Raw genomic sequence first — 489,264 nt, forward strand, 5'->3', positions numbered from 1 at the left:
CCCGCCCACGGTCCTCACCCGCCGCGGCCACTTCCTCCTCGTCCTTGTCCTCGTCTTCGCGCACACTCGCCGACTCCGGCCCCACCGCCACCGTGCTGACCCAGCCGGCAGGCCCGCGGGACCCGCCGGGGCAGAGGAAGCGGGGCCGCGTCCACCGCCAGGGGGCAGTGCAGCCCGCCGCCTCTTAAAGGCGCCGCGCCTTTCCCCCGCCTAGTAATGTGGTGCTTATTTGTGTCGGGGCTCAGGCTGTTGAGCTTGGGGCTGGATTTAGGATGGCCCTCTTTCTAAGTGGCTTTACTTTTAAAAGCAGCGGTGTGGGCATTTTCCGCCTGCCCTTTGGGAGTGATCGAGCCACTGAGGTTTCATTCATCAGAGGCATTTCTGAATCCTCAGCAGTACTTAGCCCCTCCCCCGAGGTAATTCATCTGGGGCCGCAGCGGGCTGTGGGGGATCCAGACAACCAGTGAGATCATCTCTTCCCTCGAGGACAGACAGACCCAGGCCTATGATACTGGTCCCCGGGGCGGGAACGGGAACACCCAGGGGCCTTCTCAGGCTTAGGACGTTGACTCACACTCGGTGTTCCCTTCCGCCAAGGGGGAAAGTGGTGGGACTAGAAACATCAAGGATAAAGGTAGTACCCTTTCAGGAGACCCCTTCCTGTTGGGGTACGAGGTCAAGGGCAGCCTCAGCGCCCTGCATTCACACACAGTCCCAGCCTACCCTGCCCAAGCCCTAGGGGCCTGCCTTCTTCCCCTAATTACCACCCCCCCACCCCCACCCCCACCCCACCAGTCCTTTCCCCTAGTTTTCCAAGTTGCAATTAGGTGAGGCTTTTCCACTCTGGGACTTAAGGAGTAATCATGCCTGTCTTGCCTCTCCACCTCTCAGCTAGACTGCACACCCTCCGAGCCTCAGGTCCTGCACCTCACCTCCAAGTAAGCCCTGCCTCGTGACAGCCTTTCCAGCTGCCGGGGAGCTCTGGCTGTGGGTCTAAACTGTCGGGTGTCACAGGGCTGTGGCGGGGACGGGGATAGGAGAGAGTAGAGATGTCTCTCATGGTAATGGGAAGAATAGTCTTTGGCTTCAGAAAGACCTGGCCTGAGGGGTCCCAGTTCAGCTTCTCCCAGCTTAAGCTCTGTCTCCGGGTGGGGAAAGGAATGATTGCCTTGGAGGACTGTGCTGCCGGTTAGAACAGGGCAGTACACTGGCCCTCATGCAGGCCTTCTGAAACGGTGCCTGTTCTGCCTCGCCCCGGAATCCTCACCTTGGGGCCCAGGTAAGTCGCCGCCCCGCCCCGCCCCGCCCCAGGGCCTCAGAACCCCAGCCGCTGCCAGGAAGTATGTGCACAAGGGTCACAGCTTTCCACAAAAGCTCTGTGATCTGCTCCAAAAGTTAAGAGTCACTCATTACTCCGACTTCCTGTCTTACCAGGAAGAAGTGGGCCGGGAGAGGAAAGATTTGCCCCAAGTCCCAGAGCAAGCACGCAGGAAAGCTAGGGACAGCATCCCGAAGCCAAGAGATTGCCCCCACTCCCAGCCACTCGCCCGCCTCCTGGAGTTGAGGGAGGGATGGGAGGAGAGGAGCAGGTTCTGAGCACCGGGACCCCTGCCCAGGGTAGAGCGGGGTCCTCCCCAGGCACCGTTGGGGCCAGGGGACCCACCTACACTTCTTGGGAGCCCTGGGCAAGTCCTGCCCTCAAGCTTCCTCTCCACTGAGAACGGGAATTCGTGAATTGTTATGTCTTTTAAGATCACGGTCATCCCACAGACAGCTCCAGGGCTAGAAGCACCCTTCGGAGCAATCCACCTTGACCAGTGGGACAGGCCCGCTTGTCCACCCCGCCCTTTCCCATCAACCAATCTTTGAACATGGACTGACCATAGAGAGGGCATCACCTCGGGCCCAGTATTTCTCGGATTTGCTACTTCCTCGGTGTCTTCGGTGCCAGCAAGCCCATAGACCCTTCCCTGCTTGTGTGTGCCTGGGAGTCCCTGCTAGCCGGGGATACCCTGCTGTTCAGCCAGAACTGCCTTCAGAATGCAAATCGGACTCCATCAGGCCCATCGGGCGCCATTACCATCCCCCACCCCGCCCCAGTTTACACAGACTCCCACTGTACTTGAGACACAGCCAGCACGCCTTGGCAAGGCCAAGACCTCCCAGCCGCATCTCCCACTGGGTCGCCCCCGCTCTGCCCCAGCCATCTTGGCTTCTGGTGGTCCCTGCTGTCCCTAGGGTCTTTAGCTATGCAGTTCCTTTTCCTAAAAAGTTCTTTTCTCTCTTTGCTTTTTCGCTCATCCGCCCGCGCTCGGCCCAGAGGCCCCTTCCTGGCATCTCAGCCATTTAACACTCTGCACCTTCAACGACCGGGGTAGCCACACGTGAACTCTCGCTCAGGCTGAGTACTTGACAGTGTTTGCCCTGCCACCAGACTGTCAGCCCTTCGGGGCCGGGGGCTGTGTTTCTCTCCGCCCACCATTGTGTCTACCAGGACCAGAGTCCAGACTGGTGGCCACTCTGGGTTCTGTCTGGATTCACATGCAGCCAAATGCACTCTCATAGTGCCAGGAGGTGGACGGGCCCCATAAAAGTGACTGAATAAATGAATGTCAGGTAAGTCCCCCAGGGGACCCTGACCTCTCTAACACAAGAGGTGCAAAGGTGGGCAACTCCAGGACAGGAACCTGGAGACATCTACATCCGCGCTGGGAGGCAGGTGAGCCGTTAGTGGAGATAAGGAGGGCGGTGGCTGGGGGCACTTGGGAGAGGAACTCTGGCAGAGGGAGGGCCTTGGGGAGCAAGGATGTTGCCAAGGGGCAGAAGTGGGCCCACCGGGAAGGCCCGCCTAACCTTAGTCCTCCTGGGAGAGAAGGAGGCTTTGGCAGGTGAGCCGATGCAGTGATCGAGAATTCAGACCTCAGATTCAGCTGATGGACTTGAATCCTAGCTGTGTGGCTTTGAACGAGTGCCTTAACCTCTCTGAGCCTTACTTGCCTTGTCTGAGGACCACAAGATGATGTCTATTAGTAGGAGACCGATGAAGTAAATGGTGATATGCCCATCCGGCACCAGTTTGGCACAAGTAGTTAAGTGTGCTGGTTCGAGATGCAGGCAGACGGGCATAACCCCGTCATCGGCGTGACTGCAGGAGAGTTAACAACCCGTTGGAAACTTGGCTTTACAATCTATTAAATGGGAGTGACTCCCAAACCCAGCTCATACAATTGCTGAGCAGTTTAAACGAGTGTAAATTCGTGTGGGACTTTGAATTTGTAAAGGACTGGGCATTTGTGAAGGAACTGAATTCACAAAGGGCTGTGCCAGACACATCTTAGGAGTGTTAACCACCACTGTTCTCACATCATCCATACAACAGACCCCTGCCCGCCTTTAAAATAATCAATGCGATGATATCTGTTCAGTCATTCATTCACTAAATATTTACTACGTGCTGCTATGTGCCAGGCAATACTCTGGGAACGAGGTAGACCTCAGTGAAGAAAACTACAGAATCCCTGTCCTCTTGGAATTCACATTCCCACGGGGCCACAGGGGAAAAATAGTTCTGTGGAAAGTAACCTCACAGGCTGATCTGATCATAAATCCCTCACTGGGCAGGTCACAGTGGGTAGTCCTACCCCGGGGCCTGTAACTTCTTTAGTGGAAGGTTAACCTTTGCCTTCAGTAAGCCCCGTCCTTTGTGTCTATGCGTCCAGGTGACCACACCCTGGAAACGACTCTCCTCAGACCCCTCCTCCGAGAGCCGAGAGCCGGACCCCTGCCAGGGAGCGGGAATCTCGTTAACTGCCCTGTGATCCGACCCCGCCCGGCCTCCTGCCTCCTGCCTCCTGCCTCCTCCCTGTCTGTCCCCTTCCTTACTTCCCCTCTTAATCTCCAGTGCGTAAAGGGAGCAGCAGACTCCTTTCTCGAAAGCATTTTCCCCAGTCTGTTGAGGTCTTGCCCCCAGATGTATCCTCCGTTTGACGCAAATAGACTCAAAAATCCTCTCCGGGTTTGGGTGTTTCTTCCATTGGCAAGGTAGACAAAAACATACAAAAGAAGTGAATGAATTATATAGCATGTTAGTGATACATGCTCAAAAAAAAAATCAAGCATGCTAAAGGAGACGTGCCGTGGGTCGCCATCTTTTTTCTTTTAGCGTAACTTCTTAAACATTTTATTAAATGTATTGGGGTGACACTGGTTAATAAGATATGTGTCAAGCGTACAACTCCGTAATATGTCATTGGTATATTGCATCGTGTTTTCACCACCCAAAGTCAAGTCGCCTCCATCTCCATAGATTTGACCCAAAGGCTGTGATCTTAATCTGGTGCTCAGAGGAGATCCTACTGGAAGGTGACATTTGAGCAAAAAGGTGACAAAGAGGAGCAAGCAAGTCCTGCAGAGGGATAGGTACCTGGTTTAAGAGCTCCGGGGCAGAGGAACAGTAAAGGCACGAAGGTGGGTTCCGGCCTCGAGCTGACGAGGAAACGGACTGGCTGGAGCAGGAGGAGCTGAGAGGGAAGGAAGGGCAGGAGAGAAGCCGAGCCTGGAGCCACAGCAGTGGAGGCGGCACGAAGTGGGCAGATTCCGGGGGCAGCCCGAAGGGGAAGAGTCCATGGGATTTGCCATCAGGTGGGATGTGGGGTTTGAGAACGAGAGAGAGGTCGTGGCTGGCTGAGGCTTTGCGCCCGAGGGACTGGAAAAACGGGGAGGCAGCAGGGGGTGAGGACCAGGAACTTAAGTCAGGAGTTCTGTTTTGGGCAGGTTAGAATGGAAACATCTGACATCTGAGCGGAGAGACAAGTAGGCAATTTGATCTAAGAATCTGGAGTTGAGGGGGCATGAATCTAGAGATATAAAACCAGGAGTTCTGCCCTGTCTGGCGTAGCTCAGTGGATTGAGCTCAGGCTGCGAACCAAAGTGTCACAGGTTCGATTCCCAGTCAGGGCACATACCTAGGTTGCAGGCCACGGCCCCCAGCAACTGCACATTGATGTTTCTCTCTCTCTCTCTTTCTCCCTCCCTTCCCTCTCTAAAAATAAATGAAATCTTTTTTAAAAATCAGGAGTTCTCACCACAGAGATAGAAATTAACACTACAAGACCAGATGAGATTGGCAAGGCTGGCTGCAGTGTAGACAGAAAAGCTCAAGGATGGGTCCCAGGGGCACGGCAAGGTTCCGAGGTGAGGGAGGGGCGGAGGACCCACCAAGAGAGCTGCAGAGGTTGGGGAGAACCAGGCGAGTCCTAGCCCGAGAAGCCACACCGGGGAAGGCTCTGGGGGAGGAGCGATCAGCCAATTGAGTAAGAAGAGGGCTGACAGGTGGCCTTGGATCCGACAACCAGGAAGGCCATCGGTGGCCTTCATCAGTGCAAATGTGGAAGAGTCCGGTATAGTAAGTCAAAACACTCAAGTGCAGTACAGTATGAATGGGGGGAAGGGGTTGTGAGGGGCTAAATGGTAATGGAAAGAATACAATAAAGATTAAATAAATAAATAACTTACCAAAAGAATACAGTATGAATGGTAGGTTGTGTCAACGTAAGAATATCCAAACCAATAGAGAAGTTTTTTAAATCCTCCCTCAAGGATATGTTTATTGATTTTTTAGAGAGAGAAGAAGAGAAAGGGAGAGACATTGATTTGTGGCTTTACTTATTTACGCATTCATTGGTTGATTGTTGTCTGTGCCCAGACCGGGGATCAAACCTACAACCTTGGCATATCTGGACAACGCTCTAACCAACTGAGCCACCCAGCCAGGGCTAGCTGGAATTTTAAAAGAAGAACTCTTGCACTCAGTACTACCAGTGATACAAACATACTGTTGTGTGTATCAAGGTTTTCCCTCATCATTGTCTTATTTCATTAGATGACTATGCTAATAGACCTACCTCCTTTGGTCTTAACGCCAATTAATAATCTGGCCTGAATTCATGATCTCTCTGGAGGTTGTGAAACTGATCAGACTCTAAAGTCAGCTGTCATCCCCAGAAAAGGTGGGACAGAAGAGATTTAAATGGACATTGCAGGTTTGCTGGAAGAAAGATGGTTCAATTCAATGAATGAACGAATCTCTCACACAGTGACTGAGCTCTGAACCTGGTTTTCAAAGAACACCTTAATACTTTGCTGTAAGGATTTCTGCAGCCACCCTGCAAAGAAGGGTGTGCGCTCCCCACATTTTGCCAGCTGAGGACCCCAGTGGGTGACATGCCCAGCTGAGGATCACATGCGGATGGCCGAGCGGGGCCTGGCCCCTCGTGCTGGGCTTTCCCACCATTCTCTGTTGCTGTGGGAAGAGACAAAGACAGGCAGGGACAGGAATGCTCTTTTTGAGACCTCCAGGGGAAAGAAGGAAGGAAATGCGCGGAGAAACAAGGCAGCGCAATCGAGTTTCGAAATGCAGCTGCTTGCAGCGACGTGCCCTTTGTAGAGGCCAGTAAACCGAGGTGGCAGGCAGAAGCCAGCAGCAGCGAGCTCCGCCTGCGGCCAGGCAGGCGAGCCCAGGTTCCTCAGACAGCAAGACCAGAGCCTCTCTCCTTGGGCAACGCCAGCTCTCTGCTCACACCATTACACTCATGCCCGAGGCCAAAGCGGCGAAAAAGCCTCGACCGGGCCTGTGCCTGGGGCTGTGTCTCCACGTTAGCCCCCTTCTGTGACATCTGTTGTCCTCCCCAGGCCTGGGAAATGTCCTCCTCAAAGCCACCAGTGCCCTCCATTCCAAACATGCGGTGACATTCCTTCAGTCCTCTGTGGCACTTGGAAAACAAAGCTGTTGACTAACTATATTAAGAAATGCCATCCACAGCCTGCCCCTGGCAGCCCCCGGAGGCCCAGTGACGTCCACCCTCGGGGGTCATGGGGAAAGAGGCCCGGGTGGCCTCTTAGCTCCTAAATTGCTTTTCCTGGCACAGCCCAGCCCTCCGGGCTGCGCCAGACGGAGAGCTGCAGAGCGACCTCGCTTTACGAGAACTCCAGATTTAAAAGGAAAGGGAAGAGCAAACTCACAGTACATGTGCCTCAGCAGTTGATTTTTTAAAAGATTCTGTTTATTTTTAGAGAAAGGGGAATGGAGGGAGAAAAAGAGGGCGAGAAACATTGATGTGAGAAACACCGCCCTGCCTGGGAAGTGAACCCACAACCCAGGCGTGTGCCCTGACTGGGAATCGAACCGGCGACCTTTGGCTCTGTGGAATGACGCCTAACCAACCGAGCCACAGCAGTCAGGGTCTCAGCAGTTGATTCTTTATCAACCCCCACCCCCACCTCCTTGGGTCTAAAACAAGATTCCATCAACAGCGGTGGGTCTCCAGCGTCACTTCCGGCACTCCTGCCAGCGCCAGAGCTGTGCACCTCTGCAGCTCACACGCGCGCACGGGTCGCTGGGACTCTGCGAAACTATGTTCTGACTTGAGGGTCCTGGGGTGGGGCCTGAGACTCTGCATTCCTAGGAGGCAGTGCCCATGCTGCTAGCCCATGGGCCACACTGAGCCAAAAGATCCTAGAAACTCTAATAAGACGCTAGTTCAGTGGTTTCCTGGCTGCTCATTAGAATCGCCAAAGAGGTTTTGAAAATAAATACCTCTGTCGGTGCCCCCAGTGCAGACCAATAGGGTCAGAGTTCCTGGGGGAAAGGAAAAATCAGACTCCAAAAATAAACAAGGGTGGCACCTTGCATGCACCAGTGATGGAAATGTGCAGTGAAAGGGAGAACAATTTTTAAATTCCTCTGCCTCTAAGATCAACATAAAGAAATGCAAGAAATAAGGCCCCAGCCAGTAGCTCAGTTGGTCAGGGTGTCGTCTCCGTATGCCAAAGCTGCAGAGCCACTTCCCAATCAGGGCACATAGAAGAAGCAAACGATGAATGCATAAAAAGTGGAACAACAAATTGATGTTTCTCTCTCTCTCAAATTAAAAAACAATCCATTAAAAAATGCAAGAAATAGCCCTGGCTGGCGTAGCTCAGTGGATTGAGCTAGGGCTTCAAACCAAAGTGTCACAGGTTCGATTCCCAGTCAGGGTACATGCCTGGGTTGCAGGCCATGACCCCCAGCAACCGCACATTGATGTTCCTCTCTCTCTTTCTTTCTCCCTCCCCTCTCTAAAAAGAAATAAATAAAATCTTAAAAAAATAAAAAAAAAAATACAAGAAATAGAAACAGTCTTCCCCAGGATATTGGGTGCATGTGGGAATTGAGAGCTATTGCACTAAACAATACATGGGGAGAAATAAATCACAAAGTTATCATCATCATTTATAATCAGGTATTCGATATTCTTTTTTAAAATATTTTACTTCTTTTTAGAGGGGGGGAAGGGAAGGAGAGAGGGAGAGAAACATTGATGTCTGAGAGATCCATCCATTAGTTGCCTCTCGCACTCCCCCAGCTGGGGACCTGGCCTGCAACCCAGGCATACACCCCGACTGGGAATTGAACCTGTGACCTTTTGGTGCGCACGCCGACACTCAGTCCACTGAATAATCATGATCATGCATGCATTTGTAAAGCTCCTACCATGTGCACACAGCATCACATTCAATTCTCCGACACCCTACGCTGGGGCCACAGCCATTTCCTCCAGTTTTCCTCTGGTTTTCCTGAGGAAACCGGAGGGCTGAGAGATTGGGGTGCTCCCCCCAGGTCCCAGTGAGTGGCTGGTGAGGCTGGAGCTGCACTCAGGCAGGGGACCCCCACCCCCAGTCCATGCTGGAAATGGGGAGTCAGCACATTACAGCCAGGCCAAACCCCGCATGCCACTGGTTTTCAAGCAGCCAGTGAGCTAAGAATGGTTTTTCCATTTTTAAATGATTGGGGGGAAAATCCGAAGAACCATAATTCATGTCATGTGAAAGTTACATGAAATTCAGATTCCGGCATCCACAAATCAAGTTTCATCGGCACGTGGCCACACCCACCCGCTGCCATCTCGTCTGGGGCTGCCCTCCCACTCTGGGGCAGACTCATAGGCAAAGCCCCCAACGTCTGCATCTGGCCCTTTCCAGAAACGGTTTGCTGACCCCTGCTTGAAACAGTTACGCTGTTTATAAATTCTCCACTTTTCTTTTTTTAAACACTTAGAGGAGTCCTGTGTTTGCCCCCAGACTGCTAAATTCCAGCATGTATAAAGTTGCCTTTATTGGGCCATTTAACAGTGAACCAGCGGTTGCTTGTCTCAGACTTCCAGTGGGTCAGCTCAAGTCCCCGGATGCAAACATGCTGAGAGGTCAACGCCTTTCACGTGTGTGTGTGTGTCTGTGTGTGTGTGTGTGTGTGTCTGTGTGTGTGTGGCAACTGCCAGTCTCCAGAGGCTGGCCAGACCGGGAAAAGACAAGAAAGAAAGGAAAGAAAATCAAAATGACAAACTAAAGAGAGTGAGGGACACCTCCCCACCAAGTTATCCCCACTCGTTTGTAGAAAGCATTCATGTAGCAAATATCTCTTTAAAAACTTTTACGTATTTATTTTTAGAGAGGGGGCATGCGGGTGGGAAGAGAGGGAGAGGAACGTCAACGAGAAACATCAGTCAGTTGCCTCTGGTACATGCCTTGACCAGGGACTGAACCCGCAGCCTAGGTACTTGCCCTCGTCAGGAATGTAACTGTTGACCTTTAGCTTTGTGGAAAAATGCCCAACCAGCAGAGCCATACCAGTCAGGCTAGAAAATATCTCTTGAGGCCAATTATACACTCTGGGGAGTCAGAGTAAAGAGTCACAGTTTTTGTCCTTAAAGAGCACATGGTCTAGTGGGAAAATGAGGTAAGTGGGTATAGAGCTGTATAGGACCCTAAAGAGAAGTTATCCTGGAAGGCGTCCTGGAGGAGGTGAGCCTAGAAGGGCTGATTAGCTGGTGCTACATAAAAGTGTTGTGGCTCTAGACCCTGGAGGACAACAAGCCTGTGTGTGTTTCTCAACTCCGTATCCCAGCTGCTCTGTTGTGGGCCTGTGCCTAGCACTCAAGAGACGTTTATTAAATATTATTTTTATCCCTGGGAAGAAAGGAAAGGTTCTAGGTAACTTTTCAATTTTTTAAATGATGAAATTAGTATATACTCATTTAAAAAATTTTAGAAAAAAGCAACTTTGCAAGAAAAAAAAGTTACCTAACAATCACAACATTCATTTTCTTCTAGTGTGTTTTCTATAAATAGGTATTTTAGTTTAATTTTACATCCTGCTTCTCCCCATCTCATCGTCATACCGTACGTACCTCTCTGCTGTAAGAGCCTTAGCAGCCATTGGCTTTAATGACAGTCTAATGTCTTGCCTGGTGATAGGCCGTCGACTCACTTAACTAGTCCCCCTGCTACCGGACAGAGTTATTCTCCGACTTTCAGTCTTCTCGTGAGGACTCGGCGATTTGCTTAAAGCGCTGCATGTGGGTGCTAGCAGTTACTACAGATACAGTTCCCTCCATCTCTATCCGGGGAGACAGCAGCTACTATAGGACGTGCCGAACCAATGTCTTCATGCCTAAAGCTTCCCTGCAGATTTGTCCTTGCAAAGGACCCCTCGGAGGGGAATCCCGGGCTCCAGCTCCCTCCAGGACAAAAGGTCAGAGGTGCTTCCCAAAGGCTGAAACTCATGTCACGCTCCAGATAGGAAGCTTTTTTTTTTAATTTTTAAGATTTTATTTATTTATTTTTAGTGAGGGAAGGGAGGGAGAAAGAGAGAGAGAGAGAAACACCAATGTGCGGTTGCTGGGGGTCATGGCCTGCAACCCAGGCATGTGCCCTGACTGGGAATCGAACCTGCGACACTTTGGTTCGCAGCCGGCGCTCAATCCACTGAGCTACGCCAGCCAGGGCTAGGAAGCTTTTTAAATGGTGATGCCTACTCGGTAGCAGCCACTCCAGTTTCTCTTGGTGTTAGTACAAATGGGGCTGAGTTTTCACATGCAAATGGCATCGTGCTGAAGCCCTGAGTGGCCAGCACTGCCCACTCCCCCCCCGCCCCCCCCCCGCCCACAGGTGCTCACTGCCTTTAAGGACACGGGGGAGCCGCACCCCGCCCAGCAGCTGTTTTTTACCGCCTTTATAGGCAGCCCTCAATGTTGCCGTACTGAGCAAATAAAAATACAGGGGGCCAGTTCAATGTGACTCTCCAACAAACAATGAATAATTTTTTTAGTATAAGTGTATCCCTAATGGGCTGTGGGGTACACTTAAACTTTTAAAAAAGTACTCATTGTCTGTGGGAGACTCCAAATGAACTGGGCCTCCTGTATTTCCTCTGGCAACCCTACCTCTGAAGAGCCCCGTCCAACATCGGTTTTTGTTTTTGTTTCCAAATTATAAGAGAAAGGTTATTTACAAAGTTACGGAGGTGATGGAAGCGAGCCAGCTGGGCTGCGGAGGCCGGGGAGGCAAGCTGCAGAGGCAGAAGGAGGGCCCCTGGAGCCCGGGAGAGAGTAAGGCAAAGGTAAGGCGCCTGGGGGAGGAAGCGAGGAGGGGAAAGGTGCAGGTGTGCTCCCGAGAGGAAGAGCGCACCCCCGTCCAGCATGCGAAGTCACCTCAGTGCGAGTGTGACCTTCATCTGCCACCTGGGATCGGTCCCCCCCTCCTGCTGGGAGTGGGACTGTTGTGTTGGTTGGATGCCAAGGGTGTACTCCATAATGCCGTATTAGGAAAGCTGGGTTTGTCCTGGAGGAGCTAGGTTGGTTTGTTTTGTTGGGTAGAAGATCTTGCCTGCTTACATTAGTGGGAAAAGGTTTGTTTTCTTTTGGGAGAGCCAGAAATATCCGGGCAGCCCTGGGCGCAGAAGCACTGGTAGAATAGGTCAGAGCAGCTTCCTCCACGTCGTCGCTGATGAAAGCCCTTCAGGGGTTCTCAGTGGGAAGAGAAAAGAGCATCGCAGCCTTAAGAAGCAGTTGCCCTGGCTGGGTAGGTCAGTTGGTTACAGCGTCGTCCTGGTATGCCAAGGTTTCAGGTTGTATCCCTGGGTCAGGGCACATATGTGAAGCAGCCAATGAATGCATCAGTAAGTAAAACAACAAGCTAGTGTTTCTCTCTCTTTCTCTCTCCCTTCCTCTCTCAAATCAATCAAAAAGAAAAGGAGTAGACAGTTGGGGGCCATGGGTGGGAGCGGGCCAAGCTGAAAGTGACCTCAGGGACCATCTGCCCAGCATCCTGGTGGGGCAGGGCTGACTCAGGACCGGCTGGGAGCTCAATGGACGACATTTACTGACCGGCCCCTGCTCATCCAGGGCAGCCCATTTTGCATCCACACCCTGACTTCCAGAAAGTTCTGTCTCTTGTGCACCCAGTCTCCCCATCCCTCGGGGTGGAATCTAACTGAAGACTGAAGTCACCCCGAGGAGCCCTCCCCTCTGACCTCCCTCCTGGACCCTCGCCACGGGGCAGGAGCACCAGGAATCTCCGGCACGTGGAAGCCCAGCAAAATTCTTCTCTCTTCCAATGGCCCTTGAGAGGAGAAAGTAGCCGCCCCGCCTTCACCTGCCTGCTGGTGTTCTGTCTCCAGGCCAGAGTGGCCCCCCGGTCTTCCAGTGGGGGGCCCTCCTCTCTGAGCCCACTCCAGGCCCCCCGGGGCCCACCTGGCTGCTTCAAGGCTGAGTCGCATCTCTTCTCTTGAAGTAGACGGCAATATGTATCTTTATGGGGCCTCTGGTCAAATAGCTTGTTTTGGCTAGTTCCAATCCTTCATGTCATGGATAAGGAGGCACAGGCTAAGTGGCCTGCCCGATGTCACGCTGCAAGTTGGTGGCCGAGTGATACCGTGAACCCGGGTCCAGGGCTCCCGAGGGTATCAAGAGGGCTGCATAGGCCGTGGCTCTGCGCGTGGACCGTGAGTGCCTGGGATTCAAAACCCCGACCTGGTACTTGCTGTGCGTGTGATACTGAGAATGTGTCTTAGCCTCTCTCCTGAGCTTCAGTTTCCACATCTGTAAAATGGGGTTTATGATAGCACTTCACTCGAGGGGTTTGCCAGAGGATCAAAAGATCCTAAAACACTCCTTGTCCCAGTGCTGCACACGTGCCATTTAGTGAATGCCACCATCTGCTGTTATAAGGGACATTTAAAATGTGATTTGAGCAGAAGAAAAAAACAAAACAAAATGGATCGTGTTGGTCACCCTGGTCAAAAATATCACAGCTGTATAAAGCTGGGAGCTGGATGTGAGTCAGCTTCGGCCTCCCAACCTTGCCTCCTGTACGCGAGGATTCTGCAGGCCCCTTAATGTCGGGTTCCAGGGCTGCAAAGTAAGCCGCTCCGCGCACCCCTCATTCCTCCGCTCGCCCACTGCGGCCCGCGCGTTCTGGACGTTGAGGATGCGTCGTGGAAGGAACGAAGCCCTGCCCTCCTGCGGCTCACATTCCCCCGAACACAAGCCACACACAACAAAAAACGTGTATACCACGGTGTCTGGGAGTGCTGGGCCCTAAGAAGGAAACGAAAGCGAGGGCCCTGCTCAAGTTCTCGCCCTGGGTGGTAGCGCCACCTAGAGGACACTTTTTAATTTTTTTTTTTTTTTTTTTCTGGCTGTCATATTAATTGGGGGGCACACCAAGCGTCCAGTTGGCCAGTGTCAGGGACACCAGACATCCCGCCACGTACAAGACGGATGAAGGGATGACGGGCTGAAGACTGGCGCCCTTTGTGTGACTCTGAAATGTCCCAGAAGACATGCATGTAGGTGAAAAATCCGCTTCCAATTCTGTGAGCTTGAAACCTAACTTTGTTTGTTAATCAAACACGAGGTATTTGGTACACAGATTTATCTCTCATCACTCACCACATTTTCAGGAACTCAAGAGCTATGTACACAGAGAATTATACTTTGCTCGGTGTGGGGTTCCACCAAGAGCTGTTTACTGTTTGGGGAAATCACACAGGAGTGGAGTCTGAGTGGACACATCCCGTCTTTGTTACTGTCTAGCTCTAGGTGTAAGTGCAGACGGCTGCCGGCGCATTTACATGTGAAAATGCGTACTAAATTACTTACCATTCATGTCCTTCGTATTTCTTTCTTAAATTTAGAACATCCTATTGGTTTTGTGAAAATGGGAACTTAGGTAGGTTTTATTATCTGTGCATTCATTTCATGCTTGTAAAATGTTGTCCTAGGGTCACTTGGGCAACATGCTAACGCACAGAGACCCCGCCGGAGGGAGGAGGGGGGAGGGAGCCAGAGCACCTGGGGAGCGTGCTCCAGGCGGAAGGAACCGGAGCGTGCAGACGTTGGAGTGCGGAGGGAGACTCGGGGAAAGAGGCCCACGGTGTGGGCCCTGGGGGCCCTGCCCCTCGGTCAGAGCTGAGGATTCAGGGCGGAGGCGGAAGGACAAATGGTCCCTGGGGCTCAGACCACGCAGGGCAGGCACATAATCTGCTAGTCCGACCCCCTCGCCCCCGCTGTTAAAGCTCACCGTGGTTTCCTCCTGGAGAGGAGCAGGGAAGTTACCGCAGTAGTCCCGCCGTGGCGGTGGCTCAGACAAGCCGAGGGGCCAGTTAGGAGACCAGATATGAGATGCATTTTGAGGGTGAAACCCACAGGATGGCTGACGTAAGTGTGATTAAAAAAAATAAAACCGCACAGAGCAGCCAAGGCCTCGACCTTCAGAGGAAGGGTGACAGAGGGAGACAGCTGGCTAACCCTCGGGGGTATTCGGGTTTCTGGTGAGAAGGTGAGACTGGGAAGGGTTTGCACTTTGAAAACACAACAAATCTCCACAAGTATAAAAGATTAAGCCTAATTTTTAAAATGTGTTAGTGTATTTTAAAGTTGGAAGGTATGGATGTTGTTTTATTTATTATATTGCATTGGCCAAAAAGTTTGTTTAGTTTTTTTCCATAAGATGGCTCTACTAGCCCTGAGTTGTCTTTAACTTCATTCGAAACACTTTTGGTATATTGTATTGTGACAATTGTCATATCAGCATGCATTAAAAAAAAACTTATCAAAATTGATGAATTCTTGTACAGCCATTTTAATATTAAAGATAGAAGAAGATATGCATCATTTTTGAGCCCCGGCTGGCGTAGCTCAGTGGATTGAGCGCGGGCTGCAAACCAAAGCATCTCAGGTTCGATTCCCAGCCAGGGCACATGCCTGGGTTGCAGGCCACAGCCCCCAGCAACCGCACATTGACGTTTCTCTCTCTCTGTCTTTCTCCCTCCCTTCCTTCTCTAAAAATAAATAAATAAAATCTTTAAAAAATATATTTAAAAAAGATATGCATCGTTTTTGGCATAGTATACCTTACTACTTCAAGAAAGGTAAAAATGCAACTGAAATGCAAAAAGAGATTTGTGCAGTGTGTGGAGAAAGTGCTGTGACTAACTGAATATGTTAGAAGTGGTTTGCGAAGTTTCTTGGTACTATTGACATTTTGCCCAAATAATTCTTTGCTGTGGGGCTGTCTTATGCATTGGAAGATGTTTAGCAGCACCCCTGGGCTCTGCCCACTAGAAGCCAATAGCAGGGGAGAGCGACATACTGAAAATATCCAAATCAATCAAGCTATTGGTGAAGATGAAAAATGTACCTTTTATTTTACAGAAAAAAAAAAATGGACAGAACAGACTTTTGGGCCAACCCACTACTTTGTAACTTGCATGTGTATGTTACATATTTTCCTCTGTGTTAAATATCATGTAATAGCAACTTTTAAAAAGCTTGTCACTGACGTCTCTTGGGAGCCCAGCACTCTATTTCCTGGACACAGCCAGAACCAGCCAGGACGCGCGTGGCAGCCTCAGGCTGACAGGCGAAGGTCAAGAGAACACTAACGCGGGCGGTCAAGGGCTCGGAGCAGGACAGTGTGGCTGGTGGACCAGGGTCAAAGGTCTGGCCTCGGCGCTTGTCATGTGACCTCAGGCAGGCTCGGTCACTACCCTGAGCTTCTGTTTCCTTGTCTGTAAAACGGGGACCATGACGCTGCCTGGCTCACACGGCCGTGAAGATGACGGAGAGACAATACACGCAGGGCCTCCTGCTCAGTGCCCCGCACAGAGGGGGCTTTCGCTGCGGCAACTCGGTTGTGCTTGAGGATGGACCAGAGTTCGGGAGGGGAGTTAGCTAGCACTCCTGGAGAGCAGCTACCCTGGGTCAGGCTCCGCAGCAGAGACAGGACCCCTCCCCCAGTGCTGGTGCTGAACGAGCCCCAGGACCGTGCCTCCAGCGTCCTCTTCCGACGGCGTCCTGCAGTTCAGCCCCTTCAACCAGCACCTTCTCTCCTCAAGCAGAAGGCAAGCCCACCCCGGCTTCCCTGCGGCCCAGCGATGAGGAGGAAATATCTTCTCTAGGAGGTCAGTGCGTCTGGCGTCTGTCAGCAAGATAAAATGCAAAACCAAATTGTAAGGAGGGGCTGCGTGGTGAGCAGGGCAAAGTAAAGGAGTGGATACCATCTGAAAATGTGCCTCTGGCCCTGGCTGGCATAGCTCAGTGGATTGAGCTCGGGCTGCAAACCAAAGTGTCACAGGTTCGATTCCCAGTCACGGCACATGCCTGGGTTGCAGGCCACGGCCCCCAGCCACTGCACATTGATGTTTCTCTCTCTCTTTCTTCCTCCCTTCCCTCTCTAAAAATAAATAAATAAAATATTAAAAAAAAAAAAAAAAAGAAGTGCCTCTGGTCTCCCGCTTCCCTTGGTCAGGCTGAGGACGTGGCAGGGCCAGCCCCGGGGAGGGACCTGAGGCTGAACAAGCGTGGAGACAGCAGGACAGCAGTGTGGCTTCTCACCGTCAGAGGAGGGAGGAACTTCCTCTGCTAACGGGGACCGCCTGGAGCAAAGCCTGTGTGTTGAATTAGAATTAGAGATGTCAGTATAAACTGCTGGTTTTAGATACATAGAGGTGCAGAAGTTGATACTACGTGTAGAGCTTAGCTATACACACAAACTCACATGTGCGTGTACACACACAAGCCTACACGCTGTGGCAGCCCGGTGAGCGCACCCAGCACACAGATCTCGGTTTCTAACTACCCTGCTCCACTAAACAAACTAGAACTCAGTCTTGAAACAGCTGATTCCAAGGCTGGGCCATGGAAATGACCAGAGGAGCCTGGGACATTTGTGCCAAATGTAAGGAAATAATCAAAAAACAAAATGATGGCCCTGGCCGGGCAGCTCGGTTAGTCAGAGCGTCATCCTGATACGCCAGGGTTGGAGGGTTGATCCCCGGTCAGGGGCATCCACGAATCAGCCAGCGAATGCATGAAGTGGGACACCGAATTGATGTCTCTCTCTCTCTCTCTCTCTTCCCCCTCTCTCCCCCATCCTCTTTCTCTCTCTCTAAAATCAATGTAAACAAGATAAAAAACAAAGCAAAATGATGCGTGGATATCAAAGCAACACAAGAGGCGACTGAACGAGCTCTGGATTGTCAAGGCCAAAACAATCTAAACATTCGTCTGGCTCTTTTTTGGATGCTGTGAGCTCCTTCGTGGTTTACTAAGTGTCTTAGCCTGTTTGGCGTTACAACGAAAACACCATGGAATGGGTGTCTCATGAGCAACAGAAATATATCCTCACATTTCTGGAGCTCCGGAGGTCAGGAAGCATCAGGGGAAGGTGCCAGCCGATTCCGTTCCGGGCCAGTGCCCCCTTGCCATGCCCCACGGGGTCCTCACACGGTGGAAGGGGGAAGGGGGCTCTCCTGGGTCTCGGTTGTCAGAGCACCAATCCCATTTGTGAACGCTCAAAACCTAATCACCTCCCAAAGGCCCCACCCCTATTGCCACCTGCTGGAGTTAGGAGTGAACGCAGGAATTTTAGGGGGACACACACATTCAGTCTGTGGCCTAGAGCATCAGAGGACAGGTGTGACTGCCACAAGAAGACCCAAATACTGACAGTGACTAAACAAATATAAGTCTAATTCTCTTGCGCTTCAAAGTCTGAGCTTTTAAAAGGCTGGTGTGGTACCTCTGCTCTGCTAAGTCATTAGCGACCCAAACTTTCTCTCTCTTTTTTTAAGATTTTATTTATTTATTTTCAGAGAGGGGAAGGGAGGGAGAAAGAGAAACATCAGTCTGTTGCCCCTCACATGCCCCCAACTGGGGACCTGGCCTGCAGCTCAGGCCTGTGCCCTGACAGGGAGTTGAACCCTTTGGTTCATAGGCTGGCACTCAGTCCACTGAACCACACCAGCCAGAGCCAGACTTTCTCTATCTCATTTCTCTACAGCATCAACATTCTTTACCTCATAGACCAAGATGGCTGCTCTGCCTCCTGCCTGCACATCACTGTCCCAGCCGGCACAGGAGAAAAGAAGGAAGTGGTGAGTATGTGCCTTCCCCTTAGGACATGGCCTAGAAGGTGTACATATCACCTCTGGTCACGCCCCCGCCTTCTAGAACATAGTCACCGGGCTGTGCCCATCTGCAAGGGAGGCAGGGGAGAAAAGTGTAGTTATTAGCTGAGCAACTATGCACCTAGCTACACGTTATTTTACCGTGTCAGAAAGAGACTAACGGAAACTGGAGGGTGATAAGCTGTCTCAGCCACTTTTAGGAATAAATTGCTCGTTTTGCTTTGGTAGAACAGAGAGTCGAGTTCTGTTGTGTGTGACCAGCAGGAAGGGGGGAAATGAACTTTTGTCAACCATCTCTTTTGTCCTGGCACTGTCTCTGTTAATCTTTCTTTCTTTCTTTCTTTCTTTCTTTTTTATTCTTTCATCTCTTTGAACCTTAACAGTGACTCAGTAAATCGGTTTCGGCAGGTGTGAAAACTGAGCTCAGAGAGGCAAGGCAACTTGCTCCCGGTCACAGGCCATCAGGGACAGAGCTAGATTCTGAACCTAGACTCCTGGGACCCCAAAGTGCCATGTCTGTCCATGGGGCCACGCCCGAGGCGCCTTCCCCGCCCTGCTAGCCACCGCTCGTCTCTGGGTGCTGGGAATAGACAGTGATCCCTGTGCTGCATTTCCTGTGTGTGTCATGGCCCAGCCTTGGGTGGCATCTGCTCCCCTCAGCAGTGCTGATGTCATCCTCAGTGACGCTCCTCCTCGTGCTTAGACAGGCGGCGTCTGCAGCTACACCCTGATCTCACAGTTAGAGCCTGGGTGTCAGACACACCCTGTCAGTTCTCTGTCACCCATGTGCTCAGGGATAGGACCACGCTAGGTGCTTCCCCAGAGGAGCCCCCAGTGGAGCAAAAGACTCAAAAATAGTCCACGGCCCTACCACCCCGAACACGTCTGATCCCGTCTGATCTCGGAAGCTAAGCGGGGTCGGGCCTGGCTGGTACTTGGATGGAAGGTAGCCTGGGAATACTGGGTGCTGTTGGCTTGAAAAAAAAAAAAAAAGACTTGGCCCTGGCTGGCGTAGCTCGGTAGATTGAGCACGGGCTGCGAACCAAAGCATCGCAGGTTCAATTCCCAGTCAGGGCACATGCCTGGGTTGCAGGCCATGACCCCCAGCAACTGCACATTGATGTCGCTCTCTCGCTCTCTCTCTCTCTCTCTCTCTCTCTCAAAAGACTCAATTTGAAAGTGCTGAAGGTACTGAGATAGAGGATGTCTGGGGGAAAGCAGGGGTGCATGGGATGTGGGGGTCAGAAAGTCTTCAGAGAAAAGAAGCTATTTGGTCCGGGAATCCCACACCGGTGTTTCCGTGTCTGGGCGTGGTTCCTCTCGGGAGAAGGCTGGCAGTCTGTGCTGACTGACAGCTCGGAAGGCAGACAGAGCCTCTGGGCTGGAGGTTGAGGAGGTCAGGGGGTGGGGGTAGGGAGGGAGGAGAGTTGGGGGGAGGAGCTGGCAGAAAGGGGCCCGGAGAGGCGAGGGGGGTCCGCCTGCCATGCCAGACAGCCCGGACTTCACCCCGGGGCCATCTGCAGTTATCGTCTAGTTGGGGTGTCTAGTTCACCCTTCACTTATGTCCTGTAACCCCCGGAGTTCTGGACTGTCACATGGGGTCTCCAGGGCACCTTGAGGACACAGAAAACTAGCTTCCCGCAAACACCAGCGGAGGCTCCTCACAAGGGAGGTCCTGGGCTGTGGAACACGAGTGGGCGCTGGCCCAGCAGATGCTTCAGCCTTGCAGACCTTTAATGACCAGCTCTCGGTGGGGATCCCTGGTTTGGAGCTTTGGCCAGTTTCTGTGATGTAAGTACAGCCACCATGGCCCATTTCAAGTGGCTAATGTGATGTCATTGACGAAATATATATAATTGGTTTTCATGAGCCGGGGGGGCCAGCTCCCGTATACAGTTGCGTAAACCCCAGTTGTCATAAGAGCATAAAGGTACTTCACGGGGACCCAGCTGGAGGTGCAGCGGGCTCTGGGATCATGCTTTTGCAACCTGCCCTTCCTCTCCCTCTTCATTCATTCCTCTGAATTCTTTTTTCCGTTGTGGCAGATGGACTTCCTCTGCTCCCCAGGCAAAGAATTGCTATTGCCAACAGCCCTCGGTCACTCATCTCTCTCTTGACAAGGAAGCAGCCAGACTGCAGCTTGGCCTCTCTTAGTTCCAAATTCTGACTCCCTTGGAGATGTCCATTGGCCCAGCTCGAGTCAGGTGCCTAGCCCTGGTCCAATCAGCTGTGACAAGGGAATAGGATTTCGTTACACCAAGATAGCAACCAAGTTCCCTGATGCTGTGACCGCAGGGTGGTGGGGAAGGGGAAGGAGAAATAGCCAGAGAAAAAGGAAGCAAGGTCTGAGCAACCAACTCCTTAGGTATCTTAGCCAGCAGAAAATCGGGGGAATTAATCATAGAATAGTCCATGTTATCTTGTCTTGCCTTTTGAACTATCCACTGACCTGCTGAATCAGTCCCTAATTCATTGAAGTATTTATTCATTCAATCATGTACTTAGTATTTTTGTCTTTTTTATTGAATTGATTGGGGTGACGCTGGTTAATAAAATTATACAGGTTTCAGGTATACGATTCTATAATACATCATCTGTATATTGTATTGTGTGCCTACTACCCCAAGCTTTAATCTGACATTAATGGAGTACAGTGTCTGTATTAGACGCCACGCAGGGCTAAACATGAAGGGAAAGGTGAATAAGATTCAGGTAGTGCCCTCAGAGTGCTTGTAATCCAGGATTGAGACGAGGCACCGTAATGCAAATGGGAAAAGCCTTGCAAGGAGCGTGTACAGAATACCGATCCCCCGAGGACCGCCTCGGGGACATGTCACAGCCTCCCAGGTGGCCCCAGTGCCCCTTACCTGCCGGCTCTCACACCCCCGTGCCGTCCCTCCCACAGTGCACCGGGGTTGCTCTGTGTGCCTAATAAAGAAGTGACGGTCTGAAAGCTCTGAGATTAGGGTGTAAAAGACTGAAGCCTCCATCTTGAGTAGACTCATTCTCTCTCTGTTTTTCTTCTTTTTTTAATGGCAGTGGTAGTGCGGGGGCGGGGGGGTTCAATCTCGTGAACCACACACTGGGGAGGAAGCCAGCTGCCACATCACGAGCGGCCCCATGAAAAGGCCCACGGGGCAGAGAGCCGAAGGCTTCTGCCGACACCCATGTGCGTGAGCTTGGAAATGGACCCTCCGGCCCCGGTCCAGCCTTCCAGTGAGCCAGACCGCAGGCTTGCCAGTCGCTCGAGGGCAGCCTCCTGGGAGACCCCGAATGGGAGCCAGCCATCGAGGCCCCACGCAGGGCGCTGACCCTCACACACGTGGGCGGTGATAAATATATGCTGAGTTAAGCCACAACGTTTGGGGGTGACTGGTCTCACAGCCAGAGATGACGAGCACAGGTGGATGTTCAAGGTGCATGTCGAAGACGAGTTCACCAAGCGGAGACGAGGAAAGGCGAACAAAGCAGGTCCTTCTAGCAGGGTCACACGCAGAACCGCAGACCAGAAAGGGCGGGACGCGAGTGGGGACCGGGAGCCCGGTGTGGCCAGGACTTGAGCTGGCTGGGAGGGGGCAGCATAGGGCCGTACAGACGGGCCGGGCGGGAGAAGGGCTGAGGACACGGTTAGTGTGGTTGAGGCAGGACAGGGGGAAGCCGGGAAAACTCCTTGGCAAGTGGGATAGGGAAGCCGAGAGAAACAGCCGAACGCAGTGGCCGAGCGATTCCCAGCGGGGGCAGAGGGTGACCGGGGTGGCTGGAAGGCCTGAGCGCCCGGCAGGGGGAAACAAGGGGGGAAAACAAGGACCTCACCCCCAGGGCACCCTCTTCTCCCCTGGCCTTTCCTCCCTGGAGATGACTCTAGGCCTCAGTTGCATTTCGGTTCCAGGCCCAGAGAAGCAGCAAAACCAGGTGGATGAGGCGGGGACTCACTGCAGTGACTGCAATGACCCCCTGCCCTGGCGCTGACCAATCAGAGCAGACCATGACCCTGGAAGGGCGCACCTGGGGAACTGATGAGTTTTCTCCTGAGATCGCCCCCCCACCTCCCCTGAGATTCCCTTCAGCAAGAGAGAGAAAAGCCTCCAGACAAAGGACCCAGGGCAGGTGCTCTCCCTCTGGGGAGTAGCCAGAACATTCCCTTTCTGTTCTTTCCCCACCCCCCACCCCACTTGTTTCTTCACAGGCACGCGTCTCCTGGACTCTGAGGCAATGCGCAGCTGGCAGTGTGTCCCGGGCGGATCCCCTGAACCTGTCCCCAAGGCCCCCTTTCCTCCGACTTCCCAGGGAGCTCAGGCAGCCCGGCCCAGCCTCTCCCGTGGCTTCTTCTGTGCGGAGCCCTTCCTTGGGTCACTGCCCCCAGCTTTAGTAAATGGGTCCTCATGGTCCCCTGGACTTGTGTTGTGAAACATGTCCTGCACGAAGTCAAGAACCCACACACGACAGCTGGACTTCGGCTGAGACCGCCCAGAAAGGGGCGTTCTGGAGCCGCTGGGGGCACCTTGCCTCCGCCCGGGGAAAGCCTGCGTGAGAACGGAGGCGGAGTGGAGGGAAGCGGAGCCCGGCGTCGGAGGCGGGAGGAGTTTCTGACGCTGCTCACACACTGCGATGCCACGAAAGCCCACACACTTCATGTTGATGTTTGCCAGCTAGTTGCTCCCTTAGCTGGGGTCCGCCAGAAAGGGGGGCCTGGGGCAAAGGCCTGTTTGCTACTACTTTACAAGGGGGTGTGATCCCCAAGGGCAGAAATGAGAGATGGGGGAGGAGGGGGAGGAGCCACTATCAACACGAGGAAGCTCCATCTGGCAGGGCCCTCCTCACAAAAGCCACCCTGAGTTCATCTCGGGACAGTCCGAGGGGGGAAGAAGGGTGAGAAGTGATCACTTGCCACACCTCCCAGTGCTTAAAGTTTTGCCTAAGGGGGATAAACTCCCCAAGTTGTCCATGTGGCTTATGGAGACCTTGGGAACACTAGAACTTACAGTATTCGGAGAAGACGGCCAGAGTGAAACAAGTAACTACCCAGCGGTGACTCTTTTGAAGAAGCAGAGCGGGGTGTTATGGAAGGCGGTCAGGAAAGGCCATCCAAAAAGGGGGTGAATGCAAACGTAGACCTGAAGGAGCAGCAGTTAGCCGGGCTGAGGGGGTGCCGGTGGGGAAGAGCCCCCGGGAAGAGAAGACAGTAGACAGGAGTGTGTTTGGGGAACTACAAGAAGACCAGCATCCTGCAGCATTTAGAGAAAGGCAGATCGGTAAGCATTTATGGAGCGCCAAGTATATACAAGGACACAGACCCAATTGCATTGGTTGCCCCGCCCCTTCCCCCCTTTCTCAGGGAGCTGGGCCTTCTTCCTTCCAGCCAGCACTTTGCAGTTACCATAGGAACAACCTCCATCTACCGTTGGAGCGCAACTCTCTGGCCACAGTTGATTGGACTAGAGGTGAACACCTCAGCAAGGCTGGACCAATCAGAGTCCTGATCCCTGGAGACCGGGCAGATGGGGACCAAGAGCGTGATAAAGCTTTCAGCACAGGGCCGGACAACTTGCACGTCCATTAGAAGATGCTGACAGCCAGGGTTTTACGCTAGAGGACCAGGGAGCAGTGGAAGACACTCTGCAGACAGGAGGTGTTGATGGGACAAATGCAAGAGCTGCAGACCTGTGAGAGAATTTGATTTCTGTTCCTCCAAGACGTAGCTGCACCCCTGCCCTGGGGCTCCTCGAAACAAAGCCCCCTTTTTGCTTAAATAGCATCTAGTGGGTTTTTATCTTTCTCAAGGAAACAAGCCCTGGCCAATACCTTGTTAAGTGCTAGGGTATTATAGATGCTTAAAATGTGGCAGGGTCTCTTCCCCGAAGAAAGTCATAAACCAGCGGGAGAGGCAGACACACACACTAAACATTAACCACAGGGTGTAAGTGCTATAATAAACGTTTGTTCAAGACAGGGAGGTTGTGCACAGAGAAATTACGATAACAGATGTAAAAACATTTTGAAAAGAAAAACATGGTATGCACGTCCTCCAAAATCATACAGGGGAAATTGAATTGCATATCTGTTTTCATTTTAGTCAAGAACACAGCCACTCTACTTGCAGGATGACACTGTTTTACAAGGCAGGTGCTGGCCTGTTAGGTGGCAACGGGTAAATTATCCAGCATCTCATGCTTTTGGCTCCTCGTCTGTGTTTGGAGATCGGGTGAAGAAATGGCATTATCATCTCCCAGACAACTGGGAGGCACCTGCCCTTGCTGTGCCGGCTGCATCAGCCTCTCCTTGACTCCATGAAATGAAAAGGCTGTGGACTCAGCTAAAATGCAATCTCACGAGTGAATCACCGGTGGAGGCGTTCACTGACGGGCATGCCTCAGCTGCGCGAACCACGGGTGGTGACATTATGTCTGGACAGAAGGTGTGACTGCATCCACCTAAACAGTCTTCAAACTCACCCAGTCCAAAAATGGAAGCAGTTTATGAAAGAGCAACGACACCTCATTGAGAAATACCTTCCCTCCACCCTTGTCACTGACAGACATCTGCTTACTCCTGCTGAACTTCTGATGGCAGCAGTGACAGCAGGAGCATAGCTTCAGGGCACCCTGGTGCACGGGAACTGAGCAGCTTTTGGTGTCAAGCTGACCCAGGTTCAAATCCCAGCTCTACAGACGGCCAGCTGAGGGGTCTTGGGCAAATTACTTAACCTCTCCGAGGCTCCGTTTCCTCATCTGTCGAAGGAAGTAAAAGACACTGATAAAAGACCAGCTGTGGGAGTGGATGGCTAAATAACAGAACCTGGTGGAGCTGTGGGGGTTAAATGAGAGAAGGCCAGTAAGCACAACCTAGCAGGAAGGGGAACTTAAAAAACTGTTTTGTTTCCTTCCACACCTGACCTGTGGACATGAACAATTGGGGGGACTGCCTGTGGGAATAGGGGGTGCAGGGTGGAGGGGGACCAGGGGGTAAAAATCAGGACAACTGTAATAGCATAATTAATAGCATAATTAATAAAATATAACTTTAAAATCAACCGTTCGTTTCTTCTCTTGTATCCCGGAGTGAACCGGTTTTCTGGGACAGGCTGGGAGGGCTGGGCTTGCTTCCCAGCAGAGCTGATGGAGAGGGCAACCGATTCCCACCGCTCCCACTCCGTGAGGATGATGGGTCCAGAGACTGGCATCATTTAAAATTAGATAATTCAAGAACGATTTACCCAGAAGAAAAGCTCTAAAGCTGAAGGGGCGCTTCTCAGAGCACAGCACCCAAGCACTGTGGCGCGGCGCTACCATGCAGCTGTCACTCCGTCACCCCGTGGAAGGCTCACACGGGAACTCACATCCCCGCCACCCCAGCGACCGGCTTCCTTCCAGCGCTTCCTCTCAGCTGCCCTCCCCGCCGGCGTGATTAGACCGCATCGCCGCCTTTTCCAGCCCCAGCGCTTCCGAGGCCGCCGGAACTCAGACGTCCCCACGCACCCACTGAACGACCAGTGGTCCCACGGGGTCTGCTCAGGGTACGTCTTCGTTTACCCGAGACCCTGGCGCCACCCTGTGGCAATGCTAGGAACAGTGTACGATCCTCAGTCCCACCCGTCGTGACATTGAGGGATTCTTGACTCTTTTTAATTGGGTGGGGTTCTCTATTTCAACCATGGGGCATACCATGAGGCCTTATTTAGGAAAGTTCAGATTTCCACAGTTCAAATGGGCATAAAATGTAATTGCACTATTCTTGATTAACTTCGATCTTCGAACTCCAGATCCAGAAGTTTCTATTCCTTTTCTCAACCAGAACATTTTTTTTTTTGGAGAGCTACTAAAGGTTGGGGTTAAAATAATGCGTGTGTGTGTGTGTGTGTAAAATGAACTCTTCTTGTTGTGGGCACTGTGTCTGCGTTACAAATAGCCTTGGCTAGGGTCGTGGGGGGCTGTGCGGGTCACCCCGCTTTTATGAATAAGACTCTCAAGCCGATGGAAACTTAACGGTTTGCCCAACCTCCCACGGTCAGCGTCAGGACTAGGCGTGGCCCTCCTGGTTACCAAAACCAATCCTCCGACAATGTTGCAGTTTAAATGTTCCATGTTTGGGTTGTCATTTCTTACTTTTTGTGTCCCACTGCTCCGTCCACCCCTCGGAGACAGAGAAAAAAAAGTGCGGGCTTCTGGACAGACAGACCTGGGCTCCTTCGCCAGCTTCGGCAGGCGTGCAGCTTGGGTCAACGCAGAACCAACCGGAACCTTAGGTTTCTCTGCCTTTACCGATACAATTGAGGTCGTCACACACACCAGTGCACGAAAAAACTGGTGAAATCCGAATAAGGTCGGCAGACTGTCCCCAGGTCGGTTTCCTGGCTGCGATATTGTCCTTCGTTAGGTCAGATGTCACCATTAGGGGACGCTGGGTAGGAAAGAGTACATGGGACTCCCTGTGCTGTGTTTGCAACTTCCTGTGAGAGTGATGATTTTCAAACAAAAAGACTTTTCAAAATTCAAGTAACGTATGGATAAAGACAATCTCCAAAATAGGTTTCCTTTATTTAAAAAAAGATCTATTCTCCTAATTAAATGAGGTGCTTATTCACAGAACACACCCCAAAAGATAACTAGGTCATTAAAATGTGTTTACATTTACTGTAAATTCAGTATCTCTTCCTTCTGAAATGTTAATGGTGGTAGGTAAACATGGCTCGCCTCTCTGCACAACCACATCAAAATTACAACTAAAATATAAAACAACCATCGCTCAGAACCATCAGAAATTGAGTTGAATGGAAGTCGGACAACTATGGAATTAAAGAATCCATCCAGACTGGTAGGAGGGGTGCAGAGTCGGAACAGGCTGGTCCCATATTCACATGCGGTGGATAAAAATTCGGGAGGGATATCTCGGGAGCCAGGAGTCCCAGCGCCATAGCAGGCCCCCCAGCCCAGGGTGCCGGTGCCAGGAAGATAAGTCCCCACAACTTCTGGCTGCAAAAACCAGTGGGGATTGAGTCAGTGGAAGAAGCTGCTTGAGTCCCAAGCAGTTCCTCTTAAAGAACCCACACATGGAAGGAAATAGACGTGCAAGTCCAGGAAGCACAGAGAATCACAATTATGATGGATGCAAAGAGGCCCACTCCAAGACACATCATTATTAAAAGGCCAAAGGGTAAATATAAAAAGAAAAGCAAGAGAAAAGAAGTTAGTTACTGGAAGGTTGCCAGATGCAAGGGGGTAGGGGGAGAATGGGTGAAGAGGTGAGGGGATTAAGAAGCACAAATAAGTAGTTACAGAGTAGCCATGAGGATGTAAAGTACAGTATAGGAAATGTGGTAGCCAAAGAACTTACACGCATGACCCATGGATGTGAACAATGGGGGGGGGGGTTGCCTGAGGAGTAGAGGACCCTGGGTGGAGGGGGCAAAGGAGGGAAAATAAGGACAACTTTAATACCACAATCAATAAAATATAATTTAAAACATTTTTTTTTAAAAGAGCCCACACATGCACTAACCTACTCAGACTCCCTCCCTCTGAGCTCCAGCACCAGGGTAGCAGCTTGAAAGGCACCCGTGGTACACAGGGAGGAACTGAAGTGTCTGGCATCAAGGTGAGCAGAGGCCATTGTCCCTTTGCTAAACCCTCCTCCCACAGAGCCGTCAAGCTGGTGCCATATATGAGACTCCATCAATCAGGCTTGCACTTTTTGACCCATCTTGGAGATCCCCAGAGACTCTGCCCCACCCAACTTATGGGCCCACCCACGCTTCTTTTCCAAATGAATGGCTGGTCTTAGTTCATGATTCACAACTTCCTAAATCCTCTCAAACAAGCAACAGCTGGCCTCAGTGAGCCCCAGGCCGGCACTAGCAGCAGCCAGCGAAGATTCACAGCTTGGCTTCCACAGAGACTCTCTAAGCCCAGCACAAGTAGCAGCCACCTCAGATTGCCTTATAGCTCAGGCAGGGTGGCCCTGGGCAGAACACAGGTGGGGGTTGACCTTGGCCTGCACCATTCAGGAAACTTCAGGGCCTGCACACCCAGTGGACGGCTATAGATCACGTCAGAGCACCACCACCCTGCCCCTGCACAGCTGATCCTCCATGGAGGGTGGTGCTCAGTGGTCACAACCAGTCCTCGCAGCTGACTGGCCTGGGTAAATCCTCCCATTGACCTGCCAACAGCAACCAAATCTTAACTACAAGAGGAGGGTGTACTCAGCCCACACAAAGGGTGCACCAGCTTGGGTGATAGGGAAGGCTGTGCCACTGGACCCCACAGGACACCTACTATTTTAGGCCATGCTACCAGACAGGGAGTCATAGCAGACCTACCTAATACACAGAAACAAACACAGGGAGGCTGCCAAAATGAGGAGGCAAAGAAACATGGCCTGAATGAAAGAACAGATCTAAACTCCAGAAAAAGAACTAAATGAAATGGAGATAAGCAATCTATCAGATGGAGAATTGAAAACACTGGTTATAAGTTTGCTCAAGGAACTTAGTAAGGACCTCAACAGCATAAAAAAGATCCAGTGAGAAATGAAGGATTCACTAATTAAAATAAAGAACAATTTATAGGGAAACAACAGTAGAGCAGATGAAGTCAAGAATTAAATCAATGATTTGGAACATAAGGAAGCAAAAAACAACCACACAGAACAATAAGAAGAAGGAAGAATACCCCCCCCCCCACAAAAATGAGGACAGTATAAGCAGCTTCTGGGACAACTTCAAGAAGTCCAATGGTCACAACATAGGGGTACTAGAAGAAGACAAAGAGCAAGAAATTTGAAATCTATCTGAAAAAATAATGAAAAAAAAAAACTTTCCCTGATTTGGTGAAGAAAATAGACACGCAAGCCCAGGAAGCACTGAGAGTCCCAAAAAAGATAGATGCAAAGAAGACCACCCCAGGACACACCATAATTAAAATGCCAAAGGTTGAAGATAAAGAGAGGATCTTAAAAGCAACAAGAGAAAAGCAGTTAGTTACCTACAGGGGAGTTCCCATAAGACTGTCAGATGATTTCTCAAAAGAAACTCTGCAGGCCAGAAGGGATTGGCAAGAAATGTTCAAAGTCATGAAAAGCAGGGACCTACAAACAAGATTGCTCTACCCAGCAAAGCACTCATTTAGAATCAAAGGGCAGATAAAGAGCTTTGCAGACAAGAAAAAAATAAAGGAGTTCATCATCATCAAACTATGAAATGTTATAGGGACTATAACCATTATATGAAAAGTTAGAGGGACTTATTTAAGAAAAAGAAGATCAAAACTATGAACAATAAAAATGGCAATAATTACATATCTATCAACAGTTGAACCTAAAAAACAAACTAAACAAACAAGAAGAATAGAGACAGAATCATGGACATGGAGAGTGTTTTGACAGTTTTCAGGTAGCAGCGGGGTGTGGAGAAATGGGTGAAGAGGTGAGGGGATTAAGAAGTACAAATAGGCAGTTACAGAATAAGCATGAGGATGTGAAGTACAGAAAGGAAATGGAGCAGCCAAAGAACTTACACACATGGACCATGGACATGAACAATGGTGGGGGGTACCTGAGAGAGTGGGGGACTCTAGGTGGAGGGGGGCAAAGGGGAAAAATAAGGATAGCTTTAATAGCATAATCAATAAAATAGAATTTTCAAATATTATGTTAAAAAAGCTAATGGCATAAAGGTTACATTATTTTTTTGCAATTTATTCTTGAATTTTATTAAATTTACCTGGACGACATTGGTTGTAAAGCGTATACAGGTTTCAAGTGTACAACTCTATAATACATCATCTGTATATTGCAGCAGGTGTTCACCACCCAAATTCACCCCAAGTCTCCTCCCTTCATGATATAAGTGACCCCCTTTACCTTCCTTTACTTCCCCTCAAAATATATTTTCCAATGTTAGCGCTCACCTGGTCTGTCCTGGATGACAGGGAAATGCTTATGTCCTAATGTCACTTGAAGAAAAAAGGGAACTACTGCGTTTCACTCAAAGTGTGCTTACAACAGTCTTCCATGGGGGAAATTTACGTGTCAGAGAAGTGCGGAGAAATCCCAAAGTTAACGGTCAAAGGACATGATTCTCTAACCGCTATGCTGTGCCTCTGAAACTAATACAGAGTAATATTGAATATAAGCTGCAATTGAAACAACTAAACAAAGAAAAAGATATTAAGTAGTGAAAGACCCACAGAAATTAAGAATTTTGCATCATTCCTGTGAAAACACTTTAAGTGCTAATGTTATTCTGTCTTAAAGATTTTAGGTTTTTATTTCTAGAGAGAAGGGAAGGGAGGGAGAAAGAGAGGGAGAGAAACACTGTAGTGAGAGAGAAACATCGAGTGGTTGCCTCTCGTATGTGTCCCCCCTGGGGTCTGATCTGCAACCCGGACATGTGCCCCGACCGGGAATCAAACCTTTCACTTTGCAGAAAGATGCCCAACCAACTGAGCCACACCGGTCAGGGCTATTCTGTTTTATTCTATGTCATTTATTGTGACAGTGAATCAACTAATTCTAAAAATGGGAATTGAACTCATTCTTTTAAAAAAGTTAATGGTGATTATGTCTGAGTGGTGGAAATTTCTTTGGTTCCTACCCATTCAACTGTGTTTTCTGAATTTTCTGTGATGAATCTGACGCATCATCAGGGGAGACAACACTTCACCAAAAGAACAGACTGCGATGCCGAGCCAGAAAATCCAAAATGTGTAGCTGCCGTCCGTTCTGCCATCCGTGCTGGCCTCAGGGAGTGGCAGCACTCTCCGTGATTTAACTGAATGAATTCTAAAATAAATTACACATGCCTTGTCAACAATCCATCAAGTGTGCTAGGGTGCAAAGGAAGTCCCCTGACTGCTTCTTTTCTACTTTCCTGTCGGGGAGCTTTGCCTGCAGAGCCCACCCTCCTCCTCCCCCCCGCCCCCACCATCCACTATGGATGAGAATAAGTCTACCAAGACACGATCTGCTTGGGGAGGAAAGGTGGTCGATCTCAAAGGAGAAGGACCAAGAGCCTTTTCCTCTATGGGCTTTTCTTAGGTTCATTTTGCACAGGAATATGGCTAAAGCTCATCATTGTCAGGCAGTAAGGATCAAACAATAGATAACATATGAAGAACTACGAGGGCTTATTTTGAGTCAGGGTCTGTTAGTTAAAGGGCTGCAAAACTTCGGGAAACAAACTCATTTCCTGCTCTGACCTTTATTATTTAATTGAGAGCATTCTCAGCAGAGCAGGTTTTACAGGATTTTACATATTCTTTCTTAGGCTTGATCACCTGGGGAACCCGCCCTTTCCAGCACAGGGCTGCACCGCCCTCGGTCATTGTTTCCAGGCTTAAATCAGGCAAGGGAAGTAAGGCAGCCAAGAGATTAGGAGACTGCTCGCAGACAGAATGAGGACTCAGGCTTTGTCAAAGCCGAGGGGTGAGGGTCCATCACCCCCTTTTGCAACAGCCCTTCAAGTCCTTCACAGGGGCCTCCCTGTGATTGTGCCTGTCTTAAGCCATTTCTCCCTTAGGGAATCTTACCTGTCATTAGCCAACTGATCAAGCATTTGAGGCCAGGCAGGGTGAAGTAAAAGGAGCAGAAGAGGTGCTCCCGCCAGGGAGATAAGCTTTGTCTCCTTAGTGGCTTGTGGTCCGAAGGTCACTCACTCAGCCTTAGCCATGGGGGCGGGTTACAGCTCCTGAAACCAGCAGGGTGGCTCCCAACACTTTCCCAAGGAAAGCATTGTTCATTGTTTTGTTTTGTTTTTCACACTACACTCATTTTTAACCTGTTTTGAGAAGTTTACACCTCAAGTTTCAAGGAAACCTTATGGAGAGGCAATCTTATGTTGTTTATTTCCAGGAGTCCCACTCCAGCCAGGATTGTATCAAGCTTCTTGAAGGAGGTGTCTATACTTGGACTTGGAAACTCACCCCTCCTTCCTTCCATCTACTGGAGTCTTCCCACACTATTTCTGCAGGTCAGCTTGGATACCTCCAGGCCCCACACATGCGGCCACTGAGCAATCTCTTTTTGCTTTCTAATCCTCTTCCCACATAACTGGGGGGGGGGGTGATTTTTTGGGGGTCAGGTATGTAGGCAGATTTCTGAGGGTCTATGAGTTCTATCATACGTTTTAAATGTTGTGTTTTCATTTTTGGATCATCTGGATGATCACCCCAGAACCCAGTGCTGTTTCACCATTTTAAAACCTGCTTTCCCATTTGGATTAAGGTCACGCTCATGGCAGGCCAATCAGTGCCCAGTATCAGGCAAGGCAAGGGCTCCGCCAGACTTCAGACGGAGGAGGAAGGCGAGGGAACTGTGCAGTTCTGTGAGACGATGGATATCGCATCTCCCGCCTCCTTCCCATCCAACTCGCGACAAACAGGCATTAGCAGGAATTGCGGTATAAATAAACAATAAAGAAGTTTCACTAAATATGACTTAAATGTTTTGTGTGTTATCTTTGGGGGGTGCATGATTGAATTATTTGGCTTGTTAGAAAATGGACAGGTACTTAAAGAGGAGTTTATTATTCAAAATAAAAAATTAACAATGATAATATCTGTGGCTCAAATAATGGCCCATTATCTCCCTCCCCACAAACAAAAATGTTGAGACAACATCCTTCTCTTACGAAACCACACACCAGTGATTCCCAGTGATTCAGTCTCAGTAAAGTACCATCCATCAGGTTGACTGAAGGTGGGAATCTGGAGTTCATGACTTTCTGTTTGTGGTTTTCAGTTTATTTTAGTTTAAAAGCTGAGGCAGCATACGAGCTTTTTAAATATGGAAATTTAACAGCTTTGTTTTTCTCCCTTTTTTCTCTGCCTTGGAAGGATTCAGCCCCAAACCAGGAAGGGAACACATACCCCTGTGCAAATATTCCCAAATGTTTTTCTCCTCTTTCCCGTAGCAGATGGGGCAACAAGTCCCTCTAGCCCTCGGAGCCAGAGAAACCAGTTGTTGGATGGGTAATGATTTCGTGTCCGGTCTGATGGGCCCATAGGGTCCACCAGGAACAAAACAGAGCAGGGCTTCTGTGCAGAGGGGTTGGGGTGGGGGGACTGCGTGGGAGACAGAGGGGCCCTGGCTGTGCTGGAACCTCCCCAGCTTCTGCCCAGAAACTCTAAATACTGACACCTCTGTCCTCTGCACCCAGGACGGAGTCGGGGACTCACCAGGGACTGCCCAGTGGGGACAGCACTCAGTGATGCTGCAGACTGTTCTGTCCTGCTGTGACTATTGAGTGTGAGGACGCCTCTCTGAACTGCTCTGGGACCCCTGAGGGCCGAAGGGCATTCTTGGCCACCCAGCAGCCAGGGTGGGAGGAGGTCTTGCAGCTGGAGGCCCCCAACCTGCACAGTCGCTGGAGACACCCCAGTCACCACTCACCCCGCTGCGGAGACACCACTGCTGGTCCGTGTGACAGGGCACAACGGGGCGCGTTGCAGGCACTGAAGGAATCTGGAGGCTGGTGCTGACCGCTGTTGCTGAGACACGCAGGCAGGAGCACCCAGCAGCAGGGAAGGTGTCCCTTCCCTCTTCCTCCCTGTCTTTCTCTAGGCGGGCTGGCCCAGGGATCTGGAGTGCGGTTTTCAGAGTCCCAGTTCCAGAGCAGGTAGGGGGGCGGTCCACCATCCCCCCACCCCCAACTGAGCTACCCGGCTAGCGTAGGTAGGTACTGAAGTGTGTAGACACAAATGCCATAATGTTGGGGATACCCTTTAAAGATACCATAAGGGTGCCCTGGCCCACACAGCTCAGTTGGTTGGGGGTCCTCCTGCAAACCAGAAGATTGCCAGTGCGATTCCCCATCAGGGCACATGCCTGGGCTGTGGGTTTGGTTCTTGGCTGGCACGTGTGCAAGAGGCAACCGATTAATGTTCCACTCCCTCTCCTTCTCCCTCCTTTCTCCTCAGTCTAGAATCATTAAAAGGAAACAAAAATATGTCCACACATTTAAAGAATATATTATAATGGTAGACTCAAAATTTGACCATTGCCTTTAGGTAAGCAGTGTGATTTCTAGCGGCCTGTCTGCTTGCTCTTAGTATGGAACTATTTTTAAAACATGCATATAATATTGTAATAAGTGAAAGAAGCAATAAAACTATTTGTAAAAATATTTAAAACCCATGGAGAGATAGTTGGTTAAACACTGTCTGCTAAACACACATGTTTATCTCTGTTTCCACCTGAAACTCATCCAAAACGACAGTCAAGGACGGAAGCAGATGGGAGCGAGCTAGGAGGAGCAGGGGCTGCCCCGACTGGTGAAGAGAGACGTGTCTCGGTCTGCTCGGGCAGCCCAGCAAAACGCCACCACTGGGGGGTGAACAACAGGAAGCAATTTCTCATTGTTCCGGAGGCCGGAAGCCCAGGATCAAGGTGTCAGTGGGATTGGGCGAGGAACCTCTTCTGGGGCAAAGACTTCCCATGTCCCCACGTGGTGGAGAGGGCTGGGGGTCTCTCTGGGGTCCATTTCACGAGGGCACTCATTCCACTCATGGGGGCCTTTTCATTGTCTCCCAATGGCCCCGCCTCCTAATGCCACTACCTTTGGGGGCTAGGACTTCGGCATATACAAATTTTTGGTTAGGGGAGATAAATATTCAGACCAACACATTTTTGGAACATGGAGAAGCTTCGAAGGACTGGTACTGACCCTAGGAGAGCAGAGGAAGCGACACTGAAAATCCCTGAAGACGGGGGGGAGGAGGGGGGCGGCAACTGAAAGCAAGTCCGCACCCTTCACAGAGCTTCCAAACCGTGTGCCGGGCCCTGGAGACCGGGCAGGCACGGCCAGCACCGGGGCTGAAGAGGGGAGGTGTGATAAGATGCACAAGGACCCTAAAGATACCAGGTACTAATCCCTGGAAAGAGTGAAGGCACCCTTACTTGGAAAAAGGGACTTTGCAGATGTGATCACGCATCTTGAGAAGGAGAGATTGTCCCGGATTATCCGGATGGGTCTGAAATGTAACCATGTGCCCTTAGAAAAGGAAGGCGGAGGGGGACTTGACTCAGGCGCAGAGGAAAAGGCCGTGTGAAACTTGGGGCGGCGGGAGATCTGCAGACGGTGACTGGGCTGATGAGACCGCAAGCCGAGGAATGCCGGCAGCCACCACAGCTGCGGAGGCGAGGAATGGATTTTCCCTCCGAGCCCCCAGAGGGGGTGCGGCCCTGCCCACACTCTGATTTGGGACCAATGGAAGCGGTTTTGGGCTTTGGGTGCCCAGACTTGTGAGAAAATAAGTTTTTATTGTTTTAAGCCACCATGTCTGTGGTCCTTTGTTAGGGTGGCCCCAGGGGACATGAGGGGAGTTAGACTGGAAGTCAAATGTAAGGAGCTGTAGGACGGATGCCCAGGGCCCCAGCTGCCCACTTTGGCAGGAGATAGCAGGTTTAGTCTCTGGGCAAGTTGAACTTGAACCAGAGGTGCTCCTGACGCAGGGAGGTGAGACACAGTGCGGGGTGCAGGCGAGGCTCCGGACAAGTACGGAGAGCCTGCATTCCAACAGCCACCCAGGGCCTGTCTCCCGTCTGGCTCCTAAGACGGCTGTAGTCGGGCTCATCCCTGGGGCAGGGGATGACAGGGTCATTCCCCAGAGAAAACGAACCACGTGAGAAAGAAGACCTTAGCTACTGGCAGAAGGGGTCTCCCATCCGAAAAGCTGAGTCGCTGTTCTGTCGTCCTGTGGGGAGGCCTCCAGCCCCACCCGTGACAACTCGAGTTCTCTCAGCTACTTCACACCCTGCGTTAACATGAGAACTGGGCCCTGACCGGCGCAGCTCCGTGAGTTGGGCATTGTCTCACCAACCACGGCCGGTTCGATTCCTGGTCAGGGCACATGACTGGGCTGCGGGATCGGCCCCTGGTCACGTGTGCAAGAGGCAACGGACCGATGTTCACACCGATGTTTCTCTTCTTCTCTCTCCCCTTCCCTTTTCCTCTCTATTAAAAAAAAGAGAAAGATGGTAACTGATAGCTAAGGAGCCTCACACTTCTGAGAATCCACATTTTCTCAGGCTCGCTTGAGAAAAGTTTCCAGCAGAAAAGAGAGGACAAACAAATGAAGAAGTAAAGAAAAAAAAAAGAAAAGAGAGAACAAAACAAACAGAGAAAAGGAAACTTGGATGGGGGGCTACGTGTCCATGGGACAGGAGCATCCTGAGAGACAGACCCCATGGCTTCCCCGCAGGTGAGGGGCTCGGGCAGTCACCCAGGTGCCTCACCCAAGGGATGGGTGGGGCTGGGGGGAAGAGCAACAGGCGGGGAGGAAACAACAGAAAACGGAAACAGCGAAGTGAAATCAAACAGACGGAAAAGCTGGAATCGATCCACTGAGAGTGGTCGGTCACAAAGGAAAAGGAGCCACTGAGACAGGCTGCCTTTCCCAATCACACGTGTGTCCCAGTCCACGCGCTCTTCTCACAGCGGGCTGCCTCCGTGGGGCCTGCGCGCTTTCCTTGAGTGGGGTGGGGGCGGGACGGTGCCTGCCCGGCCGGTGGCCGGGGAGCCGGGAGAGGGGCAGGAGCCCCGCTATGTGACTTCTGGAGCGAGGTCATTAAAGAGGGTCCAGCGTCTGCCTGACTCTCCGCACAATTGCCCTTGGAGCCCCGCCGCTGTGTCGCGAGGAAGTCCGGGCCACACGAGAGGCCCGGCGGACAAATGCTGCGTCTGGCAGACAGCACGCCCCCAGCTGGGCCCTGAGCTGACCCCAGCACCGACGGCAAACAACTGCGCGGCCAGGCTTCCGGCGGTTCCAGCCCCGCTGCCCTCGAGCCTCCTAGCGGAGGCCCCGGGCGGCATGTCGCAGGCAAGCCGTTCCGGCTAAGCCCTGCCTGAATTCCTGACCCACAGACGTCGTGGGAGGTAATCAACGATTACTGTTGTTTTAAACCGCGACGTTGTGGGGTCATCAGTTAGGCAGTGATAGTTAATGGGTGGTAACGGTCATACAGCCATGAGTGAGAACTAATAAAAACGGAACAATCACACAACACGAATGAGTGCTCGGAACTCATGTAACCATTTAAAATTCAGCAGAGGATCTGGTCAGGTAACTCAGTTGGCTAGAGTGTCCTCCTGATACGCCAGGGTTGTGGGTTCGATCCCCAGCCAGGGCACATACAAGAATCAACCAGTGAATGCATAAGTGGAAAAAAAAATGGATGTTTTTTCCTCTTTCTCTCTCTCTAAAAAAATCAATACATAAAAAAATAAAATCCAACAGAAAGGCTGGAACAGGGAGCCTAGGGATGGGGCTCCTGCTGCCGCAGCTTTGGTCCAGTGTCATGCCCACCTGGTGACTCCCTGGTTTCTCTGGGCCTGGGTCATCGATCCGGCCCAAACTAGGGCTAAGCTAGCGGGGAGAGAAGCCCCAGATGAGAACCCGGTATTGCGAGAAGCAGGCAGAACGGGCGCGGGAGAGAAAAGCGGGTGCCTAGTCAGACATCCTGGGGAGCGTGCACGTGTCTTCACTTGCTCTGGTCTCAACCCGTCTCCAGTGGGGATCAGTCACTCAGAGAGAAAGTCTGTCCTTTCAGCGTCCCAGGCAGGGCCGGTCTCCTGGTCCAGGATGGATCCCCTCCCACAAGCTCCACTGGGGTCATGTACTCTCTTTGGAGAGGCTGCTTAGCCCCTGCTTTGCTTAGCGAGTTATAAATTACTAATAAAAAAAATAAGAGACTAGGTTTTGCCTGTTGGAATTTATCTCTTACGGTTTGTTTTATTTTTATTTAAGAATCTGTTAACATTATATCACTAGGAAGTATTCACTGGAGAAGAGAAACTTCTTTAAAAAGAAAAAGGATAAAATTGCTCATAATTCTCCCACCCAAAGATAATTGCTGTTAACATTTGGTGTATGTTTTTCCAGACTTTTTCTTTACAAATACATTTATGGGCATTAGTAAACACATAAATGAGGTCATTCCCTAAACACCATTGTGCTCTGCTTTTTTCTCTCGGTAGTCAGTTGTAGACCTGTTTCTATGCCAAAAGACATCCTTCTGCTGGGTTGAACCACATGAAATCACCCAAACGCACCTAGTTTGACCGACTAAAATGGCAAGTGCATATTGTTTCACCCAATACGGTTTTGCTTTAATGACTACAGTTAGTTTATATAGCTCTTCGGGCATGGCACAGTTTACCAATCCATCACTTATTGGTAGGCATTTATAAAGTTACCATTTTTTCCACAATGATGAAAAGTATTGCAAGGCAACCTCTTTTAACCCATTCTTTGTGAACATCCTTACTTGGTTCTTAGAATACATTTCTATAAATGGCATACATGAGATAAAAGAAAGGCACATTTTAAAAGCTTGTGTTGCACATCGAAGGTATAGTTTCTGAGAAGCCAGAGCTGGTTGGTAGGAGGTAAGTCTTCTCCCCTCCTCCCCTCCCCTGGGAGGATGGGTGTGTCAGGGGCTGTGGGTTATTGCTTCTCCTTAAAGGGCACTCAGAGGGGAGGGAGGCGAGATCAGAAGGGAACTGGAAACCGAGAAGCAGATGGGCATTTACTGCTTGGAGTAGAGGGGGGCTGGGGAGGTAACTATGCCTGCAGTCTAAAAAGCTGGACGTAAGCTGGTGGTAGAATCTACAAGGGCCCATGGCAGCCTGTGGAGTGGACAAAACAACCCTGTGATACACGCAGAGGTTTTTTTCTTTTAACCTGGATCTAATAGAAGAATTAAAAAAATATATTTACTTTTTTAAAAAAAAGGTTTTATTTATTTTAAGACAGAAGGGAAGGCAGGGAGAAAGAGAGGGGGAGAAACATCAGTGTACGGTTGCCTTTTGAACACCTGCTACTGGGGACCTGGCCTGCAACCCAGGCATGTGCCCTGACTGGGAATTGAAACTGTGACCCTTTTGTTCGTAGGCCAGTGTTCAATCCACTGAGCCACACCCGCCAGGGCTAATAAAGGAAATTTATTACTTAAATATCAAGTAGAAGTAACAAAACTATAGGCTTGTTTTAGCTGAATATCAAACAGCTGGCTGGTGTGGCAGCCTCCCAGATGGCCTCCAAAGGCTCTTATGCTTCCAGAGATTCTCACCTGGAATTCACACCCTGGTGTAATCTCCTTTTCTTGGGCTTGATTTATTGACTTGCTTCTAATGAGTAGAATGGGACAGAAGTAATGGGACTTCACCTTTGAGATAAGATTATAAAAAGACCGTGTGGCTTCCGGCTTGGGTGTTCTCTCACTTTCTCTTGGATTGCTTGTTTCCGATGGAAATCAGCTCCGGTGCCGACGCCTCGTGGGTGAGCTTGGAAGAGCTCCAGGAGCCGCCACGGCCCTGGCCGACACCTCTGCTGCAGTCTGTCAGAGAACCAGAGCCTCCCAGTTCAGCTGATCTCCGGTTTTTGATTCAAAGGGACTGAAGGATAATGACTATTTGTTTTCAGCCACCAAGTGTCGTGGTAATTTGCTGTGCAGCAATAGAGATCAAATACAATAGCTGTTTGTTGAGTACTTAGTAGGTAGCAGGTACAGTTCTCTGAACTTGACATTGCTCATTCATTTGGTTTTCACAATGCCCCTACTAGGAAGTGCCATTATTATCCCCATTTTCGGTTGAAGAAACTGAAGCCCAGGAAGGGTTAATAAACTTGGGGGAAGACAGAGGTACAAAATGGTGAGGCTGGAATCTGAACTGAGGCATTCTAGCAGCAGAACCTGCTCACATAAACAGAGATTAAAAAAAATAGCTGCTTATATTTCACTGGATAGAACTGCATAACTTGCCCATGCTTCAAACAAGTGATTTGGGCAGGGGACAGAATCACCTTAAGCTAATGGAGATTCACAACCCTCGCTTCCGGTGCAAGCTGGGTTTCCCGTGAAATCCACTGTTCTGTAAAGCAGGTGAACAAATCTGGCTTTAGACACCGAGGAGGAAGAGGGCCGCCGTTGTTAGGCGGGGGCCGACAGCGTGGGCAGCGCAGTCCGGGTTGCGTTATTTGTTTTTGGAGGGAGGCAGCAGGGAGTGGTGACAGACAGGGCTTCAGGTGGTGCGGTCAGACGCGGGCTCAGCCAGGACTGCACTCGCGTCCTCAGACCCACCCTCGGAGCAGTCTGTTCAGAGGCTGTCAGGCACCAGCTGCGGTGCCGGCGCTGGGACCACACAGCCCTTTGTCACTTCTAGCTGCGAGACTCTGGGCAAGCCACTCTCCCTGCCCAAGGGTCTGCTTCCTTACTTGACATTCGGAATAGTGATACACCCACAAGGCTCGCAGTTCAAATTAAATGAAGTAATATAGGTAAAGCATTTAGCTTTACACGTAGGAAGAGCTTAACAAATGATAGCCATGACTATCATTACATATAATAAAGCACACCAGAGTACTACTAATTCGTTAAGAAATATCTATTACCTTTCAAGTGTAGAACACCAGGACGGGCTTATAGGGGGATATAATATACCTCGTTATCACAGGGAACGGAATCTAGTTAGAAGGCACACTCATCCGAAGAGATCCTGATAATATTTGGGAACACATGTTAAGTGACAAATATTAGGCATGCTAAGAACTTCGAGTCCGATTTTAAATTCAGGATATTCAAATAAAGACAGATCTTTTGAGTCACACAGTTTTAAAGCTAAAGGGGACCACAGATTTTGCAGATAAGTACACTGAAGGGGACTAAGTGCCTTTACTTCATGTCACAGAGCAAGCCGCAGGCAGGCTCCGACCTGGGTTCAGGTTTGGCTCTGTCACTCACTGGCGGTGCGTCCTGAGCAAGCCACTCACCTCCTCTGGGCCTCACTCGGCTCCTCTGCAGTATTGTACTAACTTACACCACCCTTCTGGCGCCCAGCTCACCTCTCAGGGTCGTGACAGAGAAACCCTACTTTACATTGAATTAAACGACTTAACAAACAGGCGCGGTTTACATGGTAGTCCACAAGTGCATACGAAAATGAACACCTCAGCCCTGGCCGGTGTGGCTCAGCGGGCTGGGCGCCGTCCCGCAAACCGAAAGGTGCTGGTTCGAGTCCAGTCAGGGCACGTGCCTGGGTTGCGGGTCAGGTCCTGGGTTGGGGACAAGCAAACGGCAAACTGATCGCTATTTCTCTTGAATATCAATGTTTCTCTCCCCCTCTTTCTCCCTCCCTCCCCCTCTCTCTAAAAATAAATAAATAAATAAATTCTTTTCTTAAAAAAGAAAGGAAAGTAAACAAACGCCTCTAAAAGCAGAGTTAGGCTTGCTGGTAGCAGAGGCGGGAGGGCGTGTGGGAAGCCCAAGATGGCCGAGGAGGACTTTCGACCTAAATGTCCTTCTCCCTGAAATAACAGGCTTTCAGAAGTTAATCTCTGAAACCATCTAGTTTGCAGTGTTAGGAAATGCTCTGGCGGGGCGTGAAGCAGAAGTGCTCAGAGTGTTCTCACTTGTGTAGACAGATCAGTCCATTTGCCAAGGCCAGGCCTCTCTGACAAGCTAATTACACGATTTTAGGAGTGTCACCGACCGAGAGAGGAAGTCACTGCCCTTCACTGAGCGAGTACTTAAAGGTTTTTCCACATAAAGGCTTAGGAAAATTTTCCAGTCTTTGAGGGGGGGCAGGTATGACACCACTTACGTAAGAAATAATCCTTTTCCCTGCTTTGGCCTGGCCGAGGCCTGCCTTGAGTGCTTACCGCCACCTAGTGGTGTGCAGACGAAGAACCGCGTTTAGGAAAGCCGGTCCTCCCGTTACTCACTCCCTACTCACTCCACCGGCCAGCATCCCGCACGCAGTACCTGAGTATCTATGTATGTATCTCAGTGGATGCTTCATTTTAGGATAGTTCTAGACGTACAGGAAAGTTACAAGGATGGGAGAGTTGTTGTATACTCACCTGATCGCCCCATAGCATCTTCGATTACCAAGGTACCTTTGTCACCTCCAAGAAACCAACATGGATGTACTACTGCCAACTGAAGTCCAGACTATATTCAGATCCCACTTTTTCACTGATGTCCTTTATCTGCTCCAACCCTTTCGGGCTGGTTCCTGTGCGCTTTTGAAATGCCAACTTCCTTTTGCTTTTTGGGCACTTCCAGAATGCCACGTCACATTGAGTCACCTTCTGTCCTCAGTCTGCTCCGGTCTGTGCTGGGCTCTCAGCTTCCCTCGTTTTTCCCGGTCTTCAGGAGTGCCGGTCAGAGGTTCTGTGGGACGTCCCTCAGGCTGGCTTTGCCTGTTTTTCCCAGGATGAGACTGGGCTGTGGGTTTGAGGAAGAACACCAGAGGTGAGGTGAAGCGCCCTTGCCATCCTACGGTACGAGGGAGAGATGCCGTCCACACGACTGATCACTGATGTTAAACCAACCCTGGCCACCTAACCACGCTAGTCCTGGCTGGGCTTCTCCATGGAAAAGTGACTAATTTTCCTTACCATATGCTATTCCATTCACACCAATTCTTTTTTTTTTTTTTTTTTTTTTCTTGGGCTGGTATGGTAACACCCACTTCACTCTGGTCACAGACTAACCACTGGTTCGACCTACTTGCCTCCCCGACAGCTCCCAGGACAGGGAACACGGCCAGGAGCCCCTCCACTCCCCAGGCTGTGCAGAAGGTCTTGGCTGGGCCCTCCTGTACGCCCTGCCAAGGCCCAACCGCCAGAAGGTCCTCAAAGGGTCAAGTGAGTGCACTGGGTGCCCAGCAGCTCTTCCTCCATGACTTCCGGTTCCCGGCCGACAGTGCCAAACCCACGCACTGTTCTTAAGTTCAGCCCACACTGAAGGGTGGAAGGGAATAAACTCCACCTTCCAAAGGGGGCAGTATCCACATACATGATTTGAAACTCTCCTGTAAAATTTGACTCTTCTCCCATATTTATTTATTCATTTATTTTTATCTGCATGAACTTGTAGACATTTATATTTTAGATTATAATCCAATTATGTTGCTAATTGTAGATTTCACCAGTGGGAGCTCTTTCAGGCTGGCTCCTGTGTGCTTTTGAAATGCCAACTTCTTTTTGCTTTTTGAGCACTTCCCTTGCATATTTATTTTTTAAAACACATTTAGGGCCCTGGCTGGTATGGCTCAGTGGATTGAGTGCTGATCTGCAAACCAGGGGGTCGCTGGTTCGATTCCCAGTCAGGGCACATGCCTGGGTTGTGGGCTGGGTCCCCAGTTGGGGGAACGTGGGGGGCAACCACACACTGATGATTCTCCCCCTGTCTTTCTCCTTCCCATCCCCGCTCTCTAAAAAATAAAAACAAAACCAAAAAGAAACCCTAAAGCATCCTTATAATCCCATCACTCCAACACAACTTATAGTATTTTTGGATTTTGCTGGTGGTGCTGAAACATAGCTTTTAAACAACATAGATTATTACTTCACAGGACTTTGTAAACACAACCCCCGTTTTGACAATGATGCCATGGTTATCAGACACACGTGTCAGAACACCTTGAGAAAAGCTCCTGTGAGTCAGACCATGTGCCCTTGCACTTGGCTCTAGCTCCCTGAGCCTCAAGTCTTCATCTGCGAAACAGGAGCTACGATGGTGTTTCTCACAGGTTTCGGTGAGAAGTTCATGAGGCATCACAAGAGGGACTAAGGGTGAGGACTTTGGAAACAGACCACCTAGGTGCAAATCCAGCCCCTGCACTTAGTAGCTGGGAGACCCCTCTCATCAGTGCGCTGATGCGTCAGTGTCCTCACCGACTTTGGTGTGAATCCGTGCACGGCCTTGGCCTTGTTTCATTCCGCGTGCTTCAGTAGCTCCCTCCAGCAAGCTCGCTCAGGGACTAAGATTGCGTAAATTCAGTGCTTTTCAGACTCAAGCATTTGGAACCCTTTGTTCCAATAAAATCTCTTTGGAAATCTGATATAAACCAAAAGGATAAAGAAGTTCATTTTATCAGCATTCCTTTACTCCTAAGTCCATACCTGTAATTTTATACCACCCCATAAAATGATGCTCAGAACTAAATGTTTTGATGACACACATCAGGAATCTCGGGTTAGAGGTGGCAGCAGCAAAGTTAACCTCGGCATGTAGCTCTGCCTCCTGTACGACTGCACAGAATCAATAAAATTCTGGTTCACACAGAAACTATCTTAACCACTGCTCCCAATCTTCCCGATAAATTGAGGGCAACTCACCCCTAAAAACCACGATACACATATCTGACAGGCTGCACCTGCACCTGTCACCATGCAGGCCGCCATCTCCGCACGGTCAGATCGGCAGGGGCGCCTGAGCCTGCACCCCTCTCAGAGCACTACACAGGCGGCGACAGACCACCCGCACAGCTCTGGATGAGGAGAAGTCCACGGGAGTGCGTTTAACTATACACACGCCAGTGCGGAACTGCGGCCTTCCTAGTGCATGACCCACACAGAAGTGACAATGGATTTATACTGAGAACTGTACAGAAATGAGCTACCTGCTCAGCATCACCTGCTAGGGCTTGGGATGTCTGGCCCCCAAGTATATGGGTTGCTCTACCTCCACGCTCTGCTTATTGTCACCGTCCCCTTCTGCGTTCCTAACGTTCAGGTGAAGTGCCACTCCAGTCCTGCCTGGAGAAGGGCCTCATTCTCAGCTGCGTCATCTTCATCCCTTATCAGCGCCAGCAGCTCCGACAAGCCAGGGGCCAGCCCACCCTCTGGCTGCTCCAGCAACGATTTGGTCCGGGCGGCCTGACTCACAGCTTCTCTTAACTGCCCCTCTCTCTACCAGCCTCAGTGTGGACACAGTTTTTCTTCATCCTTCCGGTAAGTGGTCAGATATTTGACCTGCACATCCCTAGGATTATCAGTAACCCCCCAAAGCTGCTCAAGAGCCTGCAGGCATTCAGGGACTGAAAATAAAGGCTTGATTAACGTGAGGACACAGATGACATCATATGCTGGGCCTCTAAGGCTGTCAACTGCCTTCTTTTCTCTGCATCCGACACCTGCCGCGTCTTCATCACTTGAGGAGTATGAAACAGCCAGGATTTAAATTCTTCTTCTTCAGGTCCTGGAGGATCACTGCCAGAGAATATCCTCAGCTTCTCGTACTTCAGGCATCGCAGGGCAGGCTGAAAACCTCATCTAATGCCTGTGCCAACATGTGGGACCTCATTTCTGGTATCATGTCCTGGTCTGGGTCAAAAGGGTCGTTTCCATACCCAAAAGCTCACATCAACTCAACCAATCGTATGCCCTCTTCTAAAAATTCAGTTTATCTGCTTAAAAATTCATTATCTGGGTCAGGGGGCTTCGAGATCACTGTCCAGACACCGCCTTTTCCAGGTATCTCCTTCGGGACCAGAGCAAAACTGGTTTCTTCAGCAGCCCTACTAAGGCCCCATTCCCATGCCCGTCCCTCCGGAACCTCCCGGCCAACCTGCCCTCACCTAAGGGAGCTAAACTGGCCCGCACGGCCTCCTTACAGGTCTGGGGGACAACGGCAATCAACAGCGCTTTCCGAGGGTTCATATCCTTCCCCCTACACAGGTCTTCCAAGGGCCTCAGCGTCATGGTGCCCAAAACAACATATTTAAATTCTAATTTGTTGGGGGCATCCGCCGCAATCCACAGTATTCCTTCGAAGTATCCCGGATAAGTCCCGCCGACGTCCCGAGTTCCAGGTCCTGTGAGGACAACGCTGTTGGGTCAGTTGAAGGTGTCAAGGGCCCAGCCGGGGCTTGGGAAGCCCCGCACACCCTAAGCGGCTGGCGACGCCAGGGCGTCCCCACGGCGGCAAGCAGCCACCTTAACCCCCTCCTCAGCCTCGGGCGCCCCTCCGTTATCTAGCTGCCCAGGGCTGTGTCCACCGCCAGCGGCTGAGGCGCCAGCCAGGGCCAGCTCCCGACGCCTCCGGGGACGCCAGGCCTGAGGAGCGGGAGGGCGGCCACTCCCCGACTCGGACGGGGACCGGAGAGGGCTACCGGGGGCTGTGCAGAGGCGCGAGGAGGGGATGGCGGACCGCCTCTTCGGCGCGGCTCTCTCCGCGGCGAGGGGCGATGGGGTCATCAGAGTCCCGAGCGAGGGACCCGCGGCAAGGCCGAGGAGCCCACGGGCGGCCCGGCGCCCCACCCCAGACACCCCACAGCCGCACCTAGCGCCCCTACCTGGCGCGGTGGGTGGAGTTCTCGGGAAGGCGGTGCCGCGGGGGCTGACACGCCCTGACGTCACGGGGGGCGGACTCCTCGGGGCGGGGCGAGCGTGCTTCCGGGCCGAGCCGGAAGCCCCGACTGTGGCAGCATCCGGGACGGCGAGCGGGCGGGCCAACCCGGACAGGAAGGTGAGATCCCGGGCCTGCCCAGTTTTGCAGGCTCGGCCAGTGGCCGCTGCCCGGCACTGGGATCCCGGTGCTGCGAGGCAGAGAGGCCGGGGCCTGACGCCGCCTGCGCAGCCCTGGTCGCGGCCCGCGGATGCTGCAGCGTGACAGGGGGCGGGGTCGGCTAGGGAATCTCCCGGCTGGGCCGGGTGACAGAGGCTGGGGGCTCCGGGAGCAGCGACAGGGGCCGATCCGCCGCGAGACCCGCCTCAGTCACGCCGTGCTTAATCACAGTTAGCTTGTGCTCCAGGCTGGTCGCGTGCACCGTTCTCCCAGCCGTTGACCCCGGGGATTTCTTTTATGGTGGCTTTCTCTGACATGCCAAAGCTACCCGAGTATTCTGAACTGAGTGACTCTTTAACGCTTGCCGTGGGAACAGGAAGATTCTCGGGACCATTGTAAGTGTTTAAGAGTTACTGTCTTGACTTGGGGGCCCCGACATTGCTTTGACTTGTAGAACCAAGTGTTCACGTCCGAAGCAATACTATTAAGCCAGAAAGCATTTGAACTGTAAAAGTGACATGTTCCGTAGGAAACCACTTTAGTTCCCGTCTCTTAATGGAAGGCGTACTGGACCTTTGTAAGCCAGATTGTAGTGATTTATTCTGTGGGATTCACATAAAGGCAGAGTCAGTATATACTGAAACTTTTTATAATTCCTCATAACTATTACATAAAACAACAACCTGTACTTTGTTTACATGTGTTAATTTTTGTCTTAAACTGTAAATGCGGCAGTAGGGTATTTAGAACTCATTAGAAATAAAGGAAGTACATTTGGAATGGTTGCCGTTGCAGCATGACTAGACCCTAACTGTCTCTTCTAATCTTTTTAACTTCGAAGGCACAGAGCATGGAGAATGATGAATTTCCGTCAGCGGATGGGATGGATTGGAGTGGGATTGTATCTGTTAGCAAGTGCAGCCGCATTTTACTACGTGTTTGAAATCAATGAGACTTACAACAGACTGGCCTTGGAACACATTCAGCAGCACCCAGATGAGCCCCTTGAAGGGACCACGTGGACACACTCCTTGAAAGCTCGGTTACTCTCCCTACCATTTTGGTTTTGGACAATCATTTTTCTGATCCCTTACTTACAGATGTTTCTGTTCCTCTATTCTTGTACAAGAGCTGACCCCAAAACGGTGGGCTACTGTATTATCCCCATATGCTTGGCAGTTATTTGCAATCGCCATCAGGCATTTGTCAAGGCTTCTAATCAGATCAGCAGACTACAACTGATCGACACATAAAATCAGTCACCGTTTTTTCCTCTTGATTACCCAACTGCCAGCACTGTAAGGAACCCGATCACAAGACTGCAGTTTTTCCACAGATCTCAGGAAGTTGTGGTGGGGCGGAGGCTTTTTAAAAAATGTGACTAGGGGGGCTATCCTTAACTGAATAATAAGGACATTTTAGGTAAAGCCTGAGATACAATACTTCAAAATCATGTTGATGTCTTCAGATTTTGGAAGTAAAACCGTGTCTGTTATTTTTATTCTACTGTGAAACATAGTGATGGTTCAGAAATTTTTTCTTTTGGGGGAAAATGAGTGTGGACATTTTTTATTGTGTTTAACATGTAAGAAGACCCAAATGTGGTCATAAAATTTAAACTTTCCAGTTACTTCGCTTGCTTTAAAATTCTTCAAACGGAAATACCAGTTCATCCTTCTGAAAGCCAGCTATTTATGCTTGTGAGAAATTGGTATAAAATTATTGAGGTGATCGCTCTCCTGATATGCAGGATTTGTTCCTCCTTTTGGTAATGCTACTGGCATTATTAATTAACTACCATTATTAATGGTACTGGTTTTTTAAAAAATCTTGGGAAGAGTCTAAATATTTGAATGTTGAGAAGTCTTACTTACACATAGAATATGGAAACAAGGTGTGCAATGAAAATATTTGGTCCAGTCCTGTCAGCTGTGTGATGGCTCTCTAAAGGATGCTATCAAGTCATCATCCAGATATTCTTTTATAGCCTAAGGGCTGGCCATCAGGCGATAGGTTAGTTGCATGAAGATGTGATCCTTGTACTTCTTCCTGTGCATCTGTACTTACTACCTCATGTCTGGTACCAATACAAATAACTAAAAATGGAAATACTAGATTTTAGGAGTTTTTCTTTTCTTCTGGGTGAGATCAAGATATATTTTTATACAGTCATGTCATTAATACCAGGGAAATGTTTCATACTGACAGATTTTAATAATCAACATTTTTTGGTGCTTGACTCTGTTGGGCCCTGTTCTAAGAACTTTACATGAATTAAGCCACTTAATGCAACAACCCTATGAGCTAACAATTATCTAGGTTTTACAAATGAGAACACCGAGGTGGGAAAGATATTTGCCAAAGGTCACAGCTGGTAGGTGGCACAGCCACAGGTATAACCGGGCATGTGATGCCTTTTTTTTTAAAGGATTTAATTTTTTTATTTTTAGAGAGAGGGGAAGGGAGGGAGAAAGAGGGATAGAGAGGAGCATCGGATGTGTGGTTACCACTCGCAGGCCCCCAACTGCCTGCAACCCAGGCATGTGCCCTGACTGGGAATTGAACCGCTGACCCTGCTGTTTGCAGGCCAGCACTCAACCAACTGAGCCACACTGCTCAGGGCTGAGAAAGTTTTTCTCAATTTGTATGAGCTACTGAAAATCTAAAAGTTTCTAGCAACCTCAAACTTCAACAGGACTGATTTGATCACAATGGAAGGCCACACATTGCACAGCAAAGTTTTACTGGAAAGATAAAGCAGGTACTTTTGCAACTCAAAAGCAGCAAGATCAGATTCTTTAATTAGTCTCATTTCTGTCTTTTACGACCTCCATAGGTCTAGTTCCTGAAATGACTTACCTTCTGCTACAGTACTTGGAATCTTCCAAGTAAGCGGTGGTTTGAAATACCTGTTTCTGTGAGGGTCAGATAGCCCAAGCACATCTTTTGAGCGTTAGCTAATTACAGACATTCCCTGACTTACCATGGTTCGACAAGATTTTTCCAGTTCATGCTGGTGTGAAAGCAGTGTGATCAGTAGAAACTGTACTTTGAGTTTTTACCCTTTTCTGGGCTAGCATTCTGCAGTACAATTCTTGTGATGCTGGGCAGCGGGCAGCAAGGTGTTTTGCCTAGCTGTAGGCTGATGTGTGCTGAGCACGTTTAAGGTAGGCTAGGCTAAACTCTGTAGGAGGTTCAGTAGGTTACGTGTGTTTTTAGGCTAAACTCTGAGGTTCAGTAGGTTAGGTGTGTTAGATGCGTTTTGACTTATTTTCTTTAAGAGGATTTTTATTTATGTTTAGAGAGGGGAAAGGAAGGAGGAGAGAAGCATGGTTGCCTCTTGCACGCTCCAGCTCTGGGACCTGGCCTGCAACCCAGGCATGTGCCCTGACTGGGAGCTGAACCTCAACCTTTCAGTTTGCGGGCGGGCACGGAATCCAGTGAGCCACACTGGCCAGCGATCGACTTATACTTCTGATTTGTGATGGGTTTGAGCTGTAGACATCGTAAGTCAGAGGAACATTGTAGTGTGCATGCTGCAGGCACTGCTTTGAGTGATTTACATTCATTCTCCACAATAGCCCTATGAGGCAGGTATGTACTGGTACTAGTGCCATTTTACAGAAGAGGAAAATGAGAAAACGAGCACGTAGGAATTAATAACTTGCCGGTGGTCACACAGCAAGTAAGTGGAGGAGCCAGGATTTGAACCCAGGATGTCTGGCTTCAGATCTCTAGTTCTATCATTCTACTACACTGCTTCTTAAAAAAAGGATAATTTGAGGGAAATTACTGAGCAGTTTCTTGTTTTATTTGGTTAGTCTTGAAACAGTGAGAGTTTGGAAATGATTTAAGAAAATTATGTTACTTTTTTAAAGGTTTATTTATTTATTTTTAGAGGGAAAGGAAGGGAGAAAGAGAAGGACAGAAACGTCAGTGTGGGTGCCACTCACATGCCCCCTACTGGGGACCTGGCCCACAACCCAGGCATGTGCCCTGACTGGGAATCGAACTGGGGACCCTTTGGTTTACAGCTCACACTTAATTCACTGAGCTACACCAGCCAGGGCAAATTATGTTCCTTTTTGTTTTACGAATGTTTGATGTAATGCATGGTTTGTGAATTTCTCACTTGTCTTGTAAAGTAGTAATTCCTTTTTGTTGAACTAGACTATCTCTTATGCTTCAGATTCGAGTATTTTTAAGATTTTATTTATTTATTTTTAGAGAGAGGGGAAGGGAGGGAGAGGAGAGAAACATCAATGTGTGGTTGCTTCTCAGGCACCCCCTACTGGGGATCTGGCCCACAACTCAGGCATGTGTCCTGACTGGGAATTGAACCAGTGACCCTTTGCTTTGCAGCCCGGCACTCAATTCACTGAGCCATGCCAGCCAGGGCCAGATTCTAGTATTTAGAGGTTTAGTAAATAAATGCTTAGTTCATCCCTGTCTTTCAAGATACTATTGCCTTGGTAGTATAAATATCAAAGTAATTACAGTAGGAGTAATGCATTATTTCCAAACGTAATGATTGCTAAGTTAATGTTTTCTTTTTATTATTTAGGAATTATCCAAGTTTGATTATTACTATTTTGTCTATGACTATTTAATAGTTAAAAGCACTCTTTTGGTAAAGAGGGAAAGGTGCAATTTATCTCCTAGCTCTATTAAACCGAGGTGTCTATATTTTCTGATTCCAGTTCCTCTTCTCCAGTTTATCCTGAATACAATTTGACCAGGTGTTTGCTGCCCGCCCCCAAAACTGCTTTCGTGTCAAGTGGTGGCCGGTAACTTACACTAACTAAATCTATTGGTCAAGCCTCAGTCCTCACATTACTTGTTAGCAGTTTTTGACATATTGCCTCTCCTTGAGATATTTCTTCTGTTGGCTTCTGGATCAGTACCACTGAAGAGAACTTTAGTGAAGGTGGAAATGTTCTTTGTCTGTGCGGCCCAAATCGGTAGCCACTAGCCACATGAAATGAGCCTTGAGATATGGCTGTGACTGAGGAACTGGATTTAAAATTTCAATCCTAACTGAAATAGCCACAAGGGACTGATGGCTGCTGTGTGTTAGCCCACTTCTAGATGCTTTCCTGGCTCTCCCCCTTCCTCACCAGCTTCTCCTGTCTCCTTCGCTGGTTCTCCCCTGGGGATCTGCCCCAGTTCCCTCTTCTCCACTTACTCCTTCGGTCGTCTCTTCCAGGCTCATGGCTTTGCATGCTCACATACCACCACCTTGTATCTCCTGAGCTCCAGACTTGAATATCCAGCTGCCAACTTGATACTAAGATGTCCAACCAAGCTGCAGCTCTCTCCACCCACCAGAACCTGCTCCCTAAGTCTACTACACGACTCCCACCACACAACAACTGGTGAGGGATCCTTCCAAAATGCTACCCGTCTTGAAAATCCTGCTCAGCATAAAAGCCGGAGTCCTTAACATGGCATAGTCGTAAGTAAGTGGCCCTTGACCCAATTTGGTTCACTTTCTAATAGTCTCATGACCCGACTCCATTTCAGCCACACTGGTTTTGTTGATTCTAGCACACACCAGAAAAACCTGTTTCAGGGCCTTTGCACTCAGGTCCTTTTTGCCTGGGTGCTTGGGCCTGGCCCGCTCCAGCACTCTCTTCAGACCTCCGCTCCACTGCCAGCCGAATGAGGCTGCCTCCGACCTCCCCACTGAAAATGCAGCATCCGGCCCCCCCCCCCCCCCGTGCTTTTCTCCACAGTGCTCATCACACGGCACCACGAGACACAGGTTTTGTCAGGATCTGAACTCCGGCAGGGGAGGGATTTTGTGTATTTGTGCACTGCTATATGCCCCATGCCTGGAACAGTGCCTGCAACATGGAAGGTGCAGGTTGACATTTACCAAGTGCAGAGCATACAGTGTCACATATACTGGGTAGGTTTGGTTATTAAACTCTTTGAGGTTTCGGCATGTACCGATAGGTTCATTTCAAGGCCAAGATTTAAAATGAGTCTCCCAACGTATTATTGCCAACAATTCTTGTCATGTTGGCTGTCTTGGGATGTTCTTTGCTGATACAGAGAAAAACGACCCATTCCCAAACAAGCGGTGTGTGTTACCTGGCGGTCAGAGTCTGGAGAAGTCCTCGTTACAACAGTGACGACGGCTTCCTAACTGCCCAGCACACGCACCAAGCGTCACGACACCGCCCAGAGCACCAGGATGCCGGTCAGAGCCCTGGGGTTCTAGGCCATTCCTCGGCCTCATGACACTCATTTCAACTAGCAATGTTTTTCTAGAAGTGGCTTCTATCTCCAGCAGAATTTTTGGCACCAGAGTAAATTTCCATTGAAAACTGGACCCCAGTGGCTCCAACATCAACTGCTACTTTTAAAAGATTTCCATAGACGCTTACTGTCCAGCACTCACTGTTTCCTCAGCCACGTCTTTAAACTGAGCAATTCTGACCCCAAGTTCACCTGAGAATGGAATACTTGCAGTGACACTGAACTCTGTTTAACAGTTCGAGAATACCGCACTAGCCGGAGGGCAATTTTTCCAAGGTTAACACTAGGCACGTCAGTTTTAGAAACATCTCCCTTTTCTTTCTGGTACCCTACCTCACACTGAGTCCCATCTTCCTCACCTCTTTACAAGTCACACTCTACTCTCTATTCTGGCAAAGTAGTTGTCAGCTGGGAAACGTGGGTTTTTTTTAAGTCTGAATTGGTTCATTTTTGCCCTGAATTAGTGACACTTTAAACTGTTTATATGGCTTTTGGGTGGCTCATTTGACTGAAGTGTCATCACCCCATATACCAAAAGGTTGTGGGTTCGATTCCTGGTCAGGGCACCTACCTAGGTTGTTGCATTTGATCCCTGACTGGGGAGTGTATGGGAGGCAACTCATCCATGTTTCTCTCGCACACCGATGTCCCTTGCTCGCTTAAAAATCAATGAAAATATTCTTGGATAAGGATAACTAAATAAATAAAGCACAACTTTTAAAAAGTAAAAATGGAAAGTTTCACAGAAATTTTTCTTTATATGCCGCTTCGTTTGTGTGAGGATGCACGGAAACATTGCATGGTCACAGCTAACAACAAAATGTAGGAGGCAGGCACTGGCTTCTCTAACCGCTGCTGAGAGTGTTGGTAACATGCGTCGTCATTACACGTTCACCGTGAGATCGTCTCGTTCTCCTGTGTCATGTAACAGTGCCGCCGGAATACGGCGGGCAGGTGCGCCCGCTCTCAGGTAAGCACTGCATGGGAGTCTGCCTGTGAGGACGGCGACCTCCCACTCCCGGGGAGGTGTAGCTCCGCTCCTGAGGAACTGCAATCACAAGAGAAGGGATGCTGGAGGGCCTCTTTAACACAGGGACAAAGAGCCAACAATGGTGTTACAAGGAAGTCAACTCGCCACATCCCTGCCGTGACAGTCCTGGCACCTGTTCGGCTGCCCCTCCAGAGTTGTATGGCTCCTGCTGTGGGATGACTTCAAAACTGTAGAGCATGTGGGGGTCCTAAAATACCTCCATGCAAGTCTCCAAACCTAACTCTGCTGCTGTTTATTAAAACAGAAATATTAGTTTAAAAAAAGGGGATAGCTGGGTTAGTTTTGTTCGGGTTCCAGAAGTATTCGCTGGGACCATGTTCTCAAACAGCCTTGTCCTCTCAGATCTGTTTACACGTCCCAAATGGCCCGCACATTCCGTGCTCGAAAGTTAGGAACGTTCAGAAAACAGGGCACATGGGGAACTCAAACGTTAGCACAGGGAAAATCTCAGCTTCGAGTCGCGGTGAAGGCCCTGGCCAGTGTGGCTCCATCGGCTGGCTGTCATCCCGGCAACGTGAAGGTCACTCAGCGCACGTGCCTGGGTTGTGCGTTTGGTCCCTAGTTGGCATGCGTATGAGAGGCAGCCGATCGATGGATCTCTCTCACATCAGTGTTTGTCTCCCTCTTTTTCTCCCTCCCTCCCCAAAAAATAAAATAAAAGATAAAATATCAGAATTACAGCTAAGTTCAAATGTTACTTTTCTGGAAATTTGTAGTAGGGAATCAAAAGCACAAAAGAACAGAAAAGAGGTTTTGATGCGGGAGTTAAACCGTGCACATGGGTAGGTTTTCTGTCTGCTCCCAGCACACGCTGAGCGGTGAGCTGGAGCGGCTGCTGCGGCCGTTCGGTGCTGTGTGAAGATGCGGTGGCCCCGCTGGGCCAGGAAGGACATCTCTGGGGACTCGATGTCTGAGGCTTCTGGCTTACATCGCTAAACAGCTAAGTGGTTAGTACTCTTCTGCTCTATGTTAAACATGCAGAGGAGTCGATCTAAGTGTTCATGTTTTGACTGCAGCCATCACGAAATTAACTTTGCTGCAGAGTTGCTTTTTGCTAAATTCTAATGACTGATCACCGTGTGCCCTTATTTAATACTATAAAATGGGAGAAGAGACAGAAGGGACACCTTTGAAGAGGTCAAAGGCTGCCCTTTTCCTATGGGTGGGGCAGGGCAGAGGGTGAGGACACAAGGAACGAGACTCGATTCCATTTCACAGGACAGGAGATCCTGTCACTTTACAACTTTTTTGGCACAGTCGGGGCAATACACTTGCTCCTGATAGAAAACAAAGCGCTTGTTGGCCAGATTCTCGGAGCAATTCTTGCAGTGGAAGCAGTAGTCATGCCAGGATTGTCCTTCATAGGCCACCACGCTGGAGCCTTTGCCAAACCCGGTGATGGGGTTCTTGCACCCAGCACACTTCTTGGCCACAAAGTTCTTGTAGCAATCCACACAGTAATACTGGTCCTCCACAGTGGTGAAACGCTGCCCGGCCAGCTTCTTAGAGCAGTTGGCACACACAAAGCACTCGGAATGCCAGGGCTTATCCTGGTACATGACTCCTCCCGACGTGATGGCCTTGTTGCACTTCACGCACTGCTTGGCAAATTTGGTCTCGTGGCAAGTCACGCAGTAGAAGTCCTCCCCTTTAGGGAAGAAGCTTCCGGTCCCGATGACTTGGTTGCAGCTGCTGCAGGTGAAGCAGTCTTGGTGCCAGACAGTCCCCTTGTACTCCACGTTCTGATCGCCGGCCACAATGGGCTTGGAGCAGCCCTTGCACGTAAGGGACTCCTCCATCATGCTGCACTTGTTGCACAGGATCTCGTCGTCTTTGGCCACAAAGGTCTCGTTGACCAAGGGGTGCAGGCACTTGGCACAGTAGAAGCAGGAGCTGTGCCAGTAGTGGTTCTTATAGCACACCTCCTTGGAGTTCGCACTGATGCGCTTGTGGCATTCCACACAGGTGTTGGCACAGAACTTGTCAAAGCAGTTCAAGCAGCAGCGGTGGCCGTCCTTCTCCACGTAGTTCTTCCCCTGCAGGAGCTCACTGCAGTGGTGGCAGTTCAAGTTCTCGGCCATGGTGCCCACCTTGTGCCTGCAGGGACCGCGCACTGGCGGTGTGGAGAATGAGACGTGTTTGGCGAGGGCTGGGGAGTGGTCAGCAGCTTCTGATGTGATGCCTAGGGATGCTCGGCCGCAGCGCTGTCCTGGCAGGTCACGGCAGCTGTGGTGGCAGCGGCAGATTCCACAGTAACTTCTGTATTTGTGTATAAAAACATGCAACATGATTTTTTCAAATAAAAAGAGAACAAAAAGACTATATGATGAAAAATCTCCCTTTCACTCCTGACCCCTACTCTCTCTACAAGCAGTTTCATTATCCTTTCAGAGAAAGTATAAGTATATCCAGCCAATAGTCTTTAATAATAGCATTCTACACACTGTTTGTATAGTTTGCTAGTTTTCATTTAACACCATATCCTAGAGACTGATCTTTAACAACACATACAGCTATACCTTGGTCATTTTAATGCCTGCACAAATGTTCTAATGTGACAAACACACTATTTTTATTTAACAAGGTCCTCTGATGGATATTTAGGTTGTGTTACTGCCTTTTGTTACTACGAATAAGGCTGTAGTAAATAGTTTTGTAACAGATCTGTGCACATGTTGCTATTATCTGTAGGATTTCTATAAGTGAAACTGCTAAATCTAAGAGCACATATATTTAACATTTGAACAGAATTATCAACTTAACTTTCAAAGAGCTTATACCAATTTACACTCAACATCAATATATTATAGACCTTCACATCCTTTCCAGCTCAATATTGCATCAAAACTTTTGATCTTTCAGTCTGAAAGGTGAAAAATGGTACTGCATTGTATTTTAATTTTCATTTCCTGGAAGTGGCACATTTTTTTCATTTAAAAGCCATGCATACTTCTTGTGACCTTGCTGTTCCTTTCGTTTGCCCATTTCTATTCTTTCTGACTGGTACATGTGAGACTCATAAAAGGAATTAATTCTTAGTCATCTGTGCTGAAAATATGAAATACTTTTCCCTTTGTTTTTTAACCTTACAGAATGTTCAGAAACATTATGTAATCATATTTACTAATCTTTTTTATTATGGCTTTTAGATTTTCAAAAACCCTGGTTAGGAAAACTTTCTCACTCTGGAATTATAAAAACTATTATTCCATTTTCTTTTAGTACTTTAATGGCTCTGTTCTTTACACTAAAATTCTTCAATCTACCTGAAGTTTATTGGCTTGGCCAAAAAGTCCGCTGTTTTTTCCACAGGATGGCTCTAGTAGCCCTTAGTTGTCTATAACTTCATTCGGAACAATTTTGGTATATTGTATTGTGACAGCTGTCATATCAGCATGCACTTAAAAAAACTTACCAAAATTGGTGAATTCTTGTGCAGCTATTTTAATATTGAAGACAGAAGATACGGAACATTTTTGGTGTATTGTGCTTTATTATTTCAAGAAAGGTACAAATGCAACTGAAATGCAAAAACAGATTTGTGCAGTGGATAGAGAAGGTGCTGTGACTGACCGAACGTGTCAAAAGTGGTCTGCAAAGTTTCTTGGCACTACTGACATTTTGGCCAAACAATTCTTTGTTGTGGGGCTGTCTTATGCATTGGAAGATGTTTAGCAGCACCCCTGGGCTCTCCCCACTAGAAGCCAATAGTGGGAGAGAGCCAACAGACTCAAAATGTCCAAATCAATGAAGTTACTGGTGGAAATGAAAAAACGTAATGGACGTTTTGGCCAGCCCAATATTACATTCTAAGTAGTGAGAAAAGACCCAGCTTCATCAAACCAATTTGTTTCTCATTTGTTAAAATAAAACTGAGTGCTATTTTACAAATACAGGGGTGGGCAAAAGTAGGTTTCCAGTTATATAAATAATACAGTAATAAATAATACAAAAATAAACTGTATTTCGCATATGCAACTGTAAACCTACTTTTTAAAAAAAATATTTTATTTTTAGGGAGGGGAAAGAGGGAAAAAGAGAGGGAGAGAATCATTGACCGGTTGCCTCTTGCATACCCCACATGCTCCCAACCAGGAACCTGGCCTGCAACCCAGGAGTGACCTGACCAGGAATCAAACTGGTGACCTATTGGTCTGCCGGGTGATACCCAACTCCTGACCTGCACCAGTCAGGGCTCAACTGTAAACCTACTTTTGCCTGTCCCCATATTGTTCAATTTTGGTAAGAATTTCATACTCTGCCTACTATATACTTAGATATCCAAGAAAAATGATCACAAGAATGATTGTAGTATAATTTAATTAATGTTGATTTTATCTGAAACTATCACTAGCTGCATTCATGGTAATATAGCTTTGCAGTGCTCAACCACAATTCAAACAGGATTTTTTTCTTTAAAAAAAGACTATTTTTAGAGAGATGGGAAGGGAGGGAGAAGGAAGGGGAGAGAAACAATGATGTATGTGAGAGATACATTGACTGGTTGCCTCTCCCATGCCCCCAACCCAGAAACTCAGCCTGAACCCCAGGGGTATGCTGACCGGGAATCGAACCAGTGGCCCTTCGGTTCACAGGTCGGCACTCACTGCACTGAGCCACTCCAGTGGCTCACAGGGCAAACAGGAATTTCTTGTAAACATTTTATTACCACATGGTGGCTGACAACCGAGTTAAAGAAACCTAGGTTTTTAGGATGTCTAAGGTATGACTCTCACTGCTATATAAGAAATGACATTCTGGAGCATTTAAGACCGTGTTTCCTGGCATGTCATCAGTTTGGCTCAAATAAACTCTCATAAAGGTTTAGCACTGACTGGGTGCTCAGTTGGTTAGAGTGTCATCTCCATATACCAAGGTTGCAGGTTCAATCCCTGGTTAGGACACCCACAAGAATCAACAAATGAATGTACAAATAACTGGAACAACAAATTGATGTTTTCTCTCTCTTAAATCAATAAAAATTAAATCCATAAACTTTATGTCCTTTAAAAGCCCAGGCCTTCTTAATAAAAGTTAAAACTTCTGAGTAGCTGAAGCAATAATGCTTTTACAGTACATTCCGTGTCATCAGGGGGAAATACAGGGTGCTAGGCGCACAGACCCACGCAGCACGAGGACCTAACGTCGTCCAGGGAGCCAGGAAATGTCTACTGGAGGAAATATTCATGTCGAAACCCAAAGGATGAGAAGAGTAGACAGGCAGAAGAAGTCACCTGGCCCAGGGTTTGAAAGGCAACTGGACCATGTTCTGCTTGCTTGTGGCTAACGTTTGTACCCTTACAAGGAGACTGGAAAACCAGGCAAGGCATGTCTTTTAGACTGGTCCTTCAAACTGACTTTTATTGCCACATGTATGGCTCACTTATGACGAAGACAGTATTAGAATTAAAATCAGTACTAAAGGAAGAGCTCAATAAAACCTATAACCCAGGCCATAAAACACTGAATCCCAAGTGTGCATACCTTGAAATTTCTTCTTTATAAACATATTTACTAAACAAAGAAGGAAACAAAACATTCAGGAGCGAAGTTTAGCTATTAATTAAAAAATATGAACTATTTTAATTACACAAGTATGCCATTTTTACAGGTTATAGCTATGAAAGATAAAAGGTCATTTTAAGTCATTAAGCTGAGGTACCAATATTAGACATAACTGAACAAATAAGATCATTTCTGACCACTTACAGTCTCTGACTTACAATGGTGGAACTTACGGTTTTTTTGACTTTATGATTGTGTGAAAGCAAAATGCTCTCAGTAGAAACCTTACTTCAAATGTTGAATTTTGCGCTTTCCCAGGCCAGCAGTATGTGGCGCGCTCCTCTTTGGTGCTGGGCAGTGGGGGGGAGACGGTTTCGCCCCACCACAGGCTGATGGGAGTGCTCTGAGCGTGTTGAAGGTCGGCCTGGCTAAGCTGTTTGGCAAGTGTGTTAAATACATTTTCAACTTGTATTTTCAAATTATAGTGAGTTTACTGGGATATAAACCCCACCATAAGTCAAAGAGCATCTGTATACAACTTTCTAGTTGGTAATGTTTTAATTACATGAGAGTACTTAAGAGAAGGTTGATGTCCCAAATACCTTACCCTAAAACAATACCTTAAAGACATGGAAAGCTATGTAAATCCGTTTCCTTTATAGCATGTACTTTGTAAGCTATAGATTTCAGAATCTGTAACTGGGATAGTACTATGGTCACCTTTTTAAGGCTATGTGTATGACTCAGCTCTGCCAACAGTTCTGTAACTCAGGGCAAACACAGATTCTAAGATGCCATTTATCTCTGAAATAATCATATAACACGTATATAAGGTTACTTCCAACTCTAAAAATCAATGACTATTTGTATCTCATTAGGTACAACTACTTGATTTCTCTGCATTTTAGTTATCTAAATGAATCAGGAAACATGCACAGTAAATAAAAAATGCCTCAGTCCCACCAACAAGAACGGACACCACCTCGAGGCTTTACGACAGCCCTTGGTTAAGCAAAACCAGTATGGCTACAGGCTGATAGGAAGTATCTAAGTTACAGTGCACACAGACTTACTTAAAGGTTGTGTGTGTGTGTGTGTGTGTGTGTGTGTGTGTGTGTGAGAGAGAGAGAGAGAGAGAGACATACCACGACGGCATAAAAGAAAACCCATTTGGCGTTCTTAAGGTACAAGTTAAAACATACAGGGTGGGGCAGAAGTAGGTTTAATGTTGTACGTATGGAAAATACAATGGACCAATAGTAATACAAGAATAAACTCTGCTTTGTGTACTCGGAACTGTGCACAGACTGCCGGCTCACCTGTGTGTTCAGAGTCGCGTCACCTCTAGATGCCTGTATATTGGGAGTGAGCATGAACTCGAGGTTTCCTTGGGTTTCTTTCAACAGCTCTTTATCTTCCTTCAGTTCTTCTCTCTATTCCCGGTTTCCTTCTACTTAAACTGCCATTTTTAAAAAAATTAAATTCACTGAGGTGATATTGGTTACTTATGTAGGTTTCAAGAATACAATCCTATGATACAGACTGCCGTTCTTATACTCACTACCCAATTTCATCCCTTGCTCATGTCAGTTCTTTGAAATATTTTTGACCACGAATCACATTACTTTTTATAACAGAAGCTGAACTTAAAAGATGTAGACATCACACAAATTAATTCAATGGTTATTTTAAAAGTAGAAAATAATACAAAGTCAGTTGCCAACTTAGAGGATTTTTTATACATTATAAAGTGTTCTCTATTATTTCCATGGTCTGAAATTTCTTATTCAAGAAAACAGATTGATTTCTAAACATTTATTGTATCTTTCTTGGCTGGAAACAGAATAAAGTTTGCTTTTCTTTAACAAAAGTGTCCCAGGGAAACAAAACAAATTAAAACAGAAGTCTTCCTTAAATGTCAGTGATAACTAAGATAGAGTTGCAGTCTTTTTTTTTTTGGAACGCTTCGTGCATTTGTGTGTGCAGGGGCCATGCTAATCCTCTTCATACTGTTCCAATTCAGTGTATGTGCTGCCGAAGTGAGTGTGGCAGCAGTCTGTTAAAACTCATAAAAGCTATTGTTAAGATGGTGGTTTTGGCCGTTTTGCAGATGGTCCATCTGAGTTAGTTCTGTTATCAATGTTATTTTCATCTTCTGCATCATCTTCATCATCACCTTTTAAAATAAACATTTGTTGTATGATAATATGTTCAGTGGTTGAAAGAAATATAATTAAAATGGTTGAAAACGAGACCATTTTACTTTAGGATTAATAAAACCAGGCATATGCCAGATTTGAAATGTGTTATCAATAAAGAGATTTCAGTCATTTTGGTGTTTAAAACCTTTTCTATCACTTTTTAAAAAGCTTCATGAAATCATAAAATTCACTCTTTTAAAGTACACAGCTTATTGATTTTTAGTATGTTCACAAGGTTGTGCAATTGCCACCACTATTTAATGCTAGAACACTCCCGTCATTCCAGAAAGAACTCCCATACCCACAAGCAGTCACTGCCTATCCCCTTCAGTCCTTGACAACGACTTGTCTACTTTCTGTCTCTACAGATTTCTCCATCCTGGACATTTCACAGAGATGGAATTATTCAATAGGTGGCCTTCCGAATCTGGCTTCTTTCACTCAGCACGTTTTCAAGGTTCATTCATGTAGCATGCACTGCACTTCACTCCCTTTTATTGCTGAACCATATTCCACTACACGGACATATCACAGTTTGTTTATCCCTTCATCAGTCGATGAGCATTTGTGCCATTTCCACTGTTCAGCTATTATGAACAATGCTGTTATGGACATTGCTGTACACATTTTTGTGTGGACATGTTTCCAATTCTCTTGGTTGAACTAGGAGTGGAATTGCTGGGTCAGACGGTAACTTTGTATTTACCTTTTTGAGGAACTGCCAAGCTCTTTTCCAAAGAAGTAGGCCATTTTACATTTTCACCAGCAACGTATGAGGGCTCCAATTTCTTCATATCCTAGACGACACTTGCTATTGTTCTTTTTTGATTATAGCCATGCTAGTGGACATGTCGTGGCATCTCACTGTGGTTTTGATTTGCATTTCCCTGACGGCCAGTGATGCTGAACATCTTTCCATGTGCTTACTGGCCTCACATATTGGAAGGACTGTCTACTCAAATCCTTTGTATATTTGGTAATTGGATTATTTGTACTTTTAGTGTTAAGTTCTATCACTCTTCCTTAATACTTATAGTTTTTTATTTTGTACGTTACTTGATGAGATATAATTCATGTAATATAAAATTCCCCATTTCATCTTTATCACTTTATTTAACAGAGGCAATTCAAACCTAAGCTTTATGGGGATTTCATTAAGCAAATCATAGAAAAACATGTTCACACATTACTGACTCACCATTAGTAGAACAGTAGCAGTTATTTTTCCAATAGTAATAACAGATTTTAAAAAATGATTCTAGCTATACTCTTGTCCTTATGCCGACAACATTTTCAACAGAAATAGAGCAGGGGGCAGTTATTTTTCCAATAGGAGAACAGAACCATTAACAGAATGAGTGGCAGTTATTTTTCCAATTTTTTCCAATAGTAATGACAAATTTTGAAAAACGACTCTAGCTATGCTCTTGTCCTTATGCCGACAACATTTTCAACAGAGAGGTACTTCTGGAGCCACAAAACAGGACTTCATTCTAGGTATATGTGACTCGGAAACAATCTATTATCTGAACTCACTGTAATGTTCCAAACCGTCTCTTTCATATTATTTGGAACTATTAAGAAGTAATCAAGATGGAAAAGGAAAGCACAAAGTTTTCACTATTCTACAGAGGAGTTAAGCCCTGACTCTAATATTTAGTTCTTGGGTTCTTCAGGGCAGTCAAAATGTAACCTACTTATTTCTGCATTCCAGACAAGATTTAAAAAATATTAAAGCAGTTAAATTTCACGTTTCTACTTTCAGACTGCACCTACGAAACTGGGATGTGGGAGAGCAGTGCCTGGGAGTCTTAAAACTTGTTAATTAAACTGAAATCTATCTCAACCTTCAAAACCTGTTCCTATTCTTCGACAGACTGCTATCTTCCACACGTTTGTAATTTCACACCTTGTAAAACTCCCTTTCTTCCTTCAACACCCAGCTCAAGGCATGCCCCCTCTGAAGCCTTCCCGGGTTCTCCCGATTTGCAGATACAGATGGTCCTGGGGTCGGACTTCCACTCTTTATTACCTAACCCCGCACCACTCGGGTCCACAGGGAGAGTAACTCATTCGCATTCTTTCTCCAAAACTCAGCCCAGTGCCTGGCACAAAGTAGGCAGTTCAGCGCGCGCGCCCGCGTGCGTGCGTGCGTGTGTTTTATAAACGAAGAGAGACAGAGTCGTGAAAACGTTTAGGTAGAAGCAGCCCAGATAAATCAGCCCAGATTCCGCCCAGATGCGGCGGAAGGTGTCAACAATTTTTAGGTGGAATTTTTACCCTCTCGGGGCTCACTTTCTTCAAGTACGATACTTTACACGGGATCCCCAAACAGATTTCCCCGAGCTCCTCTTCCCCGCCTTCCACCCTCTCAGAACTCACCGTCCAAGGCCTCGTCTGGAGCCACCGCCACCCTGCTCCGCGCTTCCCGCTGTTCCAGGGGGCCCAAGAGTTCGGCCACCAGCTCTCTCATCTGGGCCACGCCGGACAATAGGCCCCGAAAAGGGTCGCCGTCGTCGCCCGGCGCCTCACAAGGCACCCGTAGCTGCTGCCGCTGCCCGTCCAACCCAACGTACTCGCCCAGTACCTCCATGGCAACCACTGTGCTTCCAGAACGCGCCAGGAGAGTACCACCCGGAAGCGAAAACCAGCTCGCCGCCGGATCAGGCGGGAGCAAGGAGAGGAGCGACTTCCGTTTGTTGGAAGTCGCTCCTCCCCTTCCTTGGCTCCTTTTCTTTAGGATTGGTTCGTGGGTCTCAGGACCCGCCTCCTCCGGCCACGCCTCTCGTGGTCGCTTTTCCCGCCTCCGCCGGTGCAAAGCTGTGGTCCTGTGACAGTTGAGGATGGCGGGAGCTGACGGTCCCGGTGGGCGGCAGTCGGAACTGGAGCCCGTGGTATCGCTGGTCGACGTCCTTGAGGAGGACGAGGAGTTGGAGAATGAGGCGTGCGCCGTGCTGGGCGGCAGCGACTCCGAGAAGTGCTCCTATTCGCAGGTGGGCGCGCGGCGGGGGCCTTGCCTCCTTCGGGCTCCCGCGGAACCTTCTCTTCCCCGCAGGACTTGTCCGGTTCCCGCCAGCCGCGGCCGTCTTCCGCGCGGTGGACTGGAGCCGCCGTTCGTCGTAGGCCTCCCCATCCCAGGCCCAGCTGCCCTTTTACCTTCAGCTCGAGTCCAAGATGGACCCCCTCCGCCCTCGGCCCTCCTCCGGCCTCTCAGGATTCTCCAGGCTTTGGCCTTGGGGCAGCTGCTCTTGTCTTCCTCTCTGTCTCTTTTCGGTGCCCGGCTGGTTTTCACGCAACCATTCCCGTGACTCTCATAGCTTCGTCCCTACTTTTCCCACCCTAGAGTATTTATTGGGAACCGAGTGGGAGAGTCAAAGCAGGATTAAAGGAGAGAGCCCTGGGTTTGAAAATCTCCCGGTTGGGCTGGGCTCCTTGACAGTCGGTTCCTTTGCAATTTAGTTTAGCTAGTCGTTTTTGGGGGAGACGAAACAAGTACTGTGTCGTTCTGCAGTCTACCCCGTTGGGGACAGGAATCAGAAGCGCAGATGGCACTGACAAGGGGGTAGGAGGGAGAGAAAGATCTGCTTGAAGAGGAAATTCGGCGTTTGGAAGACGCGAACAAGGATCGGAGGGGGTGTGATGTGGCGTGGTGTGACTCATCTTGTGTATTTCTAGGTGCAAAAATGGATTGAGGTGGGTAGGAGAAAACTAACGAAGGGTGAGCGTTGGGAGGATGAAGAAGTCGTCTTCCGCGGCGGTGGGAGGGAACACTGGGGAGTGAGGACAGTCGTGGGGTCTTTCCGCGGTGTGGGCCGAGGTCACAATACCCCTTGTTGTCATTGACCAGTTGAGTTGACCCTGCGAAGTGGTTAGACTGTGAAATGCGCCTTTTCCTAGAACGCCTTTTCCTTTGCTTGTCTTTAAAAAAAAAAAAAGTCTGTACATAAGCTATTTTTAGAATGTAGTTAGCTTTATAAAAAGGAACTTAAACTTTCTATTGTAGTAAAATATGTGGGAGATTGTACACATCATGTGTAGGGCTTGAAAACAAACCCGCAGAGGTGGGTGCCTGCCCCCCCAGATCGGGAAGTGGAAGGCTGCTCCCTCTCTACAGCTCCCTCCTGCAGGAGGGGGGCAGCAGGATCTGTAAGGGTTTTGCCTGTTGTTCTCTTCTTCAGCTGTTCATTTTAAAACATCTTTAATCTACAAATAAGTTGAAAGAATACTATGAATGCTTGGGTTTCTCTAACATATATTCATCTTTTAACATTTTACATTTACCTTTCTCTTCTTCTTTATAACATACTTTCTCTTTTGTTTGGTGATGAACCATGTGAAAATAAGCTGCAGATGTCGCCACACTGCACCTCTAAGTGTTTCAATATACATCTTCTTTAAAAAAAAGGGGGGAGTTTTTTTTAACGCGTTGGTTTTCTCTTTGGTGGAATCCCAAGCATTTTCCACAGTTGAAGGGTGATACTACATAAGCCTACACGCATTCCCCTCCATTTCCACGTGTTAAAATGATGAAGCAGACCAGATTATTCATAGCTAATTGAAGATATTAAACTTTCCATTATCGTATTTATTTATTTATTTACTTGTAAAAGTTATTTATTTTTAGAGAGAGGGAGAAAGAGAGGAGGAGAAGCATCAGAGGGACCTGACCTGCAACCCAGGCATGTGCCCCGACTCAGAATCAAACCAGTGAGTTTTTGGTTCATAGGCCCGAGTTCAATCTACTGAGCCACACAGGCAGGGCAGAACTTCCCATCATTTTAAGAAAAATTGTATGAAAACAAGCACTAGGAAGGTCCTGGCCGGGCAGCTCAGTTGGTTAGAGCACTGTCCCCATACACTGTTGCGTTCGGACCCCAGTCAGGGCGCTCGCCAGAATCGACCATTGAGCGCACCAGTGAGTGGAACCACAGATCGATGTATTCTCTCTCCTCCCTCCCTCCCCGCCTTCCTCTCTCTGTAAAGTCAATAAATAAAAAAGAGAAAGAAAGAAAACACATTGGTGATAAAAAAACATCCAACAGTGTTTTGGTACTCTTGTATACGCTTTTTTATTAGTGTCTGTGGTTTTGCAGGAAGATCCTGAGGACAGATGATCTGATTTCAGTTATTTCTCAGGTCACAGTAGGGCATTAGGGAGCTATGCCGTATCTCATTGATTCTCTTTTCCAACCTCGGGGCTGTCTTTCAGGGCTTTGTGAAGAGACAAGCACTGTATGCCTGTAGTACGTGCACCCCAGAGGGAGAAGAACCAGCAGGCATTTGCCTCGCTTGCAGTTACGAATGTCACGGAAGTCACAAACTCTTCGAGCTATACACAAAAAGGTAAAGACAGTCAGGTTGGTGCTGAATGCTTTTTAAATGTGCAGATTCCTTCCCAGCTGTGCTTTTTTCTTAAGCTTGCTTTCCCAGTCAAACTGGCTGTGCACTGGTGAAATTTATTATAGTTGTTTCATATAATACTGTTCGAGAAATAGCTTTTCTAGAGGGCCTCTTAAAATATAATTTTGGTACTAACTCAAAGTACTCATCGTTCTCTGCCGTTAATTTACTTGTGTCTCTGGATGTTGTATCGATCATTATCTCTGCATGTTAACTTCTAGAATTATTAAATCTGAAGAAATTCCGTGTTGGAGAAATTCTGAATTGGGACAAATGAGCAGCAACCAAAGCCACTTTTTAGATTCTAGAAATGATTGGAAAGGGATGAGGTTATGATATGAACTTTAAAAAGTCATTAGACTTAAAAGGAAAATTAAAATGGGCTCTTTCTCCTTTGTTTCAGAAATTTTCGTTGTGATTGTGGAAACAGCAAGTTTAAAAATTTGGAATGCAAATTATTTCCTGTAAGTAAGCACTATAACTGTAAATGCACTGAAAATAGCTGAAATTGACATTTGACAGAGTGGATAAAAACCAAACATTTTCCAAAAAAGAAGTTCTTGTGCTTATTCTTTGCAAACAGGCAAATCAATATTAGGCTCCATTTTTTATCCTATTGGAGAACAAAGTAAGCTGTTCAGATCTGTTCAGTATAGGTTGTAATTAAGATGAAATGTTTGGGGGAATGTTCTGTGCAGTGATTCAGGTTTAATTATGTTGCTTGTGCTCGTGTGCTAATGCTGTCACAGCAAAAGCTATGAGTCTAGAAACGTGGATAGACCTTGGTGGTAATGAGTGTGGGCTAGATGCGCACGGGAGGTATTCACTGCTTTTTGGCTAATAAAAACTATGCTCATACAATAACTTAGTGAAATGACAAATGAAAGAAAGGGATTTTATATTATTCAGTCATAATTGTTAAAACTATAATGCTTTCTTCTCCTTTAAAGGTTATTTTTAGACAGTTTTCTTGTTTGTTTTTATTTTTACCTCTTAGAGACCTGGGGACTTTAGCTATTACAGACGGTTGTTAAGAAGTACTTTGAAATTCTAGGCCAATGTCAGCTTACATAGATTGATAATTAATATTTATGATTAACATTTATTACTATTTTATTAGATGAGTACATTACTTTTCCTCCAGTTACTACAAAGAAGGTACAAAAATGAATATTCTTTGTTTCCTGTGTCCTGGAAAAAGTGTCGCTTTAATAGGAGTGAATGGTTTTACTTTGTATATTTAATGCAGAAATTTGTTGAATGCAAGAATGTCATGATGTATGAAATTAGTTAATATTAGGACCTATTATATTGAAATTAATATTTTTCAGGACAAAGCAAAGATAAATTCTGGCAATAAGTACAATGACAACTTCTTTGGATTGTATTGCACTTGCAAGAGACCCTATCCTGACCCTGAAGACGAGGTAGGAGAACGGGGGTTGACGTTTGGGACTGTATGGTCTCTGGCCCTCACTCCTCAGCCTCCTGGCGTGTCTGGGCCTCTGCAGGTGTTCAGGGGAAACTGGGCGATGGTGAAGGGTTCTGGGTTTATCCCTTTTGATGAGTCCGGGCTGGATTTATGACTGGTACAGACCTCAGCTATTCTCATTCTTGTATCACGGGAATGCAGTGCTGAGCAGGACTTTCCCCAAGCCCATACCTGGCTCCTTCCTCTGCCTGCCCGCCTGCTCTGCTCCCCGGAACACTTCCCGAAAAAGGACCTTCAGCTTCTTGCCTCCCTGGAAGGAAAGAGTGTATTTAAATGATCCTTTAAAATTTTTCAGTTCGCAATATACACAAAATTTCCCCTGGCTGGGTAGCTCAGTTGGTTAGAGCATCGTTCCAGTACGCCAAGGTTGCGGGTTCGATCATCAGTCAGGGCACGTGCAAGAAGCAACCAGTGAATGTGTAAATAAGTGGAGTAACAAATCGATATTTCTCTCTCTCCCTGCCTGTCTCTCTCCATAATAAAAATATATGTACACACAAAATTTAAAAAGTTCTTTCTCACGCCTATACCTTCTTTCTCCCAGACATAACCACTGGGTGCGTATATTTTAGACCTCTTTCTGTGCAGTTTACTGTTTCTTTTCTCTTAACAAAATGAAAATTTTATACATTCACTTCTGCAACTTTTCTCACTTGTCAGTGTATCTTTAACAAGCCATAAGTTAGTTACCTAAGTATTCTTTTTTTTTTTTTTAAGGAAATTGTTTCTTTTTTTTTTTTTAAGATTTTATTTATATTTAGAGAGGGAAGGGAGGGAGGGAGAGAGAGAAACATCAATGTGCGGTTGCTGGGGTCCGCGGCCTGCAACCCAGGCATGTACCCTGACTGGGAATCGAACCTGTGATGCTTTGGTTCACAGCCCGCGCTCAATCCACTGAGCTACGCCAGCCAGGGCACTTACCTAAGTATCCTGTAGCAGAACAGCATTTTCTATTTTTTCAGTATTATGAAGAAGGCTACTATGGTGAATACACTTACTTATACAGTAATATAAATGGGTGAACTCCAGCAGGATTTATGTAGAATGGATACCTAGAGGTAGAATTGATGGGTCAAAGGATATCTGTGTTTAAAATTGTGATCAGCCCTGGCTGGTGTGGCCAGTGGATCAAGTGTCAGCCTGAGAACCAAAGGGTCGTTGGTTCGATTCCCAGTCAAGGCACATGCCTAGGTTGCAGCCCAGGTCCCTAGTTGGTGGTGTGTGAGAGGCAACTACACATTGGTGTTTCCCTCTCTTTCTCCCTCCCTTTCTCTAAAAATAAATACATAAAATCTTGAAAAAATATATATATAATTGTGATCATGTCTGTGAAAAGGGTTTAACCACCAATAGAGTGTGGCAGTTTTTTCACCAAAAGTCTTGTCATCCTTACATATTACCAATTTGTTAAAATTTTGCCATTCTAATAGATGAACATTATCTTTAAAAAATTTTCTTTCCTTAATCATGAGTGAGATTATGCATCTTTTCATGAGTTTATTGGAAATTTGTAATAACCTTCTATCTGAACTGTTCTTTCACGTCTGGCCCATAGTGTGTCATTGGGTTGGATTTTGTGTATTTACTGATTTGAAAGGAGTCTTTTTATTTATTTATTTTTTAAAAAGTTTTTTATTTATTTTATTTTTAGAGACAGAAGGGAGGGAGATAGAGGGAAACATCAACGTGTGGTTGCTGGGGGTTATGGCCTGCAACACAGGAATGTACCCTGGCTGGGAATCGAACCTGCGACACTTCAGTTCGCAGCCCACGCTCAATCCACTGAGCTACACCAGCCAGGGCGAGAGGAGTCTTTTTATTTAGATAAATTAGTTTTTTGCCATCTTCCTTTTGTCTTAGAATTTTAATTATTTAACCAAATTATTTAGAGGAAAAAATTAAAGATCTGTAAGTTAGCAAAGATAAAACCTTAAAATTGAATATTTTAGGGTATGGCATAAAGTTTTATAACACTTTTTTTGAGTCAATAAATTGATCAGGTCAGTGAAAGACAAACACCACACGATCTCACTTATATGTGGAATCTAACGAGCAAAATAACTGATGAACGAAACAGGAACAGAGGCATGAATACATGGAACAGACTGACAGCTGTCAGGCGGGAGGCGGGAGGAGGGGCCTGGATGAAAGAAGGTGAAGGGATTGGCTGAAGAACATATGCATGACCCATGGGCATGGACAGGAGCCTGGTGTTGGGCTGGGAGGAGGAGAGGGAAGGGCTGGGTGGAGGTGGGTGAAGGGGGAGTGGAATAGGGGCACCTGTGATAGTGCGGACAGTAAAACTGCAGGCAGCCCTGGCCACCTGGCTCAGTCGGTTGGAGCATTGTCTCGTACACCAAAAGGCTGCAGGTTTGATTCCCGGTCAGGGCACAAACTTAGGCTTCAGGTTCACTCTCCAGGTGGGGCACGTACATGAGGCAACCTGTTGGTGTTTCTCTCTCACGTCAGCGTCTGTCTGTCTCTCGTCAATAAACGTATCCTCAGTTGAGAATTTAAAAAACAGATAAATTGATCAAGGCAGAAGAAAGAATAAAGCTGACTTTTTAATATATACGTATATACACACACATATATGTGGGGTTTTTTTCCTGTAAGATACCAGTAATAGAGAACAGACCGAATAACATCGGAATGTTAATCAATAGCTATGAAAGCCTGGGAATGAAAGGAAAATCATTCTAAAAATATTTGATGCCCTATGGTATATACTTTTTTAGGTCAGAATTTATTTATTTAACTTATTTAGGTTAGGGAAGTTGTGGCTGTCCATATTATCAAGAGAGTGTAACATTTATTTTTCAGTATTTAATACCATGATGTGGTAAAAAGTCCCAGTTGTCATAGTCCATATTGGTTAATTCATATTACCTCCCTGGGCGTGGGTTTCCATAAAATGAGGACGCGTTACTTATTTAGAAAGGTTTGTGAGAATCGGGTGTTAAGCAACTCGTGAAAGAGCTTCGACATCTGTTTGCAAACTGCCTGCCACACTGGAACCCCTCCGTAGCCCCAGTTCGTCTGGAATGGCCCCTCTCCGTCCCTTGGTCTGCTGTCTTTCCTGTCTCCTCGGGTGCCCCACGGGTAGCGGTCTCACGGATTGAGTGGAGAAGTAGTTAGTATCTAATTTTGTGTGCCAGATTGACTTCCATGGCCCGGAACTCAGTGGGATCACTAACATTCAAACTGCTTTTCCACGCCAGGTTCCAGACGAAATGATCCAGTGCGTGGTCTGTGAAGACTGGTTCCACGGAAGGGTAAGGAGAGTGCTTGCCTTTTAGGGCCATTGTCTTCACCAAAGCAGAAAAGCTCTTCTCTTTTTGAATTGTTACCACCAACAGTCTGTCATACACTATAGTTACTCTTCTAAAAATATACAGTAAAGATATGATGGGTGTGCTTTTGCAGTACTTGTTTGTAAAACAGCGAGCATTTTGGACAGCCTGGAGGTCACACGGAAAATAACTCAGTTCCCCGTGTCCGTAGCACCTTGGCGCCGCGCCCCCGGAGAGCGGGGACTTCCAGGAGATGGTGTGCCAGGCCTGCATGCGGCGCTGCTGTTTCCTGTGGGCCTACGCCGCCCAGCTGGCAGGTGGGCGTCTCCGTGGGCTGGGGTGCCCCAGGCTTGTTCTCGTCGGATGACTGCGTTCAGTCCGGACTTGTGTTTAAAGGTTGTATTTATTTTAGGGAAGGGAGGGAGAGAGGGAGAGAAACACTGATGAGTGAGAGAGAGATCGATCAGTTGCTTCTCGCACACCCCCAACTGGGGACTGGCCCGCAACCCAGGCATGTGCCCTGACTGGGAATCAAACCGGCGACCCTTCGGTTTACAGCTGGCGCTCAGTCCCCTGAGCCACACCAGCCAGGGTTGAGGTGTCTTTTAATCAGGTGAAGTGGTTTCGTTGCCTAAAAGGTCTGTGTGTGTGTGTGTGTGTGTGTGTGTGTGTGTGTGTGTGTGTGTGGTGTGTTTTTATTGACCCGGCAGTAACCAAACTGTCTGCTGAGGATGATGGGTTGGCTCTGAACGTCGATGGAGTAGGTGATCAGGAAGTGAGCAAGCCTGAAAACGGAGGTCATCAAGACAGCGTCCTTGAAGAGGATGCTCCAGGACGTGCAAAGGACGCTGTCAAGGAAGTTAAAGCAGATCAGGCGAATGAACCATGTACCAGCTCTAGTGCTGAACCTGATCTCCAGGTAATGAAGTAGGAGGCATAAAGGAAATTAAACTTAACCAAAATTAGTTCTGTAGCTGTATAGCTTTGGATTTCAATTATATACTTTGCCTAAAGAAATCTCCTTCCAAATATAAACTATGATAGGTTTAAAAACATACTTCAAAACTTAATTTTATTCCAGACAGTGTTGAAGAATCAGTGTCTCAACCCCGAGTCACAGTCTGGCTGCAGACTTCAGGAGCTTGCAGCTAAGCATTGTGTGAAGAAGGACTCTGCCACCTACTGGCCCCTGAACTGGCGCAGGAAGCTGTGCACTTGCAAAGACTGCATGGTGAGTGCCTGATCAAGTGCAGTGTTAGTGTGTTTTGTGGACTAATGTCTAAATAATATCTGAAAAGTGTATTTATGAAATTGATGTTAGAAGTATAGAGAAGTTTAAAAATTTTGTATTAAGCAAATTTATGAAATATTATTTTCAATATAAATGCTTGTGGAAGAAATGAAGAACTATGCATTATTTTTATTTACTTATCTTCATTTCAGTGGAAAAATAGCAATTTTTAGCTTTTTTATATTGTAGAATTGCTTGAAAACAAATTGCTTGAGAGTTACAGTAAGTCATTCGTTTTTAAATAAAGATCCCTTAGATAATACAGTATCTGCTAGGAAGTTAGGAGATTTCTAAAAGATTTGGGTAAAAAGAGTAAATCACTCAAGCAATTCTGGTAAAAGGCTCAGGTTTTTCTGCAGTTAATCTAAAAAAGTCTAAATTTGTAGTGATTGTCATGAGGTTGACTTTCTGAGAATAACATGCTCTCTAATGGGGAAACCGTGGTTTTATTTTTTTAAAGAAAATGTATGGCGATCTCGATGTCCTGTTCCTGACAGATGAATGTGACACAGTTCTGGCTTATGAAAACAAGGGCAAGGTTGACCAGGCGGCCGACAGGACAGACCCTTTAATGGACACCCTCAACAGCATGAACCGAGTCCAACAAGTGGAGCTCATTTGTGGTAAATTCTGTTTGAGAGAATTCATCAAGCTCCAAAGTTTCCTTGACTAGTGAAAAGTATATGTATAAGGAGGACATCTATAATACCTATTAACTAAATACAAAGAAAGTTTACATTTGAAGTTTTATAGCAGATTTCCGCTGTACTCAAGTAAGGGACACGTTGCTGGGTATTTGGTTGCTGCTACCGTCGAGTCAGTTGCCTGCTGGGATAATGACGTGCCTGAGAAACCACAGTGTGTGCTGCTTTTTGACTAAGGGTAGACGTGTGAGTCAAGACTATTAGAGAAGGAATTTCTTTTTTCATCCGATGAAAACTAGTTTTCATTGGAGTGTTACGCGCCACCTTCCCGACGGTTCTGGAGGTGGCCGCAGCGGCGCGCAGCAGGCTCCTGGGGGAAGGCGCCCCGCACTCGCACTGCGAGCCTCCGAGCCTGCCGCTTGTCTCTCGGTGGCTCCTCTCCCCGCCGGCGTCTGCGGGGCCGCCGCCGCCTCCTTTGTGCCCCTTCGGTGGCATCCATCGTCTCCGTCTTTCATTTGTGACTGTTTGGTGGATTTCCCGTGGCCTTTATTAGACTAAAAGCTTCCCGAGGATGGGGGTTCCATATAAATGGTTTTCGTAGCCCCGGAGGCGCTGCAGAAATAATACAGGTTGTCGAGTGACCGGACAAGTTTTAAAGCTGCTTGTTCGCCAGATCTGAGGTGACTTCAAATATTGGGGTTCCAGAGAGATTGGAAATCCTCAGCTAATCTCTTCTGAAGTGAGGTTTTCTCTGGTTTTTGAATTTTTCAATAAGAAAAGTGAAAGTATCATTTTTGATACCAAAATGAAGGGATTTGGGAGAAACTGGGAAAAAGATTCCTTTGCAGGTTTCATTTAAAGAAAAATTGGAACTATTAACTAAGAAATTTAAATTGTTAACTACAATTTAAACTGTATACTTAAATGTCGGTTTTTGTTCCTAAAAGCAAATGGCTTATCTATTTCGTTGTCTCGATTTAGAATATAACGACTTGAAGACTGAACTGAAAGACTATCTCAAGAGATTTGCCGATGAAGGAACAGTAAGTTGAGTTAAAAGAATTTGAATCATAGCCTTGCCTATTTTGAGTAAACTTTATTTTCTTTGTTGAAAAAAAAATGTGCATCTTAGCGCTGGCTGGTGTGGCTCAGTGGACTGAACGCCGGCCCACAAACCAAAGGGCTGCCGGTTCGATTCCCGGCCAGGGCACTCGCCTGGGTTGCGGGCCAGGTTCCCAGTGAGGGGGCTCGAGAGAGGCAGCCAATTGATATATCTCCTTTCCTTTCTCTCTCTCTCTAAATATAAATAAAATCTTTAAAAACACAGAAGAAAAGTGCCCCTTAAACCGGATGCTTGAGAGTTGAGTGCAGGCAGCGCTAGCGGACATCAGTGAGAGGCGGTGAGCTCCCGCAGACCTGCCGCAGTGCCCGTCCTTCCCAGCCTGGGCCAGGAGGGATGCGGGGCAGAGCGGTCGCCCAGGATCTGAGCTGCAGCTCAGGAGGAGGCCGCTGGGTCGGCCACGTGGATTCTGCTGACCTGACCTTCGTTGGAGGAAGGACCCTTGGAAGAGGAAAGAAAACTGACCAGGCAGGACACATTTGAAGCCAGGCCCCATTTGGGGGTTCCCGGTTCTATAAAGTAAAAGAGCGTCATGATCAGGGGCCGAAACATTTCTCTCCAGCAAGAAAAATCTGTGCGCTCGTGAGGGGGTCGCTGACTCGGCGTGTGAAATGCTTTAAACAGTGATCCAGGGAATGTACAAGTGCTTCCTGGCCCTTTGCTATTCGTTTGGCCCTTTGCAATGAGTTTTCCCTTAACTGCTTTTCTATCTTCCTAAGGCAGCTATAAAACAAAAGTTACCTTTTCTTTTCACGGCCTAAGGTTTATCCTCAGGGACAGTGTGTGTTTTCCTCTGTTACCGCCAGGCGAGCAAGTCCAGTCAGACGTGGGTCTCCTGGGAGAAGTCTCCTGGGAGAAGTCTCCGCTGGGCCACGCTAGGTCCTTCTCCTCTTTTTCACAAACATGGGAAGGACTTGCAGCTGCCTGCATTTCTGGGCAGGGTGGCAGTGCTGCCTCTCTGCACAACGAATAGTAAACTCGGAAGTTAGAAGAGCCTTCTCTTAAATACTTTTCTCACTTTTCAGAGTGTGTTCTTCACCGTCGCTGAAAGCACCTTCCTGCTTCCCAACAGTTCTTAAACTAGAGTCGTTCTGGGTTTTTTTTTTTGCTTGTTAATTTCATGTATTCCTTTTTCACATATTGAGTTTCAGTAACAACCATTCATGCTGATCTTACAATATATGAAATTGGGAAGAATTGGAGAACCAACTTTGCATGTAGCATTAAAAATGGTGTCTGTGTCATCACTGAGTTTTACAGAGTCATTACTTCTGTTGCGAAGGCTCTCGTCTGGTTAGTGTAGGCTCACGCTACTCTCGCGGGAACTAAGGGCGAGCACGTCCAGCGGGTTTAAGGTCTGCACCGTCCGTGGACACTGGCGGTCTTTCAGGTGTGTCCAGCGTGGGCTCTTGTGCGGTTTGTGGTCGCAGTACTCTTTGTTCATTCTGCTTTACACGTGCACACTTCAAATCACACAAAAGAGAAAAAGACATGTTGTCTTTTTCCATTCACATTTGTAACAGTTTTATTCACAGTTTTCACATGCGTCCTTAACATAGAGATCTTTGTTATCACTAGAGTCACTCTATGAGCCTATTACGAAGGTAAGAGAGAATTTTTAGTCTGACTGATGATTTGACAGGCCAGGAAATACTATTTTTATGTTATTTGTTCCATGACATTGCTAACTGGATCTTTACCAGACAGAACCCTTAAGTTGATGTAAGAGCTATCTTGTTGGTTTTATTTGTCCACAGAAGATAATGCTAGAGAACTTCTGGACTGCCTCTGTTTAATGTTTGTGGCTATTATAAAAACCACTTAGAACCCACAAGTTTTCTGAGACAAGTTTTCTGAGACAAATCAGTCATTCATTATTTAACCCAAGAATTTTTCTTTAACGTTTCTACTTTGCATGTTAGCTGTGACCATTTCAGAATGTCTAGAAACTAAAAATTGCATGTTCTTTTTTTTTTTTAATTAAAAAAAGATTTTATTTATTTGTAGAGAGAGGGTAAGGAAAGGAAAAAGAGAGGGAGAGAAACATTGATGTGTGGTTGCATCTTGCATGCCCCCAACTGGGGACCTGGCCCACAACTCAGGCATGTGCCTGACTGGGAATCGAACCAGTGACCCTTTGGTTCACAGGCTGGCACTCAATCCACGGAGCCACACCAGCCAGGTAAAAATTAGGCAGTTAATTTGTGTGCTTTTAGGTCTCCCGCAATATCCTTGCAGGAGAACTGTTTTCCTTTCATTGCCCTTCAGTGTAGAATGTTTGTGATCCAAGGTAAGGATAAGTCCTTCCTATTGGAACTCCCAGGGATCCTGTTTACTAGCATTTTATAAGTGTAGACTTCCAAGCCATTTAGCCAAGTACTTCAGAGCTTTGGCCTTGGTTATTTCAGAATGTTAGCCATCCGGATCTTGAATCTGTTAGGGATTCTAATTCCTCAGTGGTTGACCAGCAGTGTTACGCTTAGTGCTTGTGAGACTGGCATATCACCTGCTGCTCTCTGGTGGAGTACTGGCCGAATGTTAGGCTCTTCCACTAGAGGATTAGTGAGTATCTTATCCTAACCCCAGAAAGGTCTCCCAGTGAGCATGCTGTTACATGCACAGGTCAGCAGCGCTGACCCCTGGGGAGTGAGCGCTGGAGCTTTCACTTTGTTCCCGGGTAATCGTCCTCCTGCCTTTCTCCCTCTTGCTCGCAGGATTTACTACTTTCTCTCTCTTTCCTGCCCCGCCTTAACTTCTTCATAACAATAAGCACGTATGACCTTCATAGTTAAAAAGTAATTAAACCTGCCCTGGCTGGCGTAGCTCAGTGGATTGAGTGCGGGCTGTGAATCAGTGTCGCAGGTTCGATTCCCAGCCAGGGTACATGCCTGGGTTGCAGGCCATGACCCCCAGCAACCGCACGTTGATGTTTCTCTCTATCTCCCTGCCTTGCCTCTCTAAAAATAAATAAATAATTTTTTCAAAATGTAATTAAACCTGTCTTGTGATGGCCGTTGGAGAGCTTTAGATCGGATCACTGGCAAGACTGGCTCTTGGGGTGAGCAGGGACTCCTGGGCTGTCCTCATTTAATTTTCATGCATGTGTTCCCGTTGTCTTTCTTTCTTTTTTTAATATTTTGTTTTGATTATATCGCAAACACCTTTGTATCATGCGCCAATCCTTTTTCCAATACAGTGGAAAATAAATTTCTCATTCTTATCGCATAAAATGGATATCCATTTACTAAGAGTAGTGCTTCTATAGTTTTTGCCTATTGTTGTTGTTGTTGTTGCTGTTTATATACAAGCATCTTTAATTTTGGACTCTTGAAGAGAGAAAAGTTTTTAGGTTCCTTTTTTTCAGGAAAGAAAAAAGCACAGCTATCAAAACAAAACACTTCTATTGTTTGTTTGTTGTGAGTGCTCGCGTGGAGCCGAAGGACATTCCCGGAACACAGCTGTGGGATGAGACAGAGCAGTTGTCTGGGAGACTTTTGAGTTCTCAGTTTTTGTGCTGGCTCTGACAGTTTGTTTTTTTTTTTAAGATTTTATTTATTTATTTTTAGAGAGGGGAAGGGAGGGAGAAGGAGAGGCAGAGAAACATCGATCAGTTGCCTCTCACACACACGCCCAACTTAGGGACCTGGCCTGCAACCCAGCCGCGTGCCCTGACCGGGACACCTTTCTGGTCGCAGGACAACGCCCAGCCCACTGAGCCACACCGGCCAGGGATCTCTCTCTCCCTTTTTTTTTTTTTAAGATTTTATTTATTTATTTTTAGAGAGGGAAGGGAGGGAGAAAGAGAGAGGAAGAGAAACATCAATGTGCGGTTGCTGGGGGCCGTGGCCTGCAACCCAGGCATGTACCCTGACTGGGAATCGAACTTGCGACACTTTGGTTCGCAGCCTGCGCTCGAGATCTCTTCTCATTAACATTTATTGAGAACTTACTATGTGTTGAGAGTGTTCTGCAGGCATTATTTCTCGTCCCTTCAAATGACCGTGGCGCAGAGGTGCTGCCTCTAGCATCCTGTGCGCACTGTGCACGGTGAAACCGAGTGCGGGGCTGGAGCCCAAGCTCGGCACCGTCCGCTGCTCTGCCCCTGCTCCGCCCGCCGTGGGGCTCCGAACAGGCCGCTCTCTCCGAGCCTGGGTGAACGCTGTAAAATGGAGATAGCCTAATTAATTACCCATTAAAATAATTCTTACCAGCAGTATTGTTCGGCTCGTTCGTGAGTGTTATGACCGGTTATTGCTATTGTGATACAGTTCCCTTTCCTAATCTTTGCTTTTCATCAACAGGTTGTAAAGAGAGAGGACATCCAGCAGTTCTTTGAAGAATTTCAGTCAAAGAAGAGAAGAAGAGTGGATGGGATGCAGTACTATTGCAGCTAGAGTGGGGCGTGGCGCCCTCTCATCCAGGCCGGTGACAATGCCACTCACTGTTGCAGGAATAAAAGAGGCCTATTTCACATTCGCTCCTCTCCCCGTCCTCTTTGGAGAGGCCTCCTCCCCCGACCTTGAGCTCCCCTCACTCCTCGGCTGCAGTGGCCACAGCGTCTGCGCTGATTTCACAACCAGCCTTCTTCCGGCTCAGCCAAAAGCAGCTCATTCCACAGACTTCAGCCCCCACCATTCCCCGTGTCTACCCAGGGTTATTTGCTTTTAACTTTTAAGGAGTTCCATTTGGTTTTGAGAAAGTAAACTAGTTTCTTTTCTAAATTTTTGGTGTTTAACTCCCGAATGTATCTACTCTGCCGCAGAGCTGTCGTCTTCCAGGACCTGCTCTGGGGGCCTCTTCCTGCCGGCGAGGACCTGGCTGGGTCCCCTCACCCCTGTGATCGTGGTGCCTTGGGTCACAGCTTCCTCAAGCCTGGTCTGCTCCTCTTCTCACGTGCCTCCTCTCTGAGGCTTGGTCACTGCTTAGAAGGATCTCGAAACTCGCCTCCTCTGGGCCCATCCTCTCGAGTAGCCAGGACTGCTGGTTTTGTGGCCTGGATGTCTGTTACAGGCCAGGAGATTGACTGACGGCAGGATTGAGGAAGCTAACCTTTGATACGAATTTTACTAATAAATTTAAAGTGACCGTCTCATTCGCAGTTCTGCTCGCACTGGCGTATTCGAACTCAGTACCGTAGAGCTCACGGGGCTTCCCGAGAATACTGCCAGCACGGCGTCCCTCTGCTCTGCCTAGAAACGAGACCGGCACTCCCCTGGGAAGCCGTGGTGGTTTACAGAGGCCTCTGGATTTCTTTATATTATCAGGGATACGCTAAGCATATATTAAAAACAAACCTATTTTGATATTGTTCTGTTGCGAAAATGTTATTAGAACCCCGATAAATTATTTCTCCCTTTAAATTGTGCTGAAGAGAAAAAGATACTGGCTTAGCTCACTGGTGCGGGGCAGGGCAGTGCGCGCCCCGTTCCGGGAGAGGCAGGGTGTGTGGGAGAGGCCAGACAAGACCCCGGGCTGCGCGCATGATGAGCTTGATGTATATAAGTGTTCATGCCCATAGCTGGTTCCCTAACGACTGGGAGATCGTTCGAAGAACCTCATGGAATGTGTAAAACCCATTTGAAGGGAAGTCCTTTCAGCTGGTTTGGAATTTCCTTGAAGTCCCTCAGTCAGTGTGGAAGACACCTTTTGATACCGTTGCACTCTCCCCCTGGAGGGCGGAGGCCTTCCCTGGCAGTAGATGACACTTGGAGGTGTGTGGCTGCAAGTATCCGAGCCTCTGGGGCCACGCGTGTTTCAAATACTCCTCGGTTCGGCAGCCACTTGGACGAGGGCCCGCCGATCCCCGAATGAGCCGAGTGGGAACCGCAGGGCCTCCCTCCCCTTTCTGCCTCGCACCTCCCACTCCCAGGTCCTCGGGGAGAGCTGCGTGCGGAGCTAGAAGGTCCCGCGGCCGCAGGAGATGCCCGCGTGCCCTGGGCCGGCCTTGCAGAGAGAAAGGGTCAACAGGCTGGGGGGAAAGGTCAGGGCGTCTTTGCCGTGGAGTTTCCAGCTGGGGGGACTCTTCCCAAGTCAGGATTTCTGCGCCCCCCTCTGCAAGGCTGCCCAGGTGGGTCGTTGTGGCCTGCAAGCGTGTGCATCTTCTCAAACGTCTGACTACCAGAAGGTCCTCCGGACAGGTCAGGACCCGGTCTCAGAGGTGACGCGCTGCTGTACCACAGTTCCAGTCGCCTGGTGCCGAAGGGCTAGTTTTATGAAGGGTACTGTTCCTTCTTTTATATTAACCAGAAAACCTCTTTTTTTACCTTTTCTTCACAACTAGTTTTCTTATTGACTGTTACGGGACCGTCTCTTCCTGTAGAGACTGATTCTGGCCAACATGTGGCAGTTAATGCATGTTTTATGCAACAGAAGAATATGGTATTAGTTGCTTTTAAGGAATTCTGGCATTGTATGTCCATTTTTGTAGAATTGTTACTGGACTTATAATTGCATACTAAACTTCAATCAGGTTTCTGTAAAATTAAATAAAGCCAATTCAAAATAGTGGCTTTTGATTGCTTGTAGTCATTCAAACGTACACAAACCTCCCGTTGCCGTCTACCTGAAAATGAGTATGCGTCCTGTCCAGGTGGGGGCTGCTTCGTCCCTCCTGCTGTTTCCTAAGACAGGGCCTGACCGGGTCCCTGGGTTCACAACACCTGGGAGGGAGTTCCGCAGTCCTTTCGGGGCGTAGATGAACAGATCAAAGACATGGGCTTGGTTGTGAGCATCTCCATCTGTTCAGGTGCAGGAGGGCTAGCCAGGAGCCCACCTCTAAGGAAAAGACGTCGTCCACCTGTGTGGGAGCCGTTATTTCAAAAGGAAATGGGAAGCAAACGGAAAGGCCAAGGCAGAGGCCCGTCCTTGGTCCTCCCCAGCTCTCGCTCCCTTGGACACTGCTCAGACTTGCGGTCATCGCCCCTGTGAGTTTGCTCCGGTGAGTGAAGTGCTTGCTCACCTGTCTGAAAACCGCCATCATCAGCGCCAGGAAAGCTGCAGTTCTCCTAGCTCCCCCCAGAGGTCCCTTGTGCAACGTAAGGAAATTGAAAGCAACCCAAGTGACTGTTGGACCTTGGCAGCGGCCTGGTTCCGCTCCCCGTGGAAGGAGAGTGTGTTCTGGGGAGCGTGGGAAGGGCAGGAAACCAACCTGCACAGCTCCCAGGAGCCAGTGGGGCTGCCTCCCAGCTAGGTCACCTCCAAGCAGCTGCCAGACACAAGCCTTGGACTGAGTGGGCACCCAGCATCTGGCACTGGGCCAAAGCTGAACTGGTTCTGCATTTGTCCCCCTGCTGCAGCTCTGGGCGTTACCTCTGTAATTGTCCGATAGCTTTTCCTCCTCGAGACCCTAAAATTGTTACGGGTGGGACTGTGAATGTCTTGTTGGTTGCTGTCACCTGAGGCCCTGGCAGTGTCTGGCAGGTAGAGGCTGCTTACCTGATGAATGAATGAAGGCCACGGTTGCGCCTCCCCCACCCCTGCACGATGTGTTCCCTCTGCCTGGGCCGCCACACTTCAGGGCTGCGGCCCACGCTCGGCCCGCTTACCGGCCGCATGGCCTTGGACAAGTGACTCCGTATCTCGGTGCTGCGGTTTCCTCATTTGGAAAATGGCACTAAAAGTACTAAGTCATTAACGAGGGATTCAAGAAAATGGTACTCAAACCAGCACATTTCTCCTCACATTCCTGCCTGGGCCATGTCAAGCCAGCCTGCACAGCCATGAGCCTCCTACTGCTGCGTGACTGTTCCTAGGACAAAAGTCACTTCCAGCTACACTGGAAAGTTTCTGAGAAGTATCCTGTCTGCTTTTGGTCAGCTGCTCCATATTCCCAGTCCCTGGGAAGAATGGACTCCAATATTCCCCAGTGCCCTGAGGGGAAATCGGGCCACAGGTGGCGAGGGAAGCCAGCTGAGCGCCCTTTCCCAGGGTGCCCCTCAAGTAAAGACAGGACAGTGGACTTAACTTCCCTTTCAGATTTTCAGTGCGCTTGCTCACAAAAACCTTGTATTTTAGCTTGATACTCCAGTTAAACCTAAGATGGTTACGAAATAGAATTGCCTTAGTGAGGCATGCAAGATGGAACTACTTAGTAAAATGGTTAAATTTAAACAGCTATTTTATAGCAATTAAAAATGGAAAATTAAGCCCTGGCTGGCATAGCTCAGTGGATTGAGTGCGGGCTGTGAACCAAAGTGTCACAGGTTCGATTCCCAGTTAGGGCACATGCCTGGGTTGCAGGCCACAGTCCCCAGCAACCGCACACTGATGTTTCTCTCTCTCTCTCTTTCTCCCTCTCTTCCCTCTCTGAAAATAAATAAAATCTTTTAAAAAATGGAAATTAGAGAACTTTGTTTTTGCATGTTTCTTTCAGAAACGTGGACTCTAGATCAAGACTTGACTTCCTTTTCAAGTTGGGAAATACTAGTAAACCTGAGGGTGAAAAAAAAAAACATCTCAGCATCTAAGCCAGGCCTCTGGCACCTGGAGGCCTGTGAATCTCGGGGTTCGCCTGGGTCTCTGGCCACAGCACCTGGCACGTTACAGGTGTGGGGTCCACAGCATGGAATGTTGAGCTTCCTCTGGAGACCCCTGTGCAAGTGACTTTTTGCTCAAATTTATGAAATAAAACCACTCACAAATGCCGCAATGAAAAAGTAGAAAATAAAATGACCTTGATTTAGATGAAAATGTATTTCCAAGAAAACCACAATAGGTTAAACAAAAAAATCTCTGGAAAACGGAAACCCTAGACACGGGAAGTTCATGTAGAAGACCTCACGATTCTACCCTAGAGGGGCACAAGCGCTTCTGGAACTGAGGACTGCAGGCTACCCCGCTATAACAGACTGTATCCGACTCAGCAGGTTCTATACAAGCCATTTATTTGAAATGCCAACTATATGTAGGATAAAGTCAGTGTTACATGCGTATCAGTAACAGTAGAAAAATAGAACCAGTGAAAACCTTTGTACAACTGTAATGATGCTCAAAAGAGAAATGTATCGTTTTACAATGCTTCACACAGACAAATTCAAGTTTGAAGGTACCTAAATAAAAATACTATATATTTCCTTAAAAAACACTATGTACAATCGAAGCGTAAACAAGTTTTACAAAGTACTGGTTATGCAGGTTGTAGAAAACACTTGCATAGGACATGAAATCAGTTTAAGAAAATTTTCTGAGCCTTGAGCATTGAAGGCACTTGACTTTATACTGGTAACAGCACAACCACAAGAAACGCAGGGTTGGGGAAGTGCCGCCTCTGCCAAGTCTAGGTGTGGCGCACGAACGGCGGGTGGAGCCGGGGAATCTCTCCCGCCCGGCCACCCCGCCCGAGGGCAGCATTCCGGACCACCTGCCCCTGCAGCACAGTCGCGGGCGGGTACACGGCGACGCTTCCAGAGCTCACCTCGTCTCTTGGAACCCACGTAAACACACAGACACCAGAGGTTATGTTCAAGACACACTTGCAAGTAATCTTTCTATAGAAACGGCCACAGCACTACAGTATTCAGAATATGGAAGATTGATACACGGTCTGAGAGTTTTCTAAAGAAAAAAAAAAAGATTTGCCAATACAATTACGTAACAGCTATTGCAATTTATCAGACAAAAAGACAATTGAATATTCATAATATGTTGATACAAGAGTGTTAACAGGAAATAGTAAACTAAAATACCTTTTAGTGTGTGATGGTAACTCTTCAGTAAGGATTTGTAATGAGGTTTGAAAGTAAATTACTTAGTAGGCAAAGTAAACCATTGCAGAATCAGGAATAGCACCCATCACTGCTGCTTCAATAGCAACTTCCAACAGCAAGCTGAAAATCAACTAGTTTTTAAAAAGTCTACTAACCATCCCTTTGAGTTCGGTCTGAAGACAGAAACGAGAATGCCTTGAAATTGCTAAACCAGTATCTTAACAAGTGTTTGATGAAAAGCATTTTCCCCTAAAAGTGGATTAAACCTTACGAAAACACGTCTTTTGCTGCGTTGCTGAGAAACCTTAGCTCCTCCCGGGAGACCGACCGGCACGTGGCGCCGCACACGCCGGACCCTGCCCACTCCGGGTCACCGCGTGGTTCGAAGGGACGCGCACTGCCTGCCCCTAGGACTTGAACAAGAGAACACCTAGTAAAGGGTTGCAACTGTAATAAGAGATGTTGAGGAAGCAAAAAACAAGAAGTAGGTCACGTGGCAGAGAGTTCTACAAAGAGACTAGAATAAAAAAAAAGGACCTCGTTAAAAATCCTTAAACGCAAACTGCTCTTCGAACTGCTGGGAGCGCTCACGCGCGAGGCCTAGGGACGCGCGCTCGCGCGCCTGCAAACAGCCGCCAGGGCGGCGCGTGAGAAAGGGTGCGGTGTGCTGCGGGAAACGCGCACAGCCCTTCTCCAGGAGGAACTTTTGCCTTTCATGCTACTTTTTTTCCCTTAGGAGTCACAGGTGACTTTGAACGTCAATTAGTCATCAAAATCACAAAACTGAAAGAAGGGTAACAGACCGACAGCATCTTGAAGAAACATCGATCTCGTCGTGACCCAGGATCTAAGCGGTGGTCCTCTAACCTCAACGAGGCGGGCACCCGGGGTGGCGATTGTCTTCGGCCTGATTGTCCAGGGCCTCGAGCCAAGAGCCGGTATTCTGGGATGTGGTTCTACGAAACCTCCACACCGAGCACCATGCCAGGAGGTCTTGTGGCCACACTCTATTACACACACATTTTTTTTTTTTTTCTGAGAGCAATCCTACTCAGACTTCACATTTATCTTAGTACAGCATGAAAAGATTTTAATGCTTAAGTACGCATTAAAAAGGAGCGAACAGATGGGTCCAAAAACCAGAGGCACAGAGCTATCCAACCCACCCGAGGCACCACACGTCACAAGACACGGAACGCCCACGGACACCGACCCGAACACACACGGCCGCCACCTGCTGACCTTCTGCAAGCCGCAGCGGCCCGCAGCCCCTCAGGCTGAAGCAAGCCTCTCTTTACACACAGAGTTCGGCCAGGTAAGCTACTAAAGTAGCAAAGGCGAATTTCATAAATTAAACAAAATTATGAACAGTGGCTATTTTTATAATTCCACTTTGGAGATATGGAAGGGTATTTAATAAATTTTCAGAAAGACGAATGTAGGGCATAAATAGCTCTTGTCTAACATATGTTGTAAAAGGTCCCGAAGAGAGTTTTTCCCCACCCTAACTTGCAGTACCGGCACGGCACCGAACCAGAACAGACATTTAAAACTCCATCAAAATCATGAAACACACATGGAGGAATATAATGGACTTAACAAATTTCTGTTTCTGAGGGACAGGCAGAGACTGGCTTCAAAAGACACCATCGTGCAAGGGTCAGACCTCATGGAAAGGAGAACAGAGTCCTACGTTTTCTATCTTTAAAAAAAGGGAGCCTCGAAGGCGCCGCGCGGCCAGCCTTCCAGCGGGCCGGCGTGAGCGCCGGCGCCCGGGCCCGGGCCGCAGCACCACCGCCGGGCCGGGGATGGGCGGCAGGACGCGCGGCAGCAGTGTGCCCGCGCACGGATACACTGATGTGTTTCCCATCTCTGAGACGAACTACCGTTAGGAATTTTTAAAATGTCAGAGTATTCCTGAGTGTATATCCACAGGGTAAAGTACGAAAAGACTGTAAGAGGATCTACAGTTTCGGGAGAAATCGGAGTTGTTGATACCCAAGAGAAACCTACCGACTTAAAAGTGCATGTAATTAGTTTATATGGTAGCTTGTAAAGGCTCCCTAGCCCTGCATAGTTTTAAGAGTGTCAGTGATTCATAGTTTATATATGTATCTATATACACACACACACACACACACACAGGAAAGAGGCTCCCAGGCACCCCTCCCGTGGGGGGACGTGCAGAAGGTCTCTTTTCCTCTAAGTGCTACGGCTGTGTGTCCTGTGTCTGTAAAAACACAAAGTGAGAGCTCACACAATGCTGAAGTGATGCAAAAACTCGAATGCCAATATATTTACACCGGAGAGTAAGAAAAGAAGTCCTTAGCTCACACATTGCCCTTCCAAGGGAGAGGACCTTAAAAGATCCCGTGTGCTCAGTGGTTCAGAAAAACCCCAAACCAGCGTCCCGAGTGGAGTTCAAGTAGGACATGTAGTGTTCCACTGGAAAACAATGGGTTTTCTCTTTTGGTGACAAAGCGTTATGCATTACACGACTTTCTATCGGACACCAAAATTCAGACACACTTTAAAAAACATTTATAAGAAAGCGTATGCTTACAAACACCGAATGACATCCGTAAGACTGAAGCCCTTTAGTTTGTGTTTTGTTCCCCCGCCCCGAGAGCAGGACGGCTGAAGGCGGTGCGCGGCCCCTCCCCACGGCAGCTGGGCGGCAGCTGGACGCCGGGGACGCTCCGAACCGGAACCCCCACGGTGGTGCGGCCCGCGAGTCACTCCGCCACCTCCAGCTCTGTGACTCTGGCCACAAAGAAATCCGACCCGTTAGACTCCCGTCGGCTGACGCTCCAGGCCACACGACCGGCACCCGCAGCGGGTCTGACGGCGTCCACGCGGTGAACACAGCGACGGCTCCCAGCGCGGCAACAAAAGGCTCGTCTCCTTCCGGTTCTCTGCGGGACGGGACGGGAAACTCCAGGACCCTGCCGGGGCTCCCGCTGGAGGAAGGAAGCCCAGCTCCCGAGACTTCCTCAGAAAGGATGGCAACATTACACGGAGACGGAGCGGGAAGATTCTGAACTGAAACAATTACTGAGAAGAGAGGAGCATTTTGATGTGCTGTTCTTTGGAATTTCTATAATTAAAAAATAAACAGAACTATTTCGTAAGAAAATACATCTTAGTGTGCACTCCAGTGCACGTGGAAATTGGTAGATGAGCAGTAAAATGCAAAAAGTATGAAAATACAGTCCTTTAAATGTGGCAATAAAGTTTAACATACCGATACAAAATCAATACAGATAAAATAAATGTACAAGTGCAAAAAAATTCCATCGTCTGTAAAGAAGAAAGTGCCAGCTTGCTTGCTCTGAAAAATGCCTCCCCGCACAATGACTCAAACACAAAGCAGACAAATGCAGCATTCAAAACAACCCTCTCGGCATGCCGTGTCTAATAAACATGTATGTACAAAACCCGGAATGAAATAACGTGAAACTGAGTTATCAGCTGGCATCAATAAACCGGTCTCGTAAGTCACTGGGTTACACCAGAAAGGGGGATGTTTCGCATCTCAGGCACAGACGACTTGGAGGTTGCGCTCAGAGGGCAGACTTTTTGTAGAGGAAGTCTGGTTTGCTCGGTGACCTCCTTCCTCTGTTCATTGAATCTTCCCTTTCCAACTCTGGATTGCGCTGGGCTGCGAGGCCCAGGGACTCGCTGTCTGCTAGTCTTCTGCCGGATCTCTCTTCTGGAGCTTCAGAGTTACCTGCAGAATGTGAAGGTCTGTTAGGAGTAAGCCCAAAAGTCAAGTCAGTTTCTACTGCTGTTCGCCCCCTGACATGCGCTGGGCCGCTGCCAGCATTTTCTGGGGCTGCCAGAGGCAGGTCTGGCCGCTGGGGAGGTTGCTCAACAATGTCGAGGTGTATTGGCTCGTTCTTTTGTTTGTGGAGATGCCCATCGGGAGAAAGTGGATATTCTCTCCTAGCTTCTTCCTGCTTCTTAGGAGAGGTCTGGCCAGGTAGGTAGGCTGCCTTCAAGCCACTCGGTGACGCCTTATTGTGGCTATACAAATCAGGACCAAAATATCCACCGTGCGAGGGGGAGGGGGTGCGTCTGCCGGGAGCGGGAGAAGGTCTGCAAGCAGCACTGGAGAAGTCATAGAAATCGGGGTATTCCTGCGGATTTTCTCGAGCATCTGCTTTTTGCTCTAGTGTGTGTTTCTTCCGAGACGTGTGTGTGTGCCTCTGTGGAATACATGACAGATGCTGGGGAGGCCCTGGTCCTGCTTCAGAGACTGACTGGCTTAGTTCTGTGTCTACGGCAAGTTCTGGAAGCCTCCTGTCCTTGAGGGACAGTGTGGACACACCCATGGCAATGTCTGGCATTAGGTCATTTAGCACAGGCTGTGCACACTGCGAACAGAAGCGAGAAGGGGGGAAGGGTTAAAAGAGAACAGCCCAGGACGCCTTTGCACAACTGATGTTCATGGATTTTGTTTTCCTGTTATAAAATACGTGCTTATTTTTATGAAAGAGAAAAATACAGAAAACTAAAGGCAAAAAATAATAATAATCTTAACCTTCCCTGAAGTACTGTATTTTGCCATGTATAATGCATATAATGCACAGTTTTTGCCCAAATTTGACAGAACGGTAAGGGTGTGCATTACATGTGGGTATAACGGTTACACACCACAGGGTAACAATCCCGTGTACGATGCACACACAGATGTGGGTGTGCATTATGCATGCACAGGAGCCATTATACACAGTAAAATATGGTAACCACTTGTTAGCATTCTGAGGTGTTTCTCTCACCTTTTTCTCTTTGCACATGCATTAATTATCATGAAACTTAGTGTATATATAAATTCTGTCACCGAATTTTCTTTGATATTACTATTTAAATTACTGCATAATAGTGCATTGTGTCAATGACTGACTTAACCATTCCCCCACTGTAGGACATTAAGATTGTTTCCAATTCTTTTTTTCTTTCCAGATATTTTTTTTAAATCCTTGCTTAAGGATATGCTTTATTGATTGGGGGGGGGAGGTGAGGAGGGAGGAAGGGAAAGACAGAAAGCGGGGAGAGAGAGGGAGAGAGAGACATTGATGTGAGAGAGAAACATCAACTGGCTGCCTCCCACACTCGCGCTGACTGGGCATCAAACCTGCAACCCAGGAATGTGCCCTGACCAGAAATCGATCCCGCCACCTTTCGGTGTACGGGATGATGCTCCAGCCAACCGAGCCACCTGTGAAACCCAGCCAGGGCTAATTCTTACTTATGGTCATTAAAACTACAATGAACATACAATAAATTACCTTTAAAGGGAGTTCTACTTAAAATATAAAGTAGTAGCTATAACTGAACAACAATGAAAAAGAAAAAGAAATAACAGTAAAATATAAAGTAGCAGAAGTTTTGCCATTGTAGAAGTGAGCGCCCGGCCAGGCCAACAGGATGGGGTTTGGCTTACGAACACCGCCGACCTGTGCCATTTCCTGTTTCTGGGAGGGGTTCGGAGGCGCGGCAGGGGCGGGCCGAAGGGCCACGAGGTGAGGGTCACAACTGACCCAAGGTGCACGCTAGTCCTTAGATTTGGAAAAATCCCGTTTTCATGAAGATTTTCTGAACTAAAACATGCAGCTTTTGTTTCTCTCGGCACTGAATGCTACTGCCACAGTATGTGAGCAGGAAGACTTTAAAGCATTACTGTTTTTTTCTAAACGTATTATGTAAAACAAATTCAACCTCTAAAGCAGTGTAAAATCGAGCAAAGAACTCTGGCTTAATTTACTAGCTACTGTGGTTCCCAAATGCGTGCTCTGCCGAACAGCCTGCCGGAGGCAGACAGGCGCAAGGCTGCGCTTCCCAATGGGGGTCGCCTGCCACACGGGCACTGACGGGACACTTGCAGCCCCATCCAAGCGTGTGGCAGAATGCTAGATTTCCACAGAACAGGAAAGCCAGTGACAGGCTGAGAGACGCAGCTTGCAGAGAGCACTTGCAACAGGTAACAGCCATCTGTGCTGCCCTGATTCCACATGCTCCCAGAGGAAAATAAAGGCAAGGCGGGCACTTGACTGCGCCCACCACGTGCGCTCCCAGACTCTCTCCTGCCCATGCTCACCCACCCACACTCTCCCTCTCTCGCTCCCCCGCCACTCAAGCCTGTGCTTTCAGCTCGCCAGTGCTAGTTCCAGGCACTGCTGAGTTCCAGTAGGGCTCTTGGGGCCAGGGGAATTGCTTGTAATATTCTGCCAACTTTTTAATTAGGTAAGTTTCTGAAGTGCTAACTTACCGCTTGTTTTTCAGATGCTGTCACTGCTGAGGCTGAGGCAGCGGCGGCGGCAGCCACCGTCGGTCTCCCCAGTCCGGCGGTGCTGGTACAGTCAGGGGCAGCAGCTTTAACACCTGGCAGATAGACTGGAGGGGGGCCAGCTTTCGAAGCTGTTCTCGAGTGAAACAGCGAATGATTGCAGGGATAAGAAAGTGAACGTGAAGGATGCTGACTGGGAGGTCTTTGCTTCCAGCCCGCTTTGAGTTGGTTATGGATGGGGGTGGCTGGGGGCTGGTATGGAGGCGGCGGAGGGGGCAGGGGTGGGTGGAAGGCCACGAAAGAGTCCAGATCTGTAAACATGGTTTCTGCAGCGGGGGTACTGTTAACGCGACATCTCCCAGACTGTCTCATTGTCAAGAGCGGACTTTCATCCCCAAAACGTTCATCGGGAAAGAACTTGTGAGGATTCTAAGAAAGATTAAAAAGAAAAATAGGGTTTAGATTTCATAGATGAAAACTCACAGGCTGAGAGTTAAGTGAGGACCTAAGAAAATCACATTCAGCAAGAATAAAAGGTGTAAATATTTTCTAGGCCAGAAGCTTCCAAGAAAAAATTACCTTAATAGTACAGAGAGAGGGTAGCCTCTGTGGCCTACATATAGCTGTCAAAAAGAGCTGTTTAAACATTATAAGGGAATGCTTAATAAAACTTTTATATAATTTAGGACATAAAATTAACATACAATCTGGAATGGCGAAGAAAGGGGAAATAAACTAAAACGAGACTCCTGCAGGGACACAAACAAAAATCCGGAGCCGCAGGCGGCCGCTGTCCGCGTGAGCCCGACCACCACACCACGGGGGGCCCCCGGGGGGCTCGGGCCACTGAGGGGGTTTGGAGCCTGTGGCAAGAAGACAATCCAATCACTTGATCAGATGAAATTAGATTTTATTTTAGGTTCTGATTTAGTGGCCGTGGGTAAACTACAGTAGCGTCCCCTTGACAGAGGTTTCATTTTCTGTGATTTCAATTACCCACGGTCAACCAAGGCCCAAAAATACTACATGGGGAATTCCTGAAATAAACGAATTGTAAGTTGTAAATCATGAGCCATGCTGAGCAGAACCTCACGTCACCCCGCCCGGTCCCACCTGGGACCTGAATCACCCCTCTCCGGCCGCTCCATGCGGTGAACACTGCACAGTGAGATACTTCGGGAGATCACTGTCACATAACTGGGATTACAGCACTGTGCACTGCTGTGCTTGTTCTATTTTATCATTATTGTTTCAATCTCTTACTGTGCCTGATTTATAAATTAAAACTTTATCATAGCGCTGTATGCACAGGAGAAAACACAGAGTATAAAGGGCTCATTCGGCACCATCTGCAGTTTCACGAATCCACTGAGGGTCTCAGAATGTGTCCCCTGTGGACGGGAAGTGAACTACTGCACTTTACAAATTCTAGCTTCACTGCAAAACCAATGCCATTGCTTTTGCACCTAATAACAACTAGAAATGAGTTTTTTCCTGCTAGTTAAAAAAACCTCATTTCTTGATTCCAGAGCTTTTAGGGTTAAACCATCACGGAAAAGATTCCTGCATCGGGGGGAGGACAGGGAAAAAGGGGCGTCTGGAAGAAGCGCGAGTATGACAGTGGCGGCAAACTGAACCCCAGTGACCACACTGGGGCGTGGGAGTGGGGAGGGCCAGGCTTGTCCACTTCGTCTTTCCGTTCCGCTGGGCACCCACACCACGAACCGTCAGCCGTCACCATCTCTAGGCTCGTTCACACAGGAGACATAGCTGCTTCACCACCCCACACCTCCTGCCTTCACGACAGCTCACGACACATGAGGAAGCCGACGCTCAGAGCGGCTAAGGAACTCCTCCACTGACCCGGCTGGTAGGCAACAGAGCCGGGATATAAGCCAGTTCTCACTCCAGAGCCTGTGCCACGTCCCCTCCCCCACGCTGCCTCCCACGGTTAGCCAAGACACCGGCGGCAGTGAGACGGCGTGGACTAGGGGAAAACCCGTGCAGTGAGAGCTCCTGCGATGTGCACACTACTCCCTGGGTGGTGGCCCGGGCCCCTGTCTTCAACCGTGCAACCCAGGGCCCCACCTGCAAGAGCTCTGCAGCAGCATCGGCAAGGCCGAACTCCCTCAGCACTCGAATCTGGATTTCGTAGCTGACCGTGGCGCCTTCTCCGCAGTTCAGCGCATAGGCTCTCTGCACCTGCTCCGTGTGCCGGAGCTCCTGCAGACGTCGGACCATGTCTTTCAGAGTGAGGAGGCCAGGAACTGGAAGAGGGAAAACTGTTTGTAGGCAAATACCTGAGCTACACAAAAGACCACTCGCTACGCATAAGAAAAAAAGCCATGTATTTTATATCAGAATCTTCTAATAGATTTTTGATAATATTTTAATTTCCTGGCAACTTAGTACTGAATATACTTCTAATTATTTTTCAGGGTTTTAAAATTTCACTGTGCCCAAAAGGCTCTTGATAATACCACACAGCTCCTGGGCTGCATTATTAGTTCCCAGCCTAAATAAAATTTTGCTTTCGTACATTCTCTTCTGAATCTCAGGATATTTCCTAAGTTTTTAAAATGTATTCATTCTATGTACCAGGGATTGGACTCAAGTATTAGGATGTGCAGAATAAAGACATACTCCCTGTCTTCAAATAGCTCTGGTTTTAGTGAAGTAAACCAAATAAACTAGTAGAGTACAGGGCCACAACAGTCACGGAGAGAAACACGCAAAGGTTATGGGGGATGTGGAGGAAGGGGCCCCCAATGGGACTGGAGGCAGGCAGGAAAGGCCTCCTGCACAAGGTGGACCCTGAGCGCAATCCTGAAGAATGGGAGAAACGCCGGCAGGCAAAGAATGTGAGCAGAAGGAGCAGGCATGTGTAAAAAACATGCACGAGAGAGAGTGTGGCACAAGGACCTGGCATGGCTGGAACGAAGGGTTCAAAAGTATAGCAAGAAGAGCATTAAGAGAGAAGGCCAGAAGGATGGGTGGGACAGATCACGAATGGCCCTGCGGGTCAGAGTAAGGGAACCGAATTGTATCTTGAGTGCAACAGGCGGCCACCTGTCCAGTGGCACGGCAGGATCAGAGCTGGGATGCAGTCGGGTGCGCTCTGAGAGCGGTGTCAAGCAAGGGCTGGCAAACTATGGCCTGTAGGCTACCTCAGGCCAGTTGCTTGTTTTTGTACATAAAGCTTTCCTGGCACACAGCCACACCCATCCGTTTAGGTCCTGTCTCTGGCTGCTTTTGGCCTACAACAACAGAGTTGAACAAAGTTGAGTAGCTGTAACAGAAACTACATAACCCATGACATGGGCCTAAAATGGTTACTATCTAGCACGTCCCAGAAAAACTGTGCCGAGTCTTAGTGTAAAACCCTTAAGGGGAGTGAGTGAGGTCAGAGCAGGAACATGGGTTAGGAACCTGGGAAGGCTGTCACAGAGGGCTGGGCAAGAAGGGACGGGGTCTCTAAACATTATGAGCCTAACTATTTTTTGGTGCAAAAAGGGAGCTATTACTGAGCTCTTGCCCTGTGCCAGGCAAACTCCTAAGGATGTTATTACTCGTGGTGCTTCCTTAAGTCTTCACAACAACCTCGAGATGAGATATCCCCATTCTGCAGACAAGGAAATTCATGTGCAGGGAAGTAGACAGCTCTTCCCAAGTCGCACACATGAAGTGGCAGAGCCAGGACATGAGCCCACAGGTCTCCTCCAATAAGCTAGAGAGCCTTCATTAGAGTATGGTGAGCAAGTCAGAATTAGGATGACACTGGAATAGGGTTAAACGACAAAAAGACAAGTCTTACTTTTCTAACTAAACATACTTAATTGTAAACGTCTGGGCTTTTGACAGTCAGTTCTAAACTTAAATTATGTTGCTATTCAAGTATTAACTCAAAATAATAAAAAACAGTGCTAATTATGAAAGCTTCAAGATCTGCACAAATCAGCTACAGAAATATTTTTCTTCATACAGTTATCCAATGTTACTTTAAATAACATGTGGCAGACAAATCTGATAAGGCGACAACTGATCATATATCAGTCCCAGAACATAATGTATATGTTCAATTAAAGGTTGTCATTATGTCTTTTTTAGCCTTACCTGAAACAGACATTTATAAGCAGAAAATGAATGGTGCCATTTCCAATAATGCTATAGTTTGCTAAATTTAAAAAAGTTTGTGACCCCATCTGCACTGCTGATTTCCCTATCTTAGAAAATGACATTGGAGCCCCCCAGTTAAAGTAAACATTAACGGCTGTTCAGTTTTTGGTCACTGACAGCTAAACCTGTGGCCGCTCTCCTGAATCATAAGACTAAGACTGCACTACAATCAAGTTCACAGACCAGATCTTCAGAATCTGGCTCTCCAGAAAACCAATGGTGATCACGTTTTTGGGGGGGTGTATGGAGATAAATCTTTAATACTCTTCCCAACAGGTCTTATAAGAAATACCCCACGTGACAAAACATCCGAACTCCTCTAAACCAGCGGTTCTCGAAAGGAGGCAATCTGACCCTGCCACATGCGCTTGGCAACGTTTAGAAACATGAAAACGTTTCCAAAAGGTGATAAATGGGAGTGTGTGCACGCACGCTCCTCGTCCCGTGAGTCAGGCCAGCATGCCGCTGAACATGCCACAATGCACAGGGCAGTCCCCACAACAAAGCAGCACCTAGCCCTAACCGTCAAGAGGGTCAAGGTTGAAAAACCTTGGGCAAAACCAAACTCTGTATATCCCTGTTGCTATAAAATAAAATTTGAAACAAAAAACCTAGTTTATAAGTATTTATTCTTTGAGGAGAACAATACATACTGGGTACTGAAACAGGGAGATAATTAGCATATATATAAAGGAATTGCAAAAAGATCAGACTACTTATTTAAATACAAATGCCTAACACAAGGTTACTGCCTTACCTGGAATTTCATTGGCTACCACCGAAGGGGGGCTTGACTGGTTACTGCTGATCTGCTGGTGGCTGATCACGTGGCAGCACTGTGGCACGGCATTACTGACCATGTAAAGTGTGTCTGGCACATTGGACATCCTAACCATTCGCAAACGCACAAGATCTGTTTGTTCCACCATCATCTCGTCTAGCACTGACTGAAATAACAATTCAGCATGAACAGGCTAAGTCAATCTTTCATTTCTGTTAAATCGCATTTGGAAAAAAATGATTACCTTCATCACATAAAAACGAAATTACTTAGTTTTCAGTGTACAAAGTTTACAATTAGTGGTGAAAGGAGGAAGTACCCCCCCCCCACCTCTTTAATTTTAAAGGATCTTTTGGGGTGTCTTTGGAAAAAAAATCATCTGAAAAGTTTCCCTTTAACTGAAGTATTTGAAATTTGAAGGAAAGGTATAAAATTAATCAGAAGTAAATTACACATAAAGTTACTATAAAGAAAGCATGTATACATGGGCTAAATATCAGATCCAAAAAGAAATGCTGAAAAGACAAAATCATACAGACTGGTAAGAAATTCGGCAGACCCATAAAGAAACCCAATTGTTAATATGAGTTTCAGATGACCATTTCACTGCCCTGCAGAACGGTCAGAACAACATACCGCGCAGACAGTTCCCACATTCCCTGGGGCGACGCCCCCTCCGTGTGGGCGTGGCCGCTGCGAAGCAAGGAGGGCTGCAGCTGAGCCCAGCGCCTGGGACAGAGCAGGGTGGAGGGCAGGCCTGGGTCACTGCAGACCTTTCGCAGCCAGACTCAACCTTTCCTACGGGCCTCAGCTACCTCAGTGAGCTGAAGTATTGAATTCAGTTCAGAGGAGGCACAACCATTCTGCTTTGATCCGTTTTAGAACTATTTAAAATGTCAACGAGTCGAAAAGAGGTAGACTGTCAACCTAGTCAACAAAATAAACTCACAAATCCTTTCATGTATCTTAAACTAGAAACCCCTATAATAAAAGCAAGAAAAATTTTAAGATAAATCTACTCTATACCAAAACACACATTATTTGGCTTGTTAATTTATTTCATAAGGCTTAATGGTGATTTCTGACTTTCAAAGACTGTCCATTCCTCAACAAGCCACCCCACAGTTCTTATGGCCTAAATACATCTGAAAAAAAAAAATGATCGCATTTCATTTTTACATTACCGTATTTTCTAGAATTGTTATAATATACATAATGCCAACTACTTACTTAATACACCTGAAATTCTTTCTTTGTATGTGTACTTATTCGAAGACTAAACACAATTTCCAACAGTTAGCCATCACAGAAATAGCCATTACAACAAGTCATGGAATTTCTTTCGTTTATGGAGGAAGACAAAATTGTGCAATCTGCTTTCAGGACATTTTTCCCATCCTGAAGATCACAAAATACTGACAACCATTTCAAGAAAATAAAAGTTCCTTTTCAAGTTAACATTTTTCAAGACAACTAAGATGAAAAAACTGTAAAATGCAATTTAACATGGCCTAAGTTATAAAAAAATGCTCGATAATGAAGCATTTCGGAAAAGTATTCTGCAGAGGAGTCACACCAGACTTTATGTTCACTGTCCTGATTACTGAACATTTAGGCCATTTCCAAATTTTTATATAATGCCACAATAAATGCCTTCGTGCTTATATTTTGTAACGAGGTGTTCTAGTGTCTGGAAGTGTTTTTCGTTACCTTTGCTTCCTCAACATAGGGAGAAAACAGGCGAGGGCGAACATATATTCCAGCGTTTTTTTGCCGCAACCAGGCATTCGCCTTTCCCCCTTCTGATGCAGGAAGCATGTCTGATGGAGGGGTACTAATCAAGCCTCTTTTCGTCTTGAAAGAAATTACTTTTTAACATAAAGTTTGGGTATCACTACAAGATAAAAATAATTATACCTATAAATCAAAATGTTCAAACTTAATTTTAAGTAAAAAAATTTAGGAATCTATGTGAAATTTAAAAATACTCAAATGTTACCAATATTTAAAGAACTCGGCAATAAAAGGTCATACAATTTCCCATTTTTCTCCACACAGAGGAATGATGTTTTAAAAATGAGCTCTTAATTAAAAATGTAACAAATTTCAGAATTCTTAATGAAAACCAATTTTTATTTTTTTCCTTACTCGTCTAGGAACTGATTCCAACCCCAACCCAACCTCCTCCCGCCCAAGACAAAACAGGACCTAGAGGGTCCACAGCACAAGGATGCAGGCGGTGGGCATGGTGCTCACGGGCAGGGACTCTGGGGGGAGGCGGGCTGGGCTCAGACCTTAACCCCACTAAACAGCCTGGTGACCACGGCCACCTCCTTTGACCAGGGCCTCACTGGAAGGGCTCCTAACTGCTCTGCAGATGGGGCGCCGTTGTCCCCCCATTATGCCAGGAGAATATAAACCAAGCACCCGCAGATCACGGGGTGGCTGTGAGGGTTAAATGAGGCCTGGCACAGTGCTCCGCACGTCCAATTAACAGCCTTGATTAGCAAACTTTTACTGGGGACTTATTATGCGGTATCCATGGAATTAAGGGCAGCGATATATTTTTTTCTAAGTCTACTAAACCAAAGTTCTAAAACAAAAACAGTCTTCTAAAATTCAAGATTCAACTTGGTTTGAATCCTAGATTTTAAACAAAACCAAACTCTGCTTCTCCAATATTCTTGTTAAACCTAATACATGTCTAATTGCTGCATTAAAGTGATTTTTAATATGTAGAATTGGTGGTTAAAAAAGAGAAAACTCAACTCTATTAAAACTGTAACAATGTCACTGTATTTCCTTCCTATTTTCAAATGAATTTTAACATAACTGCACTCTAGAATACATAAAATTTTATACCCTTCTTTCTAAAATTATATTCTATTATCAGCAACTTCCATGTTGCTATATTAGTAATTACAAGCACTGTTCAGGGTAGCAAAATATTCTGTTGAGTAGTTACAGTATAATTTATTTATTTTTCCTGTTCTTAGATTTTTAGGCTATTTCTAGCTATACTTCCCCTATTGGGTAGTAATATTATTTCAAAAATTACTGATCTAACAGGTGAAAAAAATGGTAACATTGCTTTATTTTGCTTTCTTTGGGGTATGTGATTACTAGTGAGACTGAGTATTTTATCTAATCAGATTCCAGAAATATGTAATTTTTTCTAGTGTTCTATGTTTTAATTTAATATTTAATTTTTCAGTCTAAGAGGGATCAGTTTTGTGTGCAAAGGAAATGAGGATTTAACTTTAGACACATTTCCTTCCTCTCCCCCATTCATCAGTTAGTCTAATACCGTACTGATTTGTGATAGCTCGTTTATGCTTAATTCTTTTATTAATTAGGATCTTTTCCCAGACTATTTTGTCTTGCCTGCTATGCTAGCATCACAGATTAAATATTAAATGAGAGTTTAAACATGTATTTTACATTGGGGAAGAGTTATCCCTATGTTCTTTTTAGAGAACTTTTAAAAACTATTATGTTTACAGCATTACATTAAAGTTACAAACCAATGCATGAGGAACTACTATTTATATTTATTTTCCCATTCATTAATTTGAACAATTCTATTAGTTTAAAAAATCATTTAAAACTTATAAAATTAGCATGATCATTTCCATTAATTTTTAACTGAAATACCACTAAAAGATTTATTCATCCTTTTTACAGTGAACCATTCATTCCCTTTTCCTTTTGTCTGCTAATTTATTGCTGCTCTTGAAGGGTCTCCAAAGGTAATTTCTACCCTCTTTTAGTGCCAGACACAGGGGATACAACACAGCACAAAACAGACATCTGTCTCTGACCTCATGGAATTTAGACTTTCACAACACTTCATTAGTAACAGAAATTATTTACAACGATAAACAAAGATAAGTCCGTACATTTCTAGTGCATTTTCTTTTCATGAAAGGGATCAATGAGGACAGACTTACTGCATCACCTAGGACTTCACTGTTTATAGGTAAAATGTGTTCAGTTCGCACAAAAGGCAGGAGAGGAGAAAGGATCTCTCGAAGCTCTTCAATGTCCAGGTCTCGTCTTTTCACGCCTCGCTTGTTCACGCTGTGAGCAGTGCCGCTCAGTAAGTTTGGCTCTGTGAGACAGAAAACCAGAGTTGCCAACTGATCCCAGACTTCCAGAGAAAGGCTTTCCTTCTTCTCTAGTTCACTTTCAGTACCTTCCTTTGTACCTAAGTACATCTGCTTTAAAAAGGGTTATGAATTATGTCTGTGTTTTATGCAGGCTAGTTACAGAGATGTTCTTGGACAGAGAAAAACCATGGAGTCATAAATGCAGCAATATTCCTTTATGATTGCTCTGCACTAAAGGATAAAGACTTCTTTTCCATATACTAACTCAAAGGAAAGAAGATGACAATCTATTAAAATCTAGTTTGACCCAGGGCTTTTTCTTACGCTTTTGTGCTTTTGTGACCAGTCTTTAGGACATTGCAGGGAAGTGCTATTTCCGGTCACTGTAGTTTAAAGGTATACTCATTAGGCTACCACTTGTTTAACAGCAACTTAACAAGATACTGACCTCCTGCTATCTAAAGCAGCAAAACAAAGGGCATTCTAAGATTTGTATGATAGTCTCCTAAATTTCCACAATGTGGGAACGTTAGTGCATAAAGGTCTGTCCCGAAAAAGTCCAGTTATTGTTAATACAGCGAGAATGGTTGCGTGACATCAATATAACCCAGAAGCCAAGGAGAGAGGACTGGAATGCACATGTGTGAACAACGACAACCTCACTGTACTAGTCAGTGGGGGCAGTAGAAGCCACTGAGTGAGCATGTGCACTGTGTGGACGTCACATTCAAGATGACTGAGCAGGTAGACCAACAGATCTGCATGAAATGTTGTGTTAAGTTTGAACATTCCTCCACAGAAACCATTGGGACAATTCAGAAGGCCACAGCTATAGGCAGCTGGTGATTGGCAGCTTCATCACAACAATGTGCCCGCTCATGCATTACATTTTGTGCAGAGTTTTTTGGTGAAATATCATCTCACCCAGGTGACTCTGCCCTCCTAGAGCCCAGATTTGGTGCCCTAAGACTTCAAAACTAAAACCACCTTTGAAAGGGAAGAGATTTCAGACCGTTGATGAGATTCAGGAAAGTATGACGGGGCAGCTGATGGCAACTAGGAGAACTGTGCGAGGACCCAAAGTGCCAATGTTTCTTGTATCTTCTTCAATAAATGTCTCTATTTTTCCTATTACATGGCTGGAGACTTTCTGGACAGACCTTTAAAAGTGAAGCCTCTGATCTCTGACATGTAATATATTTCCACTGTCCAGAGCAGAGAACAAAGGTTTTCCTAATTGGGTATTAGTGAAAGGGGAAGATTTGAAGTATTTATATGCTTATTATATTGAAGTAGGAAAAATTTACATAAATTTGGGGAATCTTTATCATGTCTTTAATCTACAGGGCTGTATTTAAAAAAATATACTATTCCTGAATATAAATGCTAAATGTTTTGCCAAGTCTGTAGGCAAACTGGTATTTCCCTTAAATGGATTAAGTGATGGAAAGGTAAAAAGACTGTTTTTGAGAAGCTAAGCTTTTACTGGAGTGGTATGAAATGAAATTGCTACAAGTATATAAAAAACAAAGTTTTTGTCCTCAACTTGCTATGATCTGGCTTCGTACGTATACAATGCATTGTTTCTCAAAAAAAATTTTACTAGTGGCACCTGTTTTCAAATGAAGTCTTATATTAAACTCCCAAATACGTAACAAGGGCAGAGCCCTCATCTACGAAGGTGACTGAAACAAGTGTGCAGCCGAGTTCGCCTGGCTTCCTTCTCATCCTTGTGAACGAGCCTGACATTCTAACCCAGGGAAAGGTTATCAAGGATGCTCATTATCTGCCCAAAATAAATATGACACTATCAACCTTATGTCAATGAAAAAAAAACCTATGGCCTATGATGATTAGTAATGTAACATTACATCCACCCAATTCTTGCTGTGTGGGGTAGTTCTGCACTACAGAGTCACCCAAGAACAACTAATTAGCAAATATTGAACCACTGCTCTCAAGGGAAACACGGGGTAGATTACTGTGAGCCTCTGGTCACAACATTTTGACAACTGGTCAAGATATAGTTTTGTTTTAGGTGTGCTGCTATTTAGAGGCACCTTTTAAATACATACATTGATTTACTAGCACTGTAACTCATACCTGAACAAAGCTCACCTAACACACCTTTTCTCCGTGGGACACATCAGTCTTCCTGTGCTTGGGAACACTGAACGGCGCTGAGCATTACACCTGGAGGCCACGTTAAACGAGGAGATCACCTCCCCAAGCCCCCAAGAGAGTGAAAACTTAGCGCTGGACACACTGGGAGGACACATTTACAGTATGAGAGCGGAAACAGGAAGGCAGAGCATCACCTTGAGCTGGAACATGTGCATCAAGGGAATCACATCTTTTGTCTCTGCATGCGTCGGCAAATGCCCGTGGAAGGGCCAAGAGTACTGATTTGGGGACTGAAAATAAATTTTAGCAAGTAGGCGAATGTGCAAATACACAGTGTGAAGGTAAGGAGGACAGACTGTGTACTGACTGCCATTTCAAAAATGTCCCAAATTAATGGTGGTTATTATATTTAAAAATTCAAATCTAGGAATTGCTAAAGGCTTCTGCAGGCCACAGAGAAATAAACTGGGAGAAATCAAATAGGAAAACTGCTTTTGTTCCCCAGCACTTGCATAGTAGCATACTAATGGGATATATTAAAAGGTTTAAAGGCAGTTTAGCTTGGCATTTTTATGTGTTTAAAAATGTGGCAGAACAACGCTATAAACTTACTCCTAACGAGTGACTTGGACCCCGAAGGAGCCCAACTCTGTGATCTGTGAACTACACCCAAAGCGGCCGAGCTGCTCTGCCTGGGACCAGCCCTTCTCTGTGTCACTGCTTCGCTAATGAAACTCTCGCTTTAAACTCTAAAAAATAAAAAATAAATAAAGCTGTTGAAAAGTAACAGGAAGGAAAATCTGTTATTTAAATTTTCTAATTAAAGTTTTTTTTTCGGTTCATTATATAGGCGTAAAATATTCCATGAGGAAATTTCCCATGAGTATAGGCAAGCAGACTAACTCTAGTTATACATAAAAGAATCATGAGCTTCCAAAGCTGAAAGCCCACCTCCTACGAATGATGCTTCCATCCTTTCCAGAGCATCCCCAGCTGGAGACCACTCAAAATCATTTCTCCTTGACCTTCACAAAATTTAAAAATAAACAGCAATATGCTTTTGGGGGAAAGTCACATATTTTTTTTTAAGATTTTATTTATTCATTTTTAGAGAGGGGGAAGAGAAGGAGAAAGAAAGGGAAAGATGCATTTTTTTATTCAGGTGAAACCCACATAACAACATAAAACTCACCATCTGAAAGTGCAGAAGAAGTCGGTGGCTTTTAATACATTTACTACGTTGTGCAACCATCACCGCTATCTAATTCCAGGACAGTTTCATCAACAAGATGCACTGTAATACTTTAATCATTCAATGAAAAATTTCATTCTACTACTTCTGTAAATCAGTCAACATTTAATATTAAGTACATGGACAAGTAACATTGAAAGTATCCTTTTAAAACTGTAAAATATAATTTTTTGGTATATTTATTTCCAACAAGGCATACCCTTTCCACTTATAAAAATTTTTATTTCCACCAGGCAACAGTGGATACTGTTAAGACTGACATGTTCATGTCAGGGGGCTTTTGGGAAAAACAGTGCAAGCTAATTTTCTGAGCTTACCTCTGTCTGCTATTCTTTTCATCAGCTGGTGCTCACCCCATTTAATCAGATATTTAAGGATATCTTGTTCACTTGCCTATAATAAAAAAATGGTTTATATTTATTTTGTTGAAATTAGGTAAATGGTTAATTTCATTAATGACTTCTACTAAGTCGTAAATACAGCGTGCAACTTCCCTACCACATTTCACTCTTCCCACGGGCCGTCTGACATGTTTAAGTGAAAACTTGTGGTCCATCCACGAACAGCAAACACACAAGCCTGTACTACATGGGTTCTGTCCAGTTACTTCACTCTTGGCTTTAACTAAATTTTTATTCTTATTTCCATCTTTACTTTTTCCTTTATCCTGTTCCCTTCACCTATTTTATTTTATCTTACTATATGGTCTTCATACAGCTGCCTTGAATTCTTTTTGGGACAAAATGAGGTAAATAAATACAATTCACAGCACACGGATGCACGGCGGCCACCCTCTCCTGCGAGAGCAACCCCACAAGGTGCTCTACTGACGGGTGGAAGACCCGCCGGGCACCGTCTGTGAAATGGCATGTGTCCCTCATTTCTTCGTATTTCATCTAAAATTGTAAAGCAAATCTAGGCTGCTCTCCAAGGTTTTTACTTTCTAAGAAGAAACACAAAGCTTCTAAAGACAATAATCTGAGAAAACTGACAAACCCTAAATCCCATAATGCACAGGGTCTGGATCAGGACAGTCAAACGAGGCTAACAGACACAGACCCCAATAAACCAAACCCAAGATAACAACGTTTGCACTGCAATCAAAGCACGGATGCCAAGTGGGGCATTTAAGTCTTTACTGCATTTCTGACAGAGATGACATTTTATAACTTCTCTAGTACAACTATAAAAAATAAGAAATGGATCACTGGGTTTTTGTGTCTTCCTAACACTAAAACTATTGTACAATTTTCAGCATAAAATTCATAAAACCGATGCAAAAGAAAATTAAGCTTGAACATACCTTACCTGAAAATTTTTGCAATATTTTAAATCTACTGTTAGTTTTAATTACCAAATTAGATGGATATATAAATCAAGAACACAGAATTTGCTAAAAACCACTTCTGATTAAAAATAAGTAGCTGAAACTATTAAGTAGTATAAACATTATATTGGCAGCGCCTCTGGTGTGGTCAGTCAGGACCCGGGGCGGTTCACACTGTCGAGTCACAGCAGCAGGGTGCACGGAGACCAGAGCTACAAGGCTTTGCTGTACAAATGTGAAGAGGCCATTCCCAGGGGGCCGATCTCCCTCGATGTGACAATAATAGAGTGCGGATGGGTTTCTTGGTGCACGGATGAATGACAATGACTCTGGGAGGTGCATAAATGATTACCTGCAGGTAGTCAGACTGGATAGCAGTAAGCAGATGGTCTTTGCTGAGTTCATAAAAAACATCCGAAGTCATGATCTGGGAGAACTCCTCACAGAGGAAATGTAAAGCTTGTCGGTGCACCCATTTAGAGCCGTATGGATGAGAGCTCCACTTGAGGATGGCAATTAGGGTATCTAGTGAGATGCTCTCAGCAATGATGTCCTCACAGCCTGAAAGAGAGGGCAAACACTTCGTGAGGTTAATCATAAATAGGACTTACTGAACATCAGCGTGTCAGACACGACACTTAAAAGCAGCAATAGTAAAAAGGAACGAGGAGATAAATAGAATCTCATGGAAATCACCACGGTTTGGTGGGATGGGCAGTAACAATGGACTAACCGCTACAGGAACTCTGCTGTTCCACAGAGACAGATCCACAGAAAAAGGCAGAAACTCCTTACAATTATTTGAGAAAATATATGTCTATGTGAAAACCCCACAACCCGAGTATCTCCTACCACAGAGGAAGAGAGCGGAGCGAAGGGGAGAGAGCGGGTAAATGACACGAGGGCGGGCACTGGCCGGAAGGGGGACGCGGACTGCACTTGACCGATGGTGAAAATCCGTGCTTGCGAAGACGACGGGTGGGCTGTCTTCTACAGACTATGAGGACGTCTGCTCTCTGTGTCATTCTAATAAAAAAAACTTGCACTTTGGTAGTTTAATCCCTTGGAATACAGATAAAACTTTGCAGTTCTAAGCCCATCTGGGATTAATTCTAGTGAATTAAAAAGAAAATTTGAGGCTACTCAGTTAATCTCCTTAGGAAAAATCATTTCAAAATATAAAGAAAAATATAAAATCTAACTGACAAAGATTGTGGAAGAAAAAATGACTAAAGTTGAACAGAAATTCACAACTGAGTTTACTAAAAAATAAAAATGGACCCAAATACGGGGCGAAAAAAATGACATGTTCATATAACCCACAACAGAAATGTGGCCGAACAGGCTGCTCTGTACTGAGCCCGGGCGTGCAAAGACGCAGCCAAACCGCAAAGACTTCCAGGGCCCACAACCGCTGTGAGATCAGGGAAGGTGAGAAGAGAAAGGAAAGGAACCCCAGTTTCAGGTGACAGACCATCAGTAGTTAACATAAAGTCTGCAAAAAGAAATGATTCATTATTTCCCTTTCTGATATGGTACCAAATAAAGAGAATACCTTAGTGAATTGTGTAGACCAGATTCTGCAGAACATTTAACACAATACTTCCTGCTCTCTCTGGATCGCTAGCTCCACGAGACAGGGGTTCTGGCTTCACTGTCTCTAGCACCTCTTGACACGTGGTGGGCACCAAATGAACTCGGCTGAATTTACAAGTGAGACCTTTGCAGAGATGGTGACGAGGTAAAGGTGGATGACAGCAAAGTGGTTAACAGGACCCTTCTAAGTAGCACTGATCAACTTGGCAGATGAGCCGGAGAGTCTCGGTTTTTGCAATATTTATTAAGAACTTAAAAGAAGACATGGAAAGTATGCTTCGAAATCTCCAGATGCCCTAAAACTGGGAAACATGGTTAACAACACACTGGATAACATGACCACACTTGGCTGAAATGCATAACTAGGAAAGTGGGCAAGTTCTCAAGATGAAAGAAAAGCAACTGCACAGTAGTAGATGAGGGGGGAGCTGGCGAAACCACCACCTATGTACAAATCGTATCTGGGTATTTTAGAAATGAATGTACAGTGTAACATGGCTGCTATAAAGCTGCAGAAATCTCAGGCTTTTAAGATGCAAGCACAGGGCCCTGATCAAAGGAAGAATGCTGTCCTGCTCTCCCGTGGGGCGCTGTGTCCCGGGACCCGTGTTTTAAGGTGGGGCACCAACAAAACTCCAGAGTCCTCAGGAGAAAATTTAAGACCTGTCATAGGAGAAAAGGTCCAAGCAAACACGATTATTTGGCTTACGTCTCTAAGGAGAGAATGAGAACTATCTTGAAATGGCTGATGACACTGCGGGAGGCAAAGGAGAAAGGACCGACTTCAGGGCCGTTCTTGGGGCAGGCCCTGGAAACAAACGTGTTAAAAGGAAGGTTTTGACTCAATATTGAGAATATTTCTAATTTTAAGCTTCTAATGATTAGAATTGCTCTCCTCTCCTCCTCTCAAAAAAAAGGAAAAAAAAAAAGGATCCTTCTAGGAAAATGTAGGAGCAAAGACTGCCTTATCACATTAGAAGTGAGTGGACAAAAAGCCCCTGCAATGACATGGAACTCATGTCAGATGACATGTAAGCTGCTTCCACCACAAAGAGTCATTTCAAGAAAAACAATAACAGAGTAAAAATAAGAGTAATATAAAGGTTAAAAATTAATTTAAACATTAAAATGAAATCCTTATAAAGAACACCGAGATCATCGCAATGAAATCTGCATGTAGACGACATCCGGATACATGAATAAGTACCGATGAGATGCGGGAAATGTGGAAACGTTCTGAACGGTTCTGGTGATTCTACGGTGGCCTTGCACGCCAGGCTGACGGGCCTCTCTCGGGGGCCAGCGGAGGGCTGCTGTCCAGTCTGTGGTTTTAAAGCAGACACTGGGCCAGAGGGTGAGTACCAGGAGTCAGCCTCCCAGAAAAGGTAATCTGACAGATGTGTTCAGGGATGGAGCAGGGGGATTCAGAGAAAAAAAAGGTTATTTAAAAGGACGTACCACAATCTTACTAAACCAGAATACTGGCAGCGGTAAAGAAAAAAATAATGGTAACACCATTTTATTTAAACTTGAGGTTTACAAAGAAGTAAGACACGGTAAGAAAAAGATGGGCTTTGAAATCATACAGATTGGACTTGAAATCCCATTCTGACCACTTAGCGCAGACTCACTCTCAGTAAAATCACTTAACTACTCTGAGCTCGAATGTTCTCACTTGTAAAAGTGGGATTAGACTCCTAACTCAGGGCTGTTAGGAGGGTAAATGAGACTGTATGTACTCTTGAAACCCTCCATTTGTTCCAACATCCTGCTGCTGGCCAAGTGCCGTGAATACCCAGCTCCAGCTACTGCACCCTTTCCTGGGTGATGTCATCGCCTCCATGCTCTCATAACTCGCACTGCGTCCTCACGACTTTCAGGCCTACACCTCCAGCCCACAGCTTGTGACCGACTCCCAGGCTCACTTCATACACTTCCCATTGGAGAGTTCTACACGGGTATCTACACGGGTATCTGCAGACATCTTAAACTCAACAGTCACTCATTTCCTCTGAGAGATCTATTACCCCATTTTTAATCTCTGCTTTAAAGAAGAATATCTCATCTCCTCAGTCACCAAAGCCAGAAACCTGAGTACTATTATCGATTCCTTTTTCCAAAGCCCAAATCCAAGATACCATCAATAGGTGATCACTCTGATTTTATTTTAAATCTGTCCCCGTCACTGAAATTGGGCCGCTATCTGAAATCACTCTTAAAATTAACTCAAAATGGAGTAAGAACTTAAATGTGCCCAAAACTATAAAACTCTTAGAAGAAAGCTTCAGAAAAAAGCTTTTTGACATTGGTCTTGGTGATGACTTTTTGGATACGAGACTAAAAAGCAAAAATCAACCAGTGGGACCACATCGAACTAAAAAAGCTTCTGTACACAAAAAGAAACAATCAGCAAAATGAAAGGCAACTTATAGAATTGGGAGAAAATATTTGCAAATCATGTATCTGATAAAGGGTTATTATAAAAAAAAGGAACTGATACAACTCAATAGCAAACAATCTGATTAAAACATGGACACAAGACTTGAAAAGACATTTTTCCAAAGGCATACAAATGACCAACAAATACATGAAAAGGTGCTCAACATCACTAACCATTAGGGGAATGTAAATCAAAACTACGATGAGATACAATCTCACCTGTTAGAATGGCTATTAGGCAAAAGACAGTTTGGCGAGGATGTGGAGGAAAGGGAACCCCGGTGCACTGTTGGTGAAAATATAAATTGACACAGCCACTGCAGAAAACAGTGCGAAGGTTCCTCAAAAAATTAAAAATGAAACTACCATGTGATGTGGCGGCCCCTTTGCCAGGTACACATGTCTGAAGATGAGGAAATCACTGCCTCAAAGGGACCCCCGCACCCCCATGTTCACAGCAGCCGATTCGTGGAGACGATGCAAGTGCCCACCAACCGATGGATGGATAAAGAAAAATGTATTATACAGGGAGGAGCAAACGTAGGCTTACAGTTGTGAGTACACAAAACACAGTTTATTTCTATATTATTATTATTTTATTATTTTCCATACAAACAGCTGTAAACCTACTTTGGCCTCACCCTGCATATACAAAATGGAGTATTACTCAGCCACAAAAAGAAATTCCTGACATTTGTTACAATGTGGATGAACCCTGGCTGCATTATTTTAAGTCAGACAGAGCAATCCAAAGCAACAAACTCAGAGCAGAGCAGAAGGGTGGTTTACAGGAGCTGAGGAGTGGGGGAAAGGGAGACACTGTTCAAAGGCTGCAAACTTTCAGTTACGGGTTGGATGAAGTCCAGGGATCTAATGAATGGCACGGTGATTACAGGTAACAACACTGCGTTGTATATTTGAGAGCTGCTAGGAGCAGACAGCTTTAATGTTCTCACCATAACAACAAAACGTTAATTATGTGAGGTAAAGCTTGTGTTAACTTACGGGAAACATTCTGTAATCCATACATGTATCAAATCAATACATTGTACACTGTAAACTTACACAATATTATGTTAATTATATCTCAATAGAGCTGGGGAAAAAAAGAAATCTAAATTAAATCTATTTTCACTACAAAAGCTCAGTCGGCTGAGTTTTTCCGGGTTTCGTTTCTCACACCCTTTCGGCTAACGTTCACAGTGTGGTTGCCCTGGCGGGCAGAGAGGTGCAGCACAGAAGCAGAGTCAGAGTGTAGCGCCGTTACCCACGTGGAAGTGTATCTTTCTAAAGTTTCTGCCCCTTTTAACAGTCACAATATCCCCTCGCAATGGCTAGGTGCCCGAAAGCATTACCAACATTACAGACCTATTCTAAATATCTTTCTATGCTCCCCTCAATATATTGTAAAAGCTGTGTTCTGAGACATTCTCTGGATGGATGAAAACACAAGAAACTGGCATCACTGTTTGCCTCTGTGAAGGGAAGCTGAGTGCCTGAGAGACAAAAAGTTGGAAGGACAAGAGACTCTTCAATGAGTTGCCTTTTCTTACCTTTTGAATACTGTTTCATGTGAATGCACCTGTTCAAAAAGTCAAATTACTAAAACACAAAAAAACAAAAAACACAACCCCACCAGACTATGAAAGTTGTCGGGTATTCCTCTCCTCGGGGCTCAGTATGATATTAACCGCTGACCACAAAACCCAGCAAACAGCGTAAAGGAAACGAGAACCTTCTCTACTTTGAGAACATCACCCGCTCCTGAAGGGAAAGCGGCAGGGAGATTCATGCTGCTTGTGTGTGAAAACGTGCGCCGAGTGCTTGTACTCTTCACTCTTAGAGCTTTGGCCAAGCTGTGCGAGAGGGAGATGCAGACAAAGATGGGAAAGAAGCTGAAAACTTCTAAGGAATAACCTTTAACTTAGTAAATAGAAGCAGAGGCCAAAGCACACAGACAGCCATTGATAAAGATTGAATATTTCTCTTTCAGCCATAAAAGGAAACAAACAAAAAGACTAAGTTTAAGAATCCTTAAGATTCTTAATTGAATAGATTTATATATTTTCAATGTTTACTTTATAATGTTCCCTAACACGACATTTTTAAAAAAGGATTTGATTTATTTATTTTTAGAGGAGACGGGAGAAAGAGAGGGAGAGAAACATCACTGTGTGGTTTCCTCTTCCGCGCCCCCTACCGGGGACCTGGCTCACAACTGAGGCTTGTGCCCTGATTGGGAATCAAACTGGTGACCCTTTGGTTCGCAAGCCAGGGCTCAATCCACTGAGCCACACCATCCAGGGCCCTAACACGACACTTTTAACATTTCTATTTAAGTGTCTGGGGAGGTAAGTGAGAACGGCATAAGGAAAAGGAAAGGTATTCATGGGATGTCATTCCTCTGGCAAAGGCATCGCAAATAAGCCTCTGCTACAGCGCAGTGCAGGGGCTCTGCCCAGACCTACAGGGTGTCTGAACTCCCTGAAAGTGAGCACAAGCTCTCGCGTGCAGGCGCCCTGCCAGAAGAGAGGTGCAGAACACACACCTGCAGTCGAACTGCGCAGGCCTGATCCCTGTTCCCTGTAGCTGTGTGATGTGTAAAATTTTTCCCGTTTCCTCATCTGAAAAATGTTTCCCGATCCTCAAAAATTTACTTCATCAGATTATTTTTAGGGTCAAATGAAATAATATACTCATAACATAGTCCAGTGCTTCAACTTACGGCACCAGCTACCACTATAACTATTTCCTCAGTGAGGCCCCACGGCACCGAAGCATCCAGACCCTAAAGCAAGCCCTGGGGTTTGCGAGGGATGGGGGTGGTTAAGGAGGGAGTATAGTCTAAAGAGGGTACAGCAAGTCAAAGATCATAAAACAATGACAACCTAAATGTACCATGCAATTTCCTCTCAAAGATCATTTATTACATTGTTAAATAAAAACAATCCTAGCACTCAGCATGTGAAAAACTCAGAGGTTCACAGCTCTTTATCTAAGACCGAAAAACACCCATTTATACCTCTACCTGTTTACTACCCTAAAACCATTGTCCCACTAGTGACAAAATATAAGCTAGCATCCTTAATTCCATTATAATAAAAGAGCAATCTAAAGCTTTTGTGTGTAGAAACATGTTACTATTTTCAGAAAATAAAATCAGTGATTTTTTTGCTATATACTGGTTAGTTATCTCTTAAAGATGATCGTGTGCTCCCTTAAAACAACGCATCTCACATCAAAATGTAGTTTAGGAGAGCAGCTCATACCGCAGAAGACTTTAAACACGGTCTTTTTATTGTTTCACTTTAATAACTATCAATCTGGAATTGAAGATGAGCTGTAAGGATAACAAAGAAACTATTAAGTACAAAATTTAGCTTAGAACATTTTCTAAACCTTAGCTACAAGCTCTCATATCAGCAGGTTTAGAAAACCCATGTATTTTCTGGAAATATTTTCATGAATCAGTGTCAAAATTCCACAATGTTCTTGAATGAAAATTTCAATTAGGAAGAACACTGACAGTGGAAATGTAAATTTAAAACCAATCCACTTTGAAATAGGCCAATTCTATTGTGGTTGAAGAGGAATATGGTTAGAAATAGACATTTAAACACACAAACTATGTTTTCCATTTTCTGGCACTATTTTCACATGTGTGGATATTCTGCCTTCAAGTGACATGGCATACAAAGCATTTATCAGAAGTTTTATAGACATGTCAATGCTAATATGAGGTATACAAAAATGTTTTAGCGGAAATGCCAAAACAGAGCTCAAAATCATTTAGTGCATCAGTCACCCACTTCACGGAGACATAGTGAGGTTAGCCCATGTTAATTTATAACAGAAATTGATATCCCTTTCCATCAAAATACATGAAAAAATAGTTGGAGGCAAGGAACTTTCAGAACAGCTTATATTCACTATTCACTGTTTTAGTGATTCCATATAAACACACTCCAAATTATGATCCAGTCTTTAGGAGGTATTTATAAAAGCAAAAGCAACAAATAATAAAGCATATAGTGTGATGCTCTTTGTACTGGGTTGGCCAAAAACTTTGGTTTTTTTTCCAGAGGATGGCTCTAGTAGTTAGTGCTTAGTTGCCTTTAACCTTATTCCAAACAATTTTGTTAGATTGTATTGTGACAGCTGTCACACCAATGTGCATTAAGAAAAAACTTAACAAAACTGGTAAATTTTTGTGTAGCCATTTTAATGGAAGAAATGGGAGAAATTTTCTTCTGAAGATAGAAGAAAATAAGCAACAGTTTTGGCATATTAAGCTTTATTTTTCAAGAAAGGTAAAAATGCAACTGAAACACAAAAAATGATTTGTGCAGTGCATGGAGAAGGTGCTATGACTGATCGAATGTGTCGAAAGCGTGGTCTGCAAAGTTTCGTGCTGGAGATTTCTCTCTGGCTGAGGCTCCATGGCTGGGCAGACCAGCTGAAGTGACAGTGATCAAATCAAGACATTAATTGAGAACAATCAGCGCTATACCATGAGGGAGATAGCGGGATACACACTCAAAATATCCAAATCAATAATGTTGCTAGTGAAAATGAAAAATGTGTCTTTTTATGGAAAAAAACACATACAGATATTTTGGCCAACCCAATACAACAGAATAAGATATGCAGGTGAAATACACACACACATTCCTGCACATATAAAGGTTTGTAAGAAAACTCCTAACTGTTCAAAGTTAAGAGTTTGGGGAAAGAAGTGGTAGTGGGTGAAAATGTACCTTAGGCTGTGCTTCTGTATCACACCCTTTCTTCAACGATGCACATGAACTGCTTTTGAAGTAAATCATACAAATTTAAAGTTGCTATGGGAGATGGCTGTTTTATGAATGCAAAGTATACAGGAAACTTAGCTACTGAGTGCAAGTTCTTGTTTTGAAGTCCATCTTTTGATCACTAGAAGACACCTTGGGGAAGTAACAACTTAAGGATTTTGTTTCCTCATCTCCAAAATGGGAAAAATGATAGTAGCTACCATGTAGGTTATTGTAAAGATTAAGTGAGGTGTTCCACAGAAAGAGCTTAGCCTGGTGTTTTGCACACAGCAATAGCTAAATAATATCATTACTAATCTATCTAAATTCTTAGAATACTTTTTTTTTTTTAAGAGAGGGAAGGGAGGGAGAAAGAGAGAGAGAGAGAAACATCAATGTGCGGTTGCTGGAGACCGTGGCCTGCAACACAGGCATGTGCTCTAACTGGGAATCAATCCTGCGACACTTTGGTTCGCAGCCCGAGCTCAATCCACTGAGCTACGCCAGCCAGGGCAAAGATTTTATTTATTTATTTTTTTAGAGAGGGAAGAGAGGGAGAAAGAGAGAAAGAGAGAAAGATCAATGTATGGTTGCTGGGGGTCATGGCCTGCAACCCAGGCATGTACCCTGACTGGGAATCGAACCTGTGACACTTTGGTTCACAGCCCGCGCTCAATCCACTGAGCTACGCCAGCCAGGTTAAATTCTTAGAATACTTTATTCTAGCCTCATCCAAAGCCAAAAGTAGACAAAATACTTCTGTCTACTCAGAGTCCTTCTACTTTGAAATTTTAGGAGCTAAGTACAATATCTGTTTATAAGGCAGAAACTTAACTCTATCTCAATACTGAGTTTGAGAAGCCCAGGTATTTCCCTCCTCAGTCACTCATGCCCTCCCCCGATCCTATTTTCCTTATACCAAACAACCTGCTTCTTGGATTGCATAGTTTTTATACTTCTTGGCAATGAAAGGTATACGAATATTCAAAGTTTCACTATGGTAGAGTCAGAAAAATAAAAATAAGTTGGGGCTTTAGGCAAAGGCAGCAATTAAGCCACCTGTCAGTGTTTCTACGAGGAAAGGACAACTATAACTGAATCAAAGTGGCACTTCAGAGCAAAGAGCCCACCACCACAGGAAAGCTCTGTGGACCATTTCTTATGGCCCTGTTTTCCATCTAAGGTTGAAAGTTCTCTGAAATTATAATCACATGCATCGTTTTTTTAAAAATCTGAATCTGGAGTTTTTTGACTTTGGAAACTTGGAAACCATGATTTCAAATGATGTGTAAGGGAAATAACTCAATTCTTATCGCTATATATACATTTCCTAAGGAGTTACTGCATTCAGTTCTGAAACATTTACAAAGGCACTGAAAACCATGAGCCAGGCGTCGGTGCTGCCTGCATTTCCACGAAGAAGAAACGAGCTCAGGCTGAGGAACCCAGGCAGAATTCACACAGTCAGTACGTGGCAGAACCAGGACTAGAACACAGACGGGACCTCAAAGTTCATGTTTACAAAACACCGTAAAATCTGCGCACTGTTATTTAGCTCTGAACTTCTCTGTACAGATTGGAAACCCATTCTCCAAGCTTCACAGGGTTATGAGGATAAAGTGAAACAATATGCGTCAAGCGCCTGTCATGAAGTCTGGGCACACAGTGAAATGAAAAAAACTTTAATTCTCATCTTGCATAGAAACATAGGCTAGCCCAACATTTTATTATTTAATCCTCACCAGAGTGCTCCAACTAAGACACTCCAGCCACGGCTAATCTGAAATTTAAAAAATTAGCTTTTAAGGTCTTAAAAGAACTATGTGCCCTTTTTTAGGCTTATTGCCATTAGAAGTTTCGATCAATTCATATAATTAACTATTCTGTTTTACTGTGAAAGTCATTATGTAAATATTGATACATGCAAAGTATAGCAAAAAGCAGACATCTCAGTAACTCAAGACGAAGTGTGATGCCCTACGTGCACGAGCCTTTCTCTATTTCAGAACACGTGGCACCGGGCAGCACCATCGGAGGTGTCATCTGCTCTCTTTGCGGTGACTCGAGTTTCATGTGCTCTGAATAGCGGTACTATGCTGTTCAAAGTTTTGTATTCATATCCATGCTACCTCAGTATAGCACTTCATCTTTTACTGGTTATATTAATGTCTGTCACATTCAAATTAAATCCAATTTCTCAGACCTTGACTACAATAAATACACAATTTGGGATGGGTGGAAACAAAATAAAACAGAACAAGTCTCCTTCTATTTCATCATTTCCCTCTACTGCGGCATCCTTAGAATTTCAGTATCACAGAGAAAAAGTTTTGCTTATTGCTGAGAAAAGGTTTCTAGTTAAATAAAAACAAATAGAAAACATTTCATAGATTTTACTGTAAATGAACTGTACCTAGAAATAACACTTCTTGGTTATGGCTACAAAGTGCCTAATAAACATTGACATTTACAAAGTCATATAACAAGCCGTAATATTAATTTACACTCACCGTCTTTTAAATTTTCAAATAAGGGTGAATACGTACTCTACTTTCAACAGACAAGAACCAATGACAACCCTTTACAATTCTATATTTCCTTAATAAATTAAACATGACAAAAAAGTAAAAAAAAAAAGCCTAATTTAGAATAATAATTTCCAAGTTACTTTAACATTCTAAATTATATTTATTTTATTACTGTAAACACATTTTTATTACTGAAATTTTAGATACATAATTAGTTTTTAAATCTAAATTATAAATTACAAAAGGATTGACCTGGGATTAAACTTTTTTGTTGGTTAACTCTTACTTATTTTTATCGTATTACATGTTTTCCCATTGCCATTTATTTCCCCTGTACCCTCTTCCAACCTCCACAACCCCGCACCCCGCAGTCACCACACTTGTCCGTATCTGTGAATTCTTTCTCTTTATTATTTCTTTCTGCTCGATTAATCCTTGGTTATCATCAATGAATATTTTAAATCCAACTGATATTCTATTTCCTATCAGTGGACCAAAAAAGTAAAGACTTGATGACATAATTTTATTTGAAATTTAACTTAAAACCAAGTTTAATGGTAGAGAGTTGTACGCCATTTAGACCACATTTAAACTTACTTTCATAAGTAATACTTCATATTTTATCCCCTAGATTGAGGTTTAGTGTTTGTGAACCTCATGTAAACAATGATTACATTCCTCCATTTTTTCAAAGAAGAAAAGTTACATGTTTTTCACAGGTTTTAAAGATAATTCAAAATATGTAACTGAAAAAGCAGAACACTGTATTAGGTTCTCAGGGTGATTGGAATATGACAAAAACTCTGATCTTGTCTTCAGAGTATATAATACACTAATTGAGAGAGGAAGTAAGACAGGTAACACAGGTTAGAAGATGTGAAAGTCTAAAAATAAGTGTCTCAGAAGTTTGCAGGAAGTAAAAAATACTTTAATTTGGAATGCCTAAAACAATATAAGGAAAGTCGTAAGTTTGGTTTTAAAGGGTCGGGTAGAATTTGGACATTTAGAGATCAAAGGCAAAAATATTTCAAGACGAAGAAAAGTATGAGCAGAGGGTCAGAGGTGGAGCATTTGTCATCTGTATGAAAAATGGTTCAGGTTCTAAAATAAAACATGTAATTAAATATTACACTTTACAACCCGAGTCATAATTTTGTGTAAAAAAAAAATTAAGTGCTAAGTTTCATGATCTGAGATGGATAACTTGAGAGTCATCTGAACTGCCATTCCTGAAACATTAATTCTCCATCTAAAGTGCGTGTTTAACTGAAACTTACACTTACTACTCTGATCTGTTGATAATTGTCTCTAACTTAACTCCATTATTCTCTAGGAAGTGCAGTCGGGACAATTTGCTGAAGAGGAAACAATCACAGGCAGAAGTAAAACAAACTGCCAGCACAAATGGACTAAGACAGAAGGAAGAGTGTCCACACGGGAACAATGGAGCAGAGGGTTAAGCCGGAGGAACTGAGCAGTGAGTGAGGACAGCTAGTCTTTGCTCTTTGTTTCAAGTCACTCATTCTTGGAATCTGGCCAAATTGCCAGGGAAAAAAAATCAGGTCACTGCTTTCAGTTGTTTGTTAGATTTTTAACTCAAGACAATATAATCATCTGTATTATGACTGAAAATATGGGCAATGCATTACAGAGTTCATTTTGGAACTAAAATTATAAATTTCATATTCCAAAGATTGAAAACTATACTTTTGCTTTCCTTTTTAAAATTAGTTTTTCCAATGATTAAAATAAAACTTAAAAAAAAATTAGTTTTTCCATCACCATTTATCCCCCTTATAACCTCTTCCACCTTCATCCCCTGATTTCCTGCAAGAAAACTACTTTTGATTAACACGAAAAAATAAAGTCTGCAGTTTAAAGGGTACTACTGTAAAGTGTCCTATAATGGAATATGCATGTAGATGTTGGTGCTATTTCTGGGCTATTTTGTTTTGAGGTCAATAGTATTTTGTGACAAGAAAACAAATTCTTACGGCAGGCCCATCAGGTTGTTAAAGTTCATGAGAAAACTATAGTTCTTTTAAAGAGTGGATTTTTACTCAAAAAGTTATAAAACCATGGTATATTCTCACATTATCAGAGCTGTTTACTCAGTGTATGCCCCCAAAATAATAATAATAATAAAATTCCTAGCTGAGTGATTACGAAAATTATCTCACTTTTTATAAAAGAACTCTAGATCAACCATTACCTAAAATCCAGGAGCTGGCTCACAATTTTACTTTTCCTTCAAAACTTAACAACAAAAATATCTATATTAAAAAATGCTTTCCCATTTTTAAAATAGTAAAATATATAAAGTACCATTTAGTTTCTTATTTTTTAAGCACGTCAAAAATAAAACTATTATTTATACCTTTTTGGTAATGTTGCAACCATCAAATTTTTCTGTAAAAGCAATTTTTGGTTTTACAGAATAAAAAATAAGGTCAAGCTCCTAGGTTATTTTTTAAAAACCCTGGTTTTAATGTTTAATTTTTTTATTTATTGATTTTTTTTAGAGAGAAAGGAAGGGAGAGAGAGAAAAACATCAATGTGTTTTCCCACTTATTAATGCCTTCATTGGTTGATTCTTGTATGTGCCCTGACCAGGGATCAAACCCACAACCTGGGCATATTGGGAAGATTCTCTAACCAACTGAGCTACCCAGCCACAGCTGCTGATAGGTTATTTTTGATAACATATTTTCCTATAGTCTGACATCTAAATGGTCTACTATTATTAATATAATGATTAATAGGAAAATCTTTCAATGACATTTTTTACTGTACTATACAAACAAGATTAGTACCATTACTAAAAAGACAATGGTGAAATAAGATTTTAAAAAATTCCTCATGTAGTAGAAATCTCTGTTTTCACTCATGTTTATCAATGTCTTCTACATAATTCTTCTCATTTTATTCGTGACATGTGCTTTAACTGGGGCTTCATTTTATTTTTTTCTTTCTCAAAGTCCTTATTAATTTGTTAATTTTGCCATACAATACACATTATTTTCAAGTTAGAAAAATGTGCTTAGCTTTCCTTATTAAATTTATGTCTTTTACTGAAACCATTAACATTCTCTTCTAATTGGCAACTTCTAATGTTCTTTTAGCAAATACTCATTAGCTAAACTTCTCAAGTAATTTCATGCCATATGACCTGTTTTCTTTTAATATATGGCCATAGAAAGCTAAGAATGCCCTCTGTCAAGACAGCAATTACCCTCTGCTCTCCCATGGAAGGTCTCCTTTCAGCTATGAAATGTTAAGATTCTAATGTTTACCAACAGATTCATTTATTTTTTTTATTTTTTTATTTTTAAATATTTTATTTATTTATTTTTAGAGAGGGAAGGGAGGGAGATAGAGAGAGAGAGAGAAACATCAATGTGCGGTTGCTGGGGGTCATGGCCTGCAACCCAGGAATGTACCCTGACTGGGAATCGAACCTGTGACACTTTGGTTCCCAGCCTGCGCTCAATCCACTGAGCTACGCCAGCCAGGGCAGATTCATTTATTTTAATGTAATGTCCATATATTAATTTGGCTACAATAAAAATGTGCTGCCCTAACTTAGAAATTTTAGCTTAAATTAAATGAAGGTATGAGTCTAGCACTAACTGTACTTTACATGTCATACAAGCTGTAGGCTGCTGCTTTATGTACAAGCTGAGCTTGAAAAGATACAGAATATTTTAAAATTTAAATCAGAAACCCTGACTAATTCTTTGAGTCAATAAATTTGAATATACCCAATTGTGACTACATTCATTGTTGTTAAGAACTTTCATTCTTATTCTAAACACTTCAGCATCAATAAGACACCAAGTGTAAATAAGGCAATGTAAGTTATCCAAGTCCTAGATCAAGTATAACCTTGAAATCCAGAAACACGGCTTGTTCAAAACTTGGGTGCAGACAGGGTGTAGGTGGGTGGTAGCTGGGTAATTATATATCCCCACACCTATCGTCTTACATTAGGAAAGAAAGAGCCTTAAGTCTCATGTACTGCTCTTAGTCACTAGTTCTGAATGCTTGTTTTTAACACTAAATGAAGCGACACATTAATACTAGCCCTTAATTCTGTCTTAGATGTCGTAACTATACATTTGAAATAAACTGGCCCTTTCACACCCCAAACACTGAAATCAGGGAACGTACTAGTTATGTTTTCCTTCTGGAAGACAAATGGGTACCTTTCGAAAGCAAAATTAAAAATCAGGATCTCCTACCTTGTGCCAGCATGTTAAATTCCAGGAACAGTGCTATGTGGTAAAGCTCCATGGCTTCTTCCGCCCTGGTCATGTTCGGTTTCCCCGCGACGAGAGCCTGAACTTCACTGAGGCTCCCCACGGAAGGGCTGCAGTGCAAAACGGAGAGGTCCACCACGTCGGTATACATACAGTGTAATATAACTTTTGCATATTTTTTTGGTATAATGGACTCATCTAATATAATTCTTGTGGGAGTCCTCAAAGTTCGGTCTGTGATTTCTTCACCAGTCCGTATCCTCCTTTGCAATAAATTTCGAAAAAATGGGGACCGTGCTGAAATAACAGCCTTGTGAGCTTTGAGCTCTTCATCCAAACAGTTCTGATTTCCACCAAAAGCTTCGACCAGTTCAGAGTCTGAAGAAAAACTAAGGACAACATCATAATAACACATGTAATCAAAAAGTCCACGCATATCTACATCAAGGGAATTTGGTGTTCCAAATTCTTCACTGAGCTGAACCAGGATATCGACATTTTGAAACCTCGAGTCCTCCATCCCAAACTCTCCAGTATAAAGGTAGTGTAACAAAGCAGAAAACATGGGCATGTCTATACCGGCTGTGTTGATGTCCATTACGATCTCTGCCCCATACTCGGGTGAGGAAGAAAGCAGTGTTTTGAAAAACGGACACCTTGCTGCCAGAATGGCACGATGAACAGGAAAACAAGTTTCTTGAAATATTAAGTCTACATCAGTACAATACTTATACTCATAAAGATCGGCCATATCTTTCTGCAATGTCCGAGCTTCTGGTCTAGCCAAACTGGCTTGTAGAGAAAGCTCCTTTAAGGCTGAAGTTCCCTCATATTCTTCCACTAATGCATTGACATCTCTCACGTCCCACCCAGACAGGAGTTCTCGCATCTGCTTGGCGTGATCAGCAGACCTATTAGATTTTCGACGCTTAATAAACTTCTTTTTGAGGGTGGCAAGGCCAGAGGTTCTCTTTTTTTTGTCTTGTGGTTTCTCATGGCCATGGTCAAGGCTATATAATTTTGATTCACAACCATAGCCTTGCTGAGAATAGGATGATGTCCCTAAGAAGGAAATTATAAACAAATGAAAATGTTTCTTTAACATTCATTTTCAACATTCATTTTAACACATATTTCATGCTAAAAATTTTTATAGGCATTTCTGAACCATTTTTTTCTGAACCATTTTTTAAAAACCCTGATTTTGTTTTTATAAAACACAAGTTCAAATAACTCATTTTTATATTATATAAGGAACAGGACAAACAGAACAAATTTACTGGAAAAAAGTAAATTTTGTTGGAAAAAAGTCCTGGATGCTACAGAATTATTATCTGTAATAACTTTTTCACAGCTCAATCTTCTTTTCATTCAAAAAGACCACTGAAAACACAATTCTATTTATATCCACTAAAGAAATAAAGTTAAAAAAAAACTGAAACAGTTACCTATAAAAGTCTGTTGGGCTTGAGAATTTCCCCCGACCCTTGGGGAACATGAATGAGGATAGTTAGATGCATTAGCACCCATTTTCTTCAGTCACTCAGGCATTCCATCTGCTGATTCTTCAGAGTGTAATCCCAGAGGCCTTTGCGAACTTTCAACCCTGGATCCAGCAGCCTCTTTTCATCCACTTCTTGACATGAAACAAAAATAATTTTATTCATATTTTCATTTTAATTGTTGTTCAAGTAGTTTTCTGTCTTTTACTCCCATCCCAGCCCACCCCCTCAGGGCTCCCCAGCTCCCTCCCATTTCCACCCCCCCAGTTTATATTTTCAAATGTATCTCAAATCGCACAGTAAAAAAAAAAAGGAAGCTACTGAAAACTGCTTTTATTTGCAAATAATGACACGCTGTCAAATTCACATGTAAAAATTCTAGAAAATGTAAACAAATAGTTAAACATCAATTATGAATCAGTGTTAGGTGCAATTTTGAGCCATAAAATATACCAATTATATACTTTCTGACAGTAAAAAGCAACATATCAGACTAATGTAAATATAGTTACAGAAAGTAATTCAAATTACAGGGGAAAGAATCACAAGGAAAAGTATTTAGACTAGAAATTTTTTTAAAGATTTTATTTATTTATTTTTAGAGAGGGAAAGGAGGGAGAAAGAGAGAGAGAAACGTCAATGTGTGGTTGCTGGGGGCTGTGGCCTGCAACCCAGGCATGTGCCCTGACTGGGAATCGAACCTGCGATGCTTTGGTTCGCAGCCCACGCTCAATCCACTGAGCTACGCCAGCCAGGTAGACTAGAAAAATTTTTTGATTTTTTTTAATCCTCAGAAGCAGCTGCCAGTTATTATAATCTAACATTCAAAACAATCTTCAAACGCTTAGGAGGCTGATATTGGTACATATATACAAAAGCAGATTTAATTAAATGATAGGTTTATTGTTTTTCTATCTTAGATAAAACACTTAAGTTGATTTTTAATCTGCAAAATCGGGCATTCTGCTGAAAGAGCGGGGAGGAACGACGAGCAGCTGAAACTAGGTAGTCACACCTCGGTACTCATCAGCTTTGGAACTCTTAAGACCCTGTGCTGGCCCCATTTTGACAAGAAAAAATATATCAGCACTCGGCACTTGCTCGGGCCTCGGGACTCGCTGCACTTGCTAGAACGTGCGTGAGCCGCAACGCCGCCCCGCAGGAGGAAATGCCTCAACGTTTGGTTCTCCTTGGTTCTGGCACTCGTCACGAGTTCTGGAATGACGTAGGCACCGCTATATCTTTGGGTTACTTGTTCCATGGCCTTTAAAGAAGTTAAACACTGCTTTCTATTACCCGATCTTCTGACTTAACATGGGCAGAGGAGTGTCAGCAAGAGATAATGAACAATTATAAAATAAACCCCACACTCGAAACCCTAACTGTCAGAGCCGCTGGCAGGAGGTCCACATGTGCAGAGTAGGAACAGCAACTCTAAGAGAGAACAGCGTTAACAGAAGTATTTCTAACTCTTTACAGCATCTGGATATATACAATTTATCTGACTAAAAACGGTAATAGTTTCAGAGAAAACACAATTTAAAATCTATCATTAAGAGTGTTGGGAAACCCACAAGGAGGCAGTTAATCTAGCTTCACAGGGAAGGATGAAGTGCTTTAACAAATATAGGAAAACACAAACACATGATCACAAAACATCCTGCTGGAAACAGAACTGTGCCAAGATCTTAGAACTTGGTTTCCATTGTTACTGACACAGCATAACCTTCGGGATTCAAGTTTAAGAAAATCAATATTAACAATGTGCTTTCCTTCCATCCTTTTCCACTGTGTATATGAAAATTTATTTATTTAAGCATAGACTTATCTACCTATAGTGTCCAAGAAAAGGCTGGCAAACTTTCCACTAATTAGATATTATGCAAAGTAACTTCAATCAAATTGCATACTCATACAAGCAAACTTCCTAGTTGAAATGTACCTGCCCACCTAGGAAAACAGAGCACATTAGACTTCTTTCTTTAGCGCACGCTACTGAAGTTGGAAAGGCTACGGCCGCCAGAGACGTGACAGTGCGTGCTGTAAGAACTACCCAGCAAGTTTATTAATCTGGGAGTTTAACGTACTGACTATTTGGTAAATGTTAACATGTGTAAATGTTAAATGGTCTAAGAAAATTACTTCTTCCAGCAAAATCAGTTTTCTTAAAGTGTGACGCTTAGTGTAAATAAATTCAGTCTTCTAATCTTAAATGTTAGAAATATATAAAAGGCTGCCTTCTTTTTTAATTCATTTTTATTATCAAGTCTTGGAACACAGAAACTAAATCTGCATTGGTTAATTTCAGTTCAAACTTGTTAAAAAAGTTAGTCTAATAAATCTTTATTTTCAAATTGAGCTCCCTAAAAGTTTCAAGGTTCTGACAGCATTTTTCCGTGGTCCTTTTACAGAAATTATGGTCCTGGGAAGCCCAGTCTCTGGCCTCATTTACAAGTCAAATCCTATTTTCAGTCACCAAAGATTGGCATTTAAACCATAAAAATGGCAGAGACAATCTCTTCTCAGATTTGAAATATCTTAAAAATGATCCAGAATAAAAACATTACACAAAACAAAACTCTATACCAAGAATGAGAAAAAATATTTAAAAGATGAGCTCTGAGTCTGGAAGTAATGGTGGACATGCAGAGTGCTGGTCAAGTGTTTCCAGGGTCACTCCTATGGCCGTCCTCTTCTCCTTTTCTTCCTTCCTCATTCTTGAAGTTCCATACTACTTCCTTGTTTCCTTTGTTATTTCTACTGAGTGCAGGAAAAACTCACTAACGCAGCACAAAGTATGCTGTTGAAACAAAAGGAGGAAGAATGGAGCCTTGCTTCCCGATGAAGGAAAATCAGAGTGTCCACGGCAGTAAACTGAGTCCTCACTCTTACTTCACGTCATCACATTATGTGAGCACATGCGCACACACACGCGAGAATCATTTTCACCTGAGAATTTTGTAAGACTTATAGGAACACAAAACACTTACATTGGTCCATTAGAGATTTAAATCTCATCAAAAATACCTTAAAAGAAAAAAAAAGAAAGCTCAATTTTATGAGGAGCACAATTAGATAATTTAAAGCAGTCACAAGGGTTACAAGACATCATTAGTCCTACTGGAGACACAAGAAGAGCTAGCAAGCACTAGGCAAAGTCACAGGCTGAGATAAGGATGCTTTGGCCATTTGCCACCATAAGTAACACAGGGACAGCCAGGGTCTCGTCATGGAGGGGTGGCTTGAAATAAAAGTGTCCTTGGGACTTAGGGATAGTGTCTCTTCCTGGTAGCTTCTAGTCCATGGGAATCCCCTTCAAGATGGACTGATCTGGGTGACATTCACATCTCCTACTGGAGCTCTAACACCAAAAGAAACAAAGGCCTTGGAAAGAGTTGGTGGGAGGGATTTTTCTGAATCAGATATGACCGTTAAGTGCACCCTGTGTCCCTAATTCCAAATCCTGGGGGTAACCTTGACTGTGTAGTTTAGTACTAAAGCTGTATTTCTCAAAAACTTCAGGGAACAAGTTCATTTATTTCTTAGACAAACAAAACCCTGTATTATGTTTTATTTATTAATCTAATCTGCTGCCTTTACATGCTGGAAATGAGAGTTAATCATGGTCTAATCTCTCCAGGGATGTTTTCATTACAGGCAAGCTTTGCCTGTCTCCTAAGTGAAGCAGTAAGAAATCCAATTTTTGGGTGACAAGGAAGGAAAGGGAAAGAGGGCTAGAAAAGGCCCATGGGGTGCAATGGCCCTAGAAGGCTGGTAAGTTCTTCTTCTAGTCTCACCATTCTCAATCCAATGATATACTGTAACTGCCTTAAAATAAGTGACTATAGCAGACCTAACTGGGGTTGGGGTGGGGGATCATGTTGAATGAAACACAGGGAATTAACAACCCTATGACAATTTTTTAAAAAACAAAAACAAACTCTCCCCTCAGAAAACCCTGGACCAGCATTTCCAGAGTCTTCCCAAATTTTTGAAAAATGTAGGATTAAATACAGCCTAACAGGTTTCTTTACTTCAGGACTGCTTAGCATCATCTTTTTCAAATCATCACATTTCTGATTTTAAAATGTATCGTAAAAATTTTCAAAAATACACAAAAGAGAGTAACAGTATCCTGAGCTACCAAACCTCCATTACCCAGATTCCAGAATTATCAAATTGTTTTGGCTTATATTTAAATGCTTAAATTTGATGTGTAAAACTTACAGCTAGCATGTAAATGTTTGTTATCAGCTTCTCATAGGAATAAAAATCTAGAGAGACATATATGCTGTGATCACAATACTGTGATTACCGTAACACCCATCAGTTGAGTACCATGGGCCAGCCATTCTTCAGCCATTTACATGGATTAACTCCTTTAATTTTCTCCATGATATAAGTCAGTCTATTGGTATCCCCCCTTTCCCACCTAATTTTTTTAAAGAAAGTCATTTTTTAAGCCATTTTACTTTTACGAGAGAGACAGACACAGAGAGAGAAACATAAATTTGCTGTTCCACCTAGTTATGCTTTCACTGGTTGCTTCTTGTATGTGCCCTGACTGGGCACTGAACCTGTATCCTTGGCATTTCGGGATAACACTCTAACCAACTGGGCTACCTGGCCAGGGTTTATCCGCATTTTACACAAGAAGAGACTGGGAAGTTAGGAAAATGAGGCATGGAAGGCTTACTTTACTTAACCAAGGTCACAGAGCTGGTAAATTGCAAAACCACTCTTGGCATTCAGGCTCTTATAAACAATGTTATCTTTGCAATTTTTTTCCTCCTAAATGTTTGAGAAAAAATTTCCGGAGCAGACAAATATAGTTCCATTCCAGAATTGGGAAGTGAGTACACACCTAACAGTGTGACTTTTGTTACTTAAAAGGATCTTTTATGTTAAATACAAAATGACTTCGCTGAAAGGATAGCTCATGAAATCAAAGCAAAAGTGCTTTCTGAATATTTATAGCTAGACTACATGTTCCTTGATGGCAGGATGACACTTTTTTATGCTTGACCATCCACCCATTCACACACTCACTCTTCCATCCAATTCTGAGCATCTACCATCCGCTAGGCAGTGAGGCCCTGGGAATACAGCAGTCAGTGTCTGCGTCCTGAATGAGATCTCTTAGGAAAATTTTTTTTAAAGACTGCTGTTTTAGCTTCCTAGTTTAGATCCAGATCTTCAAGAATAAGAGCGCACTGAGTAGAAATGAAAAGGTCATTTAAGGTATTAGATACACAGTGAATAAATAAATAGGAACAACTCCCATTCCAGTCAATGCCCCACTCCCAGTTCTCATAACCCTATACCTCTATTACCTACTAATATTGCAGTACAATTGTGTATACACTGTACTGTTAAGTTTCCTGAGGGTAGGTACTCAGTCTATTTATCTTAGAATCCTTACCATCCACCACAGAGCACAAAGTAGACACACAATTATTTGAGTAACATGAATATTGATAAATAATGTGTCTAAGGCCTAAGGAGTGCCTATGTTTGAATGTGTGGGTAGGAGGTGGATCAAAAAACCTCAAATCCCATACTAAGGCACTGGGCCTTTATTCAGAACACAACGGAGTGGACACACAATACAATCTACAGATGATGTATTACAGAACTGGACACTTGAAGCCTATATAACTTTATTGACCAATGTCACCCCAATAAATTCAATAAAAACTTGAAAAGAAAAAAGAACACATGGAAGAGCTACTGGATCAAAGCATAGAAGAGGAAAGAACCACCATTATATTTGTGCTTGAGAAAGATTATTAAATGGCTTCAAGGCAAAGAATACTTGATGCGAGAAGACCTATTCGAGGATTTTACCACAGTCCACGAATGAGTTAATAAGGCCCTGACTCTCCTTATCTCTAAAATGAGAGGGTGATACTCACATCACCTACTTACGAGGTTGTTTTAAGAGTTAAATAAGATGATAAATATAGACCAACACTGGAAAGCAGAAGTGGTTCATCGCAAGAGAAGGGATGTCATGAGGAACCCAGTCTTGTGCCAGGTCTGACCTGGCCTGGGTGAAATATATTAGAGGTGTGCAAATATTCTGAAAAACTCAGTTTCTAAACACTTAAAGCTGAGAACCAATTACTGGAAAGTAGCAGGGAAAGGACCTATGCAGCTACATTATAAAGACACACACAGACCTCTTACTCTGCCACTTTTACCACACAGCTCACTACAAATGCTTCACCAGACTTAAAACCTCAGAATAAGATCGTCCCGAAGTGACAGGTAAGAAAAAATGGGACCAGAGAGCTGGAAAGGTTCAAAGCCTGACTCTCAGCCCCTGGGCCTTGTAACCAACACCCCCCCGCCCCCCCGCCAAGTCTGGGCCTCTGGCCGTGCTGAGACTGCTGGGAAAGCCTGGGCCAGCACTGGATGAACACTGCAGTCAGATCAGGAGCTGCCTGGCCCTGCCTTTCCCAGCCCTAAAGCGGTTGTTGTCTTCTCCTAGCAGCAGCCAGATCCCCCAAAACCAAGACACAGCACTGAGAGGATCAAAACAATTTTCTCCAACAGCTAAGAAGAAGGGCCTACAATAAGAGGGTGGAAATGATTCTGAGGCCCTCCAAGACATACTGCAGAACCTGCCCAATCAACTGTCTTACAAGGGAATGGTGCCATGTGGTTCATGAAGAAGACGACTTTCAAGCCAGGCACACCGTATTTGAGTGAATAAATGAAATCATTGTTCTAACTGGGACAACTGTTTCTACTGTTGGCTTAGTGGTATATAGGAAAGTGACTCTGGGTGTTTTAGAAAAGGCAATGAGAAATCTGAGTCTAGAGCTGCATTTACAGAGGATTTGAAGAGAGAAAGCTAAAACCAGAGAATACACGAACAGAAATTGAACTTAAAAGAAAAAACTGAAATTTCTCATAAATTCATTCAAAACAAAAAAAAATCACATTTTCTGACACGAACATATTTAGCAAATGTTAAAAAATATACAAGGGGCAGCCCTGACAGGTGTGGCTCAGTTGGCTGGGAGCCAGTCCACAAAGCAGAAGGTCATTGGTTCCATCCCTGGTCAGGGCACACGGCTGGGTTGCAATAAAGTGATTATTTAAAAAAAATAAGCCCTGGCTGGCGTAACTCAGTGGATTGAGCTCGGGCTGCGAACCAAAGTATAGAAGGTTCGATTCCCAGTCAGGATGTATGCCTGGGTTGCAGGCCACGGCCCCCAGCAACCGCACATTGATGTTTCTCTCTCATTCTCTTTCTCCCTCCATTCCCTCTCTAAAAATAAATAAATAAAATCTTTAAAAAATATATATATATGCTAATTTTAAAAAATAAATGAAAATTGAAAAATATGAGTTCTTCAGAAAATTAAACACAACACACAATCCAGAAATTCTAACTCTGGGTATATACACTCCAAAAATAAAAACAACACTCAGAGATCTGAACACACATGGTCATGGCAACGTCATTCACGACAGCCTAAAGGCGGAAACAAACTTGGGTCCTTCAACAGGAAGACTAACAAACAAAATGTAAAATATACAAGGGCGTATTTTCAGGCCTCAAAAAAGGAAGGAAATTCTGATACATGCTAAACATGGATAAGTCTTAAGGACATTATATTAAGTGAAAAAAGCAAATCACAGAAAGACAAATATCATATGCATTTATTTATATGAGGTACCCAGCGTAGTCAGAATCAGAGAGAGTAGTGTGACAGTTGCTAGGTGGTAGGTGGTTAGTATTTAATGGACACGGAGCTTCAGATGGGAAAGATAAAGTTCTGGGGATAGATGGTGGTGATGGTTGCACAATGAAATTAAAGCCATAGGACTATACACTTAAAACTGGTTAAAATTTGTATGTTTTGAACTGTCACTTTAAAACCTCACTAAAGCAGGCAGAAAAGCAATGACATGTCTTCCCTTTTTTACGGTCTCTTACTGATTGTTGGGCACGTATCTTATAAAGGGATACATAGTTTACAAGTGCTTTTTCACATGCTGTCACTTTATTCTCACGTTAACTCTTCAGCGTAAGCAGGACAGGCTTCATTCTCCTCTCTCTGAATGAGGCAGTCAAGGTAGAAGGTGAAGCGACTTATCCAAAGTAAAACATATATGGTAAAGTGACAAAACTTCAAAACTAGATCCCAGGTACTTTGATTCCCTAATTTAGTGTTTTCTGTCCTAAACAAAAAGCATCTCAAAAGTATCCAGTCTTATACCAACTTTCTAAAGAGAATGGCCATGTCTCCCTTCGCCTACTCTGTATGCCCAGAGCACTGCTGATCTTGTTACTCAGGTCTTCAGCTGCCAGCTTCCACTGTGTCCTCCCCATCGAACATTAAAGGACAGCTCTTAAAGCAATCCCTAGTGCTCCGCATCACCGGTGAACAGTTGCGAATGATATTCAGCCTCCTAGCATCTAAACGGCAAAGGCGATTATGACTATGCTTCTCTATTTTCACTCCTTCCTATTACTTGTTTTCCCCCCTTCGCGGAAGACACATTTGTAATTTCTGTAATAAAGAAAAAATACATATAAATGTAAAGAGAATGGTAAAACCAACCCCTACCCATCACCAAATTTCAACAATTACCAATTTGTGCCAGTTTTGTATCACTATAGCCCAGTCTACTCTCTATCTGATTCCTCTGGATTATTTTGTTTTTATCTTTTTTTAGAGAGAGGGGAAGGGAGAGAGAAAGAGAAGAAGAGAAACATCAATGTGAGAAAGAAACACTGATCCATCGTCTCTTGCACACACCCCAACTGGGGACTGAACCCACAGCCTAGGCACGTGCCCTGACCAGGAATCAAACTGGCACTTTTTATTTTGCAGGAGGACATCCAACCAACTGAGTCACAACAACCAGGGCCCATTTAAATGATTCTGAAGCAAGTCTTAGATAACATATTATTCCATCTGTCAATAGCTACTTACGCATCTCTGCAAAAAAGTATGTAAAAAAACCAACTACAATACCATTATCACATCTAAAATAATAAACAATACTATCCTTTTTAAATTCTTTTTTAAAGATTTTATATATTTATTTTTAGACAGAGGGGAAGGGAGGGAGAAAGAGAGGGAGAGAAAAATCCATGTGTGGTTGCCTCTCACACTCACCCTACTGGGGACCTGGCCCACAACCCAGACATGTGCCCTAGACTGGGAATCAAACCAGCAATCCTTTGGTTCACAGGCCAGCGCTCAATCCACTGAGCCACCCCAGTCAGGGCCAATACTATCTCAAGAAGTTCCCAGACAGGGTTCACACACACTTCCCCAATTGTTTCATTTTTTTCTTTTTCTTTTTTTTTTTTTAAATCAGAACCCAAATAAGGTTCATACATTGTAGCTGGGTGACTATGTCTCTTAAAGCTTCTTTAACGGGTTCCTCTCATGTCCCTCCTTTTCCCGCTTGTAATTTTGTTGAAGAAGTCAGGTTATCTGTAGTTTTTTCAGAGTCTGGATTTTGGCAAATGCATCACCATGAGGTAGTTTAGTGTGTTCCTCTGACTCCTGTTATTTCCTCTAATTGATAATCAGACCCAGTGACTTTATTAGATTCAGGATCACTGTTGCATTTTTAAAGTTTATTTTGCCAAGACTGCTTCACAGGTAGGGGTGTGCACTCCCAACAGGTACAAAATGTCTACTTCCCAGTCTGTGATATTAGCAATTATCAACGATCACCAACTAGAGTCATTAATTCATTAAGGGTTGTAACATGGAGATATTCTATTATTTCTTCTTTATTCATTAGCTGGAACACTTCTCTAAGAGAAACTCAACTATTCAATTGTTTGTTGTACAGTTTGTACAGAAAAGGCAGAATAAATGAATGATTCTTTACTTTTGTTTACTGATTTTCAAAACAAATAACTTCCCAGCATCCTCTAAAGATGGTCAGCAAGTAAGTATGTATGTATGTGTGTATGTATTTCCTCACCTGAGGACACTTCTTCATCGCTTTGAGAGAGAGGGGAAGAGGGGCAGAGAGAGAGAGAAATACTGATTGGTTGCTTCCCTTACATGCCCTGACCGGGGATTGAACCCGCAACCTAGGAATTTGCCCTGTTGGGAATCAAATCCAGGCCCTTTCCTGTCTACAGGAAGACACACCAACCACCTGAGCCACACAGGCCAGAGCGATCAAACATTTTAAAAACAATTTTAGGTAGTCATAATTTTACCACAGGTGATGGGTTTCAATCTCTTGAATTGGGAATTTTAACTTTCCTTTGTCAGGCTTTATTGCTGAAGCATGTGATGGAGCTCTGACTTAGTAAATAAGATTTAAAAGAGATATCTTTGTCATAAACTATTACTAACATTTGCCACAAACTCATCCATCTTGTTTTGCCACAAAGTTTTTTTGCTTACCAGAAAATTCTCATGTCTAGTCTCAAGCAAGCAAAAAATATTTTGGGAAAGTCTGAAGACAAGAATAACTTAAATCTTATGAAGCAAATGAAGGAATTTTCCTCTAAAAAACAATTCACAAATAAATCCCAGATAAAACAGGCTTAATATAATTTCAAAATATAGGGGAGAAAAGCACACATTATACTTGAATTATACTTGAAGTTAGTCCTGGCATTCATTCAAGTCTCCTTCTAAAGAAGGAAGGAAGGAAGAGAGGGTGGGAATTACACAGTTAACAACACAGTTCACTTACTGCTCCTTCCAGGATTCCTCTTTAGTAGGTAAGATTTTTTTCACAACATTTAAGGGACTGTCAAACTTTTGATCAAAGGGAATACATTTAGAAAATACTTAAGGACAAGCAAAAACCACTTTACATGTCTGGTCTAACTGACTTTAGTGTAAAGACAACACCATACCTTATGTTTATTAAAAAACTGTTTACAAAGCACTTTTTCATGTTATTATTTCATCCCAATGACTCATTCACGGAGCATCTATAATGTACCAGACACTGCTATATACTGTAGGCTTTGGCTCAAAGTACACGAAGCTATGTGGAGAAGTCAGACATATAAGCAAATGATTATAGTATACAGTGCAATGGGGATGGAAGACTGGTCCAAAGTACCAAGGGAGTGAGTGTATAACTACTGGTAAAAGTAGTGTTTGAATTGGGTCTAGAAGAATAAGGAGGACTGTATTAATTAGGAATTTTTTTGATGGCAAGTAACTCCAAAGAATTGACTTAAACAATAAGAAAATTATCTGTCATGAGATGTTCCATGGTAGGGAAAGCCCCAGGCACAGTTCAATACATGTCTAAAATAATGTTGTCATGGACCCAAGTTCCTTCGGCCTTGCTGATCTGCCATCCTTAGGGCATGCTTCATCATGCCGGTAACAATTGGGGTCACGTGGGAAAAATCCTCTCCCCAGAAACATAATGTCTCCTTCCTTTCAATCTCACTGGGACAAGTATCAGTTTGCAGGGAAATGCCTTAAGCTGACTGGCTTGGAGTAATCAAAATCTAGCCCTGGGGTGGGTGATGAATCATCTCAGTCTCTTGGATGATAAACACTGGGATAAACATGAAAAACAGAAACACAGAAAACAACTAGCAGCTTGGTATAGCTGGTGTGACGGGAAATCTAAGGTTGGACACCATCTCGTACTCATGAGTTTGTACTTTGTCCTATAGACAATAGAAAGTTAACACAGGTTTAAGTAAGGAAGCAACATACTCCAATCTGTTTTTTTAGAAACGTCACGTATGGTAGCAACATAGAGCCTAGCCAGAGAAAAAGAGGGAGAGTAGACAATTAGCAGTGACTTGGTTGGAAGGCTGTTCAATAAACAGTCCAGACTAGGAAGGAAGTGGTAACAGGGAAGAAAGGAATAGAACACTTACAAGGTGGCAAAGCTGCAATGTAAGACACAGCTTACACATACATAATACATACATGTTTTATTTATTTAGTTAGTTCTACAGATCAGGAAAATTAAGCCTCACACAGATTAAATGGCCTCCTTAAATTCACAGAAACAGTAGAATATGAATGGAGGTTTGAATCCCAGTCTAGTGTTCTATTACAACTATAAATACTCCCAACAATGCTCATGAAAGGGGACTTTTTTTGAAGACTGTGATTTAAAGGATGTGTGTACTGGATTAAGGTGATTCCAATTTATCCCAACCTTAACGTAAGGCTCACTAAATGAACTTAATGCCAGTTATAAAACTTTACCTGATATGTTTTTTTAAGTTTCTGTATTATTTAAGGTAGTAAGGATGTTATGAAAAATGGTTTTTAATGTCAATTTTACAGACTGTCAAAAAAATTAAAAACCACAGATCTTATTAAATATTTTTAACTTGTTTTGCAAATATTAATAGGTACTGGATGTCTGAATTACATTATATAAATCTAAAGTAAACTATGCCTCTTCGAAATTTTGGATTCTGATAACTTTTTGCTGGCATCAACTTAAAAAGAAAAATGTTACCTCATTTCTTAAAAAGATATCTCTTTTTTAAAAACTCACTTGCCTATTTCTCTTTACAGTGAAGAAGTTTGGAAAGTTAGACTTCAATAAAATTAAAAACTTTTGTGCATCAAAGGACACTCAACAGAGTGAAAAGGCAGTGCACAGAATGGCAGAAACTATCTGAAAATCACGTATCTGATAAGGGACTGATATCCAGGACTACCAACAACAAAACAACTTGACTTCAATAATTTACACAGGTATTTCTTCAAAGAAGATATACAAACAGCTGATGAGCATAAGAGATGTGACCATCACTAATCATCAGTGAAATGCACGTCACAACCACAGTGGGTTCTGGGCAGTAGCTCAGCTGGTTAGAGTATCCTTCCGATATGTCAGGGTTGCAGGTTCAATCCTAGGTCAGGGCAAATACAAGAATCAACCAATGAGTGCATAAATAAGTGGAAGAACAAATCAAAGGTTTTTTTCCTCTCTTGTTCTCTAAAGTCAATTAAACACACACACACACACACTGAGATGCCACCTCATACCCATTAGGATGACTATTATAAACATAAATTAAGTGTTGAGGATGTGTAAAAATTGGAACCCTTATACAGGGCTGGTGGGAATGTAGAATTTTATGGGTGTGTGCCTAAAAGAAATGAAAGCACATACTCAGATATCTGTACTCCCTGGCTCAAAGCAACACTATTCACAACAGCCCAAAACGGAAGCAAACCAAGCATCCATTGGCAGATCAACATGTGAACAAAATGCAGTATATACATAGTGTGGAATACTATTCAGCCTTAAAAATGAAGGTGATTCTGACAAATGCTACAAGACAGATGGACCTTGAAGATATTATGTTAAGTGACATAAGCCAGTCACCTAAGGATAAACATTGTATGATTCCACTTATATGGGGTTCCCAGAGTAGTTTAATTCAGAGGCAGAGAGTAGCATGGTGGTTGTCAGGGGCTGTGGGTAAAGGGAAATGGTGAGTCAGTGTTTAATGGCTACGGAGTTTCTGCTGGAGAAGATGATGAGAGTTCTGGAGATGGGTGGCGGTGATGTTCTATAACAGTCTTAGTGCTGCAGAACTACAGACTTAAAACAGGTTAAAATGGAATTTTGTGTTGTATTTATTACAATGAAAGTAAAAACAGCACCTGCTCCGTCTCCTTCCTATTGACTCTACCCTAGCCCAAGATCTCATCTCTTCATACCCAGGCGGCAGTTACAGCTACTGTCCGCCCTTGTTCTTTCATCTCAGCTTCTTCTCCTTCTGACTCAGTCTGCAGATAACTGACAGGTCCATCTTGCTAGTTTACCACACTAATTAACGTCTGGCCTCCAAACTTTCAAAGGCTCCCTGTATCTCGCAAAGAGGACCAAAATCTAAATCTAAAGAAATAAGCCAGTCAAAGAAAGACAAATGCCATGAGACTTCACTTATACGTAGAATCTAATGAACAAAATAAACTAACAAAAGGGAAACAGACTCGAAGGTGTCACAGGGGAGGGGGTAGGAGGGCTGGGTGAAAAAGGTAAAGGGATTAGGGGAAACGGACAAAAAACCACCCCAGACAGACAACAGCATGGTGCTGACCAGAGGGAGGGGGTGGGGAGGCAGAAGAGGGTAAAAGGGGATAAATGGGGATGGAAGGAGACCTGACTTGGGGTGGTGAACGCACAATACAATATACAGATGATGTGTTATAGGACTGCACACCTTAAACCTACATAGTTTTATTACCCAGTATCACCCTAATACATTCAATTAAAAAAATCTAAATCTCCTGAATCCAGTACTCAATCTCTTATGCAAACACGTATCTTCCAAATATCTAATGTTTTCCTTTTGGTGTCCCCAAAATTGAGTAGCCAGCTCATCCTACTTCCCCCTCCATACCCCTCCCCCAAAGCGAATCTGCACCTTCTACTCTGGCTTTTACCTCACCAAGCGACTGCTCCAATCTCGCTGTAAATCTAAACCCTCAAAGGCTAGCTCCAGTCCCAAGCATTCCAGGAAGCTCTTTAGACTCCGGAGGCCTCATTTATCTCCCTCTAACCAGAACACCCACAGCATTCTTTGCACTGGTAGAACTTACTGGGTTGTCTTCTAGACTCAAGCGGGTACATCTTATTTCCTGAGGGTAAAGTCTATACATTCCACTGGGTCCACTCTGTTCCTTTTTCCTGCAGTATGACGCAGAACACAGCGCAGACCACCTGTTTAACTGAACACAAGGTACAACTTGGGACGCGTGCGTTGCACTGACTAGATTGTGAAATCAGAATCATTCAGGTTATTGTATTTCTAAAGGTTAACCTGTGACACAAGAAAGAAAATTGCTATGACTCAACAAGACACATGGAAACTAGGTGTGATAACTCGGCAAACACAAAACAGGTGTTTTGAACCCTAAAATTAGAATCTGATGCGCAAAAAAAAAAACTTGTTTAAAAGCTGGTGTTGGGACACAGCATAATCCACAGTAGTTAGGTTGTGGGGCAGAATGTTGACCTTTTGAGTTTTACTGAATGCATGGAAGAATAAGCCACGCATGCTGTAATCCGGCAAAAATGTAGTCCCAGGCCTGTGAAAACTTTAAGTGTCAGTTTTTATGAAATTCAGGTTAGGGAAAAAAAAATCATCAGTTACTTATGGTAACTGATGGCAGCTGTCAGAACCCGAGCAAGGTTCTTCAACTTGACTACACAAAGCCCCAGGGAGGGTATCCCCGCTCAGGATGCGATCCATGAGAAAGAAAGAATCAGGAGAGCGGGGAAGGGCTCCCGAAACCGAGGCCCCGTCTGGGTCCCATCCCTGACCAGCTGCAGGGCCCGCAGTTAAGTCACTTACCGCCCTGTGCCTAGTTTCCCAGCTCTAAAGCAAGTCCCACCGCATCCCTAAAGGTTTTTCCGACTCCAAAATCCAAGACAAGTTCAACCACAGCTGCCATTCACAGGCATGATTCTTACAACTTCGCCTCTTTCTTCCACGTTCCCTGAAGAAAGTAATTCATTTCAGCAACCTCAAAGAAATGAATGCTAGTCAACGACAAAAGATTTTGTGAGCTGAAAACACTAAGCAATCCTGTGAAAATGCCTCTGTCCTCGTTGCAGCAAGGCGTATTCGCAGAGGGAACAGTGCCCCAGTGAAGACACCCAAGACCGCTGCTGTAAATTAGGCCTAACCCAGAGCACTTCTTATCTGTGCTGGGGTGTGCGGACGCGTTGCTGTAGTTCAAAGCAGAGAAGCAACACTCACAGGTTCTCGAAGAGAAACACACACGCACACAACAACAACGGTGAGAAAGTTCTCATGCCCTGGGTAAGGGCAGTAAACAGTTGTGCAAATGATCACACAGGAAAAAGCACGCTTTGGGGCCATTCAAGTACTCCAAGCACAGACTCCTTTATCAAACACTCGGTATTGTTTCCCTTCCAACCTGTCAAAGCGCAGTGCCACTCCGATCCCTCCCGAGACAGAAACTTACCCGCGCCATCCAACTTCTCCCCCGGCGCGGCGTCCCTGGCCTGCTCCCTCTTCAATTCCGGCGCGTCGCTCCCACGTCCACCCCGGGGCGGTCGCAGCCCCGCAGCCCCGCAGCCCCGCAGCCGGGGAAACGGCGCCCGACTCTCGGCAGCGGAGTCCCGGCGTCCTGGGAGCGGCGGGTCCCGCCCCTCGGAGCCCAGAGCCTGGAGCTGGGAGCCCGCCGGGCAGCCGCCACGGCCACCTAGGGCTGCTCTCCCAGCCCCGAGCGCCACGCCTCGAGCCTCTGCCCCCGGGACAGCGGCGAACAGCCAAGCCCGCCCTCAGAGCGCACGGGGACCGGCCAGTCCGCCGACGCCGTCGTCGCCCCACACCCGGACGGACGACTGTCCCTGCCCCGCCGGCCGCCCGGCGCCTTCTGCGGTGGCCCGGCCCCAGAACGGGCGCCTCTCCGTCCAAGCACAGCCCCTTCCTCTCCGGGACGCCCCGCGCCGGGCACAGCCTCGGCTCACAGTGTCGGAGACACCGAGGGACACTCACCCTGGAGGCTCCTCCTGCCGCCGCTGCTGCCGCTGCTGCTGCCGCTGGGACCCCGGCTGTCGCCCCCGCCGCTGCCACCGCCAGCACCGCCGTCCGCAAGGGCGCCGGCACCCCCCGCCATCCTCCTCCTCCTGCGGCCGCCGTCGCCGCCACCGCCCTCTCCACTCCTGTCAGTGGCTCAGGCTCCGGGACTACTCCAGGTTCCCCTCGCCGCCATTTTAACTCCTAGAGGGAGCGGGCGGGGCTCAGGTCGGTGCGGCCCCTGGGCGCCTGCGCAGCGCTGCAGAGCTGGCCCGACCACCCGCCCTCTCCCGCCGTCGACGCGCCCGGAATCACGTGGGCCAGCGGCGGCGCGTGCACCGGCGGCCGGGAAGGCGCGCTCGCGGCACCGGGAGCCGTAACAGCCGAGCGCGCGCGCATTATTCCCCCTCCACCCCGGGACTGGGGCTCTGGGCGCTCTGAGTTTAAAGTTCATTGTACCATCCTGCTTGTTCCCTGAAATGGTGACACATCATATCAGAATGGGATTATAATAACTACGTTCCCGGACCACTGGTTCAACCAATTGGTGTTACCATTGGGCTGCCGGCATCCTGATGGATCGCGCACAGTGCCTCAACCTTGAAGACGGGACTGTGCTTCCGCTAAGTCCTTTCGGACAAACTTGGTGTTTGGCAGTTTATCTTAAGCACTTTCACAGGCACCACCTTGCTAAACAAAATCTTGAAGACACTGAAAAATTTTTCTTAACAAGACAACCTCATAAAGCGGGGAGGACAAGAGTTGACGAGAGCCCACAGTGGCCAGTGGAAGAGCCAAATTGCTCTAACCTAGACACCTCTTGTTTGGAAGTTTGCGAAAACTTCAGCGATGCAATAACAAAAACATACTTATAGAGCTGAGCTTCTTAGAGTTCTCAAAACGCCGGTAAATACAAGGCTTCGTTTGAACATCAAAACTACCCTTAGCCGTAGTCGGCACAGGCTTCGAAATACCCAGTCCTTTGCCCAGGGGCATACGCGTAGCATTAACAAGCAGGCAAACCGAGACTAGAACGCAGACGTTCTGACCTTGGTCACGAGGCCGTTACTGCTCAGAGTTCTTCAATGGGCGTTAGCAATACAAGATGTATTTGGCCTCTGGGAATTTATTAAAAACCCTTTTTTAAAAGTGTTTACGTTTTCAATTTTACTCACCCTTTGAGAAACAAGTTTTTTAAGTCACACCCAGTATTTTAGTTGTTCTCAGACCACCTCTAAACTTCAAAGGATAAGAGCAATTTGAAATTTTGTGCTGTGTTTTTAACCATCTCTGGGTCCCGCATTTTTAATACATTTCTTATCTATTTGGAGGATTTAACTATTTTGACATCCTTCAGTGGAAAGACTTTATCTCTTTGAATATGATTGTTGCTTTTCTCTATACTTTTTTCAGATTTGTTATATCTTTCTCGTGCTCATTCATCATCTTCTCTTTACTTCCTAGGGAAGATACCTCTTTCCAATTTGTACTCATTTTTTTCCCTTTTACCCATACATTTCCCCCTACAACAATCCTTGAAAATTTGGAGATTATGAGCAGAGACTTTAGTATTCCCTTGTCTGAAAAAAAAAATCCCCTCTAGCTGATAAGGTTCTCTCCAACTGAGTCCACAGATGTGGACAACAGACAAGAATGCATGGAAAAGTTGATAGGAGAACTCAAAGAGTTAGAAAATTTTAATTTTAAGTAATAGTTAATAAGCCTAGTAGTTAGTGCACATAAAAAGCTATTATTTCAGGAATTGCAGGTACAGCCCACTCTAACTGCAGGAGACCATAAGCAATCCGACCTTTGTGCTCTAGAAGAGACCATAAGCAATCCAGATGGTATCTGAGTCATTGTGCTCCAGGACACAGGGCCCAAACAGATAAAAGGATGTTAGGGAAACTGCCAGACTGCAGCTTTTATCTGATTAACCTCTTTCCTGACTTCCAAATCTTTTACTACACTTTTCCTCCATATAAGAGAGGCTAGTTTGATGCCCTGGCTGGTGTGGCTCAGTGGATTGAGCTCTGGCCTGCAAACCAAAGGGTCACTGGTTTGATGTCCAGTCAGGGCATATGCCTGGGTTGCGGGCCAGGTCCCCAGTGCGGGGGTGTACGCAGGAGGCAACCACACATTGATGTTTCCCCCTCTTTTCCTACCCCCCTGTCTAAAAATAAGTAAATTTAAAAAAAAAACTGGCTTGAAAAGAAATGTAAGACAGTATGTTAGAGTACAAACCCATCATCTTCTCAGATTGCTGGCCATCTGAATAAAGCATCCATAAATATTCAATCCCTGTTTCTGTTTATTGGTTACGGTAGAGACAGGCAGCACAAACACTGAATTTTTCAGTTTCAGAGTGAGAAAGTACAAGGGAAATTGGCCCATCTATTTGGAGCAAAGAATTGGATCTAGATGCCCACCTCCTATTCCTCTATGTTATTACACTGCCCTTAAATGCATAATTGAATCTTATCTAAATTAAAGCCACATACCATTATTTTCCATTACTTTGCCTTTGTCCTCATCAGCTAAATATTGCATTAGCTGAAAGACCTGTTATTTGGAAACTAAAAATCCCATTCTCCATACTACCTCTTGATAATTTATTAAAAGTTAAGTAAGATCAGTCTCCACTAGTTACACAATCTCACTATCCCTAACCTTCATTGCTTGACTTCGGTTCTGTTACCTAGAAACAACTTTAAGAACAAAATTAAAACAACACCGACAATGATAGTGTTCTAAGTAATTCCAGGGTAACATCATTTTTCTAAAAGTCTTTGATGTGGAAATCTACCAAAGGCTTTTTGAAAAGCTGAATGAAGTCTGCTGGTTACACCTTGTCCTTTTGTCTGTCTGCACAGAACTCTAGTACACCAGTTGGGTATGATTTGCCTGCACAGAAACTGTAAGTGTTCTGTGACTTTTTCCACCAGTTAATTCATCCACCTTGTTTTTTCATATTATACCACTTAGCTGCACCTTTGAGATATCGAATAAACTCAATTTACAAGTCCAGCAGAGTTAAGATTTGTCAGTTCAGTTCAACACATATTTTTTTAAAGCATCCAGTGCCGTTTGTGAAGTACAATGCTAGAAGCTCAGGGTAAAAAAACAAACAGGAAGATAGACTGAAAAATAATTTTAAGTAGTAATAATTTTTAAATGCGCCCTGGCTGGTGTAGCTCAGTGGACTGAGCATGAGCCTGCGAACAAAAGGCTTGCTGGTTCGATTCCCAGTCAGGGCACATGCCTGCATTGCAGGCCAGCTCCTCAGAAGGGGGTGCACAAGATACAACCACACATTGATGTTTCTCTCCCTTTCTCCCACCCTTCCGCTCTGTCTAAAAATAAATAAACTCTTAAAATAATAATCATCATAATAATAATTGTTAAATGCTAGTGCTAAGGTAGTATACTTCACCCTTAAACAATGCGGAAGTTAGGAGCACCAACCCCTGTCCCCCCACAGTCCAAAACTGCACATATAACTTCACTCTCCCCAACCTTAAATACCCTTGGTATCCATGGAAGGTTGGTTCTGGGACCCCAGCATATCTGAGGATGCTCAAGCCCCATATATAAAATGGCATAGATCTGCAAACTTCCAACTGTAGGTTGAAAATAGTACGGGCATTTGTGGGGGAAAAAAATCCTCATATAAGTGGACCCTTGCATTCAAACCTGTATTGTACCTTGGCTGGTGTAGCTCAATGGATTGAGTGTGGGCTGCGAACCCAAGCATCACAGGTTCGATTCCCAGCCAGGGCACATGCCTGGTTTTTGGCCCTCAGTAGGGGGTATGTGAGAAGCAACCACACATTCATGTTTCTCTCCCTCTCTTTTTCCCTCCCTTCCCCTCTCTAAAAGTAAATAAAATCTGCCCTGGCTGGTGTAGCTCAGTGGATTGAGAGTGGGCCTGCAAACCAAAAGGTTGCTGGTTCAATTCCCAGCCTGGGCACATGCCCAGGTTGTGGGCCAGATCCCCAGTAGGGGAAGTGTGAGACACAGCCACACATCGATGTTTCTCTCCTTCTCTCCTTCCCTTCCCCTCTCTATAAAACTAAAAATAAATAAAATTTTAAAAAATAAATAAATAGCCCTGGCTGGCATAGCTCAGTGGATTGAGCGCGGGCTGTGAACCAAAGTGTTGCAGGTTCGATTCCCAGTCAGGGCACATGCCTGGGTTGCAGGCCATGACCCCCAGCAACCGCACATTGATATTTCTCTCTCTCTATCTCCCTCCCCTCCCTCTCTAAAAATAAATAAAAATAAAATCTTTAAAAAATAAATAAATAAATAAAATCTTTTAAAAACAACAACTCATGGTTAAAGTGCCCAGGGCAGTGATTGGTACTTGAAAAACATGAAAGATTTCCTCTGCTTACCAGGAGGAAACAAAGAAACATTCTTATCACCAGAGACAGGAATCAAGGACAAAGGAAATCTATCTATACAATGAAATCTTGTTAAACTGACCCTTATTTTCCTATTCACTTCTCTGGCTCAAGCCCCTTTGTCTTGATACATTTTCACAATTCATTACTCTTTGTCCAACTTAGTACATATGGATTTGGCTCTAACTGCTTCTTTGGGTCTTCACTTTCCTGGGGCGGGCGGTGGGTGGGCTCCCATGCCCATGTAAAAGTCTGTATGTCTTTCTCTTGTTAATTTGTTTATGCTAATTTAATTCTCAGTCCCAGCCAGAAAACCTAAGAGGGTAAAGTTTTGCCTCCCCTACACATGGATTCCACTACATTTAAAATGTGTACTTCAGTTTATCGAGATACACAACAAGGAGTGTGAAAAGACAAGCCACGCAATAGACAAACATATTTGCAATACATAAGACCAAGAAAAGACTTAGATCCCAAATACGTACAGCATTCCTATAATTCAAGAACAAAAAGAAAACCAGATAGAAAATGGTCGATACACTTGAACAAATGAGGATATCCAAATGAGACAAATTCAAAGGTGCTCAACCATGTTAGTATGAAAGAAATATAAATTAGAGCTTCAATAAGATAACATCACTGATTAATCAGATTGGGAAAAAAAAAGAATTCCGTCAATAAGGATATGGATTAATGGGAACTCTACACTGCCGATGTGAGTTAAAAAGAGGAAGAACCACTGGAGAAGTAGTTTGGCATGACCTAGGAAAGATGGAAATTGGCTTGTCCTATGGCCCAGCAAATCCATTATTAGGTATATATAATATATGATACACACACACACACACACACACACACACCTATGTCTGTGTGCACCAGGTGACATGAATAAGAATGTTCATAGCAGCATTGATTATATGAGTAAAAAAAAATCTAATTTGCAAACGCACCAGCCAATGCTTAATCCTTTAAAAACTAGAGATGGAATATACCTCAATTTACTCAGCATCCTACTTCAAGGCACATTCTCACACGTTGTCTTGGTCCCTCACCCATTTCCACCTTCCTCCTTCGTCATAATTCCTCACCTCTCCAATCAAGTGGTTTGGGTGTGATTGCTCCTATGTTTCATGCTGTAGCTGGTTTTCTGATTTGATTAAGATTTTTATCAAATGCTACTCACTTGGCTTTAAAGATGGATTCAGGGGAGGAAATGTAACCCCATCAGGAACCAGGATGTGATGAAATGTTTGCCAGGACTTCTGGAAAAAGGACATCTATCCCTGAACAGAAGATGCTGGAAGAGTCTCCTCGTCCGCTGAACATGACTGAAAAAGAAAGCAGCCTCAGGAGCTCTTAGCCACCATGTTGCTACCGAAGGTGACCCTACCTTAGGTATGGGTGACTTCTGTCCTAAGAAAAACCATGTCCCTGATGACATCATTAGAAACTCTGTTAGGCACAACATTTTTAACTTCCAAAGTTGAAAGTCTTTTTGTAAGTCAGGTTTTATTGGGCCAAAAAGGAGAATAATCTTGGGACACGGAGTTACATCACCAGCATCATGGCTAGGTAGAAAAGACAGCATGTCTGTCATCCCAGAGTTTCGTAAGCACTTTTATACATCAAGTAGGGGGAAGCGGGAAGAAAGAGATAGTCTCGAAAGATTTTGCATGAGCTACAGGCAATGCGGATGGGGAAGGTGAAGCAGGGGCAGCTCTGGGAGACCAGAACCCACCTCAAGAAATGTCCACTCCTGTGGATTGGATGGGACAGCAGTCTGGAAATCCCTTGGGTAGACGCGCAGAGGCTACGGGAGTTAGAATGTGCCTGGCTAAGACAGTCTGCACAAATAGCCACTTGGAAATTAATCTGAAATTCCAACAGGCAAAACAGCAACATGACAAGTCTTTTGTTAGTTGGTCAGTATCTGTTAACAGACTAACAGTTCTGTCTCTTTTCTCCTTCTCCGGCCACTGTCATTTGCTATAGAACATTTCAGAATTTTTAAAATCAACACTTAATTAAACTTCACTTGAAATTGGTCCTACCTCTGGTCTTTCCAATGACGTGAGCTAATGAATTTCATTTATCATTAGGTTTTCCTTAACATTCATCCAACTAATCTTAATTGACACAGGCACTATCTCATTTAGTCTTCATTTCAGAAATGGAAGAGAAATGTTATTATACTTTATTTATCTGAACCTCTACAACCAGTAAATGACAGTGCTGACCTTTGGTCTTTTGCTCCGACTGCCCATCCCTTTTCACTCCAGCATCAGAGAAATCCACTGAAGAATTTGTGGATGTTCAAGAGAGGAAGAGAAACGTCAACTTTAAAAATGAAAGAGTGGTGTAAGGAACTAAAACTGTTCTCAGTTTTAATAGCGAAGGGACCAAAATTCAGCTATCCTGAAGCTGCTTTTTGGGATATTGATTTCAAGCTGTTTACTAAGAAACAAAAGATTCAGAAAAGAAACTCTGACCCCCTTTTCTGCCCAACAGATTCAGACCGAGAAACCTGCTTCTGGAAGGAGATCTTAGGGATACGGCCTTAGCCTCATTTGTATGCAGTGTGGTAAACAAGAGGCCTGTCAGCCAGACACCCACTATGTCCCACTGTTTCTGAGTCACCTGGCAAGGACATCCCTGACAGGCGTGTTCCCTTTTCCTCAACTACCTGTAAATTGCCCATTCTGACTTCTAAAATCTAAGACCGCATCATGTTACTCCCTCCTCCTTTTCTCCTTTGTCCAAAATGTCTTATGTGCCCAGCGTTGTCTCACTGTCCCAGGAATTTTTGCGGATTTATCATATCTATGTGAATTCCCACGCACCTGTGTTAAAAACTTTGGTTTTCCCCTGTTAACCTGTCTCTGTTAGTTTGGTTATTGGCCCAGCCAGAAGAATTGAAAGGGTGGGAGGAAAAGTATTATTTCTTAACCCCCACTATAGTGTTTGTGTTTCAAATGACATAATTTTTCAATAGAAGAATCAAAGAAAGTTTTGCACAAGAGTGAACTTAGAACACCAAGATTATGTTTTAAATTGCCTAAAGACAATTCTTTCGCAGGATTCATTGTGAAAATGGACAGCCGCTTTTGTTGGAGCCTACTTATATCACCACTGTGCATTCAATGAAGAAGTGTGTTGCTGATGTGACCAGTTGCATAACTCTGAATGTTTTCCCCACCCGGGCATCCCTTCTGCTCTTGCTTCTTGCTTATCTGAATTTCTGTCTTTGAGGTCCTGCAGTTGTAAAGACAGCCATAAACAGATCCAGAGAAAAACACTGCTTTTATCCAAGATCTTTGGTCCTTGAACAGCAATTAGAGTATGTTTTAACAGAGGAGAGAATTCAAAGTGTTTGAGCCTGGGGTCGTGCAGTCTTAATACATTATATAATTGTTTAGAGCTCTAACACCAGTTCATTTAGAACACGAGCACTTGTAAGAACCAGATTAAAAATACTAAGTAGGCGAGTGTGCCTTTCTTTTTCATTGTATACATAGAGCTCAAAAAACTTGATCTCTAGGCTGTAGCTCTAATTATGTCCTTTTACATAACTGCAGCAGGAAGGTTCCGCATTGTAGGTCACTGAGAGTATATTCAATGCAGGCCCACTAAGCCCTTTATTGAAAACTGCAGAGGTGTGAGTTAACAGTGCTAGTCTTTTGTGACTTGGAGAAGAAGGTTGTACCTGTAATTTGAGCAGTAAAAGTGCCACCTCCTGGGGTGGGGGTGGGCAGCTGCGAGCTTAATTGTGTTGTGGCTGAATTTGGAGTCAGATTTACTGACACTGTCAAAAGTAATTTAAAGGTTTTGTCACAGAGAAAGACCGAAAATACTTCACTCACATCAGTGTCCTCCAGTAGAAACTTTTCCGAATAAGGATTAGTCTAGCCGGGCTTGTCTCTGGCTGAGCTCTTCGTTAGTCTACTTCAGCATTTTTTTTTTTTTAATTTAAAAAGTGGAGTCCCTGGTCAGGTAACTCGCCTGGGGCATTGTCCTGATACACTAAGGTTGCGGGTTCAGTCTCTGGGGAGGGCACACACAAGGATCAACCCACGAAGGCATAAATAAGTGGAACAACAAATCGGTTTCTCTCTCTTCAAAATCAAGAAGTTAAAAATAAATAAATGAATAAACAAATAAACAAAAAGTGGGTGGAAACCTGAGGGGGAGAAAAGATCACTAATATAGTCTTTGTTCAGATTCTTGTAGTTGTAGGTGACAGAAATCCAGTTCCATTAGTTTAAGCCAAAAGTGGGATTTACATCATAAAGGAAATAGAGTGGCCGGGAGCTGAAGAGCAAGGTTTCAGGAACTGGTCAGGATGTTACCTTTGCTGTTTATCTCTGCTTCTTCCAGTAGCTTGGCTTCAGCACTGATTCACTGTGGAAGGGCTTTCTCTATGGCAGGAAAAAAAGAGACACCATGCTTCGCAAGTTACACTGTCCATCGTGTAAGAGTCTGAGTTCCAGCCTGCTAGTCCCAAAGCTTAACATTGATGGCAAAGTGTGCTTTAGTTTGAAGGGGACCACCTGATGCTGCCTTTGGGGGAATATTGATTTCAAGCAGTTTATTGAGAGACAAGATTCAGAAAGAACCTTTGCCCCTCCCCCCCACTTACCTGCCTAAGGGATTCAGATTTTAAAAACCTGTTTCAGGAAGACAATCTTAGGATGCTGGTTTCAGCCTAATTTTAATGAAGTATGGTAAATAGGAGGGCTTTCAGGAAGGGGCCTGGTAGCTAGATACTGTCCCATTGTTTCTGCGTTGCTTAGCAATAATTTTCCTGCCTTGTGTATTTCCGTATTTTCACTCTTCCTCAACCACCTGTAAATCACCCATTTTCACTTCTGAAATCTAATATCCCAACCCACCCTTCTCTTTTATTCCCAATGTTGCCTGCTTTTGGAATTTTTATGCATATGCATTAAATTCCCCATGCACATGTGGATGTCTTCCTGTTAACCTGTGTCTCTTAATTTGATTATTAGCCCAGCAAGAAGAATTTAGAAGGTGGAGGAAAAGTATTAATTTTTTTTTTTGGCCACAATACCTTTCTGGTTTTGATTTCTAACTTAATACTGTTTGAATGCTATCCTTTCCAATTCTTGTGACTTGTTTGGTGACACAGGATAGATTCTATCTTGGTAAATATTGCATTTGAACTTGAAAAAAAATGTGTATTTTTTTAAAAGCATGTGTATTGAGTAGTGTTAAAAATGTTCTAGAAATTGTTAATAGAGTGTTCTATAAATTACTTCAATATGATGGTGGTGTTCAAGTGTTTTGTATCCTTACTGATTTTCTGTTTACTTGTTTATCAATTATTGAAGGAGGTGTTTTGATTTCTCCAACTATAATTTTAGATTTGTCTATTTTCCTTCTTACTTTTATCGTTTTTCTCCTTCAACTAACTTGGAGCTTTGTTATTAAGTCCAGGGACATTTAGGAATTGTTTGTCTTCTTATACATCGATCCCTTAGTCATGAAATGTTTCTCTTGACTGTCCTGGCCAAGAGGGAGGCATAGGTGGTCATACTGTATCTCCTCGCGCAACCAAAGCTAAGGACAACAAGAATTTACAAACGAAAAACAACCAGAACAGAGAGAAATGAACCGATTGGAAATCTGAATACCATACATCCAGTCCGGTAAGGAGGGGCGGAATCGGAGGCCTACGGAGAGGGGTCGAGGGGTCCCGGCAGGAGGAAGCGGTGGCTGGCAGACGCGGGCGCGCGGACGGCAGACGGCAGTGGGTGGACCCCAGAAGCACAGGGGTGGCTGACGGACCCAGTGGCAGACCCTGGGTGTGGGAGGCAAGGAGCAGACCCAGTGAGGTGCACAAGGCAGCTGGCCGTCTGCAGCCGCACATTCGAGCGCAAACTAAGCAAAAACAGGCAGCGCGACACAGACCGCACAACCCAGGGACCCAGCGCCGGGAAACAAGACCTAAAGGCACCGACTGAAAACACCTGTGGGAGTTGAGGCCGGGAGATTCTCTCAGCCCCACAGGAGGCTCCTTGGAGAAACCCACAGAGTTCGAGAGAGTGCACAAGCCCACCTGCCCGGGACCCAGCACCAGAAGGGCCCGATTTACTTGTGGGAAGCGGCAAGGGGGACTGAGGTCCTGGTGCGAGTGGAGCGGGCGCCATCATTCCCTCTCGGACCCCGCCCCCACATACAACGTCACAACCCAGCGACTGAGGCGTCCCGCCCTGGTGAACACCTAAGGCCCTGTCCCTCATGCGTAACAGGCGCAACCAGACCAAAGGAAAAAAATAAAATTAAATTAAAAAGCTCAGACAGAGTTAAAAGCCCAAGAGCCAGTTTTTTTAAGCGACCGAGAAATAGCCAACCTATCAGATGCACAGTTCAAAGCACTGGTGATCAGGATGCTCACAGAATTGGTGGACTTTGGTCATAAATTAGATGAACAAATGCAGACTACAATAAGAGAAATGAAGGAAAATTCATTCATGGTACAGGGAACCAATAGTGATGGGAAGGAAACTGGGACTCAAATCAATGTAAGGGACCAGAAGGAGGAAAGGAACAACCTAACAGAAAAGAATGAAGAAACAAGAATTCAAAAAATGAGGAGAGGCTTAGGGATCTCCAGGACACCTTTAAAAGTTCCAATATCCGAATTATAGGGATACCAGAAGGGGAAGAGGAAACACAACAAGTGGAAAAGTTATTTGAACAAATAATAAAGGAGAACTTCCCCAATCTGGCAAGGGAAATAGACTTCCAGGAAGTCCAGGAAGCTCCGAGACTCCCAAAGAGGTTGGACCCAAGGAGGAACATGCCAAGGCACATCATAATTACATTAACCAAGATAAAAATGAAGGAGAGAATTCTAGAAGCAGCAAGAGATAAGGGGACAGTCACCTACAAAGGAGTTCCCATCAGAATGTCAGTTGATTTCTCAAAAGAGACCTTACAGGCAAGAAAGGGCTGGAAAGAAGTATTCCAAGTCATGAAAGGCAAGGACCTACATCCAAGAATACTCTATCCAGCAAAGCTTTCATTTAGAATGGAAGGGGAGATAAAGTGCTTCTCAGATAAGGCCAAGTTAAAGGAGTTCATCATCACCAAGCCCTTATTATATGAAATGTTAAAGGGACTTATCTAAGAAAAAGAAGATAAAAAATATGAATAGCAAAAAAAGACATCATACTCACAGTTAGTAACAACCATACCTAAAACAAAAGCAAACTAAGCAAACAAAGAGAAAAGGAGTGGAACCACAGAAATGGAGATCACATGGAGGGTTAGCAACAGGGAAGTGGGAGGAGGAGAGAGGGGGAAAAGATATAGAGAATAAGTAGCATGGACAATAGGTAGAAAATAGATGGGGGAGGGCGGGAATGGTGTGGGAAATATAGAAGTGAAAGAACTTATGACACATGGACATGAACTAAAGTGGGGGAATGTGGGTGGGAGGAGATGGGCAGGGGGAGGGGAGTGAAGGGGGAAAATGGGACAACTGTAATAGCATAATGAATAAAATTTATTTTAAAAAATAATAAAATTAAGGGAAAGTAGCTAGAAATAGTAAAGAGGAAAAAAAAAAGAAATGTTTCTCTTTATCTGTGCTGATAATCCTTGCTCTGATGTTTGCTTTGTGTGATGGTATAGCCACTCCCGCTTTCTGGAATCAGTATTTGTGTGGTGTATCTTTTTCCTTCTTTTTTAGTTTTAGTCTATCTATATTTCATCTTTAAAATGGGTTTCTTTTAGACAGTATATTGTTGGATATTTTTTAAAAACTCTACTATAATAACCTCTGCCTTTTATTACTTACATTTAATGTAAACGATACAAATATACAGTCATCAGCCATGTGGTCCAGGCTCAGATATGTCAATAGAGATAGATCATTGACATATCTTTGTCACCTAAAAGCCATTTCAAGATGACAATTTTTTAATTTCAGTTTTTCAGATATTCCACAGGGGAGTCATAGACTCTAGCCATCTCGGTAAACTTCCCTTTCCTTTTTCCTCCTACCTTCCTTACACAGTGCAACTCCTAGCACTCCCCTTCAACTGTGCCTCCCGTCCTTCTTCCTCTCCCTGTTTCCTCCTGATTCTGCATTGCAAGGGTTCAACAGGGCATTTCCGACACCCCCTCCCCCCATCTTGGAAAGCAAGCAGGGAGAAAGAAACTGAGTAGGCAACACTAGAGTCCTCTTTGGTCCATAGAAAGAGAGAAATGTCTGGAAACAATTCTACATTAATATCTTTGCCCAGTCTCCCATGTTTGATCTCATGGCCGCAAAGAGATGACCACTATTTAAATGTGCTGTCATGCATTCATTCCCTCTGTTCTCAATCCAGTACCTCCCTTGCTTTTGCAGGCTTCCACTGTGTGGGAAAATCCTAATTACATATCTGTATGTGAATTCCTCTCAGCATTTAATTCTCCACTCTCTCCAGACTGTGTCTTTAGGAAGGAAAGAAAAAGAGAGCCCAGAGGTGTGAGCATTCACTCATTTATTCAACAAATATTTGTTGGGCACCTATCACGTGTGAGATGCTCCTTGGGGTGCTTAGGGATGATCAAGTCAGGCAAGACTCTTACTCTTGCAGTGCTCACCTCCTAGTAAAGGAGACACCCAATCAGCAAACAAAATGTAAAAGTTCAGATGGTACTTATAGGCCACAAAGAAAATAAAGCAGAGAAGGGGGAAAGAGAGCAATCAAAAGTAGGGTGAGGGCATGTAGGACCTGAGGGGTCATGGTAGGATTCTGGAGCACAACTGTCCAAGAGAAATAGAATGTAAACCATACGTATAATTTTGAAGAACTTTCTTGTTGCTATGATAAAAAACTAAAAAGAGACGGTATAATGCTGTATATTGTGTGTGTGTGTGTACATATACACACACACACATACATACATTTTTCCCCCTGGGATAGCAGTAGTTGGGAAGCCTAAGTAAAACCTTACTCACTTTGGCATGGGGGTGAGGAAGGACATTTTTTTTGCCTGCCAATTGACATATTCAGCCCCCACATATAGATATGTGATTAGGATTTTCATGTTGAAGACAGATTAGTGATAGAAAAAAAATTAAGTTATTCACCTGGCTCCTCATGTTCATATACATAAAAAGATAACCATAGGGGATCTTTATGACCCCCTGTGACCCCCTATTATGACCCCCTAGGGTCGTGAAATAGTTGAGCAAAACCAACAGGGCCAAAATGAATAAACAGAATTCACCCTAGAAGAAACAGAAATCGTTCAGAGAACAGAAGAGAATTTTCTAGAAAAAGTTGAAACTAATATTCTTGGAAAAATTTGAGGTGACAGTGCATCTGTAAAATATGAATAGATGGCCCTATGAAAAAACCCAAATAGTCAATGTGTTAGAAATCGAGTTCTAAATGAAGAACTCAACAGAAGGGTTAGAGGAGAAAGTCAATGGAATCTTTTAGAATGTAGAATAAGGGGACATGAAGAGAAAAGCCAAAACACATAGATGACCCGTGAAGAAGGGCCAACACCTACCTACTAGGAGTTTCAGATTGGGAATAGAGAAACTAGAGAGAAGGAAATGAATAACAGAAGATCTCCCAGAGCTAAAGAAAGACCCAAGTCTTCAAGTTGAAAGGTCTTGCCCACTGTCAATCCATATGAATGAAGACCCATATCCTACCATATCCTGAAGAAACTTCACAAGTCCAAAGACAAGCAGAAATTCCTAAAGGATTCCAAAAAGAAAAAAAAATAGAGACTACATCAAAGGTTGAGAATCACATTGGCATCACACTTACCAGTTACACGACACCAGAACACAAGGGAATACTCTTTGTCAAATTCCTGAGGGACAATGATTATAAGCCAGCAAATTTAGCATTTAAGTGGGAAGCAAAACAAAGTTTTCTTGACTTGGAAGGACTGAGGAAATTTATCACCCACAGACCATTTCTGAAAGAACTGCTTAATGCTGTACTACATCAAAATGAAATAGGAACCTAAGAAAGAAGATATCAGGTTGCAAAAACAGGGCAATCAAAGGAAATCCTAGAATGTTGGTGGTGCAATAGTCCTAAAAAGGAAATACTATTAAGAAACTGGATTGTCTTAGAGACTACATAAAGGTTTATTATAGTATTACCTTTTATTTTTTTAAAGATTTTTTTCTTTTCTTTCTGTCTTTACTTTTACACAGATGGGAAGGGAGAGAGGGACAGAAACACCAATGTGGGGTTGTCTGTTGCATGCCTCCCATTGGGACCTGGTCTGTATCCCAGGCATGTGCCCTGACTGGGAATCAAACCAGGGACCCTTTGGTTTAGCAGGCTGGTGCTCAATCCACTGAGCCACACGAGACAGGGTTATAGTATTACCTTTTAAAATCACTATATGTTCCAGTTTTCCTCCAAGAGCAATGAGTCTGCGACATCACCTTCTCTACCAGGTCCAAACACTATTTGATCCTGCCATGAATATTTTTTTTACACCATCAACAGATACCTTTGACTTGGGGTGGTAAACACACAATCCAATATACAGATGATGTGCTGTAGAATTGTATACTGGAAATCTATATAATTTGATTAACCAATGTCACCCCAATACATTTAAAAATATTTTTTTTAAAAAGAAAGTTTTGGGTTGGGTGGGTGGGCTGGATTGGGAGTAAAAGGGAGAAAAACTGTATTTGAACAATGATTTAAAAAAAAAGAAAAAAGAAAGTTTTGGATAATTAAAAAAACAGATGTTTGCTCTTGATTTTCAATGTTGGTGATTAATTTATAGCTAATGTGTGGGGGATTCAATTAACATTAGAAAACAGAGTATAAATGTAATAAACTCTGCCAGTAAGAATTCATGGCATGTTGAGAGTTATATGTGGAGAAGAAAGAAAAAGAGAAGCGTAGGGGTCATGAGTGTTTCATCTTACCAAGCCGAAAATTAAGAGATGCTCTCTCTGTGTGGGATTGGGGGCTGGACGGTTTGGGACAGGTGGGAAGCCTAACCTAGGGGCTCAGATTTGAGGGTTATGGGAGTCAGATGGGAAGTGAGGTGCATCCAAGTTGCGCGTCAGCGTTGCGAGGATACGCGGGAATGTGTGAGTGTTGGACTGAGCAGGAGACCCTAGCCAAAGGGGCGGGGCCTCGCAGAGCGGAAGGGGAGGGGCCCCTGTGTTCCGAGGCGCCTGCGCAAACCCGCCCTGCCCAGCTCTGGAACTCGTGCCGTCGTCCCACCTGCCTCGTGCGTGCCGTCCAGTTGACCTCGCTTAACTTTGCTTTCCCCCACCTGACTGGTCATGCCCCGCCTGCTTGTTCTCTGCCTGCGTCGCCGCCGCAGCGGGTCCCCACCCGGTCGCCTCCTGGTCCATTCGAATCCCAGTCGTCGCCAGCAGCCCGCTTCGCCCCTGGTGAGTTGGAGCCCAGTCTCCCAGGGCGCCGGTGACGGGACGCGGCGGCAAAAGAGCGCGTGGCCGAGTTTGGGGGCACTCGGATGGGTGGGGCGCACCCGGGTCCTGGCTCACGTGGGCAGCTACCCCCTCTGGGCTGCAGTTGCAGCAGTTGGAGGCGGCTGGGAGTCGGGGGGCGGGGGGATGGTCAGGGTCACGGTCAGCGCGCCTTGGTTGAGACTGAGGGGCGGGAAGCGAGGACCCTGAGTGTGTGGACCTCGGAGGGGTTTGGGGCCGGCCCGACCTCGTGGGTCTTCTAGGTTGGTGCCAAGATCGAGGACGGAGTCCTTACTGCACCGCAGACTGTCTACGACCTTTGAACGCATTCTCCATCGCCAAGACGTATCTTTTCACCTAAGGCGTTAAAAAATCCCGGTCAGCATCTAGGTTCCAGAGTTCAAAGGCTGGAAGTGGGGAGCCGTTAGAAGAAAAATAAATATTTTTCAAAACTTTTAACTTAGGTCATTAAGGAAGGGGAATGCCGCTTTATTAGTTTTCATCAGGCCCCAGTTTCTAGGGCAACAGCCAGATTCCTCAAAACTAAAGCAGTTTTTGATAGGCAGTGAGTGATGGTCGAGGAAGCCATACCCAGTTCGCAGCGCTTTTCACTTTCTCTTCCAGGACGTGGCTGTCGGACTCGTGGTCATCTTTATGACTTTCTTAACTCCTTATGGGTCTGTGCTGGGCAACCTGAACCAGCTCAGAAGAGAGTAGATGGAAGACGATGAAGAGCAGCTGTTAACACCCAACAAGACTTCAGAAAAGCTGCGGCTTCTTTATATGAGTAAAAGTGTTAGGTTGGGTTGATGCAACAACCGTCGTGGGTATTGACCATATGTTTATGGTAAATACTTCGCACTTTTTTATACTGTGCGTTATAATATAAAGTTGAGCTGTATAGTCATTTAAAAATGTTAAATAAAATTGAAACACCATTCCTGCTTGGTATTACGTGTGATCATAGTTTTCTAAACATTGTAAAAGCTGATGATGAAAATTTACTGATGAAAAATATGATAATGAGAACTATGAAAGGTCAGACTTACTGTGGATGGTGCCATCGAGTATTGTATTCTGGGAGGGAATGCATGTGTCCGGTGACATCCACTTGAAAAGATTAGATACGTAGTAGTAAGGTAATACAAGTTGAGCGCAGTGATTCTTCCTGCTATTTGTGCATTCCATTGGTACTGCTGCTTAGAGGAATGAGATCCAGATTTCCCCTTGCACTGTGAGAAATAGCAACTTTTCATTATATTTGCCTCTGTACATTCTTACATTTTAAGATTTAGTAAGTACCAGCATACTTTATTTGTACCTAAGTCGTATTTGAGGTTCGAAGAATCATATACATCTTTGTTTGAATTTTAGCTTACAGTTTCAACTACGGTGTGATTGGGGACAGCACAGTTCAGCTCTGAGCCTTGGTGCCCTTAACTCTGTGCTGGGAACTTAAAATTACAGTCTCGAGGGGATGTTCTGGGGGAGTGAAACACTGAACAAAGGCAAAACGCTTGCCAGCATAGTGCCTGAACCAGAATAATCAATAAATAGAGGTTATTGTTCAGAGAATCCACGTTTACTAATACTCATTCAACAGGCATTACATTCCTGTGATGTGTCAGGTATTGTTCGAGGTCAGCAAACCGAAAATAGATTGTCACTTCTGTAGGGCTCGCAGGACTGGCATTCTAATTACTTTAATATTCTTGTATTCCATTTCAAAATTTTTGTTGGTGTAGTAGGGCTCTCCAGAGAAACGGAACCAGTGTGACCAGTGTGGTGCACTCATGTATGTGTGCATGTGTTTGTGTATAGAGAGAGGGAGGATAAGAGAGATTAATTGGTTTTAAGGAATTGGGAGGCTGGCAAGCCTAGAATCTGCAGGGTAGGCGAACAGGCTGGAGACTCAGGAAGGAACTGCAGTTTGAGTCAGAAGTCAGTCTGTTGGCAGAATCAACTCGCAGGGGAAGTCAGGATTTTTCTTAAGGCCTCCAACTGACTGGGTGTGGCACACCCACATTATAGAGAGTAACCTGCATTACTCAGAGTTGATTGATTTAAATGTTAATCCTATCCAAAAAATAGTTCCATGGATACATCTAAAAGTAGAATAGCATTTGGCCAAATATCTGACTACTGAGGCCTAGACAAGAAGGCCACAAAATTGATGATTACAATTGGGTAAAATAATTCAGAAGGAAACGACGAAAAGGGTTTGTGATCCTCCTGAAACTTGAAGGTATGAGTACAATGGCTGATTGAAATCTTACTGGTTTGCGAAGATCCACCTTCTCTATTCACTGGTGGCAGACCCCCTCTGGTGACCCGTAAAGAACTCTGGCCCCTTGGGACACCATCTCTCACCTTCTGGTTTCATCCAGACAGTGTTCCTGTTGCAGACTTTGAACTTTTTTTCCTCTCTGACTTGGAGGACTTGGTGCTTAAGCTTCCGGTGCCTGCCTCTGCCTGCTCCCAGTAATGACAGAATACTGGTTTGCCGTTGTCCTGGCTGGGGAATCGTGTTGAAATATGAGAGTCTCTTCCCTACAACTTGAGCACTTAATTTTCTGCATCATTTATTTGGCACTCTTTATTGAGTATTCTCCTGGAAAAATGCTGTGTGTCGGGAAGTGGTAGCTCAGTGTGGTGCCTCGCTCAGTGCGGTGAGTGAGCCCTGTTGCCCTATCTTGTTACTTAATTTTACATGCATAATAGTGTCATATTCAAAGTAAAGTTGGTTCTTGTTACGTGGGGTAGTTCTGTTCTGTAAAGTCACTGTGACCCCTGAATTAGTGAATACCGAGCCATTGTTCTTGGGGGAAGTACAGGGTTAGGTTCCCGTGAGCTGCTGGTCACGAAGTTTTTGTCAAGTTAGCAATACGTAATCTTGTTTTATGTGTGTTTCTGTTAAAGACACCTTATTTAATATTTACTATTAAGTCATGATTCGTAAGCATTGTACTCATGGTCAAGAGCACGGTAACTTGTGCTTAAACGAAGCTTAGCCAATACTCACGTTTCCCGTATAAGACATAGCCTCCTTGTGCTTAGGAACTCTGGACAGCACTTCAGCACTATGCATGGTAGTCACATCACCAAGAAAAAGGACAAAAATATATGTGACGCTAAATAGGCCATGGAAGAGCAGGCCAGGTGTTTACAGAACGAGGGCTGAAACCAGAAGGCAGAGCATCACCTTTTTGACCTCACCATTGGGGGATTCAGGTTTTACCCCACAGTGTGTGTGCCTTTAAATGATGGGAAAGCGTTGTGTTGATTTTGGGATTGCAAATCAATTTTAGTGAGCAGGAGATTTTGCAAATACGGGATCTGCGAATATTGAGGATCAAGTAGTATTCTTAGAGGAGGTTTGCTCTCATTTGTGAAAGATTTTTGGAATTATTAGTGTGAAAATTGAAGAATATGCAGGGTATTCTTTTGGGAAGAGCTAAATGTGGGGAAACCATTATCCCTTGAGGTCGAATTTTGGTGGAATAGAGTTTTACTTTGGGGAATAAATGAAGTAGTATACCTCATGGTTTAGAAATGAGGTTGATAGCTCTGGCCGGTGTGGCTCAGTTGGAGCATTGTCACATACACTGAAAGGTCTTAGGTTCGATTCCTGGTCAGAGCACATTACCTAGGTTGCAGGTTTGGTCCCGAGTTGGCACACCTACGAGAGGTAACTGATTGATGTTTCTCTCACATAGATGTCTGTCTGTTTCTCCCCCCGCCACCCTTATTCTCTCTCTGGAATCAATAAGTATATCCTCAGGTGAGAATTAGAGAGGATAAAAAAAAAAAAAGAAAGATTGATAGGCCCTAGCCAGGTAGCTCAGTTGGTTAGAGCATCTTCCCCATATACCAAGGCTGCGGGTTTGATCCCTGGTCAGGGCACATTTGATCAACGATAAATGAGTGGAACAACAAATCGATGTCCTTCCATCCCTCCTTCTCTAAAATCAATAATTAAAAAAAATAAGATAAAATAATAAATGAGGCTGATGAGGTCCTGGCTGGGTAGCTCAGTTGGTTAAAGTATCATCACAATTACATCAACGTTTGTGGCCTTGACCCCAGTCAGGGCTCCTACAAGCAGGAACCAATGAATGCATAAATAAGTGGAAGAACAAATGGATGTTTCTATTGCTCCCTAAAACCAATAAAAAATAAAATGATATTGATGATAAGCAAATGATTTTCTTGGTAAAACTGATGAGGAAAACTGAAAGAGGAGATACTGGAAAGGTATTTTGATAGTTGGCAGATTAGAGCTTTCACCCTCCGTTTCCCAGATGAGTATCGGCCGCCTCCTGATTCCATACAGAATTCTGGGATCTGGTACACAGTTAACTCACTGGCATATAGACATACCGTTTTCCTTATCTACACAGCCAAACTTAAAATTCCTTGAGGAAAGGTAAGGTATAATTTTTTTAATCCGTAGGTGTAGCATATCAGAAAAATAAAAATATTTACTTTTTGCCCTGGCTGGGTAGCTAAGTTGGTTACAGCATTGTCCCAGTACACCAAGGTTGCAGGTTTGATCCCCGGTCAGGGCACATAGAAGAACATAGAAGAATTGACCAATGAATGCATGAATAAGTGGGACAACAAATCAGTTTCTCTATCTCAAAAATCGGTAAAATTGCCCTGACTGCCATGGCTCGGTTGGTTGGGCATTGCACTGCAAATCAAAGGGTCAACCGTTTTGTTACCTGTCAGGACACGTGCCTCAGTTGCCCATTTGGTCCTGGTCAAGGTGCCTACAGGCGGAAATTAATCGACATTTCTCTCATATTGATGTTTTTCTCCCTTTTTTCCTCCCTTCACTTCTCTTTAAAAATAATGTTTTAGAAAAAATCAATAAAATGGAAAAACATTAAAAATACTTATTGATCAGAAGACTGAAATTGCTTCTTCATATAAGTAAGTGTTTAGTGAACATCTATTATATATTCTGTAGATGGGAATCCAGATGGTTCCTTTCTCATTTGTTCCTTATCTACAGGGGTAGGCAAATGTAGGTTTATAGTTGTGAGTATGGGAAACAGTTTATTCTTGTATCAGTATTACTGTCTTCCATATTAACATCTGTTTCCCACTGCTGTCTTATCATTCCTTTCTCAGTGCACATATTCTGAGCTCTCCTGTGGAAATACATTCATCGAGTGGTTAAACTGATGTTACAACAAATAGGGGGTTGATCTCATGTGTCACTCTCCATCTTTTCTGGTAGCGGATTAAGTGCTGTGTTGGGGAAGATTACAGAAGAAATGGAATAATGTTAATCAGCAGTGTAAATGTAGAATTTATACTCACTCAGCATGTCAATTTTTCCTTCATAACTTCGGCAAGGAAATTTATAGAAATTATAAATTCAAGTCTTTAGTCAAGGAGCTATAAATCATATGTAATATATGTACAAGCATGATGAATGCAGTAGTTAACTTGTAAGCATGATAAAGCAATATTTGTGGCAAATATTCTTACATTTTTTATAAGAAACATAATTATGAAATATTCCACTTCAGAAGGATAAGGAGTGAGTTATTTTTTCAGTACAGGAAATGCATTTTTTGGTAAAGTTCCATTTATTTTTACAGTTCTGTTGCTACGGCAAGTTGCTGAATTTGGGTAAATCACAATTTTTGGAAGTCTGTTTCCTTTTCTGTAAAATGAACAGGCTGACCTAGACCAGTGATTTTTAACTTTTTGCCTTATTCAAGTTAATATGTCATTGTTGAAAGATTTTGTGGTTTACCATGAAAATAGGACATGTTGAAATTTTAATAGTAATCTGAGGGTAGTAAGAATTAAACTGTAGCCCTGGCTGGCGTAGCTCAGTGGATGGAGCGCGGGCTGCGAACCGAAGTGTTGCCGGTTCGATTCCCAGTCAGGGCACATGCCTGGGTTGCAGGCCATGGCCCCCAGCAACCACACATTGATGTTTCTCTCTCTCTCTCTTTCTCCCTCCCTTTCCTCTTTAAAAAAAAAATAAATAAAATCTTTAAAACAAAACAAAACAAAACAAAAGAACTAAACTGTAAATCAAGTACTCTTTAAACTGATGCATAAACACATACACACAATATGATATGAGGGTAGGCCCATCCGTGGGAAAATCACTTCTCGAATGTCACATGAGGTCCGTCCAGAAAAAGTCCAGCCATTATTAATATAACAAGAATGGTTTGTGTGACATCAATGTAACCTGGCAGCCGAGGAGAGTGGACTGGCATGCACATGCGTGAACAATGATGACTTCACTGTACTAGTCAGTGGGGGTGGTAGATGCCATTGAGTGAATATCTGTTCTGCGTGAACACACGTGTACATGTGTACATTTAGAAGACTGAGCAAGTAGAGCAACAGGTCTACATCATATTTTATGTTAAGGTTGAATATTCCTCTGTGGAAACTATTCAGATGATTCAGGAGGATTTTGGGGATGATGCAGTGAGTGCAGCACAAATAAAAGTGTGGCACAAACGCTTCAAAGACGGTTGGGAACCTGTTGAAAGTGATCCACGTTTGGAAGGCCTGCAACAAGCAGAACACTTGAGAATGTTGAACATGTACGGGCTGCAGTCAACAAAGATCAGTGACTGTCAGTGTATGAACCAGAAGCTGACCTGGGGATTCCAAAAACTGTGTCTGAGATTTTTTTTTTATTTACTTATTTTTAGAGAGAGGGTAAGAGAGAGAGAAAGAGAGGGAGAGAAACATCAATATGTGGTTGCCTCTCACGCACCCCCCACCGGGGACCTGGCCTGTGACCGAGGCCTATGCCCTGACTGGGAATCGAACCAGCAACCCTTTGGTTTGTAGGCTGGTGCTCAATCCACTGAACCACTCCAGCCAGGGCTGTATCTGCGATGTTGACACAGGATCTTGGTGTGAAACGTATTGTGACAAAATTCGTTTTGCAGCTTCTGCTACTGGAGCAGAAGGAACTTTGAGCTGCAGTTGCTAATGACTTGATTCAAACTGCTACCAATGAACCAGAAGGTCCTAACCAGAGACGAATCGTGGGTCTATGGCTGTGATCTGGAAGCAAGGGCCCAGCCATCCCAGTGGAAGTCGGCTGGTTCTCCATACCTGAAGAAGGCATGGCAAGGTCACAGCAAGATCAAGACCATGTTAACTGTGTCTTTTTTTGGAAGGTGGTGTCCATCCCAACAACGAGTACGCCTCCCCAGGCCCAACAATGAGTGAGGAGTGCTACCTCAGTGCTCTTCATTGGTTGAGAGGTGTGATACACGACAAAAACGGACACAGCTATGGGCAACTGGTGATTGGCACTTTCATGACATTGCGACCGCTCGTAAATTACATCTCATGCAGAGGTTTTTTTTTTGGGAAATATCAAATCACCCAGGTGACTCATCCCCCCTTATGCCCAGATTTGGCATCTTGTGACTTCTGGCTTTTGCCAAAATTAAAATCACCTTTGAAAGGGAAGAGATTTCAGACTGTCAATGAGATTCGGGAAAATACGATGGGGTAGCTGATGGCGATTCCAACAAAGGGTTTTGCTGAGTGTTTTGAGCAGTGTAAGAGGTGCTAGGAGAACTGTGTGGGGTCTCAAGGTGCCTGCTTTGAAGGGGGCTGAGTTGTCATTGTCCTGCGCACAATGTTCCTTGTATGTTCTTCAAGAGATACCTATTTTTCATATCACATGGTTTGATACTTTCTGGACCGGCCTCATCATATTCATGATGTCAGTGTTCACTCCTCTTAACTTTATTGCTCCATTGTTCTCACTGCACCTTTGCTTGGAGTCACTTCGACGTCCACTCCATTCTCCTCCATCAGAACCTGGTCCCCCCCCCCATTTTCCTCATTATCTAGTCTTTTCACCTTATTCACTTTCATTGTGTTCTATTGCCTATACCTTTAACTTCTCTGCCCTCCTATTTATCTTTCTGTTCATGTGCCCTACAAGATACAAACCCTGGAGCAGCCTCAGTCCCTTGATGTCGGCGCAGGCCAAGTGTTGCGGAGGGAGTCACGGAATCATACTATTAGTACTGTTAGAAATTCATCTCCCAGTTCTTAAGCCTGCGATGCTTCTGGAAACTCCTTTCTCTTTCTCCTTTGCCTTTCATGGTAGTGGCTATTTTAAATCTCATCTTGACTTATTCTGTTAGCCCTCTACTCAGTCTTAGCAGACTACCTCTCCTCCTCTTTCACAGAGAAAGTTGAAACTGTACCTTAATTATTTCTCCAACTGTAACTGACTCCTACACATCGTTCTTCTGACTGCAGTGGGAAGAGAATTACCATTCTAAGGCTAATCCCTTTGTCTGTGTTCTGGGTCCTACATCCTTCCTATCCTTTGGGACACAAAGCTGCAGCAATTGTCTAACTTTGATTTCTCTTTATTGAGTCTATCTCATAATTTAAATATGCTCAGTCTCCATTCTTTAAAAATGAAAAAAAAAAAAGAAAAGAAGCCCCTTTCATCATCCTGTAGCCTTCTCAACATTCTCTCCTATTTAGTTTCAACTAACTGAAAATTTATCTCCACGTTTATCATTCTACTGACACTGCTACCCAAGGTCATCAGTGGCTTTGTCACTAAATCTAGTAGTTTTTAGTCCTTACCATTTTACACATATTTGGCACTGTTTACAGTAGACCCCCTCATCCATGTTTTTTCTTTCTCTGGCTTCAATGACCGCAGTTAACTCTTGTCTGAAAATATTAAATGGATAATTCTGGGAATAAACTATTCATAAGTTTTAAATTGCATGCTGTTGTGAGTAGAGTGATGAAATCTCTCTGCTCTGTCCTTCCCGGGATGTGAATCATCCCTTTGTCCAGTAAATCCTCACTGTCTATGCTGCCTGCTCTTAGTCATTAGTAGCCGTCTCTGTTACTAGATCAACTGTTGTACCGCAGCGCTTGTACTCAGGTAACCCTTGCTCACATAGGCGTTTTTATCATTGTGCATTATCACAAGAGGAGGGATGAATACAGAGCAGTAAGACATTCTGAGAGACCACATTCACATAACTTTTATTACAGTATATTATAATGGTTCTATTATATTGGTTATTGTTGTTAATCTCTTGCTGTGCCTAATTCATAAATGAAACTTGATCATAGGTGTATGTGTATATGAGAAAACAGTACATGGAGGGTTTTGTACTATTGCTGGTTTCAAGCATCTACTGGGAGTCCTTGAACATGTTCTCTGTGGAGAAGCAGCGGCTGCTGTACTCTCTTATTAAGAAAATCTGCTCAGCCCTGGCTAAATAGCTCAGTTGGTTAGAACATTGTCCCGTGTTGGGGGGCTCTGCCCACAGAGTCCCTCCATCCACCACAGATGAGAATAAGTCTACCAAGTCATGACCTGCTTGGGGAAGAAAGGTGGCCCATCTGTCAAAGGAGGGCCTTGAGCCTGTTCCTCAATGGGCTTTTATGCACAGGAATACAGGTAAAGCTCATCATCGTCAGGCAATAAGGATCAAACAATATATAACATTCAAAGAGCTATAAGGGCTTATTCTGAGTCAGGGTCAGTTAGCTAAAGGGCCATAAAACTTTGGGAAACAAACTCATTTTATGCTTGGACCCTTATCAGAAAATTGAGGGCACTGTTAGCAAAGCAGGTTTCACAGGATTTTATGCATTCTTTCCTAGGCCTGATAGCCCTGGGGACCCGCCTGTTCCTGCCCAGAGCTGTACTGACATTGTTTCAGGCTTAAGTCAGGTAGGGGGAAGTAAGGCAGCCAAGAGATTAGGAGACTCCTTGCAGACAGAATGAGGACTCAGGCTATGTCAAAGCTGAGGGGTAAGGATCCACCCTTTTTCTATAGCCCCCCAAGTCCTTCCCTGATGTCCACATTGTGACCATGGCTATCTTAGGCCATCCCTCCCTTGAGGAACCTTACTCATCATTGGCTAGCCAGTCATCTATCTGCCTGGGGCCAAGCAGGGTGACAGTAAAGGGAGCAGAGGTGGCGCCCCAGCTGGGAAGATAAGCTTTGACTCTTTAGTGGCTTATGGTCCCAAGATCCTTTACTCAGCCTTAGCCATGGGGAGTTACAGCTTCTGAAACCAGGCAGGGCGTTTTCCAACAGTCCCGATATGCCAAGGTTGCAGGTTTGATCCCTAGTTAGGGCACATGCAATAATTGACCAGTGAATGCATAGATTAGTTTCTCTCTCTCGTTCTCTACCCGCCTCCCCCATCCTCTCTTAAAAAATATATATATTCAGGGGTATCACACATGTCTTGTTCACCTCTGGCCAGTTTGATTGTTCTTTCTTAGTCTTATCTCTACCCTTTTTGTTTAAAACTCTCCCTCTATTTTCATTCATTTGGATGACTTCTTTTACCATCTGCTTGATTGCTCCCAGATCAGTCTTTGTGGCCTAGACCTTTCTCCTGAAATCCAGATAGTTATGTGTGTTTGCCTATCATTTCCTTTTGATACTGCATAGATAGCTCAGATTAAAAGTATTCCAACCTAAAATTTTTCCCCCTCGAATCTCTTCGTCTTGTACACATTCATTTATTCAATATTTGAGTGCTTTCCTGTATGCCTGCTGTTCTGTGCTAGATTACTAGATAGACACATACACTGAGGAGCCAGATAAAATCATTGCCTTAGTCTAGAGGGGGAACATGACAGACGTGACAACTCAAATACATAATGACAAATAGGATATGAAGAAGAATCGGGGGACTTAAGTTAGGGGAGGAAAAGTCACTGAGGACACGTCTACTAGAATGATATTTAAGTTGAGACCTGAAAGATAAATAGGTGAAAAATTGGGGAAGAAATGAACATTTTAGACAGAAGGAGCATGTATGCGCCCCAGAGGTGGCCAAGAACTGCACATTTTATAGAACTGGAGAGAGCTGTATAACCTCCAGGGTTGTGGGTGAGAGGGACAAGTGTCATGAGACCATGACGATGGGGTAGATGAGAGGTATATCATAGATGGCCTTATAAACTATGTTAGACAGTTTTAAAATTTATCTTTTGCTTATTTATGAGAGAGAGACAGACAGAGACATCGATCTGCTGCCCTACCCATTTATGCATTCATTGGTTGATTCTTGTATGTGCCTTGAACCCACAACCTTGGTGTATAGGGACGGCACTCTACTCAACTGAATTACTCAGCCAGGGCCCGTGTTAGAGATTTTAAAAGTTTCTGGTGCATACAGGAAAGCCATTAAAAGGTTTTGAACAGGAAAAGGGTAGGATCAGATTTTAGGGAGATCAGTAATTTGAGTTTATGAAAATCAATGCAATGAGAAGTGAATCATGTTTGCCTTGGATCTCAAAAGTAAGATACCATGGTCTCTATTTCAGCTACCTACACCAGAAATAGATGCAAGAACCCTCCTCAATTGTCTTTTTCTTTAGTTTTGCCTCAGTCGTACAATGTCGTATTGATTTTACAGTTTTAACTTGTTGTACACTGAACACCTTTTTTCATTCTACTTCAGCTTCACCTCTTAACTCTTAACTGTCCTCCTGGCCTGTAGTTACATTTGCATGTCTCCCGCCAACGCGTGCATTTTCTGATTGCTTCCATCCTTTACATAGATAACCACTACCCTTTACCCTTCACCTCTCCAGTTTTCACTTCGGCTTGGGAAATTTTTACTCACTTCTGTTCCTCTCTCAAGTCTTGGCTTCAATGTGTCCTTTGGGAAACTTGCCCAGTTTCCACGTTCCTATGACATCCTCGGCTTGCTGTGAAAATTGACGTCGTCTCTTTGAGAACCTGTATGTTTCTGGTTTACTTTTCCAGGTTGCAGTTCTTTGAGGTCCCAACCCAAACCAAGGGAAGTCCACCCGTTTTCCTGATGCCACAGGCACCCCTTTGACTCTGGACCCCAATATCTCTCCCCCGAGCCCTGCGAGGCTGTCAAGAGCACTCCCCAGTCACTGCTTTCAGAATGGGCTAATGCAGGGCTTACTTCTCCTCATCGCTGTGTTTCACCCGTTTCTGACATGGCAAGGAGGTCTTCAGTGTATCGTGAGTTCGTCAGTACCTTTAAGCAGGTGTTCTTTATAATTTGTTCCACTTGTCTGGTTGATCAGCACACACATGTGTCTGACCCACCTGTTCTGCTATTTCCAGAAGGGAGAGTTCCAGGAATGTACTTTGCACTTTGCAACTATGTGATCTAATTTTCCAGATTTTGACATATTTATTAACCTGTTTTTAAAAACTATGGTTAAAGTATGAAGTTCTCTCTATATAAACACAATGGAGAATTCTGGCCCTGGGTGGCATAGCTCAGTGGATTGAGCGTGGGCTGCAAACCAAAGTATGGCAGGTTCGATTCCCAGCCAGGGCATATGCCTGGGGTGCAGGCCATGGCCCCCAGCAACCGCACATTGATGTTTCTCTCTCTCTCTCTCTTTCTCTCTCTCTTCCCTCTCTAAAAATAAATAAATAAATCTTAAAAAAAAAAGAAAATAGCTTGCTTAGTTAAAAATTAAAAAAAAAATAAACACAATGGAGAATTCTAAAGAATCTAAATCCAGGTTTTTAAAAACAGTTGAATTGTAACATACATAAAAATGTACAAGTCATAAGTATATGGCTCAGTGAATTTCACAAAGTTAATACAGATATATAACAGCACTCAGACCAAGAAACAGAGCACACCGAGATTCAAGAAGCCCTTCCTATGTCCCCTTCCAGTCACGAGCCCCCCAAAGATAAACCCTCACCCAGCTTCTAACAGCACAGGTTAGTTTTGCCTGTTTGAACTTTTTGTTAATGGAATAGTAGAGAACGTACTATCACCTGGATCTTCCTTAGCTCAATGTTATGTAGATGAAATCCATATTATAATTTAGATTTTATTTTGGTAGATTTACTGTAGGCTGGGGGAGATTAAATAAAGAAGGAGGACTCGGTACATATGTTCCACCTCCAGATAAATCTGGAGAAAAATCTATTGTTCCACAGCTCAGTGGACATGATAGATGGATGTTTTGGATGTAGGGAATTCCAGGATCACTTTCAACGTATACAAGGAGTGGGAAAAGGATGTGGGATAATCTTCAGTTGACTTTTGGGGGGAACCAAGCTGCTTAGCATGTCAGCCCCTTCCCCCATCCATTTCTGGCACTGACAAAAATACATAGCTTTATTGAGATATAGTTCTCGTATCATACAATGCACTGGCATTGGTTTTTGACTCAAGTTCTAAATGTGGTCACTGGGATTAAAGAGACTGGAATTAAAGAGTCATTGTTTAATCAATGATTAGTCATGACTAAACAATGACTAATCTACTTAACATCCAAACAAATACTCATTTTCTCCAGGCAGTTACTTGACTTCTAAAAGGGACAGAGGGCTTCTACAGTCACCGTGCAACCCCGCATGGGACATGTCCTGTCTCTCTTCTTCCTGTACCAGAGTCAGGTCACAGTGGAAATAAAAAGCTTAGAGATGCTCAAGCATGAAAGTGATCGGACTACCAAGTTTCACCAAATACACGGGGAAATCAGTATCATGAGAAAAAGTACCAAATTCACGAAACAGAAGAATTAATATTGATAAATCAGTTAATATAGCAAGACGGTTTTAAAACAAATATATTATCATGGATTTGAGAATGTTGCACACTTTACTATGAAACAGATCTTGGCCATTATGAATATTATTAAAATGAACTTAATATCTGGGCTACATGACAATGATACCAAAACACAAATTAGATGCAAGAACAAACTGAAATTCTTTGAGAATATAGAGGAAAGGTCGAGGGATTAGAAATAGTGAGAACAAAGGCACCTGGGTAAAGATTCAGGGGTTCACCGTTTGTCTAATAGGAACCCCAGACAGGAAAGAGAAAATGGAAGGGAGGAAATGAAGAAATCAAGAAAAATTTCCCAGAGCTTAAAAAGACAAAAGTCTTAACATTGGAATAATCCAGTAAGTGCAAGTAGAACAAATTATAAAAGCCTGCACCTGAATACATTATGGTGAAATCTGAGAGGACAAACAATAAAGAGAAATTTCTAAAAAGCTTTCAGACAGACAAAAAAGGCTATAAGAAATACCGTAATCATATTTCTTAATGTAACACAATCTTGGAAGGCAAGAAAACAACACATTAGAAGATAGGAGGAGATATAATGATTTTTTTTTTTAGCAGACTAGAATACTATACCTAGCTAATGAAACATCTAAGTGGGAGGGGAAAAATACAGATTTTTAGATGTGCAAGGAAGGCCTCAACCAGTTTTTCCTAATGTTAACACCTTATGTAACCATGGGACACTCGTCAAAACTAACAAATGAAAATCGGTCCATTATTATTAACTGGACTCCAGACTGATCTGAGTTTCATCAGTGTGTTTTACAAGATTCTTTTCTGGTCTAGGATCCAGTCCAGGATACCACATTACATTTAGTTATATTTGTGTTTGATTCTTTTTTTTTTTTTAAGATTTTATTTATTTATTTTTTTTTAGAGAGGGAAGAGAGGGAGATAGAGAGAGAGAGAAACATCAATGTGCGGTTGCTGGGGGTTCTGGCCTGCAACCCAGGAATGTACCCTGGCTGGGAATCGAACTTGGGACACTTTGGTTCCCAGCCCGCGCTCAATCCACTGAGCTACGCCAGCCAGGGCGATTCTTTTTTTTTTTTTTAAGATTTTATTTATTTATTTTTAGAGAGGGAAGGGAGGGAGAAAGAGACAGAGAGAGAGAAACATCAATATGCAGTTGCTGGGGGCCGTGGCCTGCAACCCAGGCATGTGCCCTGACTGGGAATCGAACCTGCGATGCTTTGGTTCACAGCCTGTGCTCAATCCACTGAGCTATGCCAGCCAGGGCTTGTGTTTGATTCTTTAGGATAAACCCAAGCTGCGGCAGCCCTGAGAGTGGAGACAGTTTGAAGAGATCTCTCTCCCTCACTCTTACTTCGTTCTCTCTCATTTACCCTGGTTTTTTTTTTTTTTTCATGCACTCGCACCCATACACATGTGGCCATACAAATGATGATGAGAGTTGTCCCTTTCCATTTGTGGGGTCCCTAGAGGCCTGATGAGACAGGAACTCCATCGACACTCAGCTGCAGCTGAGGCAGTGGAGTTTGCAAGATTCGAGAAAGGAGCGGGGTGAGCCTGGCTGTTTGCTGAGGATGCAGTAGGTGTAGGGAGAGAGGAGGTCCTACAAAGAACAACCGCAAGGGGAAGAGGGAACGTATTGGAGAGAAGACAGGAGTCGAGAGTAAGAGTGATTACATAGGACACATTCTGAAGGTTCAGCCCCTCGGGTGTTGCTTTATATTGTGCAATGTAAAGGGGAGAATGAACTCCAATGGAACATAATTTTCTATGCGTAGCATCACTTTTGCCTGCTTTGCATCTGAAATATAGTTGCTGTTTCCTTATGTGAGAGGATGGGGAGAGGTAGGGGCTGGGGTTGTGAGTGGGTAGGGAAGTAGGGTAGAAATAATGTCTAATATAATTATTTTTTTAAGGTTTTATTTATTTATTTTTAGAGAGGGAAGGGAGGGAGAAAGAGAGAGAGAAACATCAATGTGCAGTTGCTGGGGGCCGTGGCCTGCAACCCAGGCATGTGCCCTGACTGGGAATCGAACCGGCGACACTTTGGTTCACAGCTCGTGCTCAATCCACTGAGCTATGCCAGTCAGGGCTAATATAATTAATTTTTGATGCAATATAAAAAGAGCAGAACTTCAGAGTTCTTGTCTCCCAGCTCCAAATTGTCTTTTTCTCCAGTAAGGAAACTAGACGATTTTGTGCATTTGCTTCCCTACAGATTCCCCTCCTGCCTTTCCCAGCTCTGACTTCCTTCGTCACATGTGAGGAGCCTGAATTTTAGAAAGTCTATGAGGAATTTTAGGAAGTTGAAGAGGGGAAAGCAGGGAGATCTTTGGGGATATCTGTGTGAGATGAGGGGTGATTGGTGGGGAGGAAGCTCTGCCTTTAGACAGAGTCTACTTTTTTGTATTTATTTTAAAACCAAAGAGCCAATCAATTAATTTATGGTAAATACAGCCGTCAAAGCGATGAGTATTGGCATCCTTTGGCCACGTCATTCTCTATAGGCAAGTTATAAAAAGATAACCGTGAAAATAAAAGCAAGGGACATAATTATATGATTAGAATGCTTGCTGCCACCAAGCTGAGACAATCTATATACTTGCATAAAGGGATCCACTAGGACCGCTTTAGGGTGGTTAATCTGGGAAGAACCTGAAGAATAGATTAGAATGGAGTGATATTAACAATGGGGAGACTAATAAGGAAAGAGTTTTAATGATTCAGATATGAGATTAAGGAGACATGAATTAATTGTTAATGGCAAAATATATAGAAAGAAAGAACTGAACTCAAGGACAGTTCTGAAAGAGAAATGGCAGGACTTTAAGCCTGTATTAGTCTTCGAATACTATAGAATACCATAGTCTGGATGGCTTAAACAACAGAAATTTATTTCTCACAGTCCTGGAGCATGGGAAGCCCAAGATCAAGGTATGGAGCAGGCCAGTTCTCTGGTGATGGCTGTCTTTGTGGGGTGAAGATGGCCCCCTCCTCGCGGTGTTCTCACACAGGAGCGGGGCAGGAGGACTCAAAGGAAGAGAGCTCTGGTTCCTCCTCCTGTTCTTGTAGGGACACCAATCCCATGAGATCCCCACCTTCATCGCCTCCTCTGAAACTAGTTACCACCCAAAGGCCCCACCTGCCAACACCCTCACACTAGGGGTGAGGGCGTTGACACAGAGCCTTTGCGGGGACACAGTTCGGTCCATAGCACAGCTTGAGTAGGTTTTATGGAGGACGCCTCGTGGAGAAAAAGACACCAATGAGATTTCTGGGCAACAGTGAGAATGATGGCCTCATTAGGAGAAAAATAATGAGGAAAAAGTGTTGGTTAGGGTAGGAAAACAATGCATCGTTTCTGACTATTGAGTTTAAGGTAATAATGGGACATCCAGGTGTAAACATCTATCAAACAGTTAAAAAAACATGAGCTGGAATCTTGGCAGACTCGGAGAAAAAATGAAAGAGTTCAGAACCTTCAACATGTCAGTTGTAGTTGAAGCATGGGAATAAATCCCATATCTGAAAGAGAGAGATTTAGAAAACAGAGAAAATGTCCAAGGCCGCATCTTTGAGAAACGACTCACGTTTGTGGGGAAGAATGCAGAGGATGAAGGAGGGGTCAGACGGAGACTTGTCAGACACTACCTGCCCGAGACGGCGTATGTTCACGCCTTGGGCCTCAACTCACAGCAATGACATGGCTGAGTCCAAAACAAGATAAATATTCATCTGCAAGAGAAACTGCACAGAAATGCAAGTTTATGAGTAGGGTTGACATCAGCCTGCTAGGCTCCGGGCTGAAAGCAGGCAGTGGTGTCTCGGATTTATAGCTCCTACAGGATAGTGGTGGTTAAAGTGTTCCGTGTAAGACAAGAACCAGAACCACATTTTCTGTTAGAAGTCTGCTGCTCTCCTCAGCCGCACACCATCTCCGGACAAGTGTCTGGAGAAAACTGTTGGCTCCTGCTTGGGATACATACACAGCACACTAAGCCTGGAGATGAAGGAAGATGGCGAGCGGATACAGTCTTGAGACTTGGAGTGAATCATTGTCCAGTGACTTGTGACTGGATTTGTGATACCGCTATTTAATAATCTTGCCCTGGCCAGATGGCTCAAGTTGGTCGGGACATTGTGCTGTACACCAAAAGGTTGTGGGTTTGACCCCCAGGCAGGGTGCATACGGGAGGCAACCCATCGATGTTTTTTTCTCTCTCTCCTCCCCACTTTCCTCTCGCTCTAAAATCAATAAACATATTATTGGGTAAGGGTATTTTTAAAAACTTTACATTACAAACTTACATTATATTTCAAAGTTACATTATATTAAAAACAACCCAACAATCTTACCTGCTAGTATACCCACTAGTAGTTCAGGATTGGCTGTCTGAGGAATTAGGTAGAAACAAATCAATGAACCACAAATTGTTAAATAGGGAGAGTTGAACACAAAGGGAAAGAAGAGAGACAAATAAGGACAAAAGTCTCATACAAGAGACATCCAAACAAAGATTACACAAACAAATCTAATGGCAAGACACATGACCAAGAAAAAAGTTATGATGATGTGAATTCAATATAAATAAAATTATTTTTCATGGGATAAGATGTCAAAGACCTTAAAAAATATGTTTAGGATTGAATGAAGGAATAAAACTCATAGTGAAAAATTATCAACTAAAATCAAGCATGTATGAAATGAGAACAGGTGGATATGAATAATGTAATTTGGCTCTATGAAGAGTGAAATATTTACACCATTGAAATAAAGGATTTAATAGTGGGGACACACCCCTGGTTGGGCACCAAGAGAATTAGTGGATGAAAAGATAGTTCTGAGGAATTCACTTAGAATGCACTGTGAGAGGACCATGAATAGGCAGCTAAGAGAGATGGAGAGAATGAGAGGTTGCGAACCATCCGGTGGAAGTTCCAGGACAGGAAAAGGGAAGAGATGGCAGCGAAGAAATATTTAAGAGAAAATGGAAGGCAGTTGTCCAGAATTAAAGTGTCACGACTACTTAATCCCAGACAAGATAAAATAGATCCACACGCAGACACGTCACGGTGGGTCTTCAGAACACTGATGATCAAAATAATGTCTTCGGTGCCACCAGACCGGGAAAAACAGATTATTTAATAAGAGGCAATTAGAGTGACAGCAAATTCACTTCGTCAATAAAGGATTCCAGGAAACAATGAAATAACATCTTCACATGTTGAGGGGAAAATGATTTTGAACTAGAATCTTCTACCCAGCTGAATATTGCATGAGAGTGTGGGGCAAAGAAACATTCCAGCACATGAAAGTAAAAGAAATAACAAATGCTGTGCTTCAGTCGGAAAGGAAAGTGAAACCAGGAGAAAGAGACGGAACACAAGAAATGATTGTGAGCGCAGAAACTGATAAAACATGCTGGGAAATTTACTTACCTGTTGATCAAATGACTTCAGTTTTATTTTTAAAGGCAAAGCAAAGCTTAAGGCAATAACAAAATGGGGAATTCTGTTCAATTGCAAGGAGGATAGAAATACTGAGTCATTTGAGATTGTTAGAAAAACTTATAGTTAAGCAATTTATTTTAAAGTCTGTAAAAGTAATCAGCAAAACACTAGAAACACAATCTATGGCTCTCAAATGAGCAGTGGGAAAAAGGATTACAGAAATTTTTTTATTAAAGTTAAGATGGGAGAAAAGGAGAAAATTGTTGGCAAACAGCCTCATGTATATATAAGAAATTGATTCATGACAAAGTTGGCGTGGGACTAGAAATTGTTGGGGAAGAATTTAATAACTGGCTTACTATGATATGTATCCACATAGGAAAAAGTACACCCTAACTCACACTATACACACAAATTAATTTGTAGTAAACACTTAAATGTGAAATGTAAAACTTCAAAACTTTCAGAATGAAATAGAAGATAATCTTTACAACCTTGGGGATAGGAAGAATTCATTGAACTATAAAAAGCATGAATTATAAAGAAAGACATTTAAAAATTTGGCTACATTTATATTGTAAAACTTCTATTTAGTAAAGACTACAAATGAAGAGGAAAAAAAATGACATCCTGGGATCAGATACCAGTTTTCATCTGGGATAATTTTTCTTCAGCCTGAAGAATTTCCTTGAGCATTTTTCGGAGTGCAAATCTGCAAGTGTCCAAATCTCTTAGTTTTTTTTCTGCCTGCATTTTTTTATTTTGTCTTCATTCTGAAGGACATTTTTGCTGGATATAGATACTGCACTGAGAGCTGTTTCATTTCAGCACTTTAAAGATGCTGCTTCATTATCTTCTCATCTCCATCATTTCTAACTAGAAGTCGCTGGAAAACAGGACCGATATTTCTTTGTATGTAATGTGTCATTTTTCTCTGGTTGTTTCCAATGTTTCCTTTTTGTCTTTGGTTTTTGGCAGTTGGAATCTGATGTGCCCGGACATGATTTTCATTGTAAGCAGGATTTCTCCTGCTTAGAGGATTTTAGGGCCTCTTGAATCTGTAAGTTTTATTTTCATAAATTTGGAATTTTCCAGCCATTATTTCTTTTTTGAATAATTTTTAATATTTCAATTAGAGTTGACATACAATACTATATTAGCTTTAGGTGTACAACATCGTGATTAGACATTTATCAGCCATTATTTCCTTAGATTTTTTTCCTACCCATCCCATCTTTTTCTTCTGTGACTAATGGCGAACATATGTCAGACGTTTTGCTCTTGACCCACAGTTATCAAGGCTCTTTTCATTTTGTTCCAGTTTTCCTTTTCTGTTTTTCATATTGGATAATTTCCATGGATTTAAAGTGAAGTTGACTGTTTGATGTACTTTCTGCCATTAGGCCCATGCAATGAATTTTTATTTTAAAACACTGTATTCTTATGTTCTAAGACTTCCACTTGGCTCCTTTAAAAAATACTTTCTATTCTTTCTGCTGGCATTCTTATCTTTCCACTCATTATGAGCATATTTTATTTTACCTCAACGAGCAGAATTGAGCTTTAAAATCCTTGTTTGCTCGTTTCGACTTCTGGATCATCTCAAGGGTTTTTGTTTTGTTTTGTTTTTCTGTTTGTCTTTTTTCTTAAGAATAGATCACAACTTTTTAAAATTGTCGAGTGAATTTGAATTGCATTCTGGACATTGTGAATGTGATGTTGTGAAGACTGCAAATTTTATTTTCCTCTGAAAGGTGTAGATATTTTCGTTTCAGCAGATGACTAATCTAATTCATCTTAAACTATAAGCTAGCTATTGGGTGGCAGCGGAAATCTGCTTTGGTTCTGTCATCCCTCGCTGCGCTATTTGCACACGGCCCTGCACACGCACGTTCTGTGGTCAGCTGGAGGCTGGGACGGAGACACACAACTCACATTTCCTTCTCTCTGGTCCTATCTGGTGATTTTCTTTCTCTTCCCGGCAGTACGGTCATTCTCAATGACGTGCTTTGCTACTTCAGACCACAAAGGCTGCAAACATATTAGTGGAGATTTAGCCACCCTGTGCCGCGCTGACTAAACCCACCCCTCAGCCTGAGAGCCACAAAGAATGGAAAGTCATATTCTTGTGACATTCACGTCTTCCAAGTGTTTCCAGAATCTTCCTGCTTTTGGTTAGTCTCCAATTCCTTCAGGGTTTTTTTAAAAATTATTTTATCCAACATTTGTAGTTTTTATCTTTGCATGGGTCTGTCCAGCTGCCATTTATTTGGCCATAATGGAAATGGGACCTGGAGGGGGTAGAAACTGGAGAAGATCTTCCAGAACATCATAGCACAGAACTTAAGAGAAGAGGGAGTTTCAAAAATGAAGAGGGAGGCATTGGAAATCCTGGAATTAGTCACCGAGGGATAAGATGATGGCAACTGACTATTAGGAAATCACTAATGACTGCAGAAAGAACCTGCTGCAGCAGGGATGGGGGGGGGGTGCTGAGGAAAGGGAGGCAGGAGGTGGAGTCATGGCGATCACTTATTCGGTATGAAGACAGGGACAGCTTTTCCAGGTTGGAAAGTTTATTCATGGTTGTGAGCCGAATGGAACAATGCATGAAAGGATGGATATTTAAAATGCTGGAAAGGGAGAAGATGGCTAATGGGAGCATCTATAGTTAAAGACATAGATTCAGAAGAAAAGGGCATTTCACCTGACAGTGAGGATGGGCACTATTTCTGCAATAGAAGAAGACAAAGAAAGGTTCACACGGATAGGTGGAGACAAAGAAAAGAAAGGTGACGGAGTTCACATTTGTTTCTTTGAAGCAGAAATTAGGTCATGTGTTGGAATGCAGAAAACAGTCCAGGTCAGTGAATTAGCCCAATGGACATGTTAGAAGATTGAAGTTGTAAGAGCCTAAATTGCTAATTAGGCTGTCAAGTACATGGATGATTTTGGACTTTGAAACAGTCAGAACTGACTGTAATGGAATGCGTGCATTTGAGTGGCTGAACGGTAATACTAACAGCACCAAACACTCATATGTGCCAGAGACTATTCTAGATTCTCATGTGTCATTTGAAGTGTACCAGGGATTGTTGTCGATCACTTATGGATACTCACTTAATCCTGACACGACTTTGAGGTAGCTGTGCTACTACAGGCATGTTGCAGGTGAGGAAATGGAGAGTAAATTGCTCAAGGTCACATTGAGGCAGAGGTGGAATTCAAACCTAGGCCACGCAACTCCTGAGTCTGTGCCCCTTGACAACATACGCTCTATCACTGGGGCACTGGAGGTTTAATGGATGACAAGTAGCAGGGTTAGTAAGCAGGAAAAGGGAGAGTAGTTTTTCCAACACATACTTTGTTACCTTGTTGCTGGGTTATCTAAGACACCACTTTTGGAAAAAAGAAAGTTTAATTATTGTTTTCTTTATCCGAGCCTTAATCCTCCCAGAAATTTCTGCATCAGTCATTGAGTTTCCTTTTCTTTTCTTTCTTTTTTTAAATCCTCACGGAAGATATGTTTATTTTAGAGAGAGAGGAAGGGAGCAAGAGACAAACACTCCAGCCAACGGAGCCTCCTGGCCGGGTGTGTTCTTTTAATCACACAAAATATTTGTCATCTCAGAAATATATATCATATTCATATTCTCTCTCATAATGATTCTAACTTATCTTACCCACAATTAACTCTCCATCATCATTTTTTACACCATTTATCTTTGAAGGATGGAACTTCTTTGTGGGAATGAACATGGTACCAATGAACATTGGTGCAGATCAGTGGTCAGCCAGACCGATCTGTCAAGAAGTGAGGGGACGTTGTCCAGGCAAATCTTGTGAACAGATTTTATGATCTGATTATTTTATGAACATTTCGCCAATACCATGATGCTTAGCAACTGTGTATATTGAAAGGGGCAAAGCTAGCCATACGCTTTTTGTGCTATGCAGAAACATTTCTTCTTATTTGTTCACGTGGTTTCTCTTAATTGGCAAAGATTTATTTGGACTATTTTGTGCCTATCATATACAATTTGACATTCTTTCCCCTAAAATAAGGATTATTCTTTTTGTTGAGATGAAAAACCATGGATCTAGTCACCAGTTGTCAGCATTAAAAATAATTGGTTAACTTACAATTTCTAGGGCTTTTGCTAAATCAGCTTGCTTTGATCATGGTCCCCCTCAGCTTTCACAAACTATTTCAGTTGTCGGAATGAGAAGGGTCATAACGGCCGGCAACTGTGCGGTATTTTGATTTTAAAAGGACCTTCACACCCATTGTACCATTTCATCTGCTCACTAACTCTTTGGGCGACAGGGCAGGTTTTACTGTTCCCATTTGACGGACGAAGAACTGGAGGCCAAGGGAGATCACAAGAGTGGTCCTAGAATGAGTACTTATTCGTGCGGTGGAACCGAGTCTTGAATCTGGTTCTGACCCCAAGTCCGGGCTCAGGCTGTCTGGCACTCCAGGTGATTCTTCCCATTAACGTGCAGGACGCCCCTTTTCCAACGCCCTCCTTTCTATCCACTCTGTTTGCTTTCCCAGCCGAGGGTCTTCCTGACGCGCCAGCCTCCATCCTGGGTGGTTGCCAGGGCGCCCATCTGGGTCCCTCCGGACTCCAATCTTGTCTTTTCCTTTCCCGTGGCTCTTCCAGCTTTGCCATCCAAGGCAATCAATCTCCTGGCTTAGCCCCAACTTCTGATGTCTTCTCCCAGCCCCCTGGCAGTGGGACCTCCCATCCTATCGCCGGCAGGAGAGCCCATCGGCGAGGGGAGGCCGAGGGCGGGGAGCGCAGCACGCCGGGAAGCCATGCTGAGGGTTACTTCTGCATTTCCTTCCTCGCGGTCCTCGGGAGCCTCCTCGCCGCCCTCCGGCCCCGGTTCCCTCCCGCCCGCCCCGGATCCGCCTCCCCCTCCTTCCTCCCGGAGGCTGAGACGAAGCGTGGGACGCACCTGTGCCCCTCTCCGGTCACCTCGCTGAGGCATCGGGGGCTGCTCGCGGGGCAGGATTTACAGGCCCGGAGAACGCCAATGGGAGATCCGAATGGTCGGGGACTCCGGCGCTTTAAGAGGCTTTTCTCTGGGAAACACCCGTCCCCTCCGTGCGCCTTATGAATGGAAATACTCCTCCCCCGGTCGAGCCCATTTTCCCATTTCACCAGGAGCCGCAGCTTGCTCTCTCCTTTCGGTCTCCCCGCCCACAGCAACGCGGGCAGCTCCAGGAGGGGACGGACAGGAAGCCTTTGGCCGCCTATTAAATCCCACCCATTTCTCCGGGGGCGATTTCCTAACCTTCCGGGACCGAATTCTGCAATTTGATGTGCGTTTTGTCCGAATGGTAGCGACACGGGCCTAAGGGAGGGGGAAAGCAAGGGGGTGGGGGGTGGGGGGTATGCGCTCTTTTCCTCGCAACATCGCTGGCGGAGCGAGGGAGCTCACACGACACAGATTTTGGGGCAAAGCCTTTCCATCTGGACAGCACCATGTCCACCAAAGCGGAGCAGTGTAAGTAGCAGCCGGCCCGGCGTTCCGGCCCGGCCTCCGGCTGGGAGCTATTGCTGTTGCGGCGTTTGCGGCTGCCGGGAGACCTTGGCATCGTGCTGGTGCGGGGGTGGGGGCTGAGGTTGGGGCGGGTCGGGGGTGAGGGGTGGAAGACGAGGTGGGGGAGGGTGGACGTTAATGGCAGCGCGGCGCTGTCCCTGGTGCTGAAAAAGAATGCGGTCTTCCTCGTGCTTGTGGTGGGGTTTCGCAAGACTTAAAGACCCTGCGAAATGAAATGAAAATAGGGTCACTGTAGGGAAGAAAAAAAGAGGCCTCGTATCTTTCTGATAAACATTTCAGTGTCTCTTGTTGGAGTGGGGGAAGGGGGGCAGCGGCAAATCAGGGGCGGGGAGCTGTCAGTGCAACCAAAGCCGGCCTGGCCTTCTGAGCATGCCCAGTTCTCGGTGCTGGAGCCATAGGGGAGTTTGTCTGCGGTTTCCACTTCGGTTTGGAGAAGCAGAAAGGGAGAGCAGGGGGCGGAGGGGGGCGGGGAGCCGGGATCCAGGCAGAATTCAGGATCCAGCGTGAGGATAATCAGTTGAGGAATATCAACACTAATGCTAAAACTAAGCACAGCCATAGGTCAAAGCAGGAGTCGGTGCTTGCAAGAAAGTGAAAGGGACTCTGGGAAAATGATCTAACCCTTTGTAGGGCAGCTCCCACAAACTATGACAAATAGCAGGAGGATTTTAGTTGTCCCGATGATGACTGATTGTATGTTTGGTTACTCCTTGTGTACAGAGGAAGTTTCTAATGCGGTCCCTGTAGCCTCTTATTGCAGTGCGCATTAATAGGCCTTGGCTATGCTCTTGGTAGGCTGATTAGTGTGAAACCTTTTCCTGAGTGCACTCGAGGGACTCAGAAACTTAAACTTCTGATTGTAAATAAAGGATGTTTTTACTAAGCAGTGCGTTTGGATTTTTAACAAATATGCCATCTCATTGATTCTTGTTTCTTTCAAAGCAGTACACAGTTATATGTTGATAATGTCACTACTTCAAAGTCCTTCTAGTTCTTCTCTGGAATGGCAATTATAGGCATTCTGTGAGACACCCAAAACAGTAGTCTCATGATTTGGGGGCAGTAGCATGTATGTGATAAAACGTAGTCTGCCACTTACTCACCAGCTAGGTTAAAATGAACTGAAGACTCGTGGAGTTCCCGGACTGACGGTTCGATAGAGATTGACTATGCACACCTACCCTCCAGTGTTTGTATCTCTTTGCAATGCTTTATTTCCTCATCTGTAAAACCGGAGTAATACTGCTGATGGGGTTCTTGTGATTGCAAATGAGAGAATACACACGAAAAGCTGAGTAGTGAGCCTACTACATAGAAAGACCTCCGTGAATGATGGTTATGATACTGACAATTATTTCCCACTTCATAGTCCATCTCTTCTAAGTAGTTAGGAAGTTCTTTTGTAACTTTTTTTTGCCTGTCTCCAAAAGTTAAATCTAAACCTCAAAGATAAAATTTGCTTCTGCGGAGGCTTTGAAAAAAATTGGATGCGTTATGTTTTGAGTAATAACAACATACTTAGAATCAGTGTGGATCTTCCCACTTGAGAATATCACATCCTTGAAGGTTTTATTGTAGTGCAGTTGTTAAAAAAAAGCTATCACCTGTCATTTGCTTTTATAGTTACACATTATGTAAGCAATTTCAGGTTAAAGCCAGAGAGTATTACTGTCCTCTTCTTGTGTTCTCTCTTCCTTGTTAAGGTTTGAGATGCACTGGATGCTTTTTCTTGTCTCTTTCCTGGACAGTTAATGCCAAGATAAGTAAAATCTACCTGTGGACTTGATTGTGTGGTGCAAAGAGTTTTCAGTTAAGTAGCTATTTTAGAATTGTTTGTAAAACAGGTTTTTATCTATAGGTGATAGGAAGGATACCATAAGAAGCTAGGCATGTAGCTTTGAATTTTGCATGCCCTTCTGATTAACTGTGAGACATTGGGTGATTAATTGAACAGTTTTGTGTCTCAGAGTTTTCATCTATGGAGTAAGGAATAGTAGAAGCAGCTATCTTTGTTTAGTCCTAAGGATTTGGAGGGCAAAGATGGTAAATGGGAGTAGGCTGTAAAAAGGATAAGGATGCTTTGGGTATTTTTAGGTACTTTTATTTAGACAGGAGGAAAATTAAGAATTTCTTTTCTGTTTCTCTTACATGCATGAACACGAATGGGTCGAGACTCCAGAGCACATTATAAACCTGGAAATAGAGAAAACACGTAAAAGGCTATATACTTGATATTCATGAAGGAGAAACACTTTTTAATAAAGAAAAGTTGCAGATCTGTCTTACTCTAGCCTTGGTCTTAGTAGGAGTATGGCTAAGGGAGAAGAGAAACAGAAGGGGAGGCCATGAGATTTTTCTTTTCTACTGGATGTGAAGACCCTCAGGATGGGAGAGAATGAGGGAGTTCATTTCTCATCTGCATCCAGGAGTGTGCATAGTACCACCACTTGCCTACGGACCAAAAGGGGAGAATTAGATATAATATAATGTCAAAATATAATTTCTGTTACTCTTTTTCTCGAGGTCTCTTGAGGTAGGTTAAGGTTTCGCTGGTCCAGGAAGTGGACATGGTTTGTTTGAACCAGCAAGAGGAAGTACTTGCATTTCAACCTGTGACCTGTGACTTATCTTTGAAATATAATGTATCACAGATACGTGAAAAATGATTCTGTTTTTATATAGTGGTATTTTCTTTTATGAAATAAGTAATAATAATGAAAGAGAGGCTGGCTTTAGCTAAGATATAGTTTGGAGACTGTTTTTACACACTTGGTCTGTTTCTTATGCTACGTGTAGAACCGTGATAACAGAAGGTGAACGCTTCCTAGCAGTTTCTCAGGTGATTGCACAAGAGTTAAATTTTTTCCCCTCCAAGTGCTTCTTTTTCTTACCAAGTTCACTGTAGTGAAAATGTTTGTGTACCTGATATAGAATCTGGAATGATACAAATAAAAATGTATAGTTCTTTTTTTTTTTAAAGTTCTTTCTTTTTTTAAAAAGATTTTATTTATTTATTTTTAGGGAGGGAAGGGAGGGGGAGAGAGAGAGAGACAGACAGACAGACAGACAGACAGACAGAAGCATCAATGTGTGGTTGCTGGGGGTTATGGCCTGCAACCCAGGAATGTACCCTAGCTGGGAATTGAACCTGGGACACTTTGGTTCCCAGCCCGCGCTCAATCCACTGAGCTATGCCAGCCAGGGCTAAAATGTATAGTTCTTTTATTTGGAATTCTAAAGAGGAGTCCAAGTCCCCTGCACCCCATACCCCCCAGCTTTCTCTCTTTTCTAAGAGTTAAAGTGGACCAATCTGGAGTACTTTGGGTGTACACTTTCAAAAGAAGCTTGCTTCTGATAACAGCAGAAGTTAAGAGCTGGAGTTCCGGAATCAGACCGCTGCCTGGGTATGAATCCTGGTTCTGCTTTCTTACAATCTGCGTGAACTTGGACAAGTTTACTCAACCTCTCTAAGCCTCAACTGCATTAATCTATAAAATGGGGATAGTTATAGTTGTGAGGATTAAATGAGGTGATCTATGAAAGTGCTTAGCACAGAACCCTGGCACATAATGAGGAGTTCATAAATGTTAGCTCTTATTATTATCATCACAAATCTCGTACTTGCTGCTACATTATACATTATAAATATTCATCTAGCCACCCCCCCCCCAAAGTATTATTTGAATGGGATGTGGACTTTTGGACTATTTTTTATCTCTCCTCTACAGCAATTAGCCCAACCCATTTTGAGTGGGAGGGAATCTCTTTGCATGGCAAATCCTTGACTTGTTTTATCTGAACAAAACATTTTTAAGGCAGGAACTGCCTATCCATCACCTTTTGTATTATAATGATGGTGGAACAGCTAGTAAACATAAATCAGTTATGTACATATCCATCAAAATGTCAAATTTGGGTATTAGCCTGCTGATAATTTGGGCATAAACTCAGAATATCTAATGATAGGAATGTGAATGTATGTTATTTTTAATGTATTTTTCCCACTCGACATCTTTATCTCAGTAACTAAAAACCTTTTTGATTACACCAAAAGCAAACATTTTAAAGAGTACAGCTAATTAGCAATATGATTTGAAGTTGAACCAGCCCTTCTCCTGTATGTATTTAAGGGCCATGCTTGGAGAAATCCATAGAATGCTTAAAATTTTAAAAAATGCTTTGTACATTTTGTGGTAATATTACCAAAATAGAAAAGTACTTCTCCTTTGAATAGCACTGCAACTTGTACTTGTTTAGAAATCTTTGCACCACATTTCTGATTTCTTATAGATGAAACTCTAGTTTTTTTCAAATATGCAAAAATTTGAGTATGGGTTATTAACTGTGTTTGTGGTAGCAAAAAGAGCACATGATTTTTAGCTCTTGTCTTACATGATTTCTCTGCATCATTGGGCACGACTTGCTTTATTCCTCATTGAAACCTCATTTTCTTTCTCTTTTGGCTGTTTCTACTTCGATTTTTTATAGGGCTACTTTCTTCTTGCCCTTTCGAAACCTGATTCTGTCATTGGGCCTTCCTTTCTCTCTTTTTAAAGTCCCGCAGAGTTTTGTTCTCTCTCATGCACCCCATATCAGTTATCACCTCCACGTGGATGATGTCCAAACACAGTTTTCTATGCTGAGCGTGTTTGTTGAACTATAAGCCACTGTCTCTATCCAGGCATCCTTTAGGCATCTCAAACCCAAACTGCTTGTGTTCTGCCCCAAATTTGTACTTCTTTTTGCATTACTCATTTCAGCGAATGGCACCACCATTTGCCCATTAATCCTTGTGAAAAAACCGGCCGTCTTCTTAACTTCTGCTCTCTGTCATTAGTATGGAACAAATCATCAAACCCTGTTGATTCTAGCTGATTTAATCTCTCGATCTCGTTATATTGTTGGACATTTTTTTAAAGTTCAATGCGTCATGTTCTTTTTTTTCTTGAAATGCTTTCTTTCTCTCGATAGCCTGCTTCTTTGCCCTTTTATTGTTCAGTATTTAGCTTGCAAGCTCTGCCTGATTGCCCGTCTTACCCTGTGAGCCCCACTTGTGTGCTCATGCTCTGTTGCAATGATTAGCTTTTTGGCGAGGTGCCCATGTGTACTTTGCGTGTAGACTGTATTATGTTCATCTCTGTGCCTCCAGTGTGCAAACACTATGGACCAGTGTACAGTGTTTGCACAAGAACTGTTTCGTGAATAAGTACGTATGTTACTGGGTGAGGGCAAAGTCTTTTGTAAAGAAAGATTGCATAATCAAGTGTTTGGATATCATTAATTTGAAGAGTACACATTTCCATCAACGTGAAGTTCTGCATTCTGCACAATGTTTTATCCTTTCTTTTCTAGCTAGTTCTTATATCTGTAATTGCTTTCTCTTTTCTAATTGGATTGGCAAATATCTTCAACACAATGTTAAATATAGCATAGAGAGTGAGTATTCTTGTTTTTAATTTTAGTTGGGAAGGTTCTAGTATATCACTATCAAGTAAGATATTCTTTGGGCTGAGGTGTGTACTAAGGAAATAACCATCAATCCTATTTTATTGACTTAAAAAAAAAACCCTGAATGGTGTTGAACTTTGTCAAGTTCATTTTCTGTATCTATGGAGAACATGTGACTTTTCTTAACTTTATTAGTATGCTGGATTGATTGAATTATGTCATATTTTATTTAATAACTTTTGCATTGATATTATATGTTAGATTTGTTTTCTTCTTTGCAGGGGTGGTGTGGGGAGTAATTCTAGCCAGGATCTGGGACCAGTGCTATATTTACTACATAATATGAGTCTGGAAGTTTTCCTACTTTTTCTGTGCTCTGGAGTGATTAAAGTAACATGGAGGTTATCTGAGTTTTAAAAGTCTGTTAGAGTCCCCCTGGAAAACCATCTGGCCTGGTGCTCTTTCGTAGTGGAACTCTTGAACTTCTTTCTCTGTTTCCTCCATGACCCTTGTTCTATTTGGACTTTGTGTTTCTACTGGGGTCAATTTTGGTAAGTTTTATTTCTCTGAAAAATTATTCAGTTCATCTGAGGTTTCAAATTTGCACAGAATTATGCAAAAGTGTCCTTTAGAAATTAAACATTTTCCTTTAATTTGATGTAACTCATCATGTCTAATGTGTACTTAGGACAATTTGTGCCCTCGCCCCTTTTTTCTTGATTGAGTTAGCTAGTGGTTTGTCTGTTGTTGATTTCTTTTCTAAGGAAATAGTTTTTGGATTTATTTATTAATTGTACTTTTTTTTGCTTTGAAATTAATTTACGCATTTATTATTGATTCTCCTTTTTTTCTGATTTCTTTGTTTTATTTTGGTGGTTATTTTCTAGCGTTTTGAGTTTGGTGTTAATGAATTTATTTTAATATTTTTGATATAGACATTTCATGTAATATATTTAGCTGTAGCCTACAGATTCCTCATAATATTAGGCTTTTATTATTATTTTCAAGGAATTCTGCAATTTAATTTTGTATTTTGCCTTTGACCCAAGACTTATTTACAAGTGTGTTCGTAAAATTCATGTGGAAAAAATTTTTGTTCTTTTCAAATTTTGCTATTTATTTCTATTTTTATTGAATTATAGTCTGAGGATGATATTTGCATTATTCCTATCCTTTGGAGCTTAGGGAGCTTAGTGAAGTTATCTTTGTGGACCGACATTTGGTCAGTTTTTGTGGATGTGCCATGTGTACTTGAAAAGAAGTTATAATCTTAATTTTGGGATTTGGAGTTTGATATAGATCTATGAGATCTATAATTATGTTGTCTAGATCTTCTACACCTTCATTAACTTTTAGTCTGCTTGATTTTGGATTGTGAGGTCTGTTAAAATTTTCCTGTTATTATTATGTTTCTGTCTGTTTCTCCTTGCATTTTTTTGTAGGTTGCTGCTTAATGAAAATTATTGCTATTATTGGGTACATAAATATTAGTAGCTGTAATGTCTTCATTGTGAATTGTAGCCTTAAGCATTATAAAGTGTTCTTTATATATTTTAATGCTTTTTGGTTTCAATTCCACCTTGTCAGATTTCAAGTTTATGACCCCCTGTTTTCTTTTCGTGTTTGCCTTATATATCTTTCTCCATCTTTTTATTTTTAACTCATTTGAATCTCTTTGTTTTAGGTGTGTCTTGTATTCTGCATAGTGTTGGATTTTGCTTTATTAGCCAATCTGAAAATCCTTTTCTTTCAATAGGTGAGTTAAGCACATTTACATCTATTGATATGATTAATATGTTTGGCCTCAATTTTATCATATTGTTTTATTTTTGTGTCTTTTGTATCTACACTTTTTTTCATAATGCAGTGGGTTTTATTTGCTTGTTTGTTCCATTGGTTAACTTTATAGTCTCTATTTTTGGACTTAATTGGTTTCTGACATTGAACAATATTGAAATTAGCTTGTAACTTTCTCTCCTGTGCTCCTTCTGTCTCAGTATCTGATCTAAAATAATATCCTTTTATTTCCAATTAATATGTATCAGGCAGTCATATCCATATGCACTCCTTATTTCCCCACCCCAGTTTCTGTTTATTACCCTTATATATAGTCTCTTCTTTATAACTATGGTTTGGCTTTGTTCTACAGGCATATTTACATGTAATGCTCACCACTAATTCCTGCATTACTGTCTCTCAGTTTCTTTGGGTGTCCGAATGTCCTTTTCATGTACATCCTTTAGGAAGGGCGTACAGGATCATTGTGCCCCGAGTTTGGCAAGTTTATATAATAGTTTAAAGCTTTTTAAAATTTTTAAATATTGTGCTGTTTTTTATTTATTTATTTATTTATTTTTAGATTTTATTCACTCATCTCTAGAGAGGGAAGGGAGGGAGAAAGAGAGAGAGAGAGAAACATCAATGTGCGGTTGCTGGGGGCTGTGGCCTGCAACCCAGGCATGTGCCTTGACTGGGAATCGAACCTGCGGCACTTTGGTTCGCAGCCCGCTCTCAGTTCCCTGAGGTACGCCAGCCAGTGCTGTTTGCAGCTTTGTATTTGGAGGTCAGTTGGGGTAGATATCAGTTGCTGAACTCATAGTCCCCTTACTTGGGTGTCTTAAATTTGTTACATCCTTTTTCTGGGGGGTATTAAGAATTGTTGAAAAGTCTAGTGACAATCTTGTTTTCTTTTTCTTATTAGTGACAGCCTTTTTGCCTGGTTGCCCACATGATTTTTTATTTTCTTTCGAAGTATTTTTAACTATAATATGACTCAGTGTTGGCCATGTTGAAATGATCATGGTGTATCCTTTCAATATGTAATTTCAAGGTTTTTTTTTTTTCATTTTAAAAGAGTGTCCTAAAATCACAATTTTAATATTTATTTTGTTCAATTGTTTGGCATTCTGTGCAATCCCTATCCTATATGTAGTGTTTTCTTTTCTTTTTTTTGCTAATCATCTATGTTAGATCAGTTTCTACTGAATGTTTTTAAAATTCCTTTCTTCATTCCTTTTCAATTTTTTCTTCAGTTGCATTTTCTCTCTCATAAATCCAAAGTTATTTATTGTAAGCTAGTGCAAGCATCTGACTGTGTCACTATGCCTTTTAGTGTAGATATACCCAAGAACCTATGTATTGAAATACTCGTTATTTTGTCCTCTTTTTGTTTATTGTGGAAATGGTTATACATAAAAATATTCACCCACTGAAGGCCCAGTTGAATGGATTTTGCTAAGTATATACAGGGGTGAGCAAAAGGAGGTTTACAGTTGTAATACAAATAGATCATATAATCATTAGTAAATACTGCAAGAACACACTCTGTTTTATGTGGTCACAACTCCCTGTACAGTTGTGTGATGACCCCCCAGTCAGTATAAAGAATAGTCCATGTGCCCGAAAAAGACTCCTGTGCCCCCTTGCTCTTGACCCCTTCTTCTACCCCTGGTCCTAGTATTTCATATCCACGGAGCCATTCAGTGCATAATCTTCCCAGTGTGACTTATTTTATTTAGCCTAAAGTTTCTGAGATTCATTGATGTTGACTGTAATATTTTGTTCCTTTTTATGACTCTTTAGTATTTCATGGTATGCATATATTATTTGGATTGTTTCCAGTTTTGGGCCATATGAATAATGCTGTTAAAAGTATTTGCATACCTGTTTTTATTTCTCTAGGGAGGATACCTAGGAGTAGGATTGCTCGACAGTATGTCAAATGAACATTTAATGTTATAAGATATTGCCATATTGTTTTTCAAAGTGGCTGTAACTTTTTTTTTATTCTGAGCAGCAATGTAGGAGAGAGTTCTTGTTGCCCCAAATCCTCATCACGATTGGCGTGAACAGTGTTTTTAACTTGAGTCATTCTCATGGGTGTGTGCGATGGTGTTTCACTGTGGTTTTAATTAGCGTTTCTCTGAGGGCTGGTGATGCTGAGCATCATGTCATGTGCCTATTGGCCATTTGTATATTTTCTTATGGGAAATGTCTGTTACAATATTTTGTTCATTTTTATTAGATCTTTGGTCTTTTTATTGAGTTTTACGTAAGCATTCTTTATATCTTCTGAATACGAGTTCTTTGTATTGAAAAATTTTGCTTTTATTCTGTGCCTTACCTTTTTGTGTTTTCTTAGCTATGACTTTTGAGAAGTAAAACTTTTAAGTTTTGAAATTAATTTTATCAATTTTTTTTCTTTTATCATTTGTACTTTTGGTGTTCTGTTTAAGCAGTCTTTGCCTAACGTAATGATACAAAGATTTTTCTCCAGCATTTAATATCTAACATTTAGGGCTTTTAACATTTTTGAGCCAGTCTTTATGTGCTGTGAGGTAAGGTTTGAAGTTCATTATTCCCAGATGCAATATGCAGTTGTTCCAGCATCGTTGTAAAAACAATCTTACCTCCATTGAATTATGTTGGTCTCTTTGTTAAAAATCAACCGACCACATATTTTTTGGCCTATTTCCAGACGTTATTTTGTTTACTCATTTACATATCCATCCTTTTGCTAGTCTTTATTACTGTAAGTTTATATATAGTAAGCCTTGAAATCAGGTAGTATAAATCTTCCAACTTTTAAAAATTGTTTTTAGCTGTTGTAGATCTAGTGCTTTCTATGTAAAGTTAAAAACCAATCTCTCTCTCTCTTTTAAAGAAGCTTATTTGGGTTTTGGCCTATAGGTTAGTTGAAGAAGATTATTATTTTAACAACATTGAGTTTTCCAATCATTGGAATGATATATGTGTACACTTATTTAGGTCTTGTTTAATTTCCATTGTAATACTGTGTTACATTGTTCATTAAATTTATTCCTAAGTATTTTTTTGCGTGGAGCCATTTTTTAAATTTCATTTTGTTAATTATATGGTGTACAGAGAACTATGACTGATTTTTGTGTGTTGATCTAATACTCTGCACCCCTGCAGTGTTTACCTACGTAGTCTAGTAGTTTCGGGGGGAATTACATAAGGTTTTCAACACATACTATCATGTCGTCTGTGAACATGGTTTTACGTCTACCTTTCCAATCTTTTTATTTCTGTTTATTGCTATTGCTCTGGCTGGGACCTGCAGCACAATGCAAATGCAAGCAGTGTGAGCACACAGCCTTGCCTCCTCATTCCTGGTCTTGGGTCGGAAGCGTTGAGCCTGCCGTCATATTAAATCAACCTTGCATTCCTGAAATAAACCACATTTGGGCATCATAGAGATCCTTTTAAAATATGGCATTCCATTTTTGCTCATATTTTATTAAGCATGTTTGAATCTATGTTCATGATCAACGTAGGTCTATAGTGTTTCTTTTTTTCTTGGTGTATCTTTGTCTGGTTTTGGAATCAGTGGAATTGGTCCCATAATATGAGCTTGGAAGTGTTATATTTGCTGAAAGAGTTTATATAGGTAGGATATATTTTTTAAATTTTTGATAAGATTCAACACTGAAGCTGCTGGGGTCTGAAGGTGGTTTTTTTGGTGTGGTGTGTGTAATGGGGGGAAAGTTTTAAATTTTTAATTAAACTTAGTTGCTACAGAACTATTGAAGTAATTTTTGTTGTTGTTTGAATTTCTCTTGGTCAACTTTGTTGTTTGTATCTTTCAAGGAATTTGTCCATTTTGTCCATTTGACAAACTGGTCCAGTTGTCCATTCATTGATGGAAAGTTGTTTGCAGGAATCCCTTATTCTTCCCTCTACACATGTGCGGACACTTGCACTGTCCTTTTATTTCTGGTATCGGCAGGTTATGTCTCTCTTTTTTCTTGACCTGTCTGTGTAGAGGTTTATCAATTTTATTGATCTTCTCAAAGAACCAGCATTTGCTTTTGATTATTTTTTCTGTTGTCCCTCCCTGCCCCCCCGCTTTGTGTTGTATTGATTTCTGCACTTATCTGCTGGACTGTTTCTTTCTTTTAGTTTGCTTGGATTTAATTTGCTCTCTCTCTCTTTTTTTTTTAGGTTCTTAGAGTAAAAGCTTATTTTATTGATTTGAGACCTCTCTGCTTTGCTAATATGGGTACATAAAACTATAAATGTCTTTGTAAGCCCTACTTTAGTTGCACTCTACAAATTTTGACAGGTTGTATTTTCATTATTGCTTAGTCCAAAACATTTTGCAATTTATACTATGATGTTCCCTTTGGTGCAAAGCTTCTTTAGAAATGTGTTGTTTAATTTACAAATATTGGGATTTTTCCTGACTCTTATTTACTGTTTTTGATTTCTAACAATACCATTTTTGTCAGAAAAAGTAATCTATAAGATTTCAATCTTATGGCATGAATTGAGACTTGTTTTATGGATCAAAATATGCCTTATACCCTGGCTGGCATAGCTCAGTGGATTGAGCACAGGCTGCGAACCAAAGTGTCGCAGGTTCGATTCCCAGTCAGGGTACATGCCTGGGTTGCAGGCCATGGCCCCCAGCAACCACACATTGATGTTTCTCTCTCTCTCTCTTTTTCCCTCCCTTCCCTCTCTGAAAATAAATAAATAAAATCTTAAAAAAATATGGCTTATACCAGTAAACATTCTGTGTGCACTTGAAAAGAATGTGTATTCTACAGTTGGTGATATATTCAGATCTGCTGGGTCCTTGCTGCTTTTTGTGTAGCTTTCCTATCAATTGCTGATAGAAGCATCTTACAGTCTCTATTATGATTATGGAATTGTCTTTTTTGTCTTTAAGTCTGTCGATTTTTGCTTTACATATTTTGAAGTTCTCTAATTGGAGCCATACTCATTTGTGATTGTTTTCGAGTTGCAACATCTAATTTTTCACTATGCAGTATCTTCTTTATCCTTGTTACTTTGTTTTGTTTTGAAATCTGCTTATCTGATACTAAAAATGCCACTCCAGCCGACTTTTGCTGACTGTTCAAGTGGCATTTACAGGGGTGGGAAAAATGTAGGTTTATAGTTGTGAGTACATGAAACAAAGAGTTTATTCTTTGTTATTATTTATTAATTATTGTATTATTTCCCATATGAACAATTACAAACCTAATTTTGCCCCATCCTGTATTTTACATTCATTTCTTTTCAAACTTGAAAAATATCCTATTGGCTCCTTAGGCATTGTCTTTTGCATTTTTAAGTAAAGGTTATCCTAGCAATTATAATGTACACTCCTAATTTTTCATAGTTAATATATAATTAGTTATGTCCTCTTTTATTTAAAATACACAAATCTTGTAGCCTTACAGGCCTGTGTCCCTTTTATAGTTGCTACATGTAATACATATAATGTATATGCTATATGAGCTATGTGCTATATGCTTATGATTTTAATTTTAAAGTTATATGGTTAATAAAGAAATTAAGAGAAAAAAGAAAACATAGTCTCTTGTATTTATAAAGAGATTTGCCATTTTTGATGCTCTTCATTCTTTCCTGAGGTTTCCTGATGTTTCTGTCTTTAGCCTGAAAACTTCCTTCAGCTTTTATTGTAGTGTAGCCCTGCCTTCTTTGGATTCCTGGATTCCTTTGGATTTCTTTGGATTCTTTGGATCTTGGGTTTCTTTGTCTGAAAATGCCTTTATTTTGCTTTTATTATTGAAAGATATTTTTGGTAAATACAGAATTCTGCTTTGACAGTTTTTTTTTTCCTTTTAGTACATTAAAGCTATTATTCTATCTGGCCTTTATGGTTTCAGAGGGGAATTCAGCCATCACACTGTACCAGGTTTATAATATGTAGGTAATATATATTTTTTTCTCTTGATGCTTTCAAGATACACTGTTTATCTTTGGCTTTTATCAGTGTGAGTTTCACGTGGGCTTCTCTCGGCACAGGTCGCTAGATGTTTATTCTGTTCGGTGTTTGCTTATTTTGTGCGTGAAAATTTCTGTTTTTATAAAAATCACATTTGGGAAATCTGTGGCTATTTTTCTTCACATACCTTTTTCGGCCTCATTCCCTTTATTCCCTCTCCTTCTGGTATTCCATTTACACATCCTTAATTTTACTGTGCGATGTTATGTAACAGGTCTCTGAGGCTCTGCTCGTTTTTTCCCCAATCCTTCTTCACCCCGTGCATTTTTCAACCTTGAATCCCTTCTATTGATCTATTTTCAAGTTTATGTACTCTGGCCTCGGTCATATTCATTTGGCTAAGTCCATCCAGTGGATTTTTTTTTTTAATTCAGAAGTTTCTATTTTTCAGTTCTAGAATTTTCATTCTGTTTTTAAATCATTTTTATTTTTCCGCTGGGACTTCCTCTTTCTCTGATGAGAGTTTCATGCATCGAAAGCGTGTTTTGTTTTACTTCATTGCGGATGGTTGCACTAGTCGTATATACCTTTCCGTTAGTTCCGACATCTGTTTCACTTCACGGTCAAACTAGACTGATGTTCTTTTCTTCCGAGAATGTGTTTCATTTTCTTGGTCCTTTGTTGGATAATTTTGGATTGTATCCTGTATGTTATAAATATTCAGTTGTGGAGGTTTTGGATTCTATTATTTCCCACTGATGAATAGTGTTTCCTTTTCTTTTTTCTAGGTCATTTTCTTGGCTTGACTTGAAGTGTAAACTCTGTTCCTTATGCGGTAACTCCGTACTCTGTTCAGATCTTTTGCCTTTAGCTGGGCTGCTTGGAGTCTGGTTTGCATCTGTGTGGTTCAGGGACCGGTTGGGGAGCTGGGTACTCAGAGGCTGCAGGTCCCTTTCCCCTTGTGGGGTCCCCCCCCCTTGCTTCAACATTCACTGTTTGCTAGTTTTCCTTTTCTGGTTCCCAGGCCAGAAAGACTGGGTTGTTCCGTCTGCCATCACCACTGCGAATGCTGCATGGACTGCCCGGGGCTAAACGCCCCTCCTCCATGGCAGCTGGAATTCTGTCTCAGAGTCTGTTGCTTGTGTCCATTCTCCTGTGCTCTCAGGCCGCTGTTTTTCATCATATCCAAGCTTTGTAGTTATTTTCCGTGAAAGGAAGAGAAGCTGTTGGTACAGGTTTAGTTTATCGTAACCAGAAGCCTCTTTATTTCTTCTTAACGTTTAAGAATCCTTCCTTCCTCCCTTCCTTCTTCTCTCTCTTTCTCGAAAGAGAGGGAGGGAGGAAGAGAGGGAGAGAAACACCAGTGAGCGAGAGAAACGTCCGTCAGCCCCGTCTTGCATGCCCCTCAATGGGGATCTAGCCCTTGCAACCCAGGCATGTGCCCTGACCAAGAATCGAACCTGCCAAGAATCGAACCTGCCGACCCCTTGGTTTGCAGGAGGATGCACAATCCACTGAGCCACACCAGGGCAGAACTCCTTCTTGCCATGTTTTATTGTTCTTAAGCATTGCCCATGGTGTTTATTTATTCCTCTTTCTAGTGGTTGAATCTTTATTTTAAAAATATTTTCCTTATTTCTAATTCTCTCCAGAGTTCTTTCACCTTCCTTCTCAGAATCTCTCCTCTCTAGTCACCTAATTTCAGTGTGCTTAATAACCTAGTTTCAGTCATTTTCTTAATTTCTTTTAGCTTGTTTTAAAACACGAGGTTACAGTTTTGATCTGTGTAGTGCATGTCTCTGCTTCTTGTCTTCTCTTCTATGTTCTTGTACTTCTTTTATTCTTGTTTATTCTATTACAGTTGTCCCAATTTCCCCCCTTTTCCCTCCTCCACCCAGCTGGCTCCCCTCCCACAGTCATTGCCCACACCGTTGTCCGGGTCCGTGGGCCATTCATTCAGGTTCTTTGACTAATCCCTGCTCTCGTACTTTCTAAGACTTTCCCCGCTTTTATTTGGACTTTCTTTCTCCTTTGCATCTAATATCCTTACACTGTTCAATGGGAATTCTGTTCTCGGCAGTTGCTTCTGAACACAGGGCTTTATCTCAAAGGAAGCCTTGGTCTATTAGTGTTCAGAGTTGAGTATCCACTCCCTTGCTCTAGATCTTAGCACGTGAAAAATGTGCCCTGCTCTCACTTGTTTTCGGGTCGGGCCACCGCAGTTTCCTGGGAGTCCCTGTGGACCGTATGAGAGCCCCCTCTCCAGAGGGCCGTCAGGTCCAAAGGCCTTCTTTTTGTTCCTTCCGGCAGGCATGCTGATGTCACATGGGTGTGTAGCTGTCAGACCTTTGTCCCATCCTCTGATAATTGGTTCATAGGGCTACTGTGTCACCTGGTTCTGTTGTCGCTATTATCGACCAGTCTTTGGGTTGTCATCTTCATCGATTTATCTGTTTTTAGTCCAAGGGCTTGGGTTGATTCAGAAACTAAGCTGCGGCCACCACCCTCTTCCAAGATCCCTCCCCTTTCAGCGTCTTTAACCTGACCCTTTGTAAAACCCTATTCCCTGGTAGTTCAGATTCATTCCTTGAGTCAAATGGCTGCTGCCTGTATAGCCGGCCTTGTGGCTGCTCGCCCACTCTGTGTCGGTGTCGGGATGAAGTCACGGCAGCCCCTTCAGTCCCTCCTCTTTTTCCGTTGCCCCTAAGAGGGGATGGCCAGCATTTGTAAGTGTAGGGGGACATCCACACCGATGGCAGTGCTGTGTTTGTTTTCTTGCACTGCTGCGTTTGGGCCTGCTCTTCAGGTTTTTGAAATTAAATCCTACAGCGTTTCCATTCACTATTTATACATGCCCATTGGATGAAATGATAAAGAAAAGCAAGAGAATGCTTCACAGAAAAGTTGGAAAAAGTATTTACCAATGTCTTTGGTAAATACTTTTCTGGTGAATGAGGGGGGTGAAAGGAGAGCTAGATACGGATAAGATACAGGAAATATTCTTTTTATCTTGGTTGTATGAGTATATACTTAATATTATTTTTGAAACGGTATGCGTAATTGATGCCCTCTTTCATTCCGTGAGGACAAACAGATTCCCTGGGACACAAGTTGCGTTCAGTCTCCTGGAGGGCTCCTTCCAGGACGTCACTGGGCAAAGTCAGGAGCGAGTCTAAGAAGAGCCGGATTCACCGCGGTCAGGGCTTCCGGCGGATGTGGAGGTGCGGGCCACGTGCCCGACCTCTGGGGAGGGGGTTACTCTGTGTTTTCTGCTTAAGCTCAACATGGCCTACCCCTAGTTCTTAGAAGGAGGTCAGAGTAGAATTCTTTGGAAGTAAAAGGAGTGTCCTCAGCTGTTTCTTTTTTTTAAAAGAAGATTTTATTTATGTATTTATTTTTTAGAGAGGGAAGGGAGGGAGAAAGAGAGAGAGAGAGAAACATCAATGTGCGGTTGCTGGGGGCCGTGGCCTCCAACCCAGGTATGTGGCCTGACTGGGAATCGAACCTGCGACACTTTGGTTTGCAGCCCGCGCTCAATCCTTAGCTGTTTCAAGAAACTGTGAACGTGAGTAGGAACTTCATTGGCTTAGGAACGAAGAAGAATGGGGGTGCACTCACCTAGGCACTCTGCCTCCGGTGAAAATCCCAGTATATCGGGTGTGGGCTCTTGGTGATGACAGCTTCCAACAGTCTGGTGCGTGGACCACAGCGCCCTGATCTTGACTGACTGCCTTCTGTACCGGACGCACCACGGGGTCTTTCCTGGGAGAAAGGATCCATGGGGAATAACTTTTTTGAAACCATGAATGTCTAAATATGTCCTTATATTTTATTTGGAGTTTGCCTGATTATAGATTTCTACTTTGAAAATAATTTTTTCCAGGGTTTTAAAGACATTGCTTCATTATTGTCTTGCTTCCTCTGTTGCTTTTGAGAAGTCCAAAGCTGTTCTGATTCCTGGTCTTTCTTAAGTGATATAAATTGTTAAAAATCTGTAGTGCCCTGGCTGGGGGCATCAGTTGGTTAGAGCATCATCCCATACACCAAAAAGTTGCAGGTTCGATTTCTAGTCAGGGCACATACCTAGGTTGAAGGTTTGATCTTCAGTTGGGGGACGTATATGGGAGGCAACCAACTAATGTTTCTGTCTCTCCCTTCCTTTCTCTCTGAAGTCAAGAAATATATTTCAGGTGAGGATTAAAAAAAAACAACTCTAGAATCATACAGAATCTTTTGTCTGTCATCAGTTTTTGACATTTCATGATGATGTGCCCTGTTATGTGTCAATTTTTATTCCCTGTGGGAGACATGAAAAATCTGCCATATTCTAAAATTTTCTTAACAACTTTGTTAATGATTTAAAACCCTTTGGTTCTGCTGTTGCCTTTTTCTGGAACTCCTTTTATTCTGATCCTGGACCTCCTAGATTGATCATTTCTCTATTATTTTGTTCTTTGTTTTTTTTTTTTGCTATATGTTGGGAAGAATTTTATCAACTGTATCTTGTAGCCCTTCTATTGATTATTCATATCTAGGGTCATATTTTTAATTTGCAAGGATCCTTTGTTTGTTCTCTGCATTTTTTAAAAAAATCAGATTGAATAGAAAATATCACATTGTAAACAGGCCCACTGATATGTTAGCTTAAAGCACAGCGACAGCACAGCCCTGTGTACAAAGGTAAAGGCAAAATGCTGGTGGCAAACACAGCACTTACGAGGCCTGAGCCGGGCTCTGAAAGCCCTTCACCAGAACTGGAGGCAGCAGCAGCTTGAAACCGGCACAAAGATAGGGAGGAGGAGGCTTAAAAGAGCAAAAGGAAGACAGAGCAATAGATTCATTTTGCGAAGGATAAAGGGACAAAGGGTTGTATTTCCTGATGTTCTGGAAACATCGGAGCATGCCACACGAAACTGAGAAGGTTAGAAGGGCAGGGTGTTTTAGGTGGGAAAGGCAACTTTAGAAGCATTTATACGTTGTCTTGGCGCTTAGCTCCTAGGGACTCAGGAGACCATGTCACTCACGCGTTGTGACTAAACTCGTCATTGAGCCGCTTGCTCCAGTCTCCTTGGCTGAACACCACCCCGAAATGGAGCTGGTGTCCACTGCCCCGGCGGCCCTTCTCCTCATTGATGAGTCTGTGATGGGGGAGCCACCGTGAGACCTGGGGGCAAAAACACAGGACTCTGGTGGGGAAGGGGCTTCCTCCTTCCTCCCAGTACTGCAGGGTTCCTGAGGGAGAGGGGTTTGGGTTGTGGGCTGCTTGAGGCTCTCAGTTTATCAGAAAAGCCTTCTTTTGAGCCCCGCCCTCCCAAACCCTCCCCCAAGGAGTCCCCTGAGTTCAGCAAAAGGCCAACTGAGAGAAAGAAAAAGAAAAGAAACTGAGGAGAGAACGTAAGGTGCCATCTCCTCTCCATGGCACTTGTTACTGAGTGGAGGGACTGCCCCTCACGTGACTGTAGACACGGAGAGTTTGTTCATTACCCCAGATCAGTGACACTCAGATAAGGGGCGGGCCTGCCCAAGAGGGGCCTCCCAGACCCCCAACAAGGTTTTGTCCAGTGCGACACGCCCCTGTTCCCCCCCAAATTGAGAATCTGCACATAATGGTGTAAATCCCCAAAGGGAGTGTGTTGTACGTGTGAAGTGTCAGAAGCAGAACAAAAAGCTGAAAACCCCTAATCTGCACGGAGCAGACATCAAAATTATGGCGTGGTTTTTATTTCTGGTTAAGAATAAGTTACAAACAAGTTATTTCTCCTGCAGCTAAACTCAATGACTAGGCCCCATGCTGCATAGCCAAGAATAGTCAATTCACCCCTTTATCTGGAGTCATCATCTGGCTTAAAGACATGCAGTTCTGTCCTCCTGAAGACAATTTCCAGAAAGACCTGCCTGTGCCCATGAGGTACCTGAGACTAGGAGTAGCCCAGGTAAACCACGGTATGCTTTCTTAGAAGGCTGGCTTTGCTCTGTTTCCTTCTCTTTGGCACTGTGCCAGGGGTCCGCCAACTTGTTATGAACAAGCACTAAACCTTCAAAATACTTGACGGTCTTCCCTCTCAGCTGCAGGGTGGCATCCTCATTGCGCACCAACACGGCAGGTGGGGATGCTGCTGGGAGGCAGACACGGTGCACACGTGGCTCACTCCCCTCCCTTCTCGATGGCTTTGTACAGAGCACCTGCCTTGCGCGTGCCTGTGATGACAATCACCTCCTCTCTAGCATCCGTGACGGTGCCCACATCCTCCCTGCTCCTGCCTCGGGCCAGGATGGGCACCTGGGCGAGGTCTCCATCAGAGCACCTGGCACCGGCCAGGATGGAGACCATGACCAGTGTCTTCACATGGATCCTGCACGCCAGGCTGGACGCCGGCTCATTGAAGGCAGTGTGTCCGCTGGGGCCGATGCCTCCAGCCAATGCCTCAACCCCGTCTGCAGCCTTGATCTCCAACTCAGAGGCCTCGCACTCAGCCTGTAGGCCGGCTGTGCATTCCCCTCCAGAATGCGGGTGTTTTGGGGGTGGACGGCAGTGTGCTGGAAGAACTCATTTCACATAAAGGGGTGGTAACTCTCTGGGTGGGCCCTAGGAAGACCCATGCACTCATCCATGTTGAAGGTTTTCATGTATTTGAAGGACAGGTCTCCATTCTTACAGTATATTCAGTTGGCTTTTTGCAGCAGCCGAGTTGGGTGTTCCTGGTGGGGAGCCCCGGAGGGAAGTACTTGTCTGGTCTTGGGTTAAACTGGATCATGCGGTTCCCGATGCCTTGGGCACCCGCGTGCTGGCCCGGGAACGGTGGTCCAGGGTGATGAGCTTCATCTGGTCACAGATGCCTCTAGCAGCGGTGGCAGCAGTGGTGCTGTTTTTTTTTTTTTTTTTTTTTTAAATAGGACCTCAACATCCTTTCTTGGGTAGAGTATCTCATCTTTCTGTTCTTAATAACAGTTGTTTTTTTTTAAAAGTTTTCTTTTCCCGTGTAGATTATTTTTCTCCAAGTTGATTTTCTGTTCCTTCTGGTCTGTCTTCCGTGTCGGAGGCTTTCTCTAGATGGCTGGCCATTCTTTGCTATCTTTGTGGCGAAGGGTTGGGACTAAGGAGCCGGCCTGTGCACACTGGTGGCCATTTATGGGGAAGCCCCTGGCATCACTGTCTGTCTTCAGGGTTTCATCTTTGACTGGCCAGGTTCACAGGAGGAAGGAGAAGGGAAGAGGCTGCCAGTCTCCAGGCCGAAGGGCCAGGGTCCGTCTGCTAGGCACGGGGTGGGCCGGGTGCAGGTTGGCGCAGCTCTGTTTTCGGTGTTCAGACTTCACATGCCCACTAAGTCCCGTGGGTTTGGGTAGGTTGCCCGGTCTTCAGCTGGGTCTGGCTCTTCCAGTCCAGACACCCTCCAGCGTGTGTTCTCTTTGGACAACTCCAGGCCCGCTGAGGTAGGGAGAGGTGCTCTCTCGGGCATGTGAAGGAGTGGGGAGAATTTAGGGATCCGTTTCCTGCTTAAACAGCTTTCAGTCAGTGTGTCCATTTTGCTTTCTTTCCTGCTTCACACATCTAGCTCAGAGCTATCTGGGGGTGCTGCCCGTCCACACCTTTTGAGAATTCTGACACACACATGGTTTTCTCTCCGCTTCCCTTGCTGCTGGCCTGGGATTTGACTCTCTGGTCTGCTCCTTTTCCATTGGCTTTCAGGCTCCCAGAATTGTGCTGCTGTGTGTCTTCTTGCCTACTGTTCCTTTCTTATCTTAAATGATCCTTTCAGTGTTACTAGGTGGCATTCCAGGTGCGTATGATTTAGATGATGCTGTTCACTTTGTGGTCTTAACCCAGAAGCTTTCTCCCATTTTTTCATGTCTGGCATCGTCGCGTTCTTTATGTCTTAACTTAAATATGGTCTTTTCTGAGGGGCCTTCCCAAACCACCTGATGTGGAGAGGGTATTCCCAGTCTCCTTTTTCTAATTCTCTACTTTAGCTCCCTGCATGGTTCTTTATAGACCTTTAAAACATCTTTTTGGTCCTAGTGTTCATCTTTGACACTTTGCCATAAGCATCACGATCAGGGGCTGCCGCTGTCTCTTGAGCTGTTGTATCCCCAGTACCGGGCACAGGGTTGGCCCTCCGTGAATATTTGTTGAGTGAGGGAGGGAACAATTGATATGCATACTGCATGGATTTTTGAAATGGATAACAGTTTCCTCAGCCTTTTCATGCCTAGAAAAAGAAGGATAAGGGCATAAAATAGCACCTACACATAGATTGTCGTGAGGCTTGTAAGAGTTACTAGGCTAAGTGCTGAGAATAGTGCCTGGTACATAGTCAATGCAAAAGAAATGTTACATTTTTAAAAAGTCTTTAAGGGTTATAATTTTATCTTTCAGCATTGTTCAGTTTGATCAAGTTAGAGGAAATGTTGTATGATAGACTGAATTATTCTTGGGGATTGTGCAGTACGTCCTGGGTCACAGCACCTCTGGACTTGAACTCCAGGTCTATCATCAAATCTCTGGTTGGACTTGTACACCATCATGGAATAGAATGTACTTCAACAGGAAAGTAGGATCCCACATATTTCCCAGAGTGTGTCCCTGTAGCCGGACATTTAAATGTCAGGACCATGCTCTTTATAATTTATCTTCTTATTTAGGCAGTCCTGGGATATCTGCATCTTCTTGGGGAGGAGAATTTATTTTCTGTGCAATCATTTTCTTTTGAAATGGAGCCGCACTGATTGGGCAGATGGTTGATAATTCCCATATATCTTGTGTTTTGCAGTTAGATATGAAAACTTCAAGAATGATTCAGAGCCATCAACTTCTGTGTATCTGTGAAATTATTTAATTTCTACCAAATAGCTCTTTAGTTCCTCAAAAATCTATGATTCTGGAGAGCTTAGTACAGTTCAGCAATGAGAGATTAAAATATCCTCTCGTTTTCATCTGTTAAATCCATGTGTCTTGATTTGTAAGTCCTTGAACAAATCAGTAGTACTCTTGTTTCCTTACTCCCCCCAACCCCCACCCCGTTCTTGCAGTTTCAGATACTTTCTTCTTGTCACATCAGGAAGAAGGCACAAACTTGCAAGTTACTCTTTGGATGGGATGGGAGGTACTGAGAATTTGGCCCCTTAAACTCCTCAGTTTCAAAATCTTGATGTGAGGAAGCTGTCCAGTATAATTAAAAAAACAAACTTATGTAACGTAACCTGATTGCATGAAAGTAAAATACAGTTCCATATTCCATTTGAAATTATTACTAATATCCAACAAGCTCTCATGAAGGAAATTCACCGCTTTATCACTTTCTCCATCACGCCATGAAACGAACCTGACTTTCACAGTTCCCAGGACATGCTCCCTTGACCAATAATGCAATAGAAACAGGAACAGCAATCTTCTCTTTTGACTTAAATAAATTGTTTTCCCCTTTCATTATTGCAAGTGCTCCATCTCTGGCAAATGAAGTGTTTCCATGTTAAAGCTTTCTCCATTTGGCGAGTGATTAGGTATCACTATTCATGCATGAAAACAATGGATGATTTTAGGTACCTTTGTGTTTTTCAATGTGATAAAAGTGTGCGGTGGGTTACAACTAGTTCAATTGTTTCTCTTTATAGGTGACATGTCAGAAAGTGGCTCTATTATTTACCTCTTGTGTGACCTTGGGCAAGTTACTTAACCTCTCTAAACCTTGGTTTTCTCATTGGTAACAGGATTAGTACTAATAATACAATATTATTATTAATATAATATTATTTTTATGTTTACTGGCACAACATAAACTCTCAGAATTTAGAATTATTACTGTTATTGGGACCCAGAGAATAAGGATTATGTCTTTTTGTTACTGATTTTATTCGTATCTCAAAGTGCCTAGTGCATTAGTGAGTGTCAATCAACGTCTGATAAACAAATGAGATCACTGATATATTTCCCTTCACCTTTGTTGCTTAACTTTTGCTCTACGTGTAAAATTCCTTTAACTCCTGACACGTTTTTCACAAGTTCACTACCCAAAAATGTAATTGAGCCCTAGCTGGTGTGGCTTGGTGGACTGAGTGCCTGGCCTGCCAACCAAAAGGTCACTGGTTCAATTCCCCGTCAGGGCACATGTCTGGGTTGCAGGCCAGGTCCCCAGCTGGGGTCGTGTGAGGGGCAACTGATCAAGGTTTCTCTCACAAATCGATGTTTCTCTCCCTTTCTCCTCCCCTTCCCCTCTCTAAAAATAAATAAATAAAACTTAAAAGAATGTAACTGAATGATGTATATGGAAGTGCTTTGAAAAATGTAAAGGGTAGACAAATGTAATTGATGATGATGATGGTGATGATGATGATGATGATGATGATGGCAACGATGGAGTCACTTGTTGAAGAAGGGGAATTTTTTTGCTGGCCTCTCCTATCTGCTGAAAGTGCCAGGTAAAGTTTGCCATCTGGAACTAAAACCAACTAAAGAATATACACGTAAGTATCTGAGTATTTAGAAGAATTAACAATGAAATTTGTGATATCTGACTTTTTTTGCTTTCGAGGGGAGATTCAACTGGTTTGGCTCCCCAGAGGTGTGCATCCTTTTCCCTCACCCTTCATTTGGATCTTTATGAGGTTTTGCTTTCAGTTAGAGGATGACCATCCTCAAAGAAGGGGACTGCTCTTTGGTCAAGGATTCCCTAAGAACGCTGGTTCCTCGCCAGAGCTCCCAAACAATGCGTGGTGGTGTTCATTGTTCTCCCTTCATCTCCAGTTCTGAGTATCGTTATTATTAGCTGTACTTACTTTTGTATTCTTTAAAATAGAACAGGATTTCAGTACCGAATGCACCAGTAGATTGTGCGTGTGTAAGGGATTATTATTGGTTTGCTTGATGCCAGATCCTTGCTGTGTTTTTCTTACTCCACAGGTTATTGCATGTTCAGGGACAGAGTGCTGGGCTGGGAAAGGGAAAAGAGTAGGATCTCACATGTAACTGCTAATTACAGTAGCAATGATTATCTACCATGTGCCAGTCATCGTGCTGAGTCGCTTATACATGTAACATTTTAAAGCCCCCGTTTTATAGGTTAGGAAGCCGAGGCTCAGAGAAGTTTATTGCTCAAGGTGTCATAGCTCGTATGTAGAAGAGCCTGAATTCAAACAACGCCAGTCTCTTCTTCCATATGCTTTGAACTCTTGGTTCCTCCACCTTTCCATCTGTAAACTGGAATATATTTGTGTATATGTGTGTGAAAAGCTCTGGTTGTTGGGGCTGGGGAGGAAGAAGGTGAGAAGACTCTTGTGGTAACCATAGAAAATTACAGATGTATGATGAGATACACGAGGAGAGTTTAGGAGAATCAGGAACGTGGAGGTGGACAAGAAACAGAAGACGCTGCAGGCCCACGTTGCCTGTGTCCTTGCGGAAGTGCAAGTTGTGGCTGTGACAGCGGACGGGAATGAGGAAGGGAAGGGAGGGGTGCACACGGAATTGGTGAAATGCCCCTGGAAAATCTTGTTTGGCTCCAGATATAAAGGTATTTATTTGTTAATGTTATTGGGTGTGTGGCCCTGTTGCAATTAGGTTATAAATGTCTTTATTAGTCAGAGATTTAACTAAAATATTTATAAGTGGAATGATCTGATTAACAGCATTTGCTGTGAATACTCAAGCAAAAAAATATTGTGGACAGGAATCGACGGAGACCAGTAAAGTTGAGTGTCGGGTACATGGGCTTCCTTTTGCTTTTCTCTCTACTTGTATGTGTTTAAAATTATTATAGTGAGAAGTTAATAAGTAAAAAAAAGCCAAACTCCTTTTCCCAGAAAAACTCCATGTGAAAATAAAGGATAAACAGAGAAGACATAATTATACTAATGAGTACTTTTAAAAAAGCATTGGGTAGCCTGGCTGGCGTAGCTCAGTGGACTGAGCGCGGGCTGTGAACCAAAGTGTTGCAGGTTCGATTCCCAGTCAGGGCACATGCCTGGGTTGCATGCAGGCCACGGCCCCCAGCAACTGCACATTGATGTTTCTTTCTCTCTCTCTTTCTCCCTCCCTTCCCTCTCTAACCCTAACCCTTCCCTCTCTAAAAATAAATAAATTAAATCTTTAAAAAAAAAGCATCGGGCTGAAAGGATAGTATTAGGCTTAGTGGGTATTAGACAGGACTCCGAATTCTGGTCTCTTTCTGTAACATCCTCCAACCACAGCTCCCTCCGCTTGAGCTCTGTAAGTGTACTAGGGGTTCGAGACGTGCCCTCAAACTTGTCCTCAAGTTAGTCTGGGCACCTTCTGCCCACGGGGGTTCTTTTCTGCGGTTCTCATCCAACAGAGGAAGGCACAGCCTAACTTGTTCTGAGTAGAACAGGGCCAGTTTTAACTGTGCTATGACCTGTATATTTTCGGCTTCTCCTAAAATTGTTTCCCAAAATGTCCTTCCTAGGGACGTGCGTTTCTGAATGCTGTTTCACTTTCCTTCTTCACCTAGAGGGACATAGCTCTAATCCTCAGTTGAGATCGACTCAGAGACTGAGGGCTGTTCATATTCCTTTGCTCTGACTGTTCTCCAAGCTGGTCGGGGACGACTGGGGTGCATAGCACCCTCTGACTACAAGGCCATGCCCGGTTCCTCGTGCAGTCAGTCGCTCAGAGGGGGGCTTTCCGGCTGCCCCTCTGACTGTTGGAATAGGTCTTCCTTGTTCTCTCTGCATCCTTGTGGACGCAGCCCACCCTCAGCCCCTCAGCTGCCTTTCAGCCAGACCGACCCCACACCCCAAAATGGTGAGTAGTGGAACCGGGGACTTTGGAAGAAAGAGATACGTTAGTTGTTGCGATACCAGTTGTTTTTCCTATAAGTGATAGAAAAAGGAGATACAGGGAACTTTAGTGTTATATCCAAGATCCAAAACTAATTCATGAAAGGAATGTAAATCCTAAACTGCTTTGTTGTACCATGAATCATGTGACATGTATATTCATTCATTCATTCATTCACCAAACATTTATTTATGATAAGGCACTCATTAAATGCTGGATACACAAAAACAAGAGACAGTTTGTGATCTCAAGGATCCGATAGCCCAGTTGAAGAGACAGTGACTGAGTTAATCATTGTAACATACAGTGATAAGTGCCACGGTAGAGGGAAGCCCTGTGCGCTATGAAAGTGCCAAGGAGATGCATCTAATGCAGTTTGTGGTAGGAAGCGTTAGTTGTCTGTAGCAGAAGTGGTTACAGCTGGGCTTTGAAGGATTCTTAGGAGGTGGCCAGGCAAAGGGGTACAGATCGCGTTCTCGTAGGGAGGATGGCGTGTGCACAGCCACGGTATGAGTGTCGTAAGGTGAGGGTTCTGCAGGTCAGTCCCGTTGAAGTGGGGTGCGTATGGATAAGACGGGCGATGAAGGTTGGCAGGTGAGCAGGGATCCGTTCATGCTGGACTGGGTGAGCTGAGTTAATTATTTGGATTTCAACCAGCAGGACGTGAGGAAGATTTGTATTTTAGAAAGATCACTTTGGATGTCATGTTACAAAAGGGTCAGAAGGGAATCAGTCCCGATAGGACAGCGATAATCCAGGAAAAAGATTGTGGAGGCTTGACTTAAGGTCTAGATGAAGGAGAGAGTAGATCTGAGATATGATTTCTAGACAGAACCAACCGGACCAAGACGTAGGATCTACTGGACGTAAGAGACACTTTGAGAGACACAAAAATAGTGAATTAAGACAGTTATGCCCGGCTATTAAGAAGGATGTCTAATTCCTTATTGATCCTCTAATTAAGAGAAGAAACGAAAAAGGTGCCATGCGTCATTTTTACTTTAACCATTGTGGTGAATATTTACAGCCATCCAAATGTATGAACCACTCTTTACTTATTCTGTCCCTTCTCAGTGGAAGGTTAGACTGAAGAGAGATGGATGGTTTAAAAAGGGGCAATGACAGCAAATCCATAAAGCCGTGGGCTTTATGACATCTAAAAAATAAGATGAAATTAGAGCGTATGCCCCTAGTAACCAACGTTTGCAAAAAGAGTGTGGGGGAAGTGTCATTTTAATTTCTCATTTGGCAACAACGAGAACAAGGCAAACAAACATCGACCCCTGAAGTGCAGAGATATTAAAAGACTTGCTCGAGGTCACACATGGCTGCAGGTGGGAGCTCAGGCCGCACCCCAGCGTGCTCTGCGGGACGCTGTGATAACTCCAGGACATTTTCCCAGCGTGGTGAGGGCCCAGGACATGAGAAGTAAAACGAGTGGTCTATCTGAAGGAAAGAAGCTGAGTAAATACTACGAATGATAATGAAAAAGCTGCACAAACCTTTGGAATACATATCAAGTGAAATGATTATTTGGAGCTCTGTTGGAATGAGAGAAAAGCAAGTCATGAAAGAGTTCTTTGTTGTTTACGTGTGAAATGAGTCTTATTTGGAAATTACTTATTTGGGTAAATTATATTAGAATTTTAAATACTTTATTTAGAGAACAATGATAGGGATACAGGATAGCTGACATTTACATTTTCAATTCATTTCGACCATTGTGTAAAGGTGGGCGTCTGGGTTGCACCTAGCATTGTGACGAGTTCTAAGGGAAGGACAAATGTTACACAAGGCAGTTCTGTCCTCAGAGGTTTTGCAGAGTCGTTAGGGACACTAGATTTGCGGACACGAGACCCACCTGGAGCCGTACAGAATGGCTGATTGTCGGTGATGAGTTTATGTAATGATGCGGTAACAGTTTTGAGGCAGAGGACAAGTAGTCAGAAGGAGGGCGACGGTGGTGGTGACTGGGGTCAATTGGGGGCTTCACGGGTGGCGTGATTCTTAAGATGGGCCTTCGGGGATTGAAGGGAGCTGACTTTTCAAGGAAAAAAGTGTGGGACTAGTGAGGCAAACAAGTTTTATTTTGTGTTTTCTAAAGAAATAAACAGATTTGGTCTAATATTTCATCTGTTTACCACAGTGTTACTTAACGAAGTATTGGAAACAACCTAAATGTCAAATAACAGAATAAGGGAAGAATTCATATTGCATGTTCTATCATACAATTAAATACTTTCAAGCTAATAAAGACAATGCAAGAGCAGCCCAGCCTGGCGGAGAAGCCTGTCACAGAGCCAGACAGTCAGTGCTGCCACTTACTAGCTTGTGTCCTTGGGTGAGTCACGTACGCTTTTTGGGTTTGGGTTTATTCACCTTTAAGTGGAAATTAGAATACCTACTTTGAAAAATTATTGTGGGGATTAAAAATAATGTCTATAGAGCACCCGATAAATAGTGGACATTCAGTAAACATTATTATTCCTACATATTAGGCGTATTTAAAGACGAAAGATTTAGACGCTCTGAAGAGAACCCGGAGTATTATTAGTAGTATGGAAAGGGATACTGTCTTTCTGAAGGGAAATGTCTCAGTTCTTACCAAAAGCTTTAAATGAGTATTTCCCGTTTGACTCAGCAATTCCACAATTAAAATTTTACCCTAAGGAGATCACTAAAGATACGTGCACGTATTTAAAAGGATATTCTTTGCCACATTGATTCGAATAGTCAAAAATAACCCCAGATTTCACAGATAGGTGATTGATGAAATAAATTACGATTCATGCACATAAAGGAAAATTATAAAACCATTACAATGATGATGCGCAAGCGTATTTCTGATACAGAAAGTGAGGAAAGCAGATTCTAATATTACATACAGTGAAATCCCACTTTTATAAATATATATATTTGTGCAGAGGAAGTTTTCTAGAAGGCTAATACACCAATGTGGTTGTCTCTGAAGAGTGAGTGGGCCTTTAGGTTTTTATTTTTCTTTGTGCTTACGTGAATTTTTTACTTTTGTGGTCATGAACATAAATAATTCAATATTAAAAATTAGGAATGATCTTGCTCTGAAAAATATTTAGTGGCATAGGAAAATGCTCAAGATGGAAAGAAAAAACCATTTAAAATTTCTGCATTCTATGATTCCAACTTTGTTAAAGTACTTTTATATGTGGCTCAAATGAATGACTGAATTTTCTGGCCTTTTCTTTCAAAATGGAGCAAAGCTCTGAGGACACGGTGGAGACAGGATGCGTAGCGAAGTAGCAGCGCGTAGAGGTCAGACTCGTGTGTGCCTGGGTAAAAACTGGCCCTTTCTCTCGCTCCCCCTTTCGTGTTTTCCTCATTTTCATCACGGCTTTAACAGCTGGTTTTCTTGGCTGTTTTCATGAAGAAACGAAGTTTAGCCACGGCCTGAACCCACTCTTCCCGTTTCTCCTTCTTCTCCTGCATCCTTGCTAGGACCCAGGAAACCCCGCGCCCGCTGGTCGCGGGGCTGATGGAAGGATGAACAAGACTTAGCCTCTGGGGACTGCTGTCCATTTGCGGGAGAGAGTCCACAGTCACCCGAAGAAGTATATGCTTAAAACCTGTGCCAGCTCCTGTGAACAAAATAGAATAGGATATTTAAAAACAGAAAAGTGTGGGTGGAGGTCAGGGCACCGAGTTAGACAGGGAAGTCGGCAAAGGCCTCTGTGGGGAGGTGACATTTGCAGTCAGCCTTGAAGGGTGAGTAGGAGTTACCCAGATACGGTGCGACGGGAGGAGCATTCCAGGAAGAGGGGCAAGTACATAGAGAGGTTTTCAGGCAAAACAACAACAACAACAACAGTCTTTTTGTGTGTTTAAAAAACTGGGGCAAGAGCCAGTGAGTCTGGCTCTAGTGGTAGGACATGAGGTTGGAAGGCAGGGAGGGACTATGTTACGGATTTTGGATTTTATCGAGGGCAATGGGCAACCACTGACGGATTTACATGAAAATATATTTTTGTGTGTGTGTGTATATCTATATATATATGATTTTCTTTCTTTTTTTTTTTAAAGATTTTATTTATTTATTTTCAGAGAGGGAAGGGAGGGAGAAAGAGAGAGAGAGAGAAACATCAATGTGCGGTTGCTGGGGGTCATGGCCTGCAACCCAGGCATGTACCCTGACTGGGAATCGAACCTGCAACCCTTTGGTTCGCAGCCCGAGATCAATCCACTGAGCTACGCCAGCCAGGGGTATTTATTTCTTTTTATAGAGAGGGGAAGGGAGGGAGAAAGAGAAGGAGGGAAACATCGATGTGTAATAGAAACATCGATTGGTTGCCTCTCTCATGTGCCCTGAGCCCAGGCATGTGCCTTTACCGTGAATTGAACTGGTGACCTTTTGCTTTGGGGGACAATGCTCAACCCACTGAGCTCCCCCAGGCAGGGTGAAAGTGTTTATATTTTTAAAAGAGCCATTTGGTTCTTCTGAGCGGAAAGGACTGGAGGGAGGCAAGAGAGAACCAGGAAGATGACTCAGAGGCTCTGACAGTCCATCAGGAGACGGCGATGCCCAGTGACGTCCGTGGAGATGAAGCCTGGAAGATGGTTTGGGGGTAGGCTTTGTTGGGAGCACTGACGGGACTTAGTGACAGATTGGATGAAGGGGGTGAGGGAGAAGGGCCAGGTGCTGTCGAGAATGACTTTTAGAGCACTTGTCGGAGTGACCTGCAGAATTATGTAGATGGTGGAGTAGGTTTCTCGGGGGGTGAGGGAAGGGGTAAAAGTTCAGTGTCGAACGTGTTTCCTTGTGATGTCTCTGAGATTTCCAATGGAGGAACCGAATGGACGAGGCCTGTTACTCAGAGGAGCTGCACACCTGGGGTGGAGATGCACATTTTTTTTAATAGATACTCTCAAGAGTAATATCTATGAAAGAATTTGGAATGCCTAATTTTTTTTAACATTTTATTTATTTATATTTAGAGAGGGAAGGGAGGGAGAAAGAGAGAGAGAGAGAAACATCAATGTGCGGTTGCTGGGGGTCATGGCCTGTAACCCAGGCATGTGCCCTGACTGGGAATCGAACTTGTAATGCTTTGGTTCACAGCCTGTGCTCAATCCACTGAGCTAAGCCAGCCAGGGCTGGAGATGCACATTTAAGAGCAGCTGGCGAAGATGGTGCGAGAACCCTGTGGGTGAATGGGATCCACTGTGGGGAGGATATGGAGACCAATGCGGAGTCTAGGGCAGCACCCTGAGGAATTCCAACATTTAAGTATCAAGTAATGGGGGAAATGGCAAAGCACTAGAGAGGGATCGTCCAGGGAGGTGGGGGGAAGATGAGGAGAACGCGGCGTTAGGGACACCAACGGGAGAGAGTTTCCAGGATGACTGGGAAGGGTCCGTTGGGTTCGGCAACAAGGAGGCTCTAGAGCAGGGCTGTGAAACTCCTACTCCAAATGTAATTTCAACCCCTTAACAGTTAAGGAGCAGTGACAGGTATACAGTCCTAAATTGACTTCGGCCCCTTGAAGGCAACCGCGAGGCTGATGTGGCCCCCGGTGAGAAGGAGTTTGACAGCCCTGCTCTAGACGCTGGCGGGAAGAGCGGCTTCAGCGCGGTGGTGGGTGTGGAAGGAAGCCGGACTGGACCGAGTGCGTGGCAGAGTCGGACGTGATGGAGAGAGGAGAGGGTGTACTTAATGCTTATCATCCTGGCTCTGGACGGGGAGACCAGTGGCTGGAGGGGCACGTCAGGTTAGACAGGAGGTGGTTTTGGTTTCCCTTTCACACGTATGATTTGCATGCTTATGGAAATGTGTAGGGGGACCCCTGATGGGTGTTCGATAGGAAAAGGCAGGAAGGCAGTGCAGGTCGGCTTTTGATATTTCATAGATGTTGAGCCTCTACTAGGTAGTGTGCTGAGTGATTGGTGCAGTAAGTGATTTCTTCTTCGTAACAGCCCCATGAAGTTGGTTTGATTATCCTCATTTTACAGATGAGGAAACTGGGGCGAAGGGGAGAGAGAGCCAAAGTCTTCATCCAGAGCTGTTTGATCTCGGAGCTCAGACTCTCAGCTGCTCCTTGCAGTCTTGCTAGGATTTCTCCTGTGGCGGTGTACTTGTCACTTCGCTAGAGCTGCCATGACAAAGCACCCCTGACCGGGTGGCATAAACAGCAGAAATTAATTTTCTCACCGTCCTGGAAGCCAGAAGTCCAAGATCGAGGTGTTGGCAGGTCTGGCCCCTCCTGAGGCCCGTCTCCTTGGCTTGTGCACGGCCTTTTCTCTCTTCATGTGCTTCCCTGGCATCTCCTCTGTGTCCAAATATCTTTCTTTGAAAAAACAAGGACACCAGTCAGACTGTGTTAGAGCCTCCCTAAGGGCCTCGTTTTAACTTATTCCCCCCCTTAGAGGCCTCATCTCCAATAGAGTCACGTTTTGAGACTGGAACTTCAATACATGGATTTTGGGTGGGGGGCATTCCATGCACACCAGATGGCTTCTGTTTTCTTCAAGTATAAGGAAAAGGAGTTTCCAAGAGTGTGCAGAGGGATGAGACGGTGACTACCTCAAGGTCAGTTGAGGCTGGAGATATCTTGTTTATATCCATGCAGCCCAGTTGTCTGAGTTTCCGCAGCAATATCCAGGTATAGGGTTGGAGTCAAAATAAGCTCTGCCCTGTGACGAGGCTGCCGGCGCTCACACGGGCTTAGTGACCAAGTGACCCTCTCTTCTGTGCGACGCTGAAATGGAACTGAGGTTTCGTCGCAATCTCAGCACGGTTGTATATCACTATACGTCAGGGACCTTTCTGGCTGTTCTCAAACAGTTGCATGAAAGTGACATAAATCTATGATTTCGTTGCGTTCGCCAGTGCAGAGATGAGCTCGAACATTTTTCCAACGGGTTCTACGAACTGTCTTTCATGATTCTCACCACTATCTTTGTTCTTCTTTCTCACCCCCCTTCTTTCTTCTTTTTCCCCATCTTCACGCATCCGTGATTTACTGAGCGCCTACTGGATGTCTGGCACTGGCAATAGAAAGAGTGGACGGTGTAGTGTGGGAGACAGAGGTGTATATTATGCAAAAAACCTTCCAGTGATACGTATTGTCATTACAGCAATAATTCATTTGTCCACTTATCCCACAAATGTATTGAGTGCCTACTAAGTGCCAGGCATGGGATAGAGATACGAGTAAGATGTAGTTTCTGCCTTCAATAAATTCACAACCTGGTATGGGGAAATAAACAGGTAAGTAAACAAAAACCATACAATGTGACGTTCGTAAAATATTGAAAGATCTCAAAGAAGGAAATGACTCTCGTTTCGGCTCTCCTCTGCGTGTTTGGGCACCCGCTGAGCATAGGCATGGCTGCATTTTAACACACAGAACTGTGAGAGGAACGTTCATTTATGTCACCGACATTTCTGACTGCTCGCTCTCAGGGTGTAGGGACAGTGCTGCAGCTCTTGAATTATGAGCAAGCGTCAAGTTGGAAGATCTACGGCTCTTCTCTTCCTCTGAGCTTATTGTCCACAACCTATCAACACCCTTTCCTGGGTGGTGGCATGATGAACGGTTTTCCTGGAATACTCACGAGAAACCCGCTGGATGGGAAAGGCTGAGAAGAGTCACAGTAACAGAACATTACTGTGATGCTGGGTGAGCCGAAGGCATATGCCGGCCTCGCACGTTATCTCAAACATTTGGGGCCTGAAACTGTGCGTGCATGGGGGCGTTCCCTATGATGTGGTTTTACAAAAGGGGACGACGAATGGAAGATCAAAAATGCTGAGAAGAAAATGGATTTTTGTAGAGTATGTCATGGAAACATTTTCAAGTATCCCTTATTTTGACCTTATCTCAGGAAAAAAAAAATTATTTACAAGCAGAGCCTTATGAGGCTAATTGAGACGGTGGATATAAACTTGTTGTCTTCTTCAGAGGTGATGTGCCATACACGCTCAAGATATTATTATCTGCAATCTAGACTTATTTCTGTGGAAAATACTAATCATACTGTGGAAATGTGTAGGTGGTCAGAGAGAGAGAAAGGACATCTGATAAATGGTATATGTGGGATTTAGAATCAGTGAACAACCTAATAACAGCGGAAAGTTGCTTTGGTGTCATGCCACGGACACCCACTCCCGCATTTTGACCACGCGGCAGAGTCTTACTGTAGAGTGTGTCGCAGCGCGAAGAGGACCGGATGGGCCTCAGGGCTTGTAAGCGCTAACCTAGCCCTTCCACTGACCCAATGTGCCTCCTTTCCCCATCTTTAAAGTGAAATGGAAAAGGTCTTGAAGGCCCTCCCAGTTCTGGTAGTCCATCGTTCTGTGAGTCTACGTCCCTGACTATCGAAAGCATCTCGGACATTCTTTATGTTGCTTAAGCCAGAGTTTCAGTTAGAGCGCGTCCAGGAGCCTGCTTCCACGGGCTGTTGGGAGCAGCACGGCCTCGTTTCTCCAGGACTTGACGTGTCTTCTGTTAACTGCTAACAGGGAGCCGTTCCCCCAGAAAGGCTCCTTCGGTAGCCTCAAAGGTTGAAAGGACGAGTGGACAGTGTTGGGAGCTCCGTGCAAGAGGAGACCTGAGACGCGTTGACGGTCATGGCCCCTTGGGATGTGCACAGAGGAGTGACTAGAACTGGGCCATTCACTGCAGCCAGGTCAAGGGTCAGGTCAGGAATATGGACGATGCTGGTGACTCCAGGTAGGTCTAGGAGGGCGAATAAGCCCATTTGGTCCTTCCTGAACTTGGAAAAGATCTGGGCAGCCCAGATCAGAAAGCTTAGGAAGTCTCCTAATTTCTGAAACGTCTTGGAAGAAAAATGCCGCATTCATTTTTTTAATCTTTTTATTACCGCCCAATCACTGTGTTCTCTTTTAATACTAAGTCAATCTATTCTTAATATTCTCTCAGTTGACACATTTGCTAAGCACGCTTTTGTGATCATTTACTAAGTTAAAAGCCTGGTTTCAGCGGATGCCATTGCGCAATGACTGCCTTTATCTTAGGGTTTTGAGAGTGTTATGGAAAGACCTTTGAGTTTTCTCCTTCAGTTTTAGTTAAGTAATATTATATATAATTCTCTCACGGCAGAGATTTATATCTATTATTATTTTGCTAAAAATAAGCTAACTTGCGGGTGATTATAAAAGGATTCAGTGTACTGCCTTTCTTAGTGATTAAAAAGAGCAATTGGTAATTTGTGAAAAGGATATTAAACCAGATAACTAAAATAGTCTTGTGTGCTGCATACAATGATAAAATATTAAAGCTCTTTTGTAACTGTTTCTGTCACGGAATTCCAGTAAAAATTTACATATTTTCCTTAAATACCAATTAAATTCCTGTATCAGATCATTAAAAAAAAACCTGTATACTTACTACATAGTACAAGATGATTCTCCTTTTTCTTCTCGTTCTTTTTGCTTCTATCTAGTTGCTTCCAAGATCCGGTACTTACAGGAATATCATAACCGGGTTCTCCACAACATTTACCCTGTACCTTCAGGAACAGATATTGCAAACACCCTGAAATACTTTTCTCAGACCTTGTTAAGGTAAGCTTTAAACTATCCTCTACTTTGAAAGAATTATTAGGTAGGACTGTTGAGTTGATTGGGATCTAAATTTTTACTGCACTGAACGTTTTGGAGGGCCTCCCGTTCTCGAGTGCTCTGCCAGAAGAGTCTGGACTCAGGTTCTCGGGGTGTATATAGCAGATCACGGGCCGAAGTAGAACACAAGATTGGGCTGCCTGGCTACTGCCTGCTGTCCTCAGGTGGATGTCTCATCAAGAGCTTCATACAGCGAAGCTCTTGAAAAGTTTTATGTCTGGCAGAAACACAGAGGGAGATTAAAAGGAGAACCTATGTCGCTAAAATTAAGGACAGGAAGCACTTCCAGTCTTAAATAAAATCAGAATTATGTAGCCTTTTAGGTTTATCAGTAGTATTTTGCATTCCTTGAAGTATAATATATGGTAATAAGAATTATGTTTAATCCGTGCAACACTTCAAGTGTTCAACATGCTGCACAATTAATATGGAAATTCTCTGGAGGGCCAGACAACAAAAACAAATGTTGTCTGCCTGCACTAGAAGGCGTAGACAGGAGGGGCCTGTCTGCCCTACAGCTCTCATCAGGGAAAACGAGCAAAGGCGAGCTTAGTTAGTTGTTTGGGGAATAACATCCAAGAGTGAGAGAACACTTTCCACTAAATTCTAAGCCTTAGCCTCTCCCATCAGCATGATTGTCTCACTCCAGATCTGATTCAGGAAACACATAAACTTGACTTGCTACTGTTCTTTTTTTTTTTTTTTTTAGTTACATAACAACAACAGTTTTGTAGGATAGGAATTAGGAAGGGAAAGAACACCAGTTCGGAAGGGCGTATTTGCACTGGGGCTCGCTGCGGTCGGTCAGACGCTCCGCGTGTGCGGACCGAACCCTCCGCGGGCAGGAGCTCCCTGCGCTCACGTCCCGCACTCGTCTGCCGCAGTCCTGCTCGCTCTTCGTTCTTACTCTGTAGGACGTCTGTTCTTCATAGAGCCCTTAGTGTCCCTGTTCTGTATGAAAGGGATTCTGTTTGTCAGGTTCACAGATTCCATACTTGCAGAGTAAGTCTAGGACCTTGTTAGAGGGTATTTCCCTTCTTTTCAAATTACAGTGCAATAATTAGCTCAGTTTTCGTAGTAATAATCAGATAAGTTCATACTCCAAGGCATCCGATTCTGCTCTCTTGAATTCTCCTTTTGTCTTTGAGGTCAGTTTCCTCAAAGGCAAACACTTTCCTTTATCGCAAACTCCAAGAGTTGTCCAATTGGAGGCACGTTTCTGTAGGGAGCACTTTCTGGGTTCTGTCTGCACAGGAACTGACGTCCTCGTTGGCACTTGGAAGCTTACTGCTGAGGTCGGAGTCATTGCGCCAGAAAGTTCAGAAATTTAGGGTGCTGGCGTCACGTTTACAAGACACGAAGCTTCCTTTTTCTTGAGCAAGGGGTCATTAGAGTATGACCATGGGGATAGTGTTTTAATGGTGAAACTGGTGTTAAGGTAGTTTTGTTCAAGTGGCTTTTGGAGAAGATTGTTGTGCAATTGAGCCGAGTCCATTTTAAAGGGAGACATCCACGGCTGCTACTGGTGGTCATACTATTATTGTATAAGAATAGTAATTATGTGTGTCAAACACTGTTCTAAGCACTTTACATGTGTCATCTCAACTATTGTACCCGTTTTACAAATAGTGAAACTAAAGTATAGGGTGGTTAAATTACTCAGAGGTAATAGCTAGTGAGTGCCAGAACCAGGATTTGATACTGGTGCTCCTAATCCACCATGCACGCTTTCAACGATTGTGCTATACTGCTTCTCCCTAGTACTGCTACTTATCATAACACGGGGACACTTCTGTTAGTGACAACTCGCTTTGGTTTTTGGGGGTGCTGGCATCCACTATGAGTCCGTAGAGTAGTCTGGGTTGTCTCTGAGATTAAGGTAAGAAAGGGAGTGTTTAGTGCAGAGACTTACCGTCTTTTTGAATGTTAGACTGAGCTGTACCGGAGGTGATGTGGGCAGTATTTCGACTTCCAGATGTGTTAGCTCTGTCTCCCTCTGAAGCACTTCATTGCGGATAACAAGTCAGAGCAGGGTCGAGAGCCTGCTGCACACACGCGTGCACACCCACACACGTGACGTCCGAGAAAGGAAGGGACACAGGTGTGGGGTATGTCATCGGTCAGAGGTTGGACTTCAGTACTTCCAGCTTCAACTCTTGGGCTGAACCCAATGCGTTTTCTTTCTTCTTTTTCCCTACCTCTACTTAAACAAACAAACAAACAAACAAACAAACAAATGCTTTCATTTCTTGTTTACTGGAAATACAGAACTGACAACTATTGTCCTATACATTGGACTAAGTTATGATCACTTTCACTGTTGGTGTATACATCCCTAGCTATCATGTTTATATTTCTTTATTTTATTTATTTATTAAGAATATATTTATATATTCTTATTAAAGAATATATTTCTTTATTTTATTTCTTTATTTTATTTATTATGTTTATATTTCTTTATTTATTTTTCTTTATTTAGAAAGTTCAAGACAATAAGATGGTATAGGTATTTGGTGTCTAAGATTATTGACAGTAAGATTTTTTACTTACAAACCAGATGGTTCCTTTTCTGCATTTTATGTAATAAAAATTTATTTTTAATTACAGTTTACCTTCAATATTATTTTGTATTAGTTTCAGGTGTCCGGCATAGTGGTTAGACCATCATAGCATTTTACATACTTTTTACATTCGGAAGCACTTTTTGCTTTCAAAATTGAGATTCTGGGAAGGAAAGGAGAACACAGAATAGAGGTTAATTTTCACAGAGTAACCCTCTTTCTTTCTCTTTGGGTATTCTCAAAGATGTTAAAACTATATTATTTTGGTTAAAATATGCAACCTGAAGTACCAGTAGCTTCATCTGAGTAAGAACTGCAGGTTTAGGGTAATAGTCCCCTGGCATCCATGCATGCATACAGCTCGCATCGATTTCAGTAGAGTTGTGTATGTATTTCCAAAGTAAGAGATTATCCTAGCTGTTTAACTCCAATTAATTTAATGCTCAGGAGAGGAGAGATTATATTTAGCATAATTGACTAGATCAGAAGTTGCGTGGTGCACGTGCGCCCACTTAGCTCATAATCAGGCTTGTGTTAGAGTTCAGGGAGCTTCCCTAACAAAACTCTAGGTTGGTGGAAGGTGAATCCTGGGTGTTACTCGGTTCGCTCGCCCTTGTGGAATTGAACTGACTTTAGGTCAGACTTCATCTATTGCGGGAACCCTTCCAGAGCTTTTACTTCTTCTAGCAGTGACCTGGGGGTCTGGGTAAAATTTCATCTGAAGGCTGAGTTGTACTCATTTTAATTTAGTAGGAACCTCAGGGTAGGAACGGATACACAGTTTGCATACAACCTCAGGAATGGACACACAGTTTGCATACAACCTTTAGTTTTCTGTTTTGCTTTCACTATTAGAAGCAATTATGAAGTTCATCTAGTCCAATTTCCCCCTCAGTGTCTGTCCATTTGTACTGGAAGCATTCTGGGGCCCTGTTTTAAACATCTGCATTCTTCCTTAAGGATCTTGCCTTTTACCCGGCCGAACACTTAGAGGTTCCCAGTGTCTCTATGGCAAACATTCTTTGAGAACCTTCCCCCACATCTCTCTTCTGCCACTCGGGCTGCTAGCATGTGACATCTTTTTAAAAATCAACAAGTTTGGGGAAAGCTCCTTGCTGCTAACTCCTTAGAAAAGTTTAATATGTTTGATAAGGGGTTCTAGCCTCAATTCAGTACTCTTCATTGCATTATACTTTTAGGCCTTCAGATTATTGATTTGAAGTCCACAGAGTAGCTTTAGAGCATAGCCAGATCAAGGACATTTTATTTAGTGCATACATTCAACTCAACGTTTATAATTTTATAGCGAGTTTATTTTATGTATTGATTTTCTGTGCTATAAATACCTTGGGGCAACTTCTCATCTTCACCAACACCCACAGAGATCTTCTCTCGATTTCTCCCTGACGTGGGAAGCAAACGCTTGATAAAGAGGATCTCAGGAGGGAGAAGGAAAGGTGAAAGGTTGCCCGCTGGGTCAAACTCTTCTGAGCAAGGCATTGTTAATTTTCCGTTTGGTTGGATGTACAGACTTCTGGGAACGAATTTCAAACGGGGAAGATGGTTTTGTGGTTCCCAAGCTAGACAGTTTGGTTGGGGAAATAAGGTGTTTTTTTTTCTGAATAAAATTCACAAAACATCATAAAATCACAATACATTATACATTGATTCATGAGCCCTTCTTAAGTTTTTCCACAAATGAAAACATTTCCTTACATTGAAACATGAATGGTGACTTAAAGCTGGTTTCATGGGTGACTCATCTTCAGCCATTTTTTTCCTCAGCCTCACCACTCGTTAAGCCTAAAGGCAGTGAGACAGGAGTCCTATCATTTCAGCGCCGACACGCTTCCCTCCCTGCATGTGGGAAGCTGTTGCTGCTGCCATCGGGGAACCCCCGTGTACAGGAAGGGAGAGAGTATCAAAGTGGAGTCTCCAAAGTTGGCTTGCTAGTGTTTGTCAAATTACATCATACTTTGGAGAAATACTAATGTATATTTGAAAACGTAATATGCTATATTTCCCCCACCAAGGGAAAGTCTCACGAAAGCGCTGTACTCAAAGGACAGCGTTAATATATGATAAACAGAAAATTTGATTCTCAATGGCAAAATGGCTTTTCATATCACTCCTCGAAGATCCACATCTTGTAAATCTGAAAAGATGCTGGTGGTCGGCTAATTTAGGGCTGACATTTGGGAAATAGTGTTTCTGATTTATATCCATCTAAAGGCATTGTCAGTAGGATAGAATCCTACGGGATTAAAATAGTTTTTTTTTTGTGATTGGGCTTATCATCAACAATATAACATTCAGAGGTGGTACTTTTAGGAGTAATTGAATTCTATGAGCAAAGTATAAAGTCTGATGGAAAATCTGATGGTATTTATGGTAGAAGTAGGCAGGCAGGGGTAATTGGAATGTTGATATTATCCCATTGTGAAGTATAAGCTGACAAAGTTAAATACATCACACACAAAAAAGGTAAATTAAATCCCCTTAAAAGTAAAAAAAACACTAAATCTTAAGTTATTTATTGCTAAGAAGTATTACATAACTATTCTGAAATTATTTTTATTATTATTAATTGTTTTTCCCTGGACTTTGGGTAACAGAAGACAAAGGAAATCGAGGTAAATTAGGCACATAGAAAATAAAAAGCATGTAGCCACTTTTCTTACATTGTAACATATTTTGCACTACGAGTATATAAAAGTAAATGTAAATTTGGAATAGCAAGCATGCTTGACACTAACCAATTCTTCACCCCACTGTAAAATTTTAAATGTAATATCATTAACTAAGAACTTAGTAATGTTTGATACACATAGAATAAGTGTAAAACCAGGCTATTTTTATGTAATGAAACATTTATAAATTGTTATCTGTTTTGATTAACATATAAAAGCACGTTCTAAGCATAGCAGGTATTATCATTATAATGTATAGCTGTTGTTTTTAATGATAAATAGCATAACCTCATTTAAAAAACCTAAACATTTGGCTATAGAGTCATTTCTTCTGTTTTTAAAATAACAGCTTTTCTGCTTTATCGCTTTTACTAAAAGGTTTTTATTTAAAAAATGAAGGCTTAAAGAAAGCCAGTTTCTTTTAGAATTTATTTTTATTCCCATCAAACTTTTTTTAACTTTCTAAATTATCTTTCCTCTAGTTTTTAGTGAGTTTTGTTGAATAATAACGTAAGTAGCAGCAGTAACATATGAGATCATACTGTATGATATGCAGCTACATGACAGATACTGCTTGCTTAGTCTTTAGAATTTTGAAGGTAACTATTTAGTAAACCACTGTTTGTATTCATAAAATAAAACCTTTCCTCCCCAACATGCCAAATTTAAAAAACACACACACGTAAATAACCATTATCATTAGTTCACAAACATATGCTACGGCCATCTAATATATATTATTTTACAGCTTTTCCAATGTAGTTTAGCTAACATTTTAGAAATATGTATTATTTCTAAATTCATATGCCTGTTTAAACTTCATTATCTCAAATGATACTGACAGAATGTCATGAAACAGTATCATAATATACATATAGACATTATTTTGATGCAATAAACATGTGATTTTTAAGACTTTCTTAATAAACACACATGTTTATTCTTTGCTAAAACATGTTTCTGCAAGTGCCATACCTATATTTTGCAAGTTTTTGCTTACCTGATTAAGACTCTGTTGCTGAAAACGTCCTCTGCTTTGAAAGCTCCTTTTAATTAAGAAGAAAAGCCCTAAACGTGTCAGACAAACCAGTTGTTTTTCCTCCCGGGAAACGTCTCCTTCACCAGACTGATAAACTGTGAAACATGGGTTTGGCACTGAAACATGCATTTTTATATATTTTGCTCCTTACTAACCAGATAACACATGAGATGCAATGCAACTTCCACCAAAGAAACCTCGAGTTACTGGTATCTGAGCCCTTGGACTAGATTCGTAGATGCTCCTGGTATGGCCATTGCATCTTATGTGGGATGTATCTGGTGTTTTTATTATTTGTTTTAGAGTGTCATTTCAATGTAATGTGCTGTTCTTTGTGTCTTTGTTGTCTCTTTTTTTTCTTTGTCCCCCCAACAGCATTTTGTCCCGCACAGGGAAGAAGGAAAACCAAGATGCCTCCAATTTGACAGTGCCCATGACCATGTGTCTTTTTCCTGTGCCATTCCCACTCACCCCATCTCTAAGACCGCAGGTCAGTTCCATCAACCCTACTGTTACTCGCTCCCTCCTTTACAGCGTCCTGCGAGATGCTCCCTCCGAACGCGGCCTGCAAAGTCGTGATGCTCACTTGTCAGACTACCCTTCTTTGGACTATCAAGGCCTCTACGTGACTTTGGTGACTCTCCTGGATCTAGTTCCTTTACTACAGCATGGCCAACACGGTGAGCGTTTGATCGAGAACTTTGAAAATGTACACATGTGTTTATGGAAGCCGGAGGCTATTGTTATTGGAATAAATTGCTCGAAAGGTCTTCATGTGGGGAAAGCCCTTCTTACACTGACATGTAATTATGGTGTTTTCCGTCCTAACATTTTGCTGTTCTATGGCCAGAGGGATGTTATCCAAGTGGGGCCTGGACTAAGCGGGAATGGGCTGGGGAAAGGAGGAGGATTATAGCAGAAATTTATCTCTTCTGCCCTGAACTGCTTCTCATGCAGACTCTTGTTGAAATGATTTGGGAGCTAAGGCTTCAAAAATTTCCCCCCTGACAGTATTAGGGGCGGAGCTTGAAGAACAAGTCAAAAGCACCGGCTGAATTTTGTGATTTTTGACAGACAAATCACAAAATCTCTCTGGGATTCTTTTTTTCCTATCTTGAAACCCAGGAGATTAGATAAGAAGAAATCTCAAAAAAAAAAAAAAAAAAGAAAAGGAAAATGAAAAAGAAATCTCTAAGGACTGGTCCAAATTTAAGTAACAATATTTGATTACAAAATGTTGGCCAAGTGGTACACGTCTCTCCGCGTGTACGTCAGTGGTGCTGCGGGACGGAAGCCTGAGAGCACGCTCCTTACCTCTCCCCCTTTCTACTGGGTGTCCTTGGTCAAGTTCATTACCTTGTTTGCTTACCAACTTCTTCTAACCCATGAAAAGGAGTACAGTAGTACCTACTGCTGAACCATTCAATATTATGCTTGGGTGAATCAAATAGAAAACCATACAGTATGAAAAGAAAATAAGCTTTTTTTTTTAAAGAATCAGATGCACTTATGGCAGTGAATGCATATTTCAAATTTAATGACAAAACTGGTTCAAAAACCAAGCTTTATAATTTCAAGCTTTAAAAAAAGTTAATAAACTTTTTTAAAGAAGAAAAAGGAGAGACATGAAATGGAATTATACTGCCACAGTAGTGACAAGTGAGAAAATGAATTTTGAAAACATCAGTTGTTTTGACGTGAAAGCACCGAGAATGTGGTTTCTGGAAGGATGATGATAACCCGAGTTTCAGTGTACAGAAATATCGGAATTTGGGAAATGGGTGGGTGATCAGGGGTTATTTTGCCTTTTAGTTATGCTTAACTCTCCTGTGAGAATGCTTAATGACTTATTTAGTAAGATGTGCTCTTAATGTAGAAAAAAAATATTTTAAATCTAGTTTCCTAAAAGCAATGAGATCGTGGTTATTGAATTTGTTTTTGCTTACATTTAGAATTCTATGGTATAGTGAATATAAAAACTGTAGAAATTTGTAAATTGGCTTGTCACGTAATTTTGTAGCTGCTTTAAGACTAGTCACTTTTACTGTGATCCTGTCCTGGCTCAGAAGGTAAAGGAGATGACTCTGCACTCGAGGCTGCCAGTGTGGTGAGCTGGCTGGGTGCTGAACGTGTCAGAGCTTCTCCTTTGTGACTACCTGCCCTGAGGGACCCGGACCTGCCGTCCAGTCCCGGGTGGGGCTGCTGTGATAAGGCAGCTGTCCTTTACCTTCAAATCTCCTTGACTAAGACAAAAGCATTCAGTGTGGTAACTCACAACTCATTTAATTGCAATTAATGTGGAATTCATGACAGTGGTGGGGGGGAATGATTTATATTTTTGCCTTTACACTCACAGCCATTTTGTGACTTTTCACTGTGATCTGTACACTGTGCTCTCGTTCTGCACAACAGAGCTTGGAAGATAGGGGGAAACTCCCTAACCGCACCTAGAGGGTAAGGATAGTACTGGGTTGATTCCCTAAGGCGATCTGATTGCCGGAAGCCCTGAGGGAGCTTGGAATTCTGGGTCCCAAGCCGGAACTCCTAAATAAGAGTCACCGAATTTTGGACTAGCTGTGCGGGTGACTTTTGGACACCAAGTTTGGGACCACTGCTCTGGGGCTGGAGGCAGTGCATCACACCTGGAAGAGTCACGTTTTTGTCTCCGTTCAGATAGTAACTCGTAGGAAACCTTGGACAATCAGTTCCTTTTTCCAGGCCTCAGGCCTTTTTCCATTCTTCCCGAATGACGGATGTTCCTGATGGGCTCTCAGGCCTCTTTCTGCGCTACTGTTTTGTAAGTAGGCTCAAACGCAGCAGAGCTGTCTTTGCGTGCACAGCCTCAGTTAATTCTTAGTGAACCACCTGTGGATGTTTTGTTTCTTCCACTGGAACCCGAGATTGACTGCCCCTTGCTCCCCAGTGTGCCGTGTGGCCACGTCCTTGCTGTTGACAGCTGATTGCTTGTGAGACGGCATGTTAATTCTAATGAAAATCGGAAATAACATTAGACAGCAAAATAGCACTAAGAAGGTACCTCTGCGAAACGAGGAAGACTGATCATTTGTTTTACAATGAATATGAAAATGACCGAAGTCCTCATTGTCAAGTCTTGGCTGATGACCTATATATATTGGGAGTTCTAGAAATATCAGAAATGCATATTCATTGCCATAGGTTTGGTCTACATGCATTCTGAAGTTAAATAGTTATGTTTTTTCCAATGTCCTCTATTTTTACTCATTGTGCAGGTAATAAGAATAGTAACAATATTAGTAGTAGTAAAATGGCTAATATTTGTGGAGCACCCCTTATGTGCTATGTCAGACCCTTCACATTGATCTCACTTAAACCTCCTAACAATCCTTCTAATGAAGTGAGGTAGGTACTGTTTCTATCCCCATTTGAAAATGTTGATAGATTATTATTAGGTGGCGTGTTCTTCTGTGATGATTGATAACTCAGTGCTCAAGGGCACGCAGCATCAGTTCACAGCTCCGTTCCTTTGGCGTGTGCCGAATCTGCCAGTGGGCTGGAAGATGCAAATGACCGCATTGCCCGAGACTCCAGATGTAGGAAGATTGTGGTTTGGTTGATGGAGCAGAAATAGCCTGGTTTTATTTCCAGTCCTGCCTGTGACTTTCTAAAACTTCCAGTGAGAAAATAATTTAACACCCCTGTGCCACAGTTATCTTGCGTAAAATGTAACGGAGGTAAGAACGCTGGAGGGATTTCAGGATTCATTATCCCATGGAAAGTGCTTCTAATTTATGAAACCGAGGAGCAGTATGAATACCAAGTGTTGTGAAAGGTTGATCTGTACTGAGGAAAAGCTCATGCAATAGATGTTTATGTTTCCTAATGCAATCGTTCACTGGCCGTGTATTGAGCAAACGTCGTATCCTCAGTGTACCGAGCAGTAGGTTTCAGAATTCTTAATAGGAAGGAAGCAATAGTCGCTTACAACTTAAATCAGTTCATACAAACTTAGAATACTGTACACTTAGTGTATTTTGTTACCTGGCAAAACATTCAGTGACTGATTCCTCAATTCTTTTTTGTAGATCTTGGACAGTCGATATTTTATACAACCACATGTTTGCTGCCCTTTCTCAGTGACGATATTCTGAGTACTTTGCCCTACACGATGATATCAACGTTAGCTACCTTCCCTCCGTTTCTGCACAAGGATATTATTGAATATCTTAGCACATCTTTTCTACCAATGGCTATATGTAAGTTCAGTCTTACCGAATAGATTATTTTTATATATATTGTACAAATGGAAATTGCTTTTGCTGTTTGAGGCTGTAGATTTCCAGGATTATAATGAAATCACTTGCTGCGGATATATGCTATGATTTAAATTCAGTCATTTCAGCATGAATATTATGGTGAAAACCCAGAACATGGGAGATGATTATACCTTAGAATTGCTTTATTCACATAGTTTGATCTTATGTAGTAGGAAGAATGAACATGTCAAGGCCTGATCTACATTTCCTGCGTGTGAATGATGGTATTTTTTCCTCTTGAGAAGAAAAGGCGGAGAGAGTGTTGCCTCAAATGTACAAGTTGTTATGGCTTGCATTTGGGGGCGGCGAGGTGTACTGAGAAGGGCAACGGATGGAATCAGGATATGCAGATTCTAGGCTCAGCTCCAGCTGTGATCCGTTGTGTGGTGTCGCTCAGCTGATCATTCTGGAGAAACAACATCTGCAGGGTGACAGTAGCATCAGCTTCTCTCCCCGGGGTGTCATGATGATAAAGTGAATCAAAACTTACCAAAACACTTTGACAAAAGCTAAGGCTTGAGACTCAGGGACAAGGGACTGTTAGAAATATGGAGCTGTTTTAAATTCCGTTTCACTTTTTTATATTTAATTGTTCAGACTTTCTAGACACAAGAGCAAAGAGAAAAATCACTGGGTTGTGGCTTTTATGATCAAAACCTTCCAAACACATTTTTTTTGTAGAAATGGAGTATGAATTAATCTACGTTTCAGTGAATAATCTGAAAAGATTATGGGTTGAGGACTCAAATAGATCTTGATTCAAATCGTAATTCTGCCACCAACTAGCTGTGTGACCGTAGGCACGTTGACGAACCTGTCATTTCTTGCCTGTAAGATATCGATAGAATAATAACAATGGTTGCTTCACGGGACTGCCGTGGGAACTGAGACGCTGATCGCCCCAGAACACTGGTAGGGTGCTAGCACAGTGCCTAGTGCTCAGTGAGTGTGAGCTCACTTCTCTCCGTCCCTCAACTCTTGTTCTATAGAAACACCTTTATTGGTCACACCCCATTACTAGTGTTCGTTTTTCACCATTATAATGTTATGTACTTATGATCTTATTAAAGTTGTTGCTCTATAAAGATATGTATCTTTGAGCCACATTTATGTATTTTACATTCAAGGTTAGTTTTAGCTATGGAATTGTAGTTTTCATGTCTTTTAAGCAGCAAGTCTGACTTCTGCCTAAATTATATAGCAATTCAAAAAAAATGAGCAGACTGATCATACCATTCAAGTAATAGAATATTTAGCCATTGCCTTTTTTTGTTCCGTGTAACCTTACTGACAAGTTCTTGCTTATGGCTACAGCCTTGGAATTGGATAACTATTTAAAAAAAATAAATGTGTTAACTGTTAGACTTAAAAAAAATAGAATGGCAAGTGAGTCTGCATCTTTGTAATAATTAACCCAATTCACTGTATTTCTAATTTTTAGGAATAAGTTAATAATTTTGGGAGAGGCATTGAGTATATCAGGCCTCTGACGTTACACTGGTCACGCATTGTGACAGTTGGCAGTTTGTGTCTTCACTCTTGATTAATTTCTACTTACTTAGAAACGAGGACCCCCAAACATGCCTTGTAGTCACATTGAAATTCTAACTTATTTGAATGTGTGAACCCTGGCAACTAAGGAGGACAAAATAGTAAATTGAGTTTACAACACAGGTGTGAATTTTGGTGCTTATTTGGGAGTGACTCGTTGTTCATGTAACGGTATGAACAAGTCGCTAATGTCTCCGAGACTCCACTTTTATGGACTGTAGAGGCGGGGTTTGGAGGAAATCTCCCATCCCTAAAGTTATTTTCTGGCATTAATAATCTAATGTTAAGTCACATTGACATTATTTCATGTGAGAGACATATAGCTCCTGCTAACCCAGTCGTTAATCTGGTTCATTTGTTTTGTTGCTCTGGTTTTAGTCACTTCGTTCTGACTGTTTCTCTTCACTGATCCTGTGGTTCCATAGGAGCCAGCCTTTGTCACCCTTAAATCTTGGAACAATAAAAATAAACTGTAGTACTGACCTTAAAGCCAGATTTTATTGAATGAGTCAGATGTTTCTTTTGTACCTGTCCCTTCACCAGGTAGGCTCAAAGACACAGACCAAAGACAGAGGGATCAGCTCCTAGATTCACCATGTTAAAATGAATTAATGCGAGAATGTGTGTCTGTTGCTTGCATCCTTCTTGTTTTTATTTTTTGGAAGTAGTTTTAGTGTCTAGAAATTCTGACTATAATGAGAGAGGAGCGTTTAACTCCTTCCAGACTATTTTTATTTCAGAACAGAGATGTTAGGATGAAGGGTGTTGCATTTTCTGAGCACTTGATAAAGTCTTTAAAACCAAAGAGCTTTTATCTCTTTAGTACGGCGTTCACAAGGTCAAATGTAAAGCATGGACAGTTTTCCAGGTATTAAATGATGGTATCATTAAGGGCCTAGAAGGTGATGCTCTGAGCTCTGAGTGGGTCTAATGAGCTATCACAGCTCTTTCAGTTTAAGAGCCGTGAATGTTATCAGTTGTGTCCTTTATGTCATTTTTGTCAATAAACCAAGTGCCGTGCTTTTATTTTAAATAAGTCCTCTGGGGCTGGCATAGAGCAAACTGTCAATTATTATAAAATTTTCCTTTGACATAACCTTTTCTTTTTAAATGCTACCATCAATAAGACATACTTCTTTTTATCCCAAGTTTGTGCAATAGGCTTTGTTTATAAAAAAATATATTAAGGAGTTACTAAGAATTGAAAAAGGCATTTGCATTTCACCATGGAAACCTCTCTTTTTCTGATAAAAAAATCTGTGATTTGCGGCCTGAGTTGAAATATGGGTGTTGGAAAGATGGTACTTTGGCAGAGAAGAGGAGAAGCCGATCCCAAATGAACATTAATTGCTGAAGGCTGTGTTATTTCAAAGATAATAGTAATGCTGCAAATTTTATCAGTGAAGGATGCTGCTGGTGCATCTTGTAGCCAGGGCTGTGCAGCCTCAGCCAGTTTCTTTTCCAACTTAAATTTCTCCCAAGTCACTTAACCTCCGGAAAACCAAAAGTTCATTCAGATCTTTGCGTTCACTTAAAAGCAGTTGTCTGACTTAATTGACTATTTGGTTTCAGACCACTGGCCCTGGATCAGCTTTTTGTTTTATTACTACTACAAAGGATATGTACTGTGTTACTGTGCTCTTCCAAAAATTTAATAAATATATACCGAAAAAGACAGTCAAAAACCAGCATAAAAGCCCTGGCTGGGTAGCTCAGTTGGTTTAGCTCAGTAGCTTAGTTAGGTGTCGTCCCAATACACCAAGGTTGCAGCTTGATTCTTGGACGGGGCGCATACAAGAAGCCACCAATGAATATATAAATAAGTGGAACAAAAAAATCGACGTTTCTCTGTCTGTCTCCCCCTCCTTTTCCCTCTTTCTCTAAAATTAAAAAATTAACCCCTCCCACAAGATACTGATGGTATTTAAATAGTTTTTTGTATATAAAGTCTGTTTTATTGGCAAATGATTGTTTTTTATAAGGTAGGCCTCACTATACTCGCAGGGTTTATTGTTGAACTGGGGGGAATTGTTCTGAAATGAGATTCCAGAAGAGCCAAATTGTTGTCCTTTGAGTCCTGACAAATCTCTTAACCTCATCAAACTTCAGTTTCCTTAGCTGTAAAATTGTGCATAATCATAACCTCCCCTGTCTGCATTCCGTGTTTGTTGTCGAGACCGCGAGACGATGTGTAGGAACGGCTTTTGAATATTGCATGTTACCCATGTGTATGAACAGACCAAATCCATAGTCAAAGGACAGACGTGTCAAGCTCCATGGTAACTAATACCAGTATCTGCTCAAAGTCACATGTTGTCCTGAAATGCGGTCATCTTAAATATTGCTTGAGATAAGGGGCCATCCCCTGGTGCTTGGGATTTTCCCCCCTAGAGTTCATTCTATCATAACAGCAGTTGTTATAACAGGTTTTGATCTCATAGAGCCTCCACCGTGTTGATGGGCTGTGCCGTGTCTATGATGTTTATTAACCTACCGGTCTGTAATATATTTGAAAGCTGCATAGACTTCAGGGTCCCGGTGCCTTAGTCTTCCCGTTATGTCACCCTGACATGCCCTTCTGAAGGCATCGGCATCTTACGCTCACTCCCTGTCTCATGAGACACGGAGGAGACCGCTCGTTACACCATGCAGGGCAGCCTGGCCGTGCGCAGGACATGGCTCTGCTGTATGGCGGAGCTGGCACCAGAATGTGTTTCTTTTTCCCAGACGACTCCCTTACCTTTACCCTTAAACAACTATCAGGCTAGTGGGGTTTGTTTAGCATTCCAGTGCAGACCACTTCTTACCACCATCTCTCGTCTCTGTCAGGCCAGCAGCTTCTGACCCGCTCTCCCTGCTTCTGTCCTTAGCCCTGCTAAGGCTGATCTCCGCCGAAGTGAGAGCCAACCTCCAAACACGTGAATAGATCACGTCACTTCCCTCATCAACACTGTCTAGTAGCTTGTGGTCACTCCTGTGATCAAATTTGGTGGCCCTCTGTGATCTGGCCCCCGCCGACCCTCCTGCTTCGTCACCAGCTGTCCTGTGTCCAGTCTGCACGCCTCGGCCTCTGCCCACCTTCATCACGACGCCAGGCTTTTGCTGTTGCTCCAGGCTCTTCCCTCAGTGTCAAAAGCCTTCCTCACCAACGGTTGCATGGTTTGCTTCCTCACTGTCTTTAGGTCTCAGATCAAGCAGCACCTCTTCCAGACGCCCTTCCTTGCCCTCTAGCTAAAGTAGGCCCTCCCCTCACTTTCCGTCTGTTTCCACGCCCTGCTTTATATTGTTCCCCGTATTTGTGTAGAACAGCGCTGTTCACGGAACTTTCTGTGATGATGGGAGTGTTCTGTAAAATCCCTGTTGTCCAATGCTGTGGCCACTAGCTACTGGTGGCAGTTGAGCACTTCAAATGTGTCCAGTGAGACTGGTGAACTGAGTTTTTAATTTAATATAATATAATATAATATAATATAATATAATATAATTTAAATTTAAATAGCTGTATGTGGCTGTGGCTTCCGTATTGGATGGCATTTGAGCTCCACAAGGACGCAGCCCTGCCTGTCTGGTATGTGGCTGTGTCTCCAGGGCCTCAAGCAACACCTGGCACAGGAAGGACTGAACAAGCACTCTTCGAATAAGTGACTCGTGCACAGGCCACCAAGTCAGGTGACTTGGGCTGTAGTCCTGATAATTAAGTTGGTGTCCTCATGAACACGATTTGATTTCTCTTTTGTAACATGGCTTTTCCCATACACTTTTTTTTGTGTGTGTGTGTGGTGAGACTCTCGTAAGAGCTGTACATGATGGTATTACTGGGAGCGGTGACACACAGGAGCAGGTGCAGGAATTGCTGGTGCTCATAGGGGGAGGGGTGGTGGCAGAGGTTACTGCATTGGTGCTGAGAGTCTGGTCAGGGACTAGGTCTGAAAACACGATTGTGTTTCCTGAGCACAATATTAAGTGTAAAATGTAAAAATTTCGATTGATTCTTTTCTTCCTACCACCGTGTGAAGCTGTGGCCTTTTGCACCCTCACGGGGATGAGCAGCGCATCTGTTTACGTCGTGCTTTTTAACAAGATTCAATACACGATGTGCGCCTGTGTGTGCTTATTAAGTTGGAATCGCGATGATTTTATGCGGTCTGCTAGAAGGCTAAGAAGTTGCAAAGCACTGTCTGTTTCTATAATAGACACTGGAGCCAACTTCCTAGGGCTTGAGCCAAGGGAGTGCTTTTGGCTTGCTGGTGGACCATAGTTGAGGGAGAACATGGATTTGTAGGGTAGAAGGGACATCCAAAGGTCACCGAACCATTCGGGCTCTTCTATAAATAGACTTCACCTAAATCATCTGAGGCACTTGGGCATCTCTCCCGTTTATAGCGGCCTCCAGGAGCAGAGCTTCGCAGTCTCCCGTGATAGTGGTTTTCTTTTTTCTGAAATGCTTATTTAAAAAATTAAAAAATATATTTTATTTATTGATTTATTTTTTTAGAGATGGAAAGGGAGGGAGAAAGAGAGAGAGAAAAACATCAATGTGTGGCCGCCTCTCATGTGGCCCCCACTGGGGACCTGGCCCGCAACCCAGGCACGTGCCCTGACTGGGAATTGAACCCGCGATGCTTTGGTTCACAGCCCGTACTCAATCCATCGAGCTACACCAGCCAGGGCTTATTTTAAACATTTTTAAAAAAGATTTTATTTATTTATTTTTTAGAGAAGGAAGGGAGGGAGAAAGAGAGAGAGAGAGAGAGAGAGAGAGAGAAACATCAATGTGCGGTTGCTGGGGGTCATGGCCTGCAACCCAGGCATGTGCCCTGACTGGGAATCGAACCTGTGATGCTTTGGTTCGCAGCCTGCGCTCAATCCACTGAGCTATGCCAGCCGGGGCTGAAATGCTTATTTTTAAGAAGTTTGAGATGAATTTAAACAAAGGTGAAATCCAAGAGAAGTATATATGTATGTACCTATATATACATAGGAATACACACACACACATATAGGAACATATATATGTAAATACACGTACATATATATATGAAATTATTTTTTTTGAGACTTTCTTTTTCTTCCTTAAACAAAGGGCACAAGGAGCATGCAATTATTCCCCCCACACCCGGACCCCTTACACTCCATGTTTTCTGTCTCATTTCTCATCTCTCAAGTACGCTTCTCCAAGGGAGGTCCGGGGTCCGTTGGCACTGGAATCACTCACTGAGTGTGCTCATTGAGCGTGGGATGTCCCTGCTTCCACTCTGCGTTAGGCCCTCCAGGTCCCCGGCTGCTGGACCTGAACAAACTCCCTGGCTCCGGTCTGAGAACAACTGCATCTTCCTCTTTAGGATTTGGCTCAAAGTCCTTTTTCCTTGGTCAATCACATTCACTTAATCAACTTTACCATCTAAGAGCAAGGAACTGATCTCCATGTCTTCGTATAATTATTATAACTTATTCATATTGTATAGCCAAACTAATGATCTCTCTGAATATCACCTGCTTTGTGGGTTCACAGCAGCCCAGCTGCAAGTGACGAATAAAAGCAAAGTCAGGTAAATGCAACTTAATTATAGACCTGTTTTGTTGGCTTGTTTATTCCCGTAAAGCTATTGCGATGGTCTCCATCTGTTGTGGTGCTTAAAGTTTTCTGTGTGGAAGAGAAAAAGAATCATGGTAAATTTTCTTTGTCTACTTTATGACAAATCTTTTATTAGTGTTTTAATGGTGCTTTTATACACATGTTTTATTATAAGTTGCCTCATTCTTTTTTGGGTGTGAGATATTATTCCCACATATTATGCTTTAATATAGAATAAAGTAACATAAAATAAAATACAGCAGATTTTAGGGCTATCTTCTTTTTTGGTTGTCCATGTTCACGGCCTTGTCCATGATTCGCAGGAAGCTGAGGAGTGACGTCACACTCCCTGTACACTGTTCTGGTCATGCTTTCTTGACAAGTTGCCATATAAGCCCAAATATAAGGACTGGTTTCTTCTACTTTTACAATTATCGCTGAAAAAAGGAAATTTATTTTATAGTTGAGTCTTTTTAAAGCTTCTTTTATTGTGTCAGTTGCTGTTTTAGAATAATTAAGTGCTCTTCAAAGACAATGTATTACCCTGAATGACTTCAATCAGTGCTGGTTTTGAATGTTTATTGGGGTTACCTGCTACATTCTATTACAAAAGACAAAGAAATTTGATGTAGAGTTGGATGTCATTGTAAACAAGCCGCTTAAAGATGTCTTAAGTGGTTATCACCTGGAGAACACAATTATTCAGCTATACGAAGAATTCTAAAGCAACCAGCTTGCTTTGCGAATAATGCTTGTGGACAGAATTAAATGCTCAGCAGCAGTGTTATTCACGGAGTCCAAAAACACTCTATTTAAGACAACTCCGATGGATCTGGAGATGGTAAGCTTTGGAAAACTATTATAAAAAAATGGTTCTCACGGTGATGAAGATGGTAATGGTTAAGTTACATGTAAAGGTTTGAAGAAAATGTTTTACTGACACTGAGAGTTGAAATAGTTTTTAAATTAACATACAACTTTGTATAATATGTGATTTAAAATTTGTGTCACTACATCAGTAAGGTACCCAGTATAAGTAGACTCTTATTTTATTTGCATCTCTAAAACATAATATATTCAAGTTGGGTTCAGAAACTTTTTATTTTTTACTTTCTTAAGGGGATATCCTTCAACATGCCTCTACACCTGGGACATAGAGGACTCTGGTTTTTCTTTCTTTTCCACCCAGATACAAACTTCTTAGGAGCAGAGACCCCATCTAAGTACAGCTCTGCTAAAGCCATCGCAGCATGTTCTAGCACTGTCTCTGCTCCTTGCAGAGTCTCCCTAAATGCTGGCTACCGATGAGAACGGTAGCATTTGTATGCGAGGACAGATTTTGTAGTTTTATTTGTGCAAAATGGTCATGGATTTGGATGGGACTTTCAACAAAAGTTTCTGCTTAACTCTCACGCTCCAGGCAAAGTAGCAAGTAACAATGAATATCCACATACATTAACTGAGTCTAATCCAGAATATTTTGGTTTCAGTGGGTTCCTCCAGGAGAGAAGGAGTTCCCGCCCATGTGAATCTCTCCGCATCCTCCATGCTAATGATTGCGATGCAGTACACGTCGAACCCAGGTAGGGGAGCTTCGGGGGGCTTGGCTCACTGCACAACCAAGAATTAAACCAGATATCAAAGGAGCAGGCTGGAAATTCTCATGTGAGAGGAACTTGCTCGGTGGGTAGACAAGTGACTGGGTGTTAGAAAACAGAGTTTTGAGCTGGAATACATTTCCCTTGCCTGTTGCTATTAGCAGTCATCTTGCAAGCTAGCCATGTTTTCAGAATGTTTAAGGGCACAGTTTTAGAACAGTGCCTGGAAATTGATTGACTATAAGTATGCTGGAAGAGTTGAATCAGAAATATGAAAATCACCTGCAATTCTAATAATTAAAGAACACCAGTATTAATAATTTGTGAATTTGCTACTCTAATGCCACCCAAGTATCTCTGAACATAAATTGTACTACATTTCTGATTATTTCCTTAGAATAAGTTAATAAAAGAGGGATTAATTGATTAAAGAACTTGAAAAAATTTCAATTGTCTCACTAATTATGTGTGAAAGTACATTTAACCCATCACTGAGTATTATCATAAATTTGTATAGAATTGAACAGGTGAAAAATAGTATCTCGCTTTGATTTTCACTTCTTTGATTACTAGTGATATCGGACAGGCTTCACACGATTTGCTTTGTGTGGTTTTCACTGATCAGTTTAATTGCCCATGAACTTCGGGAAACCGACCTAAAGAGGGGCTGCCTGCTGGTCACGTGCTGAGATATGACAATTTTTACTTTTATTTTAATGTTTATTTGGAAAGTGAACAAATTTGGTGGCACTGTTTTCAACTTTCTACTTGATTACATAGTCAATAATTGTATTTTGACTCAGGATTGGGGAAAAAAGTATTTTTCATTTTAAAATGAAATGCTTCCAGTGTGGAGTATCATCCTTTAAATATGAAATCCCTTATGATTGTTATATGTGTTTAATTAAAATGTGTATATGTGTTGGAAGTTATATCTCATATCTTCCTCTCTTTGGCTTAAAGTACCCTCAAAATGTCATTTATATTATATAGTATGTTCTGGGAAAAAGTCCTTCATTTGGAATCTAGTTAATTGAAGTCTCATCACGAGCCTTTGGTCCTAACTTCTAAGTTGCCAGGCAGTAAAGCAATGCAGGTAAAATCATGTGCTTTGAGGTCACGTATGTGGGCTTACCTCTGAGCTCACCTGTAAATTGCCAGTTATCATGACCTTGAGGAAGTTTTAACCACCCTGAGGCCAAGTTCCCTTATAAAACTCCCACCAAATGGGAATCATTCTTCCTGTGGTGCCTCACAGTGTCTCGAGGATTCAATGAATCAGGCGTATGCAAAGTGCTTATTCAGTGACAGGCGCATTGTAAGTGCTCAGTAAGTAGCAGTGGGGTCACTACAGTATGCCGTGTTCTTCTTGGAGTTGAATGTTTCACAGGGAGACCACCGTGATCAGATAGAATTACTTCTGTTATTTCTAAGTCTGTGTCTTCATCTGTTCATGGGGGAATGTTGATAGCCAGAAACTAATCCTAGAGTAAGAATGACATTTGGAACCCCAAACCCATCTTGTGATGTGGGAGACTCTTAAGAAGTGAGGTGATACCCACCAGGAGACACTCTAGGTCCAAGTGGTAGGTCCTCACCTTTTGTCTGATTTTTTCCTGGGGGAGACAGCAGGAGGCAGCTGGGCGTTTGCAGACTTTGTGTGTCAGGGACGGAGTACAGACCTCGTTCAACGAACAAGCGTCTCGTTGAATGAACAAGCCGAGCACATCCTCTGTCCGCGGGCCTGTGCTGGGCACCGGGAAAACCATCAGAAATGTAAGACACGGTGCTTGCCACGTGGAGCTCATGTCCAATTGGGAAGATTAGGCGTATTCAGAAGGAATCATTAGTTTACAGTATAAAGAAGTGTGTGAAACTTACCAAATAAACACACTAGATAGGGCTAATTCATCAGAAATGAGAACTCTGGATTCAAAGGATTAGGGAAGGTTTCATGCCCCTTGAGCAAAGTATGGGTCTTAAAATGTGGACAGAGGTTGACCAGTGTGGTAAGGAGGGCCTCCGGGGAAGGGGGACAGTTTGAACAGAGGGACTGTGTTCACGGGGCTGTCAGTGAACCAGCCTGCAGCAGGGCCGTGTAGCAGACACGTGGAGAACAGCAGACAGTGTGTGAGAGAAAGTGGCCCGGAACTCCTGCGCCTGAGAATCCACTGATGGCTTAAGAACAAAATTCCAATTCTAGAGGGTCATCTACATATTCAACAAATAGTCAATGACTATGTCCTATGTGCCCAGACTGGGGACGTCATGGTTAGAGAAACAGAACTGATCCTTGCCCTCACATCATGAAGCTTATCCCATGGTGCATGGTGGTGGGGAGAGAGAAGACACTAATCAAACAATTATAAAAGCAAATGTGAAGTTTCAGCTGTGACAAGAGCTTTGGAAGATGTACATCGTGCTATGAAACCCTGTAAAGGGAGAGTTCCCTTTCACTGAAGAGGTCAGGGAGGGCTTCCTGGGGGAAGTTACTGAGGGATGAGTAGGCAGCGTTAACAAGGCCCACCGGGCAGGGCTTCAGGCAGAAGAGCCCTGTGTCTGAAGGGAGTCTGAGAAGCTGGTGGGACTAAAGATCAGCATAGTAGGGCGGCCTGATGGGAGATGAGACTGGAGGCTTCCGTGGGCCAGGACACGTGGGATGTTGTGGACTCTGTTTGGGAATCCTGCGTTTATCCCAAGCCTGATAACAGGAAGGCACTGAAGGACTTTGAGTGGGTATGTATGCATCCCCCAGGCTGCAGTTGAGACAGAATTCAAAGGAGCCGGAGTGGCTACAGAATGACCCACGAGGAGGCCATTGCATTTGCCGAGGCGTGTAAAAGGCAGAGGTGATTGGGGCCGAGAAAAGTGGGTACATCTGAGAGCTGCCCAGGTCTGGTGGGCTTTTGGTGCCATAACTAAATGCATGGCTAGTCTGTTCACTGAGGGAGGGGGCACTGGGAGAGGAGGACCAGGCTTCTGAGGGAGGCTCGTGACATCTGTTTTGCACATGCTGTGTCCAAGGTGTCTTTGAGATATTTCAGAGGAGAAGGTGCACTTGGACTAATGTATTCTGTCAATTATATCTCAGTAAAATGGGGGGGGGGGGAGCTCTACATATGACCTCAGTAATAATTCTCTACGTCCAAACCACAAAAATGCAAATAAATCAGCTTACTTAAAAAAAAAATAGACAATGATAATCAGGAAGTTGTGTTAGGAGCCTGGCATTCAAAATAGAACTCTGCGTTAGAAGTAATGAACTTGGAGCCTGCATGTCAGTGTCCAGTGGCATTCACTGAATTTCCATGTACATGGTATACACTGAATTGTGTGTGAGTGTGACATGGATTACAAGAGAGTGGAAATCGGGGTGGATTTATGACCAAGCCTTCAGGAACTCAGCAGAGAACGGCCCATCGGAAGAACAGGCTTGCCAAGGAGACAGAGAGGTTGTATCTGTTAGGATGCGTTTGGCTGACCCACAGAGGCCTTAAACGACAAGAAGGTTTGTTGTTTACTTAGCGGGAAGTGTTGGAGATAGCTCCGTGGTGTCAGGGGCTGAGAGGCACCTCTGTGTTTTTCTTGAACTTCGCGGGTTTGCAAGATGGCTGCCACCGTGAAGGTTATTATATTCTTACACCACCACATCCACAGGCAGGTAATAGGATCAGTCAGGGCAATTGAGCAATGTGTCCTGGTGTGCCTATTTCCTTTAATCAAAGAGAAAAAAAAAGTGTTTCACAAGTTCTGCAACAGATTCTCTCTTAGGTCCTGCTGGCTAGAGCTGAGTCACATGGCCATCCCTAGTGGCAGGCTGTACTCGGGGACCGACAAGGTGAAAGGCATTGTTAGCGGCTGAGTAACAATGGTAGTGTCTGCAACAGGTAGTGGGACAGGGCCGGTCATGAAGCCAAGGGCAGACAGGGTTTCCCAGGGCCAGTGCTGCATTCCACTGAAGGTCAAGGAGGAGGCAGACTGAAGAATGCCTGTGGAATTGAATGACAAGGAGGTCATCGGGGACTGCAGTGAGATATGCTTCGGTGCCACAATAGGGTCGGAAGATGGATTAGGGAAGGTAAAGAAAAAAAACCAACCCAAAACCAACCAAACAAAAAAAACCCCAAACAGCTACCTTAGCTAGGGAGAAAGTATCTTTGTTCTCCAGGTAAGCATAGGCAAATCAGAGAAGCTTGCTGTTGTACAGCTTTTAAGAATTCTTCAGCAGATGGAACTGGCAATCAAATGATAAGACTCCCACTCTAATCCATCATTCGAATCTTTCCTTCGGTCCAAACTCTGGCCAGATAGGAAACTAAGTCTCGGTTTCCTACCTGTAGCATGGCGGCTATGAGATTATACGCATGAAGCTCTTAGCACAGTACCCGGCATAATGGATACTCAATAAATGTGGCCTTTTATTATGATCCTGTTACATGATTTTTTCCCTATGTAGATCTTGACTACCTTGATGTAAGTTTCTGTGGTAAAGGTATGATAACTAGGGAATTTTCTTAATATTTCCTTTGTTGATAAGATGAATGAAATACACTTCTCAAGGATCTTGGAACAAAACTTGATAAAGTCAAGGGCTTATATGATGTTTGGAAAAGTTTGATTATATGGAAATAAGTAATTTCCAATTTAATGATTAGAGTGAAAGTCATACTAATATAGTTTATTCTATCTTAAAGGATGTTTTTACCTGGTATTTATACTTCATGTTCAAATGACATTTTCTTCCTTACAGTGTATCATTGTCAATTATTGGAATGCCTCATGAAATATAAACAAGAAGTCTGGAAAGTAAGTTTTGGGCCTCATTTAACTCATAGCCACAAACTTAACTTATGTAATATATCACTAGTAAAAGTTGTTGGCATGTTAAAAGTATTTTTAGGTCAAATTTACTGATGTCTCATTATTTTGGTGTGTAGAACCTATACTTTCTTCCCGGTTAATTATTTATCATTTAGAGCAGGGATGATCTTGATCACAGGGGCTTGGCAGCAAAAGTAACTGAATATCTCTTAATCTGGGAGTTAGTGCATACTATATTATATGACAGTTTTATTTAATTTAAAAGGTTGGTTGAGAATCTGTCTCTTTTTCAAATAGGAAATGTGAATTGTTAAGAAATGTGTTTTGGGAAATTTAAGAATGCAGTGTTTAGCAAACTGGCTTATGCTGTTCGAAAATCAATTATTTAACATTGTTCGGAGAAGCGAAGAACTTGTTAAAAGAAAATGTACTTAGGAACTTACTTAAGAATAGGTCCTGTGCTTATTTACAGGACTTATTCATAAGTAAGGAATACAACTAATGTTTTAATATGATCAAATCTGAGAAGCGCATGATGAGATTCCAGGGAATTAACCACCTCAAACCCTCTATTGAAATTTTCACTGCTTTGGTACTGTTGAGTGAGTTACCTTTATTTGTATCTGATCATGCTGAGTCAAAATGTTCTTCCTGTTCCCTTTAGGATCTTTTGTACGTGATAGCCTACGGGCCCTCCCAAGTGAAGCCGCCAGCCGTGCAAATGCTGTTCCATTACTGGCCCAATTTAAAACCCCCCGGGGCAATAAGCGAATACAGGGGCTTGCAGTACACAGGTGAGACGAGAGCAGGCCCCTGGCACCCCGTCTCCACCTCTCCCGTGTCACCGTTGGCCTTACCTGCTTGTCTCTATTTTTCTCTCGCTGGGTTTGTGTATGTGACTCTAGGCATTGCCATAGATCCATGCTGAAGCTAGGTGGTATAAAATAAATGAATGAGAGTTAATTTCAGAAGCATTTATGACACCGCAGTGTACGTCTCAGTCTCCTCTGCTACCTGTTGCCCTGTGGTCTTAACTACCGCCGACGTGAACCACTGCAGGGGTGTGAGTGCGGAGTAAGGCTCCGGGTGTGCTCACCGTGCAGCGCAACTTCAGGCGGCCAGTTCTGTTCTGATGAGAAGCTCTGGAGCACGCTCAGCGTTACCAGTGTATACGCCGAGTAAACATTGAGTGACCCTGGTAGCCTCCTTGGCCAGGATAACAGTTGGTGACTATTGGTGTCATCAATAACTGAGAAGTAAACACTGAATTTACATGTAATGACATATGTTTACCAAAAACAGACCGACCCCAGGTCCTCTGTTGTGGTTATGGTTATATATCATAAAATCAAAGAAACAGCCCATGGCTAATGGAGTTTTGGGTGCCCCTGACTACCTCCCCCCCGCCCCCTTAATTGTATGCATGGTATTCTGAAAATGGAAGAGGTGGATGTTTTGGCACAGTTAGCTTTTATTCAGGTTATTGTGGGATCGTGTACTGATATTCTAGATCCCACTTCTTTCTTGGCATCGCCCGTATTTCCTAGGGTGATTTGAGGTGGTTCAGAGGGGAATTAACTTAATTCTATTTCTTATGTTCCTGATTAAAGCCAAGTGTTAGAAAGTTATTAATGCCTGTTTTTGGGGGCTTTGATGGTCCTTGGTGGGCTTATTCTAAACTCAGAACAAACAACATTGGCTATAGTGGTAGCAATACTATTAATTAGGACAGTGACGGCAGATAGTTTTAAAAAAACAGAAACTGGTGTCTTTGGTGTTTTATAGCCATGGTAGCAGAGAATGTTGGAGTGTTGCCGAGTGGATAATTGAATGTAAAAGCAAAAATATCTGGAAGCGTTAATAAAATAAAAGGTGAAATAACTGAAGTATTTGATACCAACCCTTCTCAGCAGATCCCGGAAATAAGCATTTACGGGATGTATGAATGGGTAACCAGTATTCAATGAAATTTATTTATTTAGTAAATATTTGAAGAGTAATTTAATGTTCCAGGCCCTGTGGTTTTTGACACAATCAGACTTGCTGGAGCTTAATACAATCTAGATATGAAAAATAATCCAGTTATTAAATAAATAGTTATGGGGTAAATATCTACTATTAGCTAGGCATTATTCTGGGCACGGGTGGTAACACAATGAAAAACCATACTACAATCACAATATCTCAGTGTGTACACTTCATTCGTGGGGGAAAGACCACGAAAGCTCCCGACAGTGTGGTAAGTGCTAAGGCAGAACAAGTGGAGTTGACCTTGAACAACACAGGGGTGAGGGGTGCTGGTGCCCCACCCCTGCACAGTTAGAAATCTCCGTATAACTTTAGACTTTCCCAGAATTTAACTACTGGTCACCTCCTGTTGATGGGAAGCCTTACAGATTAGAGGTGCATAACACACATTTTGTATGTTATATGTATGATACACTGTATTCTTGAAGTAAACTTGAGAAAAGAAAATGTTGTTATGGAAATCATAAGGAAGAGAAAGTCCATGTGTAGTATTACTGAAAAAAATCCATGCATAAGTGGAGCCGTGCAATTTAAACCCAGGCTGTTCAAATGTCAACTGTCGGGAGTGCTGTGGAGACACACAGAAAGGACCTCGGGCCTCACCGTCATGGAGGGCACGTTGAGGAGGGCTGAGTTGTCAAGAAACGTTCTTCAGTGAGTGACATGTAAGCTGGTACCGGAATGAGATGCACACACTAGACATCACAGGGGGAGTGAGTCATTAGTGGGTAAAATGTGAGACTGAGACAGAAGGAAATGCATGGATTTGGACTTGGAACTTAACGCTAGCATGACCGCACTTTGTTGTATGCAGCCGGACGGTGAGGGGGCAGCAGGAGAGTAGCCAGGGATAAGCAGAAAGCCTGTGAGGCAGATTGGATTTCATCCTAATGGCAAAGGGAAAGCACAGACAAGTTGGAAAGGGTGAAGCCACATGAAGAGATTAGTCTGTGTAGAGCATCCCACAAGCCCCGGGGAAATTGAGAGCTGCGTCCAGTTCCCCCTGTGACCACGCTGTCTTGAAGGGCCAGACGAACCTGTCTCCCCAGGACAGCTCAGCCTGTGCCAGCTAAGAGCAGAGCGGCTCTTTCTTCTTTGCTTGGCCTCTCTGCCTACGGGCATTCGTTCTTCAGTCCATCCTTGTAATCACATCGCCACACACGTCCATTCTTTTGACAGCATCATCATGTGCCTGCTGCCTGCCAGGCACTGTCCAAGTTCCTAGGGAAGCAGCTTTCTTGGCACTCCCGTCGAGTGGGTCAGGGCATTCTGTGCAGAAAGCAGGAGATCACGGGAAAACTTAACCGTTCTGGTCCGTGTGTTACTGTTTATCCAGCGCTGTCTGCTTGTTGGACATTGTTCTCGCTGCTTATTGTCTCATTTAATACTCGAGCATTCTCCTAACTGACCCAAATGTATGGACCCAGTGCCAGATTAGGTTTTATAGACATTTTCTTAATTAACTCTTCATAAAAATCTTGAGAGTAAGGATGAGGAGTGGGACTAAATTCACACGTTTGATAAGGAAACACTGTCTGAATTTGAACCCAGATCACTTTTATGGAAAACCCACATTTTTCTGCTCTAACATTTGGCATATTTGTTAACATTTTGATATATTTCCTTCCGGTTTTTTTGATGGACATTTAAAATAAAGTTGAGACTACATTGTACAGTGTGTAATTATACAAGGTTATCTATCCCCCAACCTTTTATGATGACAGTTTTCAAATACAGAAATTTAAAGAATAACGCTACGAACACATACATAGCCACATAGATTTAATACTTGTTAGTACTTCACCATAATTTTAACTATATATGTATATAAGTTATTTATTGCTTTTAAGCATAGTAACATAGGAATATTTACAACTCATATGAATGAGACCAAATACTGAGGTAATCTACAGTGTTTGCTTCATTTGAGTTTGTTAGTATTTATCAACAAAAAAACCACTCCAAGTATTTTGGGCATTAAATATGAGTTTCAAAGATGAAACAATTATAGTTTTCTTGGCAATGACCCTCCGCCCCCCACCCATTATGTTGTTCTATAAAGCTCTGCTTCTGTGGAGAAGAGAGAAATTATTTAGCAATTTTCTTGTTACAGTGTCCCAACAAGTAAATAACTTAGCCTTCGTTAGCAAAGGTCAGCACCAGTTATGCTGTAGTTTCCACTCAAGCTATGAGACAAAAGATGTGGGAAGATACATACTTCCCGGGCAGAGACTGTTGAAAACATAGAGAGGGCTTAGCTAACTACAGACAACACTGTCAGATTGAATTTTAGTTTAAGCTACCAAATTAGTAGAGTTAGAGTCTTGAGTTGTATTCAAGGCAAGCACAAGAAGCTCTACCATGTAGAGCTTCTACATGTAGAGCTTCTACATGGTAGAGCTTCTTTGCATGTCATAATTTTCCCATCATTGAGTTATTTATCTTCTTATTATCTTTTATCTGCACAAAATTAAAAAATGGTTTAAACCTTTTTACTGTGCATCGTACACATGTAGAAAAACACACAAATTTTGAGTCCGCCATGTTCACCACCATGATTACCGCCTTCCACTATCTGGAAGGTAACCCCCTGACCTGCCTTCCAACAGCAGAGATTAGTTCCACCTAAGTTTGAATTTTATGTGAATGGAATCGTACACTACTTATTTGTGTTTGTGTGCGAATTGTCTATGGGTTGAGCATAACTGTGTGCTTTGTTCATGTTTATTGCTATACATAAGCTACCAAATGAATGTACCACAGTTTACGTATCCGATTTACTATTACTATGGATATTTGGATTGTTCCCACTTTTTGGCTATTACAAATAATGCTGCTGTGAACATCCTCCCACAGATCCTTTGGTGCACATGTGTACACATTTCTGTTAGCTGCATTACCAGGGTGGGGTTGCTCGATTAGAGGGTATGCGTGTATCCAATTTTAATGGATAATGGCAAACAGTTTTCCAAAAGGGTTGTACTAATTTGTACCTACATTAAAAAAGCATGTGAGTTATTTTTGTTTATATTCCATATTTTGGGCATATATCTTTATTTTACTTGTTTTTTAAATTTTAACCATTTTTGAGTATATGTAGAAGTATCTGTGTTATAATTTGCATTTCCCTTATTACTAATTTATACTTTTTGATCTATTTATTGACTAGTTGGATATCTATATTATCCTTGTCGGTTATGTATGTGCCAAATATCTCCTTTTTTAATTCTTTAAATGATGATTTTGATTAACTCAAGGTTTTATTTTTTAATGCAATCAAATTAGCAACCTTTTTTATTGCATCAATTGGGGTGACACTGGTTAACAAAATTATACAGGTTTCAGGTGCACAATTCTCCAACGCATCATCTGTGTACTGTATTGTGTTCACACCTGCAAGCCAAGTCTTCTTCCATCGCCATTTATCCAGCCATCCCCTCCATCACCCGCCCCCTCCAGGCAATCGCCACACTGTTTTCCATTTCCATGAATTTTTTCTTTTTTTCTCAATTCCTCCCCAGCCCAGCTCCTCAACCCCTCCCCAACAGCTGTCAGTGTGCTCTCTATCTCTGAGTCTGTCTCTGTTTTGCTTAGTTCATTTTGTTCATTAGATTCTACATATGATTGAAATCATATGGCATTTGTTTTTCTCTGACTGGCCTATTTCACTTAGTATAATGCTCTCCAGGTCCATCTGTGCTGTTGCAAATGGTAAGACATCCTTCTTTTAGTACGGCTGAGCAGTATTCCATTGTGTGAATGTACCACAACTTTTTAATCCACTCATCTACTGATGGACATTTGGGCTGCTTCCAAATCTTGGTGATGGTGAATGATGCTACAGTGGACATAGGGTGCATATGTTCTTGTGAATGAGTGTTTTGGGTTTCTTCAGATAAATTCCTAGAAGTCAAATCTTTTTCTTTAAATGGCTTTTTATATCCTATCTAAGAAAATCGTTCCCTACTCCAAAATTATGACAATATTCTTTGTTTTCATCAGAATAGTTTTTTTACCTTTTACATTTAAATGTATCTAGAATTAATTTTTCTGTATGGTGTGAGGTACATGCCAAAATTTTCTCTTGTGGATAGCCAGTGGACTCAACATCATTTATTGAAAATGCCCTTTCCTTACTGGTCTGTAGTACCTTTTTAAAGGATGGTTCTGTCTCTGGATTCTTTCTTTAGTTCAACTGATGTATTTTTTTTCTCAATACCACAGTGTCTGAATTAATGTATCTTAATAATAAAATTTTATATCCTCCAGGGCAAGTCTTTCCACCTTGTTGTAATTATTTTTCTCTTTCTCATCTCCCCTGCTTTCTCTTCTTTCTGTTCTTTCTCCTCTTTTTTTCTTTTCTTCTTCCTGGTTATTCTCAGCTATTTGCTCAGTTAAAGAGTTTATCAAGTTAAACACACATAAACATACCTGGAAATTATTAAGACTTGTATTGAGAATGCCTTGAATCTATAGCTCCATCTGGGGAACTGATGTTTCTATAATATTGAGTCTTCCAACCCATGTGCATAGGACATCTCCACTTATTTAGACTCACTTCAGTTTTCCTCGGAGCTGTTTTCTGTGTCGATGCCTTGCCTGTCTCACATGTAGTATGTCCCTGGGTTTTTATTTTTGAATGTTATTGTCAATGATATATCTTTTTAAAGTTACACTTCTTACCTCCTTGTTGCTAATACGTAGACATGCAGTTAACTCTGGTATATTGATCTTATATCCAGCCACCTTGCTAGATCAATTTTAAATTCTAATAATTTACTGTAGTTTTGTTTCAAAAATACTTTTCATGTATGCAGTTATATTATGTTGAATGACAGCTTAATGTCTCCTTTTCAATTCTTGTGCTTTTTATTTCTCTTGCCTTGTTGCACTGGCTAACACCTCCCGTGCCACGCTGAGTTCGAAGTTCCTCTATGTTTTTATTTTTGACTCATTGGGCCATTTAAGAGGATGATTCTTAATTTAGAAACATATGGGGATTTTCCTAGCAGGGTTTTGTATTGATTTATAGCTCGATTCTTCTGTGGTCAGACAACAAACTTTGTATTATTTCATTCCTTTGATGCTTTTTATACTTTCTTCAGAGCTGAGCCTGTGGTCATTTTTGTAAATGCTCCTGTGTACTTTAAAAGAACTCGTATTTTGCAGTCGTTTGATACTGTGTTTTATATATGTCAATTAAATAAAATTCGTTAATTGTGTAGTTCAAATCTTCTGCATCCTTATTGGGGTTTTGTCTTTCTTTTATCAGTTACCAGAAATGGAATGTTAAAATCTCCTGCTGTGATTATAGATTTGTGTATTCCTCCTTGTCGTTGTATTAATATTTGCTTGGATACATGTGGAGACTATATTAATAGTGCGTACAAATTCAGAATGCAGTATCTTCCTGGTGAATTGAAACTTTTGCCGTGATGAAATGCATGTCTTTATCTCTAGCAATGCTTTTCTTGGTGCTAAAATCCACTTTGTCTTATACTAATAGCTACATCAGATTTATGAATGCCTGGCATAACTTTTCCTCTCTTTTATTTTCAACTTTATATTCATATATTTCATGTGAATTTCTTATAAGCGGCATATCATTCTGTGTTTTAAAGCCAATTTTCACAACACTCGCCTTTTAATTGAAGTACTTACTCCACGTAGGTAATGTAATTACTGGTATATTTGATTAAAAATCCATTTTCTATTCACTTTCTATTTCTCCTGCCTTTTTCTCTCTTTTTTGCCTCCTTTGCACTGATTGAGTGTTCCATCTTTTCTTAGTGAGCTGTTCTGTCTTTTGTATTCTTTTAGTTACTAGCCTAGAGATTACACCATACAGCCTTGTTGGTGGCCAGTGCAAAACAGCCCTTTTACCTTCTCCGGTAAGAGACTGGAGGTTTTCACTTCCTTTACCCTCTCCTGACTTCCATGTTATGCTTAATTTTCATAATTTCACAAACATAATTATTATTGTTCGTTGCAGTTAATATTTGTTAGATTTTCTTTTTTCTTGTTCTTTTTCCTTTTTATATCTCCAGCTCTTATCTGGGATTTAATTTTTTTTTCTTAACAATATCCCTTTCTATTCTTTTAGTGCTTTCCCTACTGGGGACAAATTTTCTCAGTTGGTGTTTATCTGAAAATGTCTTTGTTTTGCCATCATTTTATTTATTCATTAAAAAGACTTTATTTATTTATTTATTAGAGAGAGGGGGAGGGAGGGAGAGAAACATTGATATAAGAGAAAAACACTGATCAGTTCTTGTTGCACACTGTGTACTGGGGACCGAACCTGCAACCGAGGCAGGTGCCCTGATCGGGAATTGAACCAGTGACCTTTATGTTTGCGGGACCACCCCAACCAAGTGAGTCACACAGGTCAGGGCTTAGCTGTTTTTTTCAAGAGATAATTTCTCAGTATGTCAGATTCTAGCTTGAGAGTCATTTTCTTTCCATACTTTGAAGGTTTCTCATGATGTTTTCATTTTTATTTTTTCTATTGGCAAGTCAGCTGTCAATTTTTTGACAGCTGTACTCTTTCGAAGGTAAACCGCTTTTTGTCTGTTTATTCTGAAATTTTTTCTATTTGATCGAAACTTTCTTTTTAAAATATTTGTCCCAGTTTTATTGAAAAAAATTCACATGCATCACTGTATGTATCGAGGCATATAGCATGATGTTTTGATTTACATGTATCGTGAAATGATTATTGTGATAGGTTTAGCTAACATCCATGATCTTATATACTATAATATAAAGAAAACAACGAAGAAAAAAGTTTTCTCCTAGTGATGAGAACTCAGAGTTTCCTCTCTTATCAGCTTTCCTATGTATCATACTGGGCAGTGTTAACTGTAGTCATCTTGTTGTACGTTACATCCCTTGCACTTATTAATCTTATAACTGGACATTTGTACGCCCCCACCCTCCACCTCTGGTAATTACATTTTTTATTTCTTTTTCTATGAGTTGTTTTTTGCTTTTAGATTCCACATAAAAGTGATTCATATAGTACTTGTCTTTTTCTGCCTGAATTATTTCACTTAGCATATTGCTTTAAAGATCCATCCATGTTATTTCAGATTGTTGGATTTCCACGTGTTTATGGCTGAATAATATTCCATTATATATATCACATCACAACTTCTTCATCCACGGATGGACACCCAGGTCTTCTCCCGTTCTTGGCTATTACAAATAATATCGCTGTGAGTGTGGAGGCGCAGAGATGCTGTTTCCATTTCCTTTGTGTATATTCCCAGAAAAGAAATTGCTGGATAATATGGCATTTCTATTATAATTTTTTTTAGTACCCTCCATGCTGTTTGCCATAGTGGCTGTAACCAATTTACAATCCTACTGACGGTGCACTAGGGTTTTTTTCTTCACATCTATTGCAACATTTGTTATCTCTCGTCTTTTTATGATGGCCTTTCTAACAGGCATGAGGTGATATCTCACTGTGGTTTTAATTTTCAGTTTCCTGATGACTAGTGATATTGAATATCTTTTCATGTATCTGTTGGCCTTTTGTGTATTTTCTTTGGAAAAATGTCTGTTCAGGCCCTTTTGCCCATTTTTAATTGGTTATTTGTTTTTTTTATATTGAGTTATAAGAGTTTTAAAATATATTTTGCACATGACCCCTTTCAGATATGTGCACATATTTTCCCCATCCCACAGGTTTTCTTTTCACTTTGATGACAGTTTCTTTTTCTAGACAAAAGCTACTTAGTTTGATGTGGTTCCACTTATTTTTTTATTTTGTGGCTTGTTCTTTAGGTATCATATAAAAAAGGGTCATTACCAAGGCCTATGTCACAGAGACCTGCTCCTACGTTTTCTTCTAGGAGTTTCATGGTTTAAGATCTAACATTTAAGTCTTTAAATTTTGAGTTAATTTTTGTGAATGGTGTAAGAGAGCGGTCCAGTTTAATTCTTTTATTTGTGAATACCCCATTACTGTGGCGCCACTTATTGAAGAGACTGTCTTTTCTCCGTTGAGTATTGTCTGCTCCATTGTCAAATACTAATTGATTATGTACATTTGGGTTTATTTCTGGGCTCCTGATTCTGTTTCATCGGTCTATTTGTCTCTTCTTATGCCAGTAGCTTTACAGTATAACTTGAGTTCAGGAGTGTGATGCCTTTTGCTTTGTTCTTTCTCAGGATTTCTTTAGCTAAATGGGGTCTTTTGTGATTCCATATAATTTGTAGGAGTGCTTTTTCTACTTCTGTAAAATTGTCCTTGGACTCTTGGTAAGGATTCTGTTGAATCTGTGGATGGCTTTTGGTAGTCCTGACACTTTAACTGTATTAATTTAGCTAATCCATGAACATGGGGTGTCTTTCCACTTATTTGTGTGTTCTTTGATTTCTTCCATCAATGTCTTATAGTTTTGAGAGTAGAAATCTTTCATCGCCTTCATTTAATTTATTCCTAAGTATTTTATTGTTTTTGTAGCTATTGCAAATGGGATTCATTTCTTTATTTTGTTTTTAGAAAATTTATTGTCAGTGTATAGAAATGTTACTGATATTTTTGTGTTGATTTTGTATCTTGCAACTTTACTAAATTCATTGATTAGATCTAACAGTGTTTTGGTGTGAGTCTTTAGGATGTTCTCTGTATAACTATGTTGTCTGCACATAGAGATAATTTTACTTCTTTTTTCTGATTCTGATAACATTTGTTTCTTTTTCTTGCTTGACTGTTCTAGCTAGGACTTTGTATTATGGGGACTAGGAGTGGTGAGAGCAAGCATCCTTGTCTTGTTCCTGATCTCAGGGAGATAGCTCTCAGCCTTTCACCATTGAGTGCGAGGTTACCTGTGGGCTTGTTGTATAAAGCCTTTACTATATTCAGATATGTTTCTTCTATGACTAATTTGTCGAGCATTTTGATCATGAGTGGCTGTTACATTTTGTCAAGAACTTTTTCTGGGTCTATCGAGATGATCACATGAGTCTTTTCTTCCATTCTATAGTATTAATATGGTATATCACATGGATCAGTTTGTGCATGTTGAACCATCCTTGCCTTTCAGGGATGATTCCTACTGATCGTGGTGAATGATCCATTTAATGTGCTGCTGAATTTGGTTTGCTAGTGTTTGACTGAGATTTTTTGCATCTGTATTCATTAGCGATATTGACCTGTAGTTTTCTTTACTACTAATATCCTATTCTGTTTTTTTTTAAAGATTTTATTTATTTATTTTCAGAGAGGAAAGGGAGGGAGAAAGAGAGAGAGAGAGAAACATCAATGTGTGATTGCTGAGGGTCATGGCCTGCAACCCAGGCATGTGCCCTGACTGGGAATCAAACCTGCGACACTTTGGTTCGCAGCCCGCGCTCAATCCACCGAGCTACACCAGCCAGGGCTCTATTCTGGTTTTGAAAACTGGATAGTGTTGGCCTAGTAACCTGAGTTTGGGAGTGTTAACTCCTGTTGAGTTTTTTGGAACAGTTTGAGAATATTGTTATTAATTCTTTACATGTTTGGTAAAATTCACCGGTGAAGTATTCTGGTCCTGGGCTTTTCTTCATTGGGAGATTTCTGGGTACTGATTTAATCTCTTTGCTATAATTGGTCTATTCATATTTTCTATTTATTCCTGGTTCAGTTTTGGTAAGTTGTATTCAATATGTTTCTAAGGATTTTTCCATTTCTTTCAGGTTGTCTAGTTTGTGGGCATATCATTGTTCACAGTAGCCTCTTATAAGCCTCTCTGTTTCTGTGGTATCAGTTGTAATGTCCCCATTTTCATTTACAAATCTGTTGATTTGGACCCTCTCTCCTTTCCCCTTGGTTAGTCTGGCTAAGGGCCTGTCAATCATAGGAATCCCTTTTGTTTTTTAATTTAGAGACTTATTTATAAAAAAGAGTTTTTTTAAATGTTTCTATATATGAATATCTTTTCATTGATTTTTGCCTATAATGTAAAGAGTGCTTTTAATTTGAAAATTTAGGTCCTCTTTCAATCTTTTTCAGGAAATTTCTTATTAATAAAATTTTAAATTACTGCTTTCTTCAAATTGTTTTGGAGAAACAATATTTTTCCTGAGGAATACCTATAATTTATAGGTCAGATTTTTGTTTTATGTACTGTGTAGCTATTATAACCACTATTTTCCACATTTTATTTTATTATCTTGTGTTTTATTCCGCATACATTTTCCATTTATCTTTTCCTTTACAGTCTTAGCTTTTTAGGTTAATTTATTCTGTAACTTAACTTTCCCCCCAAATCAGCTCTATTTATTGTTTTGAGTGAGGGTTTCTATCTAGTTTTGCTGTTTTCATGATAGTGTACTCACACTCACATTTCGTATCCAAATCCATTTTTATCTCATTCTGTTGGCTTCCTGTCTCACCCTGAATTTTTATGCTTTTCTGCTCCTGCTCTTACAGAGGCCGTGTGTTCTTGCACAATGGTGCAGATGCTACATGTTTCCCTAAAATTTTTTAATTCACAGACTAGGTAATTTTCAGACATACTTTTCTTTCTCAGGCTTTACTATGATATTTCTCTTTCTTTGAAGTATCTATTTGGATCATCCTGAATTTTTTCCTTTTAAAAATCAATTTTATTGAGGTATAATTTTCATGCAATAACATGACCCATTTTTAGCAAAGTTTCATCATTGTTGACAAATTTAGACACTAATGTAACCAATGCTGTAATGGACATGTAGAGCACTTCCATCACCCCACAAAGATTTCTGATTTCTCTTTCAGTCCATCCATACAAACGCCCCCCTTCCTGTATGGGCAACCGCTGATCTGCTTCTTGTCATGATAGATTCGTTATCAGCCTCTCCTAGGATTTCTTATGAATGGAGTCGTATGGTACATACCATTGTTATGTCTGCTTATTTCACTCAGCATAACGTTTCTGAGATTTATACGTGTTGATGTAGAAGTAGTTCATTTCTTTTTAATGTTGAATCGCTTTTTGTTTTTTGGATATCTCACAGTTAGTTTATTCACTCACTTCTTGATGAACATTTTTACCTATTATGAGGAAAGCTATACACATTCATACAATTTTTTTATAATGATGCACATTTATTTTTCTTGATATATACCTCATTGTGAAAATGCTGGATCCTATGGTAAGGGCATGCTTAATTTAAAAGAAATGTCCAGACAGTTCTTCAAGAGTGGTTGTGCCCTGTTATACTCTCTTCAGCAATGTGTGAGAGTTCCGGTTGTTCTGCATTATTAGCAACACTTGGGAGTGTCGGTTGTTTTTTAATATTCGGTATTCTGATCGCCACGTAGTAGAATCAGGTTGTTTAATTTGCATTTCTCTGATAAAAAATGATAGCAACTCTATAGGTGCTTATTGGCCATTTGCTTATCTTTTCTGGGAAGTTCTCAATGAAATCTTTTATTTATTTTTCAAATTGTGTTGCTCGTCTATTGTTATGTGTACAAAATAGGAGACTTTGTCAGATGCACATATTGTGAATATGTTCTGTCATCAGGGACTTTCATTTTCAAAGTATTTCAAAGAGCAGGAATTTCACCTTTTGATAAATTTCAAGTTGCCCATTTTTTCTTTTGTCTCTCCTAAGGTTATAAGGAAATCTCCTGTGTTTTATTCTAAAAGTTTTATAGTTTTTACATTTAAGTATATGATTCATTTGTAATTAATTTTTGATAATGGTGAAAGGTAAGGGTTGACTTTTTCCCATTAGGACAGCCCATTGTTCCAGTTCAATTTGTGGAAAAAATTACTTTTTCCACATTGAATTACCTTGACTATTTTGTTGAAAACCAATTGACCTCCTATGCATGGGTCTATTTCTAGACCCTATATTTTACACCAGTGTCTATTCTTACACCAGTATCACACTGTTTTGAATACTGCAGCTTTATAGTGAAGCTGAAATCATGTAGTATAAATGATCAGGACCGGTTCTTTTTAAAAATTATTTTGACCATTTTAGGACCTTTGCATTTTCATGCAAATTTTTCTATCAGCTAGTTAGTTTCTACAAAACAATGTGCTTGGATTTGGATTAGGATTACATTGAATACGTAGTTTAGTTTGGGGGATAATTGGTATCTTTAGAAAAAACTTACTATTGAGCCTTCCAATCCATGATCATGGCACATGTGGTCATTTATTTGGGCCTACTTTAATTTCTCTCAGCAATGTTCACTAGCTTTTCGTGTACAAGTCTTGTAGATATTTTGTTAATCATATTTGTATCTTACAGTTTTGAGTGTTAGTGTAAATAATGTTTAAAATGTAATAGTCAACTTCTTTATTGCCATTATTTAGAAAGAAACATAGTTCATTTTTTAATATTGATTTTATATTGCAACCTTGCTAAATTTACTTAGTTTTTGTAGCTTATTTGTAAGTTTCTCAAAATTTTCTGTGTACGTGATTATGCCCTCTTGCAAATAAAAATAATTAAAATGTTTTCTTCTTTCTAACTTATATGCCTGTTTGCCTGCCTGCCTTCTACCCTGCCCCCTCCCTCCCTCCCTCCCTCCCTTCCTTCCTCCCTCCCTTCCTTCTTTCCTTCCTTACTTCCCTCTTATCCCTCTTTTCCCTTTTTTCCCTCCTTCCCCCTTTCCTTCCTCTGTTTCTTTTTCTCATTGCGCCGGTTCATATCTCCAGTTCAGTATGGAATAAAAGTACTGAGAGTGGATATCTTTGTTTTTTACCCCATCCTGATGGGAGGAAGTATTAAGGCTTTCACCATTAAATACTATGGTAGTTGCAGGTTTTTCACATATGCTTTTTTTTTTTTTTAAATCAGATTGAGGGAAGCCCTGTCTATTCTTAGTTGGCTGAGAGTTTTTATCATGAGTGAATGTAAGTTTTGGTCAAATGCATTTTCTCCTATTTTGGTTAAATACATTTTGAGATGATCATATGACTTCCTTTTTTTATTCCATTAATATGATACATTACATTGATTTGCTTTGCAATATTAAACTAACCTTGCGTTCCTGAGATAAATTCTATGTTGTCAGCTGTGTTATAGTGCCTGATTTAATTTGCTAATTTTTATTGTGTTCTTGCTTCTATATTTATGATGGATATTGATCTAGCTTTCTTTTATTTTTTTAGAAAAATATTTATTTTTAGAAAGAAGGGAAGGGAAGGAGACGGAGAGGGAAAGAAACGTAGTATGAGAGAAAAACAGTTGCCTCTCATAAGCCCCCAATCAGAGACCTGGCCCACAACTCGGACATGTGCCCTGACTGGGAATTGAACCCTTTGGTTCTCAGGCTGGTGCTCCATCCACTGAGCCACACCAGCCAGGACTGATTTGGCTTTCTTTTATCATAATGTCTTCATCTAGTTTAGTTTAACAGAGTAATATTGACTTCATAAAGTAAGATGGGAAATGTTTCCTTCTCTTCTATTTTCTGAAAGAATTTATGTAGGATTTGTATTATTTATTCTCTTAAATAGTTAGTCGAATCACTGGTGAATCCACCTGGGCTTGGGGTTTTCTTCATGGGAATGTTTTACATTGTGTATTAAATTTAATAGTTATGGGATATTTAAATTTCATTTTTATGGAATCAGATTTTGTAATGTGTGATTTTTGAGGAATGTGGGCATTTTCATCTGACTTATCAAACTCATCGGCATGTCTGTAGCATCTTCTGTGATGTCCTACCTTTCATTTCTGATATTGGTAATTTTTCTTCTCTATATTTTTACTCATTAGGCTAGCTAGAGAACTTATCAATTTTATTAAACTTTCCAAAGGACAAATGTTTGGTTTAAAATTTTCTCTATTGGTTTTCTATTTTCAATTTTGTCGATTTATGTTTTTATCTTTATTTTCTTTCTTCAGGCAACACTGAGTTTAATTTGTTTTTTCTGTCCTATTAAAGTAGAAGCATAAATCATTTTTTGCATCTTTTGTATTTTCTAATATAAGAATTTAAAGTTATAAGTTTCCCTTTAAGCATTGCTTTAGTTGCATCCCACAAATTTGATATGCTGTGAGTTTATTGTACTTTGATACAGGATATTTTAAAATATTCCTCATGATTCCTTCTTTGATTTGTGGATTATTTAGAAGTGTGTTTTTTCAAATATACAAATATTTGGTGACTTTCCAGATATGCTTTTGTTATTTCCAGCTTAATTTCATTGTGGTCAGGACACATACTCTTTGCTGTTGCTCTATATAAAATTTTAAGGCTTATTTTATGGGCCAGAATATTATGTTAGTAAACTTTGCATATACCTTTGAAAATAGTGTCTATTCCACAGTGGTTGAGTCATTAGGTCAACTTATTGAGAATGTTGTTCGAGTCTTCTATTTTTCATGATTTTCTGTCTGTTTGCTTTATGAATTACTAAAAGAGGATTGGTGAAATTTACACTAATTATGGACTCATTTATCCCTTTAGTTTTGTCAGTTTTGTTTCACATAATTTGAAACTCTACCATTAGATGCACAGATGGTTATGATTGTTATGTCATCTTTGTGAATAGACTATCATCACGGTGAAATATTCCTATTTATTACAGGTTATATGCTTTGTCCTGGAGTACTTGTCTGATATTTACATAGACACTCCAGTATTTTTATTATTAGTATTTGCTAGTGCCATGATAGTAATATATTATATAATGGCATAACTTCTTCTATCTGTTTACTTTTAACATATCTATCTTTATATTTCAAGTGTTTCTCACAGGCAGCATATATTTGAATCATTTGTTTTGAAAAACTTAAGTACTATTTGACAACCTCTACCTTTTAGACCATTTACATGTAATAGAATTATTTTTTTAGGCCATTTACATTTAATGTAACTACAGATATAGTTGGGTTTAAGCCTATCATTTTGTACTTGTTTTCTATTTATTTCATCCATTCTTGATTCCTTTTCATTTTTAATATCTTGCCTTCTTTAGGGCAAATTATTTTTTAGTACTTCATTTTAACTCTGGATTGAGTTGTTAGCTATACTTTCTTTTTTAAAGAATTGCTTTAAGGTTTAAAATATATACCTTCAATTTTACAGTCTACCTTAAAATAATATTATACTAGCTTACATATAAATAGGTAATAGAATTCAGTGGTAAATCCATCCCATCCTTTTTGTCTCACAACACATGGCTATTATTTTTGTTTTAAACAATAAATCATCATTTAAAAACAGGTTAATATGAGTAGAAAGTCTTTTATTAGTTATATTTACCATGCCCAGGACACTTTTTGCCTTTGTGTAGGTCTGAGCTTTCATCTAGTATTGTTTTCTTTCAGCCTCAATACCTTCCTTTAACATTTCTAGTAGTGAAACTCAGCTGGCAATAAATTCTCTTTTCTTGTGTTTGTCTTCAAATAGTCTTTATTTCATATTCATTTTTTGAAGGATATTTTCACTGGGTATAGAATTCTAGGTTGACAGTTTTTTTCTTTCAGCCTATTAAAGATGTCGTTCCATTGTCTTCTGGCTTGCATTGTTTCTGACGAGAAATCAGCGATCATTCTTATCTTTGTTCCCCTGTAAGTAATGTGTCTTTTTTTCCTGGCTGCTTTTAAGATTTCCTCTTTGTCACTGGTTTTCATCAACTTGATTTTAATGAGTTTTGGTGTGATTTTCTTTGCTTTTATTTTGCGTAAGATTCATTGAGCTTCTTGGATCTGTGGGTTTATAGTTTTCATTAAAACAAACATTTTGGCCACTTTTTTTCCCCAAATAATTGCCACTCCCTGCTCCCTTTGCTTCTCTTTGGCTTTTAAACACACATACTTATTCTTCTTCCTATTTTCCCACAGCTCATTGAAGCTCTATTTTTCTTCTAGTATTTCGGTTTGGGTTGTTTCTGTTATGTCTCCTAATTCACTGATCTTTTCTTCTGTATTGTCTAATCTGCCATTACTTCTATTTTGTGAATTTTTCATTTTTGATATTGTATTTTTAATGTTTAGAAATTTCATTTGGTTCTTTTTTTATATCTTTAATCTCTGTCCTCATTGTGTTCATGTTTTCCTTTAAATATGTTTATAACAGCTATTTCAAAGTCTTTGTTTGCTAAAACTACCTCAGTTCTATAATTTCTGGGTTTGTTCCTAAGGACCAGTTTTTCCCCAATTATGGATTACATTTTCCTCCTTTTTAAATGTTCAGTAATTTTTGACTGGATGCTTGACTTTGTGAATATTACATTATTGAGTGTCTAGATTTTGTTGTCTTCAGTTACAATGTGTTGAAGTTTGTTTTGGCTGTCAAAGTACTGGTGGATCAGCTTGATCCTTCCAAGTCTTGTTCTTATGTTTTGTTAGGGTGAACCTTGGGTTGCCTTTTCACTAATGGTAGTTCAACCCTCTTACTATGATATGACTTGCTAGAGTCTATTGAATATTCCAGGTTTCCACTGGGTTTCTTCTACTCTAGCTGGTTGGAACTTGAATATCTTCCAGCCCTGTGTGAGATGTAAGAATTGTTTTGGTTACAGATTCCCTATAGTTGTTCTCTATGCAGCCTAATGAAGTTTTGTCTTATACATGTTCAGCTTAGTATAAAGCCAACCCTCCAAAAGGACTCCTCCTCAGATTTCTGGAGGCCCTCTTCTTTGGTACTCTACACAGCAAATTTATGTCATCTTGCCTATCTACACTCCAGTTTTTGTCCCCTCAACTCAATAGAACCAACCTACTATGCTTATATTTTTCCCTTCTAGGATCAAGGTCTAGAAAGCTTCCAAGAAGAAAGCCAGGATGATTGTAGGAGTCACTTCATCATTTCTTTTCTCTCGTGGCTCATTGTCCTGTGCTACCTGTAGTCCAGTTTTGGAAAATAGTTGTTTTATATATATTTTCTATTTTTAGTTGTTTGTGGTAGGAAGGCAAGTCTACTACCAGTTACTCTGTCATTTGGAAGCAGAATTCTTCTGCTATGTTTTATGCTATATTTTAGTTTTTATTTTCAAATGAAGGGAGATGTGTTATGATTATACTTGCCATGTGGTAAGGAATGTAGGGTGTCGTCATGTTAGAATCAATTGTAATGTCTTCCCAGTTACAAACGCCTGTGTTCTATGTTCAGAGATTTTGATTTGGCAGATCTCACATGGGTTCTAGGCATCACCCTTTTGAATCCTTGACAAGTGATTTTTTTATACACAACCAAAATGAAGAATCGCTGTGTAGTAAGCTTAAATCTAGTGTGAATTCAGTGAGCTTAAATGAAAAATCCTACTACTTGTTCTTAACTCAGTTTCACTCTGTAAAAATGGAATAAAAGTTTAGGGGAGTAGGACTTTCTGGGTATCCTCACCATCCACATATTAAGCATTAATCTCTGGCAGAGCAGGAGTCTTTATATTCTGGCTTTAATCAAGTGTCATGGCTGTTGCACATTCTGATTTGTCTGTGCCTGTCCCATAGCAGTTTTTATATACTTTGAATATTCTATCCAAAAGTGTCAGGAAAATCTCTTTGATATTTATAAAGCGATTGGCACATGTTCTTATAATATACGGATTCAGAGATGATTTTATCTTGGGCGTGCCAATTCTGTTTTGATTAGTGGTGCCTTCCTGGAGTTCAGTTTTGAGAAGTATTCTAAAGTCAGCTCTGGACTCAGCAGGAAGGAATGCTGTTATGGATTCGTGATATCTGTCATGAATTTGGGATTAAAGGAATGGGGCAATGTGTCCTATGTATTTGCAACTGCTGTACTGGTCAAAGACGCTTTTTCTCTAGTTTTCATTAATTACATAAGAAAACTTGTTGCTACTTTCTATATTCATCTTGACTTTTCCACATGTAGGAAATAAATCTTATAGTTATGGAATGCTTGTATTCAAATAATTTCTTCATTTATCCATTGCTTACTCATTTCCTCCTTCTCTCTAAAGATATAAACAATATGATACTGTTACTAGAGTAGTGGTTTCTGGTCTGTACTTTTTGTCTTTTTTTTGTATATATTTTTAAGGTCAATGGCTCTGTTGATCATATTTTCTTGAATTCCAAAGTAGACATGGAATCTTATGCTTCATCTAACAAGAGAGTGGAATATTTGAAGTTAGAATACTTCTAGATAGAAAATTTTATAAAATATTTGGAGCATAAATTAGTTCTGGATTATTAACAGTAAATATTTTTGAATTATAATTTGATATGTAACCAAGTAACAATATCCTTTCACCTGCAAATTCTTCTATATTAAGTCCATCATGGTCCTATAACATTAGAATATAGCAATTTAGAAACATTTCTTTCTTTCAAACATATAATTCTCTTCCTTTATTTTTTATTTTTAGAGAGGGCAAGGGAAGGAGAAAGAGAGAGAGAGAAACATCAATGTGCAGTTGCCTTTCATGTGGCCCCCACTGGGGACCTGGCCCGCAACCCAGGCATGTGCCCTGACTGGGAATCGAACCTACGATGCTTTGGTTCGCAGCCCGCGCTCAATCCACTGAGCTATGCCAGCCAGGGCCCTATTATTTTTTTTATGATGGAACACTGTTAGCCAAGTGCGTTGGGCTGCAGAGTCATCGGGAAGATAGTTATTACTTGTTGTGGTTCTCGTTCTGTTCTGTCCCAGATCACTTGGTTCTCGTCCTCATTCTCTGTGGGTACACTGCATTAAGGAGTTGCATACTAGCTAATATCAGAGATTTAATTTGTGGGTCACATGTGAGAGAGAGAGCTACCCTTTATTTGGGCAAGAAAGTCGTCTTTTCAGTCTCCACATTTGATGGGAACGGGGTGGGAAGTGGACATTGTTTTACATTTCAGTTGTTATCAATTGGAAACACTTCCTGGTGCCCAAAATCTAGGGTGGTTAGCATAGCGCACTACAGTGAGATGAGCAGAGCGTTAACAGCCAGGAGATACAGGTTCTAGTCCCAGCTTGTCATTTACTAACGCTGTGATCATAGCAAGATACTTAACCTTTTTAACTTTGTATTACTCGTCTGTTTAATGTGGTTAATAATCTGCTGTACCTATCCCACAGAGTTGTTGGGAGGAACCAGTGAAACCATAAATGTGAAAACCTTTGAGAACTTACTAATGGTATATCCCTGTGAGGTAATATTTTGCTGTTGTGTATGCCACTTTATAGTAGATTGTTTCCCTTCATAGGAAAATGGGTGATGGATGTGTGACATCTTTGCTCAATTTTAAGATTTTTCATAGATTTAAAAATTATTTTAGGAAGCCTTCAGATGACGGTTCTATTTAGGAAAAAGAAAACAAATGAAGTATCTGCTGTGTGTTTTACTAGGACCCAAATACTTTCAATGAGAATATTCATCAGTTATGCTTTGCTTTACAGCTTGGAATCCCATCCACTGCCAGCACATTGAATGCCACAACGCAATTAACAAACCAGCCGTGAAGGTACTGTTTTGTGAGACCTCGTATTGTATTGTCAGATGTCCAATTATCAGGAGCAAATTGTTGAATGAAATGTTAGTTCATTTATTATTCAGGGAATTCAGCTTAATACCCCACAGTGGTAAGACTTCCAGGACTCCCATAATTTAGTTGTTCTATCTGTTCTTCTCGCCTAAATTGCAACGCCTAAATTGTCCTCTTTTTCGACAATGCCCAGATGTCAGCAGGAAGGAGGTACTTTCTGTCTGATTTTTTTCAACTATTCTTTCCCTCATTTTATGTCCTACTGCATCCACAGGAGTCCTCTGACCTCCTGATGGTTTCTGGCCTCCTGCTCACACTTCAGATTTTCTCCCTGTCCTACGGGCCCACAGCCAGCCTACCCCTCGGGGCCGGCCTCCCTTTGCTCGTCGGCTGTTTCCGACAGCCAGTCCTCCGGGATGGGCCAAACCGTCTCACTTTCTGTCACGTGTTTATGGAGGTGAAATTCACGTAATATCATTTAATCATTTTGCAATGAACAGTTCAGGGGCATTATGTTGTGTGACCACCGCCTCTTCTCCTTCGACGTGTGGATCAAGAGTATCCGCCGTTTAGATAGAGGCTTATAGATTAACATTAAATGAAAAAGGAATGATGAAACTATGTAGTGTGATGCCAGTTTATTTTAAAAATTGCATGTATGTATATTTATCTTCATATTCATAGTGAAAAACCATCAGTAATGCTCATCAGAACACTACCAGTATTTGCATTGAGACGGAGGGTTATTGTGTTTTTTTTTTAACAACAATGGTCTGAGTTGTGTGTGTGTGTGTGTGTGTGTTTTAAAGATTTTATTTATTTATTTTTAGAGAGGGAAGGGAGGGAGAAAGAGAGAAAGAGAGAGAAACATCAATGTGCGGTTGCTGGGGGCCGTGGCCTGCAACCCAAGCATGTGCCCTGACTGGGAATCGAACCTGTGACACTTTGGTTCTCAGTCCGCGCTCAATCCACGGAGGGTTATTGTTTTTAACATTTTCTTTTTCTCCAATTTTCCAAACCCCTACATTGGGCATAAATTATATTTATAAACAGAAAGTAACTGTTTTTTTAATGCAAGGGGCAGATGTGAACGTACTGGTGTGAGTGTAAACTGACCTGTTCACAGGAGAACAGCACTGGCACTGTTAGTCACAGGTCAGGGGGGTCCTGTTGGTGAGTTCGTTTGACACGTTCGAGGTCACCTAGCTAAATTCTGCTGAGTCTTTATAGTACCAACGTCCTAGGAGTTTTTCTTTTTGAGTGGAACAGACAAATATCTTTATCTGACAGAGGTATCAGCGGCCCATTAGAAATGAGAGGAAAGAGGAAGAAGAGGTCTGTGTGGGGCGGATGGGAAAGACCCGAGGAAGATGGGTTGATCCTCACGAAAAGCCTTGTATTTCCAGAATAGTGAGCTATGCCGCTACGCAGTGTGGATTTGCCAAATAGAAAAGTATTGTTTATTTTTGTTGCAATAGTTGCAAAAAAGTACTTTTGTGGCAAGAGCCAAGAGTCGTGATGGGATTCCCAGTGAAAACATGTTGGAATTTATAGTTCATTATATCACATTCTGCTTCTGGTTTTACTTGATTCTACTTGAAAATCACTTTATCAAATATTTTGGAGCCCAGATAATTTTCTAACACAGGAGTCAGCAAACTATGGCATTTGGGAGATAGCCAAATCTGGCCTGCTGCTCATTTTGGTAAATGAAGTTTTATTTGGTTGCTTATGTATTGTCTGTGCCGCTTCTATGCTACAAGAGCACGGTTGACTAGTTGCGGCCCAGAACGCATGGACCATGAAACCTGAATATTTATTCTCCGAACATTTACAGAAAGTTTGCCAATCCCTGATTTAACATACCAAAAGGTAGTTGTTGTCCATTGCATCAAAGGAAGCATGAAACCTGCTGAAGGAAAATTTCACACGGGGTGTTCAGCATTCAGGAAATTTACAGATTTTGTATATAATTTATATAGTTTACAGATTTTGATGGTGCAGTTATTTAAATTTAGGAATTCTAACTTTTGTGTCCCTCATCATTGAAACTCCTCAGGGTTTTAACTTTAATGACAGGCTGTTTGGTTTATAAATTGGGTTCATTTTCCCCCTTTAAATCAGTAACAGCAAAAAAGACAAGTCAGAGGAATGTTCCAGAAGAATTTGTGGTAAATTAACTGTATAATTGGCTAGAGCATGGGTTGATCATTTCTTGAAAAGCCGGACGGACTTCAAAATGACTCGGACAAGTCACAGAAACTTAAACTGATGCAAAGTTCAAAATTCAGCTAGTCACCTGGATGTCTTGTTCACTTGATTTAAAACATCCAGTAACTGGAAATATCCTGAAGCTCAACTGAAAAGCGATGAACATGCTTCGTCTCTGTGCTTGGGCTAATGAAAACTCAGCCATAAAGAATCCGAAACGGAACGGAGCACAGCCGGGATAAACAAACTACAGGTTATGTGCGGGAGAGAAAAAACACACACCTGGAAATGCAACACTGGAGGATTAATATAGATCTTAGATTCCAGGGTGAATCATTCAATGGTAGACTTACAGCTGCATTTTCTGAATGAGGTTTTTCTTAAGTAAAAGAGAAACTCTACTGCCAGCATTTTGGTAACAGTTACCATTTCTCATTTTATTAATATATTTTCTTTTTCTTGAAGAGATCTACCGTGTTTACCAGTTTAGAGAGTGACATAGAGGTAATTTGAGCTGCTATGGAGCAAGATGATTGTTTTAATCTTTGTGGAATGAGGGTAGATTCCTTGATACTATTTGTTACTGGAAATGCAAATAACAGGAGAAATGGAAAACCATAGTAGCCACGTTTAAAATCAGCCGTGTGGACTGGCACCACTCAGCGCAGGAAAAACAGTTACAGGTTGAGTGGGTTTAACTGAAAGTGTTTATTCCACTTTGCTTTGGAAAATCTGTCATTATTAAAACACTTGTGTTTTTGATGTCAGGAATGTGACGAACGGGGACAGGAGAGTTCACTCTGGCTTTCCATGTGTTTCAGATGTGCATAGACCCTTCCCTGTCAGTCGCTTTGGGCGATAAGCCGCCCCCACTGTATCTCTGTGAAGAATGCAGCCAGAGGATCGCAGGGTAGGTGTGGGGGTCCTCCATGAACAGGCAGTGGGGCAACAATAGGAAGATAGGAGCAATCACCTGGACTTAAAAATTGGCCACATTACCCATGTTTCCCATTCTGCTCTCTGGTTCTTAAAGAGTGCTTTGTCCGATATTTAATGTGTAGCGAACTTTCACTGGAAAGACTTCAGCTTTGAAAAGTTGCAATATTTCTCTCTGTGCGTGCGACAGGAGAAAGCAATTCCACTTGCTTGCAAGCAGCCCCGGTTTTCAAGTGACCCCGTTAAAAAGGCCACAGAGAAAAATAGAACTGGTTTTTCAAACATGACAGATAATTCATAGGGGTTCTCTTTGTGTGTTAGTTTCACAGAGCCACACTCAGCTTTGTATAAATCATGCTGTATTTTGCTTGGCTTAATTAGCATCTGGAAAGTATCATTCAAAGATAACGGAATATGATAAAATGCCTATAATTTATAATTTAGCTGGAATGCACTAGACATTTAAAAAGTTTATTATGATAGTGCTCTTAATTACACTTCCTTTCTATTAAAAGCCTTTTAGCAGTAGCGTGCAGCTTATTAGCATTCATGTGGAAGGGTAACATTGCTGGAAGTTCAAACGTGAATTCTGTTTTTCTTCACAGGGACCACAGTGAATGGTTGATTGATGTTCTCCTGCCACAAGGTACGGTTTACTTCAGAATGAATCATGAGTAATCATGACTAATGGTGTGGTTGATCTGTCTCCTTTTGTACTATTTTATTTAACAAAGATAGTAACAAAGATAGTAAAGATAGTAACAAAGACAGTAACAAAAGTCAAAGATAGTTCTATGAATATTCATTGATACGAAGCATTATATCAATGCTTACTTATAATCTGCCCACACGTTTAATAATGAGGCAAGAGGTATCATTTCTACCCCAATCAAGGGGAGATGTTAGGCTTAGGATTCTGTGGGATTAAAGCCCTGCTGATTATGTCAAGGGGTTGTCTGTGTACACAACAGGTGCTGCCAACGATTGTTGGCTGTGCCAGGTCAGAAAGGGAATAAAGAACATCAGCGGGAAGAACGCTGAACAATGGGACTTTCTTCTGCCACTGTGACTAGTCTCCTCAACAGTAAAATGGGGACAAAGTATACCTGACCCACCTCCATGGGGAGACGAGGTTGTAATGCTTGTGGTCCGTCAGAGGTCTAAGAGCGACGCCAGTGAGTTGACAGATCAGATAGATGAGCCAGCACCCTTCTACCCACGGGGAGGCAGGTGTGCCAGCCGCCTACCTGGGGACTGGCAGGACCAGGGAACACCCTGGACAGCACAGGGAAGATGGCAGGTGGTCCAAGCTGGGAGCGTGCTCAGTGCAGACCAGGCACACGGGAGAAACTTGGTCTAGGGCTTCAGAGGCAGGCGCTAAAAGACTGTGTAAGGCCTCACTTAAAAAATAAATCTGAAAACCTTAATTCACTAAATTCTGTGACCTTTAGAAAAATGTAAGACCTTTGCTTGATGATGATTATACTACGTCATTGTAGTCTAACCTTTAGTATTAGGTCATCCGAACCTCATTAAGGAAGGATTGTTGGAAACGGACAGCTCAAGTCTAAGCAGTTGACATTAGTAAGATTTTTCTATAGTTCTGATACTTCACCCTCATGGTGAAGCTCTAAATGTGGTCCTTTCACTCAGACTCATAGCATAACGGAGGAGCTGTATAGAGGGAATCCACAGGCGTATTGGTAGACCCCCCTCCACCCTGGGTGGCCATGTGATCCTGAAGAAGCTGTGCCACCATAGTGGCCCTCAATTTTGTGTTCTGTCCAACGAGAAGTTGAGATTACCGTTATTTGGCTTTAACACGATCTGAATTCTAAGTCGCATCTGAGAAGGTTGAATTACTTATAAGAGCAGGTGGAGTATTTGCAGCGTGGAAGGGTTTTTAACGCCATGACACCTAAGTAGATGATGATTCATGAGACGATGGAGAAACTGTTTTAGCCAAGGCTAGAGGTTGTATTACAAAACTTGTTTTTACCCCTCCTCACGGCTGCCCTGGTGGAAAATGGGCTCTCTCTCTTTGTTGATATTTTGTGTGCCTTCCCCTTACAGCTGAAATATCTGCTATATGTCAGAAGAAGGTAAGAACAGACCATCCGTGTGGCGGGGCATGATTTGCTGTGTCTGTATGTAAATTCACTCATCGACACCTGCCTCATCTCTGCACTGTGGTTTCCCAGTGTGTCCATGTCACTGTGTTCGTGGAGGGGGAAGAGCGATAATTGAGCACGCGAGGCTGCTGTGTCCTGACGCTCTCTATCTCCATCTCTGCTTTCGCTCACCCGTCTTCTGCACCCGTGTTTTTGATAACTAATCTGAAATAAAAGCTATGTGCTTCTCTGGAGTAGAAGTCTAATGACAAAAACCCTCTGAATGACAGTGTAACACGTGCAACTTAACTTTGCTAAATGATGCATCTTGTACGCTAAACATCCTTGTTTTTTGAAGTGCAGTGCAAGTGGTTCACTGTTTGTGTTAGAGCATGCATACTCAGACCAGCTGCGTATGGAAAATGGTTATTTATATGTAAGTTGACTGTTGTCTCTAGTTAAAGATTCCACCTTCAAATTTCCTTTGGCCACCTTCATGACAGTTTCCCTAAACCATATCTCTTTTTTTTTTTTTTTTTGGTTCTAGTTGTGGAAAAGTACAAGAGAAAGTAGTGTGGTTTCATATAAAGAACTTTGGGTTAGTTGGCCGAGATGCTTGGGTTCTGACCAGCTCTGTCCCCACCAACCTATGAGACCACGTACAGGCCATCTAAACTGTCTAGGAGTTAGGCATGAGTGGCTACCTTCGCAGCGCCGTTCCCGTTATCCGCTGCCATATAACGAGCCATCCTAAAACGTAGTGGTTTACAACAACAAACACTTGTTTGATCCCAATTCTGTGGATTGGCCGTTTGGCTTACGCTCAGCCGGGCTTCTTTTGACAAACTCCTGTAGGCTCACTCGTGCGTTTGCATCAGTTGGTGAGTAGGCTGGGGGTTTGCTGGTCCCAGGTGGCCTCACTCCCCTGTCTGGGGCTTCCGCCAGGGTGCCTGCAAATGGCTGGGGGTCACTGGGGTGTCCAGCTCACCCTCTTTCCGCGTCAGGCATCACATCCTCCAGGAGGCTAGGCTGGACTCGTTCAGGTGGGAGCAGCGGTCTGAGGGAATGAGGGGATGAGGGAGGAGGTTGAAAGGCCTTTTGGAGACTGAAGCTCAGACGCCAAGGAGCATCGGTTCTGCTGCATTCCAGTCTTCAGAGAACGTCCCCAGGCCTGCCAGCTTCAAGGAGTGGGGGACATAGACTCCTCCCCTTTACATGGCTGCAAGAACTCTGTGGTCCTATTTAACTCACCACAATCCACCCTCTGAATGTTAGTACCTACATTCTCTGCAAATGCAAAGTACTCTTACCACCTTCTAAGACCTTAAAAAGTCTTATCCACTTCATAGCTTCCAGCTTCAAGTCCTGGTCTTGCGATCTACGTTTGGTCTGGTCACTGATGAAACACTTGGGGTGCAAATTCTCTTGATCCAGAGACCTGAGAACGGGAACGGCCAGTTATCTGCTCTCTGCACACCCAACCCGCAGTGGTGAGCTAGGCACCCGATGACAGCAATAGATTTCTGTTCAGAAAGAGGAGGAGGAAGCAGGTCACCGTCACTGGCCTGGAGGAGCTCCAGCCGCGGACACACCAACCCTTCTTCTGTCTCTGGGGGCAGTGAATGCGCGTTCAACTGGACCTGCTTTTGCTGTCTCAGAGTGGTTCCCACACCCGTTGTTGTCTTTACGGGCATTTTGCTGCACTTTCTGAGAGTCTCTTTTTTTTTTGATGAGAAATATCCCGTGTTGTAGCTGAGTGACTCTTTCAGTCTGCCACTTCCTGCATGTAGGAGGCGGGGTCTCACAGACCTTCTTTCATGGCGAGCTGTGTCTGCCCCCTTTCGTCTAGGTCGGTGGTGTTTTTGCTAGCGGGACTTTAAAACGTGGTGGGTTTTCAGTAAGTCTCATTGGGGTTCTGTGCCCCCAAAGACATCTACAGTTCTTTCTGAGACAGTCCTTTCTGTTCTTTGGGCACTTCAGTGTGCCCTTAAAATGACCAGGAGCCCTGTTCTAGCTGAGAGGCTCAACTGGGCAGTACCCTGCATCTTTCTGAAGTTTTAACGAAGGATCGCACAGTCGTTCAGCAAACTTTTGGTTTGATTTTTATCCCGAGGCTCTTTCCTACTTTGAGAATCTTTTAGAAGCCAGAGACAGTAGGGTGAGAAACAGTTTTATTTTCTAAATCAGCACGTTCTGGCTCTGGCGGTATACCTAGCGTATTTGACATCCAGATGAATGTTTTTACACCCCTTCCTTTATATGCTACAACTATCTTGACTAATAAGCTTTACATTAGCACATTTTTGTTACTTATTCTTTAATAAACATTGTATTTTATATACATGTTATTTTGGAGAACTTCCATTAAGTCCAAGTTAAGTAGTTCAGAATTGTTTGAGCTGGCCTTGGGCACAGCTCGTACTTCTGGTATTACGCGTTCCTGCATTTGAACGGTAGGTTTGAGCATCAAGATCGTAAAGATAAGAGACAGATCTTGACTTATTTCAGTTCTGTTGTTCTGTGCGACCACTTGGAGTTATTCATGTAGATTTGAAATGTAAAGCAGTGAAGGGAACGGAGTGGCTGGAGCGAACATTTGAACACCACGCCCAGCTGAATCTAAACCCAAGGGAAATCTCTCCAGTTTGCTTTTCAAATGGATGCATAGAAACGGCTCCACACGGGTTGAGGCCCCACTGGGGCTTGTAAATATATTATTAAAACCTATGAGGAACCATGGTAGTGGTTTAAAACTTTGGCGAGCCAAATGTCATTTTGGGGTTGTTCTATCGCTGATGCTATTTTGGAATTGATGGCACGTGGTGATGAGGCAGGTTGACTTCTAGTTGGTATTCCTGGTACCAGTGTATGTAGTATACCCAGGTACCGTGAAAGAAATCATTCATACTGTAGCAACACCAAACGACAATCCTTTAATTACACTCAGAGAGTCTGTGGGTCAGGGGTTTGGACAGGGCACGGTCCACAGCCTGTCTCTGCTTGATGATTCTGAGACCTCCTTATCTGGGAAGACTTGAACAGCTGAAGGCTGGAGTTATCTAAAGGCTTCTAGGTGGAATGTTTGGGCTCTGGGATGGGGCGGCTGGAAGGCTTGGTTTAGCCAGAATGGTTGACCAGAGGCGCACACATTACCTGTGCATGGGGCTTGGCCATGGCCGAGTTCTGAGAACAGTGTCCCGATGGGGAAACTCAGGGAGAGAGAATGTTCAAGACATTCGTTCAGGTGGAAGCTGCATGTCTTTTTATAACCAGGCCGTGGGAGTCAGGTGAGTGTCACTTGTGCCTTCCTCTCTTGGGAGAAGTCGCCACCAGCCCGTCTCGATTCAGGGCCCGGATTCAAGGAGGCACCAATCTGAGGAGCCAAACCCCAGGAAAACAAACCTCCACGGCTGGACTTCGCTTGGACGAGAAGACCTTGGACCCCCAGTTGCGAGTTTGCATGTGGGAAGAATGTGAACAATGTGTGACAAGAAAACAGGGTGGGAAATTGCAGACCTTCAACGTCAGGACTTCTTTACAGCGAAGAACCACCCAGCCCGTATCCACATCCTACGGTTTACGTAACAGTAGGATTCCCGGAGGAGCAAAGACTAAGTATAAGCAGGAGGAAGAAGTGAACTCTAAGATTACGCTCTGATCTATCCCACACTGCTGGTGGTGTGGCATCGGTTTGTGGGTAAGCAGGGGAAGCCTCAAGCCAGTAAAAATTCCTGAGCTTCCAGCATGAAATTGGCTGCACAAAAGAGACACAAGGACAGAGCAGGACGAGTGGCCCGCTCGGACAGACCGGGGCGGCCCTGAGCGCTGAAGAAGACTGGGCTTCAGATACAGAAGAAACACACTATTCTAATAAATAATTTTCAAACATAATAACTAAAAATATTATACAATTTTTAACTTCTTTGAAGATTTGTTGGCCTGAATCCTTTTCAGAAATTGAGATTTGCTAACTCTAGCACCCAGAGCCTCTTGCTAAAATGGAAGTGGAACAGGCCTTACTCCGGTGGCCGTTCAGACCCGCGGCTCAGTACATTGCCAATGTCGTGATGTAGGTTTGGTGCTGCTCGCCTCCTTCCTCCTCCGGTCTCTCCAAGGGAGCTGTCGTGGAGGGGTCTCAAATCTTCCCCGAGCTCTGAGTTTATAATGGCTTAGAATATGACATTCCCTAGAGGTGTCCACGTCTTAGTAAGCTCTATTGAAAGACAGAAAAGCTCTCTGGACCCGAGACATTGAGTATGTATGTGGTGGCGCATCTTGCAGGCTCGGGGCATGCTGGTGGGCGGAGGTCAGGGAGGTTCCGACAGTTTCCCCAGGCACTTCGCGTGGGTGCTGCTCGCTCCTCCACCTCCGGTCGTGGGGCTCTGACAGTAGCCCCCTACCCTTCGGGGTCTCATGCCGCTCCACTTTTCTCATTTCGGTCACTCCATCTTTTGATTGCTTCCTGTGTGATGTCAATGGCTGATTCTATGAATGGTTTTTGCTGTGTTTTGATATGTTACTGTGGTGTCGATGACATATTCTTAAGGTCTTGACCGAGAGTCCTGGTGGGACTAGAAAGGCCTGGTTCGGGTCCGTCAGCTCAGCGCAGCGCAGCTGCCTCCCTGTGCCCCGTGCAGCGAGGACAGATGAGCTGCTGTGGCTGTTCGCTGTTTTAGTGGTGGCTGAAATAACTGTGAAAGTTTATGCTGGGGGTTAGAATGATTCCTTTTCTATGTTGATGTGCTCTTTCTGGACCATGGTTTTTTTTTTCTTCTTCTTCTTCACATTTCTCTTGAAAACCCTTGAAACACCAACACGAAATAATCCCCAAAGCCGCCCGGCCCCCTCACTGAGGGGACTTTATAAGGACTTTTCAACTCAGTCCCACTCACGCGTGGGCTGTTTCTACCACTTGCACTGATGGGAACCATTTCTCACCTTTATTTTTAACTGTGACTGAGCTCGAACTGACTAGAGATGACCTGCATTTTGGACACTAGTGAGTGGCACTTGAGTAACACGCTGCCATTTTCAGTGGCCCCTTGTTTCCATTCTTCCCAATTCATAGGCAAATTTACCTTGGCGACTAATTCTAACTGATTTCCCTTTTTTTTGCCTCCAGAACTGCAGTTCCCATGTTAGAAGAGCCGTTGTCACCTGCTTTTCGGCAGGGTGCTGCGGTCGTCACGGGAACAGGCCTGTGCGGTACTGCAAAAGATGCCACTCGAACCATCACAGTAACGAGGTGGGGGCTGCCTCGGAGACCCACCTCTACCAGACCTCCCCTCCACCCATCAACACCCGCGAGTGCGGCGCCGAGGAGCTTGTCTGCGCCGTGGAGGCCGTGATTAGGTAACAGGCTATTTATTAGTCCCGTACTCGGAAAACGCCGCCTTGGTTTTGAGCCACCTTTCTCGCGTGGAGCTATGTGTAAATTTAATTCAACTTCAAGTGCCCTCAGCCCAGCACAGTGTGGCCGTGATGGTGTTTTAATTCATTCATACAGCAAATATTTTTATCAAATGCCAGTTATGTGCCAGGCCTGTGTTAGGCACTTGAGAGACAGAGGAGAGTAAAATGTAGTCTCTGCCCTCAGGTTCCCTGTGTAGGGACTGTAACAACAGAGGCACGTACTTGTGATCCAGAGTGGTGAGCTCAGTCATGGCAAAGCCAGAGGTTGTAGGGGGGATGAAATGAGAGCTCAGTCAGAGTGAGAGGTGGGGGGAGGGGCCCTGAGGCTTGACTGACAGCAGTGACATTGGGGGAGAACTCTGGGTAATTCAGCACTGGGGTCAACCAGAAGGCTGTGGAGTAAGACAAGGGCTGAACATACAGCTTCCTGGCTTTTTCTTCTTCTATCACATGACAAAGAAAGGAGCTTTAAAAAATGGTAATATCGAGACTTGTTCTCTTTCTGTATAATGTTAATCAAGGCAAGATTTTTTTAAAGATTTTATTTATTTATTTTTAGAGAGGGAAAGGAGGGAGAGAGAGAGAGAGAGAGAGAGAGAGAGAGAGAGAGAGAGAGAGAGAGAGAGAGAGAGAGAGAGAGAGACATCAATGTGCGGTTGCTGGGAGCCATGGCCTGCAACCCAGGCCTGTGCCCTGACTGGGAATCGAACCTGTGATGCTTTGGTTCGCAGCCTGAGCTCAATCCACTGAGCTACGCCAGCCAGGGTGAGGCAAGATTTTTAAAAATTAAAGAATAATATTAGAATGTAAGTTTTAAGGATAGGGACTAAGTCTTCTGTTTTTCTCATCCCAGTATCTGACACACAGAGAAATGTGATGTTTGTCAAATAAAGCAAGACAGAAATTTGGAAATAGAAAAAAAAAATCAATCATACTGCTGTCATCATTGTCTGTTTGGCACATGTTCTTCTACTTGTATTCAAATGCGTGTTTTATTTCTATAACTGTAATCACAGTGTATTTATAATTTTTCGATATAATATACCATTAGGTATTTTCCATATTGTGGTTTCCATATTTATCATTCCTAGTGGATACATAATATTTATCTAGATTATTTTTTCCACTTTTAAGTATTTAGAATGCTTCTAAGTTTTTACTATTGTAAGTAAGTGGTAAATATTTTTGCATACAGTGCTGTTTCTGTATTTTTTATTTACTTAGGGTAGATGCCCAAATATGTTTGACTGGGTCAAAGGGTATGCATGTTTTAATGGCTTTGGTGCATCGCCAAACCGATTTTTAAATTGTATATGTGAATTTACAGCGCCGGCAGCACTGTCTGATATTGCTGGTTTTTGCAGCACCCCATATTGGGTATTATTTTTAAAACTATCATTCATTTAGCAATTGAAAAGGGAGTCTTCGTTGCTCATTTTCAGGTTTTTGAGTACTAGATATTGAATATTTTTCCCATTGGGTACAAGCTCCTCAATCCCCCCTTGCATCGTATATTTGATGTCCACACGGTTTCACGTTAGATACGGGGGAAGCATGGCCTTCTCGCGGGACGGGCGGTGAACCAGAAGCCAGAGGCGTCAGTTCTGCTTGATGCTGACTGATGGGAGGAAGAAGCCTCTTTGTGCCTCACTTGGTTCATCTTTAAAATGGGGATGGGTCAGCAAACAGGAAGGACATGAAAATAGGCTTCTTGGAGTAACTCCCGCCCATTTAAAGATGCTTGAGCACTCGGGAGGTCATTGCCCTGAAGGGGTCATCCTCTAGAACGAGTTTTCTGATGGTCTGTCTCAACACCTTTGCTCTCGGGCAGCTTGCTGAAAGAAGCCGAGTTCCACGCCGAGCAGCGGGAGCACGAGCTGAACCGCCGGCGGCAGCTGGGCCTGTCCTCTTCCCACCACTCCCTGGAGAACGCCGACTTCGACAACAAGGACGACGACAAACACGACCAGCGGCTGCTCAGCCAGTTCGGAATATGGTTCTTAGTAAGAAAAGGAGTTGGCTGTTCTCTGCTTTCTTATTTCTCATTCCAGCCCTACGCCCGTGAAGGATTTCTCCTTTCTCTTTCAAGAACCTAAAGAGGGAAACAGTGAACAATTAGCCTTAGCCGTGTGACCCCACATTCTAGGACAGTGGCGCTGGACCCTGGGCTGCACACTAGATTTACCTGGGGCGGCTTTTAAAAAAATGGCAATGCCCAGATTTCATGCTGGATTCTTGGGAACTCCTAGAAAGCTTTCTAGTTGATTCTCTTGAATAGCCAGGTGTTGAAACTTTGTGCCAGGCTCTAGACTATTTAAAATGCACCTTTTGCCAGAATAGCTAGGGTATATTGTGAAATATTGGACTCAGTATGATTTACAGATTATTGGCATTCCTGTTTCACATTCCATTGCCTGTGTACATGGAATTTTCCTTGAAAATTCAGTCTCTGTGGAGCTTTTTTTTAAAAAAAAAATGATTGCAAGTCTGCCTACAGCCAAAAAATTATAGCCAAAAGTATCACAAGGAATTTGATTGATATTGATGGATTCAGCTGGAGTCTTCATTCAGTAAAGATCAAACATACAGATCCCAAGTTTCAAGCAAGCTAGATTTGCCAGTTCTGCAAAGAAACAGACTTGTTTCTGCCCATTGGAGGCATGAATTAAGTCTCCATGGTGATACATCTTTTTCATGCTTTCACACGGTTACCTGCAAAGGTCCTTTTAAAAATCACATTGGAATTGAATTGCTGATTTTACATGTCTTATTCCGACAACGTATTATCTAATGGTACGATGACTCCTATTGTGAACTCTTTGAAGGCAAGGATAGGATTTTATGAATTCTTATAATTCTGAATCCTACTGCCCTGCTCAATCAAAGGTTATTTCAGGATGGATGGATGGATGAATGAATGAATGAATGAATACAGGATTAGTTGTTTTCAAATGTCTATTTGTAATGTGGTGAACTGAGGGGTGCCCTAACAGCCCAGAGTTATTACTGATAGAAATTCTCGGCTAAATCTGGTCATGTTAGAACTAAAATGTGTACAGCTGTTTTTTTCACTGAAGGTGTTCATGAAATTTCCCTCGGTAGATTTAACTTTCTAAAGGCATCGATACAGTGTAGATAATGTAATAGATTTCTTATAGGAGAAAAGGCCTATGGGAAGGTGGAGTCTTAAGGGGAAACGATCGTTGCAAGCTGCCTCTCCTTGGAGAGGAACGCAGTTTCTCAGATAAGTGATCCCCATCATTTAGAAAACTGCCTATTTCCCATGGGTGATCTGGGACACCTTTTTCTTTTTTTAAACTGTTAAACAAGCCTGTGACAGTTGTGAGAGGATGGCTGGGGGCTGACGCGGAGCCCGGTCTGCCTGTTCCCAGGTGAGCCTCTGCACACCCAGCGAGAACACGCCGACCGAGAGCCTGGCCCGGCTGGTGGCCATGGTGTTCCAGTGGTTCCACTCCACAGCCTACATGATGGACGACGAGGTTGGGAGCCTGGTGGAGAAACTGAAGCCTCAGTTTGTCACCAAGTGGCTGAAGACAGTGTGCGACGTTCGCTTTGATGTCATGGTCATGTGCCTTCTTCCCAAACCCATGGAATTCGCCAGGGTGAGTGGAGGCCTGGCGCCTGGGCCTGGCTGGGGAGGAGACTTGGGGGGGGGAAGCACCGCCTTCGCCGTGAGGGCGGTGTCCGTGCCTGCCGACGAGCAGCAGGCCTTGGCTGCTAGTCGGCGCAGCTGAAGGAGTGCGGTTTAGCGTAGTGCGTGTGTTTTAGGTGATGTCCTGCGTTGGCGTTGGTTTGGGGTGGGGAGGAGTGGAGGCAGAACGGGTGAAGTGTCTGCAAGGATTTAAGGGAATATTCTTTCCGGACACTGCTGAATGTTTTCATTCAGAAATAGGACAAAAGAAAGCCTCTCTCTGTGGTTGCTGGAGCGCAGTCTCTTTCTGGTCTGGTCTGCGGAAAGGCTAACTGACATTTGACGACAGGCAGTTCTGTGCTTTCGCGGGCATTTCTGGAGACGAACAGCAGCATTCCTGCCCTCCTGTCTGGGATGCCAGGAGGGTCAGGAGCCACCCAGACCTGTTCTGCTTTTTCCTCTGGCTTGTAGGACATGTTTCTGTGCACTTTTCCTTTGGCTCTGTCTCAGGGGATCCCCGGCTTCAGACGTACGGCTGAGAAGATCTCACATTTCCTGACTACAATGTAATGCGTGTCTATCCCAGAGTCAGTGTTTGGCAGCAATATACGAAATGTTTTCAGTGCCTTTTCTAAGTAAGGTTTTGTGCGTGTGTGTGTGATTTTTGGGTGTCTTTCAATGAGGTCTTGAGGCAACTTTTGGTATACATAAGACATTTAAGAATAACACAGAACACAGACCATCTAAAGGTGCAGCTTTTGTTAGATTTTCAGAACTCGAGCATTCTTGCATTTATCAAAATATACTTCTTTCTTCTTTGGTGCCATCCACTGACTCATATATAAAATTGGACTTCTGCTTACTGGAAATTCCCAATTTCCTGGCATTCTTTGACTGTGTTGATATGTTTTCTATGATTATTTTTTCCCACACAGTGAAGGGCTGGTGTGATCTGACTCTGGAAGATAAGCAGAAATGATTATGTGGGGGAGGAAAACTTTTCTAACCTGAGTCCAGTGGTTGGGAGCCTGCTGATTAACTGGCAACAGACATATGAACAAGACAAAAGACCAAGTTTGTGCTTCTGTGCAGGCTCACTCAGACCCACAGATAAAGGTTTTTGTCCTTGAAAGGGAAGATCTGGAAAATTCTTTTGGGCTTTTTGGTGCTCATGTTGCTGGGACTGGGTTGTGTGTCCCTAAGGGCAGCTGGATTCGCAGGAAGGCTCCCTTCGGAGGGGTGACGGCAGCTCCATTTCCCCGACGCTCTGCTTGAGTCAGATAAGGGAAGTTTGTGTACGTTTTTCTTTCTGCAGCTTCTGTGGCTCAAATGTTTCCTACTTTAAAATAATCTTTATGACAACTCGGGGGTGGGAGTGGGCCGCCACCTTTCTCCCATCTGGAAGTTCTCTAGAAGGTTCAGGTCGAAAAGGGGCTTGGTGGATTGCTGTGGAGACAAGAGTCAGGTTAGGAACTGCAAGCCGAGACTTCAGCAAGGGAGGGAAAGAGCAGAGATGAGAACAAGGAAACAAAAAGAAAATAAAAGCTTAATGGTCTGAGTAGACTGCAGACCTCGTTCTGGGTGCAGAGAGGCATTGGGCTCAGAGCATCCTCAGATGACGGAGGGAGCACATCAGTGTCACGGTCACGGTTGTTTCCTGGAGCGGAGCAGGGAGGATGTGGGCGCTGGGTGAACTTCCGGAGCAGCCCGAACTCTTGCAGTAATAAGGCCATTGAGGTTCTTATCAAGTTGTCTTTCAGCTTGCAGGGCTTTGGGATGAGACAACTTAGTTTCAGTAAGTATCAGGTTTTAGTTCTTAGGGAGGCCGAGTCAGTAGGGTAGGAGAAAAATTGGAAACATCGGTTACTGACAAAATGTAAAAGACAGCAGCACCCAGTTTCCAGAGCGGTGGAAAGTAGCTGAAGGACAATGAATGGGAGTAGAATCCGATAATCCACAGGGTAATACTTGTCCACTGAAACATAAAATTTCTCTCTCTAATCACCCCCATTTTGATCGAAGATGATCAAAGGAAGATTACTCTTGTTCACAAAATAAGTCTAATCTCATTAAATTTGGGCTGATTATTGTCCTAAGTGCAGCAAGAATGGTAATTGACCACGAAGGCATTTTTTTTAAGATTTTATTTATTTATTTTTAGAGAGGGAAGGGAGGGAGATAAAGAGAGAGAGAGAAACATCAATGTGCAGTTGCTGGGGGTTATGGCCTGCAACCCAGGCATGTACCCTGACTGGGAATCGAACCTGCGACACTTTGGTTCGCAGCCCGCACTCAATCCACTGAGCTACGCCAGCCAGGGCACTAAAGCATTTTTAAGTTGGTTTTGCTGGAACTTTTGCAAAGAATCTCAGACCGCACTTTCAAAAGCTTCTCAAAGTTAACATGCCAAGCCAAGATGAAGTCACCATACTTCATCTGCATTATCTGTAGAGTTGGGTGAATTTCTTTCTTCTTGAGGTCCCCCAAATATTTTCAGGTTTCTGGGCCTGCCAGGAAGCGACCTTTTTCTCTTGCCTGTGGGGTGGGAGTCCCATAAGCCGGGTACCAGGCCGATTTTCCCGAGAGGGCTTTGTAACACTAGCACTGTGTTCAGACTTAGTTCTGTAACTGAGTGAAAGCCCGCACTGCTTGCTGCACGACAGCCAATGACTCAAGTGGCAAGGATTTGGGGCAAGAAAAGCGACTGTATTTGGCGAGCCGAGAAGATGGAAGCCTAGCATCCTAAAGAACCACTTCAAGAAAGTGCAGCATTCAGGCTTCTTTTACGCCAGGGGAAGGAGAAATGGGAGAGATTTGAGGCCAGGGAGGAACTGATGGCTGCAGACGTCATCCGGACGTAGCCAGGGTCCAAGGGGGAGATGACGAAACTTCTTTGCTTTTGTTCAACAAACTCGGTGGCCATGGTCCCAGTCACGAGGTTCCTATGCATATTTTGATAAACAGTCATTTTTTTCAATCCTCACGCAAGGACACGCTTATTGATTTTAGAGAGAGGGGAAGGGAGGAAGAGGGAGAGGGAGAGAAACATCGATGTGAGAAATATGGCTCAGCTGCTTCTTGCATGTGCCCCGACTGCAGACTGAACCCACCATCGAGGTATGTGCCTTGACCAGGAATTGAACCCATGACCTTTGGGCTTACGGACGACACTTCAACCAACTGAGCCATACCAGCCAGGGAAAACAATCGTTATTTTTTAATATACCTTCCTTATCCCCCTAGCGTAGTAGTTTTGAGCAGCCAGGTTGCTTCAGTAATTCCTAGGCTACAGGTTAGGATCCTTTACTGATCAGGACATCTAAGTGCAGGACTAGGCAGAAACTGTTAACTGACAGGTTATGGGAATTGAGTGGGCTTGAGCAAGATGGATTCAGAAAGATTAAGTATTTTCTTCTATTACAGTTCCTTAAACCTTTCAACCTTAATCATAATGTCAACCTGAGTTCCTTAAAACTGTCTGGTCATAGCCGATTCTGTCCACCTCATTCTCAAATATGACAAATTCTAGTCAAAGCCTTGGTAATACAACCAATTTTTTTCAATTAAGCTTTGTTACAAGGAGAACAGATTCTTATTGAACTTGTGCAAATAACTATGTTGCCATGAAAATAAGAATATTCAATGAGAGTTTCTGAATTATGGAGGGGTCAGGCAGGGAGAAAGAGACGTATTTCATTTTTGTTTACAAAGGTACAATCTACTCAATTGTCGTGAGTTATAGATAGCCTAAGGGAAGTCTTATGTCTAGAAAATGGAACATATAAAGAACCAGCCCTGTTCCAAACCAAAAAACCAATACAAATTATCATCTTTCTTCATCGGTTCATTTAGTCCCCTGCAATTAATTTTTGTTCTGCTTGATTTTGGGTTAGCAGTTTTATGGACCCATTAACTGCTTCCTTAGAGTTGTGGAATCCTTGCTCAGTCCAGCGGTACAGTCTTGTCAAGGAGAAATTGTCTAGCCTATAGAAAACATTTTTTAAAAGATTTTATTTATTTATTTTTAGAGAGCAGAGAAGGAGAGAGAAAGGGATGGAGAGAAACATCAATGTGTGGTTGCCTCTCGTATACCCCCCAACTGGGGACATGGCCTGCAACCCAGGCATGGGAATTGAACCAATGACTCCTTGGTTCACAGGCCGCCACTCAATCCACCGAGCCACACCAGCCAGGGCTAGCCTATAGAAAAATTTTATAAGGGTGTATTTGAGCCAAAATGTTGAGGACATGCCTAGAAGCAAAATCTCAAGGATTGAGAATGGCAGTTTTGTGGTTTATTTTATACACTAGAATCAAAGGGGGAGGTACAGAAAGGGGTACGTGAAATCCATTGGTGTTATGAGATTGAGGGGGCAGGAGAAAGCAAAGCAGGGGAATCTCTGGGGCTGGGTAAAAAGCAACACGGAGAGACACATGCTTCTTCTACATTGGTGGGTACAGGACGGTTAACATTTACAGCACATAGGGAAGGAATGCGGTCAACTAGACACCAGTGTGGGCTTCTGTGGTCTCCTGCTGCGGGCGCGTGTGCTCTGGTGCTAGCGGTCTTGCCTTCAGGGGGTCTGGAAAAGGACATTGCTCTGACATTTCAAAGGTATGTTATCTTAGATGCACAAAGACGCAGACCATTTCAAAGGTAAAGACTGACGTTTGTCCAGGAAGCGACAATGCTGGGACTTGACTCCCCACCATGACGCACTTTTAGTCCGGAGTTTTTGTGCTCTGGCCGGCCATCCATCCCCAGTGGTGACTTTCGGTCTCTGAGTTTGCCAGGCCTGTACGGGCTTGTCAGGGTTCGTACGTGCCCCTTGTCTGGTCCACGGTTAGAAGACAGCTGTTTTTATTAAACCAACAGTATTAGACTAGTCTTATTTATCAAAGGTTTTACCCAAATCATAGGTACTTCAAAAGCATTTGGGATACTTCCTATATTTCTTAGCATTTTGGGAATACTTAATTTATATACGCTGTTATTTTTAAAAACTTCATTTAGATTGAGAGCTTTTGAGGGATTTTATAACATTATTTTTGCAATACCATCTGGAGGTAAGAAAATACTGTATATATATAACATACATATGTGAACATACAAGGAAATATAAGTAAAGGAACCTTATAGGAGAGGCCGTCATAGTAATCCAAGACTCACTAGTTTACATGGGAGTTGTTTTTCATCATCTCCTCATTTTTATTTGAACTGTGTTTATAGCAGATGGAACAAGTTGTTACCTGTCCATTATAAGGCCTAAGGCTTATCAATATTTGTGGGGGAGACTTCTAAAGTTTTTTACCTGCCCTGATATGTAATCTCATGGAAGTTGTAGTTCAACCTCGGGCCGCGGTTTGGGTTGACCGAGAAGTTACTTTTAAAGGCTAAGGAAAAAGGCATTGGAGGTTTGTTAAGGGGGGAGGGGGTGTTAATTGGAGCTTATCAGGAGAAGAAACAAGTTTTCTCCTGTTTTATAACAGGAGGCATTAGTAAAAGCAAGGTGCCCCTTGGGCTGACAGCCAGAGTTATTTCTTTGGATGTTTGCATTTTTTTACACGAAAAGTTTTTATTGAATTTATTGGGGTGATATTGGTTAGTAAAATTATATCTGTTTCAGGTATATAATTTTGTAATGCATCCTCTGTATATTGTATTATACATTTACCACCCACAGTTAAGTCTCCTTCTGGCACCATTTACCCCCCCTTACCCTCTTCCACCTTCCCCACTCCCCTTTCTCTCGGGTAATCACCACACTGTGGTCTGTGTTTATGAGGTTTTTTTAATCCCTTCACCCTTTGCACCCAGCCCTTCAGCCCCTCCCCTCACCGCCCTCTGACAGCGGTCAGTCTGTTCTCCATCGATGAGTCTGTTTCTATCATGTTTGTTAGTTTATTTTGTTCATTAATTCCACCTATAAGTGAAATCATAGGCAACCTGTCTTTCTCTCACCGGCTTATTCCACTCAGCATAATGCTCTCCAGGGCCATCCATGCTGCCGCAAAGGGTAAGATTTCCTTCTTTTTGAAGGCCGAGTAGTATTCCACTGTGTAAATGTATCACAACTCTTTTATCCACTCATCTGGGGATGGGCACTTGGGCTGCTTCCAAATCTTGGCTATTGTAATAATGCTGCAGTGAGCATAGGGGTGCGTGTGTTCAGTCTCAATGTGGCTTCTTCTATAAACCCTTGGTGACGAGACTTCTCTCTTCAGCGAGTCTTCAGTTCATTATTCAGGTTGATTGCTCTACCTTCTACTTGTGATTCCAGTTTGGTCCTCGGGAGAAGTGAGTGTAACCTCTACCTACCCTGCTGCCAGCTCGGATCTAAAAATCCCTTTAATGTAAAAACATTTTCCAAATAAGAGGATCCATTGTCTAGCCATTGGCAGTTTAGGATCTCCACAGGGATATGTATTCCAGAATATGACTCAAAACCAATAGGCCTTTGCGTGGCTTAACCATAAATCGTAAAGCCAACGGAACTTCAACAGTGATGCCTACTCTGGTCTCATCATCATCAGTCTGTGAAGCAACAACAACCCCAGAAATACAGTTACTTCCTCCAAATACCTAGTCAATCACCTGGGATTTTCACCAATATGACACCAGAAAGATATTCGAGCTTTAAATAAAATTGGTTCAATTGTTTTGAAGAGTCTGGAATTCTACATACAATAATTAAACGTCTAAAATTAGGTTCATTTAAAATAAGACCGTGTTCCACAAATTTTGTTACATAGTAAAGGTTCAGGGCTAATGAACCCTGTGTTACTTTGATACATATAATGCGAATATAGCTATTTATCTAAAACTGGAATTAGAACCTAGATTTGTGATTTTAATTTTTTCCGCACTAGGAAATTTATATACTCTCTTAATCAGTAAAAAAAATACCAGTATTTTTTATTCATGAACTCAACCAGCCTTTGAGCATTTTTGGGAAAAATACCGTGGCAGCACGCGCAGCGGAGGGGGGACAGCCCTCTGCGCCGCTCTGGTCCTTAATGAGCGATCTGGCACGCAGAGTTTATCGCGGTAGGAATCTGTTTTTCTCTGAAGTACCGGCATCGCTGCGCATGTTTGTAAATGGGTTTGTCAAACTTCAGGAGTAAGAATGCTCCCACAGTGTCCCCTTTAGGAATACATCTTCGGAATGTTAATTCATGTGCGATGTGGGAAGTCTGCAGAGGGACAGTTCACGTTCAGCTGTGATTAGTAGTTGAATGTGTTTATAACCATGTTTTTTTTGTTGTTGTTGTTATGTAACTTATGGGTCCTGATGGTTTGTAGGTTCTTGCAGATCTCGCTCTGAGGATACTTGGCCCAGGATTTAGATATAATGGATTGTCGCCTTTCTCCGTTCGCACCTCCCGTAGGAAGCCCTTGCGTGTAATTGTAACGAGTGCATTCTGTTCTGTTCTCCCGCGGCTGGGGCACCGCCGTCAGGTCGGTGGGTACTGGGACAAGTCCTGCAGCACAGTGACTCAGCTGAAGGAGGGTCTCAACCGCATCCTCTGCCTGATCCCCTACAACGTGGTCAGCCAGTCCGTGTGGGAGTGCATCATGCCGGAGTGGCTGGAAGCCGTCAGAACCGAAGTCCCAGACAACCAGTTAAAAGAATTCAGGGAAGTATTAAGGTGGGTAAGTAGTTCGATGGAGTCACCGTAATTATAATGCTATCCAGCGTCTATTGAGCACCTCACTGTGTGCCTGGCACTGTGCTAATAAGCATTTTATGTAAATCTCACTTACTTTTTAACAAAACCCTAGAAAGAAATTTGAAGGCCCAAAATGGAATAGTGGCTATAAATCGTGCTCAGTTGATTTGAAATTGTTCCGAACAGATTTTGCTCTTGTGGAATAAGAGATGCACTATGTTGTTTCCTTATTTTCAAACATAATTATGGTTTGGATAAAGTGAGAAAAGTGCAAAGGGAGAATGTTTTTAGATGCTGGGAAGCAACTCTCATTTTTTAGAAATGCAATTCCTTCTGTTAAGCCTCATGTATGAACAGTAATATTATTACAGCCATATGAATTATTTATAAGGTATCTATTCCGGTGACATAAGCTATTACTGTAAAATCAAACATACTAATAACAGTTCAGAACACAGACTGATCTAAAGCATTTAGCTTCCCACAGAGCATGCTGGGAACGCCAAGTAGACCCTCCTGTGTGCCGCCCATTAGTCATTTACTTCTGTTGCTTTGCTTTCCAGCAAAATGTTTGACATTGAGCTCTGTCCTCTCCCCTTTTCAATGGAAGAGATGTTCGGCTTTATTAGCTGTCGGTTCACGGGCTACCCCTCCTCGGTGCAGGAACAAGCTTTACTGTGGCTTCATGTAAGTGAATGATACTTTTGGGCTTTGGGGGCACCAGTTCTTAGCCTATGAACCTTAGATCCCTGGTACAGGGCAGGGAGCTACTGCAGAGTCCAGAAATCGGTGTGTTTGCCCAGGACTACCCGTAGACTAATTATTAGATTCATGTGCACAGATGACTACATTTCAAATGCTTGTAGCTATAGTTGCGACTTGTTAAGAAAACACACATTTATACCCTACTATGACTGAATTATAGTAGCTTTTGACCCATATATATGTCTTTCCATCAGTAGATACTAAGAGTATAATAGCTGTTTTGTGAGATGCTGTAAATATTTTGGTGTGAAATAGGTCCTTTACTTGGAAAGGTTGAGAGCTCCTGACCTAAGGAGTAGTTCATTCTGTTCACAGAGCCTGGAGTGACCTTCTGTCCTGCCCGTCTTCATGCGAACTCCGGCTTATCTTTTAAAACCCAACTCAACAGTGATCTCCTCTGCGAAGTTTTCTGCTACTTTACCCCTGTCTTCCCATCAGCATTCCTTGTTCCTCCCCCAGTGTTCATACAGGGTCTCTGTGTGAATTCTAGTTCTGTCGAATATTTCAGTTTAGTTTTGTCTCTTCCCATGATGATAAATACTTTGAGAGCAGGGACCCTGTCTTTTTTATTTTTGAATTTATAACTCCCTTCATGCTTTCTTCTCAGCATCTGGAACATGTCTTGAATTTAGTGGATGTACTAAAAAGTTTATTATGTTGAGTTGAATACCTGATATCAAGTTTAGAAAGTTTCAAAAAAGAGGAGAGAACCAAAGTTTATTTATTTTTAAAAAGATTTTATTTATTTACTTTTAGAGAGACGAGAAGGGAGGGAGAGAATGAGGGAGAGAAACTTCGGTGTGCAAGAGATACACTGATTGGTTGCCTCTTGCATGCCCCCCAACTGGGGACCTGGCCCACAACCCAGGCATGGGCCCTGACTGGGAATCGAACCGGCAACCTTTCAGTTCACAGGCTGGCACTCAGTCCACTGAGCCGCTCCAGCAAGAGCAGAACCAATGTTTAGGTTAGTTATTGCTGCAGATACTTGTTGCACTGGAGGATGTGATCCCTACGGCTTTCCAAGTTCTGAAGGTACCTCTCTAGGATCTAAACTAAGGAACAATATTTTTCACAGCTGACAAAGAGTAAAGGGGATGATATACATGTTTTTTAAAGTCACCTTTGTGACCTAGAGTTTTAATTTTTCATCCCCAGGTAGGTTTCAATACGATAGTTTCTCAGCTTAGGAAAGCCAGCTCTTCTGCAGGTGGCTGGTTGTTGTTACTCGGTTACACACCCTTTGAGCTGTGCCAGCTGGGGACAGGGCTGTAGCCTCTGTTTACATGTTTTATGCACTGAGCTTTGCCATAGTTGTGGCTGGAAGACAGTGCTGCCGTTGCAGGAGGATTTAAGCCACTGGTCTGAACCATTTGGGGAGTAGTGATTAGCGTTAACTCTGTGGTTAATTAATCGTGCAAACATTTATAGAGCACCTACCTATATGCCAGTCACTGTAATACGCACTGGGGTACAAACGGGATAAGAAATGGTCCTTTCCTCGTGCTTACTTTCTTCGAAGAGCTCCCAGTGGGAGAGAGAGTATCAAATAATGGAATAGAATGCAAAGTGACAGTGGCTCTAATAAGGAAGGCAGAAATTTCTGAGAAAGCTGAATGGAGGATGGATTACTTCTGTCTGAAGGAAGGAGGCGTCGGTTTCTAGAAAACTCATTACAGATAAGATAACCTGATCTGGGCAGAATACCTGAGCTAGCTCCAGGTAACCGGGGCAGAGGGCGCATTCCCCTGGGAGGGGGAACGGGCTGATCTGAAGCTCACTGGTGCTCTCTAGTGGTCACGGATTAGACTCCCCCTGGAGAAGGGTGACGGGCTAACACGCTGGTGGTGGCAGCACAGACCAGGAGGGGACAGCACCAAGAGGTACTTTCGAGTTTTACTGGGAAGAACATGGTGATATGTCAGATGCGGGGAGGGAGGAAGGGATGGTTCAGCAGTAATGTTGATTTTCTTAGAACAAGGAATCGAGGATGACTGTGCTGAGAGGAAGGCCGAATGTTCTTATGTTCAGTAGTTCACCTTGGGAAAAATGCTAAACGTAGTTTTCTTTTGAATTCTAACGTTTATCTTTTCGGGGGATATGTATGCCTTTTTTCCTCAGGTATTGTCAGAGTTAGACATCATGGTTCCACTTCAACTATTAATAAGTATGTTTTCTGACGGAGTGAATTCAGTCAAAGAACTGGCAAATCAGAGAAAATCAAGAGTCAATGACCTGGCAGGGAACCTTCCAGCTCGAAGGGTAATTATTGCCACCGCTGTTTCTGTCTCACCTGCTAAGATTTGCTTGATCACACCGGCCCTAGAAGGAGCATCATGTAAAGTTCCCTGAAAGTGCTTTTTCATCCCCTCTCACCCTAGAGCCCTGTAAGCACATTAAATAGTAGGAAACGTTAATCTAAGATAGGTTCGGTGTAGTCTGTAATCAACACGTTCCTGAATGTTCATTTTCTCTTATACGTACCTGTTAGCTCTCTCTCAACCTTGATGAAGTAAAAAAAAAGAAGCTTTTTAGGTACTTTTTTTGGTCTCCTGGCAAATAAGAATTCTTTATCAGCTACCAAGCATATCACTTCTTTCATTTCAGGATGAAGAGTTTATATTTTTTTAAATATTGTGTTTTGGATTTGTTTATTTATTTATTTGTTGTTGTTGTTCAAGTACAGTTGTCTCCATTTTCACCTTACCTTGGCCCCCACCCCACCCATCCCGATTCCCACCCTCAAACCTACCCCCTCAGGCTTTGTCCATGTGTCCTTTGTCCATGTTCCTTGATGGACCTTCCCCTGTTTCCCCCCATTATCCGTCTCTCCCCTCCTCTCTGGTTACTGTCAGTCAGATTGTTCTGTAATTCAATGTTTCTGGTTGTATTTTGCTTGCTTGTTTGTTTTGTTGATTAGGTTCCACTTATAGGTGAGATCATATGGCGACTATGAGTGATGCTGTCACTGTGAGCCAATGGAGGCCATTTTATTGACCCCTTTGTACCTTTTTGGATGAGAAAAGTCAATACAGTCTGGTTTAAAGTATACAAAAAGTGTTACATACTATTGATATTTTTTCCGTGGAGGACTTGATAGAGTTTCGGTTGATGTAATGACGTTCCCAGCTCATGATCGGTTTAGGGGAGTTTGACTAGCATCCCGCGGTGCCCAAGGACTGTCCTCAACTCTCTCCTTGTCCAGCCTCTCCCTTGCATTTTCCCTGCGGCCTACCACAGGCCCCCAGTCATTCCACCGGGTGCCTGGGGTTAGAGAATATAGCACGATCCTGGGGTCTTAGTTTGTATTCAGTGCTTTTTTAAAAAAAAAAACAACCTACTTCACAGGAACCAGCTGCCATTTATATTTTGGGTTTTTCTTCTGTAACCTTTAATATTATATTACTTCATTAGCACTTTATACGGTGCAATGTGTTCACAATTAATGACATCACAGAACTGTGTGAAGCAGTTGGGGAAGAATTCGTTATCCTCATTTTACAACTGCTTAACCCGAGGTTGAGTGAACTGAAGTGCTGTCCATAGGTAACACTACCCATATCCAGGTATTCTGGTTCTCAAAGGGGTGCTCTTCTTCTCTAGTTTGAATATCGTCAAGGAGCTTGCTGGTTATTAGAGATCTTTCAGAGAGAAAAGATGATTGAGAGTGAGGTACAGGTATGTCAGTCAGGGTCCTGCTGCAGAATTTATCCCAGATGGTTTAAGTGTGGGGACTTTCATGGGAACTCCGACTGTAGAGTTATAGGAAAGGTTAAGGGAGCAATAAGGGTTGCTGAACTGTTGGTGAACCAACAGTTCCATAGGAAACCACTATACCCCTAGGGTTGAAGGAACAAGGTACATAGTTCCTAAAGCCCATTGGGAGCTGAAATTATAAGGAAAGGCTGGCTAGAGGAGCTATAGGAAGATGGAGAGACTGCCAGAGATGTAGCATCAGAGCAGGCAAGGAGTGGGAAGAAATAGTCTTACCTCTCTCTCCTTCAGCTTCAGGTCTCCTGCTGGTGCCTTCCATTGTCTTTCCACTACTGGGAGCCAGTCAGCAAGAGAGCCAGCAGCAGCTCAGTCCTTGGCACCCTTGGGTGTAGGTGCAGGGAAGAGCAGGGCAGTGAGGGCCGGGGTGTGTGTAGGGGTATTGGGTTGGCACATGGAGAATAACTAGTAAACAGGTTTGACATATATTCTTTTTGCATGACAGCTTAATCATTATAATACCCAGAGTCCATTCTTTACTGGTCATGACAATCTGACCTTCTATGCTTATGATTCTAAAATTGATCTTGTAATGTTTTACTTTCATTGAGCTCTCATTATTTTAGGTTATGGTTTTAGGTAGTGCAGGCAATTTAGTTTCATGGGAAATGTTTGATGGGATGTACATGGCAGAGGGGAATAAAGGGAAAAAAATGGGTCAACTGTAATAGCATAATCAATACAATATATTCTTTTAAAAAGGTAGGCTTTTATAGACCATCAAACAAAAATATAATGGCAAAGGCAGCTGCCTTCATTCTTCAGAGTGCTGATGTTTTATTTTTCTGACAATGAGAAAGTTTGGGTGATTTTGTTTCTTATTTTTATAATTTGAAAAGATTTATAGTATTTTGAGGTATTAATGCTATTGGCTAAGAAAGGAAATCAGTGTGGCAGCTGGAAATAGCTTCCCCAGTCCCCAGTAGTTTATGGAGCCTCCTGAGTCTCTGCAAGTTCACTTATGTGCGTTGATGTTCTTTCTTCTAGGTGAGTGTTGCCTCTGATCCTGGTCGACGAGTTCAGCACAATATGCTGAGTCCATTTCATAGTCCTTTTCAGAGTCCATTTCGGAGTCCTATGCGTAGCCCCTTCCGTAGCCCTTTCAAGAATTTTGGACACCCAGGAGGAAGGACTATTGACTTTGATTGTGAAGATGATGAAATGAATCTAAATTGTTTCATCCTCATGTTTGATCTTCTCCTGAAGCAGGTAGCTGAAGCATGAGCTTCCTTTAGTTCAGAAATGAAGGATGAGGAAAACATTGTATAGTGATTTTTTTCTGTGTTGGACATCTTCACACTTACTGAAATGATGCAGCGTTGCTCAAGACATTTCGCAAACTCCTTTGGGAATTTCCTAAAGAGCCTGCAATGTTATTGACATAGGAGAATGGATATGAATTTTAGAAATGTCCTAGCATCATTAGAATTGATTCTGTTAAACAAATTTGGTGAACAAACTGGGTAATGCTATTTGGTGGGAATACCAAGGTACAACTCTATACTGATGGGCTGATTTTAATATATTTTATAAATTGATTTTTGAAGGTAATTTTAAAAGAGAAGTTTAAAAGTTTTGGTCAGGGGAACATTTTTTCTTAACTTCTTATTTTGAAATAATTTTAGACTTGCAGAAAAGTTGCAAAAATAATGCAAAGAATTCCCAAGTACTTCTCTCCTAAATTCTTCAGACATTAACATTTACTACACTTATTTATTTCTCTCTCTCTTATTCTGTGTATGTATGTACGAATGTTTTAATGAACCCTTTGAGAGGAAGCTGCAAGCATGATGTCCCTTTAACCTTAAAATTCAGAGTATATTTTTGTAAAAAATAAGGACGTTTTCTTACGTTTTTTTACCTTTTTCCAAGTAAAGTTATCAAAATCAGAAAAGTAATATTGTTTAATACTATTATCTAACTTACAGAAATTGTTCATTTTCAAAACTGATATAACAATCACCTTTATAATAAAAGAAAAAAATTTTTGAGGACACAATGCAACATCAGTTATTGCAATTATTTCTCCTACCTCATTAGTTTTAATCCAGGATAGTTCTTCAGTTTTTGTTTAGTTTTATGTTCTTGACATTTTAAAAGAGTCTAGTTATTTTGTAGAACACCCCTTAATTTGAGTTTCATGTTTTTTTATGAACTGATCTGGGTTGAGCATTTTTTGGCATTAGTACCACAGATGTGATGTATTCTTGAAAAACACATGACACCATGATGTCCCCTGATCGGTGGCCATAACTTGGTAATTTCTGCAAATTTCCCTACCACAAAACGATCATTTTTCTTTGTAATTAGTAAGTAACTTGGAGAGAGATACTTTAAGACTATGAGATTTCCTGTTTCTCATCAGACTTTTACCTACTAGTTCAGCATCCGTGGATGATTCATGCCTGAATCAATTAGTTCTATGATGGTTATCAAATGATAATTTTCTGATTCCATCATTCTAAAAATTTCATTAGTTGGCATTCCACTGAAGGAACAATTTTTCCTTCTCTCTCATTTATATATTTATTTATTTATATACATATACACTCGTGTACTCGTGGATTCTTATTTTGCTCAGTGGGTTAAAATCCGTTGCTATGATTATTTATTTTGATGCTTACATTGGCCCATAGTTGGCCAGTGAGAGTCCCTTCACGCTGGCTCCTGTGTTCTTTTGATGTGGTCATATCATCCTTGAACTTTTTAAATTTCTGACCTGACAAAATACTCTGGGTTCATTTCACATTTTCCTTGCCCCAAACCTGGAACCAGCCATTTCTCCAAGCATCCCTGGTTCCTTTTAGTGGACGAGGGTATTTAGAAATCAATATCTGAACACGGGGTGAGAAGGAACATTTTTTAAATATGGAAAACCTCACAGAGTGATATGTTTCAAGAACAACTCTCTTTAAATGTCCTACATGATTTTAGAAATAATTCTTACTACTTTGGCTTGTGTTTATATTCTTTTTAGAAGAATCCATGGAGACCAATGTAGCTTCATGGTCTATAAACCCTGCCATCTTTAAATAAGTTAGCATTGTCAGTTAATGAAATGTATCCCCAATTAGTGTGCCAATGGAATAGTGGACAAAAGGACCAAACTCCTTCTTCTTCTTCTTCTTCTTTTTTTTTTTTTTTTGGACTTTTTTTTTGGTGTCTTTCAGATGGAGTTACAGGACGATGGAATCACGATGGGCTTAGAGCACTGCTTGTCCAAGGACATCATGTCCATCATAAACAACGTCTTCCAAGCCCCCTGGGGGGGCTCACACACCTGCCGGAAGGACGAAAAAGCAACCGAGTGCAACTTATGCCAGTCCAGTATTCTCTGCTACCAGCTCGCTTGCGAACTCCTGGAGAGACTGGCTCCCAAGGAGGAAAGCCGGCTGGTGGTAAGCCCTTCCAGAGACGAGGCAGCTCCTGTCTCGCAGTGACGAAGACCGAGCAGCTGGTGAAACGGAGTCTCGCCCCCGTGTTAGCCTGTGCGCCGTGCTGCGTTCCGTGTGAAACTGTGTTCGAAGAAAGTTTCCCTGCCCCCTCCACCAGCTCAGGCTCCTGGAAAACAATATGCGATGGAGCTACATTATATACAGCTTTTTTCTTGTAGCGCTGAAGTTTGATTTTCATGGTGGCTAGTCTTTTTTTTAATAGCTATTTATTTATTTATTTATTTTTCAAGATACAATTCTCTTTTTTAAAAGATTTTATTTATTTCTTTTTAGAGAGGGAAGGAGGGAGAAAGAGAGAGAGAGAGAGAGAAATATCAATGTGCGGTTGCTGGGCGTCATGGCCTGCAACCCAGGCATGTGCCCTGACTGGGAATCGAACCTGCGACACTTTGGTTCACAGCCCGCTCTCAATCTACTGAGCTACGCCAGCCAGGGCTCAATATACAATTCTTGAGTTAGGTCTTGAGTGGGTTTGTAGCATATCCATTCATATAATTTTCGTAAATACAAAGCATTACTGGTATTCTTGAAGTAACTTTTATCAGAAGGTCATACGACCGAGTTTGGGTAACAGTGACTAGTACAAAACGTACATATGGAATCCTGAGTAAGTGCATTGGCCAAGGACACTGGGAAGCCATGGGTAACCTCAGTTTGTGAGACCCACTGACTTCGTCAGCAGCCAGTAAAAGCTTTATTTTATGTTCTGCTTCCTGAGAAAATTGTTTCAATCAGGAACAGCTAACAGATAGCGTATATTAGCTGCCCCATACATTAATTATTCCCTGTTTAGCATATTTTCCATCTAAGTCACGGAGATCACCAAAACACCGTCATGCCGTCATTGCTAGAATTATTCAAGTCAGCATTCGCCATCTTTTCTTTTTCTTCCTTTCCTCTAATGTGTGCTCAGGTGTGACATGACTTAAAACTGTTTCTTGAGGTATAGCATACAAACAATAAAGTGTTTCTTCAGTTTTTAAGTACCTTTTAGCACACCTAACTCATTAGTCCTGCCTGTTGCAAAATAACATCCCTGTAGTATTGTCTTTTAATGTTGTCTTTGGGTACTTGCTCTTTGCACTTTGGGCGCTGTTGTGCACGCTCTTGTGCATGCTCTTGCTCTTTGGGCACTCTTGTGCATAAAGTAAAGACCGGAGGTCAATTGCGAAGAGGCCAGAGACACAGAGGAAAACTGAGGGAGAGCGAAAACTCTAAAACCAAGATACGAGATAGTCTAAAAAAGGAGGGAATAGTGAATCGTGTCAAGACAAGGGAGGAAAAAATAAAAGCCTGAAATGTGGTCAGGGGATTCTGAAATTAGGGGTGCCTTGTGACCTTGGGGGCGGTCGTAGCCACGGATGACAGTGGTGTGCAGCTCACGAACCGGACCAGCAGACTAGAGGGCTGCACCAAGTGCAGACTTCTGGAGGAAGGGACCGAGAGTGTGAAGGGGATGCAGGGTGTGCCCCGAGCCCCTCCGCTGTTCCTGGCAGGCTTTCTGTATTGTGTCCATTTCCACACCACCATCCCATGAAACATGAAGGAATAGGCATGCATGTGGAGAAACTGAGCCATCGAAACAATCCCCCATCTGCAGGATGCTCTTGACATTTCTCGTGGGCTTAAAACACCAGAGGTGGAGGGGAAGCTGAAGGAGTTCGTGTTCCTCTCTCGAAGTCTTATGGGGGAGATGCTCGTCAGTAAGGAGGGCTCTGTCCCACAGCACCTGGTCCCCACCGTGCTTACCAGCCACCTTAGCTCTTCAGTTCTCACCCGGCGACGGGTGGAGGACACGAGGGTGAGGACACGGAGGAGGGGCTAGCAGGAGGCTCAGGCCAGCATGCTTGGCAGGTGACAGCAGCCCCTGCACCTTGGAGGGTGACACCGGAAACGGGCTACTGGGCGTACGTGGGGGAGTCCCGGCGGCAGGAAACTGCAGCAGGTCGAACGTTATGAAACGCAGTTTATAATGTGATGGTTGTGCAGTCAATCTCCAGAACTTTTTCATCGTGCAAAACTGAAACTCTGTACTCGTTAAGCAATGACTCCCCGCTCCCCTTTCCCTTACCCCTGGAAACCACCATTCTATTTTCTATTACTATGAGTTTGACTGCTGCAGATACCTCATATAAGTGGAATCATACAGTTTTTGTCCATTTTGCAATAGGCTGACTTCACTTACCATAACACCTAAAAGGTTCATCCACGTTATAGCACGTGCCAGAAGCCCCTCCTTTTTCATGGCCGAATAATATTCCATTGTGTGCGCGCACCACATTTTGTCTGCCTATAAATCTGTGTATGGATGCCTAGTTCTCTTTAACTCGTATGTTATAGCACCTTCTTATTCCTAAAATTTTGATTTCTCCAGACAGTTGATATTTATGTTTTAAGTACTGATGTATTTAAAATACAATAATAACCACCTAATTATTCCCTGCTAAGTAAGGAGTTATTGAACAAAACGTTCATGGGTTGGAATCCCTTGATGAGTAGCACATGATCACAGGGATTAGAGCAGAGAGCGGAAAGCAGGCCTAAGAAGATTTAACAATGTCTTTGATATTTTCCCATATTTATTTCAAGGGGGTGAAAATGTTTCATTAACAGCTGATCCAAATTTCCGTTAACCATTACAGAAATAAGCTCAAGTCTTATGGGAGGCAGGTCCCTCTGCCCCACCCCAGGCTCAGCACAGGGCTGGAGCCCAGTAGGCACTCTCTCGATCTAGAATGTTCTTTATATCCCCAAAGGGCTGCTCATTGGGCCACTTGTCATTTTTGTTTTTCAGGAGCCCACAGACAGCCTCGAGGAGAGCCTCCTTTCTTCCAGAGCAGAGTTTATTATAGGCCCTGAAGGGGAAGAGGAGGAGAACCCAGCCACCAAGCACGGGGAGAACCCAGGCAACCGCACGGAGCCCTCGGAACCTGCTGGTAGGTGAACTCTGGCTGACGGGAGACAGCCATGCGCACGTCCCAGTTCGCGCCGGCCCAACGTTCAGAACCCCGGTTTCTCAGATGACCATTGACCTGCACCGGTTCAGACCTGGCTTCCTTAATGCCGACTTGTGTAAATGAATCATTCCCCCAATCGTGACCCGAACAGGTCCGGGATGTGTTTCTAGTGGAACAGAGGCCACTGGGCATCTTTCTGGCAGCAGGAGCTTGTTACCAACAAAACCCCACTGCCTTAGTGTATCGCTTCTCTGTGCAGAAGTAGCTGTGGGCCAAGGTGAGTGGCAGAAGTGGAGGGTGCTGACGCTCTCGACAGCCACTCAGGGCATTTGGCCAGAGCAGAGTGTGCTGGGACAGAGGTGATGGAGCTGAGCTCCTGTGGCTTCTGCGCCCCAGGGGTGTGACCAGGATTGGGGACAGGCTCACTGCGTGATAGCTGTGCCGTGTGTGCTCGAAGGCTGATGGGCTCAGCTCAGAGCTTGGAGGGTGGCCTCTTTCTGGTCGCTTAAAAGCTCTGTGTGGGCTAGCTGGGGACAGCACGATGACAGGCAGGCCCGGAATCACACTCGAGCTTTTCAGATGCTGAAGGAGTTTCAGGAAATGAGGGCGTGACCCCGTGTGCCTCTGGGAAAGCCTGCTTCCTAGATCCGCACTGCAGCCCTCTGGGAATGCAGAAGGACCTGGGACAAATCTGAGGAGCTTTTGGTCTCCCTGCTTCCACTGTCCTGACGTATTAAAGTATCTGGCTGGTCCCTGGGAAGCCTGCCCCCAGAACCGAAGTTTGGGGAGCATGGGCTTTCTGCCACGCCCTCAGTGAACAGCAAATATTGTTATAAGACTATTGTGTGGGGTTCATTGCAGGTCCTGGGGTGTCGTATTCAGACCAAGGTAGCTGTAGCATCACTACAAATTGCTTGGTTGGGACTAACTGCTTCTGCGTGGATTGTGTAAATGGCCAGTGGAGTGTGACTAACTCGGCTCACACTCGAACCATTGAAACGGAGACTTGAAGGAACACCTGAGAGGACCCACTTCGTTGGTTTTCAGCGTGCACTTGGAGTTGTCCGAGCTCTCTGTTGCTTCCTTTGAACCGACCTTATTTGGGGTGGCACTTGGTAGGAAGACGTGGGCAAATAAATGGTGACGACTCGGGCTGCCTGGCTTGCGCCAGCCGGGCTGCTCTGACTTGCTGTGTTTCACATGTTGGAGCCCTGGGTGAGGTTTCCTTTGGACGAAGTATTCCGTGGGAAAGAAGTTTGAAGCCCGCGGATTCAGTTCGGTCCTCTCGCTTCTCAGGCGAAGACTGCACATCTCGGATGAGTGAAATGGCTTGCCCGTTTTCACGCAGCTCGCATTATTCATTCCTAACTTATGCTTTGTGCTTAACATGCGGCCAAACTGGTGATGGAGCACCTGGGTGGCCTGGGGAGTTGAAACAAAACAGAATGAGTGAGCTTCGCCCACAGCATCCCCCAACTCTGGGTGTATCTGGGGTGGGGGACGTCTTTGAGCTGGATGTCCAAATATTGTAAAATAGTTAGTGGCAGGGATGAGACTAGAACCTAGGTCTCCTGGTTTACTTAGAATTAATTTTACTTGCTGAGGCCTGGGCTACATTTATGGCTAAAAGAAGCGAGGATTTCACTTATAGACTCACTAAGAGACCAGTCACCTGTTCTCTTCATATACCAATGTATTTTTTAAACCCAAAATAACACACAAGTCAATGAACTTCCACTTTAATTTATTTGTAGGTAACATTTTATTTGAACAATGCTTATTTTCATAAGCGGCTCTTTTCCTTGCTTCCTTGTCGTAAGCCCCACTTGTTTAAACCTCTGCTCTCTGCATCGTCCCCAAACCTGTATTTCAGACTCCCGGTATAGCTTCCAGTCTGTTTCCCTTCTTTTAGTCTCTGCTGTCTGGCAGGGTGCCGTCATAAATTGTCTCCTCGGGGAGGCCTCCATGAATTTTCTGTCTAAGCCAGCCCTCCCTGCGGCTCTGTCCCCAGTCCAGCTGCTGGCAGTGGGCTGGAGCTCCTCGGTCATGGGACAGACGGGCACTCCATCCTCCTGTTCAGGGATGTCTCGTTCCTTTTAGAGTATTTCCTGTTTCTGCACTTGGTGGCCTGGTGCCTGTGTTTTCTAGCAGTCAGATGTCTCCTCCAGTGGAAATACCTTAGAAACTTTCACACTAGACAAAAGAGCCGAGTGCCGATGACAAGGATTTAAATACGTTAGAGTAAGAGATCTCCAATAAACTATCTAGTACAGACGCCAAGAGGGTTCGACTCGCATTGTTTCTGATCCTAGGAATGACCAAAACTTACAATGGGGATTTGAAAACGTTTTACACTAGTTTCTGATTAACTTGTGAGTTCTTTTATTCTAGCATGCCTCACGTACAATGAATGCACTGCCATCATTTACCATAGAAACAAAGATTTTAGAGACCCTCCTAAGAAAATAAAGCCGTCTTCTGATTTGAATATACTCAGCTTCTTTAAAATGTTCCCTTTTCCAGCGAGTCCATGGGGTAAATCCCTCCGTGGGTGCTAACACAACTTGAATACCTCTCCTCGATACCTGCTTATCCCCCTTTCAGTCAGGAAAGCAGAGCTAGCCTGGCCCCAGGCCCCTCCATGCGGCAGCAGAACTAGTGGCCCACAGGGGCATAGGCAGGGCTGAGGTCACCTCAGGGAGCCAATGGCGTCTGAGCACAGGAGGGACTGACTCCACAGTGGACAGTGGAAGCTGAGAATCCCAAATCTAGAAGGGTTCTTCACTTGCATCATGAAGGGATATAGGCTAACTTGGAGGGCAAAAAACCCCAAAACCCATTACACACTTTTAAAATGTATGTATTCTACCTCCGTTTTTACTCCTCTTGGCTTTCTGACCTGATCAGGTCACGAACTGCAGGGAAAGGAGGCGGCAGGCTAACCTGTGTGTGGTTCTTCCCTCATAGCAGTCAAGAACGACACCGAGAGAAAGCTTTGCTACCAGCAGCTCCCAGTAACTCTGAGACTAATCTACACCATTTTCCAGGTATATTTTTTGAATATTTACATTTTGGGTTTGGCAGCATTGCTGTGTCAGATGCTTCAGTGACCGCGTGGTTCTCTGCACAGGAAATGGCGAAGTTTGAAGAGCCAGACATTCTCTTTAACATGCTCAACTGCCTGAAGATCCTCTGTCTGCACGGGCAGTGCTTGTACAGTGCTAGGAAAGATCACCCTCAATTTCTAGCCTACATTCAGGATCACATGTTGATCGCGAGGTATGTCTTCCTTGTTCGTTCATGTGTTAGGCTTTAGCCATGAAAATTACAGGTAGAATAAGACTTACCTATTCATTTGGGTTCTTTTCCTAACCAAAACAGGCTAATCACCTATGGGTACTACTTTCATTTCTTTTATGTAGTTTAATTATTATGTTCATGTGAGTAAGAGTAGTTTTCTTTGCTAGATACCATCTAAACAGAAAAGGCAAAATAAAGATTATTTTATACCTTTCAGCTGTTAGATGGCTTAAGAATGTAGGCTGGCCTGGCTGGCGTAGCTCAGCGGATCGAGCACGGGCTGCGAACCAAAGTGTTGCAGGTTCGATTCCCAGTCAGGGTACATGCCTGGGTTGCAGGCCATGACTCCCAGCAACCGCACACTGATGTTTCTCTCTCTCTTTCTTCCTCCCTTCCTTCTCCAAAAATAAATAAATAAATAAAATCTTTTTAAAAAAAAGAATGTAGGCTGGGACCCACCTGTGAAGGGCCTTGAAGGTAGAGACTGTATTTAGTAATGTTTGGAGATCTACGGAAGATCTTAGAACAAAGACAGGGTCGGAGTTGCACTGTAACAGCACGAGCATGGAGAAAAGCGAGGTCCTTGGGGAGCACCCGCATGGAAATGGCAAAGACACGGTGCAAGGGCACAGGAAGTGTAAACACAGAACACAGAATGTTCCTCTCAAGCGTTTGTTACGAAAGGATGGGAAAAATCATGTACTGGGTTGGCCAAAAAGTTCGTTCTGGTTTTTTTCCGTACAGTGTCCTCTAGTAGCGCTTAGTTGTCTTTAACTTCATTTGAAACAATTTTGTTAGGCTGTGTGGTGACGGCTGTCATATCAGTGTGCATTTTTTAAAAAACCTTACCAAACCGGTGAGTGTTTGTGTAGCCATTTTAATATTGAAGATGGAAGAAAATGCACAACGCTTTTGGCATAGTATGCTTTCTTATTTCAAGAAAGGTAAAAACAGAGCTGAAACACAAAAATAGATTTGTACAGTGTATGGAGAAGGTGCTGTGACCGATCACACATGTCAAAAGCGGTTTGGAAAGTTTTGTGCCGGAGATTTCTCTCTGGACAGTGCTCCACCGTCGGGAGACCAGTTGCAGGTGATAGCGATCAGATCGAGACATTAACTGAGAACAATCAACGTTCTACCAAGCTGACATACTCAAAATATCCAAATCAGTAAAGTTATTGTTGAAAGTGGAAAGTGTGTCTTTTATGTTACGGAAAAAACTAAATGGACTTTTGGGCCAATACTTAGAGGGAGAAGGGAGTGGATGTCAGGGACTTTTAGGAGAAAGATCTCAACATATTTGTGGTCCGTGGGAAGGAACCCCAGGAAAGGGGCTCATAGCCTTCCAGGACCTGTTGCCTTCTAGGACCTGTTGCTGCAGCCAGGTCCTGGAAGGCAAGAGTGTCCATGCAAGAGCAAGGGGTGGGTGGAAAAGAGGAGGGCTGCTCTTCCCTTTGACAGGAGATACCTTCTGAGGAAAAGAGAAAGCAGGTGTTAAGAAGGGTTCATAACAGATGACTGAAACCTTAAGAATAATGGGTCTTGCTGTCTTCTCCTGGGGGTGAGGGGACAGAGATCGGGTTGGGGGCTTCAGGAACATGGACAGAAAGAACGGAACAGCCCACGGGAGGAAAGCCGTTGGGAGTCAACAAGAAATGACCGAAGAACTGCCAGCCGCAGGCCCAGCTGAAGCTAGCTAGTGCCAGTCTGTGGTGGGCCAGGTTAGGAGGACTTTGTGATTCTTTCTCATTGCGGCTCCGGGCATGTAGGGGTGGTTGAGAGGGACGTGGACAACATCTCCAGGGACCCTGTTTCCAGTAAGGCCACATTCTGAGGTCTAGGTGGATATGATTTGTTAGGGAGTGCGGACGGATACTGTGGGGAAGATGAAGGATCTAAAGAAGTTTTCTTACAGTGACATCGGGCTTCTGCAGGTGCGACGGGAGGAGCTGTCAGAAGGGGGGACGTGGATGTGGGTGGGGAAGAGTCACAGTGATCTGAAAGGATCGGTGTAACCGGCCCGGCAAGCAGCACGTCCAGGCAAAAGCAGTGAAGGATCAGGGTGGGGGTGAGGCAGGAGCGCTGTCCATTCCAGGAGAGCGGGAGGACGGAGTGGGCTGGCTCTGCTTGTTCAAGCCACCTCTGTCGCACAGGTACTTGGGACAAACGGATCACCGGTGTCTTGGGCTCTCTGCCGCAGGCTTTGGGCTCCACAGCCCAGGTTTTTCCCTCAAAAGCCATGGCGGACAAAGAAGGGATCTGGAGAAAGGGCACTCTTCTGCTTTTCTTTTTTTTTTTTTTAATTTTACTTATTTATTTTTAGAGAGGGAAGGGAGGGGGATAGAAAGAGAGAGAGAAACATCAATGTGCGGTTGCTGGGGGTCATGGCCTGCAACCCAGGCATGTGCCCTGACTGGGAATCGAACCTGCGATACTTTGGTTCACAGCCCGCACTCAATCCACCGAGCTACGCCAGCCAGGGCTACTCTTCTGCTTTTCAAATGAAGCTGCTTTAGCGGACTGAGGAAGCTGTGTGAGATTGGCCAAGTCTGGGGATTTTTGTCATCGAGACGGGGTTCTAGCAGTGCTGTATATGGTTTGCCTCCTTTTACTAAATTGGAAGTTCCGTGAAGGCAGGGATTGTGTCTTTTTTTCCTGTGCAGGCTCTGTAGGGCCTGTTGTCTGGAAGCACCATTGCCCTTGGCCTCACAGTGGTGACGGCCGTGGCAGGTCTTTGAACGCCTGCTGTGTGTCCAGCACTGTGCACTTAATACACCCGGCATCGGGAGGGAGTGGGAGTTCGGACAAGCTTTGTTTACGCTTGGTCACGCAGCTAATGAATGACAGGGTTGGTGGGTAGATCCCCATGTGTCTGATTTCCACCGCTCAGATGAAGCAGACGTTTGAAAATGACCCCTCTTCCTTCTGTAGGTCTAGTACATTTTCTGAGACGCCAGCAGCTTTAGGGACTCGCGCCTCCACGAATTCTCTGTAAAATGGTGACAACGTGTCACTCCTCCCGTCTTTTAGTGGTGCCTTACGAGTTTTCTAAAGTCGCAAAGAGTTTTGCTTCTGGGTTAACTCTGGAGCCAAAGAGAAAACAAATTAAAGGAACAAAAAATAAACAAATGGCATACTTTAAATAATCGAATCAAAAAATTTGAAGCCAATAATATATTATTACCAAAAATATATCTTGAAAATTACTCTGGTAGAAATGGATAGACGCTTAGCTAAACTTGCTAAGGGACGTTTTTGCTCAGCAGTGGTCTGTCTGGTGTTAGGGCATGGCTGGTGCTCACAGGGTGTTACGAGGGATTCTCTCTCTCTCCCTCTCTCCTCTTTCTTACCCCTCTCCCTTTTCTTCCTCCCTCCCCATCCCTCAGTCCCATTCCATCTGCACTGGCTTCTTCTCAGCAGGATGTCCCTGTGAGAAGAAGACAGATCTTCTCTGTCCAAGAGCCCATATCAATAGCTGGAAAAAGGACTCCGCCATTGCCTTGCTTATGCCATATGCCCGCCCCTAGACTCGTCACTCTGTTCGTGGAACTGAAGTACTTCGATCAGCCTGGGTTTTGTGTTCACTCGTGTGACAGGAAAAGAAGGGAGGGGTGCAGGTTGATTGACAGCCCTGCCAGTTGAAGAGGCTGTTCTTAATAGAAAAAGAGTTCTTTCTTGCTAGGATGATAGGAGGGAAAAGCTGCTGGGCAGGCAAAACCAGCAAAACTCCCCAGATGTTGTGTGTAAGAAAAAACCCTTAAAATCACTATCACTTCATTATCTTAACATAACTAATATCAATTTTGTATATTATTTAACAGCTATTGTTTACTTATATACCTGAATTTAAAATATAAAGCTAAAAATTTTTATGGTAAGACATGCAGTGTTAAGTGGTAACTGTTTTTCTATGTTGTTGCACAAAAGTAATTACTTTTAAAAAACGTTAACGGAACAGAGCGCAGGAAAAGTTTATCAGAGGACGATAGTCTTGTGGATGAATGTTATTTCACTAGAACCATTCCCACCAGCTACTTGCTAACTGCACTTCTTATGAATTGAGGTCATGGTGGTTTCTTTCTAGGAAAGCCCCCTAACTGCCCTTCCCCTTTGTTTCTCCTTGACTTCCAGCCTGTGGAGAGTCATCAAGTCGGAGTTCTCCCAGCTGTCCTCGCTGGCGGTCCCCCTCCTCCTCCACGCGTTGTCTCTTCCTCATGGTGCTGACATTTTCTGGACAATCATAAACGGCAACTTCAACAGCAAAGACTGGAAGATGAGGTTTGAAGCAGGTACCTGGGTAGCAGCTTGACGGTCCTCTTTGTGTCACATTGTCAACCACGGGTCCAGTCAGGAGACCTCACTGGATCTCCTTCTGTTCCCTCCCTTCCTGTTAAAGGGCATCGTCCCGCTGCTGCTGTTCTTTGTGCTTAGCTGAGCTTCCTCGGTAACGGAACTTGGCAGATTGGTCCTTCGGTAGGGGGGCCCTGTCTCATTTGCCTAGGATAGTCCCTGTTAATGCCTGTCGCCCAGGTGTATTTACTGCCCGCACCCTTGTTGACTTGCACATGGGTCCTGGTGCGAATGACCAGTCACGTAGTCAATCTAATAGGCTGCCTGCATTAGAATAACTGGGAATGTTTGTTGCAAACACTGCTATTGGGCCCCACCCTAGACCTGCTGATTGAAGACCTCCGAAGGTGAGGCCAGGAATCGACATTTTAAACATGTTCTCCAGGTAACTCAGTGGAGTTCGAGAAGCTCTGCTGCTGTGCCCTTGCCTTTGGAGCACCAGGGGCCAAGCCTGGGGCAGGGATGGGTGCAGGACCCTAGTGCTTAGGACGGCAGCTGCTCAGGGGAACATGGGAAGGAGAGACGCGCCCTCTTAGCCTCACACCAGCTGGCTGCATGCTGCCAGCGCGAGACTGCCCTTCTCTGGGGCAGCACGGAGGGCTGGCGTACCGCACTGTGCTTTATCGGGCTGGTTGTCAATGTATTCTAGTGTCTCAAAAATTTAGGGCAAAGAAATGGAAGTTCCATCAGGTGAGTTAATGATTATACTTCAGAGTTCAGTTTCTTAATCTCTGGCCTTCTTCACGCTCGTGAATTCCAGGGGCTGGTGTGTTTATAGGATCATCTGTAATGTAAGAAGTTACATCAGAATAAAATTTCCTAACGAAAACAACACGGGAATGGCAACATTTTATAGGCATTAAATACAAATAAAGCAGGTAAATAATTAACTATGCTCTTTCATTCCGGTGGAAGGATTAGGTTGTTGCCAGATCAATCCTCTGAATCTCAGTTCTGATTACATTGCTTCTCTATTCAAAACAGTCGAATGGGTTTTTGGTGTCTGGAGAATCAAGTCCACACTCCTCACACAGACACTGCGAGCCGCCCTCCATCTGACCGTGCGTGTCCGTAGCCTCATTTCCCGCCCGCCTCCTTCAGGCGCCAGCGCCCCGGCCCCATCGCTTCCTGCATCCTCTCGTCCTCACCTTGACCATTCCCTGCTGCTCTCCCTCCGAAATCCTCCTCCCTTCTGAGTCCCATTCAGATGCCGCCCCCGTCTGCGCCGCCTCTGAATGCCCCCACCGAGTTCCACTTTCTCAGTTCCTTTGGTGCAAAGTCAGTTCTTCGTCCCCCCCACATTTTATTTAGACCCCGGCAGCAGCATGTACAGCTTTTTGTAGTACATTTTGGTTATGGTTGCACCCATCTTATCTCTTTCGGTTAACTTGACTTTGAAGTCGGGACCTGTGAACGAGTCACATGTTAGTCGGCTCGGGCTGCCATGACACAAGACCACGGATGGGGCTTAAAGAACAGGAACATGTTCCTCCCAGGTCTGGAGGCCGGGAGTCCAAGGTCAAGGTGCAGGCAGTTTGGTTCCTCGCCAAGGGCTCTCTTCCTGGATCACAGATGGTCACCTTCTCTCTGCATCCTCACATGGCAGAGAGAGAGAGAGAGGGAAAGAGAGAGAGAGAGAGAGAGAGAGAGAGAGAGGGAGAGCGAGCTCTGGTCTCCCCTCCATTTTTTATAAATACGTAAATCCCATCACGGGGCCCCACACTCATGGCCTCATCTAAACCTAATAACCTCTCAAGGTCCCGACTCCAAATGCTGTCACATTGGGGGCTAGGGCTTCAACATGTACACTGCGGCGGTTGGGGGGAGCACAAACATTCAGTCCCGAACAGTTCAGTTTTGCATGTCCCTACAAGTACCTAGGATGGTTTCTTAGTTATAGATATATATTTAAAACAAATGAATCAGTGGATTTATTGAACCAATACTACATCTGTGGGAGCAACAGAGACTAAAAGAGCATACCCCTGCTCTCAGCAGCTCCCCGTGTAACTGATGAGGCCAAATGCGAGCGTGTGCGAGGGTAAGGAACTAGAGCGGTGTGCATGGAAGTCGAGATCCCCAAAGAAGACACGTCATACGGCGACGCTCACAGGCCGTGTCTAAATGGACGGAACTTTTGCAGGAGGTCGTGGGATGGCAAGGCCCCTCTAGGAACTCAGGGCGGGCTTCACAGAACATGCAGAATTTTAGCAGCAGATTCTTTTAAGGATGGTAGCGTGTCCATTAGTAGAAGAGAATAGAAAGAATGTTCTAGGCTGCAGAAACAGCTTAAGCAAAGCAGTGACATGTCTTTATTTGGATGAAACTACATTGCTCCGCTACCTGCTATAACTTCTTATCAAGCTATTTTTAAGAGTGGCGGCTGGGATCACGTAGCATAGATTTGCAGAGGGATTAGAAATTAATCAGGGAAGGGTGCATCTGTTTCCTGGAAGACATGTGCTCCATAGTCCTGGGAAGACCGGTTGTCATTTCCCATCATGTCTTACAAAGGGTGGAGTCGGGGGTCCGGAATCTGGAGCCCAGGCTGGCGGGTACCTCGCACCTCCCCGCGAGGTCCGAGGAACCTCCGTGGAACGGACAAAGCCATGAGTACCAAAGCATTTTGAATAGTTTGAAATACAACCGGAAGTTACACACAGGGAAAGACCATTAAAAAAAAAGAGACAACCCAGAGCTAAATCCAGGCTGCCTGGCAGAAAAATACTGCACTAAGGAGAAACAGTCTCTGTTGCACAGATAAAAGGGAAGAAGCTGGAGGAGGTGGCATTAGAACCTCCTTTGGTGTTTAAAATCGGTGGATGGGGGGCCCGGGGTTACCCTTCTCTCCGTGGGCTCGGTGCTCAGACTGTCTAAGCAAAGGTCCTTCTGTTTTTGTCCTGTGCCTTTCACATTGCAGTGGAAAAAGTGGCTGTGATTTGCAGATTTCTGGATATTCACTCCGTGACCAAGAACCACCTGCTGAAGTACTCCCTGGCACACGCCTTCTGCTGCTTCCTGACGGCGGTGGAGGACGTGAACCCAGCCGTGGCTACCAGGGCCGGCCTCCTGCTTGACACCATAAAGAGGCCGGCGTTGCAGGTGACGTCCCTCGGCGTGTGCTGTCTGCTCTGCTGACTCGCTGAGTTAATTTGCCACGTGCACACCTCTAATACTGATGGTGGTGATGATGGTGATGATGATGATAGCACTGGAGATTTCTTAATTGGGGGAAACACCCCAGAAGCATATCTCATGAACCGACCTCTTGTTTTTATTTGTTGGTACTTTCTTTTCAGCCTTTGTGCACGTGCTGAATCACTTCTGACGGGTGCCGTTATCGCATAATTGTTTTTGGTGGTAGGTTGTTAAATTAGGCTCGTTTATTTTACATTCTTTAGCTGGCTTCTGGGTGAAAAGCCCTTTGGTTAGAGGCTACATACTAAGAGAGATGAGATGAGTTATAATATAAATCAAAGCAAACCTCGGGAAGGTCAATATGCCACCAAAAATGAAATGCTACGAATTAAAGCCAAAGGGACGTGAAGTATGAGACCTGGAGAGGGTTGTATACTTACTTACCTTCTGGCACCTGAATTTTATAGTTGAAGAAACCAAGTCTCAGCGAGATAATGTCACTTAGCAAAGGAGACAGAGTAAATCCATGGGAGAACCAAGACCGGAACCTCCGAAGTCCTGATCTTCAGGTTTCCACACTACCACCTGACTTATTATTATATCATTACTATTAAAACTCATAATAATGGCAAGAGCTAACATTTACCAAATAGGTGGTGTGTTTCCCGGGCAGCGGGTCTCATTGAATCCCCATGTTAACCCTTTGTGTGTTTCCATTTTACAGACAGAAAAGCTGAGGGTTAGAAAGGTGAAGAAATTCCAGAGGCACGCAGCTAGTAAGGGGCGGAGCAAACTCAGGTCACATGCTCCTAAATGTGCGCGCCCACACTGCCTCCCAGTCAGTTTAAGGACTCTTCCTGTAAAAAAAGACTACGAAGTAAAGGCAGAGGGTGCGGGCTCTGAAGAAATTTAGGGTGATGCTGCCCGTGGACACACCCCCTCCCCTGTAAAAACTCCCAGCTATGTTCTGGGTGGTCCTTCTGCGTTGATTTTAATAAGACAAGGTGGTGGTACATCTTGCCCCGGCTCTGGACCCGGGACCCAGGAGGCATGCATTAGATGAGAGTTGAATGGATTAATAAGATGGTTGAATAAATTACAGTTTTTAAATTTTATTGAGTAAAAAAAGGGAATGGTAGACTCATATATTGGAGAAATAGATGCTCTATCCATTCCGTCTCTGGTTTTTAAAGATTCTGTGTTTCACTCACATTCTAAGAAGATGATTCTATTTTCTTCTAGAATCACTGAAAGAATTCTAAAGTCTAAATTTCTTTTAGAGATTTTAATTCTATCACTGCTAGGCTGTTTGGCTAAGATCAAGTGTAGAAATTTTAATTCTCAATTTTAGAATTTAGCACTGAAAGGGAATTTAGAAACCATCTCATGTATGCTAAAACATAGCTTTGAATGTAAGCTTCTGTGATGGAAACTCCAGACATTACGAAATGAACCATTGCTTTGAAGGTGTTTGGATAAAAAACTAGTAACATATATTTAGTTCAATCTTCTGAGTCAAAATTCAAGGGATATTCTGCAATTAGAAGAAGCTGCTCTTTTGTATTTTCCTGCCAACATTTGCAATAAAACAAAGATTTCAGTTGGACCATTCTACACTATAAATACAAATTGAGGAGTTCACCTTGTTTCCCTGACTTTGCTTCGTGTACTTGCTTTGAGGCAACTCCGAGGTTTGCATCTGACGTCTCCCCTCTTTCCCCCTCGCCTGCAGGGTCTGTGCCTCTGTCTCGACTTCCAGTTTGACACTGTGGTGAAAGATCGGCCCACGATACTGAGCAAGCTTTTGCTCCTGCATTTCCTTAAGCAAGACATTCCTGCTTTGAGCTGGGAGTTCTTTGTCAATAGATTTGAGACGCTTTCTTTGGAAGCTCAGCTGCATTTGGATTGCAATAAAGAATTTCCTTTTCCTACAAGTAAGCAAAACTAAGAACTTACTTTCAAGGGTGGCGGTTCCCAGGCCCGTGCTTGACGTGGGCAGAGGGTGCTCTGCATGCGGTTTCGGTCCTGATCACGGAGCACGCCTTGACTTCCGGCGCTCCGTGTAGGGAATGTTTGTTGAGTATCCACTGCAGTCACCTGCAGGTTAGCTATGTGGGGGCATTGCGAAATCACGATTCTTCTCGTTTCTTTGAGGAATTTCTTGTGAGAACCATCTGTGACTCACACGTGTGCCCCTTAACTATTATTCAGGCATCGTGTTTGTAATGTTTGTGAGCAAGCTTGTGAGATACATTCGCACCTTGCGAATCCACTCTGGCTTGCTTGCTTATTCCTCAGTTACCGACGGCCCTAAGTCAATGGGGGGGAAGCTTCGGTCACCAGTTATCCAGCGACAACAAAATGAGATCATTTCATCATATTTAGACGATAGCCATGATGGGCAGTAGTCCTGATGTTTTTTAATATAAAATTTCCCAAGAGAGGAAGGTGAATGAGTTACGTGTCCACGAAAGACGGTTTTTAATCCTGAAAATGGACGCAGGCGGGTGGTTGCAAGCCAGCGGCCTGACGTGCCAGTTCGGGAGCATAACCCCCGGTTCCTCCCGCGCAGCCATCACCGCCGTGCGGACCAACGTGGCCAACCTCAGCGACGCGGCGCTGTGGAAGATCAAGCGGGCGCGCTTCGCCAGGAACCGGCAGAAGAGCGTGCGCTCCCTGCGGGACAGCGTGAAAGGGCCCGCCGAGTCCAAGAGGGCGCTCTCCCTCCCCGAGACCCTAACCTCCAAAATTCGTTGAGTATCTTTTTTCGTCCTTCCTTTAAGCCTGTTTAATGTCTTCCTGAGGCTGACTCGTCCTGTCGAATGTTCACAGAGTAGCGCGTTTATTTAGCAAACAGCTCGGCAATCAGATTCCCCAGTTTGGCCTTCGGATTCCCCAGGGGGTCACCCCAGGGGTGTTAGTGCCCTGGGTGGCTTTTTCTAGTTTTGGGGTGAAGCAAAGCCTGGGTCCAGCGGTAGATGGTTTTCAAATGTGTAAGGAAGCAAAATCCATTGATGCCTGGCGTGAAAGTAGAGCATTTGCTCCCGAGTCCGCAAATGTGCAGGTTTGCTCCAGCCGGGTAACCTAAGACTTCCTTCCAGTTTGTAACCTAAGAGCTTTCTGGAAGAGACTTTGACAATTGTCACTTGATGCACAATAGAAGCAGCCAAACCAGCTCCCAGACTAACTGATAGGAATGTTGGCTTTTGAAAAAGATAAATCAGAATGAGAAGTTGAATTCTGCCCAACTTCACCAGGTAAAACTAAAACAGTCTTCATTGCCAACTTAGTAAAAAGACCATATATACTTGATTTTTAAAGGGTTTTCTTTGTATTTCACTTTTAAAGAGAAAAAAATTTTCCTGACATTACCAAATCACTGGATGAACTCTCATGATTAACAATGGCTCATGAATGAGACATAATTAAGAACTCATAACTAAATCACCATATTAGTGAATGGATATAAATATATTATTAACTTATATAATTTATTAGGTGAATTTATTTAATTTTTAACTGCTATAAAGTTAATAAAATAGCACAATAAAACATATTTCTTGTGCCCTGGCTGGGGTGGCTCAGGGGATTGAGTGAACCAAAAGGTCGCTGGTTCGATTCCCAGTCAGGGCACATGTCTGGGTTGCAGCCTGGGCCCCAGTTGGGAGCATGCGAGAGGCAGCCGATGGATGTTTCTCCCACATGTTGTTGTTTCTCTCCCTCACTTTCTCCCTCCCTTCCTCTCTCTAAAAATAAATAAATGAAATCTTTAAAAAAGCATATTTCTTGTCCTGTCAGAAGCTGAGAAGTTTGCTTTTTCATTGGCATTCATTAGAAGACAGCCTTATGTAACACAACCATTTTTTAATCATAAACATGATTTGATTTAATTTATTGCATTTTCTGTATTTTTCAACGAGCCAAGGAAATGTGGTATGTTGAACTCTGAAAGAATCAATACAAGCCCTCTAAGCAATCAATAATGCAGTTTGTTTCAGAGGGCAAAGGTAACCACAGGTGCCCGTTTAACAATGTCCTGGAGTAACGTGAAGCCCCACTGAAACCGAATCAGGTCCTAGAAACCGACACCTAGACCCAATACATTCCAGCTTCTAGAAGGGTTTCCCAGCTCTTTTAGTACCTGACCGATCAGTTTGGGATATAAGGTGTATTTCTTGTTATTTCTTGTTAATTGATTCACGTGGCAATTTCGAAGCTTAAGAACTAAAGTAACACAGAAGGGTGTTCTTGAGATTCAGCTGAAACCCCCAACCTTTTGTGATGTAAACATCTTTTATGTGAAGTTAATTACGGATAGGAAAGCTAAACTTGCCCCCGCTTATCCCATGCAGTTAGCACTGAGTATATTTTCTAGGCTCAAGTTGTTTTTAATGCTTATTTCAATAGAGTTGTTGTTGATTGATTTTTAAGCCATGAGGCTGACCAGGCATGAGCAGTCTGCTCCAGCTCTCGGTGGGACACCCGAACAGACACCAGGTGGGTACCTCTGACCCGAAGGGCTGCGTGCCACCGTCTGGCCCAGGCGGACCCGGCACAGACCAGAGGGACGTGTCTAGGATTCGCAGGCTCCAAGGGTCTTTCCCCAGACCCTCACGCATTTGAGCCCCTCAGATAGCAATCCTTGGTTCCACTGTTGGCAGATGACTTCGATCCTGTTAACTTTCGGTCCAGTAAGAAGCTTCACGTCACCCGAGTGTGTGCTTTTCCCTGGAGAACCAGAATGACTAGCACCAGACCTAGCGCTTATATTTGTATGTGTGTTTACACATAGAAATATGATGTTCATACACATCTGCGCTAGGGGAAACACACATGTCATTTGCATTTCCAAAGGTTATGCATTCAAACCACCATCATTCACCATCCCCTTAGCCATTCCGAATTCTTTGCAGCTCTACACGCATCCCTGTCTCTCAGAGAAGGAGGGTTTCACGTTCAGCTTGGTATGGCGTACCTGTCATTTGATGTTCCCTGATAGGTTCCTTTTTATCCTGACGTATCCCAAGGGTGGAAGGGACTCGGGCAAGACTATTACAGACCCTATCCTTTCTTTTTGTCTTAAGACTCAGTCGAAAAGCTAGTCTGCAGTGTTATTACTTATTATGGCAATCCAGCCTCTCACATCTCTGGGAAAATGTGAGCGTGTGTTTCTTGCAAGTTAAGAAAGGCCTTCAGGGATCTGGTTGTCCCATCAAAAGTGACCAGATAGAAAGGCGGCAAATAATAGCATTGTTCATATTACGTGTATAAAGATAATTTACATGACACCACCAGAAACAAAACTTGCTTAGACTTGGAAACTTATAAATTGCTTATAAGACAATTTCAAGCCAGTTTCCTATTTTTGTGTTATTATTTATTGGACACTGAATGTTTTAACTTGGAAGCAAAGACGTGTCCGGGTACTCAGAAGACTGCAGGCTGGTTTAAAATAGTCACTGAATGGAAACTCAAGAACTTGCTACTTGAATATACTGCTGTTCACGCAGGTCATGAGCTCCCCTGTGAAGACCTCCTACTGACTAGGCCAGAAATAAAGCAGACGCCCTTTCAGTGTTGCTTAAGGCCAAACTTCTGGGCACTAGATTTACAGTTCATGGCTCTGATCTTAGCATGCGCAGCTAATTTTGCGGTGGAAATACACTTGTATAGAAGGTATACTGTGCACGGCTAGTGACGAGCTGCATTCCTCTGAGACACCCGAGAGTCAAACAAAAGGCCTTGTGCACATACATAAAATTCATAGAATGTCACAGTGGAAACATTAGACGGATGTTCATATTCTCATTTTAGAGAAGAGGAAACTGAAGTTCCCAGAAAGGAGCGAGAGTCCCGGGTTGTTTGGTAACACGCAGATCTGGGTCTCGGGCCCAGACGCCTGCGTCTCTCTTGCAAGGCGCGTGTGCTCGGTGCTCGCAGGGGCGCCACACCTTTATCTAATCCCACTTGATGAGATACACACTGTCGCCTGCTAGTCTGAAATTGGCACAACGATGATTAGCTATGAAGTGTACTTTCCCTAACGCTGTGAGAACCAGGAATTCTTTGTCTTGGGTGATTCAGAACATCTGTTGAATATTAACTGACTATAATGCAGCAGTCGCGGGTTTTATAATGGCATAATACTGAATAAACCATATCCACTCCCTGTGATCACAGGAAGCTCCATTATATCTTGTTCCTCATCTCCTGAAATGAATCATTAAGGAGTAGTAGGTAAATAATAATACATTATGCATAGTATTTATCTATAGTGTTTTTACGCAAATCATCCAAGTTCGATTTTACAGCAACTGTGGGTAAATGTAAAGTATTACTTTTTTCCATTTTACATATGGACAGGAGCAGTGAGGTCCTGGGGAATTAAGAAATTCTTCTTGGATGATTTGCTGAAGATCCCACGTGACTAACTAGGTAAAGGTAGAACTGATACTTGAGTGCAGGAGACTTGATTTGCCTTTTCCCACTACAGCGGCCCCTTGATGAATTGGCTTTAGAGTATTCCTACCCTTGGGGACATGGCATCATTATGGAGCTGAGCTGGGCATTAAGGCCTGCCACAGTGTGCATCCAGGTCGCCTATGGGCATCCAGACCAGAGGACCTTTCCAGTTGGAACCCAGAGATTGGTCTAGGCAGGGGTGTCCAGCCTTTTGGCACCTCTGCACCACACTGGAAGAAGAAGACTTGTCTTGGGCCACACATTAAATATATTGTGACACATAATGTTTTAAGTAAATTTATGATTTTGTGTTGGGCTGAATTCACAGCCACCCATGGGTCACAGGTTAGACACCCCAGATCTAGAGCTATCCCAGTCCCTAAAGGGACGTGGGTGCTCTCCTCCAGCCTATAGAGAAACCCTATGGTCTCTCGGTCTGAATTTGGACAATATCAAAGAGAGAAGGTGCCCTGTGCCAGGTGCTCAATGCTAGGTGGCACTGGTGAGACTCGTTCTGACCTTTCCTGCCTCCCTCTTGGTGTCCTAGCCTAGAGACTTCCAGATTGCTCCTCTTTGCTCTCTCTCTTTCTTCCTAGAAAAGTGGTTTACAATTCATCTTTTCACTAACTTCAAAATGCCTATTGATTGTCATGATCCAGTAAGTCAAACAGTACAGTTTTTAAAAATTTTTTGTAGGAATGCTCTAATTTGAAATGATAGTTTTGGGAAATGACAGTGTCTATCGAAGCACCTGCTGTACTAGCAAATATGAAGAATGCAAAGATTCATTAAAAACTTTTATACTCCCAAGTTGTTTCTAGTCAAGTAAGAGAGACCAAGTATGCACATAAGAACTCTCGCCCAGAGTGCAAGTTAGTACTACAGGGCGGTTCCATTGAATGCAATGGGGGGAGAGCCGTGAAGCAGGAAGCAAGGTGTGAGACGTCGCGCCTGGACTGGTGGACGGGATGTGAACTCACCGTGATAGGGCCTGGGGCAGGAAGAGGCAAAGGCAGGGGCGGGGAGCCTGAGGATATGGAGTTAGTCGCCGGCCCGGCTTTAAGGCCCTGCTGTGGCCGTGTGCACGCGCAACAGCGCTGCTGTGGGTGAAGCTTTAAGCTGAGCTCACGAGCTAGGGGGACCAACGAGGCAGCGAAGCTAGAACTACAGAAACGATGCAGCCTCATTTACAGGGCTCGGTCGTGGCTTCTCTCGGGCAAATGCAGAGCGAGCTCGCGGAAGGGGTCCTTTCTTCCTCTGCTCAATTGTCCCTTGTTGGTTGGGTGCGGGGTCAGCGAGTTGACTGAAACAGAGGAGTTGTTTCCTGTTTCCCTAGCAACTTCCTTCCTGTTTCGGGGCTTCATCAGTTTTTCTCCTGTAGAGAAGACAAGATCTGAAATACTTCCTTGAATTCAGTGTGTCAGACACGGCTCCAGTTTCCGTGAAGGGTATAAAAACAGATGAAACATAGCACTTGCCTTCAAGGAGCCTTGGTTCTTCCAGGGGGAATTAGGCAAACTGGTGAATAAAAGTTCCGTCTTGGGTAGTAGTTCTTGGTCACGTGGAAGTTAGAAGCACTGAAGGAAACTTCCCTTCCTCCTTCCCTTCCTCCCTCCCATCTTCCCTCCTCCTTTGTCTTTGGAGATTTACGGAGTGTAGGGATGCGAGGAGGGTGGGCACATGTAATAAGAAAGGCTCCTGGGGACCAGATCCATAGAGTTAAGTTGGGGGCGGGGATGGAGGACCACTCCCCAAGGCGAGGAGAGCACCGCAGGCAAAGACCTGAAGGCGGGAAAATGCTGGCGACATCCTGAGGCCCTGGAGCAGCCCAGCTCCTGAGGATGCTGAGCATTCGGGGTGGACGGATAGGAGATAAGTCTGGGAAAGCAGACCCTGATCCTGCCTGGTTTCAGATCATCTGAGTAAATAAAATCGCATGATACCTTGGAGGGTCAATCGGTGGTTGCCACTCGGTGGGCAGATTGCGCTGGGCCCGGCCCACGTCAAAGGCATGGCAGGAATAGCTCGCTCCCCATTACGGTGCTAGAGATACTTACCTTTCTCTTTACAGAAATGATAAAACCAAACCTCTCAAGACGTCACATCTCCATAGTTAAAACAGATACTCAGGAATTTCAGAGAATAGAGCTCAACAGTGTTTTAATTGCCACACCTTAGAGAAAATATTATAGGTGTTTAGTTTTAAAATGGAAATTTTGCATCCTTTATGGATAATGAAATAGTGTTTTTATCAATAAAGAATATTCCAACTTCTCTCAGCTCATTTTTCGTATGTGTTTGATTAAGGTAACATTTCTTAGTGAAGAGTGGACCAGTCGCAAGCCTCTACTATTGTAAAAAAAAGACCATATACAAACCACAGACTTGCAAAAGCCCACGGCTGGAGCGGTAATTATTGGAAAGAAAAAGAACCCACCCCCCCTTTTGCAATAGGTCCCATTAACTAGTCCTTTTTCAGTCCATTTAATGGTTTGCTAAAGCACACTCTTTCTCGGTTGGGCAGAGAAAGCAAAGGGGAAGCAGCAAACTTAACGCGAAAGCACTGAAGGCCAGCAAAGAATTTAATGTGGGGACAGGGCGTTTGTGAAATGATAGTCATTAAGAAAATGTGATTTGGTGGGGAAAAGCTAAGGTTACAGACTCTTCAAATGAATGTTTTCTTACAAGGAGAAGAAGAATTTGGACACATCTAAAGGGGGAAAGTCTGGTGGTTTGTTTTCTAGACCTGAACTGGGATAGAGTGAAACAGGTTATCCTAGTCAGGCTTAGCCAGGAGCCCCCTTTCCTCCGCGTTGAGGTCCCCAGTTCCCCAGGGCTGAAAACCAGAGGTGCCCCTCCTTCTCCCACCCTCCTTGATTCCACTTTGGACTTTGGGACTTTGGAGTCGGGCCACTCTGGACTTGGAGGTGACTTGGCAGAACGCGGTGACACCACACTGTCCGAGACCTCGCCCCCAGAGGTCAGACGAACTGAGGAACGAAGCTGTGTTGGAACGGCCGTCCCTTGTCGCTACGGTAGCAGCGACTCCCGCAGGGAACCTGGAGTTCCACACTGGCCACAGTCCCGGCCCAGGCCTGCCCAAAGCAGTAACTTGTCTTCTTCTGCTTGGAAAGTCAGAGTCTGGAGAAAGAAATTAAAATGAAATATTTCAAGGTCGAAAGGTAGTTTTCTACACCGTTTCTGTTTTGTTTTGTGAGGATCTACATAGGTATGGCTTTGGTTTGATCTTCTATTTGAAACATTTACTTTTATGATAACATACAGCAGCGCTTGACATTATTGGGTTCTTGGTGAAATAGGGTGATTTTTTTTTTATGATGGCTGATGCAGGGCTGATAAATAATGATAATATTAACAATTAATTGATTAACCGCTCTTCCCGTGAAACACCATCATAAACAAACTGTTAGGTTTTATTCGAATACTTTTTGGCAAACACTTCTCGGAAGTGTATTGCACATACTTTTCCCATCCGGAACAGACTCTCTGAGGAGGAAGAGGTTCAAGTGCTGGGGTCCCTGTGACTCGGTCAGGGCACCCCCCCCCCCAGCTGTCCGCTGCTCTCTGCCTCACTTGATTTTGCTGCCTCTTCACACGTCGCACACCTTCCCTGCTCAGTGCGTCCCTTTTGAACAGAGCGACGTTGTCCTGGTCATCTGGGGAAAACTAGACAACCTAGCTCGCCACCTTACGCGTTGCTCTAGCTGAGTCAGCTCTGAGCCCGACACTGCCTTCAGGCCACTGCTCCCGAGAAGAGCGCTCGGGCTCCAGGCAGCTGACGTCCGCCGTCTCCAGAAACAATTCCTCTCTTGCCTCTCTTGGCCGCGTGCTGGAAGATCGGGATTTTGTCGAATCGGTTGACAAGTCGGTGGCTATAAATGACCACCTAGCGCTTTGTTGTATCCCTTATACCATCCTTAAATAAATGTGATCAAGCTTTGGTTTGCAATAGCTTGTGACCCAGGCTTGTCATCATTTAGCCGAACTTCTCCCTGCAGGATGAGAGGCGAGGATGCTGATGCGCTTACCTTAACCCACCAGGCAAAGACGGTCTTCAGTTTAGAGATTCTGATGCGGCTTGTCAAAGGAAGGACAGGAATAAGCCCCCAGACGGCAATAAAGCATAGCAACTCTCACTCTTCCTTCCCCCGGAGTCCTAAACCGAACCGGATCAGAAGAGGCAGAAACACGAGAGAGGCAGGGTGTAATTTCGGACTCTGAAAAGCAGCAGAGAGAGTCAGTGTCAGGGAGCTGCCCGGATATAATTGTCTGTTCGGTTAAGAATAAGTGAAGGGCTAAGATATGTTTTTCTTTCCATGTGAACTTTCAGCTCACCTTCATGTGGCATTTTTTTTTCTTTTTTTAAAAGTTCATGCTTCTTTCTTTCTGTCTGTGGTCTCCCCTCCCTGGATGTTTCTCATTGCATTCAGCAGGGCTTATAATTTGCTGTTTATAATTTTGACTATGTCATTGGAAGACTGCACAGTGCTGATATCTCAGGATTTGAAACAGAAAACTTATTTTTCACCAGCCGATTTGTGAACATAACTGAATCGAGATAAGAATTTGAACAGAACAACCCAGTGGGTGTTTTTGTGCTCAGTGGATTTTAGAATTTCTTTTTGTGGTTATTCTCACATGTTTGTTTTACAAAGCTGGAAGGAAAACTTCCCTTTATCGCTGAGGATAAAACTTTGCCAAGTTCTTTAAAAGCACTAAATGCAAAGTTTCTTTAGGCGTTTATCTTGCTGGTCGAAGATAAACTAGCTGTGTAGTGCTCCCCATTTTTATTTCTATTTCCTTATTACTCCCCATTCCTTGGTTGTTGATGGATTCAATAACTTCCTTGGACTGATGCTTTGCTTAGTAGGCCAGATTGTGCCCTTAAGTTTTTCTAGAAAAGAACCTTTACATATTTAGTGGCAGAAGAATGGCGATTTATCAGGAGGGGAGGTTTTAGTGTCGCTTTGCTTCTGGAGGGACCACCCGCCCACTGATGGCCTTCCTTGTACCGACAGGGCAACAGTCCCCCGAGAACGACAGCACCATCAAGGACCTGCTCCCAGAGGATGCGGGAATCGACCACCAGACGGTCCACCAGCTGATCACAGTGCTCATGAAGTTCATGGCCAAGGATGAGAGCAGTGCCGAGTCAGACATCAGCAGTGCGAAGGCCTTCAACACGGTCAAGCGGCACCTGTACGTCTTACTTGGCTATGACCAGCAGGAAGGTTGCTTCATGATTGCGCCTCAAAAAATGCGCCTGTCAACTTGCTTTAATGCGTTTATTGCAGGAATTGCCCAAGTAAGTGTGATAACAGCTTCCGGAAGTCCTACCATTAGGCTTTCAGTGAAAGCGAGTAATTGAATTCTATGTAGCCAACACTGGTTGAGTGGAAAGGTTTGTACACATTCCTTTATTTCAGGCAGGGGCACGTGAAGGGGACACAAAGATGAGCAAAACTCAGCAACCTGATGCCATAAAGGGAGTCTGGGGTTTATTTAGGGGGGTAAAACATACATAACATAAAATTGACCATTTTAGCCATTTTTAAGTGTGTAATTCAGGGGTATTAAGTACACACACATTGCTGTGATTGTCACCTCCATCCATCCCAGAACTTTTCCCCATCCTAAACCAAAAGTCTGCCCATTGAACAATAAACGGGGTGGGACTTTTGTTTGTGGGTGTTTTTTTTTTCTTTTCCTTTTGAAATTCTTCCTGAATGTACCAGGGTGACATTGGTTAATAAAATTATATAGGTTTAAGGTGTCCAGTTCTATAGCACAGCATCTGATTATTGGACTGTGTGTTCACCACTGGCAGCTGTATCTCCCCCCATCACCATCTGTCCCCCTTCTGCTCTCTTCTCCCTCCCCCACCCCCGAGTTCCCTCTGCTCATCACCACACTGCTTTTGTTGTTTTTAATCCTGTGCCTTTTCGGCTTCAAGGAAAGGGTTGAATTCATCATACAACTGACTCCGTGTTACGTTATCATGACTGGCCATTCCATGTTTGTCTGCTACTTCTAACTGCTGCATCATATGCCAGCTGTACATGTACCAGCATCACCTACCCCCCCCCCCACCACCGGCCCAGGGATGCGCACTCCTATTGCTCCCAGCTCCTCGCCGACCCAGTCAGCTCAGCAGTGGGCATCCTTGTCCGTGCACCTCATCCACGAATCTGGGAATTCCTCTGAGATACGGATCCAAGACCAGCATTAAGGGATTACAGGGTATTTTGTGTGCCTGCTTTGACCAGTGCTACAAATCTGACTCCCCAGAATGGCCGCACAGTCTGCAAAGGGTGTAGGACTTGGGGCTGGAGAGACATGGATATTCATTTCAGCTCTGCCACTGTTACTAACTGCTGTGGCCTCGGGCATCCTCTGTCTGCTCATTGGTAACAGGCTTTTTCCCAAAGATTAGAGACAACACATCGCCAGGCTCCCGGCTGAGTGCCTGTCTCATGGTAGGAACCCAGTGATGGTAGCTGTTATCAATGAGCGCAAACAGATTGTGCAATAATGAAAACAGACAAGCAAAGTGGGGGCGATATGTGTGTAGTTGTCTCTCGCTGATGCCAGTGAGTTGATGGAGCGCCACGAGCACTCAGCTGTCGGAGACGAAGAGAACAATCCGTTTCAGACTCCCTCCCCTCCCTGCCCTCCCCTCCCTTCCCTCCCCTCCCCTCCCCTCCCTGCCCTCTCCTCCCCTTCCTCCTTCCTTCTGTCCTCACATTTCCCTTCCTAAATCCATGTTATGTGTATTCATTTTAGAAATATAACCAGTAAGTTAAAATACAAATCTCCAAAAAACCCTTGACAAAGCACTGACATTTTGGTGTGTACCACTGGCTCCACATTTACACACCCCCACACACCATATACATACATGCATGCACGAATATGTGCATGAATATGTGCGTGCATATGTGCATATTCATGCACGTATGTATGTATAGGCATGGCCATTTTTAACATGATCGTGTTATACATATTGACCTACACATGTCTAATTTTTTAAACTGAAAAATTTCTTACTCAGTTCCTATTATGTAAATAAGTTTGTTTCACATCCTATTTAATGGCTTCATACTAGTCTGTTGTGATAAAAACAGTCTTTTATTAACTGGTCCCATATTGTTGGACATGTAGGTGGTTTTCAATGTAGGGTGGCTGTAATGCCGAACATCTTTATGCATGCATCCTGGCACGCTTGTCTTGATGATTTCCTTAGGAATATTTAGCTGCCATGTCGGAGGCTGTGTGCTTTTTCTTACTTCTGAATGCGGTGCTAAATCACTCTCCCGAAAGGTTGTGTTGAGTAATGCAGTGGTGTCTGGGAATGCCCACTTCTCCCAGTGATTTTCAGTACTAGGTGTTTTGTTTGATTCTACATTTTACTCTAGTTACTAGTTTACTAGATCATTTTAATAGATAATTCAATAGGTAAGTTAAATAATTAGATAATTAAGTAGATTAAAACTTTTACTATATGAATTTTTCAAACATTTCTTGTGAGGTTGGACTTTCCCCCTTTATGTCTGCTGGCCATTACTATTTCATATTTTGTGAGATGCCTGTTAAATGTTTTGCCTTTGTTTCCATGGTTCAAATTTTTTTCTTTTGGCTTGTAAGTATTCTTGATAGTTTTCCTTCAGTTATTAATTTCTTTCCTCTTTCAGGTTATGGACTATAACATTAACTTGGGAAAACACCTTCTCCCCTTGGTGGTTCAGGTGCTCAAATACTGCTCTTGTCCTCAACTGCGGCATTATTTCCAACAGCCACCTCGTTGTTCCCTCTGGTCCCTAAAGCCGCACATCCGGCAGATGTGGTTGAAGGCCTTGCTCGTCATCCTTTACAAGGTGAGCTGCCGTAGTCCCCCCCGAGAGACCTGTGCTGAGAGTTTTGTAGGACAATAATTTGACCTCCAGAGGAGTTGTCATGCGCAGTCAGTGCTGAGAAGCAGAGAACTATGGGAGTGAAAACAGAAATGGAGGCCCTCCCAGGGGATTGCCTTGAAAAGGTTCAGAACAAAAACAGGTGAACTGTAGGACATTGATCAACAACTTCTATTTACGGCCAGAATCTATTTTTGATCTCTATATTAATTCTTATGTCACAAAACAAGGAAACTATTGGAAGTTGTACTCAGACACCAAATGTTTTGAAACACGCCAGATAATTTTCCTGAAAGGGATTGCAACTACAAACCAGCATGCGTTGCTGTCCGCCGTTTGGGGCAAAAGGCGGGGCTTATGGTCCCTTTTCAGAATGAGGCTGTGATAAGAATTTACGTTTTTGCTTTTTTTGCATTTTTCTTTTCATCCCAAAGGAACCCCGAGAAAAATACCTAGCAAGCTCAAGCGGCAAACTTCCCCTTCCAAATAACCATCTGTGTTTTTCCGCCTTCATTTTCTCGTGCAGTATCCGTACCGAGACTGTGACATCAGCAAGGTCCTGCTGCACCTGATTCACATCACAGTCAACACACTCAATGCGCAGTACCATAGCTGCAAGCCCCACGCCGCGGCGGGCCCTTTGTACAGCGACAACAGTAACATAAGCAGATACAGCGAGAAGGAGAAAGGTACTTCGCGTGTCTCGATTCTGTGCTGAACTGAGCTTGACTGCGTAATACGTTTCTAGACAGTGTTTCTCTCGGGAGCTAGACGAGCACCCCTGGGTTTCATTCTGGAGTCAGAAAACCACTTCCTGCTTCATTGATTGTCCAACTTTCCCGTGAAGGCTGCTACCTTCATTTTTGAAAAAGGAGCATTCGGGAGAAATAATTAATAGGCTTCTGAAGTCCATTTTATGAGAGATGGTGTTTGGTACAAAATGTCTGCTGTTGGGTTAAGGAGCCTTTGTAAGCCTTTTCCTACGTGATGGAGACGCCTGGCTTTGGGCTGTGAGGTGCGCCTTGCCTGCACCCAGTGGGGCCACGGGACCTTGCCGGTCTCTCGTTTGCTCCCGAACTCTGTGCTCACAGACTGGAGTGGAGTCTAAATTCGCTGAAGTGCTTTTTCCTAGCTGCCTCATGCAGCACAAATTGATTTAAGGCAACGGCAATGCAATATTTTTGCTGCGTAGGTTTACGTTATTTCTAATATTGATTTTATTTTGATACTGATAGCTTTTCCATAGAGGAGGCAACAGAATAAAACTTTAGAGTAAAACTGTAGCCTGAAAGTTTTTAGGCGAGAGCAGAAGAGCCGATGTGTGTATCTTGAGTGCATGTCACGGGGTGACTAGACTCGTGGAAGAGGGCATCATCAAGTTCAACCCAGGGAGAAAGCCAAGCGTCCCTCGGCCCTTTGGGCTGTTAGATAGTGTTGTGTAGTGGTTTGGTTGACCGCTCCAGAATACCTCAATAGGATGGATTGGAGCTAGCGTTCCGTTATAGGTGTATTGCTGCAAAGTCCCAGGGTCTAGGCTGGCCACAGACGCAACTCTGAGTCCTAAGTGTTTTAGCTCTGGTACCAACCAGATCCTTGCTGAAGGATATCCTGTCTACCAGTTTAGGGCCTGGTTTCTGGGACGTGGGGTAGATTCAGTCACACTGTGGATGTCCTCAGTGTGAGCTCAGTATTTGGGCCAGTCCCAGATGAACCTTTCTGCATGGTGCAGGGTGCCATCTGGGAGTCCTTCTGTCTCTATACATCAGCACAGTTGAGAATTACATCAAAGTCACGTAATGGAAATTGCACAACTATTTCCTCAAAAAGCTGCATGTTTGAAAGGAGCATATTTTTATAAAGGCGATAAAAAATAAAGCAAGTCTCTGCGCGGCATCGCCCCCAGAAACACAGGAATTTGATCGGCTTTCCCATCTTGGTGGAAGTTCACTGGGAGTTTTGTATCCATTGTGGTTGTGAATGTTTATTTTTTCATTTGACAAAAAGATTAGTATTCTTAGTTCACCCAACATCTGTTTCAAATGTCGCTGACTTGGAGACTCTGGCATGTCAGGACGGGACCAAACTGAGCTCTGTGTCTGTCCGCCCCTCATAGTTAGGAAGCTGTAAATAGTCATAATTGCACCTAAGCCTCACTTTGGCGTGTAGGTAGGTAGGTCAATTCCATTGATTGAGATATTTATAAAGTGCATTTTAGTAGCCTTTTCTCTTGCTGCTTTGTCCATACATGACTTTGGCCTTTCCAAAACATGAAAGAAGAACACCTGAAATTAAGTGAATTTTATGGGTGGCCCTGTAGTAACCCTTTCCTTACTGATATGGTTCTGGGCTTATCTTTGATTCAAAAGTGGCCAAATGGGGACAGAAGAGGGCAGAGAAACAAGCTCGACGGGCGCTCTAGCGACCAGTGTGTTTATGGAGCCTCAGGAAGACGAGTCAAAGATTCTTTCTGGGATTCATAATAGTTACCCACCACACGGCAGACTCCTTGGAGAAGAGTCTTCACTAGGGGGAAATGTTATTTTCTGTTTTCCTTTTCCTTTGTTTACTCTTTCAGTCCATAATCATCTGTGGAGCTTCTGAGATAACCAGTGGCTTTTCTAAGCTTTTTCTGTGTGTTGTGTGTCTCATTACCAAATGTAGAGTACAGTATTTTGCATTCACAAAGTGTCAAGTGCATGTACTGTTAGGCTGTGTCTATGCCAGTTCTCAAACCCCAGGAAGGCATATATTTTTGGAAAGAGTGAGAGCCACTCATTGTGTTTAATTTTCTTCTGCCAAAGTAGCCCGCAAATTCACCCAAGGCAGGGATGTCAAGCAGTAGCACCAGCTCCCAACATGCATGTGTTATCTGGTTTTAAGCGCACCGGAAAGCTTCTGCGTGAAGTCTCTGTGGGAATATCGAGGTGCCTCTCTTGCAAATGCTGCCAATTGTCACATGGAAAACGAGGGCCAACCTTGTCACAGGTTGCTCTGGTCGACGCCTGGATGATTCGATCTGGGCGAAATGCCCAGCCGTGGCTGGACTTGGGCTGGCGTAGAAACCACCCCGGATGTGATTCCGTGTAATGCTTTCGTTGAAATGCTTGTGTAGACACAGCCTAAGAGAGAATAACCTCTTAAGTGTAATTTTGACTTTCTCTCCCCAATTAGAAGAAGATAGTGTTTTTGATGAATCTGATATTCATGACACACCTACTGGACCCTGCAATAAAGAGTCTCAAACTTTTTTTGCAAGATTGAAAAGGATAGGCGGCAGCAAAATGGTGAAATATCAGCCGGTTGAGATGAATGTGCAGAGAAGTATGAATTTTTTCCTCTTAGTCATTTTATGCAGAAATGTTGTACTCTACCGTTTTGTTTGGGGTGAAATCTTAATTTTATTACGTTCCTACACATTTTAATACCGTTGATTTTTATCTCTATGTATGCACAAACAGTATATATATATACATCCACATTTATATATATACGTGAATTGACAGATACACCATTAATGTCATGACTGTCCGAGAGGGCCATTGCTTGATTTGATTTGTTGCAGAATGTTTGCTTTCCTTCCACACAATTTGAATACATTTTCCTAGCTCTGCCTCGGCCCAAAGCGGTCCCCTCTCCCGTGTACAAATGAACAGAGCTGAGGAATTATCCTGAAGCCTGATTTTTGGAAATACAATCTTAGACTGCCACTGTGGGTTCTGGCATTCCAAAGGTTTCTGTTTTTTTTGCAATTAGAACGAACCTTACCAAAACTCGGCCGGAAAGCCAGTGTGGCCTTCTGGTGGAGCTGGGGTTGTGATGTATGCCCATTGTATGCCCAAGTACGAGGGGGAAAAAAGGATGGTGAAGTCTCCAAGTGAAACAGTACTAGCTTTTTCTGTTTTAATCAGGTGAAATAGAGCTGGCTGAATATAGAGAATCGGGTGCATTGCAAGACAGCATTCTCCACTGTGTGAGAGAAGAAAGCATTCAGAAAAAAAAGCTGCGCTCTTTAAAACAAAAATCTCTTGATATAGGGAACGCAGACTCCCTGTTGTTCACATTAGACGAGCACCGTAGGAAGTCCTGCATAGACCGGTGTGACCTAGATAAGCCTCCCGCCCCGGCGGCGTACACCACGCCGAGACCGCACGACCCCGGACGTCCCCGCCAGAACTCCGCTGCCAGGCCCGACGGGGCCGAGGTGCCCGAGAACCCTCCTGCTGCGGAAGGTTTGCGGGAGACGCGGCGGCCCGTGATACCTGAAGTCCGGTTGAACTGCATGGAGACGTTTGAGGTCAAAGTTGACTCCCCAGTCAAGACTGCTCCTAAGGAGGACTTAGATCTGATAGACCTGTCCTCAGATTCGGCGTCGGGGCCCGAGAAGCACTCCATGGTCTCCACGTCGGACAGCGACTCCCTGGTGTTCGAGCCTCTTCCCCCTCTCCGAATAGTGGAGAGCGACGAAGAGGAGGGCATGGACCAAGGAAACGACGGTGCCTCTGGCAGGAATGCCGCCTCCTCGCCCTCCCTCCCCAGCCCCCCGTCTGTCCTCAGCCTGAGCACAACCCCGCTTGTGCACGTGAGCGTGGAGGACTGTTCCAAAGACTTCTCCCCAAAGGACTCAGGAAATAACCGGTCGGCAGGCGACAAGGACTCCAGCCTCATGGCCCTGCAAGACCCCCCGGACTCCGCGGAGTTCTCCAAGCCCGGGGCGCTGCAGGAGTTTCCTTGTGGCAGCCCGCTGACGCTCAAACAGAAACGGGACCTCCTTCAGAAGTCGTGTGCTCTCCCCGAGGTATCACCGGACGACCACCTCGAGGCTGATGTCGAGGAAGAGATGCTGGGTGGGCCGATGCCAGGTTCAGGGGCCAGAACCGTCCTCCTCAAAGTCCCTAAAGATGCCGAGAATCCAATGGACAGCGAGAAGCCCGACACCAGTGCTGAGTCGGACACAGAACAGAACTCCGAGAGGAAGGCCGAAGAGGAGGGAGCTGAGGAATCCGAGTTCAAGATTCAGATCGTCCCCAGGCAGCGGAAGCAGAGGAAGATCGCGGTGAGCGCCATCCAGAGGGAGTACCTGGACATCTCCTTCAACCTCCCGGACAAACTGGGGGAACAGAAAGAGCCAGGTAAGCCGGCTCCCCGCCTCCCCTGCCTCCCGGCCTTGCATCCGAGTTTGTGCATCTTACTTGTTGGGGCCTTGGCGCCGACTCTGCATAAATTCTCAGTCTTATAATGTCAGGGAGTGACATTATAATTGCTCCATGATCACCCCCAAATCCTTCCTGCCTCATTGCACGCATCGGATTCAGATGCAGTTCTCCTGGCTCCATACATGTGTCTGTATCTATTGTTTTAAATTCTTGACCATCCTTGGCAGCAAGAGGCCGTGGTTCATTCATACCGAGATATTCCCAATATCAGTTTAGCCTTCTTCTGTCAGCTGAAGTCATTCATGGGAACTCTCTTGGCGTTCTTCTTTTCCTTGCTCTCTACTGTAGTGAGCCGTGACAGAGTCTGACACAGGAACGGTCTGGACGGGCTAGGGTGAAGCAGGGCGCTTAGGATAATTAAGAACTGGCCGTGTAATCATGGAGGGCCACAGCCGACTGCACATTTTAACCAGTGTCAGCCATCCGGTGGACACGCGTGCCCCCAGGAACCACCACGACAAAATAGCCTAGTTGCCCAGTTAACGGCTGAGGCCCCGGTCCGTGCACACCACTTGGTGGTGAAGTCGTCCCCCAGCACGTGGGTCTCCTTGGAGGCGCCATTTCTAAGAAAGAGGACTTGTAAACCTGGCGGGCCGGACGTCCAGCTCATCCCCAAACACGGTCTTCGGCAATGTTCCCGTAGCACTGATCACGCACTTCTTCACCTCTCAGCTCAGATCTGAGAAAGAGAGTGGGACTTCAAAACCACGGGATGGGTTAGGGATGATTATTTTGTTAGCGTCAAAGACTCTAGCACTGAGAACTGGCAAGGAGCTCAGAGACCCCCATTGTCCAGAAGAGGGCCCTGACACTGAGGAGGTGATGTGCCTCGCCCCAGGTCCCTCGCCAGGCAGTGGCAGCGCCAGGACCATCTCTCGGTTCTAGTCCCGCTTCTCCCACTGCCCCACACAAAAGCCACTCCTGAGAGAAAGGGCTCAGCCCCTTCCTTTGCCCGGGTATTTCCTGAGGTTTCTAGCCGTTCTCTACCTTGTGGGACAGAGCCGTGCACCTCAGAGGGGCTCTAAAAACCTGTGGAGTGGACATTAGTGTGTGTGTACAAGGTCATGCTCCGGCCAGGCAGGGGGAGGAAAAAGATCCCGGTAATAATGAGAAAGTTTAAGAGGGTTTCTAGGGAAACTGGGATTCTCTTTTATTGTTTGCAGCCAGGAGAACTTCTGTATATAGATAGAGGAAGGAAACCAGGGAGGAAATTGGTTTTATATTAACATGCTTATTACTAGAACAAGAGGAAGGTCCCTGACAATGATAACAACATGTCCTTGAACACTTTATAATATATGCGGTCCAGTCATAAGAAGTTTGTGTAGTGTTGCACCTCTCGCAGACGTACAGGTCTGCTGCCCGTCCTGGCCGGGTGTGGGCCGGAGACCCGCGTGCCCAGAGTAGGACTCGGCTTCCCCAGACCTTCTCGCCTCTGTCAGCTGGAGTCCAGGGAGGTCCAGACACCTGCCCCTCCGTGCCCCTGCACGCGTGCAGCCTGGCCACCGCTGACCGCCTCGAGTCCACCAGGTCCAGTCTGACTGTGCGCTTTCTCTCCGTGCACATCAGTCCCTGAAAGGGGCCCCAGGCCACCCTTCATCTCCCTCACTCTGATTTCCATGAGGCCTTGACCGTCCCTTCTTCTGAATCTCTCTCCTACTGTATTCCGATCTCTGCAGCCCTACCTTGGTCGGAAGAAGTTCAAGGTCCCTCGTGAGCAAAATCCCTTACGTACCCTCCTTCCCCTGACCATTCCTCCGCCTCCTCGTGGGAGGTCTGGTGGAAACCCAGCTGTCCCCGAGGACACGGCTTTCCCCACAGCCCCGTGCCCTTGGGTGGGGTGGGGGTAGGCATCTTCCTGCTCCTCACTGTCCCCTTCAGTGCCCTCCCCCCCACCAGGAATATGCTCCCGGTGATGGAGAGGCACGGGAGAGCAAGCCCTGTTGTGCGGGCGCCTTGCAGGCCTTTGGTCACGTTAAGCCTGCAAACATTCGGTTAGCTGAGAAAACCACATGGCTGAGCCCGCAGTCAGGAGGGGAAATGCAGTCTACATTTTTAGTGGGAGGCACTTCAAAGCTGCCTGGCGGATGGCATGGATTCAGGGAAGAGTAAAGTATTGGGGCCCAATCTCCCCAATAGTGCATGGTACATCATGCTCAGACTAAAAAATTATCTGTGGTTCACCTGAAATAAACTTTAACTGGGCATCTTCTGTTGTATCTGGCCACCTTAATCTGCCTTCTTATTATATCCAGAATCTGGCCCCTTCTCACCGCCTCCCCTGCCTCTCTACCCTGGTCGGAGCCACGGAGCCCATCTCTACCTGGGTCACTGCCATAGCCGACTCACTAGACCCCCTGTCTTCTGCTCTTACTGACTTTGTGTCTTCCCAGCGTAGCCGCCAGACCGACCCTTTAACACGTGAGATCATGTCGTTCCTCTGCTTCAGACCCTCCACGGGCTCCCCATGTCTTCCACGGTGAAAGCTCGAGTCCTTGAGTTCCCGGAGTGCTGCGCGTGGTCCTGATTCTCTCCAGCTCTCCGACTTTATTTTGCTCCACTCCCTTCCTGTGTCTTCTGCTTGGCTGCAGTGGCCTCTTCCGTTTCTTGAATAGTATTTATTTCACGTTCCATACAGTCCCCGTTCTTAAATGACTTATGCTTTAGCGAAGTTATAGACAGGTAAACAGGAAATTACACTAGAGTGTGTGAGGCTAGGGAGAGATTAAGGACAGGGTGCTCTGGAATTCCATAACAGCGGCACCTGGCCCCTTGTTTTTGTTTGTATTTTTGGGGAGGGGTGGAGCCCTAAATGCCTTCCTGGAGGAGGAATTTTCTGTGTAAATTGAGGTGTACATGATGAGCGGGTGGAATGACATGGGTGGAATGAAGTGTAAGCGTCTTTAGGTATTGGATGAAAAGAAATTCGGCGGGAGGTTCAGGGACCTGCTGGGGGCAGGCAGTGTGAGCACCTGAGCCTTCGTCCAGTCACTGTGCTGGCCTTAGTCTCTGAGGGCGCGTCCCAGATGCGGAGAGCGACGCGTCAGCAGTCCAGCGCGAAACCCTGAGACGGCTTTCAGTGTAATTCCATTCGAGTAATTAGCAGGGTTGGAAATCAAATGATGGTAGGTAATGAGTATAAAAGCGGAATGGCTGTGTTAGGCAAGAGGGGAGAAGGTATAAACAAGCTTCTAGAGTTTTAAATAATGTTCATTTTAAAGGAATGTCCTGAGTGTTAAGTCATGCGTGTGTTTGTAGAGCCCTCTGCTAAAGGACTCTCCACCCTGGAAATGCCGCGCGAGTCCTCGTCCGCCCCTACGTTGGAAGCAGGCGTGCCGGAGACAAGCAGCCACTCCTCCATATCAAGTAAGGCTTCTTGTGCATCGATTGTGGGACATTACCTGCTGCATTATGTTCATTGTTCATACCCCTGGTATTTTTTTTAATGTGTTAGCTTCCTAGGTGACACTATCTTGTATGGTCTCAGAGACCCTGAGGCACAGGCTGGCCTTTGTCAACATCTCAAGTGTTCGATGAATCGCTATGGTTACCGACAGGCCAAGAACCCTAATTTGTTAAAGAACAATCACTGCAGTGCGTCACTCAATAAAATACTAATTATATATTACCAGCCTAACCATACCTCATGGACCTGGTTTGGGGCAAGTGAAAAGCAAACCTATGGGAGAATTTCACATGGATCCCTTTAATTTGAGTCACCTTCCTCACTGACAAAATTTTATCTCCGTTATTATAAAATAAATGCATCTGGTATCTCAGGATTCCAACATTGTGGTTGCATCAAGCCCTTTTGGTTCAGAAAATCGAAATGGCCTGAAATTTTGTAGGATCTCTAAGAGGCGACTGTTTGGAAACTGACTTCTGTCATTGGGTCCTAGATTTTGTCCTGAGGAGCGTGAGTCCCACTGTGGTGAAGTTGAGGGTGTCCCCCCCCCCCCCGGCTCAGTGGGGGCAATGAGGACACTCTGGAATAGGAAATTGTCTGCAGGAATCAGATGCAAACAGACGGGCACGTTCTGCAAACCCTTGACACGGGGCCCGTGGAGACGCTGCCCGGGGAGCTGGTTCATTTTCATTTGAGACTCTCGAAATGAGGAGGATTCTGAAAAAATCAGATAAAGATCTTACATGCTGGACTGGTAGTATGGAATGACCTTCTCATTTTCATTGTTCATTCATTCATGCGTTCATTCATTCAGCCACTGTTTATTAAGTGTCTGCTGGGTGCCAGGCACTGTGCTTGGCACTGGGGACCGAATGGGAATAAATAAGACAAGACACCCCTCTTCTCAAGGAGTTTACGGTCATAACAGTAGTAAGAACCGCCATTGATTTGACATCCGCCATGTGCCAAGCACCACACTAAGCAGTTGACACACGGTGTTACCTTGTTCAGTCCTTACGTTAGCACCGCATGGCAGGTGTTACCGGCCTCATTTGCAGGTGAGGAAACAGAGTTGCAGAGATCTCATGGCTTGCCTGAGGTCACACAGCCGCTGCCACTAAGTGGGAGAGACAGGAACTGATACCAGGTCTGTCTGACTCCGTAAGCCCATGGTCTCTTTAGCATGCCACGTGGCCTTGGAGTAATTCCAGTTCAGTTATGATAGAGATCACAGGCGCTCTGAGAGTCTCCAAGTGACTGTCACTTGCCCCTTTGGTCACAAAGGATGGTTAGTTCTGAATCTGGTTGTTCTTTTTTGGTCACAAAACAATCTGTTTGATAACCTGATATAATACCCATTTTTAAGTCTACACACAAAAATCACGAAAGCATATTTTCTCCTCCTAATTTGCCTGAGTCATCTAAAAAAAGTGAATTCGAGTTAGAATCCCAAGTTGGATGTAAAAGTGAATTCTAGTTAGAATCACAAGTTGGATACAATGGGGGAGAGGGTGACTAAGTCAGTTTGAGTTCAGTGCTAGTTAAATATGTCATAGAAGAATAAAAGCAGCCACTGTGTCATAACCCTTGGAACATGACTGAGGGAATCCATAAGGCTTCCCTTATGGATTTGTTTATTTATTTGTTCTTGTTAGCTGGACACATTTCACCTTTTTGTTGGTGTGTGTGTGTTTGCTTTTGTCACGGAATACTGTCTGCAGCGGAAGGAATGGACAGGCACCGTGGTTTGGTGGTTGAATGGCTTGTTCCCATAAACCAGCGCGTGCTCGCCCGTTAGTGCAGGCTGCCCCAGTGGTGCGCACCCTCCTGAAATCCGAGACATCCCCAACACCTTCTCTCTCTGTTCTTCTTTGTCATCTTCTTTGGTTTTGAATAAACGTTTTCAAGGTCTGTCCAAAAGAAGGCCATGTAGGCTCTCAGCGAGCCGGACACAGTCGGTAAACCAGCTCTTGCACAGGTGGACTGTCTGTCATTCCCCGGGCTCGAAGCTGGTATCTTATTTTTTTCTCCAACTCAGTTTTATTTAAAAAAAAAAAGCTCCAACGGTCAGTTTTACAAAATCTCTAAGGGAAACACAGGAGCAAGGTGCTGAGATAAAGACACCGGAGGCAGCTTTTTTGGTGTGTTTTTCCCGTTAAAAGCCTGCGTGGATTTAGCACGGCGCATTGTGGGGTTTCTGCCTCCCCCTTCTCTTCGCTGAAACCACGCATCGGCTGGCTCTCAGCAGCATGTTCTCCGAGGCACCACGCCAGGAGCCTCGTATGTTGAACTAAACATGAAGGGGTCTTATTCCCAGGGAATGCCGTTGGCTTTAAAAACAACGGAGAATTAGAGAAATTATTCAGTCACCAGAGGTTTTAAATCCTTTTTCTCTTTGTTGCTAATTTTTAAATTTGTTACACCTTCTAAGAGATGTTCACTTCTGCATTTTAAAGAAGCCGTACTTTTTTTTGAAAGATTTTATTTATTTATTTTTAGAGAGGGGAGGGAGGGAGAGAGAGAGCGAGAGAGAGAGAGAGAGAGAGAGAGAGAGAGAAAGAGAGAGAGAGAGAAACATCAATGTGCAGTTGCTGGGGGCCGTGGCCTGCAACCCAGGCATGTGCCCTGACTGGGAATCGAACCTGCGACACTTTGGTTTGCAGCCCGCGCTCAATCCACTGAGCTACACCAGCCAGGGTAGAAGCTGTACTTTTAAAGTGAGTCATAAAATTACTGATCAACCAGAAGAATCAGAGGTTTTTCATATTAGTTTACATAGTCATTTCCACGAATTCCGTTAACATGGATCCCAAGACACAAGAATTCCTATCCTGTCCCTCTCTTTTCATCAGTTTATTAGCTGATTATTTTGTAGCTGAGCATGCCATGACCACCGTGAATCCAACAGCATGCTAATTACATTTAACAATGTTGCTATCATTGGTTTCACATGACACCGAGTTGCTGCCTTGGTACCATGACTGCCAAACCTGTGTGTCACCTTCAAGGCTTCCTGGGGGCCAGATAGTCCTCCCAGCTCCTGCCATCGCCTTCTAGGTCATGTCGTGCAGAGCTTCCGTTGCTGGAACTGTCCTGATGAGAGAGTGAATGACCCCCAGTTCTCAAATGTCCTGGTGTTTGGGATCGTGTGGAAAAGCATGGGACTGATGCTCTGCCTTTCTCATGGGGCTGGTGGCCGGGATGGGGGGCACTGCTCACGGAGGAGAAGGGGAGCAGGAGGCAGGTGGCTTTCGCTCAGCAGTCTCCTGGCAGAAGTGCTTCTCACTGTTTTTCGGGTTTGGAAATGCTTATAACTTGGCCTTTCGTTGGTGGGATATTTGTCAATGCCTAACAGCAGGATGAAAACGTTGCCGCTGTTTTCTGAAACAAAGATGTGTACTAGAATATGCGTGTGGAATGCTGTTTGATTCACGCGTTGGGAATGGTAGGCGGAGGCTCATCCAGAGATTGAAAACAGCGTGTTTTTGTCTTACGACCGCATCATTTGCTGGTTGGTTCCAAGTAGCAGAATTTCATTTGCTTCAACTTCTCTCTACAAATTGGGGTTGGTATGTGCCGTCCTGCTCCAAAATACACATGAGCACACGCACGCATGCACGCACGCACAGGACACCCAGAGATGCAGCGGAGATGGAAACTGTTTATGCACCAGCTCCATGAAAGCGAGTTGAGCTATAAATTCACAGTGTACTGTATCTGTCTTTCAATCCTTTTCGGACCGTGGCAGAGTTTACCAATAAAAAGTTAATGACAGTAATCACGGTGCGGAGCACACATCTAGAGTCTACAGCTAAGTGCGTGTAGGCACCGTTACTCCCTTTACCAAGTGGAGGAAAGGCAGCGGAATAGCGTAGCGCCTCCGTCTCTCGTTTAGACGGGAGCACACGAGTCACCCAGCAACTGCGAACGGCCGCCGAGGATTTGGTTGAGATTCTGTAAGGGTGTGTAGGGGCTTTGTGTGCCGGCAGACCGATCCTCCCCAGTAATCCTCTCCTTGTTTCCTCCATATAGCTCAGTATAGGCAGATGAAAAGGGGATCCCTGGGAGCTCTGACAATGAGCCAGTTAATGAAGCGACAGCTGGAACATCAGTCTAGCGCCCCCCGTACCATCAGCAACTGGGACACTGGTGGGTCAAGCTTTTTCTTCTTGTTCTACCTTCCCGATCAGCTAACACCACTTTCTCGGGTCCCCTGGGCCCCCTTGCTAAGGAGTAGACTTCCTCTTGTGCTTGGTGGTTCAAACAGTTTTGTAAAAAAGAAACCCTAGGATAATGAATACGTGTTTTTAAACTTTCCAAATGTCCCAGAGCCACCACCCAGGCTGGTCCAACCCCCTCCCCCCCCCGCCCCAGATCCAGATTGCAAATATTAATTAGGTTATTCACCTGGGAGTTAAATGATGCAAATGCATAAAGGAGGGAATGGATCTATGATTTCATGATGTGAATTAAAAATATAAACTGGAACACCAGGTCATCAATATTCCCTGTTTTATAAACCATAAAGCACCTCACAGAAGGGGCTTAGCAATGATAATAATAACCAATGGCAGCTGAGTGGTGTTGCGATCCGCGGGTAGGTGCGGGAATGTGAGCCGAGTGTGTGGGTCAGCGGGGTCCCTACGCTGCAGCAGCGCACCCTCATGCCCATTCGGTGGAAGTGCACCCAGCCTCGGGCTGTGACGCGTCCACTTCACCCGGCGGCCACCCCGCATTTTCCACACTTTGTCACCACATTCTCTCCACACTCCTGCCACTTTCTGCAGCCAGGAGTTCCTGCTCTGATCCTGCTCTTTTCAGTGTCTGTGTTTTTCTTTTCTTTTTTAATTAAATGGGTCATTTGGGTTACAAGATTATACATATGAGAGTACTTTGCAACATGCACTCACTAAAAAAATATCAGGGTTTATATCGCTCTGGTCTGGGGGCCAATACTTGGATTGAGCTAATTTAGTACCTTGATTAGTACTTTCTGGCTACAGTTGTATGAGATTATTTTACTATCCTTCCTTAGGACCAGGAATTAGAATGCTCACAAAACCAAAATCTTTAGATACTGATATTTTTCAGAACCTTAGTAGTTATGTACATGCCAACTTATTCCCACCCTTTCACCTTCTTCTTAAACAAGAAAAAGCTGGTCTAGATAACTAAATCCCACACATAATACACAATCCTGCATTTAACAAGTAGTTCAGCTCTCCTGGCCTTTATAAGTGTTGTTAACGTGTTAAAGGTTTAGCATTTTATCTTTCTTTTAGTGACAGGGGGTAGTGAGTAATGACACGCCAAAAGCCAACAAGCGAGACAAGGAGAAAGACCCCGGGTAACCAGCCTCGAGAGTTTGGGTGAAGCCTTTCTGTCCACACCAAAGCGGACTGTGTTTCTCTCTTTACTGAGATGAAGTTGGTGTAAGGAACTGAGAAGGAAAGCTGCTGTTCGGTTCACCCTTTAATAACTAAATGCCCAGCTTTTGTTAGGTTGATCTGGGGGCTCTACAGAGCACTTGATCATTGTGCTATTTTCTATAGTCAGTAGCTCAGCTTAAGCCAACCAACTAGATTCTGGCTATAATTACAGCCCGGTTTGATGGGCCCAGCAGAGATAAAAAGGCAAAGAGAGCTCAATTTCCCATCTAAATTTCAATCTTAAAAAAATCTGCCCTGGCTGGTGTGGCTCAGTGGATTGAGCCCCGGCCTGTGAACCAAAGGGTCACAGGTTCGATTCCCAGATTAGGGTACATGCTTGGGTTGTGGGCCGGGTCCCCAGTAGTGGGTACATTTGAGGCAACCACACATTGATGTATCCCTCTCTCTTTCTCCCTCCCTTCCCCTCTGTTTAAACATAAATTAAGTTGTTAAAAAAGTCTACATGATGCCAAATAACCCATTTAACTGAATTTTTCCCTTCTCAACCAGCTTGGCCTTGTGCACGTCATTCTGGTTTCTCGGTTCATACTTGCCACTTACGTGCTGTCTGATTTCTTTCACCTGAGTTCTCCTGTTCTTGTTTCCCATCCTCCAGGTTGGTTCTCTAGTCACCTCGTCCCACTAGGGCGTCATCTCAGCATTCTTGTTTTTGTTAGTGCCGTAAAAAGTCCTCCCCTAATGTGGGACCAGAGGAGAGTCGATGAACGTGCAGTTCATCGCTAGGTGGCGTGTCACTTCATTCCACGTGTGCTGATGCAGTGACTCCCCAGTCTCCAGAAGGACAAATCTGGTCGTGTGCGTAGCCACATGGAGGCAGGCGGCCGACAGCAAGGGCCGTGACCGAGGCAGCACGTGCCTGCTCGCTCACACGGCGCCTGCCTCTCCTCTGTCCATCCGTCCCTGCGATCTGATGGCTCATGTCTTTGCTTCATTTTTCATGCAAAACAAATGTGTCTGGAGCGCTGCTCCTCCCTTTCTGCCCTTGTCCCCTTGTTCCTGCTTCTTAGCTTCAGCCAACCACCTGTCATTTCCCTGCTACCAGTTCCACATGGTTTCTGAGTGACCGTTTCATCCAGTGCCCCAAACGGTCACTTATGTGTTTACTGATTTGCATAAAACATTGGTTTTATGGCTGGGCCATTGGCCTTTGATATTTTTCATTTTATACAAAGAGACACAGGATTTGAGTTTTTGTGGGAGGGGGGTCTGGATGAATTTTGGATGACTTTAGATGCCCTTCTGCCTTTACTTGCATTTTATATCCCTGAAGGGCAGGTTTGTAGTGAAACCCCAACCAGCCCTGCCCTAAAAAGTAGGATGTTTCCTAGAAATGGGAATAATCAACAATAACAATGGCCAAAACACGGCCCCAAGGGATTATGGTTGAACGCTTTGCATGGTGAGCTGTGCCCAGTTGACCACGTTGAACACGGAGTGCTCCATTTGTCCACAGAGCAGATACAGCCCGGGAAGCGCCAGTGCAACGTGCCGGTGTGCCTCAACCTGGACCTGGAGGGGCCGCCACTGCGGACGCGAGGTGAGTGGGCCACAGGGTCTCAGACTGCGGGACTCGGAAAGGAACTGTGTGCGTGTGATCCATTGCGCCCTGCAGCAGGTGCTGAAACCTCTCGCTCAGCAGCTGCGGGAAGTGGCTCCAGCCTCTGCCCCAGCACCTCCGTGGAGTGAGAAAGCGTGACATCCCTTCTCTGCACATGACCGACAGAAAGTTCTCCCTAATACTGACGTTCTCACCCTCGGGACCACATAGAACAATTCTGGTCTCTCTCCATAGCCAACCACTGCTTACTCTCCCTCAGCCTTTTCTGGACCACACCCCTCCCCCCAGGTCCTTTGGTATTGCTCCCAAAATGTACTAGTGTCCATATCATCTTGTGTCTGCCGCTCTGAGCGTGGTCCAGCTCATCTGTGTTCCTTCCAGAATGTTGAGATCGCTGGGTGAATAGCTTCTTTTTAGCCATCTGAAATTGCACGGAATATACACTTGACTTTGTGCTGTTCGTAGGAGCCAGCTAAGAATAAGTCTGTGCTAAGGCCATCAGGATATGCATTTTCAAAGTTTGTCTCGTGGCTAGTGAGTCATTGCATGAGTTCCTTTCTCGTTCAGAAAGCAGGTGAACTTACCATTTGTAAAAAGCAAAATAGTGAAAATGAATTTTGATCGCATCTCTTAGCTGGTCCCTTAGACCACGCAGGCCTACTATTCCGGATCACAACACTCTCCTCATTTACCCGAGGAATGAGGGGGTATTTGTGTCCAGATTTTGCTAACATGTGTATGGCATTGAGGAGCAGTTTTTGTCCCTGTATCTGACAGGAAGAGACTCATCTCGTTTATGGGCCCCACAGGAAAAGCTTGCATAAGCAGAAATCAGGGGGGCCGGACTGCCTCTGGTGCCTGTCTGGGATCTAGTGTTGCGGTTGGTAGAAGCACGCGTGGAATGAGGTGTTGAGAACACAGACAGACAGCGAGTGTCTTTTGGGGTAAAATGAAGCGCCGTGGACGCAGCCGGGGGCTGATGTGTGCAGGCACGCTTTGAGACAACCGGCACCTTTACACTTGCTCTTGCCTCCAAGGTTCCCAATGTGGCTTTTGTCAAAATCTCCGTCTTTGAAGCTGGGCTTTGGGGGAGGTACCCTCTTTATTCTGCAGTTTCTAAGAACGTTCTATTTCTGTTCCTAGTTCCACAGAGCATGCACATTGGGTATTGAAGTAGGGGAACCAGGGGGCGTGGGGTACCGAAAGTGTTGCCACCCACAGGGGAATCATGGGAAGGCCTTTAATACTGCAGACTCGGCTGTGACCCAGCTATAACAAAAGGCCGCTGGGGTCTGTGGCTTCCTTTCTGCATTGCCCACCTTCTCCTGGTCCATTGCTCTTTGCTCTCACATCATTAGCAGTGTCCAGGAGTCCACTGGGTTGGCTACTGTTGCCTAATAACATAACCTGTCTGTTCTTAGGGATGACGGCCGTGAATACTGCATCACACATGCTGTGCTGTCATTTGAAAAAGCAACTGCACAATGCTGACAGCGCTGTCGTCAAAAATACCCATTTGTTGGCGTTTGTGTTGGATGGTAATTGGCACGGAACCACCCAAATGACCTCGATTCCCTCCCTATTCTTGACTTGAATTGTGATTTCTGTATTGTATAATAATAGGCAGTGATCTTCTGAAAGCTTTGACTCAGAGGCTTTAGAAAATCAATTTCTTACGTTCCTAGTAGGACTGTGTATGTGTCGCCATACAGCTCATGGGCGGGGCTTTTCCGCTTTCAGCGCCGGCATTTCAGAATCTGGTAGACGTGGTCTGTCAGTGGTCAAGAAATGTGGAGTTTGGCTTTGAACTTTCTGTGTTCGCCATACTGCTTACTAATCAATGCTGTCTTTTTTTTTTTTAATCTTGGCCCAGATCTTGCCTTTTCTACTATTAATCAGTTTACACTTATGCTTATAATAAACACTATTGCCTGCAGTCCAAGCTGCCTCGTTAGGAAAACAATTGGCCAGCTTCATTAAAGATACACTTGGGCCCACTTAGGAAGGCGTAGTATCTCCTAAAGGGCTGATAAATACAGTAGTCAAATTTGCATCCCTGTTTGGAATCTTCAGATGTTACAGGAAGGTATTTGCAGGTACTCGCCTTTGCCTCTGGGTCTGCAGGCCCCAGGCCCCCACGCACCCACGCTGTGGCGAGCGAGTCCGGACACGGCCAGGCGGTATCCCGACTCTTCAAAGGGTCCACGCCAGGTCTTCTCCCTCAGATGGACACGTGGGTGCCACTCGGCTCAGTTTCCAAAATGTTTACATGGGCGCCTTTAAAAACCCATTCTCTGAATCGTGCCCTTTCCCCGTGTAAGGAAAGGTCTGCCAGTTTTATTTTTCAGCCCCAAGCTCCCAGTTCCTGGATGAGAAACGGGTTCTTTAATGACCATCAAGTTGATCCGCCTTCTTTCCTGTTTGAAGAACGCTGAGTCTCGGGGTTTTCCTTGTTTGTTGGTAGAACAGGGCGTTATTCTGGACCGGCGCTTGGGGAGTCTTCTTGGATGGAGTGCGTCCGTCCACACTCCCGGAGGGACCTGCCCAGCCTGGCTGGTTTTGCCAATGGAGAGCCGTCTCTGGACTCTCAGCGTGCACTCGTTTCTACAGCACGGGGCGGGGACTCCCGCCTCGGGTTTCTGCGAAGGCGTCAGCACCCCACGTTTATAATACCCCACACTTAGACTGTGTGGCGCAGATTGGCTGAAGACACTGGATGGCTCCTTCCAAACACTTGATATTTTATTCTTAAATATTTTCAGTTTACTGTGTGGTACAGATTGGCTGAAGGCACTGGATGGCTCCTTCCAAACACTTGATATTTTATTTATTTTTAAAAAGATTTTATGTATTTATTTTTAGAGAAAGAGGAAGGGAGAGAGACAGAGAGGGAGAGAAACATCAATGTGTGGTTGCCTCTCATGCACCTCCCCCCCCCCACCACTGGGGACCTGGCTCACAACCCGAGCACGTGCCCTGACTGGGAACTGAACCGGTGACCCTTTGGTTCACAGGCCAGAGCTCAATCCACTGAGCCACGCCAGCCAGGGCTGATATTTTATCCTTAACTATTTCAGTTTAAAAGTGAAGTCTTTGGCTTTGGGACTTATGACACTAATTTCCAAAGTAGAACACAGTCCTGAGGTTTCTTAGCTCAGTCATCTCCCCTGCTTAGAAGCGTGGAGTTCTGGGCTCTAATTCCTTTCCCAAATTCGCAACATTTTAGTGTTGGTGTGTGTTTGTGATTTTAGAAACAGTACCATATGGGCAGCTTCCACTCACACCCAGCAGGTAAGGGTCCTAACTCATTTCGGGTCCCCTTGAGTAAATCTCCCCCTTCCCCATCTTTGTCCCAGGCCCCTGTTGGCACCTGAACTCTCTGATTTTTTTTCAAGGCCAAGAAGCCAAGAGAGAGATAGGAGTCTAACTCTCACAGCCATTTAAGCAGAAACAAATCACCGTCTCTGTTGAATTCCTTTTGCCCTTGACGGTTTTTCGCAGCGCTGTGGGCCTGTCCACGTTACCTGCCAGTGAGCGGGGTCTGCGGGGGAATTGTCGGAGGAGAGTGGGGCTGTTCCTGGCCCCCCTAGAAGCAGGTCTCTACTCACCAGTTGTCTCTCTGCTGCTTGCCCAGGGGCCACCAAGTCCAGCCTGCTGTCAGCACCCAGCGTCGTCAGCATGTTCGTGCCGGCGCCCGAAGAGTTCACGGACGAGCAGCCGACAGTGATGGCCGACAAGTAAGCCCGCACCGCTCCTTCCCTCGCAGCACTTGAGAGTGGGCTCCCCCGGCTGTGCCACAGCATCGAGGGGGTGGGCTGTCATTCGTCCTTCAAACGACGGTGGCCATGGGTGTTGGCATACATTTATTATTCTAGAAACACAGTCTCGAATGGGCAGCTCCCGGTTAGGCCAAGGCACTTTCAAAAATCTGGACGAATGCAAATACTATCCACTTACTGGTTAACCCTAGCAATAGTCTCATGCAAACAAAACCCCACAGTCAAAAGCTTCCTGCTGCTAGCACAGGACTGGGCTGGAGACTTGGTCCGTGTTCCCGTTCTCCGATTCTCAAACTGGCTGTATGGCTTCTTGGTCTGTCAGCCTCCAGGGTCCTTTGCTGCTTGCAGGGTAAAGTCCAGACGCCTTAGCTCATGAAATGCCCGTCTGGCTGTGAGGGGATGGCCTTGCCATTGGTCACCAGGAACTCTTGGCCAAGCCCCCTCGTCTTCTCCAGAGCATGCCTGCTGTGTTCTGTCCTCCGTGACTTCAAGGGTGCCCTTCTCTTGGTACGGTCTCCTTCTGGTGAACTCCTGCTCACGCTCCAAGACCCGGTTTCAGGCAGATTCCCTCCCAGATTCTGTAAGGCAGAATGAGTCATGCCATTCCCCAAGCTTCCAGAGTATTTGACGCATTTATTTGTTCTACCACTTACCCCAGGGTAGTTTAATTGTTTAGGCGTTAGCACCTGCGTATTCTGCAGTAGACCGTGCATTATTTGGCTTTGGTTGAGATGAGTTACACTGGGCCTCCGTTGGGGACTGCAAAGAGCAGTGAGTCGTGAGTTACTGAACCGCAGGTGCCGTTGTGGTTTACACGTTACCCTCTGTAGGTGTAGAGGGTTTATAAAACGGACCTAACTGAGTGGCGGAGAAGAGATGGCAATCCAGCCTCCCCGGGCGCTTTCTAGAATGTTCTATCGACTTGGTGTCTCTCCCTCACAAATAGGACATTTTTAAATTTGAAAACTTAGGAAAGCTTGCATTTGCGTCAAGGCATTTTTGATTTTTAATTTCAACAAATGCACACATAGCTAGTTTCTGACTATCCCCAACAATAATTTCACGGGCCTAAAATCCCTCCGCTAGAAGCCCGAATCTGTCAGTCCAACTGGCACTCGTTGTGACAGGGAGGAAGTTCCCGGACAGAACGGATGTTTGTGAGCTGAAAGAGTGCCTTCCCGGTCTCTCCCGGTCTCTGCCACGTGTGCTGCTGTCTCTGCGTCGCTGCTGAGGGTGGCATCGAGGTCTCTTGCTTATTATTTACGCCAGTCCACTGACCCCCTTTGGGGACCATTTCAAGACCCACCGGAAATGGCTGTGTGTGTTTTGTTACCTACTGAAGGCATGGCTGCCTTTCATGGAAAGCATTCCTCTGCTTTCTTCGCAGGTGCCATGACTGCGGGGCCATTCTCGAAGAGTACGACGAGGAAACCCTTGGGCTGGCCATTGTCGTCCTCTCCACGTTCATCCACTTAAGCCCGGACTTGGCGGCCCCGCTGCTGCTGGACATCATGCAGTCCGTGGGAAGGTGAGCGTCGGCTGCCGTTCCGTTTGCTAGGAAGGAGCCTTGCTCAATTTATGGGTTGAAATAAAAACTGCCGGTTCCAAAGGGAAACATTCAGTAACCTTATCGATGCCTGCTGTGTGCGGGGTCTACTCAGACTGATTCTGAAAACCCACCGCACCAGACTTTTGGTTGAACGCCCCAGCTGTGCGGGGTCATGAGTCACCACGACGCTAGAGGGAAACGCGCTGAGAAAACGCTGTCGTTCCCTGCGTATCCCTCTGCGAGCAAATGTGTGTAACGGTGCTCGGAACCGTGTGCAGTTCAGAGCAAACACTTCACGTGGTTTAGGTGTTACGATCATTGATCTCTCTTTGCCCGTTTTAGGGTGGCTCTCCAGGCATTTCATGATCTTGGGGTGGCTCCGTCGTTATGCGGTTGAAGTGCAGGAAGATGGGGGCGTGAGTGGAGGTGTAGCCGTTTCACCTTCTGAATCCAAGAGGGAGGGTGCACACGCTGTGGGAACAGGGCCTTCAGCCCAAGCGAAGGAAGGTTAAACTTAGGTGCTTGGGAAAGTTTCATGTTATGAAACTTCCATCTAGTAGACGGGACCCAGGAAGGAAAGCGAAGTATTTCATGAATGTAAGTGGCATTGAAATTCAGTGGCCAATGTAGTCCTACCACGAACAACGTATGGGAGAGGGTTGAATTAGGTTCCACACGAATGCTTTAAGTTTCCAGTCTGTGCGGGCCCAGAGCTGAGGTGCTCTGTGGTCTGTGGGCGCTGGCCAAGCGCCGGCTCTCGGGTGCCTTATCTGTGGCAGAGCTGTTGAACAGGACAGTGATGGGTGGAATAACTAACTGGGTGGCCGTCCAAGATGGGACGTGATGCACGGCTGTAACATGCGGTGTGCGTGGTAAGTGCGGTACAAGTTTAGGATGGAAGTGATGTCTTAGGGAAGTTCTCTACGGAGGAGGTCGCGGAAAAACTGGATTCTGCAAATTCCTGGTATTTGGGGAAGGGAAAGAGAATGAGTCTTAATGGAGCTAAACTCTAGTCTTTTTTAAATGAAGACTTTCAGTCTAAATGCAGAAAGCTGATTGCAAGTTAAAGACAAACAGGAAAGCATGAAAGACCCCTTGACCTTAAAAATACATGACCCCTTTCTCTTCCTTCCCCCAATTATTCTGTGGAAACCATAGAGGTACGTAGTCGGAGATGGTGTCACTGTTCTGCCTGACGAACAGCCAATGCGGAAAGTGAGGGGTGAACACAGGGAGACGGAGAGATGAGAAAGGGTGAATTATTTCTTTAAACCTTTGATTTTAACCTAATCATCATGATCACGTTGCAGGTTTTGTACCAACTCTCAGCAATGCTATGGGATGGAGAGTAGTTGTTCATGCGGGGTCCCAGTTTCTGTCGTCAGTACTTTTCAGTTTGAATAGTTTATTGTTCCGGACATACCAGAACAGTGATTTGAAGTAGGTTATCTCAGGTGTAATCATTTTATAGAGGGGTTTTGTTTAGGTATTTTTGTTTTGACATTAAGAGGGAATAAACTATGTGCATTCATGGCCAACTCTTAGGACTGAAACACGTGCGCTTTGAAGAAAAGCAAAGGAAAAACAGTAGCAGATACGGGTTTGTATACTTCCATATAGATAGGTGTTTAAATCTCTGTCCCTTTTAGGTAGGCTAGCAAGAGACAGGGAGAGAGCATTTAAAGCAAGCTTCCGGAATTCTTAACAACCTAAGCCCAATCCCCAAACCTGCCAGGGAAACAGAGTCAGCCGTCACCCGATTCAGGGCTTTCTGGCACGCCCCAGCCCCACCTGAGGTCACGTGGATGTACAAACACTCGGTGGGTTTGTGCCGGGCCCACAGGACCTGTGTTCTAAAAGTAAGGGAGTTCGGCACAACCCTCGCAGGGATCCCCCAAGCCTTTCCACGTGATTTTGTATTTTGCTCTCTAGTTACGTCCCTCTTAAGACTTCCCCGCCCCTCTTACCAGGTACTGCCTTCAAGACCACGTTTGCGGTGCCCTTAACCACTGGTGATTTCATTTGCCAGCATTATCTTTTCTCTGGAGTCTCCCTAGCACGAAAGGGCCCGGGACCACAGCATCCGGGACCGGTGCATGGTGTCAGTGGTCGCGGGACCCGCTGGTCCCCTCCAGATGTGCTCTTGGCCTCGCTCTCTGTGGTCTTGAGCAAACAAATCTGTAGCACTCTTTTTATTTGTTTCTTCAGGATCTTACCGATCAAGGCAGGATTTTCTAAACCCACCAGTGTAGTGTATTCTCTTTCTTTCTGTACCTATAGATTATTTCCATACGTGCAGAACCATCTAATTATACTTTTCAAAAATTACATATTATACAGTATATTGATTACTCAACCTAACACATTTCTTTTTTTTTTTAAAGATTTTATTTATTTATTTTTAGAGAGGGAAGGGAGGGAGAAAGAGAGAGAGAGAAACATCAATGTGCGGTTGCTAGGGGTCATGGCCTGCAACCCAGGTATGTGCCCTGACTGGGAATCGAACCTGCGATGCTTTGGCTCGCAGCCCATGCTCAATCCACTGAGCTATGCCAGCCAGGGCCGCCTAACACATTTCATAATATGTCCTCTCATCCAACCAATAGCTGACAAGTACCCCTGACTTCCCATGTTACTGTTTTAGAGAGGCTTTCACAGTTGGTGATGTGTTTGTGGTTAGGTTTCAGAGGTTGTATACAGAGGAGTCAGTACTGAGCTGAGTTAATATGGGGCTGGGTCGGGTCAGACGCTGTTCTGATGCCCGCCTGACCCAGCTGCAGAGGACCATTTTGTAGATGGGCGGGGTGATAGTAAACCAGCCTCACTGTATGCATTTCCGTGGAAACACCTGATTTGATGCGGAAATCAGGTCGCAGGAACTACGTGAAGTTGAACCCTGGAGACTGACCACCACATGGGCCCTTCTGTCCCCGGTCAGAGGTTTCCCACCTTGCCGTGTAACCCAGAGCCACAGCGGGTCCCACCACAGCGCCCACGCATTTCGTCTGGAAGACCTAAGGCAGTCATGTGACTCTGTCCGCTTTGTTTCCTAGGTTGGCGTCCAGCACGACTTTTTCCAATCAAGCAGAAAGGTAAGGTCCTACAGGGAGCCCAGATCTCACTTTCTTTTTGTCTCTCGTGCTTGGTTATCCCATTTCTAAAACACCAGAGTGTACAACATGCAGGGAATATGATTAGGTTCAGTTGCAGCTCCAGAGAGCACTCGTTCATGTTCCGTTCACACCCTCATTCATTCATTCATTCATGTTAGTAAGTATTTTTCAGCCCACTCTGTACCAGGCATTGTGCCAGACGCTTAGGTTTCAACTGGGGCATAACTGACATGATTCCTGCCCTTGTAGGGCTGACAGTCTACCTGCAGACAAAGATGAATAAAATATTTACACATATTTATAACTGTAGACAGTGCTAAGTGCTATGAACAAGAAGCGTAGTGAGTCATTTATTTATTCAACAAGTATTTATGGCGTGACCTCTAGGAGCTGAGGGTACCGTAGTGAACAAAACAGCCAATGCTGGCTCTCCCAGGACTTGTATTCTAGTGGAGGAGGCAGACAAGTGTGATAATGTAGTTTTGTATCACCTAGTGCTAAATGCTGTGAAAACTAATCCAGTCGGTCCAGGAGAAAGAGAGCTCCTGGAGGTAGTATCTGGGTGTGCTGGTCAAGGCAGCCTTTCTGAGGAAGTGGTCCTGAACAGAACCTGGAAGGGGGAGACGCACCTAGGCAGCGATTTGTAGAAAGAGCGTTCCAGACAGAGGAAGCAGCAATGCAGAGACCGTAAGTCGGGAAAGTACCTGGTGTAGTCGGGGAGGAAGACTAATGCGGGCTGGAGCGCGTGGGCCCGGAAGGAGGGGCAGGGACGGGATGGGAGGGGTGATGGGAGGCCAGGCCGGGCAGCGCCCAGGAGGCCATGGTGCCACGTCCAACTTCGACTGAGCGAAGCCGGGAGTGAGGACCGAGTGACGTGACCCCTCTTGTGTTTTGAAAGGACCACTCTGGCTCCTGAGTTGAAAACAGGTCACAGAGGAAAGCAGGTCAAGGGTAGGCGCGGGGAAGCCAGGTTGGAGACCATTTCAGTGGTGCAGGCGCGAGGTAATGAGTTTTCTGGTTATAGCCAGAAAATATTTTGAAAGGAGAAGCAACAAAAGTTATTGATAGATTGGATGGTAGGCGAGAGAGAAAGAAAACAGGGCAGAATGACTCGCAGGGTTCGGGCTGAACAGCTGGGCGGCTGAGTGGACCGCCCACTGAGATGGGCCTGTCTCCGTGAGAGAGGGGTGGACATAGGATAGGCAGACTGGGGGTGAAGCAGGGGAGAAGGAGAGGAGGGCTTCCCTTGAAGTGTGATGTGTAAAATATGATCTGAAAAAAATGAGCTGGGTTTCACCGTGCAGGTAGTAACGGGAAGAGCACGGGCAAAGGTCCGACGCGGTGAAGGACCTGGTGTGCTGGGGAAGCCATGAAAAGGCTAGTGCGGCTGCCGCATGGCGGTGCAGGCCCTTGCTGAGACGGGCTCATCACGTAGGGCAGTGCTTATAAACCACGTTAAATGTACCGGGCTTTCTTTTAGCAGCAGGGGAAAGCTGCTGAAGGGTTTTTAAGCAGCAAAGTGTGTGTGTGTGTGTGTGTGTGTGTGTGTGTGTGTCGTGTAGGAAGGGTACTTTGGCTGCAGTAGGGAGAAAGGACCAGAGGACAGCAGGAGCGGCTGCTGTGTGTGACTTTGGGCACACTTATCTCTCTGCGTTAGCTGCTCGTCTGTAAAAGAGACAGACCCACAGATGACCTTCTCGTGCCTTTGGGCGTTTGTCATGAGGTCCGAGTGATATGGCATCCGTGATGGCGGAACTGTAGCAGATAAGGGAGTGTTGTTGCACTTACGTAACTTAGGGTTTTAGGAATGTTTGCTCTTCTTTTTAATGCTCTGTGGAGTCACAGAGTTTCTTGTTTTGTCTTTACTTTTTCCTCTGACATTTTATTATGGAAAATGTTAAACATACTGCAACACTGGGAGAACTTTATAGTGAACACTCATATACCCATCACCTGGATTCTACAATGGACATTTCTCTTGCTTTGTCACGTAGGCAGACATCTAGCCATCCTTCTGCCCATCCATCAATCCATTTTATTTCTGGATGCATTTCAAAGTAATTTTCAGGCATTAGCATACTTCCCCTCTATATTCTGTTTTTAAATCCTCACCAAGGACATACTTACTGACTTTAAAGAGAAGGGAAGGGAGGGAGAGAGGGGGACACATTGATGTGAAAGAGAAACATCGATTGGTTTCCTCTTGTATGTGCCCTGACCAGGGACTGAACCTGCAACCTAGGATGTGCCCCGACTGGGAATCGAACCTGTGACCTTTCAGCTTATGGGACGACCCTCCAACCTACTGAGCCACATTGGCCAGGGCCCCTGTATATTCTTTAGTAAACTTATTAACTAAAGTTCAATTTTTGTTTATGTTTTTTTCTTCTAATGCAAAATTCACATTAAAAAGTACACATATCTTACCTGTACACTAACTGAGTTTTGAGAAATGCATGCACCTGCGTAACCCAAACACCTGTCCAAATATACAGCATCACCATCACCCCCGGAACGGTCCCTCGTGCACCTTCCCAGCCAATCTCCATGCTCACGGGGGCAGACACCATCCTGACGTTTTCCACTGCAGCACTTCATGCGAACGGAATCGCGCTGCATGTGCTCTTCTGCGTCTGACTCCCTCTGCTCAGCGTGGTGCTTTTGAGCTCTACCGTGTTGTCCCACGTATCAGTGGTTAGTTTCCTGTTCAGGGCTGAGTAGTAGCCCATAACTTGTTTATTCTTTTGGGGCCGTTATGAAACTGTTCTAGCATTCTTACAGGAGCCTATTTTTAAACAGATGTGTTTATTTCTCTTAGGCAAATGCCTAGGAATGGAATCACTGGCTTCTAAGAGAGGTGTATGTTTTAGTCTATGAGATACTACCGGAACGTCCCTTTAAAGCGATTTTGTATTCCCACCAACAGTGTGTGGGACTTTGGTTGCTCCACATCCTCGCCAAAAATTGGTGGCCTTGCTCTTCTTAATTTTAGCCCTTATAGTTTTAATTTGCATTTCCCTGATGACTAGATGACTAAATGCTGTTGAGCGTATTTTCAAGTACTCTTCATAACCCTCCGTAAATCTTTTCAAATCTTCTGCACATTTTTAACTAGGCTTTTGTCTCTTTGTTATTGAGTTGCAGGGTTGCTTTATGTCTCCTGAACACCAGGCCTGCATTAAATATGCGCTGAGGATATTTTCCCTCAGTTCGGGGCTTGCCTCTTCCTTTTCTTCATAGTGTATTTTGACGAGGAGTCTTTCATCTAGATGCAGTCTAATGTTTTACAAATGTAAAACGATTTATAACTATTGCTTCCTGTTGTTTGTCTAAGGAACCTTTGCCTGCCCTCAAGTCAAGAAGACGTCTCCAAAGTTGTACTTTCGAAGTTTGATGGTTGTAGCATTTCTGTGATCCATCTCAAATTAGATTCCGTGGTGCTGTGTGAGGTGGGGGTTGGCGTTCCTTCTCATCCATGTGGGACATCTAGTTATGTCTTCCCCAGTAGAAAAAAATGACTTTCCCTTTACACATTGGATCGCTTTGGTGTCCGTCAAAAATCAAATACCACATGAGGGTCGAGCTGTCCCAAGGCCCTCTGTCCCGTGTCCCGGGTCTGCGTGCTGAGCCGGAAGCTGGCACTGCACTGTCTCGGACACGGCCGCTGTGCCGGAGAGTCTTGAAGTCAGAGGGTGTGCATCACCTCATTTTCGTCGTCTCTTTCAAGAAGGTTGGTTTGGATATTCCAGGTCCTTCACATTTCTGTATACATTTTAGAATAAGCGTCTCAGTTTGGTGGGGGCAGGGGAGGTTGCTGAGACTGTACTGAAACGACAAATCAGCGTGGGGCTAGCTGACATCCTAAAGCGCTGTCTTCCGATTCAGGGGCATAGTACACATTCTCAGTTTTGCCGGTCTTCTCCGGTCCTCTCTGCAGTGCTTCACAGTTTTCGCTCGTTAAGTTTATTCCCCTAAATTTTGTTTTAATAATGACAATGTAAATGAAATGGAAAGAGTTTCATTTTCCAACTTTTTGCTGCTGGTATAGGAATGTTCGATTGATTTTTTTTTGTATTAACATTGCAATGTAATAAGCTAAGTTCACGTAGTTGATTGGTTTTTGAGTATTCAGTCTTTCTTACATTCCTGGGGTAAGTTCTATTTGGTCACGGTCCATTACCCTTTTTGTTTATGGTTGGATTAAATGCCCATGAGAGCTGTTGGTCCTTTTTGTTTGGTTCCTTCTTGATTGTTTGTTTTATGACTTCGTCTGATTTGTTTTGTAATGACTTTATCCGATATTCATTTTAGAGCTATGTTCGCCTCATAAAATAAGTTGGGAGGAGTTCCCTAAACATTGAAAGAGTTTGTTAAGTTTGGTGTTATTTCTTCCTGAAGGACATTTTTGACCTACAAGTTTGAACCAGCGTTTCAGGGTAGACGTGGCAGAATGAAACAGTTTAGCTGAGAGGGCCGTCCCCCCAGTTCTCAGTCTGGGCTTATATCCATCCCATCTAATACTTTAATCTGAGGGGCAGGGCCACCGACTCAGCTCTTGGCTCCCTCTTGGCACGCAGAGGCGGTACAGAGGATAAAGGGGAACCGCACACATCAAAGTCCTACCCACTTTACACAAGTGCCGACTCAGAGCCCCGCCCCTCCTCCCCCAGATCCTTCCCGGTTCTCCCAACAGGAACGAATATTTCCCTCCCTGTATTTCCCCTCAGAGCAGCTACTCTGTTGTAGCCAGTGACACTTTCTGGGAGGACCTTGTTGATGTGGGAGGATCTTGCTGATGATCCTCATCCTGGGTTCGAGTCCCGACTCTGCCACCCTCTGGACGGGCGGCCTCTGCAGGTCACCCTTTGTCTCTGGTCCTCGGAACCCTCATCCGTACCCGGGGGTGGCTGGATTAGCCTGAGACCACCCTGGCATTTCCTGGTTCTCTCTTTCTAAAAACGGATTCACAGGGTTCTGTGTGATTAGAATATTTCATCTCACTGATGACCGTGACAATGAGATGTTCCGTACGTGGACTGGTATGTTTCAATGCCTGAACTGGAAATAAATAAGTACATGGACACCTAAGCTCATGCCGTTTGTCCCACGATCCCTCGTCTTTTCTTTCCCGGCTGCACCCCAGCATGATGGTCCCGGGCAACGCGGCAGGGGTGGCCAAGCAGTTCCTGCGGTGCATCTTCCACCAGCTGGCACCCAACGGCATCTTCCCGCAGCTGTTCCAGAGCACCATCAAAGGTAACCCTTCCGCGGGGCGTGCCGAGGCCGCGGGCGCGGCTGGGTGCTAGAACCGCTAACCCTGCTAACCCTGACCGTTCCCTTTCCAGATGGGACTTTTCTGCGGACCTTGGCCACGTCTCTGATGGACTTCAACGAGCTGAGCTCCATCGCGGCCCTCAGTCAGCTCTTGGAGGTGGGTTCGCCTGACACGCCAAGCCCCCGTGGAAATCCCTGCCGAGGAAGAAAGTCATTTGATTTAAAAACGAAATGAAAAAATTTTAATTTAAAGATTCAACGATAAATTGAAAACAATTTAAAATTTAAGAATCCATTTAAAAAATTGCCGGCACCCTAGGCAGGTGTCAGTCAGACATTGCTATTTCTGGGTCGACTTGCTGTGTATTGAAAGCTTCTGCACATTCCCAACTAAGGGGTGGTCGCCACCCACTGGGCACTGACCCCCCAGGAACTTCCTGCCTCTCGAAGCGTGTGGTGGGTAGAGCCGTGTGCCCTGTGTAGTGAGACTCGGATTCAAGTCTCCGTTTCACTTATTCATGTATCACGAGATTTGGATTCAAGTCCTGCTTAATGGATGTACCGCTGATCTGTTGTAGTGCCAGATCGCATTCACATCTCCCGTCCTCCACTCCTCCACTCACTCGCTCTCCCAATTAGCTTGGGGCGTTGGCAGAGTGCCACTCGGACGTTGCTGCCGGTCATCACTCTTAGTCTTTGGCCGATAGAGTTTCCCGCAAGCATCATTCATTGTGTCTGTTGAGCACCTAACCACGCCAGTCGCAGATGTTTGAAAGATGTTTTTCTTGCGCACGTTTCACCTTCTTTCGCTGAGTCAAAGATCACAGTTTCTCCTCCTAAGTTTGTCAGAATGTGTTGATTGTTCTCCGTACCCCTGCCAGCGGCGAGGATGACCCTGGGTAGTAGGCGCACGACACAACTACCGTCTGAACATGTGGTTTCTAAAACTGACCTTCACCACGGAGCTACACCGATGACCGCGCCGTTTCAGCAGTTGATTCCCTCTGCTTTTGTGTTCTAGGGTCTAAATAACAAAAAGAATTTACCAGCAGGGGGTGCTATGATACACTGTTTGGAAAACATCGCCACCTTCATGGAAGCTTTGCCCATGGATTCTCCCAGTAGCCTCTGGGCCACGATCAGCAACCAGTTTCAGACGTTTTTTGCCAAGCTGCCTTGCGTTTTGCCTCTGAAGGTAAGCTGGGGCCGGATTGCGTTTGAAATTCCTCTCTTCTGTCCGCAGGTCATCCGTCTTGGGTGACTTAATGTCTCCTAAGGGGCCGTACAGAATCTCTGTTAGCCTTGGAGCGGAGAACATTATTTAGGTTGTTCTTTACCCATGTCACAGAATGACAGCAATATGAAGTGGGTATTTTGACTTAGTGATTTCATGTTTCCAGTGTATTTAAAAAAATAAGGGTCAGAAAGACGTTAGATGGTGTTTATCTAAAATTTTTCTCAAGTGAATTTTTTAAAGATTTTATTTATTTATTTTTAGAGAGGGAAGGGAGGGAGAAAGAGAGAGAGAGAGAACCATCAATGTGCGGTTGCTGGGGGCCGTGGCCTGCAACCCAGGCATGTGCCCTGACTGGGAATCGAACCTGCGACACTTTAGTTTGCAGCCCGCGCTCAATCCACTGAGGTATGCCAGTCAGGGCTCAAGTGAATATTTTTGAAGAAATACATAGGTAAATAAATACGTAGTTTTGTCTAAGAGGAGACCAGACATACAATGTAAAGCTTCACTTCTAGAGAATGATCTAAATGGGAGCGACCGCTGTGTGTTTGTGAATGAGGTCCCTGCGAGACCAAGGCCAGACTCCTGATGGCTTTACGCCCTCCTCTCTGCAGCCCGCCACCCCCCACAAGGACACACACACACACACACACACACACACACACACGTTCCCAGCTGGAACTCTGATAGCCTAAGGAACGTCTTCAGCATGAGCTCATCCAATGGGAAAACGAATCCTGTCCTGTTAAAGCTGGAAGAGACTTCTCAAAGCCGTTCTTTCCAAGGTCCCCCGGGGCAGATGGGGAGTCCAGATGCGGAGAGGCGGCGGCCATGTGAGGATTGGATCTCAGGGCCTTTTCCATTGACAGACTTCCCGGGTCCTTCTGAAGCGGGCAGAACTGAGGGCATTCCGTCTCTGCGGCAGGGGGAGAGAGCTGGCTGGCGGTGGCCATTGCCGTGCCCGTGAGCCTTGTTTGTCCCACAAGCTTTTTGTGGTCTAGGCAGGTCCCGGGTAGAAGTATGCAACATGTTAATGAATCACTTGTTAATCTGGCAGGTGCAATCACACGTTAGCAGCACCGCTTCTAAAATGAGTGTCACATGTATATAAGATGTTTCATAAAGACCAGCCGCCTCTGATTGAGAGCTTCATCCAAACTGGCAGATTTGGAAAATAGGACCCCCATGGAGGTTCTGTAAAGATGATGATTCAGCGACTCATAGCCTGGTGTGTGCTGCTTTCCTTGGGCTGGAAGTTACTGTGAGAAGCAGGAATACCGAGATCTTTACTGTCTCTCACATCATTTTTAAAAAAATTTATGTTATTTATTTTTAGAGAGACGGGAAGGGAAGGAGAAAGAGAGGGAGAGAAACATCAATGCATGGTTGCCTTTCACGTGCCCCCTTCTGGGGACCTGGCCCACAACCCAGGCACGTGCCCTGACTAGGAATTGAACCGGCGACCCTTGGGTTCTCAGACTGGCACTCAATCCACTGAGCCACGCCAGCCAGGGCTGTCTCTCACATCTTTTGATTCTTGTCTACCCACAAGCCTGGAGTAGCAGAATAAGTCCAAGCAAGAGGTTTAGTACTTTGAAACCACATACGTATATAGTTACTATATGTAAACACGTGGGAAACCAAGTGTATGCAGTTTAACTGGGCCACACGGAACTTCCCTAGCACCCGAGAGCCATTTAGGGACACTTGTTCCTTAAGAGAAGTGAGGGGGGGAGAGCAAGCTGGCAAATGCAAATGCCTATTGGCTGATGCTATAGTCAAAATGTGAAACTTGAACACGGACCCGTTGGAAGTATTGCCAGCTGCAAACAGCTGGTAAGCCTAATTTGTGACATTCAGCCCTGCCCGTAGGAGCCTTCCCTGCCCACAGGAGTGACGTGAGGTAAGATGATGAAGAGACTTGAGACCCTGGCAAACTGGAAAGCGCTGGTCCCTTCCGACAGGGTCAGCCATTTGTCATGTGGGGGTGCAGGTCTCGTGCTGCTGATCTTCCCACGTCTTCCAAAATGTTATTTCCTGATTTTTAAAACACTGTAGGGATCCTGTGGGCTACCAGTTTTCAGCCCCAGGCTCAAAGTAATGCAAATGTCCCATCAACTCGGACGGGTATTGAGGCGGTTAAATCGACCAATGGTTCCTTCCCTTAGGAAGTACTTGCAAAATACTTTCAGAATGTGTGTGAAAGTTTCTCCTGCTAGGTCCGATCTGGGCACTGCCTCGGACCGTCTGCTGCCTTGTTTGTAATCTCTGGGGGAAATATTAAGCCATTGAAAACCCTTCTGTAGTGTGTTCTCATCAGTTTAGAGAAGTGTACTTCAAACTTGAGTATGCACCCAGGTCCCTGGAGGACTGGCTAAAAAAAATTTTTCCTGGGCCATATTCTGAGAGCTTCTGATTCAATGGGGGTGTAGCCTGAGGATTTGCATTCTAGTAAGTTTCCAGGTCATAGAGGGGCCCCTTGTCCAGGGGTTGCACTTGGAGAGGCCCTGGCCTCCTTTGTTCTATCTTAAAGAAGTTACTATGGTACCCAGCTGCAGAAATTCAACTGTAGCCTGCTATTGTGATATATTTACAATGTTAAATGATATTATTGTTTATTCTTGCTGTCACATTTTCCCCAATCCCAGTAAACTCGATTTAAAAAGTACATTTTGATGTGGAATCTTGCCAAGTACAAATCTAATAAATTTGTGTGATACGATTTTCTCTTGTGGAAATTTTACTGCTTTCCCCCAGGTTTTTGTCATGTCTTCTAGTAGCAGAGAAAGGGCAGATGAAACTGGTTCTTATTTGAATTAATAAGCCTAATGGTTTTATATTGATTTTTTTCCAACATGGCCTTTTACAAATTAGTGTTACTTCTGTAGAGTTGGGCCTGTGCCTATGGATCTGTCTGTCCATCCACCCATCTGTCCATCCATCCACCCATCCATCCACCCATCCATCCATCCATCCATTGCATCTGTCCAATTCCTTATCCAACTCTATCTGATTTAGTTTTAGGGATATATCTTCGAGCAATAGTTTAAGAACTATGTTTAATTATTTAATTGTTCAACGTGGTTTAATAAATCTTTTTAAAGCCTGAAAATGATTTTTTTCAGCATGCGTATATGTTACGGAAAACTATAAGGAGACAGCTATACCTCAGATTTTATTTCCTAAAGTAAATGCTCATAGGAAATATATGAATCAAAGATACATTAAGAAGGGGACTGACTTTTACTTTTTCATGTTTGTTCACAGTGTTCTTTAGATTCCAGTTTGAGAATTATGATTTGCCTCTTGAAGATACCCTCTACAAATGCCACAAGGGTATGTATGTTTCAGGTGAACATAACCAGTTGGTATTCAGTTATTGTTCAACTTAAAAAGAAAGGCATGTAGCAGTACTGAGGAAACGGTTATTGCATCCTGAATGCATTCACTTTCCATCTCTGCAAAAGCCTGTAATGTGAGGAGCTCTCATATATCACAATATTTTGCTATAATTGGTCCTCTTAGTTCTGGGTCAAGTCCACCAGTCTGTCCTCCATACTACAAACTAAATGGTGGTCTTTCTAAACACAGATTTCATTGCATTCATTCCTTGCTTTAAAATTTTTGATAAGTTCTCATTTCTTTTAGGACAATGTCCAAATTTCCTTAGTGTGGCACACAAGAAGGTACCTCTGTCACTTTCCAGTTACTCTGCGGCCCCCTGCCCCATCCCCCATGCCTCCTGCGTGCTTTCAGAACCCCGATTGTCATCAAAACAACAACCACTGTCTTTGAGCACGTACCATAGGGCAGGCATTGTGCTAACTGCTTGACATTCATAGTCTTATTTAATTTCATACTTCCTTGCCTTTGCTAAGGTCATTTCCTTTACCTGAAATGCTTAATACTCTGGTCAGTGAGGTGAACTTCTCATTCTTCAAAATAAGACTTTGAATTTCAATTTTAAAAGTGCTCATATTCTCTGTGGCAATCCCTCCTCTGTCAGATGCCATAAGGCTTGATGGAGCTCTCCGAATCAGCACGTGCACGGCATCGAAGTCTCCCAGTGAGAGTGCGAGCTCCACGAGTCCCAGCTTTGTGTCTCGTTCGCCTCTGTGTTCCTGGCTTCATTTCTGGGCTGCGTTATACGAAATGGGACCATAGTTTGTATTGCAGTGGCTTGGAACTCCTAGTTAATGTACCAAGGAGGCACATTTTCTATCACGTTTTACCTTGAATATGCTTTCATAGACTCACGGTTTGTGTTGGAACATTGCAAAGAGATCATTTGGTCTCATCTGTGCGTTTACAGATAAGGAAAGAGGCTCAGAGACATGGAGTGTCTTGGCCAAGGTTATATAGCTGGTTAGTGGGAGATCGGAGACTTGAACCTACGTCCTTTGATTCCAAGTTCCTTGACTTTTCTGGTGCGCCATATTGCCCCATCACCATGCTGCCCTGCCAGATAAAAGAGCACATTTCTATGTAGATTTGAATTTGGGTTTCTTTTTTTCTTGACGAGTAAGGATGTATTTTATGTCAACAGAGCCATATGCCTGTCCCCATTCATTCGCCATCCAAGACAACAACCTTCATACAGAGCAAAGGGTGCTGAGTCAGCGGTACTATTTCAAAGAGTTTCTTCTTAAGATTTTTTTCATGTGGAAAGTACTACATGAGTTTATGCGGGGAATACAAAAAAATGAAAGATACAATTTCTATCCTCAGGGGGAACTAACATGTAAGGATTGGTTTCTTTTATCAATAAGGAAAAAAGATCTCAAAATGCTTATATCCTTTGAATCTGTCATTTATTTTCTGGGAACCTATTATGAAAATGCAAATATTATGCAAAGACCTATGTATTGGAATGTTATAATAAAATACGACTTTTGTGACCATTAAAATGGAGGATTATGAGGAATTCCATAGCACTGGAAATTACTTTTGTTATTATATTAACAAAATGTAGGGTTGTCTGTGTGTAAGATTTCACCTTATAAACCTGTGTACAGGGGAGAAGGGAATATAACAGAACGTTATCACTAAGCGGTAGGATCAAGGATGACTTCCATGTCCTTGTCTACACTCGCTACAGCCCCGCACGCGTATGCACATCGAGCCGGTACTACTTTTACCATCCAGGCAGTTAGGACCGTAGAAGGTGAGAAGCAGCAGAGACAATGACGTGGAAGTCTTTTGGAGCCTAATTAAAGGGATCCTGTCTCCCCTACAGAGCAATTCTGCCTCTGGAAAATTGCTCTGGAATGTGGTTTTCAATTCCGTGCAATGGCCGTGTGGCTTTAAGCGCGTTCCTTGCCTCCTGTCGCCTCGGGGGCAGGATGGGGGCACTGAAGCTTCTGAGTCATGATGCGGATCGCGTCTCACGGTGGTGGAGGGCTAACTGTTGCCAAGCGGCTCATGTGCATCATCTCCTGTAACTCTTACAACAACCCAGTGAGGTGGAGGCCGTTCCCATCCTCATCTAACAGAGGAAAGAACCAAGGCCAGAGAGGTCACATCACCCATTCAAGGTCACAGAGAGCCAGAGTTTGAGAACATGCGTGTGGGACTCTAGAACTTGCATCGTTACCTACTGTAACATACTATCTCCTCAGGTTTGTTACAAGGAATTTGAATAAGATAAACTCTATAAAAGCATCTACCTCTGCCTGATACTTAGTAGGTGCTCAATAAATGTTTCTAAATGGCTTCAGAAAGTATATGGGCTAACACTGACCCTCTATGAAGGAATTCAGGTGCGGAAACCAAAACTGACCATGCCTCTCCGAGGATGGACATTGGCAAGAAGCTGGATCATGATGAGTTTTATCCAAGCTCAGAGTGCTTTGGCGCTCACGTGCAAGGGGCAGTTTGTGCTTTAATTTAACTGAGATGGCAGGCTTCCAGAGGGGCTGGGTCTAACCGACCCAGAGACGTCTAGACATTCTGAGAAACAGAGTGGAAGATTTGATGCAAACCTCACAGAGTCTTGATTGCTGGGGGCGGGCACGAGGGCAGGATTGGAGTTAGGCAGGTTTATAAATGACGCATCTGGAAAACTGAATATCTTCTTTTAGCAATAACATGATTCAATTATGATCTTCAATCCATGAATTGCAGGTACAGGTCTTTTCTTGTGAGAACTAATAGGGTTGCTACAGTGGCCACCTGGCAACAGATTTGAAATGACAAGGATGATCCCGTTCAAGTATTGTAAGACTTTAATACTTTTTCAAATGAAAGAATCAGCCACTGATTGTATTTGGCCCCAATCTCATTGCAGAGTTTGTTGGAACCATTTTCAAAACTGCTCAGCTTTGTGATTCAGAATGCGGTCTTCACTCTGGCCTACCTGGTGGAGGTGTGTGGCTTATGTTACCGGGCCTTCACCAAGGTAAGTGTGCACGTGGTGGTAAGATCCCTCTTAGGTTCCTTGCTTCAGTGCAGTTTTTTTTTTTAGATTTTATTTATTTATTTTTTAGAGAGGGAAGGGAGGGAGAGAGAGAGAGAGAAACATCAATGTGCGGTTGCTGGGGGCCGTGGCCTGCAACCCAGGCATGTGCCCTGACTGGGAATCGAACCTGCGATGCTTTGGTTCACAGCCCATGCCCAATCCACTGAGCTACGCCAGCCAGGGCTTCAATACAGTTTTAAAGTGAGTAATTCTACTAAGGTCTAATAAATATCATTGGAAAGAAACACTTCAGATATGTTCATAAAATATCTTAAATACGCAGACTTGGAGGATTGAGGGTCCTGTGGTTTCACAGAGAAGAGGTATTTTGAATGAAATGAGATCATGATCTAAATGACCTCTTCCTGTCCTTCTCAAGTTCAGCCATGATGAGTGGGCAAGCCGTCCCTACATATTATTTTTATGCCCAAAGTAGGAAAATACCGGGTTGTCATTTGTAAAAGCCTGTGGAGAGCACCTTAATTCTCCTCATTTGTCTGTCTCCCCAGTCCTGGGCTCTTGGCCTCTGAGATTGCAATCTCATTTTTTGTCATCTTGCCTTCATAATGCTTTGTCTATTGCATTATCTTCAGTGTCCCCTGCCCCACCTCTGAGGGAGTGGAAAACTACCGCCGGCCCGGCGCACACAGCAGCCTTGCTGGCGCTGGGAGACGCTGACGGGAGAGCAGGAGGCCTTTCTGTCCTTACGCACAACGTGCAGATCTTCCTCTTTCAGTTTCCGAGTTTTCCAAGTTCCTTTTCCTGGGGGTCTCCGAGTCTGTTGTCCCCTTGAGTATTCAGAATACTCCATTAGCCACATTGTTCACTTCTCTAAGCCCTTTATGTTCCTCAGAATAATCTAATTTTATATCGAGGCTTTTATTCCATTTAAAACACTCTTGTCTCCTTTCTTTCCACCTTGTGTCCATCCTGCCACGTTAAGTGTTCCACAATAGCCTTCTCTGTAGTCTGGGCGCCGGCGACCGACAGTTCACTCTCTACTAATGCGTTTATCTGCACACTTGTGTTTTATGTGCTTTTCTGCATGCGTGTTGTAGCTGACTATAAAAAAGGCTTGCAGAATTGGAAACAATCTAGTGTTCCAGTAATAGAAGGACAGGTTGATGAATTTAGGTATGTCCATACATATTGAATATTATATTACTCTGTTTAGTTGAAAGAAATAGACCTATATGTATCAATAGGGGTTAATATAAAAAATATAATGTAGTGAAAAATTACAAGTTGCAGAAAGATATGCACGGTATGATACCATTATAGAAGGTTTAAAATATATAATATACATATAATATTATACACTATAAGAGAAAGTTAAAAACACGCAAAAGTAATATCGCATTATAATGGAGACAAGTTGTGCATTGTATTATACATTATAATAGTGTTCTATAATTAAATATTCTAATAGAAAGTTAAAAAATATGCAAAAATAATATTATACATTTTGTGTAATAATACACGTGTAGTGAAAGTATTAAAAAAGCACACATGAAATAATAAGCATCATTCAAAATAGTGGCCACTTCAAGGGAGACAGAATAGGAAGCTTCAACTGTTTCTGTGGTGTTTGATTTATAATTAAAAAATGTAAAATCAAAGCAAAATGTTACAATTTGACAAGGACAGGTGGTAGCACCTCCTATGGTCCGTCTCTTTGTTTTTCTAGATGCTTAAAATTGTCCACTTAAAAAGTAAGCTCCTTAGGGAGGAAAGGAGATCCTTGAAGCCGTCGTACATGTTTCTCTCTAAATCATTTTCTATCAAAAAAATACTTTTAGATTTGTTTAATTTCTGCAGTTCTGGGAATCTGTATCATTCCCTGGGAGTAACAGCCAAATCCTGTGGCTTCAGTGTTTAAGAGCCAGCCTGTCTTTTTCTTATCCATTAAATTATGTGGTCTCAGGGCTTCAATAAACTCATTACACACACAAAAATGCCTTTTTAATTTTTTCTTTTCAGTTTTAGATTTATTTATGAAAAAAAGTTCACTATGCATTTTAAATACTGTTTTTCACTTTGATCTATGAATCATTTAGAAGCTCTTGTAACATAGATGTAGTCTTTTTTTTAAAGAATTATTTTAATTTTTTAATTATTTTTTTAACAAATCAATGTGTCTCTCTTTTTTAAGGCTTTATTTATTTATTTTTAGAGAGGGAAGGAAGGGAGAAAGAGAGAGAGAGAGAAACATCAATGTGAGGTTGCTGGGGGCCGTGGCCTGCAACCCAGGCATGTGCCCTGACTGGGAATCGAACCTGCAACACTTGGGTTTGCAGGCCGTGCTCAATCCACTGAGCTACGCCAGCCAGGGCAACATAGATGTATTCTAACTGAGTTTTTAGAGATGCTCACCTTTTTATTGATTGATTGATTGATTGATTGATTGATTTAAATTGTTCAAGTACAGTTTCCTGCCTTTTACTCCCATCCCAGCCCACCCCCAGCCCTCCCCACTCCCTCCCTATTCCACGCCCCTTGTTTTTGTCCATGTGTCCTTTATACTTGTTTCTGTTTACCTTCTTCTGTTTGCTTTTTTGTCTAGGAGCGGGATAAGCTGTACTTGTCTCGGAGTGTTGTTCTAGAACTCCTGCAGGCCCTGAAGCTGAAATCCCCATTACCAGACACCAACCTCCTTCTGCTTGTCCAGGTAGGCTTGTGACTTGTCTGTCATACTGTCAGGAGACCCACCTACGTTTGGGCAAATTCAGGACGGTGTGGGGCATAGGCATGAGTCAGATATTTCTGCACCTGCTATGTGCTGGGCAATACAGTGGGCACTTCACAAGTTCCCCTCACCGTGTCCTACAGCCACATGAGGCGCTGGCTGTGTATCCGGGAGGAGGAGCCTGGGGTTCGGGGCCGTTCGGCGGCTGGCCCGCCCAAGGTCACACAGCTGGCACCGGCAGAGTCAGCATCTGAGCACAGGGCCTGTCCGTGGCAGAGCACGGCCTGGCCAGCCTTTCTTTCCATCCCTCGCCCAGATCACCGCAACAGCCCCGAGCTTCGGCGCTGCCTTCACCTCTCTCCACACCAATCCGGGCTTCTGGCTTCTGGCTGCCTAGTGGAATTTTGCTAAAACTCTGCTCTTTATGAAATCACACTCTGTCCTGTAAACCTACCATGACCTTGCAGAGTGTAAACTAGTGAGATCTTCCATCATCTGGCCACATTTGACTGTTCAGCGGCACTTCCTGTGACAAATGTGTACCGGCCCCCTGTTTCGGGCTAGGTTCTGGGAACACGGAGAGGTAACAGACATAGCCCCGTCCCGACAAGGGGCTAAGTATCGTGCTGCACGTAAAGTACCAAGGTGGAGGGAGTGGTGAGCCAGCCTGGGAGATGGAGGGAGGGAGGGGCCGGGGAAACAGATGATTAAGCCACAGCCCCTTCCTTCTGGGATTTATTATCTGGTGGATGAAGCTGAGGTGCAAACAAAAATTCCCCCCGCCGTGTGATGGTGCCTAGCAGAGGGGTCCTGAGCAGAGAAGGGGCAGAGAAAAGGGACTGTGGACCTCTAAGGGTGCATGGAGATTGAGGTGTTTACTCAGGAGACGAGGAGGAAGGAGACCTCTGTCGTTTCCCATTTCCTGTCCACTCCTCGGTCCCCTTCCTTCACCACTGCCTACTGTATGACTACTCCTTAGGGTCAGAACTGAGTTTTCCCCAAAGCCTTGAGGTTGAATAAAAAGTTGGTATACTTTCAATGGAGAATGATCTTCAGGTGACTTTGGAGAGCTTTGGGGGCAGATTGAAGCTTTTGGAAAGCAGTCATCACTGGAACATGTCTGTACTTGATGTCGGGCATGATGTAGTCGGAATGAGGTGGCTCCCACTGTTCCAGGACGGTGGACAGCCCGAGACTCAGGTGGGAGCAAAGCGCACGGCCCGGATGCGTCTGTGTTCCGAGGTCAGGCAGACTTGGAAGCTCTGCCCGTGGGTTGCCTGGGGCCAGCCCCTCCTGCGCACCCACCGGCAGCTATACCGCTTTTGAGTGCAAGCAGCTTTGACACGAGTGCGCAGAAAGATGAATGGGGCCCACACCAATGTGGAGGGGAGGGCAGGTGAGCTGGGCTTGGTGAAACAACCCTGGAGACATTCAAGGCCCGCAGGTCGGCAGTGTATAGAAGCCACTGGCTTCTGGTAATGTTTCGGTTGGCGACCTGCCACCTCCAAACAGTGTAGGTTTCAGGCTCCAAAGGTGCTTTCCCATGGGCATCGATCAGGGAGCATTCCTTTCATTGCCCCCCGTCTGGAGCAGAGCAGGTCTGCAAGGCTGGATCTCCTTGGGGTCGGGCCCCCAACGCTGTGACTGCTGTGACTGCTGTGGGTGGGGGGGCTGGCTTGCTCTGTCGTTTGTCAACCGTAATAAGCACTTGTCACAAACCAGCAAAACAACACTGACAGCTTCTGTCACACAGCGCTTCGGGGAACCACGAAAACAGTGATTACTGCCTCACAGCCTGGCGAGTGAATAACCAAAACAAACCAGCTTTAGGGAGGAAAAAAAAAAGGCAACAAGTTGATTCTTCCAAATGTGTTTTTTAGACTCTCGTGTACCATGTCACTGGATTCCATTTTCATCTTTTTAAGACGAACGTGTATTTGTTATTGAATCACTGAATTAAACAAGTCAGGTTGTAAACTTACTTAGGCTGGAGAGGCATCGTGGAGACATTCCGAGATCGGGCCCATGAAGAGCAACTTCAGGGGTGTCTCTGCCTCTGACAAAATACGTTCAGCTTCGTGCTGTTTTGAAGTGATGTGTCTTGGTTCTACAAGCTTTTAGAAGAAACAATTTCCGTCACTGAGGGGAATACAAGGGAGGATGCTTAAAAGTTCCCGTATCTGCCCTGTGGTTTCTGGCTAAGTGACGGAGCGGAGCCCTCTGTGGGGGGCCATGCGTGGGATGAAGGACCTCATCTCTTTTCATGTCAGTGCGTCTCTCTGGAGGGGCTTCCTGTTCCTCCTCTCTTGCCCTTGACCGCCTGGGCCCTCTGGGTGTTCTCTGAGGACAGCGTGGTGTGTCACCTGCTCTCTGGCAGCTTCTTTTGGGCCAGAGAACCGAGCCAGGAGTCCCAGAGAGCCGTTCCCCTTGCCGATGGGGCGGGTCAGGCTGGGACCTGCTCACAGTACGGACAGATCCTGCATCTGAGGCAGGCAGTGGCTTCCTCTACGGCGGGTACCATGACGGCCATCCGAAGGCTGTCGGGTGGCTTTCTTTAACCTGGGAACGGAAAAGCAAGCACCATTTGGAAGGAGGAACGCCCCCGGTGAGCCACCGTAAAGGACACCGGCCCCACTGGTGAGAGGAGAGTCGGTTTCTCACGCCGGGATTCACCTGTTGACCTTTTACCCCCCAGGACAGCGCTGGGGTATTTCCTCTGCCTCTGGAACGAATAACTTAGTAGATAGATGAGTTCACAGAGAGGGAGCTGGTCAGTCCTTGTCACAGCCTATAGACAGGCTGTGCCCTTGGGGTTTACCAAATGCCCCGTTGGTGAGAGTCCCCTTAAGGGACGGTGAAACCCCTGCCCGAGGAACGTGGGGTCACCCGAGTTCTAAACGTCCCAAGGCAGTGACGGGCCCCAATCTGTCCTTTAATTCTCGGAGTTTCTTCCTGGGGGCCGGGTCGTGGGGGGCCTCCGAGCCCGCGAGAGCGGCTGTCCAGCCTCGACTCCCGTGGGTTTTACTCACACACGAAGGCAGGCGGCCTTCCGTGTTCAAGTGCACATTTTTTCAAGACGAAGATGCATGGAGGCCGTAAGGAATTTGCAAACTAGAAGAAATACGTGCATTCTTCAGAATCTGCACCGTGGAGGACCAGGGCCTGGTTCTCCTGCGCTGTGGGCCGAGGCTGTGCCTCGTGTCGGTGCGGGTCTGCCGACAGCGTTGCTTTCGCTCACGACGTCTTTTCGTCTGCCCGTCTGCTGCGGCTACTTGCTGCGGCAAGGTGTTCTTGTAAGTGTTCTCAAGGTGGATTACAGCAGAGTTTTCGTAAGAGAGGGCTAACCCATTATCAGCCCCTACAAAGGCTACATAAGCTCAACTCCCAGAGAACGCCCTCAGCTCCTATTACATGTCAAGAGTAGGTAGACATTCTGCTGATTTGCATGTGGCACTCCCGCTGCGTGGGATATACCTGCATGTTCAAGTGTGAGCCATCGTGTGGGTGAAAGGTCTCCTCTTAAAGATAGGCTGCCCGTGGGCTGGAGGACAAAGAGCCGGCAGGGGGGCTGCTGTTATTTTTAATTCACAGTTAACCGTGGACGTGGGGGTCTGAATATTAGTTGAGTTACTAACAATCCCATCCCTCTTTGGGATGAGAGGTGGAGATACTATTTTGAGTCTCCTTTTGATACTGAATAATGGATACTGCGTTTCTTCTGTATTCTTTTGTGTCTGTGCGGGAGTGCCAGTTTCTCTCTGAAAGGACAGAATTCTTGTGTGGCAGTCGCCCTGCCCCTCCCTGGTTGTAGTTATGTCTTTGTCTTGTGAGCAATTCTGGAAAGTTTTAATGGGGCCTTTTGGTTTGCGGTCGGCAGCTATATAACATGGAGACAGAAAAGTTGACTTAGTTGTACATGTTATGTTAAAATACACTGGATTGAAATGCATTGATGACAAATAAACAGTAGGTGGTTTTAGGCCTATGCATTTTTAGACCCTTTTTTTAAATAAATTTTTAGGGATTCTTTTTTTTTTTTAAAGATTCTATTTATTTTTAGAGAGGGAAGGGAAGGGGAAAGAGAGAGAGAGAGAGAGAAACATCAATGTGCGCTTGCTGGGGGTCATGGCCTGCAACCCAGGCTTGTACCCTGACTGGGAATCGAACCTGCGACACTTTGGTTCGCAGCCCAAGCTCAATCCACTGAGCTATGCCAGCCAGGGCTTAGACCTTTTCTTGAACACCCCAGACTCTCCGCAGCACTCCCATAATGGTTAGGGTGACGTTTGATTCATTTTGACAGAATTCTAAGGGTTATCGCAGGTCAGACGTGTGAATTTGGCCTCGTATCTTGGCATGACATGGCTGACAACCTCCTTGCGTTGTGTTTCTCCTCCCACTTGGCCACAGATGCTAGGTTAGAGAGGCCTGTGCTGGTGGGAGACAGAGACGTTGGACATTTTGCTTCTTTGCAAACTTTATCCCACCCTCAAGGGCGCAGCCCGGCTGGGTCAGCGTGCTGCCGGGCAAGGGCGTTAGCCCGCCTGGGAGCGCTCCCCTGCGCACACACTTCCATGCGGTTCTGCCTTGCCCTTGGCCTCTCTCAGCCGTGCGGTCTCTTGCTTCTGTTTTAAAGAAATTAATTAAAATGGTGGCGTCCTGACAGAGGTGTTGGAACTTAGTTATAAGTAGTTTGTCTTAGATGGCAGGCACAGATAGCTCTTGCAAATCCATTTTGTGGGGAAATCTATCTGCCAGGGTGTTGGGAGTTCCTTCTTTTCACCATGTACCTCTATCAGATTTGTTTTTCCTTATAGGTTTTGGCCGAAGTTATAGGCTTTACTTTTTTTTTTTAAGTCCTGATTTTTTTACCTTTCCTTGTATTAGAAATAAGCCCCAGCTAGAAGAGCAGACATAAGCATTCCTGAATACAACAATGGAAAATTTTAGGTATTCCCTGGGTGTTACAAGCTGGCACTTCCTTTGCCAGATTTGGAGTTAACCGCCAAATAGATGCTTCAGCCTTCTGTAACTGTACAGGAAGCGAGCGGAGACCGTGGACTGTGAACGTGGAGATGTGTGTCCACCCCTCCTTGTGGCTTCCAGAGACAGCTCTGCTTGCTGTGCTGTCCCTGCTGTTCGGTCACCTGTCCTGAAGCACCGTTCTCGGAGGAACACACGTGAAGGCCAACGAGGTGTCTAAGGGCTTCTTGACCTCGGAAGGCCTCTGGCTTATAGCTCCCCCTTTGTTAGCCAAAACCCAATGACAACGCTTTGACTCTGACCCCTGATTCTCCTCGTCAGCTCCCTCGAGGTTTTCTCTACCACCCTAGGGCGTGTTGCTTCTCCCAATCTGACAGGATCCGAGCCTGCCTGGCGGAACTCCGAACTTTCCTGTGCTCTTCCAGTGTGAGAGCGAAATGCATTAGAGGGAAGAGCTGTCCGAGCTCTGAACTCTGCACAGCGGCAGCTTTGGATCCCCAAGTGCCCGGTCCACCGGGCAGGGCCAGGGGAGGGGAATCAACCAGGAGATAATGGCTCATAGCAAGCCCTACAGACTGACCTTCTGCCCTGAAACCATAGCGTGGGGTGTTGCAGTAAGCGGGAAACCTCTGTGAGGATCTGTAAAGAAGGAGATTACATTGTAATCTGGCAAATCCACCCTCATGGTGATCTCAAGTCATAACGGACCAGTTGACTCACTTCACAAACTCTGGCCCAGCCCCTCGGAGGGGTTGGGCCTGAAGCTAGCGCTGGGGTGAGATGCACGGAGTCTGTGCTCGCGAGGAGCGCCTGGCAGGTGAAGAAATAGACTCTCGGGCCGTCGCAGGCCAATGTCATGACCGTGGCAGTGGAGTGTGTGCGAGGTCCTGGGGTGACACAGAGCAGGAGAGCGGTCATTGTCACACAGAGGGTGGGCGCGAGTGAAGTGGGGGAAAGAAGGCCAGGCACGGAGGGGCCTTGGAGGGGGAGAAACAGCTAGAACACTCCCTGAGGGTGAGGGTGCTCCTGCTTTCCTTCTAAATGTACGCTACAAGGATAGACGTGTGGGGAAACCTGTGAACACTTAGTAGCTGTCGACAAGCGCCGAGGAGCAAACAGAATAACCTCAGAATTAATCTGACAGCGCTGGCATCTCTTCTTGCCTGCTTGACCGAAGTCACGCCCCCAGCGCCCTTTAGCTGTCAGGGTGAAGGGAGGGTCTGCGTGCTCCTCTCGGGACTGTGACCCTGGGTTTCTGGGGGTGGGGGGGTCCGCTGTCGTGATGATCCGGGGCCACAGACCAAGGCAGGTTGTCACGGAAGTGCCCACGAATGAATTTAAGCCAAGTTAATAAAATTGCAAGCTACTTATTACTGTGCCCGTGCTCTGAAAAATAATTATCCTCTCGACTTCTTATTAGTTTATTTGTGCGGATGCCGGAACCAAACTGGCGGAGTCGACGATCCTGAGCAAGCAGATGATCGCCTCTGTCCCCGGAGTAAGTCCTGGCTGAGCTCACGGTCCACGTTTTGTTTGTTTTCTCTTTCCCTCGTGTAGCAAGGAGGAATTTCTGGGCTCTGTCCCGTTCACTCTGATAGAACAAACACTGTGAAATTGAAAACGCATTAGCGTCTTTTCAATGAGAGTGCTAGTGAGAATTTAAAATAATCCCAGCCCTTGGACACTTCTAATTCCAGGAAACAGGAGTAAAATCGAAGCAGTGAATTAAGGACAGGGGAAAAAATGACTGGAAGTAAAGAGCAGATTTGTCTGGGACTCGATCAACTTCGGGGTGATCGTGGGGAGGAGGGGGTGCGAGGAGGTGAAAGGGGTATGGGGGGAGAAATGGTAATGGAAAAAAAAGAATAGACTTAATTAAAGTTCCATTTTTCCCAGAATCAATTTTTTATATTGGCTCCGTTTGACCAATTTGATGTAACTACTTCCAGAAAGAAATAAGCATTGTAATGCCTTGTTTTCCTTTATAATATTTCCTCTGAAGATGGAAGAGTTTCTGTGGCTATCTGCTAGTGAACTATTTAGTAAAATGTGTTAAGATGATCATTGATAGGTTTGAAGGTGAAAAACCACAATTATTGACAGCAAGTTTACTGCAACAAACTCAGAAACTTTAGAGATATTGTTAATTTCAAACAATTATTTAAATTTTCAGGAGAAAAAAATTAATAAAGAAAGAAGATCACGTATAAATTTCTCTGCCTCAAAATGAGAACTCTGTCATTAGATGTTTTGATCTATTCATTATCCTAATTTGCTTATTTCCTTATTGTTGGAAATTTATATATTTTCCAGTTTTTTATCTTCACCTTTATTTTGAATTACATCCCTGGGATTAATTCCTTAGATAAAATTCCTGAAAGAGTAGGAATATCTTAATGGTACCTATTCTCATATTGTTTTCCAAAAAGGTTTTATTAATTTACATTTATTTAAAAATTTTTTAAAGATTTTATTTATTTATTTTTAGAGAGAGTGGAAGGGAGGGAGAAAGAGAGGGAGAGAAACATCAATGTGTGGTTGCCTCTCACACGCCCCCTACTGGGGACCTAGCCCTCAACCCAGGCATGTACCCTGATTGGGAATCGAACTGCAGACCCTTTGGTTCTGAAGCTGGCACTCAATCCACTGAGCCACACCAGCCAGGGCAACTTTACACTGATAAGTACACCAATTTTATCCACAACACTACATATTTTTTAAAACTACTATTTATTTATTTTTTGGCTTGTTGAACATTTATGAGAGAGGAAAAATAATCATTAAACACAGAGAAAGTTTTATTGCTAACATATTAATGTATTTTCTTTCTCTTTTTTTCCTGTGTATTTGTTTAAACCTAGTTGAAACCATAATACAGGTGCCACTCAGGTTCATGTATCATAAGCATTCTCCCCGAAGTTTAGTGGCTGCAGAGCATCCCCGCGTGTCAGCGTGCCACAGCAGAGTGGTTAAGCGTGGAGGGGCTAGGTTCACAGTGGCAGGAACTCGGGTCATGGTGATTTTTCTTTTTATTAATTTGTACTTCCCAAGTTTTCCACGTTGCACGTTACCTTTGTCATTTAAGCAGTGTAACTTCAAAATCAAACATAAGTTTTGAGGGAGAATTGGATACAATTCACTTCAATTCGTGTTTGGGGGTTAGAGTAAGTTTTCAACATCTTTATCGTCAGCTTTCCTATTGAAATGAACAGAGGCCTTCTGGGTAACACCTGTAAGGTTATGCCGATGGTTTGCAGAGTAGAAAAGGGGGCAGGGACTGGAATTTGCACTCTCTGTTTTGTAAGTGAAGATGGCTCGCTGAGGTTATCCCGACTATGAAGTGCATTTTCAGGCTTTTCTTAGATGGGGCTGCTGCCTCCTGAGCAAAGGCAGCTGGAGAATAGTACAGTCTTTGCTCTCATTTTTTTTTTTGCAGTTTAAACTTACAGGACAAATATTAAAAAATACTGTTAGTAATCATTTTCTGTGACATTTGCCTACTTGAAATGGTACAGAATATTGCCTGTGAAAGAAACAAATCCCCTTCAAGACACGCAAGAACAGAGCGTACGCTTCTGTTCGCACGACATGTGAAAGGTCAGAGAAAATGGAATAAATTGGGGGGAAATCCTTTCTTGCATTAAAGGATTAATATTCCAAAAGCAGGAACACAATAACCTTTTATGATTCCCTCGCTTGATTTAAATGAGAAGAGGAGAAGCTCAGAACTTACGGAATGCTTGGAAAACACTCTGACAGGACCGCCAGCGACCTTAGTCCCCTGTTTGTCCGCCTGTCAGCGGCCTGACAGGCGTGACATTCTGGGAGGGAGAGAAGGTGATATAGTTCAGTGCGGTGCCGGCCGCCATGAATATGGGAAAGCGATTTCTGACTGGGGGAGCTGGTTAAGTGTATAATGTTCCGATTTTCCTAAAGGAAGCTGAGACAGGCCTTCGCCTGGCATTCAGACGGCTTCAAAGACGGCCTGCTTTTGATCCACATCAAACCCAGCCTGACGCGCGGGGCTCTCTCATGCCGCTTTGATGAGCAGCGGCCTGGCCGCTCACTTTCCTGCCTTTTGCTTACGATCCGACACTCCCTCCATCGCCCCGAGAGCACAGGCTTGTGCCATTGAATCACCTGAAACACAGGATGCTGTCTTTTCCTTTAAAACCTCCCGCACGTGCTACCAGTGTCTGGGGGATGACGACCGTTTTGCTTGTTTATTTATCTCCTACAAGGAGACCAGTAGTGCCTCTGTCTCCTTAACAGTGTACCTACCACGTATGACTGACGTTGTAAGTGACTCGACTTGAATACAAAAATTTCCGACACTTCTGGCAAATGCAATACTTGTTTACATACTTTTTTTTAACGGAGAAAGTCAAGATTCTGGCGGTGGAATTTGGTGTCACATATTTTATGTGTGTCTAAGACTCCATAGAGTGATAAAGTGTCACTGTGGTTTAAGTGTGACTCATGTCACAAAGGTTGATACTAATGGCTCTATGTAGGTTAAACCTTCCTATACCTACTGCTTGAAAAACAACTGAACAAAAGCCAGTTAAATCACCCCATGGAGAAAAGCATGTCACCCCTGTCTGCCATAGGCTGCCGCTTTGCTCTCCACCACAAACCTCTGATCAATGTCTGTCCCAGCTCTGGGCAGACGAGCACAGACTGTGTGCTGAGTTTAATGGAGTGAGTCAGAATCCCAGAAAATGAAACAACTCATTAGCAAACAGCGGGAAGTCAGAGCAAGACCGTCAGGGCAGTCGGGGCAGAGACGAAGGTCGCGTGTGACGCGGGGCGCCCACCCAGCCATGTCCTTGTGTTTCAGTGCGGGACGGCGGCCATGGAGTGTGTGCGGCAGTCCATCGGCGAGGTGCTGGACTTCATGGCTGACATGCACACGCTGACCAAGTTGAAGGTGAGAGCGCGTCCACGGGCCCGTCCCGGGGGCTAGCAGAACAGAGACGGGTTTCGAGGGTTCGGCAGACCAGACAGGGACAGACTGTTCCCTGGACGAGCCTGCGTCTGGGACATCTGGGGTGTCTGGGGTGTCTAGGGTGTCTAGGGTGTCTGGGGCGTCCGGAGAACTGAGCTGTGCCTCGGCAAAGGGGGGAAGGACATTTATTTACACGGCACCGGCCATGGGTGTCGCTTTGCATTTGCCATTTATTCAGTCCTTCCCATGGCCCTACTGAGGTCTTATCCCCATTTTACAAACGTGGAAGCTGAGGCCTGAGGCGGTGCAGTAATGTGTTCAAGGTCACCCTGCTGGTAAGTGGTGGAGTCAGGCTTGACCTGAGACTGGGGTGGCTCCCCCAGCAGCAGCGGTTCCGCAGAGCCTCAGTGTCCTCGCCCGCAGAGCAAGTCTGATCATACGTACCTTTGCTGACGGTTACAAGGTCTGATGTGCAGCAGTGCATGTGAAGAGACTTTTGGAAATTGTAACGCGTTATGCAGACGTAAGCTGTTTATGGTGTTTATCTGCATGGAAGCTATCTTCGAGAGAATAATTAAAAGCAAGCGAATAGAACACACTTTAACTTGCAAATGGGCAGAATCCCAGTGCGTTTGTGGAGTTTGCTGATCGTTTTGCAGGGTGGAAGGGATTGCTGATGCAAGTCAACTTCCCTGCCACCAGTCCACTGAGAGACTGATGGTCTGAGAGGTTTGGGGGAGGCCCCGGACAGAGGGCAGGGGAGAGCCTCAGCCCAGCCCAGCGAGCAGCCAGAGTGCCATCTGGCTCGAGGTGGCTCCTTTCTGGCAAACAGGATGTAGCCAGGCCAGAAATTCCCCCGCTAGAATCACGGCCCCTTCAGCGCCCAGATCTGCACCAGACTCCGCTCAGAGGAGCTAAGCATTTCTCGGGACAGCAATAGGTTTGCTCAAGTCCCAATGGAAAGTAGAATCAAAACTTAAAACTTAAAATGGCGATTTCTCACACCATCCAAACCCAGTCAGTTCCCAGGAAGTTCCCCTCGCACTTGACTGTGCACGGGTTACTCACTGCTGAATCTGGTTGCCTATACCCAAATGACTTTAATGTACAAAGAAGAGAGAATAATTGTTACCTATACATTTTAGCTTGTTTTATGTAGCCACTTTCAAAATGAAGACAAAAATAAAAAGACAAATCCCTGATGATCAAAAGGTTGGGGACTACAGACACCACCCACCTCTCTGACTTTACATAGCATTAGCGAACACGTGAGAAAGGTGACATGGCAGATGGCCTCTCTGTGGCCGTGAGACTAATTAACCAGGGTCTTGACTCCCAGTTCAGTCCTCTTTCCACTCGCCAAGCCACACCGAGCAAAGAACATTTTTAAAAAATTTATTTATTTATTTTTAGAGAGGGAAGGGAGGGAGAAAGAGAGAGAAACATTAATGTGCAGTTGCTGGGGGCCATGGCCTGCAACCCAGGCATGTGCTCTGACTGGGAATCGAACCTGCAATGCTTTGGTTTGCAGCCCGCGCTCAATCCACTGAGCTACGCCAGCCAGAGCTACAAAGAACTTTTTAAAAAATAATTCAACAAATTTGTATTGAGCACCCACAATGTACCTGGTGTTGTTCTAAGCATTTAGGATGCAATGATGAACAAAAACGAATACAGTAGCTGCCCTCATTTAACTGATAGTCTGGCAGTGGAGGGCAACTGTAATGAAAATTTTATACAGACCAAAGTAAAACTGTGACTCTCACAATTGCTCTGAAGAAGGGGTAGACAGAGGCATGAGCGCTTCTGATAGGCTGATAGGACCTAGCCAGGGAGGAGGCTTCCCGGAAGAAGTGACACTTGAGCTGAAGGCCACACAATGAATAGCAGTGACTTAGGTGCAGAGACACAGGTGCAGTAGTTGAGGCCGCAAGAGCCCCGTGAGCAAAGGCCCGTAGTGGGAGGGAACCGCTGCGGCACGACCATGGGAAGGTGGATGAGATGCAGGGCCCTGCCGCAGTTAGGTCATCGCAGGCCTCCAAGGTTGCACAGCGGAGTTTCGTTTCCTTTACCCTAAGGACAGTGGGAAGCTACCGAAGTTTCGTATGTTGGGAGGGGTGGCAGAAGGTGCAGAAATGACCACCTGATCATTTTAATGAGCGGGCTGAAATATCCCCAAGTAGTCTGCCAAAGTCACAAAACCCCGTTTGGTTTTGCAGAACCACATGAAGACGTGTTCCCAGCCTCTGCATGAAGATACCTTTGGTGGACACCTCAAAGTGGGGCTGGCGCAGATCGCAGCCATGGAGATCTCCCGGGGCAACCACAGAGATAACAAAGCTGTGATTCGCTATCTGCCTTGGCTCTATCATCCCCCTTCGGCGATGCAGCAAGGGTAAGGCCCGTCGCATTCCAGCAGTGAGGGCCAACAAGGCAGGAAGCTCCCTGCGCTTCCTGGGGCTCAGCCAGAGCAAACGACTGTGCTGAAGATTTGTGGGAGTGGGATGTGATTGGTCGGGAGGATGGGAACCAAGGCCCGTCCCCATCCTTACTTGCCGACCTGGCAGCATTTCTGCGCCTGAGCACCTCGTGACGTGCTGCCAGTAAAACAAACCTTCCCTCATACAAAAACCTCGGTCATCCTGAGGGATGCTGAAAACGTGGAGCTTTACCACTTTAACTCTTAGTTTCAACTCACAGAATAAAGCCACAGGCATTTATTGAGCACTTACATAGCTCCCGTCTTCCACGAGCTTAGACTGCAGCTGGGACAGGTTCCGTGGCAGAGATGAAATGGAGTGCAGGGAGCCGTGAGCCCCTGATCCTGCCTCCACGGGAGGCTTGGGACGGAGGTAGTTCATTTGGAACTCGGAGCAGGGGCGAGCCTGCCACTTTGCGGGGTTAGCTTCCTGGCTGGGGGACAGGCTTAGAGTGGGGCGTGAGGAGGGCAGGGGGAGAAGAGTACTGGGGAGCAGGGAGACGGGTGGCTGTGTGTTGTGTCTTCTCCTCTGTTCCCTTCCCTCTGGCGGGGACGTCAGACTTCCTCATGAGAGGGAAGGAAAGAGATTCAAAAGGCAAGGTCGTCAGAAAGGTAGCCGGGTCTGTGGGAGAACGGCATGTAATCCTGTGTCACCGAAGCCTGCTCTTTGCTCAGGAAGCTTAGATCCAGGATTAGAGTCAGATTTATCATTTTGTTGGCACTGTGTCCCCTTGGTGTTTTACTGTGCCTAGTTGCCTATAAGACCACACTTCCCATCCTGCCCATCAGTAAGCATTTGTTGAGCCCCCAGCGAAAACAGAGCGTAAAATCATCTTTAACTTCCTTCCTCTCTGATAGACCTAAAGAATTCATCGAGTGTGTCTCCCACATCCGGCTGCTGTCCTGGCTGCTTCTGGGGTCCCTCACTCACAATGCAGTGTGTCCAAACGCCTCTTCTCCCTGCCTGCCCATACCTCTGGATGCAGGCTCCCACATTGCAGACCACCTTATTGTTATCCTGATTGGATTTCCAGAGCAATCAAAGGTAAGAAGCGATTTCGGCAAGACTGAGACCATATGCATCGAAATTGCTCATGGAAACCCTTATCAGCCAATTACGTGTTTTTTTGTTTTTTGTTTTTTTGAGAAGAAAATGCATCTTATCACTGGCCCTCCTGTGGATATTAGGAAAGCAGCTTGGTGCTAATGCCTTATTTAAAGTTGTTTAAATTCTCAGACTCCCTTTCCTTCCCCCTAAATTGTTTTTCGCTTCACTTTTAGGAAGATAAATTACAGAGGCAAGCAAGAGTTAGCTTCCTAGGCATTTCTGTCTCAAAATAATGAAGAGGAATAAGAGGCTAGAAATAGGATAAAAATTCTGGGATCAGTTTTTAGAACCAGATGTGGAGGGGAGAAAAATTTATGCTCTACCTACCGGTGATACTTCACGCGCTGCCTTTGCAACTCAAAGCTCCGGCGGTGTGTGAAGATACAAAATGAAAATAAGGAGGCCAGCTGGGGAGTCACGAAAATACCCGTTAGAATCACCTGTGGAGAGGAGCTTTGTAAACTGTAGAGACGGATGACGTGCTTCAGGGAATGAAGTAAACCCAAGGCAGCCATCCGTTGTGAGCCAGTACCAGCAAACTGGACACATTGGTATTCAGCAGCTCTGAGAAGCCAAGGCCCCTTCGCGGAGCTCAGGCAGATTCTGGGAGGACATGGGGGGTTTGGGCCAGGACAGGGGGGTTTGATGGCTGACTCGGGTAAAATAGAGCACCCCCTCCCCCCGCATGAAGTTTACAGGAGAAATGAGGCCGTCAGTTTCTAGTACGTTCAACCCAGATCTGTGTTGGATTCTTAACAACAGTACTTTGTACTTTTGTGACTTTGAAAAAGTGAACCTCACTGAGCTCTGGTTTTTGTTCTGTAGAATAGATGAGGGGATGGTTTGAGAATTAGGGAGGTGATCTGTGAAGAGCGTGCCTCGGACACGCTTTTAGTGCAGTGCCCCGGACATTGTGGGAGCTCCCTTCGTCAGTCCTTCCCACCAGCAGGAAGACTGTCTTTGCTGCTGCTGCTGCTGCTGCTGCTGCTGCTGCTGCTGCTGCTGCTGCTGCCAGTAGTGTGATTATTGGGCGCAGGGCAGTGTGTTCATGTATAGCCTCATGTACTCCTGACTACACCTCTTGGCGGAAGGCACTATTATCCCCATGTTGTAAATGGGGAAATACCCTACAATGGTAGAATGACATTCTTCCTAATCTAGTTAAGGAATGAGAAGGTCAGTTTCATTAAAGGGCCAGGGGGTGGGTAGATGTGCTCTACCAACTAAGGTGTCTCCCCTTTGAAAAAAGACGCTCTGTTCTCCAAGCACATTCCCACCTACTGACCGAGTGGAGAGCTGCTTGGGTTGCGGTGGTGAATCGGGAGTCGCACCCCTGAGCTGACTCCCTCCGCCTCTGGCCGCTGGAGTCGGCTGTGCTTCAGCTACGCTGAGCCGCATGGGGAGGGCTCCGCGGAGCGGCCCAGCCCCCCAGAAGGTAACGGCTCTTCCTTTTGTTCCCCCTCAGACCTCCGTGCTGCACATGTGTTCCCTCTTCCATGCGTTTATCTTTGCTCAGCTCTGGACCGTGTACTGCGAACAAAGCGCCGTCGCCACCAGCGTCCAGAGTCAGAGCGAGTTCAGCTTCACGGCGATCCTGACGGCGCTGGAGTTCTGGAGCAGGGTGACCCCCAGCATCCTCCAGCTCATGGCCCACAACAAAGTGGTGAGTGCGCGGATGAGGGAGTTTTCCCTCCCGGGCGGGCTCTCCACACGCGTAGGCCACGCCCAGCCCTCCCACTGTCTGTCTTCAAGGTCTCAGATGGAACGTCACAGAAATGCATTGGTGAACCTTTACATTGTAAACTGGAGGTTCTGCTCGCATGAGAATTTTGATGAAAAGCAAAGCAAGCAAGTCAATCAAGCAGAAACAATTTTTGTCCCCTCTGTCCTTTGTGCCAAAGGAAATGGATATGAACCTTCTACCTTTAGGAGCTGTTTTTGGTGCTGCAATTTCCTGGAGTTAGGAGGGAGATCCGTATTAGTTTTGGAAAAAAAACCTAGCCAGTTAGGCCAGCATTCTGTGGAGTTTTAAGAGCAGATCAACCATGTGTGCTCATTGCACGCGGGGCTCAGAACCGGAGAAGAGCCTCACCTTCTCCGGGTACCTGAGAGGACCCAGCTTTCCAACCCGGTTTTCTTTCAATGGAGACGGCTGCACCGCCGGTGAGGGGCTCCTCCGGGCCTCACTGGAGACACCTGGGATGTGGTTGGCCCGAGCGCGCATGCCCGGACTCATCCACGTGGGGTCAGGGTTGGAGGGTGTAGCAAAGGAATGTACAAGGGAGTCCTTCAGTTCAGTTCACTGCGTTGGAACAGGATTCTGAGCTGGGAGAGCAGCCGATTTCACGCCTGCAAGGGGCAAGGAAGGGATGGAAGAACACTGCGATCGTGACCCCAGTCCTGAGCACACTCAGAGACTCACTGCTGCACCACCAGCAAAAGGCGCTCCAGAGGTTGGAGAGGGGAGTCCATGTTTCCTTCAGTGAAGCACTTCCTTTGTTTAGAGGAGCCGGTGTCCTGGGGCAGTTCTGCCTGGGGAGAGATGTTTTAGTCCAATTTAAAGGACATTTGTATGAAAATCTCAGGGCGCACAAACAGCTCTGACTCATGGCGGAGACGATCACGTCTGTTGGATCGTAGGGTCTGGGGCTGAAGAAGAACAGGGAGCTGAAACCATTCTGTCATTTTACAGACGATGAAACGGAGACCTCTGACTTAAGCTAGAGATTGATTCAGCGTTTCCTTCCACGGTCATTCACTTTCTGATGCCATTAATACTGCTCTTTCAAAGCGCTTTTGATGCTTAAATGTTACAGACGAATTTTGGATAAATGGTGTTATAAGTGAATTTGAATTAATTTTATCCTGAAAAGTCCCTCCAACCAAGTAAGCCAGTCTGATAAAAGTCCCCCTGGAGTGTTTAAAGTCCCGCCTTAGAATTTTCGACAAGGGACAGCACTGCTCGCGTGCCTTTGAACTGACGTGAGCAAAGCCGCCTTTTCCACGGAGACCAGAGACTCAAAGACAGAGATGCAGTCAATGAGACAGCCACTCCAGATCATGGCCTGGAGACAGGATCAAGTCTGGGAACAGGGCCGAAGCCCCAAGTTCTGCGGCTGGAAATGAAGGAAGCAGGAGCCACGGATCCTGTGTTGTGAATCAGTCGAGGGCAGATTAGCGAGGTCAATACTGGAGTTTCCTGGGCAGCCCCAAGGGAGAGGCGGGAGGCAGGGCAATCGGAAAAGGTCTCTCGCTTTGAAAGGTCAGCCTTGGATGGAAGCCGCCGAGGCCAATAAACGGCAGCCCCTACGGTCCCCTCTGGTCACTGTGCAGGCAGAGCTCCCCGGCCCGGGTGCGGGTTCTCTGTGGCTGCAGCTGGTCCGCAAGGTTTCTGTGTGATGGTTATGGGCAGTGGACTTGACTTCATGTTTCTTCTTTCAGATGGTAGAGATGGTGTGTCTCCATGTGATTAGCTTAATGGAGGCATTGCAAGAATGCAATTCAACCATTTTTGTCAAGGTAGGAAAAATCTCATGATTTTTATAGACCGTTTCTTGCTGCTAAAAACAAATGTGGATTTATTAGAATGTATCTCCTGAAGAGGAAAACAAAAGTGATTTCATTTGAACACTCAGCGCTGGGGCTGGAGGATTCCGGCTCATAGAACAACCTTTTATGAAACAGTTATGGTTTTATTTTTTTTCTCTTGCTTCACCACTCTGACCAGCTCTGACTGGGCTGTGTCGGACCATGATTGCCTGCAACACAAGCAGCCGGTCTGAACGCTGATCTGAAAACGACCCTGTAGTAATATGAACTGGTTGGAGGTGCCTCACCTCACCTGTCGCCAACATACCCAGAAAACCAAAGAAAATAGCCTGTGATTGTTTGACTTGTTAGCTGGTACTTTTCTCTAAGATAAATTAATTTAGTTCCTACTGTTACTGTTCTGAACCATTGAACAGTGTATGAAAGTAATCTAAGCATTTGTCATCTCTCCAGGAGCACAGCAAACATAATATTGGGGTAAAAAAGTAAGAGTAAAGGAGAACTTGGTGTCTCGCTTTTTTTTTTTAAGATTTTAAAGAGAAGGAGAAAGAGAAGGACAGGCACATCAATGTGTGATTGCCTCTCACACCCCCCATACTGGAGGACCTGGCCTGCAACCCAGGCATGTGCCCTGACTGGGAATCGAACCCAGGACCTTTTGGTTTGCAGGCCAGCACACAATCCACTGACCCACACCAGCCAGGGCTCACTTTATCTTTTTATTTCCCCTTTTTCCTTTCTTTCCTATCATTACACCACTCAGTCTCACTGATTCTTCGTGTTTCCTCTTCTTGTAGGACTTTCTTCTTTACCTCTGACTTCCATATTCCCTTACCCTGGACACCTTACCCCCTGCACACCCACCCACCCCCCGCCCTCCCAGAGTGCATCAGTTTGGAATCTTAAAACTTTCTCTTTTACTCCTTGGCCAACTCCCTTCTTTGTCCCTTATTCTCTCTTTTTCTTCTTTTGGATAGAACTTTTAATGATTAGATTTGGATATAATTTGCTCTCTTTTTTCCTGTTTTCCTAAGTAGGAAGCTGAAATCATTACCTGGAGAACCATTAATCGGAGAACGTCTTTTTGTCAGTCATCAGCGTCCAGTGCTCTCAACTTCCTAACACTGTCGGGGCTGCACTCCTCCGCATTCTGACATGTTCTCGTTCCCATTCAGTCCAAAATACTTTCTAATTCCCCTTAGGGTTTCATTTTTGACTCATGGGTTATTGAGAAGTGTGTTTTTCAGTTATCTGATTAGATAGATGTCTTAGTTGTTATTGTTGTAATGGTTGATCTTGAGTTTACTATATGCATTTTATACTTATCACAATCTACATTCAAGTAATATACTGCATTGCGCTGTGTATAATGCACTCCCGTGTACACTTGCACCCACATTTTTGGCCCAAACTTTCAGGAAAAAAACCTTTTGTTTAAAATTTAAAAATTTAATTATTTAATTATTTATATTTAGACACTTGTTTTTCGTATTATAAAGGAATTTTAGCATTTATTTTGAACATATGATGGGTACAAGAAATTTTATGTAACAAATAATTATAAACCCAAGAACAGATACAAGGTATTTCAGGTACTACCCCTGTATAATGTGCAGTCTTATTTTCCCCTCAAAAATTGGGTGAAAAAAGTGCGCATTATACACAGCAAAATACGGTACTACTTCAGGGAGAGTATGCGCATACTTTCACTCCCCACCTTCTGGCTTTGCGATATTATTGCCATGTGCTTTACTTTTACATGTTTTACACACCAAACCGTACATTGTTATGGAACTCAAACAGTCGTCTCCTAAAGAGACTGGCATTTTTTAAAACACCGATTTACACGTGTTGTTACTGCCGTGTTTCCACGTGCTAGGTCAGCGTTCTTCACTCCCCGTGCAGAGCCGAACTCCCGGCCTCCGTCCGCCCGGACGACCTCCTTTACTGGTTCTTGTGCAGGTTTCCTGGCGATGAATTGACTCCTCAGGCTTCCCTTCGCCCTCCTTTTGGAAGACATTTTTGCTGGGCATTGAATTCTACGTTTGCATTTTTTCCTCCTCCTTTAAAGATGTTGCTTCTCCACTGTCCTTCTTCCTTACATTGTTTCTGACAAGAAATCTGTATTATTCTTATCTTTTTTCCCCTCTGTCTGTAGTATGGTTTTTTCCCCCCTCTGGCTGCTTTTAAGATTTTTCTCTTCACCATTGTTGTTAAACCATTTGATGATGAAACACCTCAGCATATTTTTATTTATGTTTCTTGCACTTGGGTTTGTGGAGCTTCTTAAATCTGTGAATTTACAGTTTTCATTATATTTAGAATAATATCAGCCGTGTTTCTTTAACTATTTTCTTCTATGTCTCTACTCAACATACTCAGTATTTCCTTTACCTTTTTGACTGTATTGAGTATAGTTATAACTGTTTTACTGTTTTTGTCTACAAATTATTATGTGTCATTTTGGGGTCTTTTGTAATTACTGGACTTTTCTTACTATGGGTCACATTTTTTTCCTGCTTCTTTGCATGCCTGGTAATTTTTTATTGAATTCTTGACATTCTGAATTTGACTTTCTTGGGTGATGGGTATTTTTGCATTCTTATAAATGTTCTTGAACTATGTTCTGTGACATGGTTAAATTACTTAGAGGCAGTTTTATCCTTTTGAGACTTGTGTTAAGCTTTGTTAGGCCAGATCAGAGCAGCCTGTTGTCTGGGGTTCGTATTTCTTCACCCCCGAGGTGACATCCCAAGCACACTGCGTCATGTTCTGTTACTGACAAGATTTTCCACCCTCACTACTGGAAACACGAACTATTGCTGGTCCGTCCCATGTGATCGGCAGGGATTTCTCCCTCCAGTAACTTTGGGTGTTTTTTTCCTCCAGCATTGGGTACTGTGGCACTGGTCAGTATTCAGCAGAAGACTCAGGGGAACCTCTGATGGATCCCCAGGGTCCCCCTCTCTCTGTGTGCAGCTGTCCCCTCCCCAGCACTCTGCTCCACACACTCTTGCCACAGTGGCCTCCCATGACACCTGCTCCATCTCCTTGACTCAGGCGGACTGCCAGCTCTGGCTGGGCTCCTCCTCCCCCTGCAGCTGCCCGAAAACCCTCCCTAGACGGGGAGCTGGGCTGATGTGGGCCCCCCCCCACGTTTGTTTCCTCTCCCTCAGTCACCCCTGCCCGGCATTGCTGATGTTCAGCGTCCGAAAACCATTGTTTCACACACTCCACCCAGAGTTGCGTTTGTTTTGGGCAGAAGGGTAGATCTGGCCTTTGGTCGGCTGTCTTTTCTGAAAGGGCGCGTTCCACAGCTGACTTTTATTTTGAGGGCCAGCGTGTTCCACAGCTGACTTTTATTTTGAGGGCCAGCAAACGCGTGCAGCACAATGCATACATCGGACCAAGCAGGTGTCTTCATTGTATCCTGTAGCATACATCAGGGTCAGAGAAGAGAGATTACTTTTGTTTTGGTGAAAAAAACAACCTCTTTTTTTCAACTGCCCTTTAGTTTTTCAGATATTGTTTCTGGAACCGAAAAAAAAAACCCCCAACCAACTTCATTATAACATTACAGAGCCTAAAATAAATCACATCTGATTCTCACCGATAGCTTTATCGGTGCCACTATGCAAAGGGAACCGAAACGAATAATGTTATTCAATAAGGCAAACTAGCATTCCTGAAATAGGGCGACTGCTGGATTATATAACGCTCCCAATAATAATGAGTTTTAACCTGAAGCCTTTAGTCATGTGATTTGTAAGTCACAAACCTGAAGGTCCCTCGTAGGTACGTTTTAGTAACTTATGGTCGCATGTTACATCAACGGGGAAATAGTGAAAACCCTTCTAAAACCAACCTCCCCGTTCCCCTTGGTTGCCCCCTACAGGACCGCGGTGGGAGAGGCGTCCGCCAGGGCCTGAGCGCTGAGTGCTCCTGGCCCCTACCCTCCCTGGTCCCAGTTCAGGCACTTTCCAGACATGAAGAAGCATGTGTACCTACTTCCACATCCAATAGGTCAAGAGTTAATTACAGTCTGCAGACATTCAGCCCCACTGGGTTTGTTTCTCGCTGGGCAGACATCGGGGAGGAAGCGGTTAGACTGGTTTATATTTCCCAGCGCGGGTCGTCCGGGAGCATGGCCTCCTCTGGCACCGACCTTCGTGACCCTGCAGTTTGCTGCGAGTGTTGGCGGCAGGGGGAGGTTGGGGGAGGGTGCCATTTTCTGAGACTTTGAATTTTAGTCCACTTATGTCCTTTGGGACACACCGCACTCCATTTCCAAACACAATATTTATGTTGGAAACTAAATAGTAACTGGCTGCAACCTAAACACTGTGTTGGGGAGTAAACATGGCTGGAAGTCAAGGTAGCAAGTCGTACACATCATAGAACGTTGAAAGCAGAACCATAGTTGGCTTCAGCTTTGGGAACCAAAGCAGAGAGAAAAAATGTAATTTATCGTCGCCTTGCCAGGTTTATTATTATTATTTGAATGATGACTTAAATGAGACTGGCAGTCTCTGGCCCTCACTAGTGAAGAGAAAGGTCATTTATACATCATCGCCCATCCCAAAATCTCCCTTCCTGGCTCTCATTTCATTCAGTGGGTCGCTGCCCCCGACTTTGCCGAGGCTGGAAACCTCAGCTTGCTCCTTGCGTTTTTCCTCACCCCAAAGAGCACAGCATGCTCGGACCCCACAGTTGTCTCTGCCTGCGGGCAGCGTCCTTCTCACCCCTGACACCATCCCTGTCTCGCTTGGTCCTGCCGCCCACCTCCTGCCCCTGCCCCCCTGGCCCCTGCTCCGCAGGCTGCCGCCACGGCCATCTTTCCGGAGCACCGTCTGCTCGTGGCGAGGGGCCTCCTTCTTCAGAAGCTGGGTTGAGTTTGGAATAAAATCCGGTCTCTCGTGTGGCTCCCAGAGCAGCCGTGTGGATGACGAGAGTCCTCACCTCTGCTCTTCCGACGGTCTCTCCCGGCCCCTCCCGGGAACCACGTCTTCGCCGTCACCCGAAGCCCCAGCGCCCACCCCTCTGGGGAGCTCCCGCCTCTGCCTCTGCTTCCCGGGGAGCTCTTGTCTGACTGGGCTGGTGCTGCTGCAACGGAGGATGACAAATTGGGTGGCTTCAGTGACATAAACTTCTTGTCTCGCAGTCCTGGAGGCCACAAAGTATGAGGTCAAGGCATCGGCAGGGCTGTCCCTTCTGAGGGGGAGGGAGGACCCCCTCCAGGCCCCACCCAAGCTCCTGGCGGTCCGCTGGGATCTTTGGCTTCCATGGCTCGTAGATGCCTGCCTTCATCCCATGTGGCGTTCTCCTGAGTGCGTGTCTCTGTCCTCGTGTCCCCCTTTTATAGGGACACCAGTCCTGTTGGGTCAGGGCCCACCCTACTGTAGAGTGACCTCATCTTAACTAATTCCATCCCCAGCCACCCCATTTCCAGATGAGGCCACACCGTAGGCTGCGTGGGTGAGGGTTACAGCATCTGTTTGAGGGGCACAGTTCGATCCGTGGGAAGCAGCATTGGGCGAATGATAAGGTGCATACCAACATATTAAAGATCTGGGCAGTACTAAAGTAAAGAAACTAGCATTCCCAGACTCGTCGGACCCTAGTCCTCCCGCCCCCCCCCCCCCATTTAAACCCCAGCCGACTTGACTTCTGTAAGAACGCACTTGCAGAAACGCTATGTTCTGTCCCCAAGAGAGCAAAGCAGACAGGAGAGCCCGGGCCGGAGGCATCAGGTGGGGCCCCTGCACCCTCCCAGGCAGGGAGTCCACACAGGGTGGGGGGGTCAAGGCAGCGTCAGGGGCCACAGAGGTCCCAGGCCCCCTGGCCCCTGTGCTGTGAAAGTCTTCCCCTCCCCCCAACCCCCCCCCCCAACGCCCCGCCGCCGCCTTGAGTGCCTGCCCTGCCTAAACCCCGGGCCGACTCACTCCTCTCGGTCTCCCCTTCCACATCACAGCCAGGCTTGTCTGCTGCCGCCACTGAACCGTCTCGGCCTCTTCCCAGTGACATTTTCCCGGTGGCGCCAGACAGAGTGGCTGCGCTCCTCCGAGGCTCGGGCCTGAAGCCCCGTGGAGGAAATTCTATTTCAAGAAAGCGAGGATTTAATTAAATAAATACCCATTTAATTTCCCATGCTTGGTAGCTTTCAAGAGACAATCAGTCGTGGACGCTAAAGTGTGTGTTTCAGGCACTCAGGGGCACTTATTACGAACCTCCAAATGCCACCAGCTCAGCAGGGTTGGGCCACAGAAAGACAATGCTTTTCTGACAACAGGGAACTCTGCAGCAGGGGCCTGCATCCTTTTGTGACCTCAAAGGGATTCAGGGCGTCCCTTGAGTCATCGAAGCTTAACCTGGGAGGAGGGAGAACGGTGATAACGAGGTTTCTTGTGTTTCTCCACACAGCTGATACCTATGTGGCTGCCGATGATCCAGTCAAATATCAAGGTAAGTCGCTCCAGCGGACAAGGCTCAGTTCCCTCCGGAGAACGTCATAACATTCGTAGGGCCCGTGCGTGTTCCACGCACAGTGGAGAAAGGTGGGCTCTGCCCGCTCCTGGTCTCGGGGGGCCGGCAGTGCGGCAGACCCTGTGGGCCAGGTCAGAGGCCCGCGGCCGAGGTGGCAGCAGCAGCAGCAGCAGCAGACACTGTCGATGAGGGTGAAGGGTGTGTGTGGGGGTGGTGGGGGGCGGGGAGTGGGATCCCAGAGTCCCACGAGGCTCCCGTACGGACTAGAATGCAGGCGGAAAAGCTGCTCTGCCTTCGGAGGGCACGGCCGGTGCCGTTTCCTGGTCGCTGACATTGACCTTTTGTGATGGGAAGGATGCTATGCAGAAAGGACAGCCTTGAAGGGAGGGCGTTTCCGTAGGAGGAGAGCGGGGGCCAGAAGGCAGAGGAACCAGGACAGCGCCCCCAGCGGCAGGGGAAGACCCTGACGGCACGTGTTTCCCACGGCCCGGCTCCGCCTGGAGTGATGCGTTGTCACTGCAGGGACCAACGCGCCCCCTGACCAGGAAGCATAGTTACCGGGGCTGAACACGAAGACGACAGAGCTAGCTGCGTGTGCCACCCAGCACTGAGCCCTGTCACGGCCCTGGGAGCAGGGGGCGGGGGGGTGGGGGGGGGGAAGGTGGAAGCCTTCTTGCTGGATCTCTTCCCGGAGTTGGGGAGCGACACTAGTGGCAGGGAGGGGGGTGACGCTAAGGTGCCCAGACAGCAAGCTGTCGACAACGACTGCAGGCTCTGAGTCCTAGTCACAGTGTCGGTCCTGTGTGTGACCCCTGGTGGATGAAGCTCATCCCAGGGCTGCTTTTCACTGTGGAAAGTGCTTGTGTTTCCACCTCGAGGCCTTCCAGGTTGTTCCCCCCCCCCCCCGCCCCATGCCTGGTGATGATGATCCGTGGCCATTGGACCTTGGATGGGCTGCTAAGAGAAGGCCAATAGGCCTTGATGAAAAGCTAGGAAAAATAAGGAAAACTTGCAACCTAGCTTCTTCATGTGCATTAACATGAGAACAGACAGATGGTCATCATGACAGAAATGAAGTGAGCACCCACTGTGTGCCACGTTCTGTTCCGAACTCTCTATTAACTCACTTATCCTTACAAAAACCCCACGAAATGAGTGAGGTGCTTCCTCACTTTGCTCGTGAGAAAATCCAAACACAGGCTGAAAAAGTCTGTTCCCCAAATAGTCCACGGAGGAGCCGGGATTAGACTACCAGGAAGCCTGGTAGTCTAGCATGGCCCTTTCACCACCACAGCCCGCTCGTGGGGTGAGCAGCTCCTGGGGGCACGTTGGGTGTCCGCGTTCAGTTCCTGGTGCAGCGCATGATTCTGGAGAGGAATAGTGTGATCTGGATGGCTTTGGGCCAGGCCGACTCTAGAACATGGCACCTGCCCTGGCCCCCTGTGCTGGGCGCGGCCAAGTTCAAGCGCCGGCCTCCTTCAAGCCCGACAGCCCTGGAGCCACGTGGAAGTTCTGCCTGCCAAAGTCCAGGCTTGGCGATCCCCGAGCGAGCGGACGGTGAACTTGAGGAAGAAGGAAACTAAACCAAGAACCGTCTTGTCCTCTCTCCACAGCACTTATCCGCCGGACTGCAGCTTCGCCTCCAGGCCATTCAGAACAACGTGAACCACCGCAGCCTGCGGACGCTGCCCGGCTCGGCCCCGAGCAGCGCCGGCCTGGCCGCCCTGCGCAAGTGGCTGCACTGCACCCAGTTCAAAATGGCCCAGGTGGAGATCCAGTCCTCGGAGGCGGCCTCCCAGTTCTACCCTCTCTGAGCGGACTCCTCGGCTCTCAGCGTCAACACTCTGGTTTAGCAATAATGGGTTTAAAAAACAAAACAAAACACTTCGATCCAAGCAGGTTGGGGAACATACTGGTACTGTACACTCTCTTTCTAGTTTAGTACACAACGTGGGAAGGCCGGGGAGGGCCGCCGACGAAGCTTTCTTGCTACACATATTTCTGATGACTCCTTGGGCTATCTGATTAAGTGTTTCCTTACCTTATTTTTTAAAAACCAAATCATTTTTCTTTAACTAACTTCTATTTTTTTTAAGAAAAAAAAATAGACTGGTGGGTACTCACAGAAAAGTTGTATAAGTCCCCCTGTTGCTATTTTTGATGATAGAGAATAAATAGGGTTTTTGAAACCTTTGTAGTGTTTTTTCTTAAAATCCACTCTTGGCAATGCAATAAAAAAAAACAACAACAACAAAAAACCGTCACCGTAAGCCAGTGACACTTGACTGGAGCTTTTTGTCATTACCCTGGGCAAAGTGGCAGCTTGCAAGGACCATTACAAAGTGCACTTAGAAATTAGGTGGTTAATCTGTGCCAATGGTTTTCTTTGTTTTATAATATCATTTTCCAAAAACCCGTCCAGGATGTGTTAATCATTTTTAAAACTAGTTTTTCAACTCATCAGTTCTGGGCTGTACTTTCTTGTAAAGCTTTCTGATAACCACTTTAGTTTTGTGACTAATAAATTCTATTCTTTTGTTAACACTTGTATACAATTCAATTTGAAACTGTAGACTGCATACTGGACCGGACGATTCCCCACACTGGCGCAGAGCACCCGGAGCTGAGTTCTCTAAGGCGGGATTTTAATAGTGTGAGAACACTGAGACTCGTCAGCACTGACACGTAGCCTCTGACCGGCCTCCCCACATGATATTTCTTTCTCTTCTCTGTCCCTGTAACGCACTGACTCAAAGAAGACGTACTCTCCATTTGAGCTGTATACTGACATGCTATTAAATGCATTTTTTTTATGATCTTTGTGAGCCTGGGGTTTTTTAAAATCAGTGTATAGAGCTAGAGTGTAGTTCCTGATAACCATTTCTTCTAAATTTTTAAATCCTCTGACTTCCCTTAACACCAAAGTGCCATCATTACGAGGACAGGGCTTCGTTTCCAGGCCATTTGGGGAGAGAAGTGCACGCTTGGTGGAAGCCTGTTCTCCCGGAAGGACGTTTAGGGCATCAGACAATTCCTTTTTTTTTTTTTTCCATGTTGGTTAATCAGAGGCTTCTCTGCTCTTCGGGGAAGTCTGATACCTTCATGTTTCTTAGGGGAAGACAAATCCTTAAAGGTTTGGGTGTTTCACGAGTTCTAGAAGGACAAGGCAGATCTCCATTCTTGCGAAAACTTGCGGGGAACCAAGAAGCCTCTATAATAAGAGCCTAGAAATGATTGTTCTTCTTACTTCCTAACAAACTCCTCTGAAAGGCCTTCCCACAGTCAGAACTCTCTGTCCAGTTGTGCTTGATTATGCTTCTGTGAACATTTTCTCTTGTATTGTAGAAACTTACACATATATTTATCTCAAGTGTAAACTGTGACAGCTTCCAGGATATGCCCCGTCGGTGTATCCTGGGGTTTGGCGTGTAGTATGTGTTTAGTTAATGTCTGTTGCATCGGATGGATTTGATGAAGCAACAGGTCTCTCGAGCTACCCATGGGGCTCTCCAGGGCTGCCTTGTGACATTCTCCTTTGGTGCAGGGACCCTTAGGGGGCATTACAGAAACAGGTGGTGGAGGAGGCCCTGGCTGCTTTCCCGGTGAGGGGTCTAATGGACTCCCCACTCCAGGCTGGGTGGGAGGCCTGGTTCTTCGCTAGTCCTCACCCGCCCTGCTGCAGCCGCCAGCAGCCCCAGCGTGGCCCCATCCTACCGGTAGGCAAGGTCCCAAGTCATCCACAGCTTGTTCCCCAACCCCACCTTCTTCCCCTAGTTCTTTGGATGGGCTTCTGCTTCTGTTTCCCTTTGTCTTTGCACCCCCACCCCGAGGGCTGGAGGTGAGCGCTTCCCTTAGCCCCCTTGCCCGGGCCCCCGTCTAATGCTCCCTGCTGTCCGGCCCTGTGCTGGACCGCAGTGACCACCTGGGGTGGGGTTCCACCCCGCCAGGTCTCGCTCCCTGCTTCTGAAAACCGCACCCCATTTTCCTGCCGACCTGACCCAAGTGGTTGTTCCCTCGGGGACGCTGCCACTTTGTGGGCTGACGAAGACCAGCTAGGTTCCCTGGCCTGTGCTGTCCCCCACTTTACCCCCGGTTCCCTGTATCCTCATCTTCTTTGTCACCTCATTGTGTCAGTCTCTCCAGCAAGTGGGGCTCAGGCACTTGGCAGAGAAAAGTCAGGAAAAGAGGGGACAGGTAGACGTTGAGTAGGACTGGCCCCAAGAAGTCGGAGGGACCCTCCACCTAGGTCAGGGGTCGGCTTACTGCAGCCCACAGGCAGCCACGCCCACCACCCGGGTCTGTAAAGTGATACTGGAACACAGCCCAACCCGCCACCTCCATGTCGCGTGTGGCTGCATTCGTGCTGCCACGGCAGGGTTGAACACGTGTGACAGAGGTTGTATGGCCCCAAAAGCCTAAAACATTTACCATCTGGCCCTTTCCGGGGCAAGTCGGCTGACCCCTGACCTGGCTAATGGCCCCCGAGGAGCCCTGAGTCGAACCTTTGCGTGGATATGTTGTTCCTATTGCCTTAGGGTGTTTTGCAATTTCATTATGAGTGTTTCCTCATCAGTAAAATGGGGAGGATGACACATTCTACCTCTTGCGGTTGTTGAGATGAGGAAATAAAAGAATGCAAGGAAAGAGCTTCGTGCACTGCCTGCCACATGTAGGCACTTGATAAAAGTCATCGCTGTCAGAGCGCGGAGAAATGAAGCTACTTGCCCAAGGTCACACGGCCAGTCAGAGGCAGAGCTGGAACGTGACTGCAGGCTGGCTGACCCCAGGGCGGTGCCCTTAGCCACTGCCCATCCGACGCCCACCCCCAGGGACAGCCCGACAGCAGTGAGGGCAGAGAGATCCAGCAAACCGTACCTGATCCAGATTGGCCGGTACTAAGTATCGGCTTGGAGAAGGGCTAGGGAATAGACTCGGTTTCCCTTCCCTTGTGGAATCCTACTGGCTTCAGCATGTGAACAGAACACTCTGAGATGCCCAAGGGTAGAATGAGCCCCAGAGTCTGCGAATGCTTAGATTCCCTCCTGGTTCACAGTGGGCGTGCCTCTTACCAGTGGGGTGACCTTGGACAAGCTATGAAACTCTCTGGACCTCTTTTTCCCTTACCTGTAAAACGGAGCCGTCTGCCCATCCCGAGGCCGGCGGAGAGCTCCAGCGGGAGAGGACTGTGGTGGTGCTCGGGAGACTGCTGGGATGCACGGACCTCCGGGGGCAAGGCCGCCGCCGCCGCCGCCACAGGAAGCCCGCACGAGGGGCCAGCCCACAGCTGCAGGCCCACCTGGTTTCCCCTTCAGCCCGCCTCCCAGAAGCACGTCCTGCAGGACACGTGGGAGCCAGGCATGGGCCCGAGCCCAGGGTGTCCGGTCTCCACGGCTGTATCGTCGCTTTGCAAAAGCCTGTCGTTCTGCCTGACGTCACGGTGCTTTCGGCAAACCTCTTCCCAGGGAGTCTCCTCTGGGGCCCAGTGGTTGCAGAGCGTCACCCCCATTTCCAGACTGAGATTGGATTGGATCTGAGAAGAAGGAGTCTTATCCACCAAGACTCGTTCAAGAGCTTGGACTGAAAGGCTTCTGACATTAATTGGACAATACAAATCATTTACTATAACTCTTTAGTAGAATTAATTTGCAAATATGTACATTGGGCAGGCTGAGTGTTTCGACAGTAATGGTCTCAGGAAGAAGGAAGGGCAAGGTTGGCACTCAGTGCGATAGTACCGAACCGTGTTTTCCAATGTCGAGCCCTTTGGGAGCCGGCCGAGGTGTTGCTGGTAAGAGGCTGGCCAGTTCCTTCTACCGACAGCGGCAGCCAGCTCTTGTGAACGGTATTCAGGAGAAACCACAAGAGCCGTCATTAATTGAGCATCTGCGGGGTACTAAGCCCTTTGTGTACATTATGTTGACTCTGATTAGCTCTCCTCCGCACGAGATAGGTGGTGGTGTTATTCCCATTTTGCAGGCGAGGAAACCAAGGCCCAGAGGTTAAGTGACTTATCTAAGGTCGTACAGCTGTGTGTGTGAGCATTAGGACCAGACGCCTCTTTTGGCTGACATGTGCCAGGAACGTGGAAAGAAATCTGAGGACTTTTTTGAGGCAGCCCCGAGCTGTTGGGACCTCTGTCTACTGATGTCCTCTCATCAATTTCCATCGAGCCAGAGTCATTGTATCCGACAAAAGGCATTTTCCCTTGGGCTTTGGGAATTCACTTACTTGAAAAATATCAGAGCCCACCAATTCAATCTCATTTGGTTTCCCTCTTAATATGATAGCTTTATGAGAAAGAATAACATTTTATGAATGAAAGAGTGTGATGATGAACTAGACTGAGGGCGTATTGAGAATTCCCCAGCCGTATGGAGACTTGTCCTAGTTAATTTCAACCTCGGCCACCCTGCCTGAGGGCGGGCTGTGTGTCAGGCGTGTCAGATACACGGATCTCACCCAATCTTCACAACAGTGGTGCGAGGTGGGCATGCCGTCGTTAACCCCATACTGCAGATGAGGAAACGGAGGCACGGAGAGAGCGAGTGTGTTCAGGAGTCACGCAGTAAGAGGCAGAGCCAAATCTGAATCCGGTTGTGTCCGCCTTCAAAGCCCCGGTCCTTTCTAGGACGTTCTCTGCCGCTCCCCTGAGCAGCACGGTTGGTCACCTAGAATCCTGTAGACCAGAGGTCAGCACCCAGCAGCCTGCTGGCTGAACTTGGCCCACAGCATCTGCTCTTTGGTGGGCTTGAACTTTCAATTTCCGCTTTTGTTTTGAACACGCTCGACGGGGCGGGCAGGCCCCAGTTCTGCACAGTTCCCACGGCTAACCCCCGCCTTCCGCGGCATCCAACAGCCTCCTGGCAGAAGTGCTGTTGCCTCCGGGTCGGTTTGCAAGGCCTGGTGTGCCGCCCCGTTCGGACCGACCCTCTCATTTTATGGGCCCAAGAGGGGATGGGATTTGCCCAGTGTCACTCAGCAAGACGGTGGCCCAGGGGACTCGGGGCCATGCCCTTCGCCCCCCAGTGGCGCTTGTCTCCCTGGCAATCTCCTCTGTCTCCACCCGCAGGGCCCCAGGCCTGCCCCTGCAGGCTCACACCCACCAGCTTGACCGTGTTTCAGGTCGGGGCTGGTCTCTCCAGCCACCACTATCCTGGTTTCCTACTGCTCAGGGAAGCGGAGGTTGGGTGGGGGGAGCTCCGGGTGAGCCCCTGGCACCAGTGCTTTCCTGCAGGTGCACAGGACATTGGCAAAAGTCACAGGTTTGGTCGAACAAAGGGCCGGCTTTTTGATTACGCAGTCCGACAGGCCCCCGCCTACAGGCCAGCGGAGAGGTGAGCCTCCCGGGGCTGCCTGGCAGACGCCTTGATTTCCGCTCCTTCAAGTGGCCTCTTGGAAAAGAAAGGAACCAGCAAGTAATCAAGCCTGAAGGACAGAAACACTCCAGGTGAGGACAATCAGGCGGCCTGGCTGCGGGGGGGGACTGTGGGGGGAGGGGCGCTGCAGAGAGGGGTTGGACCAGCTCCAGACCACGGGGTGTGCGTGCGCCCAGAGCCGGCCTGGGCTGGGGCAGAGCAGGGCGAGGCGGGGGCGAATGGGGGCCTAGGACAGGTTCTGCAGCCAGGTCGATTCTGGACTTGCCACTGATGTGCTCTCTGACCACCGACCAGTCGTCCCTCACTTAATCTTGCTAGGCCTCTGTGTCACCAACTGCAAAACGAAGGTGGTATTTCCTCCCTCCCAGTGTGTTTGTGAGGAGCGAAAGAACTGACGCCTGCCAGGAACTCAGCCCGGAGAGGGGATGGGGCAAGAACCAGGGCCCACCTTGCAGGAGCACTCGCGGCTCCCAGATGCCGGCTCCGTGCTGAGCACCCGACACGCAGCCATTTCTCCCTCCGCCTGGAGTGCCGAGGGGCAGCTGGTGTTGTGCTGAAATGAAATCGCAGCTTGCGACGGGACTCTGGCTCGCATTCTTTCGAGACTCGCCTCCCTTCACTGCCGGGCTTGGGGGTGCCGACTCCAGGCTCCCCGGCTCCCGCTTTGAATGAGTGCAGGGAAACCCTCCCCCGAAGGGTATGTCCTGTGGTTACCGGGGCTTCACCTGGTGTGAACACATCCTCGTGTGTGTAACGGGGATAACGTTTTGAAAATAGAAAGCGGATATGTTCTTTATTCTCCAGGAAACCCTGTTCCCCCGCCTAGCTCCGTGGACGGCCTGGGGCAGGAGGAGGTTCAGATGGAGGGAAAGGCCTGATCAGACAGGATGGGGGAGCTCAGAGCCCACGTCTGCTGGACCTTGGGGGGTTGTTGGCAAAAGCAAAAGGGAGGCACGTGCAGGGCAGGGCTGAGAGGCCAGCTGGGCCTACACCTTTCCTCTTGGTGAGGATGTTGTAGAAATGCCCAGGTGAGCCCCAGGACACGGTGACGCTCGGACCTCCTGGAGAGGTGCCTGTGGCCCTCGGCAGCCTGAGCAGGGGAGGTGGCCGTGGCCAGGAGCCTGTGCCCCGGCCCTGGCTGCCCTTTCCAGCCTGCGTGAGTGTACAGACTCCAGAGTCCGCAGGGCTGGTGCTGAGAGAACAAGAGGATGGGCAGAGCCCGTGGTCACAGGTGAGAGACCGCTGCAGCCAGAACATTTGCAGCTGGACCTGGGGGCCAGCTGGTCACCCTCAGAGGCTAGGAGGCCTAGGCACAGCCTGCAGTCACCCGGCTGGGAAGCAGCCTTGCCCCGTCAGGACCCTGAGGACACCATGAGGTCCAGGCCCTGCTTCTGCCGTGACCAGGCGCCCGCTCAGGAGCACATCTGGGTGCCCGCTGGCGGGGACCCAGGAAGATGGCTCACAGACTGAGAATCTATCCAAAGGAGACGTGTTAAATCAGAAGAGACCCAAATGCCATCAATTTGCAAATTCAAGTTTTTCTACTTCCCCACCCTCTGCCCAGCCAACGAGGTGGGGATTCTGAACAGTTATGTGAAATAAAATGCTTTATTCTCTTCCTTATGCTGCACATAGTGTTGAATGTGTAACCCACAATGAATGAATGAATGAATGAATGAATCCTACAAACAGGTCTTGTGCCGGCCATGGGAGGAGAAAGTAAATGCACACACTCGTCACAAACAGGGCGGGGTGACGGGGGTGGGTGAGGGAGAAGCAGGGGAGGACCGGGAGGCTCCGGAGAGCGTGCATCTGCCGCACACGGGCGGGGACCATGGGGCCTGGAGCCCGGTGCGGTGGCACCGTGTGTTTCACGCGTGGAGACAGTGCGCTGAGCCTGCCTCGGGGACGTTGTCAGGTACTTCTCTGAGCTGATTTTGGGGGAGGGAGGAGAGAGCATAAAGGCTCTTGGTGCCTGCATGGGTAGGGGAGGGTGGCTGAGAGGAGGGGAAGTGGGGGTTGCTGCACGTGGGTCACCAGTCTGGCCGGGTCGGGGAGCCGTGTCCAAAGGTGAGGACGCAGTGGGGTCACCACTTGGAACCAAGCACACACAGGAGAGCCTTTCTGCTATAGCCCTCTGGTCATTCCGCCACACGTCCGGAGGCCATGCGGGGACACCGGTGGGTCGCACTGTGTCTTACGCCTCAGTGGCCGCAGTGGCGGGGCAGCTGGTGAGCCGCCCAGGGAGAAGGCAGGAGTCCGATAGGTGGCCAGGCACGTACTATTATTGTGTCGGTCGCTCAGAGCTGGACAGGTGGCCAAAAGCCCCGGAGATTTGAGGTGGGGATGGGACGCACTGCCTAGGAGGGCCTGCCGCTCTGTTCTGTGCTGACAGCTCCTCGGCCCCGGCGGGCCCTTCCCCGCCCCGTCCCAGGCTGGGCCAGGAGCTCCTCTTGCAGAGCCTTGCACACAGGGCCGCTGGCCTTGGCATTTGCTGCTGCGAGTTCGGCCAGGCTGCAGTGCACGGGAGTGTGGACAAGGCCGGAGGTGTCCACCAAATCCTCCCCGACCTCTAAGAGAGGACCCGTGCAGGTGGCCAGGGGCAGAGGAGAGGAGGTCTCCCCAGGGCCAGGATGGCAGGCAGCCTTTTATAATGAAGACAGTGGCGATGACATCAATGAAGGCTGCCACCCACTGCGTGCCTATTGCATGCCAGGGTGTGTGTGAAGTTTGGCACAGGGCAGCTCATGGAACCCCAGGTTGGGGGGGAGGGGCTCCTGGCTCAGACTTGCACAGCTCCTCTCCACGTGCCTGGGACGTGAGCTGCCCCCCCGCCCCCGCCCGCCAGCATCCCTGCACTGAGCCAACCGTCCCCAGGGCTGGGGCCAGGCTGTGAAGACACCTGGGCCCCGGCTTGAGGCACACAGGGTCCTCCCAATAGCCTCCACCCATCTCCTCTGAAGCCACGTGGAATCCAGGTGGGGGTGACAGGGTCCCGCAGCACCCCCACCCCGTGGAGATGGCCTGGGTTTGGGTGCCCCTCGGATGTGTCCAGGGGTCCTGGAGATACCCCAGTGTGGGCCCCACCCGTCTCCTGACACCATGTGACCTCGGCCACCACACTCCGTCCCCGACCCGTCTCTCCACTCCTCAGTGGTAGCGATGCTGCTGTAGGGGCCACTGTTTTCTCCCTCCCCTGGGCCCATTGGACAGGAAGCTTTCCCTCCAGGAGCACTGGGAAGGGGCGTGGCTTCTGGCGAGGCTGGAAGGAGCCGGAGGGCCCAGGAGGTGGCTCACGTTCCCCTCCTTCCTTCCAGGCAGCAGGTGGCCTTTGCGGGCTCCGCTGAGGGCGCAGGGTGGGCCTGAAGCACAATACTCTGAGTGGCCGGTCAGGTGAGGGGTGCCGCAGACTGACTGGGGGTGTGAGGAGGTCTGGACACAGGCACGGCCATAGCAGGAGGCCTAACCTGTCTCCCCTCCAGCGTGGGCTGCTTGTCCCCCATGAATCTTAGGAGCACTTGTCAAATTAAAGTGACCGGCTTGGTACTTTCCCAGTTTTAGCCCCCAAAGTCCCCCTTTGGGGGAAACCTTCCCGTCCCAGGCAAACTGGGCTGGCTGGTCGCCCTCTTCTCAGCTGAGTCCAAGGATCGAGGGGGCGGGGTGGGGGATAGGAACCTGAGAATCCCCATGCACGCCGGCTTTGGGGCGCGAGATGGAGCCACACAGAAACGAGGCAGAAATGAGGCAGGCGACGTGCCCGGCCCAGCCCTGGGCTCCCAGCAGGTCCTCGGGGAGGGCCACCCCCGCCGACACCACACTCAGCCTGCTGGCCCCTCCCCACCCCTCCCCGGGGACAAGCCCCCGCCACACGCGACAACTGCAGCCATCTTTATAAGTATATTTTTATTGAAAATAAAAAAGGCATGGTGCTTGCTTTCTCCTAATCGGCGCACAGCCCACCCTCCAGCGCTGCCGCTCCTGCTTCACGTGCAAAGTCTCCGCACGAAACCGACACCCCCGGCTTCTTGGTGGACGGGTCGCCCCCACAGGTCCACCGGGGCATCTCCCAGGGCAGAAGCCGGCTCCCCGCGCACACGCGGCACCTGGCTGGGAAGGCAGAGCTCCAGGGTTCACCTTCATGCAATAGGTATCGCACGCTGCCCGGGCTGCTGAAATCAGACACTTTGCACAGGTTTAGACAGTACAGTAGTTCTGTATAGATATTGATATCTCTTTAAATATATATAGCTATATATCAGATATATGTTTATATTTTTACAGCTAGTAGTCTTTCTTCCAGAACTTGCTTTAGAAGCTTCTAATGAACACCTGAAAAATGCCGGGTGGTCCTACAGGCCATTCTGAAGTTGGCTAGGAGACACGGTGGCAAAACATCTGTTTGAGAAAATGCAGAGAGGGCATGGGCATTTCACTCTCGGCCTCCACGCTCAGACCGCACCGAGGGCTGCAGCTTCACCCTTGACACACAGGTTCTAAGCTCAAATACCAGGCTGGTCCGGTTTTAGGGGCGCTTCTGTCGCCTAAGCTAAAAAATCCAGTGGGTCTCTCGCTGCACCCATGAAAGCTGTCTTATGAGTGGCTGATTCTTGGTTTGGGGGTTCTCAAGCAAATCCTTTAAACAAACAAAAACAAACAAAACAGAAAAGCAAAAGTTCTTCTCTTGGTTTTCGCTGACTGGGTGGGGAAGACATGTTGCAAACCCAACTCGGGGGACTTGGATGTACTCTCGAAGGCCAGCTTTTCCCGGAGCCCTGGCTGCGTCTCCAGGGAAGAGGATGCGGCCCCCTGAGGCCGATGGAAGGCTCACCAGGCGCTGGCGGGTCAGGCTAATGGCAAAATCCGGGGCTCTTAGGTTTAAGCCAAGGTCAGGGAAGGTGGGACCCGTGGGTTTGTGTGAAGGTGGGCTGTGTTTGCCCATCCCCCTTGGATGCCCCTCCAGGGTGGCTGCCCAGCGTGTCACGACCCCTTAGCCAGGTGCCCCCTCTGGCTGAAGGTGCCCCCTATCATCTGCTTGGGGAACAGGCAGGGGACCCACACAGAGGTGGAGGCGGCTGGGGGAGGACCCTGGGGGCGGGGTCTGCCCTGCAGAGGACCCACAACCTCTGGCCTGTCACCCAGCCGTGCATCCCTCGGGGCAGTGACGGCATCCACCAGGGGTACTGCGCGCTCACAGGGCTGGGGGCAAGCGTGGAGGCCCGGGTGGCACTGCGCTGTGCTGAGGTGTGCAGGGAAAGCAAAGCCCACATCCAAACCCCAAACCAGTCCTCACACAGAAGGAAAACAGCGGGGCGGGGGGCCCGCTGCCGGGAGGGCGAGGCCAGGGCCTGTCCTCCGGCTGCACCCGCTGACCTGGGGGCAGGACCAGGGTTAAGACCACAGCAAGCCCACCTTCTCCCCTCTGCTCGGTGAAAGGCAGCAGGACCCCGAAAACTCAGGGGGGCCCAGGGCTCCGGGACAGTGGCTGTGTCCAGGTTCGGCCCAAACGGGGACTGGTTTTCAGTCTGCCAGTCTCACCTGGATATGAGAGTATCACCTGTGCCCCCACCCCGGTGGTTTGGGAGGCAGACCACGTCCACCTGGCGAGGCTCCTACCTGGCCAGGGAGTGGAACCGCTCACTGTGTCTCGTTCCTCCCCAGGAAGTGTGTGGGCGGTGAGGAGCCCGTGGGGTCAGGAGCATCTCCCAATCCACCAGGGGATGGAAACCCCAGGGCTGCCATCTCCATGGACCTAGTGATGTGTCTATGGGTGGGTGGGTCCCCTTTATGCACCAAGCACGGTGGGAGGGTTCTACGCTTCTAGAACACAAGACCATGGAAAGAGACGGTCAAAGGGCCACTGGAGGAATGCTGCCTCCTGTGGATGCGTGGAGGCCTGGGGGCTCCCAGGAGAGGGTCGGTCCCCATCAGGGCTGCAGGGGAGCATTGGGGAGACCCAGCCCAGGCTGGCCAGCCTGGCCCCGCATGCCCGCTGTGGGTTTGGCACAGCGGTGGCCTCTGCCGCAGGAAGGCAGGGCCTGGCTCACATGGATGCGTCAGTTCCTACGAGGGTCAGGTTTGGGGGTGCTTCTGCGAACAGGCCTCATGGCCTCTGTCCTTCCAGGCCTGTGGCCTAGGGTTCAGTGTGTCCTTTTGCCCCTGGAAAGCCAGCTGCTACCCCGGAGTGTAAACGAGCCCTAGTGTGCTCAGGCAGGAGGGGACCTGGCGGGGCGGGTGCACAGCTCTCTGTGGCAGCAGGTCAGGAGCCAGGCAGGATCCAGGGGCCCGGGGGGCGGGGGGGTCAGTGGGGACAGGGGGGAGAAGGCAGGCCCTGCAGACTGAGGACAGAGCAGATGGGGTGGCAGACATGTGTGGGAAGCACCTTAGGAAGGAGACGTCTCACAGCCGCGTCAATGGCTTCTGTTGGGGAGGGCATAGTCAAGGGAACAGCAGGTGGGCATCCGGGGGTGGGGGGCAGGGGAGAGGTTTTCTGGCAGGGAGAAGCCCCTGGATTGCCTTTCTTTTGGCTAAAGGGGGATGCCTCCCCCCTCAGCAGACAGACCGGCCCTCTGCGTTCGACAGGGCACGTGCTTTAGACAGTAGCTGGGAGACAGCGGGTCACACACGAGACGAGAGATGCGGAGAGCGTCGGGCGCTGGCGCCGCCCCGGGGCTGCATGCAGGTGCGCCTGGCTCAGCCTGGGGCCCGCGCCGCCCCGGCCCAGCGGCGAGGCTGGGAAGAGCGTGGTTTCTCCTTCGACAGGCTCGAGGCCAGCAAGACAATGAAGTCCTGGACAAGCCCAGTGTCAGCTTGTGTCCACTCGTGCCACCAAGGTGCCCCTCTGGCCCGTGGTCCAGGGCCGCAGACTCACACCACGGCGCTGTTCACGGCCACGCCTTTGCTGCTCTGCGAGGACGTCATGGGATACTCAGCAGGGCTGGTGCCATTCTCCTCCTTTCTCAGGGGTTTCCTGGGGGCGGGTGAAGGGGCAGGGGAGGCGGGGGAGGGGGAGGGACATCCGTTAATTATCATTGCCGGGGGCGGCGGGGGGCAGTGTCATGCCCTCCCAGTTAGCCCACCAGGCTCTGTTCAGGTTAGCATCCTTGGACCCTTGGGGTCTGGGGCGGCGGCGGTGGGGGCTGCGGGGGGCTTGAGAAGGCTCTCGCTCCCTTGCCAAGGCTCTGGATTCGCAGCAGTACCTTGTGGTTCAATTCTCATCTCTCTTGAGCAGCTCAGGACGGTCCTGGCCCCCAGCCTGGGCCCGAGTGGCCACAGCTTCCTGACGGAAGCCACACGGCTGTGAGGAGGGCCCCTGTCAGAGGTGGCTCTGAGGCCCGGGGGCTGCAGCTCGGATGCCTGTGTGTGTCCCCAGGAATGCCGGGGCTGAGCCTGAGCTGGCCTTTGTTGTCAGCTGTCTAAAGTGAATGTTTACGGTCATCCCTGAGAGCCCAGGGAATGATGACGTCTGCCTTCTGAGTGTCCCCGAGCCCCGTCCCACTGCCCCCACCCCCCGGCCCCGACCCAGCATGGGGAGGAGGGTGCAGGCCAGCTTGGTGCGGATGGGATAAAGCCCTCCAGGGATCAGTGCAGGGGGAGGGGCCGGGGGGTGGTTATCACGGGGTGGGGTCACCAGGCCTGCGCAGACAGCACCCCAAGATCAAATCCATCAACTCTCCCTTTTCTCTGGCAGGAGAATCAGCTCCTGAAACACGGGCAGAAACCCAGGTGCAGTCAGACTGGGCGCCAGGCCCAGCCACGGCGGCCCCTAAAAAACTGAGGTGCAAACCAGCACTTCCCCCCATGGGGTGCCATGCTCTGTTCCAAGCACCCCCAGACACAGACCTGCTGTCCCCTTTCACGACGGTCCCCTGAAGAAGCAAGGCCTGGAGTTTCACTTCATTTCTTGGGGAAACTGAGGCTTAGGGAGAACTGTGACTTGCCCAAGGGCCCCCAGCTGGGTTACGGTGGGGCCTGGACCACCACCCACTTCTACCAAGTCCTGGTCTGGACACCTTGCCATTAGATCAGCATTCCCGGCAGGCATTGCCCCGAAATGGGCTCTGGGGTCCAACCAGCTCTGGGAGGCCTTCCTCCCCTCCTCCCGGACATTCTCGAAGTTCTCCGAGGCCTCCAAGAAGCCCGTCTCGTTGTGCTTTAACCAAGCACACCCGCTGTCCTGGGGTCTGAGGACCCCAGTTGGTGCGGACAGATGCTCACAGACATCTTCTGGAAGCCCCAGGTTCGTGGGGCTCGGGGGAGTTGCTTTGCTGGTGACGGGTTCACGGACAGGACAGTCTGAGCCTCTGTCCCTAGACTTCCCTCCCTCGTCCCCTTCTCCCCTCCCCCCGCCCCGACAGTGCCTGTCCAGGGGCCTCGCTCAGTCTGAGGAGGCTGCGAGGGCTTGATCTCTGACTCAGTGGGTCTGCGTGGCCTGGAAAATGCGGGGGCGGGGGTGCATTTTCTCACAGTGAGACCCTGCGTTGCCCCAGCCACTTGACCATGAGACCACTTCAGGGAGACTCCTAAGTACATCATCATCCACCTACGAGGCGGGCACTGGTTACCAGAGTCAGGATTTCACGAACTAGGGCAAACATCTCCGGGTCTGATGAATCTGCCACAGGTCCCGGGCGGGGGAGATAAGGCTCACGGGCCTTGGAGGGTGCAGACCGAGGAGAGGAAGCAGGGGGTCTGGAACTCCCCTGCAAATAGGCAGAGCCTGGGGCACGGGGTCCCTGCTTAGCTGAGGCTGGGATATCGGCAGGGTCACTGCTGCCGGAGGAGAGGGCAGATTCTAGAGCCAGGCTGAAGGCTGGGTGCCCCTTGGTATTCTGGGGGGAAAATGATGGCCCAGAGGGCCTGGCGGTAGGCCAGCCTAGCTGGAGGGACACTGGGGTCAGGGTAAGGAGGCAGCCCCAGGCCCTTCGCCATGGCTCAGCCAGTTTCCCAGGCTGGGAAGGATGAAGGGGGTCTGGGCAGGGGCTCCACCCAGTGAAGAGGGAACCTGTGGCTGATGCAGGCCCCCCACCCCGGCCTCCCCGACCCAGGGGCATTCCAGAGCGGAGAGAGTGGTGCCCAGGGCCCTCCTGAGAGCTGGAATTGACCTGCTCCCCTCTCCACCGGAGCTCAGCCCTAGCCATTCTGCACCCCAGGCTGCTGCCGACCCTCTCCCGATGTCCTTCTGGGACTCACTGGAGCCCAGGGGATGCAGGGGCTGTTCCTGCAGCAGGAGAAGGCTCCACCTCAACCCCGCCCCCACCCCGTGTCCTTTCACGGGCAAGCCATTCAGCCTCTCTGGGCCTCAGTCTCCTGCTCTATGAAACAGGCGCAGCGACGGTGTCCGTTTCACAGCCTTGTTGGGAGCGGTAAACATGTTAGTGTGTGACAAGCACTTGGAGGGGTCCCAGCGTCAGCAAGCGCTCCAGGGGGTTCGTTAGCTCTTGGGACCACGGGCGGAAAGGTGTCAGCGGGTGGCCTCGCCCACTGGCAGGCGGTGGGGAGGGCGCTCTCGGGTCTGCAGGGACCGCCTACCTAAGGCGTACCCCGTGGGGCTGCCGGCAATGCCAGAGACTCCACGGTGCTGGGAGCCAGCCGGGGCTGGTCCCGAGAAACCAAAGAGAGGCATTCCCCACCTCAGGCGGGCAGGCAGAGATGGCCACACTCGGCTCCCTACACGGCATGGTTCCTAAAACCAAGGGAAAGGGCAGTGAGCTTTTCCTCGGACGCGAGGCACCTGAGGGTGGGTTCTGCCACCTTCCCACAGCCCGGGGCCTGGCAAGCAGCGGGCCCCCCACTGCGTCTGCCTGGAGTGCTCCACTGACGGCTCCCTCCGCAAATGCCAGCAGCCACAGGCCTCTGTGGGAGCCGCCCCCACCAGCACGTCTGGGCTGGGCGGGGACGGCCAGGGCCCAGGTGGCCCTCTCGGGCCCTGCCACAGCGAGGTGACAGGTCCCACCCTGGGCCTGCTGCTCCCATGGGGAAGCTGGAGGCAGAGATCAGCTCTGAAGAGCCTGAGAAAGGAGAGCTGTCGGGCTCCCTCGCTTGCTGTGTCCTGGACCCCAAGGGAGGCCTGTTACAGATGGTAATGGGTGTACAAAGCACTAACCATTTGCTCTAGCCAGAAAGCCCCCTCAAGAGGCATGCACAGCACTCCCTACGGAGGGCCAAGAAACCCCTCTTCCCTCCTCCCTTCTCCCCTCCCCCATTCCCCCGAGGTTTTGTTCCCCTTCTTCATAGCACTCACTCATAGCTTTTTAAAACCTCATTTATTAGTTTGCTGGTGTGCGTCTGTGTGTAATCTGCTTCCTCCACTGGGATGCGGGGTGGTGTGGGGGGCAGTGGGCAGGGACTCAGTCTCATTTATCTCGGCATCCTGGCACCTGGTCCAGTCCCCAGCACACAGTAGACACTCAATAAATATCTGTGGCCCAGCACGTTCTGCTAGAAGCAGCTCACACACAAAAAGCTAACACTCGCCAGAGCTCCACAGCAACTCGCGTGCTCAGGCGCACTCGGGCACGCACACCCTCCCAGGGAGCAGCCAGCTTGCTTATTGCCTGCAATTAACGGTCTGCAGGGTTGGCCAGACCTGTGCCGATTTGATTGGCCTTTCAGCCAATACCTTGTAAATTAGAAGAAAATGGCTCTCAAGTGGCTTAATGGCCAATCGACTGGGAAGGTGAAGGGTCTGCGTGGTAGGTGGCCCCCCTGTGCCTGGGGTGTGGGGGTGGCTCGAGGGACAGGGCCTGGCGCAGGTGGGTGTCATCTCTCCACAACCCAGGACCCTTCTCTGCATCAAGGGTGTGGCTGGTGGCCTCCCCCTTGAGTGTCCGCAGACCAAAGGGGCGCCCACCCTCCCCGTGGCCAGAGGCTGAGTCCAGCCCTCCTGCCAGGGCAGTGGGCACGCTGCACCTGGGAGCTCCATCTCGACAACGCTTGCTGGTCACTGCTTGTCTGACGGCCGTATCCACCCCGCGCCTAGGGTTCTTTTGTCGCCTCCGCTCACAGAGCCTTGGTCCTCCTTCGGCTAGTCCTCTCCGTTGTAATACATGGTGTTGGGGGGAGGGTCTGATTAACACCCGCTTCTCCCCCCAGGGGTGTGTGCCTGGGGGGGCGGTTAGGGACAGTGCCTGCAGCCCCCGTGCTGAGCACGGCCCTGGCGTTGGGCCCAGCCAAGAGTTTCGGTCAGCATTCGTGTGGCTAAGCAGTGGCCTGACCTAGTGACAAGCGGCAGGTGGTGCTCCTGCCATCTCAGGACAGGAAGCAAAGACTCAGGGGGCTGGACAGAGTCGTGGAGACCCCCAATTTCGTAGATAAGGAAAACAGGCCCACTGAGCGGGCTGGGGTTGGGGCTGGGGCTGGGAACGGAATCTGGGGACCCAGACTCCCAGTCCTGGGTTCTTGGAACACCTCCCGGCTGTCCAAGGACATGAGAACACCGGGCTCAGGGGTGGGGAGGAGGCTGGGTGGGGCCACAAGGCTACAGACGCCCAAGGGCTCTGGGGCCAGATCGTCCTGTGGTTCTAAAGAAGCCATTCACAGGAAGCCCATGGCAACGAGGCCACCGAAATGCCCACTGTGGAGTTCGGGGTCGTTGATGGGACTTGGGGGCCACTATGGCCTGCGCCCGTCCCACTGTGAGCAACGCCCCTCCTCAGCGCCTGGCCTGGCTAACATCCACCCTCTTCCGGGAAACCTCTCAGGCCCCCGTCTGGGTGAGCTGCCCCTGCTCTGGGCTCCCCCAGCCCCAGAGTCCCCGGAGCACCCTATAACCCAGCACAGAGCTGGGACTTCGGGATGCTGGTTGAGTGACAAGGGGAAGTCTGACTCACTGAGAGTGCGCGGGAAGCACTGCACAGAGCCCTGTCCGTCCGCCGAGGTCGGTGCCCACTCAGGCGCTCCTTCTCCATCTGCTCCTCAGGCTCCTCCAGCTCCCGCAGAGGCCTGTGGCCCCTCGGCCCACACCCCGCCTGCCAGGCCAAGCTGGCACGTCCGGAGTCACCTCTCTACCCAAGCTCATTCCAGAACCATCCTCCCAGCAATCTGGCTCCCGAAGGCTGTTTCGGGATCATTCACAAAGATCTCCCACTTCTCCCCCAGGACTCCAGGCTGGGAGAGTGGTTTAAAGCGGGGGTTAGGCCCTGGCCTGGTAGCTCTGTTGGTGAGACTGCACTCCAATACCCCACGGTTGTGGGTTAGACCCCCGGGCAGGGCACACACAAGAATCAACCGATGATTGCATCAGTAAGTGGAGCAGTGAATTGACATCTCTCTCTCCCTCTCCCTCTCCCCGCCTTCCTCTCTAAAATTAAAAAAAAAAGCAGGATTTATCACTGAATTTTCCTCTTCATGGTTTTACAGCGACATGAAATGCTTTTGTTTCCTGAGAGACAAGGCATGATCCAGGAGAGACGTGTGGACAGCTGGCGTGCACGCACATGCTATCGTCCAGCCGCCAGCAGAGGTCCGCGGGAGAGCAGGGGGGTCGCCGGCCCTCCCGTGCTGGGTACCACTTGCCTGCTTCTCCCTCCCCCAGGGGATTCCGTCTCCCTCCGGGCGGCTCTTTTTCTAGCCCCACCTGACCAGGGGCAGAGCCTCCGGTGACTGAACGTCCGTCCTCGGGCGCTGGGACGTCCTTCTGGGTTATGAGGATCTTGGGCAGGGGCCGGCTCTTATTCCCCTGCCCCGGGGTCTTGCCAGAGGAGGACACAGATCATGGTGTTGGGGCAGAGAAGGGACTGGGATGCGGTCTCCATTTACCACGGCGTCCAGCCTGTGCCCCTGGGTGCTGACACTGACGACCGCACACCTGGGATCCCCGGGACTTGCCGATGGGAGCCGCCATCGGGAGCCCCGAGAGCCTGGAGAGAGGTCAGGGCATTTCCTCTGCATACTTTCCAGTTCGGGGGCTGCATCTCTGGCAGTGCCAACCACAGCTCATGCTGATGGGCCTCTCTCAGGGGGCTCTTGGCTGTCCGGGTTCCCTGTGGCACCTCCCCTTGCCCTGGTCCCAGGCCTGCTCAAGGCTCCCACTGCCGCCCTAGATTCTTGAGCCCCGCCTACTCCCCAGGAGGGAGCCCCGCCCACAGGCCCTGGAAGGGATCCGTTGGGGTGAGTCCTGTCTTTCCAGGCCCCGCTGTCTGGCCCTGGAACCAAGAGCTTGGAGCCTGTCCGAGAAGCCAGGGAGGACTGGAGTCCTTTGGATGGCTGCTCAGGGAGGAGGGGAGGGTGGCACCCCCACACACCTTCCTGGGAAACCCACGCCCCCTGAAACCCAGCCCAGCATGCCCCAGCGGGTTGGCACTGCCCGCCAGAGATTAATGTTTGTTCCCCATCCCCTCCTCCCGCTGAAGCGGCGAGTTACTTCAGAAGTTTGGGGCAGAGAGGGAGGCAGAAGTGACTTTTGGAAGAACCTGGGCTTATTAAAAAGCTGCTGCTGCTGCTACTTGTCTCTGAGGGGAAGGGGGCTGGGAGGGGTCCTTGATAGGACTTATGCCCCATGCCCTGGTGGTGCCCTAGGTGGGTCTTGCACACTCTTCTGCAAAACCCTTCCCTGGCTCCCAGGACCCACTGAGTCCCCAGCCAGCTGCTCGGCCTGGCGGGGCCAGCGCCGCCCTGTCTGGTGCATGGCTCCCTCCAGCCCCATCCCAGGTCACCGGGGCTTCCTGTGCCAGCAGCGCCTCCCTGGCTGTGCCACCTAAAATCCTCGTCCCACGCCAGCAGCCTCTCGGACAGATGTGGTGACATCCCGATCAGAGTGAACTGACCCCCAGACCCCAAGAACCGCCTCACTGTGCGGCAAAGCCCAGCGTGACTGGGGGAGGGAGCAAAGGCAACCGAGAAGGCAGTTACAGAAACGACAGAGTGTTTCTGGAAGATACTTTGCTGTTTGGATCACTCACGACCCCACTAGAACACTCCTGTTCATCCTTCAAAACCCAACTTGGGCGTCATGCTCACTGCAAACCTTGTCTGAGGCATCTCGGCCTCTCTCTTCTCCCAAGAGAAGCACCTTTCCCTCCTCTGTCGTCTTTTGTTTTCTCTGTCTGTGCCTCTTGAGACAACTGGAAGCTGCTGCACTTTTTGCTGCAGCACTTGGTAAGCACCTACTGTATACCAGGCACAGCGGAGCACACATATTGTGCATACTATTTGCAGCAGGCATCTCACCACCCCTCAGAACAGTATGAGGTCATTAGTCTTTCTCCCCATTTCACAGATAAGGACACTGAAGGCCGGAGAGGTAAAGGGGTGTCCTCCCAGCAACAAAGCTGGAGCTAGAGTCTGAATTTAGATCTGACTGCAAAACCCAGTCAGGCCCCACTCCAAACCAGCGTGGCGCCTCCCCCCAGTGGCCCCACTACCGGCCCTGCAAGCAGCATTTCCGGACTCTGAGGCTTTGAGTGAGCCCCCGCCCGATGGGGCCTGCGAGTCACGGGTGGGCTCGCTCTCTGCTGCCCTGGGCCTGCCTGGTCATCGGTGCTCATCCCTTGCTTCCTGAGCTGACTCCCTAGCAGTGATGCGGGCATCAGGTCTGAGATGGGCTCAAAAATATTTCAGCCAACCAAAAGCTAAAAGGAATAGGGAAGCTATGTAGCAAATATTAGCCACACCTTGATAACTGTTGAATCAGGGTGAAGGTAGATGCGAGTTCATGGTGCACGCTTCCTACTTCTTAAATGCTCTTAACGAACACTTTTCATAAGGAGAGAAACGCAGTGGGGGTGGGTGGAGGAGGCCGAGCCCCGCTGGGGGCCCCTCGGGGCCGAAAGCCAGGAGACACTCACCTTTTTATGGCTTTGTAGCAAATGATGACGAGCACAGTGAGGAACAGCAGGGAGGCGCAGCATACCGCGACCACGGTCACCAGCCCCGACCGCCAGCTCTCCTCCGGGGGGCACGAGGTGGAGTTGGGAGCTGAAAGGGACGAGAGCAGCTGAGTGTCCCCTGCCCGAGCCCGTCCCGGCTGCATCGGAGGTGGGGACAGCCAGGGTGGCCTCACTGCCACCCAGGGCCCAGGCCCTCTGACCTGGGCTGCCGTCCCCACCCCCGCTCCAGTGGGCAGCAGGTGACATCATGGCTGGCCCGCGGCCAGGGCAGCGGCGGCGTGCTCCCAGCAGGGGTGAAGCACCACGCCCGCCCGGGGCCATCCATCCTCCCTCGGCATGAGCTAACTGACAGCGGGGTCAGCTTTAATTTCCCATGAAAAATAACAGAGCATCTCATTCTCTCAGCTGAGGCATTGAATCCGCTTCCTCTGGAGGTGGGGGTGGGAAGCAGGGCTCCCGGGGGACCCTGGGGAGGAAGGAGAGAAGGGGAAGCTCATCCACATCAGTTCTTAAGCTAATTTCTTGAGAGGGGCAAGCTGTCTCCTTTCTTGGATTTGGCCTCTGTGGAGGGGATCTGCAGCTGTCTCAGCTGGCATGCGGTGGCCAAAATTTGGAAAGGTCTGTCGTTGACAAAGCATCTGACACTGGCTACAGGGCCCCCTTATCGTTACTCAATCCACGAGGTCCTCGGGGTGAGCCTGTCCTCCCCCTGGGCACAGGCTGCGTGGGGCGGACCCCAGTGCAGGTATGCACGGGCTTGGAACAAAGCTGGTTCACTCTCCTCTGAGAAAGGCAGGCTCGACCCGAAGGCCCTGGAAGACCCTGGCACACCTGGGCAGAAGCACCAGGAGTTGCCAAAGGAATGGCAGAGAGAGTGGCGGGGGCGGAGAAGGAGGAGGAGGAGGGGGAGGAGAGGGAGAGGAGGAGGAGGAAAAGAAGAAGAAGGGAGAGGTGAGAGTGAGGGAGGGAAGGGGGGTTGCGAAAGGGAGGGAGGGGGGATGATGGATAGACAAACACACAGACATTACTAGCAGCTATAGGCAGGTCTTCAAGATGTGACTACATGCACAAGTATCAACCATGCCCTAGACTCTACGTCCACTTAATAATAGGTACTCTGAGGGGTACACCGGTATGTGGGGGCTAAGTGACTGGTTTCCCAAAGGCCGCCATGGATGGCTTTATTATCGTCGTTGTTGTCGTGATCAAGGTAACGCAATGCAGTGAATCGCACCCAGCTGAAGCATGTGGTCTGGTCAGCTGTGACAAGCGGGTACACCAGGGTCAGCCACCCCTCCCTCACGACACAGAACATCTCCATCAGCCCAGCAAGGTTCCCCGGGCCTCCGCCTAGTCCGCCCCCAGGCTGGGGCAGCCAGCCCCTCTTGCGCTCTCTGTGGAAATGGAGCTGTGTGGTGTGCATTTCTTCCTTCTTGATTTGGCAAAGTGGGTTTGAGATTTGTCCACGCTGTTGCATTTTTCGGTAGCTCTTCTTTTTTTATTGCCGAATAGTACTTCGTTCACAATTTGTTGATCCGCTCACCTGTTGATGGACACCTGGGCTGTGTCCAGGTGTTGACCTCTATGAATGGAATCGCTCTAAACACCCATGTATCACGTTTTCATATTTTTCTTGGATAAACATCTAGGGCTTTTCTCACGGGGTCCTACGGTGTTTGCGTGATTACGTGGCTAGGGAACGGCCTCGCTGTTGCCCCCAAGCACTTGTCCCCTTGTCCTCCCGTTCGGAGCAAGACAAGACAGAAAGGAGGGAGCGGTTTCGGGTTCTGGAAGTGTTACCCAGCCGGCGCCCTCGCAGCTGGGTGGGGAGATCCAGGGAGCCTTATAGGCTCCCCGGGGAACAGGGGTCCAAACCCCATTAGCACATGCAAGGCCCCGGGGGTGGCCCTCGGATCCGCAGAGAGACCACGCAGATTCAGAAACGCTTCCCGGGGAATGGCTGGGATGAGGATGCCACCCAACCACACGGCTGCTCTCAGCCAGGCCGAGATCCTTCAGAAAACCCAGCACTGAAGTGACTGCAGGGTACAGAATTCAAACTAGGACTAAACTCTAACGTAAGGGAAAGGAAATGCAAAAGCTTTTCATTTTCCCCATGATGAACTTCTTCAGGGCTTTTTTTTGTTTTGGTTAAAAATAAAAAAAACCTTTCCCCAGTTCCTCACATTGGGGTGTCCCTGGCCTGGCTGAGCCTGCCCGGGGTGAGTGACAGCAGATCCCGGTGGGGGCGGTCCCCGCTGGCGAGCCAGAGGTACAACCAGGCACGCGGTTCGAACCCCGATGGGTCTGCCTCCTTATTTTCGCTGCAAAGGGAAAAGGCTGGGACAGATCCAGGCTGCAGCCCACAGGGACCCCCACACCAGCCTGCCAGTGGCCCGCCTGTCACCCAGCATTCCCACGGCTGGGAAAACATCTGCCACGTGGTCTCGGTCAGGGGCGCATCCCGTCCCGTGGGCCCCTGGAAATACGGGGTGGGGGCTGTGTTCGTGGCCGCAATGAGTCCGGCAAAGCTACGGGTATGAACCAGCGCCACAGCCTGGATAGCCCCACAGGAGGCAGAATTACCCCTTGAAAAATGGCCCCAGGTCCCCAGTGAGAAATTCCATCAACTTCACAGAAGAAAGAGGGGTTCTAAACCTCACCTGGCACTCGACACTGAACTTCTGACAGCCTCTTTTCTGTACAGTCACTCTCGGGGAGGTGGGAATCTCCTTTTTGCTTATCTTTCCCAAACACAGTTGGTATTGAAAGAGGGGGCTGGTTTGAGAGGGTCCTTCCGCACGGGGCCCCTCGAGTACTCCGCAGCGTACCGCTCACCGTGTGCGTGTGGGGCAGCTAGCCGAGGCAAAAACGCTAACAGATCTGAAAACAGGGAGCTATCTGGTGAAACTCAATCCTAGGCACACCTCTTGGATTTTGCCAAGAAAGCGGCTGTTGGGTTCCAAGAGGGCGTCCTTGCCCACCCTTGCGTGAGTCACTGGTGAGCAAGGACCAGGGGAGGCTGGAGGTGGAAGAAGCCTGGGAGGTGTCGTGTCGGAAAGGGAATACACACTAGGGTTCAGGACCAAGCAGCTGTCCCAGGGGCAGGGTGGGACCCCGATCTTCAGGCTGCAGGCCAAGGTCTGTCCCTGCCCGGACTTCCTTCCCAGTGGGCGTGGCCAGCACTTCTTTCCAGATAGGGTAAGACAGCTTATCCTATGGGGACAGACTGATGGGTCATAAGCCAGAAGACAGCTTTGTGAAGGCGCTCATCGATGTGTTCATTCATCCACCAAAAAGGCGCTGAGCATCCTCTGGGCCTGGCGCTGTGCCGGGAGCTGGGGGTGCACAGACGAATTCGACATAAACTGCCCTCACTAGGTCTGCTGCCAGCTGCCCGCGGGACATTGCAGAGCCGGCCGAGACCAGACGGCCTTGCTCTAGGAGCCAGCAGTCTCCAAGAAGGGAAGAGACGTGCTCATGGGCAAGGTGAAGGTCATTCGTGGCTGAGGGGAGGAAGCCACAAAGTGCTAAGGTTCACGGGGAGGGCGGGGCCTGTGAGAGGCAAGTGGTCAGTAGAATGGGGGGGGGCGGAGCCAGACTGTGAGGTCTCAGACCTGAGGCTGCCCAAGCTCAGGCCCCTCTGTCACTGTCACTCTCCCTTGCCCCCAGACAAGATTCTGCAAACATGACAGAAAGGCAGGAGCTGCCATGATGTGTCAGGGGTCGCCACACTCTCTCTCCTGGGACCCGGTGAAGCTTTGTCTGCTGTATTCATTAACCACTCCTGCCGCCCGTGAAGACGCCGGGACCGGCAGCCCCAGAGTGATTTAGAACCACCCGGGCTCAGTGTTGATTTATCAAAGGAGCTGCTTTCTTTTCAACCACAAGAGGCATCAGTAAGAGCTTCCCGCAGAGAGGAAGTAACCGAGGTTACATTTGACCCCTACACCTGGAACATCCAAAAAAATATACCAGATATATAAAACAATGGCTTACAAAACAGTGGACATCACGGCAACAAAGGCTTTATCCCTCGGGGACAAAGAACAAAGGAGTGAGCTCTTGGGGTGTCCAGCCACCGCCTGGAGAGTTCCCACATGGGTAGGCCGCCACTCGGGGAGTCTGGGAGATGGAGCTCAGAGTCCGGGAGTGAAGGGGACAGCCGGGGACAGCCGCAAGTGTGTCCATCAGCGGATGTGTCATTACCGCTCCTGGCAAGTGCTGGGGGAGAAGGGGTCAGGGTCCCGGCATCTTGTGGAAGTCTCTAGAAAGAAAGCTTTGGGGGCGGGTGGAGGGGGTGCAGCTTAAGATGCGCCCATCTGAGCTGGCATCAAGAAGGCTGAGCTAACCAAGGAGATTTCTGGGGGGCCTTGTGGACTCACCAGCCGTCCAGTGTCATGGGGGAGCCGTGTGAGGTCAGGCAGGTCCCCCAGCCACTTACGGTGACAAAATCATCCCTACATTCCTCGTGGGCTTGTTGTGACTACCAAACAAGGAGACGGTGCCGGGAGTGGCAGCCACCGTGAGCTGGGGCCTCCACGGAACAGCCCGTTTAGATCCCCTTTTGGAAGTGGGGGAGGGGGGGGCTGCAGGCAGGTGCCCATCAGGGTCAAAACCCAGGTGTGCCCTGCGGCAGCACTCACAGCCACCTCTGCACATATTGAGGGGTGGCCCGGGAACCCGCCCCTCTGACTGACAGGAGGGGACAATGAGTGGATCAAAGGAACAATGAATGGGGAGAAAACAACTGCAGTTTAGCAGGATCTCTTTCAACGGTTCCTGCAAGAGGGGAGTGATGGCCAGGTTCTTCGTTTTACTATCATGCGGCCACTGTGAGATGGAAGCTTTACTCGCGGCTCGGCCTCGTGACCCGGTGCGTGGCCACCTTCAGAGGCCAGCGCCTGTGCACAAGGCCCCCGGTTTCTGGAGCGCAGCCCGAGTGCCAGACACGGCGGGCGCCGCCGAGGGTGTGCCGCGGGTCTCTGGGGCACCATCACGCCTCTCCCCTAACTTTCAAAGTCTTTGGTGACTCGTGCCCAGGATGTCTGGCTGGTTTCCTGACTGATGCCCCAGAGCTGGACGGACGGTGGACGGGGCATTTAATTCGTGGGGCTTGGAGGTGCCGCTCGGCTTCCTGCCTCTCAGAGCCCAGCGCCCAGCCCACCAGACAGGCCACTGGTGCTGACAGTGCAGCCCAGCAGGGCTCCTCAAGGGCAGGGGCGCCTGAGCTGTAGAGACCAGTCTCCTTCCAGGGGACGATGTCCGTGGCGCACTTCCCAAACGGCAGAGGACCCATCCCCCCCTTTACTGTGGGAAACTGAAGTCAGAAGCCCCCCGGGGCCTCACCCCTACCCTGCCTGGTCCCCACCATGGCGGCGTCTCAGGCACTGCGCTGGCCACTGGCGGCAGAAGCGAAGGGGGTCACACAGCCCCTGTCCAGAGGGCAGCCTCATGGCCCAGTTGGCCTTCACGGTGTGTGAGGTCCCTTTTGGTTCCACACCCTGTGGCCCACGCGAGGGGTCGTGAGGAAACCGTGCTGCACGACTAGGAGGCCGAGCCCACGGGGCACGCAGCCCACGGGGCACTCGCCCGAGAGCATGGGGAGCGTTTCCGAGCCTGTGAGCGCTCGCCCTGCCTCGGCCAGCTTCCCTAAAGCACCTGTCACTTTCATCGGGCCCACGAGGACAGTGAGGGGTCCAGGAGCTTTGCGGGACCCGTTGGTGGCAGAAGCTGTCATACTGACCCTATGGCCTGAAAAGGAGGCTGGGCTCCCAGGAGGGGGAGGAGAGGCCATGGGCTTCCCATCTCAGCCCTGCTTCCTGCACCGCCTCCAAGTACCCCGAGGACACGGGGCCTCAGAGGCTCTGTCTTCATGGGCTGAGGACCCCCCTTCACTGCCTCGGGGTCCCCAGCCCCAAGGTCCATGGAGGCGGAGGAGGCAGTGTCGGGAGCAGGGCCCACAGCCTCCCCCCCCCACACCCCACCCCCACACAGAGCCCATTGTCTCCGCACAAGGGCCGACTCAGGCCCACTGCTGTCCATTCACGGGCACGGGGCGCCTTGGAGGAGGCCTGTGCCAGGGCGTCCGCCCTCCTGCGCGGGCCATCTCCGGTGTGGGGCCGCTCACGCCTTTCCGACCCCGGAGGTGCCAGAGTGTGTGGCCGGGTCAGACAGGGCGCTTTATGCAAGCCTCCGGAATGAGCCCTTTTTCTAGAGAGAAAGAAGTCGTTTCCTTTGGAACCGAACAGGTGAAAACAGTGGGCTTCTGCGTCTCAGCCTGGGGGGAGGGGCTCCACCCCTTCTCTGCCTAAAGGGATCTGGCTCAGGCTTCGGGTATGGCACAGAGACCACCCCCAACCTTTCATAAGTCTTCCTGACGCCTCCCCTAGACCAGAGTTCCCGTAGCAGGAAGTTCCTGGCTGCCCAATCACAGCAGGCGGAAGGCACGGATTCCCAGCCCACACTGCACAGAAAGACAGGGGGCTGAGCTCTGGAGGGTGTAGGGGGATGGGGAGGGGTGCCTGCCTTTTCCAAAATTAAGGGGCACCCCCTCCCTGCTCTGCAGGAGGGATGCAGGTTGAGGCCTAAATGGGGGCTCCTGGCCTTCCCCCAGGGCTGGGGTCAAGCAGCGCACTGCGGAGGCAGGACCATGCTTGGAGTGCTCTGGGGACCAGCTGTGTCCTGCCCAGCACCGTCCTGCTGTCTTCCTGGAGGTCTCACGCCGCCTCCCCCGCCTGGCCAGAGCCCCCACCTGCGGCCAGATCTTGTGGCTGTGCCCTCTGACCCCACTCCACCTGCCCTTCCTCTCCACCCTACTATCTCTCCTGGCACCAGGCCTGCACCGGTTCCTCCCAGGTATCACGGTCACCAGACCCCTCCTCCCTGGGGCTCCGCCCCTGGTTCTGCATAGAGGTGATCCACACAGGCTTTGAGTCAGAAGGACCTGGAGTTAAATTCCAAATTCTAACCCTGGGAAAATCATTTAATCATTGAGACTGAATCTCAGCTCCTTCCACTGTGAGTTGGGGAAAAGCCACAGAACCTCCTCCGGAGGCTGGTGCAGGGCCGAAACGAGACGCCCAATCAGAGAGCACGCTCAGCGGGCGGTCGCCCGGAGCCTCCCCCGAGGCCGGTGCGGTGCAGGAGGCCATATCCAGGTTGAGCCCTACAGGACCCGGGAGGGAGGGAGCCCACCTGCGGAAAGGCCCCACCTGGGTTGGCCTGGGCTCGCAAGGGAAGGGACGAGGGCTCAGGCAGCCTCTCTGTGCCCCCCCCGCCCCCACCCCCTGGCTGGTGCCTGGGACCTCCCTGCTGAAGGGGCTCCGGGCCCTTCCATCTGTGACTCCCAGTCTGCTGCCCGAGCTCCACGGGACACTCAACCCTCTGATTTATTTATTTCTGCCTGGCGTCCTGGGCACGGAGCCCAGCGTGGTGGCGGCGTGGCTGCTTATCATCAAGGACACTGTTCTCAGGCTCGGCTCCTAAAGCGGGCATTAAAACCCCCATCCATTATTAATAATCGTCTCCATTATTCCTGTGCCTCATTAGGGGAGGAAATTTATGAATTGGGTTTAAGTCTCCGGGGTGGGGGCAGCCACGGCTTTTCCCGACTCAGGGGAGAGAGGTCTGGGTGGAGGTCGGGGCAGACGGCGAGACCAGCAGGCCGCTGCCTGGTGTCATTAATTCTGCTTCTGGTGGCGACTGCAGAACACGCCACCCTTGTTCACCGCTGAACAGCCGTCTTTGTGAGGCTCCTTCGGGCCAGGGCTTGTGACTCCTCGGCGCCGCTCTCTCGTCGTGGCTGCCCTCCACCCAGTCTCTGTTCCTTGCCCCGGGGACCCGCCCCGACTCTACCGAGCCTTCCGCTCCCACCCAGGATGGGTGCTGCCCAGAGGTCCCAGCTCGCCGGCTTCAGTGGCGAGAGGGTGCCACTTCGGGAAAGCTCAGCGTGACCTCAGGAGCCCACCCCATTGCCCTGACTCCTCACCCACCCTTCAAGTGCTAATCCACCCACTCAGTCAACACATATCTGTTAAGAGTCCACCTTATGCCAGGTGCTGTGCCAGGCTCCGGGGACGTGACGATTGGCAAGAGGGACAGGGCCCCTGCCCTGCAGGGGCTCCCCAACTGCTGGGAATGGACACGGCTTGGTGATCGCTACGTAAATGCATGCTGCGATGCCTGCCTCACTGAGCCACGGAACCGGGCCCACGCTTTCAGTACAGGACAGAGCACCGTGACCCAAAAAGTACGATGCTCCGAACTCGGGGAGCCACCGTGACTGGCCCGAGGGGGGTGAGCTCATCTTTGCTTGTGACAGGCTGGAGGCCGGGGCACAGGAACAAGCCCCTGAGGTTCCATGGCCGGCAGAGCCCTCGCACCTGCCGGACACTCGGTGCCAGAGGGCACCTCGCAGACGACGGGGCCCCTTGAACACCCGGTCAGGGAGAGCCCGCTCCGTCTAAGCAGCTGTGATCCTACTGAGCAGGGGTTCAGGATCCACTCAGCCTCGCGGCCGGCAAACTCCGGCCTGCAGGCCACATGCGGCCCACCCCCTCCTTTTGTAAATAAAGTTTTATTGGAACTCGTGGACCGCAGACACACCTCTGTGTTTATATGGGGTCAAGGACGCTTTCTGACTACATTAGCCGAGTTGAGTGCCTGCAGCGGAGACTGTATGGCCCACGAAACCTGAAGTATTTCTTTACTTTCTGGCCTTTCCCAGAAAAAGTTTGTCTACCTCTACCTGACGGGAGTAGTCTTCAGCTGAGATTCTTAGATGAATTTAGGCGAGTAGTCTGAGGTGCCCTGAAACTATACCCCAAGTTTTTACTTTGCAGTGAGCATTCTACTCTTTCCATTTTATTTTTAGGATGGCCCTGTACTCCTAAAGTCACACGGACGCCCTGGCGGGAGGTCTCTAGGCGGGGGGGGGGCACAGGACGCTGTCCCCCAGGATTTTGAACAGTGACCAGGTGGTGAGATAGCAGAAGACTCGGGCGTGGACCCTAACTGAGCCACGCCACCCCGGCCCCGTGACCCCAGCAACGCGCCGACATGACAAGCCCCTCGCCTGCCGACGGGTGACGACGCTGTCGGGAGGCTGGAGGGGAGCTCTGGTCCTGCCACTGTCAGGGCCAGTCGGTGCAGGACGGGGTTGCCGCAGGAAGGCGAGTCTAGGGCCCTCGAGGAGAGGCCACGGGATTTGGGCGGACCCAGGACCCACATCCTCAGGAACTGCCCCCGCTCTCTTCCTGTCCCTCAAACGCAGTGGGCTGACTTCTAAGGCAGGGGTGGCTGCCACTTGGGAGCCACATTCCAAAGCTCTGGCTCCTAATGTGGAGAAAGGCTTTACCCTCAGTGTTGATAGCTCAGTCCCATTTCTCCCTGGCGGTTGCAAGCCCACAAGACAGCCACTGGTGCCTCCTCCCTTCCCCTGGCCCCTCTGGGCACATCCTGGGGCCCTTTTGTTTGCAGGTATTCAGACCTCAGTTGCTGTAGCCACCTATCCCGGGGTGGCCGTGCAGGTGCAGGTGACAAGGTGGAAGCTGCCCCCACCTGCGATGGGGGGCAGGGGATGCACAGCTACATCTGACTTTCTGGGGCACCCCAGCCTTTCTTTGCAAGACCGTCCTAGGGGTGCCAGGGCACCCAAGCCCAGAGCAGAGAGAATTCACTCCCCTACAACCTGGAGTGTTGTCTACCAGTGACCAACAGGTGCCAGGTGAGCAAGCCAGCCCCCTGCCACCAACTGGGGACAGCGGGCAGCATGACTAACCTCCGGAGTCCTCTCCGGGGCACACTCAGGTCAGGCCTTCGCGGGACTGGGCCTGAGGTTACAACACTCTCACCAGCCTCCTTGTCTCCCTTGTCTCCTCTAGGAACACGTCCTTGAACAATCCTGTCTCCAGCTTTGAGGCCAGCTTCCATGTCAGGCACCTCAGACAGGAGGCCACCAAGGTGCTGGGGGATCCTGGGCTGCCTTCTAAGGAGATGGAGTGACACCCCCGAGAGATGCATGCGACCCCCCACGGTCCGCAGCTGCCATCCGGGACTGCCCCGTGCTGGCTCTCGGCCCGAGCCCGAGCCCCGGGTACAGGGTCCCTGTCGGGTGAGGCTAAGAATGGCCGTTGTCCAGGTTGCAACCGCAAAGGGATGGTGATGCAGCTGAGAAAAATCGAGGCTGCTCACTTTGTTAGATACAAAAAAGGAAAACACCCGAAATGTGTGTGGCTTTGGGGCCAAACCACAGTGCTGAGGAGAGCACGAGCCAGCCGGCCCGCCCCACACCGATGACCTCTGACACCGGGCCGCTGGCCACATGGGACCGCTTACGCTGAAAATACTCAAATTAAAATTGAATGAAAAATTCACTTCCTCAGTGGCACTGGCCACATTTTCAGGGCTCCACAGCCCGTGTACCCGACGGCTCCCGTGCCGGACAGCGCGGATGCACACGGACCATTTACATTACGGCGGCTGGCGTATTGGGCACCCGGGCCACGGGGACAAGAGGCGACGTGTCCCACTTCCCTCTCCCAACAGGCGGCCAAGGGTAGTGTTCGTAGCCCACTGGCGGCGAAACAAGAGCCATGTGTATGCTGACAGTGCTATTTCCAACGCAACTTTTTCCCTTAGAGTGTAACACTTTATTCTCATCTTCCTCCCCAGCCCCGAGAGAGACGAGGCAGGAATGATCCGCACCATTTTACAGGTAAGGACGCTGAGGGCTTCCGAGGGCCAAGGAGGCCGAGTCCCAGAGGTGCTCGGAGGGAGGCGGAGCTTCTGAGCTGTGAGCTGCCGTTGGGCGGTCCAGGGCAGTGAGGACGGTGGGGGACCAACCATGTAGGTCTCCGAGGAGCTGGGACATTTCTAGGGTCCACCCCTGGTGTGCACACTCGCTCTTTTAATAGCCACAGGGCTTCCTGTGTGGACACCTGTGACCTATAAAGCAGTCACTTTGCCTTGGAGATAATAACAGTGCGGAAGGCTGCTCTGTGGCTGCACCCTCCGGGACGGGGCATCGAGCCACAGCCGCGAAATGGCCCATGAGAACCCAGAGACTACTCCCCACGGACAACTTCTGTCTGAGGAATGGGCGTGCTGAGCCGAGGCAACCAGCTCCTGCCTGGGCACTCCATTCTGTCTCTGGACAAGCAAGCGGCTCAGTCTAAAGGTCAAGGCCACACCCTGGCTGCTGGTACTGCACTGGAAACCCTTGGAACGTGTGCAAGCACTTCGTCAATCTGGACCTCAAACGCCCACCTGCCAAACGGGAGTCGTGACCTTGGCCTAGAGCAGGGTTCCTCAGCCTCAGCACTGTGGACATTTTGCACAGGATCATCCTTTGCCGTGGGGGCCCTGTCCTGTGCCTCCTCAGCCTCTACCCACTGGACGCCAGGAGCACCCCTCTCCCAGCCGTGATGACCCAGTGTCTCCCGGGGAACAAAACCTCCCGGCTGAAAGCCAGGGGCTGGACAATCTCCAGAGCCCTTCCCTGGCTCTTCCACGGGGAACAGAGACAGAGGCCTCCTGCACAGGTGCCGCCAGCAGCACAGACCTACCTGGGCCTCCCCGGGTGCACCACACCCATCCCGGCCAATGGAAGGAGCTAAGCTGGATGGCCTTCCAGCTGGAACCTAAGACTCCAAGCCAATTGCCTCCACAGTGACCCCTGGCCGCTCAGAGGCCGCACAGAAGAACCGGAGGGAACCACGTCCGAGAGGCAAATATGTTATTTTCCGAGCCATCCATAGTTCTCTCTGCCAACGCAGGAGACAATGTGCTTCTGCCACCCACAGTCCAGTCCATTCTAAATCTGACAACAAGGAGCCCATTCACTCGCCGGGGGGGGCAGGGGACAGGCTAACATCTTCCCCAGGAAACGGTGGCCTTTGGCCTTCTCTGATTGCTGGCAAGGGTGACACGGAAACTGGGGAGCTAGGGACAGGCACTGCTCATATTTGCCTTGTTTTTCTCTGGTGGAAGAAGGGACATAAACCAAGGGACATTCCTCCCCGACCCGCCTGGCAGAACCTCGTCATCTTCCCCAGGCGGAAGGCCCAACAATAGTGACCTTTCTCAAGGCCGCTGGAGACGACACTTGCGTAACTCCAGTGCCGGTACCGCCCTCTCTCCCAACAGGACTCCCCGGATAAATGGGAGGCACCACGGGGCGGGGCTCCAGTGACCTGTTCCGGGCAGAGCAGCTCCGGGATGCCGTACAGGATGCCGAACCCCACCATCTAAGGATTCTACAACCGCCATCTCCACAAAGTCTCCGCCATGCACGCCTATGTTCATGCAAAATGCTAAAAGTCTAGATTGGTGGACTGGGCTGTTTCCGAGCTTTCTCTAGCATTTCTGATTTGTCATCTTCTGGCAGATGAGCCAATGCCTAAGGTTTCCAAAAATGTTATGGAGAAATATTTCTACATTTAAAAAAAGATGTAATCAGCTTAATAAAAACAGTGATAACAACAGCAGCCTCCTTTGCTGGGCATTTGTTAAGCACCACGGGGTGTGTGCTCATTGAAATCATCTGATGTAAGTCTCCCGATCCATCAGGAGATGGGGGTGTCACTGTCCCCGCTGACAGGAGCGAGGAGGACAAGCTCAGGGAGGAGCAGTCCATGGCAGAGCCAGGGTTCCAGGACGTTCTTCCCTCCGCGCTCTATTGCAAATCAGGCAAAGGACAGAGTCAGTGGGTTTTAGCAGCGGGGGGCCGTGGTCCAGCTGGAAGAACAGATTTCACATTGCCTGAGGATGCCATTGATCTTGACCAGTGGTTTCCATGCAGACTGTCTCTAGCGACATGCCCAGCCTTCTGCAGCCTTTTATTTATTCCTCTTGAGGACAGAGGACAAGACTTACTCAGCGGAAGAGTTTGTGATAAATGAACGAGACCTGGGGGTAAAACGTTTGCTTCGTGCCCACCCTGGATGCCAGGAGGGATGGAAGAGGGAACAAAATTCTCAGCAGGGAAGACACTAGGGACATGTCACATTTGTATATCACATTCAGGATAAATCTCCCCTTTTAATTCTTACTGCCACGAGCTCCCTGGACACACTGTTCCAAAATCTGGGGGACATGGAGCACGTCGGCAACCCAGCCACTGCCACCTGCTCTTTATTGTTCATGACAGCTGGCCACACAGGTCACCATTATCAACTGTCCCGTCATCTTCCTTTGACAGGGACATGAATGAGGCCTGGGAGGCGAGGACTGCCTCATACAGACAGGGTGACTGCGGGGACCAACCGTAGGCACCCGCTTTGAAAACTGAAGTTAGCAAAAACCAACGCTGTGTAGCCAAGGCCCCGGCCAGGCCCTGCGTGCTCTGTCTCAGCCCCTTGCCGGCGGAGGAGGGGAGCTCCTAAAAGCTCTGCTGACACGGACCTTCCCCAGCTCTCGGGAAGCTCCTGACACCAAATACATCGCTAACCCTGAAGGTCCTTGAGACAACCTGGCGCTGGTCGGGAAAGACAAATGGAGGCCCGAGGGTTAGGCCAGGCACGCGGCTCTGCTCCCCGGAGGCAACCAGTTTCCGGCGTTGCCTCTGAGACAGCAGGGCCGCGGGCACTCGTACGCAATCCGAGTGAGCGCGCCTGTCACGGGCCGGATGTCCACAGGCTGGATCCTGAACCCCGATGTGATGGTCTAGGAGGCGGTGTCCGTGGGGTCATCGGGTCAGGTGGGTGAAGCCCTTGAGAAAGGGATTGGTGCCCTCATCAAAGGGACTTCAGAGAGACCTCCCGCCCGTGAGAGCACAGCAAGAAGGCACTTTCCATGCGCCAGGAGAGGGGACCTCACTGGACACCCAATCTGCCGGAGCCTTGATCTTGAACGTCCAGCCCCCAGGACTGCGAGGAATAAATGCCTGGTGTTTATAAAGCCACCCAGTCCGTGGCCTTCCACGACAGCAGCCCGGACAGACTGGGATGGCCCTGCACACGCACACCACGGCTGCTGTCGTTTCCGAGATAGGACGTGTGCTCCACTTCGCGTGTCTCGGCTCTGCCCTCACACCCGCGTGGACGGAGCTGCTTTTCTTTCTTCTCCCCCCTCCCCTCCACTCCCCGCCCCCTCCTCCCAGACGCCTCTCAGCTGAACCGAGTGGCTCTATGGGGATGCACCACCATCTACCGAACCAGTTCAGGGGAAGCTGTTTTCCAAGTGCAGGCTCCCCACTCTGTGCCTGGCACTTCCAGATCCAAAACGAAGTTTGGTGCCCAAGCTAATCTGGCACTAACACCTGAGCTTCGGGGAAGTGGGCCGTCTATGGTCTGGATCCGTCACTTCAGGGGACAGCCACGTGTTTCACGGCAGAAGCTGTATCAGGTGCTGGAGTGCCCAGCAGTGCGACGTCATGCATAGCACACACGTAAGCGCTTCTCTGAAGTCTGAAGCCCCCGGCTTCCCAGGCACAGCCAGCCCAAGTAAGGGATGTGGGGCTTTCCCAGCATGCCTTGCAGATGGAGGCATGGCGAACTGGGAGTGATGGGTGCCAGGGCTTCAGCTCCCGTCCCAAACCCACCTGGTTGCCAGCCCCGTATCTTCCCACCTGCCCTCTTTCCTGAGTCGTCCACAGCAGGGGTGAGAAGTGGGCACTGACTGAGGACGCCCTGGAGAGGTGGGTATCCCAGAGAACAGGTGCTCACCCCAGTCCCTCGGGGTCACCCTGCCCTCTCCCCACCCAGGTCCTTCCAGACACCTGCCGTCACCTTCTGTCCCCTTTCCTCTCCTGCACAGCCCCACACTGCTTCACAGTCCCCTTGTCACCGTGAGGGGCTCCACCCTGAGGACTCCTCTTAACAGCAGAACGAGATGCTGATTTTAAAAAGAGAATAAGCAGATCAGAATTTTAAAAATGAGAAGTGTCTTTCTTAAGCATTGTTTCTTTATCTTTTTAAAAAAATTATTTATTTATTTTTAGAGATGGGGGAAGGAAGGGAGAAAGAGAGGGAGAGAAATATCCATGTGGGGCTGCCTCTCACGTGGCTTCTACTGGGGATCTGGCCCGCAACCCAGGCATGGGACCCTGGCTGGGATTGAACCGGTGACCTTTTAATTTGCAGCCCACGCTCAATCCACTGAGCCACACTAGCCAGGGCCCTTTCTTTGTCTTTGTAAACACTGGCCGTTGCCTGACAGGCCACAGCCCATTCGTGTAGTAGCATCTAACACGACTGCCCTTCCTAAAGTTCTGCAAGTGACCCTTTAGGTACAGACAGTGACCTGGGTAGTCCCGCCAGTCAGGGGTCAACTGTAATCTGTCTCTTTGGGAAAAAAAAACAAACAAGGAAATTGTCATGTTGCAATGTGGAAGGAAAAGCACAGGGTCCTTAGGTCCTGGGCTGCCTGGGCCTCTCCCCCTGGGATGGGCGGGGGTGGGGGAAGGTCCTGCAGCCTCACTTCCTGGCCCCCATCTCTATCCATACTCTTCCCCTGAAAGGTCTGTCTGGTCCCGCGCCAGATAGGTCAGGCTTCCAACGCCAGCTGGATGCCAACAGCCAGATGCTTTAGCTCCAGCACCCCCTCAAGCTCCTGACCCATTCATCCAACGGTGACTCAGTGTCTCCACACGGCTGGTCTGCGGGCCAGCTCAGACTTCACGTGGCCAAACCTGAACTCTTCCTCTTCCCCTCTTGGCCTTCCCCTTCCTGTCTTCCGTTCACACAGCTGGGCAATTCAGAAACGTGGGGGTCTTTCCTGAGAATCCCCTCGCTCCCCCCTCCCTCCATGCAATCCGACAGCACGTCTTCCTTCGGCCGTCCGGCCGTCCTGGCCCCCTCTGCACTCCCCTGCGCCCCCCCCACAACAGCCTCCGAACTGCTCGGCCCCTCCCCCACCCACTCTCCGCACTGCCCTCAGAAAATGCCAATGAAGTCATGTTACACTCCTGTTCAGGCCCCTTCAAAGGCTTCTTACCAACTGTCAACTAAAACCCCAACTTTGTTTTTACTATGGTGTTCGCTCCCCATGTTGGCCATGCACGTTCAGACCCTTGTAGGGAGGAATCTAGAAACTCGCTGGCAGTGACAGGACAACCCAGAACCAGTGGGGTAACCTCCAAGGGCAAAGTGGGCAAGTTGCGGGAAGTACATTAAAAAAGCAAGCAGAAGGCCCTGGCTGGCGTAGCTCAGTGGATTGAGCGTGGGCTGCGAACCAAAGCATCGCAGGTTCGATTCCCAGTCAGGGCACATGCCTGGGTTGCAGGCCATGACCCCCAGCAACCGCACATTGATGTTTCTCTCCCTCTCTCTTTCTCCCTCCCTTCCCTCTCTAAAAAATAAATAAATAAAATCTTAAAAAAAAAAGCAAGCAGAAGAGGAATTAGCGGTCTTGCTAACGGCTGCACCTCAGAGACAGCAGCATTGAAGAACGTCTGGCCACCGCCATCTCCTGCCCACATGCCTGCAGCCCCCCCGGGAATTCAGTGGAAACATCAGAGCCATTAATCCCACCGGGCTTTAAGTGGCCCACAGAAAGCTCTTGGAATTGAATAAGGAGATAAACTGTTTTGCTGGTTACAGGGCCCAGAATGTTCTCAGAGATGAAAGTCCTTTGTGTACTTCTGCCCATGAAGGCATGCAGGGTTCCAGCCTGGGGGTGGGGCTTTGCTCCCAGGCTGTGGTTTAGGGCTCTGGGGCCCGAGCCTCCTCTGTGTGGAGTCCTTCAAGCTCTCCAAGGAGAGCTGGGTGCTTCGGCCACTGGGCTCGGTGTTGCTGGGTGCACATGGTCAGTGGAAATGGGGAAAGAGGGGGAATAAAAGGAACAACATGGGGAGAGACTGAGAGAAACATTTAACATTCTCAGAAGTAATGAGATAAAATTTGGTAGGTCTTTAGAGCAGTGGATTCTGCCATGTTTGGGCCAAGGAATCTGGAGCACGTTGTGCAGTATCTAGCTCGGTGGAGAGCGTCCCCCAGGTCACCGGGACAGCCAGTGCTCGATGACTCGCTGATATGGCCATAGAAGGCTGCCCCCCTGCCTCAAGGCTTCCTCGTGGAGCTGCCCAGGCTCTGCATCTGCCTGCGGGCTCCGCTGAAGCTCGATCCCAGACGACACCACAGCCTGCCCTTCCCGGGATCTCCTCCTGAGCCCGCCCCTCCAGCAACAGTGCACACCTGAACCCCTGCCCCAGGCTCTGCCTCGAGGGCACCGGGTCTAAGACTGGGTGAAGAATGAAAAATTTAAAAAACAATGAAGTCTACAAAGACACAGCCTAATACAAGTACCTGGCCACATGAGTCTGAGTCAAAGTTCAAAGCATATATCAGTGTTCAAAGGATAGAGTAGAACAACAGCCTTGGTGATGGGCGCAGAGATCCCTGTCCTCTGGCCAATGGGAAAGTCCACACAGGCATGACTGACATCCTGGGGTCCAATCGACATGTGCAAATTTATTGACCAGGATAAATCCCTCTGGGGGCTGCGTGCAGGGAAAAGTGGATGCATCGTGGGCCTCCCGGGGCCTGCCAGTTAGTCCTCGGTGCCCATCAGGGACCACGGCAGTCATTCTGTGATGAAACCACAAGCCCCCCGAGGACCCGGACCAGGTCTTGCATCTCCGTGCCTCTCCGAGGCAGGCCAGGTGTTTGGTGAGTGGCTGATAAAAGAATGTGGACTAGCCCCACACCGTCACACAAGAGTGAAACAGAATCACCTACAGAGACAGGGACTGTCACCCATAGCAGTCTACAGTCGCTGCGGCTCCCCAGAATGGAAACGATCAACTCTCCTCGGGACGCCAGGCCAGAACTCGAAACAAAGCTTGGTGAATGAGCGGTTTCTCGGGGGGATCTCTATTGTGTTATGGGGAGGGACTTCTCTGTGGACAACTGTCCTTTGCGCGACATTTGTTGTCCCCAGTCCCTGTCCGCTAAACGCCAGTAGCACTCACTCGCCCAGCCCCCCAGTTACTGTGACAATGACCTAAACACAACCCCCCCATTTCCAAATGTCCACTGAGGGTGTTTTCACTCATGACGGAGAACCCCAGGTAGTGTAAAGGTCGGCTCCAGCAGGGAGAGGGGAGCGAAGAAGGCCGGGACACTGCCTCTGTGTGTGTGTGGGGGGGGGGCATCTGGACTTAGAGAAGTGTGAACTTGGAGTAGGAGGAAGAGGGCTTGAAAGGGAGGGGAGGGGAAGGAGAAAGAGAGCCAGTTCGAAGGGACAAACACACTTTCTGGGTTCAGGGTAACTCTGCATTTCCAGCACAATCAGAATTTAAAAATTCTTAAGCCCAGCAATTCTCCTGGTGGAGGGGAGTTGCAGCCCAAGAAGTCACTGGAGCAACCTGTTCGTGATCCTACCCTCCCGGCCTTGAGGAGGGAGGCCTTCCTGGAGGAGGAGGATCGCCCCAGAAAGATGACGTGGTGTCACCAGCCTGGTCCGAACGTCAGCAGAGACCCTCACGTGAACACCACAGTGTGGAAGCTCCCCACCCAGGCTGGTCCAAGACACTGAACCTTTACTGGGTTTCTTCTCTAGAGGCCAAAGGTCAAAGGACAACATGGATGCGATGGACAGGTCGCGGCCAGTCTTGCTAAAGGGAAGGAGGGCCCACACTGCAGGGCTAGCAGTCACCGTCCCCATTTACAGCCTAACCGCACTTAGAGAGAGGGATGGGATGAGCGGCAGCTTAGGTCAAGTCCCCATAACCTGGGCTGTGACGCGGAACAAACAGGGCCACCATCGTGGCACCATCCTAGAAAGAGACATTCCTTGGAAAGGAACCCTGACCCTAACCCTTGCCCACAGCCACTGCCTGGCCCAGGCCGCTGTCTCTCCCGGAGACCACCACCTTCTTCCTGCTGCCTTTGGTCTCCCACGGCTTCCCCTCCCCCAGCCAGGGCCGCCTGCAGGCAGCTCAGATGGGAGCACCAAAGCCGGCTCCCCACTGCGCCCAAGATCCCCTGTGTGCTGTCAGGCGGGCTGCCCCCAATTCCCCCGTTGCCCCCCCCCCGCTATCCCCCCTCAGCTCAGCTGTGACTCTGGCAGGACACCTGCCCTGGACCCAACACAGTCCACCCGGCCGCTGCCTGGCCTCTAGGTGCACTTCCTGTGTGCGCTGCCTCCCCCGCCATCCGCAGGCACCCCAAACTCCATGAGAGAAAAAGCAGAACCCCAGTCCTCCCCGTGAACCTTCCCTGCAGGTCCGCCCTGTCTTACCCACGGTCTCATCCTCTACCTGCGGCCACGGTGGAGAGCCCTACCCAGGTCTGTTGCATGAGTACATGAGTGGGGGTGAATTGCCGCTCCTGAGATGGAGGAATTAGGCATCCCTCCAATAGGGAAACACTCCCTGGACCGCTGATCTGCTTCCTGAGTGGGAGGGAGGCGGGGGCTCCTGGCTAGAGGCAGTAGGCCCTCCTGGGTCTGAGCAGGGGCCAGAGCACCCATGGCCATCACCGTGGAGGAAGGTGACAGCCTGTAGCCAATGGCGCCAGCGTCCTTTCCAGGCTCGCTAGCTCAGTTTCCGGCTGCCAGTGTTGCTTCTCTGCCGGGAGAAGCTGACCGCACACCCCGCCCCCAGCTCCCTCGGCCCTCAGGTGAGTCGCTCTCAGGTGCTGTGACATTTCCCAGAGTTCCCCACGGACACCAGGCTCCCTCTGTGCCCACAGTGGTAACTGGATTGATATCACGCCCTCTGCTGCCCGCTGCCCTTTGCTGTCTCCAGGCAGCCACCTGCGCTCAGACCCTTGTCCGAGAGCCCGTTTCTGGAGGAGCCTCCTCTCAGGTAGGGTCCCGGGTGCTCCCGGGCAAGTGGCAGCCTCTTAAAAAACATCGGCCCCTCACTCCCCACTGATCCCAGAAAGTGTCTCTCCGTCTGCCTCGTCTGGTCACGTGCACCCACGTCTTCAAACACCAGAGAGCACCTGCCATGTGTCAAGCTGCGAGCCGTCTCTGGGGAGAAAGATGAATCTGCAGTCCCTGTCCTCAGGGATCGGATCAGACACTTAACAGGTCAGACGGACGGCTTGTCCTGGACCCAAGGGGGACATCCCACACAGATTCTGTAGTAACAGGAAGCAGCTGACATTGGCAGGTGATCGCCCGGGGCCGGAACTGTTCTAACACTGTCACCTGTGAACCAGTCTGACCCTCCCCACAGCCCTGTGAGTGGGACGAGGTCCACGTGGAGTTACGGGTGCGGGAACCAGCTCTCGGTCCCAGCGCAACAGGCTAGGCCTTTCAGCCAGGACCTCGCCGCCACCTCCCACCCTCCTGCAGGGTCCCCTTCCTTTACGGGAGCCACACCCTCCGAGCACCTGCCTATGCTAGGCGGTGGGCCCACGCTGCACACTCCGACCGAATTCCACCTCTCACCACCGAGGGAGGAAGCCCTGTCCCCACTAGGAGACGAGGAAACTGAGGCTCAGACTGCCCAGAACCACCCAGGTCTATGTTAAATGTCCGGAGGGCCGAAGCCACAGAGGCAGGAAGGAAGTGGACTGGCGGTGGCCAGGCCCGGGCGAGGGGGCTGGGTTGGGAGGGACGGGGCTTCTTTTCGGGAGGTGACGAAAATGATCTGGAATTAGATCGTAGTGCCGGTTGGATAACATTGTGAATATACTAAAAACTGCCGCATGCATGCTTTAAGATGGGTAAGATGGTGACGTTCACCTCAGTTAAAATCATTGCAAGAAAGCGAGGGCCCAGGAAGCACGTGGTGGGCGTGGACATGCACGTTTGCCTATTTCCAGCTCAGCGTTGAGTCCAGATGCCTCACAGCATCCAGGGCCCTGCACCCCAGTGACACGGGAGGTCCCTCACTCATGTGCAAGCCTCCCCGGCCCTGTGGCCCCAAGTCCCACTGCACCCCACCTCTTCCTCTTTTTTGGCACCAATCCCTTCCCGCCCCGTGTCTCAGGTTGCGGCTGAGTCCCAGCCTTGATCTCCATAAGCATCACCTCCTTCTGGGGCAAACTGGGGCATCTGTCATTTTTAAGGCTGTCAGGCGAGGCCACCGGCGTCCAGGGCTCAGGCGCCCCGAGGGCAGGGCTGTGGGCAGTTCATCTCTAACCCAGGACCTGCCACGGCACAAACTCTTGGCAAAAGTTTGTTCAGTAAATCAACGGATAAACGTTTGTTGAGCAAATTAAAGTCCACATAAATCTAGAATCTTTCATTTGCTGGATTCAAGCAAATAAATGGATGGCAAACAATTCTACTTATTGAATTGGGAAAGGGAGAGTCAGCACTTAAAAAAAGAAATAAAATCACCTTTTAAAAAGAAAGCCAGCAACTATTAAAATTCTTACACGGCCGGACGGACGTTCAAGCCCAGGGACAAGAGTCGTGCTCACAGGGCGAGGTGCTCCGTCTGGAGCAGAACTCAGGGCAGAGCCAGCCCGTTTTAGGGACGGGGAGCTGAGACCGGCTTGGGTAAGAGACGTATGTACTCAAGCAAAAATGGTGTTGCCAAGGGAGAGTGGGAGGCACCAGGCACTGGGCGAGGCCAGCATGACCACCTTCGGGGGACAGAATCTCAGCCAGCATTTGCAGACAAGAACACGGCGCTCAGAGAGGCTGAGCGACCAGCACACGGCCGGTGGGGGGCCAGAGCCGGGCGCAGCCCCAGGTCCCCCTGCTCGCAGACCAGGCCGGTGGCTCAAAGATAACAGGACAGAAGCCCTGCCTCCCGCAATGTTGAGCATCCGATACCCCCAGGTCCAAATCCACGGTGACAGCGAGGACCAGCTCGGCACCAACACAGCCCATGAAGCAAGGGATGTTCAGTGACACGGCCCGTTTGATGCCCGCAGCCCCTCACCATGGGCGCACCCCGGGCAGGATGGCGCTGTGGCATTCACACTCTGTCATAAGGAGCCCGGTGCCCTGCAGAGAAGGCAGATCCCCCGGGCTGGCCGGACCTGCTGCTCCCATCCTCGGCTTGGCTTTCGAGGCTTCCAAAGGCCTCTCCTCTTCTGCCTGCCCCAGGGAGCGGAACCTTTATAAAGTCCCAGAGATCGTGTCCTTGTAGAATGGCAGCCGCTAAGACACACAGGGGCGCACTGGAGTCGCTCACCCCTTTCAGGCCCCACCGGGCCTGCACTGGCCCCTTGGTGAGCTCACAAATGTCCCGAGAGGACCAAGGAGGGGGAATGTGAGTGATGTCTGCTTGTTCATTGCACAGAACCCGGGGACATTGCTGTCCCCCACTCTGCAACCACCGCCTTTACAGAGTCCTGTCATCCAAACTCCAAACCCTCTTAAACCAGACCGGGGCCTGACAGGTCTGCCTCGTGCCTCCCACTGCCCCCCCCCCCGCCCCCCGCCCAGGCCACACCCAGGCTCTTCCATCACTGACTCTCATCTGGACCCTCATGGGGTTTGGGGGGTGGGGGAGCCAGTCTCTGTGAAGTGTAAGTGAGGTCACACCACTCTTGCTGTTCAAACCCATCTAGAGGCGTCTAGTTGCTTATAAGAGCAAAGCCCTGCCCCTTGCCTAGCCTCCAGGGCCCTGCCCCTGCCTGGTCCGGGCACCGTCTCCTCTGGGACGGGCTGCCTCCCGTCTCCTTCACCCAGCAGCCAGCCCGTCACGCACCCCAGGGCCCTCCCGCATGGCGGGCTTGTACTTGCTGTTCCCGCCACTGAGAACCACCTCCCCCGAGACTACATCCCTCCAGCTATCAGCTGAAATGTCATCTCCTGTCCCCAGACCATGAAGTCTAGGTGAGCACCCAGTCACCACCATCCGATCGCATCCTTGTCATTACCCCTGTAACATGTGGTGGTTCCTATGTTCCCGTCGACATTTGCGTTTATCTTCTGTCCCAGCCGCCGCCCACCCACCCTGCCTGCCTGTGCACACTTGTGTAGTCATCATGGAGTCATGTTGACTCCATGACTGCACTCCCAGGACCTGGCCGGGGTCTGGCAAGAGTCGACAGTCAAAAACCTTTGCAAAAGAAATGAATCAGTAGCCCCGACCAGGGTGGCTCAGTCCCGCAAAGCAAAAGGTCACCAGTTCGATGCCAGGTCAGGGCGTGTGCCTAGGTGGCACATTTGGTTGTCGGTGGGGGTGGGTACAGGAGGCAACCGATCAATGTTTCTCTCTCCCTCTCCTTCTCCCTCCCTTCCCCTCTCTAAGAAAAAAAGAAATGAATGAGTAGCTCCTGAGGACCCACGGTGTGCAGGCCCTTGCTGAGGAGTTGGGGGCTGTCGGTGGGTGGACCCACCAGCCACCTGACGATGGTCTGTGTCTAGCTCAGAGTCCAGGCGTAAGCCAAGTAATTAAGGAGACATGTTAATTAGATATGTAATGGGTGGGGCCACTTCTAGGAAAGCAAAGCAAAGTTCAAAGAGAGTATGCATGGATGTGTGCGTGTTGATGGGGGCAGGTGTGGTTTAAAGTACATGCAAATTCTCTACCCAGGGGTGGAGTTGAAGCCCCACTCCTCCAAAGGAGCTGCCTCGGTCACTCGGTTCCAAGGAAGGAAGTGCCGCAGCAGAAGTGATGCTGCAGGTGCTTCTCAGCTGCGTCATCCAGGGGGCGTGGCTTCCACCGGCTTCGCAAGCTTGGAACACGGCCGCCACGCTGTGAGGAAGCCGTGGCCACACAGACGCATGGCGTGTGGCTGTTCTGGAATTCAGGCCAAGCAGCAGCCAGCACCACCCATGAGACACAAACAAGGAAGCCTTCAGCATGCCTCCAGCCCCAGGCAACGGACCGCAGTCACGGGGAAGACCCCCAGGGAGGCCCTCCGAGTGGAGCCTTTGAGCCCCCACAGCCATGGGAGGAAAGGATAGCACACTGGTGTTGCTTCTGTAACCACTCCGTTCCGGGGTGGTTTGTCCCACACCCCCCATAGAAAGTCTGAACAGGGAACGCATGACCCCTGTGGAAGTTAGGAGAGGTGTCCCTGGAGGACATCTGAGATCGGCATGCGTCAGGTTCACCACTCTCGGGGAGGCCCTGCAGACGCAAGAACTAGTAGCTACAAAGGCTCTGAGACAGGAAAGGAAAGGCGACCCGTGCAGCGGACTCCAATGGTGCAGGGAGAGGTGGGCAGAGAGGAGGCAACAGGGAGTGATCAGGGGGCCTTGAATGACCACCCCTCCTTAGCTGGCCGGCCCGGAACAAGTAACTCACCGCCTTTGAGGCCTAGACCCCTCACAGGCACTGGGGCTGGTATCCCTGCTACCAAGGTGTGTTGGAGGCCTGAGGGGAGGAAAGGGGGCTTCCCCTTCAGTGTTGGGAACTAAGTATCAGGTTCCTTCTAGTATTCTGAGTGCACCAAACCAAAAAGAGCATTCTAGAACTTTCACAGTCCCATTTTTTTTTCTCTGTTAAAACTTGGCCTCAGCGCATAGAGATGAACCAGGTGACTCATTCCGAGCTCCACCACTGCTGGGTGACCTCTGGGGAGTCACTTAACCTCTTTTTTGATTTTTCGAAGAATAAAATAAATGCAAAGAATGAAATGGCAGCGCTTTGAACTTCTTCAAGACAGGCACTAAGGAAATGCATGCTCACGCCTCTGCCCTGCCGCTGCTATTTTGGGACCAGCCAGCCTCAGGGGCAGATCTCACGGAGGGTGTGCCTGCCTTTTCCCGGTGCACCCTCCTGCCCCGGCCTCAGCCGTGTGAGTCACGGGCGGGGACCATGGGCCACCGCTGGCCCTGACGAAGGACGCCCAGGGCTCAGGGCACGTCCTGAGCTCTGGAGGCTGCCGTGGGCTCTTCGGTCAGGCCCTGGGGCCATGTTTGCCTCGCCTTCCCCGGGATGCAGCCCTGCCCACGCTTTCTAGAAGCACCTGCACTTGGGGGACTCTGGGGGACTTTGAGAATCACAGGCCTGGCGAGGGCGGCCCTGGGAGACACTCTCTGACAACCCCTTCCTTTCTATTGAATTCCTAGGGGAGTCCTTAAAGAACCCCCTTCATCCTTGAGTTTCTCATCGGATCTCTTGCTCTCAGCAGGCAGGTGCCAGAGCCGGGTTTAAGCAACTCCAAACTTAGCGGTCACTGAACTATTATTATTTCGATTGTTACCATTAGTATTACTTCTTAGCTGCCATGTATGGAGTGTGACGTGGGTTGACCACCCCCATCTGTGGCGGGTATCGTCACCAGTCCCCTTTTACAGATGTGGACATGGAGGCCCCAAGCAGCTCAGGACAGCTTGCCCAAGGCCCTTTGCTAAGGAACAAGGCTTGAGCCCAGGTCGCGGGGAGCCACCGCACTGCAGCACCCCCTCTCGGGCACGTGGTGTCTGCCAAGAACAGCCCGCAGAATCTGCAGTCTCACAGAAATCCTGTCTCGGGTGGGGATCATCAGCCCCACTTTACAGATGAGGAGACTGAGGCTCTGACAAGGATGCACCGTGCCCAGGGTCACAGGGCTGGGACTGGAAGGGTTGGGACTGACGCTGGAGCTCCCCGACCTGAGGCCACCCCCTAGGACGCTGGTTCTCAAACTGTGCACCCAGTGGCATCAGCACCACCAGACGATATGTCAGACATGCAAACCCTCAGCCCCGCCCAGACCGACTAAATCAGGAATTCTGGCAACCTGTGTTCACAACAAGCCTTCCAGGGGGTTCTGACCACACTCGCACCAGAGAACTACTGGTCTAGTGACCCCCGACGGCCCACAGCGGGCAAAAGTTCACGAAGTGCACCCTCCACCTCGGCTGAAGTGGGCGGGATTGGGGGCAGAGTGTGGGAAGCAAGGGCAGCAAGCAGAGAAGCTGCTCAAGATTCTCCCGCCTCACCAGAGACTTCTCCCTGCCCCTTCCCGATGGCAGGCGGGACTCAGGGCCGGGCTGTCTCAAAGGACTTCTGGGAGAGGGCACAGGGCTGGACCCCCTCGGAGGAATGCAGGCCTGAGTGGTCCCCAAGAGCAATGAGCCCCAGGTGGCACTGGGAGCTAGTGCTCCAGAAAGTTTCGTGGTGAAACAAAACAACAAACACACCAAAAACCACACACAGCAAAAAGAAACCACGCTGCCTTTGCCAGAAGGGTGGTCCAGCAGTAGGATGACCAACTGCGCAGGTTTGCCCAGGACCAAAGGGTTTCTGGGGTTCAGGACTTTGCGGGGTAAAGCCAGGGGAGGCCCGGGCACACCAGGACAAGCCGGTCCCCCTGAGCAGCAGCGTGCTGTTTGGTCACGTGGAGGACACTCAGTTCATTTGGGCAAATGTTTCTGCCAGGTACTTCCATGGGAGACTGGATAAGTCCGCTGGAAATCACGCAGAGATTCCTCCCTTCCTTCTGTCTCCCTCCGCCCAGGCTCCTGCCAATCAACACGGCGTCAGCGGGGAGTCTCCTGTTGGCTCCTTGGGCCCCTAACTCTGGGTCTTTGCGTCAGCGCTTCCCCGTCCCCCACGGCCCCCACGGCCTGCCTGGCCTCTCTCTGCTCCCGGGTCTGCCAGGGAATCCTGTCATGCCTCCCCCCCACCTTTTCTGGAATGAGCCCGTCCTCAGCAGCACCTGTGTTCCCCGGTCTGGTGCTCCCAGCCCGCCGTGCATCAGGAGGATTTCCACGGGATGAATGGCAGCCATTTCAAAAGCACTTTTCACTTACGGGAATCCTCCAGTCAGCCCCCCGGGCGGGTGGAACCCGCAAACCTGGTTTGTAGAAGGCGGGGCTGAGCCTCACGTGTGGTCTGGTCCACACACACACACACACACACACACACACAGAAGTGGCCGAGCTGGCACCGGCCGAGGCTCAGCTCGTGCTCGTCCCCAGCCTTTTCATTACCCGGCCCCTGCCACTGGGGACAAGTCCCTGGGTGCCTCTGGGTGCCTCCAGTGGCCCCAGCATGGGGCTGGGCACAGAGCAGGTGCTTGGCTACTGTTCCCCCAGGTGAAAGAGAGGCCCCCAGGGTGGGGGGGGGGCGGAAATTCAAGGCCCATCCGATGAACACGTGAGCAAAGGATGACACGAGCCTGGAGCCCAGGTGTCCAGAGAGACGGCAGGAGAGGACACTCCTACAAACGCTCCTGCTGCAAACGACAGTCCGCCGGACCGTGAACTCCAAGAGGGCTGGACCTGCCCCTCTCGCCCACGAGAGGGCTGAGTCCCTGGCCCAGCACCTGGCGAGCTCCATGCACACCTGCTAAATGACAGCAGAGCTTCCGCAGCTCTGGAGCCCCGTGCCCTCTGGGAGAGAGGCCGGTCCCTTTCCATTGTAGGGCAGGCAGCAGTTGTGGCTGTGGCCATAGCTCTCTCTGGCATTTTACTGGGTGCCGCTTGTGCGCAGGGTCCGGGGTGAGCTCAAGGAGGACTTAGAGAATGTACAAAACATTCTCTGCCACTGGTCTAATCTGCCAGGCACTTCATGGCTGTGGGGTGCATCTGCTGACCCCTCTGCCCAGGGTTCATGTCCATGACCTTGGGAGGCCACCACTCCCTTAACCTCTGTCTCTACACTCCAACCCCAAGGGTGGTCACGTGGCCCAGGCCTGGCCAATCAGCATATTTCATCCCATAGGCCACCATGATTGGTCCAAGGATGGACATGTGACTCAAGATGATCCAATGAAAGTCAGCCCCAGGACGTTAGAGGATGTTTTGGGAAAGAGAAGCTCTCTTCGTAGGAAGATTACTAACTGCAAGAGTGATGGAATCCTGGTGCCTGGAGTCCCAGGGACTGGTCCAACCTGAGAGAAAAGGCAACCCAGGAGAAACCAGGAGAGAACGGGGCCGAGACAGAAATCCAGTACTGTCGTCATGGAAGACCTGCTGCTGGAATATCCTGGTACACGAGGCAAAACACTAGCATCTCCCTCCCTAGTTCTGTGTTACTTAAGCCACTTCACGGTGGCTGTGTCTGCTGCGTGTGACTAGACAGTCCTGCCTTGGGACCAAACTGCACCTCCTCCCCTCTCACCCAGGAGGCCCTCGGGCCCAAAGCTCCGCATGAGGCGGCTGTCCCCAGCCACGGGGCACTCCCTGCCCGCCGCCCCTCCCTGCAACCCCAGCCTGGTTTCAGGCCCTCGAGGGTGGCTTGGGGACTGAATTATCCCAAGAGGCCCCCGCATGACTCCAGTCTGGTAGCTCATCCCCAATTGCACCCCCGCATTGTCAAGAAAGTCGATCTCTCTACAGCAGATATACAGAAATCATGCCATTTCCCACCTTCGTGGGCTGGTCACAGCCCACAGCAGACTTGTGAAGGGCGGGGTGCACGTCCCTGCAGCTAAGTGAGCTGACTTCCCACGGCACAGGGACCCAGGACTCAGCACAGTGAAACCTGGGACCAGGAATGAGGCCCTTCTGATGCTCTCACAAACCTTCTGCCGTCTTCGCAGGGAAGAGGCTCCACAGAGAGCTACCTCGGCTCTGACACCTCGCCAGCGCTGGCTTCGTTTCCATTACATTTATTTTTACGGTCACTTTGAGTTTGCGCTGTCTTTTCATTGACAGTGGTTGTGTCACGTTTTCTTTGGAAGTTAATTTGCATACACACAAAAGTGAGTCTATTTAAAGAAAAAGGAGCAAAGAACAGGAGGCATTTGGATATGATGAATGACATTTGGCAGGCCGTGACTCACCAGAGGAAATGTGATCTCATTGGCCGCGCGCGCACCCGCCCGCCCACCCGAGGCCCTGCCCGGTCCGCCCCTGGCCCACCTGCTGAAGGGCTCGTGACTGCCAGGGAGGGTCTCACGGAGGCAGACCCTCACGCCTTTGCCCATGGTGGTCCTTCCGCCCGGGTGCCCCTTCCCACCACCTCCTTATCGACCGGGAACAATGCCATTGGTTCTTCAAGACCCAGGTCACAGTTACAGTGCGCTGTGGCCGAGCTACTCGGGGATCTCCCGTGCACCGGGTGGCAACATCTGTGCTGTCTCATGCCACCTCGTGTAGGTTGCTGACGGGAGGGCCTTCCCTTCGAGGCTGAGAGATCCCGGGAGCCCAGAACCGCCTCTCACCTCCGTGTCGGGCACAGAAGCTCAGTCAGCACCAGGTGAACTGAAGCGGCTCTACCCGGGGCCATCAGACACCAGTGCAGCTGCGGGCAGCACAGGCCCGGGGCCCACACCCTGGGAGGAGGAGACACCCTCAAGGAATCGGGGAGGCTGTGACCCCCCAGGACAGCTCGGGGATTCCTTCCAGAGAGAGGAGGAGGTGAGCACCCTGGGATGGGAGATCCCGCAGAGGCCCAGAGCAGGGGGCCCGGGAGGCCAAGTATCTCCACTGTCACTTGCATTTGAATCGCCGCAGAGCCGCTACTTCCTAAGCCCCACCCGAGTGTCTCTGAGTGGGTGGGTCTGAACTGGGCCCCTGGGGCTGCCCTTTAAAAAAATGCTTCAGGCGATGTTGAGGACCCCACTCTGAGAAGCACCAGGTAAGAACGGAGACTCGTCAGGGCCCAGCAGACAAAACGCAAACGCATGTGAACTGCGAAGATCCCCTAGGACGCCGCATCGCTGTCTGGACACACAGCTGACCAGAGAGCAAGCGTCGTCGAGGGTCTTTAAAATACGCCCCAATAACTCAACGGCGGTGCACTTAACCAAGGGAGACCCAGCCAGCACCACGGGCATTCTACAGGCCGAACCGTGGGTGATCAACCCCACGTGCAGAATCTCTTCTCAGAGACCTTGTCAAGTAGCAATTGTATGCAGGGCACTTAACCCTTGGAGGTCAGGACTCGGGCCGTTTCTGGCTAAGAAACCCTCCTTTGTTTGAATGACCAGGAGGTCGGATTGTTCATAGATGAAATCAAGGCGAACAGGCGAGGGGGCAGGGAGCCAAGTTCACTGCCAACGGCTGAGAGGCATCCAGGCCACTGGGCTCCCAGAGCCTCCTTAGACCAGAATCACAGTCGGAAAATGAAACCGTGTGCGTGGGTGGCTATAGAACCCTGGTGCCCAGGGCCTGTCCTTTAAAGGTCTGGCCTTCAGAGCAGTCCGGGCTCTGTCGCCCATCCAAGGGAGGCTGGCTGTGATCTGATTAGCGGGTGCAGAAGCATCCTTCTCCGTCCCGCAGGAGCGTTCTGCGGGGAAGGCGTTTTGCAGACTGCAGCCGAAAGTTGGGCCTTGGCTTCCCTCCTGCTCGGCCAGTGGAAAATTACCGAGGAGGCAAGGCTGCCCTCTGCTCTGCCCCAGGTTCTCCCGGGGCCCGCAGGACACCAGGGGAAATTGGAAACAGGCAAGCCTTTACTCACCTGGGGCAGAGAGCAGTCTGGGAGGCGGCGGGGGCGGGGGCGGCGGCGGCAGCGGGGGAGGGGGCCGGCACTGGCAGATGTGTTGACAGCTGTCAGTCACCTTGGAGCAGGACTTCTGGGGCTCGCCGTGTGTCACCTGCAGAAACGGACCCACGTGACCACGAGAAGACCGTGAGGCAACCCGGGAGCCAAAACGCCCCCCCCACCGCCCCCCCGCGCTCCCTGCCAGGCCGGGACGTGGGCTTCTTCTCCCAAACCACGGCAGGAAGAATAGACAGAGGTCAGGTTCAAAGAGAAAAGGTTGTAGGAGGCGAGCTTGGCAGGTCTGGAGATTCAGGTTTTATTCCCAGCTCTGCCGGGGGCCAGCTATGGGACTGTGGCAAGTGGCTGCGATATGACAGAGAGGCAGAAACAGCTGGAAGATGAGCTCCTGGAGGCTCCCCAGCAGACCGGCGAGGACACTGAAGCCCAGGGGAAGTGGCTGCCCCAGGCTCCCCCGCGTGGGTGGGGGCAGGACACCGATGTATGCCCCCCCGGCAGGCAGACCCAGCCACTTCTCCAGTCTGTCCTGCTCCAGTACAAGGCCCAGCCTTCCCCTTCCCGCGGTCCCAGCTCCTGACAGCCTTCCTGGAACAGCCAAGGCCCTCCGTCTCCAGGGAGGAAACGGCGTCCTCGGCCAGGCGTCTGCTCTGGTGATCCGCACAACCACGGGGAGCCCCAGGGGTCTCGTGTGAAACACACCCAACCGGGCCATCTGCATCCCTGAGAACCCCCTCCCTGAAAGGCTGCCCACACCTCAAGGGATCACGTGCCCACAGGGTCCTGCACGGGAGACCACCCCCCCGCCCCGTCCCCATAGCGTCTCCAGCCCCAACTCGCCCTGAACTCTCACCCGCGGCTCTGCCCTCAGGGCCCTTCTTCCAGTCTCTGCCCCGGCCACACTCCCGCCCTTTCATGGGCTGCTGCAGTGGGCCAGAGCGTCCCCACCCCTGCCTTTCCCCGCTGGCCCCTTCTCAGCGTGGCTCTCACCTGTTCAGGGAAGCGGCCCTGACCCCCGGGACCTGGTCAGACCTCCTTTCCCTAGACTCCTCCGGCCCAGGTCCCGCTCTGCAGGGCTGAAGTCTGCCTCGGGGTGACTCCCTGGTTCCTGCCCCTCTGCACAACTGGGCCGTAGGTCTGCGGGGGCAGGGGCCAGGCCTGTGGTCATTTCTCACACTATCATAACCTGGCACTCAAGGGGGTGTCTGGCATTCCATGAACATTTGGCAAATGAATGAATGAATGAATGAATGAATGAACGAAGGAAGAAATATTAAAAGCTGGACCAGAAACCATGACTCTGGAACTTGGGTCTGGTAATCAGTGTTACTTCAGTGGCAGGAGCTGGCTGTGCTCGCCCAGTGGTCCCCAACCCCGACTGCCCTCCAAAATACTCCCCTCTGAGCCTTAGCCACCGTTACATCAGAGTTCCTGCAGGTGCAGCCGGGCATGGGTATGGTAAGCACCCCAGGCTAAGCTTCCAACGGAGCCGGAGCTGTACACGGACCGCGCCCGTGTCCCTCCCTGAGGCGGAGCCGTAAATCCGCGAGGCTGGTGCTTTGAGCCCATCCCGGGGAATAAGCTGACTTAAAGGCATGAAGGAAAAGTTGGTGGTCACCCCCACCCCAACAATGCCCACGCTTAATTTCTCTAGCTGTCGTCTTGAGTGAGTAGAAACCTAGAACCCTGATTTCCCTGCAAAACCAACCACATGTGGCCGCCTTTAAAGGGCAGCGTGACCCCTGGCTGCCGTGTCCAGGCCCAGCAGAGAGCGCACAGGGCTCGGATCCCCGCTGCCTTTGGCAGATGTGAGCAGGCCAGTAAGGGCCATGGGGATGGCAGCGGGAGGGGAACCGGTTTCCAGCTCTGGCAGCGCCGGCAAGGCCAAGAAGCTCCTGCGTACCACCTCTGAGCGTTTTCAAAGGACCATCGACTGTGGTTCAAGCTCTGAGAGGCGGTCTATGTCCCGCTAGGAAGAGCGCATGCTCAGAGGGTGAGCCTTTTCTGTTATGTCACAGATGTGATTAACTCCTTGCCCCTCAGTGACTGGACCCCGGGCTTCTCCACGGGTACAGTGGCCAGTTCTCCTGCCCGCTCGGAGCCTGCCCTCTGGATTCTGACCGTCTAGGACTGCGGGGCGTTGCTTGGGAGCTCCGGCTGCCCGGCCGCTGGCCTCGGAGATCGCCTCTCCCCTGAACTCTACCAAGTGTGTGAACGTCAGGCCATGAAGGCCACTGCCAAAGCAATTACTTTCCCACTCTCCACTGTGCAATGTACGCGAGGGCGTTGGAGAGCAGCACGTTTGTTTAACCTGGCCCGACCCAATGCCCTATTTGTGTGAGAGGCTACACGGGCACAGGATGTATGAGAGAGTTTAATGCAGTGAAATTATAGGCAGGGAACCCAGGGCCCAAAGTGACCCAAGGCTGATGGGAGAGGAAGAACTTCAGAAAGCTGTAGTGTCTCGGCACGGCCCCACGGGAAAGGGGGCCGGCACAACTGCTTAACCAACCGTCATCACGGGAGTATCTGCTCAGGGCTGGCTGTCCTCCCTGAGGGGCGGGCCCCGCCTGGGCCCCTGCCTGGAGTTTGGTCCAGCGCAGACCTGAGGCCGCTGAGCCTGTCGCCACTGACAGCTGGCTACGAAAACCCTTGATCCACTTGCCAACTTCCCTTCATCCTTCAAACCCAGCTCCTGCACAGCCTTCTCAAGCAAGCCGTCCTGAGCCCCGTGACCCCCCGGATGAGACCCACCTGCCCGGGCAGCTTCCTCGCCTTGTAAGCCCTCGTCTTTGGGGCATCTTCCCCACTGTTTTGGGATGTTTGCTCCCCCTACGTAAGCTGGCAGGTAGATGAGCCTGTGCCTCATTAATCCTGACTGAGTGTGACTTCCTGAGCTCTGCTGTGTGCCGGCCACGGGAGACAGGCTGTCATCTCACCGCGGGGATAACCGGGAGGGGTGGTTGTTACCCTCCACATGTAGCGGCAGGGACAGCAGGCTCAGTGGGGGGGAGTGCTCTGCCGCAGCTGCCCAGGGCCGGGTTCCGTGGGGGCTCAGGGGAAAGATGTGTTGGGAGGTGACCTGCCGCCCCGTGCAGAGACACAGGGTCTAGCCCGTCCCCCCAGCCCAGGTCCACTTCGGGGTCCTGTGGGGTGGTGGGGCGGCATTTAGTCAAGAGGAAATCTTAGTCCTGGGAGCTTGCGGCCATACCTGGCTTGGTTGGTATATATCTTAGGGAGTCCCACAAGGACAACCACCTTGCCCTTGAGGTCGCCTACTCTTAGCTGGACTTGACTAAGAAGGAGCAGAGGCCCAGAGAGGTCAACAACGTGCCTACCGCCCACAGAGCAAAAGCTGGCGTGACGTCCTGGGACGAGTTTTTACTCCAGCCTCGCCGCCCTCTGCCTTCCCTCCCCTGCTCTGCAGGGCTTTCCTGAGGCCAGAATCCAGAGGCACAGGTTGGCCCCGCAGTCCCCTGGATTGGGGACCCGTCACCGTGGTCTGGGGCACGAGGGGCTCCATGGCTGCCAGCTCCCACTCCTGGCCACGCAGCTCAGCTCTCGGGTCCAGGGGATGTTGCCTCATAAACAGGACTTGTATCCATCCATCCATTCTCCCCACTCCCCGCCTAAACTAGGACCCCACCCTCTTTCTGCTGGGCAGTCTCGCCTCTCCCGGAGGGTTGCTAGGTGAAATGCAGGATGCCTTGTTAATTTCAGATAAACAATAATTTTTTTAGTATAAGTATGTCCCAAATATTGTAATGGGATATATTTATCATGCTAAAGAACAATCTGTGGCTTGTCTGAAATTCAAATGTAACTATACATCCTGTATTTTTATTGGTTCCATCTGGCAACCCTACCGTCACCAGCCCCCTTGACCCTTGCCTCCTTGCTCCCCGCCCCCCATCATTCTTTCTGGCCGGAGCTGGACTGAGATGTCTCAAACGCCCATCTGAGGTCATGTCATCTCTTGCATAAGCCTTTGACAGTCCCGTTGCCCCTAGGATGAAGTCCAAAGTGCCAGATACGGTGTTCGTGGCTCACAGCAGTGGCCTCGCCCTCTCGCCTCCAGCCCAGGGGGCTGTTCTTTCCGCCTGCACGCTTCACTCCTGCCTGCCCGGCCCCTGACTTCTCCTGGTTCCTGACTCAGCCGAAGCACCACACCTGTGGGACCGCTCTGCCTCTTCCACGGGGTCCCATCTCCTGTGGAGCTATCTGCCTGCAAGTACTTGTCTAATTATCTCTCCAGTGCCAGGCCATCGCTGCCCTGAGGGCAGGGACCACTAGGTCCCTGGCACTTAACACAGGGCCTGGCAAACAGTAGGTGCCCAGTAAATGCTGCTGAATTCTTGAGTGAAGCTGTAGTGATTGGCAGTAGCGGGAGGTCAGCATCGCCTGGGTCTGGGGGCGGCCCCTCGTCCACACACAGAGACCCACAGGCTCGGATCCGAGCCTGTGTCCCCGCCGGGTGGCCTTAGGAGGACGCCCACAAAGATGATGGCTTCTGGCATCTTTCATGGAGACAGGCCAGCACCACAGTGACTTGATGAGACACACTCCTGTCACACCTAATAAATTTGCCAGCCTGTCATCCTCTCCGCTTGCAGAAAAAAAAAAAAAAAAGGAATCATCTGGAAGTGAACTTAGAAGAACCCTACATCACAAAAGCTCAAAAGCTCAATTCCAGACACATTAAAGAGAAAAGGGGGGAGGCGAATGGAGGCCCCCACACCAACCTTGCGGCAATTTGAATGTCATCTGACTTGAGTGATTGAGTGTCTTATCATCTCGGCAGCCTCCAGAGGCTTTGGGCTGATGTCAAGGTAGGAGCCCGGTGCCCTGGGGACCCCAGGTCCCTCACATCACCAATCGTCCTATTAATTAGAGGACTCCATCACATCAGCCTCACCCTTCCACACGCCTACAACTTCAGGGGGCGCCTCTGGCATAACTCCCGTGGAAACTCCGAGTTCTTTCCCTATGTTCAAGACACTCCCATGATGAGATGGGTTTTCAGCACTCCCCTTACAGGGGAGTACGCAGCCTCAGGCCCTCCTGTTTTCCCCCTTCTTCCCTCTGTTCCCCTCGACTCAGCTCTTTTGCTTAGAAACCAGGTCCATCCGTCCCCAAGCCCCTTTCCCTTGGCTTCCTGGCCCTTATCATGCGTAGATGAATTTTTCCCGAGCCTGCAGCCAAGATTTTATCCATTCTACTTGTCTAGTGGTTCCTTTTCTAATTGGTTTGCACGCAAATTGATTTGTATTGAGTAACAGCATCTGAAACACACACACACACTTGTGTAAGTGCTGCCTGGCTGAAAGACACTGATAAAAAAACTGAGCTGCTTCTGCACAATTATTTCTGTCGGGGGAGGTAGCAGTGAGTCTCTAGTTTCTATCCGGGAGAATTCTAGGCGTGCAGAAAGACAACATCATGGCATTGCTCTCCACACTAGCTGAAAAGTCTTATGGAAAACTGGAAGCAAGTGAAAATAAGAAGGAAGTGAACATTGTATCTGAGGTTCGACTCCAAGTTGAACAAGGGAAGCTGGTCCTCAACCGCCTGAGTGTTTAAAAGTGACAGAATCCTGCCTCCTGAGGAGGCACAGCTGAGTTTAATAACTGCCGTTTCACACATTAGAGGAAGCTGTCAGTTCCCAAAGGAAAACAACTGTGAGTGAGGCGGAGGCCAGCCAGGGAAGGGGGCAGCAGACAGGCCCGGTGCCGGGGTTGAGGGCTGGGGGGACGCTGACCGACCCGCCCACTCGACCCGCATGTCGGGTACAGCTTTAGAGCTCCTGGTCCTCGCCCAGGGGTCACTCGGCCGCCACCCAAGCAAGGCTGACTGAGCTGGTTCCCAGCAGGGCCCCACAACTTGGGACAGCTCAGGGGCCACAGCAGACTGGCAAGCAGTCTCGCCCATCTCTTCTTCTTTGGACTGCCCAACTCACACAAGCACGGGAATAATCCCCAACTCCCCCAGCGCCACCAGGCATTCCCTAACCCTTCCAGTTCTGAGGCCCTGTCCTGCGGGCCTTCGGCCACACCTGCAGCCTTCCTCTGGAGTCTCTCATCTCTTCCCGGCCAGACTTTGCGGAGGCCCTAGCATCTGCTCATTACCTAAATTCTCCCCAGGACTGGTCAGAGGCGGGCTGCAGGAAGCTGGGGTCGGGGGAGTGACGTGGCACCCTGCCCCCACCCGGTCCTGTCCAGGTCTCCAAGCCCATGCAGTCCCGCGCAACTGGCGCCGGCGCTCACCTGCACGAAGCCCCAGAGCGGGTGGAGCGCGCAGTGCAGCAGCAGCGAGGGCCAGCAGCAGCCACGGCGCAGGACCAGGTCCCGGAGGAGCATCTCGGCCCGTGGCACCCGCTCTCGGGGCGAACTGTCAGGGGAGCAAAGCTTGGGTCAGGCGGGCACTGCGTGGGTACGGTGCACCCGAACACTGGGCAAGCAGCCCTGGCTGGACAGGCACGCCTCGCACCCTGGGGCACCCTCGTAAATCAAGCCTGCCCCCTCACTCCAGTTTGCACATTCGATGACTTGTCGTGCACACGTGCAGAAACCGACTTCCCAGAACTCACACTCTGTCCTGGTGCACGCCCTCAGACCCCTGCGTGGATACCTTGGCCCAGGTGCACATCCCCAGAATCCTGCACGCACACCTTGGCCCCATGCGCCCCTTCAGAAACAGTCGAGCACACAGGGAGCGTCCTGTGCATCACCCCAGAAACAGCCATGCACAACTCACGCCCACAGTGAGCACACTTCAAACCCGGCGGGAATCACTCACCCTGCGTGCACACCCACCGACTCCTGTCTGCACACTCGCTGACCCTGCATGCACAACACCACGAAATCACACGCTGCGGGCACCCTCCTTGCCTCCTTGCCCTGCCGGCCCTCACTGCGCACACTGCAACGTAGGCGCCTCCGTGCGCACCCCATTTACCCTGGCACGCTCTCCCGAGCCCCGGCCTCCCGCCCCAGAACGTGAGATTCCCCCAGGTCTCCATCTCCGCCCGCACCCCTCCAGTGCTTCACGCCACCTTGCCTGGGGGCCGCCCCAGCCGATTCTCCGCGCGGCGAACGGAGGTCGCACTCCCCCCCGCGGTAGACTGTCCCCGAGCCGCCAGTCGGCCCCCATTTAAAGCCAGCCGCCTCCCCAGTCCCCCGCCCTCTAGGCGGGGCCTCGTTCCTCACCCGAGCGACTGCGCGGGCGCTTGGGGGCTTCACGTGCCTGGGAGGAGCACCGGGCACTAGAGCAAAAGTTTGCGTGCGGCTTGGGCCTCCGGGGCCGCTGAGCTGGGGTCCCAGGCGCTGCGCGCTCGCACTGGGTGCAGGGCGCGGTGGCTCCAGGCTGCGCCTGGCCGCGCGCGGGGCGGGAGGGGCGGCACCCCGCGCCCAGGGCCAGGGCAGGCTGCCGAGGCGGAGGCGGGGGCGGGGAAAGTCTCTTCCGAGCCGCCTGGAGCTGGCAGCGAGTGCCCTCCCCGGGTCCCCGCCCTTCGCGGTGGCGCCGCGCGGCTGCCCAGGGCGCGGGGGTGCAGAAGCTCTCCTCGTCCGTCACGCCGGCCCCGGAGAGGCAGCGGCGAGAGGCGCTGGCTGGGAGCGTCCGCTCGGGCAGCAGGGCCGCAGGCGGAGGCGAAATAAATAATGCACGAAAAAGGAAAACAGACGTGAGCCTCGCCAGAGCCTCGCCCGCCTCCCGCGCGGGCAGCGCTCCCGCCCGCGCTCCCCGCCGCCGCCGCCGCCGCCAGCGCTGCTGCAGTGATTCCTGGTCTCCATCTAGCGAGGCTGTTGTGAACTGGGCGCTCATTTATTCATTCACCCGCGAGGAAGGGGACTCGTCTCCAGGGGGAACTTGCTCCTTGCTTGCCCTCCTCCCAAGTTTCTCCGAGACGGCGGGAAGGGGGTAAGGACTGATTCTCCGAGACCCCTTGGGCGCTCTGTCCTTGAGGACCCTTTCGGAGGGGACGGAAGCTCCCGCGGGTGCGGGGGCTCAGGTGCAGGGGCCGAGGGCTCGCTCTCCCTCCCACAGGTCCCTCTCCCACCACGGGGCTGCGTCTGGGTAGGAGTTGCTGATGGCCCTGGGGAAGATCCCTCCACCGCCGTTTTCCCGCAACCACCTCAAGCTCCTCGGTTTGAGGTTTGAGGCCAGACTATCAACAAGTACTCGCTAAGCAGCCCCGCACGGTTCTTTCAAACAAGTTGCCCCCGGCTCCCAGGCCACAGCGCAGGTATTCGAGGCCGCGGTGCTCATCCGGTGGAAGTGAGTGGCAAGCGCTTTGACTGATGGAGTGGCTTTGCAGAAGGGTCCCCAAGGCACGGACAGTCCTAGTTTTCATTGGGACGATGGTACCAGGGGCTCTGGACAGAGAGCAGGGCATGGGACACCGCAGTTCATTCACTGATAGAATATTTTTTCCTCCGTTTCCTTGGTCTCTATGGGCACCCCTAAGTCACCCCTATAAACACATGCTCTAAGCACAGACTGTCCGCCCTGTACATGGGCTTTCAGACCAACTTCCTCGTGGCCGCCCTCGTGCGGAGTGCTGACCTAACGCTCTTCTCCGTGTGAGCTCTGCGGAGACGCATGTGAACCGGGAGATGCTGGGGACAGACGGGAATGAGGCCGTGTCCCTTTCCTCCAGGAACCTGGGGTCTGGTCCGGGAGACAGGCCATCGAGTCGGCCATCCCACTGTCAGCTGGGGCGCGAGAGAGAGGGACCTGCGCTGTAAGGGGACAGAGGGGTGCGGGCTGGGGGGGGTGTCGGTGAGAGTTTCCAGGATGAGGTGACCTGCTGGGGGTCGGGGTGTCTGTCCCGTGTCAGGCGGCCCTTGGACAGAGATGCGGAGGTCCTGATTCATTTGTTCACTCGTTCACTCGTTCATTTCGTGCACCGTGCTTGTGAGCTCCCACAAAGGGCCAGGCAGTGCATGGGATGCTGGGTCCACAACAGTGGACAAGTCAGGTCTTGTCAGCGCCCAGGGGGGCCCATGGTTGCGGGACGAGAGGTGGGAATGAAATACTGGCGTGCGTGGAGGCTTCCCAGATGCCTGCGTCTCACCACCAACAGTGTGAACCCGGAGGATGGGGCACGACGCGGAGCCCTGGGGGTCCGCTGAGGTCCGAGTAACACGGCATTTTAACGCCTTTCCGCTCCATCATCCCAGACAGGATGTTTTGGTCAGTGATGTTTATTCATGGAGCTCTTTGCCACTTAAAAATGTTCTCTAGCCCTGGCTGGCGTAGCTCAGTGGATTGAGCTCGGGCTGCGAACCAAAGTGTCGCAGGTTCGATTCCCAGTCAGGGTACATGCCTGGGTTGCAGGCCATGACCCCCAGCAACCGCACATTGATGTTTCTCTCTCTCTCTCTTTCTCCCTCCCTTCCCTCTCTAAAAATAAATAAATAAAATCTTTAAAAAATGTTCTCTATGCCTCATTTTAATCCAGTTCTCACAGTTCTGCGAGGTAAATGTAAGTGCCCCGTTGGACAAGTTCAGAGAAGTGAGTTACCCCAGATCACACAGCTGCTCAGCTGGGCTTCCAAAGTACTGACCCCCCCCCCCCAACTAGCGGTCCGATACTTCGGAAGGACCCGGGCGGGTTTTGCACGTTGGAAAGCCTGCGTTGTCCATTCTGGCCTTTGGTAGTGCTGGCCCGGGCCCAGTCTAAGCTGTTCGTCAGTGTGGCCTGGCCCTCCTACCAGCACGGAACACCACAGCCTTTCCAGGGTGAAGGCAAGGCTCTGTCACAGCCCCCTCCCGACACGGAAGGACAGGACACAGGCAGGCTCTGGCCCCTCCCACCCCCGCTGGGCTCATACGGCAGCCCACACCGCGGTACCGGGGATCTGCCTCCGGGGGCCAGGAAACTCTACTCAGAAAGGCAGGGGGTTCAACCTTGGGGCAAATTTTGGCCAGGGAAAAATAAAGGAGGTGTGGGCCTGACTCAGCTTATGTATGGGTGGCAGTGGTTCTGTTTGGCCCTCCAGGGGATACTCCGTGGGCATGAAGGAGTGACTGGCAATGTTTTTTTCGGAAGATGGGGCCAGCTTGGTGACACACAGCCGTGTGTTTGCTTTCCTCCTTCCTTGCTTCACTTCCTCCCCCACCCCTTATTTTTGTTGCCCTGAGGTCGTAGCCCTCAATAAAGTGTTAGCAAGCAAGCATTGCTTCAAGTTCCACCTCCTACAGGACCTGGGACAGTTTGGCACTGCCAGACGCTCTAGAGAGCGAATGTTCTGGATGGACATTGCAGCTGGCTTTCCCATCTATCTGGCAGCAATAGGGGCCTCGTTACTGAGGGTAAGCACGGTCCTATGTGGCATGTAGTGAGGTAATTTCTGCAGCGTCACCTGTAGCTAATTGGAATGAGATGCGTGTAGAAAGCAAGGCTTTGGGAGGTCAAGCACCAGCTGCACGTGATTGCCGTGGGAAGTTATAATTGTGAGGACTGTGAGCTTAGATGGCTTCTTCTGATGGTACTGAAGTTTGCCAAAAAAGGGAGGGTACTGAAGTTTGCCGACCTAAGGCATGCTTTGTGGCAAGCTGAAAAGAACACCGAGCATGCAGCCACCCAGGTGTCCTATGTCCAAGTCAGGACTCTGGAATATAGACATTTGGGTGCACAAGCCTGAGACTCTTGGACCCCCAAATCTCCCTAAATCCTTGGCTGGTACAAGAACCCCTTTTCTCCCTCGTCACAAAAGAGCAGCTCCTCTTGGCCCGGAGACCGAGCAGTGACCCCATTGCCACAGGTGCCTTGCCAAGATGGTGCCCGTTCCCATGACAGTCGCCTGCATGAGATGCTAGAAGTTTCCTGGCACACTATTGAGAAAAGGAACAGAAGGCTCAGAGACGCGCACATAGTAGCATCGTGAGACCACCACCTGACCTTCTCCTGGGGTGGCCCAGAGGACATTCCCTTCACTGGTGGGGGCGGGGGAGCGCCAGCTTCTGTGAGAGGTTTGGTGGGGGTGATCCTCTGAAGGCTGAGTTCAAGGGTGGAGAATGGCAGGGAAACTGACTCCTTAGCATCAGTGGGAATCCATGTCTTAGCAAAGGCCAGCTGGACTCCCGAGTCATGAGAGACACGGGAGACATAATTACCATAAGGACAGCAAGGCTAGAGTGGCAATCAGGCTGACCTTGAGCCATAGGTGTCTGTTTCAGTGGGTCACAGATCATGGTGTCACTAGGGATGAGACCAATGGAGACAAGGATATTGCTCAATTTGCATAGTTATTTTTTAAAGAGAATCAAGAGTGCAAGAGCAGAAAGATAGCAGGAGCTATTGCAACGGAAAATTAGCTGTTTGTTCACAACCCAGAGCCCAGTGATTGAAGGGGGGTGGGGCACCTTCAAAGACGGGCTGGGCAACGCTGCTAAGTGAGAAGGTCAGTCACGAACAGCAGCCATCCGACATGGGACAGAGGTGGCACGCTTAGGGCCACGCTCGAGCAAGTCCACGAGGAACAGGTTAAGTGACATCAGCAAGCGGCCTAGATCCTGAGATCTGCGGAAGTTCTGCCTCAACTGTACCTACAGCCCCAAAGAGGAGGTCCCTGTGACTATCTGACAGAGGATGAAAGGACCGAGGCCTCGTCTGCAATGTACTGGTGCTAGTTGGGAACGGACTACCGTTGCATTACACCCCGCTTAAGGGCGGAAGGGGAGCCGGCCCGAGGTGCAGACAGGCACTGCCTCTTGGGGCAATGCAGGGGTGACCTCCTGGAGGTCAGACGCACAAGGAATTGGTGAGCTCGTGGAGTGGCCACAAAGGGTTTTTCTGCCTCCTGCTGACACGCACCAGAGAGCATCCACTGCCGAGGAGGCTCTCAGCATCCAGCTGGACAGGAGGACCCGTCCTGTAGAAGTCAGCCAGCCTCTCTCCGGCCGTCTGAGTACCTCCCAAACCATGGCGCTGTCTGCCAAAGGCTCAGCTCCAGATCATCTTAGAGACAACAGCTTGTGGGCTTGAGACGTTTTCCTCCTGGGTATAATGTGAGTCGGTAAGTGTGTCTCCAGTCGCCAGAATACACAAGTCTGGGAACCAAGGTGTGGACGTAGGCTTGGCCCCTCTGAGCCCAACGGCCAGTGAGATGCCTGAAGACTGCGTTCCTTGTTCCTGCAAACTTCGACTCTCCTGCATGAGAGGCCCTGGCTCCTATGGGGTGAAGCTTCCACCGGTGTGTATAGAAAGGGCCCCATGGAACGGGAAGCTGTAACTACTCATTCCCTGGGCGCCATGGACTCTTCATGCCGGGGACCAGCACTCAGAGAGGTCAGAGAGAGGGGCTGCTGCCTTGGTGGGATGATCATCCTTGATGACCGTGACCTAGGCTGGCTGTCACACTGTGGGCACAGGGCCGGGTACGTCTGGTGCCGTGGACTGAATTGTGCCCCCTGTCAGCCCAGTTCATACATTGAAGATGTAACTGCCAATGTGACTATTTGCAGATGGGCTTTTTAGGAGGAAATGAAGGTTAAATGAGTTCATGAAGGTGGGGCCCTAACCCAATAGTATTGGTGCCCTTATAGGAATAGAGAGATCAGGGCGTGCGCTCGCTCTCTTTCTCTCTCTCCCCCCCGAGCTCAGAAGAAAGGCCGTGTGAGGACAAGGCAGCTGTCTGTAGGCCAGGAAGAGAACTCTCACCAGAAGCTGACCCTGCTGGAATGTTACCGGACTTCCAGCCTCCAGAACTGAGAAAAAAATGAATTTCTGTTGTTTAAGCCCCGCCCCCACCCCCATCTACAGTGTTTTGTTATGGCAGCCCCAGCTGATACACTGGGTTTCACTGGGCTTTGTGCTCAGAGGAAACCACAAATGGGCTGAGTAACCCACAGACCCTCCAGTTAAGAGCCCGGGCCAGCTGACAAGCCGGCTGGAGGAATCTGGGAAGAGTGGTGTGCGTGGAGGGAAGATGAGGAGGACCAGCCAAGGCCCCGGGTGCAGCAGTGGGACCATCGCCTGGTTCGCTAATGCTTTTTTTTTTAAAGATTTATTTATTTATTTTTAGAGAGGGAAGGGTGGGAGAAAGAGAGAGAGAGAACCATCAATGTGCAGTTGCTGGGGGCCGTGGCCTGCAACCCAGGCATGTGCCCTGACTGGGAATCGAACCTGTGACACTTTGGTTCGCAGCCCGTGCTCATTCCACTGAGCTATGCCAGCCAGGGTGGTTTGCTAATGCTTTTATGTCTTCTTAGGAAGTTATGACTGATGACCTCAAAGATTGGACTTGTACCTCCACTCTCAAATCAATGCTGGTTTGTTCTTAAGTTAGAGCCAAATATCGTAGGCGGGTGTGAGCAACTCCGAATAACGCAAGGGGTGGACTGTATCGGAGCCCATTTTGCACTTCCTTAGATTTATTCGGCTCCCCCTGGCTCCTTGTGCTGCTCAGTGAAGAGGACGACCATCATCGTCATCATCATCATCATCATCATCATCATCGTCCACTCTCCTCGTACCACTGTCTCTCGCCGCCTCCCCCAGGGTGAGAGCTGCGTTCCAGTGAGGCCGCCATCATGCCCGCCCTGGGAGGGACCCCAGCTGCAGGGGGTCCACGCCCAGCCTGACCTTCCTCACGGAGGTTTCGGCTTCTGCTCACCTGAAGCCCCGCGCACTCCAGAGACTGGGAGGGGTCTGACCAACCCCCCGTCCCCCCGCAGCCGTCTGTAGGGGCCTACCTGAAAGACATGGGGGAGTTAACTCCCTGTGACGTGAGTGTTGATCAGTGAGAGGAAAGGTCTCTGGCAGGTCATCCCCACCCCCCGCTTTCTCCGCCCATGGTTCCAGAAGGCTTCTTCAGGTCTGCCTTGCGGGGCTGAGCAATGGGCTGTGCTCCCCCGCAAAGCCGGGGCCTGCTCAGCCAGCATACCACATTGCCTCGGCTTTCCTTCCTTCCCTGCCTCCCTGCCCGCGTTCCCTCACTCCTGGCCTGGGGCTGCACCCCCAAAATGTGTTATCACATTCACTTTGCTCCAGGCTCCCTTGTCGAGGGAACCTAGGCTTAGACAGGTTCTTGGGAGTGTCCTGGGCTGGAGAGGTTGGGGCCGCTTGCCTAAAATGCAGTGGGACACCGTGGCAGCCAGGGAACCTCGTATCCGAGACCTCTGCGGGACCCTAGCACATCGAGAACGGTGGTTCCGTAAGCATCCAGGGGATTTTCTCAGGCCTCCATCGCTATGGTTACTGGCGTGTGCCACGTGGCAAGGAAGTCACGTGGTCCAGAACACCTGTCAGACCGCTGGGCTCTCTCTAGCTGCGTCATCTTTGCGGACTCTCCTAACCTGCAAAGCCCAACTCTTTCCCCTTGTCCAGCAGGAATTATAACAGTATTTACACATAATTAGATCTCAGAGTTCTTGGAAGGATTAACTGAGATAATTTAGATAAACACTTAGTCTGGCTCATAGGAACTGCTCAGAAAAGGATATTGCTGGCGTGGCTCAGTGGATTGAGTGCCGGCCTACAAACTGAAGGGTCTCCGGTTCGATTCCCTGTCAGGGCACATGCCTGCGCTGTGGACCGGGTCCCCAGTTGGGGGCCTGCGAGAGACAGCGAGAGGCAGCCAACTGATGTCTCTCTCCCTCTCTTTCTTTCTCCCCTCCCCTCTCTCTGGAAATAAAGAAATAGAATCTTTTAAAAAGTACCTTTAAAAAAAAAGGCCGTCTCTAATTACTTGGAAAGATAGAGGGGCAAAAATGCCGCCCTTCTGCCAGAGCGCTAATGGGTGAAACACAAAGAAAACCAAAGAAAGGCTTTCTGTGAGCAGTCAAGAAGCACCTGTTATTGAGCTATGAAATGGTCAGGCTAATGATGTTTTGAAAAGACATTGGTGTTACCCAAATTGCTCGTGACCGCAGCTGGAGTTAAATAAGCAATTGAATTGTCAACACCACGTTTTCCTGGCCAGCTCTGGTGACTCTGTCCAAGAGAATGTGCCCCTGACTGACCAGGTATGGCGGGAGGGGACCCCAAGTCTCTCCTGGGCTCTGGTCAGGGTGTCACCTGTCCATCTGACGTTGGCCCCGTGTCCCAGCCTCGCAGGATTCTAAACGCTGCGCAGGATTCGCCTTGGGTTGGCCTGGCCCCAACTGGGCCTTAGCTCTTCCCCTGAGCACATTTTGGTCCAAACCCCTCGCAGCCAGATGTTTGGACGTGGAAAAGAGTCAGGAAGAAGCCCGGATTTTAAACTTGACTCTAAAACCACTCACATATTCCCTTTCTTGTTATCCTTTCTTAAATCCTAAGAAAGGACCAAAATTCGGTGGGGGAAAAAGACTGTCAGGACCGGGCATACGCGGTAGCACAGCGTGGCTCCGGGCCACTTTCCTGCGTCAGAGGAAGTGCAAGCAGAAACGATCCAAGAGAACATTTGATGGGGACCGCTCGCTGGCCACCCTCTGGCCGGGCCAGCCAAGTCCAAATGCCAGCTCAGCAGGAAGAGCTGGTTCTGCGTCTTCTCCTCCGCACGCCGGGTCAAGCGGGGGCCGTCGGGGCGAGGGGGACGGACCCTCCTCTCCAAGCACTCGCAGTCCAGTAGCAGGAGGAGAAACTGACATGACCCCGAACTGCAAATAGGGCCGTGTCTCTTCCCTGCTTAGAACCCCCCAGAAGATTCCCCAGCACAGCACCTCCCTCCCGCCCTCCGCACTCACCTGCCCCTTTGTCCTGCGTGCTTCTGCGGTTCCCCAGCGCCCACCCCTGCTGTTTCACACCTGTCTGCCCTACCCTCGCTGCTCCCTCCTCTGAGAGTCCCTTCTCCTCTGGTCAACCTGGCCCGTTCCTATACAGTCACCCCTGTCCCCTTCTCTGGGTCTGACCAGCTTCCTGTCGCCACACCCACCCTGCTGGACTCTAATCGTTAGATTGTTAGAAGAGGGGTGGCAGGGCAAGGGCTTGCTGGGAAGAACTGTGACGTCAGTGTTGCTTGAATCTTAGTTGAGCCTGGGACATCCCCTTAACCTCTCTGGGCCTCCGTTGCCCGGACCGCAGAGCCAGGATGCTGGGTGCCCCTTGAGGGGCTGCAGTGGGGGGCACCGGAGGTGGTCCCCGTGAAGTGAAGCTTTGAGCGAGTGGCGCCTCTGCAGCCAGGCCCGCAGGACATCCCACCCATTAGGCCTGAGGGACTCTGGCCTCCCTTCCACTGGGCGGGCCCTGGGCCAGGGGCTGTGTTTGATGCACCTTTGAGTTCGGGCGCCTGGAGGCAGTAGCCGGCAGCGAGCAGGAGCCCTGTGAATACCTGAGAGTGACTGCGTGGACCTGGGGACCCTGCTCCTGCGGGGAAGGGTCTCCTGACTTCGGAACCTTTCCTTCTTGGCCTCTCCTCTTACCCTGCCGCCTCCTTGGGATTTTGCAAACCCTCAGGCCCACGTCTGCCTCGGGGCCTCGGCCTGGCTGTTCCTTCTGCCTGAAGGCCTTTCCCGCAGTGTCAGCAGGGCCATCCCCCCACCCGCTTCTTGTCTTCTCTCACACGCCACAGCTGCCCTATTTAAAATGTTAGCCCTGGCCTGCGGGTTCTCCCCATCCCTATTACTTTGTTTTATTTCCCCCCAGGACGTACTGCTTTCTAATACACACTTTATTTTACGTGTTTCCGTTGGTTGGTGGGTGTGTCCTTTTCCTAGAATGTAAATTCCGTGAGGGTGGGGTCTCGGGCTCCTCTGTCGGGGGTCCCAGCAGGCCCCTCCTGCGTCCTGCCCCGCTTCCCCGCATCCCCTCCGACCAGCTGTGGTTTCGGCACAGCTGTGATGGACAGTTCTCCAGGTGCCGGATCCTCCCCCTTTGCCTCCCCACCTAGCCGTGCAGCAGCTCTCTGCCCTCTGCCTGAGAGCGGGGGAAGCCCAGGGCTGAGGCCCCCAGAGCAGCCTGAACAAGAGGGCGGGGCTGTGGACACAGGCCCCAGCCTCTCTCCTTGGAGGAGAGCCTGAGGCTAATTCTTTACAGTTCCTTGGGGGCCCCCAGTGGAGTGAACCCCTTGGTCCACAGTGGGAACTGGCTCCTTTGCACAGCCTTTAAGGGGCTCTTCCCGCCTCCTCTGGGCTTACCTCCCAAAAAGATCACCCGCATGAGTCCTTGTCCCATCTCTGCTGTTGGGAGCACCCCAACTAAGAGAGTCCCTACATTCCAGAGCCTAGAATGGCCTTTGACCTATGCTGGCCAGTTACATATTTGCTGAACGAATGAAGGAAAGAGAGACAGTTTACAAAGTTTTACATTTTGCATCTCGCCTCATGATGAAATGTTTGGGTAACTTTTTATCATAGGGAGAACTTGTTGAACTACATTTTTTTTCCTGTTTACACTAGGATTTCCACAGAATGACTTCTGCCCAGAAACCTGTCTTGTCTTGGAGCTTTGTAGATTTTTCAGGGAAGGAGGATTTAGCCATTTACTTAGTCAGAAATGTCAAAAGCATCGGGGAGCGTGGAGATCTCTTGCGAACACCCGAGTTGGCCAGTCCATCGCTCGGCTGTTCATTATAACTTTTCCAGGAGCACGCCTGCCCCAGAGTATAAGGTAGAAGGATTAGTTCGGTCCGATAGCCCCCGAAATGTGGTGGAGACAAACATGTAGAGAATGCAGACTGTGTACCTCACGTGAGCGCCAGGGACCAGGATTGCCTGCCTCTCCCCGGGAGCTCAGGGCTGCTGGGGGAGACAGAGAGAGAGGACGAGGTGGTTGTAAACGTGCTGGGAAGGGCTGTGGCAGCAGTGAGCACGGGCTGCAGACTTGCAGGAAGAACCTGGTGTTTCCAGCATCTCGCACAATTCCACTTTATACTTTAGTTGGAGCAAAGTGTGCTTTCCTGCACTCATGGACTTCGCACATGCAGTTTCCTCTACCTGGAATGTTTCCTTCTGTCTTCTCCGCTAAGTCCTCGCCATCCTTCAAACCCCAGCTCTTGTCACTCTTCCCAGGAAACTTCCCCTCCCGTGTCCCACAGCCCACCAAGCTCATCCCGTCCTCCGTGCTGTCTGTCTTATGGGCACTCGTATAGCGGCCCTTTCTGCCCTCTTGTGTGAGTAATGAGTAATGGGGGAGGGGCTTGTGATTGAAGCAAAAAATCTATCAACCCTGGTACCAAATCAAGCTGGGGTGGAATCTCAGTACTGCTGCTCCCTGGCTAGGCATTCTTGGGCAGGGCAGGAGGGGAGCATGGAAGAGAACAAGGGGCCAGGCTGTGGGAGGGCAGGCCCCACCGTGGGGGGCTTCGGGAGCCATGCTGAGACATTGGCATTCATTCTGGGGGCGGTGGGGAGGCACTGAACGGTTTTGAGCAAGGCTGTTTGGGGCACTGCACATTTGCAATTTATAAAGACCATGCCGGCAGCGCTGGGGAGGAGGGGCGTGTAGGGGAGCGAGTAGTGGCTCAGAACCTGGACTTGGAGTCACGCAGCCGAAGTTTGAATAGTAGCATTTACCTAGTCTTGTCATCTTGGGCAATCATGTACACTTCCCAAAGCCTCAGTTTCCTTATCAGTAAAATGGGAATAACCACATTCCTTTCTTTGCCTGGGAAAATCAACAAGAGAACATAAATAGGAATGAATTTTGTCAATGCTAAAATACCATGCAAATACCAGATATAATCAGTAATCAGGAGAGGTTTCAACATGATAATAATCTATTTCTGGTAAAAGGAAGTTGGGGCTAGTGTGGTGTTCCACAGAGCGGGGTCCAGGCTCTTTCTCACTTATTGATCTGCCCTCCTCAGCATATAGGTTTTTCTGTTCACCTCACGGTCCAAGATGGCTGCCCAAACTCCAGCTATCACATCCACATTCCATCCAGCAGGAAAAAGGACGAGAGAAAGAAAGGTACGATCCTCCCTTTAGCTGTGCTTTCCACAAATATCAGATGACACTTCTACTTACATCCTATTGATCTGGTCTTAATCACGTGACCGCATCTAGTTGCAAGGGAAGCTATGAAACCAATTTCTCATTCAGGGCAGCCTTGTGCCCAGCTAAAACCAGTTTTCATTACTAAGGAATAAGAGAAATGTTGATATTGGAAGCCAGCTAGCCATTTCTCTCACATCTTTTAATGGTTTGCACTGTGGAGTCTCCCGTGTTGGATTTCTTCAATGAGGAGTGCACGTAGCCCACCAGACACTGCACCCCAGAGGCCGTGCCACGGAAAGGAGGCTTAATTACGTTTCATAAGAGGATCAAGGTTATCCTTTCTCCCCAGTCCTTTGGGGAGTCCTTTTGGGGGTCCTTTTGGGGGTCCTAGTCCAAACAGAAAGAGACATTTATGTCATCCTGTGGCACAGGTGCGATGAACAGGCCAGAGACCAGCCTCTCAGAGCTCAGGTCAGAGGGGCAGGGGCAGAGCGCCTCACTGTATCACTGCAGCAGCTGGCTGGGCGGACTGCAGGGAGTGAAGCAAAGCCTTCGTACCATCAACTGGAGAAGACACTGAGCTTTGAGAGGGTGGGGAAGAGGGCTCTGAACACGAAGCAGCCGGCCGTGCGGATGGCGTGGGACCAGATAACCCTGGAGGGCCAGACCCTTCCTCTCGGCCTCTCTGCACTTGGGCGGAGCAGGAGGCTGGGTCCAGACATCACGGCCCTGCTCTGGCGTCCGTGGTCCATACCTAACTGAGCATGGAGAAAGCTTTAAAAGAGCCCCAGAGAAACTCGTTCTTTCCAGGTACTTCTATCTTTAGAACCTTAGGATGCACAGATTCTACCAGGCTATTAGAATTGAGATGCTGGTACCCAGAGTGGGTAAACCAGGCAGTAAGAATGAGTAATATGTGTTGGCTGCTTACAGAATGGGGCCAGGCTCTGTTCTGAAGCTATTGCAGTATTAACTCCTTAAATCTTCACAGCAGCCTTATTAGGTGGCTACTGTTTTATGGAGAGGGAGATAGGCAAAGAGTGGGGGATCAGCATCGATGGCTCCAGTGTGTGCCTCTTACCGCCCCTGCCCCCTTTGCCACGTGACTTGGTTCTGCTTTCCCACTCTGACTCAGCCGCTTGGGCCCTGCTTTGCACCCATGGGGTATTGGAGAGAATGATGCAAGTGGAATCTTGGAGGGTGCTACGTAACTGGGTTTGCTTGCTTTTGCTTCTCTGCACCTGTCCACGTGAGGAACAGGTCCTGGCCAACCTGCCAGAAGGCGAAAGCCATGGAAAAGAGTCAAGAAGATGGAGTCGTCCCAGCTGAGGCCACCCTCGATCAGCCAACAGCCAGCCGAGCCTCACACCTGTGGGCAAGCCCAGCCAAGATCCACAAAGCTGCTTAGCCAATCTGCAACTGCCTGCAGGTGCACGAGCAAGCCCACCCAGACCAGCAGAGCCCGGCCGGGGTCAAGGGGTCCTGCAGATTCACAGGTGAAGCAAATAGTTCTCCTCGTACCCCACTGAAGTTGTGTGGCGTTGTTATGACAGTAGAGAGCTGATACAAGAGGTTACCTAGTTTCCCGGCTAGTTGTTGGTACAGCCAGGGGTTGTGTCTGGGCACTTTGATTGCTGATCCCACACTCTCAGATACTATTCTCTGCCAGCTGCTGGCAAACTGCAGCCTGCAGGCCAGGTCCAGCCCACCACCTGTCTCTGTGCAGCCCATGAGCTAAGAATGGTTATTACAGGTGAATGAATATTTGCAATCAGTTTTATGACAGGGAATACCAGCTTTGAACCCCAGTTAAATAAAATGCTGCTATCCTATAGAAAGAATTCCATTGTCCTCATTAGTAGACCAATGTTACAAGATATTGTTCTTTATTATATTTTGAATTTCACCAATCATCATTTGTGGAAATTTGTTCTGTCTTATTAGGTAAGTGTCTATATAGTATCCTTGATGCTGACTCCTTGCCGGCAAAGCCTAAGACAGACGGTCCAGCAGAAGTTAACGCCTGCTTGAGTGTGGTTGGTTGGGTAATAAATACTATGGGTCTAATAATTTACAGTTTTAACTTGAACATTTCCCCTCAAATATCACATGGCGTGCTTGAGTGTGATATTGTTATGGTACAGAATTACATGCTTATGATTATGGAATAAAAATGGGTGTTATTTGTGCCGGACCCCCTGTATTTACCCGCTGGCTCTTTTCAGAACTCATTTGCTGACTCCCACTCTACATGGTGGTTTGACTGAGGTGCTGGGTCTTTGCATGTGGTCCTTAGGCCAGGAAATGGAGAGGGCCAGACTGCTAAGAGCTTGAAAGGCCCTCGGAGATCTTCTGATCAACCTCGGAAGCAGAAGGAGAGCCCAGGTTTCTGGTCTCCTAGCCCGGAGCTCGGCTACTGCTCTCTGGAGGGGCCGACAAATAACTGCTGGCCTCCACATCTCCAGCTAGAATGTTCTTGGTACCCACGGGCCTCTCCAGAGCGCCCCGCCTTCTTGTCCTCCCTTCTGAGGGCTCCTACTTACTCATGTGAGCACGGGTGACTCACCGTTTCTTTATCCAGCCCTGCCCCGAGCTATCTAACATGCACTTGCGCTGTGTGCCTCTGTGATAATTAACAGCGTTGAGTGTTGAAGATGATTCTTACTGGAGACGATGGAGAAATGCTCTCCTGAAGAGTTTCACAAGCTGGCCGCGTCCGAAAGGAGAAATGAAATGGGAGAATGAAAGAGAAAACTCATCTCTTCCCCGGGTGTGTTAATGAGCTAAGCCACAGGAGGCCATGTGTAAGTCGGGCTGCAAGCGGCTGTAAATTAAATTTATTATGCGCCAAGGGATTCTAATAAACATTACTTAAAAATAGCAACAATACGAATGGCCTGTCTTGGCTCCTGCTTCAGACTTTCCGAAAACCTCTCAAACCAGCAGCATCTGGCCTCAGCGAGCCCCGCACCTCTCACTAAGTGGACCCAGGCCCAGCACTACGAGCAGCGGGTTTGGTTTGCAGTTTGGCCCCACCCGGGCACCTCCAAGCCCAGAACAAGTAGCAGCCACCTGCAGATTGCTTTGTAGCTGCACCCGGGTGGCCCCGGGCACAGATAGGTGGCAGCTGACCTTGGCCTGGACCTCCTGGGAGGCCCCAGAGCCAGCGCACCCAGTGGATACCTTCAGACCACATCGAAGCACAACCCAACCAGCTCCATGAGCTACACATCCCAGGTGCGGTCTCAGTGGGCACCAGAGCCCGGCTGAAGTAAGTACTGCTCTGGGAGGTGGGACCCTGCACAGCTGGTCCTCCATGGCGGTGCATCAGCCAGTTCTTGCAGCTGATAGGCCTGGGGGCATATCCCTCTCACTGATGTTCCAACAGCTGTCAAGACTCAACTACCACAGGAGGGTTATACAGCCCATGGTCGGGGTTGGGGGTGGTGGGGGATGGCGGCTCACCTGGAGTGCCCCGCTTGGGTGATCGGGGAGGCTGTGCCACTGGGCCCTACAGAATATCTACTACATAAGGCCACTCTACCAAGCCCGGGAGATGTAGCAGCTTTGCCTAATACACAGAAACAAACACAGAGAGGCTGCCAAAATGAGGAGACAAAGAAACATGTCCCAGATGAAACATCAGAACAAAACTCCAGAAAAAAAAAAAAGGAGACAAGCAATCTACTAGATGCAGAGTTGAAAACACTGTTTATAAGGATGCTCAATGAACTTGGTGGTAATTTCAATAGCATAAAAAAGGACATTAAAACCATAAAAAAAACAGTCAGAAATGCAGGATACACTAACTGAAATAAAGAATAGTTTATAGGGAATGAACAGTACAGCAGATGAAGCCAAGAATCACATCAGTGATTTGGAAGATAAGGAAAGAAAAATCTCAATCAGAACAGCAAAAAGAAAAAAGAATTTTAAAAAATGAGGACAGTGAAATGAGTCTCTGGGACAACTTCAAGTGTACCAATGTTAGTATCATGGGGGTTGATGAAAGGAGAAGAGAAAGAGCAAAAAATTGAAAATCTACCTAAAAAAAAAACTGTGACAGAAAACTTCCCTAACCTGGTGAAAGAAATAGACAAACAAAACCAGGAAGCACAGAGAGTCCCAAGCAAGATGAACACAAAGAGGGCCCCTCCAAGAGACATCATAATTAAAATGCCAAAGGTTAAAGACAAAGAGAGAATCAAAAGACAAAGGTTAAAGGTTAAAGACAAAGAGAATCTTAAAAGCAGCAAGAGAAAAGCAGTTTGTTACCTACAAGGGAGCCCCCATAAGACCATCAGCTGATTTCTCAAAAGAAACTTTATAGGCCAGAAAGGATTGTCAGGAAATATTCAAAGTGATGAAAATCAAGGACCTCCATCCAAGGTCACTCCACCCAGTGACGCTCTTATTTAGAGTGAAAGGACATGTAAAGAGCCTCACCACCAAACCAGTATTAGATGAAACATTAAAGGGTCATCTTTACGAAGAAGAAAGAAAGATCAGAAATATGAACAGTAAAATGGCACTAAATACATATCTATCAACAATCGAATCTGAAAAACAAAGTAAATGAACAGTTAGAACAAAAACAGGCTCATAGACACGGAACATTTTGATAGCCGCTGGTGGGGAGGGGGTGAGGCGGGTGGGTGGAAAAGCTGAAGGGATCAAAAAGCACAAACTGGTCGTTACAGACTAGTCGCGGGATGCCAAGCACGGCACAGGGGATGCAGTTGATAATAGTCGGGTAACCATGTGTGGGGTCGGACAGGCGTGAGACTTACGGGGAGGATCTCAGAGTAAGTCACGCCGTGTCCGATCACTGAGAGGTGCCCATGAAACTACCAGGATGCTGTATGCCATCTTGTAACTTAAAAAGAAAGAACGATTTAGACAAATGTTTTAACAGTTAAAAAATAAAGCCTACGTTACTTTTAACTCCCATTTTCTATTTTTCTCCATAATTCACACTTTCCAAATATAAAGACCGGATGCTTCTGCAAACAGGCGGCCCGGACGGTGTCCCCTGCGCGTGGTGGAGCAGCGGTCGCCAACTCGCGGGCTGTGTTCCCAGCAAAGCTCGCGGCTGTGTCTCGGCGGAGTGCTCGAGGGTCAATAACAGCCCGTTATTCAGTGTCTTCTTCCTAAAGAGAACGTCTGTGCTGTCATTTTTATTGCACTGCTCCTTAAACATTTATGTCAGTGACCTTAAGCGATAGAGAATGATCAGTTATTTAATTTGCCACAAAAAAAGAGAAAGAGCAACAGATGGTCATTTGTAATATGTCACGTGGCCTGGTTGTGGCGACACTTTTGTGCCTCTGTTAGTGATCAGAGTTACTTAGACAGGCAGTGGGTAAATTCTTTCAGAGCTACTGGCACCTTCCACTTCATTAAGATGGTTCTAGAAAAGAGCAGGGTGTGTCCAGACAGTCGTCGTGTGTATCGCTGTACCCCCAAGTCCTTGCTTGCTCATCAGGCGATGCTTATGACCCTTTCCAAGAGGGATAAAGCTGAAAGGAAATGTCACTTTCCTTTACAAAAACCTCAGACCCTGGGACGGGCAAGGACTGCGAGCCTTGGGGGAGGGAGGGGCCGTTGTTGTGGGGCGGAGCTTACACATCACCTCTGCGGCTCCCACTCCAGCCTCAAGGGGCCGCTGCTTGCCCTTGACGCCTGTGGGCCCGGTAGGGACAAGGACCTTTCTCTCATACTCCGGCACAAGAAGAGGGAATGTTTTAACTACGCCCTCAATGATCTTCGGAAAACACCGAGTGTGTGTTTGTCATTCCCTCTTTTAAACTCTCGGAGTCCGTCGCTCTCCGTGATCGAGCCCCGCCTTCTCTCCCATCTCTGTCGCACCAGGCTGCGCCCGCGCTGCTGACCGCAGAAGCGGGTGTGTTCCTGGGGTTACCGCCTTGGGATCCGGGATCTGAGGGGCCTCCGTCCGAATTGTATTCCTGCCATTTGTTAGCTGGGTAACCACGGCAAACCTGACTTACGTCTGCCTCCCTGTTCTCACTGCACAAAGTCGTTAGGAGGATTTCACAAAAGCATCCGTGCGAGGATGCAGCCCTTGGAGAAGCTCTCTGCAAGGGCGGAAGAACAGCACAGCCGGAGCAGTAGTTCTTTGACATGTCCTTCGCGTTTATTTCTCTCACGTACTTCCCTTGGCCCGAACCAAGCTTACGCCTTGGTGTGTCTCGACTTCCCCTCGGGGGCTTTTAATGACTTTTCATCCTTTGTACATCTCGGCTCAGGCATCAGCTGTCTGACCAGACGTCCTAGCGCCCTGTCTGATGTACAGCCTCCTCTTCGGGGCTCCTGTCAAATCCTGGGGCGCTGGGTCCCTGGCCTCAGCGACGTGCTCTGTCGCCAGTGCCTCTGTCTCAGAGTGGCACACATGAGGCTGGGCTCCTTCAGGGCTGAGATCACGTCTGGTTTTCCTTCCATCCCAGTGCCTGGTGCAGACCAAGTGCCTGAAGAGCGCCTGCTGACTCAGAGGGCCAGCAGAAGACAGCAGGAATCTGGAAAGTGGGATCTCCGTGGAATACGGGTGGAGCTGCCTTAGGGTAGAGCCTGAGGCAAGGAGTTAGGTGAGAGGAGTTTATTCCGCAGGGAGGACCACGGGGAAGGAGAGACGGGCGAGGAGAAAAGTGGCAATGATGAGCACTTTGTGGAGCCGCTGTGGGCGACTGGGTCCCATATCCACTGGGGACCCCCAAGAAGCTGCGTAGAATGAGACTCAGTATTGTTTCGGGGAAGGGACGGGGGCCGAGGCTTGCACCCACTGACCTGCTCCCACCCCTTGTTGTGGGGACTGTTAACCCTTCTGCATGTCTGGGCTTCCCCGAGCATGTGCCAAGCCAGCACCCGGCAGGGAAGCGAAACGTGGCTGCACTGTAGGTGGGGTTCCACAGTGTGCCCGGGAACTGCCCCAAGGCTGCAGCCGGCATCACACCTCAGTCTTATTTCACGTGGTGGGCGCTGCTGTGGCACCCACAGTTTGGGAGAGAGCGGCGGGCCCCTTAACGCCTCCCACTCGGGAACCTAGGGAGGGGTGCCTAGGGTCTCTTTGGTTCCCCACATCCATTCTCACCTACGGGACCTCCTTCCTCCTTGGGAGAGTCTCCATGGAAGCCAGACTCCGGGATGGCCTCAGTGATCACTGCCTCCTGGTGTTCGAGCCCCGTGGGGTCTCCTCCTCCCCTGAGTCACGGTTAGCCTGTGTCACCCACAGAATGTGGTGGATGAGACAGAGGGTGACTCCTGAGACTAGGTCACATGACATACTGGAGCTTCCATCTTGGCCTCTTGGATATATCTCTCTCTCTGGAAGAAGCCGGCTGCCGCATCATCAAGCAGGTCCATGGAGAGCCCCATCTGGAGACAGCAGGGCACCTCGCTGATGGCCCCAGTTGAGCCTTCAGATGACTGCGGCCTGCCCCCCACCAACCCTTCCTAAATTCCTGACCCCAGAACCCATGAGCATCACAAAGGGCTGAACACCACCCTCTCCTTGGGGGGACGGGACTTCAACTTCAGTCTAAACTTCCGTCTCAGTGTGGACTTTCCCAAACTCAGCAAGAGCCACAGTCATGCCATTTCCATGCGATCCTGCTTTTTATAAAAGCTAAGAGGCCAGTGGGAGGAAAAGAATCAGGGAGGCAGCCCAGGGTGGTGGCAGTCACCAAGCAGATTAAAGTAGGTAATGAGTCAGTTGTTGGGTGGACTTGGTGACTCTGGGCGGCCACCTGGAGAATTCATGTCCTAACCAGGTGGACTTGAGCCAACGGTACACAATTCCTCGCGTGGGTGCCAAGAGCAGTCACAGCCCCCATCTTCTGGTGGGTCTGTTTTGGTCAGGACTGGCTGAGATTCTGGGGGGTGTAGCCCCCTTCTCTGCGAAGGTGAGTGCTTGGGCGAGGTGAGTGCCAGGCTGCACTGCGGGGAGGTGGGGCATGATCATTATTAGTAGACGCACAAGGAGCAAGGAGCCTAGAATGTGCAGGGAAGGGCTGCCTCAGGTTGCAAGAGATGGTGGTAGTTGTGGGAGAGGGGATGGCAGGTGGCAGAGGAGGGGCAGAGAGAAAGGCCTGGACCAAAATAAAGATTTCCCAGGGGAGACAGCGAGAGGAGGGTAGGGAGCTGGCTGAGATGACTCACGAAGGTCGATGGGCAAGTCTGGCCTTCAATCCCTGCTCTTTTCAGCATTTCATGTTGGAGATTTCCCAGAATAATGCAGAGGGTCCCCTGACCGTCCACGAGCCCTGCAGAGGGCAAATCTCAGGCCCCCTTTGCCAGGGCGTTTTACTGGACTTTCTCCAAGGCAGTGGTCTCCTGCTGGAGCCAGAAGCGGCTGCTCCCCCGAGGCCTGTGCAGGCTTCGTGGTGGAGAGCTGCCCCCAGTGCATGATGCACCTGCCTCTGCTGAGGGGTGTGGGTGGGGGGTGCCAGCAGAGGGCGGATGGGAAGGCTCCCACAGGCCCAGCCTGGCCGTGGAAGTGATGCACGGGTCTGGGGTAGGAGGCACATGTCCCTGGCTCTGCAAAAGTATAGCTGTGTGATACCCATTCATTTCTTAATTCAACGAATGTCTCTTGACTTGACATTGTGGTAAGCAATAGGGAAATAAAAATAACAGTATTTATTTAGTTCCCGTGTGCCAGAGACTACTCCGGGCATTTTTCTTTAACTAAGTCCTTTAACCACATGGAGCCAAGTAAGATGTGAGCTGCTCACTGCCCAGACGGAGGGTCAGGGCAGCAAAGGGGCAGGGACAGTGCAGCGTGTAGACCTCCGCCGCAGGGTGAAGGGCGAGGTTGCCAGAGGTGGGGCCAGGAGGGCCTCGACCCAGCCGTGGGGATGCTGCAGGCCAGGGAGGTAACATTTCAGCCTGACCAAATGGTGACCCAGTGTGGGCCAGCCAGAGGAGGAGCAGAGGACGGGACAGACTGGGGACAGGGAGAGAAAGCTATTTTAAAAACTCTAAGTTACCAAATCCCTCTGGGTCTCAGCTCTCTCATCTGTGAAATGGGAATAATAGCCACCCCACAGGACTGTCGTGAGAACGGAAGAGAGACAACGTATGTCCATTTCTAATGTGTGCTCTGGCTCCAACGGGCCCTCAACAGGTGACGTTTGTCATTATAAGTGTGTGGGGACCCATCCTCACCCCCACCAGATCTCCCAGGTCACCCCACCCACCTTCCCCGTCCAGCACATGTTATGATCGATCTATGACAGATAGTCACGTCCCTTTGAAAAATCACCACGCCCCAGTGCCTTAGGATCCATGAGAACTTGATGTGACTGGGTGAGGGGTCAGGGGTCAGGCCTGAGCACCTGCTCACAGAGTCGGGGTTGCTGAGCACCACAGAGTCAACTGCATGGGGTGAAGAGTCTGCAAGACTGGGCTTTCTCTTACCGTTCCCCTGACCTCGGGCAGTGCTATCATCTTTCTGAGCCTCCGGAGAACGCTTCCGTGAGGTGAGGCGGAGCACACCTATCTCAGGGTCGACAAGGACTAAACCGAACAGCACGCTCAGTGCCCGGAGCATAGTTCCGCCTCTGCACCTAAGCTTCAGTCTTCACCCTCATGCTCCTCCTCCTCCTCGCCGTCATTGACACCTGCCCCGCAAGTCCATTGGATAGAGGAGCGACCGGGGGTCCGGCGCCCAAGTGAGAGGGGCAGGGGAGGACCGGGGACATCTCAGACACGAGAGGGCTGTGTGGGGAGAAAAGCCTAAAGTGTGCATTAGGTGTCTGTGGTCTCGTGGCAGAGCAGTGAGGAATCACGAGACACTGAAGCTCTGCAAGAGAAGGGGCTTTCAGAGGCACGTCACGCGGTGCTTCCGTGAGGCCTTGCTTTGTGCGGCATGAGCTTTGGTTACAGCTCAACAGGGCCGGAGGCACAGGGCCCCGGGCTGGCTGGCCCCCGGGGAGTTCCCGGACCTCCAGCTCTCGGCCGTGTTACCAGTCGTCACACACTGTGCCGCCTGCGAAACTGCGCCTGGCTTCTCGGAGACCAGCTGCTTCGCTGAGTGTGACAAGTGCGCATCGGGGGCCCACTGTGAGCCAGGGACACAGAGCTCAATACACCTGTCCCCACTTTTGGGGACTCGGAGTCTCGCTGGAGAGACTGGGGTTAGCAAATAATGCGACGACAAGGGGTGGTTGAAAGGTAAGCCCACAATGTTCAGGGGCAAAGAGAAAGGGCAGTTAATTCCAGATGGGGTTATTGAGCGAGCTTCTTATGGGAATGGTGTCTCATGAGCCGAATCTCGAAGGCCAGTAGCGGCCACCTCTCGCTAAACACCTGCCGAGGGAGGAGCTTCGAGCACATTCTCTCATTTGATTCACATGCTGTCCCTGTGGAGTGGCTGCTCTCATTCCTGTTGTTCAGAGGGAAAAAACTCCAAGAGATGTTCATGCACCTAAGGTCTCACAGGTAAAGAGTGGGGAAGGTGGGATTTGAACCCCTGTTTAACGGTTGAGGGGAAAAAAGTTGATATGAACAGATCCAGAGGTGACCCGGACACTGGAATTAGGAGACAGGAGCATTGAAGAAGCTCTTATAAATATTCAAGGACTCCAAGAAAACGGTGGGCTGATTGAGTAAACAGATGAGGAACCTTAGCCGAGAAATACAAACAAACCATACAAGTGTTTTAGAACAGAAAAGTACAATAGGACATAAAATAAAACAATCGCTCGGTGGGCTTAACATCCAACTGCAGAGCTGGTGAACTTGAAGACAGACGCACAGCACTATCCTATCTAAAGAACAGACAGAAAACAATGATTGAGAAAAATGAACAGTACCTTAGTGACCCCCAACCCTATGTTAAGCAGTGTGATGTGCAGGTATTTTAGCATCCCAGAAGGCACGGAGAGAAAAAATAGCCAGAAAAGTATTCAAAGTAATAATGGTTGGAAATTGCCGAATTTGTTGAAAAAATATCAGCTGATGAATGTTTTTCATCGTCCATCAGTTGGTGAATGAACATTGCATGTTTTCACCCAATTTCATCTGGAAGCTCAGCAAACCTTGGAAAACCCCAGCGAGAAACATCATAGTCAAACCTGTGGGAACCAAACGCAAAGCCAAAAATCTTAAAAGCAGCCAGATTAAAAAAAAAATGACACATCCCATACAGGAAACAATAAAAGTCAAGGCTGATTTCTCATCGGAAACAATGGAGACCTGAAGGAAAATGGAATGAGAACTTTAAACACAGAAAGAAACAAACTGTCGACCTAGAATTCTGCGTCTTTCAAAAATGAAGATGAGCTCGAAGGAACTGAGGGTGGGGACGTAGGTATTTGCACCCCAAAGTCCACAGCAGGATGATTTACATACAGTAGCCAGGACGTAGGAAGAAGCCCCGTGGCCATGGTGGGCGAATGGGTTAGCCAGATGTGTTACATGAGGGTAGGATGCTAATACATGCGATGGAATATTGTCCAGCCCTAAAAAGGAATAAAATGCGGACACACATTACAACATGGGGGAACATTGCACACGTAGGCCAAGTGACATAAGGCATGCACAAAGAGCCAAATACTGTATGATTCCCCTCACATGAGGTACCCAGAGCAGGCACATTTATAGAGACCGAGAGCAGGCTGGGAGGGGCTGGTGGTGGGAGGGGCCGTGGGAAGTTATTGCTTAATGGCTTCAGAAATTGTGGTGCTGTTCAGACAATGTTAATGCCACCGAACTGTACACTAAAATGTTTAAAATGGCAACATCTACCACAGTTTTAAAAAATGATTTAAGGCCCTGGCTGGCATAGCTCAGTGGATTGAGCGCCAGCTGCAAACCAAAGCATCACAGGTTCGATTCCCAGTCAGGGCACATGCCTGGGTTGCAGGCCACGGCCCCCAGCAACCGCACATTGATGCTTCTCTCTCTCTCTCTCTTTCTCCCTCCCTTCCCTCTCTAAAAATAAAAATAAATAAAATCTTTAAAAAATGATTTAAGAAAATGAATGATGTAGTATACCGAAAACCACTGACATGTACATTTTAAATGGATGAATTGTACGGTATGTGAATCACATCTCAGTAAGGCTGTTTAATAATGAGGGGGAAATAAAGATATCCTCAGGCAAACAGAGGCTGAGAAAGCTTGTCACTCCCAGGCTCGCACTGCAAGAAATACTAAAAAAAAGTTCTTAAGGCTGAATGGAAGCGAATCTAGAGGGCAATTCAGATCTAAAGGTGGGAATGGTGCATACCAGAAATGACAGAGATGTGGCTAAGTAGAAAATATTAGCTTTTACTTTTTTCCTCTTAATTTCTTTAAATGGCAGCTCACGGTTTGAAGTAAAAATAATAGCACTGTAATGTCAGGTGTGTTATGTATACAGAAATAAAATATATGACCTTACTATTACAATGGATAAAAAATGTAATTGTATTCTTGTAATGTTCTTAAATATGAGCAGTGTGAGGCAGTGCAATATTGAGCCTAAGTGGGCAGTGCTGAGTTATACATTAGTTATATAGGTGAGTGGGCATGTATTAGAATCCCCAGAACAACCAGTAAAAATAATGAAAAGTAGTCTATGAAAAACAGCATAGCTAAAAATGCAATAGAGGACATAAAATGAAACACTAAACAATAAATTAATGCAAGAGAAAACATTTCATAGAATAAGCAAAAAAGCTGAGACAGATAGAGAAAAGGGCAAGAGGGTAAACTTGCACCCAACCATACCAGTAATTATACTAAATGTAAGTGGATTGAGCAGTTCAGTTAAAAAGCAGAGACTGTCAGACTGGATGAAACAGCAGGACTCCACTACGTGGTGCCTGCACAGGACACTCTGGAACTCTAAAGACACAGGGAGGTATCTTTAGACAAGTCAAAGGATGGAAAAAGATGACCACCTGTGTGCTAATGAAAGAAAGCTGGCACGTCTTTCTTTGTCTTCATATTAGACAAAGTGGACTTCAGAACAAAGCCTTTGTTCGGGAGAGAGGGATCTATTCAACAGAAAGGCATAATCATAAATGTGTCAGCACACAATAGCTTCAAAATGCACAAAGCAGCCCTGGCTGGCGTAGCTCAGTGGATTGAGCGCGGGCTGCGAACCAAAGTGTCCCAGGTTCGATTCCCAGTCAGGGCATATGCCTGGGTTGCAGGCCATGACCCCCAGCAACTGCACATTGATGTTTCCCTCTCTCTCTATCTCCCTCCCTTCCCTCTCTAAAAATAAATAAATAAAATATTTTTAAAAAATGCACAAAGCAAGAAGTGGCGGAAGTAAACGGAGACACGGACAAGTCCTCATGTCTGAGTTGGTGCTGCTGACGCTTCTTTCTCAGTAAGGGAGAGTAGGGCATGCCCCCTCCCCTCTGCACAGCCAGCTAACAACCAAGGGGCACAAGGTAGGCAAATTGAACCCCGCCCTCCATTAAGTCATCTAACTCCCATCCTCAGGTCCCTCCCCCAAAGGGGCGGGACTAGAAACCCTGCAGCCTCTGGCAAGGTGCATGGCCCCGTTGGTTTGTCTTTTTTTTCAAAGGACCGTCTCCTTCTTCTCTCTTGTATTTTTTAATGATTCAGCTCGGTAACATTATCTGCCAAGCCCGAAGAAGCCCAGCTTGGGGAATAAAAGAAAAATCAGGCGGAAGTGATGTTCCTTAGTTTTTTTCCACCATCCCTGCCCTGCTCCTCACTGCTCCTTAATGCACACACATATTTTTAATTTCAGTTTACTCTGTCTGAAGTCTGGATGCTTTTTATTAAGAGGGATCTACACAGACAATGAAGAAGGAACTATTGCTCCCACCTCCAGGGACAAAGAAATTATAACAACGTGTAGAACATGAAGTCCCCAGAGAAACTCCTTTGCCGCTCACCCTTACCCAGATGCATCCTGTCACTCATGCATTCGGTCACACAAGCTGCTCGGCCTACACTCATAGTGCAATCACTTGCAGACTTGCTCACACATGGGTTTGCACAGTCAGGCACTCACACCAACACACAGGCACGTATACACACACATGTAGAAATACAATCAGAGTTTATTCCAGCTTCAGGGAAATTGTGGGATGGCTTGAGTCCCACTCACGACTTTTTGATGAGGACTTCACCAGCAGGAACATCATGAATTATTCATCGAATTATTCAATAATTAATAAAAGTCATCACAAAAAGCTCGGCTGAGATAGAACTCTGTAAATAATTCCTCACTGTATGTTTGTGTTTGCCTGTGTGTACGTAAGGAAGGCAGAGACAGAAGCGACAGTTTAAACAAAGATGTCTGTTTTAAATTAACTTCAGAACGGGCGGCCGATGGTGGCTGGGACTCAGTTTACTGGTTTTTGTTTCTTCACTCCTACGTCAGGAAAAGAAATAGCCCCAGGCCCCCTCTTTGCAGGCTCGCTTTCTGCTTTGCTCTTGATGGGCCGTGTGGCCGTATCATGTCATGGAGATTGGCCTCAGGGACTCTGTGAGGATGCCCCAAGAGGCCAGTCTACAAGAAAAGGAAAGACAAATGGCTATGAGCTTATGAAAAATGTTTCATCCCATGTGGATCAAAGAGATGCAAATACGGTAAGCACAACAATGAAGCGCTGCTCTTTGCTATCGAATGAGGAGGCATTTAAAAAAGTCATACCAGGAGCTCTGGCTGGTGTGGCTCAAGAGATTGAGTGCCAGCCTGTGAACTGAAAGGTCACCGGTTCGATTCCCAGTCAGGGTACATGCCTGGGTCGCAGGCCAGGTCCACGGTTGGGGGCGAGAGGCAACCAGTCAATGTATCTCTCACACACTGATATTTCTCTCCCTCTCCTTCCCCTCTCTCTAATAATAAATAAATCAAATCTTAAAAAACACACACACACCATGACAGCACCCTGAGGGTGCTGCAGCGGGAGGAGGACCCTCTGTCTCAGACTGCCAGGGCGACAGAAGCCAGACCAACTGTTCTGTCATTTAATACCTGACAGGTATTAAAACCTGATGTTCCAATACCTGTCACGAGTCTTTAAAATGTTCAAACGCCTTCACCCACATCCACTTCGAGGGCTTGGTTCTGAGAGAGCGGGGCGTGATAAAGGCTCACCGCAGCGCCATTTATAAGAGGGGGTACCCTGACCACATGGAGGACCTGGGATCTGCAGCCCGGGCCCCAAACCCCCCACATTCCTCGTTGCTCTCCAGGTTCACAATGTCACAGTGTTCTCCCTGCTGCCCTCTCTCAGCTGGTGGCCTTACCTCTGCCTAGAAGCCAGTGGGCCAGGATTTCTGCCTACAGCACAACAGACAGCTACAGGCTGTTCCCGGGCCCTGTGCCTTTCCTCCTGTACAACAAAGAAAGGGTCCCTGTCCCATGCTGGGTCCCCATCCATCTCTTAAGGACAATTGGTGACCCCTCCCTCCCTGCTGGGTCATTCCCAGCAGCATACAAATATATTCTAGAATCCCCAAGCTTCAAAACATCCTGCCCTGGCCCCAGGGACCACCCCATTTCTCTGCTAGTCTTCACAGCAAAAAAGCTTTGAAATGCTCAGCTGAGCTTTCTTGACGTTCAGATTCACCATCTTTGGCACTAGTCCCTCCTTCCCCCACAACTCACTCCAGCTGAGGGTCATCAAGTGCCCAGCTGGTCATGTTCTTCCTCTCGAGGCCCTTCCTATGCCCCGGGTGGCCTGGCTCAAGTCCTTGTCTGCCCTCACCAGCTGTGTGACCTTGGGTAAGCTACTTAGCTTCTCTGGGCCTCAGTCTCTTCAGCTGTAAATTAAAACACACACTCATTCTCTTCCTCTATAAGTTAAAACACACACCTTCATCTGTAAGTTTAAATGATTGTTACAAAGACTGAAAGACATCATCCTGTAACTCCCCTTAGCACAGAACCCGTCCCATCACGGGGCTCCATAAACGCTAGCTTTTGCATTCATCGTGAATTTAGGTAACTCTTCAAAGCAGCTGACAAGTGGCCAGGACCCTCGCGGGAGCACTGTTTCAGTGACTAAACCCCTAGGCCCCTCAGCCGTGTGTTACAGAAAATAGTCAGAAGACACTCCGAGGGGCCACACATACAGCGACTCCAACCCTGCCTCCCAAGGCCCAGCCGCCGGAGTCCCGCCCTGACCCCCGCCCTGACCCCGCCTTCCTGCTGCCACGCCCCCCCACCCCCCCACCCCCCCCCCACCCCCCGCAGCCGTATCCACGGCGCTCCTTCTCCGCGTGCTGCCCGCTTTATACCTCCTTCTCTTTCACGGCAGCGTCTCGCCGTGTGTCCGAGCTCCCCAGAGACACTCCCTGCGGCTGGAGTCCCGCCTCACCCTGCTCCATAGCTTCAGCGCAGCGGTGCAGCAGCTGGTGAGAACCTGCCCACAGCAGGTGCTCAACCAATGCTAGAATGACTCCTGGGGAGCAGAAAAGCCATTATCTGCCCCGGGGCAGAGGAAGGGCCCCCCCTCCCCCACTGAACGAAGTATGAGGGTTGGCTGAGCACAGTCTGGGCCCCCCAAGAGGGAAGGAGGGGTGATGAGGGGCCTGGGCCGGGTGTCAGAACAGCTCGGGGGTCCAGTGCAGGCTCTGCCGCCCGCCAGCTGTGTGACCACGGCCGAGTGGCTCTGCCCCTCTGTGCTTCCGTCTCCCCACTTGTTGAAGCGAAGTCACTTCTGTCATCTTGCTATGGGAGAAACTCCCGGAAACTGGGTTCTTCTCACCAACGCAGTGAAGAATTGCAGATCAGCGAGTCTGTTGTCCTGCAAGCAGGGTCTGTGGGTGACCCGCTCTGGCGCAGGAGAAGGGGCCTTGCCGAGGTGGGGGCAAAGGCCAGAGCAAGGGTGGCAAGAGCGGCAGAGAGAGAGAGCCTTCGTTCCGAGGACTTACCTAGTGGGCAGGGTGGGGGAGGGGGAAGAAGTTACACGCCGACCGACAGGCAAAGGCGGTGCTAGCTTTCCAGGGTGGGTGCTGAACACCCGAAGGTGTTAGTGGGCTTCTTCCTCTGGGCACTGTGGGCCCTTTCCGGCCTTCCGGGCCCCGGGAGGAAAGCAGTCTCATAGGCTTTCTTTCCCAGGTCATGGGCGATCCACAGAATTTCAGGGGCTGCTGAGTCAGTGGGTGGGACGTGTATCCTTCCTCCTCCCTGCCTTTGTTTCCCCTCTGGCCACTCCTTCTACCATAACACCCCCTCCCGGGCTGTTGGGGGGCCTGAGCGGGGCTATTGTAAGCATTGCAGTGTGTGCCAGTCACCCTTTGGGGACCTTTACGATGAGCCGGGGTCATGACTGTGATTCTCTCAATCTTGGTCACAGGGAAACTGAGGCACAGGGCGGGTGTGGGGCAGCCAGACCGGAAATGTGCTGTTGGAGTCCAGAGCCCGCTTCCGGGCCCCGGGCCGGTTCGCTGCAGGCTCGCCAGCACTGCGGAGGCAGCTGGCAGTCCTGGGGGAGAGTGTGCGATGGTGGCGCCGTGACACAGGCCGGGCATCCGTCGCCCCAGCCCCACTGCACCCCTTGCACCTGCCACGGTGGGGGCTGCGCCTGACTCAGCCACCGCAGGCCTGCGTGGCACTCCTCAGGGGCCTGCCCACCCACCGGTTGGGGTGTCCTTGGGGGCGGGGCTGTCACGTGGCTGTGCCCTGAGCCCTGTGGATCCTGGGGGTGGGGGGCGCCTCCTCCTGGGAGCTCACAGTGCTGTCATCACGGCGTGCTGGTGAGCACTGGTTTGGGGGGAGGTGGCTTATATGTTCTGTGGGGTCTGAAAAATAGCTCTTTCGGCTCCAGACACAGGAGACAGCTGACCCTGGGGTCATCCCCGCTGAGCAGTTTCTGCTTCTTCTTGCTTACCTCCTGGGACCCCAGTCTCGTTCCTTGTCCCACTTACCGGGCCAGCCCTGGCTTTCAGTTCTTTCTCGGACTGAGACAGAGGCTTCCCCTCTGTGATGTTTCTGCTCGGACTCAGTCCTGCCCCGGGGAGCCACCGGCCTTTTGCTTTATTGTGTCACTATCAGACGGTTCCAGCCGCAGGGAGGAGGAACGGCACGGAGGCGGGGCAGGCGCACCCTGAGTCCCAGCGCCTTCCCTACTAGTGCGGACCCCAGGCGGGGGGCCTCTCGCAGGAGCCCCGCTTTGTCATCTCCGAAGTGGGGTCAGCAGGAATCTGCTGGGAAGACTGAATGAGGAGAGGAAACCCCCCAGTGCAGGGCCTGGCACATAGTAGGTGCTCAACGAGCAGCAACTTCTGTTCAAAGTAATTCGAATTTCTTTCCCGCACAACAATCCCTTAGTGTTTACCATTCTCCAGGGCCTCCCGCATCTTTGCCGCAGGTTCCCTAGCCTCCCTCGGCACCCCGGTCCCCCGAGCCCCCGTAGCATGTGTGAGCACACGTGTGCGCACGTGTGGGCATCTCAGTCACGACTCCCGGAGCTCCGCCCCCGTGGGAGGTGTCCTGGCATTTCCCTCGCCGCCTTGCCTGAGCCTGAGTTTGCTTCATTTTGTCATTAGCAGGGCCTTGGGCTGTGACAGTGATTTTCATTATAGAAATGACAGCTGGCAGCCCTCACGCCTGCCTTCCTGCTTTGAAATGGATGGCACGGAGCTCTGACTAAGAAGGTCTCGCTCAGCCGCTGCAGGCAGTCCCGGCTCAGGGAACAGCCGCCCCCGTCCTCGGCTTGGGTGCCGCTGACACACGGAACCCGTGCTGGGGGCTCCGTCCCAGGTCCTAGCGCGGCCCCTCACTTCCAGGCCAGCCAGCACCGGCCGGCCGCCGCTCTCGGGACACACTGGAAGGTGCCTTTTCGGGTTTTAATTCTGCCCCGATACTGAGCCACATCCCCCAAAGGCCTTGTCGGGGGGGTCCGTCGGTCAGGGAGCCGGGCTTGTCGCCCTGCCCACGGTGGCCAACCTCATCGCCCTGTCAGGCGGGCTCGCCCTCCTGAGAAAGGGGAGGCATGTTGCTACTTCTCGCTCGGGGCATTCGAAGGGCTCAGAGGGGACCACGCGGAGGTCTGTCCTGCTGCTGCAGACAATATGCGGCTTCTGGTAGTGCCGTCACCTCGGCCAGGTCCCCTGGAGGCGGAGGGTCTGCAGCGGGAACGGCCCACGTGGCGGGCCGGCCGGAGCCAGGCTGAAGCCCAAGGCTTCCCGCCAGGAGGATTTGTCAGGCCATTATCTGAGACCCGTGGTCACTGCCTGCAGCGGAGCCTCAGGAGCCGGGGACACTGTGCTCGTTGTGGGCGGCCCCAGTGCAGGGATTGCTGGGAACAGCAAGGTCCCTGGAGGCTTCAGCAGCTCCACCCCCCCACCCCCCACAGGTGCCCATCAGGTATTACACTGAGGTTCTCAACACCCGCCCCCTGCTTCCAGCTTCTGTTGGTCACTTAACCGAGATGGATCCCGGGGACCAGGAAGTATTGATTTAATCACATCTCCAAACTACGTGACCGTCTTTTCCAAAACATCGACGATGGTTCTCTGAAAAGGCTCCTGCCCACTGAGAGCTCTTCACTTCGGAGACCAATCTCCACTCCCCGTTGTTAACACAGGGGCCTGGCTGCCGAGGTGCAGACAGATGGATGAGGGGGGGAGGGGATGACGGAGGGAGGAGGGAGAGATGGTGGGGCCGTGTTTGGGTGATGGATGCATGGACGGACAGGGGCTCAGCTCACAGAAGGGGCCGTGCTTTCTTTTTCTTTGCCTTGGTCTTCAGGGAGAAGCATCGCTCCTTCACGTGCGAGGTCATTAGCAAAAGCTTACGGAGCACCTGTTACGTGCCAGCTCTTGGGACATAGCAATAAATGAGATGCCGTGCTTGCCTTCAAGGAGCTTGCAGTCCTTCAAAGAAGAAGTCTAGTAAGTTCAAGTAGGTTCGAGAAGCCTAGTAAGTATGGGTGAGGTTACACGATACACCACACTGGGGCTGCGAGCGGAGGCAGCCAGGGCAGCGGGGGAGGCAGTCAGGGAAGGCATCCTGGTGGAGGCGATTCCGTGGAACCTCCTGCGGTGCACGCTGAAGGGCAGACCTGCGAGCTTCCTCTCCGCTCAGCCCCTACCCTCTACCTCTCCCTGCTCACGCTCCTTACCCGCCTCTCACTCTTTCTCGTGTGTTTCTGTTGGTTACAAAACAAAATTTTACATAGTATGAGTCTGTTTTTGTGAATTAAAAAATACAACAACCTGCCAGGTAACATACTAAACATTAGTTACATTTGAGGTGGGTAGTGTGGTGAGGGGCTTTTGTTTTCTTTGTTTTGATTACCCTTGTTTCTAAATACTCTTCGATGAGCACGTCTCACATTTGAGCAAGAAAAAAAAGGCTTAACCAAAAGCATTTTCAGCCTCAGTATTTCTTCTGATCCTTGCAAGGACATTAGGGAACCCAAACAGGTAATGCCAGAATTACTGCGCTTTGGGGAGACTGAGGTTCACAGCGGAGGGGCAGGGAAAGGCACTTCCGTCTGTGCTGTGATTAGAAGCTGAAAGACCGCCGATTCAAATGGGGGTGGGGGACACTTCTCTCTCCTCTGACACCAGGCCCCACCCAGGGCACCTGGAGAACACTCGGAGTAAACACGAGCCAGAATGACCGAAGGCGTCGGGTGGGGAGACCAAACAGATCTCTCAGCCACCTTTAGCATGCCTTGTTTCCACTAACTCTGTGGCACCTCGGGCCGCTTTCCTAGGATGCTCTTTGTTATTTATCTGGAAATTCATTTTAAATGTTTACTGTGAAATGCCCAAATATTCGAAAGCAGAGAGAACAGCGACCTGCCGTGTGCCCAGCACCCAGCTTCAGCACCCACCCAACCCTTGCCACACTGGTTTTGTCCCCAACGACTCCCTCCCATTGGCATCTCAGAAAAGAGAGGGGTGTCCGGGGACACTTCCTTATGTAACCTCGGTGTTACTCTGTCACCAGATAACAGGAATACCCTCATGATCCATGGATGCGGCCTGACATTCAGAGTCAGATTTCTACCGGGGCCTCACGTGGGCTCCCTACGTCCTCAGGCGCAGAGGGGACAGCAGCATGGTCTCCAGAGTCAGAGCTCCTGTGCACCAGGGAGCTGATAGCTGGATGAAGCCGAGCCCAGCCTCGGAGCAGGGCGCCGGACTCTGCCACCCAGCCGCAGCTCCTGCCTGCTCTTGGCAGCTGCGGGCCTGGTGCTCGGCCCTGGCAGTCACGTGGCATGCCTCGGTGTGCGGTCCGGGACTGACAGTTACCTGTGCATCCATCCATCCATCTGTCCGTCCGTCCGTCTGTCCACCCATCCATGCATTCACCGCACAAACATTTATAGAGCTGGGCTCCTCGCTGATGGCAGAGAAACACAGAAACCAATGACAACATCATATGATCAGTGCTAACACAGAGGTAGGGACATAGCCAGAGGTGGGCGGGGGGGGGGCCTCCAGGTGGAGGGAACACCACGTGCCATAGCCTGAAGGTGCGAAGGGGCCTGGGGGTCTGAGAAACAGGGAGGAAGTGGAGGGGGAAGTGATGGGAGGTGAGTCTAGGAGAGAACACGGGTCAAGTTCAGGGCTGGAGAGTTCCTTAGCCAGGGAGACTCTCGAACAAGTCAATGACAGGGTCAGCTGTACAGAGGCAGGAACGTGCTGGCACGAGGGACGCCGGAGGCAGGCAGGTGAGTCGGGAGCTTTTGGAACAAGCCGAGTGCGCGATGGCGTGGCCTGAGCTGAGGCGCTGGCCGGCGGTGGAGGGAGGAGGAGAAGGGACTGGAACCGCTGGCCCACGGGCGGGTGTGGGAGTGCGCGAGAAGGGGAGCCAGGGCGCCTGTCTCTTCCCTGGAACCTGGGAGCCCGCTCGAAGCGTTAATCCAGAGCGCAGAAGGGAAGGGGACAACGGGCGAGTCTGACTTGGGGCCTGCTGCGACTCAGCAGCGCGCCATGGTGGCCTTGTCGGAGAGGAAGCTGCCTCCGTGGACTGGGGGCTTGGGGGTCCCCGGGTGCTGGCGTCTTCTTTCCTCAAAGACGGAAGAAACGCCGGCAGAGTGCAACAGACCCTTCCCAGATGCACCTCGTTGCACTGACCACACGGGCGTGGGGGCTGCCCGGGGTCATGCCCGGAGGCTGTTGGGTAAGATGTCGGGCATGAGCAGGTCGTGCGGTGAGGTGCAGAGGGGGGTGCAACCCCACTGTGGGTCAGAGGTCAGCGTGGATTCATTTTCTACGGCTGCGGTAACAAAGAACCACAGCCTGGCTTTAACAACAGAAATGCACTGACTCGCAGTTCTAGAGCCCAGAAGTCCAAGGTCACGGTGCTGGGTGCTGGCGGGGGAGGTGCCTTCTGAGGGCTGTGTGGTGGTGGGGTCTGCTCCGGGCCTCTCTGCGGCTGGTAGAGGCCGCCTTCTCCCCGTGTGTCCTCACACCAGGCTCCCTCCGTGCCTGTCTCTGGGCCCGAATTCCCCCTTTTTATGAGGGCGCCCGTCGTATTGGGTGAGGGTCCCCCTCAACGACCTCATGTTAACTTGATTACGTCTGGGAAGATGATTTCCAAATTAGGTTACATTCTGAGGTGCTGGGATTTAGGACTCTCACGTGTGCACTGGTGCCAAAGAAAGACCCAGAGTTGATGAGAGCAGGGGAGACGCCGGCCTCAGAGCATGGGAGGAAGCCAGAGAAGAACTCTGCTTACACAGCTCCCCAGGGCTGAGGGATGACCAGGCGGCCCGTGGGGCAAGTGGGAGCCATGGGAGGCGTTGGAGCAGGGGAGAAGCCCGCTCATATGTGTGCCTTGGGCAGAGCTGGCGAGGAGAAGGAGCCGCTGTGCGACTGCCCTGGGTGAACCCTCATGCCAGGGCGCCCGACAAGGGCCTCTGAACCTTCTGGCACATCTCGCCTGGCGCAGAAACCGGGACAGGCAGGGCTGCAAGGGCCAGAGGTGCAGACAGACCTGCCATGGCGGGGACACAAGCGCTTCCAGGGAGGTCCCCCAGGACAGCGCTTCGTCAGAATGGGCTCGGATCCGAGGGATCAGAAGGCGGCGGCGGCCTGTTGGCGGGCGTCAGCATCAGCCCCCATGAAATACGGCCTCCGGAGTCGCCCGGGTGACCTTTCGTCTGGAAAGCTTTTGCAAACCCATAAAATTAATGGCAGATCATTTAAAAGCAGTTCAGTTAACTCTCGGAGCTTAATGTCTGCCTTGCCCTCCGGAAGCCACGCGGAGCCCTGGTGGCAGCTCCTGACCCGCCGCCGTCTGGGTTTTCCAGCAGCCAGAGCACTGGGGCGCAGCACTCCCCGGGGGCCTGAGGCCCTGGGCGGGGGGGTACTGGATTTGGTCTGTTGCAGGCGGAGTCCCTTTCCCCGGGGAGTTTGTCCTGGGGTGCTGTGGCCTCTGAGTTGTCCCTGGGGTGGGGGCGGGCATGTGGGGGCTACAGGAGGAGCTGCATTTGCTGGTCTCTGCATTTCAGGACAAGCCTGAGCCCCCCAGGGTTGAAGTTCAAGGGCACTGCCAGGCCCTTCCCTCTCCTTGGGTCCCTGTCTCTCCACCGTTGTTCCACTGTCCCTGCGGTTCTGCCCGTCTTTCTGCCTTTGCCTTCCTGTCTGTCTCTGCCCGGCCCCACTCTACGCTGAGTCTCTCTCTCTCTCCCCTGCCCACCGTCCCCCCCACCCAGCTCTCAGGGCTTGCTCTCTCTCCTCGTCCTGTCTGCCTGCCTCTCCCTCTCCCTCTAAGCCTCTCTCTGTGTCCATGGTTTTCTCTGAGTCTTTCCATCAGCATCTTGTCCTCGTCCCCGGCAGGGGCGGTGCTGACACTAGCTGGGGAACCCTAGGGCCCCCCCGGAGAGAGGCACCTACAGCAGCGTGAAGAGAGCACAGTGCCGGGCGGCAGAACACCCACCGTCCTCGCCCCCGTGTCGCCCTGCGCTTTCCCCCGACGCACGTGGCTGACAGCAGGGCCGCGCCCCACTCCCACCCAGACACTTGTGACACCGCCACCCTGCGGAAACACCCGGGAAACCGTGCTCTGCGCCTTGGCCCTGCTCCCAATTTCCATCTTTCCAGCTTGCTCTCTCTCTCTCTCTTTCTCTCTCTGTGCACCTCGTGTCTGTCTCTTCCTTTCTTGAGTCCTTTCCCCTTCCCCTCAGTGTGGCTCTCTCACCCCCCCATCCCTCACTGTAGGTCTCTGTCCCCCCGCCCCGCGTCCCCCAAGCTCCCAGCTCTCCGCTGGTCTGTCTCTTTCTCCCTTTCTCGCCAGTTGTCTCTCTCTGCGTGGTCTCTCTCTTGCTTCGATTCTCAGTCCCTCTCATTCTCTCTCTTGTTTCCTTGGAACAGCCTTTGGCCTGAGGCCCCGGGTGAGGGGGGGCGGGGGGGGGGACCGTGATCTCTCCCGGGAGCCAGGGTGCTGGGGAGGCGCGGTGGGGAGCTATGTGGGTCAGAGCCAGGCGGAGCGGAGGAAACTGTCCCCCTGGAGGAACGGCTAAGAGAGCCAGAGGCTGCAGCGCCGCAGCCTCGGAGTGTTCTTCCAAGCCCTGGCGGCAGGTGCGGTTGGAGGGACTCGGGGCCAGCCCGCCGGGGCCGGGGAAGTGCTGAGTGAGCCCCGCTGGCGTCCGTCCGCAGACACGGCCGGCCGGAGATCAGCCCAGGCCACATCCGCCGAGGGGACTCGCAGGGCCGTAAAGGAAAGAGGGAGAGGGGGCGGACAGGGCCTTTTGAAAGCACATTGCTGTCTTGTCCTCCTGAGCACCTTTTCCTTCTTTCCTGTGGGTTTACCCTGTGGCTCCGCTCTTTACCTTCTGCCTGAGGCCTGCCTCCTTCACCCGGGTCTTTTGAGCAAGCCGTAAACCTGTGTCTGCCCTCTGAGCGTGTCCCGAGAGGAAGACCTGGCCTCTGTCCGATGCACCAGACCTCAGGCGTCACCGAGAACTTGTCCAGGAGCTGCAGCCACAGCCCAGTGGGAAGTCGGCCGTGCGCCCGTTTTAGGGATGCGCAACCCAAGGCCTGGGGAGGGGGAGGGGCTTGCTCACTGTCACACAGTGAGCGAAGCCAACGCTGACCACCTTTGCACCACCCATGACGCCCATGGGCTGACCAGGGAGAGGGCTTTCCTAGGACCGCGCTGTCTCCCTCACCCTCCTCCCGGCTCCCCACGAGGAGCTGCTCCTCGGTGCTGGCGGGCCCTTGGCTGATGTGTCTTCCTTTCCTCCAGCCTTGGCAGCCCCGTCCTGCCAGGAGGAACGGGAGGGAGGCAGCTGGCCCCAACACAAGTCTGTTTGGATCCTGGAACACTGACCGTCAGCGACTCTGGCGGGAGGTGATTTTCCAGTCCTGTGTTACATAAGGAAACACGAAGGCCATGTTCCCAACTGGACCCGAATGCCACTCCTCAGCTGCGACCTCCCGTCAGCAGGGGCGGCGTGAGGACAAGCGGTGGACCAGGGCGGGCCGGGCCGGGCCGGGGCTGAGCTGGCCTTCAAACAGGGCGGCCTCAGGACCCCGCCGTGGACTCAGGCAGCTCGGGGTGGATCCAGGTACCTACATGTGGACTCGGGCAGCTGGTGGTGTGAGCTCCTGTGAAGAGCTGGCCCCGGGCCAGGCACGGTGGACATTTTGCCTCCCAGCCTTCCTGGGGCCAAGGGCTGCTGTCCCTAATCCATAGAAGGAGAATCCAAGGCTTAGACCCCACACCCCCAGCACCCCCAAACCAGGAGTGTCTGTTCGCCCTACCGTGAGTGGTTGTGCCCGGGGAGGTGATGAGTGAGTGCTTCGTTCCCCGGGTTGTTGAGGCAGCAACTCAGTGAGCATGGGTGGGGGGTGGTATACACTGGAACAAACCTCACCCAGGGGTGGGGGGACTAAATGATTTGGGTCTCAGGCACTTGAAGATCTGGACTGTCTTGAGACCACCGGTGTGGCCAGAGCCCCGGCCTCTGATGCGCCAGCAAGAACCTTGCCGAGGAAGGGAGACGGCAGGAGGCAAATGGGTACTGCAGCCTCATCATCCGGGGGATGGGGGAGATGGAAAAGCCAGCATGCCCATCAGGAAGATTCTAGATGAGTCAACAGTAAGCCAGCGACTAAGAAGGCTTGGGGAACTCTCTGAGACGGGCTGGGAGGGAAATCCAAGCTGAGTCGTTTGTGAGGAAAGCAAGCTGCAGAGTAAGATGGACACTGGGATATCGTTTATGTTCAGAGAGACACACCAAGCCCAGAGCCCTAAGCATTCACACGTAGTGACAGGGGCGTGTCCATTCAGGTCAGGAGGGTTCCCTCCAGGGGACGCACTGAAATGAGGGGGGATGAGGACAAGGGGGGACTGGGATTTCTCTGTCGTGTTTGAATAGCTTGCAGTAAAAATAGAATCATGTGCTCCTCGGGTAATTGCAATAAACACATGAGACAAGAAAGAAGAAAAGGGCAAATCTGCTTTGTGGATAGAAAATGCATGAGGTGGCGGCTAGAGTCGACTGACTGATTGACGTTCATTCAGCCAATAGAAAATAGGGAGCGTGTTTCCTGCAGGCCAGGCCCTGCGGTGAGGGCTGGAGGTAAACACAGAGAGAACCCTGTCCCCAAGGAGCTTAGGACTCGGAGAGGAAGGTCGGTGGCAGATGCAGAATGACGGTCCAGGTGGTGTCATCCCGGCAGTCCTGACAGCGCAGGAATCCCACAACTGGGTGGCCCACAGTGTCCTGGAATTTTTTGTCGTGAAGGGGACATTTAGGTGGGGCTTTGCAGGATGAGTAGGAGCCCAACTAGCAGGTGGAGAGAGGCTCCTGGCTGAGGGGACGGCGGAGCGGATGCTGCAGGGTGGCAGAGCCTAGGGCCGTCCTCCCAGGGCTGTGGCCAGGCCTCCCATCGGTGCCCCTCCTCCTGGAGCCCACGCAGCGGACGGTGCTTGCCGCGCCCCGACCCCATCCTCTCAGCCACAGGATCTCTCCGACTTCGTGTGCTGTCTGCAAGAGGCTGCGGGGGGAGTGGTGGTCGGGCGGGGGCGGGGTTCCTGCCCTGCCAAGTTTCCGGGATCTGCGTGAAGGTCAAGTGAGGTCATGGTTGGAAAAGGGTCTTATAAACTGAACAATCACTAAACAAATATTCCGAGTCCAGTCTGGCTTCTAGAAGCTGAGTCCATTGGCTAAAGAGAAAGATCACATCTAAAAAGAGGATCTAACTATGCCCCTCTTGCAGCCCCAGCCTCTTAACCGGGGCAGGTGAACCCCCTCAGGGCCAGGTGCCCCCTTCCTGAGAGGTCAGAGGCCCAGCGGGGAGAGGGCGGGCCGGGAGGAGGTGGCCTCATCACAGCCCCGGGTCATGAGGACGGTGTCTTTTCCAGCCAGTCTGCGGGGCCAGACCAGGCACAGGCCCAGCTATGAAATCACCAAATAGGATTTTCTTTGCTCTCAGACTTGGCTGTTTATCTTTTTTGTTTTTTTTTTTTTTTTTACATCTTGCCAAGGAAGGCAGCTCTTTGAAGATTCCACTTCTATCCTGCACAGGGAGCTTCCGGTCTTTCTGTGGGGGGTCCCCAGGGGCCCTCACGCTGACACGGCCATGGTCACCTCTGGCCCTCTGTGGCCTAGGATGTGGGCAGAAGTGCCACTCAGAACTCTTGGGGCCTTCAACTTTCTGAGGGGCCAGAGCTGTGGGGTCTAGGGAGGCGGCTCAGCCAGGGACTAGCAGGCAGGAGTGGTATTCAAGGGGGAGGGCCACGTGGGCCCCTGAGGTGCTGCTGAGCTGCACAGCTCAGCTCTGACTTTCCTTCCAGAGCCCGAGACCCAGGAGTGTCCCGCAGAAGCTGCATGTATGATGCTGCTGTCCCCACAGAAATCCGCAGTGGCCTGTGAGGGGACTGTCCTGCATACGTGGGCCTGCTCCCACATACGAGTTCAGCCCGCGAGAACTCAGGAAAAATCCTGCTTACGTCTGCCGGCAGGATTCAGAAGGCAGGTCCGGAGAAATCTCTGGCGAGCCGAGGCCCCGGCTGCCGTCTGCAGCTCACGGTCCAGGGAGCCGTGCGGATAGCAGGGACCCGGGGTGGAGCATGGAAGCCCCGGGATCCGGCTCACGCTTGGGGGGCGTGAGGGCAGGGGCAGACCTGGGATAGAGGGAGGTGGGTGCTGTGACCGCTGCGGGGTTCAGACCGCACTGAGGTTTGATGGCTGGCTGGAGAGAGAGCTGTTCCACAGACGGTTACAGCGTGAACAGGGAAAGGCTGCTGGTTAGAACCAGCATGGGCTCAAATGCAGAGGGCAGAGTCCCGAGAGACCGGTGGGCCTCGCCCTGCGGAGTCCTGCAGACGGAACGGCTCGGTGTGCGACAGACAACGCACTCGGGTGCTGCCCGCCAACGACACTCCCCTGAGCCTCACATCCACTCGGTCAGGGAGCTGCGTCCGCCCCACGGAGCTGACCTTACTCAGTCTCCGGCCCCTCCAGAGGTCAGACGGATCCCACGTGGCCCAAGGCCCCCGTGTATATCGCCCTGTGTAGACTGTCAGGTGTGGCCCAAGGACATGCCTGTCAGCAGGATAGCCCGAGGGCTCAGAGGCTGTCCCCAGGAGCCAGCCCAGGGCCAGACCTGTCTTCGGAACGTGCAGGGTGTGGACAACCCAGGCCTGCCGAGTCAGCCGGTCACTGCTCCACAGAACTCACAGACAATTCGGGGAACCCCAGCTGGGTGAGCCTGGGGTGGGGGGGGCAAGTGAGGACCCCACCTGGCTGGCAGGAGAAAGGGGCTCACCCCGAGCCCAGACCATGTTCGACTGCAGAAAGACTGAGAACAAAAAAGCAACAGGAGGCGGAAGCACGTCCGTTCCAGGAGGAAGACTCACCTGGGTCAGATCTCATCGTAAAGGGGCCGCGGTGGTCAACAGCCCCGGCCGCCGGGGACCCCGGTGCAGCCGCTGGTTTCCTGTGAGCTGACCCTCTGTGCAGGCAGCAACCCGGAGACCACACAAGCCGGGTAGCGCCTCAGGCAGCTAAGAGGGGCTGAAGGAACTGGGGGTGCTTAGTAAAGGGACAGGAAGGGGCATCTCTTCCGTCTCAGCATCTCCTCATCTTTCTGTCCCTCAGGTCACAACTCCGCAATTAAAATGAGTTGTTTTACAGAGACAGAACCAGAACTAAGGATTAAAATCGGGAGGGAGGCTTTAGTCCACTTACAAAAGGACACACTAACAAGGACTTCCAAAGGCAGGCAGGACGGCCTTGAGTGGTAGTGAGTTCCTTGTCACTGGAGCATGCAAGTAGGAAATGAGTGGCCACCTGTCACTGAGGCTGTGGAAGGAGTTCTTGCTCTGAGAGGGAGGATGAACTGAATAAACCACCCCTCTGACTCTCTTTGGGTGCCCTCGTAGGGCCTGGGCATTACTGCCTTTTACATGTTCAAAACTCGCCAGTTTTAGATTCCAGCCTAGATCACTGCCCTCAGCTCCAGCACCATGTCAGTCTTCTCCAGCGAGTGTCCCGTATTCAGAACATGTCTGGCCCAACGCTGATGTTCAGTGGATACTTTTCAACAGTCGGATGAACCCCAGCCCCCTCGCTTCCCTCCCAAGTTGGTTTGGTACAGCTACCTTCCTCCTGCGAACCATGGCCCCTGGACCTCACCGCACCCGCTGCACCGGCCACACCCTCCGCACGCCTTGCTTCCACCCAACCCTGGGACTCCCCGTGGCACAGGTGACACCTTCTGTGCTGCTCTACCTGGTCTAGCACCCTGTCACTGTGCACATCCTGTCTCCTTGCCTGTCTGCCTTCCCCTGAGACTAGCAGTTCCTGGGGGCAAGGGTCCTGTCCAGGTCATTGTTGTGTGCCCAACGCCCAGCCCAGGCACCAGCACGCGCCAGGTGCTCAGAACCCGAGTGTGGCGTCCAAGTGGGGCGTTCGCAGGTGGGCAGCGGCTGGCGGGTCCTCTCCACGCCTCCTGTCAACAGAGGGTGTGTGGACTTAATGAACCGGCTCTTCCAGTGCTAGGAAATCTGTTCCACTTTAATGAAATCCAATTAGTGCCTTCACCGTGGAGCCCTGGGCCCTTTCGGACCAAAGACGTCGAATGAGGTGACGCCTCTTCCTGTAACCCGGAGGTGTCTTCCCCGCCTCCAGCTCCCTCCCAGGAATAGCACTGCCAACAGCTGCTTCCCAGCTTCTTTTATCTCCAGATGCACATCTGCTTGCAGCGTTTCCGCATCCCAGGCCTCTTCGGGCGTCACGCCGCAGCATGCCATGGGAGGGTGTTCTTTCCCTGTGCACCTACTCGCCCATCTTCCTGTTCCCCCTCTTGCTCATTCTCCTGTCTTCCCACGCACCGGTCCGCTCGTCCACCCACCCATCTGGGCCCTCACTCATCCGCCCACCTGCTCTGCCAAGGACACGCCCGCCCAAGCGTCCCCCCACCCACCGAGCCATCCTCTCACCCACCCGTCTATCCACCCACCACCCACCAAACCACCCAGCTCCCCACCCGTTCACCCATTTACCCATCAGCTTACCCATCCACCCGTGAAAACACACCCCATAAACATTTTTTTTAGTGCCCACTTGATGTGAAGTCCTTCGCCTGGCACTGTGGAAACAAGGATGAACCAGAAGATGCAGCTTCTCTGCCGGAGAAACTTCCAGTCCAGCGAGAAGAGTCTTGCAGCGGACGATGTTGGGGTGAAGGGCACGAGCTCTTGCAGCAGGAAATCTGGGGTAAAACGCCACCACGTCGTAGCTCAGGTTCATGGACAAACTGCTTAACTTCTCTGTGCCTCAGTGTTCTCGTTGCAGGGAGTGCGCACCCTCCTGGGCAACTGGGACCACACAATGACGAGACATCCATACAAGCTGCTTAGTCTGAATCCTGACATATGGTAATTGGTCAACAAGTGATCACTAATATTACGGTAGTATGGTTTCCATGATCATTCTCCATGCCCTCGTACATTATTATGAGATTTGATTATCAATGCATGTAATGATTAATTTATATGCTCAATGGGTACTGAGTAGCTACTGCATATCTGAGCCAGGGCTAAGCTCTGCGCCTCCGGAGTTTAGAATCTTATTGTGCAGACAAGACAGACACACTTGAAATAGCTCCGTAGTTATAATCACCACAAGAATGGCTGTAATAATAATACCTAATGTGTACTGACAGCGTATGATGGGCTAGGCATTGTTCTAGCATTTTCTGTGCATCAGCTCCTGTCATCCCGAGACAGGTCCTAGTATTTTCCCCATTTTACTGGTGGGAAAATCAAGACAAGGTGAGATGTCTCGTCCAGTGTCACTGAGTGGGTAAGCAGAGGAGCTGGGATTTGAACCACTTTCAACAGAAAAGGGGCTCAGCCACAGTGCACGACAGGAGTGTGCAGAGGGAGACATTCCTGCTGGCAACCTGCTTGGAGGAGGTGGGACACAGTAGGAAACAACTTCCTTGTGGACAGCAGCGTTCGGCACACCCTTCCCTGGTGCGGGCTGTGGGCCGGTGGCAGCCACACAGCCGCCATCCGTTCCCGAGTCTCACCCGACACGGCGAATCCAAACCACGGGGCTGGGGCCTGCGTTTTCAGCATGCACATCCACTCCGTAAAGCCGTCACCCTAATGCTGAATCTTCCCTGCCTCGTCCCAGCTCCCCCTGCCTACTCCCTGTGTGTCGGCCGGCACATCATAGCTCCTCTGGGACTCAGTTTCCCTTCTAGAAGGTGGGGATGGTCATTTTGCCTCTTGGCCCACGGCCAGCCGAGGTGACTAGGGAGCCGTGTACAGGGATGTGGAGGCAGGGGGGCGTAGCACGCTGGGGTCCCAGCTGCTGGAGGCGGCTGCAGGTGGCGGGAAGGGCCCCCCGGGGAGGGCAGGTGCAAGGGCAAGGTCAAGCAAGGGCAGGTGCAGGCATTTTCAGAGCCTGAGCATGCCCTGGGGGCTCAGTGTCAGGTTCATCAGGCCCCTTCTGGGTGTCCAGGCCTTGGTGGGATCTGCCGAAACGTAAGCCCTGACCCTTCCCTACCAGGAGACGTGCCCAAGGCTGGTTCTCCTGGGAACCTTCCTCCGGGGCAACTAGTTGGGCAAGTGGCAGAGTGTGGTTGGGACCTGATGGGAGCTGGCTGCAAACGCCACCCCGGAGCCCGCGTGGCCGCTGTGGCCAGTGGTCCCCCGCCACCGGGAAAGCCTTCTCGCCCTCTGTGGCTTTGTAAGGAGCAGGCAGGGCTATTTTGGATTCAGCTCTCACTTCTGTGAGTGAAGAGGTCGCCCCGGAAAGAAGGCTGTCTCCGGTGGGCATGACAGGGTCAGTGTGACGCAAACTCACTGTCGGTGTGCCTGTCACCGTGACTGTCACTGTGTCACTGTGAGTGAACAGCTCAGAGCACTGCCGGCCCCTCCTGGTGGCCTGTTCACCGAAGGCCATGCGGCCTTACAGGGCGGGGGCAGCGCCTGACAGGGCTCTGGCTCAGCAGAGCCCCCAGCCATCGCCGTGGCATTCCCAAGCCCGCTGCTCAGGGAGACAGGGCCCCTGCAAAGGACGCGGGAACACGGCTGCCTTAGCGGAGGGAGGGCAGCCGAGTGTGGGAGCGGCCGGGGCTATGGAGGACCAGAGAAACAGTCCCCACGCCCGAGCCCCAGGCCCAGCACCACCAAAGCCATGGGAGAGGCCCTGGAGCCCGGGCAGCTGGCACCCGTGTCTGGGTGCCTCTCCCTGTGAGGACAGAGTCCGTCCCAGCACTCATGGTCCCTGCAGAATGACAGGCCCCTTCCACTGCCACAGGGTGTCTGGCCTGGAGATGCCAGGCAGGAAGGCACATTGGTTCCCTGAGCTGACGTAACAGTACGGAGACAGGGAGGCTCCCAGGACAGAACTGTGTTCTCTCGAGACTCTGGAGGCTGGCCGTCGGAGATCGGCCCGTGGGCAGGGCTGGTCCCCACAGAGGCGGCGAGGGAGGCCCTGGCGGCTCCCGAGCCCCTAGGGCTTTGCTGGGGTCTTCGGTTTCCTCGGATGTAGAAGCATCACCCTCATCTCTGCCTGTGTTTTATTATGTGTTCTCCGTGTGTGTGTGTCTGTGCCCAAATGTCCCCTTTTTATAAGGACCTCGGTCACATGGATTAGGGTCCAACCCTATTCTGTCTTAACGAATTACCCCTGCCAGTATCCTGTTCCCAAATATGGTAACATTCTGAGGTCCCAGGGGTTAGGACTTCCACGTCTGAATTTTGGAGGCACTCGATTTAACCCGTAACAGTAGGGGATTCTAGCAAGGAATGTTTTCAGCTTTAGACAGATGTGCTGATGCCAATGTGACAACAGGCCACTAGCACAGAGCTGACGGTGATGCTTCCTCATTCATTCACTCACTCATTCATCTACCGGCTCATCCATCCTTCTATCCATCCATCCATCCATTCATTCGCCCATCCATCCACTCAATCATCCATCCATGCATTCATTCATTCATCCATCCATCCATTCATCCATGCATCCATGCATGCATGCATGCATGCATCCATCCATCCATTCATCCATCCATCCACCCATTCACGAAATGCTTACTGAGTGACTGCCAGGTTCTGTGTTTGGTGTTGGATTTACAAAGGTGCGTTAGATCTTTTCCCTGCATTGGTCCTGAGTGTGAACCGACAAATGACCCATCAATTATGCTTCGTAACAGAAGAGAAAGACTTGCTCCAAGACAAGCCGTGGCTTCCCTGAGTAGGGACCTCGCAAAGAGGCCGTGGAGCCCGGGGGCAGGAAAGGAGAGAAGGGCATTCCGGGTGAGCCACCATCCCATTCCAGCAGGTACGGAGAGGAGGGGGGGAGCTGGGGGCTCCGGGCAGAGGTCTGGGCAGTGGAGACACGTAGGGACACGTATACCACAGCCCCTCTTCCGGATCGCCCCCACCCACCTCCTCGTTTTAAATACCAGGCGGCTGCGGCTCGGATGGAAGCAATTTAAAGGGGGTGGCCGACAATGCAGACGGCCGAGATGAGGAATCGGTGACCCTCCGGGGCCTCAGTCACGCAGACGCATCGCTCCTTCCATTCGGCGGATGTATTTAGTCTGCCGCTCCCGCCTCCGTGTCTGCCGGCTCCGTCTGCCCTCCATGGCCACTGTGACAGAGGCCGTGGCAGAGTCCCGCCGCCCTGGAGGTCCCAGGAGAGAGTGGGACTGCGCCTTCCTCGCCGTGGGCCCCCAGCACCTGGCCCGGCTAACGGGCTCAGACACGTCGGCAAGAGCAGAGCAGCCGAGTTGGTGGTGGCCACTGCCTGGCTGCTGTCAGGGAGTTCCCCCCCCACCCCCCACAAATGCTCTGGTGTCCAGTCGCCTCCTCCCACGCCGCTGGGTCCCCACCCTTTCTGTTCGCACAACTGGAACGGAGAAGTTTGCAGCCATCATTTGAATCCTGTTTGGACCAGTGGCGGGGCGAGAAGTCGGCTCCCTCTCTGCCGCCCCTGCGGGCATGAGTCGGGACAGGCAGGCCTGAGGGCCTGAGGGCAGGCGGCAGGACTCCGGGGGAGGACGCCAGGCACCCAGTGCCTGGAAGCAGCGGTCAGTGCTGGGGCCCAGGCAGGTGGGGGGCAGGCTCCATGAGGGGGGGTGGGGCTGGGGAAGAAGCCAGGTGGCTGGACTGGGCTTTTGCACAATTGGTGCCTTCATCACAGGATCTCAGCCGGGACGGGAAAGGAGAGGGAGGAAGAGGAGGAAGGCACAGCAGGCGCAGACTGGAGGAAGCGCTGGGGACCGACACCAGTGGCCCCTGTGGTGGTTACAGGAACGGGGCTCAGAGCAGGTGGCGACTGACTGACACACAGTCGGTGAAGGGACTCACGCACGCGCACAGGGGCCCGGGCCCTGGGCGAACTTTCCGCAGCTGGGAGGAGGTGGGTGTCAGGGGAGCCTTGGCGGTGTTAATTGGGATTCAGATGGTGCTAAACCGCCTGGCTTGGGGAGGCAGCCGCGAAGTCATCTTGTTTAAAGTGAGTCACAATCCTCCAGTGGGCCCTTGCCCTCTCTGTGATCTGACCTCCAGCCTCAGTTTCCCCCCGTGCGGCCTGAGAGGGTGGAACTAGCCAGGCCCCACTCGGGCCTGTAAGAAAAGTGTTTCTGGAACCGGGAACACTGTTTGCCTCTTCCGGGCCCCTCAGGGGTTCATTTGCATTCTTGGAATAAAAATGTTGACTGTACTTCATGCTCAGCCACACCATTAGATGCTTATTTGAGGTTTGTTTTGGAGAAGTCGCGCCCAGGAATGCTGGGGGGGCAGGCACACCGGCTCCCCGCCCCCGCAGGGGAAGCAATCAGCCCCCCGCCAGGCGGAGCCCGAGCCCACAGGGGCTGCGCCTCGGACAGGGGAGGCTCCATCCAATGAGAGCCTCACCCCAGGGGCTGTCGCGAGGCTGTCGGAAAATGTCTTGTTTTTGTACGTAAATAAATCATTTCTAGACAGTGCTCTGGTCTCAGCAGGCTGCTGCTAAAATGTTTTAAGTGGGTCCTTTGACGCCGTAAACTTTGTGATGCATTATCAGCAGGTTTGGTTCTGTTTTCCTCCACTGATTTCATAGAATCACCTCCTCCTGGCATCGTTCCAGCCTGTCCCACCCCTGTACCTTACTTGTATACCTCTGGGGGACAGAGAGCTCACCCCCTACAGGCCACCCATTTTTGTCTTTGGATGCCACTGACTGGCGTCAGAAAAGGCTTCCCAAGGGCGCCGGGATCGAAACTCTTCCCATCGCTGTCACCGAGCCACACCCGGCTCTGGCTTCCGGAACCAGCTGTCTTCACTTCTCCTATGCAGCCTCCCTCTGTGGACTGGACCCGGGGCCCCGACCCCCTTGCCCAGGCCTGTGGCGTCCTGCAGCCCCTGGCCCTGTCACCTTCCTCGCCTCATCGGCTCCAAAGCCGTGGGCCGTTCTGCCTCCCGGGCACCCACAGCACAGTCCCACCTCAGGGCCACTGCTCGGGCTGTCGCCTCTGCCGCACTGCCCCTCCTGCGAGTCTCCTCCTGCCGGCCCCCGGGCCAGATGCCACCGCGTCCTCAGGCAGCCCCTCCCTGGCCTTCCCGGGCAAGGCAGCCCCACCCCCAGCCACTCTCCTCTGTATTTTCCCACGTCATTTCCTCCGGAGCATTGCCTCCACATCCTTGACTATCCTTCAAAACAAAACAAAACTCCACTGCGTACATTTTAAAGATCTTACTGGCTTTCTTGAGTGATTCGCCGATGGGGCAGCAGCATCCAGTGCAGCGGGTACAAAGGAACCCCAAGGAGCTACACGGAGTGAAGGAGTTCCATAGAGCAGAACAAGACGTTGTGCTCGGGGGGCCAAAAGCGCGTTGACTGTGGGAGGGCCACTTGCCCTTAGGGGTCAGCGGGAGACTCTCGGGCAGATGACCTACGGGTGCTGGCCAGGCCATGCCTGATTGGTTGAAGCCTGCGTGTCTGGGAGAGCTGAGACGGGAGCTAAGTTTGGGTTTAGTGATTTGGGGCTTGGCGCCAGTGACTCCATGTGGGGCCTGCGGACTTGACCTTAACTCTGTGATGTAGTGCAGTGCAATACTCACTCACTCACTTACATGGTGCCACCCGCCCGGCCAGACCGGGAGTGCCCGAGCAGGGTCTTTGTCCTGCTCGGCTGCAGGCCAGGGCTAGCACCAGACGCCCGATAAACGCCTGTCCCAGGTGCACGGTGCGTCTCCTGAAGGAGATGTCTTCAGCGGCTCCTTGCTGCTGGTTCCCCCATGGCCACTTGCAACAACAAGTGGGTTCAAGTTCCTTCAGGCTGGGAGGCTCCCCTTTGCTCACATCACGAATGTCCCAGCTCACGCGGCAGCACAGCCCTTCTCACGTCCCATGGACCCTCATGCAGGGGTCAGACTGACGTAACTGTCCCCCGGACAGATCTCAGCAGCAGGCCCGAGAAATAAAGCAGGTACACAGGGAG

The 489,264-nt window shown here is 47.2% G+C and overlaps 7 protein-coding genes, 1 long non-coding RNA gene and 2 pseudogenes across 15 annotated transcripts; 5 read left to right on the top strand and 5 right to left on the bottom strand.

The window, feature by feature from the left end:
* The first annotated feature begins 11,058 nt into the window (after positions 1-11,058).
* On the top strand, positions 11,059-25,208 carry LOC123808524. Its single transcript, XR_006783796.1, has 3 exons — positions 11,059-11,434; positions 18,160-18,253; positions 22,473-25,208. It is a non-coding gene; the product is annotated as an uncharacterized LOC123808524 (long non-coding RNA).
* Positions 19,144-19,262, top strand: LOC123808975 (annotated as a pseudogene).
* A 21,245-nt stretch (positions 25,209-46,453) lies between the features above and the next one.
* On the top strand, positions 46,454-48,203 carry TMEM251 (transmembrane protein 251). Of its 2 annotated transcripts, none has more exons than XM_045823043.1 (2): positions 46,454-46,534; positions 47,415-48,203. In XM_045823043.1, exon 2 carries the CDS (start codon positions 47,431-47,433, stop codon positions 47,824-47,826), a length of 396 nt encoding a protein of 131 aa, XP_045678999.1. In that variant the 5' UTR covers positions 46,454-46,534; positions 47,415-47,430; the 3' UTR covers positions 47,827-48,203. The 2 variants fall into 2 exon arrangements, with proteins under 2 accessions (XP_045678999.1, XP_045678997.1); XM_045823041.1 differs by lacking the exon at positions 46,454-46,534 and adding an exon at positions 46,541-46,968.
* Positions 48,204-55,093: 6,890 nt separating this feature from the next.
* LOC123808185 (four and a half LIM domains protein 1-like) lies at positions 55,094-64,108 on the bottom strand. 2 transcript variants are annotated; one of them, XM_045822642.1, is made up of 2 exons: positions 63,977-64,108; positions 55,094-56,147 (listed from the first exon to the last, which is right to left on the bottom strand). In XM_045822642.1, the coding sequence occupies exon 2, from the start codon at positions 55,967-55,969 to the stop codon at positions 55,121-55,123; it is 849 nt and encodes a 282-aa protein (XP_045678598.1). In that variant the 5' UTR covers positions 55,970-56,147; positions 63,977-64,108; the 3' UTR covers positions 55,094-55,120. The 2 variants fall into 2 exon arrangements, with proteins under 2 accessions (XP_045678598.1, XP_045678597.1); XM_045822641.1 differs by lacking the exon at positions 63,977-64,108 and adding an exon at positions 60,713-61,047.
* On the bottom strand, positions 61,194-64,257 carry GON7 (GON7 subunit of KEOPS complex). Its single transcript, XM_045822643.1, has 2 exons — positions 63,977-64,257; positions 61,194-61,569 (listed from the first exon to the last, which is right to left on the bottom strand). The coding sequence occupies exons 1-2, from the start codon at positions 64,185-64,187 to the stop codon at positions 61,475-61,477; spliced, it is 306 nt and encodes a 101-aa protein (XP_045678599.1). The 5' UTR covers positions 64,188-64,257; the 3' UTR covers positions 61,194-61,474.
* A 137-nt stretch (positions 64,258-64,394) lies between these two features.
* UBR7 (ubiquitin protein ligase E3 component n-recognin 7) lies at positions 64,395-81,338 on the top strand. The gene is made up of 11 exons (XM_045823681.1): positions 64,395-64,587; positions 66,804-66,937; positions 67,398-67,458; positions 68,326-68,421; positions 71,708-71,761; positions 71,991-72,096; positions 72,490-72,698; positions 72,861-73,010; positions 73,531-73,693; positions 74,696-74,757; positions 79,136-81,338. Exons 1-11 carry the CDS (start codon positions 64,438-64,440, stop codon positions 79,226-79,228), a joined length of 1,278 nt encoding a protein of 425 aa, XP_045679637.1. The 5' UTR covers positions 64,395-64,437; the 3' UTR covers positions 79,229-81,338.
* A 2,361-nt stretch (positions 81,339-83,699) lies between these two features.
* Positions 83,700-138,426, bottom strand: BTBD7 (BTB domain containing 7). Of its 6 annotated transcripts, XM_045822423.1 has the most exons (13): positions 138,191-138,426; positions 136,263-136,391; positions 124,701-124,737; positions 121,657-121,844; positions 120,191-121,270; positions 104,949-105,157; positions 103,587-103,662; positions 99,735-99,895; positions 97,495-97,638; positions 95,761-95,950; positions 92,916-93,094; positions 90,810-91,256; positions 83,700-88,914 (listed from the first exon to the last, which is right to left on the bottom strand). In XM_045822423.1, exons 4-13 carry the CDS (start codon positions 121,736-121,738, stop codon positions 88,102-88,104), a joined length of 3,381 nt encoding a protein of 1,126 aa, XP_045678379.1. In that variant the 5' UTR covers positions 121,739-121,844; positions 124,701-124,737; positions 136,263-136,391; positions 138,191-138,426; the 3' UTR covers positions 83,700-88,101. The 6 variants fall into 6 exon arrangements, with proteins under 6 accessions (XP_045678379.1, XP_045678377.1, XP_045678380.1 ...); XM_045822421.1 differs by lacking the exon at positions 124,701-124,737; XM_045822424.1 differs by lacking the exons at positions 124,701-124,737; positions 138,191-138,426 and adding an exon at positions 137,018-137,099.
* A 40,093-nt stretch (positions 138,427-178,519) lies between these two features.
* Positions 178,520-383,984, top strand: UNC79 (unc-79 homolog, NALCN channel complex subunit). Its single transcript, XM_045823781.1, has 52 exons — positions 178,520-178,603; positions 214,054-214,174; positions 220,897-221,201; positions 224,586-224,756; positions 233,433-233,525; positions 238,291-238,346; positions 239,026-239,155; positions 259,690-259,754; positions 262,808-262,896; positions 263,528-263,568; positions 264,996-265,024; positions 270,156-270,385; positions 272,277-272,448; positions 273,838-274,068; positions 281,557-281,747; positions 282,332-282,455; positions 284,655-284,795; positions 287,292-287,513; positions 289,475-289,702; positions 292,554-292,695; positions 295,684-295,763; positions 295,847-295,995; positions 300,151-300,308; positions 303,290-303,471; positions 305,240-305,441; positions 306,080-306,259; positions 307,939-308,004; positions 315,009-315,295; positions 317,682-317,864; positions 318,427-318,589; positions 321,072-321,221; positions 321,809-323,029; positions 326,372-326,479; positions 330,552-330,668; positions 333,423-333,506; positions 337,162-337,264; positions 338,694-338,834; positions 341,909-341,947; positions 347,112-347,224; positions 347,314-347,399; positions 348,264-348,437; positions 351,747-351,815; positions 354,766-354,876; positions 357,500-357,604; positions 364,026-364,103; positions 367,446-367,535; positions 369,773-369,948; positions 370,891-371,077; positions 372,606-372,803; positions 374,582-374,659; positions 381,110-381,151; positions 382,786-383,984. Exons 1-52 carry the CDS (start codon positions 178,582-178,584, stop codon positions 382,984-382,986), a joined length of 8,124 nt encoding a protein of 2,707 aa, XP_045679737.1. The 5' UTR covers positions 178,520-178,581; the 3' UTR covers positions 382,987-383,984.
* LOC123808392 lies at positions 178,651-198,651 on the bottom strand (annotated as a pseudogene).
* Positions 383,985-394,890: 10,906 nt separating the features above from the next.
* On the bottom strand, positions 394,891-440,717 carry PRIMA1 (proline rich membrane anchor 1). Its single transcript, XM_045823462.1, has 5 exons — positions 440,603-440,717; positions 439,815-439,938; positions 433,513-433,648; positions 403,332-403,461; positions 394,891-395,515 (listed from the first exon to the last, which is right to left on the bottom strand). The coding sequence occupies exons 1-5, from the start codon at positions 440,698-440,700 to the stop codon at positions 395,413-395,415; spliced, it is 591 nt and encodes a 196-aa protein (XP_045679418.1). The 5' UTR covers positions 440,701-440,717; the 3' UTR covers positions 394,891-395,412.
* Positions 440,718-489,264: the final 48,547 nt, after the last annotated feature.

Source organism: Phyllostomus hastatus, unplaced genomic scaffold (genome assembly GCF_019186645.2).
Source record: "Phyllostomus hastatus isolate PE091 unplaced genomic scaffold, TTU_PhHast_1.1 phas_scaffold_501, whole genome shotgun sequence".
Classification (NCBI taxonomy): Eukaryota; Metazoa; Chordata; class Mammalia; order Chiroptera; family Phyllostomidae; genus Phyllostomus; species Phyllostomus hastatus.

Bases quoted from the DNA above. Each gene is read 5' to 3' on its own strand.
- TMEM251 (XM_045823041.1), top strand. From the start codon at position 46,871: ATGGTGGCTTTCTCTGACATGCCAAAGCTACCCGAGTATTCTGAACTG. The intron at 46,969-47,414 runs GTAAGTGTTTAA...TTAACTTCGAAG, and splicing joins GGAAGATTCTCGGGACCATT to GCACAGAGCATGGAGAATGA.
- LOC123808185 (XM_045822642.1), bottom strand. From the start codon at position 55,969: ATGGCCGAGAACTTGAACTGCCACCACTGCAGTGAGCTCCTGCAGGGG.
- GON7 (XM_045822643.1), bottom strand. From the start codon at position 64,187: ATGGAGGTACTGGGCGAGTACGTTGGGTTGGACGGGCAGCGGCAGCAG. The intron at 61,570-63,976 runs GTGAGTTCTGAG...TTATTTTAAAAG, and splicing joins TCCAGACGAGGCCTTGGACG to GTGATGATGAAGATGATGCA.
- UBR7 (XM_045823681.1), top strand. From the start codon at position 64,438: ATGGCGGGAGCTGACGGTCCCGGTGGGCGGCAGTCGGAACTGGAGCCC. The intron at 72,097-72,489 runs GTGGGCGTCTCC...TTGACCCGGCAG, and splicing joins CTACGCCGCCCAGCTGGCAG to TAACCAAACTGTCTGCTGAG. The intron at 73,011-73,530 runs GTGAGTGCCTGA...ATTTTTTTAAAG, and splicing joins GCACTTGCAAAGACTGCATG to AAAATGTATGGCGATCTCGA.
- BTBD7 (XM_045822422.1), bottom strand. From the start codon at position 121,738: ATGGGTGCTAATGCATCTAACTATCCTCATTCATGTTCCCCAAGGGTC. The intron at 91,257-92,915 runs GTGGGGCCCTGG...AATCTTTCTTAG, and splicing joins CTGCTGCAGAGCTCTTGCAG to AATCCTCACAAGTTCTTTCC. The intron at 88,915-90,809 runs GTAAGTTAGCAC...TTCTGTTCGCAG, and splicing joins CAGCATCTGAAAAACAAGCG to TGTGCACAGCCTGTGCTAAA.
- UNC79 (XM_045823781.1), top strand. From the start codon at position 178,582: ATGTCCACCAAAGCGGAGCAGT. The intron at 239,156-259,689 runs GTGAGACGAGAG...TTTGCTTTACAG, and splicing joins CAGGGGCTTGCAGTACACAG to CTTGGAATCCCATCCACTGC. The intron at 292,696-295,683 runs GTAGGTGAACTC...CTTCCCTCATAG, and splicing joins GGAGCCCTCGGAACCTGCTG to CAGTCAAGAACGACACCGAG.
- PRIMA1 (XM_045823462.1), bottom strand. From the start codon at position 440,700: ATGGGGGCCGACTGGCGGCTCGGGGACAGTCTACCGCGGGGGGGAGTG. The intron at 433,649-439,814 runs GTGAGCGCCGGC...CCGTTTCTGCAG, and splicing joins CGCTCTGGGGCTTCGTGCAG to GTGACACACGGCGAGCCCCA. The intron at 395,516-403,331 runs GTGAGTGTCTCC...ACCCGCCCCCAG, and splicing joins TGCTACAAAGCCATAAAAAG to GAAACCCCTGAGAAAGGAGG.